The following is a 576716-nucleotide window of genomic DNA, read 5'->3' on the forward strand; positions in this document are numbered from 1 at the left end:
TTTAAAGCTGTTCTTCCTTCTTTGGAACCTGTCCTCCATCCCACACAGAGTACTTGTGTGCAATTAATGCATGACAACAAAATAATTCAGAAATATGGAGAACCATATGGTTTGTCTCCATATTCTCTTGCCATTTTAGAAGGTGTGTAACTGCTTCTTTGTACTAGAACTACATTTTGTCACAGCATCCAACACACATGAATCTGTGTTTTGACGAAGGTTTTGCCTTTCCAAAGTTGTGGTTCTTTAACTCTTTGTGCTGTGAGACCATAAATATATTCTGTGTCACAATCTGTGAGAATTACACGTCAATTTATGATCAAGCACAAGGGGTTATATAACATTTTGCTAAAAGCAAGAAGAGGCGACTGGGGATTTTCCCATTGTTTTGAATGCTTTTACAAAACCTTTTACACAGCTTAATTATTTTCTAAAAAGCAACAATTACACTGTGGTTAAGCCCATTCATTTCTAGGAAATCCAGATCTGTTGGCAGATAGAACACAAGCCTCTAATAGAAACCCACCCTAAACTAAAATCCATTAGTTTTGTTTTCCTGATTTATAATGAATCTGGATACATTAGCAAGAAGTGAGTATTAATGTCTGCTGTTTATGCTGTCATGCAACATATAATGCAAGAGCTGTCTCACCTAGGCTGTTATTTTCACTTAGTCTAGTAACAAATTTTACAGGAGTAACAAATTCTTTGGTCAATTGGTGATTTATTGTGACCTCTGGTGCAGGAAGTTTTGCAGTGACACAAAAATATTTGTGTTTGGGAGAGGAAAACATAAAAGTGTACTTATCTCATTACCTGTAATCTGATGAAAGGGACATTAAATGTCCAAACTTACAGAGCAAAAATTATTTTTACAAACTGGAAAATCTGGGATCAAAAACATAATAAAATGAGTTAGAAATAATCTTGAACTTTAGCATAACTAAGCCAAATGTCTTTTACTTTGCTGTTCATTTCAGAAGGAGAATGTCAACATTAGGTGCTTTTATAATCTCTGTCAACAAAATATAGCAGTAGGTCACCTTAGCTCACTAATAAATTTCTAATTATTCTCCTGCTTTTCTGACAGGAAGTCGCTTCACTGCAAAGTAACAAAGTTCCATATTTCACAATCTAAAGTTTCAAATTGTAAGATTTTGTGAAAATGTAAGATTTTTGTGACTTTTATGGGTAAGTTGCCTGCAGTCACTTTAGTGCAACTGCTTTCCAGGATGAGAAGGCAAATGGAGACTCTTGTTGTCAATTAGAAGTGTGCCTCTGGCTGGATGATCTCTGCATCTGGCTGAAGGATAAATCCTTGCATCCACTGGGTGAGATCTGTGCAATATTTCATCTGTAGCTGGCTAATTAGTAGAAGTTGCCCCAGGGTAGTTGTGCTCCATTTTAAATAAGAATCTTTCAAAAATCTAAAACCTAACAGAGAAAGAGGTATCAGTTGTGAAGCAGCTCATTAGCACATGTACAGATTTACTTTCTGTTTAGGTTATTTTATTTATTACCCCAGTAACTCTGGATAACAGGTGTTCTGTGTCTGAGCACTGAGCAGAGCTTCTGTTTATTCCCCAGAAGCACTTGGCATGTCCTCAGGCTGGGTACACAAGAGTGACCTGTGCTTAATTTTCATGTATTTTTTTTTCTTTCTTTTCTTTTTCTTTTTTTTTTTTTTCCCTTTCCCCTGGGGTAATAAAAGGCTCAGAAAGCAGCCTGCCTGGCAAGCTCTCGTATTCTATACAGACATCACGTTTACCAGTCCTTTTGCACAGGATAAAGGGGATTGTTACTGCTACTACCAACCTAATGGCAGTGATCCAGCCACCTTTGACGACCTTGGCAACAACAACAGTCTGTCATCATCCTAGGGTGGCTGTGAGTGACACAGGAGAATGGGATGCATCCAAGAGTGCTCAGGAGGCTGGCTGATGTGGTAGCTAAGCAGGTCTCCATCATTTTTGAACATTCATGGAGGACAGGTGAGGTGCATGAGGACCGGAGAAAGGCCATTGTCACTCAAGTCTTCAAAAAGGGCAGGAGGGATGACTCAGGAAACTACAGGCCAGTCAGCCTCACCTCCATCGCTGGAAAGGTGATGGAACAACTCATCCTGAATGTTGTCAGTAAACATACGAAGAAAAAGATGTTTATCGGGGGAGTCAACATGGTTTGTTGACCAAGGGGATGTCAAGTTTGACCAACCTGACAGCCTTCTACGAGGGCGTAACTGGCTGGATAGATGAGGAGAGAGCAGCGGATGTCATCTACCTTGACTTCTGCAAGGCTTTTGACACTTTCTCCCATAACATCCTCATCAGAAAGCTCAGGCAGTGTGGCTTTACAACCACAAAGTTCTAGAACTCCCTCTTGATTCTCCTCCCCATCCTGCTAAGGTGAGGAGGAGTGAGTAACTATGTGCTTTGGTTATTGTTCAGCCAGGGCTAAACCATCACAGTGGGGTGGATCGAGAGCTGGCTGAATGACAGAGGCCAGAGGGTGGTGATCAATGGCACAGAATCGAGTTGGAGGCCTGGGGACAGTGGAGTCCCACAGGGATCAGTTCTGGGGCCAGTCTTGTTCAACATCTTAATCAACTACCTGGATGAGGGGACAGAGTGTACTCTCAGCAAGTTGGCTGATGACACCAAACTGGGAGGACTGGCTAATTCCCCAGAAGGCCGTGCTGCCATTCAGCAGCATCTTGACCGGCTTGAGAGTTGGGCAGAGAGGAACCTCATGAGGTTCAACAAGGACAAGTGCAGAGTCCTGCACCTGGGGAGGAACAACCCCTGCACCAGTACAGGCTGGGGGTCGAACTGCTGGAGAGCAGCTCTGCAGAGAGAGACCTGGGAGTCGTGATTGGTAATAAACTAACCATGAGCCAGCAATGTGCCCTCGTGGCCAAGAAGGTCGATGGCATCCTGGGATTCATCAAGAAGAGTGTGGCCAGCAGGTGGAGGGAGGTTCTTCTCCCCCTCTTCTCAGCCTTGGTGAGGCCTCATCTGGAGTCCTATGTCCAGCTCGGGGCTCGCCAGCTCAAGAGGGACAGGGAACTTCTAGAGACACTCCAGTGCAGGACCACCAAGATGATCAGGGGGCTGGAGCATCGTATGATGCTGTGGGAACTGGGCTGTTTAGTCTGGATAAGAGGAGACTGTGGGGGTATCTCATTAATATTTACAAATATCTAAGTGGTGGATGTCAGGAGATTAGGGCATCACTTTTTTTGTCTTGTATCCAGTGACAGGACAAGGGGTAATGGACAAAAGCTGGAACACAAAAGAAAAAGCTATTTCACTGTGGGGATGAGGGAGCCTTGTCACAGGCTGCCCAGGGAAGGTGTGGAGTCTCCTCTGAAGGTCTTCAAAACCCACCTGGCTGAGTTCCTGTGTGACCTGATCTAGGTGAACCTGCTTCAGCAGGGGGTTGGATTAGAGGATCTTTAAAGGTCCCTTCCAACCCCTACCACTCTGTGATTCTATGAATGATTTTTAGCACTCTGAACAAAGGCAATGAGCTCTGCTATCCGCTACAGCTGATGACTGCTGATGTAGCCAGTCATTATGGTCTCCATGTCTGACAATAATCTACAACAGTGGATATCATCCCTGTTCACAGTCTAGTTGATAATTTCTGTAATAGCTCTTCAAATCTGGAAATATGGCATAAGTTCTTATTTAAATTGATACTCTTGATTGGCAGTTATGCCTGGTAAGCCTCTTGAGTATGCAGTGTAGAGAAACATATATCTATATCTAGACTTGTAATTCTTCTGGGTGGTTTCATCATCTGCAAGCTTTGGTCTACAGAGTTAGTACTTAGAAATCACCAGGGAAGTTATGACTGAGGAAGAGCCTTGGGTATATCCAGAGATCTAAGTATTTTCATTAAATTGTGTTCAAAGGGAAACTCTAACCACAAGCTTTTGTGTGACCTTGGAGGAGAGCTAAACAAAAGCAAGAGAGTCTGGGGAATTTTTGCAGCTGGTTGCGCCACATCCTGGCTGTAGAAGCATAGTGATACCGTGATCCAAACAGGCCAAGCTTAAGCTCATGAAAACTTTTCAGTTTTCAGCTATTAAAGTTTTATGTTTTTCTAGTAATTTTTACAAGACCTGTAAAACTAATAAAGCCCTGAAAGATCTATTACTCTCTGGCAGTTTGATATTTTATAGGTTTTCCATTAAGATGGAAGAATGACTCATCTAAGCCACTGGAGCTCCCTTCTTCCTGCCATGGCTCCAGATGTCCTGCTTGCCCCCAAAGCAAAGTTTGCCATTACTTCTAAAGGAAAAACATACTGCAAACGTGGGAACTTGTGTCCAAACATAGTTTCTCATTTTTTTGTGGATGTCTACATCACTGGTCCCCACTGTATCTTCCTATGAGTACTAAGAAACTCACAGACCCAAATCAAAAGACACAGTTCCTCCTCTACATTATATGGCTGTGCAAGCTGTCATATTTATCTACACCATAGGTCCCGAGGAGCTATAGAGGAGCTGAGGAGCCAAGATAATAGCCTTGGCTTCAAAGCATTTCTCATATGAATGAGGAGTGACCTCATTCATGTTTACAAATATGTAAAGGGCAGGAGTCAGGAAGATGGAGCCAGGCTGTTCTCAATGATGTCTAATGATAGGACAAGGGGCAAAAAAAGGAATTTCTTCACTATGAGGGTGATGGAGCACTGGAACAGGCTGCCCAGATGGTTGTAGACTCCCCTTCTCTGGAAGCATTCAAAACTCATCTGGATGAGTTCCTGGGTGACCTGATCTAGGTGGCCCTGCTCTGGCAGGGAGGTTGGACTGGATGATCTTTTTAGGTCCCTTCCAACCCTTAAGATTCTATGAGTCTGTGATGGCAATGAGATATGCTCATGTGAAACTTGAAACTAAAATAGAAAATAACTAAGCCATTGAAGCACAATTAAAACTTAGAAGTACCATGCTGTGGATTAGGAACTTAATGCCATAAACCTTAAGGACTTTGCAGTAACACTTCAGGAACTCTAGTTTTCTGTGTACATTTGAAACAACATAAGAAACTGAAATTGCCTCTATCCTCAACTGGAGAGACTGCTGCCTTCTGAAACTAATTGAAAAATTCCTCTCACAAGATGTTTTGGCAATACTTCAGAAGGCTGGTGTGCCAGTTATACATATGGACACTGACTGACCAAGGCCAGCTTCTGCACTGATTACCTTGCTGCCTTCAGTGGGACTAGCTCTGGAGGAGGCACATGAACCTCTAAGCCAGTAGGGAAAATGTAACTCTAAGGCATCATATAATGTGACATATTCTCCCTTTACAGCCATATAGTTGTAGTACCCCATAAAGTACTACTTAAAGTCAGATTTTTTTCATGAGTTAACTGCATTGTTTTCACCTGAGCAAACCTGGAGAGTGTTTTTTACTGTGCAGAATAAATAAATCTAATTAACAAAAAATTTACAGATTGATTCATATAACATTAAACAGATAAAAAAGGAAACAGCTTCGTTTCATTTCCAAGCACAAGTGAAGTAGCAGCATTCATGGAGAATTTAAAATCTTTTCATACATGTAATCCATCCATCTAAAAAACCTTTTTATGCTTATAGTTGTGTCATGGCTTAGTGAGGAGCCGCTTTTGCTTGGTAATGGGGAGCAAGTTGTAGTGAAGACCTGGTAAAGAGTTCTTGGACTTTCCCCTGGCTCTTGGGTTTAGACCCACCTCTGTCCCGGCTGAGCCAATCTGGTGCCTCTGTGATCACTAAGGACAGGAATTTGAAGTGCTATGTAGGAGGTGTAAGAGTGGTACAAGATGGAGGTGACCATGCAGACCCCACAGTCGGAGAAGGAGGAAGGAAGGAGGAGCACCAGACCAGAGACCCTCTGCAAGCCGTGGCGAGAATGCAGGCTGTGCCCCTGCAACCCATGGAGGGCAATGACAGGACTGAGAGCCACCAGCAGCTCTGTGTGAGTGCACCCGGATAGGCGAGGGACTGTGTGAGGAGGTGGCCATGGCACAGACCGTGCTGGAGAGCCTGCGGGCTGCAGAGCAGACCCACGCGAGAGGCAGAAAGGAGCTGCAGCCTTTGGAATTAACGTGTGTCAGAGTGGCCTGTGTAGTGCTGCCGTGTGTGAGGTACCCCATGGAGGTGTAGGGAGGACTGGTGCGGAGCCCATCTGCCCTGAGGAGATACAAATGGCAGAAGCTATCAGGAATAGTGTGACTTGAAACCCCCATTCCCTGCCACCCTGAGCTGTCCAGCAGGAGAGGAGATAAAGACACCGGGATTAGGGCTCTGAGCCTGGGAAGAGGGGAGGGGTGGAGAGAAGGTGGTCTTAAAGGACTGCTTGTACTCTTCATCATTGTAACACTCTGTGTTGCTTCATGTTAGTTATGTTTTGGGGTTTTATGGTTATGTTTTAGTTGGTGGATTAAATTATTTTCTGTTTTCTTCCCCAAGCCAGGTACCTGGTCTGATTTGTCTGAGACCATAAACAGCAATTAAGCTCTCCCTTACCTTTGGCAATTCTCAGGTCTGTGGTACTTGAGTCTAATCCTAGTCTTTTGTTCCCTGATGGGCCTAAACCAAGACAAGTTGTTTTGACGGCCTTACCAGTCTCAGTTTTACTTTGAGTTTTTTAACTATGAATTTTTACCCATCTGTAGCTTCTTCCCCACAGTTGCCTCCTAATTTAATTCAATTCTTCACAGTAGGTGAAACTCACTTTTTGTTTTTACACCACTGGTTTCTGCTGAAATAAGTGACACTGTAAATTCAAATTCACCTAAACAGGAAGCAGTGGAGTGAGCAAATCTATCTAGCATGTCTTTTGCTAAGACTGCAACATTTACTGTGCCACAAATGTAGCTAGCAACAGGACAAGGGAGCCGGAACACAAAAAGGTCTATTTAAATATAAGAAAAAACTGTTTTACTGGGAGGGTGAGGGAGCACTGGAATAGGCTGCCCAGAGGGGTTGTGGAGTCTCCTTCCTTGGAGGTCTTCAAGACCCACCTGAACATATTCCTATGTGACCAACCCTACCATTCTATGATTCTATGAAATAATAAAATTGTAAAACTCACAATAAAAGTCAGCAACTCCCTTTCAGTAATAAGGGGCCTACAATATTCTTCTTGCATAAAATGTAAATTTTCATATGCAAAGGTCAATTTACTTTTGGTGTGGTGTTTTTGCCTTAAAAAAGAGTGAAATTAGGTCCCTGCCATCTTATCTTTTAAGAGCAGCTTGTGCTGTGTGGTTTTGTGTTGTACTGGAAATAATGCAGATGCAGATCACACCTGCAAGGACAAAGTATTTTGTTTACAAAAAACAAGTAGCACAATCTGTGGTATTACTTTATGAGGTGAACTACTTATCTGTAGATGCTTGCTATGGCTAGGGCAACTAAACATTGCTACTTCTTAGCCCACATTGAGAGGTACCTCTGGTTTTCTCCTCATTTGACCTCTACCTAATTGCTTTTTTGTAGATGAACATTCACTGTCAAGTTATTTACTACCTGCAAAGAAAGCCATTCTGACTTGATACCAGTGGAAATGTGATTGAATATTTTCCATTTCAAAGGTACTTTCTTTAGCACTTTTGACTGCTGTAGAGTGCAGAATATGGAAAGGTGATAAAAGGACTGGTAGGTAGTACCTGAAATGCAACTAAATTATTCCTATCAGGTTCAGGTCCTTCATTTTCTCCGTAATGTCAAAAAGCCCTTTATTTCCATGTCAGGCTGATGCAAAAGATCTGTTTGTTTATTTTCACTTTGGCCAGAAGAAAAAAACACCATTAAACAAGTCTTCTGCTTCAAAAACATGTACCCAAAGTTAATTATGTGTTTAAGTGACTTCTAGATTAAGGATGTTAAGTGTATGTCTGAGAGCGTTCCTGTATAGTTTCTGAGGCAAAATACTGCTAGAAAAATCAGCTGGACAGGCCCCATTCCTCCAGTTTGCCCGTTCCTAAGAGTGGAGATTATGTTTATAGGAGGTAAATTAACACAGTGTGATCTGAGGTCTCTGAAGTAGGGAGCACTCTCACATTCACAGCCTGGAGCTGTTCAGGAAGCAGTGAACACCACCATACCACAGTGTTTTTTCTTTCCAGCTATTTTCTTTCCAGCTTTAGGCTAGACTGGAACAGGGCAATTGGGGTTAAACTAGCCTTCCTGTTCAAAATTTCATGCTGTTAACTTCCTATAGCTGTTTCAACTTGTGTTGCTCTGGTTGCACAGTTTGCTTTTTATACACTGGGGTTGTGTCACAGGACCAAAACCTTTATGTACATGCAGTAAGGAGAAAGCAGAGAAATGGTAATGGTGGACCCCTTTCCCATCTCCTTGGAGACCTGTGAGCAGCTGAGAAGTCTGTGCTCAAAGATTTTATTTTACTGTTCCCCAAGTAAATACATTCATGAAGAGAGCTGGTCAAGCACAGTGAGAACCATAAATAAACTCCCCTCCCCTGAGAAAAGGTGCAGGCATTCACATTTCCCAGCTGCAGGAGCTGTAACCAAGAAGCAGATTGCTTAGCTCTGGACACGAATCTATCCCCAGGATTCATATCTAACATGTTGAAGTCATTAATTCTTAATGAACTCAATTAGAAAAAGCACTGACTTTCAACAAATGGCAGGGTATAGTACTATATTAAAAAAAAATTGCTAATTTGTTTTCAGAATTTAAAAAAATAATGTGGGATTTACTGATTTTTTAATTTTGTTTTTCTTCCATTAGCATATTGCATGTCAGAAGCAGAGTACAATATGGCAGCATTACTGACAGCCAAACAACAGGAGAATCAGTAGAGTGTCCTGTAATTCAAAATAATATATGAACTGAAGCAACATCACTGGTGATACTGATTACTAACAGTATTTAGGGGCTTTTGCTTACCTATTTTGACAGGTTGCACAATAGTTCAATCAAAATGATTGCTCTACAATCTCTGCAGCAGCTTCTTCTCACCTCATAAAGCCTCCTGAGATAATCCTGCTCCCTTTGTGCTGCAGTATCTTCTTTGGGCTTTGGGGAAAAAGACGAAAATCAGTTTAGATTTAGATGGGGTTTCCCTACAATACAGGTTAAAAGAGGAGGGACACAGGTGGAGACTGCGGGTTCTGGACTTCAAGATTGTGTTTCTAATTCTCATGTAAGACTCAAGAGATGTGCAGTTATTTTCAGGATTTTAAAAAACTCAACCTATTAAGGAGCACCAGCATCCAGTCCTCTTGAAGTCTTTGTCTGCTGGTTCTTCAAGTGTACTTAATCTTTCCAGGTGCAACGAAAATAGCATTTCCTCTGCCTTTTATACTTTGCAGGGGAAGCAGTCTACATTTTTCCCCTAAATGCTGTTCACCTGCTAAGCCTTTCTATATTAATCCAGGAAAAAAAAAAAACCAAAAAGAGCAACCTTTAAATGTACATGAATTGTTTGAAGTTCACATAATTGTGTCTGGTTGTCTGGCCAATGACTCTAAATTGTGTTGTTTCTCCAGGCTGCGAGACAGAAACTCTCTCTCTCCTGGTATTGTGAATGTCAATTACACAGAGAATGCTCAGTAAATAAAATGCTAGTTTTGTTACTGCTGTAAGATATTTCCCTTTCCAGAGAGATCATAGTGGAGCAGAGATCAAAATCCATGTGAAACAAAAAAATAAATAAACACTGCTTTTTCTATGCAGAGGACAGGAAACCATGTGAGAGCACACTCCTGCACAAATGTGATGTTACTTCTTTGCTTCTTCTTTGCTGTTGGAGATTGGAGACTTGATCTGTTTTAACATTCTCCAGCAGGCTTGAGAGAAAACAATACTGAAGCTCCAAACAATTGTGGATTGGGGTAAGGTAGGCGTGGATATAGTGACCAGGATTAAGAAATGAACTCAGTAGGCAAGTTCCCTTCCAAATAACGGACTTGACTTGATTCAGGAAAGTCCCGAAATGTCTGCCTGACATTTAATCTTTACTTCAAGAGAAGCTAAGCGGCTGCTTAAGCTGCCCTGAATAGCAACTGTCTCTCAAATATGGGCTTTTTGTACTGTGCTCAACAGCAGCAATGGCCAGAGGGAATGCAGTGGGTGTCCAGAAGCTCAGAGGATTACATCTGTCCTGTGAGTGTTAAAAACATGGTACTTGCTTCTGTGCACACTGGTGAGGTTCCAGCCTGCTCGCTACAGGTTAGAGCTGAAATATTAACAGTGTCTCTCATCTCTCAGATACATTTAGCATACTGATCCTATGCATCTCTCCAACCTTTCTATAGAAAATTTCTACTGAAGCATTTCACCAATTATTTGTAAATTGTTTTCTGTCTGGAAGCTATCCACAGAACTTTCATAACTTCATGCAAGTACTTTTCTTTTACCGGATAGATAATAGATTCTTCATTATGAACTGCTTAGAAGGGAAGTAGACTGCTTTTTCATGTAAGCTCATGAAATTCAGGAATTCAGTAGTACTACACTGGTGTAAATTAGTGCAAAATTAGATTTGATATCTGATTTGAGCCTTGGAGAAAACAAAGGACCCTTGGATGAGGCTGTTCAGCAGAGCCCACCCTGCCTCTCTTGACACCGTTTATGACCCTCACATTGCAAAATTCCTCTGTAACTCAGGAGTCAGCCCTCATTTCAACCAAGTGAAATGTTGCTGTGCAGCATTAGTGCCCCTACCTGATCCTGGCGGGTTCTTTTTATTGCAGAAGCACATTGAAATGTAGGGGAACGATGTGAAAGAAAGAAAACGTCTTCCCTTGGCTGCATCCCGGCTGAGCAGGGGCAGCGTGGCCACTAGGAGATGCTGCTGTACGGGGAATGCACCCGGCGCTGCGGACGCCGGAACGGAAGGGAGAAAGCATTCAAAGTAGGCTAAGACACGGCTTTTTTTTTTTTTTTTGGTAGGCAATCAGAAGGGAAATTTGAGACAGAAATATGTACAAGGCTGTTGTGTTGAGTGAAACAGTAACTCACAGTTTGCAGTGGTTTGGGAGGACTACTTTAGCACTTAAAAAAACCCCAGCCAAAACGGCATTGCCTTTTAGTTTGATGTAAATTACTGACCCGTGAATTTACTTCTCTGATCTAGAATATTGCCTACTGGGATTTGAGTAACAAAAAGATCTGTGTTTCTCTATGTGGCCCACTCCATAACATGACTTAAACATGTATTGATAAAAACCTTCCAGGATAAAATGAAACTAGAAGCCAGGAATGTAATTAAACAGAGAAATTAGAAATATGCCTGGGAATTCAAGTAAGGGGATTTTCTATGTCTAGGCAGGAACCCGATAGGTTTAATGGTGATTCCAGTTCAAAACTAAGGTGTTGGAAAAGATTTTGCTGAAGCTGTGTTGAAGAACTTCCAAGAAAATGAAGATTAACTGAAAACTCCATTTATGTATTTATATTTTCTTGTCGGCTGTAGCAGAACTCCAGCTGCTCTGTAGCTTTATCACCCTCTGCAGTGACTGGGGAAACCATGACTGCTTTTGTTGTTTGTTTGCCATTAGATAGTATTGTCTTCTGCTGGCTAATGACAGTTGCTGCCATAAAATGAAGAAGGTGAAAATTAGCAAAACAATGTGAAATTTGTATTGTCCTTTGGCAACATAAATGCCTATTCATCCACAGGGAGCCCACTTATCACTAACAATCTTTTCTCTGTGCTTTTCTTGACCTGTTCACTCAACTATGGGAATTTTTGTAAAGATTTTTTTGGTTTGTTTAGTTTTGCTCAGGGCTTTTTGAGGAACAGCTGGGAGAAGGGACACTTTTTTAGAAGTATTTTGACATAGAAGTTGCTGTAGTTCTCTTACTTCCATTTTATGGAATAAGGCTAATGTCTTCATACTCATGTGTTTATTTTTAGATACCCTATTTCCATATTTAGTAAATGCAGTTCTGGGCCTTGCAGAAAAAGAGAGGTCATTTATTTGTGCATCTAAATTCATAGAATTAATATATAGTGTATAAATAAGTAGCTTGACTTCCAGTCAGACTCAACTCTCTATGTATTTATGGCCTTCCCCTTATGGAGGTACCATATTGTGCACTTAAAGGAAATGTATGTTCTTTAAGGTGCCGTTTTAGGGAAAATGTACTCCTCAGCCACCACCTCCACACACATTCCATTGCTACTGCTGCAAACAGATCCCACTTGTTGTCTCTGCTGAAGGCAGGCATGGCAGCCACTATTTGGCAACTGCAGGAATGGGAAGCGAGGCTTTGGTGCATGGCAAAACCAGCAGCACAAGAGATGGGAGTGGGAATCCGAGGTCCCAAGGAAGATGGAAATCGATGTGGCAATGAGGACACCTGTGTTGCATGATACTTTTGATATTTTTGCGTGGGTCAGGGGTAATCAGGCACAATTCCAGGTCAAATTCACCAATAAGCCAACTGTAATTCTCTGGGGCTTTGCAGGGAGAAGAGATAAATACACACTGAAAGGATAAAATAGATGTTTAATTTTAATTGGGCAAGCTGAAAAACTTGTTTTTGATCAGAAAGCCTAGGCTGATAAGCCCTAAGCTTCCAGGAAAGGTAGGTCTTTTGACATACTTTTGTTCATGCATACCTGTAAGAACAGGGACCTTAATGAGAAGTAGTTAAATTTTTGCTATTTCTATTCTATAAGGCTTGCAAATATTCCTTGTGTGAGAAGTATATTTCCAAGTATTCGTATGTGCAACAGAAATCTTTTCTTTTTTTTTCTTTCTTTGGGAAACTGGTTGGCAGATTGTGCTGTTTTCTTCAGCTGTTCCACTGACAGGAGCCAGCCACAGAGTTGGCTTGATCCTGGGTTATATCAGGCTCTGGTTGCTTTTTGCTGGGAAGGAAAAGGATAACCTTAAGATACATACATGCTTTGCAAACAGATGGAAGGCTAGGCCCTGCTACAGGCAGTACAAAGTCTACCTCAGGCGCAAGTCACTGTTATTACTTTACCATAAAGTGGGTGCAGATGTTATTGGTGAGCAGAGGAACATTGGAAACCTTTCAAAGGAAATGCATTTAAGAAGGGATTTGAAGGAGGAAGTGGCAGGAGCTTTGCACGTGAGAGGTTGTGATGAAATGTTTAGACTTGATCTGTAAATGACAGGACAACATTCAGAACAGTCTCACCAGGCAAATCATAAGATATTTGATCTGCAAGTGTCAAGCCTGAAAAGTCCCTTGGCTGCTTGTGAGCATTTCACAGTGAATTCTTATAAAAGTTAGTCTTAAATGTGTGCCCTCCTTTGGAAGGCGGATTAACAGTACTCATGGGAATATCAAAATGGAAGACATACTCAGTTGGACAAGAATCTTGATTAACCAGTCTACAGTTACAGAGGATGAGAAAGAAACTAAGACAGTGGTTGATGCCAACACTGCTCTTCTTGCAGGCCACTGTTACATTAAACTTTTTGTACGAAATTCATTTCAAAGCTAGTACTAGGAAAATGGAAACCCCTTTAATGTGCAGATGATGCTGTTTTCAGTGCTCATCAGAGCAACCAGGAGCTTCCTGGAGCAGTTTGGATACTTTTCCTTTGCCTAATAGGAGAATGCCAGCAAGACTTTGACTTTTCTAGGAAGTACATTTCCCCCTAGTGATTAATTTGCAGAAGAAAAATACACAGATTAATTGAATAAATGAAGTAAAATGTAAGAGTTAACTGGAAGCTCTGGTTAAATCCATTCTTCCCAGCTTTCTCATTTTCCACTGTTTAACCATACCCCAACACAAAGCTCAGCTCAGTGTGTATGAATTTATAGGGGTTCTCTCTTTTAAACACAGAGATGTATCTAAACACATTTTCGCAGGAAAAGAGGGAATCTGGCTTTACAAATGTTTTTAACATGAATGGAAGCTCTGCTTCTTTGTCCTTTAATTGCCTTGAGACTCTCCAGATGGGGATCAGATCCTTGTCTCCTATCAGTTTTCTACTGACCACTCACCCAAGTGAATTACTGCAGGTTTATGCAACCAGAAGTGCAGTATTGAACCTTTAGGTTTTTTGCATATATCCTGCTGTGTTGACTATTAGTCTTTTTAAATTCAAGCAAGATGAGATAAGAGCAATAAACTCTGCTAACACAGACAAGCTGTGTATGGACTTTGAGGGATCCACTCCTCTTAAATCACTGCCTGATTCCTTCACTTACTCAAAAGCCAAACCCAGAAACTCATCTATCTATGGACAAAGTGTTTCTGTTTCTTAAAAATACAGACAGTGAGCTCCATATGCAGACCGAGGTGCTTTTTGCTGTTATTATTTTAAGGTGATGTCTTCTGAGTAGCTGACATTTCTCATTGCTGTCAGAGCAGACTAGTAGTTCAGACTGTTGCTGCTGGCACTGTGCCTTGTTGCAGAAATAGTTTATTTGTATAGGATTATGATTCTTCATATACAGGAGACCTAATGCATTTTATTCATTCTTCTTCTGGCTGAAGGTGGCCAGTTCTCATTCTCCTTTTATAGCCTGCATGTAGTTAACAGCTACCAACTGCTCTTGTGGAATGAGGATGAGGGTTTGTAGTAATTCTCTCCTCTAATACTACGAACAGCTTTCTGGGTCTGTGCCAGCTCCTTCAGTGCTGCCCCATTGTGATCCCATTACTTGTGTTTAAGATCCCTTGGTCTCTCCTTCACTATCTAATTCTATGCACTTGCTTCCTGGTGAGATCCCTCAACAACATGATACCGCAGAGCAGAGCTAACATCCTCCACACTAGGGCTTTTCAGGAAGGATTGAAAGAAGCCCTTCTATCTTGGCAGGCTGGCATCTAAAAAGTGGGAATGTTGGCAGCTTTCTCTTGCATTGGCCATTTTGGGGAAACCAGCTTCATCTCACTCTTCATTTTTATGCCTTTTATGGTCTCATGTGTACAGTTTTACTTCTTTTCTTGGTGGAATGGATTAAAAACTGTTGATTAGACAGAGAGTGAATTGCAGTTCATTGAAAATTAAAGGTCAGGATTTTCAAAATGTTTTGGAAGGTGAACAAGCAGCTTGCTTCCTTCATACTGGAGCACAAAATTGATGTAATTTGGGCCATTTATCCATGTTCCCAAGTATGACCTTCTGAGCTACCTTTAGGTACTTTTGAAAAAAAAAAATCTTGGCCAACCATCAACAACAGAATCAACAAGCACAGAAGTTAGTTCTATGTAGACCACCCTGATATAATTCTGCTTTTACTGGCAATTTATAGCAACCCCCCCCCCCCATCCAAATCTCTCCCTTGAGTGGAATATCCTGTTGGATTTATTGTGTTTTCACCACAAATACAGTAGCAAAGTCTCCTATAAATTTTATCATGAGGAAAGATTCAACTGTGAATGAGGAAATAAGGTGTTACAGACAGCATACAGCTTGTTTGTAACCTTTTTCTTGAAAGTAAATATCTTCCAGCATATTCGAACCCTACTTCTTGGACTCTTTATCGTGCAGAATAGGCAAAACTCTGCTAGGCAAAGCTATTCATAATGAATCAATAACATATATTTTGGCCCTGCACAGAGAAGTGGGAAGGCAGTGTATCTCAGTTGCAGTGGAAAGAAAAATATGCTTTTAGAGGATATTTAGACTTTTATGTTACACCTTGTCATGGTCTGACATGAAGCTGTTTCTGGTAATGGGAATGGGGCTGTAAAGATGGCTTCTGTAAGAAGTTGCTCGAAACTCTCCCCAGCTCTGAGACAGACCCACTTCTGGCACTGAGCCAATTAGACAACTCCACAATCACTTTTTAAGAGGAAGCCAGAAGAGGAGGTTTCTTCCTGTCCTTTTTTTTGTTCTACTCTTCTTCTTTTCTGGCTGGTGGTGGTGCAAGGAGTTGGGAGAGAGAGAAGCAACTGTGCAGACACCAAGGTCAGTGAGGGAAGAGAGGAGGAGGTGTGCCGGAGCAGAGACTCCCCTGCATCCTGTGGAGAGGACTGGTGAAGCAGAGATTTGTTTACATTTCATTAAAGATGCCGCATCAGAGGCAGTGACCATGGCCAGAAGAGGCCATGTCCCATGTGAGGGACCCCATATTCACAGAAACTGAAACTATGGGGAAGAACCATGCCAAAGAAGTTCATTAAAATATGCCCAGAAGAGGCCATGTCCCATGGCAGGGACTTTGTATCTGCAGAAGCTGCAACTGTTGGGAAGAGCCCACGACAGAGATATTCACTAAGGACTGCATCCCGTTTGAGGGACCCTGTATTGGCAGAAGCCATAGCTGCTGAGAAGATCACAGAATCTTAAGGGTTGGAAAGGACCTCAAGGCATCATCTAGTCCAACCCCACTGCCAGAGCAGGACCACCTAGAGTACGTCAAACGGGAACTCATCCAGGTAAGTTTTAAATGTCTCCAGAAAATGAGACTCAACAGCCCACCTGGGCAGCCCATTCCAGTGTTTTGTCACCCTCACAGTGAAGAAATTCTTCCTTATATTTCTTTGGAACCTCTTATGTTCGATCTTGTACCCATTGCCTTTTGTCATATCATTTGATATCACTGAGAACAGCCTGGCTCCATCCTCCTGACACCTGCCCTTTACATATTTGTAAACATTAACGAGGTCACCCTTCAGTCTCCTCTTCTCCAATCTAAAGAGCCCCAGCTCCCTCAGCCTTTCATCAGAAGGGAGATACTCCAGTCCTTTCATCATCTTTGTGGCCCTGCGCAGAACTCTGTCCAGCAGCTCCCTGTCCTCCTTAAATAGAGGGGCCTAGAACTGGACTCAATATTCCAGATGTGGTCTCAAGAGGGCATAGTAGAGAGGGAGGAGAACCTCTCTCAGCCTACTAATCACACCCCTTCTAATATACCCCAGGATGCCCATTGGCCTTCCTGGCTACAAGGGCATGTTGCTGGGACATGGTCATCCTGCTGTCCACCATGACTCCCAGGTCTCTTTGCCCTACACTACTCCCTAAGAGTTCATTCCCCAACCTGTACTGGTACATGGGGTTATTCTTTCCCAGATGCAAGACTCTACACTTGCCCTTGTTGAATTTCATTAGAATTCTCCCTGTCCAACCCTCCAGCCTTTCCAGGTCTTGTTGAATGGCAGCACAGCCTTCTCATGTGTCAGCCACTCCCCCCAGTTTAGTATGGTCAGCAAACTTGCTGACAGTGTCCTCTGTTCCCTCAACAAGGTCATTAATGAATATATTGAACAGTACAGGTCCCAGCACTGACCCCTGGGTTACTCCACTAGAGACAGGCCTCCAACTAGACCTTGCCCCATTGATCACAACTTTCTACCTTCTTCCCTTCCCTTCCTGATCATGCAGCCCACACTTTCTCAGTTTTGCTGCCAGGATGCTGTGGGAGATGGTGTCAAATGCTTTACTGAAATCAAGATAAACTGCATCCACTGAACTACCATCATCTATCCACCTGGTTACATCTTCATAAAATGCTATCAGGTTGGTCAAACTTGACTTCCCCTTGATAAAGCCATGGTGGCTGCTCCCAGTGACCCTCTTGTCCTTTAAATACCTGGAAGACAGCACCCAAGATAAGTTGCTCCATCACCTTTCCAGGGATGGACCCGAGGCTGATAGGTCTGTAGTTACCTGGCTCCTCCTTCTTGCCCTTTTTGAAGACTGGGGGTGACATTTGCTTTCCTCCAGTCCTCAGGCACCTTCTTTTATGGAAGACAGAAGAGCACTGAATTCACCTAGCAGACACTCAGGATGGTTTTTGGTACAGATATTTCTGATGCTTCGGAGCAGGGGTACTGAAGTGGGACACTTTGGCATGGGTAAGGATTTTATGCAGTTTGCCTAGACCTCACTGGGGTCTCAGACTGACATGTGGGTAATCTTTATTTATTGCCAGACACTACAGGTCTCCCAAGAGGCATCTGCAATTCCCTGCCACAGTCCTCAGCTGTGGTGACATGTGCTATTTTTCCAGGAACCAAAACTCAGGAAAAGTAACCAGCAGGCCTTGAGCTCCTCTGTTTTGAGCCTCTTCTGGTGGGTCAGTGTTGGGAATGTACCAATATTAGTTTCCAGGGACCATGAAGAGTTAAATGTTGCTAGGTTTTGTAGATGATATCCTGAAATATAAATGTAAACCCTGACTTCCACCAGGTTTAAAATAGTGGTGGATTATTTGCTTTTTGATGAGTATCATGCAGAGGCATTGGTATTAAGTCTTGGGGTTTTTCTTTATTGCTTTTTTTTACAGCTTTTTCTTTATTGCTGGATGGGAAGTCTTTATTTAAGGGATCCTGTGATGGAAATGTTACAAGTCAGACGACTGGCATTTGGTGCTGACACTGAAGTCATAACTAATGAGAACAAGCAGATATACAAAGAAACCTGTAACAAGTCCCATGATAATCGTGTTTACCACCAGTATGGTGCATATTCACACATTGTACTCCATAAGGCTCTAGTTCTGGCATAACCAGTCATAGACAGAAAATATTCACTAGTAGGAAGTGAGGAATTAGTTTCAGTACTGACAGAAATTGCACTTTAGGTTCAAATTTCTTAAAAAGTAAATGTATGTGAGAAAGCTGTGTTATTTGCACTAAATATTTTTACAGTAATTTGCGTGAAAAAACAGTAACTTTTTGCTGTAAGGATGGAGGAGTTTAACAAGAGAATCACATAAGATACCACTTTCAAACAAATTAGTCCCCCATATCCAAGTACAACTTCCTTTGTTAGTTGCTCTGTACCTTTCTTCTAACCTCTGAGTAAGTAAGAATCCATTTTCATGTCTTTTGTATCCACAAAATATCAAATATGAACTTACTTCACTGTTTGCATCTTTGTTTTTTTACTGATTTATACCTTAGTTGTAAATAGCAAAAGTATCTTTATCACTATTTCAGTTTAGATATCATGTTGCAGGTTCCCATCACTCTTGCCACTCCACATGCAGAAAACAGACAACAATCTTTGCAGGAGTGCATATCCCAGCGTAAAGCATTTCCATTAACATGAGTTGGGTGTATGTGCTCATAAGACAGTGGTGTGAAAGGAAGAGAAAGCATTTTTTTGGATATTGGTTTTTGCTGGCTTGGTAGGTCTGTAGTAGTCTCTCACTTTGTTAAATTGTTAGCTGGTGTTTGAGTGGAACACAAGGTCATCACTACAGAGGTTATGGGAAAATAAGGGGAAACTGATTTGGCTTGTAATGCAAGTAGCAGGGTGAACTATCAAGACACAAACTCATGGCAAGATAGCAGTCATGTTGGGCTGAGGCAGCATTTTACATTTACAGTTGGTTACAGCTTGTTGGAGAACCTTGTTCCAAAGACTGAAAATACCAAAAGGCTACAAATAAAATGGATCTGGAAAAGAAGAAGTGTTCACCATACCGGTCACTGTTGAGTTCAAGGACACATTATCAGTAAGTTACTACATTTTCTGGTATAGGCAGTTTATCCATCCAATGCATTTCTATTAACTTTCCCTCTAGGAGCACAATTCTTGTTAAAGAAGGGTTACTGTCCACACAGTTTTGAATTTAAGCAGGAACAAAATACATTGAAATTGTGGACCTTTTAGAAGGAATTACCTATTTCTTATTTCTAGAAAGCTGGGCTTGTTTAGCTCTGGTCTACGTTTGTTTTGTGAAGCTAGGAAAGAGATGGGTTTAGAGATACTGCGTTTTGCTTCATTTCTTTGTAAGAGATGACTTTTACCATCCTTAGAGCTGAATTTAGATGGAATACATTTAATTCTTGTAAAAATTAATTTAGATTTTGATTTGTTAGCTCATTCTTGCATTGAGAGTAAATCAGAGAAACACATTAATCAGTATTAATTTTCTGTTTCCTAACACTGTGTGTAGCTGTAATACAATAGTGAGATAACTGGTTATTTCCCTGAAGTTTCTTGAAATCCCAGGGCTGCATTGTAGTCTCCTCAAGGTTTAACATGCATTTACTAACAGCATAAGTTCTAGCCACAAAGCATATGATTAAAAAGTGCTGAAAGAAATGTTGATATTTAATTTCCTTTACATTAACAGTGGCATTCAAAAAAGAAATAAAACATAAGAGTTCAGAAACTGAGCCTAAGAAAGAGAGACTTGAGGGAGACTTCATTTTTCTACCGTGGCTTTGATTTTACTTAAGGAAATGTGATTTACTTTTGCATGTGGAGTGGGAAGGCAGGAGTACTTCAGTGTACAGGATCCTGGAGTAATTGTTCCTGGTTCCTGGGTGTGTCATTGCCGGATGAGTTAGTGGCAAACTCGTTGCATTGCTTTTCTCTGAATTTTCTCCAGTTATGGTCTGAAGCAAGCTTGACTAAGCAATAGGCAATATAATACCACATTTGTTAGCCAAAGCAGTAAAAGCTGATAGGAATGAGTTAACACAGCTTGAGTGAATGATGCAGGTGAAATTGAGGGCCTTGGTTTGTGACCCCTGTCAGATTTGACAATGGTAGCTAAATCCCAACTGCCCCAGCTGGCTGTCCTGCCCCTTTTGTAAGGTTACTTTTCCTGTAGCAGGAGTGATGGAGTGGGAGATGTACCTGCTCCTTAGCAGCAGTGCACTGCTCAGTATTTTAACATAAACTAAAATCAGTGGTGCTTTAAGCCGATACATTAGGTTGCACAGTGTGGCATCAGTGGAGCTGACATGTTACCTGCTACACTACCTCTGCTATCATGGCAGCGACTTTTGACAAAGAGATGGAAAGGATTTGAGGAGGAGCAAATATTTTTGGATGGCATTGCTGTACATGCTGGAGAGTTGTGTGTCATATTACTAAACCAGGAAAATGTAAACTGGTGGGAAGAGGAAGAGTTTAATTGCACAAACTCACTGTTAGTGAAGTATTAGAATACTGTAGCAGCCTTACATTTCACTAGGTTCCCTGCTATCATCAGTTTAGCAGGTCACAATCCTATGGCAGAATTCCATTTGAATTTTGGTTTCCAAAAGCAACTGACAAGGCTATTAATTTATCACACTCTTTGCCACTTACCTGACTTCATCACAATTGTTCACAGCGTTTTGCAAGGAAACCAAAAGCAGGTCCTATCTCTGAAGGTCTTGTCGTCCAACAGTCAGACCTTGACAAAGAATTAACTCAATGGAGGGATGCAAGCCTCTTTCAACAGCGTGGTAGATAGCTTGTAATAAACACATTATCTGAAAGAGAAGTTCTGTGGCTGCAGAGGTGCTTAGGCAAGCTCAGGAGGGAATGAGTTGACCCTTCCACACTACAGATGTTCAGCAATTGATTAAGCATTTTGAGAAATCCATCTGAAGACACTTTGAGAGTTGCAGGAAAAAGAGAGTGACCTTGAGCCAGAGCAGAGACAAAAGATGACCAAAGTACATGGCTTGCGTTTCTTGTACGAGGGTTTCACAAAGCTTTAGGGATCCTGGAAGTTGAAGACTTTCTTCTACAAGAGAATGAGCACTGTTCTTCCTCCAGCCTCAGTAACTAGGACAGAAAGTACCTCCTGCTTGCCATCCATCCCATGAGAGTGACTTTCCACTTTTGCCCAGAGGAGACATAAGTGGAGAAGCAAGTACGGTTAGGTTACAGAGAGAAGGTGAAACTCACAACTGTAAATAATCATAATGCTCTAAACTGCTATCTAAGCATGCAATTTATTTTACGTTCCTTGGAGGTGTACAGAGCTTTTAGCAGCACCCTTTTCTGCCTTTGAAATTGAGCAAAACTAAACTAATTGCAGAATATATGAGATCAAGTCCAACATGCAGACCAAGTGAGGTTAGTGTGGGAAAGCTAAATATAGACAGTGTCTCTAATCAGAGTTGGAAGGCCAGGAATGGAGCAGCACAGCACAGAAGATACGGAAAGATATTCAATTAACCTTAATTCAAGTTCACATTTTCAGTCTGTGCTGCTTTGCTGGCTGAGAGTGTGCATCAAAGCACCCATGATATTTTGGTGAGGGCATTGCTATCTATGAGATTTTCACAGCCCACATCTAAAATCTATTTTTAAACTTCATCTCTTAAAGGGGAAAAAAAAAAAGGCAAGCTAAGTAAATTTTCTAACAAAGTCTTAGAATAATACTCATTGCTGGGCTGACAACCTTCATGGTTGGTTATGGATGAGCTACAAACCCCATAAAATGAGGCTTATAATGAAAACAGCAACTCATCCATGTAACAATAGCATTGCAAATGGGATATGGTAACACAGAGCCATTCCCAGCCTGAGTGAACTGGCTGCCCTAGAGTTCTGAGGAATTCACCCGCACCGTACCCATCTTCTCTGAGCTGGAAAGGAGTCAGCAGACATCTCAGACACTAAGCATCAGAATTGTCAGCATATTGAATAGTGTCGTGGTTAATTTCAGGCCTGGAAGTAAGAGTAAGACTTTTGGAATAGACTGTAAATATTTGGCAAACTGTAGAATAGGCCACTAGGAGAGAGGAGAGAGGAAAGAGTAAAGAATCAGCACTTCAGTGGCTTAAACCATGCCCATAAATAAGGGACAGATGTTTCTTATTGGAGCATCCACTTACAAAACAGCTTCATCCCTGCAAAGCGCACAGTGCAGCTTCTATATATAACTGCACTGTAACACAACACAGCTGAATGTTCATGGAAGCTTGTTTATTTGCAAAGCATTAAGGGTAAAATCAGGTCGAGTTAAGAGAAGGTGGGGTGTCTCTTGATAAGTACCAAATATTTCCATGTACAGCAGTACACTTTTTTGTCTGCCTTTACAGAAGATGCTGCTACATTCCTGCAGCCAGTGCTGGTTGTCAGTTCTGAATGCCATGTTTTGCTTTTATGCAAGACATAACAGTATCCAGAAGGTTGAGATTTAGGCCATCCAAGGCCAGATAATTGAGGGCTAATACACTCTTCATATCCTTAAGTCTATTTCCATGTGCAAGTGCATTATGGTGTTTCATTAGCAGATCGTGTAACAGTGTGGAGTGACAATGTGACATACTGTTCAGCAAAACAGGAAATGTTGAGAAACTTTCCTGTGTTATTCACATCAGCAGCTTTCAATAATAAAAAATGACATGCCCTCCGTGATGGAATGAACGTGGATGCGTTAGTATTCTTCATAGAGCATCACTCTTGTCATTATGGTAATGACAGACTTTGCATGCTTAACCTATCACTTATAAAAAGAGTATGTTTGTTTCTGTAGAACCAGATTGTTTTCCCCCAAGTGTACTCAAGTAAGCGAGACAATTCCAGGATTAAGGGTTTAGCAATGTCAGTAGGATTAAAGCAAACATATTTTTCAGAAGTGACTGGGATTTGTTAAAAGCCTCTTTTTTTTAAAGTGTTATTTCTGATGCATTCCAGTAAGTACAATTTTTACTAGGTTCATCATTTACTGCAGTGCTATATCATTAGCTACAAAATCTGGATCTAGGTTTATAGCTGGACCAAAGTCTCATGTATTTTTACCACACTTGGAGACAAAAAAAAAGTGGTTTATGACAGTCAGACTCCCTAAGAACAGGACTTAGTGTCAGGAGATTAGGAGTCCCTTTCCAGATGTGATATGCCTCAGATATATAATTTTGCTCATATATCAGTTTCACTGTTTCCAACAAAGGGATAAATCAACTTTTGTATCTGGTGAAAGGGGATCATATTTATAGAACACATAAAGCATATTAGCATGCAAATATTTAAAGAGTTTAATAACATAAAATAGTTCTAGGACACCTCAGAAAAAAAAAAAACAACCAAGTTTTTCCTTGAGGATCTCCTCCCAACCTTGTCAAAAAGTCTATTTGCTTCACAAGCATCCCTATTCAAACCTGGTTAATGACTTCTGTCCATGAGGTTCCACAGGCAGCGCTACCCCAATACTAATTGGAAACACTTTTCCTTACTGAGGCTGTCTTGAAGAGCTCCCTTCTGAAAAAGTGTTCCTGTGTGTTCAGCAGGGGCAGGCAGGATGGTGTTTGCCAGGGTGTGAATTTGCAGAGCATTAGCTGCTCTACATTAAATCCAGTAGTAAATGTGCCATCGTGCTCACAAAAGCATTCTTCGTACAGATTAAGGCTACCCACACAGGAAGCTAGTGCAGAGTAGCTAGGGCTGTGTAAATTCATACCTTAGCTTAGTCGCTACTAAATTTCCACTGTAAACAGCCCTACCATCTATCCACCTACTTACTTTGTGTGGCTTGGAATGCTGCTTTTCCTCAGTTGCCTAATTTCTGCATATGCTTGTGGATGCATCTTCCTTTTTGCCTTTGAGAGTAATTTGTTACACACTACCTGCTGGGCAAACCTGTAGTTCTCACAGCTGCTCTCACATGTGGTATCAACGGTCCCTGAGCATTCAGCGTTAGGTTTGGCTGCTGGAAAACATGGATGCTGTAGGCTGATACCTCAATCGACTGCCATATTTCCAGTTGCAGCTGGTATTCTGTCTCTGGCCATCCTCCTCCATCTTCCACAACCAGCTTACTCTTTCCCTGACTCTTCTGCAGCTCTTTGTAGCCTGTTTGAATTAGATATGTGTGAGAAAAGCAGAGTCTTTAACACAACCTCAGTGTGAACTCACTGACTTACACCATATTCAGAGAGCAGCATGCTTGGGGGACCATGTGGGACCATGTCTGAACAGAGCTGTTATCATTTAATTACTCATTTTACAATAAGCTCAACACTTCTAAATTATGCGGACACCTTTGGCTGAGTATAAAGCTATCCATTGTAAGCCAGAAATGCCATAAACTTCCCTTTAGCACCTCCTCTACCTCACTGCTTGCTTTTATCTTGCTCAGGCTTGTTGCCTGTTGGTGGAATGGTAAGCTGTTAGGGACAGGATTGATGTGTTTTATACTCCCTCAAGGTCTAGGAGAGTGGGGGACCCCTATCCTGTTACACAGGGGCACAGCTGCACTGCTAGTGATCATGATTACAGCTGACAACTGAAATAAATGGTGTTCTGCAAACCTCTTCCACTTCAGCTGTGTTAACATGAAGGGCAGAGAATACAACCATGATCCCAACGTTGAAAGCTAGGATCAAACTGGTAGTATTATGGTTGTATTTTCCCTCCCCTTTTCATGACAGGATTACACACCTTATTAAGAATATTTTCCTACATTCTTTATGTTATTCCTTTGCCCTCAATGGTGAAGGAATATAAGAGTAAGCCTAGCTTTTCTATGCTTTCTCTCTTTCTAGCTTGCTAAAGTATGTGATGTCTGATCCATTCGGTTTCTAGGGCAGGGCACTCAAAGAGAATATGCCATTTATTAATAGAGGACATCACTGAGAAGCTTGAACAATGCCCCATTGTGAGAATGGAAAAAGGTTGCTGGTTGATCAGCTCCAAGCCTTGAATTCCCTCTGCTAACCCCACAGCTGACCCACGAGAACCTTTTACCCTTGCCTGCTACCCCTCTCTTTCCCGAAGAGCCTTTGTTGCCTTCCTGTTAGTAAGGGTCCTCAGTGTACTAATTTGCAAGGCAATTTGCACTGCCATCTCACAGATAATCCATAGCCAGGATGTTGTTTGAGTTCTTGAAATAAACAGAAAGTGTCCAGAGACCTTAAATATTGTATTCAAAGATGTGCTTTACAGAGGAGAAGACTGTTCTCTGTCTCTACCTCTTTCAAACATAGTGTTACTAATGCAGTAAGTGGGAATTTCTGTTTGAAATCCTCTCTGAAAGCTTGATGAGGTGTACGCCCACTTCCCTGTTACTCAGGCAGGATACTAACTTTTTATCACAAGGCCATCATAAATAACGGATTCTAGTGGAAGCTGGAGCCATTGCTAGGAAGCCTTACTGCTCTGTAACCACAGATGGAAAGGTCTTTAGGGTGGACACCTTGTACTGATTTCCTCACTGAAAACCTTCAGAAATGCAGATTTTGGCTCCCTACCCAGAGTTTTGGAGAAATCGCTCTAATAAAATTTCTTCTCCCCTCCCCAAGAGGTTTCTTTTCCCCCTCAGAGCTACTGCTGTCTCAATGCAAGTGAGTTTAGCCAGGGTGTTTAGCAGAGCAGCTATTTTGAAGAAAGAGAGTGCACCCAGTTCTCACTTTTGACCCTGCAGACCTGCACTCAAGCACTAAAATTACAAGCTGCCTTAGTCAAATGTGACTTCTAAATATCCAATTGAAAAGTGTGTGTATGATGATGATTCCTAGTTTCTGGTTAAGTCAAAGTAGGTAAATTTACAATGGTCTTAACTTTTAATTTCCATGCTCCAAGTAAACACTTGTTACTAGTGTTTTGTTTTGTTTTTTTTAATAAGTATAAGCAGATTAAGTACTGCCAATGTGAATATTTGGATTTATTGATTTGACAGGTTAATATTGACCTCTTGTCTTGATCAATATTTGCCTTGGAGGATATTAAATCTTAGTGTCTGTTACAAAAGTCAGTACATATATTGTAACTAGAAGAGAATTGTAATTCTAGAAGTTTTATTTAACCATTAATGAAAGTTTGGTAGAACTAATTACTTTCAGGTTAAAGTAAAATTAATCAAACCACTGGGCTGCTTTTTTAAGAGTGCAATTTGGAGATGCTTAGTTTCAATTTATCCAAGTTTAATAAAGGAAAGTGTGGGGGACAAACAGCCAAACTGTTTGATTTACAGTTAAAGAAACCATTCTGTTTGACAACAGATTAATATCTTTTTTCCACATAGAAGAAAAGCCCACCAAAAGAACAAACAGAAAAGCACAATCCATTTCTACTTACTTCAGCCAACAAATACAAAAAGCAATGCTTCGAGCAGTGCTTTTTATTGCAATTGTTATATATGCTTTCACTGGATGTATCAGGAAATTTCTCTGCAATGTGGCAGACTAATTTAGATTTTAAGAAAACAGGGGAGAAAAAAAATGGCAGACAAACATCTATCTCTCAGGAGGAAACAACTGATTCAGCTGCAGCCAGCTGTTTCCATATATTTACCAGAGTACATTCCTCCAGGGCTTCCACACTGCTGACCTATAAAAGGTGAGCCCTAGGAGCTTCCCTATGTGTTATCTTTCCAGGCAAGATGCAAGACCGTTAACAGCACAAAAAAAGAGAAATAGTTTCCTTTGCTCTCAGTGCTGGAGGTGCCATTTTCCTCTTTCTAATGGGTTTCTCACAGCTCTGCCACTTAATAAAAAAGATGACACCGATCCCCATCACACATTCTTCCCATTTCTCTGGGCATAGGTATTAAAAAAAAAAAAGGAATGTTCCTCTAAAGTTTTGCCTAACTGTTCTCTGAATTACCACAGGATGGCTCATGCCATTCCACAGCTGTTGTCTTGTTTACATAGCATGGTTTAAATGGACATTCCCATCATGGGACATATGGAGCATGGATGTTACATATTGCATTCTAGAATAAGGCTAGTTAAATCCCACTTTTATGGCTTGAGTTTTTAAGTCCCTGTGAGACTTTGCTGCAGGAGACTGACAGGAAAGACAGGTGTATCATGGCTTCAGCCTGGTGATAAGTTTTCACATTCAGCTGCATTCTTCCAGCAGCAAAGGGCTGAGCAGCTGGCAGCCTCCAAGCCTCCCTGCCTCTGTGAGAATGCCTGTGGTAGAGAGAAGAATGTGCTGCATCCTTTGCCCTGCCAAGCAGCCATGTTGCAATGCAGACATGGCTGCCACTCCTGCTCATCAGGTGAGGCCTTCATCGGACGCAGCCTTGACCACCAGGATGCAGTCCTGAGGTGTTTATCCTGAGAGATGCTGATTGTGTTTGGACAGGGAGCAGCTCTCATAACCAAGAACACACAAAGAAGAGATCTTGCTGAATTCAGGTCTCTTATACTGGAAAAAAAAAAAAATCCAGTTTTGAAATTGGGTGCAAACTAGACATAGCTCTCCATGATCCCATTCTTGCTTAAACAGAATTTTTTACAGGAGTAAATTACACCAGTTTTTTGCAGGATACAATTTTAAAAGGGTCCTTCTGAAGCCCATTAAGCCTGTGAGTAAGGTAAATCCATTAAGTGGGCACTCCTAGATGCAGATGCGTGTTTGCTTATTTTAGGAAACTGTTTTGAAAAATACCTATGAAACAAAACTGAAAAAAATGGGTGGTGATCAATGGAGCCAAGTCAAGTTGGAGTTAGAGGCCCATGGGGTTCCACAAGGGTCAGTTCTGGGGCCAGTCTTATTCAACATCTTCATCAACTACCTGGATGAGGGGACAGAGTGTACCCTCAGCAAGTTCCCTGATGACACCAAACTGGGAGTACTGGCTGATTCCCCAGCAGGCTGTGCTGCCATTCAGAGGGATCTCGACTGGCTTGAGAGGTGGGCAGAGAGGAACCTCATGAGGTTCAACAAGGACAAGTGCAGAGTCCTGCACCTGGGGAGGAATCCCCTGCACCAGTACAGGCTGGGGATTGACCTGCTGGAAAGCAGTTCTGCAGAGACAGACCTGGGATTGATAATAAACTAACCATGAGCCAGCAATGTGCCCTCGTGGCCAAGAAGACCAGTGACATCCTGGGATGCATCAAGAAGAGTGTGGCCAGTAGGTGGAGGGAGGTTCTTCTTCCCCTCTACTCAGCCTTGGTGAGGCCTCATCTGGAGTCCTGTGTCCAGTTCTGGGCTCCCCAGCTCAAGAGGGACAGGGAAATTCTGGAGTCCAGTGCAGGGCCACCAAGATGATCAGGGGGCTGGAGCATCTTCCTTATGAGGAAGGGCTGCAGGAACTGGGGCTGTTTAGTCTAGAGAAGAGGAGACTGTGGGGGTATCTCATTAATATCTCATTAATATTTACAAATATCTAAGTAGTGGATGTCAGGAGGTTGGGGCATCACTTTTTTTGTCTTGTATCCAGTGACAGGACAAGGGGTCATGGACAAAAGCATGAATACAAAAAGTTCCATTTAAACATAATGAAAAACTATTTTCCTGTGAGGGTGATGGAGCAGTGGCACAGGCTGCCCAGAAAGGTTGTGGGGTCTCTTTCTCTGGAGGTTTTCAAACTGCCTGGATGTGTTCCTGTGTGACCCGATCCAGGTGAACCTGCTTTAGCAGGGGGATTTAACTAGATGATTTCTAAAGGTTCCTTCCAACCTTCTGTGACTCTGTGATTCTATGATTCTATGAAAAGCAAATAAAGACTGGTTCCTTTGGCTGTGTTGCAGCTAAGGGCAACTAGATATGAAACAAAGGGCTAATTTACACTTTGTCCTACTTGGATGTGTTAGAGAGCACAATCTCCTCACCGTCTCTCCCTCTCTCTTGTCACATCCTCACGGTCTGCAGAAATGTTTCTTTTCAGTTCAAGGAGAGGTGCTGGCACTGCTGGCCATGCTAGACTTTTCTGTAAAAGCATAAAGTAGGGGTCAGCAGACTGGGCATATATACTATCTTGAGAAGGTGAGTGTGTGTATTGAGAGCTCTTTGCACTGCACGTCCACCAGCTTTCACCTGGGCAGTCTTTCTTATTTCTCTTGTGCTTATTTGTTGTGCTACGGCAGTGAGCAGGATGAAGTGCTGCACCAAATTCCTATCCTAACAATTCAGGCTACAAATCCAGCCGTAGGAAAAAAAGCTAAGAAAAAGCAGAAACCAGTCACCTTTGTTGGTTGTAAAAGAGGAATGGTGTGAGAATCCAGTACAAAGTCCCAGCCCCCCACCTTCTCACAGGCGCTATAGCCGGCAGGCAAGAGCCCTTCAGAGTCTTTTCTTGCAAGATGTGTTATAGGTATTTCTGCATGCAAGCTATTTCCTCTTCTTTTTTTATTTTTTATTTTTTTCCCTCCTTGAAGGTCACTGTGAGGGTGAGCTGCATCATTATACAGTTCAGCAAAGGCAGGTGCTACAATTACCTAGTCTAAAACGTCATGCAAGAACATTTGCTCTTTCGCAAGGAGAGCAAGCGGCTGGGATCTTTCCACTTTCACAGTAATCTTATTTGCTGTGAAATAAATGAATTCAGATCTTTGAGTATTCCTCAAAGGCTGATGCTAAGTACCAGCCAGGTGATCTGCAGCAGTCTAGAGGGTGGGGAATATATAAATCTCCTTCATTTATATCCACATATCTCCCACCCTCCCCCAAAAACATGTTCTCTCCCTCCCAACAGCAGCAGCTGTGACTGATGCATCCATGCAGTAGCAGGGAGGATAATGTGGGTTTGAAGCTGCAAGGTTGCTTGGTAACCACCTGCCGAGAACACCAAAGAGCCAGGCATGGGAGCCCGCAGCGTCGCGTCTTGCAGACAAATAGGTGCCTTGCAGTTGTCTCGGGGATCAGCAGTGCTCAACATGGATGCCTCCTGTGCAGCAGCCATGGTGTTACAAAATGGGCCGTCTGGCCATAGCATTTGAGAAGCTTGGCTCTTTTTCTCACCTCTGCAATTGATTCTGTGCTCTTCATAGGTGGCTTTGGAATGCTCCAAGTCCATCAGCATGATGCAAACCTATTCCATGCAAATGGAGAAGCACCTGACCTTGCATCCTCAACACCATGGCAGAAGGACTCAATGACACAAGAATTCATTTATTTATGAAAGCATTCCTGTTTGGATATATTTATCATATCGGTTTTCATGATGTTCTGGGACTCTGTCATGTGATATGCTTAAAATACATTTTGGGATTCTGACATATTTGGAGCTGGGTCAGATGTGGAGTTTGGCTCTGTATCAGAATCTCATTTACGTTAAGTCTAGTTGTGGTATGAAACCCTAGACTAGGGTTTGTATTCAAATTAAACAATACTAGAATCCCGCAAGCTGTTCTCATAAGAGCTCAGCTATATATGGTGGCTACCTGAGCAGCTGGGGCTTTAAATAAAGTCAGTAATGCTTGCTTGACTTTTACTAGCATGAGCAGAAGTCTTGTTAAAAAGAAGGGGAAAAAAAAAAAAAGCTTTTTCAAAAACCCAACTGGAATACAGGCTTTTCCCTTAAAAAAAAAAAAAAAATTGGCCTCAGGTTTGGGTTCATATCAGGGTACTAAATGAATTTTTCTTCCCAAGACATTGCTTTCTCTGTATTTTTCTTAGCAATGAATGAGCCAATAACTTAATGAAGGGAAAAAGAAAGATGACCAAAGCAACACAACCATGAAGTATCATGTATCTGATGGTATCAAATTTGTCATTGTGCACATTAGTGGCTTAAAACTCGGAAGCGAAATGCAAACCAGAGGCAGAATGTAGCAGACCATTTATTTTGGCACATTAAATACATAGGCACATATTTAGAACAGTTTGTGGAGGAAGAGTCACACCTTTAAAAATGAAATGAAGCCCTTGTTTGCACCTCTCATGTGAAAACTGGACCTAAAAATAACATAATGGTTTCACTACATTAAGCATACTAGAGCACATGGAGAAATCAAGAACTTTCTTAGTTCCTTGGACCTTCGACCCTTTTAATACCTGTTCCTTGCTATGATCCCTGCCTTGGCATTTTCCCCTTACATAAGTACACATTGCCTCACCTTAGGCTTACCATGAGGTGTGCAGAGGCTGTGGCCTCCTGGCAAGCTGTGCAGAGAAGAGGAGCAAAGCTGCAGAGCAGAGCTACGGGTGCTCCTGGCCTAGCACTGATGCTACATACGCTTCAGGACCTTCATCCCCCACCGTATCATTCTGGTTTGCTCCAGCAGGGAGGCGTCCAGCTCACACACACAGACTGCAGACCTGAACATGGTAATGGGGGATAATAAAAAAATTAACTTGACAAGCACGCTCCTGGTCTGAGCTAGAGCACTAATGTACGCCCAGCCTGATGCGGCAGCAGCTGTTAAAAACCTCTTACTGTTGCTGTAGGCAGTGGCATTGCCTGAAGATGCTCCTCTCCTTTTCTGCCTCTCTGTTGGTGATCTGGTAACACAGAAAAACCTTAATTTATTCATGCCTTCCCTCCACATGCTGTGCTCTCAGTGCCACTGTACATACTGATGGAGTGTCAGTGGAGCTCTGCGCCCGCTTATGAAGCACAGCGGGCAGTATGGAAATGCTCTGTGCTATTTTTTTACAATTATGCCATTTTATTTAATAGTGTACTGACTAAAGTCTCTCCTGGATGCTGCAGATAATCTCCCAATACTCCAGCCTGGTAAATGAGAAGGAGGCATCTTGTTTCCTTCTGACACTGCTCCCCTGGGAGTGCTGCTGCCTGTGCAGATGCACACAAGAAATGGCCCACATGCAATCCCTTTGGTGCTGCTGTGAAGGGCCCTGAGCCTGCAGGGCCTGGGGGGGGTCTCCTCCCTACACTGAGCTCCTCACACCAGCCAACAGTTCAACTGTGACATGGCTCTGCATAACTTTCAGATAAACCCAACCCCTCCACCCGTCACCTCCTGATGTGCAAGAGGAGTCTGCCTATGTTATTAAATGTGCTTGAGGTATCAGCAGCGATGACAATGAACCAAAAGGCAAATCACCTGTTCCACTAATGGCAGGGACTCAAAAAGCATGGATCTGGCATGTCTTCATAAAAAAGTCATGAGACCAGCTGTGAATCTTAAAAATATACAAACCCATTTTCTTTTCAAGTTCACTGAGCCTTTACTATTCACAATTTCAAACTCTTCTGAGATCTGGAGAATAAGAATTTACCTTCCTTTCTTTCTTTTCTCTGTTTAAAGAGTTTCTCATGTAACCCTGACCTTCAGCAGTGGGCTGCAAAGGAACGGTCCCTCCCTGCCACCCCATCTTGGGCAGCTTCCCCTATGCAGGAGCTTCTGCCCATGGTGCCGCTTTGCAGAGGAAAACCGGGAGAATGTGTTTCATTTTGAGAAATTCCCAGATCGCTGGCTACATGGCCCTGCTCCACAGCTAAAGAAAGCACTAATAACCCAGAAAAACAGTAAAAACATAAATGAAGCCTAAAGAGGATAGACTGTGGCATGACAAGTGGTGTATCTTTGACTTCAGGAGGTACAAGAGAGGCCTGGGACGTGCCAGCATGTTGACACTCTGGTGGTAGCTCAGAAAGCTACTTGCACCATCAGTTTTCCATGGGCTGCCACGTTGTATATGTGAGTGGCTGAGGAGCACAAGCACTGCCGTGTCCTTTTTGCTCCAGAGCACCCAGCCAGGGGCAGCCCTGCAGCTAACAGCTGTGGAGGTTTCAAAGTGAACACAAGCTAAAACTGATTTTGAGGTGCTCACAAGGCTGCTGTTAACAGGTGTGTGTGTGTGTAGAGTAAAAAGAAAACAGTAATGTGGTAACTTTGCCCTTATTAACACAGGAGCTATTTCTGTAGTCCTCATGTATAGCTCATACAGCCCCTTTATCATGCACACCTTTTAAGAGCTACCTTGCATGAGAAGGTCCTTGTTCTCTCACCCTCTCCTGCTGTAAGTTTTCCAGATGGGATGACACTTTTTTTAAGCACTCCTTCATTATACTATCAGCTACCTCTCTCACATGGGAAATAAAGGTTAATTGGCCCTGTGCAATTACAGATTGATATCACAGGTGCAAGATTAACTAACAGTCATTGCAAATATAATAGTGACTAAGCTGAGACATCTTGAAATCATCACCCAGAGATAAAAGTTGTGACTAGCATACTACCCAGGTAACTGTAAACTATGAAGTCATCTGTGTAACTGTAAACTGTGAAGACATCTTTGGAAGCTATTTACAGGCAATTAAAGCAGAAGTAATATATGATAAATGGCAACATTTAAGTTTCCTGAGCTATGGCTAATATATCTTCAGATCACTTTTTAAAAACTAAATTGCATGCAAGAGAATTTCCATCCTCCTCCATCTTGATATTCTAATTCACTTTGTTAGCAATTAGTACTACAGAAAAAAACATCTTTAGCCCAGAACAGTTTTTCAACTCATTTAAGAGTTCACTGTTGGATGATGGAAAAATAATTGAATCAGAAACTGGAGCCAAATGGTTCATCTGAGAGCAGAAATGCTGTTTATTATTTTGGAGATGAGCAGAAATGGCACTTGCTATTGAGACAGCACTTGCTATTGAGGGCCATCATTTCAAGAAGGAAACAGCAGAAGAAGCTGGGTATTATCTCCTAATTCTACCCACATTAACAGGTGCCACAAGTCAGCATCGTTGCCTATGGACCAAGACTGAACTCCATGTGAAAGCACTTCCTTTCCAAAACGGACCCACATTAAGCCAACTACTCCAACAGTGCTGCCCAACTCTGCAACCCACAGTCTTTATGCTAGAGTCATAACTTATAGAGTACTTAAGGATGGAAGGATTTTTTTTTTTTACTGTAAAAAAAAAAAAGTTTTGTATTTTTAGTGCTTAAAGAAGGCTGGTAAATAAATGTCTTTCTGTTAGTCTCAGAACATCATATAGCTTCAGGACAGTACACGCTCCTTTTCAGGGCAAAATAGAGAAGTAGTTTCAGTCTCCAAGTGGAAATAGGTTTAGAGATGAAGCAAACTGTGTTTCTTAAATGGAAGTGGGAAAGAAAACAGTGCAGGGACACGTGCCTGGCTTCCTTGAGAGTCCCCAACAGGAGAAGGGAGGGAGATTTCTTAGAAGGGCAAGATGTGGTCTACACTTGTATAGACAGGGAAATAAGAAAATAGCTTCAAGAAGTGAAAATGCCAAAGAAATAAAACAGGTATGGTAAAGAGGTATTTAAGAGGCTTATTCTCTCTCAATGTATTCCCTGAAATCATATTTAATATTAATGGAACTTGAATACACAGCTCATGGTGAAAGAACAATGACCTTTGTGGGCTTAAATAGGATCCTACAAAATATATAACAGCACAAGAGGTAGTCAAAACAGGTTGGCTAAAATGCAGAATATGGACACACAGCACAAGCCATTGCAAAAACAAAATAAGACCAGTAAAACAGACGAGTAAACAGTTTAGAGCCATACTCTAAACTCAGGTAGCTTCCTTACCTCTAGTAGATCTCATTGACCTGTAGTAATGGCACTAGTTCATATGAAAGTTCATATGAAAGAGCTGTATATATATGTAGTTCATATATATGTATAGATATATAGTTCATAAGAAAGAGATACTGCCAACTCTAGACAGAATAATACTGCAAACATGTATGCATTTTTGTTATCTTATTACAGTAAAGTGTTCCTTCCTCTTTTTGCTATGCCATGTGATAAATCCCGTGTATGATTTTTCATATTGACACAAACAAAATAACTCAAGAAACAGTATTGCAAACATTTTTACTGAGCTACAATTCTGCTAGAAGTATTTAGGAAGATGCAGCAGGTCTGTCTTCAATGAGTGTTTGGCAGCAGAGCTGTGCACAAACCTACTAAGCTGGGAGGAGGTGGCAGTGTAGTGCAGCCAGAAAGGGGGATAAACTGTGGGAGAGCAGGATGCTGTCTCTGAACTAAGAAGATGATGAGATAGGCCTTTAACTGGAGGGGATCATGGTAATCATACGAAGAAACGAAGGTGGGACATAAACATAGAGAGTGATTAATTTTGATGGGTCCCGTTTCCTGACTGCAATATATCAATGCATGTTAGCCTCAAATCTGGAAGAAGCAATGTTCTGGCAGATGCCTCTGAAAAGCTGATGACTCCAGAGCACCCTGATTCACAAGGATATGAACAACAGCAGTGGGAGGGCTGCAACAGTGAACCTGCCTACAGCTTATCTGCATTTCATTGCCAACATGTCTTTTCAAATCAGCATCTAGAACATCTAGGGGAAAAAACCCAAACTCAAAACCCAAATAAATCAGCCTCCAGGTGAAATCACTAAGACAACATATAGGTCCTCAAAGAAAGAGAGCAGGAGTTTGGTTATGGTGAGTGCTGAGAAGCAACTAGCCTGCAGCACAGCTCTCTAACCAAGAGGCTTCAAAGAATCTGAGAGTCTTACATCAGTCCAGGAAGCTCCACATCATGGTTGTAGTTCATGAGGTTTTACAGCTGATTTATGATTTCAGAACTCTTTACTCTTTTGTAAGTGTATGGGACTTTCCCTATAAACATGGATTGAGGAGAAGGCTTTGGAGTATTCTTTACACATTGTAATCATATACAGGCATGCTATCACTTACAGAAAAAAAAAAGAAAAAAAATCCTTTTTCTATGTATATATGCATATCTCTATCTCTTTCATTTTATTTTAAGCATATGGGCTGGTATTCCTGTGGGTAAACCACCTAAAAATTAGTTCCAGAGCAGACACATTAATGGAGATTCAAATAGCTAAAAAGTAAAGTACAGCTGATGAAACCTTGGCAACAAAATACTTAAGTATTGCCAGAAGAAAGTAGGTTCCCATTTGACAGACAAACTTCAGTGCCCTTTGATGACCAATGCTACCAGTTTGCTTTATTCTTGGTAACTTTTAATTATTTCTTATGTTCTGGAGATTAATGTCTTGTTGCCTGCAGTCATAACACCTAGGCCTGTGACACTGTCAGATTTCTTCCGTTAAGTTTCTTCAGGGTCAGCCAAGCTCGATGCCCAGATGAGGCATTCCCTGGGCACCTGTGGGCGGCTGTGGTGATGTTGTGCTTACACACCAGCCTGGCAGCACTTTATCTGAGCCTACCACCTAGATCGTCTTTTCCCATATGGCAGAAAGCTGACAGGCACTTGCTCACAACCGTTAAAGACTCCAGGAGGCATTTTATAGATGAGTGAGTTATAGATGCCTATTTGCTGGCTTCCTGAGGGGAACTGCTCTGGTGCTTGATTTTATATTCATCACGAAGTTCATTGGAAAATATATCTTTACTTCCTTTTGGATCCGTTTGAGAAGCATCTGCTATGTTTCATGCAGGCTACGGTTGATTTCTGTGGAAGGGGGTGATTGCTACATAGGATTTACACATGACAGCAGCAGGCAGAGCATTGAGGGGCAGGCTTAATCCTCAGCTGTGCTCCAGTTGATATCATAGAGCTTTTATATTTAATAAGTCTCAAACACAATCACAAAGGACAGAAAAGTATAGAAAAATACAGTAGAGATAAACTGTCCCTCAGGGCAAAATGAAACAGATAATTAAGAGCACAAGACTTCTAAAAATCGTAGAAGTCTACATTCAACAGTAATGAAGAATGATGCACAAATCATCCTGTTGTTTCAGGAGGATAATTTATCTAAATGTGATGTCAGGTGAAAACCACTGGAGCATTGATACTGGGTAGGTATATGTCAGAAAACAGGCGTACAAGTAAGTACTCTGGGAAAGGACTTCTCCCCAAACTTTTTTTTTCTGCTCTTTGTTTCATCCAGGAGAGTGAGCCCCGAACATAATAAACCCCTCTCCTTTCTGTGCTCTGCATCTCTGCTCACCCACCTGGCCTTCCACATCAAGCAGAAAATACTTCAGCTGTAGTGATCAAAAACATTCCCTTTCCTGCCTCACCAGGGGAATGTTGCTCCCAAAGCCCACTGGGGTCTGTTTCTGTCCCTCTAACATAAGAACTGTTTTAATTTTAGACCTGAGCTGTCCTTAACCAGAAACATCAGAAAGACAAGTTTTAGAGGTTTAGCCAACCCAGAACAAATCTCCCAGCTGGGAGATACTCTTCCTTAAGTTCATTGCACGCTTTCTTGCTGCAAGACGTTGATTGTGCCATGCAGCCTCTCCACATGCAAGAGGCCAATTTCTTGATCTTGAGATCGTTCAGGCCCAGATAGGATGGCTTCATCCTGTCTCTCAGCTAGCTGGCAAAACACAGGCCTGAAAGTTCCTCCTGGTCCCTGTATATAAAAATATCAATTGTTTTGTGTCACTGTGATAGATTTTTTCTGCCCTTCTGCTTTTTCATCCATAGTGCTATTATCCCCCACTATCAAAGCCTGTTCATTCTCTTCTCTCAGTCCTACTTGTGCTTCATCAAGAAAGAGCCTTTTGGAGTATTTCTCTCAACTATAAAAGGCCATAATACATTCCCTTTCTTCCTATTTCCCTGCAAACATTATTGATTCCTGCAACGTTAAACTAGGGTCATCCTTCTTCAGCTTCCTCTTTATCAGCCCCCACCATTACTGACACTTGCTATTGATCTCATATGACTGGTTGCTGATATATTTCTGCTCACCTATAAAGGCACTGTCTCTCACAGTTCCCTAAAAGACTGAGAAAGAGGAATCATTTAACACGTGTAACTTTCAGCTGACTGTTTTTGACAGTGCAGTCTTGGGACAATAAAAGAACAGGAAAGTTTGTGTTGACGTCTAACCAGACATCTATAATACAGCACTGCAATTTTCTGGGAAGCTTACATGTGGAGGTCTCTGGGTGAAGCAGCAGCATCGCAAGGCTGTGGAAAATGGAAGCCCTGCAGAAGAGATCTGGGACTAAGAAGCATGACTGATAGCAAGGATGGTAAATTAAGAGGTTACTTAGTGGTCTCTTTCTCCCTTAAGTCAGTACTCATTGGGTTAGACCTCTATAGCCAGCATTATCATCAAAGACTTAAATATTCTTACAGGCACAGCAAGTAGGGAAGACAAAACACTCTGAATTTACCTTTGGTGTAAAACTACTACAAGTAGTCTAAAGAATATGACAGCCACAAGTACTCTATGACAGTAATTTGAAGAATCTATGCCCCTGAAAAATGCAATAAAGTCTCTGGCAGCTGGCAGCCTGATGGAGCAGAGATGATGCAGACACAAGGCTGGGACCTGTAATCCCAAGCAGCCGGGCTGTTTTATTATGCTTATTCACTTGAATACTTGTGAAATCTACAGGAGATCTATGGATTCTTTAGCTGATAATATCTCCTGACTGGCCTCCTTTATCTCTCTACTCATGGCAAGGAAAAAGTCCTAAATGTTTGTGTGGGTTTCAGACACTTTTCTGACTGCGAGCTTACACAAAGTTTTTACAATTGTACAGCCTTCAAGGACCTGGGCTTTTTTTCCTCCTTTCCCCTATGGAGAGAGAGGGGGTGAGAGAGAGAGAGAGAGAGAGAGAGAGAGAGAGAGAGAGAGAGAGAGAGAGAGAGAGAGAGACCTAGAGAGCAGGAGCTCTGCAAAACCTGATGTCCATCTTCATGTGCTCCTGCTCTGCACCACATGTGGCAGAGACAAGTCCATTGCAAGGAGAAGAAAAGTAGGTGATCTGACAGCTAGTGGTTTTGCAGGGATAAAAGTTTGAGAAAAGCAGGATGTCTTCTCAAAAAGAAAAAAAAAAAAAAGAGAAGTTAAATCTATAGTACACATTTCTTTTGCACCTGATAAAAATTCTGCTGCATAGGTTTTTTCAGGTACTTACCAGCAGCTTAAAATTCATTTACTTCTGATCCAGAGAAACTAATCAGTTATTTTGCAGATGCAGGTAAGCCCTTCAGAGTAGGGGTTTCTGTTGATTTGGTTTTTGTTTTGATTTTTGTTTTGGTATTTTGGGTTTTTTTTCCTGCCTGGAGTGTGATGCAGTTGAGCATTTTCCCAGTAAAGGAATTGATACTCACACCTGATCTGAGAATGATCATAAAGGATAGGTTTTTCTTTGGAAAATTTCTATGAGCAGGCAACAATTTTCCAGAAAACATTGTTCATGTCCTTCAAAAGTAGATTAAAATCTTCAGCTGTTAATGGCATACCCTTTTGAAACTGTACTTGAAACTGGGGAAAGGATCAATACTGACAGAAGTAGTAAAATTAGGTTTTAGTGCAGAAAAAAAAATACGAGTAGTAATAAAATCGGGATATCTGTTGAATTCAGGTTTCATCTGTTCAAATTTTGGTGTTTTATCCTGAATCTATCCTCATTAGTGGCTGAATTCTGATTGTCTTCAGAAGAGCAGGATAAATTAGCCTGAGATTAATCATCCCTTAATAAAAAAATTATACATTTAGTTTATTTTAACATCCTACTGAATCTTATAACACAGGAAATAAAATCTGAAATTAAATTAGTTCTAAGATTTTCCTTTCAAGATACAACAGCTTTGAGAGCTATGACACACCACTTGTGCTTGGACTAATGACTTTTTTACAATTGGATGAACAATGCAACACTTCTTTCCTGTGATGTGACTTACTAGGAAGGTAGTGGTGAGCATGTAGCCATCTCTGCCCAGACCTCACTGAAGTAATGAGAGATTCAACAACTGATCGGAAAAGACAAATCTTCAGAGTCCATCGCTGCCTTCTTCAGAGCTAGCAAAATAAAATAGAAACTAGGGAATCACTAATAGCATCAAGAAGAGAAGGTGAAGGTAAGGTGAGGGTACTAGACATCTTGATAAGGATTTTCACTTGATATCATAATAGGAATTTGATTAAACAGAGAGAAGAACATGGCCCTGAGCAGAGTTGTGGACGTCAGTTCAAAATGAAGCACTGATACTCAAATATGTAGTGATTGTAAGATATTTTATTCCAGATAAATTACTTGGACTACACTAATTCCAAATCAGAGAGGTAAAAAAAATCACCAGACTTCATCTGTCTGTAAGTCACTTGGAGGACATTTTCCCCTGAACCAAGGGAAGGATTCCTGCTGCAGCTAACTCCCTCTTAAAATCCATATAGAACCTTTTCTTCTGCTTGCTTCCTGGCTCCTTCTTTTTAATTTGATAATTGAACTTTCCTCCTTGTATTTGCTGCCATTTCTGGTACCTAATTGTCCCACAATAATATTTTCTGGTTTTGATCAGCTACATCTGTAGGTTTCAGAAGGTTCACCTCATTTTAAGGATGCAAATTATTTACAGTGCTTATGGAAATGGTAGTTTATCTGTATTATAATGGTTCTATAACTGCTAGTGTCCTGTGCTCTTCACCTTTACAGATCTGGTAGCCTTTGTCTTTGTGTTGAGTCATAAAAATATCATCAGGGTTACTGTTTTTTTTAGAAGTGGTTTCCTCTGTGATGTCTCAGGAGGATACTCTTTGTTGTAATAATTTGTTTGAGAAATATAATCACTTCTTGAAAGTAACAGCTTCTTCTTACAGAAATTATTTAGTAATGACTTCATGTGAAAAAGATAGGGAGAAAACATCCAGAAATTTGGAATTAACAAGATGTAGAAAGTTTCCTGGCTGTATAATTAGCTTTTTGTGCTGGATTATACAACTTGACCCTCATCGTGGCATTTTTATATCCTCCAAATACTCCAGCACACACGAAAGTATACTTCCATCACTAATCCTATTGATTTGGATCAGACTACTCATGTGAGTAAAGTTACGTGTTAATAGAGGGCTTTACAGGCTCAGAAACTCCTCATCTGAATCTTGTCCTTCCAGCTTTTCACCACAACCCATGAATTCCAGTGGTGTTCATTCATATACAAATATGAATATGGGAACCAAGGGTTATTAGCCTGGAGCCAGGGCAAGAATGTATTTTTTTCAGTCTAACTTACACTAGTCTGATCTCCTTGTCTCATTTCTGCTTATGGTTCTCTGTAGGCAGAAATGTAGCTTGGACCAGCCAGCTTGAATAAAGATGGTAGGGACAAGTTAATGCAGCTGGCAAGCTACTTCCAATTATCAGAAACAGGTGCTGCAAGTTAATCAGTTGGGCCCTGGGTGATCTCATGGGCAGAAGCAGCATATAAGGAAGTAGCTAGCAAAGGAAGGGTGGCTTTGAGTCAAGTCTGTTGGTTGTACTATGTTGCCTGTGTACGTCTCTGCACATGCATTGCCTAGATTCTCTACATCGTTGAATGAATGTTGCTTGCACCACCGTAACCTTTGGTGACCCTGATGTGATAAGCCAAATTTGTTGGATTAAGAACCCTTGTCAGAAAAGCATTTGGGTTCCTGATTGAAAAGGCAAGTGACCCGAGTAAACTGGTATAATGGGAAAAATGATGAGCAAAGAGGAAAATCCTATTGACATCCTCCAGCATATCCTTGCTGAGAAAGGATTCAATTATGAAAGAGAGGATTTGCTAAGACTTGTAAGATGGGGACACGAAGTAGGTCTCTTCATCTCCCCCAACAAGTATATGAAAAGGGACATTGGGAAAATCTAGGAGACACATTGAATAATGGTATGGGCCTGTATAAATTGGTATCATCCATTATACAACAGCTCCACATCTAGAAGAAAATACTAAGAGACTCTTCGGAGGGGATAATGTCGTAATACCCTCGGCTCCACCTCTAGAAGAGGAGAGCATGGATGTGAGCCCACCTCCCCCAGAACCCCCTAGAGCACCGTTTCAGGAGCTGGATGCGTGCATTGCTTCTCTTCCCCTTCCACCCACCCTTCACCATCCTGCTGCTATGCCTGAATGAGTACTTGGCAGAGAAAGGTATGCTTTGCCCATGACACTACGGATCTGCCATTGCCCCTGAGCTCATCAACCCCTGAGTGTATTCCTTTTCCATCATCACCTCCAACATCTAGTGAAGGGGAAGATCAACAAAGACAATTGTTAAAGGAAGAATTAATGAGACACGAAGACATGAAACGGACTTTGGCCCATTTGGAGGAACTGATGGAAAAGCCAAAAGCAACAGCTAATCAACTGTTGGAACGGATTAATGAATTAACTAAACCAGAGATTAAAGTTTCACTCCCACAGGTGCTCAGAGACCCCTGGCCAGATGACTATGATCCAGCTAAGAAATGGAGAGGCCTCATACGTGACGCAGTAATTGAAGGAGAATTTATTCCACAAGCCTTTCCAGTAATAACAGCACATAAAAAATGACAATGGGCACCTTTGGATTGGAAGTTGGTAAGGGAAGGCCAGAAAGCTGTAATGCAATATGGCTTGACCAACCCATATGTTCAAACTTTGTTGGATCATATTTTCGCCAGTGGATTAATGACTCCATTTGAGTGCCGGAAGCTAGCAGAAACCTTCCTGAAGCCCACTCAGGTATTACTATGGGCGTCTGAATGGGAAAAAAGAGTTGATGTGGCAGTAGTAGAAAATATGGACTTACAAAAAGGAGATCCACAGCAAGTTGTCACAGCGGATATGATGTTAGGAAAAGGACCATTTGCTAACCCTCGGGTACAAGCCCGACTCCAGGAAGCTATTTTTCAGCAAACACAGACACTGGCTCGTCAAGCGTTTAAGATCGTCCCTGACATGAGGGTGCCAGTTCCCTCATATACAACCATTATACAGAAACCCAATGAGCCTTTTATGACCTTTTTAGACTGTCTAAGAGCAGCTCTGGATCATATACCAAACATGTCAGTTGAAGTAAAAGCGGAAATAGGGTTACACTTAGCAGTTGCTAACGCTAACCATGACTGCAAAAAGATCCTCCAGGCTCTCCCGCGGATGGCAACTTTGGTCGACATGATAGAAGCCTGCTCTGGGGTAGGATCATCAGCACATTTAGCTGAAGCAATGGCAACAGTACTGAAACCATTAGTTCAACAACACAAAGGAAATCGGAGGCCAAAATGCTTTAACTGTGGAAAAATAGGACATGTGAAAAAATCAATGTTGGTCCATGTCGTGGTTTGGCCCAGCTAGCACAACAGCACCACGACAGTCTCTCGCTCGATGCCCCCATTCACCCCTACCCTCGTTAAGATGGCGGAGGACCCAGCGAAATGGGAGTAAAAAGATAAGCAAGATTGTTGTGGATTGAGACAAGGGCAGGGAGGGCTCACTGCCAATTACGGTTCTGGGCAAAACAGACTCCAGTACTCGACTTAGAGAGGAAAGTAGGAAAGTTTATTCTACAAGAAACAGAACAGAATAAAAGCAAAAAGGGAGTAGGATGATGAGAAAATTACAACCAGCACTTTAAGATCTCCCTCCCCCATCCCTCCTTTCTTCTCGGGCCCAGCTCACTGCTCCCGATATCTCTACCTCCTCCCCCCACAACAGCTCAGGGGGGCAGGGAGTGGGGGATGTGGTCAGTCTCTCACAGATGGGCTCTGCCGCTTCTGTCTTCTCAGATGAGGATGACTCCTGGCATTCTTCCCCTGCTCCAACACGGGGTTCCTCCCCCGGAACACAGTCCTTAACAAACTTCTCTGATGTGGGTTGTTCCCAGCAGCTGCAGCTTCTGCCGATACAGGTTCCCTTCCACGGGACACAGTCCTTCGTGAATATCTCTGACGTGGATTCTTCACCGCGGTTGCAGTTTCTGCACTTGCAAGGTCCCTCTCTCGGGACAAGGCCTGCTCCGGCCATAGTGATAAAGAGCCCCTCCTTCGGGACAAGGCCTCCTCCGGCCAAAATCACTGTCCCTGGCTCGGGGTCTTTAAAGAAATGAAAATAAATCTCAGCTTCACCAGTTCTCTCCATAGAATGCAGGGGAGTCTCTGCTACAGCACACCTCCTCCCTTTCATCACTGACCTTGGAGTCCGCATGGTTGTTTCTCTCACCGTTCCTACACCTTGCACCACCACCAGCCAGAAGAAGAGAAAAAGGGGCAGAAGAAGGAAAAGAAGATGGAGGAAGACACCTCCCCTTCCGGCTTCTTCTTAAAAAGTGATCGTGGAGGCGTCTAATTGGCTCAGCCCCAGAAGTGGGTCTGGCTCTGAGCTGGGGAGAGTTGTGAGCAACTTCTTGCAGGAGCCATCTTTGCAGCCCCTTCCCCCTTACCAGAAAAGGCTGTCATGTCAAACCATGACAGTCTAGACCATTGGTATTGGACAAGCAGCTCCACCAGACCATCAGGGTCCAATGGCAGATTTAATGGCAATTGTTACAGATGTGGCAAGTTTGGACATAGAGCCACTGAGTGCCACTCTCAAGGGGCTAGACATACAACCCCTAAGGGAAACGGGTTAATGAGCGCAAAAAGGGTGAGCGCAATGACACAAAAATGCCCTTCAACACCAACAGCTGCCTGGATGGCCTCAGAGCAGCCACTGCAGGAAGCACAGGAGTGGATGTGGAAACAGCAGTAGCTGTAACCATCCACAATAGGTAACGATTATCTCAGCCAATGCTCATGGACCCCTTGGCTACGGTTTAAGTGTTCTGCTTTTAGGATGGTCATCGGCCTCTTGACAGGGTATTTTTGTGCTCCCCAGTGTTATTGATGTGGATTATGAAGGAAACATTGAAATAATGGTTAAAGTTTGGCAGCCACCAGTTTATATACCTAAAGGAACTAGAATAACTCAATTAGTTCCTTTCAGGGCTAAAGTTCCATTTGCAGGTAGTCATAAGCGTCGAGATGGTGTTTTTGGATCCACTGGAGTACCTGAGATAAAACTGGCAATGCCACTTTCGCAGGGAAAGCCCACTCAGATGGTTGTATTCCAACATCCAAATGGTGAACACATGGTTGGGAACAATGCGTTACTGGATACAGGAGCAGACGTTACCCTTGTTCCATTATCCTATTGGCCAAAAAGCTGGCCTACAAGAATTTAGACACCCCTGTTGTTGGAGTAGGAGGAACACAGATGACAAAAATTAGCACAGACCTGATTTTGGTATGCATACAGGACAAAGAGAATACATGTGTGCAAATTAGACCCTATGTAATGAACACTTCAGTTTGGCTTTTAGGTAGAGACGCCTTAAGCCAAATGGGCTTTCCTTTGTCGAATGAAAGTTTTTAATGGCAGCCATTGATGGGCGACCAATCCTGAAGTTAACCTGGCTCACAGATAAACCAGCTTGGATTGATCAATGGCCGCTAAGCAAAGAAAAGCTCGCCCAGATTCATGAATTAGTACGTGAACAATTAGAAAAAGGTCATATTAAGCCAGCCACCAGTCCATGGAATACACCAATTTTTACTATCCCTAAAAAATCAGGGAAATGGAGGCTGTTACATGATCTAAGAGCTGTTAATGCAGTGATGCAGGACATGGGTGCTTTACAGCCAGAATTACCCTCTCCTGCAGTGCTTCCAAAATAATGGCCCCTATTGGTGATTGACCTAAAGGACTGGTTTTTTTACAATTCCCCTACATGAGGATGACAGTGAGAAGTTTGCTTTTACAGTACCATCTATTAACAAACAAGAGCCAGCAAAACTATATCAATGGACTGTTTTACCTCAGGGAATGAAGAACCAACTATTTGTCAAACTTATGTTGCCTGGGCGCTGACACCTCTGCGCAAAAAATACCCTCATGTTTTATTTTACCATTATATGGATGATATCCTGATTGCAGGAAAAGACCTGGACCAGCATCAGATTCTACAAGAAGTGAAGCGACAGTTGAGCATCTCTGGGTTGGTGATCGCGCCAGAGAAGGTACAAATGCACGCCTCTTGGAAATATTTAGGTAATATTATCACTGATGCGCGCATTTATCCTCAGAAGGTGACAATTAAAACAGATATTGCTAACTTAACAGATGTTCAAAAGCTAATAGGTGATATCCAATGGGTACAGACCATATGTGGTATCACAAATGAGGATCTTGCGCCACTAATGCCTTTGTTAAAGGGCTCAGTAGAGGCTGACAGTGCGTGGAAACTGTCCCAGCAGCAAATACAAGCAATAGAAAATATAGGAAACAAGATAGTCAATAACTACAGTCACCAATATGATCCTGACTTGTCTATTAACATTGCTGTGATAAGTCAAAACCAGCATGTAATGGCAATCTTGATGCAATGGAATTCAGTAGCAAAAGACCCATTGAGGATCTTGAAGTGGATATTTTTGCCATATAATTTGCAAAAAGCAATTGCCATGAGACTAGAGGCAGTTGCAAAAATAATAGTTAAGGCCAGGAAATGTCTTCTGGAAATAGCAGGTATTGAGGCAGAAATGTAGCTTGGACCAGCCAGCTTGAATAAAGATGGTAGGGACAAGTTAATGCAGCTGGCAAACTACTTCCAATTATCAGAAACAGGTGCTGCAAGTTAATCAATTGGGCCTTGGGTGATCTCATGGGCAGAAGCAGCATATAAGGAGGTAGCTATCAAAGGAAAGATGGCTTTGAGTCAAGTCTGTTGGTTGTACTATGTTGCCTGTGTACATCTCTGCACATGCATTACCTAGATTCTCTACGTCGTTGAATGAATGTTGCTTGCACCACTATAACAGCTCTCCATTCAGTAAAATGCTTAGCAGGGCTTCCCAAGCATCAACTACATTTTAAAGCAAGCACATGAAGCTACGACAAATGTAAGATGGTTGGTTTCTCTGTTATGAAGTGTTTTGTAATACATTCTCATGAAAGATGCTTGTGAATTTTAGTAAGGAATGACATAAAGGATCTGAATTTTGTCTTGAATCAGTCAGTTTGTAGGTCTAGGAGAGCTTGTTTCATCATGTTGAAAAAGGAAATCCTGTGAAATATATTAAAATCCAGATGGAAGGAGGTTTTTTTAAATATTTTTTTTTTCTTATCAGGTTTGTCAAAATACCAGTAAGGTTATGGAACTAATAAACTAAATCCTGTGCTCACGTGACTCAATTGCCTCTCGTATGAAGATAAGTCTGACTTAAAGATTGAAATATATGAAGTGTTTATACAGTAGATGTGAAATGAGTATATCTAAGTATTAAATCATGAGCAAGTGTTATCCATCTGCTAAGTATATTAATGTACTACATCATGTATACTTTAATGTGCTTATATTAAATTTAAAATGATGGAAGGCAATCAATTTGGATATTTGAAAATGAAAGGCTTTCCCAGCTTTCCCCCTGCCCCAGCTCTCCCCCCTAAAACAGTGAAGTAAGTTGTTATCTGGGGTTTTTGGTGACTTTGTGCTATCTTGGCAGATGTTATGAGCGGCTCAATGAGCAATATCGTATTACCAAACCTGCCAGAGAGCTGAGAAGTGAAGTGAGTCACAGAAGTGCTGTATTCTGATTCTATCTTGTATTTTAGCCATATAAGTATACCAAAGTTGAGTAAAATCTTATTTAGAGTGTAAGATGCACTCTAATTCAAAGGCTGAATTGAGTAGGAGTGAGAGGAATGGAGGAAGTAGAAGAATGCAGATACAATTCAAGTCCACAAATAATGAATAATATATAAACTCTATTTGAAAGCAGAAATATTTGGAATATAAAGTTTTAACTCTGTCTTAGAGCATGCATGACCATTATTAACCATTCAAGCATTTATCTTTGTGTGTGTCACCTCAGTTCCAAGACAGTCCCAGACTCCAGTTTCTACTGTTATTTATTTTCTGCCTTCTGCATTTCTTGACCATGTATGCAAAATATTTTGCAAACTGAATGCAGCTTGTTGTTTCAGCATATGAGTGCCTATTTTTCCCTGCTCTGTTTTTGTGTCAAGTTTGTGTTGTATCTGGTAAAGAAATCCAGTAGTGGATTGTGGATTGGTCAGCCAGAATACAGCACGCTGTAGACATAAAAATATGGAAAGAACTCCAGACACTAGCCCTGTCTGGTGGAAAATTGTTATCTGCAAACACCATCCACATCTTCAAACACAGATCCTTGAAATGCCAACAGTAGCATCTTGTGTCATTACTTTTGGCCTGGTTGTGTACAAGATCTGCTGAAACGTGGCATTTAGAAACCGAATCTTCAAAGTGAGAGCACTCCCCTCCTGGTGGGAAGCATGGCCGCCTTGGGTTTGCATGCACAAGCACTTCAGCAGATCTTATTTAAAATTCTCTTCTTTTTTTTTCTTTTTTGGCTACTGTTTGCGTTGGGAGTGCTGCAGATCTGCCATTTCTTACACTCCACCTGCACGTGTTAATAGCCAGCTCAACAGATCTGGGGTACAGTTCTTATTTCAAGCTGCTTTGTTCTAGCTACCAGATACAAAATAGACTTTTAAAGAATTTTAAGTGTTTTGTAACCTGAACTTACATGGTATACCATCTTAACTGTAGTGTTTGAGATATGGTTCCTGACTGCAGGCAGTTAAATTACTGCTTGCCTATTTGAACAGCCATCTGGTTTACTCCTTGAGTAAGACTTTGACTCCTTAGACCAAGTTACTCTAATTCAAAACCTATAAATCTTCACAAATAAAATTAAAAAGAAAAATAGAGGCTTTTTTAAGAGAGATTAAAAAAAAAATCCAGTTATTTTATTGTATGGATAGCATTCCCAAAAGTGCTACAGCAATCTGGTTTCAATCTTAGCTATGATCCCAAGTAGATGTCTTCTTGACTCTGGCATCATCATGGCTGCAAAATAAGAAGCAGGCTCACTGGCACTGAACACATGCATGTCCTGGATTCACTCTGCCTCCTGCTTGAGGAAAGCTGGCAAAAGCAGCAAGGCTGAGTCTTACATGGTTTTTGTCCAGTTTATTGTGTTTAGATGGGGTAAGCATACTGCAAAGCTGCCAGTTGTCCACTTGATGGTATCAAGTAACTGAACATGGGAGGGTACAGCAGCTTAATGCTCTCTATTTGGGCAGACATGGCCAGATAGTATTATAACAGGTAAACCATCTATGTTACATTTTTCACCTACACAAACAATTTCTGTGCTAGATTTAATCAGACTATGCCCAAACCAAGCTTTGACAAAAGGAAAAATATACGTTTAAGCTAGAGCAAGGAGGAAGGTTCCCACTGATCTCTCTCCTATCACTGTTCCTCATGATGATTCCCTTTGTCTGAGGATACGTGTGAGCAGACATGCACAAAAGGTATGGATGAGACATGTCTCTTTTCAAAGGTGGAAACCAGGCAGGGCCAAAATTTCTCCCAAGTGTGTAGAGGCATAGCTACCCATTGCAAAAAAAAAAGAAAAAAAACCAACCATTTCTTAGAGTTGTCTTTGCCTGGCTTGGGCTTTCACTCTATCTAGTATGGCAGAATTTTCTACCTGTCCCAGATGGAAAAAGAAAGGTTTCTTATCCCAACTCTTTTGAATGAGATTTGTTATCCAGTAAGAAAGTGGCTTTGCATTGTGTTCCACAGAAACATGGTGATTTAGCTCATTTGATGATCTTTATGATGGCAAGTACATGTGAATCTAATGCAACAAGGGACTTTCAGTCTCATGCTATTTCATTCTTGATGTGGAATATGCCTCATCCAAAATAAACAGACAACATGATGCTGGGACAGAAAGATGCTTGGACACAAAGCATCACAAGGCATCTTTTGGCCAAGCAAAACGCAGAGCCAGGTACACTGATATGTGGGTACATCATTGTCTATGGCCCACACAGGACACCGAAGTAGCCAGATAACATCCATATCTGCACTGAAATGAGAAGAGCTGGTCTCAGGAGGAAATTTCACTCTGGCCTAGAAAAGGTAGCACCTACTGGAAAACCGCACAGGCAGTGGCAGGGTGCGGGCAGCCGCCCTGTCCCTAGCATCGTCTCGGTAACCCCCTGCATAAAATGAGAATCATGTTCTGAGGGTTTGCAGCTTCACTTGGCTGCATGTCACCACGAGTAGGGGTGAGTAATGGCACTGGTGAGAAGCAGCAGGGGGTAATGCTAAGCACTAGAACTGGCGCCAATGGCTCCCAGCGCCTTGCAGGCCCGCCAACTGCTCCAAGGCAGCCTGGGCACTGCTCATACCATGCTCAGGGAGCCCATGCTATGCACCAAATAAGAGCAAGTGGGTATAATTTGTTTTCATCTGTCAGATTATTAGTTCCAAATACCATTTCATCTTCTTATTGCCAAGAGATAGTCTGTGAGCAAATTCTTGTTTTGAAAAGAGCAGTTGTTATTCAAGAGCCTTGATCATAAGGTATGTGCGCTTGGGGGAATTTGCAAACTGTCCATTGCTATTATTAACTGTTTACGTGAAGAAATTATCATCTAGAGCTATGTACTCATGGTTTCTTCACCCCGACTAGGGTCCCTGAAACTTCTTTAGAACAGAGAAACATGAATTACAAAGAATAAATGACTAACTATGAAGTTCTGGTATGCTTTATTCAAAGTCTAAGTAATTTTACTGAAACCCACAAAACTTTTTGGACCCATGTCTTCATGGCAATTGTGATTGCTTGAATACTTGGGAAACAATAAGTAATAAAATTGCATAAATGTGACTTCATAAGGAAACCTGATTCATAGTACAAACCAGCACTCTCAGTCTTATCTGAGAACTGCCATAGCTGGACAAGTCTCTTTTTTATCCCATAAGCCTTTACATCTTGTAAGTAGTCAGTATTCACATGAGTAAGTGCCAACTAGGGCTAGATTTGTGTTCCTCCATACTCTGATCTTGCTTTCACGAGTTTCTCTGGTTTGAGAAGTTTGCTGGGCCCAAGAAATTCAACACAAAATGCTACATAGGAGATGCACTGTGGTGATACCAAGGTGGGAACCAAACCACAACAGGTAGATGCATCATTTGGCAGATAAGTGGTGGAGGGGAAAGGAACAGACACTGACCAGCTTTCTGCCAGGCTGCAGGTGGGGTTCTTTGGATGTTGATTCTTCTTTTGCAGTTGTACAAACTAGGAGGAATGAAAATAGGTCCATATGCGTGGAGGAAGGAAGAAGCAACTTGGTAAATAAAGAAGGGAAAGAAAATCAGCTAAAACGCAACCGACTCTATGCAACGGGGAGTTAGTGCATGCTGCTCTTTTGAAAGCAAGCCCGTCGTGTGTGCGTGCCCATCGGGAGCCAACTCCTGAATTATACACGTTTATCCTCCGTGCTCTAAAAAAATAACGTGAGGACAGAGCACTCCCCGTGTTTTATGCCGACGCCGTGGGCATCACTGCCCCGTCATAAACCGCCGTAAATTACGGGCAGTTTTCCAGAACTACCGTGTCGGGGCCGGCCACCTCTTGCAGTCCCTTCCGCTGTACCTCCCAGCCGCGGACTCTCCCCATCCCCGGGACGGCGGCGCCCCCCTAATTTGTTAGTCTAATACCCCGCGAGTCGTGCATAGATTATGCAAACGAAGCTCCCGCCCCGGCCCGGCCCGCTCCTCCGCCTAGGTGAATAAATTATGTTAATGAGGACGGGGAGGTGGGCGGGGGAGCGGCGGCTCTGCGGCGTGGCGCGGCTGACAGCGGGGCGGTGCGGGGGCTGCCTGCCGCCTGCGGGCTCTCCGTACGGCGCGGCGCGGCTGCTGGGCGCCGGCGGGCAGGTGGAGGGGGAGCAACAAGTTAGGCAGCGGGGAGGAGAGTGGGAGGCGGGAGGGGAGTGGGGTGGGGGGTGCTTCCCGCCCCGCGCCTGAAAACCTCTCTGACAAGTGGCAAACCGTTAGCAGAGCACGCTGCTCCCGCCGAAGGGCGGGTGGAAGCCGCGGGAGGCTCCCAGACCTGCTGACAGGCTTTCGGATCCTCGCACCCCTCCCTCCTCGTCGTCCCCCCACCCCCACCTTGCTGCGGGGCTGAGTCGCGACCCGCTGCCGGGCAGCGTGCGGTGAGCGCCGCCGCTTCGCCTTGAAAGTGTGTGAGCCGGTTGCGGGCTTTTCTTCTACTTCTCGCATCCCCCCCTCCCCACCCCCAAATATCATTGTTTCTCCTTTTTGTTATTTATTTTCTTGTACTTTACTGCTATTATTTTTGTTGCCGCCGTTTGTAAACTAATTGCCTCCATGGGGGGCGGAGGAAAGGAAATCAAAGCTGCCGCAGCTGAAGGGTGTAAGAGCACGCCGGGGAAGAGCCGCGGAGTCGCAGGACGGGATGGCAGCGAGAAGCCCGGCTGCGGCGGGGACCGCTGCCCGCGGCGGGCCGGGCCGTGTGGCTCGGCGCTGGCGGCTTTCCTCTCGACGCTGGCAGCCGCCTCCTGCGTCTACCTGGGGGTGCGGACCAGTGACCTCCAGGCCAGGGTGGCCGCCATCGAGGGCGCCCGCGGGGGCTTCTCTGCCGCCGACCCGCTCTCGCCGCTGCCCGGCTTTTCCCTGGAGCAGCTGAACGCGATGATGCAGGAGAAAGTGGAGCGACTTCTCGCCCAGGTGTGCGGGACGGGGGTGGCTGCTTTCGGCCCGTCTGTATGCCGGGGATTGGGGACGATGTACACGGGGTGACGGGAGACCTGCTGAGGCGATGGGGGAGGGAGAAGCGGGGAAAGTGATCCTGCATCCCCGAATGACGGCGGGGCCAGGGGAGAAGCGGGCGTGAGAGCTGCTGGGGGATGGGGGTGGGACGAACACTTGCGGCGGAGATGGGAGAGAGCCGGTGGCGTCGGGCTTGTGTTTTATTGTTGTGGGGGGTGGAGAAGGCGATGAGATAGCTTGGGCCGGGTCCAAGCGGAGGGGCCGGCGGTGGCGGCGCGGCCCGCGGGATGGCAGTGCGGCCCCGCTCCCGCACCCGTCCGCGCCGGCCGGGAGCGGTGGCGGCGGCGGGGCCAGGCGCTGAGCGCCCGCGCCTTCCTTCTCTCGCCCACAGAAATCCTACGAGCACTTGGCACAAATACGAGTAGTGAGAGAAGCGCCTCCAGAGTGCAACTGCCCACCAGGTAACCGGCACGGCTTGGGAATCTCCTCTCTGAGGTTTCTGATTCTGGGGGTTTTGGTATCCCGTGGTTTTCAAGCACACTTAATAGGCATCCAAGGGATGCCTTCAGTCAACAGTTGTAACTTGGGTGAAAAAGACGTAAAGCCTAGAATCATCTGTTCCCACTGTGGTGCTGGATTGAGATTAACGTTAGTTAAAAACCCTGGTTAGGCTGAGTGATGCCAAACAATAACAAATATGAAGAAATTAACCACCTACCCTAGTGAGAAGAAATATATTCTGCCTTAAACTGGGTAGCGCTGAATCAAGGCCTCAGCTTGGGAGATAGAACAAAAGTTACTAGCAAAAACATCAAAAATTTATAACACGGACTGAAATATTGGGAGAGCCCATTGCAAGTTAGCAGTAATATATCCGAGAGCTTTTTGGTCTCATTTTTTTTTTTTTTTGTAGTCTTGGATGAAAGCAGTTTTATACTGAGAGTTCAAAACTGTTTGTGTTGTTCAAAGCCAGTGATGTCCCTCGACTTTGAAAATGGGACTTCCCAATACTGGAATCGGTTGCCGATACACACACTGTGATGTTTCCCATGGTTTTTTGTGCTGCTTTTTGACAGTCTGATAACTGTCAATATAATTTTAGTTTTATAAACCTCTGCTAATAAGATGCCATTTGAACTTTGGTATTTAAAAGTTAAGAAAATAATGCCAGTGTTTCATGGGATGATGTAGGAATTCCAGCATCCTCTGTGTGACGAAGAACAATAGACATAGTATACTTTACAAACCTTGCCACTCTGTATGAAAAGACATCTCCTCTGCAGGTGGAGTATTGACTGTCAACAAGACTTAAGCTGACGATGTTTGCCAATAGGATGTGTGATAGTACGGTGTATATAAGGAAGGAGATCTTCTAGTTTAGGGTTTATCTCCTGCCAAAACTCATTGGTCTGAAAGGGCTAACTAATCTCATTGTTAAAACTGACTACAGTGGTTGGTACAGTATTTTGCTGATCATACATACGACTGAGAGCAGAGTGTTGGCTGATATAGGAGTTACTGTGGCTAGCATGAAGAGAACAATATATATGACTAGAACTGTTTTAAAAGAGTACATGGAATTGCTCAGCTCCCAGCTATTTTTGGTAAGGAGCATTGGTTTCCTGCTGTACTATGTATGATATTTTTTTTTCTTCTAAGGCTAACACAAGCATACAGTGTTGATGTTATATTTTTCAGATGCTCAACTACAATGAATTACAAGATTCAAGTTTGTGTACAAATGACAGTTGTTGCTCATGTTGTATGCAAAGACATATTCTGTGAGCCTGAAACGTTGAATGTGATGCCGAGCTCTCTCACTTTTCCTTTTCCTTGTTTAAATTAATCTGTTAGAATACTTTCACTTACTGTTTTCATACTAAAGGTCCATATCTACTTTTTCACAGTCTGTGTTGTGTGCTGCTTTACTTCCTCACTGCCACTAGAGCTCCACATTTTACCAATTTTTATCTGACCTTTTTTCTTAAGAAGTATGTTTTATTAAATACATAATGAGCAATAGAGTATTTCTGATGTGTGTTGATAGGTGAAAGTCAAAATAAAGTGATCTGGGAAATATTTTCAAGGGAGAAAGATTCAAAAAAAATGAGGAAAACTTACAGGAGTTATTAAATGTAAAAAAAAAAAAAAAGAGTGGAGAGGACTAGCTGGTATGAGGATTAGAAATGTGATATGGAGCTATTCACCTCAGGGTAGCTATTTCACTTTGGAAGCAAGTTTTGTAGTGACTGAAAGATGCTGCCATGTGATAGCCTCATTATGGACAGCTTAAAATGAGTTGATGCTCTCATGCTTGTTGCCAGTGGACAGGTGTCTACCTCAAAATGGTATCATCTTGAGAGCCTTGTCTGAGAGAACAAGGGGTGAGTGGCACCACCTCCCAAATATTGTGCCTTCCTAACTGCAGGTGTTAGGCAGAACAGAAGGGAACAGAGTCAATAAATTAATGTTCCTTCATTTAGTTCACTTAATTGGTTAAAATTTCTTCTTGACTGGATAGTATAGCTTTTGTTTACAACCTTAATGCTGCTACTACAAATTTAGACTACTGTGTTCAGAAAGGCATTTGGTTTAATAGGAAAAATATCCTGCAAACTCAGTGTTTTTTCTGTTGCCTGCTCTTTGAGGAGCCAAAGAGTAAATTGCCTCTTTACTTCCCCACATGGTTCCCTTTTTTATTGCTTTATTCTCGCCAGCTTCTGCATTTCTTCCCCAGGTTTCTGTAATAATGAAATACGTGTCTGTTAGAGATGACTTCGGAAGGCCTTCATGGTACAGAGGTGATCTTGGAAACACCCCTGTGCTGTGAGAAAAGGTTGCTGCCAATTGGCTACCAAGACAGTTTCCATCATCCCGCTCTTCAAAGAGAAATAAAGATTATTTAAAAATAGATTACGTTGTTCTCAACCAAAAGAAGAGAGGTAAATTCAGTCTGAAGATAGGAGGGTGAGAATGTGGCCTCTGTTTTAGGACTGAAGTTATGCAACTGGTGTAGATCTCAGTAGCTTGAGATGTTCATCCTCTGGTGGCTCTCCATGGTAGGAACTAGCACATTCAAAGGAAATTTGGTTTAAAAGGCTTAGATACTAAAGGCAGCCAGGTTCAGAACTGCCCACAGCCTGCAGAGCTGTCCACATGTAGCTCCTTTTAATTCAGCAGTAGCCTTGAACTTTGTCTAGAGTGAAGAGTGGTTACATTTTTCTTTAAAAACTCTGTTTTCACTAAATGTGGTTTTTCTAATGTTTTCTGTTTTCTTATCTCCTCACATGGTGTTTCTTCTATATTAGAGTTTTGATTTTAATTCTGCAGGACTAAAACCAGATACCAAATATTTAGTAAATATTTTTAAAATGACAATAGCAGGCATTCTTTCTCCCTTAAAGCAGAGTAATAAAGTTTGAAAAGTAAATGCATGCTGACATTCCTCTTAAATTACCTCAGCTCTAACAGGAGTGCCAGCTTAAATCCCATGCTTACAACTAGTGCTGCAGCCACTGCTAGCAGTTAGTCTTCTGCACAAAGAACTGGGGGGCAAATTGAGTGGCTAAAGTAATTTCAAGTGTATTAAATAAATTTTCCTTTGCCAGATTCATTATTTATTGTACGTGAATGTTTCTGTCCTGCAAAAGATGAATGGAAAAAGTAGGTACATAGGTAATTATTTTATATGTTTGAATCTTCCTTTAAATGGCTGCAGGAGCATAATCAGCTTTTATGAGGAACAGTCAAGCACAGTGCTGGATACTTCTTAGCAAGTGCCAAGAATTATACTGTTGTGGAAAGAGCAACATGTGCAGAAAGCACAGGAATACTCCAAATTCAACAGTCTTAAGAAGTTCTTAGGTTTTCATAGATTCTTCAGACTTTCCTCTTCCAGAAAGCATTCACATCTACACCTCTGACCTGTAGACTTCCACAGAAATTAACATACACTTGCATGTTTTGGTGAATTGATCTTTTATATACTGTAAGGGTCAAGTTCTGACACTTGCAGTTGTGGGACATGATGTTTAATTCTGCAAGTGGTCCTCAGAGCCCTCTCCTGGAGTCAGATCATATCGGCAGTAGTCAAGTCCACTAGTATAGAGAGTTCAAACTTGGTCAGCAGGAAGGCTAGCAGGTGATTACATATAGTTCTGCATGTCCCTGTTGTCCAGTTTTGGGAAGGAATTACTTTTTCTCCCCTTTTGATGAAGAGCTTAATAATGAATGTATTCCTGGGAAAAAAAGCCTCTATGCTACACTATGTGTGTTTTCTGTAGCTTACGTGTAAAATAATGAGGTTTGCAGATTTTGTGGGTTTTTTGAGGTTTTTTTTTGGATTGGTTTTTTTTTTGGTGTGCATGTGGTTTGTTTGGCTGTGGGGTTTTTTTTTGGTTTTTTTTGTTTGTTTGTAATTTCTTTTTCTGCCTAGAAGATTAGCTAAACTTATTTGTGAGTACCTGATAAAATTGACCAAACTAGTTCACCTTTGTTTTTCTTTTGATCCACAAGCAACATTTCTTCCTTTGCTTTGCTCTCTAGTATTGTTCCCCTCAAGAAACCTGCATTTTTTCCCCCCGTCTTGTGTCCAAATACCTGTGGCTTCAAACTCTTTCCAGGCATGGACACTATCATAACTCTTCTTTCCTAGCCAGCTATTTTGAGCTGATTTGGTAATCATGTCATCTTGATTCTCTGTTCCAGTCTTAATGTGCTTTATAGTTTGGCACTTGAAGTACCTCCTGTTTCACCATGGAATTTGCTGTAATCAGATCACAAAGTTTGCTTTAGTGTAGTTATGTGTATATAATCTTGTTCATTCAGGAGATCAAATGCTATAATGTTTTTTGGGTTTTTTTGGTGGAGTTGGGGATAGAAAATACCAATTGATATTTTCTGTTACATTCACACTAGTAGGAAAACTGTTCTACAGCTACAGTTCTTCAGGAAAATGAGTATTTTGGTAGCAGCATGAATGGCAAAAATCAGTGTATTTTTTTAGCATCCCAGTACTGTTTTTAATCTTGTTAACCACCTAATGTTTGTTTTGACATGCAGTGGAAGTACAGTTAAGGCACTCCCTCTTATTTCCATGTGTTCCATAAGGACTGTTTCCTGGAGCGTTTTGATTAGCGAGGCTGAAAGAATGGAGAAGAAATCGATTTGAGGGATTAAAAGAATCCAGAAATAGGTATAAGCAGGATGTGACTTTATTTTTTAAAGTAAATGATCACAGGAAACAGTTCTGTAAAGAGGGAAGAGGTAAAGAGGAGCTGACTTAAGTATTTACCAGTAGAGACATGCAAAAGAAAATACAGATAGATGTAGAAAGCATCCAAAGTGTTTTCCCATGTTACTTAAAATTCCAGAGTGTGCTATCTGAACCTAGCTCCCAGCACTACTTATTTCTGCCATGTTTGTATCATCTATTTGCTGAGTGCAGTGCTCAGCTCTAATTTTGTAATTTTTCTGACAGGGCTTTGAGTTCTCCTTTCATACCTTCATTGGTTTGATATTTTTCACTTCAGTTCCTATATAAAGATGTTTATTGATGTGCAGCAGCATGCAACCTTCTGAGTAGTCTGTTGTCTTGTTTGGAAGCCTGATTGAAGATACTGTTTTCTCCTCACAGAATAGCTAAATATATTTTATTGGCTAAGATGTGACCTTTTAATTCCCTTCCCTCTGGGTAAGGAGGTAGAGTGTGCAGCATGATGAATGAAACATAATGTGGCTCAAAGGAGAACTGATTGACAGCAGGCTGCACCAGATTTCTATCTTTTGTAATACTATTGATGTCAGTGGTGGAATAACAAAGGTTGATTTGACCACAAAAGTGTTATTTGCAGAAGGTTTTTCTATGACTTGAATGAAAATTTATTGAACTTGCATTTTTTTTTCAAACAAATCATATTAAAGGGAAGGTTTAATTATCTGCATAACTGTTTTGTATTATATGAGACTAATAGTAATGTAAGACTATATATGTTCTCAGATGTCCTTCTGTGTGGCAGCTATCCATCTTGAACTGCTGAAGTATCAAAGCAGTACAAGTACAATGAGTCTTGCAGTATGAGAAGTGGCCATTAAGTCCACTTCTGGAACACCTACCCTCTGCCCCTTTCATAGAATCACAGAATGGTAGGGTTTGGAAGGGAGCTTTAGGAATCATCTAGTCCAAGCCCTTGCTAAAGCAGGTTCATCTTGATCAGGTCGCATAGGAACACATCCAAGCGGGTTTTGAAAACCTCCAGAGAAGGAGATTCTGCAACCTCCCTGGCCAGTCTGTGCCAGGGCTCCCTCACCTTTACGGTAAAATAGTTTTTCCTTATGTTTAAGGGAAGCTTTTTGTGATCCAGCTTTTGTCCAGAAGATTTCTTTCTTCTCCTTGAGTTGCTCTAATAGCTCCTTATCCATCCATGCAGGCCTCTTACCCCCTTTTCCTGATATTTTTTTTTTTTTTTTCTACTTGTGGGCATATACGGATCTTGGGCTTGGAGGAATTGATGCTTGAAGACTGACCAGCTTTCGTGGGCACTCCTACCATCTAGAATCCTAGCCCATGAGATTCCTCCAAGCAGCTCTTTGAAGAGGCTGAAGTTAGCTCTCTTGAAGTCAAGGCTCACAGTCCTGCTTGGTGTACTGCTTCTTCCACACAGGATCTTGAACTCCACCATCTCATAGTCACGGCAGCCAAGGTTGCTTCCAACCTTCACATCTCCTTCTTTATTTGTCAGCACAAGGTCCAACAATACGCCTCTGCTTGTTGGCTCCTCAACCACCTGTGACAGGAAGTTGTCATCAACATTCTGTAGGAACCTCCTGGACTGTGTGTGCTTGGCTGAGTGGTTTTGCCAGCAACTGTGATACTGGGTGGTTGAAATCCCCCATGAGGACCAGGGATTGTGGTTGTGAGGCAGCTCTCAGCTGTTTGTAGAGGGCCACATCCAGTTCCTCTTCCTGATCAGGTGGGCTGTAGCAAACTCCCACAACAGTATTGTCACCCACAGTGCCTTGCTCCTTAATTCTTACCCACAAGCACACAACTCATCCCTGCCCAGGCAGAGCTCAATGCACTCTAATTGCTCTCTCACATAGAGAGCAACTCCACCTCCTTGCCTGGTTGGCCTGTCTTTCCCAAACAACACATAGCCCTCCATGGCCACGTTCCAGTCGTGAGCTGTCCCATGATGTCTCTGTAACTGCAATGAGGTCATGGCCCTGCATCTGCACCCACATCTCCAGTTCCTCCTGCTTATTCCCCAGGCTGTGTGCGTTGGTGTACAGGTTCCTTAAAGGGTAGCAATTTCTTGACTATGTGTTTTCAGAAGAACAGCACTACTGCACTTGTGATACAGCACTTATCCTCCTTTCTCCCTTCTAAATTTGCTGGCTGCAGCTTACTACCTGTCTATTTTTTTGGTATACTTAGTACAGTAAAAATCATCCAGTTTTGAAAACAACATGGCTGACAGCAGCTGTCTTTATAGGACTGTTTTAGGTTCCCAGATAGAAACATATAATTAATATGTCCAAGATACCAACCCTATGAAACCATCCATCTTAGTTTAACACACACAGAACTTGATCCATGTTGCTAACTACAACCTCTTCAGGAAGGCTCAGCTACACAGAGTTCTATTCCCCTTCATTTTTTCAGTTGATTTCCTAAGTCAGCCACAAAAATGAAAGTATCTGCTTACTTAGAAGATGTGAGAAGGTGTAGAATGATACTGGCTGTAAGAAACACTTTTCATTCTATACCATTGAAACTGCGTGAACTTGATGCTGCAGGCTCATTTTTTGTAAGATTGTGGGCTGTCATGCTTTTACTGGTTAGATTTAGAGTAGAGCAGTGCCTGCTTAAATTCATCTGCTTGGTCTTTTAATGAGATTAAGTTAAACAGAAGAAGCTGTTTGTGAGAACTTAATAAAAATAAATGCCAGGGCATTTTCAGAGTGCTGAGTTTGGAAGTGAAAGATTTATGTGTAACTTTTTTTTTTTTTTTCCCCTCCTCTATGTAGACTTGAATAACTTTAGAAATACAGGTTGGGTTGATATCCCAGGGGATCATCTTATTCATACTTCTGGGCTTTGGATCAAATGTATGTAGGCCATCATTGTCAGATACTTCCTTCCATGTGTGCCTCATGTTAAGAGCCTCACAGAATCTCAAGGACTGGAAGGAGCATCGAAAGATCATCTAGTTCAACCCCACTGTCAAAGCAGGACCACCTAGAGGAGGTCACACAGGAACTCATCCAGGTGGGTTTTGAATGTCCCGAGAGAAGGAGACTCCACAACCCATCTGGGCAGCCTGTTCCAGTGCTCCGTCACCCTCACAGTGAAGAAATTCTTCCTTGTATTTATTAGGAACCTCTTGTGTTCCAGCTTATACTCATTGCCCCTTGTCCTACCATTGAACATCACTGAGAACAACCTGTCTCCATCCTCCTGACATTTGCTCTTTACATATTTGTAAACATTAATGAGGTCATCCCTCAGTCTCCTCCAAGCTAAAGAGCCCCAGCTCCCTCAGCCTTTCATCAGAAGGGAGATGCTCCACTCCCTTCATCATCTTTGTGGCCCTGCACTGAACTCTCTCCAGCAGCTCCCTATCCTTGTACTGAGGGGCCCAAAACTGGACACAGTATTCCAGGTGCGGTCTCACAAGGGTAGCGTAGTGGAGGAGGAGAATCTCTCTTGACCTACTGCCCACACTTCTTTTAATACACCCCAGCATTCCATTGGCCTCTTGGCCACGAGGGCACATTGCTGCTTCCTCAGTTAAGTAAGTGCTGCTCTGTAAACAGATAAATGTTTGGTGCAAGAAATTGCTAGTGCACACATGTGCCTTAGCTAAAATAATCTACCATTTCAATATTTCCATAGGTTGTGTAGCTTTTAGCAGACAAGCAACAATTTCCTTGTTTGTGAAGTAAACCACTTGTCCTATCCATTGTGTTCATGAAGAAAACCTGATCATTGTACTCTCCTTAAACATTTTTTAACAATATATAGGAAGACAGTCGTATCTGCAATGCACACTATAAAACTCATTCTTTGTACTCTGTTGTATTAAACTTGATTCTCAGTTATATATGCAGATGTGTGTTTATAGGAGTAAGCATTTACTTGCAGTAGTAAATATTGCATGCATATTTGAGGAGAACTATTTCTTCTTATGTCTGGAAAGTTTTGAAACATAAGATGATGCCTGGTGAGATTTTGACGAAATACTAAGTCATTATACACCCATGTAAATCTTTATTGCAAATATATGTTCTTATGATCATCAAAGCTATGACAACAGTCTTTGGTAGGGCAGAGAAACAGTAAATGGAATGCAGAAAGAGTGTAACAATAGAGGTGATAAAACTGGGTTGTTACTGTTTATTTTAGAACAGTCTGAGAATTAATGCAATGATTTCAGAGACTTCTGCTTAGACTTGCTCAATCAAGAACAATGTAGCTTTTAAGTAACTATAGTTTGTCCTACATTGTCTTAAAAATTGAGCAGGAAGTTGACAAATGTATTTTTCTTTAGAATGTGTACAGATGAATTACATAACAAAATAAATGGAGGTCTATTAAAATTAGTATTTTTAATTTAGTCTATATTAGTCATTAGAATGACCATCTTAGTTTTGTTTGTGTATGATACTTACCTTGTAATCATTGATGTGTTGGGCAAGTATATTTGAAAATTTCTTTAATGATTTGTATACTCTTTTAAAGTGCATAGGAATTTAAATTTGGGTCTTTATGACTATGACTTAAAGATTTTTTTTTTTTTCATAGATGTTTACCTTTTGGTTTTTTGTCTTGTTTGGGCTCACAGTGGAGAATGCATCACAAAATCCCAGATTTTTGGAGAGGTTGAAAAGGAGGCTGCACAGGGAATAATGATGTATGCAAGTCCTAAGTATCTTCCCCTATTCTTCTGTGGCCCTTGCACAGACTCAACTGAAGAAGCTTTGAGGAGAAAGGTATCAAATGATCTTTCTCTTTAGTCCTCTTTTTAAGGCAGTACACTGTACTATATGATGTTTCTGATAGTCTTTCACACTCTGCCATAACCTGGACACACAGGAAGTTGCCTGCTGAGTTAGTTATACAGAATATAGCTCTCTGTAGCAGGGAAAATCTGCATAAAGCCAGGTGGTTGATCTGCTGCTTTCCGCTGATTGAAATAGCTGGATTGTACCATTTACTGGTACTACTTCAACCTATTGGTACCTGGGAGGTGCTTCCTCTGAGCAGCAAAGATTTGTGGAAGTGTTTTACTTTCAATTTTTTTTTTTGTTAAGAAGCAGAACCAATTGGTTCATAAACTTGATCTTCCTACCCTTTTGAAGTGTTTTTGTACTCTTAGGAGTAAGATACTGTAGAGTAAGAGCTGTAAGTATCATGGAAGGAATACTGTAGAAAATAAGTAATTTTAAGGCCTCTTTTGTTTTGCTATTTGCAGTTTATGCTGTCTTAAGATACCTTCCACTTGAGTATTGTCATGGTTTGGCCCAGCTAGTACAGCAGCACCACGACAGTCTCTCGCTCAGTGCCCCCATCCACCCCCACCCTCATTAGGATGGCAGAGGCCCAAGCAAAATGGGAGTAAAAAGATAAGCAAGGTTGTTGTGTATTAAGACATGGGCAGGGAGGGCTTGCTGCCAATTACAGTTCTGGGCAAAACAGACTCCAATACTTGACTTAGGAAAGTAGGAAAGTTTATTCTACAAGACACAGAATGGAATAAAAGCAAAAAGGGAGTAGGATGATGAGAAAATTACAACCAGCACTTTAAGAACTCCTTCCCCCATCCCTCCTTTCTTCCCGGGCCCAGCTCACTGCTCCCGATATCTCTACCTCCTCCCTCCTCAGTGGCTCAGGGGGGCAGGGAATGGGGGATGTGGTCAGTCTCTCACAGATGGGCTCTGCCGCTTCTGTCTTCTCAGATGAGGATGACTCCTGGCATTCTTCCCCTGCTCCAACACGGGGTTCCTCCCCCGGGACACAGTCCTTAATGAACTTTTCTGGTGTGGGTTGCTCCCAAGAGCTGTGGCTTCTGCCTATACAGGGTCCCTCACATGGGATGCAGTCCTTGGTGAATATCTCAGGCGTGAATTCTTTACCACAGTTGCAGTTTCTGCAGTTATAGGCTCCTTCTCTTAGGAAAAGGCCTCTTCTGGGCATAAGTTTGATAAGCTGATTGCTGTGGATACTGGGTCCCTTCCTCAGGACATGGCCTTTTCCAGCCATAGTTTTAAAGAAGAAAATCACTGCCCCTGGCTTTGGGTCTGCACTGAAGTTATTGGGTCCCCCCCACAGGACACGGCCTCCTCTGGCCATAGTCACCGTCCCTGGCTCGGGGCCTTTAATGAAGTGAATCGCTGCCCCTGGTCTGGGGCCAGCTTTAGCAAAATGAGTCTCTGCCCCTGTTACGGAGTCATTATCAAAATGAGTCTCTACCGCCAATGTGGGGTCTTTAAAGAAATGAAAATAAATCTCAGCTTCACCAGTTCTCTCCATGGAATTCAGGGGAGTCTCTGCTCCAGCACACCTCCTCCTCTCTTTCATCACTGACCTTGGTGTCCGCGTGGTTGTTTCTCTCACTGTTCCTACTCCTTGCACGACCACCAGCCAGAAGAAGAAGAATGGCAGAAGAAGGAAGAAGATGGAGGAAGAAACCTCCTCTTCCGGCTTCTTCTTAAAAAGTGATCTTGGAGGCGTCTAATTGGCTCAGCCCCAGAAATGGGTCTGTCTTGGAGCTTGGGAGAGTTGTGAGCAACTTCTTACAGGAGCCATCTTTACAGCCCCTTCCCCCTTACCAGAAATGGCTGTCATGTCAAACCATGACAGTATTTTCAATCCCCCTTCTCTGAATTTAGTAGCACTCAAAAAATTCATACCATAAATCTATGTTAAAGGTTTAGCGTATGAATGAGGTTCCTTCCTTAAGTATAAACTAATTCTTAGCATATTGTACTTAAGATTATGCTGAAAAAATGCTATTTAAAAGATCTTTCCTAAAATTGGGGTGAGGAACACAGAATGAGTTTTGAATCTAGGATAATGTATTGAAAATTTGAGACCAAAATCTTTCATCAGGAGATGTGGCTGCCATTGCAGTGATAGGTTAGTGTATGCATATTTGAAAGGAGAGCAGTACCCCGTGATCTGAAGTATGTTAAAACTCTCTGAAAAAGATATTTCTGTGATTAAGGTCATGTACAATCTGTTAGAGCAGAAGCATAGCTGGCTATAAACTGGTAGTAATAGTCGTGTTGCTAGGAAATGACGTCAGGTTTCTTGCATATCAGAGCTTCAACTGGATGATAGTAGGCTTTTCACAGAGGATGGCAGTGCTGAAATTCAAAGTGTATGCATCTTAAGTCACGGAGGTATTTCCTCTAGCTGGCACCTCGAATAATCTCTTAAGAATATGAGAACCATATTCTCATATTCTTGAAGGCACCTCTCCTCTTCTTCACCCTGTGCCATACTGTCTGAGTAAGCTCCTGTTTCGATTCCCTTGATGTTCTTATGGGAAGCTTTGATACCTGAGCACAGAGGATTAAAAGGATAAACTCCGTAGTCTGTGTATTAATGTTCTCTACTCCAGTCACAGAGTCTACATCTAGATAATACTCAATGGCATCACTGTGAAAAATACTGTGAAGTGTTGGCTGGACAGTCTCTGTACTGTCAACTCTTCTACTGCTTTTTATCAAATGCTCCTTTAATGTTTGTACCTCCACTGCTGTACTACTGGTTCCTGTCAGTTGAAGGATGACAAATGTTGAGAACTGTCACTTCAACTTGACATAGATATGATGTAATACAGTATTGCTTTCACGCCCTTCACTTCTCAGACACAATAGCAGTCTCAAACTTTAGTAAAAATTCTTTGTGACTTGTAGTTTTGTCCGTGTAACAGGAGATGGGTTCTGTGCAGACATACCCAAGTGTAGACCACAGCTAAGTCATTGATAAGGTAGTGGCAGGGCTGAGCTTGAACTCTGCTTTTCTTTTTTCTCTGTCCTGGTGGATGATAGTGGTTATGTAAGTTAATAATGTGCAGCTTGGGGAATGATTTTAGATGGTACTTACAAATGTAGTGGTATCACAGAAATGGATTATGGTGTTTGCTATAGCAATCTCTGTGTGTTTATGGAGAAGTCACAGTTCAGTAAGGATCGTCTTGCCTGTGTTTCCCAAGTGATTCCTGTGAGTAGACACACAGAATACTGATGAACTGGAGAGGCTGAAGACGCAGTGGTATGGCATCAGTTTAAAATGAACCAGTGATTAGACAGCTATTGTCAATACTTACTTAGAGGTCATGTCTTTGTGACGATGACAGCCATGTTTGCAGAAGGCTGGAGATGTTTCTATGTGTGGAGATGAAGTGTTTTTTCCCAGTGCAGCAAGCATGTAAGTGCACTGTATTTCCTTAGTGTTAAGGAGACTAGTTTTAGTGAAGAGAGATTAGTGTTTTAGTCTGACAGTTATGGATTTCACTTTAGGACAACTTTGCATAATTCCTTAGTTTGAATTCCAGGCTGAGCCACATCCTAATGTGCAGCAAGAGGACTTTCTTTTAGCACATTCAATTAAGAGGCAGCACATAAGCCTTTAGAGTGGCTGGATAAAAAGCATGAGCCTTGAAAACTGAACCACCAGCAATGAGGGAGAAATACAAGCCTGAAATCCTCAGGTTTGGTTTTTGGTGGTGTGTTTCCCCCCTCCCCCCCCCCCCCCCCCCCCCCAAAACTGATTCACTACTACAAGGTGGTCTCTTGATGTATTCCAAACAATTCCGGCCCATTTTAGGATAATAACACAAAATTAAGCTGTTTTCAATGTATATTTTAACAACTGAAGGTCTGGAAACACCCTGGAAAAAGCTCTCTCATAGGAAGTTTAAAGGACTGCACCTCAGAGAAAACATTGTGCATTATGAATTACAGTAAAAATGATTAAGTAACAGTTCTGTATTGTAATTGTACTCCTTTACAGGATTGTAAAAGTAGGATAGAATGCCTTCATATTTGAGTTCTTTCATCTATAAAGTAGATTTGATACATTAACTGAATCATGCCAAAGACCCGTAAGTGCAAAATATTAATAATTTTGAATAAAGTTGCTGTCTTAAGAAGCAGGAATTTCCTTCTCTCCAATGCATTCCTCTCATCTCCTTTTTAATTTTGTTATTTACCTCTCTGTGCTTCATTTTGATCAGCAGTACAGGATGTAATCAGATGGAATCTGTTGGAGTATCATTGCTGGCAGTCACATGTTTGTTTTCTGAGGATACTGAAATGGGATCTTGTCTAGTGCTTTTTCTTCTGTCCTTAGGTTACTGAATCATCATGTGTGGCAGTAGTTGCAAAATATTAACTTGCAACTGAACTTTTGGGAACTTTTTTTAAAGGATGTGTTGTTTTTAAAAACAACCTAACCCAGAAGAATCTTCTTAATTGAACAGGTGGGCAATGACAGCTCAGGTCACGTATGCAGGGATTGGACTAGCTGCTAGTGCTACTGCAGTTTCTGATGTCTAAACATTATTTTATTTTTAACTGAAGGTAGGTAAAAGTAGCTTTTAACTGGAATTCTGACCGACAATAATCAGACTTCATACACATTACTTCAAATTCATTCGTAGTTCTATCGACTTTAAGTGATATTAGTAGTTACTCTGGAATCTGAGAGCTTGGGTCGTGATTTTTCCTTTTTTTTTTTTTTTCTTTAGATCCTTGTGCATACCTTGTGATATTATCAGTCATTATCATCTACTTCAACTTTGATATGCAATTCTTTTCCATCATACAAATACTAGTTTTTATTTATTTTCCATTTAGTTTATCATTTATTCTTTCCATTCTCTGAGCAAAAACATTACATATGTATCTACTTCTAGGACTACAGAATCAGTTTTATAATATTTTAAGAGTTCTGGCTGCACTTAAGGACAATCAGAAGAGTGGAAATTGTTAAACCTATTTATCTTTACTGTAAAGTTACATATATTCACATCTCAATTTATAGTTCACAGATCTAGCGAATATTGTTCTGAGGCTTATTGACTGTTTAGAAGCCATTAGATAAAGCTACTAAAAATCTTGCAAAAGTGTTCAAAACATCAGTACTAAGGGACAGAAAAAAATAGACTCATATATATAGCTGGATCTTCATCTTATTTTCCTTACCAATGTGGCTCAATTCTGCATATGCATGTGTTTTTTCTGCTCAAATAGATTGTGCAAGAGATGATCCCTCTATTCAACTCAGACTGTTCTCTATGAACTAGCATTCCCATTCCCCAGTTTCCTGGCACTGTGCTTGAAAAGTTACTATTTGTTTAAGCCAGAAGTTCTCATCCTTTCTTTATGGAAATATTAATTAAGATTTTCCATAACACTGCACTTAGTAAGTTTCTTTGTTTGTGTTGGTATGAAAAGTTGAAGATCCCTGTTTGAACTGTCAAAATCTGGAATAATGCAGAGCATCTCAAGTTGGAAGGGACCCACAATGATCATCAGGTCTAACTCCTTGCTTCTCCCAGGATGACTTGAAACTAATCCACATGACTGAAAACATTGTTCAGATGCTTCTTAAAGTCTGATAGGCTTGATGCTGTGACCACTTCACTGAGGAGAATGTTCCAGTGACTGACCACTCTCTCAGTGCAAAACCTTCTAATGTTCAATCTGAATTTGCTCTGGTGTGGTTTCATTCCATCTCCTCCTTCCCTGTCTCTGGTCATCAGAGAGAGCAGATCAGCATCTCCTACTTCACTGTCCCCCTTGAGGAAGTTGTAGACTGCAATGAGGTCAGCCCTTAGCCTTTTCCAAGCTAAACAAGACAAGTGACTTCAGCAGCTCCTGGTAAGTCTTGCCTTCAAGGCATTTCACTATCCTGGTTGCCCTTCTCTGATCACACTGAAACAGTCTAATACTCTTCTATTGAGGTGCCCAAAACAGCACACAGTACTTGAGGTATGGCTGCTAGTGCAATTCAGAGTGGGACTATCACCCTCCTTGACTGACTTGCTATGATGTGCTTGGTGCACCCCAAGACACGATTAGACCCTTTTTGCTTCCAGGACTCGCTTGACTCATACTCAACTTACCATCAACCCAGACCCCCAGATTTCTTTCCACAGGGTTGCTTTCCAGTCTCTTGTCTGCCAATTAGTATGTATGACCAGTTTATCATCACCCCAGTCATGGCCTTCCAACACAGGGCTGTGGGGTCTGAGGGCCCATCATCCGTGTTGAAGAAAGAAGTCAAGAAAGCATTAAACATCCTGCTTTGTATACATTCCCACTTGTGAGGTGACTGACATCATCCACTAATGGACCAGTGTTATCTATGATCCTCCTTTTGGGGTTAACATATTTTTTTAATAGCCCTTTTTGTTGTCCTTCACAGTGGTGGCCAGCTTGAATGTTAAATGGGCTTTGGTTACATAGGTTTTTCTCCCTGCAGTGGCAAACGGCATCTCTGTGGTGGTCCTGTATTGCCTATGCTTGCTTCCAATGTCCATACACTTTCCTTTCTAGAAGATGCCTGCACAGCAAAGCCAGCCCTCTGTCCTGCTTGCTTGACTTCCAACACTTTGGAATTGCCTGTTCCTGTGCTCTGAAGAGATGATTCTTAAATAATGACCAACATTTATGGATCCCAATGCCTTCAAAAGCAGATTCCCAGAGGACCTTACTGACATCAGCAGCCTGAAGTCTCCTCTCCTCATATGCAGGGTCAAAATTTTGCTGACAGTTTTTCTTATGTCACTAGTGATTTGAAATGCAACAACTTTGTGGTCACTGTGACCAAGATAGCCACCATTAACCATTTTGCTCACCAGTTCCCCTCTGTTTACAAGCAACAAATCTAGGAGGGCACCTTTCCTAGTCAAGTCCCTTAGTACCTGCACCAAAAAGTTATCTTTGACATGTTTCAGGAGTGTGCTAGCAGAGGGGAGAATACCTCAGTCTATGTTTTCAAAAGAGATGTCTATACTCTGAAGAAAATATAGTTGTCAAAGACTGAGATAAGTGAGGAGGAATACACTATAGTAGAGATAAAGAGCCTGGCTTTTGCATAAAGTGTTGACCAGGATAGTCTTGCAAGATAGTCTAATGAACAAAAAGTAAAGATTGTCACAGTCTCAAGAGGAAAAATAGTCTCTTAATATTTTTACATACAGATTTTCTCTTGCAGCATCTGAGAAAGGTTAGCTAAGGGTGATAGAGATTATCTCAGTGTTTACTGCACACTCAGGCTGAGCCGTGGATGACAGCAGGTTATGTTGAAAAGTAAGCTGGTGAAAGGGCTTAACAAATGTGATGATGTCATAAAGAAAAAGAGATATCATGTCTGGGATGTCTTCTGTGGAAGCACAATTTGTAGATCTCTAAGATGTCCAGATTTATTAGTTTGAGACAGATGGGCTGGGGACTTGAACAATGGCATAGGGTAGGATAAGTGCCCCTTATTTCTGAGCTGTCTCCTAGATTATGTATGTAGGCATATAGTCATTCCAAACCCTTAGCTTCTCCTGAAGATGGTGAGAGTGAGAAAGTATACCCTGAATGTTGCATCCTGACAAGAGGGTGTTAATGCTGCTGTATGGAGCTGGCAAGGAAGGAATTTATAGGAAGATGAAGGCTAGTGTGAACTAGTAATAGCAAGTTATTGTCTAAGCAAGGACGTAATTGTAACTCTTTCCAATGCTACATCACTCTCTTCTGTTCTGGTAGTAACACTACACAAGCAGAAGTGTGAAAATAATGCATGTGCTGTCTTTCTCTGTGCTGTAGCAGTATTCCTCAAAGCCCATAGGAGCTGTCACACTCCTCATGTTATTTATCTCTGTTGAAATGTGTTAAAGTGTGAAGACCAATGGCCTGTGGTAGAAGTTGATGTTGGAGTTCTAAAGGCACCAGGATGGACTCGATTTATTCCCAAAGTTGTTACCATTCCTCCTTGCTTGATCACGTATTCTGGGTCCATTGTCTTTTGATTTTCTGTGTAGAGCAGGAAGGACGACAGCTAGGGCCTGAATTCCGATCCCTCCCATGGACTGGTATTTTGCTAGAACTGGACTTCAGTTATGGTCCCAGATTCTTTTCTTCCTGAGGCATGTAATTTATGTTTGACTTAGTACTCTAGTGACCACATATTCCCATTACATGTGTGTTTATCTTGTGAACTGTGAGACCTTACAGAAAAAGATTGGTCGGGCACAATATTATTATGCTGCCATTAATGCCACTTTGAGATGAACTATAATTGTTTAACTTGATTACTAAAAATAGCACTTGGATAGGGACTGTGTAGTCAAAATTTTTCAGACTCTCTGGGAAAATTGCTGCTGATTCTAAAGAATCCTTGTTTTCAAATGAAGACAGATATCTCCTCCAATTGTCACGTTTCTTTCAGATGCTCAAGAATTCTTTCTCTTTGACTTCTTTCACTGTTGTTTAAACTGTGTTGCTGAAAATGGCAGAGGTTATTTGCATCTCTGGATTGCATTGTGTTTAGACACAATAATCTTTTTATTAGGCTGTGATTGGTCACCTCAGTTGAAACACTGAAGCTGCTGAGTAAAAGTGAGTTGAAGAGTATTTTTTGTGACAGCTATCAGTTTAAAATATGGGAGGAATATATAGCAACCTGTGAGGAGAGGTTGATTGGATTCTCTTGAGTGGCAAATGGACAGATAGTTTTCTGAACTTGAGATCACACAAAAGCACCAGCACTTGCATCCGCACTAGGTGAGAGAACATGGCTGTTTCATGATGAGAGCATACACTTTTCATAGACAGAGCAAGGGGGCGTTTACTTCTTGCTACTTTCCTTTCAGCTGCTTTGTTGAGAGAATAAGACCACTGTTTTGTGAGGTGAAATACATTTCTTACTAAAACAGATTGATAAAAGATTTTGTTGTATATATATGTACCTTCTAAATAACTGGCCCTCATTTTCTTTCTGGAATGCAATCAAAAGGAAGACTATAACCAGTAGTGCCAAATCTGTTTGTGTTTTGGTAAAAAAAAAATATTTTTTTGTGCTGTCAAATGATTGAACTGAATAAAATGACTTTTTTTTTTTTTTCCCCAGAGAAAGTTAATTACACACTCTGTGATTAGTAAAAAATATACATAACAAATTAGGTTTCCTAAACGTGCTGCAAAATATAACTGCTGATTTATTGACCAGCAACTGGTGTCTCACGTTCATTCACATTCATTAAAGATGTTGCATTTTACCATTAAATTTATTTTCTTTTTCAGTTATGTACAAAATATTATGTTGTGACCTTTTTAGAGTCTAAAAAACATGCCTCTTGGTTTAACTACAGTGCGAAAGAATTGATTTCTTGTTCTGCTGTTAACGAAGAATAGTTATAAAACAACTAGATGGAAGACAGGAGTGTTTTTATCCTTATGTGACATACTTAAAAGTTAGTATGTTTGGGTTTTTTTTGGTTTTCTTCTTTTTTCCTGAGTAGCACATCTCATACTGTGGACCATACTGATATCTTTTAGCAATAATATGTTAATATCACTTTCATTTGCCCATTCACTGTATACATCAGGAGTAAATACAAATCATGTAGGTTTATTTGGTTTCTGAAAGCAGAACACATTTAATGGAAAAGGTGGTTGGGAAAATCTTTCTGCAAAAGATAAACTGTAGAGTCAAAGTGTACTTAATGTTGTTAGAAAGAAGTTCTCTTTCTACTATGTTCTCACATATAGTGTATTTTTCAGTAATTACTATTCAAGGGTTGAAATTTAAGCTAGAGTATATGGTTATGTATTAAAGGCAAAAATTTTTTCTTAAAAAAATCTACTGAACAGACTATCAGTGGAAAGTTTGCTAAACGAGAACTAGCAAAAATCTTCTCTCCTTGTAAGTAAGCTAAAAACATATTCTGATAAAAATTTGGAACTTGAAAAATCTTGGAGCCTTATTTGCTAAGAAAGGTGATGGAAAACCATAGAAAGTTTGTCTGCGAACAAATATCTCTCTTGATTTTTCTGAGGCAAAACTTGAAGTCTGAAACAAACCAAAACAAAAGACTAGCTGTTCTCCAGGTACCCAGCTCTCTGAGCTGGAGGACAGGGACAGAGAAGCAGAATGAAGCCCTGTGTGACTTGCTGCTCCATCTTGACTCAAACAAGTTACAGAATCTTAGGTATTCAAAGGAACAAGGTCTATGGGACTGGATGAGATTCACCCGAGAGTGCTTGCAGAAGTGCTCATCAAGCCACTTTCCATCAGCTACCAGCAGTCCTGGCTCACCAGGGAGGTCCCAGTAGGCTGGAGATTAGCAAACGTGACCTAGATTTACAAGATGGACTGGAAGGAGGATCCTGCAAACTACAGACCTGTCAGCCTGACCTCACAAAATCTTAAGGGTTAGGAGGGACCTCGAAAGATCATCTGGTCCAACCCCACTGTCATAGCAGACACCTAGAATAGGTCACACAGGAACTCATCCAGGTGGGTTTTGAATGTCCTGAGAGAGGGAGACTCCACAACCCATCTGGGCAGCCTGTGCCAGTGCTCCATCACCCTCACAGTGAAGAAATTCTTCCTTGTATTTCTTAGGAACCTCTTGTGTTCCAGCTTATATCCATTGCCTCTTGTTCTATTCTCATCACTGAGAACAGCCTGGCTCCATCCTCCTGACACGTGCCATTTATATATTTGTAAACATTAATGAGGTCACCCCTCAGTCTCCTCTTCTCCAAGCTAAAGAGCCCCAGCTCCCTCAGCCTTTCATCAGAAGGGAGATGCTCCACTCCATCATCTTTGTAGCCCTGTGCTGGACTCTGTCCAGCAGCTCCCTGTCCTTCTTGAACTGAGGGGCCCAAAACTGGACACAATATTCCAGATGTGGTATCACAAGGGCAGAGGGGGAGGAGAATCTCTCTCAGTCTACTAATCACACCCCTTCTAATATACCCCAGGATGCCCATTGGCCTTCCTATCCACAAGGGCATGTTGCTGGGACATGGTCATCTTGCTGTCCACCAAGACCCTCAGGTCTCTTTCCCCTACACTACTCCCTAAGAGTTCATTCCCCAACCTGTACTGGCACATGGGGTTATTCTTTCCCAGATGCAAGACTCTACATGTTGAATTTCATTAGGTTTCTCCGCATCCAACTCTCCAGCCTGTCCAGGTCTCTTTGAATGGCAGCACAGCCTTCTCATGTGTCAGCCACTCCCCCAGTTTAGTTTTGTCGGCAAACTTGCTGACCGTGTCCTCAGTTCCCTCAATAAGGTCATTAATGAATATATTGAACAGTACAGGTCCCAGCACCCACCCCTGAGGGACTAGATACAGGCCTCCAACTAGACTATGCTCCATTGATCACAACTTTCTGCCTTCTTCAGCCTGTTAACAATTGAGCTCACTACCTGATCATCCAGCCCATACTTTCTCAGTTTTGCTGTGAGGATGCTGTGGGAGACGGTGTCAAATGCTTTACTGAAATCAAGATAAACCACATCCATTGCACTACCATCATCCATCCAGCTGGTTACATCTTCATAAAAGGCTATCAGGTTGGTCAAACGTGACTTTCCCTTGACCTCAGTGCTGGGGAAGGTTATGGAGCAGCTCATCCTGCACACTATTGTGAGACACATACAGGACAGTAAAGATTCAGACCCAGTCAGCATGCCTTTATGAAGGGCAGGTCCTGCTTGAGTAACCTGTTAGTGGATGAAGGAAAAGGTGTGGATGTGGTCTTCCTGGACTTTAGTAAAGCCTTTGACACATGTCCCACAGCATCCTCCTGGAGAAATTGGCTGTCCATGGTTTCAAAAACTGTCTTGATGACTGAGCCCAGAGAGTGGTGGTGAATGGGGTTAAATCCAGTTGGCCAGTTACCAGTGGTCTTCCCCAGGGCTCAGTGTTGGGCCCTATTCTATTTGATATTACTATCAGTGATCTGGGAAAAGGTATTGAGTGCACTGTCAGTAAGTTTGCAGATGACACCAAGCTGGGGGGGGTCTGTTGATGCGTGTACATGCTGGACAGGAAGGCTCTTCAGAAGGACCTGGACAGGTTGGATTGATGGGCCAAGGTAAATTGCATGAGGTTCAATAAGGCCAAGTATCAGGTCCTGCACTTGAGCCACAACAACCCCATGCAATGCTGCAGACTCGGAGAAGAGTGGTTGGAAAGCTACCTGATGGAAAAGGACTTGGGCTTGGTGGACAGCTGACTGAATGTGAGCCAGCAGTGTGCTCAGGTGGCCAAGGAGGCCAATGGCATCCTGGCTTGCCTGACAAATAGTGTGTCCAGGAGGACCAGGGAAGTGATTGTCCCTTTGTATTCAGCACTGATGAGGCTGCACCTTAAATACTGTATTCAGTGCTGGGCCCCTCACTACGAGAAGGACATATTGGTGCTGGACTGGGTCCAGAGAAGGGTAACAAAGCTGGTGAAGAGTCTGGAGAACAAGTCGGATTAGAACCAAGTCTGAGGGAACTGAGATTGTTTAGTCTGGAGGAAAGGAGGCTCAGGAAAGACCTTATTGCTCTCTATAACTACCTGAGAGGAGATTGTAGCAAGGTGGGGGTCGATCTCTTTTCCTATGTCTTTCTTCCTTTCCCCTTACTTGGCAGAAGATGAAACGAATTCAAGTTGCACCAGGGAAGATTTAGATTGGAAGAGCTTTTTCACTGAGAAGGTTTTTAAATACTGGAACAGGCTATCCAGGGAGGTGGTGGAGTCATTATTCCTGGACATAGTGTAGGTGAGGTGCTAAGGGACATGGTTTGCAGATGGGCTTGGCAGTTAGTTGTTGAACTTGATGATCTTAAAGGTCCTTTCTAACAAAAACAATTCTGTGAAAAAAAATCCCCATTTTTTGCAAGGAAGTTTTTCATTAAAAATTTGGTAAATGACTGAGCAAACCAAGAGATTGGCTATATGCAGAAAAACATCCCTCAGTGCTGTATTTCATTAATTGATGCTGGTAGCCTTACACTATATCAAGGGAGTGGAGAAATAGAATGCTCAGAGTTTTATTAGTGTTTTCTTCTAGTCTTTTTACAGAAGTCATGGCTGTTTTATCCATGTGTGTTCCCTTGCAGCTAACTTTGTGAAACAGTATGTTATTTCCATTAATATGGAATCAAAAGTGATTATTCTCTGGAGACTTCATCTTGTATTAATTGATGTGGCAGAAATATTTTCATTTGACTTAAAGGACACCTAGATAAATTTGCAGTAATTCATGTGATGAAATACTTCACTGGATTCTTGAAATATACCACAGATATTTAAAAAAAAAAGCCTTTATTTTTTTTTTTGTTGTTGTTGGATGGAGACAAGCTAGATACAAGGAAGTATCTAGCTGATCCAGCATTAAGGTTTTGCATAATTGATGTTGGTGATGGAGTGCTACTCATAGTGAAATACTTTGTTTTCAAGGGTTAGAAAGCTGTTTTGCACAATACACAAGATCTGGGTTGCTACTGAGCGGTATTTCCAGTGCATTACACTTACTCTAAACCTCTTATACTGCTACATTAAGCAGCTTAAAATAGCTCAGTGTATTCTTCCTGATGGACCTGTAGTACTCTACCACTACTACACTTGTTAGATTGGCCTTGATTTTGATTACAAACTGTATTTGTTTAAGCCAATTTTAATTAGGATATATGGAAAAAGTGACTTTTTCCAAGTAAATTCTATGTCTTCCATATACATATGTTGTTTGCAGATGGAAAATGTTTTTTTTCTCTTTGGGAGCATTGCAGCTCATGTGAATAAGTGAAAAACAAAGCTGTATTCAATGTAAAGATCCCTTCTCCTTGACTCCCTCTGGGAATCACTGTCAATAATAAAGCTTTTGAGGCAGTGCTTCTGATGAATCAGAAGGCAGAACATGCCATTTGTATTTGCATTTTGGTTGTTTATTTGGTTTCTAGGGAGGTCCTTCTTTGCACGTAGAGATCGTTTTTGAGATTTAAGAATATATGGGCCCAAAAGAAGCCTTGGTTAATAAGGTGAGACATTTCTAATTTACTTTCTTCTTGACTATTAAAATAACGATTGGACTGTGTTTTCTATAAAGAAGGTGCAAGAAGTTTCTCAAACAGTTGTTTATCACTGTTGACTGGATGTGTTAATAGGGTAGGTCTTGTATATGAGATGTTGCGTCCATCACTACTTATTTGCAAGTGCAACTGTACAGATATATTGATGCATTCCTGTCCATGCATATATACTTATATCTTCTCTTTCTTTTTCCTGAATTTTTTGCTTTAAGAATTTAGACTAGAGCTTAAATCTCCAATTGTCACATCCAAAATTACAGACTTTCCCTGCCTTCTGTTGGCCTTGAAGCATTTGGAAAAAAACAAAGTTTTTTTCTTGTAACAAACGTAACCTGGATCATATCTCATTTACTGCTGATGTTTATCAAAATTGCCCATTTCCATTTAAGTAATACAAAATTTAGCACATTGGGTTTGCATGATCCTTTTTTGTCTCACTGAATTTCTCAACATCTTCCAAATGCCTAGCCTTGTAACTTTGTACTGTATCCAAATTTCTAATGTACATTTCTGGATGTGTGAGAGGTTCTCATAAATAATGACAAGTGAATAACTTCTGGTTTCAGGTGGCAGAGTTAAATTCTTTCCTAGTAGCTGGTACAGTGCTGTGTTTTTGATTTAGGATAAGAATCATGTTGATAACACACCGATATTTTAGTTGTTGCTGAGCAGTGCTTACCGCTCAAGGACGTTTCAGCTTCTCCCTCAGCCTTGCCAGTGAGAAGGCTGGATGTACATAGGAAGCTGGGAGGGGGCATGACCAGAACAACTGACCCGAACTAGCCAAAGTGATATTCCATATCATAGGATGTCAGGATGAACAATGAAACTAGGGGGAGGTGGCAGCCTCCTGCTGGGGGACTGTCTGGGCATAGATCAGCAGGTGGTGAGAAATTGCATTGCGCATCACTTGTTTTGTGTATTCTCTTATTAATATTTTCACTTACTTTTCTGTCCTATTAAACTGTCTTTATCTCAATCCACAAGTTTGCCTTTTTTTCCAATTCTCTCTCCCATTTCACTGGGGGATGTGAATGAGTGTGTGGCGCTTTGCAGCCTGCAGGGTTAAACCACAACACTATGGTACACTACCAAAAATAAAAGAGTTCTTACTTATAGAAAACTATTTTTTTCTCCTCCCTTCATGTACCATATTCTCACTAGAATAATTTATGCTATGAAGTGCATATTTGTTGTGATTTAACTCACCTATACATTCTTTTTAACTGTCTAGCACTGCTTTGCTGTTGCTTTAAGAAGTGAGCTAGTGAGAAGCGTTTTAATTACACATTTAAGAATTGAAATTGGAAGGCATTTTGTCTTTCAGTTTTCCTTCCACTGTTGCTTTCTGTCTTAGTTTCTGGAACAACAGCCTGGGAAGATCTGCAGGTGTATTTGAGGACAGAACTAGAATTCAACTTCAATTTCATATTGAAAGGCTTACAAGAATCCTGAAGTGGAGAAATAACCTGAAAAAGGTAGAGTACAGCTGAGTAAGGCTAAGATGTAAATAAGCTTGCTGTATTGGTAAAGTAGGTAAAGAAATTTCCAATGAAATTTCTGGGGTTTATAACCAATCACAAGCTGAGCGTAAGTTTTACATTCTTATGAGAAATGACAAACTGCATGCAGGTATATCAAAACAGGTTACCTGGATGAAATAGCTCTTCCACTCCAAATTGCTAAGGTACCACTGGCAGAATTTTTTCCAGTTCTGGGATGCATTTAAATACAAGCATGGCTCAAAAGAATCCAGGTCACAGCTACAACACCTGTCAGAAGAAAGTCTGGAAATGGAGTTTGAGAACTGGAGTGGTTTATATTAGAACAGATACAGTTGAGAGTAGGAATAAGTTTTCAAAGACCTTAAAGTTAACTTCAAGAAAACTCCCACCAAACCCAGAAGGAAAAGTAAGCTGTGTGTTTAATTCTTCATCTTTTTGCAGAAGACAATGTGAACAGTGGGTCCAATTCTCGTTGCTGGTTAATAGCATCTCCATCACAAGATGTTTTTAAGAAGACATCTGTAAATATCTGTCAGGAATGATTTTAATAACTTTTCCCCTTAACCTTATGGAAATAGTCTAGATGATCTTTGGAAATTACTTTCAATGTTTCTTCTCAGTTCCTTAAGTATTAAACGCCTTGAGAGTTAAATACCAGTTCATTGCTTGTGGCAGATATCACTGCTTCATCAATTCCTTTCACAGTTACTACTTTTTAGAATCCCAAGATTTGTTTAATTCAATCTAAAAGATAGACTGCCTGTATGTAGAGGTAAAACATCAATATCAAGAATTGGTAACTTTTTGTCTCTGAAGATCAGAAAGGAGAAACTTTGCGTAAAAGCTCGGGCAAAGTACTACTTGTGTGTTACAGTCCCAAGGAGGTAAGATATTGGCAGTGATCTGTTTTCTAGTTTTCTGATGTTGCAAAGAACGGTAATACTGAAAGATTGCATATTTGGTTTTAGTAGCATAATAACTGAATTTTTTTAGACCTGTTTGTCAATGTTTTATTTCTTTCTGTTTGGCATGCATGTGGGTTTTTTTTTGTAAGAATTTTTACTTCGCTTTCCACAAGGCTGTGTGTTTGTGGTGACATTTTTACATGGAAGTCAAGCAAGTATGACTCTAGTAGGTACCTGATTGGTAGACTATCTTGGAAAAAAGCAAATATGCCACAGGAGATGTGAGACTGAGTTAAGCTTCGAAGTGGTGTGTTTTTTTTTTTTTTTTTTTGTGCTGTTGCTGAATCAATGTGTTTATAGTACTGTAGAAACTGTGTCAAGTGTTTTTTGTTTTGGTGGTTTTTTTGTTTGTTTGTTTTTTTTTTTTTCCTGACACCATGTATGCTGAGGTTGTGATCACTGACAGAGTAGATGCACTTCTGTTTCCAAAATAGAAAGTAAAATGTATTAATAAGAGTTGGGATAGAATATATCTCTCTAAATCCTCATTAATGTTGAAATTGCTAGGAAATCTCTAGGGGAATGCTTGGGGAAGTTGTCTTTTCACATATATATAGAACCTGGAATATAATGCTTGTGGCATTTATTTATTCCTATTTCCCCACAAACCTTCTTTACCAGTTCTTTGCAAGTTATTTTTTTGTAGTGGAAAGTCTCCTGCAAGATTTAAGAGCATCTGTGTCTGATGTGTTTTTCCTAATTTCTCCCCATGTCTTCCTTAAACCTTTAAGAAGTTGGCATGGCTAGCTAAATGCTGGAATGGTAGATGAATGCTCCTTAGGTTCAGAAAATCTGAGGGCCTCACAGTAAGGGAAGCCTCTGTTTGGTTTGAGTCACAGTTTGATCAAGTTTGATGCTTTCTGTGCCTTTTATGAAAAAAAGGTTGTAGTCAAGAACATAGTGCTGTTGGCATCGTTTTCGTATATATGAAGTGGCAGCAGTGATTAAACAAACATGCCTTTAAAGCATGGCTGAATTCTAAAAACTGCCGTGTAAAATTAACACTTTCACTGACTATCTGTTCTGTATGTGTATGAAGACATAAAATATAATTGACTTAAGTGACAAAAAAAATATGATTTTTCCTAGTCCTATCAACAGCATGGTAAGCTGACTACTATTTCTCTTGAGTTGTGGTCAGAATTGTTGCATGAGTTACAAAGCTAATTTCTCGTTCATGCTAATCCTCGTGAGCAGAGGTCTTTGCTAGTGAAATGTCTGATGTGTTTTGACTCGCACATTATTGCCATAAAGCTTGTATCTGAAAATAAGAAAAAAAGAGAAAGATACAGTCTATAATCTATTTTAAAAGGTTATAAAATATAAACCTATTTAAAACACCAAACAAGATTATTCTTAAGAAACATGTTTACTGGTATATCTTTTGGCCAGTAGTGGATTTACAAAAAAAAAAAAAAAAAAAAAAAGACAATATAAATGTATCTAGGTGTAAATCAGAAATATCAAACTGAAAATACAACTGTCAGCTATGAACATATAGTAATTTTACACCAAAGTGCAGTTGCAGTCTCCAGTAATTTGCTGCTTGAAGTGATGTTCAGGTAGAGATGATGTCTTTTGTGGTGGCCACTTCCAGGTTACCACTTACTGATATCCAAAATTATGCTTTACAATGATTTTAACCTGAAATAAGCTGTTAAAAGGCAATTGCTGACTGCTTAAACTTGCTATTTGTCAATCAGCCAGCACATGGGATATATTGAGAAATTGTACTTAGATTGCTGCTGCAAGCTCTAGGGATCACAGTATCCCTATAAACCAAATAAGTAGTTTTGTGCACATAAAATGAAGAACTAAGACTAGTGTCTTAACGACAGTCACGTTTCAGACCTGGAAAATATATTTAGGAATTTCAATAACAGTCTGCAATTTGAAAGCTACATGCCAGTTTGTAGGTTAGCCTTTCTATTTTGAGAGTCATTATCAGAATGACAGCAAATTCTTGATTAAGTTTGAGCTTTGCTGCTGCTAATGATTATGCCATTGTTATTTATGCCTGTAAATGAAGGTTTTAAACATGAAAAGAAATTAAGCTTCAGAGGCAGCTTCTAGGACTCCATCCTCAGAGGAATAAAACCAAGATAGTGGGTGGGTCCTTGCAGGACCCTGCTGTTTGCTTTTCAAAGGAAACAACTGTATATATTACACTAATTAATCTATTTTAATAAGAGGAACTGTATTCCCACTAGTTCCTCTGAATTACTAGTTCCTCTGAATTAAAGTCTTTCATGATAACCACGAATAAAAGAAATGCTGTAAATGTTTTTATTACAAGGGCTTTCATGCACTTACGGATTTTATGGGATTCTCTTTACCACTCGGTTTCTCTTACTCTTAAGATTAACATTTCTGCAAGAAAAGGCCTCCATTTGGCTTCATTAAGTTTAGTTTTTGGCCTTCGCACCCCTGTGGTGATAGGAAACTTGTCTGTCGTCTTTGGGGGATTTGTTAATGTGAAGGAGGAAAAGAGGAAATGTCTTTGTGATCTCGATTCATTCAAATAGAGTGGATGGCTATTTCTCTTTTATGAAAGTGCAAAGGTGCATAAAACTTGGGTGAATATGTCAGTTAGGGGGCTGTTTCTTGTACCCAGTGGATTACAATCCATCCTTAAGATTCAATATTTTTTTTTTTTAAATGAATCATATAAGGGTGTATCTTAGAATGGCAGTTGTTGTTTTATAAGGTCTTAGAAATATGAATCTAAACTAAAAATGTCTTCGTTATGTTATAACAATATTGAAAATATGATTTTCATTAAATGAATCTAAGAGGTTTTTGTCAGCAGTTTTGTTGTGTTTTGGAGGTTTGTTTGTTTCCTTTTTCTTTTTATACAGAGCAGAATATTGATGATCTTCAGTGAATTTTAAAAGAATGCAGTAGCTACTTGATCATGAAAAGTGAAGCAGTTTCTCACATTGTACCTCTGCACTGCCAAGGAATCTTTCGCATGTCATCAATAACTTTTTGAATTAGGAAATCTTGATTACTTTAAATAACATATGTAACATTTCCCAAGACCTGGAAAATTTTACATTGTTTATAAAGCTCTAGAAATGTTATGGTAATATCATGTAGCAATTGGCAGCTGTTTAACTGGAAAGTTTGCTCATTTCTGTGTGTATTCTGTCAAAGAAACACAAAATGCAAAACCAAAATCCACACGAAAAAAACCTACCCCATGCAAAAGCACCATTACAAACCTCACGATTTGCTTCATTTGTGAGTGTGTCATTATGACATTAAATAATATTCTCATAATCTTCTAAGGCTAGTAGGTATAATTGGCAATAAGCTGTTAAGAGACTTTTGAAAGAACAATCCTAACTGCTTTCAAAGGTAGGAGTATGCTCTTAGTACTGAGAAGGTGTATTTCCATGGACAGTACTGAATTGTGTTGCCATTCCAGGCTCATGGGGCAAGTACGTAAGCAGCATGGCAATGCCCGTTAGTATGGTAGGCAATCATTTGATCAAATTAGCACTGTCAGTCCTATGAAGTTGTTTTGACTAGCTTGTCTTGTAGCAAGAAATTAAAGAGTCTGTCTTTTTAAGTGGGACTTTAAGAAAGTTAATAAAGAAGTTTTGCAGATTTTTGAAAACGTCCTACAAAATGGAAAGAGCAACTGCCCAGCAACTTGTTTGCCTTTTCACAGAGGCACTAATTGTCCAGGCCTTGGTTAGCTGTGGGTCCATCTTAGAATAGACTAGCCCTGGCCCTATCAGCTACAGGGGAAGCTTCTGGCAGCTCTTTGTTTAAAGAAGCCAACGTTGTAGCCCTTCTTCTACCAAAACCTGGCACAAGCAAAACCACTACAGCTGTTTAGGCACTGAGGTTGATATTTTGGAGATGAAATTATTTGAAATATGGAAGAACTTGAAGGTAAGCATTGATCCATCGGAGATTAGGGTATCAATAGAGAGACAGAGAGAGAAGAACTTTAGGCATATACTTCCATACAGGTCGTCACTTTTGACTTGAATCCAAGATGATGTGTAAGCTATGCTCCTGAGTGATCAGGAATTTATTTACTGCTCTTGACTTGGGAGACATAGAGAGAAGCCTTGTGATGGAAGGATCAGTTATCTGCTTTTATGTTGAACCTGACATTGAATGAGTGACTTCCAAAATATTAGAATTGATGAATAGTTTGTGACGATAAACAAAAAATAGCTTCAAAAATAGAGTATGTTTAGGCCTTAAAAAAATTCTAGTTATTTAAAGTAGGTACTGGCATGTAAGAGGGCTCTGCTGAAAAGAGTAAATCTCAAGACTTCTCTGTGTTAGTGACATTGCTCAAATTGAAAATGTCAGAAATGTCACCATCTGAACATGATGCATGAACACGAAACTAATTATATTTCTTAAAAAATGATTTTGAAAATTATAAAATTTACTTGGCATTATGATGACCTATTGCTCTTCAAGACAATAATGAATCATCAGTTTTTTTGCTGAATATTCACACATTCTTCATGCCACATAGACAACATGATTTTCTCTGAAACAGTAGAGGACATTTATTATTTGAAGGTAGAACGTATTTCAGAGACTGAGACACAGTAATGCTTAGGCACGTGACTTCAAACTAGTAATTCAAGATCTGACTCTGTAGAGGAATTGCAGAAGAGTAAGAAAATTTTGGATTTAGGTATTTGCTTTTTTGGGGGAGAGAATGTGCAAATATGGCTGAGCTTTGCAGTGGGGTAGTACACGTACTCATTAAAGTTGGTCTGTAGAATTCTAAGAGTGAGTGAGGATTTTGAAGAGGCATTATTTTGAAAGGTACTTCAAAAGAGGGTTCCTTCCTTCCTTCAAAGAGGATTTGAGAAAACTATAGTTATCCACCCCCTGCAGACATTAGATTCTGTGTTTATTGCAAGCAGTATTAAAAGCCTCTGAAAAGCACTTTCTGTAGGAAGGTGAAGTTGCTAGAAGACCTTTTGTGAAGATGCATGTCAGCATGTTGTTTTTTTTCCTAGTTAGGAAACAGTCTGACAGTTTAAACTCCCCAGTCTCAAGCTCTGTTTAGCAAACACACTTTGATTTTCTGAGATAAGTTTTGTGAGAAACTGAGCAAATGCATGTTTACAGCATGATGTGGCAGTTGCAGCTGAGATTTTTATTTTATTTATTTTTTTTTGTTAAAGCTGAAATTTGAATCTGAAGTTTGGATTGGACCTTGGCAAATTGACTTTCCCTAATTTGAAACAAGTTGTCACAATTTAAAGAAAATGACATAATTATAAAAGAAAACCCAAACAAAGCCAACACAGTTTGTGGGCTTGGCAGTGTAAGATTAGTGGCTAGATTTGATCTTAAAGGTCTTTTCTAACTGAAATAATTTGATGATTCTATTAATTTCTAGGAAATGCTACTAACATTTCATTACATTGAAAGTCTGTGCTAGCTTCTGATATTATGTTTGGAGAGTTTTTCTGAAGTTACTTTAGAAGAATATTTCCATCTGCCCAAACAAAATATCTCTATGAGTTATTTTCATCCTAGGAGATAAAAAGTTGATGTTAATTAGCAGTAAGGATAGTTGGAGACACTGTATTAAAAACAGTCTAAAAAATGCAGAGAAGCTAAACGGTAAAGGCCGTGACAAAGTTGGCTTGTGATCTATGAATGTTCAACTTCATTCTGCTGCTTAGTGAAAGGCGCTTAAAATCAATTATAGTAGTAAGAAAGGTTAGAGGCTATTTTTACTTTCTTTTTTTTTTTTTTCCCCCTGAGGTGTAATGCAATTCCAGTGCTAGGGTCATCCCAGATTTCTCATACCTCTTGAAATGTCTCAACATAACCAGATGTGTTTGAGTACGTTCCTTTGCAGCTTGTGGGTTTGTTTTAAAGCAAGTAAGTGTATTGCAGGAAAATTGATTGCCTTTCTATTTCACTCTCAAGAAACAGATGAAAGATACTGTAAAAGTACCAGAAAGCGAGCAAATAAAACCTCTCAGCTAATACAGAAGAATGCAGTTGGAGTAGTGCTACAGTGAACCAGACACGTGCAGAACCATTTCATTGATCCCAGTTCTAGAACCATATAATATGTTTAATACATCCTACTTTTGAAAAATAAGTCCCCATGTTTGTTTGTTTGTTTGTCTGATATGGTTGTTAAATTTGAGATTGATTTGAGATTGTTTCTAGATAAAAGTGCTACTTGTGAAGATAAAGAAAACTTCTATTACCAACTGCAATTCCATATAAATCTCACAAGTTGTAAAACATCAACAAGCAGGTGTTCTGCACACTTAATCTGGTTGCATCGCTACCTGATGCACTACTTTACCTCTTAAAATATTACTTACAATAATTTCTCAGGTGCATGGAATTTAAAGGCATATATTGCTTTTTCAGGTCTCGGGATTGTCTTTCTGAAACTGATAAAAGCAGCTAAGCATGCCTCTGTTTACCAAAGTTTATTCATAGTAGTCTTTTGGCTGGAAAGGAAAAATTGTGAAAGTTGAACCTTGTATGTAACTGTGAGTATGGTCGAGTATAAAATGGGAACATTTAAAATTAAGAGGTGGGGGATACAATCACAGAACTCACTCAGAAGTAAAGACAAAATAAACAGGCAAACTAAATAACATACTAATACTATAGCTTTTCTACTGGTTCCAGATGTATAAAATACAATATGGAGTGGGAGGAGGGAAAATATAATGAAAAACTTCTGGATTTCCATATCATAGACAATTGCTGTAATTTTGAAGAGACAGTTCATGGAAGTACATATGATACTTAATGGAAATGCAGTTACTTGATTAGATCGCTTCAAGGAATATAGAGTAAAAAAATGCTAATTCTGGACCTGCCATATGGACCATATGAAACAATTTGCCCATAAAAGCAACTTTCTTATATAAGAAAAAGGAAGAGTGAGAATGTAGGTCAGAAATTGTTGTATTGTAGCTGAAAATGCACCTGAAAGGATTCCTCAACTATGAAACCATGGAGAAGGCTGATGATTCTTACTCTTCTTCTCTTCACCCTCAGTTCTGTTTTTGAAACTGGAGTTTTCTGGATGGGCTATCTGTTTGTGTCTAAAGGCTTTGATCTTGAGTATTTGTTGGAGGTGTCTTTTAAGTTCAACAGAGACTGGTAGAGTCAGGCGATTCTTTTGTCCTGTCACTAATGTATTGAAACTTCGAATCAATTTGAAAGATGCTGTACTGTCCTCGTGTCAGATGCTGAATGCATCCACCTAACCTCTTTAAATCTATCTGTTCTTTTTTGAGAACATGATGTTTCAAGCTCACTGCATTGTATTCAGAGACAAGGAAAGCTAGGTCCTCAGGCTAAAAGCAAAGCACTCCTTACTTCCCCCCCCAATAAAAGCACCCTACAACATCCATCAATCAATCACCACCAAGAAAAATGGTGATCATATGTGACCAGTCTCAAAATCAGAGGGGTGCTGAAGTTAGAGTCCTGTCTGATCTAGTATAGATATGATTAGCTTAATTCCTATCTGATTGTAGGTAACTGACAGTTGTCCCTGATGCACGGAAAGATGCATCCGTTTCTGTGATCATTTCTACATCTGTAATTTTGGAATATTGTCATGTGTCAACATCATTATTCTGTTAATTTACCAGAGATTGTAGTTGAGCCAAATATACACACTTCAGGAACACTGCTGGTCAGTAGCTTAAATATTTAGATTAATCTGAGCCTGGTTGTAAAACAAGACAAACCCATCAGTTTCTACACCACTCACACTCAGCATTAAGCAAATTCAAATGTACATTTTGCTGAAGAAAAGCTAAAATGAACTGTAGAAGCAGCTGTAACATCCCATTAACTATATGGAGAGTTGTGGAAAAATGACCTTCTAAATCTTATGATCCTTGAGAAACATGTACTTTCTTCTGTAGTCTTTGAAGGTAGATAGGTTTTGGGTGAAGTTTGACTATTAGGTGTAGATACATAAAGTGTCTTGTATGAACTCCTCAGCTTGTTTATTCATGTAAAACTGTAATTACATAATTGAATTAGCCACTGCATGTGTGTTTTGTATCAGATATTTTATAGTACTAATTGGGATAGGGAAAGAAAGAGTCATTTTGCTTTCTGTAACTGCACTGCATGTTAGCTTTAAAATGCTAAAACAGAACTCGAAAGTATTCTTCATGGTTAGCCATTTTACTTTTTAATTGCATTTCAGACAGAGGGCAGAAGTTTTTCTTTTGAATTCAATTGAGAGAAAGCTTTCAAGTTAAGTTTAAAAAGAAAAGGGGTCACTTTTGAAATGACAGACTACAGGACTATGTCTATCATTTAGGCAAATGAGGCTGGCTTAGGTCACACAACTCTTTATATTTGGTTTAACAGATAGAGTGCAAAAAACTCAAGTTGATGCTATGAAAAAAATGATAGTAAAGGATATAAAACTGCAAAAGTGTTTGCTTAGAAAATGATTTGCCTGTAAATGGGATTATTTTTTTTGAAATATCCGTGTCCTGAGAGACTCCAGTGATCAAACAGACTTTAAAACTACTTTGTCCTAGCAAATGAAGGAGCTGGATATAGGATGCCTTTCAGATCAGCTTGGGTGAGATGTTTCCTACCTTTACTTTGACAAAAAGATAGGCCTGTAGGAAATAATGCTTTTGTCACTTCAAACACAGATTATTATTATAAGCATCTTGGGCGGTCTGTGTGCTCTTAAAACGAAGTCTTCAGAAATAATGCATAGTTTAAATACTTTTAAAAATTATGTAGCATATAGTAAAATAAACATAGTTTGTCTTCATTAGACTTTTGTGTGTTAAATGTGAATTTCACTGTATTGACTAACGTGACTCCAGGGAATTTCCTTTATACTTGTTGGTTTTACACTTCAAAAGAGGTTGGAGTCCCATAACTATGTCAGAAAACAGATTGATTGTCAACCTTCTCCCTGGAGAGGGGAAATGGAACTCCTTGTTGTAAGAAGTGACTTGGGGTTGCAGAGGATAGGGGAGACAAAGATAAAACCGGTAAGATAATCTCTCAATATCATGGGTTGGATGTTACATTTGAATGCTTTGGATATTTCCAAATAGCCACTTCAAGACATTTTTGATGATGACATGCATTATAATAGATTTTGTGATGTATGAATTTTCTCTCTGAAAGTGAGAACAATACTTCCTGTCAGCGTAGAGGTCACATGAAATGCAATGTTTGTAATTGAGAAGGAAGCTGCAGCTAACATGTTTGCAAAGGAGCCAGTGGAGTATGTAGGACCTTCATTCTGTTGCTGCAGTACTAGACTGACGGCGATGAATTACTGTTCTGGTATTTGACCCAACTGGGAGGCAGAGTAATATTTATCAAGCTGCAAGCAGTTTGTGATCTACTAAAGGCCAGTGAAAACACTGCTATGAAAACACTGCAGCTCTGTTGTCTAAGGTTTTGTAGGAAATAGCTTTAGAGATGTGGTTAAAGGATATTGACTCTTGTTGATATGGTCAGGTCCTTCTCTGTGACTTTGTAAATGTAAAATTTCAACCCTGATAATAAAGAAAATAGTCACCTACAAAAGACACCCAATAAAATAATTACCTGTGCTTAGTTTTTAACATTTTATTCCACTTTCCTAACTGTCTCTTGTTTTCTTTTTCTATATACTATGTGGGAGTTTGGAAAGAAGGGTTACTCCTGTAGCTTGTTGCATAACCTTTTCATGGGAAAAAAATTTCCCAATAAGTTCCCTTGCCTTTAAAGAAAAATCTACTAGAGAACAACAGAGGCTTCAACTCTTGAAAGGAAATGGGCAGTCTGAACCATGAAGGAATGAAAGTGTTCAAGTCATCAAAGGGTACTTGAAGACAGTCTTTAAATCATCAGCAAAACAAAGTAATTCTTTGAATCTCTGGAGCTGTGACAGTCTGAATTTCAGGTGCTACTGTTCAGGGTTTCAAGTGGGAAAAATGTCTGCTTTTAGAAAGGAGAAAAAACCCTATAATATATAAAAGTTTATACTATAGTTGAGCATTGAGGATTGCATGGAATTTATTTACAAAAAGATCATGATGATCTTTCCATGGAAAATCTGTGGCTAATATGTGGGTTGCATATATTTGATGACTACAGTAGCTCAAATACCTTCCATAGTTTATTTTAAATAAATTAATTTTCATCAGTTAAAAATGCAAAAATCGGAGAAATGTAGACATCACAAAACCATATTTATTCTGACATCAATTAAGAGCACTGAACTGTAATTTTTTTTTTTGTGGTAAGGAAGAGGATTGAGGAGAAAATAATTAAGCAGGGCAATCATTCCTCAGGCTATCATCTGATAAATATGCTGAATTATCAGGCATGCTAATATTTGAGTTCACGTCTCCCCCTTCAATAAGTAAAAGCATCGAAAACCCAGCTTTTGGTTGTTTACTTGGAAATGTTTGCTAAGGGTAATTGCTTACCAGAGTATCGGAAAAAGCTGGAATTAAGATTTAAGAAAAGATGGATTTGATTGATTTAAGAAAAGATGGAACGAAAATCAAGTAATTTTTTCCATGCAAATGCAAATGAGGAGGTAGTTTGTTGCTGAGCACTTCAAGAGTGTTGTTGGGATGAAGAGACTGAAGAACTCCCAGGGTATTTGGTATGTTTGTAAATTGTATGTGTGTTTATTTCCATTCTCCAAAAGTGACATAAATATTATATGCATAGGGTAGTTGTTGGTAGTCTTTTCCTGATTTCTGTAGCAGGAAGAAATTTGAGGTTTTTCTTAACTATATGTACATATATGTGTTCTCACAGCAGTCTCTCACCTTGCTTTCTCTTAATTTTTATTCTCTTTCACTTTTTGCTTTCTAAACTCATGCTTGCACAGTCAGTTGTAGAAAAAATTGATACAGAAGCATATTCATGTACCTGTTTTGGTTTTTTTTTTTTTTTCAGTGATGCCAAAATAAAGTACTGGTGAAAAAGAGTTCAGTTTCTGACTAGTGGGCCTTCCTTCTCTGGCTAAGATAACACACCAGGAAAACAAGTTAGGATAAGTTTAAGTGAGAGAATGACAACACACAATTTGTGTGTAAACATGGTATTTTCCACTCAGGTTCTCTTTGATGGAGTTTTTCTTCTGTTCTTTCCAAGTATCCAGGCAAAACAACTGTTTTATTGTTCGTATTTAGGATTTTTAATATATATATTTAGGATACTTAAAGTGGTAGGGCAGTGTATTAAACCAGTCAGGCTGGTTCCTTTTGGTATACATATCCAGACATCTGCTGTGTCTCCCTTGAAGAGTGTGTTATGGAAAGCATTTTTAAAATGGGAGCTAGATCCTTGTACCTCCTAAGGCCACTTGATAATCTGAGCAAACCTGTGACCATCTTCAGCAAGTATGTAAGGATTTCCCTGGGGATATATGCAAAGCTGCACTTCATGTTAATGTCTGTCACCTTAATGTTAATTGGAGCAATCTGCTTACAGGCATTGGGGAAATCTCCATCTTTAGCTTCAAGATTTATGATTTATGCAAATCACTCAAAAACATCAGACAAATCCTGGATCGTAATGTAGTAGATGTTGTGTGAACTCCAAAGAGATATAGTACTTTTTCTAAATGACTGTGTTACAAGTAGAGGGTGTAAACAGAAAATGGAGTGTGAAACAGGACCACTGAAACATGCAAAAGAGGAGTGGTCCTTGGGGGGGCATAATGTTGCCTTGGTCTCATATAAAAATACCTCTTATAAAAAGGTATGAAGGAATACTTACTGGGAACTGAGCAAATGCAGTAAGAGTCACTTGGGAATGGGAAAATACAGGAAGTCTGGGAGTAGAAATGTGGGAAGATGGAGACTGTAGAGGGGCAAAGAGGGTGATAATTAGAAGAGATGGGCTGGGGAGGAGGAAAAATAAATGGCAGAGAAGGGGAAAACATATTAGTGTACTTAAAAGCCATATGTTAATGGTAGTTTTATACACAGTTTTCAATACATATTCCTTAATTGTGAGAAGCCATTGGGAGCAGCTCATTTTGACAAATGACGCACGTTACTTTAATGCTGAAATGAGGACTTGCACCATTGATTAAACCACATTGGATTAAATGAACCCATGTTTACAGTTTTATCATGAAACAGTGCACAGCTGAGGGAATTTACTTTTCTGAAGCATACTTTTGCTTGATGTGATTCTCTCAAAGAACATTGCTCACCTGGAAGTTAAGGTATGTCTGAGCTGTTAGTAATAGTCAATTTAACTTCAAAACTAAAATGTTCATTGCCAAGGGTTTAGAATTAATTCTACTAGGAGTAAAAAATAATTTATTGGAGAAAATATATAATGTGAGTTGGAAGTGACCTTTAAAGACCATTGAGTTCAACACCCTTGCAATGAGCATGGACATCTTCAACTAGAACAGGTTGCTCAGAGTCCTGTCCAGCCTGGCCTTGAATGTGTACAGCGGTGGGACATCTGCCACCTCTCTGTGAAATCTGTTAGTGTTTTACCATCCTCAACATAAAAAAAATTCTTATGTCCCATCTAAATCAACTCTCTTTTGGTTTAAAACCATTAGCCCTTGTCTATTGCAGCAGGCCTTACTAAAAAGTCTGTCTCCATCTTTAATTATTGAAAGGCTGTGATAAGGTCCCTTTGGAGCCTTCTCTTCTCCAGGCTGAACAACTCAACTCTCTCAGCCTGTCCTCACAGAAGAGGTGGTCCAGCCCTCTGATAGATTTTTGTGGCCCTCCTGGACCCACTCTGACAGCTCCATGTCCTTCCTATGCTGAAGACTCCAGAGCTGGATGCAGTACTACAGGTGGGTTCTTACCAGAGCAGAACATCTCCAAACTTTCTGGCATGGTAAACAACCAATTTCTCCTTACTCTCCAATATACTTTGTCTATTTGGTAATACTTGTTGTTCTGCTATGTATATTTAGGTGTAAGGAGACAATATCATGTGACATAAATCCAGTGGGACTGGAGGGTATTTCATTTCCAATTCATGCATAATCTTACAAAACATTTCCTGGATTTAGTTTTAGTTGTAAGCTATTAGTAAATTATGCCTGTCTTTGCAAAAGTAAAGCACTACTTGTTTTGAAAATATAGCTAGAAATGAGGCTGAAAATCTACATTCAATACTAGAGGGATTACTGATTGATTATACTTTGAGTTACTGAGCTGTAACAAGGCACTCTGGTTGCTTACAAGAAAAGCAGACTGATGGGATGTATGAGAACTGTGCTGCAAAGATGTATGACGTCCCACTTAGGTGCTTTGAAGCAGTGACGTTGCTTTTGCAAAATGTGATGTGCTTGAGAAGAGAAGAAAGACTGCTAGTAATACTCCAGATAGTTTACTGTCTGTATGTTTTAGTCTCTATTTAGAGAGCTAAAACAGCTCAAAGGAGGGGAATGGAAGAATGGAAAGGAATAAATACCTGTTTATATGATGACACATGTTTTATGTGAAACTTTTTATTTATTTTTGGGAGGTTAAGGTACCATGGAAGCACAGTGCAGTAGTTACAGTAAAGAAGACTTATGAGCACAACAGAAACTCAAGTAGATAAATTAAAGATATTGATATACCTGTCTAGGGGTAAGATCTAGGTTAGTGGGGTTTCACTAACACTACCTCAACAGCAGTTTCAAAATGTCTCCTGTGCTGTAAATTAGAAACTACTTTATTTTAATCAAGAACATCTGGGAGCTCAAAGAGGACTGAAGACTTGGGAAAACACCGAGGTGCAAGCAGTATTTTGTAGCTGCTTGTATTCAAGGAAAGAACCTTTCTCTACAAAGTGGCATGTTGAATGAAATAAAATCACTGAATGCCATTTTTCAGTAGCTATTTTTGAAAACTATGTATAGTATTAAAAAAGTTTGTTAGGGAATTTGACTTGACTGTATTTGGGGAGAATATTGCATATATATGCATATTCCCTTTAGATGGTGACTCATTGAAATTTAGACTTAAGAAATATTAAATAGAGTGTACAAGATGGTGCAAAAAGACTGTGGATATTTTCAACACCTGCTCTTAAAAAAGTGTAAAATTAGAAAATGAAGTTGGTTTAGATTGAACCAAAGGTAAAGTTTCATTTTTGTTTGTTTCGAGATGGCAAGGTAAAAGTGATGTTTCATTTGGCATGAAATGGTTTGTCTGACTGGAGACAGAATACTTCATTTTGCACACTGTGGCCAAATGAATAAAAAGGGAAATTGAAACTGCTAAGAAAAAGTTTGAGCTTTGTGTTAGCTGCCCTAGATGTGCTAAGTGGAGCTTATATGTGGATAATTTCCCAGTTATCCACAATGCTCTGACTGAGCTAAGGGCAACATGGGAACAATTCCAGCCTCTGAGAGAGGTTTTGTGACATTAGCTCTTAGTTGTTTGTTTTTGATGGTTTTTGTTTTGTTGTGTTTTGGTTTGTTTTTCCCCCAGATGAAATTAGTGAATTTTACCTGGATTAATTAATCCTTTCAAGTTGGCTGAGACCACATATTTACTGAGGAAAATCCTGCCCTCTTGACCCAAATGCCCTTGTCTTGGATAGCAATTGGAGAAAATGGGAGAATAGCTCTATTAAATTATCACAGCTTCATAGAGTCAGATCCAGCACTACCGCCATCCTGTTAGGAGAGGAACTTGAAGTGATCAGCCTCTTATCTAAATTTCTCACACCAGTTCTCTAATGTAGCACATAACCTATCTAATGCTGAAAGCACTGTACTGTTGAGAGCTAATTTTCTTTATTTAGTTTCAGTAGTTTGCTTATCCTGCTACAGCTGATAACTTCACACAGAAACTTGAGCCTTGATAAGTAAAACAGGAAGTACTTAAAATCTTGTGGATATGATGATAGTGTCACTCAGTTTCATGTTAGTTTAGTAACAGGGAATTTGTTTTTAAATACTAATAACACACTGAGTTTTCAGTTGTATTCTGCAGCATCGTGTCTGTGTGTGCAATGTGCATATATGTGTGCCTTGAAGATTATTCCCCCTTTTTCAGACTGTGTGCTAGGATTAAACTTTCAGCTAAGAGGATATCCATCTGTAATGGTGCTATACTGATGTAAATCAGCTGAACTTTAGCCTCTTAACTCACTGGCTATTTAGCTCATATTCCCCTAATATGTAAAGTAATCTTTTGATTAATGCTGCCACAAAATTTGCAGGTGCAACTGGGTGTTTGTATGTGTCAGTTCAATGGGTAGATACAAGGTTACAAGAGCTGATGTGCAGATGTATGATTTTCATGAATGCATACAGCACATGTGCGTGTATCCCTGTAGCCATATAGAAAATCTGAGTATTTCTGTGATAGGGAAAAAAAAAAGTAGAGGCTGACCTCCACATTACATCACATAACCAGATGTATTCATGATGTAATGTATTCCTTTTAGCACTGTGAAAATCATACATATTTCTATTCTTCTCCCTTCATCTGAAATTAATTTATGGGCTTTCAAAGCATTTTATATGTTGTCTAGTGCGTATTTTCCTCTGCTAGATCAAGGAAAATCCAAGCTGACTTCATGGAAGTCTGTGTCACAATGAGGGGCAGAGGACAAACCTTAATGAACTGTTTTTCTACAGAACTGCAGCATACCATCACTTCTGCTCAGAATGGGGACAGGTACAGATGTTGCAATTTTTGAGAGAATCCTAGAGAAAAAGAAAGGTGAAATACCAGAAGAATCCCATAACTGTCACTAGATAGAAGACAGAATTCCCACTGCTTTTCAGTAGGAGCGAAAGAGCTTTGTTTTTGTGACAGTGCCTGGCTCTATTTCTAGGTGGAAAATTCTGTACTGTTTATGCCTTGTCACCAAGCACTTCTGCCAGTAGTAATGTATGCAGGTTCCATTACAACAGTAAGGACGTAGATAAACTTTTCACCTTCAGTACCTAACACGTGCCACGCCAATCTGTATTTGGACACTTACATAAGGGGTTGATTTCAAAGTGTTCTTATTAACTTCAAAGGGAAAATGTGTCTTTTGATGTATGCTTAGATGCCTAACATTTGGCATCCCAAGTTTTTAAAGAACTACATTGTCATTCACATCTAAAGCATATTTATTTATACATATGTAGGAACAAAGGTCCTGCCTTCCAGAACCTGCCTAAACAGATGCAAGACATGAGTCAGAGTAGTTGAGTGTGGAGAGATAAAGCTCTGGATTCTTTTAACAGCAGTGCAATCTTGTATAGGGACGTGAGTTTTTCTGAAAGTTCTTTTTCAGGAGAGGAGTCAAAAGAGAAGGTATGAATTCTTGGTGTTGAAAGCCTGCTTGTGTTTTTTATGTTGACCTTTTTCAGGAGCAGTCTATCCATACATAAAGGAATGTGATGCTGATGAGTTTAATAAAGTTTGTCTAAACTGCTCTAAAAATGCCGGGGGAGGTGGTGGTGGTGGTGGGGAGGGGTCATGTGTGAGATACAGAAACTGCTTTTGCTTCTGAAATAATTAAAAAAATCTTTCTCAAATTTTGCTTTCTGTCTGCCACTGGATGTAGCTCAGGCTGATCTTTAGTTTTTCTCCTCCCTTTATTTTGTTGCAGCTGACTGTATAACACCTGTGTAATAAATTCTGTTGCAGTGTATTCCATTTGACCCAGCCCTGCAAATACTTGTATAATGCATGATCTGGAAGGTATCCCGATTAAATGTAATAAATCAGTTTCTCTGCTGTAGTTCAGATAGACAGAAACTAAGACATGTACGGAGAAAGATGGCTGAAAGGTCCTTTTGTTTTGCAATCCTTTTTGAGATGGCAGTACATTGGTACTGCAGTTTTTCTTATCTGTTTTTATCTGGTATCTCCTATCTGGTCAAGAAACTCACTTACCATTGGACGGAAAATAAGCATGTTTAAGAAGTGCAATTGTAGCACTGAAGTCTACCACAAAATTCATGTTCCATAAAACTTAGGTAAAATCATATATTTCATGGAGATACCACTGTCTTATTTTGTTTAAACCTTCTTGAACTGCTTTTACTGTTTCATTATGTGAAAGCATTCAGTACTACTAACAACTGAAGATTACTACTACTACAATTTGGAATGAACTGAAACTACTTTGGAAAAATATTCTGATATGTTAGACCTGTATGTGCTTCTGCACTTCATTCCTGATGTGAAATGGGAAAATGGAGTTCAATTCATGCATAATAAGTAACAAGATTAGATATAGCAATGTGTTCTTAAAGTATTTTGATATCGAGTAGAACAGTTCAATCGGAAGGGACGTACAATGACAGTCTAGTCCCAACTGCTTGACCACTTCAGAGCTGACCAAACATTAGAGCACATTATTAAGAGTATTGTCCAAATGCCTGTTAAACAATAACAGGTTTGGGTCATTGACTATCTCTCTAGGAAACCTCTTCCAGTGTTTGACCACCCTCTCAATAAAGAAATAGTTTTTAATGTCAACACTGCAACTTTGAGCCATACCAATGTGTCTTATCGCTGGATCCCAGGGAGAATTGCTCAGCACCTCTCTCTCTCTCTCTCTCCATTTCCCCTCCTCAGGAAGCTGTAGAGAACAGTGAGGTCACCCTTCAGGCTCCCATTCTCCAAACTAGACAGGCCCAAAGTCCTCAGCTGCTCCTCACAGGACATAAGGAAAAACATCCTCACTGTGAGGGTAATGGACAACTAGAATGGGCTGCCTAGATGGGTTGTGGAGTCTCCTTTTCCGGAGACATTCAAAACCCACCTGGATAAGTTCCTGTGTGACTTCCTCTAGGTGGTCCTGCTCTGGCAAGATGGTTGGACTGGATGATCTTTCGAGGTCCCTTCCAACCCTTAAGATTCTGTGATTCTGTGACCTGCTTTCTAGTCCTTCGACCAGCTTTGTTGCACTCCTCTGTATACATTTGAGTATGTACCTTAACATCCTTCTGACATGGTGGGGCCCAGAACAACACACAGTACTCAAGGTGAGACTGCACTGACGATGTATATAGTGAGACAGATACCTCTTTTACTGGCTGATTCAGCTATGTGTGATGCCCCCCAGGCTGAGGGGACATTTCTTGACTGCTCAGGCATGTTGCTGACCTATATTGAGCCTTCTGTGGACCAGCCTCCCCGGTACCATTCTGAAGGGCTACTCTCCAGCTTCTCCTCAGAGTCCCTGGTGTTACACCGTCCTAGGTGCAGAATCTGACATTTGGTCTTGTTAAATTTCATCCCATTAATCATTTTCCAAGGCTCCAATTTATCTAGATCTCTCTGCAAGGCCTCTCATCCCTCAAGGGAGTTAACAGCACCTCCCAGTTTGGTATCATCAGCAAACTCACTGGTTGGTGCATTCAACTGCTACAATCAGATCATTGATAATAATGTGGAACAGAAATGTCCCTTGAATTGACTCCTGAGCACTGCTGGTGACTGATCACCAGCCAGATGTAGTTCCAAATATCAGATATTGATATAACCACATGTTTAATGAGAAACTATGTCAAAATATTTTTGATTCATGCAGCTAAATACTTGTCTGTCTGGTCAAATAACTGTCTATTGTTTGCTAGGAAAGTTTTATAGTCCTTTTAGTGGACTTATTCTAATATACACCAATTTACAAGGGCTAGCACTGACCAAAAGCACAACTAAATGCAGCACTATGCAAAGGTAGTCTTGCAAATCCTTTTCCTGCTGCTCTTGCATTTTCTTTCCTATGCCTGAAATGTTTATATCCCCCTGGAGGCTAGCTGTTACAAGGAGGTGACCCTCCTGGGGTTGGTAGAAAGGGCACTTTCCTTATATTGTAGTTAACAGAGCACAGGAGAAAGGTCAGGAAAGACAAGGGGGAACAACTGGCTTGGGTCAGCTTTCAGAGAAGGGAGGGGAGGATTTTTTTTTGGGTGATTTTTAACTAAATTGGAATTTATTTAAATGTATAGCCATTGTAGCAGCAGTAACAGCGATGATAATAATAGTAGTAAATATCTGAAGTCTGAATCACAATATGTTACAGAATGCTTTATAAAAATAGATATATGTATTTCTTCAGTCAAATGAATAAGCCAATTTATTTTCTGTGCTCTTAATAACAGATATAGACAGATGTGCTCACATGTACCAGAGCTATTTCAAGGCTTCTCAGCGATAAGGATGATGATCACCTCATGGTAGTGCAAACTGAGCTGGCCGTCAGGTGTAGTGGCTGGCTAGAAGAGTTGGGCCAATCCCTGTCATTTGAGATGGCCTGGAAAAGGCAGAGGGATTTTTGAGTGGGAAGGAGTATGGGACCAGGCTTTCTGGAGTTATAGCTGTGACCCTGGGAGCCTTGCCCAGTGTATCCACTTGTCTTTGCAGTATGGATCTCCATTGTATCTTGCCAGACAGAGAACCACAGGTTCCCTGCTCTGCCTGTAGGCACTGGCCCACCTCCACCCTGTCTACCTTGCAGAAAGCACCACCCACATCACCTACCTCTTGAACTGCTTGGGAGGAAAAGGGATGGAAGGAGAAGGACCCAGAGTCAGAGATGAGTTCTTTGACAGGAAAAGGAGGGTATCATGTAGAAAGGGAGTGTCTGAATCAGGGACTTGGTAAGTGCTGTGGCCAGAGAGGCCTTTTTTCCACTCCTGTGGTTACTGGGAAGAGAGTAAAGAAGTTAACTCCTGCAGCGTTTTTTTTTTTTTTTTGCCTCCTTGCACACTGCCTTCTTTCTGGGAGTCTGTCAGTAGGTAGAATAGACAACTTTTGCCCTCTCAAGCATAGGTGGAGGAGGCAGAGCTGCCTCTTAAGGCTGTTCCTACAAGCAGCTGTCTTGCTGTGCTCCTGCTTTAAGTCAGCTCTCATATTTGCTGTGAAAAAGAAAAAAAAAAAAAAGGAAAGAAAATAACCCTGGAGTTTTGTTTTTTTTTTTTTTTTTTTCAGATTTTCAAATCTATAGCTGTTATAGCCAGGCAGAGTTTAAATTACACCTAAATTCCTACTTGACAAATGGCAACCTTACCATCTGCACAGTTTGCCTGCAGGTTATACTGCAAAATGGCTTTTGTATGAACTGTGAATCATCAGTGTTAGCACTTTTAGTTCTCTGGGTTCTCTGAAGAAGTAATAACCCAGAGGAACTGTTTGTGAGGTCTGAAGAAATCACAGCATCTCAACCTACAGTCTTAATTCTTTCATGTAAGAAAAACCTTGAAATAAAGAACCCAGGAAAATTTTTTCAACAGCTTGTTTTCATAACGTACCATTAGAGGTGAATTGATCTACTGTTCACCCTTAATTCAGAAACTACTTAGAACAATGTGTCTCTCAAGTTTTTATGCTGTAGTGATGTTCATTTGGATAGTCATCTCCAGCAAACCAGAGTTAGTATTCTTCCTAAGAAATATGTCACATTTGAAATATTTTCATGTGCAACTATCTGGTTACCAATTCAGGAAACAGATATTGTTATCATGCTCCCAGGAATGTGATAAGAGTTGTAAGTAAAACAGAACACTATGTAAGTTGTTCTCTTTTCATGACTGGTTTGGATCATACTGATTCAAATTTTTTAAGGCAGATATATTTTCCAGAATGACAAGGGTAATCTTATGGTAGCTTTTTACACAGTTTCATTTATCTGGACCTCAATTTACATGGAACTGAAACAATATAAAGTTACTTTTCTGTCTAGTGGAAATGTATAACTGTAACAGCATGCAACGGTCTTAGGATTCATTAACTTCATTGCTATCTGATAGTTGAATTGGAATGACAGAAACAAACAAGGTGTTTTTAATTCTTTCCTGGGGCTGAGGATATTAAACAGGAAGATTATTAAATGTTGTGAGTCAGGTTATCGTTTAGCACAAATTGGTGTAATATCACTGAAGCTGAAGTGCTGATTTACACCTGTTGAATGTGTTTCCATAACCTCAGTACCGTGCATAAAGGCACTGATTCCTCCCGTGCATTGCTTCTGGTTCTTAAAATAACTTTTGGTTTGTAGATATCAGCAAGGGGAATTTCTACTTGATAGTAAACTAGTCCTCATGAGCAGTAAGTTATTTTGAACAATCTTATCATTGTCAATAAAATTGTGATAGTTTAGGACTAACAGCCCACAGATGCTTTCCATATTCAAGCCTTGATGTAAACTGGTTTGTTTGGTAAAGAGTTTTGTAGGATGTGTACAACTTACTAGGATCCTCTAACTTTCTGAATTTATGAAATACACAGGTCCAATGGGCAGGGATGACTGTTGGCAGAAGCTTTTAAAAACATCTGGGAAGTTACAGCTGTACTGGGAGTTTTAAATCTCAATTGAAAGTGCCCTCCCAGCCTTAGTTTTTCAGCAGTCAAGGGACTACAGATCTCTTTTTGAAAGAAAATTGATTTTAAATGTCTCTTATGTAATTTGTTCAAACATTGCACTAAACTGTTGTGGTTTTTTTTTTGGTCAACAACAAAAACCGTAACTGGTTATATATAGGCATCAAGCAACACTCGAGATGAAAAACAGGTGTACACTAAAAGTTCCGATTCTTTGAAAAGACTAATCCCTTTTTGAGTGCACATTCAAAGCATTTACAGGCAATTTTTAATGTATTATTCTACAGTGACACCTTTTCTTTTGAAATGTAAACTGTTAAAGAACTTAAATGGAGAGTAGAGTAATAGGTTTGAGATGACTGAAAAATACCGCGTTGGTAGTTTTATTAATGTGTCAAGTGGAATACTTGGACTTTTTATTTAGACTTTAAGCTCTGACTGTGGACTAGAATGTACCTTTTGCTATGTGTCTGAGTTGATGGGACAATGCACAGAGGAAGGTACAGAGATACAATGATATCTCAGAGACATAACCTGTTTTTGCCACTAGTACTCTGAGTCACATCTTAAAAAGGTGCAGAGTACTTCATAAGTACAGCTTGATGTGGGGCTTGTGCTGCAGCTATGTAAAATACTACATCCTTTCTCCATGTAGAACACACATATCATTTTGCAGCAGCAAGATCTAGAGGGAAGCCCTGCTACAAAATTAATCACAAAATGGTAGGGGTTGGAAAGATACTTTAGAAATAATCTAGTCCAGTCCCTCTGCTGAAGCAGGTTTACCTCAATCAGGTCACATAGGAACACATCCAGCTGGGTTTTGAAAACCTCCAGAGAAGGACACTTCACAACCGTCCTGGGCAGTGAGTGCCAGGGCTCTCTGACCCTCACAGTGTTCAAGTAGAACTTTCCGTATTCCAGCTTGTGCCCATTATACCTTGTCCTGTCACTAGACACTACAGAAAAAAAGACTGTCCCCTTCCTCTCGACACCTACCCTTTAGGTATTTATAAGCACTGATAACTTCCCCTCTCAGTCTTCTCCACGCTCAGCAGCCCCAAGTCTCTCAGCTTTTCCTCCTAAGAGAGATGTTCCAGTACCCTGTTCATCTTGGCAACCTGATGGACTCTCTCCAGAAGTTCCCTATCTCTCTTGTACTGAGGAGGCCAAAACAGGGGAAAGTAGAGGTGAATGATAACCTCCCTTGACCTGCTGGCCTAGTGTCCAAGTAAGTCAGGAAGGTTGACAAAGCACAGAAAAAATTATAAAGTAATATTCTGCTTTGACAGAGTAGCAAGAAGACCAGGTTGGTTTCTTAGCAAGAATATGTCATGCTTTCTAAAAGGTTACTAAACACAAGGCTAATTCAGGTTCTGGTATATATTGTGTATGAATTCCTGTACCTCCTGAATGAACTCAGTGTTTTAGTTTGTGCTTATGTAGTACACGGGCTCAATTCTGCTCTCTCACACTGGTGTAATGAAAGATGGAGCTACATTGTACTTTGAAATAGTGATTGCAATTGTGTGAAATGCCCTGACTATCTGAGAGGTGATAGTAAGGTGAAGAACAATGCTGAGTGATTTCTGTGTACCTTGGGAAGATTTTGCTACTGATGGCCATAGTCTCATTTATTGTCAGTCTAGCTAGTTTAAAAATACATTATCTACGTGTTCCACAGCTGTGCCATGAGGGTGGAGTTACTCTTGAGTCATTACTTGTCATGCAACTACTGCAGGTAATTGAATGTCCAGGACTGTGAAACATGTAAGATTCTACTTGAGAAGCATTTATTACCCGAGGTGAGAGAGAACGTGTACTGAAGCATTTACATTAGTAACTCCTCTTTTCCTGTTCTAAGGAAAGTCATAAACTACTCTATATTTTTAATGACCATAAAAAAAAAGTCCAGAACTTGTTTTCTATATTGATGCAGAATACTCTACTGTATATACTGGATGCATGCATGTATTCTGTTCAGACTTCATGCAATTCTGTGCATAGTACATATTAGATACCTTCTTGCTCTCCTCTGAGGTAAACAGTATGTTAAGCTCTGAGAAGCCACTTCCCAAAGATTACTGCCGATTTAAAAAGAGATGAAAAAGTGTGTCTTGAGAGACAAAAAAACTGTTATTTGAAGAGACTGAAACAACTAATCCCTCTTCAACACATATTAAATAGTTACTTGAAGCTAAAAGTCAAAACCTAAAGATTTGAATGTCGACCTGTTGTGTGCTGTTTTACTCCCTTTCATCTTTGTACTGAGCTTCTTTTTTTTCCCCACATTTTCAGAAGAACACCCAAGAGAGCTGAGAGTGGAGAATTGTGTCTCAGGAAGCTACAGGACTGAACACTAGCTCTGCATTGGGTGGTTCTATTAAAGCCTGTAAAGAGCTGTGAGCCTTCATGTTCATTCTCTCACTCTGCATCTCTGTTAACTGTTAGCAAACCTGTGACATTGGCAGTGTTCAGGAAGCAGAAGACATGCCTGTCTGCATTTGGATCGATCCATATCCTCCCTCATTTCAGCAGTCTATTACTTCCTCTTTCTCACTTGAGACTGCAATTAGCACTTTTTTAATGACTTAGAGAAATTACAAGGGGAAACCATGATGGACAGTAATGTAGATGCTTGAACTTTTGGGGGCCATTCCTTTCACGTAGTGGTGGTGTCAGCTGCTTCTTTGGCTCTGATTAATACTTTTCTTGTTGATGGTTTTTAAAAACGAATGGTCCCTGAAACCAATACGTCCAGAATTTTTTGTAAAGTCTAATCACAAGTAGAATAAGTGGCTGAATTGAAGTACTTTGTTCTTCGGTAAGGGGCAGAAGTCTTAAAGCGTAACCATTACTCAACAGCATGACTACATAATGTATTACAATATATCATATTTTTGTGGCTATTAACTCTTGCATCTAAAATTGTTCTAAATGTAACCAATTAAGAGGATCTTTTGTATGGTATTTTCATGAGGGATATGATTGCCCCCAGCTCTGTCTTAGTCTACCTAGCATTTCTTGACAGTCTCTATGATTGGGTGCCTGCCACTGTGATACCACAAGGTATCACATGCCATCTATACATGTTTTAATACAAGTATCAGACTTACCAAAAATTTAATTTTGCCCAGTTAAAATTGCCATTTTTGTTTCAACATGATTTTTTAAACAATGAAAGGTAATTTCTTTTTTAATTCAAGTTTGCATTGCATCTAACAGAAGCTATCTCAAGATACTGGCAATATAATCAGCTTAGAAGTAGACTTCTAACTTGAGGTGCTAGTTACATAGTCTTTTAGAACTGAAAATTGTACTGTGGGCATTTTTACTGCAGAGAAGCTTTTGATGTTTGATGAACAAAACTTAGGTAAAGAGAAGCTGATACAGAAAAATACAAAACTTTTTTTTAATGGGAAGTAGAGTGGAGACGTTACAAAGGCTTGGGGAGAGGCTGATGATGATAAAAGTAGCTAGGAGTGTCTTTAGTGGGCTGTCCTGGATGCTGATGATATTGAAAGACAATGACAATTTGCTTTTCTCTTTAATGCAAGGTCAAGTGGTCATCACACAAAGCTGGTCAAGTGATCATCACACACAGCTGGCTTGCTCACAGAAAGCAGAGTTAAATGACTTTTGCGCAATGTATGGTTAGTCAGAGGAAAGTCTTTGCCACAGAAGATGCATGCTGGTGATGTGCATGGCTTCAGAAAGGATCTTTATGAATTTATGAAACAAATGCTTATATCTGTTAGGTATCTGCAATGCTGAAAGTTTCATAGTCAAATCCAAAAAGCTGCATTCTATGAATAAATTGCACTTTACATGATGCTTTTTTAATGTAGTGTTTAAAGAACATTACAGAAATGGGTAGAATGAAGTTCCGAAAGAGCAAAGCATCAAACTTTCAGTCTCTGCCCTCCCATGTATTGACACAAATTACATAAGATTTACACTATAAAAACTGGGTTAAAAATAATGCCCTAGCTTTAGCTTTCTAACTCTCTGCTAAGGGCTGGTGTGGCCAGAAACAATGCATTAATGATATGAGCTGCTGAAGAAACAAAACTGCATCATTCCTATTTATGCCTCTAACTTTTTATTTAGAAAAAAAATAGTTGTCACTGAAGAATAGGACATGATTCCTATTTCTTTCCCATGCAGAAAAACTATTTAGGCACCTGTCTGAGACTTTAAATGCAGTCAGTCTTGTGCATAAGAGTTGCATATCTGAACAATTTTGCATATCTGGAGCAAAGTGTCTTGACAGGAGTCATACCCATGGATCTGTGATAAATGAGATGTGTTGCATTTGCAGGCTTCACATTTGGACTTAATATCGAAAACTGTGCTAAGCAGAAGTTTTGTCTGAACACTTAAAACGCTTCCAACTCTGAGAGTGATCACTTATGGAAATATCTATTAGATGCCCTAACAGGGAAAGAATTATTTATCTAACATTTTTCTTCAGTACTGCTCTTACATTTCAATAGTATTTGTTTTTCTTTATTTGGGGGGATGGAGGGATGTAGGGTATGTAGAACCTAGCCCTGTAGGTTCTAAGCTTTTGCAAATGACACTACTAACTAGTTACTCTCGGGTTAATTTAAAGCAGCATTAGTAGTATCTTTTAATAAATCAAAGGCAAGTCTGTTCTTGGGTGTCTCTAAAATCTTTTGGAAAATATCTCTGAGGTCTTGAAACAAAATAAAATGTGAAATAGGATTTTTTAAAATTAAATAAGAATTATCTATCATCAAAAGCTAGAAAGCAGTAAAGAAGTAAAGCAACAAATGTTTCTCTTATTTCTATATGGAAACATGCACTTTGAGGAGTTGCATGACTCTTAAGTTACTAATTTTTAATTTAGATATCTTTAGGTGTTAAATTTGAAAACTATATGTTGCATAAATGTTGCTACTGGGTACTACCATCAGAATGTCATTGAGTAAAATTATATAGCTTTCTTCCCATCCTCTTCTAAAACTTCATGGATTTTAAAGTCTCGGTTATGTCTTTGCTTTAATTTCAGCTGTTCTATCACTTAGATTCTTTTCTTTTCACCAACTGATAGCGTTTTACGAAGGTGTAACCAGGTGGATAGATGATGGTAGTGAAGTGGATGTGGTTTATCTCGATTTTAGTAAAGCATTTGACACCATTTCCCACAACATCCTTGCAGCAAAACTGAGAAAGTGTAGGCTGGATGATTAGGTAGTGAGGTGGATTGTAAACTGGCTGAAGGGAAAAAGGCAGAGTTGTGAACAATGGGGCAGGGACCTGGACAGGCTGCAGAGATGGACAGGGAGAAATCTAATGAAATTCAACAAGAGCAACTGTAGAGTGTTGCATCTGAGAAAGAATAACCCCATGTACCAGTAGTGTAGGGGAAAGGGACCTGGGGATGCTGGATGACCATGAGCCAGCCATCTGCCCTTGTGGCCCAGAAGGCCAGTGGCATCCTGAGGTGTATTAGAAGAGCTGTGGTGAGTAGGTTGAGAGAGGTTCTCCTCCCCTTCTACTCCACCCTCATGAGACCACATCTGGAATATTGTGTTCAGTTTTGGGCCCCTCTATTCAAGAAGGACAGGGAGCTGATGGAGACAGTTCAGCGCAGGGCCACAAAGATGATGAAGGGAGTGGAGCATCTCCCTCATGATGAAAGGTTGAAGGAGCTGGGCCTCTTTAGCTTGGAGAAGAGGAGACTGAGGGATGGCCTCATTAATGTTTACAAATCTGTAAAGGGCAGGTGTCAGGAGGATGGAGCCAAGCTCCTTCTCAATGATGTCCAATGATATGACTAAAGGCAATGGGTACAAGCTGGAACATGAGATTCCAAAGAAATACAAGGAAGAATTTCTTCACTGTGAGGGTGACGAAGCATGGGCAGAGATTGCCCAGATGGATTGTGGAGTCTCTTTCTCTGGAGACATTTAAAACTCACCTGGATGAGTTCCTATGTGACCTCCTCTAGGTGGTCCTGCTCTGGCAGGGGGATTGGTCTAGGTGATCTTTCAAGATCCCTTCCAACCCTTCAGATTCTGTGATTCTTCCTTAGAAATGACACTATATGTTGAGAATTTTTGCTTGACTTAATTTCTAAATGTTTCTAAATCATTAAATTTTCTCCTGTTGAATGAAAGATTTAAAAGAAAATATTAGTAAATACTGGAACTCATGAATCAGTTGATTTTCCATCAGTTAAAGCACCTCAGTCAAGATCAAATGTCTTTCAAAAAGATTGCTTTGTCTCCAGTAGAAATTATGTAGCTGTTGAAGCATCAATTGATCAAATTCAAGAGGTCCAATGAGATGGGTAATCATAATGCTTTTTCGACGATTTCTGAATTTATCAAAATTACTGGGTTGTTTGTCAGCCAGTTCAGTTAGAGTTCTTGAAAAGTTCATAGAATAGACAATAAAATGTCATAGTGGCCACAGAAACACAGTCCTGGTACAGAACTCCCACTGATTTCCCGATTACAGACTCAATAAGGATTTGCTTCCTGGAATAATACCTAACAAAGTGTGAATTGTGCTGCATAAATGCATTTCCAGTGTGGGGTTAGGCAGAAGGTCAAAGGATGAGTGCCATTCACATACATATGAGTGTGAAGGAAAATAATTAATTTTGGTTAACTGTGCACAATGGAATTATTAATCCCAGTAAGCCTTTCATTGCTATTCACTCTTCTAATAGCTATTTACTTTTTTTTTTTTTTTTAAATTGCAAGAAGATATAATTGCAACTAATGAAACTCTTGAAGTGCTCTGTATCTCCTGAATAATTTTTTTTCACTACATTTGTGGATCATATTTTCAGAAGCATTGGTCTGATAGTAAATTAGACTTGAACTTGCACTGATGATTCTTTTCATAACAGCCTGGTGTAAACTAAATGTGTCTTGAAAGACAGTCATGTGACGTATCTTTTCTGTCACATTTTGGTCAATAGGCAGGTCTCATATTACAGCTGACCTACGTGCAGTTCTCTGAAGCTCAGGTCTACGATTAACCAGGCTGTTAGGGGTTTTGTCTTTAGAGTGGTGCCTGGACTTACACTTGATTTAATCCAACTATGCTAGGGCATCTGAAAGAGAGAGCATTATTAACATTATGTACTTATGGGTACATGTACATCTTGTCTAGCAGTAATGGACTGTATAAACAGCTTGGCCTACAGCTGAAAAAAATATTTTGGAAATGTGTAGCGCCTTGCTATATTAGCTGGGGAAGCTCAGTCCACAAGAAAGGAATTGTAGGTATGTAACTTTACCTGGAAGATACTATTATTTCATTACGTGTTGCTTGCTGGACTTTACTGTTTTGCAGATCATGATGATGCCTTGTTATAACTGGACATACTGAAACCTGATGCAATCAAGCCAATAAAGTGTTGAAACATTTGAGGGTTAAAGAATGCTGTGTGCTTGCCCTACAAAAGGGAAAATTTATTCCATCTGCTCAAATTAAATGTTGATTTGGGCCTCATTTTATGAAATGTGAACTGTGCTTTTATAAAAACTGCTTGGTAAATATTTTTGATTTTATTATGTGGATTTAGAAATAAATGAGAAAGAACTTCAGATCTGTCTTGTCTTCCTTCCTCGGGAAAAGGTTTCATTCAACTGAGCAATATATTTCAGCATAGTACATAATACAATACAGTCCTTTTTGCCATGCTCAGCATTTTGTATACCTGATTGAGGGCTGTTAAACTCAAATTTGATGCACTGAAAGAGTTAGCTGAGTCTTGTTTAACATAATTAAAATTCTGTGGTAAACTTTTTCCCCCCTTGCATTCCACTGCCAAAAAGGCCAATGTGTGCTTAATGAATAGCCTTTGTAGACAATCTGTTTGTCTCCACTGAACTGCTTTTGTTTTTAATAGATGTCTGCTCTATGGTCATGTCTGAATGTCTCTTCAATGTGAGTTAAACTGCTAATACAAGTACCTAGAGTGATCTGGAGGTCTGTTCAATCTCAAGGAGCCTTAAGGTTCAAACAAGGGTCTACTGAAGAGCAAATCAGTTAATGATTGAGACAAAATGTAATGAAACAAATAAAGAAACCATAGTTCACATAGCTGACATCATACTATAATATGTCCCAGAAAACACTGTGCTTTGTAATGTGTTTGATGCTTTTTTTCTTCTGTAGACACAAAGATTTCAATTGACTTGAGTATTCCAGAGGCCAAAGTCTCAAAGGTATTTGAGTACTTACAGAAATGCATAGAAATTTCTTGAGATTAAAAAATCATGCCTAGGCACATCATTCCCATTTGTGATTTTTAGAGACATCTATTTGCATTCCTAGATACTGAAATACTTAAGAAGTCCAATAGGCAGGAAGGTCTTTAATTTCCTGTGAGGTCTGTTAGGCACCCTTTTCCCTGGTAGACAAAACATCAGTGTGTAAAAAAAGGTGGGAAAAGAGTGGAAGCTGAAGAGCTGATGTTACTAAGCTTGTTTACCACAGTAAGTAATGCATTTGAACATATTTGGTACTTGTTTATAGTGGTATGATGTATGGGATGAAAAACTGTGAATGTCTGATGTTTAAAACATGACTGAAGGCTTGATCTTTGACATTCTTAGTGTATATGTTGACAGACAGAGTAGAGAAAGAGGTCTCAGACATTCCCTCCTAGCAGAGCCTTCTCTCAGATAACAGAATCAGTTACAGGGCTTTTAGTATCTCTTTCCTTGGAAGAATTAAATGATGATTGGCTGCCATTTTTGTAGAAATACACTATTCCCTCAATTGGTGGTGAGGCAATTTTCTATGAGTGTGCTCCCTGCTATTTTTTGTAGGCTAGATTGCATCCTTTGAAGAGAAATTATTCTAGAAAGGCTGTAGGAAGGAAAAAAAAAAAAGGAGGGTTTCCTTCCCAGTAGCCTTTATTTATCTATTTATTTATTTACTTACTTATTTAAAAGAGTAAAATCTATGCTAAGATATAAATACCCCACCTGTTTGCCTAGCTACTTCCTCCATATTTCCCAGACTGGGTGTTAGTATTTGCACTTGCAATGGCTGGTTTTCAAACGGCCACTGAAGAAGTTCTGCTGCACACAATTGTCAGCCTGAGAGAAACCCATGGTTTGAGAACAGTCCTGCCTGTATGCCTGATGAGTACTCACGTGGCCACAGATCTCCTTAATGTATATAACTTAAGAATCCTGTTAACTGTAGTGCTATATATGTAGTCAAAATTTTGATCAGTTTTTATATTAACTTTTTAAAAAAAATTATCACGATGTAGCTTGTCATTTAACTTCATCATCATTATAAGTAGAATGTGATTTTTATGCTGGTTACTTAAGGGTAATACTGCATCATTGTGATGGTAATGATTAATTCCATGTCTAGGGAGTGCAAAATAAAGTCTTACAGCAACAGTAGTTTGGAAAATAGTTCAGCTATCTGCCCTAAATGTTGCAACAGTATTAATATATTTAGAATGGAATTGATATTGTTGGCTATTGTTTAGAACTCAATTTTGTTATGATTTCTTTATGGCATGAGTCAGATTTTTTATCTGTAGTGCATTTTCAGAGCCCTATAAGCTTTTTTCTTAAGTAGTTAATAACCATGATAGTAATCAACATGTAAGGTTTCTGGTTATAATAGAAGCCCTGTCAGAAAGTACAGAATCTTAAGGAGACAGACAAAACCATTCAGCAGGAGCCTGTCTTGCTTCTGTAGAATTGAGGATTTTAATGGTGGTTTGGAATCATGCTTGGTGTTGAAGAGAAAGTGCATTTAGGGAAATATGGCTTTTATTATAAAGGGCTTTTCATATGGGAAATTGGGAAACAGTGTTTTCAGTGATTTCTCACAGTAAATCTAAATGCTGTGGAGAAAAAAAAAAAAAAAACCCAAAACAGATGACCTATCAGTTTGGCATTCCTATGGCAAATCTGAAGGGAAAGTTCAAGTCACCAACACAACTGTAGAGCTTACCAAATCCCAAAGGATGATTAAAGCATTTCAGCAGTATTTTACTTTTAGTCCCATCATGCTTAGATATGTCTTCCAGTTAGCTATACTGATCATACTCTAGAGGGCAGATGGTGGTGATGCAGAATCCAGTGAGAAGCAGAAGATATTTAATCCAAGATATTTAATCAACTTGGGTGACTTGTTTAGGACTGCTTTAAAAATAGTAATAAAGTTCATAAATTCAGTCTTTTCATCCTTCTAATAGTAACATAAGAAATGTCAAGGACTAGCTCCTTCTTTGGTCAATGCAGAGAATTTGTGGTTTTGCTTTTATGTGCCTCAATCAGGATTGAGATTCTGTAGTACCACAAAGTTCTGTCCAGCAAGAGAGAAGATGCTCCTTATTTAAAACTGTGACTCTCTTTCTGTGAATATATATGCTGTACATTGCTGCTTTTCTGTTGCCTTGCTGGCTGTGCTCAAATTGATAAACTTGGTCTGTTTCTTACCTTATAATCATTACAGACAGTCAAATCGTTTTTCCTCTGTGGATGAAGTACAAAGTATAGTTAGATACAGAAACCATCTTTTCAAGATTATCTTATGTCCATAGCCATTACTAGCTCAGATAAAATGCTATTGTAGAAGCACCATACCAACATTACAGATATTATGGAGCTCAGTCATTCGGATGTTCATATCTCATTCTGACAATGGAAATTCTGACAAATACAGCTTAGACTTAGCAGTAGATGGGATGGTGTGTAGACATCAGCATATGTATTGAGATATCCTGCCTAGTGAATGTGCTGAGTCTGTTGGAGAAAAGTGCTCACAAGTGTAATTTTAAATAGTTACACTAGTTACAAGTAGTGTTACGTTTACTTAAGCAGCACAACATGGGTGGTTCCAAATTTAGGATGGAGAGAGAGAGTGAGAATTTTGAGCTTTGTGAAGCTTAGCTTTTGCCTATTCCCCATGTAGCTGCAGAGTATTGCAGGGAAGACTGTACAGAAATGTCTGCTCTTTACTTCATTATCTATTTTTAAACTTTTAGCAGGTATGAAATGAGAATATTAGGTAGGATTCTGGTTGGTTGAATGGCCCTTGATTACTTTGCTTAGTAGTGCTGAAAACTATATGATTCCAGGTTCAGCTCTGACATTAGGGAAATACAGAGATAACATTTGGTGATCAGTTCCCTGTTTTCAGCGTCAGCTTCATGTGGAAAATAGTACCATCAAACCTGCAGGCCTTCTCCCAGGGAGGACATATTAAATATAGGAACTTATCCCTTGATACACTTCATAAGGCCTTCATTAGCTGGAAGACCCCAGCATGTCTGAAACATGACAGGCAGAAACATAAGTCTATTGTACAGCCAATGCATACAGAACTGAACTCAGGTGAATTCCTCAATAAAGGTTCTCTGTATACCTTCACCTAAGTTAAGCCAACATGCTGCTTTTCCAGTTGTGTTCCCCTTTAGAGCTTTTCATGATATTTTCCTTACTATTCAACAGCCAGAAGCAATAATAATAATAGTAGTAGTACTTTAATCATGATCAACAGTGGAAAAGAACACAAGAATAATGGTACTACAACTCTAATTAGAAAAGTCTGAAAGTTAAAGTTTATCTTGTAGTTTTACTGATGCCCTCATTATGCAAGTCTGCCTTTGTTTCTTATGGGATGGACATAAGGGAGCTCATTTCTATTTGAGATTATTTGTCTTTCACATTTTCCTTCCCTGTGAAGGGAGCCACAATCAGAATTTAGAAATGAATTTTTAAGATGTATTAATTGATAGCATTTCAGTGTTTGAAAGGAGACATATGGTAATTCTATGTTAAAGTGGGAAGGAGTGGGAGAATATACAGTCCAATTGGGAAACTAGGGAGGGAGATGCTGTACTTTTGGTTGGATAGAGCCTTAGAAGCTTTTTACAGATGCTGTAGTAGAGCTCAAACATGAGAATGTGTAAGAAAGGCAGTGGTGGCTGTTTACTATTAAGACCTTGAATGTCCCTTTTGCTATTTATGCAGGCATTGATATTATTTACATCTCTATAACCATACTTTAGGTCTGTGCCAAGATTTTTAAGTCTCCTCCCCCCAGCTAATTGATGATCTGATGTGGGTTGCTTTGACTTGGCAGTATCATATATACACAGAATGAGGTACAGGGGCAGCTGGCATGCTCATTTTTAATTTCAATGTTTGGCAGCTTCCGAAATCAGCACGAGGCATACTGAAACACTTGGCACTTCACCCAAAAGTAATGAAGTCTTTCACTTAACCTAGTGTGAGGGTAAACAGGATGTTAGCCAAAGTTGCTTTGGTGTCAGATATCAGATTAAGGATAAAATGCACCGTAATTTATGGACTGAACTAAAATTTCCTCTTTTACCTTTTTTGTTTATTTTATTGATAATCCATTCACATATTTTCTTTGTAATTAAGTTATAAATTATTTTCTGTATAGCACTATAAAAAATGCTTGAAGAATTTCTTTCATCTAAAGCTAATTTCTTCTTCCACTTGACAGGTCAAGGAAATGATAAACAGTTTCCCTGGTAGTACACATGTTGTGATTCCAATATTCTTGCCTAACCTTGTGTTTCTCAACGTTTGCCATGTGTAGACGCTTGCCAAACTTATTTTACATTAAATGCAAATATGAGACTAAAATCTGAGAGGAAGAATTATGAATGGATGCAAATAATGGAACGGAACAGAACATGGGTTTATTAACCAATGTAGTATCTGCTAGTACTAATAAACTGATTAACAAAGTATTGAGAGAGACGGTACTGAAAATTGCTCTGTAATCTAGTTGTCTTGTTGAAGACAGGAAGTATAATTGGTATAATATGGTCTTCTAAGCATTTGGTAAGGACATGAGATATTATTAGTTTATCTGTAGAAAATGAGGTTAGTTCTGGAAGTGTATGGAACTAAGTGCCTAGGGACACCACAAAATTTTACAAGGGTGTGTAGTGTAAACAAGATTCAACAATTCTGTCCTCAACACAATTTTATTTTATATTTTCATGAATAAACTTAGTACAAAAATGCAGAATGCTACTTATAATGGGGAAAAAAAGAAATTATCATAAATCTGAAGGCTATCAGAAAACCTCATGTAGAAGGATGACATTGAGGATTAGGATAATAAAACAGCAATAAAACAGTCTAATTCAAAGTGAGAAGTCTTATGTTTGGATGACAATCATCGTAATTTCCTCTGTAAGATGGAGGGACAGCAGGTAGAATTCCTAGTAAGAGAGAAGGACTTCAGTTTTAATTAGTCAGTTAATTAGTCAGGAAATAATAAAAAGTATCAGGATAGAATATTAATACCATTGTGCAGGGTATTGCTAAAGGTGTATGTGGAGTACTGCATCATCATGTTCAGAAAGGTGAATTCATGCTGGTGCAGAGGCATACATATCGCCATAGGGAAGAGAGCTTGTCTTATGAGACTCTAAGGAAGCTGACTGCTTTGGCCTTGCGAACTGAAGATGAAGAAAAATGCATCCTGCCTATAAATAAATCGGACAGGGTTAATCATCAGGGAAGAAAAAGCTATTTAAACTCGGGGATAATGTTAACACAGGAGCAAAGAGGTGTAAATTATCTACAAATGCAATGAAGCAGGAAACTAGGAGTCTGTCTGTTGAAAATGTGAGTTTTTGCATATTCTTACAGTAGAAATGGGAATAGGAAAAGTAGACTATCTGGACTAGGTTAGTAGATCGGCTTATGACAAGATTCTTTGGAGCCTTGAGAAATTGCATTTGTTTGTCAGAGACCTACTAAGTGAGAGGAGTTCTTTTGAATTTCATATTCTTACTGTAAAAATTCAAGTCTCCGTAATCAAGCACAGCTTAATTTCTATGGTAAATCTAAATGGATACATCCCAGTCCTGTGTCTAGGATGATATCTGATAAACAAAGCAAACAGAGACCTCTTAGGTTTCCACCTGTTTCCAATTTCAAATGCTTTTTTCATCGCTGCCCTTTGTACCGTATCTACTTTTATGTGGCCTTCAGCCAGATTTCCTTAATCTGTGATTTCATGATCTTGAAAAGTTAGTTTGGTCATTGCACAACTGTGATTTTTCCAGGAAAAAACCCTAGTTTTTGGTAAGGACATATTGGCATTTCAGTAGGTGTCACTCTTCACTTTAGATCTTGCTCTAAAACATATTTTTCCTCAGGAATGAGAAGGTTGACATTTTGCCTATGGCCTTAGCTAACTTGTATTTTGCCAAATTCTGTTTACCCTCCCTGAATTCCTCACTGTGTTGTCCCCACACCGTGAATTTTACTTCACTGAAATATCTGGACCCCTCACTACAAGAAGGACATGGATGTTCTGGAGCGTGTCCAGAGATGTGCAAGGAAGCTGGTGAAGGGTCTGGAGAACAAGTCTGATGAAGAATGGCTGAGTCAGCTGGGGATGTTTAGCCTAGAGAAGAGGAGGCTGAGAGGAGATATGATCACTCTCTACAACTACCTGAAGGGGAGCAGTGGGGAGGTGGGGGCGGGGAGGGTGGATGGGTGGTGTGTCAATCTCTTCTCTCCAGTAATGAGTGATATGTATATGAGTGAATGAAGAAATGGGTTCACATTGTGGCAGGGGAGGTTTAGATTGGAGATTAGAAAGAAGTTTTTCACTGAGAGGGTTGTTAAGCATTGGAATGGGCTGCCCAGGGAGGGTGGTGGATTCACCATCCCTGAAGGTATTTAAAAGACACATAGATGAGTTGCTGAGGGATTTAGTTTACTTTAGTGATGGGCCTGGCAGTGTGAGATTAGTGTTTGGACTTGATGATCTTAAAGGTCTTTTCCAAATGTAATGATTTTATTATTCCATGTATTGAAGTAAAATCACCTTAACATTGGAATTAGATCAGAAAAGGACCCAGTAAGTGGGACATAAACTGCTTCCTCTTCCATAAATGTTCATCTTGTAATAACTCTTTGGTTTCCATTAAATTGTTCCAGATGGATTTGTATAGAGGTGAACCATAGTCATTGTTACTCTTTAATAATATTTGATATGTTGTCCAGGCTACTGTGTTTGGTGCCACAGTTTTCAACCCATGCTGCACCTAAATCTGGTGATCTGTAAAGGGGCCAGCCTTGTTTATCTGACATTCCCCTTAGGCACAGGGTCTTGGTTTAATGGAACTTCACAGGAAGCAAAGTTTGCAGTTAATCGGACTTTATTGCTCCCTAAACACACTGGCTCAACTACACCGCTTCCTAAAGCTCTAATATTCTGGACCTTGGTTTTTCAGTTCACTTTTTCAGGAAATGTAGTAACTGAAAAATATATCTTTCAGAAAAGCCCAGAGAAATGTAACAGGCTTGCTTAGATCTGTACAAATCTTGTCCCACCAAACAAAAATGAACATATACCTCAGTTTCGTCATTGTGTATTTCTTGGGGTTATCTTAAAGTTCCCAATTCTTTTGCTTGATTCTCACCCAAAAATTATATTTATTTGTCTTAATCATTGGTGATCTTCCTCTGTAGTTGTTCTCTATTAATAAAGTGCTTTCCCTGAAAAAGGCAGATGGGGAAGGGGGAAAGAAATAAAGGGAAAAATCTTGCTTTGGCTCTCTTGTTGCCATTGACTTTAAAAAAAAAATAACGCCTTAACTGCATTACCTTCTGTTATGCTTTGATGGTATTGTAACCCCTCTGTCTGCCGAAAAGATTTTAATTTGGGGGTGCTTAGTCCCTCTTCTGCCTATTTTCAATACAGTACAGTCAACAAAGATTCTTCTGTTCATCTAATCTGTTCTTCTGGTTGCAGTCATTATTGTAGGATCTCTTCAAGCTTTGCATTGTATATTCAACCCTGAGGCAAACAGTAATAATGTAATAAGTAGCCATGTTTTCCCAAATGATGAATCTTTATTTTTTAATCTGTGATGCTTTTTGCTGGGTTTTTTTTGTGTGTTGCCAAGCAGTTTTCATAAAGGTGAAAGCATGAACTGAGTTGCATTCTGTGAAAGAGAAAACTCTATCCTGATGACAGCTGCTGTTACAGTAGTATTTCCATAACTCTGTAACCTCTTGAAAGCAGTTTAGCTTGTTTATATATTCTCACTTCTCTCCACTGTAAACAGACAGTAGAAAGAGAATATGTAACTTGAAATAGTTGTGTATGTTGACATGGTTCTAACTAAAGATTTTTGGAGATCTATGCCTTGAAAAAGGGCTGTCATTGTGTGAGACTGTTCGTAAAGCCTTTGTGCTCTTATTGGCTTTGCCTGCATCTAACCAGTTTTCATTTTCATATTGTTCGTTGTATGATGTTGAGGATTAGACTGATGACATGAGAGGTCAAGATTCTCTAATCTCTTCTCCCTCCAAGCTTTGACTTTATTTTTGGAAAAGTTTCTCTGCTATGTCAGCACCCTCACTACTGATAGAAGCATCACAAAATGTGTTACTTGTATGAGGCAAAGTGGATACAAACGTTGCTATGGCAATGGACATTACTCCTTGGTGTGACTTTTACTGTTAACACTGTGACAACAAAGTTTAGATTGTATCCTTGTAGCCTTCAACTTCTATATTGAGATTTTGTATTGCAGCTCTTCTTGTGACTGATCGTTTTTGTAGCGTACACTGAAAACATGCTTTTAGCCACTCCCCCTTTGTTAGAACAAAGAAGATATCTGTTCATTCCAGCCTGTGTAAATTCTGCATTCGTTTTTAAACTGCTCTGTACATAAGTGTAGATTAAAAACCTTTAGAACATATTCTTAAGAACTGAAAAGAAAACAATTGAGTTTCTAGGAGAAGACTTCTTTACTAATTTCAAAACATATTGACTCTAGTCACTCTGAATTTTAAGTTGAAAAGATGTGTGTGCTTCTGCAGTGTCCTTGGGAACTGTTTGGCCAGATCCCTTTGCATAAGCAGACAGCTCCCCAAAAATACATGAGCTCTGTGCACATCTAAATTTCATCTTTACAGAATAACAGAATCACAAAGTATGGTAGGGGCTGGAAGGGACCTTTAGAGATCATGTAGTTCAACCCCCATGGTAAAGCAGGTTCACCAATATAAGGGCATGCAGGAAGAATCTGGGCAGCTCTTGCAAATCTCCAGAGAAGGAGACTCCACAACCCCCCTGGGCAGCCTGTGCCAGGGCTCCCTGACCCTCACAGTGAAACAGTTTTTGCTTATATTTAAATGGAACTTTTTGTGTTCCAGTTTCATCCCATTACCCCTTGTCCTGTCACTAGTTGCAACAGAAAAAAGTGATGCCCCAACCTCTTGACATCCACCATTTAGATATTTGTAAATATTAATGAGATCCCCCTACAGTCTCCTCTTCTCCAGACTAAACAGCCTGAGTTCCCACTGCCTTTCCTTGTATGAAAGATGTTCCAGTCCCCCAATCATCTTGGTGGCCCTGTGCTGGACAGAAGTTCTCTGTCCCTCTTGGACTGAGGAGCCCAGAACTGGACACAGTACTCTAGATGAGGCCTCACCAGGGCAGAGTAGAGAGGTAGAAGAATCTCCCTTGACCTGCTGGCCACACTCTTCTTGATGCATCCCAGGATGCCATTGGCCTTCTTGGCCACGAGGGCACATTGCTGGCTCATATTTAGTTTATTATCAACTAGGACCCTCAGATCACTCTCTGCAGGGCTGCTCTTCAGCAGGTCAATCACACAGGAATCTCTGGACCGTGCTTTTCAGTAGATTGACATGTAATCAGATAGGTTTGAGGTTTTTGAAGCCTATTTTCTTGCACAAGTAAAAGTCTCTTCACAATTGCAATTCACTTGGAAGAGAAGTTGTAATTAAGTCATTTTTTCTTCTCACTTGTTTTGATAATTGAAATTTATTCGGTGACAGTCTCAGTTTTCAGATTGAATTTTTCTGTCATTTAGATACAGGTATCTGAAGTACCTTGAATTGCTTCCTAATTTAACTGGATGTGAATAAGTTCTGGTTGCAGATTAGGGAAAAAAAAAAACCCTTCCCCATCAAAGGTCCTGAACAGTCATCTAATTAGAGAATGTTTGGGTCAAAAATCCCAAAGTATTTTGAAATGGAGCTTGTTTGGTGCTGTATGATAACAGTACAGCACTGAACTTGATGACCCAGGAGGGCTCTCATGTTCTCGTGCTCCTAAATGTATTCTGTTGTAGCTGAAAGCTTAGCTGCATCTAATTATTTAAGTAAACTCTTAAGTGGAAAGAACAGAGTAATTCTATTTCCCGAGATCTAGTTGTGTTTGTGAGGTATGGGGAGCTATGCCATCTTGTTTACTTAAGACCCCTGCTGGGAGGTCTGTAAGTGACAAGGAGATTGTGCATACCTTCACAGCTGGAGTAAAATAACTGCATGCAAATTTAGAAGGGAAGTAGAACTCAACATAAGAAGATATGGAGTATTCTTTAGAGAAGCCTGAATACTTCCAAGTAGCAGATTGTTCTTGCATTTATCTCATATGGAAGCAAGATGTTGGAGATAGCAAGTAAATATTACTGGACATAGCTAAATGTATAGCAGTAATAAATACACTGTTCCCTGAAGGATTTCAAACATTCAGAGCAGAGGTAGTGCTTTACAGTTCCTTAGATCCAGAGCTGGGAAACTGTAGAAGGTTCCTTTGCCAAGGGGTATGTATCTGCATTGTAGTCACACAGGCTTGTTAGTTCTCTGGAGGTAAGGTGGCTCTTTGGGCATCTTCTGTGTCATGGGATTTCTGTAGAAACAGTGCTTTCCCAAAGTTTTGTCGAAAGATTTGGTTGGGTCTCCGTAGCTGATTTAGCTGTCTTAAAATTATGTCTTGGAGTATTGGCCAGAAACACGTTTTCAGTATATACCAAGCTCTTACCTCGATTACAGCCACCTATTCTCAAATGTGGATCCGTTCCTGCACAGCTGAAGTAATGGTATCTACAAGTAACTTACATGTGCAGGTACCTACACAGTTGTGTTGATGTTGTCATTTACTCTACTGTTAGACTTGTAATAGCTTCACAATTAGCATGCTTAATCTTTAAATTGTATGTGAATAATGAATGCAAATGTACTAGGTAATAATTGCTTGTCAGTGGTCAGCTATTAGATTTGTAGCATAAGGCATGAATGTTTGCTAAACAGGAGTGTGAATAATCAGGTGCTATTTAATGAAGGAATTAGATGAATGATTTATCACATTAACAGAAATAGTCTGGAAATGTTTACATTTTAGTAACTTGGTATTTTGAGTAGCAGTTCATACACTGCATGAAGAAATCAAGTCTAGTGTCAAAATCTGTCTTCAAACATTGTAAATAAAATGTAGGCTTTGAAAAGTGATTTAGGTTCACCAGTTTTGTGCCTAAACTGTCTTTGGTTTAGTACTAAAAATAAAAACCTCAGTTTTATTAATCTCTAGTGTTTATACTATTATTTTAGTATGCTTAGATATATGGTTTGGTGGAAGGAATGTACTATGCAAAGTGGATAATTTCACCCATAGGTTGCCGTCTTTTTGTTTTTTAAGCTGTTTCTGTGTTTTCTACAGGAAAGCTATCTAAGAATTCTGTTCTGTACAGACACTTTGCAAAACAAGGTATATGTAGTGACTTCCACTTTCGCACAAGTGGAATGCTCTAGGTTAGAGTAACAACAGTTGTGTAAAGGGATCCCCTGTAATTCACTGAAGGAAGCTTAGCTTGCTGGAGTTATCTGTTGCATTTTCCTAGATGGCACAGTTGCATATAATATGTAAATATGGGTATGTATATATCCTCCAGAAGATATGTACTTACTGTACATATGGTATCTATCCAGCACATAATTTTGGGTAAATCAAATTTCTTTCTTTGGAGTAAGCTTTTGGGTGACAGCCAAGCTGTACAGTCATCTTGATGTTGCCATGTTAACCTCAATAAGGGAAAAGAGAAAGCTGCCTGGCAATACATGCTGTCATTTTTCCTCTACTACTAAGCGTGAATACTAGGGTCTCTAAGTTCAGCTTCCTATCTTGTTGATCCAGCTCAATATTTCTACAATGAATGTACAACATGTGTTCTGTTTATAGTACTCATGAATGGATGAATGTATCTCCCTGCATACAGTGACTGCATACAGTCACTGCCAGAGTCATACCCTCATCTTTGAATAGGTGACTCTTTTGTACCATCTGCTTTGAGTGGTGTATGTATACACCAAGAAGGAAGAAGAAGCAGCCACAAAGATGCCCCCCCCCCGCTTAATAGTAAAAAAGAATATGGACAGAAGCCAAGTATATTATGAACCAAATTCGCTTCCTCTGCAGAATACAGTTAAATGAAAAACACATGGAGTAGCTTGTTGAGTTGATTTTGTTCTATGCTTTGTCCTGGTAATGGATTTGTTTTTGGAATTGAGCGTTCTGCATGTTTCTTGGTGGATGCTAGTAGGCTTGGAAACATCACAGCATGTGAGACCCAGTAAAACATGAATTTCATTTGTTTTCCTTGGCTTCTGTATATCATGATGCATTCAGGATGATAGCGTCTGGAAAACTGTAAATTTTAGTTAGATCTCAAGTATGAATCCTGAGCCTTGTCCTCGTGTTGCAGAGGAAGTCTGCTAGTAGGAGGAAATTTGTTGTTCAGCTGTGTTCCTGAGGGTGTACTGTGCAGCTTATGTTTTGTTTACATTAAAGGTATGCTGGCAAAGCTACTGACTCTAATATTGGACTCAATAGTTTTGTTTGGGTTTGCAGCTGTGTCTCACTGTCATTTCAATCTGTCTGCTTGTGCTTCTTCACAGAATTATATACTGCAGCAGCAAATCCTGCTCCAGTAACACTGTTGAGGCCAGCATTAAGGTATGTTTCTATATTGTCCTCAGAGTTCGCCAGGCAGATTGAAAGGACAGAGATAAGCGTATGGGCATCTGTGTGCTCTCCTTATTTTGGGGCCATTATAGGAGCTGTGAGCTGAAATGAGATATATGCCGATTTGTTTTTGCTTCAGCTTTGTTCTTGAAAAAGTAGGGTTAGGGAGAGTGAAGATAGTGTTCCCCTACCTTATCTAACATGGCTAAGATACATAGATCGGAAAAGAAAAAAAGAAATAAAAAATTAATTTTAAGAGCTTCGAAGATGACCTTTTCCTAAGAAATGTAAAAAAACCCCCAAACCCCAAACCCTTGAAATACTGTGACTTTACTTCCTAAAAGATACATTAAAAATTCTAACACAAATAATTAATATGCATATTTTAAGAAGTTCTGTAATTGTTAGAGACTGTGGCCCTTTTGTGCTAGCTACCTTGGAACCAAAACTACACCCTGCCCAGCTCAGAGTGCTGCTCTTAAGGACCTTGATTGTGAAAGCCATGGTACTTGTGAGGAATTCTTTGTAAGGCAACATCTTAAAAAGATAGACTAAGATCAGAGAGGTGACCAAAATTAGAGAGGAGACCTCTGGCTTTCTAGTTACTGAAAGACACAATGATTTCCTCCACATTTTATTTAGACAAAAGACAGTTCACAGGGGAATTCTATGTCAGTTTCTATTTAGCATTATTTTATTTAGCAAAATAAGTACTTACTTTTAAGTAGAATGAAAAGTTTGGTCCATCAGTCTCTCATGTGACACATTTGATCCTAACCAAATATGAATGTTTTGCAGTCTAGTCAGCTGGTCAGATTAAACTACAGACGTAGTGCAAAGCTGACTGAGGTCACAAGTGAAAGCCATTTTGCAAGTCCATGTCCTTAAATGATGGCTGCAAGTCATTACTTTTGTTGAAATACTGTTTCCTGTTCTGGAATGTATAGGATTTCCTAACATCTCAAGTAGATAAGAGCTTGATAATAAAGGAAAAGGCAGTGGTGTTGCCAGAGAAACTACACTATATCACTGTAATTCCTGGAACTTTGAGTAAGGTATCTACTCCAGCTCATCCTGATAGATTGGCTGTTTTGTGTCTGGAATAGTGTTTCTATGTTGGTTATAAAGGAAAAACAGGTTTAGAATTTGGGCACTGGAGAAACTTCAGAGTCTTGTTTGCTAGGTTGTGAGTACTTGGCCTCTTAAGAACAGCTGCTTAAGTTAGTTTAACTTGTTTCTTGTGGGTGATGAGTCAAATCTGTCTGGGGCAGAGAGGCAGAGAGAGAATGAAGAGACATTGGGGTTCATAGCCTCAGCTGTTGAAGTTCATCACCTAAATCAGATAACTGTGATTCTCTTCTGAGTTTCCCACAGGGTGTTCTTCCTGCCAGCCTACAAAGTCATACATGTGATTGGTTATTCCAGTGAAATTTGGTCTAAACCTGCTCTGATCATGTGAATTGTGATCTGAAAAGTGACTTTTGTTCAATCTGATAAATGTGTCAACCTACAGTGAGACTGAGCTCTTCAACACTTTTCCAGTTTGCATTGCCAGGAGTTATTACACCACTACAAAATACATGCAAGGTAATTGACAATTGGTTTTCCTGTATGATGGCTGCTGTGTCTGCAGATGGTTCAGTAAGCCCCACACCACAGATCAGCAGCTGTGTGTTGTAGACAGAACAGCTTAACTGGCTGATTATAACAGTAGATGATACGGCAATGACATGGGTCCTTTTCATTCCTTGGTACAAATGACAGTGGTTCTGGTCTTATGTACCACAAGGAATGTACCTGCCCTCAATGTTATCAGCTACTACACACCTATGTGGGCACAACTTGCATTCTTCACTGCCTAGCCTCACAGGTTTTAACTGAAGCATACTAAAGATGGGCTACACAAAAATGCTATAACTCACAGCGTCTGCAGTCCTGCAGATTTAATTTTCTCTCCTGATATAATGCCTTACCTGCAGTTATCATTTATAGATTATTGTGAGGCAAAGATGTCAGTAGATTGAAATGGTTTCTCAGCTGACATTACTTGGAAAAACTCCAGTGGTGAAGTGGGATGACGCTGATTTGTATCAAGTGTGGATTTGGCCACAATACTCATTCTGACTTTGAGCTGGAAACTGTATGAAGTACGTTCTTTCACTATTCAAAGTGTGGCATTTCTCCATTCAGGTTCAGGGGACAGAGATCTGTTTACAATAGCGGGAAATTTATATGGAGGGGATATGTTCAAAAGGTCTGCAAACATAGGAACAGAACCTGAGTAATGGCCCCTTGTGGTTTTCCTGTGCAATGGCACTATATTTTTACAGGCGTTCAAACTATGTGAAAATAGAAAAGTCAGGCTTGTGTTTGGATAACTTTAAAAAATTTCTTCCAAGCAATAAGTTTGAGTTTGTTCAGCAAAAATCAGTTATTTTTCTGAAGCTTAGGTCTAGAAGAAGATGTGAGTAAGATATGCTGTAGAAATTTAGAGAAAAAGTAATTTCAAAATGTAATGGCAACAAAGTGTGCTTTATTTCTCAAACTTATGTAAGCATGTATATAATTTTTCTGAAATTTGATATCAGCTTTTTATTCTACAAGAAGCCTCTCTTGAAATGACTGGGAGTTAATATAATACTGTATTATCAAACTTCAGTAGTTACCTAATTCAGTAGCTTGCCTCAGTTTGAATGGGTACTTAATCATACTTCTAACTGTAAGCCCATAGTAAATCCCACTGCTGTTACTGAGGTCTTACCGCTTGTGAGCATTATCCTGAATTGTTTTGAATTACAAATTTCTCCTACTTCTGTATGTGTTTTGCAGAGATAGGTATTGCCTCTTCAGATTGCAACATTACTGTTTTGGCATTGGGAATTTTGTGAAAGCACAAAATATCAAAGACAAGATGAATATTCTGAAGGAAGAAGATTTTTTATTCCCTTATAGTGCTGTAAGGTTTCCTGTAATTGATCTGCTTACCTGGCTGCTAAACAAATGAAACATGCTACAACTTATTTTTGGCACAGGCATAGTGTGGTTAGGAGCACTAGCCATGCCAACAGATGAGTTGGCATTCTGGTACCTTTTGGCTGTTTGTGCAGCTGCAATAAGACCCAAACGTTATGCCAGAAGGGGCAGTTATACCCACTGTATTTGCAAGGTAGTCCTGTTGTGTGTTCACGGGTAGATTGCAGTTTCCTTCATCCATGTAGCTTCAAAGCAGGAGTAGCAGAAAGGAGGGCAAGCCATTGCAGCAGTAGCTCATGTTCTGCTTGTTAAAGGTTTGTAACTGCTGTCCTGCCATTACTCTGGATTTAGTGTCATGGGGGAGCTGATGGAACACAGTGCTTCCAGAAGCTCAGAGTCCTAATTGGCTGTTTGCACTCTCTCTTTTGCTACTCACATAAGGCAATCAACCTTAAACTCTCAAAATATTTGCTCCTAAGAGTGTACAAATGTCAGTATTCTAGTAGAACAGAAATCAGTGTTTTAACTTGGGGGTTAGGGGTGCTAATATTATGGTTAAAAAAAAAAAAGAAAATAAAAAAAACCCCTATGCACTAACTTTGTACAGTTCTTTTGCTTTTCATAAGCTCTATGTCTTTAACAGATACTTGCTTACAAAAACACCAGATAGTGCAGAAATCCATCTCTCATACTTGGAGATAACACTGTATGCATGTGCCTAGTTGGAGTCTGTGGTGAAGGAGGACTCTTTATCCAGAAACCATACCTTGAAGTATCTCTGTTCTCTTTTCCCATTGTTTTTGGAAGTCATCTTTTACTGAATGTGGAATCTGCATCTGACATGATGAAGTACAGCCCTAAGGTTGCTATATCCTGGTCCTGTTGAGCTTTTCAAGTAACTTTATTTTTTTACCAAAGTTATGACATTGAAGCCTATTGAGTCTGTGCTTTAAGTAGTTATGACTGGTTCTAGTTATAAAAATACCAGAATTACTCTTGTATACTAGCCACCCAGGGCCTGTGCAGGAGAATTATTTTCTGCTCAGCCCTGTAACACCTCATTAGAATGGGGATGTGGTCCTCAGACTACATGCCAGTACACCCATTTTATTCCAGTGCCAAAAAAGAAGAGGAAAAAAGCTAGGCTGTCTTACTGAGAAACTTCTGGAAGCACCACCTGACTTGCACAGAAAAAAATATGTCAACAGGCATTCTGGATGTTAGTGCAATTTCCCAATAAAACCAGACATTCTTAAACTAATAAAATGCATTATCTGCTTAATATTTTGTTCACTATGATGCCTTGAAGTCATGTCTGGAACTGAGCCATTTGCTTGGTCACAGGACCCCAAGTGCCAAGAAAACCAGAGCCTGCCCTTTCTGGGGTGTGTTAGTAAAGGGTGGGGCAGTGAAAATGTGGTATCCTGGCTGCTGCAGGGAGAACATGCTTAATCCTCCCAGTTTTGCCATGATCTGTCTGCAAGAGGTCACTGCAAGTCAACTTTATAACAGTTTGATTATTTTGCCACTTTTAGTCTTAGAAATCTGATTACCTGTACCCATAACTACCTCAAAAAGCAGTTTCAGTAGGGTCTTTGTTTGGTAAAAAAGCATGTGGAATAACTGTCTTCTATGTAGCCAGTGCTCTGCATCATTTTAGAGGAAGGTACCATCATTGGAGCAAAGTCCAGGCAGGGTCAGGCACTTCATTTCTCCTTCTTCTTTCTTGTTTGATGACATAATGGTGAGGACACAGTAAGGCTGGCAGCTGAGAAAATAGAGGTCTTGTACAAGGCCTCCCATGTATCTGTTAGAGATGAGGTCACTAGGCAGGTAACTCTGAAGTGGGAATAGAAAGCAAGGAAGCAAATGGAGAGAAAGGAAAACCTGGCCTCACTGATAAGTTGGGAAATGAAAAGTCAGACCTCAGGGTAATGACCAACAAATTCCCTTTGCAATATTTGAAAGGAATGTAAGAATGCTGGTGATATTGGTCTTTCTTGGCATCTTATCATTGGCAGTCTTCATTGGTTGTCCCTTAGTACAATAAGAAACTGGCTTAGTATTTAGTCTAAAATGCTTAATTTATGAGCACTCACCAATTAGACAGAAAGTCTGACAGATTTTTTATTTGCTCTTAAATAGCTCATGCATTTCCTAATCTCTGCAATAGAACTGTCATGCTGAAATAGCCAGGCACACAGATTGAGTCAGAAAACTAAGTAGAGCCTACTTTTGCTTTTTTTGTTTTTGTCCGTTAAAAGGATGTCCTTTTAATATAGAACATGGCCAATTCCAGTTAAGTATAGAAAACGCAAGGAGAGGTGCAGCTTTTGAAATTAGTCCAGAACTGCTGATAGACTCCCCAAGATGGTGGATGGAGCAGAAGCCAGCACCTTACCATTCGAGATAAGCTTCTGAATTCTTGTACCAGTAACGGCAACAATCCAATATTTTTCTAAACTAATCTCTTAGCTAAAGAGATGCAAGAAGTGGAGGAAGAAGATAAATATGTATGATCTATAGCATTTATTTTTTCAAGTTTTTTTACATTTTCAGCAGATGTGACACCTAATTGCAGCTCAAGTCTTACATAATAGACTATGAGAGAGTGATATTAAAGGGGGAAAATCTTCTAGTATGAAGGTGTTATATGGGAGTTTGAATCAGTATTTAGTTTCTGAGGTCCGAAAGAGATGTAGCAAATGTTTGGGATCGTGACAACATAGCAGTGGTCTCAGATAACCATGGTATAACCAGGATGAGACCAGCATGCATAGTTTAACCGTACAGGGTTTTGAAATTAGTAGCACTGGCTGGAGCTGTCCAAACAGTTGTTGTGTCAGGTGCAGCTGGGGCCAGTCCCGGCGGCAGGTTGCATGGAAATTGGTCTTTGACGTGACAGAGAATGTGTTTTTGCCAGTTTGGAGGAATTCCAAAATCAGCTGCTCAGTCCATGAAGTTGTGAGGGTACAGATGGTGACTGTCACCTTTAGTGGTTGTAGCATAGCGGATGCTGACTTGCAGTGAACGGAAAGTGCTAACAAGGTATGAGGAAATGGCAAGAACTTTGAGGGTGTATGAGAGTGACAGAATACGTTCTTGAGTTGTGAAACAAAGTTTTTTCTTGTAAATTAAATAAATTTCTAATGGAAGCAATAAGTTAATCATGCTGCAACAGATTTAAATAAAAAGAACATCCAAAGGCTTATCAAAATTAAGAGAAAAAGATTCCTGGAACAAAGGCTAGTTCATAATTTGTGGAGCTCTGAACACACTGTCAGTTGTCAAAGCATTAACATTAGTGTGGAAGAAAAAAACCCACCACTCCAAACCCTTATGGTGCGTGTGTGGGTTTTTTTTTTTTTTCTTTTAATAGGATCTTAATTCTATGACTATTCTTGCTACTCCAACTGGACTTTTATTACACTACCTATTCTAGTACTGTGCCAATCTTCTATGGCATGTGGAAAGATTGGAGTAGTTACAAAACTCCTTACGGTTGCCTGTCCATGTCTGTTAAAGCAGCTAATAAAATTGCAAAGCTTACTATGCCTGAGTTAGGATAATTCACGGAAATATGTCAAACTGATTCTATTTCAGCAAATAGTATTGAGATACTCTGAGTGTGCCTATATCACCAAATGAATGTTGAACCAGGGATTTATGTCAACTCCAAAGCATCTAAATACAGTGGCCTGCTCTTTAGAGTTGTTGTTTATACTGTTTTAGCAATTCTTATGTGGAGGCCAACTATTCTGAAGAATCAGTCTGGTTTTTTTCAAGTCTGTCAATGTTTCTTTAATTAAAATTGCTGCCAGTTCAGTATATTAAACAATTTAAACCAAACCAAACCAAAAAACACCAAACTCACACTTAGGTTAAAAACTCATTGTAAACTGAAACAAATGTGATTTCATGACTGGGTTTTCAACAACATTTAGGATCAGCTTCAACATGTCCAGTTAAGGATGGATTTGTCAAAAATACTCCTGTGTGGGAAGGCAGTTAATCGTGGGATTTTCCAAGTTAGTCTAGATTGAAGGTCTTGCAGTAATGGTATAGTGTGGTGTGATGTGACCTGTCACAAAAGCCAGTGTCCTAGATATTTTTTTCTTTGTTTGTTTTGAAGCAAATCTTTGATTCATTTCTGCCTTCTTCCTACCTGTGTGGATGGTGTTGGTGATACACTTCCACAAGCAAGCAAAAAAGAAAATAAGAATAAATATTGCCTTTGAAAAATTTTAATCTGCATCAGCAAGACTGATGACACTAGCTATAATGTTTTAAGTATATTTCATATATTCTTTATTTTGAGGTTTCATGTATTTCTGTATATGCTTTGCATTCTTTCAAAGATAAAGGAAGCTACTGGCTAAGTTTAAGTTGACTTTGTGGAATCTTGCTTCTTTTTCCTTTTGCATTACTTATAGAGTCAGGTCTGATGACAATTTTTCAGTCAACAGTATTTGTAGTAGATGCATGTAGAGTCTGTTGGCACTATAATTAAACAACAAGTTGTATTTTCTGGCACACCAAACTCCAAAGTTTTAAATTATTCAAAAATGTTTTTGTTGTGAGCTAGCATTTTCTCATTAGCATGGATCTGGTCAGCCAGGCTGAATCAGTCATGCAGGGAAAATTTGTGAACTGCCAGGCTTGTCACTTTCTGTTAACTCAGAAGAGAAACTTGGCCTGAAATAAGTCTCAAATGGGGAGTGTATGGACAGTATTGATAGCAGATGGTACTCACTCCTTTAGCCCTGGAGGAACTTGGCTACACACACATTGATGGGTCAGGCTGAAGAGCAAAGACATGGTTAGAAGAAGGTTTTGTTATTCATTTGAATATCAAGAGATGAAAAGGAGAACTTGCTGCCTTGTATTGCTGAAGAATAACAATCCAAACTTTAATGATGCAGGCACCTATTATGGATTGTCTGATTACAGTGCTACAGTGGAGAAAACTCATAAGCACATCTGTGCTTCATGTGCCCAATTACTTAAAATAATTTTCTGGAATTGAAGAGAATATTAAGCCTGTTTTAGGAGGAGTTTTTTTAGGGTTTCCATTGCTTTAAATTTGAAAGAAATCTCTTTTATTCTCAAAACTTCTATCTAAAGCAAGCACTTTTCTTATTTGTTTCTGGCATGGAAACAAGAGCTTGGTAGCAAAGTCTGGCTTTCATTTGCATGAAAATTAGAGGCATCAAAACTAGGAAACAAACATCCAGGCTATTTTTCTTTAGTGATGTCTTTCATGATGTATAGGGATATGATACATTTGTTATATAGGATGAATTTTTTGTCATCTTGAAGTCAAGAGGGTTTTGACAATTATTTAAGGGTAAAGGGGAAAATCAGGATTTCACCCCAGAGGTTACTGTCCCCAAGACCTCCAGGATTTTCAACTAAAATCAGTCGTAAGGATGATGGTGTATGATTAAGATGTGTAATACTATAGCATAGAATTATGCATTCACATGGTATTTTGGTCTACTTTGAAGGAAACATTAAAGACCAGATTTTTTTTCTACCCCATTATTTCCCCTTTTTTTTTTTCCCTGATTCAGATTTCATTTGGTAAAGCTACATGTACAAATAGCTCTGAGACTTAATGTAAGTTTGATGGCTGACTCTGGCAGAGCTTGGTGTTTTATCAGTAAATTTAAACATGAAATTTAATCTTTATTTTCCTTCAGCAAATAATAATCTCTGTTGCAGAATTGTGGCAGCTGCCCATAAATGATTCTTTGGGTCATTGTCTAGACTTTGCTTAGCTTTCTGTCAGGTTACACAGGGAACAATTAAATGCTTTTTCCCTACAGCAGTATCAGAAGCTGTAGAAAAATTTTTCAGGACCCTGATCAGGATCACAGGAGAGAATAGAAGCTACGTCAAATAAGCCAGAAAGTTTTTTAGGAGTTCTCTAAATAGGCAGGCACCAGGTCACTGGTTCAAAGGTGACAGAAATCCCATGGAAGGCAAACTGAAATGACTAAAGTAAGGCAGAAGATTGGCTGCATATCCATGAAAGAATCTGTCTTTGCAATTTGCTTGAATTTCTCACCCACAAGAATTGCTTCTGATGCTTATTTTTCATTGGTTATAATACTAAAATGGAATGGTAGCAAAGAAACAGACAACTTAGTAGTCACTTCTCTCTGAATTTCGCATAAACCAACAATATCTAGACTAGATTTTGGCTAGTTTCGTGGGCCAATGACCCACTGTATACATATGAGTATTATAAAAATTAGTATTATTTTGCTGATCAGTAATACCTCAGATGCTTCTTTTGCTGTACCCAGATTAGAGAATAGTCATTGCTTCTCAGACGCTGCAAGCTAGAGAATAAATCATCCAGAGCTGAAAAAAGAATAAAATTCCATAATGGTGATTTGACACTCTGGGGTAACCTCAAATCCAAGCTGTCAAACCAAAGTGGGTTTTTAATAGGAAGAGAAAAATTCAAAGCAAAAATCATCAAGAGACTTGTATTAGGTGTCTACAACAGAAAATGTGATACTGAAGATCATAACTGGATTTGAGAGTAGTCAACCATTGCTATCCTCAAAGACAATACTCAAATAGCATAGCACCAATATTGGTTAAGTCAGTCCAGCTTAATGTAATGATGCACATAGTTAAAGCCATAGATTCCTGTTACATGGCACTGCTAAATATTGGACTTATGTGGTCGGTCTCATAATAATTTTTGTGCAGAATCCCTGAGCAACTGATCACCTATTAAAGTTCTGTTGGCATGAAATTAAATGAATGCTGGCAGTTTCGGAAAAAAATCTCATGTGGCCTTGACTATCTGGTCATGTCACTTTTTGTCCTACTTCTAAGGTCTAGGAGCAGAATCATTAGGTCACGGCAGCAAATAACTTCAGTTAGTGGGCAGGGTGAGTAGCGTTCTTGAAGTGTTCCAGGTGAACATTTATTGATGTTTTTCTGGAACATCTGAGTAATTTCATGTTCAGTAAATACTGACAGCTGTTCTGTAACTCTGTAAAAAAAAGCCTATAGCAGAAGAGCAAAACTCTGTTATATTAATTGTATGTTCTTTGGTTGACCAGTTATTTGGCTTTTGTAGGCTGAAAAAACATGTTCAAGATTGATTCCAAGGGGTTTTAAAATAATATCCTGTAAGATGTTACGAGTTCAATGTGTGCATTTGTCTTATGGTTCATATGGTTACTAGTAAAATCTATTGCTGCTTCTCTGAGAGAAGCATGACATTTAGAAAATAGATATGTGAGTGCTCATGTAGGATAAGAATTAGGCTAAAAATCAATACTGTGGTTGAACTAAGTACTTCAGGTATGTAACAATGGAAGTATTACCATTATGAAAACATCATGGATGCCTAAGTCGTTATTAGATGTGTAAGTACATAATTCAGAAGTCTCCTCTGACATTTGGTTGTAGACTCTTTTGTTATGCTAGAGATATGGAGAGAATAAAGAAGGCTACATAAAATCCATTAATTTTTCATTAAAGCATCAGTCATTCCCAGTGCATTGAGTACATTTTATCAGATTGTTTGACCTTTGCTGTCAAGGGAGTATATGTAATTTTACTTCTCCATAACGAAAATAACATCAGGAAATATATGCAGGAATGCTTGTTTAATTTCCTCCTCCCTGCATTCTTTCTCTGGAAAATTATGGACTCTTGTCTCAGTCCTAAGAAACATATTTTGCTTGATCTTTACTTTAAAATATGACACAATTGGTTTTGCTTCAGGATAAAACAAATTAAGTTGATATTAATTGAAGTAATCAAATTTGTACTTTCACTATGCAGTGAGTGATGTTAAACTACTGCTCAGTCTTACATGTTTACTATTTATAGATTTAGATAAATGTGTGTGTGTATATGCATTTTATCTTTAACACATTAATATGAACAAGATAAACTAGTCATTAGTAGAGGTAAGTTAGATTAAGTGATGATTCTGTGTTCCAGTGCTGTTTCTGTTCTTGCATAGGAATGTTATCTGAGAGGATCAGCGAGCAATCTGAGAGAACATGAGCTCATCCATCGTGACTTGAGCCAATTGAGAGAATCCTAAAAAAAAGATATAGTTAAAATAAAAGGGGAGAATCCTAAAACATAGGAAATGTAGGCTAATACAAAAAATGAGGTGAGAAATATTGGAAAAAGAGATGTTTTTGGAAGAGATGTGAAGAAAATGCTACAAGTATCTAGTGGTAATGAGAGGCAAACATATTAGAAAATCTTGATATTGCATGGTTCATCAAGAGTGGAAACAAAATGACCCACCTCACTCCCCTTCACAAAATACCCTCTTGGATAGTGGATCTTGCAGTACCAGACAAGTACAAGAGGATGCAAAATATGTTTTCACTAAATGTGTTACAGATGTACAGTGAGAAACTTTTGTTGCTAGCAAGAAAATAGGAAGTGCAAGAACACTTTGGCAGTGGTGGCTTACTGGTTGGAGTTGATACTTTTAAAGGTCTTTTCCAACCAAAATGTTTCTTTGATTTTATGAACTTAGGTTGTGAGAGCAAGTTTTACTCTGAAGAAAATAGAATATGTTGTAAATACAACGTTTGATATGGCGATTTAGTATTAGTTGGCAAATATATGATGCAGAGAAGATTAACAGCTGCTTAATGGACAAATGTAAGATATCAAACAGACCATATGACTAAAAATTACATAAAAAGATAAAAAATGTAGGATAAGCAATTAATATTGTCAAATGCATCAAGTTATTGAATAATCTCAAGGAAAATCATAGAAATTCTATTACTAATTGTGATGGGTCAGCCCTAGCTAGCAGCAAAATACCCACATAGCTGCTCTGTCCTTCACTCCTCGGTAGGATGGGAAAGTATGAAAAAAACAGAAATGAGAAAACTCTGTGGGTCAAGATAAAGACAGAGAGATTGCTTGTAAATTACTGCTGCTGAAACAACAGGACTTTTCTTTGGGAAAATTTACTTGCTGCCAGTTAAAATTGATTTGAGGTAGTATGAAATAAATAAATGTTAACCTTCCCCTCCTGCCCCTTGGTTCAACTTCACTTCTTTACTCCACCATCCCCAACCTGCCCCACGGGATTTACATGGGATTTGTGAGAGAATATAGTCAGTACATAGCAGGTCCTCTCTCCTGCTTCTTCCCTCACTTTTCCCCTGCTGCAGTGTGGATTCTTTCCATATCCGTAGACCAGCATTCACTGGAAATATTCACAGGCTCTATCATGGAGTCCTCCATGGTCTGCAGTGTGAATATCTGCTCTGAAGCCTGGAGCTGCTCCTCCGCCTTGTACTTTGGCCGTGGTGTCGCCTCTGCTGTTTTCCACTGTTTTTTCATCCATTCTTTTTTTCTTTTTTTTCCGTGCAATTCTGTCTGCGTTGCTTTTTTTTTTCCCTTTTCCAGAGGTGCCACCAGCTTGGCAGCAAAACTCAGCTGTGCCTTGTTGATGTTCACTGTGTCAGGCATGGCGCAGCCCCATGCCTTTTCTCACAGAAGCTACCTCTCCAGTTTCCCATTACCAATTCCCTGGGCACATGCACTTAGAATCATAAAATCACAGAATGGTAGGGGTTGGAAGGGACTTTTAGAGATCATCTGGTCCAACCCCTCTGCAGAAGCAGGGTCACCTAGATCAGTCGCATAGGAACATGTCCAGGTGGGTCTGGAAGACCTCCAAGGAAGGAGACTCCACAACCCCTCTGGGCAGCCTGTTCCACTGCTCCCTCACCCTCACAGTGAAATAGTTTTTTCTTATATTTAAGTGGAACTTTTTGTGTTCCAGCTTCATCTCCATTACCCCTTGTCCTGTTGCTAGCTACTATAGAAAAAAGGGATGTCCCAACCTCCTGACACCCACCCTTTAGATATTTATAAATGTTAATAAGATCTCCGCTCATTCTCCTCTTCTCCAGACTAAACAGCCCCAGTTCCTGCAGCTTTTCCTCATATGAAAGATGTTCCAGTCCCCTGATCATCTTGGTGGCCCTGCACTGGACTCTCATAAGTCCTTCCCTGTCCCTCTTGAGCCGAGGAACCCAGAACTGGACACAGGACTCCAGATGAGGCCTCACCAAGGCTGAGAAGAGGGGGAGAAGAACCTCCCTTGACCTGCTGGCCACACTCTTCTTAATGCATTCCAGGATGCCATTGGCCTTCTTGGCCATGGGGGCACATTGCTGGCTCATATTTAGCTTATTATCAATCAGGACTCCCAGGTCTCTCTCTGCAGAGCTGCTCTTCAGCAGTTCGAGCCCCAGCCTGTACTGGTGCATGGGGTTGTTCCTCCCAAGATGCAGGACTCTGCACTTGTCCTTGTTGAACCTCATGAGGTTCCTCTTTGCCCAATTCTCAAGCCGGTCAAGATCCCTCTGAATGGCAGCACAGCCTGCTGGGGAATCAGCCAGTCCTCCCAGTTTGGTGTCATCAGCGAACTTGCTGAGAGTACACTCTGTCCCCTCATCCAAGTCGTTGATGAAAACTTTGAACAAGATTGGCCCCAGAACCAATCCCTGTGGAACTCCACTGGCCACAGGCCTCCAACTCGATTCTGTGCCGAGCATCAATGACTCAAGACCAGATTCTACTGATGGTTAATACTATATTTGCTGTCTTAACTTAGTATTATGTCATATTCAGCCCACATTTTTAAAGCAATTAAGTTATTCAGCATTTAATTAGGAAATACTTTATAAGGTCAGCTATTTTCTTCCACATACGGTGCTTCTCTCCATTTAGCATGTAGAGATAATGGTCCATGCTTTGAAGCATGTTTCTTGAACAGCAAATAAGTGATCACTGTAAAGGATAATTACCATAAAACTAAAACTGGTTGCATGATAATGCCTTGTAATTAAAAAATAATTTTAATAATGGACTTAGGGAAAACTCGTTTGCCTCTGTTTATTTTGGTAATATCCTAGAGACAATGTTTCACTGGGATATAAGTTAAATTATTTGAGAGTCTTTGAACTTCATAGAATTCACATTAAGAGCAGTATAAACAATCCCACTAGCTTCAGTAATATGAGAATTAATAATCATAGAAAATAAAAATGAAGAGTAGATTACTATTTTGAAGTTATTGATATTCCACCAATGTTACTATTAAAATATTGAATTAGTTTTAAACTTTGTAAGTTAGTAACTCATTTAATTCTCAGCTGAAGTATTTCCATCTGCTGCTGTACTTCCCAGTATCACAATCTTAAGCAACAGTTGTTAGAATCAGAAGCATTTAATCACAATAAAGAAACTGAAGGTACCTTCCAACCTCTACCATTCTATGATTCTATGATTCTATGAACTACATGACTGCTTCAAAACTCAACGCAAATAAAACTGAGTCATATGCAACTGCTACCTCATTAGAAATATTCTTTTGAATCCCCCTAACGTGTACAAATGTCTTTATCTAGGTGTTTATCAATGGCTTCTCTCTGCAGAATCTATGCACTGAGAATGCATGGTATCTATTCCTATTTAGCCTATGAAAAATGGAAGGTCACCCAGAAAAATGCAGAGACATCAAGAATCTTTTTGAAGTAGAAATGTTTGCTTTTGAAATTCACTTAGAAATTATCTTCTAAAAACTGAAAAGAAACATGCAGTAGGGAGTAAAGTTGTTTGTCTTTGGTATTTTTTTTGGTATTGTTAGTGTACACCTGTTTTGTGGATGAGTCATAGAGGAGGAAGGAAGAGTGTTTTGTATCAGAATGGAGAGACTTTTTTGATGTTGTAGAGATATTATAAAGTAAATGGTTTTGTCATTGTACTACTCTTAGCTTTACTGTTTTACTAATGATGGAAGGATTCCTAACTCAAAAGAAATGTTTCAACTTAAGCAAGTTATGTGGTCTTACAGTCCTTCATGCATGAACCGACAAGAGTGAGAACATTGACTTGCAGACACTTATCATTTTATACTGCTTGTTTATTTTGTGATATTTCCTCAAGTCTTTCTAACATTCTGGGTGCTCTGCAGAAAAAACTTCAAGAAATACTAATGTAATCTTGAATATCACTCAGCTTCTGTTTAAGCTGCACTTTGTAGGCAACTCTTCAGTCCAAAATGGTTGCTCCGGTGGTGGCATATTTCTGAAAAGCTTTAGTTTTATGGACTTTTGCTTTTCCATAGATACAGAGCAAGAGGCAATGTGTGGCTCCTCTGGGTTTGGAGGATACAGGAAATGTTTATTTTTGTCCTGATCTCCTCTTACTCCAGTGAGGTTAACAGCCTTTACAGATCAGGAACCTGGCAGGTAGAAACATCCTTAGGTAGGGTGGTGAACTTTCCATTGCTCATTCTTGCTTCTTTATGTCAATAAACTAAAAGATTACAACATAGTATGATCTCAGCCACCTTTACTGAGCCACATCACACTATAGCCCTGCAGGTCCTGTCTACATCTCTATGGTTATAAATCTCCATGGAAAAAAGATAATGAGAATTACATGGTGGAAGAGATACAAAAAGCTTTATTAACGAGAGCTTCAGGAATTATTTAATTGTATATAATTTGGTGTGATTTAGTTCATCTTTGTAGCTATACTTGAGTGCTCTTTGCACTTTTATATGATATTACGGCATTATAAGTATGTCTCAGATCTTACAAAATCTCCCAGCATTTCATGGATGTCTTATGGATACCATAAAAGTTGTGAGGGGATTATTTCTTGTATCTGGGTGTAATTTCTAAATCAATTCAAGAAAAGTGCACAGTAGTTTATATTTCTCTAGATTGAAGAGTCCTCAGGTGTCAAGAGTCTTGGTCCTTCTATACAGATTCAAATTCTGATCAGTTTATGGTCTGTGAGCAGTGGTTCACATCTCAAAAAGCTGCAGTTTCTAATGGTTTCCCTCTTGTGCTATGGTAGCAGATATGTCAGCACAGAAAACAATTTTTAATTTTACTTTGAATCCTGCAGAAGCAGTTGCTGTCCAAGCTATGAAATATAGCTGGGGGCAGTGTTCTACCAGGACACTATCTGTGCACTGCTGGGGCTTTATACTCCCTGTTTTCAGAATTCATTTAGTCCTAAACGTTTATCCCACAGAAGTAGAACAGATCCAGTAAATAGAGGCTTTCATGTTTGTCTGTGCCTAGATGGGCTTCCTAGTACTTGGAATACAGTATGTTCTCCTTAGTCAATAAAAGCTTGGTAACTCCAAGGGTCAAGTGGTGAGCTAATAATAAATCTGTGCAGTCTGTTGTCAGATGTCGTTTGAGAAAGGATTACTGGATAGGAAAGATGACTGTACCAATTTCCACTCCCCTTTCCTCTACAATTTCTACTCTGATTAAATAACTGCTTCTGCCCCTTCTGTGGCACACACAACACAAATTCAAGAGGACAAATATATTGGTAAAACAGAGCTTGATAACTTAATTGGGAGCCAGAAAGAGAAAGGATAACAGAGGTACATTGACCATACTTGTGACACTTTGATTTTACTGATTTTTGAATTAAAACCAAAGCATGAAAACGGTACTATCATTCATTGAGAAAGGTGAAGGGATGGGGGTGAGGCGGAAGGAACTATAGAAGTGCATTACAGCTAGATTGGAAAAAAAGAAGCTAATGAGTTACAGCTGTATTTAAATGAAAATCTTTCAGGTTTTGAAAACCAGCTAGTGATGGATGGATGGAGGCTGTGGCAATTGATACAGCAGTTGTGCCAAGTGAAACACATTTGTTACCAATAGGGAATAAAATATATGCTACTGAAACCCTTTTGCACAGCTTAGAACTTAATATAAATAAAGTGCATTTTTAAATTATGCCAACAGTCATTCCCAAGAAGCAATTTAACTCTGATTATTTTCTTCCCCTTGCTTCTGCATTAATTTGTGCATATATACAGGTTTCCGTATTATGTTCTAATAAAGACTTACCTCTGTTCTAATAAGGTCAAATTAAATAACTCCTAACATTCAGTTTGAAGAGGTACCGCATTCAGGGATCTGCATTAGATATTAATTGACACACAAGCTCTTTCAAAGGGTTGAAAAGTCACCATCCAGTTTGTTGTTGATTATCAATATGAGTCCTAATAACTTTTTTTTTTTTTTTGGTACTGTAGAAGTGTCTATAAACTGCAGCCATAGGCTAGCAGCACTATCTGCTGTCAGGCATGGTGTAAACATGGCACAATAAGATATAAGTTGTCTTAGCTCAAAATATAAGCTTCAGCCCCATTGTATTCTTTTTGTTAGACCACTTTTCTAACAAAATGATGTCTTTTGCTGTATTTTTTAGAATTCTGCTCTCTGCCTCCACCTCCCCTAGTCAGAATAGGATTAAAAGAGAGTAAATGATCTAGTGCTGTCATATCATGTATTTCATCACTGTTGCACCTAGATTTGAATTTAGCTCCTGGTTAGTGCACTGTGGTTTGAAAAGATGGAAATAGCAGGCTGAAACCAATTAAGGAACACGGTCATTCTCCAGGGCTTTGCAGAAGGAGGAATAGGAGATGGGAAGGAAGAGAAAGTCTTTTTTCTTCTATACTACTTGCTTTTCTTCTCATAGACAAAATATGTACCTAATGGAAATAGTAAAATAACTTAAATCTGATCTCAGCTCTTTAATAATAGATTGAATTTTTAAAGTGCTATGAGACACGCAGTTTATGTCCAGTATTTCTAGTGAAAATGTAGAAGTAAAGATCAAAACCGTAGCAATTATTATGTCAGTTTCAAAAGTTTTAAAAATGTTTTTCCACATTTAGATTCTATGTGCCCAACAGCTATGACCTTTGTTTGTTAGTAAACATATGTTTACTAATGGATTTTATAAATGGATCAATAAAGCTCTTGATTAAGCACTGCACATCTTTGTCATCCAGCAAGTAAAGTTTCATATTGAATGCTCTCAGCAGTATCTGTCTACTGAAGTCTATTAAAATGGTACCAATGTATGTTCTCAGACAAATCCCTTAGCAATATGAAAGAGTCTTATGCCCTGCAGACATTTAAAGCAAATCACTAATAGATGGATTGAAACTTTTCAAGAAGTATGACTGAGTCTAGTCTGCAATAAAGCTTTGTATTGCTTAGGCTTTATTTTTACTTTGAAGAGGTTTATTTTCTGATTAGGGCTTTGAATTGCTCATTTACAATTGTGAGAAGAGTACATAGTTTACTGATTGCTATAATAATAAAAAATTATCTCTTTTTTTTTTTTTCTGGAATTTACTTACAAGAGCAAATGATAAGGTAATACCCTTCTTTAAACAAACACACCGAATGACCATGTGAACATAGAACTGGAGATTATGTTGACTCCAGATCATGGGAAAGCATTACTTGAGGCGTCTAATGGAAGTGAACTTCAAACAAAAGTTAAAAGTGAGATCTCGATTATTGGAGGAGATACAGAGACTGATGATGAGTGCCACTTATTGTGATTAGACAAACATCTCTTAAGGTTTGTATGAAGTACTAGAGCTATAAGAATTTGGATGGATATGATTGAGAACACTCATGAAAGGACGGAGGAATCTAAGAACGAACTTGGAGAAGTTCCATTTGAGATATTATTTTTATTACTCTAAAAGTAAAAATGTTAGGGGTGGGAGGATGCTTTCAGCCAGATGCCAGCTTAGATGGTTTCATGCTCCTAATATTGATTGCATGTCAGCAATTCTTTGAGCACTTTATACCTAAAACTTGGTGGGGTTGCGATGGAAGGATGTGATAAAAGGACGTACAGATTTATAACCATATTCTGTTGAGTGTTGATCTTTCACAGTAATCATAGAATCATAGAATGGTAGGGATTGGAAGGGACCTTTAGAGATCATGTAGTCCAACCCCCTTGCAGAAGCAGTAGTTAAATGTACCTGCTGCCATGTTGATATAACTGAGACGTTTCACAAAATGAACAATAGATGCTTCACATGGAAGTGTGAGAGGGGAAGGAGGAGTACATTATAATATAACTCAATGTTTTAAGAAAAAGGAAGACAGTTTATGGTGCTAGGGGAAGCAGAGTAAGACATGTTTTCTACTACTTCAAAGCCCTTCTACTGTGGCTTTTTTTGTGAAGGAGAGAATTGTAGAAACTTTCAGCACTTTGAAACAGGGAGCAGGAATGCTATCCACCAAAAATAAGAAACTAGGTGATTGAAATAATAGCACTGAGTAATGTCACATAGCTCACAACAGTTGAAACCAGTTCTGATATTCTTTTTCACTCTGAAGCCTGTTTTTATAGAGCAGTTTTAGTCCAATATATCAGCCAATTAATATACACAGGTCTTGAACTACAGTTGCAGAAAAGAACCAGACAATGTCAGGAGTTTAATCTTTTATGAAGGTTGACAAGACAGAAAAGAGAGACCAGTTGATAAGGGCATCAATCTTAAAGGGGAACTTTTTAAGCAAAGATTTCTTGAAGACAGTCCAAAGATAAAACGTTGACTTTTTAAAAAAAATATCTAAAAAGAAAGAAATGGCTATTTTTACCTGCATGTAAGAGCAAGTAAACATTTGCACTTTAATATTTTCATGCTGACTTTGAGCATTGATATGTAAAGACTTTACAATTGCATTAGCATTTCAAGGTTTCAGATTTCTAAATGTCATTTTTCTTTTCAAAGAAGGAAGTACATAGAAGGACTTCCTTTGTTATTTACTGCTTTTGGTTAGAAGACTGTAAGATATATCTCCTTACATTATCTATAAGTAACACTGAAGATGAAATAAACTAAAAAAGAAATTGGATAAACTAGTTTGAGTAGTATATATCGTTGTCAACCTTTTTCCCAGCTAGGTCTGAGTGGTCAGTTAACTTTTACTTTTGTAGACTTCTTATCGTGTTTCTGTGAGAAATTTGTCACAGACTTCATGAGAAATGAAATACTTAACTCTTGAACTGATGAAATGCAGTATTTCACGATTTTGTGTTTCCACTTTTGCAGTGTATGGATTGTACATTAAACTCTCCAGATAACCTTTTTAAAATTAATATTACATTATGGAATTGCAAACTTACAACTGTTGTTTCCATGGGTTTAGGCAGAAGGACATTACTTCTGGCTTCTCTGACTTCTAAAAAAGTAAAGTAAAATAAAAATATTTGTGTTTGAAAAGCGAATAGCAAGTGCCCACTTGTAGCAAATTTCTCCAGCAGTTCTTATGATTTTCTGTCCAGTACTTCTAACAAAATTTAGAATCGGTAATTGTAACAGAGATTTTGGTTTTTATTTTGGTTCTGCAAGGATATATTCCTTCTGATGACTGACTAACAAAGGAAGGATATTTTGGAGACATTTCCATATGACATTAGGCATTAGGTTGGCTTTGGAACACTTCTTATGTAAAATTCCTTCTGACAGTTAACAGAGAACCACAGAATGATTTGGGTTGGAAGAGACCTCTAGAGATCATCTAGTCCAAACTCACTTCTAAAGCAAGTTCTCTTTAGTCAAGTCACACAGAAACACGAGTTTTGAAGACCTCCAGAGAAAGAGACTCCACACCCTCTCTAGGCAGCAGTTATAGTGTCCTATAAATGGCAGAAACCCTGAACTTGTTCTAGGCCATAAAACATTTAATATGCAATCATCCTGTGGCTTAGAGTTCCCTTAAGGCTAACAGCTGCTCTGCTCACCCTCTATTCTGAAAATTATGTTTAAGAAGTGGTTGTGAACAAAACTTTATCAGGTCTGATTCTGAAGTCAGCTGAACTGAAATATAGCAGATGTGAAGTACAGGACCCCATGCAAATTTAGTGCCCAGTGATTTCAAATCTCAGAATGGAGTGTAACACACATAACATAAGTTCTAGAGTTAATTGCACAGTTATCTGTTGATTACATGTAAACTTTTGGTGGCTACGAAAAGTCAGTGCTTTACTAGGATATTCAGTTTGCCATCCATTTGCAGATTAGTGAGGTTATGAAAGGAAATAGAGGCGGTCTTGACAGCAACATTTCACTTAGGAGTAACATTAACAGCCAAGAAGTTACTGGCAGCTCTCTCGTGTTGTGATCTTGAGAGCAACAATAGATACAACTTTGCCTGTGTTGTGTTAGAATAGAGACTTAATTGTTCAATTTTTGGCATGACAATTGTTTTTGAGCTGACAAAGCAGATTACTAATGCACTCAAAACAATAAGACACAATTGCTTCACTTAAGAAGAACTTTGAAAAAGCATACTTATTTCTGTAACAATTTTACCTTGTGAATTATCTCTTCTGAAACATCATCTTTGCAAATCAAGTTTTTGCAAGTGATACTGGGAAGCTGCAGGCAAAGCTCACTGGCTGGGACCCAAAGTTCAGTGTAATATGGAGTTATGAAAGACATTTTTGTTTTGCAGGTGGAATGCATTTTGATTATATGCACTTTTATTTTGGTAAGTTATTCTAATACAATCAAATCAAAAAGGTTCCACATAATTCCCTTTTACAGCGAAAAGGATTGGAAATTGAAAATATATCTGACATTTGCAGGTAATAAAGCTAACTATTTGGAGCCTGAGGGTTTTTGTTTGAGCAATTACTCGTTTGGCCTAGCATGGGAAAACCATTAATCATAATGACCATTTGAAAGTGCTCCCATTCCTTTACCGGCTGAGCCACTGAGGTCATCACCTAGTCATTCTGGTCAATGGAAAGGTCACACGTCTCCTCTTACTTGACTACTGGCCCAGTGTGTAAGTTGACATTGGGTTAACAAACAGCCACTCTTCTCCTAATTACAGGAAACGTGGCAAGCTTGTACCAATGGACTATGTTCAGGCTTAAAAGAATGTACAGGTGGTGAATGGGCCTGCAGTTAGAAGCTGAAACAACTTGTAAGCCTCATGAGTTTCACTTTCACCTGAATGAGCCTAGAGTTTTCTAAATGATGTATTGTCAGTTACTTCATGTTTGATAGAAACATAGTACAGTGAGAAAAGTCCCGTAACAATTCAGATTGCATATTGTTTTGGTTTTAATTTGTTTTGAGACTCTGACTCCTTGAAGATTTAAGCATAATCATGTAAATAGTTTGCTGAATCATGACATGAACAGTACTTGGTTTTACATGTGCATGCCTAATATATATAGTTAAGTATGAATATCTATAAAGATATTAATTTAATGTCTTTATAGCACTGTTTGATTTCAGTAGCATACCTTAGAAAAAGATATTAGTCATCTAGTATCCATGAATATGCAAAGAATAAATAATATAAGCATGATTTTAAAGAAAAAAATCTAAATGCCAGTTGTTTATGAACTTGTATTTGAGATGTATAATTCTGTATTAGTTTTGTTTAAGCTCCTGGCTTAAACATGTGGTGGGGAGAAAAGAAGCTCAAGATTTTGAGTCATCCTCCGAAGGCTGATTAGATGATCTCTAATTTCCTGTATCATATGCATGTTTATCATTATGTTCTAGGATTCTAGCTTTCAAAAAAGTATTCACAGTTTGATGGGTCAAATCCTGACCAAAGTAATATGGGAGCTTACAAGAATAGTGTTAGAAATGTGTTGTACCGCTGTCTCTTGAGTAGTGTGCTGTGGTAGCCATGTAGAAGAAAAAGGAATTAACATATAAGTAGAAACACTGTCAATGTGTGGGTGGACAGCACAAATTCTCCCATTGATTGCTAGCCTCTCAGTCACATGGTCAGCCCAGATGTGACTTGCTTGAGATCTGTAGTTAGGGCTGCCAGTATGTGCACCATATGCTGCTGATTCCAATCCTGCTACTCTACTGTTGTGAGCAGTTTCAGTTTTTCAATTTAATTTGGCCTTTTATTCCCTTTATAGCAGTTGTCTGATAGTTAAAATTGAATTGCAATTTAACGTATAATACTCATTGGGGAGCTAATACAGTACCTTGTCACCTGTAAATTGCCTCAGCATGATGCAAGTTGTTGTTTCAAATATGATTTTTCCTATCAGAAAGGAGGTGTGTGGATTAAGCTTTCTTCTGTTATCTTGACAAACCTATAAAGCCTTTTGTTTTTTTTCTGTAGTCTCCTTTCCAACTTCTGCAAGGCAGAAATACGTTTTGCAGGAAAACAGACTGCAGACAATGTGTGATATTGGGTGCTTTGAAGTGTAAAAATGAATTTGCTGAGATATCTAGACATAGAAATATATGCTTGTGTACATACATGTTTATGTGCTTTTGAATCAGTCAGCGTATTTTCATCTTTTAATAACCTTGCAAGCTTGCTTTTGAATTAGAACCTGGCTCTTCATTTATTTATTGATGAATTTTTCTGATATAACCTTCTAAAGATACTTATATAATTCAGTGGGTTTACTAGCTGGCCTGACTGACTTTCACTTCACATCTGTTTGTAGCTCTGACAAGAACAAATTAGAACTATTTCTTAGTCCAGGGAATCCAACACAAGTCAGAGGGACCATGTAATAAGCGTGAGGAATTGATTTGTGCTTAGTCTTGTGATGCAAGTTCTATGCCAATAGGTTACACCCAGGCTCATATCCAATACCTAGACATTTTTAACCTGTGCTTTACACAGGTTAATGAGTTAATGATTTTGCACAATGAATATAGAAGTTCCTCCCATTATATCTGTCTCAAGATAGAGAGCAGGCTTTGGAATTATGTTTAAATGGGACCGAATACACATGAATACTGGATTTTTTTAAAATTCAAGTAGAAAACTTGTGATTTAGGGTGATCATTATCACTCATGGGATGCTGTAAATGTAAATGATGTTTAAAGAATCAAGTGGGATAAACCTTCAGGTTTTTCCACAGACTAATTTGTTGCTTTGTAGTTAATGTCTCATGGAAAACTTTCCCTCTAATCACTCTCATAACTTCCTTTTCCAGGTGTGCATCTCAGTTAAAAGGACATTTTTACTTTCTATCCCCCAAATCTGCAAATTCAATGACTACTACTTTTTTTTTTCTGTGCATTATGTAGTGTACAAAATAAATGTTTATAACAAGTCAGTTTGGCTTATTCCTCAAACATTGGGATTCATGAGTTGCTGTCTGCATCAGGAAGGTCTGTGGGTTTTTTTGTTTGCTTGGTTGATTTGGATTTTTTTGGCTTTATTTCATTATCTTTAGTTTTCTAACTTTCCCTGTGCTGCTTACAGCTACTCTCCTGCTGCTGGGTTTGTTTTTTTGGTAGATTTTTCTCAGGCCTACCTGGCCACATTATCTGTGCAGCCACCATGTTTCTTTTCCTGCAGAAACAGTGAGAACTGTACTGCTACTCCAGGGCTTGTTAAATGTACCATCTCTTCCAGTCTCTATTATGTCTATGAAGCTGTTTCTCTGCTCTCCAAGTCAACTTGTTCCTAGCTCTTAAGAGTAGTAGTCTTTTTTTGGTTCTGCATGTTTAATGGTACCTATCTGGTAATACTTATTATCAGATACTATGTCATCCAGCTGCTTGGAACTGTTGAATGTACCTCAACTGTGCTTAAATACTTTCTTCTGTAGTGTAACTCATATGCTGCAAAGAAATTGTAAACTCCATTCTGTTCTAGGCACAGACTTTTTAAGACTTGTACATTCTTATTACCTGTATGTTGAGAGACAGCTAGCAAGTCAAGATAATAGCTCTTTGCTAATGCCCTCTTACAATATAATGCAATCAAATGTGTGTGCAATTAAATCCACAATCTAAAAAGAACAAAGTTCCTAGATATACCTGCATTTAATTGAATTGTGGGCCATTTGTTAAAACAGATCTTTGAGATTAGAATGCAATTAAGAAGTGCAAGTTAAGTTTTTAAATGTGGATTCGTAATTGGATATACAGTCTTCCACTCCTGGGTCACCAGTTCAAATCTATCCCAGGTCAGTAGTCACCGAATCCTGGTACCATCTAACAGCTGGTGGTTTATGTGAAATGAGTAGCCTGTCTTACTTCAGTTTGTAGTGAACAGGTGTCCACCCTGCAAAAAAGCTACTACTGCAATTGTTAGCTTAGCTGGCAGTCTTTGTATGAGAGCAAACATCTGAGTTGCTATAGAATTAAACTGCCTTGCAGCACTTAAAAATCATTTCTTTAAACTCTAACTGAAGTTTTATGGGGGGGAAATGATAAGGATTTTAATTCTTACATTCTCTTAAACTGCAAATGAGGGGTGCTAGAGTGCTCCATATGGTGGCCAAGATGTCTGTGTCAGAAGCTCTAAATTACTTCTGTAACAGAAAACAGTAAAATGACAACCTAATCTCAGTACCTAAAGTTCAGAAAGCATGTATGAATTTCTTAATGCTCTACAATATTGCTATGAAAACTTTAAAAAGCCACTGAATTACAAAAACCCAAGGAATTTCTTTGAAATTGTCTCCTACTCTTTGTTGTAGTTTTCAACTGAATAGTGTCTTTCAGATCACTTTTCACAGTAACTGTCTTCAGAGAGTGGTACTACAGTGGTATTGGAGAATGCTGAAAAGCAAGTACAGAACATTAAAAACTGATATTATCAACAGATGCACACCCTCCTTCCTATAGGCAAGAGAGTCACTGCCAAATGAGAATCTGAAAAATTAAAAATGAAAATTCTTAGTTGTAGAGATGGATCATTAAATAGTTTTCTCATAGCCAATCCTGTCCCCTTCTGTCTGTCCGTATCTGTCCCCTCCCAGTCCCCTGACTCAGTAATGTGGTATATGACCTGTGAATTTTTTGAGAAGCTTCTTTTCCCTTAGGGTTCCCATTATGGTAAGGAGTCTCTTTCTCTTTCTGCTGCTATCATTTTGTCCCATTGCAACAAACGTGAGGTTGCGTATTTACAGGAGAGCACACAGCACTGAAGAGTTGGCAGAACTGGTGCATTCTTAGGCAGTGTGCCCTGACTGGGTAAGGCAGCACGCCTCTTGAGCTGGGGCCATTGCAAAGTTCCAGTCTGACTCTGCCCTGCCCCAAACAAATAGCCATGGGGATTCACACAACTGCCTAGTGTGCTGGGGAAAACGAAGAATGTCATGAGGACATGCAGTAAAAGGTGGCCTCACAAGGGCACAATGTTACACAGTTTTTCTTCAGCCTAACAGGTGGCTTGTCAACATAACTGTAATTTTATATAGAGGTATTCAGAAGCTTTAGAGACATAGACTATGGCATTTCAATTATGTCCATGCCTTTGATACTGGCGCAAAAGTGTTGGGAATGGTATGGCACTATTTAAACTTGGTGTATGTCAGTGTTGGCTACATGGTTGTATGCCTGGTGCCAGCTCAATACTTTCTTGTGTCAATGACTGCTCATGCTGTGTATGTAAAAGGCAGCTGGAGTACTAAAGCTTGGATTTCACAGATTTGTTGATAATATGGATGAACTCAATGTTAAAAACATCACAGTCAAAAAGCCTCTTGCTAATGCATGACGTTCCATCAGCTGAATATACGAGTTAAATAAGTAGAGAGATAATCACATGGTTTAAAGTGTCACCTTTGTTAATGGTTCTGGTCCATGCAAACTGTATGAGTGTGTGTTCTATTTTTATTGTCTCTCAAGAGGAGCTATATTACATTCTCTGCAACCTTTAGGAAGAAACAAGGACACTTTTCAGATTTGAAGAGTGGCTTAAGGAGTCCCTGGATTAAAATAAACCACCTAACTTGAATTCTTTAAGATTGTTTCAAATTCTTAGAGATTTTTTTTTTTTTTTTTCCCCCTGTTCTGACAGGTGGTTTCTTTCTAGATTGAGTAGCTCTATGGACTTTCTTGGTCAGTATATGTGAAAGATATACATGATCACAGATACATACTTGTACTTCTGCCACATTTTCATTCCTATAACACCAAGGGTCCTGGAGGTCTTTATGCTTAATATCTGTAAAAGGAATTGATTAGCAATGAGCATAGTGTTCTTCCATTAAGATGAACAGAGGTTTTTACTAGTGATGTCAGAGGCACTTGATGCTGGCTACACTGCTGTGCCTTTATTTACAAAGAAGAAACTATGAGATTTATATTCATTACACTCTCAACTCATGAGCCTGAAATAAAATAATGATAATTTCTAATTTCCATTCGTAGGTGAAAATGGAAGAGCAACAAGCTCTGACAGCTACTTATCAAGATTTCTGTGGCAAAAATAGTTACTTGACTGGTTTAGCCTGGTAATTTTTGTTTAAATTTGAACTATGAATTGCCTTGTTTGGGTGAAGATCCCTCAATGACATGAATTTTGCTTACATTTTTGACCACTCTCTAAGAGATCTATTATGGCTGTTGTACCCTTAAAATCACTTTGCAGAGGAGATAACTAGTAGCATCTAACTGCATTAAAATTAGATTGTTATTTTATAGTCACTGAAATAATAAATAACAAGTTCTAATGCTTAGTCTTTATTTCATTTGCTCTCAGATATTACTTAGATGGTTGCTGATCATCTACTGCATACTCAGTAGTTGCTTCTCTCCTTTTCATTTGCAGCTGATTCTTTTAATGCCTTGTCATCTGTAAGAAAAAAAAAAAAAGTTATTGCTTAGATCTTCCTTAGTGTTGCTTGCAGCCCTATGAATGAGGAAGTGGCTCAAAAAAAGCACTTTGAAATGGAATAAACCCCAAACACTGACTTGAGAGGAGGCAAATAATGGGCTTTCTTTGGAAAGTGGAACAGATGCATGAAAAAGAGCAGTGTGAGAGTAGGTGAATATAGTCAGAGAAATCAATCATTCCCACTGATTAGGACATCAGGAACAACATGATGTTTCTTTCTGTCTGTTTAAGGCACCCTATTAAGAAACAGGAATGACAAAAGGGAAAATAAATGAACACTCTAAGCCTGTTCAGTGGAGTAGTGCTTAGTGCTGTCTTCTCCCTCTTCTTGTTACACAGCTGCTCAGCAGGACAAAGAAGAGCATGCTGAAGCTGCATCTCTGACAGAGAGTATTTCCTTCCTGCTGTGTGGGGTGGCCTGAGTGCCAAAGATGTGAACCAGAACTGCTGAGCAGGGGAACTGTGAGACATACGCTAAAAGACAAATACTCATGTTGATCCTTATGATAAGATTGTGCAAAGTTCTAGGTAATCCACTTCCTTTCACATGGAGTCTTGTAGACCTTGTTAAATGTTTGCAGTACGAGTGGGATTGCTCATTGCTGTGCCAGTTGGACTTCATCAGAAGTCTAGGACTACATTTTCTTACCATAGCAACTAGATTCTATACCTTTAATTCAGCAGAAATCAATGTTAATAGAAGAGTTTAAACATAATAAAAGATAATTTAATAACTTGGTGCAAATAATACCAACCCTTTAAGTGGAATAGAAGACTGCTGTAGATGGTTACACCTGAATTACTGATGATGTTCATAAATAAAAATCTAGAGAAATGATAGCATTTCAGCTAAGAGTGGGGAATGTATGATCTAATGTAGTCTATGTATGCTGACTGATCAAACTCATACTTTCCTCCATAGAAGAGAAAATTATGTCTGGATATTAATCTTATGCTAGCCAGAGGTAATCATATTTGAAGTCTGCTTCAGCTTTATAAAGTGAAAGCAAAAATGTGCCATAGTGAAGCACTGTGAACTTTGGAATAAAGCTTCCTGAACTGTTGACATTCTGGTACAGCAGTTTCTGGAGACAGAGAGATTCAAATCAATATCTAAGAACAGATTGCAGATAATAGATTTTTCTGGGTATTGACAGAAGGTTTACTTATTTGAAAAGTACTGCAGCGTGTGCCACTCCTACAGGAAATGATTTACTCTTATTAGAGCAATCAGGAAAGGCTGAGAAAGGAGAAGTAATCAGAGTTCATCAAAATTTCAATGGTTGCCTGAAACCGTGATATAATAGGTTTGTTTTCAGGCCTAACCTTTTCACTGCACTGTTTGAGGACACAAATAATTTGTTCTCCTAACAAGGCAAAGATGCCTTAAAAGAAAGGTTTTATATATTTTATTGACCATATGTAAGCTTTTCTTGAAAGACAAGAGGTGATATGGGCAGAACTTTATTGTTTGCTTAAGATGTTCCTAAATAATTGCTAATGATGCAGAGTTACCTACCTAATCATAGACTCTCTAGAAACATCTGTAGGGCATTTTGTTTCTTATGATAGATTTCTGAAGATCCCTTCCAAAAGAATGGCTCAGTGTGCTTACAGTAGTTAGCAATGCCTTTTATTCAATCACAAATGTCTCCGTTTATGGATAAAATCTAATGTACCAAGGATTATCACAAAAGAGCTTGATTCCTATGTTACCATAGTAGAATGATAAACAGCAAGCTAAGAAGTAACTCTGTATTGCCATTGTTTCTCTGCTCAAAAGATATTGAGAGGGATCTGTGTAACACTTCCATAATGGTTTAAAAAAAAATAACATTGAATATGTATATGTGTCATTCAGTTCTCTCCACTCCCAACAGTCCTTTAATCTTACACATCTTAGTGAAGGTAGGAAAGGGAATTTATTCTTATTTGTTTGTTTTACGTGTTGGGTTTGGTATCCATGTCTGAAAAATTAACACTGAAAAAAACCCCCACATAATATTGGGCACATCCTCACCTTTTCTGTGAAAATTACATATTTGACATTTCATATACACTGTCTTTCTTAGTACCAAACCTCATTAGTGGATGACAGTCATAAATCTAAAGTGTTTAATGTATAATTACTGGAAGCAAGTACATCCTATGCATCTGTTGAAGAAAAAAATATGTAATAATCCATTCAGCAGAAAGGGATACTACTGAGATTTCTTCTATTTTAATATTTTTTAAATAGTCTTTAAAATGTAGACGTCATAATTTTTTAAGGTAAACTTTTGGGTTTTTTTTAAAGATTGTAATGTTAATTGGGTAGAAGCTATTTCATATTCTTAGAAGAACTGTATTATTTCATAATATTTCAAAAAAATGGTGCTATTTTAAAGGTCAAATAAATACAAGGGAAATTACTGCTTTATTTGTTTACCTGAGTGAAAACTGTGACTTGCAATTACTTGCACAATTGGTTAATAAACACTGCCATGTATTGAATATTATATGAATGAAAAATTACAATGTGGAGGGACAGAACAGAGGATGGTTGTCATCACAACTCTTAACATCTGAGAGATTTGGTTTTTAATGCATTCTGTACAGATCCCTGTGTTTAAGGATTCATTGTGAAAGGAGTGAATCTGGGTGAGTCACTAACTCCCACTCCACCTCAGGAGGACATTGAAATGTAATTTATTTTGTGATACTGATGGCCTAGCTACTAAAATTTTCAAACTGTGTGACTATATAATTTTCATAGGGTTCATGGTCTTGCTCATATCTGAAAAGCTAGGAAGTTTTGACATTAGAGTTATCAGCATTAGCCTTTAACAAAGAAGATTTTGTAAATAAAGCTGTGCTTAAATCCCCATGGCAAAGATAAATGAATGCTTGAAGTGGGGATTTGACTGGAAAGTCATGAAAAAATTTTTTGACTGCTGAACTGCATCAGCATCCATAAAAGTTTTTGAAAGATATCACCTGTGCAGTGTGTCATCTGGTAGTCATGTTAATAGTAGTAGTAATAATACTGGAAATGATTTTAAAAGATGAACTGAAAATATTTTGAGGAAAAAAAAATTGGGCTAGGAATGGTTATGCTAATAACTTAAGCATGCTTGTCACTCTGTCTGCAGTGTAATGTGTATTAGTTCTTGCTTCAAGAGTCATGCCCATATGGTATTCTGGTAATATATCAAACCTCTCATTGCAAGTTTTTGCTTATCTGACAGATAAAAGGGTGTATTACTGAAATTTCATACACATATTTTTTGTCTTTTACTTGTTTACAATAGAAAGTCTACGGTTATAGAGATACTGGGCAAAATTCTGTCTCTTCTCTTGTAAGCCAACTTCATGCATTTGTATGATTTGGTTATTGGTGTGGCATAGCTGGCAAAGATGCTACTCCAAAAACATGAGTTAAACAAATGTGTACTTCTAAAGCTATCTCTGAAGCTATGATGCTTCACATTAGAATATGAATATGATAAAGTACAACTTCAAGGTAATTGGAGGTGGATCACAGATACATGAAGTTGCCTTACTGTGTTGTTCCTCAGTTGATTTCTCTTCAAATAGTTACAGGGCATATTTCTATTTCCTGGAGTTTTTGGCGTTCCTTTGGAGTAAAGAGGGTGGAAGAAATGAGGTGAGAGTTGAAAAGTCAGTGGAATTGAAGATATGTTTTACTCTTGCCTGTATTTTAGTCCCACAAAGCCTACTTCAAAAGCTGGGTCTTTAAAGGTCTTTTCTTTTATCTAGGACACACAAACTCCTTTAGAAAATTTCTTTATCTTTTTGTTTCACTTGACACCTACACACTAGGTTAGCCAGTGTGGTAAACAAATGGTGCCTTTTATGCATTTCTAATTGCATTTTCTTTCAGAAGGGTCAAATTAGAGCTTGCACACACTGAGCTGTGGCAGTGACAACTGAAATGACCAGCTCAATTCAGGTAGATGGTTGGATAAGGATATTTTTAAGTGTAACTTCTATAAAATTTCTTACTCTGAAAGTGCATCTGCTAGATATGTTTGTGTTTACTTTCCCATGGATTGTTTTCTTAAGTATAAGGGGGTTTTGTCCATTTGGTGAGACATTGTTTTTAGTAAAATTTGACAGGGTGAGCATGGGCAAGTGTTTGAGATAGAATAAAACAGAGAATGGAAAGGGTGACAAGTGGATAGTTCCCTGACTTTCATAAATGCTGTCATTTGGTCTCATATGGAAGAAGAATATTTGCCTCTTTTTTTTCACGTTTTACCTGTTTCATTCTTATACTTATTCTAAGTAGAATTGCTTCAGGATATTATGAATGCATTTTTGAACAAAACTAATAGTATGCTGTAAAACATTAGACTAATGTATTTTAGTTGAATAGATCCAGAATTAGCACTCTAATGAATGTTAACAAATATGTAAAGTGCAGGTGTCAAGAAGATGGAGCCAGGCTTTCCTCAGTGATGTCCAATGATAGGATAAGGGGCAATGGGTATGAGCTGGAACATAAGAGGTTCCAAAGAAGGAAGAATTTCTTTACTGTGAGGGTGAGGGAGCACTGGAACGAGCTGCCCAGGTGGGTTGTTGGGTCTCTTCTCTGGAGACATTCAAAACCTGCCTTTTCCTGTGTGACCTCCTTTAGGTGGTCCTGCTCTGGCAGGGGGTTGGACTGTTTTTTAGAAATGCAGTCTTTCTGATCTTCAGCATATGTTTGAATATCTATTAATAAAATTAGAATAACAGCATGGAATAGCTGAGTCCAGAAGATCAGGTGAGGTCAATGAAATGCTTTGTTTAGTTATATTCTGTTTACTCTTACAATACTACTCATGTAGGATCAAACTTTGCTACCAAATGCTGCTTTGGTTTTTGTCTGCAGCAAGGGCACCTCAATTATGAATTGCAGCTGTTGAAACTAGCTCTTATAATAAGCAAATTTGGTGGGATGGTAGGATGTTTAAAATTGATACCTAAGCCTGAATAAACTTTCTAGGGTTCTAATATTTTACTGGACTATAACTTGTTGTTTTATAGCACTGAAAGTAATTTATGACGGTTAAAATAAGTGATAAATGGGAGTTTGGAATGTGCTGCTTTCTCCCAGTAGGCTAAAGGTTAGATGTGGAGGTCAGACATGCTGTACAGGCAACCTTGCCTTTTCTTTAAAATGCATTGGTGCTTCTGGTATGAAAAAAAATGAAAAAAGCAAGTGGGCGAGTTGTCTCAGAACAGCTTAAGAAATTGCTTTACAGAATAGTAAAGATGACAAAATATCACAAGGAAGACTTCTAATGCCATGTGAGTTATTTGGCTTTAAAAGATATGTGGCTCTGTCATATTCCTTCCTGAATCACAGACTCTTAAGGGTTGGAAGGGACCTCAAAAGGTCATCTAGTCCAACTCCCCTGCTTTAAAGCTCTTTCATTTTTCCTAGTGCGAATTTTGATTTGTTTTTGCACCTTTTTTTTTTGGTGTGTGTAAAATTTTTTATAATGAACTTTTCAGGAAAAGTTTTAATTTTAAAACTATTAGTGTCTTTATTATTAACTGCCTAGCTTGTTGCCTCTGACAGCATCATTAAAAGTGTAAGCTCTGGTCTTAGATTTTTATTAAATGTCATCATAACATATTAGTTTCTGTTAGCGGATTGTAGGAACGAAACACCAGAAAAAGCCTCAAAAGTTTATCCTGCATGCTGTTTCTCACTCAGATGGTTCTCTAAGTACATGTTGTCAAGTCTTGTTTAAACTATTTTAGTGCTAGACTTTTTCCATTTCCATTGGTAATGAAAATCCATTCTGTAGCTTTTTCCTTGTCCATTATTAAAATTATTTCTTAATTACAAGGCATTATCATGCAACCAGTTTTAGTTTTATGGTAATTATCCTTTACAGTGATCACTTATTTGCTGTTCAAGAAACATGCTTCAAAGCATGGACCATTATCTCTACATGCTAAATGGAGAGAAGCACCATATGTGGAAGAAAATAGCTGACCTTATAAAGTATTTCCTAATTAAATGCTGAATAACTTAATTGCTTTAAAAATGTGGGCTGAATATGACATAATACTAAGTTAAGACAGCAAATATAGTATTAACCATCAGTAGAATCTGGTCTTGAGTCATTGATGCTCGGCACAGAATCGAGTTGGAGGCCTGTGGCCAGTGGAGTTCCACAGGGATTGGTTCTGGGGCCAATCTTGTTCAAAGTTTTCATCAACGACTTGGATGAGGGGACAGAGTGTACTCTCAGCAAGTTCGCTGATGACACCAAACTGGGAGGACTGGCTGATTCCCCAGCAGGCTGTGCTGCCATTCAGAGGGATCTTGACCGGCTTGAGAATTGGGCAAAGAGGAACCTCATGAGGTTCAACAAGGACAAGTGCAGAGTCCTGCATCTGGGAAGGAACAACCCCATGCACCAGTACAGGCTGGGGCTCGAACTGCTGAAGAGCAGCTCTGCAGAGACAGATCTGGGAGTCCTGATTGATAATAAGCTAAATATGATCCAGCAATGTGCCCTCATGGCCAAGAAGGCCAATGGCATCCTGGGATGCATCAAGAAGAGTGCGGCCAGCAGGTCAAGGGAGGTTCTTCTGCCTCTCTACTCTGCCCTGGTGAGGCCTCATCTGGAGTCCTGTGTCCAGTTCTGGGTTCCTCAGCTCAAGAGGGACAGGGAAGGACTTATGAGAGTCCAGTGCAGGGCCACCAAGATGATCAGGGGACTGGAACATCTTTCATTGGAGGAAAGGCTGTGGAAACTGGGGCTGTTTAGTCTGGAGGAGATTGAGGGGTGATCTTATTAACATTTATAAATATCTAAATGGTGGATGTCGGGAGATTGGGACATCCCTTTTTTCTATAGTAGCTAGCAACAGGACAAGGGGTAATGGAGATGAAGCTGGAACACAAAAAGTTCCACTTAAATATAAGAAAAAACTATTTCACTCTGAGGGTGAGGGAGCAGTGGCACAGGCTGCCCAGAGGGGTTGTGGAGTCTCCTTCCTTGGAGGTCTTCGAGACCCACCTGGACATGTTCCTATGCGACCTGATCTAGGTGACCCTGCTTCTGCAGGGTGGTTGGACCAGATGATCTCTAAACCTTCCAACCCCTACCATTCTATGATTCTATGATTTTATGATTCTATGCTCCAGTATTTTACTTGGCAATATTTATATTAGAATACTTGCAGTAACAGCAAAACATTTTCTGCTTTCCATGGCTCCTAAAATGAACATCTTATGAACCCATCTCATCAGCTTGTCACTGTCTTTGTATTAAAGTGAACTGGTGACACGGGAGCTGCTTGCAACCTCAGGAGCCAGTGACAGTCCTAGTTTTGCTGTGCAAAATGACACAGAGAGTGGTACTTAACAGACTGTGTTTGTTCTGAGCAGGTGTGATTATAACTAAGGTAAATGTCATCTGAGAACATCTTCCTCTCTGTATGTCTTACTTTGACTTTACTGAAAGTGAAGAAAAAGAGATAAGACCTGGATACATGTGCTGAAGTTTAGTGAAGTCAACAACTGTTTGCCTTGTGCTTGTGTGATTCCTTGAGCAGAGCTGTATTTATGTATTTGCTTAATTGCTTTCAGTGAATCAGAACACTTATTGCCAGAACCAGAATGTTCGTTGCCAGAACCAGAATATTCATTGCCAGAACAGGTTTAATGCAGGCAACTCCTGCCAGTCTGCCTCAACTGTATGGCAGAATGACACTTTCTAGGATTCTGAGGGCAATTAATGTGTCATGCCAGTCTTTGGCCCACCTGCTTAGGCTGTCAGTAAACTGCCAATTATGATTGTGGTTTTTTTTGTGAGGCTAACAGGTGTTTTTGAGGAATTGGACCACCAAACAATTTGACACAGACACAGCAAAGAGTGACTATTACTGTATATGTAAATATATTGCTGTATATTTTTTGTGTTTATACACCATATTATGAGTTTTCCAGAGAGGATTTTAATTGATCCAATAAAATGTTACAGTTGGCTATATGTTCTGTATAAAAATTATAAGACTGAGCTAGTGTGACAGAGACTTCCTGTTTCTGAGCAATTTTCCCTATGCAGCAACCTGCAGAAATAGCTTTGATACCAGGAGTGCACAAGAGTCCTGAAAGGCCGTTTTGCAGCAACCTATTTCCTCCTGTTTTCTCTCATGAGTTTTCCTGGTGAGTACCATCCCCAGAAATGAAGACCGGGGCATTTGAGCCACCAGGAGAGATGTTTCTGTGAGCTTTCAGTAAAGGAAGGCAGTGCATTGGCTGAACGCATTCTTCCTCAGATTCCTCCATTTTGCCTAAGCACGGATGAGTCAAAGACTTAACTCATGGTTTAGGACAGACTTTGAGAATAGATGACCTTACCACTTGACAGTTTAAGTAAGTTCACAGCTGATAACATGGTGTTCTAATTTTTGTTTAATTTTAAAGCTTCATTGCTAGGGTATTTTGAATATGCTCTTAATTGGTTTCATAGTTCTCTTGCAGACCCAGATTATCATGATGTATTTATATCAGCCAAATGAACTGCAGGCATGAGTCAGAAAAATAGTGCCTTGAGTATTCTTGTCAAGCTTGCAGTAGGATAGAGAGAACTGGAGAAGTCCTGGTTTGGGTTTCAGATATCTGCACATTTTGTATCTAAGTCATGGTTGACCATGTAAGTATGCTGTAAGAGTGGAGCATTAAAATGTGTTTGGTCTTTTAAAAACTTCCCTGTGTTTCTGCAGTAAGAAAGATTTCATAACCTGACAGAATTCCTTTCAAAATGTGAATTAGTTGATGACTAAGTTGCTATGCACAACTTTGGGTGCCATCTCAATCAATAACTGTCTGATAGGAAAATGACAAAGTAGTTTGAATGGTGCTGTATTACGTGACAGTGTAGTTGTATCAAAGCGAGACTAGTTACACCTGTTAAGAGGCAGAACAGCCTATGACTGTAGTGGTTTAGGCCCATCAGGGAACAAAGACCACGATTAGCCTCCAGTACCGAAAAGGCTGAGAATTGCCCAAAGGCAGGGAGAGCTTAATTGCCGCTTAAGGTTCAGGACAAAACAGACCAGGCCACTCGGTTTGGGGAAGAAAACAAAATAATTTAATGCAACATTAACTAAAACATACCCCCAAAACCCAAAGCATAACCAAAATAAAACGACACAGAGTAATACAACAATGAAGAGTCCGACCAGCCTTTTTAAGAACACCTTCTTGCCACACCTCCCCTCTTCCCGGGCTCAGAGCCCTGATCCCGGTGTTTTTACCTCGTCCCCCCTTGAACGGTTCGGGGAGGCAGGCAGTGGGGGTTTCAGTTAGCCTGTTCCTGCTAAGCTTCTGCCGTTTGTCCCTCCTCACGACAGGGGACTCCACACCAGTCCTCCCTGCAAGTCCGTGGGGTAACTCACACGCATGGCAGCCCTGCACGGGCTGCTCCGACGCGCACTTATTCCAAAGGCTGCAGCTCCTCTTTGCCTCTCGTGTGGGGCTGCTCTGGAACGCGCAGGCTCTCCAACACAGCCTGGGCCATGGCCGTCTCCCCACACAGTCCCTCACCCGTCCCGGCTCACTCACATGGAGCTGCTGGTAACTCTCAGTCCTGCCATGGATCTCCATAGGTTGCAGGGGCACAGCTTGCATTCCAGCCACAGCTTGCAGAGGGGTCTCTGGTCTATTGCTTCTCCTTCCTTCCTTCTTCCTCCTTCTCTAGCTGAAGGGCCCGCGTGGTCGCCTCCATCTTGTACCACTCTTACACCTCCAGACAGCACTTCAAATTCCCGTCCCCTAAATTGTGATGGCAGAGGCGCCAGATTGGCCCAGCCGGGCCGGAGGTGGGTCTGAACCCAGGAGCCGGGGGAGAGTCCGCAAACTCTTTTCCGGGTCTTCACTGCAACCCGCTCCCACTGTTACTAAGCCAAAAGCTGCTCCTTGCTAAACCAGAACAATGCCTTAAAAATTAGCCATTACTGAGTTGTTTCTTTGGCATATCCAAATCCAGTAATCTGGTTGAAAAGACTTTAGCCACTGCTGTCCTCCATATGATGCCTGGCAAACACTTGTTTTTGGAACATGAGACTTTAGTTGATTACTTTTCTTTAGAAAGGAAATGGAAAAATCAGTGTCATCTTCATTTTACCTACCCTGAAAATTAGTGTGGTAATGCCTATATCATATGGAACTAGGATGTCACCACGACTGGAAATGTGCTTTTTGATCTCTGGGTGTAATGCATACTGTAAAATGGTCTGTTGTTTCTAGTGAGTATTAACATAAGTGTTTATATATTTGTTCATGACTTCAGCATACTGCAAAGGTAGCCCCTTGGAGACTTAGTGTAAACTAAAAGAAGTTACTTCTATTTGTAGCGTTTAATTCCATTTTCCATGCTCACTCCCTTTTTGAACTAAATAATTTCTGATGCAAGCTGTTAAAAAAAATTAGAAAGTTGCAAAGATGTTTCTTCAAGTACATATATTTATCTGTTTTTGCCAAACAAAGTACCATTTCCCAGATTCACTTCTGAGTCTTATCCCACGCTTAAAGACTGGGTCATAATTCCTTGAGTACTATGAAAATGAGATTTTTAGCTGTCTCAGAAGATCCCTTAGGAGGTATTAGTTGACTAGCTGAGTTGAGGAGAACTGCCAAAGACTTTTGCTATTTAAGAAGCCCAATAACTTTGAATTTTATTTTATTTTTAGAACTGTATTGTGCTAAGCCAATTTTCAGAGTATCCACAGCAAGATTGATCTTGAAGTATATACTGTGTTATCTTGAAGGTCTGTGAATGAACCTTTGTTTTTCACAGCTTTTCACATTAAGCTCTAGTTTGCGATGACCAGAGGCTATATTTTGTCTTTCCACCATAATTCATATGTATAAATGAGATTGCAACTTATACTCTCATATATATAGAATAACCTTACACAGATGTGATTTAATGATAGTTTATAATCTTGTAGACCAGTTAAATACTCTTGTTTATGCTTTGGTTTTGTTTTGTTTTCTTTTTCTTCCTTTTCTGGTTTTGCCTCTTGACAGTACACTGAATGTACAATTTGTCTGTTAGAGATGCAATTTTTAAAGTGTTGTAATTGTTTAAAGTGTTATTACAGATCTTTGATCTAGTGGCTCACAGTATCTCTGTTTCAGATTTTATTATATATAGCAAAGATTTACACATTAGGTACGGTTTCTAGGCAGTTTGTTATCCACATGCCTGGTACACACTGTGAAAGTTAATAAGGAAGGGCTGTTTTGACTGGACTGTACAGCAGAATGCTGAACTTTATGTTCAGTGTTAAAACCATAGAAACTGTTCTTTCAGACAAACTGCATCTACCTAGAAAACAACAGGTTCCTATACTGGACAAGGCTTTAATGATGAAATGACCAAGGCTTTAGGGACACTAAAGTCTCTTCAAGTTGATCCTAGCTTAGTGATAAGTTTGACAGTATATGAAGGTGTTAATTTTCTCTCACTTCATCCTCTTGTCTTTTGCAATTTTGGTGGACTAAGAAAGCTTCTCAAATAGCAGTTTGCTGGTTCTTCAGCCTAAGAAGGATGTACTTTGCTCAGGTGCATATCTGAAACAAATTTAAAGTCTTTGACTCCAGGACAGTCAGACTCAAACTTCCCATTGAGATTTTTTTCCCAGACTGGGCAATCAGTATCTCCATGCTGTCTGATTTAAACCTGCCTTAGATAGACACAATCACTGCGTTGTACTCACAGCTGCATGGGACCATAAGTTTGTGTTTCAGTTATTATTCCTTGTAGACCTTTTAAACCAAGAAACATACCACCTAAATTTGTGTCCTACTGTTTTTTTTCTTCATCATTTATAAGAACAAATACTATCTGTTAGTGGCAAACCCAGTTAAAATCTAACTGTATGGTAAAAGTTAGACTAGGTTTGATTTATTTTTTTCTGTTGCAGCTTCCTTTGCATCTTGACACTTATGCCACAAAATAGCTGCACAGACAACATCACAAACACCAAAAAAAGACTTGTTCTGAACACTCTATTCCATGTTATTGACACAGTATGTATGAGGTAAGCATAACCTCGTATTACTAGATTTTGAAAATTTTCCCCTTAAAAAGAGTTTAGTCAGAAACAGTTTAGCAAGAGAGAAAAATGTTTAAATACAGTTAAACAGACTTGCTTTAGGTCAGCCTGATGGTCTGAAAGGTGAAGGGATTTATAGTCAATTTGACTGCAATTTCAGTGCCTTGAAAAATATAGATTTAATTTATAGTGATTCCTTGTGATATGCTAGTATGAATTGGTGTATAAACAGGTCTGTGGAAATTCCCAAACTAGTTCTACCTTTAGGAAAGCACTCAGTTGGATTTTACATGTGATCAATGATATGCTGTCTATCATAACCATGGATAAATTGAGAAGTTAATGTCATGTCCATACATTTTCTTTATTATACCACTGAATTTTGCCCAGCTTTGAATTTCCTGCTAGTAAGTGCAAGTTGAAATGTTGATAGATGTGGATTAAAATGGAACTTTTCTAATTTCTCAATTGTGAAGCATCTCCAGCCTAATATAATTATTGACTTCAAAAGTAGTTAGGGCTGGTAAATGTTTCTCAAGGTCTAGAGTTTTTCTTCAAGGCATAATATAGTATACCACATGTGTGGCAGTGTACTAGAGAAAGGCTTGCTTACTGACTGGAAAGACAGTAATTATATAATGACAAGACTTCTGTGATACTTGAACTAGCACAATATATTATAGTTTCTAGCTTAAGTTTGTTAAAGCATTTTCCATTTCCATTGATTTTTGTCTTCTTTTGAAATTAAGGCATATGAACTAATTGGTCAGGAAAAATGAACAAATAAAACCTGAATTTCAAAGGGTTGCAGGAATGCTGAAATCCTTTGTGGTGGGACACTATTATACTTATTTTAGATCTGAACATGACTGTTACACTGTACTATTCATCTGTACACCTGTAATTGGCTTTGCATGTACACATTTCAAATGAGCTACTGAAAAGTAAACCAGTTAAATTATTTTTTGTCAGCATTTAAATTCTCAGGAAGGTTTATAGCAGAATTCATACATGATCTTGTTTTTGAAGCTGTAAGTCTCTCTAGAGTGATCTAGCCTCTGTGGTGTTCACCGTCTGAATGGAACCTTGTTTTGTCTAAGCACTCTTTTGTGTTAGTTTTATCATTATGTGCCTCTTACTTTCTGAAAACTTCTCAAATACAAAAGATGAATTTTGTCCAGGAGACATTTCCATATGTCAGAAATCATTGATGAGAAGTCTTAAAGTTTGGAAAAGGGTGTATGTATAATTTAAAGGAAGCAAGATGAAGGAAGTGAGAAAAAACCCCCCACAACCTTAGGCAGAACAACTACGTGGAGAATTCTCTGTGTATTTAAGGGCAACTGTTGTGTCGGGACATGGTATGCATCACTGCTGCCTCTTGACAGGTTCACCATGGAGAGACACAAATTAAATTCTTTCAGTTGCAGTTTTGAAGCTAAAAGTGTTTGACTGGTTCAGCCCCTGAATGGTGTTTAAGGAATAAAGGGAAAAAGAGCAGGAAGTTCTAATTGGCAAATTACTTCTTGTTATTTAGTTTGGCTTCCAAATTGGAAATTACAATAATGAGGGGCTTTGTGAGAGTTGCCCTTGAAGAGGACCAGACAGCTTTTTGTTCAATTACTATTTAATATGAAGATATTCAGGGAACATATTGTAGCATTTAAGCCATCACTTTCTATTAAACAAGTATTCTAAAGTAATGATTTTTAAATCCCTTTCTATGGATGACTTTTGTGATTTTAAGATGTCTAAATGAAGTGTAGATTGCAAACAAGGGCTAGAAGGATTTTCTTGTTATATATTATTTAGCAAAGGGACTTTAAATGTATTTCTCAAGATGTAATAAAGAGTACAATGTTGTATGTAATGATAGGAGGACATCACATTAACACTCATCTCTGTAACTATCAAGGTGAACATACACATTTTATATGTAGCTTTCATTAATTACAATACTAAAATTACTTTCACAATTTCTTCACAGCAAATATTATTGTTGACTAGAAGCAAGATCATTGAGAAGAATCAAGTCCTGGAAGTATATATGTGAAAAATGCTGTTGACTTGTAAATTTCATCTTGCAAATCAAGGCCTGAAACTTGAACTGTCCAGTGTTACATATATTCATAAATAAAAGGACAAAAAGCCTGAAAATAACATAGAGGAGATGTGAAAACTCAGTCCTCTGAGAACAATGAAGTGTGAATTCTTATTTTTAAACATGCCACTAGTAATAGGTTTGTGGCTATTTAGAATGCAAACAGAGAAAATCAGTTTATGGTTCCAGAGATAATGGATTCTGTGACCCGTTTTCCTTCTCCCTCTTGTGTGCTTTCTCAGTGCAAATGACTCATGTTTTCTCTTTGAAAGATCAGTTTTATCAATCTTATCTACCTTTTTATTGTTAAAAATCCAGAGATTTTAACCTCCCAAGACAAGGAAGCAGTGTAGACAAATCAGTTACCAAATTTCATTCAAAACAAAAATCTAAAGGCAAAAAGTATTAGGTGTTGATGCCTTGTATGGATGACTTAAAAATAACAATTTTACACTATTAAGAACCATTTCACAGATGCACATATTTTCTTGCTTATGATTCTGTAATTGGTCCTTCCCATTAAGTTGCAAGCTCAGAAAAAACAGTCTTAACTAGCTAACTTTTCACTTACCAATGTTCACATTAATTAAAATGCTTCAGTATAGTACTGGAAGAGAGTTAATTTGTTCAGCATGTTTCCTTCTGAATTGGTTCCTTTCAACCCCAAATTTGGCCTAAAGCAAGGCCACTTAACGCCATTTTTTAAAACCTCTTAAAACAGAGGCATGTAATAGGAACACAGTTCCTGAACTCTAGCAGTGATGCTGGATGTTGTTTTCAGACTGTCTATTATTGCTTTGGTATGAGTGGATGACCAGTGGATGATTCATAGTCTTGCCTTCCTGTCCAGCACAGAGAGCTGTTTGAGAGAAAATCGAAAGGCATTTTATTTCATGTGTTTCCCTTGGATTAAGTTAGTCCAGGAACAAGAAAATCCATTCATTTAGAAACAAACAGATTGTTAACAGATTTGTTTTGTGTATGCTGTTTAGTTGCATTTATATGTTAATGTGTGTGAGCGTACAATTGTATATCAATGTATATACAGATCCATATGTATGTTCATGTAAAAGTTTCATAGTAAGGCCAGGAAGGGAACTCTAGATAACCAATGCTAACATTCTCCTGTGTATCATAGGCAATTTTTCTTACAGATATTTTATTCAGAGACTATAATGAAAATATTTTATTCCTTAGAAGACTGCATGACATAAGCAGTAAGCAAGAGAGACAAATGTATTAGTAAATGTGTGAACCTTCTGTATGGTCCAGGTTGTTTAAATAGCTCCCACTGTCCCCAGGGAAAGCCTGTGGTCTGTACTGGAGAGAAAGATAAGGAAACAAACCAAAGGAGGTGGATTACTATCACAATTTTTGAACAGTGGGACACTTTATCTCATATCTGCTTTGAACCTGTGGCTGGCCTCTGATGGTCTATGGGAAGGCCTGCCTGAATACAGTGAACTGCAGAATGGCATTTGTTCCTGACCTCTGCAACATCTGTCTGAAGCCCTGAAGCATGAGATTCAGTCACGCTGAGTATGGCAAATTGTTACAAGCATTTCAAGGTCAATACAGGCAATCTTGTTCTCACCTTTTTGCCCTTTCTAGATGGAGATAAGCAGAGAGTGTCACAGATGATCAAGTATCAAAGCTAAAAAGGACAGCAGCATCTCTGCAGTAGGGCCCTTCACAAATAGGCCATTGTTTGTTTGGTTTTGTTTTTTTTCTTCCAGGAAGTAGAGGATAAAATATCATAGATATTGTAGCTTTATTAGAAGATTCATCGTAAGATCTTAAAAAGTTTAAGGTTATCCTAGTAAAAGATGAATTTAGGCAGACCTTGCTTTAACATTCGTAACAGACCTAGATAGACAGTGTTGAGTAACTGACAGTTCAGTTTATGTTGGCAGTCATCTGCCAAATCCTAGTGCAATCTTCAGTATGACTGTGTTCTGCTTGTGGTGCAGAGTCGTGATTAACCTGAATGACATTGTTTAAAGACAGACCATGAAAGTACTCTGAAATTCTTCCACTGGAGATGTTATTCGATCAGCTTTCCAGTGATATGGCATTTCTAACCTTTTTTTTTAATTGGTACATTAGTTTCTGATTCAATGAAAACCAGCCCACATAACAGGGGAGTGTGTGTGATTTTGAGTGATACTTTACTATGCTTTCTAATTAGGACTGTTTAAAATACCTTGGATGGTGTACAAAACACCATACAACCAATAAACACTTTGGAACATCTTTCCTTGTGACTTTTGCTAAACAGAAAAAAAATAGCTTATATAAAAAAAAAGATAAGTTTGTAACTTAACAATTCTGAGTACCTTTTTTGAAGAAAAAAATTATGTACTGGGCGCTTTTTATGGTAGATGTGAAAGGAAGAACAAGGGCCAATGACAGTTAAAATCACAGAAAGCTAAAAAGAAAGGATAAATAAAGATGACTTAACACTTTTAAGAGAAATGGTGTATCACCATTTCAGTTGTCATCTTTTTATGACTGGATATTTACTATCAGATCACTCTGTTATGGTGGAACATGGTGCCCGGTGCAGAGACAGGTCATGCAAAGGGGGTTCTCCAAAGATGAATAATACAAAATAATTCTAGAAAAAATGTTCACTTATATTCAATGTAACTTTGGTTCCCAATTTCTGTTCAGAACTACAGCATGAGGAAGATGGAATATTTTGTGTCTCTGCTGAGACAAAGGTGTAGCAGTTAGATCGTTTGTATCCTGATAGATTTAATGTCTGTCCTGCATAAATTTTGAGATTTTAATGCAACATTCAGTAAGGAAATCGTCATCTGTCATTGGGATGCTATCTTTAAGAAGCTCATAAAAATGTTAGTACATCTCATTCTTTTATACATTTTTCTTCCATAACTGTTGTAAATGAAGATGGTTGATCATACTGTCAGTAATCCTACTGCAACTCCAAAAGTAGCAATGACACAAACATAAAGTTTGCAATTTATTGAGGAAAGCACATCACAATTTTGGAGCCAAGAGGGTATTTTTTAATACACCTTTAATGATGCTGTGTCATCCTGCATAAAATACTACCGTCTGAACTGCAATGTGCTACATCACCTTTTGGCAGTCCTAGATGATGCAAGAGAAAGAGAGTAACACAGCCAGGCACATATTGTGGGTTCTGTTCTGTGTAATGCACATATAATCACAAGCTGGTAAATAGCTCCATGAGAATAGCAAGGGAACTGAAATCATGTAATAAAGGTAATGCAATGTAACAATTCCTTCTTTAAGGTGAATGAGATCAGAGGGGCAAATATATACTATGAACTTTGTTGCTGTAACAAAAATTGTGCTTCAGATAGCTTGAAAGTACTTACTGTCCACTTAGATCTTAATAATTTTTTTTTACATCTTGCACAACTGAAAGTAAAGTAACAGGCATTTAAGGGACTTTAGACCCAGTTTCAATTATTATTGTGGCATTAATGCTAAATCTTAATTAAAATAATGATGAAACTTCTCTCTTACATATGCTTTTGTAGGGATGATGCTCTTTTGGATGATAATTAAAATTACCATTTCAAGCTGCCTAATTTCTCTCTTCTCTGGAGGTTACTGTTCCCACCATAGGATCAGCAGGAGGGGAGTGTAGGAGTGTCCTTCTGCTAATCAGTTGTCTGCCTTAAACTGCTAATGAAGATGAGTTTGTGAGTTTGTTCACACTATTAGTTCCTGTTGAGTTTTTATTTATTATTTTTACTTTTTATTTTGTATTTTAATTTTGTTATGCATATTATATTATTATGTTATCATATCCTATAGTTATTTATTTTATTATTATCTTTTAATATTTTTTATTTATTGTGTTACTGAGAGTAAATTCTCCTTTCTTGTTGTCATCTCTCTTCATTAAGTTTATGTGTCTAATAGTAACATCCGAATACAGATATATATTTCCGTGGTTGTACTCTGAGTATATATGTTATATGGAAATGTATACTAACTACATTCAACCAAATCAATATCAAGAACAACGTTTTAAATTACCCAAGGTTTCTATCATAAGTCCTGAAAAGGTTTTGTGGCTTGGTCAGGTAGCTTGGTAGATGGAAGGAGAAAAAAGGAATATTTTATCTGGTAAAAAAAGACATTCCCATGGAGCCACCTGCTCTGTACTGTTTTGGGACATCATTGTATGTCTATGGAAAAGAGGAGAACAGCAGAAAAGATTTCTGCAAGAACCATAAATCATATTTGGACTGTCACTGGCTTATCCAGATTTCCCAGAGGTGTGTGGCAACTAAGACAGTCATAAAGCTGAAGTAGAGCTATACTTTCAGGAGATGCAGGAGTCAAGAACAAAAAAAAATCCAAACTGCCAAAACCAACATGATACAGACCATGAAAGTGTTTTATGACTGGCACATTCCACCTGTGTAGACAAAAAGATGTCCTAGATGTAGAATGTCACATGGTGAATGCATTATCACCATGTAAGTTCTCCTCAGCTTCTGGTGACCTCTGTGTCACTGATACTGCCTAGTGCTTCATGAATTCCAAATTTCTCCTGCTCATTGTATTTTTCTCATGAGCTGTATTTAGCTAAGTAGTAAATACCATATGGTATAATAATCCTTTGATTGTTCTCAGTCCTGAAGATCCCAATTCAGTCCTGTATTTTATGTACCTGTAAGCATAAAGACACAGTGAACTGTTAGTTCTTTGACATTTTCCTGCTATTTTTAAACTTTTCTTACGTTTGAAGAGATGTACATTATGTCATATTTATTCCCTGGATTGCATTATTGTATCCTTAAAGGACATAGCATTTTTATTCCATAATTTTGTTGCCTCTTAAGGTGGCCAGCTGGTTCTTTTCATCACTTTCAGGTTTCATGCTGACTTCTCAGCACAACCCAATTTTAAACTTTCTGTTGCAATCTTTTGCTCTCTTGAATTTTCATTGTTTGGCAATTGAAAAAAATATAAAGGCAATACTGAATGCCATATAGATAGAAAAATTATATTTCACCAAACATGATTAAGAACGTTAATTCTATGCAGTAAAATTTCATCATCATTTTTGTAACATCCTGTATAAATAACAAAGAATTATGTATTCTAAGGAGTCAAACAGGGCCAAGCAGGATCTTGTGTTTCAGACCATGTTTACAGTATTTCCTCAGACTCGTCAGTGTGTTTTAGCATAAGGATCAGATTAAAACCAATTATATTTGTTTTGGTTTTTTAATGAATCATAGTATTAATTGCTCTCTCATAACCTTTTGGCAGTTGTTCTGATTAGGGAATGGGATTTCAATGGAATATAGAGCTATTTTGTCAAAGCAGATGAGTAATGCAGGAGATTTCAAGAGAGAAATAGTTTTTTCTTGCTGCTGCTCTAATGAAGGCAAACAGAGAAACTGTAATGTGCAGTATCCAGAAGTGTCACATTGCTTTGTGTTGCTTTGTGATCATTGTGTTAAATCGATATTGCTGAGAGAAAGGAAAGATCTGTAAATGTTAGGGATCTTGCTGTTCACATTTTATATCTCTCTTACATTGCTCTCTAAGTCAGTGAGTTTTTATAGTGAGCAAAGTTTATTGTAAAAATGATTCAAGACTGGGAACAAAAGTCTGTTCTTTGTTTGGTTTTTTTTTTTTTTGTATGTGTGTACATGTACAGGCAGGTTTGCATAACCACATCTGTTTGCCAGTGCGCCGAAGTGGAATCGATTTTAGATAGCATATAGATGAGAGAATGTAGTTGCCTTCTTTCTTTGACAACTCCTTATTGGCATGTAATTGTCCAGTAGTTTGAGTTGATTGATTTGCAGCCTGAAGTGAAAATGCCACCATAATGTGAAGGCTGTGTTATGTCCTCAGTTGATAGGGAAAGTTCTTCTGTTAACAGACCATATAATTTCATCTGGTAGATACCTATTGAAACAATGTTTTATGACTAAATGTGCAACCAGAAGAATTCCATATGTCTTAGCCTTTCATAGGTCATCATAATGGTTAATTCATCTTAAAAATTTATACCTTCACCCTGTTCCTGGCTCTTGGATCCAGCCATACATTTCTCTGCTATGGTAAATGGCTGTCTAATCTGAGCAGTCTGTTCGCGCGTAGCTACTTACAAACCATAATCAGGTCACATCTTAACCTTCTCTTTGATAAAATAAATAGATTATGTGCTTAAGCATTTGACTCTAAGGCAGATTTCCAAGCCCTGAATAATACTATTTAGCTGCTATCTGAACCACTTCAAAATTATCAGATTCACATTTTAAAATTGATACCACTACTGACCACTTAATTTCAGTAATGATCTAACTAATATTATATGAAGTACAAAAATTATCTCACTGTACATGTAAGCTAAATTTGCTTCAATTGCAGCATCTGTTACTCCTCTTTGCTTGGTTAGTAACCACTGCCATGGAGGCTTCTCTGAACTCATAGCTGTCTATGAAAAGTTCCCTTGTCATAACAGTTGCCCTCATGATTGGTTCTTGAAGATCTTACTTTGCATTTGGCAGTGGTCCAAATTTTTCTCAGGAAAAAATTGGAAGTGGTTTTTTTTTTATTCGATCAATTTTTCACTCAGTAACTGAGAGCTAAAACTGTGTCATAACAATTGAGGTACTGTCTCTGGTACAGTGATGGAGTTAACTACAGAGTGCTGGAAATCAGGTGAGTTCTTTACATGATCTAAGCAAGTAGGGTCCAGGAGGAGCCTTGGTAATAATCAGGCTTGAGGATATCTGAAGCTTTTGTTACATTTAAAGCAAACTGAAAAATAAGCCTAATCCCCACAATGGTAAGTTCTCATTCCTAATGGAAAGGGCTTTGTAGTTAGTAGCAGTTCTGCATTAAGTTCAGCAACAGCAAAAGAAGTTTCCAGATGCCTGATACTGGATATTGAGAAGCTTTAGTATACATCTGGTTTGTTGGCACTGAGTTTTGTTGCTCAGCTATAGAGAAGTGTGTTGCAGTTAGTGACAAAGGCAGCTTCTCAGCTTCAATGTAGAGTTCCATGCATTACAACTTACTCTGCTAAGAAGTGCAGAGCTCCATGCCAACAGGGCTATATTGAGTCTTACACCTGCTATGGGTTTGCTTAGAGGTGGATCCTGTATCTCTACCATGTACTTTAGACACTTAGGCCTTTTTGACCCAACCTGTGCTGTAATTTGAGAATAAGAAGTTTCTCCTGGCATTTATGCAATGTTAAGTCCCTTAAAATCTGGTTTTAAATGTTAAATGATTATTAAAATTAATATCTTCAAAGACAAAATGGATACAGAGTGGGCAAATACACATCTATACACATGTACACATGCAAACATTTACATGTGCCAATACACACATGCATCCAGATCATACTTCTGCAAAACCCACTACTTTTTATAGCCTATAGCATACTAGGTTTCATGGAGCCCATTATAATACTAGAAGGTATCACAAGCAGCCTTCTGTGGAAGGCTGTTATTGTCATAGCACTGTGATTATACTGCATTTAATATTCTCAATGTGGGCAGAGGTGGTAATGACATTGAAGCAAACACTTATGGTGTTTAGTCAGCTGTGTATTGAATGTTATGTATCAACATACCTTATTGTTTGAAGATTTACATTCTTGCGGGTACTAACATGCAGTGGTCTAGCTTTAAAAGGAGATACATGTAAGCAAACATATATATAGACCAAAAATGGAACATTAAATATTTGTGTGCTTTTAATTTGTTGGAGAAGGAGAAAATTTAGCAAGTACAGTAGATTCACATTATTAGGCCACAACAGTGTCCAACATGAAGGTGTTAGAATGGGAAACTGAAAAAGATAAAGCTAAATTTATTGGTTTGTTAAAATTTGGTCATTATGCAGGACTGAGGTGCAGGACTCTGTCTCTCTGTTTATAGAGTGAAAATCAGAGCCAATAGAGTGTATTATTATCTTTGTTGAAGGATTGTTTGTGTTGTAATGTAATTTCTTTCATTTTCCCTGAACAACTAGAATGAAGGATATATTTTTAGTTACATGACTAAGGGCAGGGAGATTAAGAGTACCGACAAATTTTGGATATAGATGATATATGTGTCACCTGGATTTAGATGGAAGCCATAATATTATTTTTTTAATTATTATTTCCAAGTGTAGTATCTCTTTTGTGTAAAACCAAGTCTCTGAACTGTAAACATGACTGCTTCTTCTAATGTCTACTGAAAACTTAAATCCTCTCTCAGGGAATTGAGATGTGGCTAAGCAAAACATTGACATTTTGATAAAGCAGAACTGCTTTCTTTGTTGATTAACTGAAAGCATAAATTGTTACTTATTTACACCATGTAACACTAGAAAGAGTTGAAGCAATTGTGCATTGGGTTCTGCACTTTCCTTCATTTGGAGTGAGCTGGGGAAACAGAGGTCCTGTGAATGAAGATGTTGAGGTGCCCAGGTGCTGCTGTGGGTGCAAGATGATCAGCTGTAAGTAGTATGCTGGGGAGCTGGGGTGCATCCTTGCACCTAGGGCCAGACTGTGACCTTCCTTCTCTCTGCTTTTAGAAGCATGTTTTCCACTAGACCAAATTACATGTGGATAACCATGGGTTACATGAATCTAAGAGTTATATTTCCTACAGACTTTTGGAAGAGCATGTGTATGTGTTTTGTATATATATTTGAAGCCATTATAACTTCAGGTTTAATATTGCTAGATCAGTAAGGATATGAATTTTAAAATACACTGGAGAATGACAGAACAGTGTGACTGTTCCCCTTGGCTTTATTTGTACTTTAATTTGAATTGTAGGTGATGAATTGAATCTTTCCTCAAGTAAATTTGGCATCTTGCACTTCAGAGGTATGCTGGCTTAGTGTTTTTGGAGTAAAAGACTAAGATGGCTGAAGACTGTCAGTCTCCATCCATTATCACCTACAAAGTAGGTTGTGAGAGAACCGATACTACCTTTCAAACATGGCTAAATTGAAGAAACAGGAAAATTAAAAAATAAAATGCTTCTACTTGGCAAACTAAGCTAATTGTTGTAAGGAAACTGCACTTAGCCAGTGAACAGCTTTTGCATATGTCTGAGTGAAAAAACCAAAAAAGTCCTGCAAACCACCTTTTCCCTAAAAAGATTGAGTGTACTAGGTATGAACACTTTTTTTCTGATACTCAGCTATGTACTACATTTCTTCTGACTGGGGTTTCCATTATAGTGTTAACATCCTGAAGGACTATGCTCCCTTCCACTGAGGGTAAGGTACATGTTAAATAGATTATAAAGTTTTCATACATAGATTTTTTTCTATCAATATGTTCATTAGTCATTCAGACACATCAAAGTCTTTTCCCTAATGGATAGCTGTCTGATTTCTCTTCTTTCTTACCACCTAGGGGTAAGTAAGGAGAATTTAAAGTACATCCCTTGGATGTACTTTACGGAAAAGAAAAACAATTTCTATCAACTATTGTACTTAAGCACTTCTCAAAAAATATGACCTTTTTTTTTTTTTTAAATTCTTACCTGTTTTCAATAGGTTGCATTTTACTTTATCTTAAATATATTCTGAACTGTAATCATTGAACTGTTTGTTCTAAGCAGTAGTAGTGGAGAGTTGATATTTCTGATTTGCATAATGATTTCTTACTATTTTTCTATAGTTCTGACAATTTGCTACATGACCTGCATTTGAAATGTAAACTTTTACAGGGATCTTTATGAACCACCTGAACCTCTGGATTTGCACCAAATCTTGCAAAAATAACTGCTGTTCCATGGAAAAAATATTTTCTTCCTATTGCAAAAATTCCCTATTTTGCAAATGATAAACAATTAATATAAATAATATAAACAATTCCTAATTAATATAATACACAATGTATCACTCAAAAGAGAGAGCACATAATGTATTATCTTATAAGTCTTACTCCAGAACTTTATACTTTGTAGAATTACTTAGGGCTTTTCCACACACCCTTTCTAAGAAATCAGAGAGTTAGATAGTATACTGCCATGGGATTAACCCCTTGTCCAAACTCCAAATGCCATATGCTCCTACTGCCAAAGGGACACAAGGCACTGGACCTGTTGTAGAGAGCTGCAGTTGAGGCTTCCTGTCATGTCTTCTTAATGGTGTTGGATGTTCATGTAGAGAAATGGAACCTCAGTGCTCTACCTATTGGCATGCAGGGCAGGTAGGACCACATTATGCTCATGTATTTCATGCTGCAAATAGCCAAGTCAGAACCATTATGTGGCACCTTGAGTTACAGCTGTGGCCTCATCGCTTTCCCCTTCTTTTGTTCTCTATCTTTTCTTCTGAGGTAATTTTTATTATTCTTAGGTAAGTCTAACACTTACCTAAGTGAAGATAACACTTACCTGAAACTGAAGACTGAAATATGGCTAATTTTATTTGGTGGTGTGCTGGCATATCTTCATTAGAATTCAGAGTTAGGTTTTCATACTCTCTGCTACCTGTAGATTTACGGTGGGAAGGATACTGAACAACATCTTCCCAGGTGAGTAGGAAGTGCCTTTATGAAGTGATGAAAATTGAAAAATGCTGAGAAATCATTACTTCCTGTAAAATAGCTAAAGTATCACTTCATAAATTCACAGCAATGTCATCCATTTGCTTATTAATCGTAAGGTTAGCAGTTAGATAAACCCTCTAAGAGAAGGCATTAAAGAGAGTAGATTTGAATTTGTCAATAACCAGGCCTCCAGATACTAAATTATGTTTTCATAAACATGTGCTAGAGCCAAATACTACTGAAGTATGAAAACCACTATCAAAATCTGGTTTATTGCAGTGCTTCAATGAAACATGGAAATCCATGCAACCTCTGAGTATACTTCCAAGGCTAGAATATTGTGCTAAGACTATGTATGCATCTTGTGTTTAGATAGCACAAATTATTTCAGTTTCTAATTTCACTGGGTGTAATCAGATTCTCTTGTGTGTGCATGTGGGCATATAGTTTACATTTACTGGTGAAGAGGTTATACTCTCCTTGCTGCAGGCATTTGGTTGTTGGTATGTTAATGGAGGCCTTTGTATAAATTGAGTGGAAAATGTGAGTCATAGTTTCCTTTCTTTCCGTCTATATAACCTGTACAATACTAATGGAGTCATATTCATATTTAATATAGAGTACTCTTTAGTATGGAAATTCATTAGCATATAGCTTCTTTCAGTCCTTGCTTCTGCCTACATTATTTTATCAGATTATCAGAGGGAGGATGGAAGAAGAAAATTAGTAATTAAGTGGTTAAGTGATGATTTCTGAAGCATGTTAGTCACTCACTGTGCTTGTAAAATGCAGGAAGTTTTATTCCCCATTCCCTAATGCCATGTCCAATGACACTTGGAGCTCTAATTTTGCATCTTAGAGAGAGTGAAGAAAAGCTATCTGCCCCTTAGGCTTGTAAATTGCTTTATTTATTCTCAGATGACTTTTATTCCAGAGATGATGATCTTGTAGGTGTCAAGGTATGTTTCAGGCACGTATAGAAGTTTACACCTGTATTGATGACCTAGAGACTCTTCCTTTTTTATCAATGATGACTATTTTCTATCCCATTCCCCCTGCATCATGTGGATTCTTATCTTACTTGACCATTTCCTCAGAAGTCATCTTGGTTAGTCTTATGGTCTGTTAGGTGAAAGACAAGATTCAGACATTGCAATTTTTATTCTTTCTTGTCTATCATAAGTTTCTGTCAAATCTGTAAGAGACCTTTACCATTCACATTTCAGAATCAACCAAGATATATTTCTACATCATGTACAAATAATCATAATTACAACATCATGATGCCCGATGAATATATGCAAGAGCAAAGAAGAAGTATTCCTGTAAAAATAATGACTCTAATTACTCCAGTTAGGATTAAAGTAGGTTCTTCTTCCAGCTCTGTGCATCAGGATGAATTGCTGTCTATGTGGAAACCATATGCAGGAGTTGAGAAGAACCTAAAGACATCTGTGTCTCACATTTGTTGTCTTTGATTCACAGCTTCTGGCAAGACAACTCAGTAAAAAATACTGCGTTGTATGCTAATGAAAAATATTTTACACTGCCTCTGAAGGTAGATCCATTTAAGGCTTTTATGATATCCTCAGATTGTTACTTAAAGATGACATAATTGTAGAAACATATTTTACTTTCCCTCGGGTACCACGGATATTGATACTTGTTCATATTTATCCATGTGGGTTTTCACATGCAAGCAAGTTAAAAATAGGGACAAAGCCAAAGTAGTAATTTCCGTTCCAAACTTTCCATGAAGGAAGAATTTTCCTGTGTTCCCATGTTTTCATTCAATATTTTAATTTAGAAAACTAGCAGGTATCAAATCACAAAAGAATATGACTGATACATTGCTACTTTTTTTCTGTATGAACCAATCATAGAAACATAGCATCATAGAATGGTAGGGGTTGGAAGGGACCATTAGAGATCATCTAATCCAACTACCCTGCAGAAGCAGGTCCCACCTAGATCAGCTGGTTTAAGGCCAGTATCTACTGGACAAATATCTCTGTGATGTAGTTAGCTGTCATAAACAGAATATATCAAGAGAAAGGCCTTTGTAAAGCCAGAGCAAAAACCAAGAAGGATTTGTTTTCTTTCCACTTTCTGGGCTTTGCTGGTTGTTCAGCTGTAATTGACATTCTCATGAATGTTGAAGTTGTTCTAATTGACCTTCTCACTTCCATCTTGAAACGTGCTTACTGAAGGGGAAATAAGAGTCTAAACCACAAAAAGCCTATACAGATGCATACAGAAGACAGATGTAATAAATACTGAATGTAAGTCAATGTGAGATGTGATCTGGATTTCTTTTTGGTGATAAAACTTATGTATGTGTAATAGTAAAAACCTAATTGTAGCTGTTACTGCTACAACTGGAAATGCTTTTTAGACTTCAGTAATTTAAAACCAGATTATAGGCTCCTTATTCCTAGCACTGAGTAGGAAATCACTCGATTGAGTGACTTTATTGAACGTCCTCTTGAGAAATGGGGATTTGGAAACAGACTTGAGAAAATGGTAACAGACATAAAAGAAATATTCATCTTCATTGTGTAATAGTGACATTTTCCAAACAAGTTTGTTTATTATCAGAAAGCTTTTTTTTTAAAAAGTGGTGGTTTGGGGTTTTTTGATGGCTTTTTTTTTTTCCATATGGCTAAAGAATTAAACTGAGAAACAGATAGACAATGTTTGAGGTTGGATAGGGCTTTTGCAAACAGAAAAGCACGAATCAATATTTAGATACTTTTGTAAACCACCAATGAGCATACCAAGGCATATAAAAAATGTGATTACTGAAACCGCAGTGCTGTAGCTCTGTGTAATATCAAGGGAGAGAAATCTGTTTTGCACATGCATGGCAAATCTCTCCCTGTAGCTACAGAACAACTTGCTTCTGTCATCAGGGGGTTAAAGAAGCAGTTTTCTTCCTATTCTATTAAGAGGACTTTTATTCACTCTTAGTTGTTCAGGCAAATACATCATATGAAAAAGATTATTCACAGTTGTCCAATAGTGCTATTACATTTCTTTTTAGTTTTTTTTTTCTTTACTCTGTTCTGCTAGGGTTAAGAAAATATGGAACTTTGGATGTCATTTTGCCAACTCATTTATTTCTAACTCAGCAATTTTTTGTTCATAGGTAAACTTATGAAATCATTTGACTGAAAGAAATGAGGCATTTTGTGTATTAATGTAATCATCAACCTAGAGAAAAAAATATTGACTAAATGCTTTAGCCTCCAGAGTTTTGGCTCATCTTAGATGTATAGTTATTTTCATGCAGAGCCTGACTAGAGGATATTTGTGGAGAGTGTTGCCTGCCATTTCAAATATGTCTTCAGACAATAATTAAGGTAAAATGATTCATCATATTCTCCGCAACAGTGTTTGACAGTTGATATCATTGCAGAACTTTAGGAGAAGAAATTTTTAGTAAGTTCTAGATGTCTATTACATTTGACATTCCATTAAAAAAAAACCAAAAAACAACCCAAAGGGAAAAAGATATGGGGATTTTTTTGTTTGTTTGTTTGGTTTTTTTTTAAAGTTACAAGGTTCCAGACTTTCAGGAGTAATTTCTTACATGAAGATAAGATTCAAAGTTGATTATACCTACTTAATAAGCTATGGAGACTGATTCCAGTGTTGAAATGAGCTGCTAAATGAGGTAAAGTTTTTTTTTTTTTTTTTTAAGTACTCTTATTAGTTTGATAGTAGAACCAGCTGAGGCATGTGGGAAAAGTGAGAGAATGGATACTGATAGCTGCATGGGACCATCAGCTGTTGGACTGGCTCACATAGAGTTATAAGGAAATTTTTTTTCCACCAATATTATATTTTAGAAAAAGATTTCTGGGCTAGCTGTTACTGTGAGGGCTGTACAGCTTCGTGTACGTGTAGTCTTTGATGGAACAGAGAAGAAGAACACTGGTACCTTAGGAGAGATTTTATAATGATCATAAGTAACTCTTATTTAAAAGATTCTCTATGATAAGAGTTTTTATTACTTTGTTTTTCTTCTCATAAGAACTGAGGTGAACATAAGTATCTTTTGTTCTAATATTATACTTAGAAATATTAAACATGCAGCTATATACCAACCAGAACTATAACTGAATTAACAGCTTGAAGTGAATACCAATTTGAGAGCTTATGTAATTTTCCATTCTTCTTTGTTTCTTGCACCAATTGAACTGGCCTGATATGTGGGTTCAAATTTTATTGTTTCGATAGCTTGAATATGGGTTTACTGATGCAAGGCAGTAGTGATACTGTTCACCTTAGAAAAAAAGACCAAACCCAAACCAATAACTACCAGAAAAAACCTCACTTCAGTAACTCTATAACAATTAGTTTTTCCTGGTGAAGGAGATGAAATAGCAATGAACAGAGTGGCTCGAGTGCTAAAATAATGACATGGAAAGCATTCCAGGCTGTTAGACAGGTCTGCTAGGAGTGGGCAGGATGTCTGCCTTTCTGCTGGCTGCCAGCCTGGTATGGCAGTGATAGTGACAGCAGAGCCCTTCTACCATCTCTGAGGGTAGTCCCAAGACAGGAGGTTTGTCTTTGAAGCACCTGTCCTGTACTGGTAGTTTTTGCTGTCCACAAGAAGAAGAGGAGCAAAACAATCAATCTGTGCTTTGCTGAAGATGAGTCTCATTTTTTCTTCCTTCTCTCTTTTTGCCCACTGCTTGCCAAGTTGTCTAAACCCAGTCCGTAGTTTAATAGGCTGTAATGGAAATTAGTTTCTTAGACTGGCTTTTGCCTTTCTCCAGCCATTTGAAGTGTTTACCTGGGAAATGATCTCCCCTGACAAAGTCCTTAGATCAACAAGTGCAAGCAGACAACTGTTAAGGCCAGCCAGTATTGGAGCTTTGTGGGGATCCCCTCTGTAGCTGACTTGCTCCTCTTTATCCTGATCATGGAAAACGTCTTAGAAATTAACACCTTGTTTAAAGAAAAGCATTGTCAGCACATCACTAACCAATTTCAATTTTATCTGAAGATCTATACTTCGCTGCAGCTACTCAGGCTTGCACAGTGTCAAATAATTTGTATAATATAACTTTGAGGCAACTCGATGATTATTTCCAGAACCCAAATGACAGATGGTCTGAGCTGTAGACTCTTTTTCACTGCATTCACTTTGCAGTGTATAAACAGTGCAAAAAGAAATTACAATAATCTATACACAACCCTTTCTCTCTGAAGAGAAGGGATAGAGGAATTATATTTGGGAAGAGTATAGGGAAGTAAAAAGCAAAGGAATATTAAGACCAAGAAATGTGGAACAAAGTTCTGTTAATGTATGCCTTTCAGGGCTTTTTAGTGTGGGTGGAATAAAATGAGTGTAGAGGGAATTCCTGCAATTTAACTTTGAGAAAGCTGGTGGAAAATAATTTCAAACCTGCAATTTGTTCTTTATGTAAGTTTTGGAAGCATAGTCAACAGTCATACCCACTGCTGTGACAACTTGATTATGAAGTAGCATATCTGACAAAAGATTGATGTCATCAGTGATCAGGTATGAATGACAGTGAGGACTGGAATAAAAGATAGCTATGGATTGAAAGATAGGTTCTTGCCAGAGAAACAGCCTATGCATCTTTTAAAATTTAATTCATAGCATATTCAATGCATTTGCTTAATCTGTGTCCATTTGGGCTCCTTAAAGTCTTATTTTAGAAATTAATCTCTTTTGTCCTATAAATTGCTGTTCCAGTTAGTCTTTAATTGGATACAGGAACCTTTCAGAGCCTAATTACTGTAATATACAGGAAAATGTAAAAACAAATGGAAATCTTAAAGATATCATCAACCTGGAAAACAGCAGAAAACTGTCTCGTACTGCGTCTGGTACAACCTGTTCCCTCAAGTTTGTATATGGAATGGAGTATAAATCAATGCTGTACAGAACTTTCCACCACAATCAAACCAAACAACCCACAACAAAAAAGCTATTTATGTTCATTGTGAGGTATTAAAATGAAAGGACGTATTTATGGAACAATACTGTGGGAAAACAAATCAAGTGTTAATGATCAAAAAGTTGCTAAAACATGAATGTTTGCTTCAACCTACTTTTACTTGCAAGTTTCAGTGGCTGAGCTATCATTTCTTGGTTAATAGGATGACATGAAGGAAGAGGATTATGAATACAATTTGAAAATCTCTTCATTAAAGATACCACTTTGTGAAGTGGTAACTTTCTCTTTAGAAATATTATATGAGTGCTGAAAGGTACTGGCTTAAATTTTGCAGAAACAGACTTGACTAACATTCCAATTAGGCTGAATTGTGGCCATTTTTGTGAACCAGGAAAATTGCTAAAACTACATTTCCAACAATTTGTTTTTGAAACAGATTGGTGTTTCTTTGATGGTTTTCTTTTTTTTGTAGAGATGCAACTTGTTGAAATAATCAACATTTACTGTTTCTTTTTGTTGATGTAAGGTGTCAACAATGGTAGCATGAGAGTTTAGTATATGTTCTTTTAAAGATAAACAAGAAAACATATGCAGATCAATTTTACTTTTTTTGCTCTGTGTCATGAGAGCAAATGTTTATTGGCTAATGGAAATATTTTGAGCATTTTCTTTTTTAAAATGGTAATTTAGTAAACATTTAGTGTTCTCATCTCATTAGAAACTGAAAGACAGTAATGAAATGCATTGTGACAGCTTAATGAGGCAGGATCTACTTAACTTAGTCTGCTAATCATTCATTTCCTCATAAAACATCAGTAAGTTTCAATCTCCATTTGTTTTTTAAAAGCAAGCTTTATCTAAGTCTTCATTCAGTTGTTAACAATTGCCACAAAATATCAGAGAATGCTATGTTCTAAGAATATTGTTTAGGAAAACTGCTTTGCAGAAGGTTTTTCTTATTTTTCCTTTTATAAACTCTTTACTAACAGATTCTGAGCATCAGAAATAAAAGGTTTTTTGTCTGCTTCATGTAAAGATTGCAACAGGAATTATTTCTTGACTTTTTGTACCTTTGAGATAGACTTCTGTTGATATTGATCTTAGATTCAGGTATTTTTTCTTTAAATGGGTAATGTAGTCAAAAGTCTGTAAAATAGGATTTGTGGTTTCCAAATTACATAATTAATTCCTTTGTGAAAGAAAAACAATTCTCAAGTATGTTCAGTAATGTTATCAATCTTGGGACTCTCTAGCTATTGATAAACCATGAGATTTTTGTTTGGATCCAAACAGATACTTAATTCTTACTTGGAATGTAACACACTGTAGGCAGCAAACAAACCATATGGTACTATACCTTTCATGCACAATATGACTTCTACAATGTCTGGAGGTGATTAAGAATATGGAAAATGAGCTTTCATGACTATGACCACATCTGTCTTTCTAACCAAATTCTCCTATGGGGTTTGACATTCCAGTGCTCTGAGCTTCTTAGAAACCCTTTCAGTAACTGAAGGATTTTTCAGAACAGTATTTAATGAGTTGTGTTTAAAGAAAATGTCATGTATTGTGGCAAAAGTGAAGGGAAATTGTTTTTCAGTTGTCAACTACAGGAACATTTCATGCCTTCTCCCTCAATAAAATCACTGGTGATGCAATTTTCTTTTAAGTACATATACCCGAATGATCTCTTTTTTTCCCTTTCTTTTTCTTTTCCTTTTGTTTTGAAAAAGGCCTAAGATAAAATATTTTTTTTAAGTCCAAGTTGTCTTCATTTTGTCCAGTATAATTTAAACTGTGAAATTTAGGTCAAATGGAAGATTAACTTCTACCATGAAGTTAATAACACTTAAAATCAGTGTAACAATGATAAAATAATACTGTGACTTCCTTTTTCTTTCTGCTCTGAAACCTGTGTAATGTAAAGAAGTCAAGTTCTGATTTAATTTAGGATTTCTATTTGCTCTTAGTCATAAGAGCTTTTGTGTGGATGCAAGTGCAGCAAATATATTAAAATTACATTACATAATTCTGAGTGGCCAGATACTCCTTTGGTGCAACAGTTGTTCATAGAGAGTAGTCCTTGTTTTTCACGGGTCTATGTGCATAGCTCTGAGCCATAAGCATTGATGACTCTGCTGTGGAAGGCCAGTGATCTGCAGTGTCACAAGTTCCAACATGGAATTCAACTATTCTCCATCAGTTTTATGTTATTAATGATAACTAGATTTCCTTTGAGGTTTAAGTGAAAATAAGGCAGACAAATTAGCTTATATCGGAATATGCAATAAAAGAATGGCCCTTTGAGATACTGTGAATTTGCTCTGTGGATCCAGCTCCAGTAGTTCTCTGAGTGAAAAAGCACATTGTCCTTCATAGAACACCTTACAGGTGGAGTGGACAAGAGATTACCGTACAACTCAGATTTGTCTGAATGCTAAGGAACTGGGATAAATTCAAGAGTGAATTGATTTTTATTGGGATAGAATTTAATGCTATTAACATTAAATGGATTATTTTGAATTAATTTCCTTCTATTGGTGTACAAAGAAGAGTCATGTGAAACCACATCTGGCAAATTTTGTTACAAGGGTCAGGACATGCTCTGTTTACGCTCTTCTTCAACGTAAGTGAGACTTGAGCTTCTAAGATCATATTATTAGTCTTTTTATAGTTTGGATAATAGTGCTTCTAAAGCATTTGTTGAAGGAAAAATACATATTTTAATAATAGGTAGAGTTATTTATTTTAAAATAAATCTTGCAACTTCAGCATAGTTTTTTTTAATAAGATGAGACACAGGGAGCTGCTGGTTATGAATTTCTCACTGGGGAGAGACAGGAAAGCTCCATTGGTAGCTCAATCAGTGTGTATGTAGGGAAGGCCCAGGAGGAGCAGAAGGAGCCAGATGTTAGCTTGATGGGGAAACTTTTGTCTATGTCTGTTCTTACTATGGGGTGTTTCATGAGAGTCTGATAAACATATGGAATAGGTTATGTGGAAGCTATTTTGAAGAAGAAAGCATAAAGGAATTCAAGACATCTAGATTTCTTTCTAGAGAAAGGCAGTATTGAGGGATATTGTGAGAAAGCAGTACGACTGCGTTAATGCCATCCTAAAGTGAGGACATATTCAGGGGCAAATGGCCTTTTATTCCTAATGTGTCTGTGTTTTTTTTTTTTTTTCTTTAATATTTGTATTCTGAAATATCCATCTCGAGCCTGACGCCAAGGAAAATAAGTTAATATACGGGTATTTTAGTATCGTTGATTTGATAACAACTGTATTGCTGTGGACAATAGGATAGAGAACATTTGACTATTAGTTGACAATATGTTCAAGGGCTATTGGGATGTCCTGAGCTGTGATGTTAGGCTGGTTACCAGTTGAAATATGAGTTCCAAAACTGACAAGTTATTGAGACTAAGGTTATTGTCCTTAGGCACTGAAACAAATTGCCCTTCACAAATAGAATGCCTTTCCACATTAGTCTGAGTGGTGTAGGGAAGATTGTGCTGTATCGATGGATAACAAGAATGCTAAATATGATGATTAATTTATTACTAAAGGAGACGCGGTAGGGGAACATTTCAAAAAGCTGTACTTCTGGTCTCTGTGTTTATTTGTTTCATTTCTAAGGTTACACATTTATACAGTTCATATCTTTCTTTGATATCTTTAAGAATTAAGCTATTTTGACCTATCCATACTCTGTTGAATATAATTAAAAAGAAATTATTCCATAAAAGTAATTTACTCCTGTCTGAGATCGTTCAAGACTTATGTCCTAATTGTACATTCTTACAAATGTGATTTGCTCCAAGTGGGACACAAAGAAATATTCTTTCCTGCTTAGGGACCATCTTTCCATGGTGCTATATATTTCCTGCCTTAACTTTCAACAAAATTGCAGGGAATTTAGTTTAGAATCAGGCCCTCACAGTCCTGTGCTCACTGCAGAAACAAAGAATTGATTTTGTAGTAGCTTAGAGGAGAAGCTTCTTGCTCACTTATAATTCAAAAAGAACAAGCCCATCCAAGTACATACTGAACCATCATATTCCACAACTTGGATTGATACAACTATACTGCAGATGAAATGTAAACATTTTATACTGTGGTTCCTAAATAAAAATGTTAGGAAAACAACTATAATAAGGATAATTGAAATCTAAACAACTTCTTGTTGTTCATATATCTTCAGTTATGTTTTGTTTTCTACCAGAAGCTCCTATTGAATTACAATATTTGCAGTCAAAGCCTTTGTTCACAAATGAGGTCACCCCATAGTAGCTGATTATGTACTTGTCTGACTGTGCTTTTTTACAGTGCAAAGTGTGAAATAAAAGCTCTAATACAAATAAATACACTTAGTATGCACTGTAAAACCAAGAAATTTGTCTCTAGGCATACATTGAAAGATCTCACTGTATAATTGTTTTAGAAACAGAGTGAAGAAAACCAAGTTCATGTGGACTACTGTATCTGGCCTCTTCACCTGTCTGTTTCTTCCTTCTGTCTCATGCCCTCCAAAGGCTTCTCACGGTCTCTTTCCTTACATGTAATCTGGCCCTTGAGCTTTATTATTTTAAATTATTCTCCACTTAGTCAAGTCAAAATCTGGAATTCCACTTCCATCTGTTTTAGATCAGGAATGGGAGATAGAAATAACTTCCTACAATTCAAGGGTGATTGTGCAAGATCTGAAAATAGAGCTTGATGGTAGTGGAAAACAGCCAGCATCTTGCTGCTTTGTGAGCTGAAGCATCTAATTGTAACTAGAGGGAGAAAGTAAGTTAGGTATCAGAATGTGTTTAGTATTTCTTTTGTTGATGCTGAGGCAGCAATAAAAGCTGTAGTGTCACATGATGATATTGCAATTAGGAATAGTCTTTGGCATTTCCTGACAAAAATAAAGAGGTTTTGGGCCAAAAAATATCCCTAAGAGGAAACGCTAATTATGTGGCTGCAGGGAAAAGGAGTTCAGAAAAGCTTTGTTAATTTGTTTAGATACTGTTCATGCCAAAACTGAATGTATCAGCATTTGAAGCTATTATTACCTTTTCATCACTGATAAAGCACTCAGAACCTTCTGTTGAAACAACCCATGTAGCACAGTTGCTTATAGACTTCCTGTAGTCTGCTGGATTATTTGGGAGTAGACTAGCAAATTTAATAAAGAGGTCTTTAAACCTCTTAAAGGAGGAGAAGCAAAAGAGAACAAGCTGTCCCCTCTAGCTGGGAAACAGGGCAGGACAGGGAATGCAATGATAAATGCCCTTCATCTGCACACTATGCTGAGATGCAGAAGGCTGACCACCCTGAGAAAGAGGCAAACCAGGGAGGAACCTCCTGCACCTGCCCAGGGAAACGTGTGTGTTTGAGTAAGCCCCTGCGCTGCCTCTACACCAATGCACACAGCCTGGGGAATAAGCAGGAGGAACTGGAGATGTGGGTGTGGATGTGGGGCTACGACCTCATTGCAGTCACAGAGACGTGGTGGGACAGCTGCCATGACTGGAGCACAGACATGGAGGGTTATGTATTGTTCAGGACTGACAAGGCATGGAGATGGAGTTACTCTCTATGTGAGAGAGCAATTAATGTGTACCAATCTGTGCCTGAGTGGGGATGAGGAGTAGGTAGAGTGCTTATGGGTAAAAATTCATGGTCAGGGCAAGGCAGGTGATATTGTTGTAGGAGTCTGCTACAGGCCACCTGATCAGGAGGAGGATGTGGATGATGCCTTCTACGAACAGCTGAGAGCTGCCTCACGATCACAGTCTCTGGTCCTCATGGGGGACTTCAACCACCCTGATATTTGCTGGGATAGCCACACAGCCAAGCACACGCAGTCCAGGAGGTTCCTACAGATTGTTGACGACAACTTCCTGTCACAGGTGATCGAGGAACCAACAAGGATGGATGTACTGATGGACCTGGTACTGACAAATAGAGAGGGTCTGGTTGGGGTTGTGAAGGTTGGAGGCAACCTCGGCTGCAGTGACCATGATATGGTAGAGTTCAAGATCCTGGGTGGAAAGGATAGAACACAAAGCAGGACCATGACCCTGGATTTCAGATGAGCTGACTTTGACCTCTTCAAAGATCTACTTGGACGGATCTCATGGGATATCATTCTAGAAGACAGAAGTGCCCATGAGAGCTGGTCAATCTTCAAGCACCACTTCCTCCAAGCCCAGGATCAGTGTGTCCCAATGCGCAAGAAAGGAGGAAAAGGAGGTAGGCCGCCTCCATGGATGAGCAAGGATCTGCTGGGACAACTCAGGCAGAAAGCAGCCATCTATGAGAGGTGGAAACAGGGGCTGGCTTCTTGGGAAGAGTATAGGAACATTGCCAGGGCATGCAGGGGTGCAACTAGGAAGGCTAGAGCCCTTCTAGAATTAAATTTAGACAGGGATGTTAAGGACAGTAATAAGGCATTTTTCAAGTACATCAGCAGCAGAAGGAAGACGAGGTGGAATGTGGGCCCACTGCTGAACACTGAGGGTGCTCTGGTGTCTGAGGATGCAGAGAAGGTTGAAGTAATGAATGCCTTTTTTGCTTCAGTCTCTATGGCCAAGGCTGACCCTCAGGAAGCCCAGTATGGCAGGGATAACAGGATGGCCAGGACAGCAGAGGACTTGCCCTGAGTGGAAGAGGAAGAGGTTAAAGACTTGTTGGCCAAGCCTAAGGCTCATAAGTCAATGGGTCCTGATGGGATGCATCTTAGAGTGCTGAGAAAGCTGGCTGATGTGATTGCTAAGCCTCTCTCTATCATTTTTGAACAATCATGGAGGACAGGTGAAATGCCTGAGGACTGGAGAAAGGCCAATGTCACACCAGTCTTCAAAAAGGGCAAGAAGAATGACCCAGGAAACTACAGGCCAGTCAGCCTCACCTCTATCCCTGGAAAGGTGATGGAACAACTCATCCTGAATGTTATCACTGAACATATGAAGGATAAGATGGTTATCAGGGGGAGTCAACATGGCTTCACCAAGGGGAAATCCTGTTTGACCACCCTGATAGCCTTCTGTGAGTGCATAACCAGCTGGCTAGATGAGGGAAGAGCAGCAGATGTCATCTACCTTGACTTCAGCAAGGCTTTTGACACTGTCTCCCATAACATCCTCATCAGAAAGCTTAGGCAGTGTGGCTTGGATGAGTGGACAGTGAGGTGGATCGAGAGCTGACTGAATGACAGAGCCCAGAGGGTGATGATCAATGTTGGAGGCCTGTGGCCAGTGGAGTTCCACAGGGATCGGTTCTGGGGCCAGTCTTGTTCAATATCTTCATCGATGACCTGGATGAGGGGACAGAGCAAGTTTGCTGACACCAAACTGGGAGGACTGGCTGATTCCCCAGAAGGCTGTGCTGCCATTCAGCAGGATCTCGACCAGCTTGAGAGTTGGGCAGAGAAGAACCTCATGAGGTTCAACAAGGATAAGTGCAGAGTCCTGCATCTTGGGAGGAACAACCCCATGCACCAGTACAGGCTGGGGGTCGAACTGCTGAAGAGCAGCTCTGCAGAGAGAGACCTGGGAGTCCTGATTGATAATAAACTAAATATGAGCCAGCAATGTGCCCTTGTGGCCAAGAAGGCCAATGGCATCCTGGGATGCATCAAGAAGAGTGTGGCCAGCAGGTTGAGAGAGGTTCTTCTCCTTCTCTACTCTGCCCTGGTGAGGCCTCATCTGGAGTCCTGTGTCCAGTTCTGGGTTCCTCAGCTCAAGAGGGGCAGGAAAGTGCTGGAGAGAGTCCAGTGCAGGGCCACCAAGATGATCAGGGGACTGGAACATCTTTCATATGAGAAAAGGTTGCAGGAACTGGGACTGTTTAGTCTGGAGAAGAGGAGATTGAGGGGTGATCTCGTTAACGTTTACAAATATCTAAAGGATGGGTGTCAGGAGATTGGGACATCCCTTTTTTCTATAGTAGCTAGCAACAGGACAAAGGGTAATGGGATGAAGCTGGAACACAAAAAGTTCCACTTAAATATAAGAAAAAACTATTTCACTGTGAGGGCGAGAGAGCAGTGGCACAGGCTGCCCAGGTGGGTTGTGGAGTCTCCTTCCTTGGAGGTCTTCAAGACCCTCCTGGACATGTTCCTATGCGACCTGGTCTAGGTGACCCTGCTTCTGCAGGGGGTTTGGACTAGATGATCTCTAAAGGTCCCTTCCAGCCCCTACCATTCTATGATTCTGTGAGATCATTTATGCAGCCCATGGCAGTGTCTTTGGGGATGTGGAAAGGCACATGATCTAATAGTAGGCACTAGGAGGGTCAGGTTCCCTGTCTTTCCCCTGGAAGAGGTGACAACCGGATTGCTTCTCAGTCCTCTCTAACGTGAGCCTGAGATACCTGTGGGAGGGTAACTCTATAGGAGCAAATGGGTGGAGAGCAAGAACAGATCATTGCTGTTGTGGCTGCTCAGCAAGTGGGGCTCAGTTCTGCCACTCCAATACCGTGCAGTTTTGATGTGCATGCCTGAGGCAACTGCTGAGGCAAACACAGACATGGCAGCCCCTGGGAGCACCGCCAGTGGAAAGATTGGACACTGGTCAACTGTAGTGTCTCCAAAATGTGAAGACCTTGTGAATCTCAATTGCAATGCTGTATATATTCACAAATTTTCATGGATGAACAAACACTAGATTATCATTGCAGACTGTTACATGGCAAATGAGATCAAAGTTGATGAATTCTATAAATTTTCCTCTGTTCTAATGAGACTTCTAGAAACAAGTGTGATTTTTTTGGTGGTTTTTTTTTCAGTATCTGGTTTATTCATGGATGATTTGAGTCAAACAGTTTAGGTTGTTTTGTTTCCTATGTTGATGGATCAGAATCCATTGAATGGGTCAGATTTTACCGCAGCAGGCACCTAAGAAGTATCTGACTCTTGTCTCTACTGTAGAAACCATACACCTGACTAGTCATGTGTTTTTTTGGAGGGTCTGCACTTGTATATTCATCTAAAACTACACTATGTGCTTATTAGTCCTAGTCACAAGAGTAATGAGCACATGCAAGGGGCTTAGAACATTTTTTCTGAAGGCTGAAAATGTAAATACAGGCCTTCAGAAGACAGAGTTCTAGATGTGTGCTGTAGTTCTGTGCACATAGCAGAACATCACACCTAACATTAAGCATGCAAGTTCTACTGCACAGAAAGGTGTAAGCCTTGGTTAGTATTTCTGCCTCTCTCAGAGCTAAGGACGTCAGCCATCCTGCAGGGCAACTTCTTTCCTCATCCTCCCTCTTACCTTTGTAGTGATGTGAGTACAAAATATTACCCATGTACAGGCTTTTCCTTTGAGGTTGAGATCGTGCCTAGTTAGTAGTATTGCTGCTGAAGTGTGGAGGCCTTCTGAGCTCCTAATTTGGTAAGTACCTGTGCAAGTAATATTCTCAACCTATCCTTAACATTTTTTTTTTCTTTTTGTAAATATAAGCCAGGTGGCTTGATTCCAGATACCTAGGCTTTGATCATTAAACTATATACCTTTTCAAATATATGAGTCTGAGTAGCCTTTGACAGGCAAGCCAAGTGAATAAAAGGAGCTGTGTGTTTTCTTAAAGCCTCTGTTAAGTTGTGGAATAAAACACAGTATATTTTGAATTGAAAGAAAAACTACATTTCTCCTTCACAGAGATAAATGGAATTAGTTGAGCACTGTGTTTACTTCCAAAACCACTCTTACTGTACTTTATACTTTTGCCAATTTCATATATAATTTCCTTAATTTCTCCCTCATTATACATATAATGCAATACATAATCATGGTATTGAAATGTGACTGGTATATTATTTTTATTGAAGACTAGCATGACTGCTAGTCATGAAATGATTGTAATATACTAGCTTTGCATGAAAAGCTTACTCTTATTCCATTATTTAATGGGTATATACAACACTAAAATATTGGATCCCTTTATCTAGCCATCAAAACATCAGATTTGGACTCTTCACATTAACACTGTAGTTCTGGAATGAGCTCAGCGTTGTCTATCCAATAAGTTGGTAATCTCTATTCCTATTAGGTTTACCTTTCCCAACCAGGGAATAAGATTCTTTGAGATAAAGGTGAACCTGTTTTCTACTTTCTACCCACCTTCCTTAGGATGGGGAAAGTATTGTCAGGAGAGCAGCTGTTACATAATACCCCATAGACAAAATACTGGCAGTGGCACGTTTGGTAATCTGACTTGTTCATTTGCCAAGTAGTGATTTCTATGAAAAACCTTGTTGGCAGAAGGAGCTTGATGCATCATGTCACTTTATCTCTGTCTCTGGCCCACTGTAGGTATTAAATTTCTTACAAACAAGTGAAGTGATCTGAGTGAGATTAGTCTGTGATCCAAGTTTGTTAAACAAAGAAGTGGAAACGACAGAAGTGCTTTCATGTGATGGTGATGACGGCTAGTGTAAATTTGGGATCACAGCTAGTCTCATACTAAAAATGCTTAATTATTTTTCTGAAAGAGAAATGGAAGAGGATACCTCTCCTGGCATGCTCAAGATAATTAAATTAGATTCAAGCACACTTTCTTGCACATTAGAAAACATTTCACTAGTATACAGAACAGCAGGTGGTTACCTTTGCCTTCTAAGTTACTACCTATGTGGGCTTTGACATTATTTTGAGAGAGCAGAACTGGCAAAAGCTAATACATTTCAGCAGTTAGGTCTTTTAGAATGTGGATACTCAAATACCCATTTTATTACCTTTGGTATTCCCCTTTCCAGTTCAGCTACCAAGTATCCCTTTCTCTGTGAACAGACAGACATACTCAATTGTTTGTGTCATGCCACTAAAGTGTCAGCTTTAAGCAATGTAGCAATAGTGCATCTTAAATACATGCAGCACCCTTTAAGTCAAGGAAGTTTTTCAGGAAGCACATAATTTTAAAGGGTTATAAATTACTGTCTGAAGCAATGAAGGCCTTTGCATACACTGCTGTAGAGTGATGAAGTGGGACTGCAGAGAGGAGATCTTTGGAATATCAATAGAGAATCTGTCCCTTTGCGGTTGTTGCTTCCTCTTTGTTTCAAATGAACTTCATTTACTGCTTTAAGAATGATATTTCTTATTTACTTAGGATAATATCTATTGAGGAAGTTCACGTGCCAGCAGCAGCCCTGTGATCAGATATATCTCCATTCTGTGAAATATTGCTGCTGTTGTGAATTTGTGTGCACAACACATGAATATGAATAGTAATGAAGAATTACTATTATTACTTCAATAATAAGATTAGTAATGAATATCTTGTATTGAGCCTAAAAAACACCTAGAAAGGAAGTGACACCATGACTCATCAAGTTATTCTTCTGATATTTTTTAAAGTAAAATGAGAGCATTTCTGATTGATGTCATCAGATCTGGAAAACAAGTGCATGTCCTCAGGAAACGAAACAGACGACTTCTGAACAGAAATGTAAACCTTTTTTGTACCTTGACCTCTTCCTTTACCGCTCAAGAATCCCTCTGTCCATCATATCTGTGCATTAGCCATTCTAACCTTTTAGCCATCAAAATCTGACACAATTTTTTATACTTTTCTTCTAGGTGTTGGACTCTTTTGGTAATCAATTTATTTTGTCAGGCAGTATTCTGGCTTCCTTCAGCAAAGAATCATCCACCATTAGGGTGCTGGATACTGTTTCTCAAGCTTTAACCATATGTGAACAGTGATGAGTCTCACATTTCTACTTTCTGTTCAGTGCTTTGTCATGCTCAAGACCTTGTTTCATGTTGCATTTACCTTAAACCTAGACTCCGTTCTTAACCAAGTCAAAGGATTTTAGTATTACTAATCTTAAAGAAAGAATTTTCTTTTTAGAGATTATTTTGTGGGATTAACTTTGTTATTTTTGAATATATGATGAAACAGTTTTTTTTAAAAGAGCCTTTACCTAAAATAAAATTGCTTCAGAAGTTGTCTCCAAGTTATGAATAGACAAAATCTGCAGATCCTAGAATTAAAATATTATCAGATATTTTACCATGTTACCTGGTTCTCTACATATAGTCAATATAGAAGAGTGTAGCCAGCAGGTCAAGGGAGGTTCTTCTCTCCCTCTACTATGCCCTGGTGAGGCCTCATCTAGAGTCCTGTGTCCAGTCCTGGGCTCTCCAGCTCAAGAAGGGTAGAGAACTTCTGGTGAAAGTCCAGCACAAGGCCACGAAGGTGACCAGAGAATTGGCACTTCTTTCATATGAGGAAAGGCTGCTTTTTAGTCTAGAAAAGAGGAGACTGAGGGGGAATCTCGTTAACATTTACAAATATCTAAATGATGCGTGTCAGGAGGTTGGGACTTTTTTTTTTTTTTTTGTATCTAGAAACAAGGGGTAATGAGGTGAAGCTGGAACACAAAAAGTTCCAATTAAGTATAAAAAAAACCCTATTTCACCGTGAGGGTGAGGGAGCAGTGGCACAGGCTGCCCAGAGGGGTTTTGTAGTCTCCTTCTTTGGAGGTCTTCAAGACTCGCCTGGACATGTTCCTATGTGACCTGATCTAGGTGAACCTGCTTCTGCAGGGGGATTTGACTAGATGATGTCTAAAGGTCCCTTCCAACCCCTACCAGTCTATGATTCTATGATAAACCAAGATGAGTAACATTGATTTTGTTTTATTCCTACCCTCAAAGGGCTTGATTTTTAAAGGATCTCTTGACAGTTTTAAGTTAGTTCTTGGCTTTGTCTGGTTTGTTCACCTGACCCTATATATGATCCACCAAATTTTTTTTCTTTATTTTCTGTAGAATTAATGCTTCAAAGGTTACTTTCTCTTCTGGCTTACTGACAATTGAAGTATTGTAATATGCATTCTGACTAAGAATTAATATTTCTGACTAATCTCTGAGTTCTCAAAACTTTCCAAACAGAAAAATATTGCTAAAGCCATGTGTTAGTGCTGTTGATGTAAATTATTTAACTGAACTCTGTCAACCTGCTAACTAAATTGAGAACCTTATATCATCTGCTAAGTATATATGGATTAAAATAAACTCTCCTGTAAGTAGTAAAAAATGAAAAAAGATTCCCATATGCGTATAAGGAAAAGTGTAAAAATTACTCAAATAGTTCAGAAATGAGACAGTCAATTGCTAATGGTATACAGTGTAAAGATCATGGAAATGCTGCGTACTGAACATAAGTCATCCAGCAGCCTTATGCAACCTGCTTAGTGGATGAGGGAAAGGCTGTGGATGTTGTTTACCTGGACTTTAGTAAAGCCTTTAACACCGTTTCCCACCACATTCTTCTGCCTATGGCTTGGACAGATGCACTCTTCACTGGTTTAAAAAATGGTTGGTTGGCTGGGCCCAGTTGGTGTCCAGTCACTAGTAGTGTTCCCCAGTGTTGGGGCCTGTTCTTTTTAATATCTTTGATCTGGATGAGGGGATTCCCATGAGACATCCAAAACCCACCTGTGTAACCTACTATAGGTGTTCATGTTCTGGTAGGGGGTTTGGACTAGACGATCCTTCAAGGTCCTTTCCAACCCTTAAGTTTCTGTGATTCTGCGATTGAGTGCACCCATAGTGCATTTGCAGATGACACCAAGTTGGGTGGGAGTGTTCATCAGCTTGAGGACAGGAATGCTCTTCAGAGAGACCTGGACAGGCTGGATTGATGGGCTGAGGCCAATTGTATGAGATTCAAGAAGTTCAAGGTCTCACACTCATGTCACAACAACTCCATGCAATGCTACAGGCAGGCTTCGGATGAGTGACTGGAGAGCTGCGCATTGGAAAAGGGGATGGTCAGCAGCTGGCTGAATATGAGCCAGTGGTACTCTCAGGTGGCTAAAAAGGCCAATAGCATCCTGGATTGATTTGGAAATAGTATGGCCAGCAGGAAGTGATTGTTCCTCTGTACTTGGCACTGGTGAGGCTGCACCTTGAGTACTGTGTTCAGTTTTTGGCCGTTCACCATAAGAGGGACATTGAAGTGCTGGAGTGCGTCCAGAGACAGGCAACAAAGGTGAAGAGTTTGGAGAACAAGTCTGATGAGGAGCAGCTGAGGGAACTGGGATTGATTAGCCTGGAGAAGAGAAGACTGAGAGGAGACCTTATTGCTCTCTTACAACTACCTGAAAGGAAACTGTCAGGTGGGAGGGAGGATATTAGTAAAAACTTTTTAATTGAGAGGGTTGTTAAACAATGGCACAGGCTGTGTAGATGTGTTGCTTAGGGACATGGTTTAGTGGTGGATGTAGCAGTGTTAGGTTAATGGTTAGATACAACAATCTAAAGATCTTTTCCAAACGAAATGTTTCTAGGGTTCTAAGTTGTTGTGATCTTAATACAGACATTTAAATGGGATATGGTATTATTGATCTTTTATGTAATCTATTATTGGTTTATATTTATGTATTAATCAGTAATGTGTACAATAAGAATATATTCCTGTATATTGTGAAGGAAAACTATTAGCTTGTTACATAAGCGAACCTGCAACAACTACAATTAACTATTCAGAAAAAGTTGTGAATATAACTTATGGGGTGCCTCTGTGTATGGCAAGCTACAGTTTTCATATACTGAGTGAGCAGTTGGTGAACATACAGACTCAAGCTTGTTAACTGAACAGTTTGTTTGAAATATCTGTCTCTTCTTGAGAGATAAGGTAATAAAATCTGAGAACATGATACATAAATCCTGCTATGAAGTATAAATAAAAGCGGAATTGTAACTGGACTTTTTATAACCTTTGGATAATTGCTTCCAAAACCAGAAAAGCTTTTAATTCGTATTACTCAGTGAAGACTAATGGTGCAAGCATCCATCCTTTATTGGAGTATGGTATTGGATGCTGCAGACTGCCTTTACACAGAGCTGTAATTTCTTCTGATTTTTTTTCCCTTTCTATAGCTACAGTGCTTTGACTGTAGGCATGCCTTCTTTTCTTCCAGCAGTGCAACCTAATAATGTTTTTAGCTCAATACCCTACTTCAGCTATGCTAGCAGATAACTGGAAGCCTGCAGTTGATAAAGGAGGAGGAAAGAAATAGCAATCACAGTGTCAACACAAAATAAATGAAGGGCACAGTCTTCTAGAAAATGGAGTGAAGTAATAGCAAGAGGATTAGAAAACAGTGGGGCATCCAGCCTGCAGAGCTACCCTGAGAATTTTTCTCCTAAAACTATTTGAAGAGATGAGTACTTGCTTCCAGCCATGTTCATGAGGTTCTTTATGAATGCCTAAAATTCCATGATAGAGGAAATTAGGCTGCAAACATAAATAGTCTATGACATAAAATAATAAAATGCAGGTTCAAAAAGGAATTTGACAAAATAACTGATACAAGTCAAGCTAAATCATGATTTTTTCTTCAAGGTGAGAAGTAACGTGTTGTTGTTGTCCTTGATTGAAGGACATTTATAGCTCACAAAGTATTTAAAAGAGAAACAGATGATGATCCAATGCAAGAAAATATTTTTTAAAAATGATTCTATAGTATACTCTTATGCTGTAGAATGGAGATGAAATTCAGATTCTGCCAGACTTTTTGACTGTACAGCTTTGTTCTATCAAAAAGTGTTAGATACAGATATTTCAGTGTATAAATACATATATGCTACTTAGCCTTTTTTAAACTAGTGAGTCAACAGGCCTGTAACAGAGATTCTAAGAACTGAGTATTAAAATGTAAAAACTCATTTAAAAAAAGAAATATTCTTGAATACTCGGTGTTTCTCTGCAATGTTGCTTCCAAGAAATGGTAGATCCATAAATGGTACCTTGGAGATTTTGAAATACACAGCATTGAAGATTGAACTGGATTTTGTAGAGAGGTGAGTTAGATGCCTTGCTATGTCTTCAAATTAAGAACATATATATAGCTACAATTGGATGCTATCACCAAGCAGCTAACTAGAGAGATCTGTTGTCTTTCGATCAGAAAGTGACCTGAAATGCAGAGTGCATTTTGTTACTTAGTATGTATTGCCTTCGTGACAAGGATTTTTGTTATTTGTTTGGTTGTTTTTTTCACTTTAATTTAGCTCTGGCTGCTTTATTGCTATAAGGAAATAATTCCTTATGTAGAAAGAAGAGAGAAAAAGGATGTTGACAGGCCAGAGTCAGTCCCACTTAAATGCAATACGAAATAGTATCTCTGGAGAAATTTCTTATGCTTTTGTGAAGCTCTAGTACTCATTGTGGTTCCCAAAACAGCTCTACTGTAGACTGCAAAGTATCTGGTGTTTTTGTGGGCTAGGTGCCAGGTTGTTTCCACATACGAATACATTCAAAGAATAACTTCGAAGGTGTTCCTAGCCCTCACAGGACATTCTGTGTAAGAATGTAATCTGATCTTACTCCATATTCATTAAAAATACTTTTGATTGATAGTAATTTTTGTTTGCAGAATTTAGTGAAGATCATTTTCTTTTCATGAAAAGAGGTGATCATATATTATTCAGAAAGAACAAGCCCATCCAAGTACGTACTGAGCCATCATTTTCCACAACTTGGATTGACACCTTCTTCCCAATAACAGTGCTTTGGGAGTTCAGCCCACTCTGCTGGGGAGACTTGTTAATATGCTGATGTATGGATGATTAGCTGCACCTCACTGAAGCTTTGGTTTGGCTGTCTAGCTGGAAGGTTGTAGGTAGACTGTTTGCTGAGTCATCTTCAAGTTGTATAAAAACATGATCATGTTTACTAGTTCAGTTGATTGACAGTGATCTGTGGGACTGTCGGAGCTTCAGAAAGGGTGAATGTCACTCACAAAGGATGGATGTCACTCATCAGCAAAGAGCCAGGTAGCAGTTGAGTTTTACTTGGTGATGGGGGGGAAGGATAATCCGACTATGGTCTCAGTTTAGAGGAAATATTTCAGAGTAACAAATGGAAAATTGTGTATTAAACAGTTTTTGAATTACAGTAAAATATAGTGCTGATATCAATTATTTTGTGTTTTTCAGTACTGGTCTTCTGACATGACTTTAGAAATTGACCCTTTTTAATATAAATTATCTCTGTAGTGACTACAGTGCACTCAGGAAAGGGTAAAATTTTCTATTCTAAGCACCCTTTGTCTGAATTAATGGTTCCCTGTTCTGATAGCAGTGCACCTTGTCAGCCTTTTTTTTTTTTTTTTATATCAGATGGGGAAAGCTTCTTAGTATTAAAGAAATGTTTGTAGGTGATTCCATTCTGAAGGGAACTGAAGGCCCCATATGTTGACCAGACCCATTCCCACAGAGAGATCTGCTGCTTCCCTGGGTCTCAGGTTAGACATGTTGCCAGGATCCTCCCTGTTCTAGTATGGACAACTGAATATTATCCACTGTTGGTAATGCAGGTTGGTACTGAAGAGGTTACAGAGAGACGTTCAAAAGCTATTGAAAAGGACTTCAGGGCACTGGGGAGAATGCTAGATGGCTCGGGAGCATAAGTAGTGTTCTCCTCCCTACCTCTCATGGCAGAGGGAAATACTGAACCAATAAGGAAAACCCACCCGATTAACGAGTGACTCAGAGGCTGGTGCCACCAACACAACTTTGGGTTTTTTGACCATAGTGAAATTTTCATGATGCCTGGGCTAGAGTTCATCTGTCTCAAAAAGGGAGAAGGATCCTTGAGAGTGAATTAGTAAGGCTTATAGAAAGGGCTTTAAACTAGTTTTGAAGAGGGAAGGGGTTAAAACCAGGCCCACTAGATTTGAGCCTAAGGGTGACAAGCCAGTGCCACTGTAAATCCTACACAACTGGCTTCCTTCTTGAGATGCCTGTACACCAATGCATGCAGTATGGGGAATAAACAGGAGGAGCTGGAATTCTGTGTTCTGGCAAGGGGCTATGATCTGGTCGCTATTGCAGAGACATGATGGGACAGCTCACATGACTGGAATATGATCACGGATGGCTATGTCCCTTTTAGGAAAGACAGGCCAACAACGTGAGGTGGAGGAGTTGCTCTTTGTATGAAACAAATAGTGAGTCTTGATGATAATGCAAAAGATATGCAGTGACGGTAAATTGGGAAAATCCAATCCTGGTTTAAAAAATTTAGCTAGTACTCCTAGATAACCAAGTTCACCTCTCAATAGGTGTTTGTGTTGAACTATAATGAAGTATAATTCACTTTATTCCATGCAATCACATCATTCTTTCATTCCCGCAGATTCTGCAAACCCCTCAGGAAAAATTAGAGGGTATAGGTTCCCATTATTGCTAGGAGCTTTTAATCACTATGTTTGCTTTTTGACTGGAATGAGAAAAGAATTGAAATCCAGATTATGAGACTGTGCGCAGAGAATTTCCTAATGGAGTCTTTTACATAACTTGAACCTATGCAAAAGTAATTTGGATAGATTAACTGTTTTATCACTAAAAAAATGTTAGAACGCAGGATATAGTAATATGTAAGAGGAGATTTGCATCGTAAAATGAAAAAACACCCCTATTTTCATAAAATGTAGTATTTTGTTCTCTTTTTTGAAAACATCCTCTAGATATGCATTTTTGGGTTTTGTGGTTTTTATCTTGGAATAAGCCACCTTCCTATCAAGTAGTTTGCCAAAATCACTTATATCTTTATAATATTCTGGATGCATGCCTATTCTCTTCTTCACATTTAACTCTTGATTTTCCAGAGACTGACTAACAAGAGGTGTTTTTGAAGCACAGGAATGTAAGTGATATCCAAAGTTCCTCTTGGTGCACTGTTGACATCCAGGTGAAGGCTTTCAATGACGTTAACAAGTGTTCAGATTTGGGGCTCATTTCTTGTCTAAGATATTGAACAGCAGAGCAATGTCCTTGGAAAATCTTTTACTCCACTTGTACATGCAAGGTTAGTGTCAGACTATTCAAGATAAGTGTTGAAAAGCATCAGCCTGTTTCAGATTGTTACTAATTCAACTGCATCGATTTCTAAAGAAAGAAATTGGTTAAATGACTGTTTTAGCCAAAGAATTGCCATTTGTTACAAAAGGTGGATTGAGTTCTCTGCTCCACATTATACTTCAGCTGTGAAAAGTTGACATAGTTGACCCTAAAATAATTTATTGCTCTCAGAAGTGACATTATCTGTTTTTGAAAGCTCTTCATCTCTTCCTAAGCCTTTTATAATTGTATACTGCAATTGAATTTTTTCCCCCTTTTTTTCACAGTCTATAATTCTATGAGTCTAGGATAATATTAAAAAGTGAGGAAATGAGTCTGCATGCTGGTCCATGCAGTTACAGAAATTATTTGTACTCAATTTTTTGTCTAAGATGTTAAAAACAATTATTTGAGAAACACTGCCACATGCATTGATTTTCAGGAGCTCAGGAATCCTGTTCTCTGTCTGTCTGCATCATTCAACCTTAATCACTCAGTACCTCAAACTCAATTGAAAATAATCACTCATTATAGTGCAGTTATTTTTATAAGCTCAAAAGATGTTGATTGAGAAAATAAACTTTCAAGTGTAATTTTAGTCCAGCACATTCATTTGGACATTCAAACTGAAGTGTTAGTATTTGAAATGAAAATGACAAGTAAAGTATTTTTTGTAACACTTAGAAATAAATTGCCATTGCACTAACACTTGCAACAAACTAGAGATGAAGGAAAGTGTTCATTTGCATTTCAGTAGTTGAAAGGCCTATATTTTAGTGGTTGCCTTTTCGACCAGACGTGTACCTTTATATTTAAACTAAGTAAACAACATGAGTGGTTGGAGTCTTTTTTCACTACTAGTTTTTGCTAATTTCTGATAAGCATAGTTAAGTTTGAATGATGGACATGTTCCATGCTGGACTAATCAATACAGAGAATCACTTGCAAAACTAGAAATTAATTATGTGAGAACAGAATATGGAAGAGAAATAAAGCAAATCTGTTAGCTAAGAAGCTGTTTGAAGATTAAAGCCCCAGATTAAACATTTATGAATAAATTATCAAAGGCTTTATCAACCTTGGAAAAAGCTTAACAACACTCTTATGTGTTCTTCCTTGTCTGTCTAGAAAGCTTGCTTTATATAAATGCAAAAAGACTTCCTTGTTCAAGAGAAATAATTTAGTTAAAAAATATTCTAACTTTCTCCACAAGTCATTTCTGTCATTTAATGGTAATTTTTGTTTGCAAGACCAAATGCCTGGCATGTTTTCAGACGTAAGGCACAGGGCTTTAGATTTTAAGATTTTTTTTTTGTCATGAATCTTTCTAAAAGAGAATGTGATATTTGTGTGTTGAATTGCAAACTTTATTTGCTTGGTTTTTTTTTTAAAATAAAGTCATTGAAATACATTTTTTTCCCATTCATTTTTATTCTTGGTATCGTAATGCTTTTAAGAACTTTTCTGAAATTGTTACAAATCTTCATACGACTGTATTTAGCAATACACTGAGCTGATACTAACACACAGAAATAGTGGTGGGAGATCAAGTGAGATTGCCACTGGAACAGATCCACACTCCATGTTGACACATTATCTAAAATTTATTTGGCAAGACAGATACAGTGGGTCAAAAGTGATTCTTACTCCTCAAACACAAGTCACAGCTTCTGTCCTGTGGTTCAGACCTATCCCGTGGTGGGGGAATGTGATGCTTACTCAACCAGCTGTCATGCAAGATGTGTGGATGACAGCTTGGCTACTACATGTAGCAGTTGAGCTCATCAGGCTGCAGCTTCCACAAGGTTTATGACATCTATGTATTTTATTTCTTCCCTGGTCCTCCTGCCTGCCCTGAGACCATTGTCTTATCTAACGTAGACAGTAATAAATAGTTAATTGTCGTAGTTATGTAGCCCCAGGCCAATCTCTCTCACTTCTTCCTTCCTTGAGGCTATTTAGTGATTGCTATTGTGGTTTCTATCACTCTCTGCCCTCCCACCTGTAGGTTATAAGAAATGTTACTTCTGCTGTCCAGCACATGCTAGATTAATCTAGTCAGTTTGAGCTGGACAGATTTATTCAAGTCTTGTTTATCTACGCGATGCCTTGGGTACGACACACCCGATGTTGTGTATTGTAAAAGCGAGAGTTCTAGGCAGAGTATTAACCAGACAGGCTAATGGCATCCCTTGCAGTGAGATGCTGTGTGTGTCCACATATTTGGTGATACAGGAGTCCTGTAGTTATGGATATGGTAATAAAAAGAGTACTCTGCAATGCCCATCTCTGGTTCTGATCTTCCCACTATCTCCATGCCAAGCACTTTGTCCTCACATAGAAGGGAGCCACAGCTGAGCTCAAGTAATTGAGTGATCAGAGATTGGATTTTCAGAGGCATTTTGTAGAAGCTTTTTCCTTCCCAAATGTCTTGGCCTGAAATATAGTACTACCCCAGTGACTGAGTTCTAGCAAAGGGAAATGGTGCCTAAAAAAGCCATGTTCTTTTGCTTAGAGGGTAACATTGAAAGGCAGTTTTGTGTTTTCCAGTCACTTAGATAAATTTTGAGGGTTTTTTAATATTTTTAAAGTTTTTGTTCTTTTTAGGTAGGGCAGAAACTCTAAATTGGCTCAAGAACCTACAGAACATCAGAGAACAGTAGCTATTGATTTAGTTTCACTTGTCTGAAATCCTTTATAGAGAACAAAATATCATATATCAGAGTTGACTAGCACTGTGCTGCCAGCCTATAAAGTCAGTTTCTCAGGGAACTTCTTGCTCATAGACAGAGATTCCATTAGTTTTAAGTGTGTAATAATGATATGAACACCACAGTATGCACATACATTTCCTAACCCAATATAAACATATAATTCCAGTATAATTATGAAACTATATGTCTCTCTGATAAACAAACATTTGCACATACCTCTTCTGATTCTCAGCTTTTTGATACATATGATGATTTAGGAAACATATGTAGAGTTGTTTGACCTTTTTGGAGCATGTACTAGAAATTCTGCAGATCATATGCTTAAAAAAAAAATAGATGGAAGTTATCCTGGAATAAAGATGAATTTAGAAGGAGCCAGAATTGCTGATACAGATTCAGATGGAAACTTGAAGAGTCGTGACTAGAAATTTTTTTCTTCTGGACTATGGTATGTTAAGGGAAGAGAGAAAATTCAACACTATTGATTTTAGTGGGACTGAGAATATAACTCCTGCAATCCTTGTCTGCAGGTATGTATAAATATTTCTCTTTACTTCTTTTGAGATGCTGAGGAGGCAAAGTACAGAAGAGAGCCTCTAGGTCTTCACCACACTTGTGAATGACAAATGAATGACCCTTATTTAGTCTGAAGTCATGTCCTGCACCTGTGCAAATTATAGCTTGGTGGGTGGATCCAGAGTAGTACAGCAGGTCTGCACATGGCAGTGGACCGGGTCAGCATTAGTGAGACAGAACGTCTGCCTGCTTTGCAGCACTTCTGTCTGTCCTCATGCTTTAATTTAGAGATACCAGTTCAAATTCTTTTCAGTGCTGAAAAGCGTTAAAAGTGAAGAAGATTTTGAGTAGTCCTGAGGGGCCATATTGACTCCATGTATGACTCTCATACAATAAAAGGTTTAATAGAATTTAAGAATAATACCCACAGCATGAATCACTAATGCCATTGCTGTGTGGCTGGGATCCAGCCATGATTCCTGCATTTCTTGAATGTTGTTGCTACATCAGCTTCTGAGGACATTTTGTCCAAACACCAGGAGGTTGATGGACAGGTCCATATTTGGCCTGCAGCATTACTCACACTCTGATGCTGTCAGTGATGAAACTGTATAGCAGTGTATAGGTGACAGCAGGTGTTCTATTACTCACTGTCTGGTAACCCTTTTCTTGCCTCCACCCCTGCTGACCAACACAATGCAACATACTGTGTCACTGGACCTATTATTCAATCTGTTTGTGGCGCTCAAATAATGCTCTGTCAGTGCCTGAGAAATTCTAGTGGGACATTTAACTAGCTCCTTAAAAGATCCATGAAGGTATCATGATTTTATCTACAATCCGTTTTGCTAAAATGGGATTGCCGGACACACAATAATGGGGAACTAGTAATAGTTTGCTGTTTTACAGTGTGTTGATCAGTGATATAAAGTTCCTATGCACACATCACTTTTATCAGTGTTATCCAGAGTTTGAAGTGGTTCTACCTCTTTCATTCAGAAAGACACTGATGCCTGAAGAGGTTTTTACAACCTTCCCAGAATCACATAGCACAAATGAATTATCTGGAAATGTCTCCTTCCAGGATATGCTGGACGGAGTGTGCGCTAATAGCGTATTTCATGGATATTCCACAATGAAGACTTTGTGAATGAAGGTAGCTCACTTTACAGCTTGTTGACCCTACACTCTTCAGGCCTTTGCAAAGGCAGAAGCAGCATTGTGAACCTCTTTCAGGAGATTTTCATGCCTGACAGTGTATCCCTGCGAGCAGGGTCGGTAGTGGGAAGTTTATTCCTTCATGTTTTTTTGAAATACTGATGGTTTTTCCTGAGCTCACCTTTGGAATATTGTAGTTAGTTATATTTCTGGAAATCTGTATTTTTTTTTCTAAAAAGTTATTTATATAAAGCAATTTTGGTTTTTGTATATAGATACAATTTAATTTGGCCACATCTATTTTTTTCTGCAAGAATTGGTGTTTCTGTGTTCATCACTATTGCTGAGAAGGAATTTTGTCTGTCATTTCAAAGATTAAAGCCCTTTTGCCCTTGTCAATGTAACATGTGATCTTTGATATAATAAATAAGGTGGGATTCTGTTCAGGGGCCCATTAAACTTAATGTACCAGCCTACTTGTGTGCTACTGTTGCTGTTTTGTCAAGAGAGTTGGCTATTCATATCTTGATTTTCCCAAATGCGTTGCACTGTAATAGTCTGAAAGTTTGCTAAGCACCTGTTCAGGATAAAGTGCTGGCAGGGTACACAGCAGAAATTGCTATATAATGTTACCTATGAAAAAGGCTGTAGAAACACATCACAGTGATTTGAAATTGGCATAGTCATGTCCTGTTCCAGCTTGCTTCCAAGAAAAAAATACCATTGACTCCAGCAAGATAACGTGCCTAGATATGAAATGCATTACCTAAACAATGAGAAGTAGACATAGCATTGTAATTATACCAGCATGGGCATTATGCCCAGCTGCAGATGGCTTTAGAGTTCATTGCTTTAGACAGGAATAAAATCCCAGTCTGCAAGTTTGTGTGACTATTGCAGAATGGTGTGCACTCCTGAAGAAGATATCTTACTATTGAGAAAAGGTTTTGAGCCTCCTGTAGTGATACTGTTAAGTCATTGATGTAAAAAAATGCCAAAACTATCCGGGCTGATAGAAACTATTGCTCTGGAGTACATGATGTTTATACATGACCTTTTAAAGATCTTGCCGTGCTTGTTACATGAGTCCTTTTATTAGCAGTAGTGGGTTTTGAGAAGCCTTGACCTCAAAACTGTCATTTGGAAAAAAAAAGAGTGATGCCTGACAGATTGTTTTTTTGTTTTGTTAACTTTCAGATTTTTTGTTTAGATCTATTTAGATCCATACTCATACCAGTATATGAGTTTATTTCTTAATTCTGTCATTGTGAAGCTGGACTTAAATCCCTTACTCGAGACTGCTGTGTTGGCTTCTGAGATACAGTAGGAATCGTACATTGAGGAGACGAGTGTATGCAGGTTTGAAAGCTGGAGCAGTACATCAATAGTATGTGTTACAAATACATATGTGTTGACCTTGTATGCCAGAAACAGTAATAGACATAGTAATGTAATATTCTTCTCACACATAGTAATCCTAATAAATAAATGTTTCAGAGTCAGCTTATGATTTGTGAACACGGAACTTTTCTAGTGTATTAATTTGGATATTAGAGGAAGTAGAGTCAATCCACACTGGAAAATAGAAAGTGGATTAGATCCTTTTGTTATTTGACCAAGATCTTACGGTAGCTGGCTACTCTAAGAACTTAGCTAATATTAACTGCTTTCATGTGCAAAGTGTAACAACTGTAAATACTTAGTGATTCAAGTTTTAGTTTTTAGTTTCTGTGGTTTTATAGTTAATTTTTCATATTTTTATAGTTCATAGTTTTTATAGTGATTATGTGATCCTGAGAGCTTAAGTTCTCAAGAGAAAATAGATTGAGTGGCTTCTCAAGGAGGGAAATAGCAAATTCATGCAAAGATAATAGAGATACTGAAAAGTTTCAGAATATTCACATGTACAGCAGGATTATGAATTAATTACCGTTTTATTCACATTCTCTTCAGGCTTTGAAAGAGTTTTTGTGTTTTTTGAGAAAGTTTAAACTCATTTCAGAGTTTTGGTATAGTCTCACTATGTTGTTCAAAGACTGCAAAATAATAGTTCCCACTCTCAGGCATGTATTAACTGGAGGAAGTTTTCAATATATAGTATGGCAGTTAGGATGGGAAATTGACAGCTACTTATGATATTCTATAAAATGCAGAACATAGGTTAAGAAGACTGCAAGTCTCAATCTGTTTGTTTTTGATATTTTTAAATGTAACAGCATCCTGATACTGGAAAGTTATTTATGAAAAAAAATAAGTAATGCCTATGAACTTCACTGCTATGGAAGGTGTTGAGCATGTCATGACAAGGAAAAGGTATTGACATACTTTGGAAGACAGGCTAGCATTTTCATTCTTTGTGAAAATGCACTCTGAAAACTACTAGTATTTTATGTCTAGGAATATACAAATGCCCTCACATCTTCAAGGAAAGCAAGGAAACATCTAGAAGCAAAGATTAGTTAGTTCAGAAAATAGAATGATTCTGAGTATCAACAGTTGGTGCTGGATTCAGGAGGCTGTGAGGACTGTTTAGATTGCAGGGAGAAGAACAGGAAAATACTTCTGTCTTTACTGTAATGAGCAAGCCCCTTGGACTCTAGTGTAGAACAGGGTAGAAAATACTGTTCTTACAGTGCAAAATTTCTTACTGGGACAAAGATGCTTTTGTAGTCATGACTGAAGTTTTCAGCTCTCCAAGATGTATGAAAAACTCAGTGATCGGGATTTTACATTGCATGCTGGGCAAATGACTTTGGTACTGTGATAATTCAGTACATCATGATTTTTTCGTATAGTAGATTTACTGTCTGGGAGAACTCCAAGATAGCATTGAGTACAATCTTAGAAATTTTTATGCACTTTAGAAGACTTTGGAAGGTAATTTCATTAATCCCCTGCTGGTCCTGCTGTGAAAAAGCTGTATTAACCAGAGACTGTAAATATATGAAGATTTCCTAAACCTCCATGGTAGCAAACATATGCAATTTTATTAGTGCTAGCAAACTCTTTTCCATATTCAATCAGAAGTAATAGTCTGATTTCAAATATCTTCACCACTTTAAGTTGTTCTTCCTCAAGTATTTACATATATTGCATATATTTGCATACTTTAACATAAAAAAAATTGGATGCACATGTCCTGGTTAAGATTATGAAGAAATAAATGACTTAATGACTTAATGTGAAATATTACAAATTTACAATGACAATCTTTCTTGTTTATATCCAAGGTCTATATTTTTACCTTACTTTTTTTTTTTGATGCATTGAATGGTGAAAGGTATATTATTGTACCCTGGAATGTTAACTCAGTATTATTTAAGACAGACAGTGTACCAATGACGCTAATAGTTATGTTGCTACTAACAGTAACTGGTTCTTATTTAAGCATTTTCTTCTGTAGATCTCAACTGTTTTACAAAGGAAATTATAATAGCTGTGTATTAAAATTGTAATATTTATAAGATGGCATTAGAAAGTTTGTGGCTTCAGAAGAGGAAGGAAGAGGGGCTTATATTTCGTGAATATCCCTGAAAGAAAAGCTTTTATTATATAGGCTGGAAGGGAGTAGATTCTATGTTAAAGGTCCTAATCAACCCCATGTATTCATTACCTTATCTGTATTTCAAAATTGGAGGAGATGATGCTCAATAGAGAACATGACTTGGCTGTAGGTCATTTTAGACAGGCTTTAGGCAAGGCCAAGGTGAGTATCTGGCTTATGAATCTGAAAGAAATTTGGTTCAGGGAATTTATGAAACCACCAGAAGCACCTTTATTTCCTGGCTTTTGTCTTTGTGGGATGTCATTTTTAGAGGAGAGATTACTTCTTTTTAAACCTCAGAAGAGAGAAAGCGGTAGCATCTTTGTGAAAGCTTGAATAACCAAAATCGGGGCATGATCACAGGGTACTAGTTGCATTTATTGATTGTTCTGTAAGTGAAGAAAAAAATTATTTTCTTTGACTATTGTGATAATGAGATGAGGTAAATCTGCCAAACGCATTAACAGTAATGATGTGATAGACCCTGCAGAAGAAGCAGCTAAAATTGGACATTTTCTGGCAGTGATGACATTTTTGCAGGCAATCAAGACCCAAATGGCAGAAAGCTTCACTCCTTCCTCCCATTCCTGACCAAATGGTTATTTTTAATAGGTAATAGCTACATGATTCAGTATCTGGCTGTCAAAGTACTCTTCCCATTCTATTATGAATATAGCTTTTCCCTGCCTCTAGTAAAATGTAACACTTAGTCATAGCAAACTGCTAATATTTAACTTCCTGTAAATTCTGCTTTCAGGATATTTAAGTAGAACACCATATAAATTTATTAACTCTGGATAGTATTTTAGGTGTAAGCCTAGTGCTTTTCAGCATCCTATTCTTTTAGGTAGTGCTGAGTCATATTGTTGAGTTTCACTAAGAAAGATATTTGTAAAAAGTGGTTTATTCTGTTTGAGACACCTTGAGTATGTCATATCTGGACAGTTTAAGAGTGGAACTTATGCTCAAACATCTGTACAAGGAACAGCCTTCTGTTATGGTCAACTCCCTGAAGGTTATGTTGTGAGACTTAGAGCCAGATTTTCAACGGCTCTTCACATAGAAAGTGCCAGGCTCCTTGCAGCTGACTATTAGGATAAAAAGCCAAGAGCTTGCTGTTTCCAAGCTTGTTCTGCATTATTTTCATTTCACTCCAAATGTTTTTGCTACTCATTGATTATGGAAAGCTGAGTTGTGTTTTGCAGAAGGAAGGCCAAAGCAGATTGCTCTGTTGACAGTGAGGAGTGTTTCTTTTGTAACTGTCTTGCACAAGGACCCACTGATGAATGAACATATTTAGAAAAGTATGCTGCTGTCACTGAGTTGATTGACTTAAACATCAGTCTAATTAGCTTTGATTCTGCACTGGTAGTAGATATATGAAAGACATTGTTAACGTCTTTATTTCACTCTCTGAAAATACTGTAAGTTTGAAGATAATCTTCAAGCATAAACTTTAACAGGTTAGAAGTAATTAAACAATACCAGATGTGTAATTTTGGTGTATAAAGATCTTTAGCTATTATGTACACAGTAATATGCATAAACTATACTATGTTAGAAGACAGCTAGCTTTGTAATATGTTATGAAGAACATAAAAAATCTTTGGTTTTACTTTGAGAGTGAGACAAATCTCAAGATGCTGGTTTGGGGTTTTTTTATGGTTTTTTTTGGGGGTTGGTTTTTTTTTTCTTTTTAATTTAACACTTGTCCAAATAAAAGCCTCGTAGCTTCAGGGGATGATTTGCCTCAGTCAAAGCTGTTAAGACCCTCTGGAGTTGCCTTAAAGTAGAAAGCTCTTTTATGTGTGTACTTGACTCTGAATGTATATTTGTGTGTCTGGCAGTCTACAATGATGGATCAACTCCATGTGGTTTGCTCAAGATGGAATTTTTTTACTTGTTTGTACTGCTAGTCCATTTTCTTTGTATGGGTAAAGGATGATCTATATAAATGAATATGAACAGTCATTAGATTTTTTTGACTGTCTGTTATGTCACAAGAAAGACCTTGATAAAAGAAAAGGGCACAGTTTCCACCTGTGAAAAGGCAATAATAGGGTGGATTAAGTTCTTTAAGTTCAACATGGGGTTACAGTTGGCTGACAAAGTTACAGCATTGGATGGTTTCCAAGCTACCAAAGATACAGCTGGTCACAGAGAAGCAGCTGAGAGCATCCATTGTCTTGTTCTCTTTAGTACATGTGGGACATGTATTTAGCTTTACATTTATATTAGATGATTTTTGATGCTTCAGAAGTAATTGGAAATATATAGTGAAAAAAGTCACTATAGTAGTATGATAAACTCTCATCCATTACTTCTTTAATCTTACTTCAAGCCTGAACTAGTACAACTTTCCTTGGTTGTCCTCTTAAATTATGAAAGCAACTTGTATAGCAAGAACAGTCTAAGTCTTGGTTGGTTTTGCATCTGCTGAAGCCTTTTTCACTTGTCATTATCTAGTGCTCTCACATCTTCACCTGAAGTTATGTCTGGTGGATCAAAGACACACTGCCATATTTCGTGAGTGTAGCCCCACGAGTCTTTCTTTGAGGACCTTTTTTCAAGCAAGTATACCGTTTGAAATAACCGAGACTAAGGAGCAGGATGTAGTCACCAGTATTTTACTGGTGTCTGTCAGATTGAATATGTGTCTCCTTAGGAACCAGAGCCATTATCACTACAAAAGTTCACAGGCAGCTGTAAGATATTAACCAAAGTGAACACACTACTTATTTTATTATTTTGAGTCTTTTGTGTACCTCCTGTGTTAGTTCAGACAAAATAATCTGAAGCATTTGTGTTCAGTGTTGTTTTCCCTTGCTGCTGTAGGTGAATGGTGCATCAATAAAAGAGATGCTTTTATAGATTATCAAGAAGAAACTGACATTTGGAGTTTGGGAGTAAGATAGTCCTGGCATTCTTTTTATTCAGTTAATTTTGCTTGTAAGCAACGATTGTGCTGCTTTGGTGCTGTTATGCAATAGAGACTCATTGAACCTTTTAAAGCCACTTATTATTTTTGTAATTAGAACTGACTTGTGCAGCTGTCACTAAGCTCCTCGTCAGATGATATATTTATTATGTTAGAAATGAGAGGAGGCACGTGAGTAAGACTTTGAAAGGAATATGCTTTGCTCTGGGTAGGGTTTTATGTTTAAATGGCTGATCAGCATGTGTGGGTTAGACCAAGATGATTGCAGTACCAGTGCCTGACTAGTTATGTGCTGCGTTTAATCCTGTGGTATTGTATTTCATTGTCTCTCAGTACACTACTGTCACAACTGAAATAAAAACCCTCTAAAGCCAATGAACACTTTAATCTGTCATCATAATCACAAAAGTCTTGTCAATCATGGCTTAAAAGTTAAGTGTGTGGATCAGATCTGTAGTAAGAGGAGACACCTGGACTACACAATGTAAGTGGAGATAGTTGAGGATATTAAATATTTGTTTCATTTGTGTTGTACAGTTTTAACTGAATATGGTGTTGATGATGTTGTTCCACATCTTTAAAAATCTAGAAAACCTATTCAGTGACTTTGCAGGAGAAAATTTTTAAAATAAAATGAAACTGATACGACAAATTATATGATCAAAATTTTACTTGTTTATGTCACTGCTTTTGATTTTAGGATTGATTTTGATCTGAGTAGAAAAACAATAAAATGTGGAAAATTTGAGTAGCTTATGAATAGGTTAAGGTAGAACACTGCAGGTTTGAAGAAGGCACAGATACTGAAAAAGTCTGTAGTCACTTAAACATGTATTTGGTTTACCCACAGCTTGTAAACAGGTGTGTTTGGTAAGCCATTTACTTTTACAGATTCATTTCAAATGCAGATTAAAAAATATCTTGCTCTTTGGTCATACAGCATCTGCCTCAGTATCCATAGTACATAAAATGATAAATTTTATTCTCTCTCAATAAAGTCTAAGGCCATATTACTAGTATTAGTAATTAGTACTGGTCAGATTTTAAAAGTTAGGTCTTACCTATTTTAAAAGGTCGTCCCCTTTCCAAGAACTGAGTAGTTCTGTAGGTGCTGAAGCAGAGCAGCGTAAAAATTGGAATCTGTCATACTTTATCTTCAGATTGTTTTGTCGTGTTTCAAGTGAAAAATCTGTTTGAAAGCACTTTAAGTGACATTTTCAAAACCTCTTGTATTAATCTAAATCAATACTTGTTGAAAATAGAAGAAAAAGTCCCAACCCATAATGAGCATTCAAAATAATCTGAATCATTGATCCTTGGGTGATTTTACTTTCACAACTGCTGTTGCGAAAATAACATGATTGACTATGATAAGGGATGTGAGTATCTGACATATTGTTATTAGTATTGCCTCTTTTTTGCCGTTATGAGACTCAGTTTTCAGTGGCTTATGTTTTTGTCTAAAATTAACTGCAGTTTGTTGCAGTTTCTTTTTAAATGGAACCAGATGTTTAAGAATGAAAGTTAGAGGAAATATATTCTGGCTTTACCTGTTCTTTGTTAATAAAGCCTCACATAGCCATAATTTGGCGTGAAAGACTGAGGTTTAACCTTGGCTGATGTTTTTACCAGGTTTATATGATCTTCTGCTATTGTCATATGGGGGTGAAAAGATGACACTCTAATTTCACAAAGTCTTGAAAAATCATCATTTTCGTTTGCCTAACACAGCCCATGTTTGCATTGAGGTGAGCTATCCCAACTACTCCAAAGTAAAGCCCAACAACCTGTGTTACATCTCCCAGGAATACTGAGGGTATGCCTAATCAGCATGTGGGTGCTTGAGCAGGACTTATGAAAGAGGATTTATGAAATAGAAAAGGAAAAGAATGTGGGGAACTTAGTGGGAAGTTATAGTAGATGGAAAGAATTGATGTAGGACTTGGGAAGAAATAGAAAAAGCCATTTTGATTCAAACATACTGTGGAGGTTTCAGCCTTGATGTGGTCCATATGTCTAAGTCTATGTTCATCCTACTGTGACACAGGAGAGATGTACTCTTTTCCCTGGGAAAGAAGAGTTGCACACCTTTAATTACTTGAGGAAGGTTTGAGTTTGGGGATTACATCAGATCAGAGTGAACCCGTTGACAATGGTAACGACCAAACACTCTGCCATGACCAAACCCTAGTCAGCAACTGAGCACCACACAGCTACTTGCTCACTCCTCCTCCAGTGGGATGGGGGAGAGAATTTGAATAGTATAAAAGAGAAAACTCCTATTGTGAGACAAAGTTTAATAGGTAAAGCAAAAGCCATGCACAGAAACAAAGCGAAACAAGGAATTCATTAACTGCTTCCCATTGTCAGGCAGATGTTCAGCCATCTCCAGGAAGCAGGCCTCCGTCATGTGTAACGGTTACTTGGGAAGACAAATGCCATCACTCTGAACATCCTCTACTTCCTCCTTCTTCCCCCATCCTTTTCTTGCTGACTATGAGACACTGAGATACAGCATGACTTCTTAAAGGTGGATAGAGGATTAGGCTTTAAGCACTTTGAATCACAGAGTTTTAAGGACTTTTAATTCGGAATCTTTTGCTTTTATACAACCACAATTGTACTGTGTTAGTTACTGTACCATCTGAAATGGCTACATGTCCTCAAAAAGTGTCTAAATCGATTCCTAAAGTTAATTTAAATTCTGTTGACCTTGAAGAATAATTTAATTCTGATACCTATTTCATATTTCATCTACATTAGTATCTGAAAAAATTAAATGAGCTTAACCTTTTTTTTTTACGTTATGGCATATGCTTTTTGCATCATAGGGCCAAGTATTGATATGACACAATAATAATGCAGTGGAATGGCAAGTTGAAATGGTCGAAGACTTTCATGCCTTGCTAGTATAGAATAGCTGTCCCTACATACTTCAGCTGTCCCTTGGCAATATTTATCAGACGTGTGGTAGCAGCTATTTCAGTGTTTGCAAAGGTGACCACGTGCACTTGGAATGTTTTATGTTTATTAAAATAGTTTAGTGGCCTTAGTCTGTAAGAACCAAACTTAACTATTAGGTAAACTGGTGGTGTCATGCTTTGCTAGAATACTGATCAGTCTCATGGAACATGACAACAAGAATAGCAAAACAGAAAAAAAAAAATGGAAACTACTGGGAGGAGGATTTGTAGACAGAACAACTTGTTCTCATACATATTGCCTGTGTCCATAAGGTCATGTGTGGTATATCAGTATAGATAACCCCCCTTATATTAGGACATTAAGAGAAGGTATGTATACCTGATGTTTTATGAGGTATTTAATAAGCCTAGTCTTCAGATTAACCTGGGAGCTGGTAGCCAGCACAGAAAATAAAGGGAGATTATCCCTTACGCACTCAAGCATTTAGCCCCAGGGATCAGTGTCAGCAGCATTCAAGAAGCTCTCTGGTAGCTTCAACCCAATGAACTACCCATGGGCTGGGCATGGAAAACCCAACTTCAAACACTCCCAGTGCCTGGATCTAAACAGGACTAAACAGTACAATTTGTGTGAGAAAACTATACCTGTGAGGAGTGTAAGTGGAGGGAGAGAAGTGGAAATTATGCACTGTTTAGGGAATGCTCAAATGTCATGAACCCTCTAGTACAGCTGTTACAGAAGGAAAGTATCCTTGGACTTCTGGATTAGATGCAAAACAAAAAAGAGTGTTCAATGGTTATCTGTAGCCAAGAATTTAGTTTTATGTACATTTTGCTTATCAAGGCTTTTCTACTTTATAGTTGAAGACATTGAATCTTGCTTAAGAAATTTTTGCATTGATTTAATTTTGAGCCAGTGTAATGGTAGGGGGAAAGATCTCCCTCAGAGTGAAATTTTCAGATTTAAAGTGAACTTTGTTTTGCTTTGCTTGTGTGCATGGCTTTTGCTTTTCCTATTAAAATGAACTGCCTTTAGAGAAATTTTGAATGACAACAGTGCTCGAAAGCAGGACCCGCTCTTGGGAAAGTGCTTGAGAACCCAGGGGTTGAGATGTGCTTCTTGCCACACTCTGCAAGGAAAGACTGTGTCAGCCTATTCATTGCCAGTTACCGATTCCTGGTATAGAGCAGCTTTGCTGGATGTATATTAGTGCTTCATTCGTAGGAAACATGTTGGAGCGACAGCTCAGGACTGTAGACAAAGCATGAGATGTTTCAGCCCTATCATGCTAAAAGACTCACTGCAGAATCAGAGAAAGCTTAGAAAAATCGTAGTAATGATGATATATGATATGGAGGAAATTCAAATGGAGAGACTGAAAAAATAGGGTATGTTCACCCTACAGATGAGACAAGCAAAAGAACATCTTAAAAATGTGTGTGCTGGTTAGCATTATGGTATCTAGAATCCATGTACAGAATGTAAGATTCTCAGCTTCATAACAATGTAGAAGGAGACACCTGTGATTTTACAAGACTGTAAATTTACCATTGACAAAAAGAAACAAATACTTCTGCAAGTATGTTTTACATAGTGAGGCTTGTTATGCGTGGTTTCTTATGGCAATAATTTTGCAAGGTTAAGGGGAAAAAAGGCGTACACTGATGTAGAATTATTTCAGAATTACAATACTAAATGATATTAGAATTTTTGGAAAGGATATTACCTTTCATGCTTCAAGCTTATGCTAACTACTGCAGAAGAAAAGAGTATATATGTATAACTGCAGTTCTACCTGTCTTAGAAGTGATGACCATGAGATTCTTTAAACTCCCTCAGTAGTGTCTGCTACTAATGAAATGATGCTAAGATAGATGCCTCCAATCAGATGCATATTTCACAAGACGAAATGTTAGGGTCAGTGGCTTCTGTTCTGCTCTGCTGCCTACCTGTCACTTGTGCTCCTGTGGCTGTAAAATTGAGGTGATGGAACTTGAAATGCAACCAACAGCAGTTATTTTGCAAATGTAACAGTTGAATCAGAAAGGATAGTTTGGGTGACTTGATTGGTTTCGTTTGTCTGGCTTCTAGATATTTCAATCAGATTATTTCAGAAGGGGTGGCAATTTTATGCCTGATGATACTGAGGTAATTCTACTAACTGCAGCAAAGTTTCTCAGGATTTACTCTGAGAATATAGATGGGCTAATTCATTTTTCTGACTTGACAGGCAAAATCTTTTGTTGCTGTAAACTACATGTGAAATAGACGTCCTTCCAAATGACCAGGGAAGTATTGTTCTTTTAAAATACACATGGAGTACATATTGCCATTAACTGTAACTACATGTGCGTGTCAAGCAACATGTGTGCAAAGCCTTTGGTGTCAGTAAAACAAGGAACAGGATTTTGAATTCTCCTGTTATCTTCAGGTCAGTGCAGCAGTTTATTGCAGGAGCTCTTACTTTCAGGGACAGCAAGTACCTACTGGAGTTTGGTATAACCCAAGATGAGTAAATCCTTTTTCCTTTGATTTCATAATGCTACTGTACATCTTTCCAAAATTAGGACAAGTGACTTTCTGCATCAACTGGTTGCCAAATAACAAAGCATTTTGATGTGCCTGGTGGATACTGATAGAGGGACTCGAGGTCTTATTCATCCAGCAAATACGTTTTTTGTGGGATTTTTTTGTTTGTTTGTTTTGGTGGGTTTTTTTCAGTCTGCTGCTTTGAAAAGTAGAATTTGTTTACTGTAACTATATCAATAAATGAAAGAATACAGGTGATGCCAGTGTACATTGTGCTATTAACACCCTTAATGCTAAAGAAGGACCTGACTGTTAAGGCATAGCTTCCTCTACCAGTTTGGGCCACTAGATTATTGAATCTAACCCCTTAACAGAATAGAATTAGTCTTCAGAAGATTAAGGGAAGGTTACAGAGCCAAAACTTGATGCAGGCAAAGTGTGCATTGTCTATCCCTAATTTTTGTAGGAATTTGGAGGAGTGGAGAAGAATTCTTTGTTATGACCCTTTGTTATTGACTTGTTACTTTTTATTGCTTATATTCCAGTTAAAATATCAAGTGTCAAAGTCAAAAGCTGTTACCTGTCTGAAGTTGATTGTGTGGGAGTGTGAGGATTTTTTGTGTTTATGGGGTGTTTGTTTGCTAGTTTCTTATGGTACATAAGAAAGGGCAAACTTTTGAACAATTGATATTTAGTGCTTGAGAAGATGAAATCAGATAAGTAATAGAATCTTTAGTATTTGGAAATACCATCCCCCCCCCCCCACCCCGCCCCCAGTCCAGTTCAAATAATTTTCAAAATTCCCTTCATGGAGATGGAATAACCGTGGTATTAATTTTTTTATGTTTATCATAGAATCATGGAATGGTAGGGGTTGGAAGGGACCTCTAGAGATCATCTAGTCCAACCCCCCTGCAGAAGCAGGGTCACCTAGATCAGGTCATGTAGGAACATGTCTAGGCAGGTCTTGAAGATCTCCAAGGAAGGAGACTACTCAACTGCTCTGGGCAGCCTGTGCCACTGCTCCCTCACCCTCACAGTAAAATAGATAATTTGTAAACTTTCTATTCATAAAAATTATATTAATAAATGTTTTTAGAAGAATAAAACAGTGTCAAATATTTTGAAACTAACCTAAGTTAAAAATGAAAAAAATTATATTGTGACATTTTACTGTTACTCCCTAGCTGTAGTGAGCTTAGGAGAAGAATGTATTGACAAACTTGGATGCTATAAACTAGGTTTTGCTTATTACTCAGTGTCATTAATCGTTATTAATCTGCCTCACTTCACTGAGATTAAAACTTTTGGTTTTTTTCTCAGTTTTATATTTTTAATATAAAAATATGTTCAAAACAATCTACTTTTAAATATTCTATATAAAATTCAGCATTGACATTTTTGATGCTATTCTCGAGGGATTTTTATGCCAGGAAAGAAAGGTTGAAGTAGTTGTATGTTGTGTATCTTGTGCAAGCTCTAAAAATTTGTGGATTTGTTGTAAGCTGACCTTGTGCTCACTACGACTTTATTCACTGCACCTTCTGCTGCAATGAGTCTTCACCAAATCTTCCAATTAGTGTGAAGTTACAGAACTGTAGACAGATGGAAAATTAATTATAGCAAAATGCTCAGGGTTTAGATAAATGGAAACTCTTGGCGCAGCAAATGATGTTAGCAGTTAAGATTTAGAGAAAGCAGCCTGTTCAGGAAAATATGAGAGCTTATGTACTTCTGGAAGTAGCAGGTCATCTAATGATGACCTTAAATGTCAGCATTAGACTTTCTGTGAACTGGAACCATCAGATATTAATTGTTTAAAATGAATTATTTGGTATTAGTAAATAAATAAATAGAGAAATATATAGAAATTATTTTCTCAAATGGTCCTCAAAAGCCAGTAGAAATTTCAATATCCACCTCTCATCTCTTGGTTTCTAGGAAGTTTGCAAATGCCACCACCTTGACAGAGGTTAAGGGCAGTGGGATGATTTCACTAATACTGATGTAAGTTCAGAGTAGCTTTCTGAACTTCAAAGGTGGAGTTAATATGGACATGTAATAAAAATAGTAATAAATTTTTTGATGATTGACACATATCTAAATCTAGTAACTGTAGAATAATGGCTTAAGGGATCAGTGCTTGATGTTAGAGGAAATAAATGAACTGGATCCCCTTTGCTGTCACTGTACATAGCTACTAAACTCTATATTTAATGCTCTATGGAAATATGTTTTGCTGGACAAATTTCATCCCTTCCTAAAATTCATAGTTGCGTTTACCTTGAAGTTACAGGTGTTCAGGCCTTTTGCTGGTCTGTAGTTGAAGATTTTTAGTTGCCAAGTTTGGTTCTTTTCTCAAAAGAAACTGTTTGTGTGTGCATGTACACAACTATAATGGAGACAAAGTTGAATAAATAATATTCTGCAAAACAAGATGGGAGTATTTTGCTGCTATATGCTGAAAGGTGAGTCATTACCTGGTGAAGAACCTTTTAAGTTTTGCCTACACATCAGTGTTTATGGTCAGCTCAAATTGCTTCAAGTGACCAAGAAGAAAGGAGGAATGTTGTACTGATGTCTGCAGATTAAACTGCAGTGATAATTAGCAGCAGACACTGACTATAGTATGTAATTAGTTGTGGAGAAAGGACAAGGAGTAGTAAATAATTCCTTAGCAAAATGCATATGGAGAGTAAGCTGTTTTGCCATGGCTAGCAGATATAAACTGGAAGCAAGGGACAGTGTATTGTTAGACAGTGCCTAACAATACACTGTTGTGTTCGGAGTTTTTCTTCTCTGGGGTTTGTGGGGAAAAGCACAAGAATTAATGGACTTCAGTGCAGCAAATTGGACGTAAAGAAATATTTTTCACTTGTCAGAACAGTGAAGTACTGGTGGGAAAATATGCCTGTAGAAAATGCAGTAATTTAGATGTGGTTAACTTTTTCTTTAAGAAAGACAGATGATCTGGATGACCTCTAAAGTTTTTCTCAGCCTTTTTTTTTCCTGAGAGCATATAATGAGTAATTTAGCTGTCAATTTTATCTTCAACTTCCTAAATCTTATTCTCGTTATCTTTTACACCTACTTAACCAAAGTCCCTGGTCTTCATGTAATGCATCAGTTTAATGCCCTTACATCCAAACACAAGCAATATTCTTCTTCATATAATTTCAAGAAAAAAAGTTACAACCCACCATCTTATTTTTAGGTCCTCCAGGGAAAAGAGGTAAGCGAGGCAGAAGAGGAGAGACTGGTAAGTTTTCAAATTCATAAGATCCATTGTTATTTGATGTCTGTGTTCTTGTAAGGATACGTTCCTAGCATGCTGTAACGTCTAGTTTTGCTGCTTATGTGCTCTGAAAGAGAGTCCTGAAACATTTCTGGTAAAAAATTGTGACCCTTGGCATATACCTGGTGGCCTTCCAGGTAATGTTCTTGTCCTGAGCATCATTGATTCGAAGGCAAACTTCTCAATGCTTGACATGGTACCATCAGTAACACATTGGTAATTGTCAAATTGTTTTAGTGTCTTCCCACACTTGTGCATATTAGAATAGGTCTATGTAAGTCGGTAGTTAGAGTACTGTAAGTCAGTGTTGCATCAGGCCCTATTGGTTTGAGGTGAACAGTTTTACAAGGAAATAAGGGAATAAAATTCCTTAGCGTTGAGAGTGTCACAGAATCACAGAATCTCAAAGGTTGGAAGGGACCTCGAAATATCATCTAGTGGAATCCCTGTGCCAGAGTAGGTCACACAGGAACTCGTCAGGACTCGAGGAAATGATGTGGTATGTAGACTACTGTGTATGAGAAAAATTTTTGTTTACTAGAAATGAGTAGCAATTAAGTTCTCACAGAATAGAAAAAACATTTGTTGGTTCATTAACCTGTACCATGGAGGTTGCTGTTAAGAGAATCCCACTATTGGTGTGGAGCTTGAAATGTCATTTGAGACAATGCCATGAGATGCTAAGCACTTCTTCCTGGTGACATTCATGGGAATTGGAACTGTTGAGTACTTTGTTGGATTGAGTCTTTCATAATGGTGAACTTTCTGGAGGCAATGCAGGAGTAAATGATTATTTCTAATGTCCTTGGCTATCTTGCTTAATCTGTCAGTTAGGAAAATCTTCCAATCAACTTGATCTTCATAAATCATCTTTAGACTTTCTTATCTCTGTAAATGATCATTTATCTGGCTCTTTAAAACTATTTCCTAATTTCCCTGCATCATAGAACTGAAGCCAAGTGCTGACAAAGGTTAATACAAACACCTCGGTGTTTCCATTTAGTGTTGGCTTAGTATTTACTTCAGAGAAAAATGCTGTGATACAGAAGGAAGTTCTAGGTTGAAGACTGTCTTACAAATGATCCAGGCAATTACTTTGCAGAGTGCTTGTTGATTCATTTTACATCTCAAATAAACACATACTAAGCTATTAATAAAGGAAATTGATCTCATTTAAAAACAGACCTGCACCTTAAAATGCTGTTTAAGAATGTTTACCAGGATAAAGAAATTACCTTAGTTACTGGACAATAAAATTGCATTGTTAAAACCAAAAGGCTGTCAATATTAAAAGCAATCTCAAAGTACAGCTGCTGCTGTTTTATACTCCTTTTGCATTTCACTTTATTCAGAAGTTAGAGAGAGGCATAAAAGCTTAATGAAATACCATTGGTTTGGGAACTGCAGCTGCTGAACTTAATAAGACTGAAATAGTAGATTTGATTTGTGGCCCTTTGATAATCTTTCCAAGAACTACTATACAAAAGTCTTTGAGTCTAAATAATTGAAAAAATGTGTAAATATCACTTCACAAAGTGTGACATTTTAATGGGCAGTGTTTTATATGTGTGCTTTGAGGAAGGAAGGCAATGAAAAGAAAGTTCAGCACTGTCAGATGGCCACTGAAACCTCCTCTCATAGGCAAAGTTGGAAGGCACTGGTACTTGTATGTCTTAATGAGATGCCAAGGTTAAATGCCAAGGGTACTTTGTGTAATTTTACAGCCAAGCTGTGATCAAATGCCAACTGTGTGGCTAACTGAAACTGGTGATGTGGTTACATATGCTTTATGTGAAGTCTGACAAAATGGCTGGTATTTTTGAACCTGCATGAAATTGCATGGAGATGGATGGAGAAGCAACTTGCATAAGATTGCATGACTAATTGAAGAATTGGTAAGGTAAGAGCATGCATTTAGGCACTAGTCATATTTACAAGGTGCAAAGCACAAGCAAAGTTAAAACATCCTTGAATGGGAAAGTGTTTACAGTATATTGGCAGTGTTGCTCGCTTACCATCCTGAGCCTTCTGCTTGGTTTCATACATATGTGTCTGTCTTTAATGATGTCATAAGCTTACATATTCTTTTTTTCTCTCTCTCTTTTTTTCTTTTTTTTTTTTTACCTCTCCCCCACACCACAGGACCTCCTGTAAGTACAGTGATACATTGTTTGTTTTTTTCAGAATCAGGGAGAAATCTGTTAGATCCTGTTAAGTAATCATCAAGAAAAAATGTATCATCAAGAGTGAATTTTGATATTTAGACTGAGACAGTGTAGACACACTAAATATCTTGAATCCGAATAATTTAATCAGATAATTCCCTAAGAAAAAAGTCTCTAAATCAATAAAGCTTTATATTCAGTGTTCCAGATAGCAGTTTGGATCACAACTTCATGTAAGTACGATATGTTCCTTTTGCTTGTGATTCAAGAACAGATGTTTTACTATGGTATGTGTGAGCATGCTATCTTAAGTCCAGATTTGATCACTCTGCCTTTTACTGGGTAGTAACTTCCTCTGCAGTTATCACAATGTCATCTTGGAGTACAAGTTTGGCGTGTACAGTTTGTCCAGCCCATTGCAGTGTAATTGCAACTGAAGCGAGTAAGTGCTTCCATAAAATAAATATTAAATAATAATATTCATTTTAGTAAGCTAGTTGAATCTTGTGCTAATCCTGTTGGTAAGAAAATTGTTTCTGTCTTCTGGGGTTTTATAGTTGATTTGGTTTTTGGTTGAGTGTTTTGTTTGGTGGTTTAGGTTTTTTGGTTACTTTGTTGTATATCCCCAGGGTAGGTCAAAAGTCTGACTTGAAGAACAGGACTATTTGTCACGCTACACCATATGCACCGTATGGTGTAGAAGTGTGACCAGTGAGACAGTATTTCTTTTACTGTGTTTTGTACACCTTTTTTTTTTTGATAGCTATAGTATTTCCACAATATTTTCAGGACCAGATTTTCTGTCTATTCCATGCTACATTCATGTTAGAGAATAGTGAATTAATATGTTGAATTTCTGCACTGAACTAATGATTTTACTATGAACTATATGCACTGAGCAGTGATACTACTTACTCTTGGAAGATTTGGACCATGTGCTCAGCAGTTTTTAGTGGCAAATTTGTTTAACAAGCCAATGATGAAAAGCTTTACTTTAATGCATAAAGGTGCTGTTTCTTTGAAAGAAACACTGGCCCCCCCAATTTCTTTTGCAGTCTTCTCATGAAACACACAGAGCAACCATAAATCATAGTACAGAGGATTTTCCTGTAACAAGACAATGTGACAAGAGTTCACTATGTGCCTTGTTATGAATGTATTTAACTTCAACTCCCCACTGTTTTAGTATAGGTCCATTTATAAAAAAAAGACTCAGTCATGACAATATTAATACAAACCAGAAATAACTCCTAAAACTGAGTAATTTAAAGAAGTATCTGATATAAAATTCCAAGTTTCTTACTCAAAACTTACAAGACTTCGTCTTGTTGACAGGCAATAAAGGTTTACGTTGCTATAAGGCATTTAAAAATGTAACTTCTGTTCCTAATTCCCTGTTTTTGAATTTTCATAGACACAATCTAGTTAGGGGCAGCTATTGTGTACTTAGTTGTTCTTTTCACCTGGGACACTGTTAATCATTGTCAATTAAAATAGCAAATATTTGTGTATCTTGCACAGCACTACAAGGAATTAGGTATATGTTGCCTTTTTGAAGGCTACTGCATTGCTCTGTTTTCTTTGTATATGACTACTGAGTGTAATGTAATAATCATCAAAAGCTGGGGCTTTCACCCTTTTTTGTGCTCTCTTATACCATTCTCAGATTTCTTCTTTGACATCTAGTTCAAATGATAGCCTACCTATGTAATACTTACATATTAAACCCTTTTTTTTCCCTTTTCTTTTCTTTTAACCACATATGGCCCTTCAGTGTCTAAGGAAAATTCTATTCATAACAAAGGCAATTTCAGTGAGCATCAGAAGTAGCCAGTAGCTTTTTAATTAGAGGATTTATTTAACTTAAAACATGTCATTTCCATTGCAAAAAGCCCTATTTCTTCACTGTGTAGTACCTATTTAATTTTTATTGATTTGTAATATCATCACATATAAAAAAATAATGTATATGCAAATTGTAATTTCCCAGTAATTTGCTCTGTGTGTTTGTCGTGTCAGATGTCATAACTGTGTTGTTAATGTGTGTTATACCATTTCATCTCATTCAACCAGGGTCTACCAGGGCGAAATGGCTATCCGGTAACTCATATTTATGATAGCGTATATTACTCTAAAATAATGCCGTTGTATTTTGATTTTCCATTGTTACTGTTAACAAAGACCTTCTTTTTCCCTCTTTTCTCAGATGCCTAGAAAATGTAGGACTTCCCCCTAAAAACAAAACAAAAAACCTTTAGAAAAAAATTTTTGAAAACAACCTGAGTGTTTACAGTGCATAAATGCAATGTGTTGATTGTCACTCTATATATTTTGTTCTGAGTTTCTACAATCTTGCATACAAAATTCCTTTTTTCACTCTAAAAAAAATCTTTATCAAGAAACTGCATCTAAATTTTCCATATTGAAATCTGTACAGTTGTCATATAGAACCTTCAAGTCCTTTCTTCTAGTTCTGTCCTGTATCTCTTTACTACTTAATTTAATCCATTTTGAGCAAAGTAAAATGCTATTACAGAGGTCCTAGCAGTTGGCCACGTTGTCTATCACTGAGTAATTTTCTGATAATGGATTTAATTCATTTTTCTGTCAGTTTCATTCATGTCTTTAACATTTATTGCCTGAAAAAATATATGAAATAATGCATCTTTATTAAATCTGTTAAAGAAATATTTCTGTCAAGGAGTCTTAGGCTTCTGTAGAAATGAAGTAAGTATCTTTGGTGCTCCAGTTAATGAGTTTAATGCATAAGGTAAATTTTATATTTTGCAAAGCACAAAAGCCTTGTAGATTTAACTTCTTGGCCTAAAGTGTAAGTTGAGAAAATAAGTGAGTGTATTAGTGATGGATGCATACATGTTTAGAAGGCCTCATGGGGTCAGTTTGAAAATATAATTTTATTTAAAGCCTGAGGGCCTTGTCCTTTGTCCTGGTCCAGCTACTTTCTTGAAGAGATTTGTTGTGGGATAGGAAGACAATAAAGGTTCTGGGAAGCCCTGTTACTGAAACTGCTCAGTCTAATAGTGGTATTGTTATAGGCAAACTTTAATCTGAATGCAGTTCTGTGCATGCAAGCACAGACCCCTAAAAAGTTGCCAGTGCTTTAGATTGAGCAGAAAACAAATAACTACTCAAGATGAGTATAAACACACAATGAATTAGAATAATCTTGCTATATTCCACTAAAACTCTGCATTCAAGCCATTTGTTAGCAGCGAGTCATCTAAGAACATACTTTGGCTCACATGGAGTCTGTCATAGTTAGTCCCTTGACTGTTTTGTGTGCTGTACACAAGTGCCACAGAAGCTTATAATGAGAGCTGGATTCTCTAATGTAGCCAGGCCAGTAACTGGCCTGTCAGAGTTGGGACATTCAGGTCCACTCTCACACCAGAAGTCAAGCCAGCTTTTCTACAGCTGTAGGCAAAGGATGCTTTTAATCTTTTCTATCAATATATTTGCCAAGTCCAGCTCTCAATGGTAGCTGTAGCTACTGGAATTTGGTCAGTTAAAGTGATGGATACCAACATAAGCTTTTTCAAGCTGTACCTGTGTTATGTGATGTAAGGCCTGAACAGAGGCCAACCAGAGGTGGGTCACTTGATTACATACAAATTTAGTCTTGATATCAAACCATGAGTATGATCCCAATTGAAACATCTGACTGCAGTATCAAAAATTACATTTTGACAGTTAGTATTCAGATAGGTAAGAGAGAAAAGTCCCCTCTGTAAAATACCGAGTTACACCTTTCCTGCTTGCTGTTGTTACTATCCTGTAGTGTTGGTTAATAGGCCTATAGTGGCACGTTTTGCCAGATTGTTCCTTTGTAGAAAACATTAATGACACTGCAAAAATCTTCACATAGTCGCAGTACAATGTATGGGAATTTATCAATAATACAATACTAGGATCCACAATGGTTAATGTGGTTCTCAAATAAATGCTTCAATTTAAACAGACTCAACACATACTTGCTGCTAAGCAGGTTAATTGTGAGTCTCAAAATTCACATAACTGTGAAGTAATAGCTGTCGCCTTTGTAATGATGTCAGTCAGATTACTACAGTAATGATTTTTATGACCTTTGGATCTATTAGTGATATGTAATACAATTAATCAGTTTAATTTCCTGAACGCTGATTTTTTCAAACTTATTGAAAATAATCATAAAAGTTGACTTGAACAGAAAAATTTGAGACAACTTAAGCTTACAGTTGCTATTAGCTTTTTCACAGATGATAATTGAAACTACTCATTAGAGTATTTCTTAGCTCCTTGTAAGCCAGTTGCCATTTTGAATGAACCAAGACCTGAATCCTTTCATCTGCTACATGCATTTAATGCTGAGTTCATAAATAAGAGAAGGCAATGTTTATTCCTGCAACTCCCTGGAGGATGATCCAAGTGCCCCAAGCTATTCCATATCTGTGACTGTGACAGTGAAGTAACAACTGCCTCATCTGCAAAAGCCAGCAATATAAAAAGACGTTTCTACTGTTTCCTTCACTTGCAGTTATAAAACCGAGTTGCTATAGATAATCTGAAATGGAAACTTCACATGATGACTTAAGAAAATTACCTGTGCTGAAATAAATGCCTGCCTACATAGTATATTCTGGTTTAAACTCATTAAACTTTCTCAATTATTTTAGTCCATTTTCTACATAGCATTGCAACAAAGGATGTAAAAATTAGTAGACTGGTAAAACAAAATTCTAATAGATAACTTCACTGTAACATTAGTAATACAGGCAATTGCTACCATATGCTGGATCCTCCAAGGCCCTTCTTTAAACTAGTAATTCCTGTCTCAGGTGAATGGACAGAGAACTCCTCTATTGTAAAAATCCACATCTCTGCATGGCACTTGGTAGATGTCAGCGTGTGATGAGAACAGAACACAAAATGCTAGGATATTGTGGGGCAGTGTGAATCACAGTGGTTTAGATTCACGGGTAACATCAGTTCACAATTATACAACCCTGTATACCTATTAGATAAACACAAAATTATGAGTGATAGCAGATAGATATGATAGATGTCATTTAACAATTAAACGTTTTCTGTTCAGAATTTTCTTCTGCAGCTTTAAAAATTACTCTCTCTTTCATAAAAAAAGCATGTGTAGGTAGAGAAAGAAATTAAGCTGGTTTATCATTTATTTGACAGTATACATAAATTTCTGTTCTGTGTAGGCTATTCCACTGAGTTCATCTCGTAGCAAAGCCAGTGGCTGTAGTTATGATTTTCACATTTATGCTTTGGCAGAGATAATTAATGTTTGAACTGCACCCAGAATCATTCATGCTTGCTTTTCGTTGGACGTGCTACTTAAAATTTCCCAGTCATTTCCTTAGAATGTAACTCTTCAGTATAAAAAAAAAATTATTTATGAAGCAAAGTATCTTGGCAGGAAAATTTCTGTTCCAAACATTTTACTAATGTACACATAGATAGAAATTGTGATTCTAGACCTCATTGCTTGATCTGTGTTTGACTATTGCATGTGTATGTAAAATGAGTAACCAGTGATAGTTAAAAATGCCTTACACTGTGTCTGAACTGTCAGTTTCTTGCAAGGTGTTTCAGATTCAAGGAAAATGATATCTCACCGTAGAAATCCTATATTTAATTACTATTTATATCTATCTGTCAAAAATTAGGACATTCCAAACTGTCCTACAAGAATTCTGTAGTCCTTGGTACCTTCATCTTGAAGGAGGATTGCAAACATGATGCATCATTTTCTTTCACCTTGGATTTTTTATTCAGAATTATCATATAGCTGAAAGATACATAAAACTTTACTACCCATGTAGCTCCTAGATGAATATTCCTATGTGGGAGTTTGTGTGTTGTTAATCCTGTCTGAGGGGTGTAGAATTTCATTGAAGAAACTTACTCCTAAATCACCAGCCTAAGTGGTTGGGTCCTGTGATTTCCAGAAAGTGCAGGGTGGAAAGTGTTTTCTTGAAGGTTGCTTGGATGTCTGCTTCCCCTGCAGTCAGTGTTCAGTTCCCAATTAGGGGAGAGGTGATATGAGGAGGGAAACATCTGGAGCAGGAAGGTACCTGAACTGATTCTTAAAAAGCTAAATAAGGAATTTTTTCCCTACTGGGAATCAAAAAGTTCTTTCATGCTTCTGTAGTGGGCCCCACACTGCTTACCATCATCCAGTAATTACACCAGAAGTTATTTTGCTAGCATTTGTCAAGCTAATAAGATTCTCAGCTGTATGATTCTGGGATTCTTTTTTTAATGCTAGAAGTGGCATTACCTGGTAGGGTAAGGCGTTAAAGTACTTTTTTATCCATTCCTGGAGATCCTTGGGATGGGCACATTTAGTGTGAATCACAAGGAAAATGCTGGAGTGTTGTATGGACTGTCCTTGTTTTAATTTTCTCAGCCACCTGTGTGCATATCAAAATCAAGATTAGTGGAAGTTGTTTATGAAAGCAAACATACTTGTCTGTTAAGAAAGATTTATACAGGCAGTGTGGGAATGTCAATTGGAAGTTTTTTTCCATGACTCTGTAGGATACAGATCATAAATCATCATCACAAAACAATTTTTTTTTTTTTCTTTCTTCCCCCCCCCCCCCCCCCCCCCCCCCACTTTGGTTTAAGGTAAAGCAATTAACGTTTATTATTTTTGTTAATATTGAGATCTGCACAGAACTGATAATCTAATAGAAGACCACTGAATTAAGAGTTCTTTTTGGATTATTTTGCACTATTCCCAGTGTAAACCCCTGCCATTCTGTGATTCTGTGTATCTAATCCTTTGGTGGTTTGCCTCACAAAAAGAACGTGATGCACATAACAGTCGTGCACATAAACATTCATCAATTGAAAAGATTTTTTTTTTTTAATGTAGAAATAAGTTTTTTTGCTGCTATATGATCTTCTCACCTAAATAAACTGCTGTTTGCTCCTACTTGGAAGGCTGGAATCCTTAGCAAGTGAAATAAAGGCAGGAAAATTTTGAATATTTTTAGAAATCACATTATTTTTCCTGTAACAGTTCCTCATTTTACCAGATCAATTGCACCTAAGATAAGTGAAGGTAAGGATAGATTCCTTTCAACTTTTGTTTATGCTGAACAGCACTTAGTCAGAGAAGCAATGCCCAAAATAAATACTATTTATCATGAGAGAACAATATGGACTGAGAGCTATCGTGAGAGAAAAACTAGGAGACAAATTGAGTGCTAAGGAAATTCTTTATTTCTCAGTAGATAGATTTCTGTGAAACAAATCATATTACTATACTAAAGTTTAAGACTTTCATTCCAATTCATGTTTTAGTTCATAATATTAGACATGTATAGTGAGTTCTTAGCCTCCAGCAGTTAGAATGATCTTAGTTCTTCATTTGCAGTTAGTTTCAGAGGGAGTTGTTAACAATGGTACATTTTTACGCGAGTTAAAGTTGACAGCAGTTCAGTAACTTTTGTTATGCAGAACATAATATTAGCATTCCTAGTTATTATGACAGTGCAAGTGTAAATTGCCTTTTTTTTTTAAATAGGAATGCTCCTTCTGAGTGAGACCTGTGGTTTTTGTTCAGGTAGTCTCACTGATTAGTCAGTCTCTGAAGAGAAAATGACCTCAACATTTTCATTTCCAGTTGTGTGGATCAATTATCCTGGCTTTGTTTAATCTTCTCTGCATATGATATAATTTTAGATCTCTGCCTGTGTTCTAATTTTAGGTATCTGACTTTAAGATATGAAAAGTGGAATATGGTATTGCAAGCACATACAAACTGTTTCTCCCTGGATGAGAATGAAAAGAAACAATTTTTTGTTCTTCATACTGTCACCAGCTTCTGCAAAAATCCTTTTATAATCTTAAAAATCAGTTATGTCAGAAGAAAGTAATGAATTTTATTTGAATGTATTCATATGTAGATCCACAAAACTGAAAAGAATATTTTAGACATTTTTAGATGAAATCGAACTAAGAAGATTGGTAAATGCTTTCAGATTTTCAAAGCTGTTTCACATAACTTGCATAATTTAACTGAATGAGACAACAGGTCAGAGGAGGTGAGTATGGCTCAGAAAGGCATGAGTACAAAATACTTGGATTTACAAATTTTCTTGGCTGTGGAGATAGCCCATATCTATGCTGTAGGTTGATTTCATTACACTAACTTCTGTTTCCTTAGTTAAATGTTTTGTTGGTTAAATTTGCTTGTTTGTGTTTGTACAGCAGCTGTCAAGGAAGAAGGAAACACTTCTTTCTGACTATGCAATGAGACATTGACTCTACTTGGAGTTAAAAGGGAATTTTAGAATCAAAGTAGAAAATCTCTGAATTTCTTTCCAGATAGGGAAGCTTAAAAAGCTGATCTATGAGTATGGAGAAACTTAGTAGCTTTTCCTAAATAACTTGAGGAGGGAAAACAAACACCAACTCAATAGGAAGATTTTGTAGAGGTGAGATTTTATTCTTCAATATAAAAAAAAAACCAACCCAAAACCTAAAAACCAAAAATGCATAAAGGGAATTTGCCATAAAAGAAACATAACTGTCAGAAGTTGTTTAGGATTTAGGCCTGTATATATCCTTTCACCTACAATAAAAGTAGAAACTGCAGTAGTTTGAAGCAGTATTGCTGGTGAGGGTCTTATTTAAAATTACAAGATTCTTTCAGCATCCTCTCAGTAGACTCTGTTGAGCCAGTTGTGAACAAGCCAAAATTACCTTTAGACACTCCATCTAACCGCTGAACGTATCACTCCAGGCATTCCCCTTCATGGCTGCTTTATTGTACTGATTCATTCTTCACTGAGTTACTTTTCTTCTGTCTTTTGCTGCATTTCCTTACCCAGCAATATGGTTTCTAGGTTCCTCAAATATTTTGACAGACAATATGGTGTTGAATCTACACTCTTTCAAGCATCTGCTTGTTTCTAATTTTTTTTTTTTCTAAAAATCTAAGGCTCAGTATTTTCACCCTCTAACTCCTTTGATGTTTGCTTTTGAGTGGAAAGCAGAAAGTTTGTAACTTTTCCTAATGAACTCATAAAAATACTACTGCCAATAGAAAGATTATCCTATCTCAGACATTAGCTGCTATCCAGACACTATTCATTGTCATCTTCCAGGCAGGAGTTATACCTCCTACTTTCCTTCCTCATCCTCCACTCTTGTGAATGGGTCAATCTGCTACTTCCAATCTTCTAATGAAATTCCAAATGTTAAACGTTGGATTTGAGTTGCAGTGTCCAATGTTTCACTTGAAAGGCCATTAAGACTAAGGTCTGAAGTTGGTGAGACAAGACATTAAGGCAGAAAATAAGGCAATAAAGAAAATAAGCTGTCGAGTTAAGATACTATAACTAGTAAAAGCACAGACTTACAAATAAAGATTCTATATGCCTGTCTGAGAACTCTGATTTATAATCTTTGTTACTACATGCCTATTGATTTTGTTTTCATAGTCACAGTAAGAGATGTTCCTTCTGAAAACCAAGTTTTGGCACTGACCATGGCAAGATTTATGTGAATTTTTTTCTTTGAGGACTAAAAATAGTGTTTTCTTTATGTACAAATTCTTTCATTTCTACAACCCTCTGTTAAATTGGGGAAACAGAACAGGTGGTGCATAATTAAAAACTGTGTGAGGAAACATTTCAGGAAAGGAAAAAAGATTCTAGTGCATCGCTGAATTCTACTTGATTTCCTAGAATAAAATAACATTTTTTGATGTGCTACATATAGTTTTCCCATGACAATTTATGCTTTTAGAGAATTTACTGGTTCCAAGTAATTTTGGAAGGGACAGAATTATAGGCAACACTGTCAACTGTTAACAAATTTTTTAGGATATTTCATGTTTAGGACAACTGCAGTGTCTTTAAACTAGGTTTATGTGTATTTGTGCCTTTTAAATCTAGTACATACATGATGGAAGTATCTGAATGAGCTTACATGTACAGAATTTTGCATTCCAATGTTTGAGAACATATGGCAGAACATATCTAAAAACACTTGCTTTGGAGTTTGACGCATGAACAAGATATTTTTTCTTATGTCATATCTTTGATGGAAATAACTGCATTTATGGACTAGGACTAGATATGAACGTTAACATTTTGGTTATCCTCGAATTCTTCAAACAAAAGTTTCTTCAACCACATGATAGTCAATAGATACTGGGGTTTTATTCTATGTGTTTATTTATAAACACTTCAGTACCTTGGCTTTTAGTTTTGTTCTCTTTTAAATCCTTTGTAACTGTTCTCTTTTTATGGAGATGTCTCCACTCTGATTGATGTCCTTTGTGTCTGGCAATGATATTTTTTTTCTTAATTCCCTTGAGCCCCATTCAAAATATGTGCCTCAACAGATGGATAAAAGGAACATGATGATTAGATTCTTCTATTCTAAAAGAGCAAAAGACGACTTACATACCTGCTCTTGAGTTTTGCTAATCTTCCAAAGCCAATGATCCACTGAAGGAGGGTAAAAAATTGACCTCTGAAGGTTAATTCTCTATGATATTGTGTTACTTCCCAAATAACATGGTCCTTAATGGATTTATTCCCTCTGAAATGAGAAGATTTGTAGAAATCAAAAAAGATAATGACCAAAAGAAGTGAAATGGATTTTTTTTTTTTTTTTAATGTTCTGTAAAACCATCAAAGCATGGGTCACATAAAGATTGTTCTTCAATAGGGCTTCAATGAGCAAACAGATTCACTTCCATGTTGGTGGATTCTTCAGAATTATTCCAGGAGAACAAGAAACTAATTCATCAAAGTCATCATGCCACAGCTGTTACAACAATCTATCTTCTGCTGAATGCTAGCCAGCTAATTTTTGAGAAGAGACATTTTTCACAGTTTATTGTTTTCTCATTAACATGGCACCAACCACATCAAATATATTCACACAGTGATGTTGGCATAGATGAATTAGCCATGTGCTTTCTATTTGAGAATACAGGAGTTTCAATTTCTTCAGGAGAAACAAGAACTTTTTAGAATGTGGGAGAATTCTCTCTGGTCTTTGTGCATGTTCCCCACGTTCAAGTACTTGCTAACCTATGCTGGAATTCAGTAGCATAATGAAGTATTTTAATGGAAACACATAATTCTGCATCCCTTCACAAGACTATTTTTATGCATGGATGAAGCATATGAGGGTAAACACTGTAAGATCGCAATTTCAATACAATTCGGTTTCTAAGAGCAGGCAATTACAATGTGCTGTTTCTCAACTCACTGTACTATATACGATTTGCCAAGATTAGACAGATTCCTTTTACAATTTTCTCTGAGTTTTGTTTTTCAGGTTTTTTTTTTTTTTTTATCCTGAAGAAGAGTCTGAGTATCAGTTAGTTATTTCACACTTGGAGTTCTACAGTAAACAGTGTTTAAAATGAAGCAAAACGAAACAGAATTCTCATGACTCCGTTCTTTACTGTAACTTGAACTATATTGCTCTTACTCTTTCTGGGGTCAGCAGTAGTTTCACTTTGCAGTAATTTGTCGTACAGATATGACTGTACAAATGTTGCAGGTGCTGGTGAGAAGTATAGGCTACAAGGAGAAAAACAGTGTCTATTCTTGCTAGCCTAATGGATGAAGATCAGAAAAGTACTTCGCAGTTTGGAGTTCACAGTCATATTTGGCCTTTTTTTCCTGTACATTTGTGATGAGTGAAATGTTGGCCATGATAAATAGTAGGATGTTTGCCTACAGTCTTTTGGAAAAGTTTGTTCCAACTTAGATCAACCCAGTCTTTCTGATGTTTGTTTACATATATTTTTCAGTAGGGAGAGTAGTAATAGTGCCCAGATACTAAAAAATGCATCTGAACCACAAGAAACTAGTTGTCAGATTTCCTATATGAACTATAAAAATAAAAAGTATCTCAGCACTTATTTTTCAACTCTGAAATGTTCTTTTGAAAAGCTATGACTACAATTTTTCTTGCACAGAACTCTTTGTACTCCCTTATTGTTGCCATATGCATCACTTTTTTTTTGTAATACAGCCACTCCCTGAACAGCCAAACTCTGTTTTTTTTTCCTCTAAATTACTTGTTTCTAGACATAAGAAGTCCACCTTATAATTATTAAGGCTTGTGTGTAGGGCTCTTGGCTAGAATTCTCGTCACCTAGAGTGATGTTGCTCCAAAGAAAAGTTTTGGAGACTGTACATGGCATTTCTAGTTTATCATCTAATTTAGGCAAATGTGGACACTAGAACCACTTCATGAAATTCATAGCTTCAAGTTTCACGTCCTTTCATGTATTCAAAGAGTATAAAAAGTATGAAAAAATGAAAACATTTTCTTTTCTCTAGGAAGAACAGCAAAATATGTATAAGATACCTAAATGATGGGTGTCAGGAGGTTGGGGCATCCTTTTTTTTTCAATGGTATCTAGCAACAGGATAAGGGGCAATGGGATGAAGCTGGAACACAAGAAGTTCCATTTAAACATAAGAAAAAACTGGTTTAATGTGAGAGTGACAGAGCAGTGGCACAGGCTGCCGAGGGAGGTTGTGGTGTCTCCTTTCTTTGGAGATCTTCAAGACCCGCCTGGACGTGTTCCTATACGACTGATCTAGGTGAACCTGCTTCTGCAGGGGGGTTGGACTAGATGATCTCTAAAGGTCCCTTCCAACCCCACCATTCTATGATTCTATGACTTCTGCTTGGTGGCTTACTATTAGCCTTGGCTTATCACTTTACATTTCCATGCTGCATATTTCTCTATTGAAGGTACTCCACTTGACAGGTGGTTTAAAATATAAGCTGGAGTAACTTCTGGTTACCTTTATGCTCATGAACTGAAGTCTTAATACTGAGAGCCTAGACTAGGCATGGTGCAACTTTTCTGACTGATAGAATCTGGAGCCTTAATCGTGGTGCTATTATTCTTCATTCTCAATGTTTTGCCAGAACTTCGCTTCTGATTCTCTTCTGTGCTTCCAAGATGTGCTTTGAGATCCTTGTTGGCTTGATAAAGGCAATTGAAACCAAATGAGAGATTCCTGGAATTACAGAATGAGGCTATTAAGGACATAGGAATGCTCTTTTTTGCTCATTTTTTCCCTCTCCTCTCCTCTCCTCTCCTCTCCTCTCCTCTCCTCTCCTCTCCTCTCCTCTCCTCTCCTCTCCTCTCCTCTCCTCTCCTCTCCTCTCCTCTCCTCTCCTCTCCTCTCCTCTCCTCTCCTCTCCTCTCCCCCTTCCCCTTCCTTCCCCTTCCCCTTCCCCTTCCCCTTCCCCTTCCCCTTCCCCTTCCCCTTCCCCTTCCCCTTCCCCTTCCCCTTCCCCTTCCCCTTCCCCTTCCCCTTCCCCGTCTGATCCATATAGCTAAATTTTAAGTCTCAGATAGTAGCTAATATCAACTGCTTGGGGGAAGAATTCAAGAAAGTCTGAAATGGACTTCTTTGAAAGAGCATTTTAGTGCTTCATTGTCTTTCTTTGCCAGTAATTTTGCTTTTTGTAGTAAGAGGGTTTTAAAGAGCAGGCTTGGCTCATCTTTCTTGTACTCTTGTAGTTAATTCTTTTCACAGTAAAGTTTTCTCCAGCTGAGACTTAGGTTATTTAGTTTTTTAATTCAGTAATGTCCTGATTTCTGGCCAGAGAGACTTCTTGCAGTGTGATTTAGTGCATTTTTTTTCTCTGAGGCTTGGAGCAATGACTACTGTACCCAGGGTGTTCAGTCAGATTGCTCTTAACAGCAGTCACCTCCAGTCACTGAAAAAGAACCAACGTTTCAACAGTAGGAGAAACAGTAGCTAGCTGATGAGATACTTGTTGCCCACATGAACTCTAAACCAAAACTTAACTAGAAAAAAAGAATTCTCATCAGAGGTCTTAGGAATTATATATCCTTGCTAGCAACACAATACCACATCTAATTAAAGTCAGCCTTGATAAACCTCTAATTAACCAGAGGAGAGAAAATGAAAGGTACGGAAATCCATCATTATAATGATATTATTATGAGAAAACCTGATAATTGTAGGTTTTCTAACTTCTATGGATGAACTAAAATAGGTGATTTGAAAAGACACTGTGTCGTCTTTCACCTTACCTGAACTTAGTGAGGATGACTTGCAGTCCTGCTTTTTGAGAGACATTTTCTTGTGTTTTCTCCACATAGGTATTTTTAAATTCAGTCTGTCATTGTAACTGGCATGCAGCTTATACACTTGCTGGAAGGCTGTATCCCTGCTTTCTTCTGAGTCTCATTGTAGATGTATTGACGTAAGAGATTTTCAGGCAGCTGCAAGTAAGAATTTATCAATTGAGCTTACTGTAGATTACGTAGAAATGTGGAATAGCTTAGTTAAATAATTTTATCAGGATAAGAGTTTCTGAATTCCAAAATGCTGCTGTGGTAGTCTAAATTAGTATATCTTAAAACTGCCAAATTTGTGATCTAAAATAGTTTTTAATAATTACTGTGGGATAACTTAAAATTTGATTTTTTTTTTTTTTTTTTTTACAATTTAGTGTCAAATCATATTCTTATTAAAGTCATTATGAAAACTCAGCTATGGCATTTGCCGTGTTGGACCAACATCAGCCATCAGAACTGTTGAAATAACCTCGGCCACGTATTTGTGCCATGAAGTTCCAGTAAATTGAAATAGAATTTAGCATAGTGCTCCTGGGACTCAGTACAGTTTTATGTATTCATATATTCACCTCAGAAATGGTGTTTCTGTATAAATGTTGTGTATGTAGAGCATTTGTTTGCAATTGTTACATTTCTTTGTATGCTTCAGATGAATATAAAGCTACCAAAATGATGCATGGTTAAAATATACCGATTCATTTTATTTAAAAACACAACACTCAAATCTTCCTTTTGGTAGACGGTTGACTGCAGTGTATAAAGAAGAAATTATGTCTGTTTTCTGTTTATTGTGTATGTCTTGGTTCACATCTCAGTCTTCTGATGAGTATTTCTTAAACAAAAAGGATGACTGGAGGAGAGTGGAAAAGTTAAGAGTAAGAAGATAATCCCTACCTTCTTATTTTCTTTCCCTTGCAAGATTCTTTTATCGCATAGTAGATTTGAACATATGGTATCTTTTCTTACTTCATTTTTCACTCAGGATTTTACAAAGACATTAATATTGCACTAAAGCTGCCTAAAATAATAATACATTTTTGATAGGAACATTCTAAAGATTTCAGAAGTATTTGCTTACATATTAAATTGCTAACAATAACCCCTAAAATCCTTAAAATATTCACCTCCAGAGTAACCCATATATGAAAAGCTACTGCTTAATTGGAAAGAGATTTTTTTTTTTATATAGCATTCAAAATTTGACTAAAAATATCTGTCTTTGAGAAACATTATTTTTACAGTATTCTTGAGATGTGGAAGCTACTTTTCACAAAACCAGAATGAAATGGCACTCATATTCATTTTCCTTCTATGTATTGTCTCTGTCTGTGTTAGGATTATTAGACAGGTAGGTAGTGCTAAGTAAGTACTTGGATATTATTTAGAAAAAATAATCTACTATACAGGTGTCTTTGCTTTGAATATATTGAAAAAAAATTGTATGTAATACCTTAAGTAAATATCCAGTAATACCATACATTTAAAAATGGTAGTGGAAACACATAGTGCAGAAAAAACTTTCAATATCAACTCTAGTATCTACAGTAAGCAAACAGTATACATGTCTGTTGCATAAACCTACTCATCCCTTTCTCTTTCATGATGAATTGCCTTGTCTAGTTTTCTGAAATGTTTCACAGGGATTATGCTGTAGAAGACCATGTATTTGGTACACATTGTCAAAATTTACTTGCTAATCTGTAGTAGTAATTGTTCAAAGAACAAAGCAGAAAGTAGTTGGTACTATATATCTCGCAGCTCTGGAGACAATCAAGTTCATGTCAAAGACAGACAATAGTTCTAAGCCTTTCTTTCAAAAGAAATGAAAATGCCTTTGTGTATTGTGTGTGAATCCTAGTGCAATCATGTAATGAGTTGCAATATATATTGTCATATACAGGATTTTTCTTTCCAAAACTGGAAAGAATAGATTGATGAAAAAAAGAAATTACCGTGTTTTACTGTTAAAGATTTAGTATTTTTATAATAAAAAAAAAATTATTCTTGTTTGTGACACTGACCTCTTCAGACAAAAGTTTTTTCTCCTGTAGGGCAGTAAGCCTGGCGCAAATTTCTTTTTTCTCTTATTATATAAAGCAAATCCCAGAAGACTTTCCCAGTCTTCATACCAAATAGTCCTGATGTAAATGGAATCATGGGGTGAAATTCCTATATTCCATTGTAAGCAGGTGCTTCACTTCAGCCTACTGGGAATTTCTGATTTTTCTTTGCAGAGACTCTTCAATATACTACATATATTCCTTTAATTCAAGTGCTGGAGCTATGTAGTATGGACAAAAAGCAGGTTGAAATTTAACAGTAGTAAGGGAGCACAGATAGTATTTTCTTTTCTATGATAAAGAAACATTTTCTGAAAACAATGCTTATTTGCAAAATAAGCACTGCTAAAGCTGAAAGAGCTGTTGGTTGGTCCCTCTAAGCCAATGGTTTGGCCTCATAATGAAGTTTCCTTCTACAAGTACTTGTATAGCTCTTTTTGGTATTCATTCATCATAAGAGTAATTAAAGCTTTTGAGTTAAGATTGCAGCATACCAAATTTAGCTGCTGGCCCACACAGCCTCCTGAGGAACTTTATATACTTACCCTGACCTTACTGTTGAGTGTTTTAACTGGTAATATCTAGTTTGCTAGTAAGTGTTGCATGTATGCTGCACACGTGGTTTTAAGGGGCACCAAGAAAGCATAATAATAAAAAGTGTCTTGTTAAAGCACTGGAAAATGTTTCTTTCTTTATTGTATACCAGGAAAGAACTATTCAGAGATAACATTGGAATAGTGCTGTAAGTCATCCCAAAACTTTCCTAGGACTTCAGCATATGAAAACAGGTAGTGGTAATGCAGATAACCAAGATGCTGGTAACCAACTTCACACTCCCAACACGTCATCTGTTCATAAGAAACCACAGTAACAGCTGAAGGGAAAGTGAGCTAAGGGGTTTTATTGCTGTAGGTCTTCCCAGATGAAGTAGCTTGTTACTGGATCCAACAAATAGGTTAGTGTACAGTCTTCTAAGAAAGCCAATAATGTACCAAAAATCGTGAGTTTCACCATATGCACATCCAGCTGGTATCCTCTTTCATATTAAGTATATCTTGTATTTTTAGTAGTCTATGATCTGGGCTGGGAGAGGATGGATAGATAACTAGGGACCTTACTAGACTGATATGACATCACTTTTTCATAGTATTTATTACTTTCTTGATAGTTGGTTGGAACTGACTACTTATTCATATGGTTATAGTACCTATCAGTGCAGGAGGTAGGAATACTCACTCCTGGGTGAAGGGTCAGAATCCCTGCAGACCTGATTTAGATGAATTATTGCATTTTGTGTTTTGTTTGTGAGCTGAATTAAGGCTCAGAAATGGGGCAAAAAAAAGCAAAATGGATCAAGGTGAATCCAGCAAATAAGTTATGTGCCGTCTTCTCAGCAACTGTGATCCAAATCAAACTGCTTGAGCATTCAGGGGCTGTATACTTAAGTCTTGAGGAAGTGCCTGTGAAGCTGCAGGGGAAAGTAGGTACCAGCATTTAAGAGAAAACCTCTCCAATACATCTAAAAAGGTGTCCCTTTCACGTGGGACAAAGATATGAGAGCTCACAGTTTCAGCCTAAAAGAGGAATTTAATGTCAGAAAAACAGCCTGCTTTTATTCCATTGTCAGTGAATGGTAAGTTGACTGTTCCTTTGTCAGAAGAAATAGAAATTAAATATCAAATTTCAAATGAATCCAGCTTTCTTTATGCATCTTCTCTCTCCTCTGATCATCTAAACATGTGGTTGAGACGGAATCAGTTACTGAGTTACAACAGTGTACATCCACATTAAATCCTTTCTAGAACTTGTGTCCACATCATAACTGCAATCAACCTCTGAACTTGAATGAAACAAGTGACTTGTAAAATATAGGCAAGGATAATTCCATGTTTCCCAAGGGAAAAAAAAGAAAGCAGAATAAAGCATAGGACATCTTGGCCAACATATAGGTGGGAATCTTTAGAACCTTAGTAAATTGCTTGAACTAAAGTTTCTTATTAACCATAATTATTATAATGTTAATTTAAATATCGATTACGTACGAGATTTTAAGTGTTTGCTCTTTTCATCTTGCAATGATGTGATAAGAGCATTGGTTAAATAGACTGTTTTGTTGTTTCAGTTATTTAAAGAAAAAATACACAAGCCAGATGCATTATTTCATATATTTGGTTATGTCGTGCCACTGTGATTTGCCAAACTAACAATTCCTTCATTGCATGTTGAACCTGTCATTTGTTAAACACCAGATATTTCCTGGCTACTTCCCACCATACTGTTTTTATTAATTCTGTCTTAAGTCTGCTTTTTTTGTTGTTTCTTTTTGTGTGTCTTCATTCTCAGAATATCTTTAAGGTATTGCATTTACCTGCTAACATAGAGTTATTCATCTTATGAAGCCCACAGTATTCCCCATGTCTGTATCTTTTCCCTCATTATCAGTGTTCCTCTGATTTAACTGTTCCGTTCTGTTTTTACTTTTGATTATCCCAGGGTCCGATTGGTATGGATGGAAAGATGGTAGGTGATTTGTTCAAAACCAGTGTAATTTAGGTCTTGCAAATATTCACTCTTTACTTTTCCAATTACCCATGCTGAAATGTCTATTAATCACAAATTATCTTCCTTCGGCATATTTTCAACCTCAGTAACATAGATTTTTACAGAGTGCCAAAAGGCCACTTCAGTCTTTCTTGTCTATCCAATGAAAAAGAGATCAGCTGTGCTACTCCTCTTTCCTTGAAATTTTCCATCTGAATTAGATTGGAAGAGAGATGTTCCTGCTTGAGTGATCTGAACAGTGAATGCTTCACAAAGGTAGTTTGGTGGTGCCTTTAAAACAGCAGGATATTGTTTCTGACCACACATCTGTGACTTGCTGTTTTCTTTTTTCTGTGGTTTCTTAATTTTTATATTTTTGCCTGAATTTTGTTGTCTAGTTAGATCTGAACAGCCTCATGTCTCATTTTAAATGCATCTTTATGGGCTCTCAGATATTCTTTAGAGAGATGCTACTTGAATTAAGTAAGAAATAACTTTTGATTTTATACAGTGCATTTTTCAAAATATTTGTGTTTATGTATATATTTTATATCCATATATTTGGATGTATGAGCCAGAAGGTTTACATTCTTGGTTCTTTAAAGATTAAAATAATTAAAAGGTGTGAAAATTTCTGCATTTTCTCATGCTATTTGGCTTTGCTTCTTGTCTGTTTCTCCTTTTCCAGGGCATCCCTTTTCTCTGATACTCTGAATGCATCTTTTATTTTCTGTCCTTTCCATTGCAACAAGCCCTTTCCTTTGCAAGCTCAACTTGGTAACTTCTAGTGTCAGCTTCCATTTTCTTATTTCAAGGCTTTTTACTGTGCTCCTTGAGTTCTCCTTCTACTATTAAGTAACTTTTCTGCAGTTTGCAGCCTCCAATCAATAGGCTTTTTCTTTAATCTCTTTCAGCAGATTGGTAGCTTACCTGTTGACTTCAGCTGGACATGGCTACACCATATATGGAGTTATTTTTAGTTGTTTTTTATTATTTGTTTGTTTATTTTACTTTTAGTACTGTTTACATAGCAGCAAATATTAGGTTAAATTGCTAGTATGCAGTATCTGCATTTACAGTTAAAATGCAGGACAATTGCAATATTGACAGAGCATACAAACTAAAAGTAATGCAAATATTACATTTCCCATTATCTGATAGAGTTCTGTGCTGCCATGAAAAACAATTGTCCTATAAAAATGCACTTTTCAGCTTTCATCTCTCTATATTGAAAACATGATAAAAGAGTATTTATAAATGCACAGTAACAAAAAGACAAACTGATAATGCTGTTGTGAGTGAGAGTAAAAAGCACATTCCTGGGAGCATGACTCCATGCCTGACATTCAGTTCAGGGTATGTTTATGTTGCAGGTGTATATCCCTTATATCACACCTATAGTATGAACCACAATAGACACTTAGTAGCCTGTATGTCTTAGAGCGGAGAAAAAAGTATCCATTTTCAAATAATTTTTTTTAATACTATTCTAATTATTTGTTTCCTATTGCTTTAAAACAACATTTAGTTGAAACATTTTGGTATTTTCAGACTTTCATTGAAATTGTTTTGTTTTTTTAAATATATTTTGTGAGCAATCTGATGATTAAGTCAGAATGTTTTGAAACTTTAGATATTTGTATTTAAAAGCTTGCATACATATGCCTAGGTTTAGTTAATTTGTACAAATCTATCGTACAGGCTGCATGGCACTACATCAGTAAACAATTCCTGATGATTTTAGGATCAGGTAGAGCATATAATAGCTTAAAACCTATTGTGATGGGAAGACTGAAGTAAAGGAGGAGTCTCAATCATATTCATTAAGGCAGTATGATGTGTAACTTTGTAGAATTGACTAATTCAGAAATCTTTACTTCATGTTAAAATTGGTAAACCTCATACAGTATGTTGGTTTTGGTTTGTTTTTTTTTTTTTTTTTTTTGGTCTGAGAACCTCTGTAGTGCAGTGTTATTGTAAGGAAATAACACAAGACTGCAGCATCTACAACATGGAATGCTTTAGACTGCCTTTAGTGTAAGAATTAGATAGCCACAATGGTTTTGTATTTTACCATGATTCCTCTGTAACATTATTTTCTCATTTTTCTTGTTTTTTAAAAAAACTATTTAAAAGATTGCATGTGAATTAAAATATGGGGTTTTTTTCCTTTATTTTAGTGTAGTACAAATAAATCTTACCAGTTACTAAAAATAGCATTTTTCTTCTGCTACTTTCCTTATAGGTAATAATTCTCAGTTAAGATGCTTCCCCTCCTATCCCCCAATGCCCCGCCCTCTTAAAATCACACAGAATCACAGAATTATTAAAGTTGGAAAGGGCATCTGGAAGTGATCTGGTCTGACCTCTGCTCAAACAAAGCCATCTAGAGCATGTTGCTCAGGATCATGTTCAGATGGTGTTTGAACATTTCCAAGGATGAGGACTCCACTGTCTCACTGGGAAACCTATCCCAGTGCTATGTTAACTCTCACAGTAAAGAACTGCTTCCTGATGTTCAGACAGAAGAGTTTCAGCTCTGAGACACAGTACCTTCTGTCTTAAGAGGTTTTATAAGACTTTTAAGAAGTCTCCTTGCTCAGTTTCTTTCAACAAAAGAAAATTTCGAAAGTTTCAGAAAAACTGAAATATTACTGAAGTATCGTAAAACACTAGAAGCTAAGCTAGTCCCAGGAGTTTATGGAATTCTCTCTTTAAAGGGAGAAATATGTAAGTATTTGCCTCTATCTTCGAGTGTGAGTTGGTTGTCTGAGTGGTTGTAGTTCATAGTCACAGCTACTATACTGTTTTGTGATGTAATTCTGCTTCATGAAAATAGTTTGTAAAGAGTGGGCTAGAATAACTGATGACTTTCACTGCCTTTCCTAGGCTAGTAGTCTTAGTGATAGCAAGTGTACTCTGAATGGTCTTGCAGCAACAAGAGATACGTGCAGCTCCCCATTCTGCAATAAGCACCTTTCAATTTCTTCAGGGGTGATCCAAAGGTTGCTAAATCAGGGAGAGGAAATCTACTGTTGACTTGCTGGTTTGAATATTGCTTTATACATGCTCTAAAACTGTGATGGCTTGCAGTAATGCCAAAAGGATTACTGTTAGCCCAGAAACACATTTCTCCAGTTTTTCGGCTTTTTTCATTCAATAAGCAGTAATAGTAGCTAATAGTAATAATAGCATCTCCTTCAAATGTGGGGTTGAGCTATAATAGAAAAAGCCCCCAATATCCACCTACAAGTCAGCTCAACATTTATGGGTTCTCTCTCACTTGAGAATGATTAAATTAGGTCTTTCTACCATTTCTAAATTGTTCTAACTAAGTATTAAGTTTCTCAAATGCAAGTTAGATGATGTGCTCTTGTAATTTATGTCTGGAATAAGTAAATGCCCAAATTCAATGTGGAATTAAGAGTCCAAAATATGACTTCAGCAGTTACTGGATTTTTTGTTATCTCCTTGTTAGACTGTAACTATTTGCTACTCTTTAAGTAAAGAGTTAATCCTTATGATAACTTTCCATAACCTTATCTTTTTCTTGTTTTTCAGGGTCAACCTGGTCCTCAAGTAAGTGACATCTTATTTTCCTACATGAGTTAAAGATAAATGCAAGGCCCACCAAACTCAGGTTAACTACAATGTATTTTGATGTGATTTCTTTTAATCTTGCTGTAATAAGCTAGAAACTAGTAACCATTGCATAATTCAGTAAGGCAAATATTTTCCAAGAGAGAAACATGGGCCCCCACATATGGTTCTCTGAGTTCCCTCAGCTGTTTGACCAGATGGTGGGTTTAACAACATAATACTGAATAAAGCAAAACTGCTAACTATGGCTTGAAACTTTGCCGCCTAACTTTAAAGCAAGATAAAATAACTTAGCAAATGTGTAGCAAATGTAATACTTCAACTGCTTATTAATCACATGCTAATAATGTTGCTATAATCCAGGCAGCCCTCGGTTATTTTAAATATTGCACTGCTAGCTGTTTTGATAAATTATATACACTGCTTTTAATTCATTTGGCTTTATTTAAGAATAGTAGAAGTTTGTCTTGTGAACTGTAATTGAAGATGTGGATAGCTAGGGATGTAGCTTCAGTTCTAAAGAAGAAATAGAACAGCAGAAAGGAAACATTATGTATAGCCAAAAAATAAATGAAAGTTATTTGAGTTAGAGTGGTATAGAAACATGGAAGAGCAAGGAAAAAAAAGCAGCTAATACCAAAGGCAAAGTTAGTGAAATCAATTGAAAAACTCTAGCTCGTTGCATACTCAAGATTGAATACAGGAAGTAAACCCTGGTCTGTAGGACCATCTTAGCACAACTCAGTTGCCTGAACCAGGATTTCTGTGAGGTCCTTTTATCTTTCAGAATCATAGTTCAAAGCTTCACAGACTGATTTTAAGTTAAGATTATCTTTACAGGAAACAGACACTTGGATATTTTTTGTTTCTAGACATAATTTTCTGTTGAAAGACTGTTTGTGTTACAAGCCATGATCGCACTCAGTTTGAATGCCTAGTAACCTTGCAGTGTTAGGCTCCATTTCAATAGTATTATACAAGTAGTCTTTATGATATTGAAAATAACTACCCCCAATAGCACTCACATTTCATTGTAAACTCTTGATATGTGTCCTAAAGACAGAGGCAACTTCAGTCACTGTGCTACTTGGAGTCAACGAAGAGAGAGACTGTAATTCTGTATGGCACTCTTTCTCTCAACAAGCTCTGTTAAGGACCTGAGGCTGTCACTTGAGCCTACAGGCTGCCCTCTAGTTGATGTTGACCTGTGCTGCAACCCGTATCTTTTCTAATTGGGTTTGGACCCCCACCTCCAACGTTTCAGTTATTTTTTGAATGTCTCTTGCTTAATGCTTGTAAACAGCTTCTCAGTCTTTAGAGCTCATCTATCTCTACATGAAATGCCTGGAGATAGCTGTAGGCAAAGAACCACAACAGAGATGCCAGCATGCAGTATTGTTTCAAGGGCAGAAAGGGAAAGAAATCTTGTAATGATTGTAAAAGAACTGGGGTGTAAACCATAAGAAAAACTCTTTAAATATCCACTGCCAAATTGTATTAATACAGAAGATGTGTACAAGATACCAGGACCCACTAGATTTGGTGTGAGAATTCCTACATTCAGTACTTTCAGTACTTTCTTCCAGTGGAAATGCTGACCTCTGTGCCATTGCCGTTGTTCTGAGCAACATTTACCATTATTCTTAATACTACTGTTTCCTCCTTTCCATCTCAGGATGCTCTAAACATGAATGTACTCAGTCATTTTGACTGGATGATTGAGTGCAAGAATAATTCTTTCAAGGACGCTGGTGAGGAAATCATAGCCACATGAGAAAGAGTAGGATTCAGCTTTAGATCAAGTACAATTCTAAGTTTAGATCAAACTATAAGCTTCTGTGTAGGTATTGACACGTAATATATCTAAGTACTCCTTGTAGTCAGTGGAGGTTGAGTCAATACTCAGTGCACCTAGAGTCCTGTTCAGCTGATTGTAAACTCCTAGGGTTTAATAATATTGCCTATATACGTGCATTTGTTGCTACATGTAATGATAATCCAGGGTCTCCAGCCTAGCCTCTGACTGTTTTGTGTACAAGGACTGGAGTCTATGTCAGGTCATTGTTATATCTGTGAGTCATGGGCAGCTTGGATACCTAGGGAAACTCTCACATGACAGTTGCACACATTCTTGCCTCTGCTTATAGGCAGCTACTGAATCAAATAACCATTCTGCTGAATTTCTTTCTAGCCTATGTTGATGTCTACATGCTTAGGCAACTACACATGGTCTGTACAATTAAATATCTCTCCTCTTAAACTGAAACACAGATTCAGATAACTTAAGGATACAGCATTTTAAAAATGTTGAAAGCTGTGTTTGAAATCTTAAGACTTTTGAAAATTATTTTTAAAGTACCAATAGAAAACAGAATCTGTTCACATACAGATAGAATAAGTCAAAACCCCTCAATTTCTCATTAAAAAACTGAAGAAATTTCAGCCACCCATGATTGTCACTAATTTCCCTAGTCTGTGTCCATGAGTATTCTGAAATGAAAAGTATTGGTTGGTTTGGTTAATAAGTAAAGGCTTCCCAACTTCAAAGATCACAATTGAAGTGAATCGTTCTAACTAAAGAAAGGTTTTGGTGTCATAGACATGTAAGTCTACACTAAGAAAGATAAATTCTAATCCTTTTTACACTCAGTGTTTCATTAACACCAATTCTTTTTTTGCAATGATTTTCAAAAAGTACACACTGAATTATCCCAAAGCATATATAACTACTGAGTACAAATATAAATTCATAACAACTCAGTGATGTCTTCTCATCTTTGAATTTTCACTGCTTTTCTTAAAACATACATTGCAAAAGATGATTTTGCTTCATATCTGCTTCATATCATCTTAAGTAAAACGAAGCTTTATTACAACCCACAAGCTTTTTTTTTTTTTTGGAAAAAGCTCATGGTTCTATTGCATCTCTGAAAGGTAAAGACCAGAATCAATAGCTAAAGCATTTCTAGCACACATTTAAAAAAAAAAAAAGTACCTTCTTATATTTTTGGTTTTCTGGTAAGAAGAAAGCTGTTTCAAATGCCATGTAAAAGTGAGTTTCTTTGTAGAAGAGCGAGTAGTAAAGTTTAATTTTTTTTTCTGAAACCTAAATTCTGACTTTTCAGTGACCCCAAAGAATACCTGTTTTTTCTGATTTAGAATGTAAATATATATTTAGACTAGCTTGTACCAGGGAGGTTTATTTTCCCAATAAATCTATACAATCAAATCATACCCATATATCTCTCGTTTAAAATAATGGAAGCGTTCACATTTGTCAAAAAACAATCTTTAGATTCTAAAGTTAATTATATAAGGAATGTTCTTTCTCAGTAAAGAGAGAAGACTTGTTATTTTTAGCTTTTTGTTGTTTAGATGTAAAACTCATATAAATATTAGAAAACAGTGCATTTAGTATTATGGTAAAGGAAGACAAAATGATCCTTTACGGAATCCTGCTGAACTAAAACTAATAACAACTATAAATGTGGGGTAGGGTGGTGTTTCAATGTGACTTTGCCAACTGTTTTCTTCTTTGGGACAGTATTCTCTCCCTGGCCTATTACTATTGCAACATACTTTCTCATGTCAACATACATGATCACTCTTTGTGTGGGACTTTGAGATATAACAGTCTCACAGATGCTTCTCCCTTCTCTTTGGCAGCCATTCAAAGCTGCATTAGAAGTGGACAAAGTACTGATGATTGATACTTGTTTTCATGAGAATCATGTTTTCTTGTATGTGAAATGTCTGTGGAAGTGATGTATTTTAGTCTGAAGTTTTCCAGTGTTTTGGGGCATGATAAAGGGTTACCATAGCATTTCTGGTGAGAAATGTATGTGTATGTCTTGTTCACCATCAGGGTATTTGACTGGAGTTTTTTTAATTTCTGATAGCAGAGATTCTGATTCATGCTTAGACAGGCTATTACTAGCTTGTACTGTCAACAGAGCTGGTGGGAACCATTTTAACTTTTAGTTTTCTGTTTTTTGTCAAGGACTGAGAAAAATAGCCAGAGGACATAGGCCAGAGCTTTGAGGTGGTTGGCAAAGCAGCAGTGTGTATAAGACATTTGTTTATCACTTCTTAGAAAACATGATGGTAGGGAGAATTGTAGACCTTATAAAATGGTTCAGTATCTGACAGCAGGAAGCATGGGAAGCAAGTTGTGTAAAGAAAAATGTAGTCCTGCTGACTTTTCCTTTCAGTTTTGGTAGTTTGGATAACTATCTACGTTCCAAGACCTATTAAATATTCTTCTCAGTTAGCACATGCCATTCAGTACTGAGGTAGTTGATAAGGCCATGTGACCTTATACTTATATGGATAGTGGGGGAAGAAGGCATGAAATACACTTATTGGCATAAGGGTGGAGAAATAGTTAATCTTGAAGCACCCGGTGTAGTAAAGTTCCTGCTTCAGAGAGAAGCCCAGAAGTTGTATCAAGGCCATCAACTGGTCACAGTCTAGTGGATGATTTTGTGAGCTGTTTCTACCTGTAGCAGCTGATACCTTTAGTTCTTTTTAGGCTTCTGATCCTCATAAAGGATTGTATCTCTCAGTTTGGATATACAAATGCTAATCTGCTTTTAAGATTTTTCTGTAAAAATTTAACAATTAGTTTTTTAACAAAGATCAGCTACATTGTCTCTGGTTTTTGTTTTCTAGGAAAATATGGAGTGATGTTATCTTCGTTTTGTACATTTGTGTGTGTGTGCGTCTGCACTTATCCAGGATGCTGTCAGACAATTATTTCAGTGTAGGTTATGAAATTCCTTCAATAAATTTTGTGCATCTTATGTTCTTGTTAATTCCTTACGTAAAACAGATTATTTCTATAGAAATTAGAATATGAGTTAGAAGTTTGTGTAAATTTGTGTGGGATTGCATTGTGTTACTGTGATCTTTCATTTAAAGGGAGCCAAATATCATCCTGCATCTAAAAATTTGGATTCAAATGTTTGCCTTCACTAACATGTAAAGACTGGAAAGATCTATTGCATTGCCCATGTTCTGCCCTAGGTATTATTGATGTCAGTGAGTGCTAACCTTTACATTGGATTAAGGCAAGTACTAGAAGTTTCTTAACTTCTAGTTAATGTATTTTCAAGTGTATTTTCATATATATAGAACACAGAAATGTATTTTCAAAGGTGAGTGAACAGTTTTTTAGGATTTGGGAAAGAAGGACAAGTATTGAAATAGAATAAATAACAGGTTTATTTGTCTTTCAAAAAAATCTTCTAAGTGAGCTTGTAGTTTTTAAGTTCTCATATGCACATAACGTTTCCATCCAACTGTTGTCAGGTCTAAACTAGTGGGTTATACCAGTGTAAATTGAAATAAGGTTAAGATTAGCCTGAGAGCTTGGGCATGATCATGTACAGCAGTAGAAATACGTTAATGTAGTATCTTTAAAAACATCATTAGTCTCATGTAGTAGCCAGGTAGACATAGGACGACAGCCAAACACTATGTAAAATTGGTTTCTTACTTCCACCTGTACCAATAACAAGGCCAAATACTTGATCTCATCACTGCTAATATCAATGTACTATCAATTTTGAGATAAGAAAATAATCTTAACTGAGGGCATCATATAAACAAACAAGCTTGGACTAAGTTTCATATGTATTTAGCAGACAGAGATTTACCATTTGTTTACCATTTTACTTCCTTTCTAAAGCTGTAGTAGAATTCCTATTGAAATGATGTGATCTTTTTAAGAAACAGTCAGCTCATAAACACTTGTGAACATGAAAAACAAATGCCATCATCATGACTTTTCATTTGATGTTAGTTGCCAAATCAAACCACATCAGAGAGTGTAGAAGGAGAAACCATTCTCAAAACTTCTTGTTACATACATAAATATTTATGACACAGAAGATGCAAGAAAGATGCAAGATGTCTTCCCGGGAATTATTTTATTTAATTGTTTTTAAGTATGTTGCTTTCTCAGCTTTGTGTGTACTAAAGGAGAAGTTAATTTTGTTAAAAGGAATTAACAACAACAATAAGCACTTTTAAAGTATAAAACACTTTCCCCCAGTTTCCTCTGGTAGACTTATGTACACCTGTAAACCAGGATAGATGTGAATATTAAATGCTTTTTTGACTAAGCCAGTGGCATTAGTGCAAATAAGAGGATTTTTTGCTTTGTGAAGAACACAGAATTGAGAGATTTAGGGACAAATTGTGATGGACTATCAGATGTACCAAGAATAAGGAAGCACAACAAATAATTAAGAAAGGCTAAGGAGAGTAAGTTCAGACATTGACAAACAAAGTTCTTGTAGCTTTGGATATTGTACTCTGCTTTCAACATGTTTTTTCACTTGTCTCTTCCCACCCTTTTGTCAGGATTTGTGTAGGAGCCTCTAATGGCAGATTATTGACTTCCCTACAGTACCCTGCTAAGTGAACTTAGTTGGAGATAAGCAGACTTGTTAAAGTTCTGTTCATCTAATGTCAGACTCCCAAACTGAAGACCAAACTCCTACCCTAACTCTGTTGTTGTGCTCTTTTACCTGCTTGAGATAGGTAGATACCTCTGATTTGCAATACAATTTCAGTAACTATCCCTGGAATTGTGCTGAAATAGCAAGATGTTAAAATGTTCCACAGCATTTCCTGAAACTGGCAATTTATTTCTGATTTTCTTACTGTTGTGTTTTGGCCCAGCTAGCACAGCAGCACCACGACAGTCTCTCGCTCGGTGTCCCCATTCACCCCCACCCTCGTTAGGATGGCGGAGGTCCCAGTGAAATGGGATTAAAAAGATAAGCAAGGTTGTTGTGGATTGAGACAAGGACAGGGAGGGCTCACTGACAATTACGGTCTGGGCAAAACAGACTCCAGTACTCGACTTAGAGAGGAAAGTAGGAAAGCTTATTCTACAAGAAACAGAATGGAATAAAAGCAAAAAGGGAGCAGGATAATGAGAAAATTACAACCAGCACTTTAAGATCTCCCTCCCCCATCCCTCCTTTCTTCCCGGGCCCAGCTCACTGCTCCAGATATCTCTACCTCCTCCCCCCTCAACGGCTCAAGGAGGCAGGGAGTGGGGATATGGTCAGTATCTCACAGATGGGCTCTGCCACTTCTGTCTTCTCAGATGAGGACGACTCCTGGCATTCTTCCCCTGCTCCAACACGGGGTTCTTCCCCCGGAACACAGTCCTTAACAAACTTCTCTGGTGTGGGTTGTTCCCAGCAGCTGCGGCTTCTGCCGGTACAGGGTCCCTCACATGGGACACAGTCCTTCGTGAATATCTCTGGCGTGGATTCTTCACCGCAGTTGCAGTTTCTGCAGTTATAGGGTCCCTCTCTCGGGACAAGGCCTCTTCTGGGCATAAGTTTAATGAGCTGCTTTGTCGTGGGTTCCTCCCCACAGTTGCAGCTGTGGATATTGGGTCCCTTCCTTGGGACACGGCCTGCTCTGGCCATAGTGATAAAGGGTCCCTCCTTCGGGACACGGCCTCCTCCATCCAAAATCACTGTCCCTGGCTCAGGGCCTTTAATGAAGTGAATCGCTGCCCCTGGTCTGGGCTCAGCTTTAGCAAAATAAGTCTCTGCCCCTGATATGGGCTCATTATCAAAATGAGTCTCTACCACCGACGTGGGGTCTTTAAAGAAATGAAAATAAATCTCAGCTTCACCAGTTCTCTCCACAGAATTCAGGGGAGTCTCTGCTCCAGCACACCTCCTCCTCTCTTTCATCACTGACCTTGGAGTCCGCATGGTTGTTTCTCTCACTGTTCCTACTCCTTGCACAACCACCAGTCAGAAGAAAAAGAAGGGGCAGAAGAAAGAAAGAAGATGGAGGAAAAAAACCTCCCCTTCCGACTTCTTCTTAAAAAGTGATCATGGAGGCGTCTAATTGGCTCAGCCCCAGAAGTGGGTCTGGCTCTGAGCTGGGGAGAGTTGTGAGCAACTTCTTACAGGAGCATGTCAAACCATGACACTTACCTGATTCAGAAAAACCTGAATCTGAAAAATTTAAATCTGTTAATTTAACAATTACCAATTAAATCTAGGGTCTGATTTTCTACAACACAAAAATAAGAATATTCATTGTAGACAATTCTGTGGAAAGAGCTCCTCATGCAAACTGATGTCATCTCTGGATGCCCTCATGAAATAAGCTCTGTTCTTATGAATTGACTATGTTGTTATATTGTGACCATTTATACCACTGTTACTCTGAAAAAAACAAGTCCTAGAATTAAAAAAAAAAAAAAAAATATATACAAAACTCTAAAAGAAAATATGTAGAGCTTTGTAGGGTGATACTAACTTTTCTTCATGGTGGCGCCATTAATTTCTTAAAAGAAATGGTATTCTTTTCATAAAATAAACATTACGATGTGATTCATTCATTGCATGTTCTAGTATAAATGTTATAGGGAATCACACATTAGCATTCTACCTATTCATCTAGAAATTGCAGCTGTCACAGGGGCATACTAGATCTTCTAACAGCAAGTGAAGAACTGTGAAATAAAAATTACTTGTAAGCCTTAATTTGGTATGGCATTGCTTAGCTTAGAGTACATATGAGTACAAAAAAGCAATTGCAAGCCTAGTACTGTACTTCTATTACAAAAAGTACAAAGAGTTGTCAAAATATAATTAAGAACTCTGAAATATTTCATGTATTCCTAAATCATTTCTTTATCAAATGACCTTTGTATTTTCTTCATCTTATTCTACAGATGGCTGAAATACACTAGTGTGATCTGTGTTTTATTAGGATATATGTCAAAGCAAATTTTTGTACTGTGTTCAGGAATATTACATAGTATTTTACTATTCTGCTGCATATGTTTTTAATTCAATATTAAACTCCTACAGGCTTATTGTTTTTACTGATGCTCATGCTGTATTTCAGCTTTCAATTGCAATTTGATTTGTTGCAGAATCCAGTAGTTTCATCAGCTTAAAAAAAAGAGTTATAAAAATGTATGACTTATGGTGACTTAAAGATAATGCTGTAATATCTAAGACCTAAGTCTTTCACAAGGTGATCAAAGTATCAGAGTTTCAATGATCACCCATTATCAGTCTAGAGCTGTGGTGACTTTCTGTGCTGGAAGCTTGGAAGTCTTGATACCTAGAACAAACTTGGGAGATCTAGATCTCATAATGATAGATGGAAGCTTCAAAATTTTTATTTTCCGGTATAAAATGACACTTTTGTCTATTGTCTATTGACTTTAACCAACTTGTGTATATGCAGAAATGCTTCAGGTTCTTGATGTTGAATTGGTGATGGTATAAAGACCTGTGATGATATTCTATTCTTTCCTGTAAATATTAATCAAGTTTAGAGGAGAGAAAGAAGAAAAAAAAAGGAAATGCAGCAATTTCTTTCATTGGAATATTTTGCGTACTGACAGTAATGTTATTAATGAACATGGCATGAAAGAATCCATTCTGTTGTGAGCTTTAATCCAGAATTCTACATTTGAAAAATACTCTGACAATACCTGCAACAGCATAGGAGTTCCTATTTTTTTTTTTTTTCCTGAAATCCATCAGTAACATTCAGGAGTTGTGAGCTGCTGAGAAACATGTTGGAGAATCATGTATTTTCAGAAATACAATCCAGTTGTATTGCACAGTATGTGTGTTAGTGATCCTTTGCCAAAAGAGTGGATATCAATTTAAGTATACATATACATATGTGTGTCATTTTCCCTGAAGACCTTCTGAATTTTCTAAACCAAACTGTTAATCTTGAGGAGAAAACTGATTTGTTTTTAATAAACTTAGTGTTGTCTGAAATTGCTTCCTCGATAAAGAATGATGTTGCCAGCCTTAAAGGTTGCAAAAACATCTTCAGTTATCTCACTTTTATGTATCATAGAACTATAGAGTGGTAGGGTTGGAAGGGACCTTTAGAGGTTGTCTGGTCCAACCCCCCTGCAGAAGCAAGTCCACCTAGATGAGGTCACATAGGAATGTGTCCAGGTGGGTCTTGAAGACCTCCAAGGAAAGAGACTCCACACCTTCCCCTCTGGGCAGCCTGTGCCACTGCTCCCTCACCCTCACAGTAAAATATTTTTTTTCTAACATCTAAATGGGACTTTTTGTGTTCCACCTTCATCCCATTACCCCTTGTCCTGCTGCTAGACACCACTGAAAAAAGGGATGCCCCAATCTCCTGACATCCACTGTTTAGATATTTGTAAATATTAATAAGATCTCCCTGCAGTCTCCTCTTCTCTAGACTAAACAGCCCCAGTTCCTGCAGCCTTTCCTCATATGAAAGATGCTCAGTCCCCTCATCAATCTTGGTGGCCCTGCACTGGACTCTCTCCAGAAATTCTCTGTCCCTCTTGAGCTGAGGAGCCCAGAACTGGACACAAGACTCCAGATGAGGCCTCACCAGGGGGAGAATAATAAGGAGTAGAGGGGGAGAATAGTAAGGTTTGGAAATGAAAATCCATTGTATGTGCAGGATGCTATCTCTTCGAAATACTGAAAGAAATTCAAGGCATTGCTACTGAAACATGTGTTGATTGACCAGAATAACTGGAAGAATGGAATTGACCTCCAATATTTAAAACTCTGTGATAAAATCCATTTGCTGAAATTAAGTTCAAGGTTGACATACAGCAAATGTATGTTATCTGTAAAACCTTGTTCATATGGGAGCTCTCCAGTTTTGCTTATTTACACAAGTTCAGCCTTTATTATTTTAATGTAAATATGTCTTGATATGATAGCAGGGCTAAAATTCTTCAAAAAGGGTAACAGGCTTTTAGTAGCAGATCTTTTGAAATTAATCTTAGTGATTTCAATAACTAGTTTTGGGTTATTTTTAATTTCTCCTAAAGAGAGAGATGGGGAAGGGGAAGAATCTATGAGAACAGAATAAAATGGACGTGGGTCAGAACAATGAGAGTGGGCATTTTTTTTACTTTGAATTGGCTTACATTTATTTTACTAGTTGCCTTGGTTTGAAACTAGTCCTTATTTCAAGTAGATGAATAGAGAGTTTTTTAGGTATTTCAATTATTTGTTTCTGTGTGGTTATGATTTTTTTGTAAAGCTGTACCCCATGTGGCATCTTCTAGTGAAGTAAAAGATCTTCCTTATGACCCAGTTGCCAATCAATGGAGCATCTGCATGGTAGATATTTGTATGCTGTTTCTCTACACAGTATCAATGGAGACATTAATGCTGAAAGATGTAAAATTCCGGGTAGCTTGGAAGGCATATTTCAATGACCACAGATACTTCTCTTGTAGGTAGTGACTGGCTGTGGTGAATCATCATTGCTCTGAAATTTTCCCTTTCCCTTACTTCCTTTGTCTGGTTTCTTTTAAGTGCTTGAAGTTCATCCTGTCATCCTCATCAAAAAAGTTCTTTTAAGTCAAACAAAACAGAATCAATGAGCAAAAGACACTGTTATTTCAGCTAAATTATCTACCATGTCTTTGAACTACAGAAGCCACTGTTTTAGGTAAAAACTGACCTGTGATTCTGAAAATAACAGGAAGTTGTTAACTCCCAATAAGAAACTGTTTTCTTACTAAGATTCTAGGAATAACTGAGAGAGCTGGCCTATGGATAAAAATCTAACAAAGTAAATATAAAACATATTTAATGGTGCCTTTTTTATCTCAAAAATCTGGAAAAATAATTTCATGAGCTTGATTGGCAGGAAGAGCTGTAATTTTTTCTTTTCAATTTATATTGTGTTGGGAAAGAAAGCCAGAATGTACTTCCATGATCCCTGCAGTTTTAGAAGCCCTAAACTCTACTAGACTGTATTGGTCTTCCTTTTAAGTCTGTTTCTTTTTTTTATTATTATCATTGTTTTCCCAAGTTCTCATTTGATTTTGGAGCATATTAATTTCTTCTATAAAGTAGAATGTTTCAAGGCATCAATATCTAATGCATCTGCTTAGACTGGAGAGCCAGAAGGATGCCAGGTATTTTAAGCAAAGTAGTTCTATACTTGTACAGTCTACTTATTGGCTGCTTGCTGGTACAGTCCTTGCTAGTGAGTTCAGAAAACTCCACTGGAATGGTACTTTGCCATTGTTATTTTAATAAATGGGAATAACTGGGAGGTTAAACAGTTAGGTGTGTTCTTTTTTTCTCAATTTCATGCCTTTTTTAATGTTCAATATAAAATAAAAGGCACAAAGTCTGTGGCAATAAAAACTGTTTAGAACTGTAACTTTTTTCCTTTGTCAGTAGTTTGACACAACAATAAGTGCAGTTCTGAGAACAAGATAAAGCAATCTATCTTGAAAATTCTTTGCACTCTATTTCTTTTTATTGCAAAATTTGAAAGCAGCCTTTCATTCTTTGTCTGTTTCCCAAACATGCGTCTTTGTAGTTGTTTAAATCACTGCGCCATGAATTTCTGTGGCATCATTTCTGTTAAATGTAGTGAATATTTATCAACAAAAGTACAAGACTCTAGTCAGTTACACTTTCTCTTGTTGAGTCTTATAAACTGTTAAACCTTATCAAGAAGTCCCAAACTGATAATAAACAGTTTCACCTACTGCTAGCAGACTCATTTTTGCTTATTTCATAGCTACCACACTATACATTAGTTTTTCAGTCACTCGACATAACCACTGAACTACTTGGTGAATGCTGCTTTAGAAATGCCACCAACAGCATGTTCACACATACGGACACATATATGAAGATACAAACACAGATATAACTATTTCCTATAGCAGAGGATATAACTGATACAAATGTATTCTGCTGCTTAATAGCTTGGTATAGGATGGAGTGGGACTCTTAAGTGTCTAGTCTCAATGCAGCAAAAGGAAGAGGAGGAAAAAGTAGCAGGACTCTGTGAAGGTAAAGGAGTGCAGAACAGCCTACCTGAGATACTAGAGAATTAGGAGTTAATCTCAGTCATATTATACTTTCTTTAACAGAACCTGTTGCCACAGAAAAAGGAGTAATGGTTTTAAACTAAAAGAGAGTAGAATTGGATCAGATATAAGGAAGTAATTGCATGGTGAAACACTGGAACAGGTTTCCCAGAGAGATGGTAGATGGCTCATCCCTAAAAACATTCATGATGAGGTTGAACGGGGCTCTGAGCAACCTGATGAAGTGGAAGATGTGCCTGCTCATTGCAGGAGGGAGGTGGACTAGATGACACTTAAAGGTACCTTCTAATCTAAACTATTCTGTGATTCTAAGATGGCATGTGATGATTTGAAGTCTCACTTGGACATATAATGAGACAGGAGTCTGCTGGAGAACTAGTAGGGAGCCTGAACCAGTCTGTATCAAAAACATGTCTCACTTTTGGAATGTTCTATAAACCAAGTATTGAACACTGAAACTGATGTTTTGTTGTACTGTCATTTAAAAAAAAATGGTTACAATCATGAATTGAACTCAAAAAAGCTCCTGAGACTGTATTTGTATTTTCCTTGCACCTATCGTGATGTTAAAAATAGAAATTCTGAATGTTTTCTTCTAAGAGAACTAGATTTCATTATTTGTGGTTTTATGTGCTATTTTACATGTTTAGTAGAGTGAGTTTTCCTTTGTGATGTTTCTTTACAAGGAACTTTTGCAATTATTGTATCAAAATTCTAATAAGTAAACTTATCTGCAAGTAGAAGAATAGGAAGTGCATTGAGCAGTAAATGGTAGTTAGGAGGCTTTTGACTTTACCAGAAGCCATCTTCTTATCTTTCTTCACAAGAATCTTAACAGTTGATTCAGATTATAATGTTTGCTTAAATTAATTTATAGCAATAGTGAGGCTGACCCTTGTTTTTCATGCTCAGGCAATGGATACAGTCATTTGCTTTCCATATCATGGAATCTTTATAGGACTGAATTTTGTAGGTTTTGCAAAGAAAAACATCATGTTTGCCTGTAGAAGGGAAGAAAAAAGGCATGGGATGGAGAAGGACAACTTTACTGATTAATTAAAGAAAGCAAGTATGTCAGAGAAATGGAGACCTCCTCTGTCAAGTTCTTTCTTGGAACACCAAGCCTTATGCTTCTTCCTCGATACTGAACTAGTCAGCTAGCAGTAACCCCTTTGCACCTTGTGATGTAATCTGATGATATTTGTCGTTAACATTATAAAGCTCAACAAAGCACTCCATGCCAATCTCAGCAAGAACATTGCAGTAGAAATACATGTCTAAATTACAGCCTAAATGCTTTCTTGATGCGTTTTGGATACATCACGATCTCCTGCCTGCAGTTTATCAATTTGTTCGTTTTATATATTAGCATAAATTGCTGACTTCTGAATATAACTGTATGAATTTATGGCATGATTCACTTATGATTTGCTTGTTGATGTGAATGTTAACTGAGCTGTTTATCTAGATCATTATATGCATCGCTGTTTTATTTCTCAGGTTTCATCCATTTACATAATGTTTATTAATTAGATATGGTTATTGTGTCAAATATTCAGGTTTCCTTTTCTCTCTCTTGAAATACTGTAACAAAAAATTGAGACTATAAGTGAGGCAAAAGAAAGTTTGGTTAGAGTCTTTTGGATGGTGAGTTGATAGTTGTTTTTTTCTTTAAAGTTTTCACTGTCAGTCATTCGTATCCAGGGGAAGAATAAAATACATAAAAGAGAAGGGAATGTAATTTCAGTGGTAGAATGTGTTCAGATTCACTGGAAATTCTTGTGAAGCACTTGTAAAAATTGATGCAAGGTGAGATGTTGGCACTGTAAACTAGCGTATGTAACACTGAGTGTAAGCATGTCCAAGTTCAGCAAATGCCAAAACCATTTCAGGGCTTATGTAGTGGCCACAAGACTAAAATGATTGTAGAAGCTGTGAAAAGATATTGTGTTTCATAATACTCTGTGTAATCTCTTATGATTCAGCATATCTCATCCTAATATTTTGCAGCAACTACAGGCTAGACTGGGGATTGCTGTTCCAATCAGGAACTTGTAATTTGTGGAAGACATGAGGCAAATTTCAAAAAAAGAGAAAATTTTACTTTTGTAACTTAATATTTTGTTATAGCTGAAAACCACCTTTTCATCTCAAAATAAACTGGACTAATTGAGTTAACTTAGGTAATATATGGCATGTCATTTAGTTGTGAAAATGTGATTAAACTAAGTTGGCAAATTGGTTTCATTTTTGAATCTGTTTATATGACATTGAACTGTCTGTTTTTGCTTTTCTGCTCATCTCCACAATGTTGCTATTCCCTTATACTGCCAGTTAGACTTATTGTGGATGCTGTAGCTGCTAGTAGGAATGAATGTGTTGTATATTAGTTTATTCCAAATGAAAATGAAGGCTGAATCCTGGAAGTGACATTCAGTCCTCAGGCTGCCCGATTGCATTAGCCTATTGCTGTTGAGATTGAAATGTAGGAAAGGAATGGCTGTATCTAAAAAGTTATTACCTGTGTCTTCAGTGTTAGCTCTTTCTACTGGGAACTGCTGACTCAGGTTCCTTAGAAGCCTTGAAGGTAGATGATCCCACTGGACCTGGGACTGTCACAGTTCAGCTGATACTGATTGGTTGCTTGTTGCCATCTTCTGCTGGGTACTGTCAGGTCCTTTTTGCAGTGACATCATATAGGTGAGGTAACAGTTACTAAAAATCTAAATTCCTCTGCTCTACCTTTGGAGCTTTCTGCAGAACCTGGAAGCATTGCTATTTCTTTGAACCTCTTCCTGAGAATCCCTTACTGTTTTCAGTTCTACTTTCACCTCAATGCTTGCAGCCTTTCTGGTGAGGTTATGGTAAAACTACCTGCATTATGATTAAAGACAGATCTCTAGCAAGAGGAATATGGAGAGAAATTTCTGTAAGATCGTTCAGATAGCTTTTAATGTTTAGAAAAAAACAATTTAAATAAAATACTGACTTTTTAAGAGGTCCTCTGAATGTAACTGTTGCAAAACTATAAAAGTGGTATGGGCTGCAATGGTGGAATACAAGATTATCATCTTTCAGGCAATGGATTGTAAAATGCCAGCTGTGTAAAATTTTGCTGTGATCACACTGAGTTAACCTTAATGGAAATGTTGTCTGAATGAAGACCACAAGGGTTGTTCTCATGTTTTCTAGTACTACATTCTCTTGTCCTTCTATTTCTTGTAAACATACTGTTTAATAATGCAAAGATTTCATCACAGAGTAGAAATGGGATTTTAACAGCCAAAAAGAAGAGATCATCTGACAATAATCCTAAACATGACTGTTGAATGGATTTGATCCTGATTTCAGCTTTGTTGTTGTTTTAAAAACAGTAGTATTTTTCACCAAATTATGAATGTAGATTTTGCATGTGTTTGTGATTTGCAAGGCCTTGCCTGTGTGATACAGGCTATAAACTCTACTTGGAAATGTATAGTAGTCTGGAGTAGATAATTGCACTTTGAGAAAAGAGCCTCTGTTTCCAGTGAAAACACTGTAAAGTTATTTCAAAAATGCTCTGACCTCAGACGTTTCATATAACTTGCACAAAATGCTTTCACATTTGTGCAGCAGCTAGTGGCTTGATCTCTGCCATTTCATAAACGAAAGCACAGAATTCTCCCTGGGAAAAAAGCAGGATGTCTATGCTTTGGCCTACAAAGCTAGTGTTATTTTACTCACTCTGTTCTTTGTGTCTATACCCTTAAACAGAAGAAATCTTGCCCTCCTTTAAACAAATCTGTCTTCTAATCATACTCCACCCCCACAAACCCAACTTTCCCTCAGTTTTTTCTATCTCGCTGCCTCCACTCAGTGTACACACACTAATAAATTCTGCAGTAAAACCCTTGGGAGAATTTCTCAGCACAAATAGAAAGAAGATGTCAAAGGCTGAGAATAGGAATTTTCTTTTTAAAGTTGCAAAAACAATAGAGAACAATTGAACCAACGGGGGAAGAGCCAAAGATGAGTGAACAAGCCATGACAGAATTGCCTTAATTTTCTTTTGATGAAACCCCACTGATTCTCTTCACTAGCATCAAAAAGAGCTATTTTTGTTTGCAGTTGTTTAATTTTCAAGATTCTTGGTAGAAAGCAAAAGCATTGCAAATGCAAGTGCAGAGGCTTGTGAGAATGTTCACACCAGAAATGATCCTGTGGCCTTTTGAAAAGCCATTTTTAACTTCTGATACAATAAAGTTGTCAGATATTGATAAAGACTTCATATGAAAAATTTGTATGCTGGAAGGATGACTTAATAGAATCAATGGTGTGTGGCACTCTATGAGAAAAAAAACGAGCAGTCATACTTGTTTGCTTTGCCAAATAGAGAGCAATGGGAAAACTACTGGGTTTCTGAATGTGATATGGACTGGTACTTTTCAGAAAACTCTGCAGAGGGAAAGGAGAACAAAATTTGAGACATATGATTCAATCTCATTTAGAAAAACATTTTTGGGAATGGGTTGTGCTTTCAGAGGACTCTTAACTGAGGAAAATATGCAGGGGAGAAGCAGGTGGAGACACATGACTGTATTGTCAACAGTTGTACCAGGGAGAGAGTCTAGTAGCCCTGCAGATCTGCTGGCTGAACCTCTTGTGTGAGCATGCTCTAACTTGTTTCTGTTCCAGTCAGTTAGCTGAGCTCAGGTCTTTACTGTCTTATTTTGTACCAACTGGGAGAACTGTGGCAGGCACACCTCAGAAAACCCATCAGAAGCAGGGCTACCCTTGGGTGTAAGAATGTTGTTGACCATCTGGATGAAGGCAGTAACAACTGCCCTAGTCAAAGCATGATCCAAAAGCTAGCATCTATCTCCAGTCTCAGTCATGTCATGTCATGTTATCAATAATGTCATGCCTAAGACTCAAGAAATAGTATCCTGGCTCTAGCAGATAGGGGTCATGTTATTTGCAGTTTGCAGACAGTAAGATGTTAAGAGCCAGAAATTGTCTGATAATTCAAAGAGACAGAACACATGAACACAGCCCTTCTCTTGTACTGAGTGTTCACTGTGAAAAAGGCAATAACAGACAGTATTGACCAATTTTAGTTCTTATTCTGTGATTACTGATGGCATGTGTGAATTTGCAAGCTCAATGGCGTATATATGTCTATGTTTCAAGTGGGCCTGCTGAAAAGGTGCTCCTCTGTACTATCATGTCTGAGTAAGTATATGTAGAGTCTGTTGCTAACAGTAGACAATGCTGGATGTAGTTTCCAATGTATATGTATGAATGCATGCATTGGAAAGGGTCAGTGATGGTTAAAATATAAAAAAAGACAAGGAGAGACCTTAAAGGTGCAGCGAGGTTGTATGTATTCATTAAATTATTTTGTTTAATTGATTTTTAAAGAGGATAAGTTCTTGCAGGGCAATACAAAGTAGATAGGGATCATAGTTAATTCCACTCAACTAGCAGTGAGCCCTGTCTTTCCTGAAGGAGACATGGAGATGTCAGATAGCAGACTTGTTTCTATGTCCTCTGCATCAGACAGAAGAGATGGCAGGCTATGGAAGGAGACGTATATGCTTTAACTTCTTGAAAGATTTAGCAGCAGATGCTCTTCTCTGGCATGCATCAGAAGCCCTTAAAAAAAAAAAAGGCAGAAAATTGGCTACAATAGAGATTCTCAAAGACTTACATGTAGTTAATCACATCTTTAATACACAGCAGACTGACCTTCCTTCCATTTGCATTTATGTGATCCACATCAACTTTTGCTAGTGTAACTTCTGAAACAGTTCAAGCATGCTCGACTTGACTTGGTTGCACTTGGTTATTTTTAATTTTGTTGCTGGTGGCAACCTCTTCTTGTGCTGCATGGGCACACAGACACACACACACTCTCTGTTACAACAGTAGACCTGCTAGCTTGGATGACTCCTTCTCTATCTCCAGCTGTTTTCATATATACCTCAGGACCTTCTTTGTAATGAAACACCTGTGTATCATTCGGAAAACTGGATATAGGGAGTGTACTGTATAAGCAGCCAGTTCTCTGCAGTCTAGTAGCATTTTTATTCACAAGATACTAACCTGAAAACTAGCGTTTTAGAAACCCACTGGTAGCTTTCTGGAAGATGCCAGATAAAAATGGAATAGAAAAGGACTTTGAAGTTTTGTGATTCTGTCACTTTACTGTTTGTCTGGTGGTACTGCTACAAAATCACAAAATCATGTTATACAAAGAGCCATTTTTCCTAAAACAGTGTTCTTGAGACTAAACATCAGCTTTAGCACTGTGAAAGATAGGAATGAAAACACTACTATTAGATTCTCTGATCCATTTTTCTTTGGCAATCTAAGCCAAGGAGGGTGCCAAAATACATTTGAGATTTATATGCCTCTGAATTTATTAGCTGCCCTTGCAAAGAAGTTTTACAGTCTTGGAAAACATTTATTATCCGATAGAAAATAAACCATTGTCCCTAACTGAAATCAACAGAAATTTTGCCATTTCAGGCATAGTTTTTCTTGTCTAAGTAGTCTAATTCAACACTTGGGATGAGCAAGCTACTCAAGAAATGACTGCACAGTGTCTATTATTAATACAGTGAAGAAGCTGTCTCTGGAATAGCCCTGGCATTTCTTAGTGAAAAATTATAAGGAAATATATTGTTAGGAATAAATTACAAATTGGTATAGGCATTTTTCTTGCCATGTCCCAGGACTTCATCAGTATCAGTAATTCATCTTTGCTTCTGTTTCTTTCAGGGCCCTCCTGGTCCAAAAGGCGAGAAGGTGAGTTGATGTATGGGTGACACTTACAAGGTTAACAGAAAGCCCTCCCAGCATGAACTAAAGAGACCATTTGTATTGACACAGTGTAATGTCAGATTATGTAAGAGAACTGGGTAGCACACAGATGCTGTGTTAAACCTATCATCTCATCTTTCCACTTTGCAGGGAGATCAAGGTGATCAGGGCCCTCGGGTAAGCATCTTAAAAAAAATGTTACACTTCCCCTTCGCTGAGTAGGCAATTAGTATTTAGTGCAAAACTAAATTAAAAACACTGTCTGGGCTAATTACGCTTATTAGCTGCATTTACCCTGCATGTTGAAGTAAGTGTCTGCAGGACAGTAATACTGAACGTGACCAAATACTGAACATGACCAGATAGTGGCTGGGAAGATTCAAGTAACAATAGTAATTAATGCATTAAAATACACAGTTTCAATTATGGGTGGAGGTAGGTTTCATAGTGATTTTGCTCTGCTGTATAAAAGCTGGCTTTCCTAACCAAACCTTTCAGTTCCCCCAGCAATGTTTTCATGCCTTGCATGGGCTTCTACAATGCAGAGCGCCGTGGGTTTCTAATAAATGTACTTGTAGATTTTATGTAAAATGAATCCAGTATTTACTGAAATATAAACAAATATATTGTATGCATGTATTAGCTCTTTTTCCTGACATGTTTGTATTCAAACTTTTTAATAATAACAATATTATCACCTTGTAAATTCATCCAGGCAGTTAGACAGAAAGTGCTTTATTTCTGGAAATTTAAAGGTTCTTTTAATTTTTAAATATGTTTATTGTAACATAGAAATAGAGAAATACAAGGGTGAAAGTTAAGATAGATTGGCTGTGCCAATTCATTTTTCTTTACATCTGTGCTTCATTAGAAAATGTTTAGTTACATTCTTCTGATGATATAGTGACTCTCTTCTGTTGCACATGTATAACTTTTTCCATAACAGCGTGTTCCCTGGAGCTATTTTTTTTTTGTCAACTGCATTTACTATTTTGAATTTGTAATTTTATTTTATTATTTTATTTCATATTATTTAATTTAATTTTGTTTTTTCTAGTCAATAAGATTATCTAAAGTCACAACATGCTTTTGTAGCTGAATTTGGTGTTGGTGTTACTAGTGTTAAGTACCTATAGGGTGTCCTATTATGCTTAGCAATATGACTGCTCATTGTAAAGACAGAGGCCTATTAGTGAATAGACATATTAGTCTCTCAGACACTGTGCTGGGCTGTATGCAGCCATGCTGTTCTGTGCTACAGAACCTTATGGGGAATGTGAGAAGCCGGGCCTGTGGCTCAGGAGAGGATGCTTCATTCAGAAAGCATGTCAGATGTTTATGTGTAGGTGCTTTCAGAAGTTTCCAGGGAAGGACCCAGAGGTCTAAACATAGAAAATCAAATGAAGTAGTATCAACATAAAGGAATGATGATGCTGTTTCTTACTCATGGTAGCATAGAATGGAGGAGCAGAGGACAATTCTGGAGGGAAAGCAAAGGTGTCAGAGCCTCCACTGGTCCAGAAATCTTGGCAAAATGAGGAAAACATGTAAGAACTAGAAGGTGGTTAAGCATGTGAGGTTTTAAGTCCCCAGACTGGAAGTGTTGGCTCTACCTAATAAGAAGATGCATATTTGTTCAGTGTTACCATATAGGTGGAACACTGCAAGACTGCAGTGGAATATGCACTGCAGAGACTGATGTGTGTCAAGACATACTCCCTGTGCCGGAGGGCAGCAGAGCCCTCACTGAACTCTACAAATTGTGGTTGCAGCTAGTTTCTCATTTTGGTAAATTAAGTGGATCTAAAAGGCAAAAAACTATCCAGCCTAAGGAATTAATGCTTAAGGATATCACAAAGCTGTATCTGCAGGAGCAGCTGGCAATTGGGACTGAATTCTACGTCTGGATATAGAAAGAGTTGAATAAGGTCAGCAATAGAGAGAAAGAGGTGGTGAATAACACCTTGTGAGCTAAGTGAACCTGCAGTAACTAAACAGTTAATGCATATTGCCATAATGTATAAGTTAGGTAATTTGCCCAGTCTTGGTGGTTTTCCATTTATCTTTTATTTTAAGCACATTTGAATGCATTCTATAGCAGCTTCTCTTTTTTGGCCTTGTGTAGTTTACAAGTAAGAAGTACTATGAAGCCTCTAACTGTTTTATGTTTTATGGTACAGCAGTTATCTCTTCTGATGACTGTCTTCAAGGTGAATCCGCTCAATTTGCTGTGCCAGGGGATTTACAGTATAATTAAAGGAAATTAGGTGTAAAAGCCAGTCATGCACCAAATGAAACTAAATCCATTTAAACCGTTTAAAGGTTGGTTACCTTTGCACATAGTTTTCCATCACTACCTGTGTAAAATAAATGGTTTTGAAGATAATATCATACCATGTTTTTTTAGAGAAATATTGTACCTGAAAGTGACTATTGGATGACATCAACAATTAGATTTTATAAGTTTTCAGACATCCTGGATATAATACCTAAAAGTGATGGATATTTTAAAGCTAATTTGTCCTTTACAGATAAGGAGTGTGAAGTTTTTCTTGGTTTATATTTTTACGTATTGATTTCAAAATAGCATTTAGCTTAGCAAAGATTTTTGTCTTTCCACGTCATTTCTATGACTGAAATTTCAAAATTACTCATATTATTTATAAAAGCTGCTTTCTTTCCTCCAGGCATTTTTATTAGTAAAAGAAACCAAAGTAAAAGTATCAAGATTGTCCAGGACAAGATGAAACCTTAAGCTTTTAAAATCCTGTTGAAGAGAAAAATATTTGTGAGCTGAGAGTTGTTGCTTTCTGTCCCCATCCAAGTTTTCACCTTGAGATTTTTGAGAGATCTTTCTTTCTGAAATAGTTTTAAAACTATAAATCTAGTAATCAGTTATCTCAAAACTTTTTACCCACAGTCATTGGACATGATGAGATTCCATGGAACTGACTTGAAGTTCAGTTTTTCTTGAAAATAGCTTCAGCAAATTAATACACTAGTAGGAACCTGACCCTGCATTACCACCCAGCAGTCAGACACTTGTATTTATAGACTAATGGGTGTAATCTCTTTATTCTTTTTTTAAGGGATCTGAAGGGTTTTGTTAAGTATTTGGAAGTAATCTTCTAATCAGTCTCAATCATACAGAGATTGTATAAGGGCTACAAGTTCATCATGCCATGTGACTTAATCTACAGTGAGGGCTCAATCACCACTTATGGTCCCAGGCAAAATAGACAGGACTACTCAACTTGGAGAAGAAGAGGAAACTTAATTTAATCCGCTGCCAACCAAAAACATAGCAAACAGAAATACCCCACCAAAAGAAACAGAGAGCACGGCGAATGATTAAAAGGACAACCAGCTACTCTGGTCTGGCATTCCTCCTCCCTTCCTCCTTCTCTAACTGCAGAGTTTGACTGCAGAGTTTGTGTGACCACCTCCACCCTGCCCTAATCTTCCATCTCCTACTCACCGTAGGTTTGTCTTCTTAAGTAGTGATGGCAGAGGCACCAGATTGGCCTGAAGTGGATCCAAAATCAGAGCCAGGATAAGTTTTGGGAACAGTTTATGGGGGCAGTAGTGCAGACCCCTCCCCCTGTTACCAAGCACATGTGGCTCCGTAACAAAACTCATTACAACCACAGATAAGGTAATGGTGGATGTATTCAAAAGGCTCAATCTTATTTGAAAAAAAAAGCTTTTTTGATCTCTTTTTATATTTTTATATGAGCTCTCTACTCATTACTCTAATGTTTTGGTACACTAAATATTTAGGTCAAATGCTAATGTAAGAAACAGTACTATTAGTAAATCTTTTGAATACTTTTCTTTTGCAGAGGACATGGCTTCATGACATGTCCATAGAGATTTGCATTACTGTCCTGAGCCATGATAAAATTAAAAATTATGTGTTTGAGCCTGTGGACTACTAGAATAAATGCTGATGTCAGTCCACTGCTGAGTTCCAGTTGCTCAGCTCCAGTTTAAAAAAAAAAACTTTGAAGATTTCACAATGGTAGGATTGCAAAGGATATGTTTTCCAAGTAGAGATTGTACCCTGATTAATGGAAATAGATCTTCAGAGATGGCTGTTTGGGAATGGAACAACCAGTACTGAATGTATCTGATCTGTCTGGTTTTCATCCTTCTGTGAAAGACGTAATAAATATCTTCTTTTCTTTAGTTTAGGTACATGAACAATTCCTTGTTTATCATGTCTAGAAATCATGAGCTGGCAGGTGCCTTTAAATTGGTTTTGGTCTAGGTACAATGAGAAACCACCCAGAAGCCATACTTAAGTATTTCCATAAAATTATTTTTTCATTTGGAATGTTTAACTAAATTTTCCTAGCAGCTGGGTCTGCACAGAACTGATAACATCTCTAAAATACCTTCAGCAGGAGATATTAAGTTCTAGAAAAGAAAGGTACTCAGTAGTTAACTTTTATTGACCTGAAGATGGAAAAGATTCTTTGTGTACTTTTAAAAGAGTTAGGTTCAAGTAGTGGCATAATGTTCTCTTCTTTTTACCCCTTTCCCCTTCCTTGTTTACTTTTAATAATATTTCACAGAATCACAGAATGGTACGGGTTGGAAGGAACCTCTAGAGATCTAGTCCAATTTCCCACCTAGCTCATGTTGCACAGGAACACATCCAGGAAGGTTTTGAAAACTTCCAGAGAAGCAGACTCCACAACCTCCCTGGGCTCTCTCACTTGACCAGGAAAGAAGTTTTTCCTCATGTTCAAGTGGAGTTTCTTGTGTTCCAGCTATTTTCTACTTTTTTGCTACCCACTAAAAGGAAATTGTTGTTTTACAAGAGAAATTTTCAGGTTCTAGTCTTCTGTGCTTCTGGCAAGCTATTTAAAAATTATCTAATATTGACAGAAATAGTCCTGGAAGCAGTCTATTTACTGAAATAACTAAATCCAAATACATGTGTACATATAGATAGACACTACTGTTTTAAACAGAAGTATTGCTTCATTTATTACATTACAGATGCAACTTTTATAAAGTATCCCATATTAAAAGGAAGTTAAAGATATACAAGTAATACATTTTGACCTAAGTTTTTTTTAAGATTTTTTTTTAAAAGTCTGATTTTAATGTTTGTGTATTATTAGTAGTTAATATATTTCCAAGGAATGTTTTTTAAATATTTTGAGCCTTTCCCTGCTCCTACTGATGATAAATGAAAAACTGTTATTCATGTCATCAGAATCAGTAAAATCAGAAAATACCAGTTACTGAGTCTTAAGGCTTGATCATTAACTTTTCACAGTCTCTTGAAGCCATCTTATTTTACATTATGTTTCATTTGAAAGTTGACAGCCTTGGGGTTTTTTTTAGAAAGGAACAAGTTTGCTTCACAAAATAGATAGTAGTATATAAATTAATCTGACTTCTTGCCTTCACCAATAGCTGGAATCCATTTTCTGGAGGCATTAGTAACGACACCAAATGTAGGGAAATCAGTAATGTAATAGGAAGCTTTGTTCCCAATCAGTGTATGATGCTAACTTTTATCCTCATTTATCATCTTATCAAAGGAAAAATATATAGTATTATAGTCAAGAGTATTAATTTTACATAATTTAAACATAGTTTGTGAATTTTTTCCAGAACTGTTCTTGATCATGTTTGATTATATCCGATTAAAATTTCTCTTAATATCATCTATAAATACTGCTCATTAATTTTATCTGCCATAATAGAAGGACTGTGCAGCTTTCATTAGCATAAATTAGCATTATCCCCAGCTTTTTATTTTTTTATTAAATACACTTTAGTTTCATTTATATGAATATGCCGTCAAAAGCTGTGGCAGAGGTGGTGATACAGTAATGGTATCCAATTAAGTGATATTCTTGTGTGTGTATAAAAGCACATTTTCTCGCTTACTATATGCTGCTTCAAACATAAACATAATACTGCTTTAAATTCATACTTTACTAGTGTTACTATCCACATAGCTGTTTGTTTTATTATTAATTGTCCTATCTAAGTTATAGTTCAAATTATAAACTGTACCTTGCCACTGTCTCAAACTACACTCTTAGTGTGACCCAATAAGAAGGCTAAAAAAAGTTCATGATTGCTTCTGTTAACATAATTTTCACCAAAGCAGTACCAAGAAGACGACTGGACATCTGGTTTAAAGCCAATTTGTCTGTGAGCAGCTAATTTAACTTCTGATACTTTGATTCCTTGTCTGCCAGAAGGCAACAGAGGTATTTACCTACTCCGTTCCTAGGACTAATTATCTGTTCCACTTCACTAGTATTAGGCTTTTTTGTCTCCCTTGTTAAGCTGAAACTAGGGTAACAAATTAGAGCAGGGTAACTTGGAGCTCTAACTAGAAGAGGTTAGGAAAGAACTAAAATTGTACTCGCCAACGGTGTCTGAGGCATTGGAACACAGACTGGAGATGTTCAGAGTTCATAGGAGTGTCCTTTTGGCTGTGGATGACTCTCCAGGGCTAAGCTATGCCTTTGATGTTTGGCTCCTGAGGTTCTCCCAGGGAATGCAGAACAGCTGTGACACTCCAGAGAGAGTGCCACATACCTGCTCCCAAGACAAGGATGTTGTCATTCCTGTCTCAAGAGCTAGGCAGTGCATGTCTTCACTCACCACCAGTTGGTTTGCATCTTGTCCCTTTTTAGTAATGCCAGAGGAATGGTGAGGAAGGAAGTCTCTGTACATCCTGTTCCTTTTTCTATAGCCCTGTCCTGTGACTGAGAAAACATCATGTAGTCATTTTATCTCACACTGCAGCTGTCATGCAAAAGTCAGACTGATCTGATCCTGTCCTAATAAATACCATAGAAGTGGCTTGAAACACTTACCTGTGTTGCATAGCTGCAGTGGGTATAAAATTTTAAGAGAAGCATCAACCAGGACTTTTGTTGTGAGTAACAACTTGATTTTGGGAAGGACCAAACCATCTTAACTGGATGACTGCCACCACTTTCTGTGAAAGTAGTAGGTTTGCCTTAAGGAAGGATATTTTGTGTAAGTCAAATACTGATCACTCATCAGAACTCCAGAGTTGTGTGGGAAAGATATTTGCCTGACTGAAAAATCATCTAGTACTAGGAACAAAATAGAGGAGAGCTGGTTTTTTCCCCCAGTTATATTCATTTGGATTGTACTGTCAGGTAGAGTTCACTGTGAAAACACAGAGGTTGTTATAGAAAATAACACTTTTATGGCGATCTGTCTGTGCTAGTTCTTAAACATTATATTTTCATTATTTTAATACAAAGTCTGAACCATTACATAATGTATTCAAATTAAAACTCTTTATTGAATGATGGCCTAAGTGAAATTCCTGGATCTTTGTGTTATTGTGGTATACTGTTTTAGTTAGCAGATTTGCTGATGGTAAGCAGTAGTTACGATAAAAAGGATTACATAAAAGAGCTCCCACTGAGAGTCCATGGCACTGTACAGGGTGATACCAAACACTATATTCCCCAGGGCAGGTACAGTAATTAGCTGCAGGACTGGCACTCGAGCTGCGGGATTAATTAGAACTGGAGATGGTGTTAGGGGGAGGTAAAATGGCCATAAAGAGTGTCAGGATCACTCTGGCCTGAAGCCTGTGCGATTTGATGTGAAATAGCAGCAGCTGGCTGTAACCTTAGGAAGTGCAAGTGGACAGCAGGTGGTAATTCCCGTCTCATTTGCCACGTCTTCACAGGAACATGTAAGCTTGTGCAGCTAGGGTTTATTGGCAGGTCAGAAGGAAAATCCTAAGGAGGACTGTGACATTTACTCTCCTAAGCAAATACAATAGTCAAAATGGAGTGTACATAGCATAGTGTAAGACTAGTAATGCTGTTGCTTCATGTTATTTTACTTGCCATATGACAAGGTTGTGAAGACCATATAATATTGACCTCATGTAGACCAATGCACAAAGCTGAATGTGTTGTGAAAAATCTGCTAGTGGGAATTGTATCTTTGGAGGCTATGATAGATGTAATGGGAGAATTACTCCGTCTAAGTAAAAAGATCAGACAGAGGGAATGATACAATGTTCTGGCATCCTTCAGTTTCTTCAGTAATCATTGTTTGGGGATGAGTAGACTTTACCTACACCTCCAGGTAGGTAATGGAGACACTGAATTATGTGGTCAAATGCCTGTTGGTCTCCACCAAGTTATGTTTTGCTTGGCATTTGGGCAAAAATTGCAATGAGACATGCAACAAATGTGCTAATTTAGAAATTATAACCAGCTAGCATTTCAGGGTGAGCTTGAGTTGCTGTCATCAGAGGAATTTAGTGGGCCAATGGGCGCTGTTGATCACTGTATGTTTTATATTCTGTGAGGGCCTCCCAGGGTGCAGAACAAGAGCCCTTCCTATGTGGAGTCCAAAAATCAAACCAAATAAAGAGAAAATTGAGTAACTCTGAATCCATCATTGAGAACAGCTTTAGATAGATAAAAAAATAAAACAAATCTAGGGGATATTTGCAGCTATATTTATAGCAGAGTGACAGGAAAGGGAGAGAACTCATTTTGTGGGAAGGATAGCTCTTTTTATGCCTTTTTAGAAGCTCAGTGTGTGCCAACATTATCTTTCATGGATGCCAGAAGATGCAATGCTTTCTAAAGCCTCCCACACTTGCGAAAACTATAGTTTCTTTGCTGAGTTCCATTTAATATTCCCATGTTTCTGGCTCTCTCCAGATACTTGTGTTGCATGTGGGGAGATAATGATCCAGGTCCATGCTGGCATTGCATGTCTCTGACCATTAGGTCTGAGATTATGCCTGCTTTGGGCAAAGGAAAGCAATCTATGTCCTACTTGGGAACAAGCTGAAACAAGCTATTAGAATGCTGATGGAAGAATGAGGTCATCCTCTTTTCTCATACATTGTTTATATAGGCAGAAAATGCAGTACTGATAGCTACTCTTAAACTTTTCTGTGTGGTATTGGGAAGCATTGAGAATTCTGGGACTGGAGTATTGAAGTGCTCTACGTAAATTTTTTGTGTGGAGCTGCACAGAACTTTGAAAATTCTTTCATTACTTGTCAAGAAAGGAAACCTTTCATGGCAAACCAGTATATTATCCAGTCAAGCTCCTTTATTCTCAGCTCTCCACATTCAAGAGTAAATAGATCAAACCTGAGTTTTGAGTTTCTACTTTTTCAAATGTCAAATTGCAAATATGCTACTTTTGGAGTTAACTGAAAATTATTGTACTGCAGTCCTGAAGCCGATAAAAGATTTTCTGTTTGTCCATTTTTTAATAAAAAAGTTTTAAAGTTTGTCACTTGCTACTCAGATTTTTGTTCTTTTGTAGTTTTCTTGTTTGTACTCATTTCTATCACGTGGATACTGTAGCTTTATCTAGAAGAGGAATGGACCATGTTCACAGCAGGACTAATGAGGCACAGATGTAAAGATTCTGGCACTTTCCCATCTAATAACTTCTTTAATTTATATTCCATAATAAGATAAGTACAAATTTGATACATCATTTTTTCCAGTCTTAGCAGTGTCTCAGGAGTGAGTTTCTTTAAATGTTTGGAGTTTTAGCCTTTTTTGGTTTTGTTTTCTTTCTATTTGTTTCTGAAGAGGAGATTTCGGGCCACTGAGCAATGCAGTTAGCCACACCACAGTTCATCAGAATGAAATGGGAAGGCTGGTAAAACTGCCAGCGGCTTTATGGGATCCAGTTACAGGGTCTCATCTTCCTTGTCTCATGGGTGTATGTCAGGAATAAAGCTGCTGAGTGTAATTCAAAAGTGCTAGTGAAGGGCATGTATCATAAAGTTACTCTGTTGAGGTTTTTTTTTCTGAAGACCTGTGCGGTCTTTATGATCCAGAGGATCTCTGATATGTTCATGTGGAGACAGACAGAGGAAATACGTACCATGTTAAAAGAATCGGCTGCAGCTGAGAGACCTGTCAGGCTGTTGTTGCCTGTTTATGCTTTCCACCAGGCCAGCTGGGCTGCAAGTGACTCGTGCACTGTGGCACTGTGGATTGCCCCAGCAGAGCCTTCATGTAGGACTTCTTCGAAGCCATCTTGTTTGGCAGCCAGAGTCAGCCTTCCCTTGTGCAGGTCCGAAATTGCAACCCTGAAGCCATGTATTCCAGATCTCACAGAGGGGCTGTGCCACCAGCTCCATATTATGGAGGTGGTGTGTTTGCGTGTATGCAGGTAGAGAGCTTAGAGCTACCAGACTATTATTTTATTCTATGTTCCTCAGCCTTTGTATCTCAACCATTGAGCAAGCCTCTGCGTCAGTCAGTATGCTATGCTAAAAGTCAAGGAGAAGACTTCTTTCTTTCTTTCTTTAGGAGCTCACTGTTCAACTGTTTAAGGTTTCAGGTTTATCAGAAGGTCTGATTTACACCCTGTAAAGCAGCACAAAAAAGATGTTGAGCTGAGAGCAAAATTTGTCCCTTTTATTGTCACAGCAAGCCACAATCACCACAATCTTCTTTTTTTTTTTTGTACCACTACAGTACAAGTTCTGCACATTTTAGTAGAGTAGGATATGAGGAACTATATGCAGTATACAGTGCTTAAGGGGAAAAAACATTGCCCTGGATATGAAAATGAGGCTATATCTGTCTCAAAAATGTTGACCTTGGCTATTCTGGACTACCCAAGATCTAGCAGTAGATTGTTGTTCAGTGTTTATACTTGTGTATGTACTACCAGTTTATGTGCTGAATGTCATATGTTAAACAGAACATGAGAAATAGGATGTTAATTATACAAAGCACTTCAGAATCCAACATTACTGCTGTCATGTTCTGCAGCAGAGTCAAAACTTTCTATGTAGCACTCTAGTTTTGTAGCACATTAGTCATCTCTGGCCGATGGTCAAACAACTGTCAAATGACCATAACAATTTATTGTAATTTTAAGGAAAGTTACCTCTGTGGGACTGCTCCTTCTAAAATCTCTCAATATTCTTGTTGTATAACAACCTGCATCTGCAGGGTAGTGCATACCTGTTTCCCATATGACAGAGAGGCTGTTTCATGTCAGTAGGCATTGTGGGGTATACTAAACATTGTGTTTGTTCTGTTTGTCTGTTAGTAAATTGTCTCTGTGATGTTTGTGTTGTACTGTTTTGGTACCATGTTATGCTGTGTCTCTAGGGTCTGCCAGGCTTCCCCACAGTCGCTGCTCTGCACAGTAATCAGATCCTCACCGTCAAGGTTTGTGGTTGACATGTACCTGTTCAGTCAGGTCTCTGTATCAGCATAAAAGTGCACATGAAAAATTGTTTTTGCCATGGAATACCAATAAATCCTTATGGTGGACTTTCACTGGTGAACCATCACTACCTTTGCATTGGTGTAAGTACTCCTGATGCAGAGCATGAGATCAAATCTGTAACTGTGTGTAGGGGTTAGCCCTTGAGACAATCACATTCCCCATGATCTTGGTCAGTACTTTATTTTCAGATGAGATTTTTCTGTACTTCTGCATCCCTAAGGCATCCAAAATGTGGAAAATGTCAGTGAACTCTATACTGGTTACATGTAGAGCCTGCTATTTGTGTTAGATATCAGATAGTACAGATTTTTTCAAAGTACATTTGCAAATTAATCAGGAAGGATTGCAGCAATCTGGTCAATCTGGAACTCCAGTCCTTATTAAAATTACACCATTCTTCATGGCACAATATGCTGGTTAGTAAATCTGACTGAAAGTTGAACTGGTGCTTTGTCTCTAGAAGCTTTGCTGAAAGAACAGCATATAAAAAATACTTTTTAGATCTCAGGCAATGAAAAAATTAGTACAAGTGGAGAATTCTCACAGCAAATCCGGGGAGAAAAAAGTGATGCAGTTAACTTGTATATGACTAATTCATAAAGTTGTATGTCCTGTACATTAGAGGTAAATTTCTTCAAAATAAAATGCACAGTTTCTGTCAGACAGAAGCACCGGTTTATATTATTTTAGTTATTACAAATCTAATGAGTATGTCTTTATTTCTTTCTCGGGCCTTCTGATGTCTATTCTTCAATTCTCTCATCTCTGATCTTCAACCTTTGACCTCACCTGCCTGATCAGATGGTGTTTCCTAAAATCAATCATGGGTTTCTCTCTGCTGATCAGCAGCTCATTAAACGCCGCCTCATTAAGGTAGTGCTACATCTCACTGGAGTCTATTTCTTCTTTGCATTCAGTTTACTCTTTGCTATACCTTTTTGTCAGTTGCTTTCTTATAGCAGGTTGTTTGTTTGAGAATGTTTTGGAATCAAGCAACCATTAGTGATGGTAACAATAAAAGGCTATGGATAGCTTTGCTAAATGATCCACGTATAAGATGTGGTCAGTGTCTTACAGTGGTTTGCAGTGTTGTGTTGGAAATTAAAAAACTCCAGCACCATTCTTTGGTGTCTTTTTCTTAAGTGGAAGGTAATATGTTTTGGCAACTCTCTTGAAAATTGTATTTTACAAATTAATAAGTAAAATCATTAAGAGAATGAGCAGATTGACACTATAAACAGCTCCCCAAAGCAGATGAAAAATTATGTACAATTTCATGAAAAAGCAGTTATTATCTCTACTCATTTTTTAAATCTATCCGTGCGTCATTGATGAAGTTGGAAAATTGCCATGCAGATGCTATATTCTCATATGCTGCTTTTCTTTTTTACCTCAACTTTCTTATGATTATGCCAATTGTGAAGCAAACAGCTTGTTGAGAACAATTACTTGCTATGGAGAACTAGATGAGTAAAACATTGTGAAAGTTATCTCAAATTTTGACACGTCCTACAGTAGGACAAGTACCATAGAATTGAAACCTTGTTCTGTGGCTGATTGCACTGAACAGATATAATCCCTTGGTCTTCAAGGCAAAGTGCAGTCTCTGCCATAAGCTGTGAAGCCACTGTCCAGCGTTTGGCAACTTCTGTCTTGTGCTCTTTCTGGGTAAATAAATGTCTTTTTGTATAGTTGATGTTTTCAAAGCAAATTTATTATGAGTTTTTTCCCAATTCAGGGGGACCAAGGACAAGCTGGACCCCCTGGGCCTCCAGGGCCACCAGGACCTAGAGGTCCCCCAGGAGATACCGGCAAAGATGGTCCTCGAGGGATGCCTGGCATACCAGTAAGTTTATCTGTTGCTGTCATGGTGTCCAAATTCCTCTCAAGTGTATGCCAGCTCAGTTTCAAAGGTGTTTTCTGAGGTAAGATTGGCAAGTAAATCATGTGGAAGCTGAATTGCAGACAGATTTCATGGTGTACCTAAAGACCCACACACAGAGCAAGTTCATAACAGAGCCAAGAGCAACACCTTGGTTCCCTGCCTCCTGCTGCTGACAGTTCCTTGCACATTCTAAGGTTTCTCAGTTGCTCATTGATGTTTAATAGCTGTGTGAGAAGGGTCTGTCCGTCTCCACAAACAGTAAATGTTTCTTCTCAGACAAGATAAAGCTGAATTTGGGACATCATAGTGTGTATGGACATGACTTCTCTATACCTAATGGTTTAGCTTCATAAACCATGGAATAAAAGTAATAAACTGCTAAATGCTGCCCAAAGGATGATGAAGCTTGGAGTCAAATTCTGCCATTGTTACACAAGTAGAATAGTACCATTTTCTTTGACTTATACCCCATATTTCATTAGAAGAATCAGTAGAATCCAATATATCGCTTACTGTTTGGTTTAGGCACAGAGTCAGGCCCACTGACTTTGGCACTTTGTGATCGGATGATTAAACACTTTTTAAGAAGATGCATACAGATGTGACTTTCAGGTTATTTCACCCCCAAACTATGACTGATAACTAACATGCCATATGTACAGATGCACTACACTCATGACAAGTAAGGATTGCAGCTTAGAGGATGCCTAGGGAACTTGCAAAGTGAGGACCAGGCATGCAAACAAAAGCAGGTTTTTTGAAGAAAAAGCTTAGCTTGTTATATGGGCCAGGATAGGAAAGCATAAAATTTCCCTGCAAGGCTTTTTTAGGTAAACCAAGAAAGAAAATATCTACACTCCTATTCTGGCTCTATTCAGGTTGCCTCATCTGAAATTGTGTTCATTGTAAAAATATAATATAATATGATGATAATAGTAAGACTCTGCTAACATTTCTCGTGAAAATCCAGAAGGCTTCCCAATTAAGACCTACAGTATTCTAGAGTTACTACTGTTATTGTTTTGGTTTTTGCCACTATTGCTTTTCTAAATCCTAGCTCAAGGTTATGAAATTACATTAAAAGTCTGTTGATTATGTGATGCTTTTCTGTGACCACCTACTCATTTCTTGTTATTCTTGCAGCACAACAGTCTCTGGGCCTCATCTGGGCCTCTGTTGTGTTCTTATAATGTGGTAAAATTGACTGCGGTCAGCAGAGTTGCTTCTGGTTTGATGTAGTGAGGGTAAGACTGAAACCAGAAGCCATTTCTGACTGCAGGGATACCACTTTTATAATTCACATACAAGAAGTTAGCAGAATCAGCTAGTGTTGCTGATTACAATGTGACTGTGTTGCTTGGAGTTATGTGCTTTTTAGCAAAGAGAACATTAGTGTTTCTCATAACAGGAAAGTAATATATTTTATGCAATGAGATCATTCCATTTCATAATAGTTCTGTGGTGATTTTGATTTTAGATGGCAAGAGAAAGTTTCTTTTTATAGTTTTTCCAGCTGTGGGTATCTTAAGCCCTATAGCATTATGGAAATTCAATTCTTAATAGTGCTTTAGAATCAGATACAAACAAGCTCTCAGTCAGAATCACAAACTGTAAGGGTTGGAAGGGACATCTAAGGATCATCTAGTCCAACACCTCTGCTCAAGCAGGTTCATCTAGATCAGGTCACACAGGAACGCATGCAGGTGGGTTTTGAAAACCTCCAGAGAAGGAGACTCCACACCCTACCTGGGCAGCCTGTACCAGGGCTCACCCTCACAGGAAAGAAACTTTTCCTTAAGTGGAACTTTTCGTATTCCAGTTTATATTCATTACCCCTTGTCTTACCACTGGACACTACAAGCCAGGTTTCTGTTGTTACTATCTTTCTCCTTGCTACTGTGTTGAACTCTCATGTTAATGTTCCTGATCCTCAAAAGACTTACACCTCCGTGATTATGTGATACCCAGTTGAACCAAGAGGTAGTGACAGCTTTTTATTTCTAAAAGGCTTGAATGGACCTTTGAGCTGAACAGCTGAAATACAGAACAAAAGCCATAGTGTTTATGAGTAGGGATGTTGCAGCATGACTCAGCTGTAGTAGGATGTCCTTACAGTGGCCAATCACTGTTAGAAGGTAGTCATTTCTTCTTTTACAGTGCTAGGCAAAGCAGAGGCTTCTATTCCAGCCTGCCCTCCTCAAGCATGGAACTTTACAATCACCAAGGCTATTAAAATGATGTCTTGGCCCTTGCTTTCCCCTATGCCCATACACTCACTGTTTAGCCTGAGAAAGTCAGTCAGCCAAGGTAGCAAGGCACCAGGAGCAATGCCAGCAGCCACCGTTACTTCTCTTTCACTATATGGCAAGGTTGAGGAGCAGCCTCTGTGCCCACTTATCCATCTGTGCCCACATATCTCCGTCTGTGCCTACATATCTTCATCTGTGCCCACACGTCTCCATCTGTGTCAACACCACCTTGTATACCAGGAGTGTAGCATCCTGTTACTGATACTTAATGCTTCTAGAGATGAGAATGTGTTGATTTCTCAGGCAGGAAATCTGTAGAGCTGAGGAGGTGGAAATGTTAGGGAAATGCTATTGGGCCTATTGCCAGAGGAGACAGCACCAAGGAAGAGTAAGGGTGTAAGAAAGGGCTGTGAAACTTTCTGCTACATCTTTCTTTGGATGTCAACAGAAGAATCTGTTGAAAGGAAAACATGATTGTCTTCCTACAAAGTGATGTCTAGAATAAGTGCCTTCCTTCCCATCACACACCAGCACAAATACTTAAACTTTAACACCTCCAAAAAGAAGTGAAAGAAGATGAGGAATTTTTTTTTTCTGATAAGAAGACAATAAAATATGATAGAAACTCTTTAAATTATTTCACCAATATTTCTCAACTTTAGACTGTGTGATTGCTGTATACATAAGTTTGCAAGGCTTCAGAGTGAACAAGTCTAACAAGCTTGGGTAATTAGCTGTCAGAAGTCTGTACCTGGTTACTGTCTCCTGGATATCTCGATGTGTTTGCAGATACTGTGTGTTTGCTTCTGAATGCAATGAATTTTCAGTTGTCAAGAACAACGATGTCAGAATAGTTCTCATCAGTTTTTTGACAGGTTTTCTTTTATGTAACAAAGCTGCTTAAAGAGGAACCTGCAGCTGTGCTGATACAACAGTACATGGACTGCCATGTGCTCTATTGGGTTTGCAAGGGAGTTATCTATAAACCAGATCATTGAAATTATAGAAACTCTGGGTTTTTTTAATGGGTGTTTTTAGCCTGTATTGTACAATTGGTATGTTCTACTGTCTCTATGGACAGTTGTATGTGTTCGTATGGGAAGAAAGGGGAGAAGAAAAATTCTGGCTTTATGTTAAGAAGCACTCAGAGAAGGAGAATATATTGGAAGAATGCTGGGTTACCATTTTGAAAGCTGATCCAGGAATTAACAGAAGAGCAATTATTGCTTGGCTTCAAAATACTGGTATTCATGGGTTTATGGAACATGATAATTTGCAATGGTAAATTATGTCTGCTGACTGGGGTGATGACACAGACCAGTAATTTTGGAATATGTGAACACTTGTATTCAGCATATATGTGAAAGTAACCTTTCTTTGTGTCCTTTAACACCACTGACTAGAAGGGAAAACTATATTTGGAACCAAGAGACAGAGTCAGGACACCAATACTTAACTGTTGCCTTGAGAACCATTATATGATTGTGAAATAGTACATTGCCTCTTAAAATGTCTGAAATTTGGCCACTTAGTTTAAAAGGAAAAAAAGTAATATATTTAATATACAGCAGCTGCCATTCCAATTTAAGAATGGCGTTTTGAAGATACTTTATTATTGGGTAGAAAATTGAATTCAAGACAAGTTGGTGAAATTATTCACTCTTATTTTTCTTTTAGGGTGAGCCAGGAAAACCAGGAGAACAAGGATTGACAGTAAGTACTCCTCCAGTTTAGTAAGGAACGGTAACAAATATGTGATGTATACACTTTTCAAAATGTAAACTTCCAAAAATCTTTATAGCTCTATATGTTCTAACCTTCCTTTGTCATAGACTATATGAAACTTTATTTGTGAGGAAAACGTGAGAAAGACAAGATCCTTTTTTTTTTTTTTAAATACAGTTGCTGGTCACATAAGGTTTACTTCTTTAAGGATACAGAAATAGAGATAAATAAAACAGCTAAGGGCACAGCAAAGCAAAAAAGAGCCAAGCCAGGTCTTTCAGGTTCTTGGACCCCACTTATCAGTGTCTCTGAAGTTGAGCTGTTCTCACCTAAAGACTGCTGAGCATAAAAACTTTCTGCTTGTTCTAAGGACCAAAATCCCAGCAGTTTCTCTGGCAATAACTCTAGCCCTTTGCCTGATGGAACAGAGAAGACATAGTAGAGCGCACTGAAACTCTCAGAATGTTTTCCTCTCCTGAGGTTTTTTTTTTTCCTTTTGTGTTGTGTGAGAATGTAACAGCCAAGTTAATGCATTTTTCAAAGAATATTCAGATATGAGAGTAGATGTTTTCTGTTGCATCAGGAACTAATTAATCCTATTCATTTGGAAGCAAATTGAAGCTCCACTGGTTGTAAATCAACTTCAGCCACAGGGTAAGGCATCAGAAGTTTCTGCCTGTCACATATTCCCAGAGCTGTGAAACATGCACTGTTTTTTCTCTTAAGATCTCCCTAAACTATCCTAGTCATTCTTATTTTTATGAGAGATGACAAAATTGTAGTCCATGGCATGTGGTTTTAACTCCTGACTACTGCTGAAGAGAAAGATTATCCGCTCAGCAATCAGTGCAGATATGATTTCTGTCTGTTTGAATGTATGAAACTTTAAATAAATGTAATGATATTTTAACTTGAAACATTGCAAAACATTTTTAATTGACAAAATCCAATATCATAAGGAAAATAAAATATTCTGAAACTCAGAAATACCTGCTGTGATCAGGCAGTTAAAGTCTTGTACTTGTTTCATTTTGAGATAATTGTTTAACAAAAATGAAATCAAAGCCTCCCAAAGGTATCACCTAATTTTAGCATGCTTCCAGGCTCTTTTTTCTTCTGTCCTTTTGGGTTCTGAGAGTCTGTTTATAATAAGTACAATAGGTGAGAAGAGAGGTTTTTTGTTTGTTTTGTTTTGTTTTGTTTGTGATATTCTCCCATTTGACCTCTGGACAAAACTCAGATTCTACAACAATGTCTTCTTTTGATTCAAGACCAAATCTTCAGTGTCATGGAATTCCTGAGGACTTTCAAAGCAAAACATAGTCCATCTTTTATTCTTCACATTCAGAAGATTCCCTGCTGCTCTAAACTAACAATCTATGTGTAAGAGCTAAAGAACTGCTAATGATCCGTTTCTCTAAATGCAGATGTGTTGAAAAGGAGAAAAGGTATTTAAAAAAAACCCATCCAGATTGAGTTAGAGACAGATCCCAGATTACAAGAGTTTCCAGCTACAAATGCCTGCTCTCCAAGTCAGTTTTACAGCTTAAATGTTGGATTGTTTATAGATCAAGCAAAGAGCATCAGAATATCAGGGAGGTAATTAATTTATTTTTATTCTTCTTGGTTCTTCTGACATACTCTATATGCCAGTACAGATTTCCAGGTTCTCCTTCCTGTGGAAAGTGCTACAATTATCCAGGTGACATATCTGTGTCTAACGTCTTCCATCATGCAGTGCTACACTCAGATATCTCTATATTTCCACTCAGATATTTCCACTCTCTTGTTGTCCTCTACGTCCCTTGCTAGATTTAATTCCAAAAGGGCTTTAGCCTTTCTAATTTCATCCCTGTATTCCTGTTTCATTCTCAGCAAATATACTGTAAAGTTGTGTTGCCAGAGAAAGTATAGTTTACTATGAAGAATGCAAGCATTTGTTTACTTCAGATTCTTTTTCTACATTTTCCATGTATTATCTCTTCAGAGCAAATGAAACTAGTGTTCTCTACCCAGGATTGTTTCTAAGTTAATTCTGCAGGAATTCTTTTGTAATGACTTGCCTTTGTTTCACACCAAGAGTCTGAAGTCCAAGTTAGCTCCCTGGCTTTCTTTCTGATGAAATTGAAACTGTGAAGTTTATGGGTCCCATAAAATACTACCAGTCCAGGTCCATTTGTTGGGGTATACTGTGTTTTCCTACTTGACAACGTCCAAAGTCCTTTTCAGTAAGAAGTAAGTGCTCTTGTATGTACTCTGTTTCTCCATCCAGAATTGAGACAGGATACAGCCAAGGAGAGTAGCAGATGCTGTAAAACAGTCCCTACAGTTTGTATGTGCTTGCTGAAGGTTGTGGAAGCTGAAGACTATTTGTAACCTACAGGATCACGCTGTCAGCAGCTTTAAGTCCTATGGTGCTGTGCAAGAAGACCTGCAAGCTGATTCCTACATCATAATAGTGAATACAGAAACTTTTATCTTTTAAAAATTATTTTAACACCTGTATTTAGTAGCATATCTTGGTATTTCTAGATGAACATACAGATTGTTAATAGACCTGGTAAACACATTTTTAACCAGTGAATCAACAATGGAACAGCTTGAAATTACGTGATTTTCTATTTTATCTGCTTATGAGAAATGGAAGATTTTTTTTAAGAGAACAAGATAGCAGATAAGATAACAGTGTTTTCCAGCTTGTATGTCAGAATGACTCTTACACACATTTGATTAACTTGTGACCTAATCAAACAGTGTGTCCCTTGGTTCCTAAAAAGTTGAAATAATTTTAATGCATTTGGAGTTCTGTGAATGTTCAGATTCACCTTTTAGTGAAACAGGAAATTCAGTGGCTCCAGTAAAGACATGGCAATTTACTCCAACTGAAAATCTGCAGCCATGTTCTCCTTCATTTTTAATGAAGTTCTGCATCAATAAAGAAAATCACGTTTCAGATATTATGAGAGAGGGCCTTTTGCCCTCTCAGCCACGGGAGATTTGCAAGGACCATATAGAGAGATGGACATTTTGAAATCTCTGGTGTTCTTTGGCACAAAAGCTCAACCTGTCTTGGGTGCACAAGGGAATATGCCTTTTTTAGCCAAGAGAGTTCAGTTTCCTTTTAGGTGAGATGGAACCTTAGATTTAAGTTAGAAAGTTAGAAAGGTGTGACCATGTGCATCTTTAATGTTAGAAGGGAATGTAAAAATGATTATTTGTAATTTGTGTCTGAATTCCATAGCAATTGAAAGCCCTGCAGATCTACTTCCTACAAGAGATTGAAGGTATCATTCCTCTGTGTAGAAAGGATTAAGAGAATTCAGAGGGAGGCCAAGTAATGGGGTGACCAAAAGGATTAAGTTTTGAAATGTTATGTAGAACTAGCAAAATATATGCTATACAAGAGGGAAGGCCAGTAGTTTCCTTAGATTTCAAATTTTCAGTTACAGTTGTGTTCTGCTGCTCATAATTCATCCTTTCCATGCCATTTTCCTGCTCCTCCTGGTGATAATTCTTACATACCATGCAAGAGTTTTTCTGTTTTATCTTCTTATTTTCAGAGTTAATCATAAATGTATTTGTGCTTCTTTTCTGCTGAAGAGCTAGGATTTCTGGTTCCAGACTATTCATAAGAACTTAAATTGGGCCAGTGATGGGAAATCTCAAAGGCTGACACTGATAGACTGGCATTTTCAGATTCATAAACTGCAATAGAATGGAAGGTGTGCATGGGATGATTTTGCTTCTAATTTCTATATGAGAGAGTTTTTGGTGCTTTTATGTTTAAAGGGTTTTAAACTAGTGCATAGTAATAAAAATGTGGAAGATCAGAATTTGACATGTTTCCAGCTCCTTGAAAAAGAAATAAATTTGAACATGTCAGTGTACAAGTCAACCATTTCTTGTCACTGAAAAAAGCCTTGTATATTATTTTATCCCTCAAAGTTGACTTTAAAAACAGATAAGTAATTTTACAGATGTTTCACAGCACTCCAGAATAACAAGGAATTCAGATAAAGGTATCTCTTTGCAAAAGAAATCTATACTATAATGATTAATCCAAATGCAAAATCCCTTTACTTTAAGATATATTGTTGTTCAAACTAGTGGTTTTGTGCTTGTGCAGTCTTGCTGGGCATCTGTTCAAAAAAATAAGACCTAATGTCAATGCTTTTACTAGTCATTCAAAATAAGGAGGATGTTCTTCCAAAGGATAATGCCATTTCTGTGGAAGACAGTGGAAAAGTGTAACCTTGCAGTTAAGTATGCAAAATGTCACATCTTTAAAATGAATTATTAATTTTTCGTCTTAGGTTAAAACAAACGAACTCACAAGGGACCAGGCAGGACCAAGAAGTGCTGCTGGCTTCAGTTCAGTCTTTTAAGTCAGTTGTCAAGGCTGGATCCTCAGCTTATGTGAATCTTCATATCTCCACTGGGAAACTACTAATTGTGATTTTGTTTTCAATGGCCTGAGTTCTGCAGCAGCCTTCTTTGTTTCGTTCTGGTAGCATGTTCATAGTAAATTTTATAAGGTGTTGTTCTTAAGCTGTTTAGCTGCAATAGTTTACTAAGAATTAACGGATGAAATGGAGATTCTCAGGCTGTTCCTTTCACAGCAACTATTCTTTTTTTTTCTTTTTTTTTCCCAGTACAATTGCATTGGCCTTAATTTGCATGAAATTTCAGGAAAAATAGTCTCTGTAACCTCTGTACTTCTGTGATGACTGCCACAACAATGACTAAGAGGACGATGATAAGAAGCTCTTACTGAACACTAATTAATAGATATTACTACTCTTTTCATCAATATAGATAGCATGGGAGAGGGGTACTGCTTAAACGGGAGTTATATGAGATTTCCCATCACATTTAATCTGTTTTCTTAGCAAATTGTTCTTTCATCTTAGTGCATTGAACATTTTAATACTAGTACTCTAAAAATTGCAGTCTTTATTGAAACACAACCACCCAGGAACATATTTTCAGAATTATAATTGTGTGCCCGTTACACACAGACAATGAGATCTGTGGGTAGAACACAGGCTCCACTGAAATCACACAGAATCACAGAAAGGTAGATGTTGGAAGGGACCCCTAAAGATCATCTAGTCCAACCCTCCAGCTATCTTGATCAGGTCACACAGGAACGTGTCCAGGTGGGTTTTGAAAACCTCCAGAGATGACTACTTGGTTTGAAACCTGTGCTTTCCTCTTCTTGTACATCTGGTAGTTCAGGTTTCCTTCTTAAGGTCTTTATGCCATTAGACTGGTAAGAAATTGATTTGTGGATGTAATTAGGAAGTGATTGTCCCCCTGTACTTGGTGCTGGTGAGTCCACAGCTTTAATACTGTGTTCAGTTCTGAGTCCCTCACTACAAGAAGGACATTGAGGTGCTGGAGCATATCCAGAGATGGGCAAAGAAGCTGGTGAAGGGTTTAGAGCACAAGTCTGATAAGGAGCAGCTGAGGGAACTGGGATTCTTTAATCTGGAGAAGGGGAGACTCAGGGTAGACCTTATCGCTCTCTGCAACTACCTGAAAGGAGATTGTAGTAGGGTGGGGGTCAGTCTCTTCTCCCAAGTAACAAGTGATAGGACAAGAAGACACTGCTTCAAGTTGCACCAGGGAAGGTTTAGATTGCATGTTAGGATTTTTTTTTTTCTCTGAAAACATTACCAAGCATTGGAACAGACTGCCTGCCCAGGGAAATGGTAGAGTCACTGCCCCTGGAGGTATTTAAAAGATATGCAGACATGAATATTAGGGACATGGTTTAGTGATGGAATGGGCAGTGATAGTTTAATGGTTTGATTTGATCATCATAAAGGTCTTGTCCAAGCTAAATGATTCTATGATTTTATTCTCAATGTTTAATGATTCTTAAAGGCACCAAAGAGTAAACATCTGTTCTGAGGGTCAGTCTTCAACTTCTTATGTCCCACAGAAATATAGACATAATTCCTCCCAGAGGTCTTCTTCTTGCAAAGAACCTTTGTTTTAAATAGGAAGAAGGAAGGTTTAAAAGATGTGGACTTTTGTGATTTTTTCAAAACTTTGGAATAAGAGAGTTCTTGTATGACAGTGTGTTGCACTATATTATGATGTATTTTGCAGTATAACTTTTTCAGTATACAAAAACATTCACTTTTACAATATATCTTTGTTAGATGTTTTCATTTGGTGTTTGTGCTTGCTGTCCATGCACTATGACACCTTGTAAAACAAATCATTACTGCTGCTGGAGACCTGCAGATTGAAAATGCCCAAACTTTCTATTTCATACATTTCTTTAAGTGTTGAGCAACTGAGTCACTAGAAGTTGAGTACAAAAGCACCTTGAGAGGCTGTTAGTGTATTACACCCTGAATTACTGTGCTTCAAAACTGCAGCTTTAGCAGGCAAATTATTTCTTGTTTTGTGGCTTGCTGAAGCACAAGAAAAAGAATAAACTTTAAAAGGAAAAATATTTTTGGCATTGGAATGGAAGTATAATAAAAATTCTGGACTCAGAATATTTGGTTTAAGTACATTTAGGTTAGTCTTTTCAGTTTTGTCCTTTTCGTAAATTTTTTTCTACGTGGTTGTTTGTCAAGGCCCAAGTGAAGTGTTCAAGTTCATTCAGTCATTTGTATGCCACTCTGGGAGGTCTTTTAATTTCAGAAAACAGTGATTGAAGAGTGGTATTCATAGTGAAACTATTTTACATTTTAAAAACAGTTGCATAGAAGACATTTGTAAACATTTGTTTATCCTCGATTATCCAGTTTTCCAAGTGCTTAAATAACTATCAACTAATTCTCTATCTCCAGAGAAACACAGATAGCAGTTGAATTTCTCCGGAGCAATGCACCTTCTTTTTGCATCCTTCTGTTGAGGAGCTATTTGAATAAAAACCTAATTCTGTGAAGCGCTGCAGCAACTTCTCATAGCTGCCTACCTAGTTTACTCAATTGAACATTACATATACTTCTTCTGAAGGGTTCATGATATCTGAAGCAATGAGAACTATTTTTAGTTTTTGTTATATTTCGTTACCTTCCTACTCTGGGCGATTCTCACAACATTTTCAGCCCTCTCAGTTGAAATTTCTCAGTGAATGTGTGTAAATATAAAGAAAAGTAGCTTAATTTAAAAAAATGCTTAGCAGTCACTTAATCAAAACAGTTTTCACAAACTTTCATGGGAATTTTTGAAGCCTAGATGCACTTTATAATATGAGCTTTTTAACATTAATCACCAATGGTTTAGGAGTTGATTCTGAGCATCCCTACAAAGAAACTATGGCAGCTTCCAAAGATACAGGCAGAAGAGAAATAGTTACTATCAGCATTATCTGCATAGACCATTATAGAGTGATTTGTTGATTACTTATAAATATCATACATACATATATATATATATATAGGCAGCAGATGAAACAATTCTATAGCTCTTCTCTTAGAAGACTTTTGACTTCATATAGGATGATAGGGATAATAATGACAGAGATTGAGTTGAGAATATTATCTGTGGTAGTAAGTGGAGCCTCAAACTAGTGATGACTAATACATGTTTTGTATGTGCCTGGTCACTGCAGAGCAGAAGCTTTGGACTTGATGGAATGAGGTGAGGAGCAGTGATAGCAACTCTGCACTGGGCTGTCTGGACCCAGTGGCAGAAGAGCTCTCCATAGTGAAATTTAGCTGAGTCTGCATTTGCAAAGCATCCCTGTGATTGTACTGGAGCAACTAACAGTGCCAGCATACCACTGGAGCTGTTATGGAACACAAAACAGTTGAGGAAACAGAAGGAAAAAACAAACCAAAAGAAGCAGTTGGTTGGAACCTTCCTGTGTTTCTTGCCTTCTGATCCTGTTTCAAGACCTACATAGAGATTTTGATTACTGGTCTTACTGTCTGTTGATCAGGAGAGAAACATGGCGTTTTACCTGTTCAGTAGAATAATCAGGGGAAAAAAATCCACATGGTCAGGTTGAATTTCTTGTGTACATTCCTCTAGAAACTACCAGCTACACCTCTGGAACTTAATTTAAGTCTTGTGGGGATGCTTTTTTTTTGTTTTATCCCTTTGTGTTCCTCTCTTTCTCCCAGATTTTATTTACTTGCTTATTTATCTCTCTCCAGTGTGAATTCTGTGCCTTGAAGAAAGCATAGGTAACTCACAGAGAACAGGCACTGTACAGCAATTCCAGAATGTCTTACATCTTGTAAAAGCTGTTTTCTCTTAGTAATTTAATTTCTGATTTTCTTTTTAAGTGGCTGCTGGCAGACTTAGGCGGGGGAGGAATGGAAGCTGTCAACAGATGGGCTGCTAAGTTTCCAATGGCTTTGAGCTTCTTTCCCAACATTAGGAAGCAGTGTTTTGGAGAAAGAATGTTCCTATTCAGCTGTATTTTACAGTCTGAATGTTCAAAGGATAAGAAATGTGTTGTGTAAATTATGAAATGTATGAATTTAGGTAGGCTTTTAATTATAATTGGTTTTCTGAGCATCCCTTTTCCACTGGTAACCATGTTGTTGAGGACTGTTCTTGGTTAACATGCAAAAGATAACTGATGCAAATGACATAGACATTCCTAGTCTATTTTGATAACAGTGATGTAGGGAGGCTATAGTTTAAGCATTAATTTCTTGGAGTTTTTAATGTGTTAGCCAAATTTTCATCTTTCTCAGAGAAGAGGATTCCTGGTTCATCACCTGCCATAAGGGAAGAAAGGAAAAAACAACCCTACTTGTGGAATATATCCGTGTTTCCTTAGCCAGCATACCTCTTCCACCTTCCAACTTCTTGATTTACTTTATCTACTTTTCCCCCATCTTCAGTCTTCTTGGAGACTTTTTGCAATCAATGCTTAATAGACTCTTCTTCATTTACTACATTCAGTATACTTATGTCCTCAGATTCTAGCAAACTTAGAGCTAGAATTCAAGCACTTACTGAAAAGATCTGATTTAAACAGCAGGTTTTTTGAAATGCAGTGGGCTTGGGGAATTTTTCTCCAGTCTGAAAAAAGCAGATGATCACTCTATTCACTCTGATCATCACCAGTGCTGAGTGCTTGCATACTTTTGCTTCTTTTTGAAGACAAAGGAGTAAATGTGTCACCCTGCCCCTTGCAAGTGACTTTTCCTTAGTAAAATCTGCCCCTACTGTCAAAAGGAGATGCTTACAGGACCCTAGTTCTGCTGAGACAACCAGGTAATAGTTTCAAGAAATAACACTAATCTATGCTTTTCAAAGTTTGATGCCCAACCTTAGACACGAATCCACATTTAAAACTGCATGTCTTTCATCCACATCAGTGGATCCAGGACCCAGAATTGCCACCAGTGGAGCTTTTTCATGTTAGCAATTTAAAGTTGCATCAGAGCAATATTCCAGCAAGACCTGTATCTACCAACAGTGGAGGATTCTGCCTAACTTCACACTACCTTAAGAATAAAATTGATCATGAATTTTGGAGGAGAATTTTTTTTAGTTTTGTGAATAATTGCAGTTCTGGTACCAATCTGTTCTTTTGTTCTGTCACACATCAGAAGAATTTGAATTTTCCAGTTTTGTCTTTTGGTTTTGCACACTCGTGGACTCAGAATTCACCTTGCTTGATATAGCATCAGCATCCACAGAATGTACTGGCACCCATAGAAGGAACATGGGGAAACAGTGCACAAGTACTGTGGTGACTCTTAGCAAAGCAGACTGACAAAATATCAAAAACATATTTGTCTGATCTATTTCCGTTTCCTCTCCTCTCTAGTGTGGCCAAAAACCACCTGTGTCCTTCAGAGACGCCAAATGAAAAACAGATCCTATTAATATCAATGAGACTTTGACTCCTGTATGACATTAAGCAGTTAAGCTTTCCTGAACTGAGATACTTCCTTCTCAGGTCATAGGCACAGAATGACAATTCTTTACTTCCCAAGAGCACTCTTAATGATTTCTGAAGTTACTTCTTAATGATTTTTCTCTAAACTTTCAAATAATGGTACAGATCATGTCATGTAAAAAATAGTCACATATACTGATACCTAGAAGGTAAGGAGATTTTGAGGTTTATGCTTTTTATCTTAAAAATACTTGTCTGCATAAACCTTGTTTTTATGCTACAAAGCAGAAATATTACTGTGGATGCACAACTGTTAACTGGTATCAGACAGAGGAAAACCACAGTCATCTTAGTGCTGACAGATTTGTCAGTATTAAAAGAAGAAAATTTGAATCTTCCAGTTAGCAGTTAGATCAGTTCCAGAAGAAAAGATAAAAGATCCATTGTGCATTTGAGCATAAAGTTTTAGTTTTCCTTGATGTATAAAACATCAGCTGGTTTGAGTCCAGTATCAGAATTCTTATACAATAAGACAATTTTAATCAGTCAGTTTAAAATGACCAGAGATATGATGTTAATTGGATTGTTTTCCCTTTGCAGGGACCTCAGGGGCCTCCAGGACAAAAGGTATAGTATAAACAATAGTGTGAAAGTGATGATTCCTCCTGGTGCCAAAATGTGAGCAAAAAAAGGTGAATGAAATTAGCTACTGTAAACCACATTGAATCAGTTAGTTTAGACTCTAAATCTTACAAAGTGAGACATCAGATTTCTTGTTTCCTTCATTGTAAGAAATTCAAGCAATGCAGAGCCGATTGTTTTCAGTCTTACTGCCTAACTTTCAGGTGAAATGGCCGCTGTAATTTTCTTATTCATGCACTACTATGATTAGGAAACCAAAGTTAAAACATTTTGAAAGGTAGGGAGATAGAGTTTCTGATTAAATGCATGGCCTTACTCAAATAGATCACTGCCATATGGGTAAAAAAATGACCAGCAGAAACAAAGGACATAGGTGTTGCTGATAAATGGTGCTTGGTTGGTGGTGTTCAGGTGGTCTGCTGGTGTCTTCCTGTTCCTTCAGTAACCTGAAACCTGATTTCCTAGAAATGCTTCCAGTATTATTTACACTCATTAAAGCTGACTGCCTCAATTGGATGGAGTGAGCTTAGGATTTATGGAATTACACCATTAAAACAGTCCTAGATATATCAGCAATAACAGCTAGTAAGGAGCACTTTTATAGCATCTCACCCACGCACCACCAAGGCAACTAATTTTCTAGTTGATTAAAAAAGTTTTATAAGTTGTATGGAAGATGTTTTCTTTCAATAAAGAAAAAAAGAAGATAGGAATAAGTAGTATTAACATATGTGAGAAGGATGCTGCCTCTATTTTTCTTCTTCTGAGAAGCGTGCATCTGTTTAAATTGAACTTTTTGAATAAAAGAAAGAAAAACTTGCTGGCATGTAAAAATGGAATCCCAAAGCATATAAATTGGTGGGATTTTGTCAACTGTGAGCTGAACAGAATTTGCAAGCTGAAGCAGAGGACTAGCTCTTATGTGTAGCAGTGCAGGAATGAGGCATTGTAAAGCTATACTGATGTAATTACAAAGTAATACCCTAAGACTTGGGGAGAAGGGTATTATATATACAAAACAGCAAAGCCCATGTGCTGATGAGCTTTTAAGTATCTGATAAGCTTTTACTGATCATGGTAGAATCAGCTTTATTTACACTTTTTAGCACCCTATGTCCCATAAGAAAAATCAGTAGCTATAGAAGACTGTCAGTAGGAGGAGGAAATGTTATAAATAGGACAGTTTATTGAAGCTGAAGGTTTAATGCCCTTCTGAGCTTTGTCTTCTAGTTTTCTGGAAAATTATGCAAAATGAGAAAATGTTCATCAAGGTCTCTTGATGAACAAGAGACTAGCAGTCATGACCATGCATCTAGCAAAAAGAAATAGAAATGCCAAAGTGGAAACTTGGGGGTGAGAGGAGAGCATTCTGGGTTATGGAGACATGCTGGGATGCCAGTGTATTATTTCTTACTTATTTGTAGCTCAGTTATGAGCTGGAGCCTCCTGGGCATTCAAATGCGGGATGTTTTTTGAGACCCTCATGAGTTGCTTCCTTGTCTTGTTTCACAGGATTTCTCAACTCTATTCATTGTCAAACATGTGCTTCCATTTTGGATGCATTCCCTTTGAGTGTTGCCGCCCTTTGACTAAACTGTTTCTAGTAAAACTTCTAACCAGGATGAATAGAGGGAGACATGTCATGCGCTGATTCTTCGGACAGAGAGAAAGCAGGACTTGAAGGGATTCACAGGGTGCTTATTTGGTTTAGGAGTCCTGGGAAATGGCACATTTTGCTGTTGACAAAGTCTCTGCCTTTCCCATGGCCTCTTTTTTAGAGCACCAGCTTTTAAAATAGCTATAATATTTTTTAATCCTGTTAAGGTATTTCTAAGTAAAAAATAAAAATGATGCTTCCAGTGTCCTTGCTGATTTAACACCATTATTGTATAAAAAGAGGAGAATGCTGTGTAACCACATGCACTTTTCCTTCTTTCCTTATGTATGCATCAGGTTTTGACTGAATATCCATACCAACAGTCGCACAAGTTCCTTCTGAAGAACTGTCCTTCACAAAAAAACTTTAAGGATGAGAGCTTTGTAAAAAGATGCTTTTGATGTTACAAGTCAATGTTAATATTTTACTTTCCTTCTTTATGTGCTCCGTGTGTTTGGTCTGTGTTGGCTTTTAAATTTTGATTGCAGTAATACTGATGAAGTTTATAAAGGTATTTGCAATTTCCACTGTCAGAATTATCTCTGCACTGTTGCAGATTATATCTTTAAAAACTTAAGGTAGATTGTCACTGACATTTACTGAGCTTGATGCACCCTTCTTGAAACATTAATAGTTTTGTTCAGGTGCTATGTTCAATTATGTAGGATCAGTCTCAAAATCTGAGAGCATTAAGTGGAATTGCATTTAAATTCTTATGTTTCTTGTGAAGCATCCAAAGTATTGCAAAGCAATTATCACCTTGAAGCTTTTTTTTTCTGGTGAAGGCCCTAGAGTGGTACAGTTGATAAAATGTACAACATGAAAACATGTCTAAATAGTATAAGATCTCAATTTAAAAGAAAGCTCTGCTTGGATAAAAATTAGGTTTTGCCAATTTTTTCGCAGTTACAATAAACAAGTATTGACCATCATTTCTAAGGTCTGCATTATGAGATGAAAGGTTTCATGACCTGTTTAATTTGCTAAAAGCTGGCATCTGTTTCCCACCAGGGATCTGTTGGAGTGCCTGGTGTTCCAGGGAGAGATGGACAAGTGGTGAGTTCACTTTCAAATTGTCTTTTTGGAAAAGACTGTACAGGCCGGTTTGTGCTCCAGTGTAATTTTTTCTGGTTTTATTTGAACTTTACTGTCTGATGTTCTTCTTTTTTTTTTTTTTTTTTACTTTTTTTGGACCCAATCCCATAATGCAAACACATTGATACTGAGTATTTATACACTGCCAATACATTGTTAATGCAACCTAGAGACAGAGACAGGAAACACAGGTAGAGAACAGTGTGAAATTCAAACTGAGGAAGAAAATGAAGAGAAATAAATCAAACAGAACACAACCAGGAAGAAACGTTAACACAGACAAATCAGTGTCATCTCTCAGTGCCATCACCAAGTTAACTCATAGTTCAGAACAGCTCTCCATAAGGAGGGATTGCAGTAAAGCAGCAGAGCCGTTTCACAGCATTGCTGAGGCTTGTTGGCAGATTTGGGTGTTGAAGTTTAATTAATATCCCTCCTTCCTTGACTGTAAACAGTATTATCCATCTGTTGTTCTCACAACCACTAGCATTCCAGTGAACTTCAAAAGCACTTACAGGGAATGCCAAAAGGAAAATGTATCATATAGATTGTCTACCATGTTTAAGCAACAATACACGGTATTGTGTCAGGATCATGTTATACAGTCCCTTCTTCTGCCTCCTTTCTCAAGAGCCCTAGCTATGAAAGTGCTAAGATGTTTCCAATAATTAAATTCCTCTTTCCTACCAAGTAGGATGTACTGCTTCTAGTAGCAAAATAGATAGTATTAGACCCGTGTTTTGGCAGTGGTTATAAGAAACAATGTAATAATCAGTTAGTTCACTTTAATGACAGAGATAATGCTAGGAACCTATTTTTGTAATGTTCAGATAATTATGACTATTGTGGAACAATGACAAAAAAATATTAAGAATTAGCTATGTATATCACACAAGAAGAAATTATTATCACTGGATGGGGTGAAGTTGCAAACCACATTGAATATAACATAACTGATGATTCACATTGAAGAGCTTTACTTTTAATGGCATCATCACACCAACTCTAGCCAGAAATCTTCACTCAGATGAACATAAAATTGGGTATTTATGAAATAGATTAAATGTGCAAAACTGATCTGATTATTAAACTGTCTTTTTTGGGAGATGTGGAATTTTTTGAAACCTGTATTTTCAAGGTTGTTGTATGTTTATTTTTGGGAGACAACATAGACTTAGCTACAGTCATGTTTCATGGAGGTGAAAAGAAGTATGCCTTTGATGAATGGAAAATGCAAGTATACATCTAAATGCTGTTTATCAGCTTTACATTGTGCTTTAAAAACAACTCATAACTTTTCGATTTAAGATTTTATGTTTGATTTACGTCAGTATTTATGGCATCTTAAAACTTTGAACACATTCTTACATTATTACCATTTTAATAAAGATGTCAGAACATTTTTTTGTGTAAATGGACTATTTTACATTTGACTTTTATGAAAAATATTAATTACTAAAGTAAAATCTGGATACCAGGTCAAAAACTATATAGATAAAAATGAAATATCAACACATTCTTTTATGTGTTTTCAAAATTGTTTTATGATATTGAATAGCAAACACTTCCTTATCTGCAGAAAAATGTATTATTTTCATATAATAATAGCAGATGAAAGTTGAATGTTGATATTTCTTTTAGTAAAAAATGCTTCTTGCTCAGAAAAAGTGATAGAAAAAAAGTTAAATGGAAACAATACTTAAGTTAGAAAGTATAGTGTAGTCTAGGACTCCTGTGCTAATATTTTGCTACCAAAAGGGCCATTCTTCCAATTTCTATGAATAAACAGATTCTCAGTGCAGTGTGACACGGAAGATATTGTTGAATGAAGACCAGAGCAGTGATTTTAAAGGTTGGATCATACTATGAGCTGGCTGCTGGCACTCCTGGCTTTACTCATACAGATTCATGTTGATTTGCAGAATAGTTGAACTCAATGTGAATGTGTTGCAAGTCATCTCTTTTTTTAGAAGTTACATAGTTAAAAGGCTTTACAAAAGCCTTACTGTCTTGGTAACTTTTAGTCAGTGAGCTCACTCTGTTAAACAGCAGCATGTGTGGTGTACTAAGTTCCAAGTTAATATATTTTCCTAATTTACACAGTGAGTGTTAAGCATGTGCTTAAAATTGTGTCTGTGAATGCTTTCCTCATCTGGATAGTGAAATATTTTTCAGCTGATGCATGTCAGCAGTGAATTGGCTTTGCTCTCTCCTTAAGGAGTTGAATAATACTGTTAGGTAATCTCCATCTTCTATGTGTGTCTCTGATTTTCCTCTTCCTTTCCCTTCTGCTTTCTTTAATTGGAATAGTGGATTATGAGAGATGATTGACAAGTCTGACCAATAGATCTGGGAATAAGATCATAAATTCTGAATGAATTTAGAAGAATTTTCTAATACCTTAACATATGAACCGCTTCTCTTAGACAATCTCTACATATTATAGTAAGTGTAATTTTACACAACCCACATGTTTTTACAGGACTGCTAACTAGTAGAATTTTCTTGTATCAAGAGAAGTATCAAAATCTTTGCCATGAAAACTTTACACTTCTTTTTTTTTCTTTTAGGCAAAATTCAATGAAATGTTATAGATAGTCTTGCAAGGGCTTATATGTTCTTTGTTCCTACATTTGGGAAGCCATGGCCACACTTTGCTTCTCTTGTTGAGAACAGTAACTGGAAAGGAGCTACCTAATCATACCTGCAGCTAGAGAGAGTGTTGTCCCTGGGATGGACAGAAACTTTCTGAGATAGCAAGGAGAGTCTTCCTGATTGCAGACTGTTGTGAAATCCATGTGTAGCAGGTTTCTTCCTAGCAAGATGCTTCAAGAGATGACTTTCCCTTTCTCAATCCCTGGCAAGAGGTCCTCAGGCACTTGAACAGTACAAAAAAAGATTATGCCTGCATGGAAATAAAAGGTTGCAGTGATCTAGGGATATCAGATCCCTATATTAATCATATTCAAATAGCCACAAGGGGCTTCTTGGAAAGTCCAACTGTGCAAGTGGAGAATACATATTCTGACGCTTGTTGAGTGATTGATTTGGTAAGGACTCCCAGCGGCCTGAGGGAACCTAGTTTCTGGTGTCTGTGCAGCTAACTCTGTTTTAAATAGGAGTTTTTCTGAAACCCCTCACGCTTACATAGTACTTGGTATTTTTCTGGGCTTTTAAGGATGTATTGAGAACAGAATGGTCAGGATACATCCCTTCATTTCAAGTTTTTTCAGTACTTTGACCACAATTTGAAAAACCTCAGAAGAATTTCTCTTCCTATCAATAGACAGAGTCTGGGTGTGCACACTTCTTGTTACTTTCTTCATGATTCTTATTACTCTAATTTACATGTATTTCCCTATCAATGTGTACTGTATTATGTATAGTACACATTTTGAAAGTAGTATTATCACATTCTGTAGAGAAATAAGGAAGGATACTAACATTTTTTTCAAATAAAAACTTATAAAGGAAGGAAACATCATTAAATGTAGTTCACAAATTCTCAGACAGCTTTGCAGGCCAACTGAGTCTTGTTGAAGAGTCTTTCCACTTAATTTCAGTTGGTGAGTGGGCCAGCAGAGATTTCCAGTCCTTAAGCAAACAATTTTAGGTTACTTTTTAGGGGGGTGAAAAGCAAGTTGAAAGGAGGTAATTCAACCCTGATTTGAAATGGAAATTATAGTAACATGTCTGAGAAACCACTTTTTTCCTTTCTGTCCTCGTTTATGTATTTTAGAGTAAAATTAGACTGGATTAGGTTTGGGGGCCTCTTGTATTTCCTTATCCTTAAAATTGATTACATTCTAGTGACTGAAAAATATAGCAATACTGACAGGCTTTCTTCTCAGGGCGAGGTGGATATCAACCAGCTGGTGTAGACAGAGTCATGCATTTCACCAAAAGCGAGCCTATTTCATAACAGCAGCCTCCAGACTGTTTTTCTCTTACAAACAAGAAAAGCTGGAGCCTCCAGTCACGTTATTTTTAGCTGATTAATTCTGGATGTGAAGGTATATGCCTTCAGGGAACAAAGTACTCCAGTAAGGAGAAGCATGCTTTCAATTGCCTTGACTGTTTTGATGTGGACTCTAGTGGGTGATACATTTTCTGAGGTAGGTTTTATGTATTTATATTGATAGATTTTTTTAATACTAGCAGCAGAGCCCAAGCAGTGTTCTACACGTTTGAGTGCTCATTCAATTCAGAATCACTTCAGTTGAAGCATTAAGACTGCCCCTACCACAAGGGTATCTGAGGAAATTGGTACAGGGTGCTGACGGATGTCCTTTGCCCAAATACAGGAAAGACAGAGATGGTCCATCAGTGTTAATACAGTTACACAGTTAATAGAGGCTTGGGAGTGCCAGGACTTGAACCAAGATGTTCTGGTGTGCTGTCCAAAGGGACATCCTTCATGTTATTATTTGAATTAACTGAAACTCCTGAACTAAATTGCTGGGTTGGATGTATTCTTGGCATGTTAGCATTTTGTTTGCCCTGGTAGTTAATACTAAATGGAGGAAAATCCAAACATTTTGAACTGTCGGAGCATTTTGTTGAAGCCAGTAGTGTAAATTTTCAGAAGATTTTGATTAGCTAATGATATTCTGCATTGCTCATTCATTCCTGCCTGGACATTACAGTTTACTGACACAACAGTCATCTTTCTAGTTCATTGCAGTAATGAAAGTAACTTAGTTTGATAGACTACTGAAGTGCCTGTCCTAATGAGGACATTTGGGGTTAGCATGTGGAACTTAACTGGTGTTAATGGCAGCTCCCCACCCACAGGTTAGCTCCTGTAGCATGACTTTCATGTTATTGACAGCAAACACAACATTGCAACATATCTGTTTGAAAAGACACTATCGGTCTTCCACTGATGGGATCTTGCAATTTCTCCAAAGTGTCTAAACAACAGAAAAAAAAAATCCCACTGTGTATGCAGCATTCTTCTGTGTAAGTGGTCATCAGATAAATTACATCAGATCAGTTACACTCCTGCCGAGTTAAGCCATTTGATTTTGTGTAAGTGAAAGAACAATAGCACATTCGCTGGACAGTTTTATGTCCACTATTCAGAGATCATTTATGAATTCAGCACACTGGATCTAAATACATTTGAATGTTGGTGCTGAATAACTTACAAAGCTTCTAGTGGCAGTGTCCTTTTCTGCAGTAGACAATAAGCTAGAGACTTACAGCATTACATGAAATGTACACTTTAAAAAAATTACAATTTGAATTTTTTAGATTTTTAAATTTTTTTTTACAGTTAGAAATTAATTTTTTTACATGAAATTTGGGGAAAGGCAGCTTTTCTAGCATTTTCTAATATTTTTTAGCTTATTTTTTTTAGTGGGTTGTGTCATGAAAACAGAATCCTTCTTTTGGAATTGGTCCAGTTACTCAAAAGAGAAAACAACTTCCTGTTAAACTGAAGTTAAAGGCTACCTAAAGTGTATTTCTGATGCTATATTTGCAGGTTTACCAGTTTGTGCATTCTGTAGTTTTGGTACAGCTTTTATAAGTACTGCTAAACCCTGTTAGACAGTATATTCAGTTAAGATGGTACTGGTACCACAGCATCCCACTAAACTATTTCTCTGCCAATCATGATGTCAGTTAAGTCCCATGTTGCTAAGGCAATATGTGGAAATCAGAGCCCATCTCAATGCCAGTGGGGATAATTACTTTTGTTATCATCTGTCATGTTGTCCCAGGTAATGTTCATTGTGTATCACGGGTTCTGCGGTATGCTCTAGCTAAGAAAAATAATGCAGGAGAAGGGCAGAATGGATTAGTGACAATTCCTTTGAAATGAGCTTGAGACATTTCACACCTCCCCGTGGACCATCTTCCCCACAGTCCATCCCTTTCAGAGAAAGGTTCAAAGAGGGTGCTCTGAGGGTGACTTCACACAGTTCTCTTACATCTTTTGCTTATGCAATGTGGTCTTCATTATGATTTTAATTGGGATCATGGGTTGTGTTTTACATAGGCACTAGAAGGTTTTAGAACATGTTACATTTTAGTGATTCCAGTCTCTCTGTTTCCGAGCAATGATTTTTCAAGAATTCATGACTGCAGAAAGGCAAGCTATGAGCTAAAATTAAATATACTACACACAAAGTTAGTCTTTAAATGGGAAAAACACTGGTGAGGCCACTCTTGTAATACCATGTCTGATTGTGATGGACATACTGGAGAGAGTCCAACATAGGGCTTTGAAGATGAGTAAGGGACTGGAACATCTTTCCTATGAGGAAAGGGTGAGAGAGCTGTGACTGTTCAGCCTAGAGAAGAGAAGGTTGGGATACATCTCAACAACACGGTCAAACACCTGAAAGGAAAGTGAAAAGAGAATGGGCCAAGTGCTTTTCAATGATAGAACCACAGGCACTGTCACAGGTTGCCCAGGGAGACTGTAGAATCACAGAATCACAGTCCGCATCCTTGGAGCTACTTGAAATGTGACTGGACATGGTCCTGGGCATGCAGCTCTAGGTGATCCTGCTTGAACAGAGAGAGTTGTACCAGATGATCTCCAGAGTTGCCTTCCAACCTCAACCATTCTGTGATTCTGTGAAAGAAAAAAGAAAAAAAAAAATCTATCTCAATTTGAAAGCTAGATGATACATAGAAAACTTTTTCTGCAACTGAACAGCTTTGCTTTCAGTGCTATTAGACTGCAATATGAATTCAGAAAGATATTATCCATAGTCTGGTGAATGTAAAATAATATATGAGATTAAGGATATAGTTTTATAGCTTCTTTCATCTTATCAAGATGAAAAGCAGTCTGATTGAAAATGTTGCATCAGATGACATGGTTGATGGTCTAGTTTTCTGTTGCATGTATCACTCCTTAAAAAGCGGTGTAACTATCTTCAACCTTCTGACAGGCAGCTATACTTTCTTTTCATCTCCAAATTCCTAACCTGCATGGCTAAAGCATACTCATTCAACATTTTGAACTCTTGTTTTAGTATATGCTTTAATAAATAAATATGAAAAACTAAATTGAAGGAAACTAAGTGACTGTACTTCCCAACAGAAGTGTTTTGATTTATTTTCATGCCAAGAATCAAAAACATCTTTTGGGATCAATGTGGATCAATATTCTAAAACAGCACTCTGTATTAGTGTATAGCAAGGGAAGAGCTATCAATTTACTCGCCTTAAAAGCATTAGCTGCTGTTAGCTGCTTACAACTATTTTTGGGATTTCCTTACTGATGTGAGATCTGTCAAGACTTTGCTCTTTTCTTTTTTGATTTGGTGAGGGGAAGTTGGTTTTTTGTTTGGGTAGTTAGGCTGAAACAGACTTGTTAAAATGTTGACACATAAAGCCAGACTGCCATACCTAAAAGACATGCACTGTGAAAAAGGGAGGGTCCCTGGCACAAAGCTTATTTTGTCCTGCACTGGTCATGTTCTCCAGTGGTAGGATATAGAGTAGAGCTAATTTCCGCTCTGCTAATACATCTGACTAATACTTTCAGTGCCAGAAGTATAGTGTTGGCCATAGGACAGTTATGTATGGGCCAGAAATGAGACTGCTGGTATGAACAAGGATTTACCATCACTAGGTGGAAGCCTGGAGTTTTCTTTTTCTTTTTTTTTTTTTAAAAAAAAAAAAAAGTTAATTATGTCTCATTTTTGCAGTTTGTGGTACTGATATGTAATGCTGGTAGGAAAGTACAAGCTTGGGGCTTCAACTTTGATCAGAGATTTAAGCCTCTGAAAGTATCAGTCATTAGCAGCTGTTTTAAAATGAAGGGCACAGAAACAACTTGTTTGGGATGTGGGGATGAGGAAAAACAAGTGCATATTCATTGGTCTCTTGCTTCATTTTGTCAACTGGCTATTTTCTTCAGATGCCTTCTAGGTCAATCCTTAGGCCTAAATGCCAACAGCTTCAAATCCTGACCTCTCGTATATCAAAATACCTGTGCTACTATATCAGCCCCAGAGCTTATGTAGTACAATGGGGCCCTGAGAAAGGACTGACTCAAATGGCTGTTTAATTCCCTGTAAGTTGAACAATACCTAACATTTTTTCTCTATCTTGGAAAAGCCAAAAAAACCTCACTAGAGTTTCACTAGAAACTCTGTGGTTTTGGTTTATAACTTGAAGTAGTCCAACTCTTAATGAAATCAAGAACGTAACTGATAATCCTGGTTCCTAATTTATCGATAGGTTGAAACTTGTTTTCATGAGGAATCAGATTTTATTTATCCATGACTAGAATATGACTGTGGAAATAATGGAAGGCTTCTTAATGGAAGGCTGGAAGATACATGTTAATGCACTTGAAAGAAGCCTTTATTTTAACTCTTACATACCTCTTGAGGAGAGGGCTGGTTCATCATGTCTACCAAGTCTGAATACTGTATGAAAATTATTCACTGAGTTTCTGATATGAATTACTGTTTCCAATTTGATTACTATGTTAGCTATTGTATTAAACTTCTACATATTTTTGTACACTTACATAGTGAAGGCCTTCTAGAGAAACTTAGTTGTGAGCTTTTTCAGATCTTTTTTTGGATGCTATTTTTGTGTGCTTTGCCAGCCCAGAAGTGCAATGCAGTTGTGTACATTAGGGTTACCAAAGAAGGTAGGTATTTCCTGGGAAACAGAAAAACTTCTGCAGATGGTTTTAGATAATAAACTGTCATGTCTACTTGTTTTACAATAAAGTCTAACCATTGCCTCATCATTTTTTTCTGTAAATCTGGGACGTAAGCACTAGTAAACATCTTTAAGGATTTGTTTTGGATTTTTTCTTGTTGGTTTGTTTCATTTTTTGTCTTCAAATTTGTTTGGGTGGGGGAAGTTTGTAAATAATAATAATTTGTTAATATCCTTATGAAAATTATTTGTGACTTCTTGAATTGTGGAAGTATATACTATCCATTAAACATACCCCAAATTTGGAACATTAATGTAATGCTCAAAATTTTAAAATCATTTAAATCTACTTTTCAGATAGTGGTATAAGAGTATGAAAAGGGACGAGTATGGTATATTTAAAAAATTAAGCAGCTGTCTGTTCTTCCAAACCCTTACATTTCTGGAATGGGCCCTTCTGCTTTTCCTTCATTATCTGCCTTCCATATGAGACCAGAAGCACAAATGTCAAAATAATTTAAGATAAGCTTTCCTTGCAGTATTTCTTGGTTGTAGGGAAGAGGAAATCATTGACAGTCTTGCTGGGAAGACTCTTAAGGTTAATTGGGTAACTTTTCAGAATTAGAAGTCACAGTTCTGTTTTCTCTTAGTTTGACGTTTGTGTGTTTCCATCAACCTCCAATAGAATCATTTCTTAGCAATATTGGAGTTAATTAGAGTTAATCCACCCTAACTGATGAAATAAGGCATTTTAGGGCTCAGCTGTCAGAGGGCACTGTCAGCAAGTTTGCTGATGGTACTAAACTGGGGGGAGTGGCTGACACACCAGAAGGCTGTGCTGCCACCCAATAAGACCTAGATAGGCTGGAGGGTTGAGCAGGGAGAAATCTAATGAAATTCAACAAAGGCAAGGGTAGAGTGTTGTATTTGGGAAAGAATAACCACATGAACCAGTACAGGTTGTGTAATGAACTCTTCAAGAGTAATGTAGAGGAAAGGGGCCTGGAAGTCCTGGTGAACAGCAGGATGAGCATGAGCCAGCAATGTGTCCTCGTGGCCAAGAAGGCCACTGGCATCCTGGGGTATATTAGAAGGGCTGTGGGCAGTAGGTGAAGAGAGATTCTCCTTTCCCTCCACTCTGCCCCCATGAAACCACATCTGGAGTATTGTGTCCAGTTCTGGACCCTTCAGTTCAGGAAGGACTGGGAGCTGCTGGAGATAGTTCAGTGCAGGGCATAAAGATGATGAAGGTTGTGGAGCATCTCCCTTGTGATGAAAGGCTGAGGGAGCTGGGGCTCTTTAGCTTGGAGAAGAGGAGGGCTGGCCTCATTAATGTTTACAAATATGTAAAGGGCAGGTGTCAGGAGGATGGAGCCAGGCTGTTCTTAATGATGTCCAATGACAGGACAAGGGGCAATGGATATAAGTTGGAACATAAAAGGTTCCAAAGAAATACAAGGAAGAATTTCTTCACTGTGAGGATGACAGAGCACTGGAACAGGCTGCCCAGATGGGTTGTTGAGTCTCCTTCTCTGGGGACATTCAAAACCCACCTGGACAAGTTCCTGTGTGACTTACTCTAGGTGGTTCTACTCTGGCAGGGGGGCTGGACTGGATGGTCTTTTGAGGTCCCTTGCAGCCCTTGAGATGCTGTGATTCTGTGGACTGGAGTACATGTTCACAGAGTCTTTTTGAATTTTGTTTATCACTACTTACCCATTAGAAGATAGTAGGGGAAATGTCTTTAATATACTTCATCATGTGTTTCTTAATCCCACTTTTTTTTTTCTTTGCCTTTAGGGTGAACCTGGTTTGCCTGGCATAGCAGGAGAGAAGGGAGCAGCAGGGCTTAAGGTTGGTATTGAAAATGGATTAAAACTAGAAGCACACAGTACGTGAGTGCATGTATAGATGACAATCATGCTTTCCAGCCTGGGTTTATATTCTCACAGGCTTTTAATGATCTGCTTCCTCCAGTGCTCAGTGCTGTAAGAGGATTTACACATTTCACCATAAAGAAGCATATTCTTCTGCTACGCATGTATAATTCCTGTCAGTGGCACTGACGCATATGCAGCCACTGCCAAGTGAATGCAGTATGCCTGCAAGTGTTTGGGAATTTGGGGACCCTTTTAGAAAGGCTTTGTTTACACTCCTTACAATATATTTCAGACCTCTTTTCAAGAACTACTGTGGTCAATTCTTTGAGGAATGTCAGAGTTAAGTCTTGAGGGCTGATGTGCTATTATGGAAGTTAGCAACAAACCTCTTTAGGAGCATGTTTCTTCCTGTATTTTTAAATCACAGTGTCTCTTTGCACTTATTTTATTGTTAAATAATTTGTTCTGCTATTTCAATGTTGAGCAAATGAAATAGAACATAAAACTTATGATAACTTCAGTTACAATAAAGTTCAACATGTCCAAGATGATGTGATCTGTGGGCCTCTTGGAATGAGTAATGCTGAATTCTAATCCCATCAGCTGCAAGCCTGCATCTTTGGTGTACATGTGCACCTCAGCTGATTCTGTGCATCATGCTGCTGCTGACAGACAGGCTGGGCAGGCTCTTTACATTTACTGACTGGGTGCTTGTCCATCAGGAATGAAAACAAACCATTTGGGAGCATGACCTTTTCTTACTTTGTATACTGAAGAAGCCAAATTATGGCAGTTGATGCTTAATTTGTATTCACAGCTGCATTCTTTGAGTTGCCTAGCGACCAGCAGCCATCAGAAGGGGCAAAGATGAGCCAGAGTGCAGTTCCGAGCCAGAAATGTAGAAATGAGTTGTCAGGGTCATGCTGATGTGCAAAAGTGCTCTTGCTATTGAGCCAATTTCTCAAGCAATTTACAATTTTGAAAAATAATGGCTATAAGCCATCTTTTTGTTACAGAGAATGTTAGGGGCACCAAAAGCTCTCTATTCTGGATCAATTATGAATTAGTTCAAGACACTTAAGGCATTTTGTCTCTTCCAAAGAGCCTTCTAAGCCATTAACAGAATCACAAGACTTCCCTCACATTTAGCCTTTGGATTTTTTCTTTGTTCATGCCCAAAATAAGGAGAACCAAATGTAGGAGTCACATAGGTCCTGGTAGGCCACTTCATAAGGATGTATGCCTGCTTATCAGGGTTTAATCTAGGACAAAATGAGGGAAAAAATGTATTTACATGCAAATCATTGAACTTTCAAAATTATGTTAGATTGTCTGTTGAGTTCCATAAAATTTAAATATTTTACTTTTTACTGAAGATTTTGCTGTGGGTTTTGTCATCAAAGACAATGTCATCAGTAATGACATAGCTGTTAGTAATAGACATGCTAATTACAGTAATACTGACAGTTTGATTTTTGCTTGTGTTAGTAATCTACAACTTCTTTGCTCCAATTATTTTCATTAGGGTGACCCTGGAGAAAGAGGAGAAAAGGTGAGACATGTTTCACTTCCTTTGTGGCTATTCTATTTTGAAGAACTGCTTGAAGAGTTGCCAGTGTGCTGATTCTGAGTTTAAAATAACATAATTACAGCTGCTACCTAGAACTTAATCAGCATTGTGCAGCCTTTACGAGTATCAAATAATACCTACTAATGGAAGTTACTGGTCTGGGATTACTGCAGTGGGATTAGTCAAAGAGAACAGTGGTCATGTGTTAAAGGCTTCACAGTTGCACGATTGTGCCAATAATTCTAACTATGATTAATCTTAGAAAAAGATGAGCTTGTCTGAATAAATGAGAGGTCCACACAATTCTCATAACCTGGTTTTGATCATCTGTTACTTGTGTGGAGCAAAATGATTAGGTGACGAAGTGATAACTACATAGACTCCTAATAATACACAGGTAAACCAGTTCTCTGTGTACTAAAAGTATAGTGCCCCATTCTTGCTTGGATCAGTTTAAGTAAGAGCACTGGAATCTGCCCCAGTGATCTTAGTCTATAAGCTGTCTGAAGAGGTACCAGTAACATAAATGGTACACTAACGATGTTCTGTCTGGCAGTGAGATAGCAATGAGTTACTTCTCTGACTTCCAGAGTCACACTAAGACAAGGGGGCATAACAAGCTCCACATGGCAAAATGTTGAGTGTAATTCTGCTCTTCCAGGAACAGTGGCTCGTAGGAGCACTCCTGTGAGAGTACACACTGAGTGACAGTCAAGCTTCTACATCTCTGCAAAGGCAGTTTGAGAAATGATGTAAGCCTTATTTTGAGTAGGAATCTGTACACAGCTTCATCTTCTGCTAGCACACTGAGTCATGTTTTTAAAAGTCAGTTGCTTGTATTGAGATGCAATTTACTCTTGAGAAATGTTTACTCATATCTTTGCAGCTACAATTGAATTTTTCTTCCAAACCTGTATAAATCCACGTGATAGCAACTGGAGGTGTGCTTTGAATAGGCAATTCATTCCACATTTTGAAAAGCACACAGTAAAAATAATCCAGGGGACTCCTGAAATTTTATACCCCACATATAGAACTATGTAACTTGGAATCTCTTTTCATGAAATCATTACTTTGATTAAAATTTTGCTCTTGAATAACTCAGTAATCTTTTATTTGTTTTCACACACAAAAGTAATAACTACAAATTTTAACATATACTGAATTTCTGATACTTAAAGTAATGACGTTTTTCTATAGTCATCCTTTGTCTTTTCCTAAAAAATGTAATTATAAATACTCTCAATGTGCTCTACCACATCAAATGGACTTGGAATGCTATTCCTAGCAGTTACTCATTCCATGTTTCCATGTTTCATCAAGACCTTAATTAAGATGCTACTAGATTATTAACTAGCTCCCGTTGTTTCAGTTGCTGTGATATGCAATGTGGTCTCTGAAGTCCTCTGAATAGAATTTTGCATTAAGTTCTGCATTTCATATCAGTATGATAGATGCTGAACAAATATTGTTATTTGAATACTGCTAATGGTTATCTGACCAAGACCTACTAGAATGTTTTTTAACTTATTTAGATTCAACATTTATCAATATTCTTGTAATTTTATATATTTCTTGCACTTTACCTGAACCTGCAGTCCCACTGAAATTCTTGGCCTATAATATCATATATAATTAAGATTTTTTGGTGTAGTCTGAACTTAATGACTGCACGACTATGAATGGAAATTGGAATTTTTATAGATAAATATTTTGAAATGTTTCTTTACAAAGTTGTTTTTAAATTAGGAAAGGTCTGCCTAGATGTGAAAGTGTGAATGAGTATCACTCTTCTAACAATAAATAGTGCATAGAATTTATGTTGATAACAATGTCTTGGTGGCTTCTTGGATGAGTGACATTCAGTGAAGGTTTTCTAGTTTGTGTATCATGAAGGACTTTAGAGTTGGACATTATATGCCACAAATACTTGAGAATCCTAATAAAAAGTATTTAAATTGTATAACTGCCACCTGAGTTTGCTCTAGATGTGTTTAGGTGAATGTCACTGTGTTGGAGAAAAAGTATATGTACTGAAAATTCAAAATGCTGATTCATCATGCAGTAATTCCTTCATTGCTAAGTCACAGAGAACTGTGGAAGTCTGCAGACAATACCGACAGGTAGTTATCTGATAGTTTGTTGAGTTTTTAAAGAGGTTACTGTTATAGAGAAGATTGTATGAGACACGGCAGCTACACAAACTGTGCTTCCTGACCATGTCATAGAGAGATTGAATGTCTGATTAACAAAATTAGCCTGATAATTATGTTGGAACATTGACTCTTCTCTGTATGCTGTGTGCTTGCATAAAATCATTAAAATATATGTTTTAATCATAGGGTGATACTGGAGAAAATGGACTCAAGGGTGACACGGGAGAAAAGGTACACTACTTCCTAGAGAGAAAATGGGTGCATTAGTCATGTTTAATCAGATAATGAAAAAATAATTTGCTAACACATTTTAAACTGGTTTGGGGTTTTTTTTCTGTAAAGGCACAAAGTAATTTCACTGAGTTCATTTTTATAAACAGAAAAAAATTGTCACTGTTCTGTCCAATTACGCATAAAATTCCTGACTTGATACAGCAGCAGCTTTAATACAGGCTACATCAGTGTGTCTCTAATTAGCACTCCTCTGCTGAAATTTGCGTCATACACAAACTTTGGTCACAGCCTGCCAGATTGTTGTAACTAGACCTGCTGAGTTATAGCCATTTCTGATATATGTTTTTATGTTTCCCCTTCTGTATTCCCCTCAAAGTGAGGAGGCAAACCAATAAAGGATGAAAAATATGGTATGCTGATAGGTGGCTTCCCTTCAAATTGCCATCTGGAAAACTGAGAGTTGAAGATGATAACTATGTTTTAAATCTCTTTGCCAGCTGACATCAGCAATAACCTTACTTAATACCTTCTTAGTTCATTGTCACAACATATCAACATGTTGTAGAAGTCACTAAAGAGCAGATAATGTAAAAATTTTAATTTACTTAGTTTTAATTTACTGAATTTGTGTCTCATGTTGTATCACTGCAAAAAAAAATAATTGAGTTTTAAAACTTGCTTTACTTACTGAAGCCATAGTTTATAGCAGTCAAAGCAAAGTCTGTGTTGCATAGGAAGAAAGGTCAGTCATCATAATCTCATATGACCATCACTTTGGAAATCATATGCTTCTGTAAACATTCATCTTAGTGACTACACCTAACAGAAGCATAAAACTAGCATCTTATACCTGTATACAAGTGTGTAACCAGCTCACATCTGTTTAGTTTAGGAGAAATTTATAATGGATTTATCAAGATGGTAAGGAATGCATGCAAATCTTTTGAGTCCAAATCATTTGGATACAATAAAGCTATGCTTTCAAGAACACAAGGATTTTATGGGACATATTCTAAAATCAGCATTTAAAAACAGACTTGAGATTTTATAATAAAGTTATTTGATTCCCAGAGTTCATTTAAAAAGTACTTTATCTGCCGTTATGCTTGTTAACCAAGATTAAAGTCTTAACCTTATTTAGTTATTTGCACAAGATATGCTGGTGTCGTGGTTTGGCCCAGCTAGCACAGCAGCACCACAACAGTCTCTCGCTCGGTGCCCCCATTCACCCCCACTCTCGTTAAGATGGCAGAGGACCCAGCAAAATGGGAGTAAAAAGATAAGCAAGATTATTGTGGGTTGAGACAAGAGCAGGGAGGGCTCACTGCCAATTATGGTTCTGGGCAAAACAGACTCTAGTACTCAACTAGAGAGGAAAGTAGGAAAGCTTATTCTACAAGAAACAGAACAGAATAAAAGCAAAAAAAAGGGAGTAGGATGATGAGAAAATTACAGCCAGAACTTTAAGATCTCCCTCCCCCATCCCTCCTTTCTTCCTGGGCCCAGCTCACTGCTCCAGATATCTCTACCTCCTCCCCCATCAATGGCTCAGCGGGGCAGGGAATGGGGGATGTGGTCAGTCTCTCACAGATGAGCTCTGCCGCTTCTGTCTTCTCAGATGAGGACGACTCCTGGCATTCTTCCCCTGCTCCAACACGGGGTTCCTCCCCTGGAACACAGTCCTTAACAAACTTCTCTGGTGTGGGTTGTTCCCAGCAACTGCGGCTTCTGCCGGTACAGGGTCCCTCACACGGGACACAGTCCTTGGTGAATATCTCTGGCGTGGATTCTTCACCGCGGTTGCAGTTTCTGCAGTTGCAGGGTCCCTCTCTCGGGACAAGGCCTCTTCTGGGCATAAGTTTAATGAGCTGCTTTGTCGTGGGTTCCTCCCCACAGTTGCAGCTGTGGATATTGGGTCCCTTCCTCGGGATAGGGCCTGCTCCAGCCATAGTTTTAAAGAAGAAAATCACTGCCCCTGATATGGGCTCATTATCAAAATGAGTCTCTACTGCTGATGCAGGGTCTTTAAAGAAATGGAAATAAATCTCAGCTTCACCAGTTCTCTCCATAGAATGCAGGGGAGTCTCTGCTCCAGCACACCTCCTCCTCTCTTTCATCACTGACCTTGGAGTCCACATGGTTGTTTCTCTCACCGTTCCTACTCCTTGCACCATCACCAGCCAGAAGAAAGAAGAAGGGGGAGAAGAAGAAAAGAAAATGGAGGAAAAAACCTCCCCTTCCGGCTTCTTCTCAAAAAAGTGATTGTGGAGGCGTTTAATTGGCTCAGCCCCAGAAGTGGGTCTGGCTCTGAGCTCCTACAGGAGCCATCTTTACAGCCCCTTCCCCCTTACCAGAAAAGGCTGTCATGTCAAACCATGACAGCTGGTAACACCATATTGATCCACTTTTATGTGATTCCGGAATATAATCTCTTAGCAAGTACAGGATTGACGTTCAGATACATAGTCCTTCAAAAAAGTAAATGGGAAGCTTATAATCTCTCTGGGAAGCCTAGTTCAGCTTCACTTGTTGATTTTCTACTTAATCAACTGTGAGCTTGCATCCCCTTGAATGCCCATACTGCACTGTGGTCTGCAGTGAACACATCTCCCTGCTTAGAATCTTGTTTAAGAAAAAATTCCCTTCTTTCATTTGGAAATCTTTTCTCCTCAAGTATAATGTTTAAAGTATTTCTATATGAGCTTTCAACAGTCTGGTAGCCTAGGTGGGATCAGCTTCTTGAAAGTGTAGAACATTGGGAGACTTCTTATATTTCTGTACCTGAAGAGTTTTCAGTAAACTTGTTGAACTTCATAATACAGAAATCTCACCTCTCTTCCAGGTTTTATGTACTTTTTAGTGGTGGGACAGTGATGTTAGAATATATGCTGTTTATGTAGAGTGTTTTAACCATAAGATGCTAGGATCTACTGCATGAGTTTTACAACAGAGTCAGCAGAGCTCTGACTCAGTTGATTTTCATTGTTTTTCCTCCTTTTTCCCTGCCTGCAGGACAGTCTGCCACTCAGAGAAAAAAAAATCCAGATCTTACAGAACAGCTGCAGCTTAAAGTTTCCAATAGATAGCTCTGCAAACAGCACTTTGCAGGAAGTTTTCAATGGTGTTTTTGACAGATAATTTAGGAGTGAGCATTACATTGCAATTGTACTACTTCACAAGGATTATATTCTTTCCTGTTCTTCAGCACAGAGGGAAGTTTTTGCTGTATGATCATTATATATAATTCCAGCATGAGTTTTTCCAGCAATCACTAATCATATAAATGTTAGAGGAAATCAGAATGAATATTACAGCCACATTTAAGTACCATGTTCAGAAAATAGCCTTTGTGGGTTTTCCTATATTTTTTTTTTAATTTGTATTGTTTCTTTATTGTGTCTGCACTTCTCTACTGGTGTCATGATCATCTTGAGGATGCAGTAAAACTTACCTTGACTATAAACCCCGCTACAATGCAGATTTTCAAGTGGTGTTCCTTCTGTTTTCCATTGAGTGTTTTCTATTGAGCATGAGATTAACATAAAAGCTACGTCAGTTTTCTTAAAGAAGCAGATGCAGTCAAGTTCCAGCAATTTTCACAGCCAGCCTTATTGATGCACTGTACTAATACATACTTTCTGTTATAGTTTTCCCCTGCTACAAAACCTGTGCCTTGCAGTTGGGTAGCTCTAAACAGTCTGGGACATGTGTTACATTATGGAACTTCACTACCAGATGAGTAGTGAAAGTTTTTGCCAGCTGAACACTTCTGGAATTACTAGACTTACTAAGACTCAGTTTTTAAAAACTGTTTTTAAGAGAGCTGCTGGACATATTCATAGATGAGAGAAGGCTAGTATCCATTCAGTTCTCCAGTGTTTAACCACATACTTGCACAAACCCTTCCTGCTCAGTAAATAAGCCATTAATTTTGTGTAAGTAAATGCAGAGACCGTTGCACTAGATCCTAATGCTACACTTATGCTTAAGAGATTTACTTAATAGTTCATAGAACTTAAGAACTTTTCCTAAAAAGCTTAAATAATGTTTCTGTGAGATAAATAGGTAATTTTAATTACTATAGTGAGAGAGATCTATCAGATGACAAAAGTTCCAGACTTGGTTTAGGAGTGGGTTCATGTTTGTGCAATTAATGTAGATTTCTTTTCATGACTTGTGACTTAAAAAAGAAACTGTCTTTGTTGAACTGTCTGATCTTCAAGACAGTGTCAATTGCAGTCTTGAGTTCTTGCTTCTGCTTTTCTGCTGTAGTCTTGGACCCTAGAAACTACTGAGTATACCTCCTCTGTGTGCATGTTCTCCTGCTGAAGTTTCTTCATTGCCAAAATGAGTCATCAGAGAACTGAGAACATGATGAAGCATATTTTTTTCTTTAATGACATATTAATTTTCATTCTTCAATGAAGATAGATCATAAATACTTTGAGTCTTGTCTTCCCCATATCCGTTGTTATCCTTTAAAATTTTAATTAACGAATGTTTCATGCTAGTTGCTTTGCCACTTTACAGCCATAGAAAGTCCTTGAGGCTTTGCAGTTGTACCTACTTGTAGGGGATATCAGCATTATCACTCAAACATACCTATCAAAATGAGTCAGCTCAGATTTCCAGAAATGAGTCAACCCTTCATAATAGCAGTTCTTGTGTTTCCTTCACACAAGAGCAATCTGCAGTAACTGTGTGGAGGAAATCTATTCCTTTGTTTTCCAGCAGCACTGGGCATGTTATATGGTACCATTTAATTTTATGACACCAAAAAGACCCCATACCCAAACCAACTGTAAAACTATGACATTCAGAGAAGTCTTCCTGCAGCTTCACTGAACTATCAGGAATGGTTATTCCCTATTGGTATTTTAATACGAAGAATATTAAGCTTTTGTTCTCTGCTTATACATCTTCAAAGTGGATCACAGTACTGACTCCTATGGTACCTATGTAAATTAGTAGTAGGATGTTGTGGAGCTTGAAGTTGCTGCTGTGTAGCAACCTGTTACTTTCAATTAAAAAATCCAAATTTCTTTTGAATAATGAATAATGAGATAGTTCTCCAAATACAAGCACTATAGTCATCTTCAACAGCATGTAGTTTGACTAGCAAACTTTTAATTTATTTAGGAGTTTTTTATTATTGTTTGGTGCATCATTTACAAAAATATGTGGAAAAGTGAGTATACAAGAGTTTTTACGATTCTGTGACAATTATACAAATCTGGGAGCTAAAAGCTTCCTTGGCCAAGTCACTCATTGATCCTCTACCCTTGTGCATATCAGTGCATATCAAATCTAGTCAACCCAGCAAAACACAGGCAAATCTTTTTGAATGTTAGATGCCTTCTCAGAATAGAGACTTTTCCTGAATAAATTACTATAGCTCTCTCATCCTGTAAAGTATAACACTTAACTGCATTAAATTTTGAGTTTAAATATGCTGAAGAGCTGGGGAAATATAGCTATGAAAAAGATTGCTCATATTCTCTGTAAATGACAGTATTTTTAAAATATTTATCAGCAATTTAGAGATGTCAGAGTATGCTCCATCTTCTGATTTTATAAAGAACATTTATACAAAATCTGTAGTCATTACATATGCATTATTAGATGTGAAATTTGAGGTTAACTATTATGCAGTTTGCTAAATCTCTCTGTGTCTTCTTGAAAACAACACCATTCCTTTTCTGAATCACACTGATTTAATTCATCGGGTAAATTCCTATGTTAGCAGCCCAGAGAACAGGTAATCTTGCTACAGAGTTATTTTTCTATATAATCTTGCTATAACCTTGCATATTTTGTTATGTCAGTTTCCTGAAAAACTGTATGTATAATAAATGTGATTATTTCTTGTGGATTTTGTATCAGGGTGACCCTGGTTCTTCTGCTGCAGGAATTAAGGTAAGCATACAGGGAGACAAGGGTTGGTTGGTCTGTGTTACTGGGTAGTGTCATAGACATTTTGGGTACTGTTGGTGTTATGATTTTCCTCAGCTCTTTTTAGAATTCATTTTGTCAGATCTTGTGTCTTTCATCTCTCTTCTTTTAGGGTGAACCTGGTGAATCTGGACGGCCTGGACAAAAGGTATTAGTTGGAGATGTTTGGATGTTTTCCTTTTCTTCTCTATTGAATTTGTCATGAATGATGTTACCAGTGGCATTTAAACATACTAGGATGAGCCCAAGGCAATACAATTTAACAGCCCAAGGCCTATACACATTTGATGTACGATCATTTTGTATTTTAAAAAGGCACAGGAATGATGATACTAATGAACATGAAAAGCACTATTAGACTAACCCACCTCCCTTTCTAGCCACAGCATGCTTCTTGCATTGAAAGCTTACCCAGTTGCAGCTGATGAGACAGACTAACAAAGAGTGGCTCTACTTTTTCAAGTCAGCACAACCCTGCATGTTTGACTGAGTATTAACCTTCAGATTATTGTATATTATTACATCTGATTAGGAAGAAAATAAATATTGACTAGAATCCCTTTCACATACACATGTAAGGGGATCAAACTGTCAGAAGCACACAGTATGTTTGGAAAGATGTAGGAGGTAATGCTTCTCTGTTCTTTCCAGGGGAAAAAATTCCCCTGCATTCTCTGTAACTGAGGCTGCTTTTGCATTTGAAGATCAGGCAGGATCTGTAATGACGGTGCTGCAAGAGGCCTTCTGAAGCTGGGGGAATTCATCTTTGGATCCATAGTACATGAAACACAGTGAATGCTGAGCCTTCAACTGCCATTCATGAGAGTAGGAGGCAGGTCCTCCTGGGACAACTGGTGAAAAGGCAAAGAGGAGACAACGAGGGTAGCAGATTTTTGCTTTGCAGTATTTGGTTTCCCTTGAGAGTCTTCAGCATCATTCTTGTCTAGTGTAACATTGAAAATTACGCACTGTTGCCAGAGTGGAGCAGACTCCAGCTGCCAGTTGAGCTAACAGGTATTGCAAACGGATAAACAAAAACTAAACTTCTGTATGGTGAATGGCAGTAGAACTATTTTCTAATATTCAGTCTTTTGGTGACTAAGCAAAATCCCAAAACACATATAACTATTAAATGAAGTAAGAAGTTAAGTCTTTTTGTTATAACTGTAATCAGTTATAACTGTCTAAACAAATATTACTGTGATTGCAAATGCAGTTCTTCAGTAAAATGCAGTTTTAATTAGGAAAGATAATCAAAGGAGTTTAAAGTTATCTAATCCACAAAATCATTCAGTATGTGATTCTGCAGTGTATACTTTGCTTGGGTAATAAACTAGAAAATGCACTCAAGAGCCTGTTGAGATTCATACTGTCATTAGCTGGCTGCCACAGAAGCAAAACTAGCAGCAGGCTCCTGGATCTCAGTTTCCAGGAACTCAAGTTTGGTCTAATTTAGGTATCATAGATAAGTGATAAGTACACAGTGTGGACTTCCTATAGTATCAGCTTTTTGTTCACAGCAAAGGGGTCTTAATTTGTTCTTTGCACTTCACCTCACAAGCTTCCAGTATGCTAAATTCATATTCCCAGCCTGAACGAGCAGCACTCATTCAGAGTACTTCCTTGTCTCCTCAGCCAGGTACTCCATGTCTGCTGTTCTGCTCCCTGCTTGACAGGGACTCATTCACTCCACCAGAGATTGGAGGGGACCTTGTTTTCAACTGGAGACACATCTCTGCCCTCTACATCATTTCAATACTTTCCCCCTTAATGTATACCATTCCTATTCCTTTCCTCTGTCTTCCTTCCCTCCTTATATTTTGCTTCTTCCACTTCTTATTCCATATCCATCTTCTAAGGACAGATAAATATTGAGCTACTCATCTGAATATTATTTATATGAAATGAAATGGGATTGTATTTCAATGGCCTGACAAGGCTGTTCTGTGCCATATATATTGCAGAGATGATAGAACAACCTGCCCTGCCAGCCATTATGAGATGAAGTTAGTATACCGCTTTGGTTTCTTTAAAGTCATTCTTCTCATCATACTCAGATCTTTTCTATCAGGGAAGGTCCAGAAAGAAAACACTATGTGTTTATTGACAACATTAATTCTAATGCAGCATTAGTGATTTCATTATGTTTCACATTGTTTAATGTATCATTGAGGGCCATTTTAATTGTTTTAGATTACTGTGATTCTAAACTGACTTTACTGGACCCTGTCTGCTTGTTGTATGTGGATCTATGGAAGTTAGTTCTGTCCCAAGACTAAACATTTGCTGTGCTTAGAAGTGAAATTTAGGGCTTCCACAGTTGTCTAACTGTGGATACTCAAGAAAGGTGCCAAAAAAAAAAAAAAAAGAGTAGGGTTTTGGAGCTAGCATTTTGTCAGGAATGAGTGGACTGGAGGCCTTTTAAATCATGATTCATTTGCAAGAGTGATAACTGTTTTTCTGCTTCAGAAAGTGTTAGGCACCATACCAAGAATTAATAGTCTCTGTTGTAAATGGTATCCTAGCCTCTACTCTTTCTTTTGATTTTATAGTTAATATTTTGAGACTGAAATCTTTCCTGTGCTTTTAGGCAATGTGAACAGTTAATGTTCTGAAATAACTGAAATGGACAAAGAAACTGTTATCAGATCCTTCTGTAACATTTAAAAAACACTCCATTTGGTAAAGCAATTTGCAGACCTTCTATTATGCTTTTTGGTTTGTGGCAGAATGTAATTTCATTATTGGTGCTTCAAGTCTTTTCAATATTGCTGCCTCAAGGAAGTGTCTTATCTGCTGTAGGCTGATATTATGCATACATGTATTTATGTTTGTGCATGTATGTATGTGTACATGTGAGTGTATGAATGTGTGTTGTAAGAGTGTGCATATACCTGCATAATTAACAGCACAATCTATGTGAATCAGCCCAAACCACAGAGTTGAAATCTGGATTTCTATAAAGCTCAGGAGTGTACAAAATCTGGAATATAGTTCAACTCATTATAAAGGTATAAATTGGCTTCAGAGTTCAGACCTGAGCTTCCAGAAAGTTCAGGGATATTCAGATCCAAGGTGCTGGTTAAAATCCATCTCTGTATTAAAATAAAATCTACAGCCTTTAAAATAATGTTTTATTCACGTTATTGTTCTTTTATTTAAAATTTCTTTTAATCTTCATTTCCTTAGACAACACCATTCCATTTAGCTAATATCTCAAAATGACCGTTGTATGAATGTTGTCATTCTTGTCTTAGACTAATTTCAACCTCATTACAAAATTAATACGTTCAGCTTTTGTTCCTGTTACAAAGTTAGCATTGCAAATGCAGTACTATTGATCTTTTCATTGCAATTTTAAATAAGCAAGGCCTTTCTGGGCAAAACAATAGAAGATTGCATTCCCACTATCCTTCATGACACCAAGTATATTCACAGATAAACAGCAAGCACTGAAATGATGCTACAGATAAGGCTATAAAAATTATGGCCCAGTTATAATTAGGCAGTCCTGCATGAATTGCACAATTTAAACCAAGCTCTCTGGATTGCTTTGTAGTTAACCAGACAGTTACATAGACAGTTACATCAGAGTTGAAAATGGAACAAAATTAAACATTTGTCATAAGTATGAGACTGAAAAAACAGCATGAAAAATGAACTGGTGTTACTTGTTTTCTTCTCTTTTGGTGAAGGCTAATGTGAATTCATTTTGACTTTCCTGATATGGATTTTCAGCCTGGATGTCATCTTCACATATAAGGTTCCCAGAATATATTTAAGTTCTTAAACTGACTCTTATTAATTGTACATTTAAATCACTTGTTTTGAAAATATCAGTCCTTGAACTGACTAGCAGTCATCAGTGGTCTTTTATCTTGCTGCACAATATAGAAGGGTCTTCACTGGTTAGTAACTGTAACTCAATAATGTCTGTAATATTATGTAATTTTCCTGTATAGGGTGAACCAGGTCTTCCTGGGCTTCCTGGACTCCCTGGGATAAAGGTAAATAAACTGTAGTCTTTGTTGTACTGGTTGCATACCACAAAGGCGAGGTGGGGGGCACTGCAAGTCCACTAAAGTAGACTTACTGTACTTGTGCTGCATCTTCTTCTGAGTTTCTGGTATTGAACTGGGGACCGTTGCAGAAAAGTTTCACATGGATAATTGGCTGTCTATGAGTAAGCAAACAGTATATCTTACATTATAATGTGAAGTACAACATTGCATTCTAGTGCTTTAAAAAAATAATCTAACATAGTAGAGGTTTTTCTTTTTCTTTAATGGAAGAGGCTTGTCATCAAAGTTTTTCTTGGTTTCCACTTTGATGGGTGCTTTGCAGTAGTCTACGGAATTTACCGAGCCTCCTGCCAGAGAACTGGATGAATTATACAGAGACTGTGGAGAACTGGCACTGTCAACAAGAATACTCTGTGCTCCATTACACAGCAGTGATTCCCACTGATAAGTCAAAATGTTTTAATAAGATTCTACTCAGTATTAGCTACAGTCACTGACCTAATACCTAATTCAGTCCTTGGCTTCCGGTTTGTCTGGGATCTTTAGGTGAGCTGACAGAAAAGACATGTGGTTGATTTAGTTCTAACATAAGTGGTTGCACTGGGAGTTGCAGACACTTGCAGAGTTTGAGCTGTAACTGTATAATGCTGTGCAGCCAGTGAATTCACATCTGCTAAGTAAGTGCAGATTAGAGTGGTTGCTTTTCTTCTGTGGCAAAGACTGTTCTTTCAGAAAACAAAATCTCTTTGGAACTTTTTTTTCTTTGCATTCCAGCATAGGCCTGTGTATACCTTAGGGGATAGTTTATATGATTTCTCCAATAACAAGGGGGACAAGCCAGAGCCCAATCTCTTGTCCAGTTTAGTAGGATTCACGATTTATCTTATGGAATGTAACATTTGCAGTGTTTTTCTCAAGAGACCTGTGAATTGCCCCAGCATTGAAACGTGGTCCCTTCTGTGTTACTAGTGAATTATGGGAAGAACTGAACATGCATGTCAAAGTTAGTATGTTATAATACTTGAAAATATAACTCCCAGGGAAGTTTCTCATTTTCTGTGAGAATGAACCCAAAATATGCTAGTGAAGATCATGCAGGAGCAGAGTCCTTTGCGTGTTTAAACTACAATTTTATAAGGATCTTTGACAGCAATCGTAGTAGCTCACTTGGAGGTCAGTACCAGCGTCCTGAAGGCATATGCCAAAGATGAGCTGGTCTTTAGGGATTCTATGTTCATGCAGACCATGCATGTCCACGTATATGACCTGCTAAAAAGTAAAAAAGTCTAAATCCAAGTCTCTGCTCTGAGAGAGTTACTGCTGTTAAGCTTACCACCAACAATGGTAGTAAGAATAGCTCAGAAGGGCAGCTTTCAGATTTACTTGAAAGGCAAGATGTGAAGTGAAAAGTGGATTAAGTGTGGGAGTTTTGCCCAGTGAAAATTTATTTCAGAGTTCAGCAGATACAATGGAAAAACAGCACAGTTACAGGTAGAATAAAATGGAATAATTTGGTCAATTATTATGCCTTTAGGAGAATGTTGGTTTCTACTGAAAATATAGATCAGAGGGAGTCTAGTGGTGATTCAGTGAAGAAATTCTCTTTAGTGCAATTCTGCATTGAGGTGGCTAGACACACCCTAGATGATGACAAGCCAGCTAGCAAAATGTACATAGGAGAAAGCAAAGCAGATCTGGTCACACAAGACTTGCAGGATGGGTACTGTTTGATTTAAGGTATTTGTAGAGTCTCTTTAATTAAAGAATCTGTAGAAAAAAAGCCTAGACTTTTCTGTCATAGAGACTATGTCTGTGGCATAAGACCAGAGAATGGCTGAAGTATAGGCATTCATCAGCAAAGAAAAATAAGTAATTTAGATCTTTTTTTCATCCTCTATTTTAGCAAAGATTTATCACCTTGGTAAAATAATTTCATCAATTTCCAAGAACACCCTCAGTGATATCTTATTGAGAAACAAATTTCTAGTGAACTAATGTTGATTGAAAACTATTTTGAAATAACAGTGATTGGATGAAAAACTTGACAATTGAGGAAATGCAATAGTCTGGGCTTGCAGTCTGTTGGTGCTATCATAGTGTACTGCACAAAACTTAAAGGAATCTTATTTGAAGCAGTGGCCTGGTTTTTATTTTGTTTTTCTTATTTTTTGTCCCCTGATTGTTTCTTGTTATGGGATCTGTTCTCATCAGGATTTCATAAAACTCCCCAAGACATGTCTTTGCTATTCTATCTTAAGAGTGATATGCAGTGGTGGCATAACAGATGTAGTACTAACCTTGCACAGTGCAATTAAAACATCTAGGAACTTGTTACAATATGTGAGAACTATCCAGAGTTCTTGTGCATTTGTGTGCCAGCACAGTAGCTGTGAGCAGGGATTTTGTAGGCTATTCCCAAACTTTGTGAGATGGACATCTGGAAACTCAAGCAAAGCACTAGCAGAGACTTGTAGGAGAAAGCGGTAAGGTTCAATTCAAGGCAGTGGCTATTTAATCTCTTTCCGAGTAGGAAAAAGTAAATATTCTTGTATTGCTGGTATTATTTTGATGCTATTGTTTTCTGCAGTATTGTACTCTTCAGTTTCTGTTACATATCACAGGCATGCATATACACACTCAGAAGTCTCCTACAAAATCTTCTGTTGAGGTTCCTTGCAGTTGAAACCCTTTAGGATTCTCATTGCACTTTTTGATCTTTCTTCAGTCTTCAGTTGAATTACAGAATGCTCTTAAAATCTGTGTCTTCCTGTGATGTTGTATTTGGTTTTTGGCCCTGAGTTATTGGTAAAACACATTTTCCAAGCAGGTTTGAAAGGTTAGCCCTAGATGGTAAGTGCATCTGAAATGCATTAATTATTGTAGATGGATGGATGTAGCTTAAACCTGTGTTCAGCTGGACAAGTAGTCAAGGAAATAGGTCAACATATCTTCTGAAAAAAATAGATAAATAAATAGCAAAAGTTCATATCTGTTTGACACACAGTAACTCAAATCACACAGGTGATTTCAAATGGACAAACTAATTGTCTGAGAATCATGTTTACAGAGCTTTTATGTTCCAAACAGCTTTGGAATTATCCCTGTTGCCTAATTTTGAAATAAGTATCTCTAGTATCTTCTAGTACTACAATGTCAGGAATAGAGGATCAAGATACAGGGATATTCTACACATACAAAATCCTTGGATGTTACTCTTCTTGTCTTAAATATTTACCCTGTGACTATAGTGTAACAAATTGAAATCTCTTTTTCTTTAAATCTGTTTGTTAAATTACAAATTTGCTTTGTTATGAATGAATCTCTCCACAGTGGCAGGCTGTATTATGAAATCTTTTAGGTAGCTGTGCACATACATAGCACTCTATAAATGCTAAACCAGACTTTCAAAACCTAAATGCCATGCCAGGCAGTGCAGCATCTTTCCAGCTAAATCTCATCTTTCTTCTCATGCATGAAGGAGATTTCCAAGGCATCCGATCCAATATGCCTGAACATGTAGCCAAACTAGTTAAAGGATTAATAAATACTAATCACTGGGGAAGTTTTACCATCTTATGATGCCATTTCAGTTAATTAATCAGTGGTTATTGATTGTTAAAGTTTGGTTGAATGTACAGAATGTACATGTACAGCATCATTGGATGGACATGGAAGTATCATATCTCAATTCAGAGTATGCAGAAAGGTCTTTTATTATTTACTTTTCTAGACCTATTCACCGTGCACATGCAGATGTTTTGTGACTTCTTCCTTTGCCTTTTTTTCTCTCCTCATTATCAGATGGTGACATGGAGGAAACACAAGCGCAGTCAGTTATTTCCAAGACAGTGATGAAGCTGTCTGTGATGTGCTGGAGAAACACTTTTCAAGCACCTGTTGTTGTTTAGGAATGGCTGGAAATTTAATGAGCCCCTGCGTATGTTTCACCATGTCACTCAGGAAGCGAGTAAGGCACCTAAACACAGATTATTAACTCATCACTCTGATATCCCCCAACTGATGCCAAGCAGACACGGAATACTTTCTATGAAACATAAACTTATGTATTTGTTTTATCTCATAACTTCCATGGAATGCTACGTACAAAACAGCACTCACTCTAATGGAAATCATATATACCTTTATTCATTGTAATGTCAGGCATATCTCAAATCCATTGTGTTGAATTTTCTGGCATTTGGGCAGTACAGCCCTCAACTTCATCTCTGCAGTGGGATGTCTTCACAGAACCAGAAGCCCCTTCTCAGTAACAACACTTCATGCAGGACCTATTTTTTCCTTTAGCATTTCTTACATTTCTCCCACCATTTCCAAACAAATGCTGAAATAAAGCTTGTGAGTGCAACTAAGTTTTTATTCTATCATGTTTAAGAAAACTGCTGTTGAATGATTTGGCATGAGAAAATAAAGACTGCTTAGCCCTTCCACTTTTGGGAGATAGGGAAAGAATTATCTGTTTTCAAATCTATCAGAACTGACTAATTCAATAGACTTGCCAATATGGAGCATCTTGTATCTTTTTGTACAAGTACTTTGGATTGACTTTCCTGGGACTGTGCCTGAGCAAAGTTTCAGAAGAACCTGGATAAAGATATGGGAATTTGAATGATGTGGATTTTCTTTTTATGAAAGTGAAAGCAATTATCATTTTAATCTATACTTATTTTTTTTTCTTGTTCATACTCAAAGATCTTATTCTGTGACCTTCCCAGTTCCATTTAAAGACCAAAAACCTCACTGTTACATAGAATTTTGTTTTTTCCCTCTAGAAGAGTTGATACACGTTTCATCCAGTGAACTCCGTTTCAAAAGAAAACTTTCAGAGATGCATACATAGAAGTTAGTGTCAAGACTGTTGTTGAATCTCGTGTGTTTAGATGTTGCTCTTGTCATCTGGTAGCAAAATGAAAGGAAATCAGAAGTAAATGGTAGTGCCAAGCCTGTCTCCTTGGAGTCAGTGCCATTCACCACCTGCAGGAAAGTTCTTCAAACTCCATTTTTCCCCTTGGAGTTCTTAGGAAGTCTGAGTACATTTTCCTAATGCATTTTTCCTTTCTGTATTTCTGCTTTTCTTCCTTGTTAGTGACCATTACAGGGAAATTTGCAGGGTCTAGATCTCTCTCTATTTTTCCCAGGACTCAGATATTCTTTCCCAGGCTTCGTGTCATCTTTATCCTGTAGGTCACCGAACTCTGAACTCTTTCTAGCTTGCACTCAGGACAAGTATTTTCAAATTATGGACACAGACATGTGTTGTACATGTTAATTGCAGCAATAGAAAATTGTGGGAATTAAGCTTTAAAGCCTGCTTCATAGAAGTTTAGGTTTCCTCCTGACATGCACTTGCCATAGCTGATACATCTTTGGAAATACTCAGGTGTGAACTAATCTCCAGCCTTTGATCATTCACATATAGTGTTCTTAAGAGTGAATCATCTCCCTGAGCAGAGAGGAAAATATGCAGTGTAGTATAGGTCAAGTACTGAGAAGTAGACTGCAAGGTTGTGTGTTCTAGGTGAAAATGGGAACTGATCTAATACAATAGGACTTAGTATCTCCATTTGGAGGGCTAGTTTTCGGAAGTAGCTCTATGCACAGGTAGGTAAAATACAATTTTTTAAAATCATACAACCATGCAATGAATTTTCATTATTCAGTTTCCAGAGTGGAAGCATATGTACATATATATGCATCTGTGCATGTAGTTGCATACCTAGCTTTGATCGTTCATTCCTAGCTGTCTGATTTCTATATGTTATGGCAGTAATCACTTGCATGGAGTAGACATATAATTTCCCAGAACTAATTTTGGGAATCAAGGCCAAAAAATGAAATCGTCATTAACAATGGATGGTATGCATGTGTTAGGAGTGTTTACTGGGATGTTCTTTAAGATACATGCAATTTTTACTAATCCACCAGAGGCTATACCCTCCAAATCATGAAAGCTCTATTTTCTTTCCTGGAAAACACTAGAATGTAAGTAGTTGAAACACAGGAAATTTCCTCTAGAGCTATTACTAGTTCAAAGATTGAGCTTATAAGGATCTATTTCACAGCATCTGCTTTATAAGCATAGTTTCATTTTCCTGTTTAAAAAAAAATACAAAACAATCCAAATCCAAAATTTTGAAAACAGCTGAATATCAGAGACTTTAATATTTTTCTGTATTTAGAAATCAAGTATGAACAGAAATAAACAAAGAAGATGACATCAGTAATCTGAAAGAATTTCTGTGCCTCAAATACACAATTGTAGATAATAAGAAATGAGTGCATGCAATACATTTCTTGATAAGTTCTTTTTATTTCAGAGTAGCAAGACAAAATCCTTAGATCTGACATTTTAACTGTTTTTGAAAGGAAACTATTTTGGACCTGACCTCATAATGTAGCAGTTCAGTCATTGCAAAGAATTAAAAACGAGGTGCTCATTGCAACAAGTGTTTTTCTTCTAATCCCCAGAGGAGCTACCATGCTGACTTGAATTATAATTAGCCTTTAAGAAGTCCTTGATGTGACTAATGCATGCAAAGTTAATTAGAGTTGTTACAGGTTCTATTAACACCCTTCCAAATCAGCATAACTTTTTAGCAGGCAGAACTTAAATGCAATAAGAATATTAAGGTCACTGAAAAGCAATAAATATCATACAAAGCAGAGCTCATTGTGAAGCTTCCAGGTTTTAGCCAGGTTGCAAGTTTTTACTTCTCTAACTCTAAATGAATCATAAAGACTAATCATGCATTTGGAAATTCTAAATCAGAATAGTTTTTCTAAGTTTAGAGACTGATCAGAGAGTAAAGATATTGTTTCAAATGTAATGACTGAGCCAGACAACTTAACTGGCCATTTCTGGAGCCAAATCTGAATTGGTATGAAAAGCCTTAACAAAGACCTTATAAAATGAAGTTAAGGGTTTTTTTAATCAGATTTCCTTTTACCTTGCTCATTTCCTTCTTACTAGCTGAATACTGTAGTCCTCTCAAAAGCAAAATTCCCATGAACCTCAGGCTATATATAAAGTCTTTTTAATGCTGTTCACAGTGAGAAAGTATAAGGTGCCGTTCTTTCTGACTCGTATAGTCTAAGGCCAGTATCTACAGAAATTTTTTAGGGTGCCTTGACGTGTGCACACTGGAGTCCTGGCCTTGGCATGTTTGAACTTTCAAGTGGAAACTAGGGAAAGATATGTGTGTTTTGGCTTCATAACAGATCTGCCAGTCAACCCTGGAAACACAGAACTGCCATGGTCCCAGCACTAGGGCAGATACCAAATGAAACATTTCAGGACAACAGACCTGTGTAATGAAGATGAGAATTTAATTTAAACTTCTCTGACTGCTCTAGTGTATAGCCCTAGGTAAGGACAGGGATTGAAATGACATTGTTCCTTGCAAACTCACGGTCCAAAAGTTGCACTTAATCTTATTATTGTAGCGTAGAGAAAATAAAGCAGTAATCTGATGTGGAAGGAAAATAGTAAGGTGTCCATGAAACTTTGAAGAAAAAAGAAAAAAATTAAGAGCTCTTCCACAGTTTATATCCATAAAGGGAATAACTGGCTCATGTGTTTTATGTCTTTAGCAACAGTAATATTTTTTATCAGTGACTTCAAATATTTTTATTTACCATAGTAGGATAGTAATTTCAGAAATGGAAGCAAATTTACCTCATTGTTATAGAAAAGTTGATGGTTTCAGTGCTTTTCTGCAGCACAGGTTTTCTTTTGGGGCAAACATTGATCTGTGTGGGAAAGTGTGTCTTGTATTCATTAAAAGAATAATTATAGAAAGAAAAAACAGCATATCCAACAACTGCTGTTACTGTTTACATGTATCAGTATGGAACTGTGTATTTCAGGTGCTGGAAGTGGACTATGCCTGTATGAGAGATCAAAGTTTCAAATAATTGTGTTGTGCTGCTCATCTGTGCAATGAACACTAATTCTAACTTAATTATGTATTAGAATACATTGTTAATAAATAGTTGCCAAATTAGTGGTGTTTAAAACAACAATTAGCATTTTAAATGACATTTCAACTGTTACACCTTTTTCTAAGTGAAAGTCCAAGTTTTGGCCAAGTACAGGTTCTATAAAAGTTAAAAGAAGACAATGACAGTGAACAATGTGTCTTAGGGTTAACCTCTAATATCAAAACTAGTCTCTGCCTCAACTCATAAAAGCTTTGATCATCGTGAAAATCAGTTATGAATATCTCTACATAATAATCCTCATAAAAATTTGACTATTTCTGAAGTAAATTGTGAAGTGGCTTTTTTACTGTTAAATCTGATAGAGATCACATTATGCTCAATGTAAGTCATGCCATTATAGGTTCCTTTCTGTTTCAAACATTTTTCAATAAGAGGTGAAAATGAACATTTACAAGATTTTTTTAATAGTATTATATAGTTTACTGTCTGACCCACTCATATTTCTACAGTTGACAAGTGTTTGAGGGTGAAAATGAGCACACAGAGGTAGTCTCTTCAAATACTAATGTTACAAACCATTAAAATATGCTTTAAAAAGGTAACAAATTACTCTTATAAACAGGAAGTATTTCACAAGCCTGTTGATTTTTTTTTAAAAAAGTATCAATTTACCTGTACTGTATGATTGATATAAATTACCTCAAGCCCAAACAGGAGATGAAGATGAAGTGCTGAAATTCATCTATTGACTTCCTGTGTAATGTGGTGGTTTCTGAACAGTGATTTCATAACTATGCCAAAGGTTTAAACTAAAATACACAGAGAGTCATCACTTGCTGATGTCTTTCTATACAGCTGCCAAGCGGTACTTGAAATGCTTCTTCCATGTTTAACTCCTCTTTCCAGATTTTTATGTTCTCTGCCCCTGCTTTAGCAGGCAAAGAAGCTTATGGTATTTTCTTACTGAATAAGAATCAAGGAATCACTCTGATTCCTTGCATTCTTCTCAACATTTCACAGAATTATGGAACAAATTCTGAACTAATTCGAGCAAGAGACTTACAATTAGGAAATACTTCAGTGAATTCCAGAACTATAGTGTTGTTAAATCAAAGTACAATCCCAAGCAAGCCTTTACTGTTGCTTTCCTGCAATCATGTGCCAGCTAAGCCATAGATGTTATATATTTAAAGCAAAACCTTAAACTCTTATTCTTTGATTTCCTAACTATGTTCCTGTATGGCTCTGGCATTACATTTGTGTGATGAACTAATCAGAACAGTCTCTCCTTTGCCTTTGCATATCCGGGACATCAGCATGCCTTACTGAGGAGAAACTGTTTTCTTCACATTTCATGCATCATTGCTAATTTTTATAGATTCTCATTTCTTATTTTGCTATCTAAGTAGCATAAAGGATAACATAAGGCAGGAAGCCAGAAATATTTGTAGTGTATAACTAAAGGATACAGTAGGTGCAAGGACTGGGCATTATTTCTTAAGTAAAGGTTTCTCTTTTGAGTAACTGAGACACAAATGCCAGAAACAAGCTTGATACAGTTGCTACCTTAACTAACCTTAACTAACTTTGAATGATGCAGAACATCAAATGAGCTTTTTAGTTAGTGATTTATGCTTTAACTACACTCAAGAGATACCAGACATACTAGAGAGGACACAGCATAGTTTCAAATCATCCAAACATGTTGTGTGTTGTGTGTTTACTTAGAAGATTAGTGTCCTTGTTTAGGCCCATTCAGGGACAAAAGACCATGATTAGACTTAAGTACCACAGACTTAAGAAACAAAACAGACCAGACTACTCAGCTTAGGGAAGAAAACAGAAAATAATTTAATTCACCACCAACCAAAACATAACCGTAAAACCCCAAAACAGGACAAGCAGAAAACAACAGAGTGGTACAATGATGAAGAACACAACCAGTCCTCCTCTCCTCCCAGACTCAGAGCCCTGATCCCAGTGTCTTTATTTCCTCCCCCCATGAACAACTCAGAGGGGCAGAGAATGAGGGTTTCAGTCAGTGTTTTTCTCATGGCTTCTGCCATATGTCTCTCCTCAGGGTAGGTAGGCTCCTCGCTGGTCCTCCCTGCTCCTCTGTGGGGTACCTCACACACCCGGCAGCCCTGAACAGGCTGCTCCAATGTGTGTTCATCCCAAAAGCTGCAGCTCCTTTCTACTCCTTTCAGCCTCTCGTGTGGGTCTGCTCTGCAGCGTGCAGGCTCTCCAGCATGGCCTGTGCCATGGCCACCTCCTCACACAATCTCCTACCTGTCTGGGTGCACTTGCCCAGAGCTGCTGGTGGCGCTCAGTCCTGCCATTGCCCTGCATGGGTTGCAGGGGTACAGCCTGCATTCTCATCACAGGTTTCAGAGGGGTCTCTGGTGCAGGGCTCCTCCTTCCTTCCTCCTTCTCTGACTGTGGGGTCTGCATGGTCGCCTCCATCTTATCCCCCTCCTGCACCTCCTCCCACGGACTTCAAATTTCTGTCCTTAAATAGTGATGGCCCAGCCCTATCAGAGGTCGTTCTGAATCTCAGAGCCTGGGTAAAGTTTAACTGTTTACTGAGCCTGCACTGCAGCCCCCTCCCCCTGTTACCAAGCAAAAGTGGTTCATTGCAAAACCATGACACTTAGCTCAAATGGCAAATCAGATCTGCCTTTTAATCTACTTGACCACACTAGCACTAGGTAGAGGGAAAGTTGCATGTTTTTCTTAGTGTAATCAGGTCTTAACTACTGCAGTTTGTTTCATGCATGAGAAGAACACACTGCTGAGTCATGTTCAACTTAGCGTCCCGAATAAATCTTTCTCAGCAGAACTGCTCCCAAGCCAATCATTTTGTTGTCTCTACTGATACAGCACTTCTTTCACTTCACATTTGATGAAGTTTTAAAGTTCCGTGTCATATAAGATCTGTGTTCTGCTAATGCTAAATGAGGCACCAGCTTTGCCCATTATCAATTCCACTAGCTATTACAAAGGATCTTTTTTTAAATCTCTTTGGAGATACTAGGGAAGATGAGACTTCTTTTTGGACTTGGGCCAGAATATTTCTTGTAGTATGCAACTTGTATAGTTCTAAGCAAAGGGCAAGAATTTTGCTCAGAAGCTGTGCATCTGAATGATACTTCTAAGCCTTAACACTGAAAAGATTGAGTCATCTAGTTGCTGCATGTTTCTTGTGCCTGAAGTCATAATTAGCTGGCCAAGAAATTAACCATGGTAAAATTAATATTAAAAAAAATTGGAGCTAATGAGTACTTTCTCAGTCTAGAATAAATAATTGAAGCTGCATTGTTCTTCACTTACTGACATTAAAGTGCTTTCATTTGCAATGACAACCTTATATTACTGTTGCTGGTGTGCACTAATTCAAAGACTTATATAAACTGTAAGATTATTTTCCTGTAACAGCAAATAAGCATGCTTCTCTGTGACATATTTGTCATAGTTTATTCCTTTGTTTATTATATTTTGAACCATGTCCAGATAGAACTTCATGGGAGAAAACTCATTGAGCTGTACTTTTTGATCATCTAAATGGTAGTCATGGAAAGCTCCCTCTGGCCTTTGATACAGTCACAGGAAAGTTTTGTCTCGTTATAGGTTTACTAGAGACTTTCTTTGCATTGCACTGTTATTGATGGATTGCTGTTGAGAGCACAGATGAATATGCAAGATACTTACCTTGTGCAGCATACTTGTATTTCTATGGAATTGAAGAGGTGAAAAGAAATACTATCCAGCTGCTTATATTCACTGTCTTCATATGTTGTCAGTAATTATATCAATAGAAGATTATGACACATCTGTCTCTTGGCTATGTGAAGAGGCATGTGATGGGTAATTTTTAGTCATTAAGGTCAGGGATATTGTTAAAGGCTAATAAATATATCTTTGTTAATTGGGTTACACTACTGATTTTTAAATTTACAATAGTTTGTGGATAGATCTTCTTGATACAAATTTATGTGGAAAAAAAATTCAAAATTAAATACAAGGAAACCTTGTTCAGGAGTTTTTTTCAGGAAAGCATATGGTTTATTAATCTTCCATATTCTCCTTCAGACATGGAGATAGGTAATAAAATATGTGCTTACTCCTCTGTTTAATGCTGCTTATGCTCCAACTCAGCTTGTTTCCTGGCATTTGTTAAGTTTGTACAAATGAATGGGCACAAAGAAGAGAGAGGGAACAAGGAGAGCTGTGGCTCCTTCTCAGCTGTTCACAGCCAAGTTATTTGACTGCGGAGAACTGAAGTATTTTACTGTCAATATGAGGAGGAAGAGTACGATGGTGCTGGGAGTTTCTGACTTGAAAGGATATTGCTTTTGATCTCTTTTTTGGGAATGATGCAGCTAAGTACCTCCCTTGAAAACCCATTGCAACAGTACCATCTGACCTCTCTTATTTGTCATTGATTTTTCATACACTTACCCTATCTGCCATCTAATCACATGCTATGGTAGAAAACTACCTCAATAACACATGGCTGAAATGAGCTACTCCTTTTTAAATTTCTTTATCACTCAGAACTTCCCTTCTTCCTTCAGATTTGGTGTATTATTTGTTGTAGTCCAGTTTGCATATTAACAGTCCTTAACCTCATACAAAACATGTTTGACGCCTCTGCTTTATTTGCATTTCATGTGCTGTGTAATGGTATGCTACAAGAATTTATGCTGGTGAAAGTTAGCCATGATGAATAGTATGCCTATGTAACTGTTGCTTCACAACAGGACAGCTGTAAGCAATACAGGGAAAATACTATGCAAAAGAAACGTGTTGTTACATGCTGCTAAATAAATAATCTAACATTCCTCTCATATTTTATTTTGAAAGGGTGAGCCAGGTTTCATTGGTCCTCAGGGAGAACCTGGACTGCCAGGGCTACCAGGAACAAAGGTAATTGTAATTGACCAACACTCCATTTCAAAGCCCTTAGAGCCAATGTCATATTTAACTTCCTCAGCATATAGCAGAGACTGAGATTGTACTAATGGCGGAAAATATGGAAGGTCACCGTTCATGGACCACTACTATGATAGACGTGTCTTTGTACTGATGCCCTCTATGTGACGGCAGACGATAGATCCATTAATAATTTAAGTTTATCCATTGCCTTTGTTCATGTTAGCATCCCAAAATTTACTTGTTCAAGAGGCAGAATATGTATGAATGAAAAATCTATATTTTCATAAATGTTTTTTAGAAAAAAAGCTTTAAAGTGTGTGCAGGAATTGAAATTTGATACACAGTGGACTCTGAATATACGGAACTACTAATCCTATGATTTTTTCTCTCTTCCTATGGGTTTGGATTTTTTTTAGCCACTTTGTGGCAAAGTTAATCTATTATGTATCCTACAAACACAGTCTTACAGTTTGGGAATCTTTATTCCAATCCTTTCAGAATAGAGAAAAAAACCCCTTATAGGTCCCATTTGCATTTTGAAGCCCTCTTCTTCTGCCTTCAAGAAGACTGTATTTACTCAGGGAGAGTTTCTAAATATATTACAAATCACAGATGAATCTGAAAATGTGTTCTTCTCATGATTTGGTTTCTTTGGTCATGCTGAGTTATTGGTGTTCTGAAGACTGCCCAGTATTTTGTGAAATATCTGTATTTGTTGCAACAGGGTGACAGAGGAGAGGTAGGCCCTGTTGGGAAAGGTGAGCGAGGTGAACCTGGAGTTCCTGGACCAAAGGTCAGTCTCATTTTATGTTGGAAATATTTTGTTAGTTTTACACATACTAACACATCTTTTCCTGCTGAAAAACAGAACAAAAACTTCATGAATGAGCTTTTAAATTAGAACACTGTCAAATACCTGTTCAGCCAGAAGACAGCAGCAGTTGTGAGTTCACAGCTGTGGAACTCAGTCTGAATGGACTCTTATTTGGTCTACAAAGTAAAAACACTACCTACATACACCGTCATGGAGTTGGCCTAATTCATTCCAGCTCAGGTCCTGACCTCTAGATCCCTAGCTTTCAGCATTGAAGTTTGAACTCTTTGACCAGTATAGCTATTGAATTCAGAGAAAATCCATTTTGCATGCTGTTCTCTAACTCAGTAAAAAAGAGATAATTCTAACTGCATTTTAGCATTTTCTTAATATTTTCCACTGTATTGATGCTATAAAGTTTTCCTTTCCTAATACATCTTGATTCTGTGCTCCTTGGCCAGTTAGTTTATATTCACCTGGCAACACTTTAGTTTAATCTCTTTATTTTAGGGTATTTAACTATATCTCTTACCTGTCAATTTTCAGGACCTATGGAATGACCTAGATCATTCCTGCAAGCCAGTGTTAATATGTCTGCTCTTTACTAATACCAGTAATACTTTTCCTTTGGTAGGATAGAATCTGTGGCCTTTGTATGCTGATGTGAAAGAATATATTACTCTGGGTGCTGTTAAATTCAGTGCCTTTACAGATTCATTTTCTTGGTCATATAAAATGAAGTATTTCTACTGTTCCATCCTTTAGCTGGTCATTACTAATTTGTCTTTCCATGCACTCTCATTTCTCTACCATTTTTTTTCTCTTGTCTGTCTTCCTTGAAACAGGGGAAAACAGGTGAACCTGGATCTAGAGGCCCAAAAGGGTCAAAGGTTAGTAGTAAAGAAATCATCTTTAGTGGAGTAATTAACACAATTATATTTAAGGTAAATGATTTGTAATATTTTACAGGAACTTCACTTATCTCTTTTAAAGAAACCTCTAAGCGTCTCCAGTGTTCTTTATAAGTGAATCCTTCTGACCTTAAGCTTTAGGTATTTGAGTCAAATTTTGTGTGTTTTAAACACAGTGATTCTAGTTCTTCTGTTATAACATCTATTCCTCTCTGCTCTGGTTTTCCCCATGCAACTTGGTTTCTCTCTGTGTAACTGATGTAAGTTAGTCCTCCTAAATGCCAGGAACCATAATCTGACTACACCTGTGTAGATTTAATTGCTTTTTGTAGTAATTTTGTGAATCCACACTTTGATAAGTGAGGAATTAACAGTATTCCGCATACTGTAGACTGAAACATGATGGCCAGAAGTCCTGCAAAGGCAAGACTTGTAGGTTGCATTAGTGTTTTACCTCCTTTAAAAAACTATTTTGGTTATATCTATCTATCTATACATCCCAACATCTCTATATAGATATAGTTGATTCACATATATGTAGAGAGAGATAAAACACATGCTTTTCTAGAACTGTGCAAATCACAGAATCATAGAATCACAGAACGATAGGGCTTGGAAGGGAACGCTAGAGATCATCTAGTCCAGCCCTCCTGCTCAAGCAAGTTCACCTAGATCAGGTCACACGGGAACATGTCCGGACAGGCTTTGAAAACCTCCGGAGAAAGAGACTCTACACGCTCCCTGGACAGCCTGTGCCAGAGCTCCCTCACTCTTATGGTAAAATAGCTTTTCCTCAAGTTTAAGTGGAAGTTTTGGTGTTCTGGCATTTGTCCGTTATCACTAATCCTATCACTGGATACTACAGAAAATAAAGTGCCACCCCATCCTCTTGACATGCACCTTTTAAATACTTGTAAGTATTAATGAGATTCCCCCTCAGTCTGAACAACCCCAGTTCCCACAGCCTTTTCTCATAAGAAAGATGTTCCAGTCCCCTGATCGTCTTGGTAGCCCTGTGCTGGACTGTCTCCAGAAGTTCCCTGTCCCTCTTGATCTGGGGACAGAGTGCTATTGGCCTTCTTGGCCATAAGGGCACATTGCTGCTCATGTTTAATTTATCAACCAGGACTCCCAAGTCTCTCTCTGCAGAGCTGCTCTCCAGCAGGTCAAACCCCAGACTGTACTGGTGCATGGGGTTGTTCCTCCCCAGATGCAGAACTCTGTATTTGTCCTTGTTGAACTTCACGAGTTTCCTCTCTGCCCCAGCTCTCAAGCTGGTTGAGATCCTGCTGAATGGCAGCACAGCCTTCTGGGGAATCAGCCAGTCCTCCCAGTTTGGTGTCATCAGCGAACTTGCTGAGGGTATACTCTGTTCCCTCATCCAGGCTGATGATTAAGATGTTGTATAAGACTTTATAAGATAAAGATATCCCCTTTTTAATTCCCACTTTATCAAAACAGGACATATAGTTTTCATTAAACCTAAATACCTGTCTTTCTGTTACTACTGGTGACTTAATAATTCTTCCCTGAACTGTATCAAAGTTTTAGAGATTTCAACAGCAGGAAAAGTTGCAATTCTTACCCAAATTCATTCTAAGTAATGTAAAACCATAACATCTTTCTATAAAAGTGACTGTGAAATGAAGTTAATCATAGTCTCTGAGTGTTGGATTGGGAATTCATACATGTTTGAAATTCCCTCCATCCTTTGAATCATATATCTAATAACCAGTAAGAAAAAACTGTGTGTGAGATGGTAAAGATCTTAAGCCTGTCAGAGTAAAGGAACTCTAATGCTGACAGTAATGTTGTGTTTGTAGGGGAGGCAATGACTCAAGGCAGGAAGTTCTGAAAGTTAGTGGAGTCTTGGTCACAGAAAGAAAATTTTATACTCTTTGAAACATACCTCTGAAGAAGTTGTTGAGTGACTAAGGAATTTAGACTAAGTGATTTAATTTCTCTAGCTTTCTCTTAAGACTTTTGAGAATAGTGCCATTAAGAATAGGGAAGTTATACAAATTACTTACTTGGTAATCTTTTATTGTTTCTTTGGGATTTCTTATTCCAAACCAATACAACACTCTGTAACAATTCATAAGGAACCAAATGTCTCATTGTCAACTCTGCCACTACATGGATTTTGAAGGATTTTTTTCCTTTATTTAATTAATTAAGATCCATATTCTGTTTATGAGAGGCCTTTTAAAACAGATTAAGATAAATATATTAAAAAAAGGAATATCTGTATGATATATTTTTAAAACGGCATAATCTCTTTTTAAATATTTTCACATAGGGTGATACAGGTGACAGAGGTGACACAGGATCTGCAGGTCCACGGGTAAGTCTACTTCTCATTTCAGCTGTTTGTTTTGTACTCTTAGAATCAGTCCATGCTATGAATTGAAATCGTAGCAGCAACCTCACTTTAACCAGTGAAATTGAGTACTTGGCTCTGCTGGAATGTGTGTTGCTAACTGGCCTTTAATATGAATAACAGCCCTTGCTACTATTTGAAGCAATCTCTGTAGTTCATGGACAGAATGTTACATACCAGATGTTCTGACATTGGTCACAGCCAATACAGAACTAGGACGTAGGAACTGCTTAGATATTTGACCTCAGGGGTTTCATATACATGCTTTCCCACTGCAGCACAAATCAGTGAGACTGACTTGCTTGTTTATATTTATCATTTTTAGAAAAGGTTTTCTTTTAGAAACAATCCTTAGTTCAAAGCTAACTATTTTCATTTGTAGTAATGTATTGTAAGTACGACAAGATTCCAACACCACACAATCAAGTCAAAGCATGTGTCAGTAATTAAGTCTAGAATAGTCTTCACCAAATGTCTCAAAATTGTTATGGTAAATATATTGCAGGGACCACCTGGACAGAAGGGTGATCAAGGTGCAACAGAAATAATTGATTATAATGGCAATATCCATGAAGCTCTTAAGGTATGCAACTATAATAAGGCTGACATGGCTTTGTCTGGTCTGGGAAAAAATAGTTTGACAGCATTGTATTTGTCTTTTGTGTAAACTTGGAAAACATTTTGTGTGCAAAGATTTGCTGAACTTATCAAGGAGAAATTTCTTTCTATATTTGGAAACTAAGTTTTCTGTTTGGAGCTAGAAAAACTGTTTCCTTGATACAATTTAGCTGAGTGAATTAATTTCATTTCCCATGGAGAGTATTGACATCGTTTGATGAGGATAAAGCTCATTTATTGCTGGCTCTGGTGCTTAGGGCTGAATTCATGTAATAAACCACTTACATAGGTTCAACAAAAGTGCCTGCTTTTCAGTTCATGTAGTATAATACTGACATTTCTTTTTTTCCCTCTTTTTCCTCCTTCTCTTTCTATAAAATGCAAATAGCAGAATGTTTGATATTTGGAAACCATGTAAGGTGGTTCCACCAGCAAGCTGTGGATTCAATCAGCAGCTTCAGTGTGTTAAATAGACCAAGTACCAGTCTTCTTACTTATTGATTTCCAGAAAACTTATTTTGACTGGTGTGCAGAAAAGTGTGGAGGATTAAAGTGGAGTTACAAAAAGAACGAAAGAGTGTTTGCATAAAAGCAAAGTACTAAGGTGACATATGTCATTGCAGTCAAGCTGATTTACATTGCAGTATACTCAGATGCAAATTCTGTGCAGTATAAGTCCACTAAAGTGAATGACTTGCTTATGTGCAACTGAAGACTGAATTTGGCTCATTGTGCATTTGTTCATTTTCTCACTGAAGCTGTTGAACTTTCTTTTCTTGCGTTTAGTCAGTGGGAGTGGATAGATGTCTGGCTAGTCATCTGGTTTTCAAGACTCTTTTGAAAAAGAAAAAAATAAAAAAATCTCACTACCTTTACTAAAATCTAAAAGCCTGTATGTCGTTAAAGGCAAGTCTACACTTTCATTGTGAGTGTGTCTATGGGGAAGTCTACCTAGACGTGAGACTCTGCGTTGTATCTGTCTCATTTAATTTACTTTTAAGGGAATTCAAACACACAACTTTCAGTCTTTTAAATCACTCTCTGAGTTAGATGCCTAAAGTAGCTTGAAATTAATATTGCATATTACCAGACACTGATTTACCAGGGACTTTAGCCTCTGTACCCTCTGTATTCTGTCTTTGTACCTTAACTCTGGCATCAACGTTACTTTCAAGCTTCCTCAGAAAAACTGCAGCACATAAAGAAGTCTTAAAAGGCGACTAAGCCTATTGCCTTGGTGGAAACATGTTAGGAGACCCTTATCCCATAGTAAATAATTTCAAATGTCATCACCTTCTGATCCAGGGCAACAAATAATTGATACTAATGGGAATGACTGTGCCAGGATGATGTAAGTAAGATTATATAGGATCAGTTGAAAATATCCTTGCCAAATCCATATCAGTCCTTTCAGATGGCAAGCGCTCATTCCTGTGTCTCCTGGTGCCAAATTCTTAGGGGCTCTGAGATTTGTGATTCTGCTGTATAAGCGAATGAGAACTTTCAGTGCTCAGCACCGAGCTGTAAACTTGCACAGAATTTACCTTGCTGATATAAGAAATTGACAAGAATTTGCAAGATCTGGACTCCCTATCTGGGTTATTTTAGAATTTAGTAAGAAATCATCAGGTAGCCTAGAAATTTCAGAACAGTTCAGTTACTTTGACTTATGCCTCCCACTCAATATCTTGTGTCTGTGGAGAATAAGATGTCCATCTACGCTGAAAATTGTGATCTTAAAATTATCATCATAGTTTGAGCAAGTCCTCCACTAAGCCCTTCACTTGGAGAACCAGATACAAAATTCATGTCTGTATTGAAAAGACTCTCCAGATCTATTTTGCAGAATTTCCTAAGGCAAAAGGCCCTACTTTTGTAGAGGCTACAGGCTCAGATATTAAAATCTGAGTATGCTGCTGAAAAGCAACCTGTGAGTTGAATGAAGAAACGTTAATTTGCAGTGGTTATTTTAGTTTTTTTTCTCTAGACAAACTGCATTTTTCAGTCTTTCTAAAGCTATATATTTGAGGATTTTTTTTAAGTACTTTGTATTGAGCAGGTTCCAGGCTCTTGCCAACAGTATGTATTCCTCCACTAGCAAATGGAGATTCTTTTAAAGCTTAAACTAGAAGATTTGCAAACATTTGTTTGCACATAAGAAAACAATTAGAGAAGGTAAGTATTTCTTGTTTTATGTATGCCAGTAGGTTCTTCACAGATGATAGGAAAGCATGAGCAAGCAGGAGTATTTGTGTGATTTTATTCTATTTAAAAATCTAGACAAGCATTTTTATGATTTGATTTTTTAAACACTTTTCGCTTAATTTTAGATTGTTTTTTGTCAAAAAATACAGTGGCAGGTCAAGATATTTGCCCTCTTTCCATGATAAAAATGGCTTTTGTCTTTCCAAACATTTAAAGCAGAATGTTGGTGTATATAGCTGGGTTTGTAAACCAGAAGTTTTGGATTTAGAACTGAACTTTTTTGTACTTCTTTATTTCCGTATGAAAATTAATGTTAGCTCTCCACTCTAGAAATTGTATTTATTAAGTATTGGTACAAAACCTGCAGAGATTGCAAAAAATAGGGCAAGTGCTTCACTTGATTTAGGATGCCAACTCATATTTTGCTGAAACACCACTTTTGGGGATACTTTTGCCATGATTCTGTTATTTAGCCATTATTTATGTGGTCTCTTAAATTGTACAAGAACCTGCAGTCTTCACCTGTGTAAAATCCTGATTACCATATAAGCCAAACAGCTAGTACAATACTAGCTGTTTAAAAATAACATGGTTTTTACTCCCATTATTTGGAGGCAAGATATCTTCCAGATGCAGCATAAGTTTTATGGAGATGATAAATATAGGAACAGAGTAATTTATATCCTTGTTATATTCTGGTAATTATGTCTCTTGTAAATACATTTTGCCAACAGAGGATTGCCACCCTGACTGTCACGGTAATTCCTATTGCATGACTTACTGTGTGCTGTAGAACTTGTCCTTTATGTTGTAGCATGTTCATAATTCTACTAGTTCAAGACATGCCTTCATTGGATGTCAGCCTAGTTCATCGTCACATGTATTTGTTTATTTGTTTGGCGTACTCATAACAGAGAACCCATTGTTGAAATCCATTTAAAAATGGAACCAGCTCTGCTTCTGCTGAATTAATGGTAAAACTTCGATTTGGTTCAGAACTCGATATTTCTTTAGGTACAAATTTAGGCAAATAGCTGCTTTGGAATTTTTAGTCTATGTTCCCATCCCTTTGTGTCTCCATGGGAGTCAAGCAAAAACACGAAGCAGGATTGAGTACCAAAATTTTTTCTATTTTCAAAGTTTTTTCAAGGCAGAAATTCAGTTCTTTCAAATTGACTTGTGAAGAAACTTCATTTGAGAGTTTACAGTCCAGATGCAAATTAAATATTTTCTGAGAAAATGGCCTGTTACCTTTACTAGGTAAGTAAAACTGCATAGAAAGGCCAAGTATGATTCTATGATTAGGAATTCTCTTGTCTTATCAGATCTCAGAAATGATGATAAATTTTCCAGCCCCTGTTCCCAAAATATGCAGATGACTGAACACTCCCATGCTCTTACTCAACCAACTTCAGCACGAAGTTTAGCCACATCAGGCCATATACAATTTCTGAGAATATCAATACCAACTAGGGGAAGCTTCTAGTATCACAAGTTCAGCCTTCCCTTAAAGCTGCAGACTTGGTGTAAAAAAAATTATTACATTCTTTTTGTTTCAAGTTCTTCTCTGCAAGATTTTCACATCTGTACAAACGCTCTCTTCATATTAATGGAGAAGATTTAAAATTTTATTATTTTTTTAAAAGCATTCCTACTGTTCACCATCCAGACTAATATTCAGTATATGACACCGTGTCCATAGCCTGAGGTAGAAATGAAAGAAATAATTACAACTTATTCCATGTCAATTTCACAAAGCACTGGGTATCCCCAAATGCACTTAGAGTCTTTTAGCAGAATCCTCTTTGCAAGCAGTTGGAGATTTCTCCTGACCTTGGATCAGGATATGAGGGCTGGCAAGTGCAGCTGAAGTGAGTTTTGCTGCCAGTAGAGGAGCTTTGCCATTTCAGCAATGGGAGCAGCAAGACTATTATAAAACATGAGCTGTGTGGTTATTTTAACATTATTTTTTTGTGGTACTCTTGCAATTGTTGAGAGTTGTCATATTTTAACAACTTGTCTGTAACTGGTCTTGGTTCCTCTTGTGTTAAAAATCTAACCCATTTTGTTAGCAGTAGCTATATTAACATTCAGCCTATATTTACACAACAAGTGTAAATTTATTTAATTTACAAGTGTAATATATTTAAAAGCTGAGAGGTTTGTATGCTTCTGTTTAGGGACCACCAGGACCACCAGGACCCCAAGGGCTGCAAGGGCAAAAGGTGATCTTCCTTATTTTACCCATTGTATCTTAAAGGATGGAGGTATTTTCTGGGGACCTTTTTGACTGATATATGCCCACAGGTACATGGAGCTCTACTGTACAGCATATTTAACTGTAATTTTACTGAACATGACATGTTTCAGACTTTATGTCCTAGGCTTTTGAAAGCAGCTTTCCAGAACAGTTGCTTTGTTTAGTTGCCGCATCCACATGCTCATATGAGAACCAGCAAAATTAATTAGTACCGAAAGAGAGCAGAAGCATCTCCCCATGGATCTGCACTAAGGCTCTTTCCTAGGACTTTGTGAAGTAGTCATACATCTGCACCTCACTTCTGACTTGGTGGGAATGAGGTAGGCAAGGCTGTGTGCAAGGCATCACTGGCCACAACACGAGAATGCAGCTTTTGTATTACAGTAGAGCCCACCCAAATAAGCACAGTATGAATGTCAGTAAAAATTAAAACATGCACATGTGGGCAGGAGCCTGGCTGCAAACCCAAGCCTGCTAATCCACCTGACTGGTGTTGCACATAGTACCAGAACTATTAGAGCAGCCCACATAGGGGCAATGAATACCATATGCTGTACTGTTCTATAAAATTTAAGTAATAATTTACCTATATTTTAAAAAATAAGCCTTGCAATAGTTGATCCTCCTTAAATTGTTTTTTTTAAAAATTGTGATAATTCTTCTGGGATTTAAGTACTAGTTTTATCAATGGCTTCAATAGCAATACTAGAGATTTCTGGTTTAGGCTTTATCAAGCTATCATGTGGAAATACACTGCATTATACATGTTAGTTGTTTTGAGAAATTGTGAGAAACCAGATTCCTCCCTCTGTGGGGAAAAAAAAAATACACGGTTAAGTGTGCAGAAGTGACTTTCTGCATTAGGATCTATCCAGCATTTCTGCAGCCTGGAGTATATTGTAAAACACAGGGGAGCTGTAGTAGAGAAGAGGTTGTGTTCCTTCATATAGGTGAGTGTTCTCATTCAGAATTAATGGTGGAATTCAGAATTCAGTCTTCCAGGAGTTTGGTTCCAATATCATCAATTCTACCCATCTATGTAACTTACTGCCTTGGAGAATATGATTCAGGAACCAGTCATAAGGCAATGCTGTGAATGGGAACTCCTACACTGGGTGATTTTTACTAGCATACTAGTCTCTGTCCACTGTACATACATTGAGAGACATTTATTCCAGTAACTTCCCATTGGATTGGCATTACTTTCACCAGGCTTCTAGGGTTTCTTCTTTTTCCTGACTTTTATACATTTTTTTAGCCATTATACATCCCAAAGTTTGTGAAATGACCTAATCTGCAGAGCTATTTATTAAGTATCTTCCATAGAGGTATTTTATATATACTTTTGACAGAATATTCTATAATTTTATTATTGTAAATTATGGCAATTTCTCTACCTCTTTCCTCTAATATCTTGGGACTATTGAGATAATCCAACTCCATTTTATCTTTTGCAGGGTGAACCAGGATCCCCAGGAACTCCAGGAGTTGATGGGGAGCAGGTACATAATGGATAAATAATGTAGAGAAGGTCATGTGAGTGACCACAGGTTATTTCAGGAGATTTTTTTTTTTTTTTTGTATTTAAGTTCCATCATCTAAATAATAATGTAATGATAATATTTAATAAATATCATCATTGTATTGCTGCATACTCTGTGGGCTAATAATGGCTGCATTTCTACGTATTAATAGTCAATCCATAGAATGACTTGTTCTCTTATTAGCATCAAAGCAAGAAATGTGTTGGTGTGTCTGTTTTTTTTCATGACTTGCTGAGTAAGTACATATTTTAGGGTCCTAAAGGCTCAAAAGGAGATACAGGTGATCCTGGAATGCCCGGCGAAAAGGGAGGAATTGGGCTGCCTGGCCTGCCAGTGAGTATGAAATATTTATTCATTTTAGCTAGAATACTTGTACTTTTTCTCTCTTCCACTATCAGGAATTTCCAGCAGTTCTGATAAATTGCAAATGGGACAGGAAGCACTAGGGAGGGAAATTCTGAGCTTATTCTGCAACTAATGTAGGACCATGTGTAAGAATGTCAGAACTTTTCATTCCGCTTACACTCAAACAAAATATCGCATTCGGAAGAGAGAAATTAGTTGGCATACTGATCAGATATGTATGTTTCTTGTAATGTGTAGCTCAACTTGGGAAAGTGTAGTTTGTAGGAGAAGGAAAAAACGTTTTTTATTTTTGTCAGGGCTTTCAGTTGATTTAGATTTAGGTGAGAGAAAAAAAGCATCAATATTATAGGATGCATACTTGCTATTCCTACATTCATATATGTGTACATCTGACATTTCTCAGTAAAAAGTAGAAACAATTCCAGAAATGTATCCACAGTATAATATATCATGAATGGAGTACCAACTTAAGGACTTGTCATAAATATCATGCCACAATTTTATGCCGCAATCTCTGTCTTATATTTCAAAGGTCATTCTGTTTCCACATGACAATATAAAAGTATACTATTATATTTGTTAACTATTATTAATAAAGTAACACAAAAATAAAAGAATACCATTATATATATGCTCTAATATTATTTATAAGCTATTAATATTTGCAAATAAATATTATAATTTCTACATTGGTTGATAGTAAGATTAAAGCTATTTATAAATACTGTTTTGATACTATTTTGTAGGGAGCCAATGGTATGAGAGGTGAAAAAGGTGATGTTGGTTTGCCTGGCGCCCAAGGTTCTTCAGTAAGTCTCAGTGTGGTGTTGCACACTGTAGTCCACCAATGGCTCTTTGCGTTTTGATTCTGAACAATACTTCATGACTGATCTTTCCCAACATCCTTGATCGTTCCTACACTTGTAAACTTTCAGAATGTTTTTCTTCTTGGAATAAATATTTACCCTTTTGGGAATGAAGAGACTTCTAGTCATAGAGCTAAATACTGTTTAAGAAACTGACTATGAACAACAGTCTTGATCACTTCAGTGAAAGACTTCTGACTCTGTAATGAATCCAAAGATAAAGGATTTGCAAGATAAAACAGAGATATAAATCTGATGAGAAAAAAACACACAACCCCCTAATCTCTCTCAACACCTTATATTCTGGGGATCTCAGAAAAACAAGTGAGAACCAGCCTAGATTATTCCTGACTTCAGCAATGTCAGGAATAGGGACATGTGACCCAAGATGGAGACTAGGTTTATGAGACCAAGCATTTTCATTTTTTCAAAGCATTGTAAAGGCATTTTAAAAACCCAAAGTAATAAAACATCCTTACACAGTACCTTTATGATATGGGTGATTAAAATTATAAGAGCACAGCAAGTCAGGAGACCTCGAAGCAGAACTACCACTATGTTGTCAGTGCTGAGATGCCCTGAATATCTGAAGCCATAACCTTTAGCAGTCAAACAAGTTACCCTCTGCCATTGCATAGCATGCTAGAGACTCCTTTATATCCAAGTCTCTTTCTCTGAAATGAAAATTAATTTGTTATAAATTAATTCACTAACTTATTTGTCTTGTTCTGCTTGCTTTCACTTGAAACAAGGCTTTCTATTTCCAGAAGATTTTACTGATGATGGAATCTCTGACTTATATTTCAAACGTCATTCTGTTTCCACTACTGCCATCATCAACAGCTAACGTAGCAGAGGGGTTACATATAAGTCTGGAGACCTGATTTAGCATCCTTTTTGCCACCTTGTAGGTTACAATAACAGCTCTTTGGGATTAAACTGAGGAAGAGAAGTTATATTAAACTGTAAATATCATAATGAAATTCTTTTCCATGGATTTCTTAGGAACACAGAAAAGCAACAGAGTAGACGTGCACTAAATGCTGAGCAACCTTGTTACCTGGTTTAACAAATTCAGGGAATTCTTGGTACAAGTGGGCTAAATGAAATAAAAGGAAAGACAAAAGGCATTTTTGAAAATATGACAAACCCTAGCTTAAATTTATTATCTTTTCCATTCATTTCATTTTCCATTACTTTTCCATTGAGGAAAAATAAAATCACACTTCTGTTTCTGTAGAACATTACAGAGACTACTAAGGACAACATACCATAAAATATTAAAAGTACGGCTCCGTACTGTTTGATTTAGAGATGTACATTTTTTCCCCATCATGTCTTAAACCCTAGGAGATCTTAGACCCTAGGAGTAAAAATCATGAGACAGGCACACTGCTATATGGCACAGGAAAATCTATACTTCAGGTACTCTGTCTTTTGAATCAATATAATTCCCATTCCTAAAACCCTTTCTAGATATGCTGTCAATGTGGTTGCATTGATAAGTTTCTTAGTGTTTGCCAGAAGAAGGATCAGTCTGACTTTTGGTATTTTGAGAGAGTTCTTTGCTCTTCACGATTTAATACCATTGTTTTTTTATCTATAGATGATAGGACCACCTGGACCACCAGGACCACATGGTCCTCCAGGCCCTATGGTAAGCTTGGGAGGAAAAGTGGGGCTGGAAAGAACTTAAGCCCTCCTGCCACTTCACTGCCTGCTTAATGGAAGTACTATCAGAGTATGTGACCATTAGAGAGGAACCTACATGTCTTAAAATTCATAGGGAGTAGCGAAACAAAATGTATTGGCCAATGTTAACACACCAGTGGTCCAGTTCATTCTCTGAATTGGGTGTTTAGGGTTGCTTTATTGACAGCTGCACTTCATTTGTGAGGAGAAAAGTACAGGTGAAACTTGCAGCCCTATAAAGCAACAAATTCTGTTAAAATATTAGCATATTTTCCTATTGAAGAATGATATCTTTATTTTCAGGGACCTCACGGACTGCCTGGCCCAAAGGTACATTAACAGCCATCTTGAACAGTCATGTTCTTGATGCCTGCAAACTGTCATGCTTTGTTCTTTAATGCATGCGGCTATGTTATGTCGTGTGTCAAATTCATTTAAGAAATGTTTCTGATATTCTTAAACCTTAAAGCAGATTTTAATATTAACAGATAGGTTAAAAAATTTTTAAATTTTGTCTAACAGTTTCTGAGTAGTATTTCTCTTAAGAATTGGCTGAATCATATTTTATATTAATATTTGTGATGTGGCACTAAATTATTTAGTTTCCTATCTATTGGAAGAGTCAGATAAACTCTTCTCCATTTATGCCCTCCCACCACTCCTTTTTCTTCCAATATGAATGGCCTTTAATGTTCTTAGCTGCCATGTACTTTGCTGATCAGTTCCTTCACAAGTTACACAAGTTGCCCATCACAAGCTCATGTATATTTTCATGTTTTCAAACTTGGTATCTGTGATCAGGCAGGTCTGCAATACTATTTGAACATTTTCCACAACACAGTACATAAAGATATGCTGTAGGAATTCTAAGCCCATGAAAACAGCTCGGGAAGGGAGGAGGGGGTTTTGGCAGAGTTGACATATTGTAATTTGTACTTTAATTCACTAATCGCTAGTAAACTAAAATTTAGTGTGACACTATAGCATAACATTCATTATGGCCATATTGTCAGGCATGATCATTTTAGTTACTATGGTCCTCTAATCACATGCACCTTTCTGAAAAAGTAAGTAAGAGGAGGAGGGTATTTTTCTTTAGTTTTGTGTTTTGGTTTGATTTTTTTTACATTGTGAGACAGAAAATCACAGATTTGACTCCATAAGAGACTATTTATGTTACCTTGGCGCAAGAAGCCAGAGTCATAAATCATTTTTGCACTCAAGTCTGTTCGATCTTAGCACCAGCCCTGCCTTACCTCAGGTTTTTGGCCTGAGACTCACACTTTTGTGGGGTTTCTCAGGTCTGTTTCCAAAACTTTGGAGTCTTCAGTGCTACTGCTCTGAAAGTCACATTGAGTCAAATAGAAGAAGAATGAAGAAATGGCTGCTTAGGCAGGTCGCAAAACAGGCAGATGGTGTCTGGAGTTACTTAAAGCAGCACACTAGATTGTATTGAGGGCTTTTTTTAGAAATATTAATATGATATAAGGTAATATAATACATCAAAGAGAAACCTAGGAGAAACCTAGGAACAAGGCCATGGAGAGCAGCCTGGGTGAAATATCCACATATTTCTGTTTTCCGAAAGAGGCAAACTTGGTCAGTACTGTTTTTGACTGGGCAGTCCTCAAGCCGAGGCCATTTTTCATAATGGGAGAGTGATTTATTGGCAGCTCCAAGACCACCATTGTCCTTCTAGTGATGTTTAATGTGCGAGCCTATGCATAATATGACAATCACAACAAAACAAGTGCCATTTCTTACGTTATCTACACTTTCTCTGTGTGAACACAGAGGCAATGGACCTCCCAAACAGCATGGCATTACATAATCTGTACTGCTTCTTTAGTTTGGGACTATTGATTATGTATGCTTAAAGGTTTAAAATATCTTTATGTAAGATTTAGCTGCAAATTCCAGTTTGCCTAAGAAAAAATATTGCATCCTTACAAGACGTACATTTCAGGAGATTGCACTGTAGAAACCTGCAGTTTTGAGGCTTACTTTTCTGGAAGTGTTCTTTCAGTTTGCATTATCTGCATAGGGTGGTTTATGGGATTTGAAGAAATTCCAAGAACCTCTGAAACTCACACTTAATTCAAACCATCTAACTATACTGATAACTACTAGGGAAAGATCCCAAAGAATCTGTTACTTACAAGTTTCCTGTAGTTTTTTTCACACAGATTTTAAATTTCCAGCAGACACTTCCCAAGTGCTTTTCCCTAGTATTGGTATGCAAATTGGCTATAACCTGAGAAGGTTGAATTTGTACCCTCATTTCAAACTGGAATTTGGAGGCATTTCTGACACTGGCTTCTTCTATCCCAGTTTAAACACTCGTTATAGCACCAAAAATTTAGCATTTATGCTTTTACGTTTAGGGTGAACCAGGGTTAAATGGTCTTAAAGGATTGAAGGGTGAACCAGGTCAAAAGGGTGACAGAGGGCCCCTTGGTCTTCCAGTAAGTAAAAAAAACCCCAACTATTCAATCTCAGTACAAATCACAAACTTTTCTTTCTACCCCTAATGAACACCTCTGGTTTACTCAACAGCATACATTGAATACACTATGTTAGAGCAGAGCATCAGTCTCATCTTGTTTTACCCCAAATCTGTGCTATCATCCAAAGTAACATCCTGTAACACCCAGTGCTGCCAGTTTTTTTTTGTTATGTGTCAGTTGAAAGTGTTCAGTGTCACAAGGATGCCATCACCCCATTACATTAGTCATATCGTTATTTAAGTGTTGTATGGTGTTTGCATTAATAAAGGAACCATCCCTTTTCTCCCATGTTTTCAGTTACTCTTCCTCTCTTTGTACTTCTGCAGTTGAAATTGAGAGATCTGAGGAAAGTTAAAACTGGGTTTAGGGAATTTTACCTTTTTTTCTCATTCGTTGGTGGATTGTTACTTTTACCTTTTTCTTCAAAAATTTCCATTCTGAATGTTTGGCATAAATTTTGTCTTAGAAATAAATGAAGTACCTTAAAAATTAATGTTCATCTGAGAACATTATGGTTCTTAAAATTTAGTTTGACAAATGAGAATATACTTCTCCTCTTTTTTTTTTTTTTTGGTTGTTGTTGTTAGGGGGATTCTTTTATGATGTGAGGATTATTGCATGTTATTACATTGTTAGTAGTAAAATGGAGGAAAAATACTTAGTTGACCCAAAGGAACCCAAACTCCTCTGATTCATATTTTCCAGAATTATGTTCAGGACAACCTCTGGACAAGGTCAACTTCACTGAGAATTTTGATTTATTTTTTTTTAAAAAAGCTGATTTTCAAGTTGACAGTTACAGCTGTGTAGCAAGGGAGCTTTGAAGGTCTGAGCTAAGCTCCTGAAAATGGCTAAAAGTAGGAAGACATTTTTGGTTCTGCCAGAAATGTTTGTTACAACATGGAGCAAAAGGTGCCATTAGATTTTCAAATTTAAATAGATGTTGTCTTGCTTCTGCTTACTGCTTTTTCTAAATGTCTCTTTAAAAAACAAAATCCAAATGATTTTCTAAAAATGGCTCGTTTTTGCTGTTAATGAAGTGGTGATGTTGTTGGGTTGGGTTTTTTTGATGATATTTGTTTGGGGTTGTTTTGACCCAGGTTATTCCCGATGTCCCAAATAGCTTTGGTCCCCCTAGTCCCAGCATTATAGCCAGCAGCGCTGGGAGAGTCGAGCAAATCTTTCTCTGACGCTCTGTTATTCGTTTAAAAATCCACCAGAGGTCATCCCGTCCCCAAGGATGCTGAAGCAAACAGCCCGCAGTGCTGGCTGTTACCCGCTTCCAGATCTTGCCTGTGCTCTGAACTGGGAGTACATTGGGAAAACAGGAAATATGTTTGTCTCGAGGGCTCTGGGAAATGAATGAAGCCATTGTAGTCAGGATCCAGATTTTGCTGGCTGCGTAATGCAATATTCTTGCACTTCCAACCATGATTAACACACATTTTTCTTTATAGTACTCAGTATTATCATTATTTTCCAATCAGAAAGAAAGGAAGTAAATTGCAAAGTAAATATTTGTACATTAAGGCTCAAAAACACCCTAACATCTGGTGTTTGTAACACTCCTATATCTTGACATTATTCTGGTCTAATATACTGTGACATGAAGGCAGGGCCAGGTCAGTGATGTTACACTAATGTGAGAACAGAATCAGGCTCTTGATGTTTTATGTGAATTTTTAACTAACATACTGTAGTAATGTGATACCCACCCCAGAACCCTGTCACAACTTTGTACTGTACGTTTGAATTACGTTTCTTCATCAGCACTTACTAATCTCACGTTCTTGTCATTCGTGTTGTATCCCATCATCCATGCTTCCACCTAACCATGCAGGGAGCATCTGGCTTAGATGGAAAGCCAGGACCCCGGGTGAGTCTCTCGTCTTTCTGTGTCACTTTTTGTTACCAAGTCTATGTGCTTTCCAGTGGCTCTGATGGCCATGTTTACAGACTGCACAGAGGGAAGAAGGCCAAACACAGACAGCGTTTTCCATGCTGTATAACAGGGGGCTTCCAGCAGACTCTTAGGGCAATGTGTTTGTGGGAAGAAGAATGTAATTCTCTGATAGGAATTCTGAGTCTTAAAAAGGCAGTTTCGTTTTGAGATTGAACAGCTGCCTTGTTTGGGGTACTTGTTTACCTGAGTAAGGTTAAGGATTTAGTTTACACAGGATAAGATGTTTGTTCAATGCTAATATGGAATCAGTGAAGTGGATGTAGATGTACTAGGGTTCTGCCACAGGCATTCACATAAGTAACATAAATGTTAAATCATTTGGTTTTTATAATGGTAAAGCAATAGATAAAGTGAAAGAGGAGTGGAGTTATGTATTTGAAGGCTTCTGTAAGATTCCCATGGATCACTACAACAGGTAAATCCACCTTATTGGAGGACATTTCCATGTTAAAAAAAAAAATCAACAAAATAGCTTTGTTTGATCCTTCCATTTTTCCTGGCAAAATTTCTTTCAAGAAATTAAAAATCCTTTAAAGTCTGATGACTTTCATGAATAATGTAAAATTAAACTAGAAGAAAGATTATTACCTCTAACACAAGAGGTTTTAAGTAGAGCTTTGAAAGCCAAATAGATTTCCTTGGCCAAGTCCCATCACAATGAAGTCTGAATTTTCAACCAATGAAGACTGATTCCATGTTAGTTCTTGGCTAGATGACAGCTGTTAAAAATAAGACTTACCAGAACAAGACCTCTCTCTTACCCTCTTTGTTTCCTTTCATAGGGTGTAGATGGCCCAGTCGGTCCCCATGGCCCTGCAGGTCCTAAAGGAGACAGAGTAAGTATGTTTCCATGTGCTTCTCTTTATGAAGTGACTGCCGCAATGGCTACTTGTAGGGTGCCTAGATGTTACCAAATGTAGCAAATGTTTCATCTGTTTAAGGATCAGCTCTGAACTGGATCTGCATTCTAGTACACACGCATATTTTTCTGTTTAAGGGTTGATTTTATAATTTGTTATCCTCAGACGAGGTGATAATTTATCGTGACTAATCAGCGAGAAACTTCAAGGACTTTCAAATTCCTGATACTACATAGAATGGAATTTTAGTTATTTTCATGTTTTGTGTAAGTGGACAGAAAAAACTGGGACAAAAGAAGAGACTGATCTGATTATATACATATGCAAAGGCAAAAGAAAAAATATTTCTCCTTTCTTTCTACTTCAGTGTTTTTAGCTTGAAAAAAAACTTTAACCTCTGTAAAATTTTAAGTTTTCTTGTGTTTTCTTTAAGCTTAGAACATAGAAGCCCTCTTATTTTGCTTGAAAGGTTCACAATAACTTTTTCTGCAGCAGAAATAGGATAGGGACCTTAATCTTTAACAATGAGCTTGTTATCTTTAACAATGCAACCATATAACCATACATTTTTAACAATACAACTTGTACAACAAAAGAAAAGATAATGCCTTGTACTACCTAAAACCTCGAAGGAGTTGCCAGCCCAGAATTTTGTCTTTTTTCATTTCTTACTTTAACAAAACAGCTGTGCTAAAACAACTTCAGACTTTCTGTATTAAGGGTGCAGCATTATGGCACAGGTCCAGTTAGTAACAGCAGTACATCTGAGAAAGGTATACATGACTTCATGATTCATTTTTACAGAGCTGTGTGTTGAGAAATAAATACAAGACATGCAGCATAGTCTAAAATAGGAACAGTAGTTATCACTCAGGCTAGTTAACTGTCTGAAGAACTTGGATATTTTTCTTCCTAGAGATTTACAGATTGAAGTCTTTTTTCCGACTAGAACTTAATGTTTTTCTGCCACCCCTGTGAAAAGATAGTTGAAAACCATCTTCTGAACTTAAGGAAATAATTCAGATCAGATATACATGTAGAAGCATATAGTCATACTGTACATTTTATTCTTGCATTATGAGATTTTTATCTTGAAAGATGTGCAGATGTACTACTAGATGAAATTTCTTTTAAAAACAATTACTATAATACAAGCTCTTCTTTTAATGTATGGAAAATAGCTATAATTGTTACTGTGGGGTTTTTTTATGAAAGCATCCACAGCTGGATCTAGAATCAACCCTACCTGGGCTGTTGCCAACTACTACAAAGGGGATAGGATCCGCTGTGATATAAATTGGGTCGATAACTGCATGAGCACAGAGATAGATTTGCAAAAATATGTAACCTAAGGTGTGCGAGATACTCCTGTACACCTACTGTTTTCTGTGGAGCTAAGTGAATGGGAGAAAGTTCACAAGAATGATGGCAGCTTTTTTTCCCAAGCAATCAACTAGCAAGATTATTGCTGTAATTGTTTATTGGGAGAAGTTGTTTCTAGCATAGTTATCTAACAGGTGGTGGAGTTGATATATGTCTTATCTAAATAGAAAATAATGTATTTTTAATGTAGTTTTACAACTTGCATTTGCATCTGTTAACTTGTTTATGTGAAAGCAGAAGGAAAACACTTTTGCCTTCAGATTTCAGACTTTGCCTTTTAATTAACGATGGTGCATAGTACCACTGCTCACTGTCACTGGATAGGATCACATTTTGTCCATACTGATAAGAAAAACCTTGGGCCAATATTAACCTAGAAGGGCACTGGGGATTCCTAATGTGAAACACAAACACTCTTAAATCCACATTATTTAAACTTTGGAAAGACAATCTCACTTTTAAAGAAAACCTGTGAAATGCTGATCACTGTATACTTATCATAGAATCATATTTATATTTTCTTAAAAGTTAAGCGAAGCAAAGATAATCAAACTGAAGCCTAGTGATTTCTTCTATAGAAACCATGGATTCATTGTTCCACAGGCTGCCTTTGAAGAAATGCTGAATTACTCTTCTTAGGTAGAATGGGCTGTTGTGCAAATTATGATTGGCTGGTATGTTTCCGTTTGAGCTATTTAATTAAAATAGAAAACATTAGACAGTCTTTATTCAAAATTTATTTAGATGGTGGGAAAATAAACTAGGAAAATAGTGCATAGTCACTAGAAAATAGGAAAATATAGTTTTGGAGCAAGTATGAACTCACAGTATCAGCTCTACTATGTAAATTTGTCTCTTAAATTTAAACTGTTCATTGATTATTAAAAGCAACACGAGATTTAACACTTCCTCAAGTATAATACTGGTAAACATTCCAGTACTGTGATTTTGTGTGTTTCTTTTGTTAGAAACAGAAATGATAATTATTAGTGCGAAATAATATCATTTATCAGACTGGTGTTCATAGAATCATAGAGTGGTAGGGGTTGGAAGGGACCTTTAGAGATCATCTAGTCCAACCCCCTCTGCCAAAGCATGTCCATCTAGAGCAGGTCGCACAGGAACGGGTCCAGGTGGGTCTTGAGGACCACCAAGGAAGGAGACTCCACACCCTCCCTGGGCAGCCTGTGCCACTGCTCCGTCACCCCCACAGTAAAATAGTTTTTCCTTATGTTTAAATGGAACTTTTTGTGTTCCAGCTTCATCCCATTACCCCTTGTCCTGTTGCCAAATACAATAGAAAAAAAAGAGATGCCCCAACCTTCTGACATCCACCATTTGTATACTTTTAAATATTAATGAGATCCCCCCTTACTCTCCTCTAGACTAAATAGCCCCAGTTTCTTCAGCCTTTCCTCATAAGAAAGATGCTCCAGTCCCCTGATCATTTTGGTAGCCCTGTGCTGGACTGTTTCCAGAAGTTCCTTGTCCCTCTTGAGCTGAGGAGCCCAGAACTGGACACAGTACTCCAGATGAAGCCTCACCATTGCAGAGTAGAAGGGGAGCAGAACCTCCCTCCACCTGCTGATCATGCTCTTCTTGATGCATCCCAGGATGCCATCGGCCTTCTTGGCCACAAGGGCACAGAGCACATTGCTGGCTCATGTTTAGTTTCTTGTCAACCAGGACTACCAGATCTCTCTGCAGAGCTGCTCTCCAGCAGGTCAAATCCCAGCCTGTACTGGTCCATGAAGTTGTTCCTCCCTAGGTGCAGAACTCTGCACTTGTCCTTGTTAAACCTCATGAGGTTCCTCTGCCCACCTCTCAAGCCGGTCGAGATGCTGCTGAATGGCAGCACAGCCTTCTGGTGAATCAATCAGTCCTCCCAGTTTGGTGTCATCAGTGAACTTGCTGAAAGTACACTGTCGCCTCACCCACGTTGTTAATGAACATGTTGAGCAAGACGGGCCTCCAGTTTGACTCAGTGCAATGATCACTACCCTCTGGGTTCTGTCTTTCAGCCAGCTCTCAATCCACCTCACCATCCCCTCATCCAAACCCCTCTGCCTGAGCTTTCTGATGAGGATGTTACAGGAGACAGTTTCAAAAGCCTTGCTGAAGTCAAGGTAGATGACATCCACTGCTCTCCCTTTATCTAGCCAGCCAATTATGCCCTCATAGAAGGCTATCAGATTGGTCAAGCAGGATTTCCCCTTGGTGAATCTGTCGGGACTCCCCCTGATAACCATCTTTTCCTTCATCTGTTTAGTGACAACACTGAGGATGAGTTTTTCCATCACCTTTCCAGGGATGGAGGTGAGGCTGACCAGCCTGTAGTTTTCCGAGTCTTCCTTTCTGCCCTTTTTGAAGACTGGCATGACATTGGCCTTTCTCCAGTCCTCAGGCACCTCACCTGTCCTCCATGATTGTTCAAAAATGATGGAGAGTGGCTTAACAACCACATCAGCCACTTCCCTCAACATTGTTGGATACATCCCATCAGGACCCATTGACTTATGAGTGTTAAGCTTGCTCAACAAGTCTTTAACCTCTTCCTCATTGACCCAGGGCAAGTCCTCTGTTGTCCAGGCCATCCTGTTATCCTTGCTGGACTGGACTTCCTGAGGGTCGGCCTTGGCTATAAAGACTGAAGCAAAGGAGGCATTCAGTACTTCAGCCTTCTCTGCATCCTCCATCACCAGGGCCTCCTCTGTGTTAAGCAGCCGGCCCACATTCTCCCTAATCTTCCTTTTGCTGCAGATGTATCTGAAAAAACCTTTTTTGTTTTCCTTTACTTTCTTGGCCAGGTTTAATTCTAGAAGGACTTTAGCCTTCCTGATTGCACTCCTGCATGCTCTGGCAATGTTCCTGTACTCTTCCCAAGAAATCAGGCCCTGTTTCCACCTCTCATAGATGGCTGCTTTTTCCTTGAGTTGTCCCAGCAGCTCTTTGTTCATCTATGGAGGCCTCCTGTCTCCTTTTCCCACTTTTTTTTCTTAATAAATTATTTGTTTCTTGAAAATGACATTTTCTTAGGTGCTTACAACGATGTTACTGAGGACATCTTCATTAAGTGGAGGAATTGATCAAAATAAGTCTCTGAATCTGTCTGTGTATCTATTAATCTCACTCTTGAGATAAAATAGACAACATTGGTAAACAGATAAACATCTCAATTACTAGTAAAGGGACATGTGAAGCTGAAGGCTATTGACAGGCTTAATGTGTATCCAATTTCTTGTCCACCTGCAAGAAACTGAAAGATAAAATTAAGGAAATGCTGAAAGTTTCCTGAAACTCATCTTGATGGTAAAGACCTGGTTTTGATCTTGGTTTTATTTCTCAGATGCGTAGCCTGTGCAACACTATCATCACTGTACACACTCTGTACAGGAAGAGAAAGTACATTCTCTTTGATTTGGTTAAAATGTTTGTCACCATGGCAATGCTATGAAATCTCCCTATCAGTCTTAATGGAGGCACCACTTATGCATCTTTATTTGTGCAAATGGTAGTTCATATTCACCCATGATTAAGGAAACTGAAGTGAAATAAGAGGTAAAAGCAAAGACCTGTTCTTTGGGCATGGGTGAGTTGTCTTACAAAAAATATCTTAAAAACCTTCTTGACATTTGTGAATGTCTCTGACAGAAGCATTTTATCATGATTGCTGAGGGCAGTATGCCCATGACAGTCCATCAATCTTGTATAATCTGTAAACACCTGTGTCCTCCTCTGATATCCTAAACACGTTTCACCATGTGCTTTGTATTGGAAGCAAAAAATTGAGAGATACATGCCTCTAAATGTATTCTTACATAACAGATGAGATTATTTCCTAGACTGATACATTTGATATCTTTATGTCTACCATACATTTAGCAACATTATAGGCCTATCTTGAGAAGACTTTGTGCAGTCATCTTTGCTGTTGAAGACTTTTAAAAAAGATACTTAACTAGTCTTGACATATTACACGGTTAATCAAACAGTTTTGTAGCTGTTATATATATACATCAACATGTTAGTTTCTTCTCAGCAGAAAGTTTTAAAGCTGCAAGGGATTTACTGTTTTGAAAATCAGTTATTACTTCCCAATACCTCCTATTGTTCAGCAAGGGAATCCAGCCTACGTGCTGCTCAGAAATGTCTAGAAATCAACAGAACCCAGAAAGACCAGACATTATACATCTAATCACCAGTAGACCAAAGTGAGCATAGACAGTGTTCACCTGTTTAAAAATACGAAGTAGGTCAAATGTCAGTTATTTTGACAAACTCTTCTGTGATTATTCAACAGCACGATCAGACTCACTGTACTCTGGTGTCTGCTTTCTTATATTATCTAATCAATAAAGATGAAATTTAGCAGTTAATTTTCAGAGCTGTGCTAAGGGACACAGCTGTGCTGATGATCATTGTTATTAATTGGGCCCATATCTGCATTGTCTTGTGTTTTTAGTAATGGAGCAATGAATTAATAATGAATAGTAAACAAACCAGATTTTTAGAGGATCTTGTGCTATGTGCAGCAATTGCTAGGGTGAAACATAGCACACCTGCGTGCCAGGAGCTTTGCATTAGTTCATATTAAGGAAAGGAGGTGAGGAAGGAATCCAAATAACCCTATGTAACAAATCCAGTGTAGTACCTTTGAAAACTAGAGATGGTCAGGCCTTTTAATCTCAACACTTTGAGCAGTTTAGTTCTCTCAAGAGAGTATGGCATTTCTGCTGGATTTTATTCAGAAGAGCACTGCAGTCTGAAAGATGACTGCTGCCTGCATCTACTTATCAGCCTTGCCTCTCTAAAAGTCTCATGGACTGCTGTGCTTACATTTACATACTGTCTGACTCAAAAAATTTAACTCCTTATCAGTCTTGATAAAGGACAATTGGAGAGCAAAAAATGATTACTCCTGTCATCTGGAAATTAATCACCTAGAAATTTCATTTCATTTGTAAAAATTTGCTCTATATTGAGCTTGAAAAATTATTTTGGTAGCACCCCTCTGAAAACTGGTAATTTTTCTGTGGGTTTTAGCACAGAATGAGATCCAACTTTTGGAGTAATCTCTGTACTTGTTTGTTTTGCACAGTAGTACAGTTTTGATTTAATAAACCAGGATATTTATGTCTCTGATATAGAATCCAATTGAGCGGTTAGCATCACAATACAGTGCATAGGATAATCTTCACAACTTCACTGTTAAATAGTATTGCCTGCTTAAATACAAACTTTGATTGACACACTATTTTTGCTTGTCAAAATGTCACATCTCAGCTGCTGTGCTGGACCTTGATACGGTACATCCTCCATTTTCATTACAATATTGGATTTTTATTGAGCTAAAAATTGAAATTGGAGCAAGTTGTTTGAAAAATATTTTAAGTTACTAACAGATTTAAATTCAAATTTAATATTATATGCTTATATACACCTTCTCTTCACCCCTTTAATCATTTAATAAAAATAAATGTCCTTGGATATTTTTCACTCAACAGATTTAGGAATGCATAAACTTTAACCTAAAGCACTTGGCAGAGATCATTTCTATCTAAGATAGACAATGTTTTTGTTTGCTTGTTCTTTAATCTTTTCTTAGGGTGAAAAGGGAACTGTAGGTGACCCTGGACCAAGAGGACCATACGGCTTGCCTGTAAGTTGCACATAGTTTGTACACATTGTGCTTTTCAACACTCCTTGATTAAACTTTGTGTACTTTATGACTGCTTTTCACTGAGCAATACAATTAGTTGGAAAAGGCAAAGATAGATAATAATCCCTGACAGTGCAAGGTCACTGGTCTTCATCACAGGCTTAGATTCATAACCATGCACGTGCTCATGCAAATGTAATGAAATAGGCCTGACACAAGCCAGCAAAACAAAGGAAATTCAGAATGCATGTGCTCCTGTTTCTGCAGCCTGTGGCTATCAGCTCTCTGGGGACTAGGTGGCAGGAGTTTAGAGTGGAAAGCTGTGATTTTCTCAATGTCAATAAGCTGCTTGAATTTACATGATGCAAGGCTACTTGTCTGTTATGTTTTTATTTTTGTTGAGACTTCAGGGATCAGTTTTGTTTCCATTTCTGTGCCATGTGCTAAGAAGCAATATGAGAAGGTTGTTGTTGATCAGTCATAAGTGGACATGGTATGCTTTAAATCAAACATTTAAACAATGTTATCCATTCCTAAAATATGAGTGAGAACTTCCTTTGGCCTAACAGGGATAGCCCCAATAAAATCAGTTGACTTACTCTGTTTACTTTGCTGATGACTGGGTCAGGTGTGTACATATACACATGTCTATTCTGTACTTTGACACAAGAAAAGCTGTGTAACTGTGCTTGGACAGGCACAACCAGCCTTTGCAAGAGACTTGCAATATTTTCATACCCTCTCTAGTTTATTCAGTCTGATTCATTAATTTAAGCTGGAATAGAAACTCGTGGTTTAATTGGATCCATTTAATTGGAACAGGAGTCAATGAGTAGAAAGAGTTTTCAGGATCTATGGAGTGTTAAATTAACTTGCAGTGCATGTTTATCTAGGGGTCACTTTTGTGAGTTAAATTAATTAAAAAAAACAAACAAAACCAAACTATGATTTCTATTTCACCTTCCTGTGAACTAAAAATTAAAAACTATAGGCTTTTCTCTACTTTTAGCCTGCTCCTAGAATCCATGTACAAACAAAACTTTAACAGCAAGCAAAATTTTACAGTCAAGTTATCAGTTCTTGGAAATGTTAAACACTGACAGAAATGTCCTTCACTAGTGGCAATGCTATGTGTACAGACTTAGCAACATGAGGTACTGCTGTATAGAGGGAGCGCAGCAGTTGAACATTAAGGTGGTCATTGGTATCACAGCTTAGGGACACTAATGTAGCTCATATGGTTCTTTGGCAGGGCAAAGATGGCGAGCCTGGCCTTGACGTAAGTAATACATATGACCAATACCCTCTTAACGGTAGGCGAGTGTCTTTCAAGAGGCAGCTGAGTGTCACATCTTTGTTTCCATCTAATGTGCATGCAGTACATACAGAGAGCATGCCAAGTGCTGTATTTTCTCTTTCTCTGTAATACAGAGGACAAAGATGATACAATATACAGCCCTAATCAACAGACCTCACAACATACAATGTTTAGTAATACAAGTAGTTGGTCCTTTGGAAGTCAATAGGCTGAAAAGCTATGCTTGGTAAGGAAATAAGCAGACTTGTGAGTCAGTTGTAGAAGAGCAAGGAGTTACTAAGATTTGGTTAAGTAAATTTATCCTAATTAAAGAAAATAATTCCACAACCTGTAAGGGACACATTTCAAAATATAGGCCCTTTCTTTGGCATGCTTACTGAAAGCCCTTTCCTCTGGTCCTACATTGAAATCCCTAATTTGGAGAAGTCTTTTCCAGTATGTTTATATGCTATGTAGCATGGACTATTGCCAGTTTGAGTGATAGCATTTCTTTCCATTGCTGGCAAAATGACACTACCAAACACTATAACTAACTTGTTTCTCATGCTCTTGTGTGCTTGCATGTTTGCACACATAACACACATATACATGCAAAGCATGTAGAGAAATCATCTTTTTTATGTTTTCCAAGAGTATTTGAAAATTTAACCTGCATGTGAATGAAAGTCGACCTATCTTTGTCCATTTTGTTCTTATAGGGTTTCCCTGGTCCTCGAGGAGAAAAGGGTGATATAGGCGAAAAGGGAGAAAAGGTGACCACAGAGTTATTAACTGTTGTTTGATTCCTCAGCCTAGTCAATTCTGCTGTCTTTATGCTATAAATCGTCCCATTAAAACTTACCTTTGTTTTTACTGTGTGCCAAAAGTCAGGTAACAGATACATGCTCAGCAAAATTATGAAAAAACTCAAAAAATTATGCTAAGAACTAGTGATATCAACATATTTTTTGGTTCATTTTCTCCAATCCATGCTATGCTTGTTGAAAATCTTTGTCAGCCTGAAATTTTTCATGCAGGCATCACTGAAATGGGTCATTGTGGTAGTAATTTTATACTGAAGACCCCAGCTCTGTTCCTTGGCAGTATTTGCTATATAACTGTTGATCCTAGTGTAGCATGGCTGTACACATTGCCTGTCCCACCAAATGGATGAGGACAGGAACTGTTTAAAGTGCTTTGTTATGACACTACAATCTTGTGGATTGACATTTATACACTATACCATTGTGGTAAACCAACTAGACAGTGAAATTAAAAGAAGCTCCTTGCCTTTATTTTCACTGTCCAGATGTGGTGACTTGGAAATATGTTTAGTAAAAAGTAATTTAGGACTAAATGCGTGCTGAGTAAGCTCATGAGCAAATCTCTCCTATTTCTAACCAATGCAGAACCCAGTTGTCAAAACTGCTGAATCAGCACACAGCAGGTAATGTTTCTAGTTCAGACAACTTTTTTTGCTTAGTTGTCATGTACAAGGTTATACCAGGTCCACTTCCCATCACAGTACCTTAAACAAGAGGCAGGGTTAAAAGGTCACTGTGGCTGACTGTCTTAATACTGTCAGGCAAAACACTTCCCAACAATGCACTGATAAGGGTACTATGAAATGTATCCTTCTGTCCCCTGTTAAATATATTGTTTGTTTTGAGCTCTGAAATCATTGGTAAGGTCTTGATTTTGCAGAACAATTGTTGCTTAAGCAGGTGCTGTATGAATATTATAGAAACAGTTTCTGATGTGGCAGCATAATCATAATGAATGATGAGCTGTTGCTAAATGTCAAAGACTTCAAGTCTGTCTGTCCAAGCAAACAGCTTTTCTCTTGAGAAGGGTCGTCAGTAGAAAGGTGTGACAGCAAATCAAATGAGCTTAACAGTGTGTTCTCATACTAGGATACGTTGGAAGGATTGTTTCTAGAGGATTGAAATAAGTTATTACCCTTTTTCAGTCAGTCCTGGTAAGGTTGCTTGAAAACTGTAGATGGTATTTGAGCCTCCCAGTTCAAGGAAAACCTGAGAAATTAGAGAGGAAGAAAGCTGCCAAGCTGGCAGGAGCCCAAGGCACATGAAACAGAAGAGGTTGAAGGATGTGAACTGGCTTAGTCTGTCAAAGAGGAGACCAATGTGCTTCAAGGGGAGATACAAAACTGATGGAACAAAACTCTTTTGGGTAATGACAAATGGGAAAATACAAGACCACAAGGTGCTGCTGAGATGTTCACAGTGACTATTAAGAAAACCTTGTTCAGTAGGAGGTGGCTTGGCACTGGGACAGTTTACCCAGAGAGGTGGCCGAACCACTGCCCATGGAGGACTGCAGGACCTGATCTGGTCTGACCTGATGTAGGGTCAGGAATTGTCCTGCTTATGGTAAGAGGTTAGACTAGGAAATCTTCAGAAGTCCTTTCCAACCAGACCTTCTGAGTCTGTTTCCATGTAGAGCTAGAGACAGTCAGAGAAAATACAGCCCTCAGAGCCCCAGAAGATCTCTTGAAGAAAAGATGGAAAGCTGGTAAAACATTTGGCTTGTATAAATATGATATTATGAAAATGTAACAGCTAGGATTCTTGCTTTCAGGGTTTAAAAATATTTTATTGTCCTAGAGTCCAGCATACTTCTCTTTGGTGTCAGTTCATTATTCATAGAGACTGACTAAATAGCTCAAACATAGGGCTTCCAGTTGAAGGAGAGTAAGGGAATTGTATATGTGACCAAAAGGCATGGTTAAGCCTTTTTTGGAGCCTTGCTCTCTTGGGCTGCAGGACGCATCCCCTACAAAGTCTAGTGCTCTATCCCCTTAAAAATTCAGGAAAAGGCAAAACCTGTTTCTTAAGGAAATGATGAAGTACTTAGAAAGTCTGACAGGTATTTCAAAACTCATATTGTCATATGGGTTTTCAGATTAAGAGAATTGCCAGGATGTCTATAGAGTGAAAAATGGAGATGGAATCTCTTTCTTAAAGATTCTCAGAATAGTCAAAGAAAACTATAAGCCAAAGGAAGGTCTTTTTCAGTGAAAAATCAGGGAAGATGTAGCTGAAACCTCTGTGAAAGAGATTTCTGTTGCACAGTTTTGACATAATTTTTTCAAGAAATGAGAGATTATCTTTTTTCACCAAAAAACTTTTTGGTTTCACCAAAACCATCTTAACTGCATCAATAGCTGTTTTTCCAAATGGAGGTCTGACTCTCAAAAGACACAAAGTAATGCAAGTCTAGATGATCTCTAGAGGTCGCTTCCAACCCCTACCATTCTTTGATTCTATGATTCTATAACAGAAGCTTTCATTACAACAAATTTTCTCAGTTCTGATGTTTTAACTTATGTAAGTTATTAATGATCTATGACCAAATTGGTGTAACCACACCCATTTCAATAGAAATAAGTCAGTGTACATGTTGAGGGTCTAGCTCATGATTTCTTGTGTTGAGGTTAGTGAATTTCTAATTAAGAAACTTGTTTTGAAATGCATTGCAAAAATATATATCATTATCAACATTCCAGTGAGAACTGGTGACACTTGTTTTTTTCACAGACATGCTGTGCTGTTCAGAGAGTAAATCTTTACATCTTTACATCAGTATCAGATGAGTAGTAGACTGACAATTTTTATTTTAGCCTGCCAGTAGTTCTGCTACAGTGAAAGCAAGTCAGTGTTTGCATTATAATGTCTGCTTAACTTGGCTGTAAAAATAATTTTTGAAGTGTTATAGCTGTAATTACCCGTATAAAATTATAGTCCAGGAGCATTCAGCATGAAAAAGGTTAGTACAATTGATTTGGTATTTTCAAGTTGTGTGAATAGGCAAAAAAAAATCACTTTGAAAAGGAATAACCCCTAACAAAAGGAAGAGATTGTGCTGTGGGGTGATGGATTGAAAGGGGACCTGATCCCAAATGTGCAGTTGTGTCTCTTGTTATAAATATTTACAGAGAAGTATGATGTGTCACAACAATGGCTGGAAAGACATCATCCTTATCCCTCTACACACTGCATTGATGAAAATCCATGCATGTGAGGACTGGAGATTGTTCCAACCATAGCGGTGTTACAGAAATGCTACAAATTTATATTTCTCTAGGTACTGACGAAGGGCAGGAAGGAATTGTCCTTTTAATCTTTATCAGATGTAGATTCTCCATATTTCCTCTGGATCTCTATAGTGCAAGGTGAGGAGGTGAAATTAAGAGACAAGAACTCACTCTGTGGAAAAAGTAATAAAGTAATCAGAAAGTCTAGATTATTCTCTACAGAGGTAACTGCTGCTTTGGTTTGAACAAGATCACAGGTTTAAACTGGAAGTTTAAGTGGTTATCTGCTGACTTGTAACACAAGTAACTAACAAAATACAAGTCCTCAAGGTATATAAAAAAAGTCAGAAACTAAATGGTACAGTCCATTTTCAGAATAACTTTTGGAGTATATCCATGCTCTGTCCTTACAGGCAGTCACAGCAAATACATTGGTGTAACATCAAGCACAAATAACGTAAGGTTTGATCCCAAAACTGTTGCACTTCTGTTCTGCACTGTCACATTTGTATGTTTAAGATCAAAACTTAGGCCAGCTTACAGTTCTTGGCTCATGGGATTTTAATTTTTTTTTAAATATCACAATCTCATAATTTGGTAAAGAAAGGCAAAGACTGGGTTGCTGTTTCCCTAAATATTGTCCTGTGGCTTTTTGGCACACAGAAAAGATAGACGAGCTTTTATCGTGTCGTGAATGCAGTATGTTTTGTTCATGGAAAGACATTTTCATTTGAATGTGTCTAGTATTCTATGATATTAAATGAATAATGTGTTTTCATTTCCTTTTTAAATATTATATAGCTAATTATTTTTTTAATTGTGTAAAAATATTTTTTCTCTGTTGTTAATGGATTGTCTTTCTGTACTGGTGTGGAACTAGTTAAATGTCTATTTATAATGCTTCACCAAAACCCATTTGTCTTTCCAAAGGGGCATTCCTTCCTTCTCCTTTACCTTCATTCCTTACAATTCCTCTGTCTTTTTTACCCTTTTCCTCACAAATTAAATCCTTCCAATAGCCACAACCTGACTTGCTGGTTCTCCAATGTCATACTAATTTTCCTATGACTATTTTTCCCATTTCTTTGTGATATTCCTGATTTACTCATCCTTCCTATCCCATTTTTACAATCCCAGTCCAATTTGTTACTTTTTTTCATTTTTGTGAAATTGAGAGCAAACCTGAAACTCATTTACCATTGTGATCAACTGGTGTAAAATCAATTGTAAAATGAACTCTCAAAACATCTTATACTGCTTGAAGGTGAGGTCATCTTTGCAGGTAGCTTTGAGGAGAGTCAATGCATTCCCATAAGTAATTAAAACATTGAAAGTTTTACATTCAAAAAGAAAACTCAGTGTGAAATCAAAGGACTGAATTTCAGTAAAATAAGTAGATGAAACATTGCCTGCGGCAGAGAGAACATTTAAATGCTGCAATATTTAAATAATGAATGTAATTATCACTTCTGATTACTTTTTGATACCAAGACATTATGAAATTATTTAAAATGTTACAGCACTTCTCCATCAAGCAGTTTGAATGTTTTGATTCCTGTAACAGAGTTTGAAATGGTCGTATTGTGTTTAGGATGACAGTACACTTTCAATGATGTCTCTGGGTTTCGGTGGACATCACGAAGTATAGAATTTATCCCAAACCCTTCCCCAGAGTTCAAAGAGTCAGTTCAGCAGAGGTTGCTCTGGGCCAAGTTGACCCTTGATGTGACATCATGGAAGCTGATAGAATGTAGCCAGGAACCAGCTAGTCCCACAAAGCATCCATGTCACAGATCTTTTTTTACAGTGACTACGTGATGTACTCTGTTCTCGCAAAGTTACTGCTAACTAGTGACAAATCTTCCAGGGAAGCTGTCAAATTCAGTTTTTCAGTACTATCACTTAGAACAATAGGAGACCTCTTATTTTGTACTGTGGACTGAGGGGATTTGCAGATTTGCCTCTGTCTCAAGAAATCAATTCTTTCAAGCTCTGTTCTAGGATTAAAAACATTCATAATACTGAAGTGAAATACAAACACAAACTAATACCAACTGATTGCAGTTCTTGTTTGTGATCGTATAATTTATTTTTCCACATAATGCACCATCCAAACCAGAACACAGTGGTAAGTGTCCTTTCAGCTCTCCATTGGCTTAAAAACAAACCCCCAAACTTTTAAACCAATTTTTTTTTTTTCTCCAAAAGAATGAAACTTGTTTTATCGAAACCATTGTATCCACAGGGGGAAAAGGGAAAGAAAGGCAAAAAGGGGCCTAAAGGGGAGAAAGGAGAACAAGGTGCGCCTGGATTAGATGCACCTTGCCCATTGGTATGTCTCACTTGTGTATTGGACAATTGATTGTCCTATTATAGACTGATGGAATAAGAAATGAGGGGAGAGGAACAAGCACCAGCTACTGGGTCACCTGTTGCCCTTTGTTAACACAGCCTTATCCCAAGAAGCAGCAGCAAATACTAGTTTAGACTTTGTTTGTCAACCTCCTAATTTGATTTAAATCACCAGACTTAAGAAATTCAGGCTAAATTTGTGGTGTTTATTGGTGGGTTTTTTCCTTTGTTTTTTTGCCAGATGTTAAAAAAGAACCAAATTTGGGATTTGCCAGAGTCAGTGCCCCACAGGTTGAAATCATACCATGGCAGTCAGCTTGCTCCTCTTGCCTCTCCATTGTTATTTGTTTGCTCCAGCTAAATCAATACCGAAGGCATTTCCTTGACAGTAACATTGCAAGTTAATCTTTACAAACAGGGATTCCGTGGAATTAAGGGGGAAAAAGGGGAGCCAGGCCAGCCTGGCCTGGATGGGCTGGATGCCCCTTGCCAATTGGTACAGTATTTCTCTTTCCTACCAACCCTGCATGCAGTTCCTTTGTTTGTAGTCAGCCATTCTCAATGTAAAGTAATGTTTTCTTTGAGCTGACTTTACATTATTCACGTTAACACATGCATGTGCATGAACAAACAGGCTGCTTCAGTGATCATAACCACAATGAGAGAAGATACATTTTTGTTGACATCTCAGACCTAACTCTGCAGCAGTTTGCTCCCACATCACATGGCAATTTAAAAGTTTGTGTCCTTCCTACCTTTTCCCTGAGAATCATTGGTTTGCTATTTTTCTCACAAAACACCTATTGCCTTACTCACCCTGAACGCAAGTTTTTGTAGAAATCCAGCCCGATGTCCATTTCTAATCAAGTCTGATGACTTCTGTCTGCACTGGCTCAAATCTTTACCCTAGCCTTTCCCAGGGTTATTCTGCACCCTGGGCTTCCTTTCAAATCCATGCAGTCTTAGGTGCATGTTTTCTAGGATCTAGTAAAAATGAGAGTCATGTACAGAATGATGTAAATATTATTTCTAAAAATCAAGTCATAGGTTTCCAGCAAGCCAAGCTGGAGCCTGATTTCCCAGATCTTACACAAGTATTCAAATAGATCTGGAAATTAAAAGCTCACCTAAGGTTTGTAAGAAGATAATGGTCTGCAGCCCAAACCCTCACTGTCTTTGTTATTTAACGTTTTCAATTTAATGGTCTTACCCTTGGAACTTACCTTCCTGGAATACACACAACACTCCCCACCCTATGTTAGCATGAATTCAAGTTCCCACCTATACTAAAATATGCTATTTGTTGACCCTCTCCCTTGTACCAAACTGGCAACAGTGATTTTTTTTTTAAAGACAACATAAATTCAAATTATTTTCCATTAAAAAAAAAGAACAGTACATACACATTTCCTAAAGAAGCAAGTAAGATTTTCTTTTTAATTGTTCGCAGTAAAATTTGATCTGCATGTTCTGATATTGTTTGGTGGTTAAGCACGGTTCTTTAAGATGAATGTTAAATTAAGTAGATTTTATTTCAACTATAGTACTTCTAATTTGATTTTAATCTTAAATATGTGGTCCATTAAGATTGTTTCATAGTCCACTTTGTTTGCTTCCAATTAATGGTAACCATATCTCATATTTTGTTGGGGATAATCAAGCATGCTTTTGTAATTCAAAAATGTTTTTCTGTCTCTGTATTATCATTTATATCTGGAGATTCACTAACAAATGTTGACAGAAGAAAAATATTCTTTCCGTAGGTAATTACTAGAATAAGCTGCTAAGCAAACGGCACTGTTTCTTGCTTTAGGTGGCAAACCATTCCCATCAGATTGCATGCAAGCACATTCAAAAATTCACATTATCAACTATCTTCAGATATAAACTCAGATAATATGTATTTCGGTATTTAGAATATTCTAAAAATTGTCAAGACCTGATAGGGTTTTTTCTGTTGATGTACGGTCTAGTTACCTGATACGTGCTCCTAATTCTGAGCATAAATCTCTCTGGATAAGCCCTTTATTTCCCTGTAGATTGAAATTAGTTCCATGAACATCAGTATGACTGTTGGCAAAAGTTGGCTCTGAGCTTACTGGACATATGGAAGCACGTGAAAAGTAGAGTGGTAACAGAAACAAAATGGAGTGACTGTCACTAACATAAGAACAAATTAGATGGCCACATTGTCCAAGGCCTGGAATAATCGGTGCTGCCGTATTACTTTGCTCTCACCACTGACATTTTCTTCCCCGCCGTGTCACTTGAGGCATGTTCGGGCCTTAAGGTTTTGCTGCTTCACTCAAAAGCTAAGAATGAAAGTGAACAGAAAAGATGATACTCAAAGTTGAATCTTGCTATCTTACCATTGGGTTAACTTTGTACTACAGGCACATAAAACACAATACCCTCCAGATAAAAGTGATTTTTTTTTTTTTTTTTTGCTCATTGATCTTATACATTCAGCTGCAGATCGTTGTGAAAATAGATTATATTTACAATAATATGCAGCCTGAGCTCTAACAGCAAGAAACTGATGATGATGTTCTAATGATCAAGGGAAAAACAAATCTTTATGTCAGAGGCACATGTATATATTTATGGTGTAACCCTTCTCTCCTTTGGCTTTTCTTTCACATTGAGAACAGGAGAGTAAAGAAGTTAGGAACTGGTCTTACTTGTTAGTTAATGTTAGAGCTGCTTCAGTTATTTTAACAGATAGTGATGGTGTATTTGTCCTTTCAAACCTAACAATGATTTTTTTTATTTTTTTAATCTTTCTCTCCCCTTGAAACAGGGTCCTGATGGATTACCAATGCCTGGTTGTTGGCAAAAGGTAGGATGGACAGAGCCTTTTCTTTTCAGGGGCAGTACATCCCTGGCACACAGCAAAACCTGAAGTATATCAGGATATACTTCAGAACCTCTTAGACAAATGCATGCAACAAAACAAAATAAGACCTCTCCATGACAGTAGTTGTTGTGATGAGATTATAATATATGTAGAAGTAACAACTCATTGAAGCAGTATTGTATAAACAGTTGGCATTAGATTTCTGGAAAGCCCAAGACTTTTCTCTTTCATATGAAAGAAAATAAACATCCTTTGGTTTCTGCATAGAATCACTGCTTCCCATTCTTTATAAAAGCTCACAGATAAGGCATTTTTGTCAAATGTTTATACTCAAATATGATTTTTCTCGGATACCTAGAACAGTGCATCCTGCCCTTCTCTTACATACATTCTCTTGGTTGTTATGTTGTATGCTAATGTTAACTGGCAACATTATTTTAGTAAAGATTTAATCTAGACAATGCTAGATTTAGAAATACAGCATGGAGAATAATGTAGGTGGAGGATACTGGCATATAATACATTACAAAATATAAAGTGTAAGGGAAATACTGACTGCATTTATCTCTGAAGAGAAGCTGATGCTGAGGAAATAAATATCCCTATTTGCAACTCTGTCCATGTCTATATATTTGGAATAAAAATTTGAAATATAGATTTACTAATTTGATTAACCTGTATCTCTTTTTGTCTCTGCAGTGATGCATCTAACCTTACAAGCATGAAGTTGTGTATATAGTGCTCCACTTTTTGTATTTATAGTTGAAAACTGAAAATTTGATTTCACAAGTCTGAGATATGTTTACATATAGCTGCTTCTACTTGTTTGCAATAGTCCATGTGTACATCTTTTTTTTTCACTTACATCTGCAGTTAGATATTATTATATAACTGTGGAGTAAACCTGCAAAGATTCTTTCTCTAATGAGAGAGACTTCTCAATACAACAACCAATAATAGAAACCCAATTGTTTCTGCAAATTCATATTTTTGTCTTGTGGACCTGCATGGACAATGAGTGCCATGAACTAGTTTACAAGAAATGGTGACCAAATAAGAGCAAAATGCTATGAAATGTACTGTACCTGCTGCCATTGGAGTTTACTGACTTGGTTTCCATGTCCATCTTAAACATTTCACTGATTCATGCCACCATATCTGCTTGTATGGACTAAAAGCATGAGTTTGTGTGCCAAACCTGCTTGCTGTGTGATTGCGTCACATGCTAAATGGCTGCTCGCAGTGACCTTCGATTCCAGCTTCTGAATCGTTTCCTTTTGTTATCTCAAGGGAGTCACACCATGGCTTATTGCTAAAAAGAGATAAACCAGAGGAGGATAGAAAGAGGCCTTGAATTTTGGGGGAATAAAGTTCCAGCTGCAGGTGGATGGCTTCCAGTCTTGCAGGTCACCTGGCCCCTTTGATCAAATAGGGGCCCACCTGTTAATCAGCATTGGTTTGCCTTGCACTACTCTCGGTCGTGAAGACATTCACGATGGGCCCTGTTGAGTCCTTAATCAAGAAGGAAAGAAGTTTGAAGAAGAAACCAGACTTCTGTGTGGGTTATTTGAAAAGGTTACAGAGGTGCTGCAGAGATCATTTGACGGCAGACACCACGTGAGACCAGAAGCTTCTCGTTCTTACTCAAGGATGGACAGAGTATGTGCTCTGCGTATATTGAGAGTGCTGGAGGAAAAAGCATTATTGAGGTGAGGATGAATCGGAACATCCTCCAGAGGAGGAGGATAATGGAAGTGACCAGAGACTTATGTACCATGTTGTGGATTTCAGTTGATTCAGTTTAAACTACACAAAACTAGATTAACTTCTCTGCAGAATTTTGGAAGCTATGGTTATTTTTTTTTTCTTTTCCTATAACTGTTGCCATAAAGGATTAATATCAATAATCTAGTCAACATTTGTGATGATGGCATTGAAGAAAGTACTTCAAGTTGTATGTTCATCTTGTTTCAGTATTAACAGGTTTTAGTTCAGGGTCTTTGAAGCCTTTAAGTCTAAAAAAAGAGTAGAGTTTATTTTTGTGTTTCACAGACTGATATATTCATCTTGTTATTTTTGTGCTGTTACAGTGACCTTAGAGGATGTTATTACTCAAAATACATTGGAAAGAAACAGGTCTGTGTGATTACCACTGCACGCTTGCCATCACACTACACTGCTAAAGGTGTCAATATTTCTCTGTTTATATTCAGATGACTAACTTTCTAGAGAAACATTGGCAAAGTTTTGCTTTTACACTTTTTTTTTTAATTTAATTTCTAGAAATATTTAATTTGTGCACATTTGTAGTTTTTGCCACAAGGTATTTTTTCCAGTTTTGAGTCTTCATATGGTGCACTGCAGTTAGCTTGAGAGACTAGTTTATGAGAAATGGTGCCATATTTGGCAGATGGAAGTTCTTTTTATATCACTTGTCTTCTTAGTGTATAGCAGGATGATCACAAACTTTTTTAGTTACTTTTCTGGGAGTTGCCTTTCATACATAGACGAAAACTAAAGTTGAGGAAGACAGCCTGTCTCCATCTTTGTGCAGGCACCTTGCCTTTCTTGGAATGCATATTTTTTTCTTGTTCCATCATTTCTAAATCATATGAAGATGGAGGACTGCTGTGGTTCCAAGTTTTACATTGTGTAACTATTTCAGAACAATGTAAATGCCACTATAATGGGATCTTTCACTTTGCTATGTCTTTTTTCGTCATTTTGGTATATCTGAATTAAAACCAACTTTTCATGGGAGAAAATCTTCCATAGATGTTTAATGTTTTTTTAAAAAAAATAATTTTAATTTAATTTTTTTAAAACCTAAAAATTATTTGGATGGCCTTTATCTAGTAAGGCCTTTCTAATAAAAACAAAATTCCAAAATTATATACATATATATATATCATGAATATATATATATTACTGCTCAAGTCCATCTTTCCAATAGCAAGAAATAAACTATTGTTCAAAATATGAGAAAAACTGAGATTTTTAAATTAAATTTTCAGAGATGTAAATATCGACCTGTTAGAATAATCATGATTACAATAGTAAAAGCCTTCACATGGCATAGACTGAATATAAAGTGATAATAATCAGAGTGCTACAGCAGTAACATGAATGAGGGTCTTACCAGAAAGGGGACAAGAGGAGCTGCATGTAAGCCCTTCAACTTGCCATTTTTTTTCTGCTTGTCTAAGAATGACCATCTCAAAAAACAACAGACTGAGGAGCAAGCTGCCTGCCTAACAGAAAAGAGATTCTTACCCCTATGTCCTGATTTGGCATACATGGCTAGGTATGTTGTACATGTGAAGAGTAGATGTTGAATTTATTTATAAAGTATCACACATTGGCAATCACACAGTAAGATTCAATATTTTTTAAATGTCCCTCAGAGTATTCAAACGCAAAATTAAATAGGATGTTTATTATATGGCTAGATGTTTTAGCAATTCCATATCACAAATGTCTACAAACATCTACAAACGTAGCTCACTTAAGACACAGCAAGATAAAGAGATATTAAATACATGCTGTCATTAGCACTTTCATATTTTAAAAATTTCTGTATCTGTTTTCTTTAACTGTCCTCATAGGATCCATTTCTATATTCATCACCAAACCTAGCAGAACCTTGGTTCAGAATTTCTTCATTCAGGAAATAATTATAGACACCTACTGTATTTAAGTGTTAGTCAAAACTCGGTTCTCCCTTAACCCCTTGACACTGACACTCTGCTGAAGGAACACTTATACACCTTTATTCACTTTCTTTTCTGTCTTATAAAGTACTTTATTTAACTCCCGCACGGCTGGAATACTTTTTTTTTCCAAGTGATATGACTTAACTTTTTTAAGCTCCTGTATTATTCTATACCAAAAAATGTTCATTCCATTTAAATGAACATGAGTGAACGGCAGATAAACACTTTCATTTTACAGATTGAGCAGCATACATTGATTTGGCATTAATATTTGCATTTCAAAGATTGGCTTGAATGGAGTCTAACAGTATCTAGAAAAGTTGCATGTTCAATACAAGGGAAAAAAAAAAGGACTGGTTTAATATTTCACCAAGAAAAGCACCCTGTGAAGACTTGGAACATATTTATTTTGTTTAAAAGCAACTACTTTTGGTGCTAGTAAATCTTTTCTTTTGATGGCAAAGCTACAGTTTAAACCACCTGTGTGTTGTTGTATCTTTTAGTAGCATTCCACCCAATAGGTATGATTTGTTTTGTTTAGTTTGTGACAGGAACAGTAGTTTCTCTACCAGTCCTTTCAGTTGTAGAAATGTGTAGTAGTGTTAGTCTACACAGTTTCTATACCCCTGACTTTTTCAAGTAAGATTACTTCTTGTTTCTTTGAGAGTTTTCAGTATTTGTTTCATACCAAGTTTTGTAATCATCGTGCAGAAGTCCTGCTACAGAAGCAGCAAGTCTTTTAAGTACTGTATAGAATACATATGACATACACAGTCCTTGTCTTCATAGTCATAGATTAGCTGTGGGAAATATTTCTTTAAGGATGCTTTAAACACCTTTTAATTTTTCCATAGGTAAAGCATGAAACAATAATCCACAGAACAATGATACAATGTGTTTTTTTGATCTATATTTTTATTTATTGCTGATTTTTATGTCACAGTCTGATAGTGTAGCATGGCAGAATGACACTCTTCATTCAGCTACTTATATATTCTTTTAGTCTACCATGTAAGTGGTATGAATGAGTTTCAGAGTGATCAAATCCATATACCTGCACATTTGTAAAGCATAGAGTTTAAAAAGAGATAATTCTTAAGGTTGGTGTACAGTGTGGAAAGTTAGTATTGGCTCCATGGAGCATTAAATTCATGGAAGAGTGCCCATGACAGCATCAGTTACTCAGTTGTGCCAGCAGAAGAGACAATGCAACCCAAAATGAGACAAGTAGACCTTTGGTTCTTGTGGGAAGGTGGTGCTGCTTAAGGTTGGGGGCCATGTCAGGAGATGTGGATCAGATCCCAGATCCCATCAGGGTTTAGAGACCGTTTAGAGTCCTGCTGACTGCTGCAGAACCGGGATTATAAACCTGGACTCAGCCATGCAAGGCTTCACTTGGCTGTGCCTACCTTTCCCCAGTAATTAAATGGGAAGAGGGATGCATCCTTTCCTTGCAAGGCACTTTGAGGTATGCAGAAGGGAGGACCATGCTATAGTGCATAGTAACAGAGAAAATACTATCAACTTCAACAATGGTATTTTCCCTAAATCAGGATCCCTTCAGTGAGTAAAAACTACAGAGACACTCCCAGTCTATTGAATGTGATGAAGATGTTCAAGACATGCAGAAGTCAAGCTTTCCTTTCACATTTCCTGATCCCTGCTGCTTGACCATCTTAAATTACATTTTTAAGTCTCTGCCTTTTACCTAATGACAGATCTGAGTTTTCATACTAGCGAGTCACAATAAAAAACCAATAACCACAAAGATAATGGTCAGAAAAATGGTCTAATTTTTAGACATTGCAGAAAAACAATTCAGTCACCAGAATTAAGAGACACCTGATTTTTATTTTTTTTTTTAATTCTGAAATGTGCTTTTATGGATCCAAATGTTTCTGTAATGTGCAAATGAAGGTTTTCTTGCACCCTCTGTTACTGAAGTGTTTTACATGGTGGTTGGATTCATTAAATGCTTTTAGGTACAAGTGCCTGCCACCATCATTTCTGACAGAATTTGAAAAAGATATTCCACAAAACAAGTGGATTTTGTATTTTAAAAAGGATTTGGAGTGTTGTTTTTGTTTCATTTTGTTTTTAAATGCATCCAATTATCAATGCTGCTTGGAAATTTAATTTTCTTTGAAAAACAGGGGGCCTTAACTTAACCTGGGACCGTTAGTGTTTTACTTGTTTCTATTTAAAAAAAAAGAAATTATATGAATTTCCCAGATATCGTTCATACTTGCACACTTCTCTGACATATTATGGAAGAGTTGGGTTGGTGGAAGAATGTTTTACATATTAACATATATGTGGAAATTCTTATATTATTGTACATGTTTGGGAAAAATATCAGGCAACTTTTAAAAATGTTACTAAGATGTATGTATCTGACTTTTTCCTTTGGAAAATATTATATATTTTTATTTGTATTTTTTACTTTTTTAAGTTCATCTATATGTGCTGTTATTTTTATATTGCAAATGATCTCATCAATGAAGTAGAAGAGTTAAAATACAAAGAAAAGTAATTGGCAAGGATTACAAAGCTTGGGGGTAAAACATATGGGTCAGTATCATATTATCAATACTAGAAGTATTTTGAGTGTCTTAGCACTGTAAATATGTCACGAGACCTCTTTGGACAACTAGTGTAAAGGATTGCAAAGTTTCAATCACCCATCTTAATTTGTTAATAATTATCACTTTCTTGTGGCCTCTGGTCCTGACTTAATTGAACCTGATCAAACAGCATGCTTTTGTTTTTATAATTAAAATTTGTCCTTGTTTTTCAGTTGAATACTGTTTTGTTTTCTTTAAGTTTTGTACTTTGGGTTTTCTTTCTTGCTTGTGAGAAGTTGATCTTCAGAATTATTTTTACACTATTTATGATTTATTTTCATAATGTAAAAAGTGTGTAATTATTAAAATATTAATCCAACTATTGGTGCTGATTTTGCATAGTTATAAAGTTCCTAGTGTTGGTGCAAAGAATTATTCTAGTCTGTCTGCTTTGGAAAAACTGTGTCCTGCATTGTGCCTATCTGTAGTTTGAAATCTAATGCAGGTCATGTCAGCGCTCACATTCACACAAAAATCAGGGCCTTTGCAATATGTTCTATTTTCATACAGCATGCAATAAAAAAACCTCATCTCACTCTTCCTATTCTTATGTGCCTTTTCCCTTCAAGGTCAAGTCTGTTTAGTCATCTTTTCTAAACAGGTTGCTGTGGTGGTTTAGCCCTGTCTGGGTGCCAGATGCCCACCAAGTCATTCTATCACTCACCCTCCTCAGCTGGACAGGGGAGAAAGAAATACCACAGAATCATAGAATCACAGAGTGGTAGGGATTGAAATGGACCTCTAAAGATCATCCAGTTCACCTCCCCTGCTAAAGCAGGTCCAGCTTGATCAGGTTGCACAGGAATGTGTCCAGGCGTGTTTTGAAAACCTCCAATGAAGGAGACTCCACACTCTCCCTGGGCAGCTTGTGCCAGGGCTCCCTCACCCTCACAGTGAAATAGTTTTTTCTTATGTTTAAGTGGAACTTTTTGTGTTCCAGCTTTTATCTATTACCACTACTCCTATCACTGGACACTACAGAAAAAAAGTGTTGCCCCATTCTCTTGACATACACCTTTTAAATACTTTAAAATATTATGGGGATCCCTCTAAGTCTCCTTTTCTCCAGGCTAAACAGTCCCAGTTCCCGCAGCCTTTCCTCATAAGGAAGATGCTCCAGTCCCCTGATCATCTTGGTATCCCTGCTCTGGACTCTCTCCAGAAGTTCCCTGTCCCTCTTGAGCTGAGAAGCCCAGAACTGGACACAGGACTCCAGATGAGGCCTCACCATTGCAGAGTAGAGGGGGAGCAAAACCTCCTTCCACCTGCTGATCACACTCTTCTTGATGCATCCCAGGATGTCATTGGCCTTCTTGGCCACAAGGGGACATTGCTGGCTTGTATTGAGTTTATTACCAACCAGAACTCCCAGATCTGTCCGCAGAGCTGCTCTCTGGTAGGTCAATCACAGCCTGTACTGGTGCATGGGGTTGTTCGTCCCAAGATGCAGTACTCTGCACTTGCCCTTGTTGAACCTCATGAGGTTCCTCTCTGCCCAACTCTCAAGCCAGTCAAGATCCTGCTGAATGGCAGCACAGCCTTCTGGGGAATCAGCCAGTCCTCCCAGTTTGGTGTTATCAGCCAACTTGCTGAGGGTACACTCTGTCCCCTCATCCAGGTCGTTGATGAAGATGTTGAACAAGACAAGAGGGTGGCCCCAGAACTGATCCCTGTAGAACTCCACTGGCTACAGACCTCCAACTTGATTCTGTGCCATTGATCGCCACCCTCTGGGATCTGCCATTCAGCCATTTCTTGATCCACCTCACTGTCTACTCATCCAAGCAACAATGCCTGAGCTTTTCTAGGATGATGTTATGGGAGGCGGTGTCAAAAGCCTTGCTGAAGTCAAGGTAGATGACATCCGCTACTCTCCCCTCCTTGAGACAGCAAGTTATGCCCTCGCAGGAGACCATCAGGTTGGTCAAACAGGATTTCCCCTTAGTGAATCCATGTTGACTCCCTCTGATAACCGTCTTTTCATATGTTTAGTGACAACATTGAGGATGAGTTGTTCCATCGTCTTTTCAGAGATGGAGGTGAGGCTGAGCAGCCTGTAGTTTCTCGGGTCATCCTTCTTGCCCTTTTTGAAGACTGGAGTTACATTGTCTTTCTCCGGTCCTCAGGCACGTCACCCGTCCTCCAGGATCGTTTGAAAATGATGAAGGCTCGTAAGTCAAGATAGAGAAATCACTCAGCAATTAGTGTCACGGGCAAACCAGACTCAACTTGGGGAGAAATGGTTTTGATTTATTAGCAAACAATCTAAACAGAGTAGGGAAGTGAGAAATAAACTGCAAATCATAATGCATCTCTTCCCACTCCCCCCTTCTTCCCATGTTTCTACCTCCTCCCCACTAACAGCAGAAGGACAGGGAGTGGGGTTATGGTCAGTTCATTACAGATGGACTCTGCTGATGTTTCTTCTCAGAGTGAGGATGCCTCACACTTCCTACTGTTAGAGCATGGGGTCCCTCCCACAGGACACAGTCCTCCATAAACTTCTCCAACATCGGTCCTTTCCATGGGTTACAGTTCTTCATGAACTGCCTCAATGTGGGTCTCATCCGCAGGGAAAACAGTCCTTCAGAAATAGACTGATCCAGAGTGGGTTCCTCATGGGGTCACAACTCCTGCCAGCAAATCTGGTCCAACATGGGCTCTTCCCTCCATGAGTCCACGGGTCCTGCCAGGAACTTGTTCCAGCATGGGCTTCCCATGGAGTCAGAGGCTCCTTCAGGCATCCACCTGCTCCAGCATGGAGTCCTCCATCAGCTTCAGGATCTCTGCTCCACGGTGGCCTCCATGGGCTGTAGTGGCAGGGCCTGTCTCACCATGGAATGCACCACAGGTTATAGGAAATCTCTTCCAGTGCCTGGACACCTTCTCCCCCTCCTTCTCCACTGACCTTGGTGTCTGTGGAGATGTTCTCACATTCTCTGTCCTGCTACTGCTGCATCTGTGCAGCAACTTCTTCCCCTTCTCCAATATGCTAATCACAGAGGCATTGCCTCCATCGCTAATTGGCTCAGCCTTGGTCTGCAGTGGATCCATCTCAGAGCTGACTGGGATTGGCCCTTTCAGACACAGAAGAAGTTTCTAACAGCTTTGTTTTTTGAAAGAAGTCACCCCTGTAGCTCCCTAATATCAAAATCTAGCCACACAAACCCACTACAGCAGCACAAGCTATGGCCATTCACAAAAGTAAGGAAGAAACTTTGTTGCCAACCTTATAGCATTTCCTTACTCTGGAAAAGCTGCAAGGGTCTATGTATTAACCAGAAGTCAAATCTATTGCTTAGGCAACTCCACGAGCATCCTATGATCCAAAGAAATAAAGTTGAAAATTACCATTCTCCCCTTTCTACTACACTGAAGGTGTAAAATAAACCTGAACTGCTGAGAAGTAAAGATGTCCACAGGCAGTGTCATGAGTAGCAGTGAAAGCCAGAAAACATGAAGGTCTGCTTTACCACAAATCCAGGTTTTTTTCAGAAAAGATGGAGCATAATAATTATTGCAAAATGGTATATTTTCAAGTACTCTGGTCTAAGACAACATATTTTTGCATGATTCTCCTTGCACAAAGATTTTTTTATTAAAGGTAAAACATTGGGAAGTAGCTGTAATCTCTTCAAAATGTTATTTAAATGTTTGAGCTTTCAAAATCCCACAAAATTCTAGACAAACAAAATATTTCACATTGTTTCCCCTTTGCCTTAAAAATGTAGTCACTCTCAGCTGAGAGATGAAGCATCATGAGGGTTTGACTTGTACTCTTAATCTCCATAAATGTCATTAATCTCATCTAGGTCTGTTTTAGACTCTTAGGGAGACTTAAAATAGCTTTGCTCACTTTCCAAGATGAGGTACTTACTGCTTAATATGGAAGCATCTGGAGATGCTTAGAGTAGATGCTCCTGCACTGTGTTTGCATGTGTGTCCCTGAGGGCTGCACGCACTGCTCCTGCCCCAGCCAGGCCATCCTGACCCATGTGAAGTCTTTGCTTTTGCTAATGTTACTCTTGGTCTTCTTTCCAGCTTTCTCCTTTCTTCTCCTTTCCTAGAGGAATGAAAGTAGTTCTAGATGGTGCTTCAGTCATTCTTCCAAGAAACAAACACAAAGCATGTTCTGGACAATGCTTGATTGGTTTTTTTTCCCTCTCAGCACTGTAGCTACTCTGATGTCAGCCAAGTCACTGTAAACACTCTGCCTGTAGTCTATGTATTTTTAGTAGTGTCATTACCGGTGTGGTAAGCACCAATGCATGCTGGCTGCTGCTAGAGCTAGGTGTCCATGGGTTTCCCATTCAGTCCTTCTACTGCCTCCCTGTACTTTTTCAGTATCATGCTGCCTCTAAAATTGAACCTCAGAGTACCAATTTTCTTTAACCTTCACATCCTACTGCACACATGGGATACAACTTTGTTCTGGTATTCTCTCCTATCCAGATACCTCCTGCATAATTTTGTGACATGCTAAAACACACACACAGAGCTGCATCTGAAATGCTTGCTGCTTCTCCTCATTTTTCTTTTCTTTAATGGAGCTTTTGATTAAAGGACGTTATTCACATCTAACTCTGCTTTGTGGGCCTACTAAACCTGTTAATCCCCACCAATTTGTAACAAGAACTGTACAGAAGTAAAAAAATGCAACAGAAGTGACTTTTTATATCTAGATCTCAAACAGTTTTACACAGAGATTCAATTATAATTACTACACACAAACAAATGTTTAAAACCAGAAAGGACAAAACAAGGAGATGCAAAAGAATTCATGTTCCAGCAAGTAGTAACAATAGCATCCAAATAAATTTTAAAAGTAAACAAACAAGGGAATGACAAAACATTTAAGTCAAGTTCCTTCAAGCAATCTTTCTGTCTTCCCAGTGTTACTAATTTGTCTTCTGTTGGTTTCTGCTAATTTCCAAACGGAGTACCCACAGGGCATTTTCCTCTTACTACTCCTGGCTGCAGTAGAAAAGTACAGCAGCTTGGGACTCTTGCTCAAAATTTGGATCTTCCATACTCCATATATATGTCTGTAGATATGCGTATGTATATACACACATATATACAAATAGATGCATAAATATATGCATATGGATGCACACAAATATATATATACAATCACTTGTAGTGTTCAGGAAAATACTGTAACACAAAGAGAGATCACAGTTAGTACTTGAGTTAGTACTCAAGCTGCTTTGTCTCTGAGATCAAAGATGAACACAGCTTTGGAGTAAGATGCAGGCTTTTCATGTGCTTATAGCAAGACAGAGTGTTCAAAAACTAATAAATATCCTGATCATTTTTGTATGTGCAAATTACAGCTTGACCAATTTTTCCAAGTGCCCACACCCAAACTGAGCAGTCATAAGCTCCCACTGCTATATCACCTATGTCTGGCTGCTCCCTCCTAGAGCTAACAAGTACCTGGCAACTTTTTGCAAGCTTTTATCAGCTCTCTTTGGCGTATTAAGACTGTTGTGAAGCAACTGTTTCTGCTTGAGATAAAACTGAGAAATACCAATATGGCCCAAAAAAAAAAACCCACCCCAAATCTAAAATCTCAGCTGTCACTTGTTTTAAATACTTTGTGTCAGAAAGATGTACATAGAATAAATTTTCCATTTAAAAATCTGGAACTGCAAACACTACTGGTACATTCAGCACAGAAATTATTCTTGACAAGAAATATTCAGGACCCAGAAGCATGCAAATGGCCCCAGAGAGTGATGCTCCATGAATCTCTGTAAGTAACACAGTCTTGCTCTCTTCTGCCTTCCCCAGGCTTATTTGTAGCAAGTTAGCGCACCCTGCATTCAGTGGGCTCAGGGAGCCTGCTGTGCCAATCACCCCATCAGTCCCCAGGGAAGGCCATTCACCTTTCAGAGTAAACACCAAGCAGCAGTTATCCCTGAGGAGGTGCAGACAGGTATGGTTTATCTGACTTTATCATTTTGTACTGAAACACATCTTCAGTGCAGATCATTTTCCACTGACAGTCTGTAACATGATTGCTGCTCTGGATGCCCTAGCAATATGTTGTGTTTCAGAGGTGTAGTAACTCCTTAAACAGTTATACAGGGAGATGAAGACATCTTTTACTTGGATACTTTAAATAGCTCTTAGAAATGTTCACTCCTTTTCATCATTCATACAGGGAGCTAGGTTGCTAGAAACTTGCCAGGACAAAGACCTTAAAGAAATGTGGAAACGGAGTAAATCAAAGTGTTCAGAAAGCAAACAGAGTAGGAGGAATAAAATAGTATGGGATGGCTTGTTGTTGTTTTGGATTTTTTTTAAGTACAAATATTTTTAAACTCTTGAACAGACTATAAACTATTTTAATAATTCTCTATATCATGGAGAAACAGTTGTTAGTATTTACTCCACAGCATTATAAGGACAAGAGGAAGGAGCATGAAATGTCTAAAAAAGACAAGTGACGAGGCTGGAAGGGCCTGTGTCTCAGGCAGGGTCTCTCTTTGCTAATTGGGGTGAGAAGAGACCTCTGCTCTACATGAGACTTAGCAGGCTTGTTTCTGCTGACAATATCAAAGGAGTGTGCAAGAACTGTAAGCCAAGAGGGATGGATATTTTCTTGATTATTAAGCCTCTTTCCATGGCTGTGAGGGAGCAGAGAAGCAACCCCCTCCTTCTAACAAGCTACTCATCTATTACCCTGAGCTTTCTTGATTGCTTCAGTCCATCAGTAATCTACCTAGAAACAAACTTTCTTTTACTAAATGTGGATTGGAAAGCTCTAATATAAGCAAGGCTGTCTGCCGATGAATGTCTATGAAGAAGCAGAAGCACAGTAGCTTGCATATCCCTTAAATCTGTTTGTGGTCCAGGGATTCTGTGTGATCTAAGTGGATGTTTTCTTACTGAGATCCGTCAGTGAATCTCACCACTGCCTGTAAAATACTGCTCTAGCTGACAGCCTTGAAAAATCTCTCATATCTTTTAAGTTCATTGCCTCTGCCTGGAAAAGGTACTGAAGACAGACAGCTCTTGTATCATGGTGTAGCAAGGAGCAGGTTTTGCTTGGTAACAGGGGGAGTGGGTTGCAGTGAAGACCCCATAAAGAGTTTCTGGACTTTCCCCCAGCTCCTGGGGTCAGACCCACCACCAGCCTGGCTGGGCCAATCTGCCGCCTCTGTGATCACTATTTAGGGACGGGAATTTGAAGTGCTGGCAGGAGGTGTAAGAGTGGTACAAGATGGGGGCGACTCTGCAGACCCCACAGTCAGAGAAGGAGGAAGGAAGGAGGAGCACCAGACCAGAGACCCCTCTGCAAGCCATGGTGAGTATGCAGTTTGTACGCCTACAACCCATGCAGGGCCAGGGCAGGACTGAGAGCCAGCAGCAGCTCCGTGTGAGTGCACCCGGATGGGTGAGAGACTGTGTGAGGAGGTGGCCATGGCGCAGGCCGTGCTGGAGAGCCTGCAGGCTGCAGAGCAGCCCCATGCGAGAGGCAGAGAGGAGCTGCAGCTTTTGGGATAAATGCTTTTGGAGCGGCCTGTGCAGGGCTGCTGTGTGTGTGAGGTACCCCACAGACATGCAGGGGGGACTGGTGCAGAGCCCACCTGCCCTGAGGAGAGACAAACAGCAGAAGCTATCAGGAATAGACTGACTGAAACCCCCACTCCCTGCCTCCCTGGACCGTTCAAGGAGGGGAGGAGGTAAAAAACACCGGGATCTGGGCTCTGAGCCCCAGAAGAGGGGAGGAGTGGTCTTAAAGGGCTGGTCAGACTCTTCATCATTGTACCACTCTGTGTTGTTTTATTTTGGTTATGTTTTGGAGTTTTATGGTTATTTCAGTTGGTATTGCATTAAATTATTTTCTGTTTTCTTTCCCAAGCCGAGTAGCCTGGTCTGTTTTGTCCTGGACCATAAATGCAATTAAGCTCTCCCTGCCCTTTGGCAATCCTCAGATCTTTGGTACCTGAGGCTAATCGTGGTCTTTTGTCCCCTGATGGACCTAAACCATGACATGTTGTTTCTACTGGGATATAGAGGATATAGCTGCTGGTGCCTCCTGCCACTTCTGCTACATGGCTGTTTTGTTGGTTGGTGAGGCAAGGTTTCCAATGAAGCAGGAATGTGAAAAGTGTGGAGCTTCAAAATTATTACTGTCAGAAAAAGCTCAAGAAAGTTCCTGTAGGAAAAGAAATGCTTGACTAGCATAAGCAGCAACATGGCATACTGGCAGAGATACCCAAAAAAAAAGTAAAAATCAAGAGACGTGTTTCGTACATCTGCAAAATTTTGGATTACTTACTGGATACTGCTCTAGAAGAGGCAAGTATCATCAGAACAAGAAATTGTGCAGCTTTGCATACGCACTCTGAAAACTCTTCCAAATAGTGCTGCAAGTGGCACAGAGGAGCTACAGATGGGAAAGCAGGGACGCAAGCACAGGTTTTGCTGCTGTCTGCCTATGTGGGGATCTCAGCTGAGAGTGATACAAAGTGTGTGGAACAGTTATGGAACCAGGAAAGTGCAGAATCCAAGAGTTCCTGACTATCTCAGATGGTCCTAAGGCAAGCTTTCAGCCAGCAAAGGCATTCCTTCCTGTCATGAATTTGTGTGGAGCTGTTTCTGGTAACAGGGAAGGGGTTGTAAAGATGGCTTCTGTAAAAAGTTGCTCAAAACATTCCCCAGCTCTAAGTCAGATTCACTTCTGGGGGTCTCTGCCAATTGAGTACCTCCATGATCGCTTTTTAAGAAGAAGAAACTGTGAGAGGTTATTCTTTTTGGGAGATGGTGGAAGGAGTTGGATGAGAGAAGGAAGTGACCACGTGGATCCCAAGGTCAGGGAGGGAAGAGAGAAAGAGCTGTGCCAGAGCAGAGACTCCCCCTTCATCCTGTGGTGTGATAGCAGCCCCTGGAGGGATCTACAGCAGCTTGTGGAGGACCCCATGCCAGGGTTGACTATGCCTAGATGCAATGACTCTGTGGGAGGGCAGCACTGGACCAGAATGTACCTGGAGCTGTGGACATCTCCCATTCCCTGCCTCCTGCACTGCTGAGAGATATTAGAAACAGGGAGGTGAGCCCAGGGAACAGGGGAGAGGAAAGGAGATTTTAAAAGAGCTGGCAGTATTTTTCTCATCATTCAGCTTTGCTCTTTGCTTTCTATCTGTTCTCTTTCTAGTTAGTAGTAGATGAAACTGTTCTTATTTTTTTCCTGAAGTCAAGCAGTCAAGTCTATTTTGCCCAGAACCATAATTAGTGAGCGAGCTCAACTGGTGAGGTGATGTGAGCAAATGCCTCTGTGGTCTGACATTGACAGGGTGGCTTAAACTATGACAGTTTCTAGAACCTCCTTTCCAGGAGCAATCCTCAGATGTTTGGTGGGCTCAAACAAGACTAAAAAAGACAGGTATCAGACAAGATTGATATGGAGTGTGTTGGAGAGCTACAAAATATGGAAAGCACAGATCCCCAGAATTCCTGGGTGATAAGGCAAGCCTTCAGCCTGCAAAAGCATTCTTTCCTAGCACCTTTTCTTTCAGAGTAATCTCCAGACCTTTCCAATTGGCCAGCTCAGCAGAGAGAGAAAAGTAAGAGGTCTCAGCTGAGAGTGGTATGGGGTGTGTTGGACAGTTATAGAATCACAAAAGTCCAGAATCTCAGAATTCCTGATGAGTTTATACAATGCTAAGGAGAGCTTTTATCCAGCAAAGGCATTCCTTCCTGGCACATTCTGTTTTGGAACAATCTTAGATGTTTCCATCAAGGAGCTGCCTCCAGAGGAGAGTGTGTATGTGAGGCAGGGAGAAGGTAAAGCTGATGTGCTTCACCAGCAGCTTTGCTGTTTTGAAATGAGATGCCTCTTGATGTGAATTTTGCCCTTCTTCTCCATGAAATCATCCCCTTTTTCTTATAGGCTTTGATGTCCAGTGAGATTCTTATCAGGGGTAACTATGAAGAAATGGCATATGCAAGGAAGAGCACTTTGATACTGCTGCTGTGGTTAGAAAGAGATCATAGGGCCAGTTATACTTAGGTCTTGCCTAGACTGATAAGGGTGTACTGATGCATCAGAGCACCAGCACTAGAGTTCTTTTCTACTTAACATGCATAAAACCATAGCAAACCACAGCTCTTGCTAATTTGCCCCACTTTACAAGAAATGCAGATGATGGCTTTGACGGACATATAAAAGTATATATGTCAGCCTACTCTTTGGAACAGGTTCTGAGAGATAATGAGCTGTGAAGGACCTGAATGATGATTCTAATTTTTTATTCAATCAACCCCTCAGTGCCCTCCAAGAGGATGCCTTCAGCAGAAGCGCTTTGTCCAGACAGCATGAGGGAGACGAGGCTAACAGCCGCAGGCAGGGCACGCTGGCACAGCCTACCTTCCCTCCGCACAAGTCGCTTGCTTAGCAAGTTCGTGTCGTTTTACGTCGCTCAGAAAACTCGAAGGTGCGGGGGCAACCCGCAGCTCAGCCGCAGTGAAACGGTACACATGGCTGGCTCTCTCACAAGGACAACCCTGGGCGGGGGCGGGAGCCTGGAGGGCGTCCGTCCCGTCCCGTCCCGTCCCGCCGGGAAAGGCGGGAGGGAGGCGGACAGGCGGAGAGGAGGGGTTTGGAGGGGGCCTGCGTCGGCATAAGAGGCGGGGAGGCCGTGAGTGTGCCGTGCCGTGCGGAGCCGTGCCGTGCCGTGCCGAGCCGTCGAGCGGGATGGAGGAGCGTTACAGCAAAACGGAGACCCTCGCCCTGCGGAGGAAGCACATAGGGTAGGGGCAGCGGCGGTGCCGGGAGCATAGCAAGGGAGGAGGAAAAAGGTCTCCGGCGGCTGCACCGGCCCCGCCGCGCCCTGCCCCGGGGACTTGCAGCGCTTGGCAGCCCCTCCGGCCCCGGGGCGAGCCCCCCGGGGGTGGTGGGGGAACACGACCCGTCGGCCCTTTAGTTTGCCAGATCATTGAGCCCTTCTAAATTCCCTAGGCGGACGAAAGAGTGAAATCATTAATATACTTTAAGACAATACGTTGCTTTTTTAACAGATCGAAGCTGGCAACCAGAATGTGGTACCTGAGTGTCTGTCTAAAATGCGACTGTGCACAGTTTGGTTTTTTTGGGTTTTTTGTGAATGAACTGCATGCTCCCAAAAATTAGACATGTCTGTTAAATGAATCTGAGGACATGTCTTAAACTGATTCTGACTCGGGGAAACGCAGAAGGACTGCTGGTTATTGTGACTTGAGCAGTAGTCCTGGCCATCGAGGTACCTGATCCCACTGTATTGTAGTATTGGTTCCTCTAGAACTTCCAACTTGCTTTCTTCAAAGGTGTCAAAAAGTTAAAAAATTAATCCAGATTGTTAAAACCAGCATCAACTATTTGTTGATTGAATCTTAAATGTGTGATATATATAGAAAAGCTCCCTAAAGATTCACAGAAGTCATGGCCTCATAAAGCATGCATGTCAGCCTCTCTTTAGGGGTCAACTCCTTGTACGCAGGCTCTTGATTGTTTATAGGACTGGGCTGTGCCGGGTGATCAAAAAGAAACTTTCACAGAACAGACTGATGCAGTACAGAATTAAAAACTGTAGTCAAGAATTGACCAGTGATGATGATGTGCACTGCATTTAAATTGTACCAGAGCAATTGCCAAAGATGTCAGAAAATATCTGTGTTACAGGACTAGAACCTGTAAGAAAGAAAGTAAATGACTTTACTTTCTAAGAATCACATTTAGGCTTTACAAGGTCATAATCTCAATATATCTGGAAATAATTCTCTGAGTTACCTGGAAACAACTGTGGTTATCCAAGACCATACAAACATTACTAGATGTTCAGGAGACTTCTGCTCAGTAATGTAATTCAACATAATTACATAGCTGGCATGCTCTCCAAGATGGGGGAAAAAAGTGTTTAAAGAGTACTTTGAATAATTTTACAAGTAGCTTGAGTTTTGCTAGGAATCAATGTGATTTAGACCCTTGAAAAAGGCTGCTTTTAAAGATTTTATCCAGAGCAGATAGGATGAGATAGTGAGATTTTTAGGACCTGCTCTGCACTTCTGAAAATAAAGCCTGCAATGCATTAGTGTTTTGTTCTTGAATGTGACCTCTATATGGTACAGTCATTCATTGCATCATGTATTTTTGGCTGTAGTATACAACAATGCTTAGTTTTATTCCCAGGGAGTTTATTGGCCATACATGTTTGTAAGGCATGTAAACAAACAGAGCTAGAGCCTAGAAACACAGGGGGACATATAAGGACGTGGAACAACTTGTAGTCACTATGCTTCTGTGAAAATTTGCAGACAGAGTCATGCTTTGAAAACACACTGTTAAAGACTTACTTCTTTTCCCATTGTGCCTGAGAAGTTGCACGGGAGCTGTTTTTAATTTCAGCAAATTGATAGTGATATTTCAGCAATACTTGATTACTGTTTAAACCACTCACAAGCAATTTACAGAGAGATGTAGCTGTCTCCAGAGCTGCATAATAGCAGCCCTCTCAACACTGAAAGAAACGGGCACAACTGAGAAAACTAAAATGATATTACTTGATCTTTTTTTTCAGACCTTCCTGCAAAGTTTTCTTTGCCAAGGACCCTCTGAAGATAGTGCGTGCTCGGGGCCAATATATGTTTGATGAGAAAGGAGAAAAATACTTAGACTGTATCAACAATGTTGCACATGGTAAGCAGTTTAACTCATAAGACTGCTGCTATTCTTTCATTTTTAGTAGGGATCAGAACACACTTCTTCCAAATGATGATGGTCACAGTGCTTTTCCGAATCGCTTCATGTGGTTCAATAATGGACTGCTTGCTAGTAATACCTATTTTCTTCTTTAGTTGGCCACAGTCATCCATACGTGATAAAGGCTGCAACAAAACAGATGGAACTGCTCAACACAAATTCCCGGTTCCTGCATGACAACCTTGTTCAATACGCGCAGCGTCTTACAGCCACCCTGCCTGAGAAACTCTCTGTTTGCTATTTTGTTAACTCTGGGTATGTCTGAATATTTTTTTTTCCATTTATGACTATTTTCCTCCTGTTTGTGATTGATGCTCAGAGCAACTTGATAAAAATCTTACAAAGTAGAACAAAAGTATTTCCAGTACTGATTGAAGAGTCCTTCCTATTTGCAGTTGTTATGTTTAAAGGGAGGGCTCAGTGCAGGAGAGGCAAAACATGAAACTGGTCTGCCAAATACCAGAAAAAAGAGAGTAAAAGGCAAAATAAACAAATTAGATTACAAATTCATGAATGTAATGTGCAAACTGGTGAATGCTATCTGTAAATTGCCTTGGAAACAAATAGTCTTCTTTAGCCAGCCTATGTAGTCTGTGACCACTTAGGTAGCCAGAACATACAACCTTCAGGGACCTGTGAGCAAAGGGGCTGCTATAGGCCAGGCTGGAAGTTTGAGTCTTTGTCTGGGGAGCAGATTTGCCTTCTCTGCTGCCTAGTGATGCAAGAGCTGGGGCGGTTTGAGCCACGATGGGAGTGGGAGACAGGGCTGATGTGCTGTTGCCTTTTGAAAGTTCGTGACTGCATTGCACTCTTAGCTGCAAAACGATCTCTTTTGTACCAAGTAGAGGTAAATGTCTACCAGCAAACTGGGGGAAGGAAGGACAGCACCTCTTTGTTTGTTGTTTGTACAAAGAGCTGTTTTTTCTTTGCCCTCTTACATGATATTTGTAGTCTTAACCTTAGCATTGTAATCTGTATAGTAACAGAGCCTGCTGTGTTGAATTCTTATATCTGTTGGCCCCATGCCTCCTCTTCTATGTCAGAACACCATTTTGACTGGAAGCACTTCCTCACTATTTTGCGACTATGTCTGTTATTCTGCAGATCTGAAGCAAATGATCTTGCTTTGCGACTGGCTCGGCAGTACCGTGGGCACCAAGATGTAATCACACTTGAAAAGTAAGTACATAGAGTAACTTCTATGAATGCAGCCAGCAACTCCTGCCATTACTTCAGAAGCAGCTTTACAGCAATCCTCTGCTGTTTGTACTCCACTGCCTGCTGAAAGAAAAGCTTTGTTGCTTTCATACTAGAACAGGTCAGGAAATCCCTCTGCCACATTTTGGATAAACATAGGTTTGGAAGGTCTCTGAAAAAAAAGAGCTTGTCAGTCACCTCAGGAGTCAAGCACCTATTAGAGAGTACTTCCCGGAGAGACTCTCAAAGCAATTCAGACCAGAGAATATTGTTTTTCAGCATCAGTGAGTGGTCTGGCTACTGGGCTGATCTAGATACGGGCTTTCTGTTTGTCATGCTCTGCTGGAGATGCTTCTTTTTTTTACAAATAAATATTTAGTGGTCCAGAAGAAAGATCCTGTAGCTCTGCAACAGTGCTACAGTAGTGATACAGTGATGCTAAGCTCTCCTTCAGTGAACACAAGTATGCACACAAAACCGAGCAGGTCCAAAGTCAGGTGGCACAAGGGGGGCTGTCAGCACCAAGGAAGGTGGCCAAGCACATCCCCGGATTTCCCTATCCTAGATGCAGACGTAAGGTTGATTACACTGCTGTAGAGCTGGATCTTCTTCTTGGGTTGTGATTAGAAAGTCCATTCAGAACAACTGCAAGAGCACACGTCTCTCTCTGAACAGCACAAAACTTTTTTGACTCAGGTGTGTTCAGACCCCACTTAGCCCTCTTTTACTCATATGGTCAAGATGTGGAGCCACTGAGAGTACCTTCCAACAGGAGAGGCTGAGGATGAAGCTGGCTCTGGCACTGTTTCACTGCAATATCTTGTCTTCCTAAACACACAGAGTATTTCTTTGCTTAGGTCTCAAGTGTCTGGAGGCATTTGCCACAGCTACCACCCCAGTCATGGCGGGCTTTCTGTCTTTTGTGTCTATTGTCAAATTATGTTGACTGGCTAATAGAAAAGTGTAAAGAAGACAAATGACTTCAGAAACATTCTCTATATCCTACATGTGTGCTGCTATGAGATTGGGACATGTCTTTGATCTGGTTCATGACTGAATGACGTATTTACTCCCTGAATGAAGCAGTGACATGCTTTGGGTTCAAAAGGCTTTGTTTCCTCATTTCTAAATCAAGTTTGCCTCAGTTGCGATTCTACAATATAAAGCTTTTATATTCAAATGATATTCATCCTTATCCTGAAAGCGATTTCTGCCAAACAGTCTAGCCCGTAGAGCCTTCAGGGCAGGTATCTGTGTTCTACCCACCTTCCAATGCAATGCACACTCTTGAGAGTCTTTTCAAGGGTGCCGGAGTCTAGTTGGCCAAGAGTGGCAAGAGTGGGGCCCACTGGTTGGAAATGAGAGAGATGGACCCACCTTTCTACTTCTAGGTAGGACTGCTAGGGCAGCAGCTTTAGAAACGGTGCAGGCCAAGGAACATCGTCTTGGATTGTCTCCATGCTGATTTTATGCAAGAGTAAAACCCTCCTGGTTCCAGTCTTCCAAGTGAATTAAAGTCTGTTGCAATTTCATATTGTTTTTTGAGAGAAAGACAGTAAATGAAATCAAGATTCCTTCACAAAAGTGCTACTGCTTTGTAGATACAGTTGCTTATTATTTATGGACACAGTTGTAAATTTAGCTCTTCTATACATTGGTAAAAAGTGACTTTGATATTTAACATTCATGCAGTGCTTACCATGGCCATGTTACATCTCTGATTGACATCAGTCCCTATAAATTTAATCAGCTGGGAAAGGACAGCAAGAAGGAGTTTGTGCATGTGGTAAGTGTGATTTTATGCTTTTTGTCATTTTTTTTGTGCCTGTTATGTAGCATATTGAATTACCCACTTGTGCTGTAAATATACTTTCGTTCTGTTTTGCTGATACTGGAGTACATATACTTATCTATTTGTCAGTGGTTTTAATACAACAGAATTATTTGCTTTTGGATTTTGGGTTTATACAAGGTCATTCAGCTATGAAGCTGATTTCCTTCACAGTGCTACAAGTTTTGTGAGTCACTGCACTGTATGGTTACACAGTTTGAAGAAATTAGCCAATATCTGTTGTGTTGGTTTGGCTAAAGATGTGCAGGACTGTCAAGTCTAATTCCAATATCTGGAAAGGTAGACCCCACAAGCTCACACAGAACTGTGTGTAGAGCTCATGGGTACCAAACTGAGCTGGATACTGTTTCAATTTCAGTCTGAACTTGTATATCTTATAAAGATAAAAATTTTCAACCCGCAGGTGTACACCAAGAAGGTCTTTCCTACCTAAACCTCCTTGTGTTAAGCACACTGCCAAAGTAGTATTCACCTTCTTACAGCAATTCCTTTCTCTTATTTACTGAACATCTCCCAGTGCCGTCTGTAGAGGCTTGAAGGTAATATTGAATCATACCATGACTAGGACGCTGGAAGAGAAGTGACAGACAGGAAAACCCCCTTCTCCAGTTGCAGAAATGTGTTTTTCTGCAAGAATCTGAAATAAGATGAATGATGAGGATTCAATATTGTGTCTTAGGGGAGAGAAGGGACAATCTTGAAAGGAGGATGAGGTAGATGATAGCTCTTTCAACAATTGGGTCCAATAATATTGAACACATCACAGGGCTGGATTGAGTTTAAGATTATGTAAGCATTTTTGCAACTCCACATAGAAATCCAGGCTGTTTCGGGTTGTAACTTTTATTATCTATCTATGTGGAAAGACAAAAACACAGAGCAATGTTTCATAGAAGAATGAGCTTTAAAAGAAAATAAAAATTGATCTTTTCAGGCTCCTTCTCCAGATATCTACAGAGGGAAGTATAGGGAAGACCACCCAGATCCAGCAAGTGCTTATGCTGAAGAGGTGAAAAAGATTATTGAAGACACACAGCAGAATGGACGCAAGGTGAGTACATGTGGTGCTCAAGAAGTGCTGAGGCTTCACCTATTAAGTGTGGCATGGGAACAGACTACTAAGGACATGTTTCTTTATTCAGTTTCCCTCGCTTTCCCCTGCCTTTTCTTTTTCTATGGTGTATTCTGTGTTCAAAATGAGCCACTTTTCTACCTGGAGATCTTATAATTTTTCTAGGCATCAATGAAACAATTGGTAGCACAGTTGTAAATAAGCAGATACAACCAAAGCAATTTTCCTATTTAATGCTTTGAATCAGTAAATTGTGAATATCTTAGGGCAAACTTTGAGGCCAACAAAGAAAATGCATCACAAATTCTAACAAGGATATGTAAAACTCTCCAGGATGTGGAGAAAATACGGTAGATAAAATCTTGATACTACGTTCCTGAGTCTTGTAGCTTAAGATAACTTTGGAGTCATCTAATGACCTTGATAAAACCAGACAATTTCTGAACAGGTTTACCTAACATGCGTGTTTATGTTTTGTATGATGGCATTAGTGTTTTGAGACGTGTAAGCCTTGATCCAAAGCCTACTGAGGTCACAGAAGACTTCAGTGGAGTTTGGAACAACATATTCCCTTCCAGTCCAATGGACTTTACATCACTCTTCTTTTAGTTTCTTCATCAACTGTTTTTTTATTCTCTACTAACGGATAGTTTCATGTTTTTCTTCCCTTGTTTCCTTTCTTTTACATATTTCTTAGGTTTGGTGACATAGACCTGTGGCAGGACAAGTTATGCTAAAGGCTAAGCCTCAGATGCTATGGGAAGCTTCGTACTCTTTGGCTATAGCATACCTCTTCAAATATAGTGTATGGTTCTTTACACGTTACTGCTCGGCCTTGTTTCCAGGAAGACTGCACCAGCCCAGAGAGACCTCTTGATCCTCAGGGAGGGGTTCACAAATGGTGTGGGGATGGAATCCCTTAAATAGCAGACTTATGCTGAGACTTTGGGGTAATACCGTATCTCTCCTGTGTAGACTTCTGCTATTGACAAGAAACAAATTTCGATGTTCAAGTGTATCTGGTCCGCTGCTCTTACCCTTCCTGACTTGAAATAACTTTCTTTTTCATTCCTAGCAACTGGAATTATTTCACTTATAGAATTTTTCTCTCTTTTGTCAAGTGCCTCATGCTGACATCTTACTTGTGGTAGTTATTTGCTTTAGGCGGGGGTGCCCAAAGTGTAGCCTCAGGTGATCTTACAGCTCAGCTTCTACCTGCCTCTACCTGGTGTTCAAGACTGAATAAAAAATGTTGCTCATAACATGTAGCCACTACTGGAGAGCCTTGGTATTAAGCAAGTTTTCTTAACCTTGCTTGGGGAAAGTGGCATTGTTGTGTGTCTCCTGTAAACTGAAATTTGTAAATACATTTACAGAGCTCCTAGGAGCCTGATCCAGTGTACACTGTAGGATTGGGCTTAACGAAGCTCCTTGTATTCCCATCAGGTTGCAAAGGTGGCCCTGGCTACTGTAAATTTGGGCACCCCAGATTACAAAATGAATAAATAGTCATAACTGTTCTCAAGAGCCTTCAGTTGTCAGTTGTGTGATTAAATTAAGGCACACATTTAAACATTTCTTTCTAGACTGTTAGATGTTTGTGCAAAGACCAAGTGGGTGAACACTGCTCTCACCTGAGTTTGTTTCTTGTAGATTGCTGCCTTCATAGCCGAATCCATGCAGAGCTGTGGAGGCCAAGTTATTCCACCTGTGGGCTATTTCCAGAAAGTGGCAGAGTATGTACATCATTTCAAAAGGGTATAGCTGGGAAACTAACCAAAGAAACAGATTTTTCACTGTGGGCTTATCCAATCAGTTCAGCTATTACCCTTTCTTGTTCTTGACTCTCTGAGATTCCTTTCTCTTTCTCTTTTTGAAGAGTGTGATTCCACTTTTATTTTTTTATGGAACAACACTTGACTAGTTATTTTTAGTTGGATAATTGTCTTTCCTTTTCTATCTTAATCCTCAGGTCATAAGTTTGATGAAAGATGAAGGTGAACCATCACAGATACAACCCTGCAGTACCGTTACAGTACCCCTACTTAGAATGAAAATACCAGATTTATTTTTCTTACCATTTAGCAAACTAAAAATTGTATTAATTGAAATAGCTATAGCTGTATTTCAGCAGCCATGTTAGTTCATTTTTCCTGACTTAGTCTCACACTGAAGAACTTCTGTAATACAAACTCCCTTGTCCTAGCATGTCTACCTAAGATGAGTACTGCGGCACTAGTTATTCAAGCTATTCTATTTGTTTCCAGGTACGTGCATGAAGCAGGTGGAGTGTTCATAGCTGACGAGGTCCAGGTTGGCTTTGGGAGAGTTGGAACGCATTTTTGGGCATTCCAGTTGCAAGGCAAAGACTTCGTGCCTGATATTGTCACCATGGGAAAGCCCATTGGCAATGGCCACCCTATGTCTTGTGTGGTCACAACAAGGGAAATCGCTGAAAGTTTTGGTGCCTCTGGACTGGAGTATTTCAATACAGTAAGTTCGTAGGTGAAGGTTTGCCTTTTTTTCTTTTGATCTGCATTTAGCAGTTAGAAGTTGCTCAGTTGATCCAGCCAACACCTGTATCTATCACTCCATCACATTACTAAGACCTTGAGTCAACCACAGTCTAATACCTAAAAGCAAGTAGAGAGGCTTTAAAAAATGCTACCTGGTAGCACTATGGACCAGCAGTAGCTCTCAGTCAAGTTGTGCATCTCACCTCACATCCATGCAGATAAATTCTTCCTCACTTCTCTCTCTTCACTCGCTGAAGTATTGACAGTGTAACATTTCATTTTTTAAGATAGGTTCTGTGCTGGTGGGGCTCATGCCCTGACAGACCTTGCTGTTCAGTTGTTGCCTAACAAAACAAGGATCCTTCACCAGGAAACATCTGGTCTGCCTGCATGCCACAGAGGAGCAGCTTTCTTCTTGTTTACTGAGTCTTTTTTCTGCTCCTATGATCGAGCCTTCTTCCCAACTCTTCCATGAATCCCCCTGCTTTCACTGGAGTTTATACTCTCCAATTCAAGAAATATCCAACCTATCACCCGCTGCTCTTCACAGACGCATTTTACCTGCACATGCAGTCAGCGAACCATGACAGCAGCTTGAACACTTCAGCTGTGAAATCTTCAAATTACTGAAACCTGAAGCAGAGGAAGTGAGAACCCCTACCTTGGGCCTCTTACACTGCCCAAAATGCAGGAGACAGTGCTGCACAGCCCAAAATCCACACCTCTTCAAGCTTTCTTCATGATATGACAAGCAGGAGAGGACAAGTGAAAACTACATGGATTGACACAGATGAATGTTTCTGATGAGTTTTGTTTTCCCATTTATCTTTACTGTCAGTTTGGAGGAAACCCAGTGTCTTGTGCCATTGGTTTGGCTGTTCTGGACATAATAGAAAATGAAGATCTTCAAGGAAATGCTACACGTGTAGGAAATTATCTCCTGGAGTTGCTGGCCGAGCAAAAAGAGAAACATCCCTTAGTGGGAGATATCAGGTGAGTGCCTTACAGTAATGTTAGAGAAGAAAAATAGCTGCTTAAAAACCCAAGAAGTTTGGGATGGGGGGAACACAGAAACTTGTCATGATTATGTAAATAACTCTTTTTTTTAAATGAACTACTTGAAACAGATATTGTAAGGCTTTTTTTTTTTTTTATATTTTTGATCCATCTGGTTAGTTAGATATATATTCTCTGGTAGAGAGTGGGAGAAAGTGCCATCTGCATGCAATAGCCTAGTTGTCAGCACACTGTTGGCATGGTGGAGACCTTGTTCAAATCTCTGGTCCATTTCATTTAGAAATTATAGTTTGGATTTCCAATATCTCTTACTGCTACCATGATAGCAGCCTTCAGGAGTTTTTTGGTGGGTCAGTAGGTTGTGGGGTTTTTTTAGTTCTTGGTTTTGGCTATTTGTCTTCCACAGCTTCCTTGAGATTTCCAGGATAAGAGAGACAGAAAATTATTCTAACATTTTTAACTGGCCATGTCACCTTAATGAGCCAGCTAAATTTAGAGCATTCCAGAAATATCTGTTATTCCACTTGATCATCTGAAGTAGGCAGTGTCAAAAGACGAGCAAAAAGTCTCTTCTTTACAGCTTCTTCCCAGCCTGTAACCCAGGGAAGGGAACTGCACTTGTTAGAAACAGGTTTTGCATTTTCAGCAAATGGACACTGGATTTCATTTGTCTGTATTATTTTTCTCTACTCCAGGGGTGTTGGATTGTTTATTGGAGTGGACCTGGTGAAAGATCAACAAAAGCGAACACCAGCCACAGCTGAAGCCCTTCACCTTATTTATAAGTAAATGGTTCTTAAAGACTATATGCAGTTATCAACTCTTCTAATATTCTCTAGGAATTAGTCATTCATTTCAGTTTAAATTTGTGTACCTTTTGACAATATAGTATTAGAAAAAGAAAAGTTTAAAAATCTATCTCAGCCTGAAGGAACTGACAGAACACTAGATAGTTTTATACCTATGTCTAACACAGATGTTTCTTCTTTTTTGCAGGCTGAAAGAGCATCAAATCCTTCTTAGTGCAGATGGACCTTACAGAAATATACTAAAATTTAAACCACCAATGTGTTTCACAATGGAAAATGCAAAACATGTAGTGGAGACAATTGATGCACTTCTCACAGGTATATATGTTTTAATGCTCAGAGGAATACTCTTCTTTGTTCATTTCCAGATGCTCCCTTAGAAACACCAGTCACCATAATCTAGCCCATTATTTGCAAGAGAAAGTAGTCAATTACATTTCTCACTACTTGTCCAAACTGCTGTTCTAAATGCCAATTATTGAAAATAAATAAAAAGCCCCAAATGTACATCTAAATTTTTAGGCAAAATTCTAGAATCATTGAATGATAGTGATTGGAAGGGACCTTTAGAGATCACCTAGTCCAACCCCCCCACCAAAGCAGGTCCACCTAGATCAGGTCACACAGGAACATACCCAGGTGGGTCTTGAAGACCTCCAGAGAAGGAGACTCCACAACCTCTGGTCTTGATCTTTTCTCTCCTACATTAAGTGTTACTACTAGTTTCTTGTCACATGTGCTATATGTTAACAAGAACAAATATTCATTCAGCACAGGCCTGACAGGCATTGCTGAAACACTGGTGAAACTTTCCATCTTAGCTTTTTTGTTTTCTCTTTTTTTTTTTTATGTAACTGGCATACTGGAACATGATTGTCTCATTCAAATTTCATCTGAAGGTTTTCAGGCTCTATTTATGTTCTATCTGGGGACCAATCCAGGACAAAATAATGTTAGGTATCCTGTTAGCATAAGGACTCTCCAGACCCATTCTAGATTGAACATTCTCATCTCTTGAAATTATAATGACTGGATTTAGACTAGCACTCATCTGCTGGACAAAGGCAGAATGCAGCTATGAAAAGTCTATCTGAACTGCCATGCTGCATTTCCTTCTTTTCTCTAAATACTCTAAAGCTATAGAGCCCTGATACATTTGTCACCTTGCCTCAGAAAAACGTTTTTAGAAAGTTTTCATCATTTTTCACTTTTTCTGTGTGATAAATGCCCAGAGGAATAGCTGTTTCAGTATTTTTTACCTCAGCCAACTGTTAAATTGACTGGATGCTTACTTACTCCTGGTTCTTTTAAATTTAATTATTTTATTACTGTTTTTTAGAAATAGAAGAGGCGACTGGAATGAAGACAGAAAATAATGCATCTACAAATGCACAGTGTAAAAGAAAAGTATGTTTTGATTTTTTTTTTTTTTAACTTTTATTCAGATAGATGTTTGGCAAAGCAAGTATAAATTACTTTGGTAGAGCATGCCTTCATTTTAGGTGATGTGAGTGGTTTTGCAGCTTGAAACTGAGCTCAGAACATAACCTGCTCCTAGAAACCAGAGAGGATTGCGTTACTGGGCTGAATCTAAAAAGAAATAAGTAATATAGACCTACCACGAGAAAAATACTATAGACGAGCCTCTTGCCTTGTCTGTCTTGTGTGCAAACAAGACCAACAAGACTTTGGGCTGTACAAAGTTATGAGCTCAGCAGTCAACAATTTTAGTAGTTCTGAGTATTGTGTGCTACTGATGGTTATTTGGCTTTCTAAACTTGCCTTCAGCCTGGAATCTGTCCAAGTTTTCAGAGAGTTCCAAGGATTTCATTTCCACTGTACCCCTTTGAGTATGAATGGCTGACATGCATCCAAATTAGAACTTCTTAGGTTGCAGCCTCAAACTTTGGATAAATCATATACAGTTTCTCACACCATTAAAAACACGTTACCCACTGTCTTATGGGAAAACTCATTGGTGAGTTTTCCTGTGGTTCTGTAGATGCTGGGAAGAAAAAAGCTTGGCTGTCTAGGGATGTAGTAGTTGAGGTAGAGACTCTATGGGTTATTGGCTGCCTAGATTATACTAGATTTAGGGTCCAAGCCTTCTCTTATAGACATTTGCACACATAGAGTTCAATTTCTTTCAAAGCCAAGATGTTGTGTCACTAAAAGGAGAGTCAGACAGTTACCAAATAGGAGCCATGTCCAATGAGTACCTGTTGGAACACATGCTTGTGCCTTCACTGACATTTGATTTCTGTTTCAGCAGCTGAAGGGAGTTCTTAACCAGAAGGTGCAAATGAAAGCATTGGCCATATGAATGGAGCTGCCTGCTGACGAGAAAATGGGTGTTACTCTAAAAAATGCTCACTGATAAGTAAAAAAATAAGAGCATGAAGGAGGAAAGTTTCCTCATTCAGTTTGAATTTGTGTCCAGCTTGGTTTTGAGATGAAGAGTGTGATAGTTAAAGACCTAGGATCTATTTGAAGCCTAGTCCTACCTTCAATAAACTGGCTGAATTTCTATTCACTTCAGTAGGAGCTTAAAATATCTTTTCAGATACAAGAGAACTGTACCACATGGCTTGAAATCTGGATGTGACAGAATGGACGTGTGATACACAAATACCTGAGTGCTGATGGCAGGCTTGACATAGTACAGAAATTCAGTGAAATCTATGGATTTACCTGAATTACACAGAATCTGAATTTCTTAGCCACCATACAAGCAGATGCCAATCGTATGAAGCTGAAAATTATATGCTTAAGATGCTATTTTTACAATATTTTCAATTTCAATATTTAATATTGAGATATTAATTACTTCCCATGTTTTAATGGCTGAATTCACAAAACAATGCTTGAGAGAGAAATCGTTATTATCTTCTAGTGTAACTTAGGTCCTGTGGACCATATTCCCAGCTGATGTAAATTGGTGTAGCTTTGTTAATGACAATGCTGGGCTACCAAGAGTCTACCACTGTGTGTGTAGAGACACAATGTTCTCACTTTATGTTCAAAGAAAATGAAGACTCTGGATCCTTATTTTCTATGGGTAAAGCAACTTTTATAGATTACTATTTATATAGAGTAAGATTTTATGGTTTTTACCCTCAAAGTTTATATATTGAACCCTCTGAGTCAAAAAAAACCAGGCAAGTAGGGTATATATCATTTCAGACACACTGGTTGATTGAGTTTAACCTGAGGGTCTCTCAAAATGAGTTTCCTAGGGATAGCCCAGCTTGCATTCCAATGGATTTTTGTTGTTTTGTCAGTTGTGGGAATTACTACCTGATCCTGTTATAGCAGTGCCGTACTATTTGTCAGTGAGGGTGAAGAGTCACATACCAGTTGCCTCAGATCCTGACACACAAATGGCTGTGCTAAGATTTAATAGATTACTAAAATGAGAGGACCACTGCATGAAACATGCGTGCAACCACTTTGCAGCTACTGCCTCCCTATGCTGCAGGTACTTCAGACTGACATGCCTCCTTGTCAGTGTTAAATTTCATTGCGAGCACACAAGCCCTGCCTCTTTTTGTTTTGATACACGCACAACTCAATGCTATGGAAGACACTGAGGGCTTCACAAATGGTTTGTACCTCAGAAAGAAAAAAAAAAACCAATGTATTTCCTCCTCAATTTTAATACCTTAAGTTCTGCTGTTTTGTAACTGCTGCTAGTGATCCTACTAGTATGACCGAAAATTGGGCATCTTGACTAATTCCATGTTTTCCACAATTTGCTGTATTAATATTGATGTTTCTGATGTCTTCCAACATCCTCAAGCTGGCTTGTTTTCTGTTTCACGGCCCTTGAATAATTCTTCCATAATAATAAATCTTTTATTTGTAATTATGATGTTCTCCACAAAGAATTTTTTAAAAATTTTATTCTTCAGTAACACCTGTGTGATGAGGGAAATAAGTTTTGGCTTGGCATTGCCTGTATGTCAAAGCAGAATTGTCTAGACTGTGTTTCCCCAAGGCCCTACATGGCCCTCAGCTGCTAACGGCTCTTACCATCCAAACCAGAGGTTGCCTCAGCTGCCACAACTCAGCCCCTCCTAACCCTGTGCCAGGAAGATCACCACAGGTCTTTTTCAACATGAAACTACACAAAAACATAAGTCAACCTAATCTGGTATGTGTCCAAAGACATGGTTTATGTCACTTCCTGCATGGAGAGGGAGTGCTACTTACATTACACCTCATCCACTGTCTGGAGCAGGAGCAGCAGCAGCAGCAGGAGCATGCACTTTCTCAGTAAGAAAATGGAACAATTAAGCTTAAAATTGGAAACAATTGGAACAATTAAGCTTAAGGCATACAGACCACTACTCTCTCTTATGCCACTGACTGTTGTGGCGGGTCATAAATATTTAAGTTTTGAAAGCATATCAAAGAACTAGGAAAAAAAATCCATTAGCCTAAATCCAGGGAGAGGTGGAGATTGTAACTTCATAAACACAAAGGGCCTGTACCTCTACCTCTACCCTACCTGTGTCTTGCTTCTGCACATCCTTGAAATACATGGAACAACCATTTCTCCAATTTACTGGTGGTTTCCACCTAGTTTCTGCTTCACAAGTCTACCTGTTGGTTCTGCTCATTATAAAAGGTGCACATTACCTAGAACAACTAAATCTTCTATTTTCTTTAAACAAGAGGGTCTCACTTCTATGATACAGCTCACTGTCATTTAAATGGAGAAACCAATACAATGCTTACCACCAGCTGAGCTAGACCTACTGGAATTATTGTATGATTGTTAATGTTCTCACAATATCTCAGAGCCCACCCAGAAGATTATACATAGTCCCTACTGTGAAGGGCTTACTAATTAGAAGGACTAAAGGATGGGAAAATGGAAGCAGATATAATTAAAGCTAAACACAGAGAGAGCAGGCCCAGTCACCTGAACTGATCAATTATATTCCTTTCCCACTGAACAAGCAAGGCTTTTTTCCTCTTTCCAACTCTCTGTTTCCCATTTTCTTCTTTCTACCTCTCCTGTCGTGGCTGTGCAATTCTTATTTTTAGCTTATGGTTCAAGCTCCACCTTACTCTCATTGCATGCTTCTGTAAATCAGTTCCACTAAACTTGCTGGGAAAAACCCAAGACCTTGCTTTTTCTCCCATGATTTCTGGAAAGATAATGAACAGGCTCATAGAAGGGACCTGAGTCTGCATAGGCTATGCAGTAGGAGGAAGAGACAGTGAGGTGAGAGAAGAAAGGCAGGACTCCATCTCGGACAGGCATCACACACGAGGTAGTTACTTTGATCTTGCCTAGCTCATCATCCTACTGGAAGCTGTATCAAGGTAATTTTATTGCATTCTCATGTTTTACTACTGCTTCAAACACTTTTATATTGTCCATTTAAGACTTTTAAGCAAACAGACTGATTAGAACAAGGGAAAAAGAAAGGACGATGCTGCTGCAAATGCTAATGAAATAGTGACACTAAGTCTGAAACCACCTACATAAATTCTGCATAAAGCAAGCAGGACTGAGCTTGTGTGGACTCCAAAAGCTATGCTTTAGATAGCACTGTTCTGGAGAGAAGAATCAGGATCAAAAGCTGTTGTGTCAACACACCACTGAACTGCCAGGGAAACTGCCATGCTTCATGTCCACCTCTGTGGAAAAAGAACAAAAAGCCTTAGCTCCATTAAACAGTGCAATGGGAACACACACAGTAGAAGAGTCATGCACAAGTATTATATTTGGTCTGCTGCTTTTTAGAGATATGGACAGACAACACAGCATTATCAGATAATGCATTTGTAATCTTCATAGCTATTAAGCTTGGTGACCACAAACTATCAGACAGCCTCAATACACCAAAGTCTAGAGGGGAAAAGTCTCCCCACACATGTACAGAAGCAGCAAGCTCTGATGATACCTGGTAAAAAAAACAGGAAGTGAATGAAAGGGACAAAGAGACAAGCCTGAAAAGCTGCTTTCACCTATGTCATTGCAATGTGCTGTTCAATATTGCAAACTGCTTTTCAAAAAACCAAAGCCCCATCATATAGCAGATACAAAATTTCATTTTTAATGTGGGTTAAATGTCTGACTGGGCCTTGAACACTTTCGTCTAAAACCACAGCTTTCAGCAGCAGCTGAAACAGATCCTAGAAAAAGAAGTTAAAAATATCCATCAGAAAAAGATTTCTAAGTGGAGAAGGCCGTTTAAATGTCCCTTGCAGAATGAGGCACAAAAATTGGTACATTCATCTCTTGGATAGTAAGTTCCTAGTGCTGCAGATGCTCCAAGAAGCTGAGGTGAAAAACAGTATTAAATACACTGCATTCAGTAATATACTAGAGAAGACACAGTAAGGAACTGGGATGCTAATGATAGAGTATTCATGATACTATATGGTTAAATACTGTGTATACACCTATAAGAATCTGGTATATAAGCATGTGTGATCTACCTTGTTGTTTTTTTTCTCTGTTTAATATAATTATTTCGGAAAAAACCCAAGTGACTAATGCTCACAAACAGGGCAAAGAAGATCATAGCAGCAGAAAGGTTACTTTAATTTTCCAGGTTTCCCAGTGATGACTTGAGTGGGTGTTCTAGGAGTGTCGTTTTTCAACTGGGACCTGGCCTGTGCTGGTGCCAGACAAGCTATGGCAGAAGGATTATGCAAGAGAAGACAAGGCCAAATGACTGTGACAGGATTTCCCTATCTCTGCTACCCATATGCTTTTGTATTTTCCCACCTGGAATATTTGATTTTGTTGATTCCTGTGGATCAGCAGAAAGGCTGAATTAGAAAAGACAGGTTATGTTTTTGCATTTCCCACTGACTCCATGGTGTGACTGGATTTTTGTCATGTCATCTCTTTAGGCTTCAATTTCCAGAGCTGTAGGGTATCTTACAAAGGCAATGGGAGAGGATTCAACACAGAAGACTCCTTGTGTTGGTATTTCAGAAGGAAACACATTTTGGCCTAAATGAAGATGCTAGACATAAAGCAACAAAATTTTAAAGCCTTCACTGAGCTTTAAAGCTCAAGACCAAGCTGCACTAAGCAAAACAACCTCCAGTCTCTCCCACCTCCACTCACGGCCATTCATGTGTGTTAGGGTAAACACTGCACCAATATCACAATAATGTACATTTACAACAATATGGAAAAAAAATAATTAAAGGAAGCAGAAGGGGAAGAACATGAAGAAATCTGCATTGACATGGAACTGAAGGTTGCTAAAAGTCTTCAATAACCAACAAGGCAGGAAGTCTTTGGTCCCATGAAAGCCTGGAAAAGGATTCCTGGCTTCAGCTTAGCTGTTGAATCATTACATGTCTCAGTGAGTGCCTTAACATCTTTATGTCTCTATTTACTTCCACACATAAAAGCAGCTGTAATAAACTTTCTTACGGTTTGTAAAGGTTAATCAACTTATCAGGAACAATGCCGATTACATAGGACCACAAGTCACAAAGTACAGTTAGCTCAATTTGCTTATTTGCAGTCACCTCATTTTATTCCCTACTTGCATGTGGTTTTGTCTGGAAGTAAAGCTCTACAATATGCAGTAAAAAGTCAGAGACTGATTATGCAAAATGTCATGAAGCAGTGAAGAGACACAACCAGAGAACGGGGAAGTGAGCAGTCTGGCTAACATCTCCCAGGAAGCTTAAAGATCTGTAAATACATTTTCAGCTGGCACAAGGGCACTTCTTTTAAGCAAAAAGAAAGCTTTAGTCCCCTTTCCTTAGTTTCCTCGTTCTAGTCACAAAACAAGACACAAAAGGAGGTCATCTGGAAAATGCACTGCTAGCACGCTCCAGTGGCTTGCTCTTGAGAACAAAGATCTCTGTTCACAGTACTTATAATCAACTCTCAACTAAGTTAGCTTTTTCTACTGTCTATTAGGCAAGACATAGATCATATAAATAATAAATTAATTAAACTGTAAGAATAGACTATATTATACATATTCACCTTTGAAAAGAACCCTTATTTTACAGATGAGACTGGCGAGTTTCAGTGACAAAGGACTGGATTCATTTCCAACTTATACATCTATTCAAAAATAATTATGACATTTAATGCTGCTTTCTTAACTCACAACTAAATTAGCACACTGTTACAGGTGGTGAAACTCCAGTGAAAAAAATGATGAGTTCCAGTGTAAGCTAAATTTTATATAAGAAAGATATTTTTCTGACACAGACGTGTAAATGTAACAAGTATCTACAAGGACTGCATCTTTGTTCTTTTGTCTAAAGTGTGTTAAGCTACTTCCCAATTCACAAGAGAGGGTGGGGAGCTACCTATGAGTATTGTGTGAAAATATTTGTCCACAAATGTGCATGATTTCATATGAAGTTCAGAAGACTTTTCCTTTATGTCCCTCTTTGCTTATTCCCTGCATCCTCATGAGAGTCTTATTCTCTTTTTCCTACACCTAACCTGCACTATAAATCTTTCCATAGTTTGAATTTGAGAGCAGGGCGATGAGGCATACTGAAAAGCATACTAAGAGAGCATTTCATATTGCAAGTATTCCTTCCTCCCATAGCATAGCCAAAGCAGCATAAACTTTCAGGTGCTGCTGGGTATCCACCTCCAGATATATTTTTCTGTTCATTTTATTTTGTCTTCCAGCATTCATAAAGTTACCAAATTCTTTGTCCAATTGTGGAAAGTTGCCCTTGGTTGGATGACAGATGCTAACCCTAGTGGTTCAAGATAAAAGCATTCAATCAGTGGGACATTCAGCAGTGGCAAGGCTCAGTTTTTGTGGCTGAGTGGCCAGTTGAGGTAATCTGGGTGGTCTAGGGGTTCCTGGAGTACGGGAAGTGAATGAGGAGCGAAGAGAACCACCAGGAGCTGGCAGCTCTCTAGAGCAAATGATTCTGCCAGGAGGCAGAGCCATAGCAACCACCGGGGATTTAAACATTCCCCAGGGAACGCAAGCAACCAGGAGCACGATGCGTCAGTTTGAGCAGGGAGGATGGGCAGGGAACAATCCCACAGTCCACACAGAGATCCACAAGTTGGAGAAGTGCTCCTGCCTCAAGCCCACAAGATGGTGAACACTCTCCTGAGACCTAAAGCCAAGGCTCAGATGGAGAATACCCTGGTGAAGATTGATGCATCCACCCAGACAGAATTGGTCAGTAAGGATGCTTCAGTCTAGATGGATTGTAGGGGTGTTTAGGATGTTTAGGCACATCTGCTGTTAAGGTAAGTATGTGTCATAGATGCCTTCAAGTTCAAGAGCTGCAGTGTCAGGTGAAAGAGCTGCAGGAAACCATTAGTAGACTCTGTAGTATTAGAGTAGCGGAGGTGGAGATTGACAGATGGTTCCACAACCAGGTACAGGCCTCCAGTGCATCTGATATGGCCTGCCGGGAGCCAAGGCCCATGACATGGCTGAGAGAGTGCCATGGCTCATCAGGGACGCAGACTACTATCCCCTGCTCCTCTTCAACCTGGGTATGAACACTACTGTAATGAGTCATGATGTTACCACAATCAAGGAGGATTACAAAACCTTAGGGAAGCAAGTGAAGGGTAGGGGAGTACAAGTTATTTTCTCTTCTGTCCTGTCCACTGGAGGAAAAGGGGCAGTCACTAATGCAAAAAATACACAAGTTAACTTCTGGCTAAGAGGTTGGTGCCAACGAGAAGTTTCGGGTTTTTATGACAATGGATCCTTCTTTGGGGACTGTAATTTGATAGGGCAGGATAAAATACATCTTTCTCATAAGGGCACTGGTATCTTTGGGAACTGGGTGACCAACTTGATCAGGAGGGCTTTAAACTGAAAGACTTGGGGGTGGGGGGGAGAAATGGCAAAGAACAAGCCATCGTGTCTAACAGGGAAACAGGACAGAGCAGGAAATGCAATCATGAGTGCCACTCAGCCCCCCACAAAGATGAGATGCAGAAGGCCCTGAGGGAGTATCAAATCAGAAAGGATCCTCTTCCATTCATCCGGGGAAACCTGTGTGTTGGAGTAAGCCCCTGCATTGTCTTTACACAAACAAATGCAGCCTGGGGAATAAGTGGGAGGAACTGGTGATGTAGGTGTGGATGTAGGACTACAACCTCATTGCAGTTACTGAGACATCATGAGACAGCTCCCATGTCTGGAGCACAGCTATGAAGGGCTACGTATTGTTTAGGAAAGACAGACTGACGAGACGAGGAGGTGGAGGTGCTCTTTATGTGAGGGAGCAATCAGAGTGCATTGAGCTCTGCATGGGTGGGGATGAGGGATGGGTTGAATGTTTGTGGGTGAAAATTAAGGTGCACGGTAAGGTAGGTGATGCTGTTGTGAGAGTTTGCTACAGGCCACCTGATCAGGAAGAGGAAGTAAATGTGGCCTTCTACAGACAGCTGAGAGCTGCCTCACAGTCACAATCCTTAGTCCTCATGGGGTACTTCAACCACCCTGATACTTGCTGACAAAGCCACTCAGGCAGGCACACACATTCCAGGAGGTTCCTACAGAATGCTGATGACAACTTGAGGAATCAACGAGGAGAAGTGTGCTGCTGACCTTGTGCTAGCAAATAAGGAGGGTCTGGTTGGGGATGTGAAGGTTAGAAGCAACTTTGGTTGCAGCGACCATGAGATGGTGGAGTTCAAGATCCTGTGTGGAAGAAGCAGGACACCAAGCAGAATTGCAGCCCTGGATTTCAGGCAAGCTGACTTTGGACTCCTCAAACACCTGCTTAGAAGGATCTCATGGGATAGGGTTCTGGGTGGTAGAAGTGCCTGTGAAAATTGATCAATCTTCAAGCACCATTTCCTCCAAGCCCAGGATCAGTTTGTCTCCACAAGTAGAAAAGGAGACAGGAGGCCTCCATAGATGAACAAAGAGCTGCTGGGACAACTCAAGGAGAAAGCAGCCATCTATGAGAGGTGCCTGATTTCTTGGGAAGAGTACAGGAACATTTCCAGAGCATGCAGGAGTGCAATCAGGAAGGCTAAAGTCCTTCTAGAATTAAACCTGGCCAAGAAAGTAAAGGAAAACAAGAAGGAGTTTTTCAGGTACATCATCAGCAAAAGGAAGATTAGGGAGAATGTGGGCCTACTGTTGAACAAAGATTTTGCCCTGGTGACAGAGGATGCAGACAAGGCTGAAGTACTGAATGTCTTCTTTGCTTCAGTCTTTATTGCCAAGGCCAGTCCTCAGGAAGCCCAGTCCAGCAAGGATAACAGGATGGCCTGGACAGCAGAGGACTTGCTCTGGGTTGATGATGAAGAGGTTAAAGACTTGTTGGGCAGGCTTAACACTAATAAGTCAATGGGTCCTGATGGGATGCATCCAACAATGTTGAGGGATATGGCTGATGTGGTTGCTAAGCCACTCTCCATCATTTTCAAACATTTACTAGTACAGTCTGGGGATTGACCTGCTGGAGAGCAGGTCTGTGGAAAGAGACCTGGAAGTCCTCATTGATAATAAACTCAACGTGAGCCAGCAATGTGCCCTTGTGGCCAAGAAGGCCAATGGCATCCTGGGATACATCAAGAAGAGTGTGGTCAACAGGTTGATGGAGGTTCTTCTTCCCCTCTACTCTGCCCTGGTGAGGCCTCATCTGGAGTCCTGTGTCCAGTTCTGGGCTCCCCAGCTCAAGAGCGACGGGAAACTTCTGGATAGTGTCCAGTGCAGGGCCACCAACATGATCAGGGGACTGGAGAACCTTACAAGGAAAGGCTGCAGGAACTGGGGCTGTTTAGTCTACAGAAGAGGAGACTGAAGGGAGATCTCTTTAATATTTACAAATATCTAAATGGTGGATGTCAGGAGTTTGGGGCATTGTTTTTTTCTATTGTATCCAGTGACAGGACAAGGGGTAATGGGATGAAACTGGAACACAAAAAGTTCCATTTAAACATAAGGAAAAACTCTTTTACTGTTCAGATGAGGGAGCCCTGGCACAGGCTGCCCAGGGATGTCGTGGAGTCTTCTTCTCTGGAGGTCTTCAAACCCACCTGGACGAGTTCCTGTGTGACCTGATCTAGATGTACCTGCTTTGGCAAGGAGGCTGCACTAGACGATCTCTAAAGGTCTCTTCCAACCACTACCATTCTTTGATGCTGTGATTTTGTGTTTCTATGAAAAGCACAGGTCATGTGTGAAAGCAAAGGAAAACAGAAGATTTATTTTCTACTTCCCATTAGCAGGCAATGTCCACCCACTTTCTGGGAAGCAAGACTTGAGTATGCATAGAGGTTGCTCTGAAAGAGCAGTGTCACAAATAACAAATGTCTCCACTTCAACCTTCTTTCTCTTAGCTTTTATTGGTAGTATGGAATATCCCTTTGGTCAGCTGTCCTGGCTATGTCCCGTCCCAAGATCTTGCCCATCCCCAGCCTGCTGGTGCAGAAGAATGTTGAAGAGCCAGCCTCCCTTGCTGTGGGAGCACTGCTCAGCAGTGGCCAAAACACTGCTGTGGTATTAACCCCTCTCTAGCTACCAATAGAAAACACAGCAGAATGAGGAGGAAAATGAGCTCCATCACAGCCAGACCCAATATACCTTTGAATGTCTGCCAGCTACTGACAATACTGTGTTCTGTATAAGTTTGCTATTTCACATTCCAGAAGAACAGTTTAGAAGAACAAATTGCAGCTGTTTAATATGTGCTCATGTATATTATGTATACAGGGATATATGTATGTCTGTATATCTCTTTTATACATGTATAAACATATCTAGAAATATGCATACAGATCCATTCCAAAGCAGTTTATCTGTGAGATAATCTATTCGTGTTCAATAAGTGTAATGTGAAACAGAGGGAATCACAGTTTGACATGTTTTTGAGGTGAACAAAATAAAATTTATGAAGGGAGAGATCTTAATTAGATTAGTAATTGCAGGTAACTCATTTAAGAATATTTCCGCATACTCCTGTCATGGCCAAATATATTTCCTCAGGCAGTAAAGAAAAGCAAAAGGCATTAAGATATCTGTAGGCCATTACTGGAAGATAGAAATATCATGTAAATACAATCCTGAAAAACACAGAGCTTTAAAAATGTGGCTGACAAATTGGATGATAAAAAATGTATCTTATTGGACCAGGTCTTTGTAGCATGCTATTCTTCTTATTGAGTAAATCTTTGTACCAAAATATGCTGTGTGGATTAATCTGGTTTACCTATAGGTTTAATATTGTCAGAAATGAGCTCTTGTGGAAAACTGCTCAACCAAAAATGCCTTAGACACCCTTGAAATATTAAATGCCTAGAAAATGACTTCAGGTCAGACTTCTTGAAGTGTACACACAGAAAAACTGTCAAAAGCTACATGTTGTTTGCAGACTTCATGGTCTTCAGCTTTCCTGAGAAACATCTGCTCTGCTCTGGGGCTGAGTATAGGGCCATAAGTCTCTCCACCTGCACTGGTGCTTCAAGTTGCACAGAGTTCAGGCAACTGCAATCCTACTGCTCAGATGTCTGAGATCAGTAATACATAAGGATTACCAAGCTTTCTGAAAACAAAGCATCTCTTTTTGAACATTTAGACTACAGCAGGTACAGGAGTATTGACCAACAGCCCAAGTATCTTCAAAATGGTCTAGATGAAAATTGTTTCTCTGCTTACTTTTTCTCTCACAACCACCCAAAAAGGATCTAGAGAGAAAAGGGCACAACAAGCTTCCCTCGTTCCCTCAGTCCGTTCACAGTCTGCCCACCTGTCTTGTTTCAAGGCAGGCTCCTGGGGGGGTGAAAGTCAAAGGTGGCAGCTCTAGCATGTCTGGTGACAATTCCCCTGTGCTTGTTGAATGGTGAATTACCTTAAGGCAGTCTGTTCTTTCTTCCTGTTTTTCCAGACTGGTCTCTAGTCAATTAAGTGCTTTATACTTACACAATAAACAATACAAAGGCTTTCCCAAATATAGCATTCATTTTTTTAGAGTGGTCCACCAGTCGTATCTGCATTTTCTATCCTGTACTGTTTTACCTTCTCTAAATGAACACCGCTTCACTTGCAATGTCTTCTTGCAAAGCAAACATTGCTTTTGGCTCTGTCTGGACAGAGTTTGCAGCAGACTGCTCAAGGGGGAATGTTTGTGACAACTGGGCACAAAAAGCAGATCTCGTGGGGAGAAAGTGGTGACACATTCCAGCCCTTGGGAACAACATTGTCTTAGGCAGCAGGCAAATATGGAATAAAAACAAGGAAGGGGATGACTTTAAGTGCCTTCTAAGTGCACAACACAAGGGTAAATTGGAGATACCTCTGGCAGCCAACAGAGCACATAGTTGTACCAGTGTATTTCCATATGTCTTTCCTGCTAATGCCTATTTAGAGAGTAATGCAATCCAGCCCCTAGTATGTACTTGCTGAGGGTCTTAGAGCAGCAGCATAGCCTCATCTTAGACCTGTATGTCTCTCCTGGTGGGTAGGGAATGACAGCTTTCTTGAACTGATTGAAGTTTGTTGGCAGTATACAAGTGTTTCCTCTTGGTAAGGCTTCATAAAAGCCTGTGTGGCTTCTAATGGTGCATCACATCTGCCTCACTCTGTTACTGAACCAAATAACATGGCTCAATCCTTCAGTACTTGGGTTTTGCAGAAGATGATTTGCTTCACGTGGGAAGAGACACACTAGTGACTTAAGGAGATCTAATTCCACTGATTTGAAAAAAGTACTTGTTTCTCACAGCAACAGCTAATTTAATTTTGCACTACCTAGCTTTCAAAAATTTTTCAAGCCTCATGATTTGTATAATACTAGTGGAAAAAAAGAGGCTCATGACTCTGTTATCAATTCATTTTGTGTAACAAACATGTTTGCAGTCAATGATTAAACAAAAGGGTTACTACTTAGTAAGTTTTGAGTAGTTGCCCAGAAATCACGCATGCAGAGCCAAACACTGCTATTGATGTTTAAGCATTTTTAAAAGGATTAACTAAAACTGATTGTGCCAAAAGGCATCCTTTGAATAGTGAGATGTGTTTGCCATTGAAATGTCAATGACAAACTCAACATTGATTTGAAACAATGTAAAATGCACAGGTAACTTCATTCTCCTGTTGCTTTAGATAGTGCTGATGTACACTGAAGGATAAATCCACGGTAATGAAGATATTGATGGCCATGATCCAGGCTAATAGAATGTGTAGGCTTGTATCTTTGACAGTTCTCTTTGTACTCCTTTCATGAAGAGTTTGTGTGACCCAGTAGGCTGTTACATCTGCAGTGCTATGAGAGCTGTTCACAAGGATTTCATTATTTAAGTTTCAAATGCTCCCTGAGTTGCTGATCCCTTAACAATTTTCAGATCAGGCACATCAAAAATTCTGACATAAATACTTGGGCTGTTACAGAAGAATTGACAAGGTTCCCTATTGCTTGAAAACGTAGGGGGTTTAGTGCCAGCTCACATCGATCAGGGGGTTTACTGCCGACTCATGTTTGTGAAAAGCAAAACCAAAATTAACTGCCATTGTATGTTTTATAACTAATTACCTTTATTAAATGTTTTTGCAATTCCTTCAAGTCTAATGGAAGGACTTGTTTGTACTTGAAAGTTACTTCTGACCAAGACATTGCAATATCTACTGCAGAATAACTTGTGTGTGTGAATCTGTTCTGGAATCAGCCTGCCTTGCTCCACTTTAGATTCTACTCTGAAAGAAAGAATTTGGGATTTGACATATATCAGAACTGAGAGCTCTTTTTTTAGAAGGACTTGAATTTGAAATGTCTTTCACTGTTTTCTCCTTTCATTTTCAGTAGGCTTTTTGGCATACATGTAATTCAGCTGTGCAGTAAGGATAAGAGGAATAATAAAAATACAGGAGTCTTTCTGGAGATCCCATTTATTGATTAATTCCTGCTGTCATCCTTAAATTCTACAGCAAATGTTCTAATGGCCTTCAAGTATCTGAGGCCTTCACTTATACCTTTAGGTTCAGAACTTCAGGGCCACAGCACTGAAGACCCCTGAGTAGCTTGCATGGCAGGCTCTGTCTTAATAACTCTTCATGGCGTAGGGAGAGGATCACTTTGGATACTACAGCTGCACAATGAGTCACCACAGCAGATGATAACATTACTTTTAGAGAGACCCATAGTTTTGCATAAGATTTTGGTTGCTATACTCTTTTAGAGCTTCCAAACACAGCAATGATGACAGTCATCTTAGCAAACAGTCTCTTTAGACAGCTTTCTACTCTTTTTGCCTGCAAGAGAGACAATGAGCACGCTCATTTCCAGTACCACATATCAGGCCAGAATTACTTACGTGATGGCTTTGACCCTTTGTAGAATAGGATGACCAATCTCCTCCAAGGAGGCTCATAAAATCAAAAAGGAAATACTACTCTGTGTATTCAACCATTATTTCTATTGAGAGTGATTGATACAACTGTTCAACAACAAATTATAAAAAATAAAAATAATGAATAATCAAAGCAGTGGCAATAGACAACTCCAGATAATTCAAGGCACTCTATGTTTCTTTTCCTTGGCTGTGCTTCTAATCATCCTAAAAGCTGATGCTCTGAACAAAACCGGTGTTTGTATCCTAGCCTTCAGCTAGCTAGGCAGGAAGCCCAGTTTTTGGTTCTGTGCTCTTGACCATAAAGCATACACCTGGGGCCAGGATTTGATGTGACAGTTTTAGGCTGGCTACTACCAGATCGAAACCAGTGTAGCCACAAGCTACAAAGGGCTGACTCAGTACAGATTCAGATTATTAAATTTTGGGGGAAGAGAGAGAGGGAATTTATTTGAACAGATGTTATAGCCTGCTGCAGATGTCTATAAACTATATGATCTGCTTTGGCAAATTTGATAGAATTCAATCGTTGAGTGTTTTCTTCAGAGCCAGTATATGGTACTGGATGGTGTGCCGTGAGGCTAGGGAGTTGGATACCAGTCTCTTTCAGATGTCCACCAGAAGCACTCATTACTCTGGCAAAACCCCAACAATGAATCACCACACCAGGGCTTTGATGATCCTCAGATTCTGCTGATGAGGAATGCTGCTGGAGATGATAACCAAAGTGTCACCGAACATGCCAGTGATGGTGATTTTCAGTTTGAGAATTCAAAATGAGAAAAAGAAGAGACACAGTGTCTCTAGCAGGACTGTCTCTAGGCTTCAGCAACAGTATGAACTGAACATAAAATGTCTGTCAGCAAACAGTGAATTTTAAGGTGGGTAAATATCTCAGTGTGTGGCAACAGTTACAATACTTAACTAGGCACATTAACATTTGAAACCCCGTGTGGCATGAGTAGGGAGCCACTAGAATAAACTGCAAGTAATCTGTATGTGCTATCTTTTGTTTCACATGAAGGTATTCAGCCAGACCATGACACAGACTGAGCTCAAGGAAATGGAATAAAAGCAGGAGATCTTCCACTGATCTTCCACTATCTTTTAACATACTGCATGATCAATCCAAAAGAGACAAGGTGTCTCAGATTAGGAGATTAGCAGTCATTGCTATGACTCCTGTAGGAACATGTCTTGATACCTATCCTGCATTAATTCCTTGCCTCCATGGACTGTTCTTTTTTAAAATGCCTAGGAAACATTGCATGAAGTCTCATGCATTCAAACTACTGTTTGAAAGACAGTCTGAATTTACAGACTGCTTTTACCCTCAAAGTGCATAGATAGTTGGAAGTGTGAACCTACACTGCCTTGATTTTCACCAGCTCACTCAGGTTATGCTATCTTGCACTAATATAACATAAAAAGGAAGCAGCAACACAAATTGAACTGGTTGAAAGAGTTAGCAGGTTGGCTTGTAAACAAGCATCATGCTGACTCCACTCCATTCCTAGAATTAATTTCTAGTTAAATAAGAAACTGTAAATGTCTGAGAAATTATATTTACTGTTCATCTGGAAAAAAGAATTCCCTTTTGTGCCCCATATCCTATCAGATGTATTCATATTGCCCTGCTCATCCATTACCACTCCTCTCTTGGCAGCAGTGACTGAGGAATATATTTTAGTTTGTTCACTGCATAATTCAATAACTTTCTTAAACAGAGACAGAATGGGAGGGAAAAGCCTCACTATATCTCCCCCTCCTTGCTGTTCCCTCTCATACCTTCTGAGCTCCACCACCTATACTTCACCTCTGCTTGCCATGCCTCTCCTCCTCCCTATCCTGTTTCCCACCACTACTCCTAGCACTAGAAGATTATGCTTTGCTATACACCATGCTTAATCTTTGTTGTTTCAAAATTATGAATTAAGACCTCCAATCTAAAAAACTCTGTAATTCATTGAAATATTAATTTGTTTTTTCTTTCAGGGTACATTCAATGGCTTTCAATGAAGCCACTTCAGAAACCATCTTTCGGGAAAAAATCATTCTGCTTCATGGATGTGGTCAAAGTAACAATTTCTGGTGAAACACACTTTCAAGGAACACATCTAAAACCATGAAGCTTTAAATAAACGTCTGGTGAAGGACTCCAATACATATTGCTTCATCTGTTAAACTTATTGCACAGACCCGCTATTGCTGGGAGAGGAAAAATACCCTTGATAGGCCGTAACATTAGACTAAGCCTCACTTCCTAACCACACACCTCTTGCCAAGTCTATGCAGAGGCTGCTGTAGGGTTAGATGGCTTCAGCATCACATGGCATTACCATCTCCTAGCGCTCTTCAATGTGATCAAATATTATCCTCCTCCTGCAGGCATCATCCCACTGACAAATTATCTCACCTCACATGCTCTGGAGCACATGGTTTGTCAGGCAAACCCATACCTGATGTGTCACTGAAACATCTTCACAGACGTGCTCAAGGAGACAAGAAAGCCAACAGGAGAGAGCATTATCTCCCTGTGAAGCCATCTGGCCAGAGAGGCTGTCAGAAGGGCAGGGTTACCTGTAAAAACACAATTGGTCTTGCTCTACAAATCCCAGAAATTGTTCCACTGAGACAACAGTTCACTCGTAAAACACCACAGCCTTACAGGTAGCTATGAGGTCACCAGGCAGTGCCCAAGGCATGCATCTTTCCCCACCACTGGCCCAAGGAAAACTGTTTTAGAAACTTCTGCTCTTTGCCCCAGTGTTTTCCAACCACATCCTTTGTGGATGGCTGTTTTGTTTTTAGGAAGCTGGTAGGGAGGAGAGGCTTCTTTAATGTGAACAGCCATACTTGCTTTCAACTGTGCAGAAATAACCTGTCTCTTTTTCAACTGAAAATTAAGATCAGATAACTTTAGGCTCCATCTATGGCTAGCAGTGCCTGGGTATAGCAGCTTAGCTGTCTATGCTAGTAAGTTCTCACAGTTATGTGTCACATCTGCATGATGTTGGCCTACAGCTTTTTTTTAAAACTTTTCTGGACATAGTTCAGGAGCTGGTGCAAGTAGGAGACCATTCCCAATAGGCAAATTGGGTTCAGGCATCCTACTCTGGAGGCTAATACCAATGGGAGCCAACCTGGGTCACAGGAGGAGGTGATAAGCGAGTAGGACTTTTTATAATTTAGTACAAAATGCTTAGGTTCTTTGCCCCTTTACATCTTCTACTACTTTTATTTTACTTCTAATGCTTGAAAATACAGGTCTTAAGTCTTTTTGAAGTTCTCAGTCTAACTTTACACTGCAATTTACAAGTTAGTCCAGGAATTAAAAATTTAAAATTACTTAAGTGAATCCAAGTCTCAGAAAAATGTGAATCTCTATGCTTGAGTCCATGTCTAATTTTTCTATAGAGCAAGTTATACAGTAGGATCACCTGCTTACTCTGATAGTTGTATCATCTTCGTTAAAAGCTTTCATAGGAAGCGATATAACAGCCTAGTAGGCTTATAGAGTAAGTGACTGGGCATCAACCACGTGACAGGAATGATATTGGACTGGAAGATAAAGAGGATATTTTGTAAGCTCTGGGTAAGTATGTGAGATCCATGTTTTTGCACTGCAAAGGCCCTAGACATAGGTAAAGCAAACATAAAAGATTGTGCAAGACACACTACACATCTTTTGAATCCCTCAAAATAATGCAGGAATCCTTTTTTTTTGAGCACATATTACACAGGTAATAGCATCTGAAACAAATGGTCTAAAAGAATGGACACTGATCTAAGTTGACCTGCTTCTGCAGGGGGGTTGGAATAGATGATCTCTAAAGGTCCCTTCCAACCCTAACATTCTGTGATTGATCTTTTTACCCTCTTCCATACAGATTTTCTTGAACCACCTTGGGACTGCAAGGGTTCAGTGACTTGCCTGTGCCCCTTAAGAGCAACAAGCTTTTGACCCTGCTCATCCTTTTGCAAGAACTGAACGGAATGTGTAATCACAAAAGCTGGCTCTTTTCCCAGATTATGTATGATTCAGGCTAACCAGAGAGCAGAAGGAGCAGTGGTCAGCAGATAAAACCTTTAAAGGGTTTTAAAGGTGCTGAGAGTATGACTTAAACAGGATTCTCATAAACCATCATTTTGCTACATTTAACTATTTCAGGGGTTTAGTTTGATGTTTAATTTCCTACTGAACCTTGAGTGACCTGGTAGGACATATGACACCAACCATAACTAATCATTTGTTTGTAGTTAGTTACTATTAACACCACCAGGAAGCTTAGTCCATAATAATAAAAAAGGTGAAAGCACTGAATAAATTCTCTCTCTGTTTAAATGATCTCCCTTTTTGTGTCTCTGATGCCTGAGGAAATTAATAAGTAGTATGGAAAAACTTGACATTATTGTAAAGCAGAGCTTCATACATAAATAAATGACTATATATGGGTTTCTATCGGGACATGTTTTATATTGAATACTCATCTTGCTTATAAATTGCCCCTGTTTTTTCAGACTTATTCCAGAACTATCCTGATGCAGTTTTAGACTCTATTCTGCCCTTCTTTCTCCTTCCTTTTTAAAAAGAAATATTGAAATGCAGTCTCTATTTTGGTGGATTCTGGGGTACAGAATTACCTTATGTTGACATCCAGCTCATCTTTCCAGTCCCACTTTCCAACAACACCTACATCATCTATCTGTCTACTCAGAGCTGTATTTGCTGTTAACTCCAATACTTTTCTCAGTTGTGTCTCCACCCTAACTCCCTTTATTTTCCATCTCTTCTAATAGATGCTCCAGTTTAACTCGAGGTTACAGGCATGATGTAGACCTGAATGTATCAAAAAGTCAGAACACGTAAACCTGTCTTTTCTGGCTCTTTGCTCTTGTGAATTTCCTTAGAGTTTGCTGGTATACTATTAAGCGGCTGCATGTTATTATGGAATTGCTTTATTTATTTTCATTGAAAGTTTTTGGGAACCTGTAATTTTGCTGTTTAGTATATCACTTGGAACATCAAAAGCCTGGCTCGGGCTTATGAATCCAACAACAATTGACTGTTACTAAAATACAAAGTGTAATCACCGGTAAATGTCAATCTGCATTACAGTGGTAAAGTACGATCAGTGCTTTGGTCATGCACACCAAAATAAAGAGATAATTGTGTTTTTAGAGGGCGGCATAGCACACACAAACGAACATAATAGTTTATTAGATTATATCACTTGTATAGCCTGTCTGTACATGTCCTGGAAGACCAATTCAGTAGTGTTTGCACTGTGTTAGGTCAGATGTACATTACAAAGGGATAATCCAACTTTTTAATGGAGGAGTACTGTGTTTTGGTTCAGGTTATTTAAAACAGTTAGACAGACTAGTTTTAAGATGGAAAAGCTCTTTATTCGGGAAAATAGCAGATCTCCAACTAAAATATAGAGGAATATTCCCAGATACATGGAAACATAGTGGTAGCAGCGGGACACTACACTATTTCCAGGCAGTAGGAACATCTATATCAGGAGAGTTAAAGTCCACGGCTTGCCTGAAAAGAATCAAATAAACTGTTACGCAGGGAACAGGGAAGACGTATGTCAACAGTCCTTATGCAGGAACAAACTGCCAATGAATTTTTTGATCAATACAGTTCCAAAACCATGTAACTAGTTCCCAGGCCATGGAGGAACACGAAACAGAGTCATGGTGAACAGTGACTACAAAAGTCCTCTTCTGTGTGTGGGAGTGTGAGAAACCTTTCCCTCTAGCTGCCTTTTGCTGAATTACTAGGCTGGAGCTATGCTGGGTCTGTTTAATGAATACGTTTTGCTTCTGAAATTGTTTTGTCAAATCAAACACATTTGTTTGAACTATCAGTTTCAACGGGTTTTTTTACCAGATTTTGCAAGTCCAGTGTACATAGGAGTGTACATAGGAGAGACAAATGTAAATACAGAGACTGACCTTTTCACTCTGCAAGCAGAGGTTTCAACAAAGTCCTATCTGATTAGAGTTTTCAGGAGATTTCAAAAGTTTGAAAGCCTTGGAGGTCTTTGTGAAACAAAAACTGGTTTTTTATGGCTTGTTCCAATGTTGACATGCACTGAGAGGCAGAGCAGGATCTGGCACTTCACTAATCCAGCACGCTGTGCTAACTCAGCAGCGTAGCTGGAAACTAGCAGGACTCTGGCTTAAATATCAGTTGACAGTCTTTTGTCCAGTCTCCTTATTTTGGGGGCTACTTGTCAAAAGTAAAGCAAGACTTTCTAGCTAACCTTATTATTGTTGTGTTGGTATCTATGCCTGCATTTATTTCTAGTACGCTTTACAATAGCACTATAAATCTCACAGCTAGAATCTTTCCCTTATACTTACATTAGACAACAGTACATAAGCTGTTGTCTTATATAGAATGCAGTAGATACCCATGAATCGTAGATGATATCAATGGGTTTTCACTTGCAATGTACTATGTTCCACTTTGAGGTTTCCTAAGAAGCAAAAACTATAGAATGATGATAGTCCCTCAAAGACTTACTTTCTGGCATATAGCAAATGAAAAACAAATGTGCAGTATTTTGACCAAAAGTATGTTCAGATGGAGTAAGACTGTATCAGAAAGAGAGCTTTATCATTTCTATACTCAGTTTTACCTGAGTGTAAACTGTCAGAATAACATTGATTCAACTCAAGAGACCACAAAAAACTGTTAACCAAAAAGAAGCATTTCTAAAATGTGCATGCAGGTTCCAGAGTTTCTGCTGCTGCCAAGTAATGTAAATTTAATGCATTAACTTTATTTTAAAATACCTCACTTCTTTGTAGAGGAGTTTGGAGCCAGCTGCCCTCCCTCTCAGCACATGTAAGTGATAATGGCAGGTGACTATGTACTGTACAGTAGTTTCATATTTCTCCCATTAGGATCCATGTCATTTTCTATTTTTGAGAGCTGACTGGGTGTTTACTAGGCTACGCTTCATCCCTCTCCTTCCCTTGTACCGTAACCTTGTAACCCAAGATGCTGGTGGCAGTATTGGGTTTGCAGTGCTCTGACCTTTTGTCCCCTCTACTTGAAAGTGCTTGGATCTATCCCACGATGGCTGCTGGTTGGGTTACACTGATAACCTTTCATGATGTGCCTGGTGAACTTCCCAGCAGAAGCAGGAAAGGACCATGGCTTACCTCAATTCAAGTAGCAGGAATTCAAAGCTGGGTTCTTATTAGACTTCCAAGATCACTTTGGATATACGAGGGCCATGAAGGGTCTTACCATTTAAGCCTTTGCATGAATGATTCACAGGTAACCCAGGGACTGAATTCACATTCTAGGCCTCTTTCTCTAGATCTTATTCAAGCAAAATTATTAGATATTTTGTAATGATGGAAGAATCAATCCACTTGTGGAATACATCACACATTTAACACAACAAAGCAATTCCTTACCCACTATGTCACTTTACATCAACTGACACAAACGCATGACCTCAAAAACATATCCATAGAAGGAATGGCATGACAAATAGGAAGGTGTTTGAATTACTTTGTCATTCCCATCTGGAGGATCTCCACTGAAACCCCTGGGAGTTTTACTTTTATGCCTACTGCCAGATCAAACAAACCAAAGCACTGACTGCCAGTGTCTGGTGGGTTGAAGCTAGACAATTGTTGCCATTTGTTAGTAAGACTCTGATTTTTTTTATTTATTTGAAATCTTTCAGCCTATCTAAAAGTAAAACAATGTATTTGCATCCTTTCTCATGATTTCTGATGTGCAACTGAATTATATCCCCCTCATTTCACTTTCAAACGTTTTTTTTTCTATTTCTATTTTCTCTGACTATCTCAATCTGGAATGTTAAATTTGTGTTCCTTTTTATATGCAACAACTCACAGAGGTGAGCACAGTTCTCAAAAAAAAAAATTAATAAAGTTCTTATCCTCTAGCTAAAAAAATCTCATTATTTTGAATCTCCTCTTTCCCTAGCATTTCATTCACATTGGATTAGGAATACTGTAAAACTGTGCCTTACTGAATAGATAGTTACTGCTCAATAGCATGATTCCACCTCCTCTGATCCCTGGCTGCATCTTCCAACTATTCTCCTTGGCCAACGTGGGTACTCATCTGATATTATGGAGAACCAGGTCAGGAAGCTTAGCTGGCAGAAAATTAATCACTCTTTTTTCACAGCTTAGTTTTTTTGCAGTTTTGGTTTGAAAAAACTTACTGAGGGTTCAGAAAGATGCAGAATTAGACAAAAAAAAAAAAAAAAAAAAGCAGCAGCATAGTATTAGATTGGCTGAAACATTTTCTGAAACTTTGATTTGCCAAAAGTAGAGTTTCATCTGGTGGGACTAGAAACCCTTCTATCTTACCACTTTTTCAGACTATGGTTTCTTATGTTACCCCCAGATTTTAACAGTTCTGGAAAGCTCAGTGGACAAGACTTGGATTCCATCTGGGCCATACCTCCACACTTTCCCTCCACCTCCAAAACACATTCAGTTATATACAAGGCAATATAAATTTAAAAAAACTCTTACACAAATTTTCTGAGGATCAAAACAGATATATTTTGCCTTTCAGATATTTTCATTAATTGCTAAACTTTTTCTCAAGCAACTTTCTTTACTTGTAATCATTATCCTTCTTTTTTTATTCAATCCTTTATTCTTTGAGGAGTTAAAGTCCTATTTTGCAAAGCCATAGCTTATCAGTGGACACTTGAAATACAACCAAATGCTATTTTTCCTACATGTAGCAGTCAAATTTTGTAACAGGTTGGGGTTTTTTTATGTGATTGCACAGGCATAGTTTATACTAATTCCTAGAGAAGACTCATTTACTCATAACAGTAACCACTGAGCATTCTATTATCTCCAGAGACAAAAATATGCTTTTTCCCAAATCACTTGAATATAGACGGCAGCAGAGGAAGCACACTGACAGGACCTTGCTGATTTATGCTAGAGTCCCAGCTGAGCTGTCATATCTTGGGCTGCTGTAAGAGGTAATAAACCTTTACATTGAATCCTTGATTTGTCTGCCTGATCTGCCAGTTCACTGGTGGTTAACAGTTAATGCATTTCCCAACAGTGTTATGTGATAAAGGAGTATGCTCTTGGTTTCAGAACGCATATTTCATTGCAGATGCTGTCTCCATCAGTTAAAATTCTGTTTTTTCCTATTTACAACGGGGTTATAACGCTCCACTGATTTTCATGCTTTGGAAAACAGTAGCTAACATATTGTTCAAATTGCAAGACTTTTACCCACGTATGTGACTTCTTTAGAGCTCAAAGTATCATCCTCGATAACGATAAGAAATGCTGGCCTGGCTCTTACGTGTCTGATAACTCTGTAGAGAACAGCCAAATGAATTAACAAAACAAGGGCAAAAGGCAAAGATCATGCACAGGATTAAGGTAGACAGACATCCTCCTTGAAATATGCTACTTGATCATTTCATTTTGAAAAGGCAATATGACTTTGAAGCCCTAACAGTATTTTCCATGGAGCTGAAAAGTAAGGATGACAGATGTCCCACTAGCTCACTATCTACTGTCACAGCAAATATAGCTTACTTGTCACCACCCACAAATCCCAGGATACTCCTGCCTTTCCTTCCTCCCTCCCGTTTATCCCTCCATCTCTTAATTTCACATTTCCTCACCCCACCTGCTCTGCAAGAGTTCCTGTCAGCTTTCCTCACAATCACTGCTGCTGAATGCCTTACAAGCAGCAAGTTTCCTGAGCTCATATGCAACGTCCTATCCTCCTTTTAATGACTTATTATTGTCATGCTACTAACTATTGTCAAGCAACTGAAAATACCTCATATTTTTATAAAATAAAAGAAGAATAATTTTCTCTGACAAATTCCAAGATGAATGATGTTGCAGTGAAAACTCACATTTGGTCAGGATTTTGCTGGCATGCACTGCTGATTTTTATTGATGTCAGTGTGAATCTGCATAAGGATGTAACTTCTCTTGCAAATCTTAAAACAGGGCAAGGAGATAACAACAACAAAATGAAGCTCTTAAAAGAGTGTAAGAAAATGACCACAATACTGACAGAGGTCATTCTGTGAAAAGTCAGCGTATTTTGATACTGCACATCAATTTTGCTTCCTACTACTCTGGCCACGAAGATTTTTCATACAGGAGCACTACATCTGACCTGAAAACATTCTCCATACTCCAGCAATTACTTTCTTTTTTTCTCCCTGTCAGGGTCCTCAAGACCTAAAGTCCAACTTTCTAAGCCTCCCCTGCAGCCCATACATGTTCTTCTAGAACTCCACCTTCCCACTTCCTTACATTTGTCAAAAGGAAATTCTCAGCCTCAAATGCTTTACTCAAAAATGAAATGAAAGATACAAGCTGTGTCTACACAGCACAACTAAGATGTATCACCAAGTGACTTATTTTCAGGCCCTGAAGCAGCACAGTATGGTGAATATTAGCACCTAAAGTGACAGCTAACAAGTTTATATCTCTATATCACCACGCTAATGCATCTGTGCTGGCTCCAGCCAGCATCCAACTAGCATCTCTTGCATGGCCCTGTCTTGTGGTGTGTGGATATCCTTCTTCATGTCAGCATCTACCTGATAGCCCTGCACTGTGTGAGGCATATCTATCATTGCTGCCCCATGCATCTGAAACATGAGCATAGGACTCCATCTCAGTTTCCTAACCCTTCCTGAGAGTCTTTTTCATCTTCCACAGCAGTACTAGGAGCACTTCTCCTAGTTCTTGACTGTCCTTGCTGAAAAAAACCTTTCTTTTTAAGGAACAGAAAGTGAATATCTTTGTCTCCTCCTGCCCTTCCCCACAGTTGTATCATTATCCTGCCTTCTCTGTTAGTTACAGCAGATAAGACTGATTCAGCTAATCAGCAGACCTTTTTTTTGCTCATGAAGCCATACTTCTGCTTCTGTTCAATACAGAATGTCCTCTTTTGAACTCAGGAGAAAAATATGTTTCAGTGCCTGAACTGGATGACTAAATATATCAGCAATTAGGTTAAGTATCATTTGCCTTCCTGCAGATGTGTAATCCTTTTAGAACTAAAATAACCCTTTGCACTTACAATATTAACAGTCACGTAGACAAATGACATACATAGAAGCTATTCAAAACTACTCACATCCTCTACTAGTGGTCACTCCAGGGTTTTACTAACGGTGAATTGTAATCATGTGAAAGATCTTGGACCAAGATTGTACATTTCCCATGTCTTTCCTTTCATCAGAAATAAAAGGTACTGCATTAGTAAGAAAACTCAAAATCATGTATCCTTGTTGTCATCAAATATGTGTAGTTAAACTATATTTCTCAGACTGCCTAGCTTTAAAAGAAGTCTGTGTTTATGGGGTACAGAACATTCAGCTTTCACAGCAGTCCATCCAGAAGTGATTTCCACTATAGAATTTTTCCACAGGTCCCTAGAGAGCAATGTATCTAAGTGAGACGCAGAGCAATAAGTCTCCAGGAGAAAATGGGCAAAGGAGATATCCCCCAAAGCTGCAAAACCAGGTAAGAATTAAACTTGGCAGGTATTTCTCAAGGTGAATATGTCAAACATGGTGCAAGCAACTCCCTGAAATGTGTCAGAAAGAACCTTCTGTCAGCAACCAAAAAGTTTCAATTCCACTGTGTGTGCAAGTCTGCCTGAGACTTCAGGTTGGAGGGGTGGAGCAGGCCATGCCTCTGGAAGAAGAGCTCTCTAACCACCAGACTTCTTTTCCTTCCCTACCCAACCTACCTTGAGCTCATCCGTGGGTTTGCATAGCCAACACAATAAAACCCAAGGTGAGTTTGTTCCTCTAAGCACTACCACAGAACAAACAAGAACTGTGTATCTTTAACAAAGTAACTTCAAAAAGTAGACTCTGTGATCAACAGGAAAATAAAAACTGAAATGAGGATCATCAAAAGACATTAGTGTTAGAGGTCATGTGGAGAGCAATGAGCATGGAGCTGCCTTAAAGCTCACATGTGAGCCTACAATGTGCTCCTTTGGACTAAAGGATGTTTCCTTCACTGCAGACATAGCACAAAGCTGTCTAAAATAAATCTCTTCCAAGCCCCCACTATAAGACAGATAAACATGTCCAGGGCAAGGGAGTTTCAGTTCCAAAAAACCTTTAATAAAAAGTTTTATAACCATGCTACATTATGGCTAAGCAGGCATGAGTTACAGCAATCTCCTTTCATCCATTAATACTTAATCTACTTGCAATTCCATTTCATAAATGAACACAAGAGAATATAGGAGACTTTTCAGGCAGGCGTAATTTGTTCTGAATTTATCAGGGAAACACAGCAACTCATAGATCACCGCCTGAATTTTACAGCACAAATATGGTTCCACTGTGTGCACTGGGGAAGTCTATAAACACTCCCCATACAACTGGAAAAACTTAAACGATATCTCCAAACCATGGGCAAATGGCAAAACCTTCTGGCTGCCAGCTATGGCTGGGCTATAGTTGTCTCTACAGTCATGTGCATTCATATCGTAAAGAAACTTGTATCTCAGTTAAGAACAAGGCTTTGGACTATGTTACAAATGTCAAGCATTAACATCCAAATTAATCCTTAATGAATGTCTAGTCTTTCTAATCCCGTGGGACATTTTTTCTTTAAGGATATTTTTGTCAGGCTAGGAGGTGAAAAAGTCATCAACAATAACTGAACATCCTGCCTCTCCTTCAGTTAAACACTAAATCATTCAATTCCTGATTTTTTTTCTTGTCCTCACCACTGCTGATGGGACTCGAACTCAGAAAGGATAAGCATACGTGTCCAACTGCACTGGAGCTGCTGTAACTTCATTGCCAAGTGACTGGCTTGTTTTATGCAGAACTTTGCCTGTGGTGTCAGCACAAAGTAGAATAAAAAGTAACATGCTTTGTCTCCCAGTTTTATCTACCCATGTTGTGTGTGTTACTATAGCAGTCTGTCCCACCAAGACTGTCCAGCTGAGGAGAAAACTCTTCTCTGAAGTGAGAGGATGTGACCATGCAGGAACAGTGAGTGAGGTTACCTCAGGACAGGCAGCAGACCAAAAAACAGATTGCGTCAGCGTGGGAAAGGATTGGGCAGGAGCGGAGGGTGTGTCAGGACACACTCCCAGGCAGAGAAAAGCTCAGAATAAACAGGGAGAAAGTCACTGGCCCAGGATTTGAATAAAGGCCTTGGAAATGCAAAGAACTGGGCCACGCTAATGAGGGCACTGGCACTTCCCTTCGAGCAGAAAGCTGGGGAGGAGGGTGAAGGGAAAGGAAAGCAAGACATGGGAAACTGTGGAAGAGTTGCAAAGAGGGCTTTGGAAAGAAAGTAATCTGAAACCTCAAACTGACAGGAGATAAACAGTAGAGTTGGTCAGGAATTAGGTGGTAGGGTTTCTTATGATAAAATTTAATTAGTGTGAAATCTACTGTGGGTGTAACTGAAGCACTCAGGAGTCCTTTACATGGATGAGGTGTGGGAGACAGAGAAGTTGCGCTTGCCCCAAAGAGCTTACAAATTACACTTGGGTGAGACTCGGTAGAAGGCTGCAAACAGATGGGAACAGGAGACAGTAAAGCACCTCTGGGCTGGTCTCAGTGCTAAAGTTGAACTTTCATCTAATTTTGGAGGCACTATGGGATCAGAGGGAGTTTTAAAGGAGGAAAAGAATAATGTGATCTTTCAGCAGAAGTTTAAGGGACACAAGCAAAAGGGCTCACAGAAAGGAAAAGATGACAGGGCTCCTTTGAAAATGTATCAAGGCAGAGAGTTCAGCACAATGGACTAATTGGAGAGAGATGGGAGTAACTGTTTCAATAATATATGAGATGTAAAGGAAGGAGCAGGAGACACTAGGAATGACCTTGCAGAGAAACAGTCTACATCACAGGAAATGGAAGAGACATAGCTTGACAACAAACTAGTAAGAAAGAGGAGAAAGGCTGTGCTTTACATTTTCAATAAAAGGCAATAAATTACATATTATTTTTTCTATAGTAAGTGTCTTTTGATTGAAGCAGTTAAAAAGTAATTGTTACCCTGAAAATAGCAAGAATTTTTTAAATGGTTGTAAAAACTCGAGTGAATGCTTGCTGTTTGCAGGATGCAGAACTGACAATTAGACATAAATTTTATTCCTAGCTCTGCTATCAGGCTGCTACACAATTTTAAGCTGGTCGCTTAGTGTCTTAACACTGAATCTGTAAAAGCGGCATGGAATTTCAATACTACACAGTTCTTCTCCCTACATTTACTGTATTGTAACCATTTAAATAGACAGTTCCATTTAGCCAACTAATTCCTTCCCCAGCATCAGACAATCAGTGGATGTTCAATCAAAAGACTGAGGCTTTATTTTTATTTACTTCACTACAGGAACACTGTGATTTTGAGTAATTCACATAAGTTTGTAATATTTCAGATTTTTCCCTTTTATGAGCTGTGTACTGTCAGTATATATATTTTTACATATATACGTGTATGTATATATACACTGACTTCTTAATTGGCCTAGTCTGTATAAAGCACCTTGAAAGTTTTAGCTGGATGGTGCCATAGAAGTACAAGTTTTTCTCATCTTGTATGCTTAAAAGCATACAAGCTTTTAAAAGCTCTTCTGTTTAAATTGGAAAAATGAATTTAAGTAAAAGAAATCTACAGAAAAGTTTTTCATAGATTTATACTTTAGAAACAAGAAAAATGAATAAAAATGTACTCACTGCTGTAATATTTCTTGCACATATTTGTCTACAGGGAGCCGTGTGATTTCAGCACACTACTTTTAAAACCAGACTTTCCTTCCCAGCGTGAAATGCAGGGACTGCCATCCAGTGGTGAACCAAGGGCTTAATAGATGATTGAAAGTGCAGATGTGTAAAATTATAAGACGTCGAGGCTGAAAAAGATTGAGTAGGAGAAAATAATGATGCTGGAACTACTAATAGTATAAATTAATTTCTTTGGTCAGCTTCAGATATTATTTACAATGTTTAAGACATTCATATTCCAAATGTAGCTTCATAAAGGCAATTACTTTGTACTGACCATACAAAATAGGTAACATGAAGAAGAGAAGCCTGATGTCCCTCTTTGTACCAGCCTGTCTCCATTTGTTTCAGTGAAGTATACCCTGGGTTTATCCAGGTGTAACATGAGACAAGAAAATAGTTAAAGTCAATATGTGTTACTACTGTATTTTAAAATATTAGAGGGAAAAATCTTTCTCATACATCTAAAATTATTCTTGCTTGAAACCAAATGAGGGTTTAAAATTAGGTTTTTAAGTAGCAGTGGCTTTAAGCATTGTGTGCCTTGTGTACCCTTAGAAAAAGTTCTGATGGAACATTCCATTTCCCTGTTTTTATGAGCTTTCATATTTATTGCCCTGTCTACTGTGTATATGAATCTTGGTATTTGTGAAAGATTTTTCTTAGTCTGTTCCATTGTGTACAGACCACATGTTGTCTGCTCTCATAAAACACTCGGTAATTGTATGTGCAGAGAAAAAAAATAGTTGCTCTCTAAGAAACTTAAGAACTTTCAGGTTATCCCTGCAGAGGTGTTTTTAAGTCCAGCCCCGGTAAACAATTGCCTCTTTTTCTTAGAGTTGTGATGAAACTTTGGCAAGATTCTCAGATGTGTTTGGCAGTTTAACATCTATTGATTTAAACAAAAATTATGTACCTGAATTCCATAAGGATCTTGGCTTGACTGCCGTTGATGTAGATTTTGGATACAGGAGTGCCTTTGTTGGCTCCCTAGTGTAATGCTTGGGGATGCAGTAGGATTTTTATTGTTTTCAGAATGAGTCATGCAGACAGCAGCACAACAGATGGTGCAGAGTGTAGAACAATAAGGACAAAGCCATGAGACAGTTAAGAGAAAACTGCAACACTCAAAGAAACAACCAGAGGATGAAAGGCTGAAAGGATGAGAGAATTCAGGAGGTTGAGCTTTGCCACAGATAGCAGGAGCTAATGAAGTGTAAAGACAGTGTAGGGTGAAGTAGATCAGACAGTGGTCAGCAGGGAAAATTAAAGGGCCTGTAATAGAGTGGGAAGAAGAGAGGTAGAAAAGCCAAGTGAAAGGCTGATGGTTCTCCAAGTGGCTGATGGGCCTAAGTGATGGACTGAGAATGTACCAGAGGAGGAGAAAAAAGGGAATGGAAGAGCTGAGGAGACTGATCAATAACATCTTTTGAAGGCAATACCACAGCAGTTAGAAAGAGAGCAATCAAACCCAGCAGTGGTGTCTTGAAAATCAGAAGTCTAGAAGGACAGCAAAGAAACAAGAGATGGCAACTGCTGAAAGACAAGAGCGTAAATCCCTCAAAAAGAGCTCTAGCCAACAGCAGGTCAGCAAAAGAAGATGAAATGTAGTAGTCCAGAGCTAGTTTAACAACTACTCAATTTTTTCAGACTGAACAGCCAACAGGATTCTGTCCTACAACTGCACTATGGGGATATTTTTAAAGGACAGATTTTGCTATTTACAAAGCCCTTTCCATAACTGTTTTTAAAGACAGAGAGCAATTGTCTTTGGAAAGTCCAAAGTTTTCTTCTCATTCATGGAATAATAAAGATGCATAGTTGCTGGAAGACAGCGAAGAAACCAATCATTCATCCCAAAACAAAGCCAGATGTGTCTGCAGATTTTAACAGGCATTTGCCTAGCCTGCTCTTACAGCTGCACACAGCAGAAATTCTATCACTGCCATAGACCATCTAGTCCAGTAGTCAAATATTTTACCCTCAAAAATATTCTTCTAGTATTACCTCAATTCTTCCTTGCTGCTTATTAATTTCTGTCTACTACTGTCACAGAAACAAAATTACTCCTTTCCTTTTCACACTTACTCTTATGCCTCACATACTTTGTAATTAAGTTTTGCAAGCATCTCAGTGTGACATTGTATTTGTGCAGTGTTTGCTGCACAAAAGGCACACTCCTCTTCAACTTGTGGCAAAGCAAAACCTAAGGACTTACTCTGAGGAATCCCACATTTCATCAGTTAGGTCAGGTATTTTACACTTGTTCTTAAAAAGAATAAACCAAACTACTTTTTTTAGGATACTCTTTTTTATTTGTTAAGATCACTATGCATCCTAATTCTGCCCTTCTAGCAGTCTCAGAGTTTTATGATCTCTAGTGAATTAGTAAGTATTCTCTGCTCAATCCAGTTCACTGGGTGTTAACAAAACTAGCCATAGGACAAACTTCAAAAATAAAACGTTCTTTCCACTTTGATAAAATGTCTTCAACTAATCAGTAAAGACTCTCTGAAAATGTTTTTCAAAGTACTTCAGCATCCAGCTTACAGTTGTTTTGGATAAGCCAAGTTTCCATAACATGAAAGACAGGATCAAAAGCTACAGTCTATACATCTGCTTTTCTTCTATCCACAGGGCCCATAACTCTCATGTATGGCTTCTTCATATGACTTATTCTTTAAAAAGTCAAGTTGGCTACTTATCTTTTTGCCATTTTCTTCCAGGCACTTAAAATGCTTCTCCCACCCTCTGAAACTTTTTCCTCAGACTGAAGTTAAGATTATTTTTTTTATTACTCCCCATTCTTCACACTCCCTATCCACATTTAAAAACAGGTGAGACAGGTGAGACGCTAGAAGGTTCAATATGGTGTACACATTACCTGCCAAGCTGTCAAGAACAGCTAAAAGTTCTGAAATTATTTCAGCCTGTCTACTAAGTTACACACAAGAAGTGTAACTTTCACAGTTTCCTCTAGAATAACACAATCAGCCTGGGTCCTTTTGAAATTTTTCCTTTCCTGTTTCCAGCTAAGAGAGTACAACTACCATTGACAACAAAGGGATACTAGTCCCCACCTCAACATTAAACTTTCTAGTTTTTCTAGTCTTTCTAGTTCTAGTTTTTCTAGTGAAAACTGATACAAAAGAAAAGAAGGAAATTAGAAAAGTCAGTCACATGCATAAGGCAGAGGATGATACCGCTTTGATCTGATGCACTCACAGCTAAATACCATTTCTCACAGCCTGCAGGTACAACATCGTAAGACATTTATAGAACCCATATGGCATAGTTATGTGACGAAGTCAAATTCCATCTTATACCTGAAGAACATATCTAAACTAATATCATTAAGTAGTTGCCATCAGCAAATTGCCTTGTAGATTTAAGATACTAAATATCAGAATGCAGTGCCTTGCATCTCTATCACCAATTAAAATGAGGTGCAAGTCAGACATACTTGACTCCTGTTATAGTGCTACAGCCGTCACTCTAAAACAAGCTTATGGTCTCAGTATAGTTCTTAGCTCACAGGTTTCCATGTCAAACAAAAAGGACACCAGCATAGTTAGTTTTTACAAAAAAAAAACCCCAAGTCACCTAGAAACTCTCATATTCCTAGTAGCTGCTTCCCATGAAACATTACCCTTTAAGAAGAGTTTGATGCATTAGCTGTATTTGTTGCTGTTACGAAAATCCAGATTTCTCCAATCATCAGGACAGCTGACACAGTTAAATGCAACTGCAGGGAGTTACAAAATGTTCTCCTTCTGAGATTCTTACAATTGTCCCAATTCCTTTCTGGTAATGCTTTCCACTCTCTTTACTCATGTTCTGCAAGGAAAATATTCTCAAGTAACTGCAAAGTTGAGAAGAGATAATTAGAAATTCTAAAAACGGGCCGGAGCTACTGCTGCAATCGTTTTTGTGAGGGAAAATGTAATAACAAATGAAAAATACAATCATCACTTTCACAAATGTGAAATATCAATCACATTGTTACAGACGTTGCTATGATATAGGAAAACAGTTTCCATTGTATACAGCATTTCCATGCGTGTCGGGAAAATAAATGAGAATTGCTGTCTTCACAACGTTGGCTTCTACGTTGGCTTCCTGTGTTGAGAATAGCAGAAGAAACTTAGGTTTGTCTCAGTTTCCAAGACTGTAACTCTTAAGAAGTCTCATATCTAGCACTTCCTAATTCATATATTAAGAGTATATACTTAGGCATATAAAATACACTACTAGAACTGGAAATCTGTAGATTCTAGCAACCATACCAGGCAGTATTCTGAGACCAAGTATCCAGTCTCGCAAGTAGTTAACAGAAGCAGCTTCAGCCTCATAAGCAAAATTACATTAAGAATAATACATATAGAATTAGAATGCTGTGAATTTGTAAGAAAGTCTAATGGTGGTGCTTTAAAATATTCTGTATCAGTCTAAGAAAGTTGTCAGTTTGAACTACTTCATACCAGTAAATACTTCCCTGTAAAAAGTATAGGTTTTTGTTACACATCTTTAAAAAGTTGGTATTTGGACTTATAAAAAATGGCATGCCAGGGTTTTTTTACAAGAAAAAAGAGTATTTATCAGTATCTCCCCAAAATGCCTGAAATGTCCTCCTCCCACTACAAGTTATTTCATTGACACAGATCTTCTAAATGTGTCTTGAGGGAGAGGAGACAGCAGAACTCTGCTATCTTGGACTTCCAGAGGGCAGACTTTGGTCTGTTCAGGAACCTAGTTGACAGTCTCTTGAGAGGCAGTCCTGAAGGACAAAGGAGTCCAGGAAGGCTGGACATTCTTCAAGGAACAAATATTCAATGTGCCAGATAAGGCCATCCCCATGGACAAGCTAGTGCATGAGAAGACCGGTGTGGCTGAACTGAGAGCTTTGGCTGGAACTCAGGAAAAGAGTTTATTACCTTTGGAAGAAGGAGCAGGCAACTCAGGAGGACTACAGGGAGGCTGTGAGACCTCATCGCTCTCTATAATTATCTGTAGGGAAGTTGTAGTGAGGTGTGAGTTGGTCTCTCATCTCAAGAGACAGGACAAGAAGAAACAGCTTCAAGTTGCACCAGAGGAGGTTTAGATTGGACATTAAGAAGAACTTTTTCACTGAGGGGGTTATAAAGCATTGGAATGAGCTGCCCAGAGAAATGGTAGTCACTATCCTTGGAGGTATTTAAAAGATGTGTAGATTCGGTGCTTAGGAACATGGTTTAGTCGTGGATGTGGCAATGTTAGGTTAACAGTTGGACTCAATGATCTTAAAGCTGATTCGAAATTATGGTTCCATAATTTGTAGAAGTCTGGAAAAAGTATCGAGGCAGGGTGGGGGGTCGGGATCAGAAACTAGAATGCCTGGTCTTTTTTTATCTAGCGGTATTTTTCATCTTATCTAAGTGTAAGTTCACTTGGATTGTTAAGGGTTCATATACGTATAAACTAACTTTCAAAAACTACACAGGTTATATATCTGTAACTATAATTGACTAAGCATCAGCACTCACCAACTATACTGAAGCCTATGGAGTAGCCATAGTTCCACTTTTTTCTCCAGGAAGACAGTCAGAAAGTCAAGACCTCTACACTCCATCCTGACTCTTTTTGTTGCATTTGGAAGTAGGCAAAACTCTGTTTTCAGTCATGGAAAGATGTATTCCTATCAGGTCTGCTTTACCTTTAGCATGGTGTTTCTGTTTTATTTTCCATCTCACAACCTAGTTCAGTTCACCCTAGAAGATCTGAGCACCACAGACAGGTATTGTCACTAGTTACAGGAATTTTTCTTTCAGTCACTGAAATATTCCTATTACTGTCCCAAATCCCTACAGCAGAGGCCACCTGGTGTTACATATAAAGAACAGCAGATGTTTACAGAAAATATCAGCCATTCTCTAACTGAAAATGAGATTCCTGTAACACAGCAGTATCTCCTCCGTGAGTTTATTTGATAGCGCTCCGTAGAAATTTTTCCTTGGTTAACCCACAAGCCATCAATTCAAAACAAACCAATCTCCAGTTGTGCATTCTGACATCTTCCTTCCTAGAACTAAACTCTGGGTAGTCTGTCTTCTGCTCTGCATTTGTTTTGCTGGTTCTCTTTGTGCCTTATGCTTTGGCAGAGGATCATACCAGATCTAGTTTTTAGCCTGTGACCAAAGAAACAAAAGGCATAATTCAACTTTGTTCCAGTCATCATCTTGGCTTCAGTCTCCCCAAATCATCTTCTACTTTGCAAAAAAAGTCCGCTTTATTTGCTCCAAGCTACATCACCCAGCACACAATTATAATCAAATGCATTCAACTATGCCATTAAACCCATTGTTTAAGAACACACTCATTTAGAAATAGCCACAAACTTGGAGGCTGAAACTCAACTGCAGTGGGATAAGTACTGAGCCAGTGACTTGATTATACTGAGACTTTCTGGTTTAACTTCCCTCTCGGATGTATTAAAAAGCTGACTTGTAGATGCAGCTATTCACTTACATTATATCAATATTCCCCCTTGAAGGTAAGCACACTTTTGGTTTTGGTCTCACCAAAACCAAAGTGACCAAAAAGACGACCGCTTTGAAAAGACTGGAAACTTGGCAGAGCCTGACAAAACAGCTTAAGTCAAGCTTAAAAGTAAAAATGACAAACATGTTAGATGAGTAAATGCAGAAGTTACATTGTATGTAAGAATGAGAGTGGACACCACATCTCCTGAGAGCAGCTGATTTAACAGCTACCTTAGAAATTTGAGCAGTGATATTCACCTCACAATTATGAGAATAAACAGCATCTGTCACTGGCAATTATTATACAGATTAAAACAGTGCTTCAAACATGTATGACTTGGAAGAAAAGACATTTATGGAGATCTAGAGGGATCTTCCCTTCCCCCAGAATTCAATATATTATTTCAATGAAACATGATAGTAACATTCAATCTTTTAAAATGAAGACAAAGTAAGTTGGAGCCTTGTCTCTCACACAAGAAAGCAGTCGTTTCACAAGTAAGTTTTCTTGGCTACTGACAACAGTATGTCATTTGGATACAGTACAAGTTCATGAAAAATACAAGGTTTCTTGTCCCTGATGCTAAGAAAAAAACCCCATTATCCAGCAGTTAAAAATAAAGTTGAAACAATGTGGTTGTGGTATGGTACAGCACCTCAAGCTTGGATGCAGAACAGGCCATGCACACAAGAAAAAGTTACAGAAACTGCATAGAATTCAAGTAATTTTGTAGAAAATAAGTTTTATTTGGCTCCTTTCATACACTTATTCAAAGAGAAATACACATTCATACAGTTTGCCTTTCCCAGTGCATGTCTGGATTTGCTCACACAGAGACATGAATATCAAGGCAAAAGATGCCTTTGAAATCATATTAGACACATGGTATTTTGAATGTAAAGCATCCAAAGTTACTAATTTTTTAATTACAGCTTGGAAAAGCATATTTCAGGTGTTTTTTCTCCGATTCACACGTGTAATTGTCCCACACAGGGAAGAAGAGACAGACCTGCAACAAAGAACTATCAAGTCAATGGCTAATACTCACTCCAGGTAGTGCTAAAGACAGGTTCTCTGTTTTATACAGCTTTGGGATACAAAAGAAAAACCCAATGAGGTAACTTGCTTTTTTCAAAATCTCTAAAACAGAACTGACAAAACACTGCTTCAAAACTAAAAATCAGACACTGGCGGTGAGAGTTTGTTTGCAGAGAAAGTTCTCTTTCCCTAGTTGTTTCTCATGGCCAAGGCTCTTTCCTGTTGATGGTGACTATGGAATTTGTTTCTTGCTGCTGCTTCTTAAACCTTTGATGAAGAGGAGTAAATTCAGATCGGGCTTTCATACATCACAAGAGGTACTAACCCATCAAGTAGCCCCTACAGAAAAAAACCATAAATTAGAAAAAACATTAGCAAACACAGGCAGTGCTCCTCAAAAACCAAGAGACATGTGGTCTAACACAAAGGCTTTGCTGCCAAAAACTCTGCTGACTAAGGCTATTTAAAACAATAAACCCAGTACAAACTGGCCAGCTTAATTATACACTATGTCCTCCGTTGGTTTACTTCACTGAACACTAAAAATTGATTACCCTGTTCTCAGTCCAGCTTTGGTAATTGTTTGGAATTTTTTAAGCCAGGTTACACCCCATGAAAAGTTCTTCTGCACCCTTCACACAAACTACCAGTATAAAAATATTTTAGTATAACCTGACATTTTCTGGCACTCACAGTTATAGTTTCTTTCTCTTTCATGTCTCTGAAGCTCTGGTCCTTTAATGAGTTTAAGAAAGAAAACTGTTAAGACACATATTTACTCAATGAAACAAGAAAATATGTAGTATCAGTGTGAAGCAAGAGAATATTGGGTAGGTCTCCATCCAGCTACCTGATATCAAGGAGCCCATCACTTCTATGTTATGAAACAAAATTTTGAACTCCACTGCAGAGGTTAACAAAAAAAAAAAAAGTAAGAAAGGAAGAATTGACTGTCATTGTTAAGTCAACACCAGATATTAACTACCCGTGCCCCTAGACATCAGGTTTCTGCTATTCTAAATTGACGGACAGAGAAATAAAGAGAGGGAGAAAAATTGAAGAGTTTGCATTTTGCATAACCTGATATTTCCAGCTCTTTCCTACATTTTGTTCTGTGAATACAAATGTATTAAACCATCACGTAACACTGTATCCTTTCATGTTACGTTCAGTTTCCCAGCAACACAAAAAAAGCCGGGAGACATTGGTGACCTAAGGACTGCTTTAGATGTTTCTGAGCACTTGTTACTGCTGCCATCAGTTCTTCTAGTTACAATCTCTCACCTACAGTCACTGTGAAGAACTCATTTGCCTTTCAAGTTCTTTTTCCTTAAAGTCCTACCTTGTAATTATTTTTATCTGACCAGTACATGCTCAGTCTACCTTAAAGCTCATTTTAAGTCAGACTCACTAATCATCTCTTCTGACACACCAGAAACTGTGTCCTTTTCTTAACCATAGTACAATATTAGAGCAGCGGGCCCGCAAAACATCCCACCTCATTCAAGGCAAGTTGTTCCAAAAAAAGACTTGAAAAAAGCAACTTCCAGATAAGTCACAGACCTTTAGCATACCTCATTGTATTTTCTCTTACTCTTAAATCTAACACAGGTACACATGAACCATGGAAAAGAAAAAAAGCTGAAAAAAAGTATTAAATCACTTACGGTAACTTCATCCTCATAAAAACTCTGGCCATGAAGAAGCTCAAAAGCACACTGACAAATCCAATAAAGAGCAAAAGAAACCTATTCAGCTTGGGGATGTTGGGTGCATTGGACCGATCGAGAATAATGAATCCTAGGCCACCCATTGTGAAGAGGAAGCTAGATGCAAGACCTTCCATAATATACTGCCCATTTACCCTAGAGAAGAAAAAAAAGGGGGGAAGGAAGAAGAATCAGAAAGAGATCAGTTTTAAACAAACCATTTATATTTCAAACCCAGTCTACTCAACCTGCTTTGGCTGTACAAATACACAGGATGATTAACTTCGATTGCTAACTATCTAACCAAAAGGGGACATGAAACTGATATTATTCAATTATGTCAAAGTATTAACGTGCAATTTATCTCCAGGACTCATAGTCTGCAAGTGGACCAGTTGACAGCATATACCATTGGCTACTATGCCAATAGTGGCCAACTAAAGGCTACCATGCAGCTCATTAGTCTTCAGAAATATCTCATCCAAAGTAGCAACTGATTGCAACACAGATGACATGAAGCATGGCATCATGAGCCCTGGGTCAAGTCTTATTTCCACCCCATCCCACTGTTTCAGCAGCAGCGCCTGAATCCTCATCCCAGTGCAGATCTCACAAGCATTATGTCTGTTTGTGAAACTGATCTACTGCTTTCAGCACAGGGCAAAACCAGTTCTTGCCTGCAGTACATTTGGGTATGGGCTTGCTGAGTCTGCACACATCAATTGTGGGGCTTCAGCCTCACAGTGCCCTGGCTCTGTTAGTCCACATGCCAGGACTTCTGTCTTACAACACTTAGATGGAGAGTAGGGAAGCTGAGTTGCAGAATGAACATTGCACCTGAATCACAATTTTCCTGCTTCTTACAGTCACTGAACCTTTTTCCTGTCCTTGTAATCTACAATACTAGGAACATCATAAAAACAATATGGATGAAACTCTGGCTACTAATTAAAGAAATTAACATTATCATTAATGTCTCATATCCTGAAAACACACAATTTAATTTTCTTTCATGTTGTTTTGCTGACTTGTACTACAACGCTATCAACTCCCTGTAGTAGTCTGATCCACTTACATTGCAACAACACAAGCCAGCCTGACACACAGACCACATCCAGTTCATGTCAAAACCTGTCACACCTCACAAATTTGCCAAAATTATTTTGTGTTTAACAAAAAATGTTCTCTTTCTCAGCACATAAAAACCAGAAAAGTACACTTAAACTGGTCTTCAAACCAATTTGTTACTAAGCAGTCTTTAGCTTATTTTCGGTAACAGGAGCAAAAAGCTACTCCTACCTGTATGCCAAGAAGGCCACCGGCCTCTGATGCCCGTGTTCGTCTGTCATTGACCCCACGCTGGGAGGTTCCACGATCACATCATAGATAATCCCTGTGCGGAGAAAAACGAGCAGCACTGTAAGCTTACAGCAGCAATGTGCGAGAGCTGTCCTAACACTGTAGGAAGGCTCGGTGCTGGCCGAGGTCGGTGTTTTACGACCTACATGGAAACTGACAAAGGGTCAGCAGCAGCGGTGGCTCTGCTACCCAGGGCAGGGACCAGCGGCCCGCCTCGCAGAGGAAGAGCTCCTCAGTAAGCGAGGTCTCCTGCTCCCGCTGCCGAACCCACCGGCCCCGGCCTCACCTCCGGTGATGAGGAAGTATGACACCACCACCAGCGCGTAAACCGTCATGGCCGAGGGCATGTGCACCCAGCTCGGCCGCTTCAGCTTGATGTTGGGGCACTCAAGCACGGCGAAGGGCAGGCGGTACAGCGTCTCCATGGCGGCGGCGCGGCCCGGCCTGGCCCAACGGAGAGCCGCGACACCGTCGCTCCAGCCCGACTCGCCGCGACGCGACCGCCCTTCGACACCGGACACGAAGGCGGAAACGGAAACTGCCCGCCGCGTCCTGACAGGGGTAAATTAATGATTTTGTTTAAAAGCCAAGCTAAACGAAGTAATCAAAAGTTACGCCAAGATAAGAATGGCAGACAAAGAAGAGACCTTTTTTTTTCGCAAAAACTTCAAGCAGAGGCCACCCGCTGCCGGACGACCCAGTCATTTTACTTACCTGTCAGGACCCCGCAGCCCTGACGTGTCGGTGCCGGGTACCGCGAGGCTCCGGGGCGGGGCCAGGGCGGAGCGCCCCGCCCCCGAGGCTGCAGCCACGTGGCCACGCTGCGGAGGGTCCGGCCCGCCGACGGGCCGCTGCGCGGAGGGATACACAACTCGCGGTACAGCGCCTGCGCGGCGCCAGCCGCACCCTCGGCCCCGCGGCCGCCGGCAGTTGCACCGCAGCCGGCTGGGGAGATCGGCAGATGCAGAGCAGGTCTCCCGCCGGGTCTTGTGCTCACAAGGCAGCAGGGCCGACACGGCCCCTGCCTGCACCAGTGGATGTGGTGTCCATCCCATCCAGCAGCTGAAGGAGACCCCAAGCCCCCCGGGGTGGGGGAAATGGATCTCGAGACATGAGCTGCGGGAGCAAGCAGAATAGCCGTGTGTATGCAGTCTTACGCACTCTTCAAGTGTGCCTCACGGGCACAGGCCAGCCATCACCTCCTGCTGTCCCCAGCTCATCTTAGGCTCCCCTCGGGGAGAAGCACCCAGGAAACATACACAGGAGAAAAACTCCCCGCTGCATGGAAGTTCATCTAGTTCTTGCTTCATGAGTAGGCTGAATAAAACAGCTGCTTTAGGCCTATACTACCTCTACTCTTCTTCATCGAACAATCTCTTCCAGCCCTTCTTTGCTTTGCTTTTTCAGATTCCTTACTTCCTTCTCAGACAAGTCCTATGGTAACTTCATACACAGCTGTCATCATGATAAAAAGCCGAGTTACTCAAAGTTACTACAATCCTTCCACAGGACCGTGACATAGATCTAGGAGTCCTGTTTAACCCTATCTCCTTCCACCTGCTTGACTTCCCGGCCTGCAAGCAGTACTGACTACAGCACTCTGACTGAAGGAGTTTGTTGTTGCACTAAAGCTCAATTCAATGCACAAGCTGTGAGAAGCAGCTCCTACCAGCTTTCACTAGCGTGTGGAATGACAGGACACGAGAAAAGTGGAGCTTTCATTTATTGGGCTGAACGTACAAGGGGATTCACTTTGACTTCTGGCTCTGTGCTTGTGCCTTCAACACTTTCACAACGATCTTCTGCTCCTCAATAAGGAAAGCTCGTTTGATTCTGGAAAGGAAACCCAACAATTTTAGGACACACATCCACTTAAGTGATGACACAAAATACGCCAAAGTTACAATTAGTTTTGCTGTCTTCAACATTCACCGAACATGTAATTCCACTACTGCATCAAAAGGGAAACAGTCAGTGTTCTTGTCAGCATCAAAAGACAGAACAGTGGTGCTGCACAGATGTAGCAGTTTGGGGAAGGCTTAATGTGCCTGCAAGTTTAGGGTGAGTGGCTTGTAGGCATGGCTGAACACTAGAAAAATTACCACCTTCACCAAGTTCAAAGACAAAAAGCAAAACTCCTCACTGGCAAACCAATTTAGCTGTTTTTTAAAGTCAGAATTGATGTGACTACTTGTGGTCAGCTCACTTCCTTTGAACTATAGAAAACTTTATGACAAGAGTCCAAGTACTAAAACGAGAACAGTTCCCCTCTCAGGATTAAAGCACCTTTACACATCAAGAGGGAAAACCCTGGCAGGTCAAGTCATGTCTGTATACGATTACCTCTGGAAGACAAGTAGGGCCACTGTGCAGAGATACCTATGCGACAGTACTCACATGTCAACACCCTATTGGATTGTTTGGGGTTAAAAGCACAACTACACCTTACACACTCTCTCCATACATAGAGGTGCAGGAGAAAACCTGCCAATTACAGGGGAGATTACTGCTTTTTGGTTTAGGCAGAATAAGGCACACTCACATATTAAAAACAACCTGCCAAGCTCACACATTGTTTGAGAAAACACTCAAGTGTTTTCTCAAGTGTTTTTGAAGAAAGAAAAGCGATGATACAGATCTGCAGCTGTTAACAACCCTCTTCAGTGGCACCAAATGTGATTCAACTTAGAACTCACACAAACAAACAAACAAAAAAATGCTGGCAAGATTAGCACCACAGATGAAAAAACTGCTGACTCTGGAGATTTCCTCTAATTACCATTCACATGGATGTCATTTTTTGCATTACATGTTCTTCCTCAGACTTGCCAGGGAAGTACAGGATGCAGTTGTTACACCATAAAACTGAACTCAGCAATGCCCACCTTAAAGCTTAACCATGTAAAAGATGTTTAATATCCAACAATTAGTACATTTGAATCCCAAAACACCATAAACAAAAGCTCAACTGACCTTACGCTAGTATTTTTGCATAAGACAAAAGAATAGTACAACAGAAGAGAAAAACCTTTACCATAGGGGCTCAATACAAAAATCCAGAGTGACCTGTTTAGCACCCAAGCAACAGCACAGTATGAAATCATACAGAATGTTAACTCTCTACATAGGAGTTCTATGTGGCAAGACCTACCTCAAATCGAAGGCACTGAGTTGCATCCATCACTGCTAATGCGCCCCATGCCTATCCTCCCCATTTCACCCCATCAACGTCAGACAAGAGCCTTTAAAGTTTAAGGCTATATTATAAAAACACTGGGAGATGTATAAAAATCTCTTACAAAGAAACCTCACAACCAAGCCAGCTTTCTGTAAGCTTACCTGTCACGGACACACTTAGCACACATGGAACCACCATAGGCTCTGCTAACGTGCTTCTTTGTTTTTGACAGCCTCATAAGAACTTTAGGACGCACAGCACGGACCTACAGAAAGCAAAAATGAGAAGGCAGTGAGTTTGGGTAATTGCTCTATCAAGAAAATTCACTTTGAGAGTTTCAAAAAACAGCCACATGTGCATTTGACTACTCAAGATGAAAAAACGTGAAGTCCCAGCGTGGTGTATGTGCCCTCCTAAGCTGATCTTTTTTGTTCTACCACCAGCTATTCACCAATAGATTCATTAAAAAATTGTTTACATGAAAGATTATTTTCCCAAGGGCCAGGAACTGCTCAAAGTTAGACATCACTTGAGCGTTCCCATCACTGTAAAGAGCAATGGCATTACACTAAATATTCTGGAGAAAAATATCATGTTAAAAACAGTCACTCATTCCTTTTTATTACAATCCCAAAGTCAAGTTTGGCTTATATCTTTTTTTTTTTTTTTCCCCCCCAAACCTACCTAACAGGTCCAATTTAGACTTTTAAACCTACTACAGAATTACCTCGGTCTAGCTCTAAAAACTTCCAGCCAGTTGCATCTTATAAAACACGAGGGTTTAGATGTAACAGCAATGAGACCCACAAGCATTAAACAAGCACTTACTCCTTAAGCTTCCAAAGCTTATTTTACCAGTTAAATGTTAAAATATTCCTCTAATGTTGTAAAGAAAAAATTGTCCCCACAAGAATTCAACAATAAACAAGCATATTACATCACTTGAAAAGGCTCTTTTTACTGAAAATACACTGCTCATGAGTTGAAGAAAAAAAGTGATGCTAGTAAGGCTCCTACTTACACCACGAAGTCTTCCTGGGCAGATACCACATGCTGATTTTGGTGCTTTCCCTACTTTCTTGGTGTAAAGGTAAACAATCCTGTTCCCAGGTGTTCGGGACCTATGCACGGCATAAAAACATTCAATTAATGAAGCAAACAAAACATAAACTTGTCTTTCCCTAAATATAAGTGTTCTTCAAAACCATGTCTTACTTACAGCCTGGTCTTGTTGGAAGCTGTGTTGTAGGACAACCTACGGCGGTAGGTCAGGCGCTGAACCATCTTTTACACCTAAACGAGGAAGAAATCAAAAGCAGCAGTAGTTTAAGAGCTCTGTGCATGTGAAAGTTCACAGATCACAGCATCACCTGCACCGAAGGTAGGGCCAGATCTGAATTGGCAACTGTCAATTCTGCATTAACAAATTAACACATTTCTCCATCAATGACAGCACACACAATCACATTAAAAACACAAAAAAACCCATGTGACAGCGGGCAGAATGTGGTTTGCAATGAAGACTCATCTGAACTAAGTTGAACACAACCGGACATCCTGGTCTTGCCTGTCTGATGTCACGCTCCCCTACAAAATCGTTTAAAGCTTTAGCAGCTGTCCTTTTTCTAATGAAGTTTTGCTGGAAAAGCCGAAACCTGATCCCAAGCAAACGCTACCTTTTCCCACCTCGGCGAACAACAAACTGTATTAGTCACACTGTAGGCCTGGGCCGCAGCGTTCCGGGCCCATCACCATGGGACGAAGGCAGCGAAATACGCTCTGCTTCTCCTGCTGGAGGAGCTCCAGGCAGTACCGCCCCAACGAAGCGCCGGTGACCCTCACAGCCTCTCCAGCCCGGCTAGCCTGGCGCGGTTCAGGCACGGGGCCGGGGCAGGCCGCTCTCAGGAGCCCCGCCGTCGAGGCCTAGGGAGGCCCGGCCTCTCCTCGGAGCAGCTCTGCCCCCGCCGCCGGCCCCAGCGCTGCAGCAGCACCGCAGATGCCTCACGGCAGCCTCCCGGGGCCCTGGCCACCCTAACCGCTTCCCAGGCCGCGGATGGGGATGGATAAGCACCCACAGCCCTCGGCTACCCGCCGCCATACCTGGCGCCGCTGGACCCGGAAGAGGAAGCGGAAACGCGCGGGTCAACATTGAAATAGTAGCGCTCTTGAACCCGGAAGAAGTAGCGGCGCCTGCGCGCTGTAGCTCATCTCCCACTCACAGCAGAGGCACGGGCTCCGCCATGTCGTACGGCAGCGGAGCTGCTGGACGGCGCCATGCTGAGGCGGGGCGGGGCGGGGCGTGGCGCCGCGCAGCGGCAGGACCTGGGATAGAACCGGAGGGGATGTGGCCAAGAGGGACGCGGTCAGCGCCTCTATTGGAGATGCTGCACTTTTCCCAGGAATCCCCTGCACACGCTCTTTCCCCCGTCACCACCACTACTTGTTTTTCTTTATGTTTTGCTGAAAAAAATGTTTTGTTTCTGAAACATTATCTTCCTTCCTTAGAAAGAATATTTTGTTCTTCATTATGTTACTTAATGTAGTTGCATATGCATAAGTTGTTTCTTGGTCTGCTGATCTATACATGGTTTTCCAAACCAAGCCAGCAGATAACAAATCTCAAAACTCTGTGCTCTTACGCAAGACTTACGGGGGAAAAGGCAGGTCCTTCTTGAAGCATGTGCCTCATTTCCTGCCAGCCTCAGCATGGAGGGTGTTGCACTTTCCTTCTTCCTGCCATGCTCAAACTGTTCACCAGAGTGAAGCACTAAAGTGCTATCCCTGCTTGGTGCCACCTGACACTCTTGAGACCTTCTCAGGTGCTGCACTAATCTGACAGATTGACCCCAAAACTGGGCTCTGTGGAGAGCAACATAATATATTTCCCTAACACCTCCTTGCTGTGTTGGCAGCTGCACTGGGAGTTATGGACAGAAAATCTTTTTGCCTATTTACCAAGGCATGTGCTTGCTGTCACAGGTGCTCAAGGGCAGGCACTCTGTCAGGAATATGAAGTCTCAAAACTTTCTGTGCTGATTGAGTCAAAGGTCCACCTGACCCAAAATCCCATTTCCAAGCCATAGCTACCTAGGAAAAGCAAAGGGGAAACAAGAAATGTCCAGGTGATCTTTTCCTTAATATAGCCTCCCCATGTCCAGTAGTTAGTATCTTATCAGCTTTCCAAGCTAGGTTGTGTTTTCTGACTTTCATATTTACTAGCTTCTGGCAGATCATTGAGAAAGGAAAACAAGGGAAACAGCAAGAGCTAAAGTAGCATAAGATAGTTTGTCAGCGGCTGGAAAGAGTGTTCCAGTGGTGCCAGATCTGCCAAATCTGCAGTTATTAAAAAAAAAAAATCACAACAAAACCCACACAAAAGCTAATGTTTGTTTCAACTCCCCTCCCACACATGTGGGTCCCCAACAAGCTGAGAAGCAAGTTGATATGCAGAGTTGGCCTCTGTGCTCTGGAATCAGCTGCTGGCTGGTCATAGAAAGGCTGCCACTATCCATTTGTGACCTCTCTAATGGATCCTGCCCTCACCTTCTCATGTGGCACTGATGCATCAAAGACCAAGCATTTTTAAAGCATGTGTTTCCATCCTGTCTGCTCCCCAGCCTCTGCTGAATGTGGTGGTTCTGCTCTGCTACACAAAGTCCATCCTCAAAGCCCATCCTCCCCTTCTTGCAGCGCTGCTGCAGTTGATGCTGTGCTATGGCCACTGCTGCAGTTGATGCTGACTTGTATGGGCACAGTATAGCATCAATGAGAAATTGCTATTTTTGCAAGGAGCACAGGACTGGGACCACTGCTTCTAAGCCCCAAAATGCTCTTTTGCTCTGCTGGCCTGAACAACATTCTACAATGATAACTGGGGGCCTGCACATTAAATATAGAGGATGCTGCTGCCATCGTTAGTGGCTTCAGCTTTGCTTTTGGAGAGTAGTGGGTACTCAGAAAGCTTTGATGTGCTCCTGGCCTTATTTATGGATTTGTAATTCACAGTTCATTGTACTGGATCCTCCCTGTTTTCGATCTATAATTATTATTTTGGTTAATTATTGACTCTTTTTAAGTGCAAATTATGGACACCAGAATTTTTCCAATTCGAAAGAAGAGAAAATATGTATGAACTAGTTTTTAGGGTATATTTAAAATAGGAGCATATTTCAGATGACAAGTAAATTTCAGAGCAATTAGAGTATTTAAGACGAACTTTCTAAGCCCAGAACCCTGAGGGGAATAAGAAAGCCAATTAAATTAGATTAAATAATCATGGCTAAATATAAAAGTGTAACAGAATCCAATTGTTAAAGAACAACACTATTAAATTATGATGGACTAGTTTAGTTTAGACCTTGTCAGTGCAACAGGTAACTGCCTTATTATTGAAGAACAGTATCGATATTTTTTTTAACACCCTACTTGGGCTCTAAACTCAACTGGTGTAAATTTTAGGAACTGTCAAGTCAATTCCAGTGGTTCACTTCTGCTGATGTGCTGGCCTAGTTTTTCAAACAGTTTCAGTTTATGTTGTAAGAGGAACAGGGCTATCAAGCAAATGACTCGCAAGAGAGTCTAGAAATATTAGCTTTATGACAACTGGTTTAATGCTCTCTAACGTGAGGATAAGATTTGAAACAGATGCTCACTAGACCCATCTTCTACAGAGTAATGCCGGGCAAGTGATTATCTCACATTCACTACTACTCCTATCTCTTCACAAGACAAAACTATATCTTTTAGGAGCAGTTTTTTTTATTTTCTATGTCTGACATGTCTGATTAACTCTTTCTGAACCTTCTTCTTTCTTTGAATACAGCAAAGGGGATAGATCAGCAAATACACAACTCATCGACTTGGAAAAATAAGTGACATCCTATAAAACCCCTTTTTTTCCTTCTAGGATGTCAGTGGTAATGTAGGCCCTGAGGATATGAGCTTTTTTCCTTAAGAAGGCTGGAGGTTGGTGTTTTTGCATATTGGCAGTATAAGACTGGAAGTGTCTTTTTTGACCAGAAATTATTAGTAAGATAATAATCTTTGATGGCATATTAGTAATGTTGTGCATTTCATATCAGGCAGCAAATTGTCGCTGTATTCTATTTACTGCACCAGAAGAATGCTTTATTCACAGTTTAAGAGCAGTTCATGGTGTGTTGACCATCTTTGCTTTCTTCTCCACATAGGGCTCATTACTTCTCTTTTTTTAAAGTCTATATCTGTGTGCACAACCATTCATTTGGTCACAATGGGAAGTTCCACTAGAGTAAAAGCAATAGTGACTGAATGAGTTAGGCTGAGCAAGCCCAGGTGGATCCTCAGAAAGTATCCATCTTCACTTTCCTCACCCTCCTGTCCCGCTTCCAGGGATCTACCAGGCCCCACTAGGACTCTGTTGCTTCACCACTTCACATATCCTTCCAGGGCTCTCCTGCACTACAAGCTTCAGCTTAAAAATGAGAGGGTGTTTTCACTTGTATTCACTTGCCAACCTGGACTGGCAAATTCTAAGAAGCATGGGAAGGAAAGCAAGCCTGTGTGCAAGCATATACTGGGTACTAGAGAGGGGAAAAAATGTGATAGCTGAGGAATATATTGCTTCCATAACATTTCTATGAACAGCAGATGGATACGTGTTTTACTGGTATCTCATTCAAATCAGAATTTGCCCTCAGATGCTGCTAGGATGCAACCAGCAGGGTAAGTTCTATAGATGAAGAAAGGAAGTGAGAAAAACTTGTAAAAGTACTAGCAACTGCTAGAAAGGACAGAAAAGAGAGGAGGTCCTATGGCCTATTGTCTCTCCAGAGGTATTTTGGGTTTTTTTTTCTTTAAAATCCCATTCCCTTTCCTTGTTAACTGTGGCATGTGTCACAATCTGATTTATATCAACATAACCTTCCGCAACATGGACCTGTGCAAAATAACGTTATGAGAAACTGTAGTTCATTTCCATTTCAGTGGAGCTTGTTAAACAAGCAAAATTATTTTGTAGCAAAGAGAAAAACAATTTAGTGGAATGCACTCCTAGCATAGGAAGTACATAACATCGTATTTGGGTTGAAACTTTTTCTGTCAAAAATGTCATAACCCCATAAGAAAGAGAATTAAAATCCCGTTATTTTAATTTACATCTAGCCATGAGATAAGTAAAGTTATCATTGAAATTCTAATTAAATAGGATGATTGACTAAGGTAGGACATCAAAGAAGAGAAGTGAATATGATAAGTCAAAGTCTTATTAATTAGTCTGCGTGGAAGAAATTCCAGGACGTCAAGCTGAGGCTGCTGCAAGGAGAAAAAAAGCAGACAAGAAAATGTGTGTTTCTTTGAAGTTAGGAACTGAGATAGTGATGGAGGTAATTGTGTCTGACTGGATCGAGTAATGAAGAGCCGTAAATCAGACCTAGGAATCGGAGGAAAGATTCTAGTAACGAATGTGGCTGCCCCCCTGCTGCGAAGAAACAGAATGCAGAGCTGACTAATTGACCCAGTCTATCTCCCAGTAGCTCTCTGTTATTATTTATTAATTTTTAATTTCTGAATTATTTACGTTCTGGGAAATTATTTTTGACAGCCTGTTAGGCGTGCCAAAGTTAATGGAGGATGAAAGGACTGGTACTAGAATTAGCAGGGATGTAGTCACAGGCTACTGAATTTAATGATTTTGGAAGGGAAAATTGATTTCACACAGCGTGTCACTTTATACTACTTTAGGGATACACCAGCTATTTGATTAATTGAGGAATAACCAACTCAAAGTATATTTGAAGTGTAAATGAATCACAGTGCTCAGCTGTTTATTTTTCCTCTTTTCTGATGAGAACACTGAGTTTGCTTAAAGTTGCTGATTAAAACCAATACAGGTAGGCCCCATACTCACACCTGCTTACTTTCTCCTGCCTTGAAAAAAAATAATTAAAAATTCACCATCTGGAGGAGACATGCAATTCTTCATCTCACTTGGGACAGAGTTTGTCCTTCCTACACAAAGCCTCATTAAATAGGCTCTGTGCACATTTCCCCTCCCCCTATGGGAAGAGTTATAGATGGATCAGGGTACAGAGCCTGCGGGCAGCTGAGATGTGAGGTCTGCATATCGGCAGCTCATGGCTGCTTCTCATCCAGTCCTCGAGATACAACAGGGGTGCCTGGCCCACAACATCTTCTCTGTTGGTATGGTGGCAGCTCACGGCTGCTTCTCATCCAATCCCTGAGACTGGATGTAGGAGTGCCTGGCCCACAACAGGGGGTGCTGGGCCTCCTGCTGCAGTGGCATTACGTCAGTTCACCATCCATCTACGGTGGGGAGCAATGAGAAAATAAAGGGGCTCTGCACAGCTCTTCAAGACTGATAAAACTGTATTTCACGCTTGGTGTCAATTGCAAGCTAAGCCTTCTGGCCATCCAGGCATCAGAGGCAATCTTTACCCAGCAATGTGTATAATGTTGAAGGCAGCCTACATCTTCAAAAAGACTTGCACTGGAAGTATCTTCGGAGTTGCTCTGGATCATTCACCTCACTGTTCCTTCCTCCAAGAGCAGCTTCCTGAGATGAGGGGTATAGCAGCATTTCTCCTGCTGCAAGAGGATGTGCCTCCCAGCATCCCGCATCCAGGATCAAAGGCGCAAAGCACCCTCACTGATATGGCTTTCTGTGTCAGACTTGGGTAAACCACTTAATCAAGGGCAGTGTTATCAGCCTTGTGGGTACTGATGGTGGTTACTGTGATTTTGAATATCCATAAATGTGTCTTCGGATGATTCAGTGTGACCTCTCAAACACCTTGGCAATCTAGTTAACTAAATGTTAGTCCTAATTGGTCTAAGTCCAGCCTTCTTAGTTTTAAAATCAGAGTAATTAATGTTACTATTTAGTAAAATGACAGGAATTCTGAGAAGAGAATTAGTGTGCATTTCTTTATTTGCAGAAGTTTTGGGAGAGTAGTAAACACCAAATAGTAGGTGTAGCTAGTTCTTTCCACAGAGCTGCTTGTCACAAGATATGACTCAAAAACCTCCACCATAAATTGACATGGATCCCATGAACAGATGAGAAAAATATAGGATAGACTCTATTTTGAGTCCAATTAAAAAAAATACTGCTTTGTATTATCTATGACCAAACTATGGAGTGAGAGTTTAAGGGGATCTAGTGTTTCAGACATTTTGCTGTTGCTTTGTTCTTTAAAATAAGAAAGGCTACCTACTATAGCAAATATTAACCATACCAGGATGAGGGGAGAGGTAAAGAATAATGAAAGGTAAATCATGCATCCGTGTACCTTAAAAAAAATATATTTGTGTTCATTATTTAAAGATACACAAAGAGGCACGAGAAGATTTTGCTCCTAGGTTATTTCTCTGAGCACTTCAGGAGCACTAGGAACATTTTTTTGTGATGTTTGGCTAATGGTAACAATCAAGGCCAGCCTGTTTTTGGGTTTTTTTTCTGTTACCTTTTGGATTAGACCAGTGGCAATTAGCTATACAAGGAGGATCAGCTACAACAGGATGTTAAAGGAGATGTGTGACCTGTAGCCTCTGCTCCAGAGATTGCTACTTTGTCACTTTTTTCAACATGTGAATTCTAGGCTGGCTCCCATAACAAAAGCCTGAAGCAAAACTTAAGTTTTCTGTTTCTCTTAAATCTGTGAGAGACTTTTGGTTTTAGTTTGTAATTGTCATTAAAACTTTCTAAAGAAGAGATGTGTGCATCATGTTCATAAAACAACACAAAATACCATTTTCAATATTGCACTTTTTGTTTGTAATAGAATTGTATCACTGAAACTACACTCACTGCTATGCAATTCTGAAGAGATCCTTTCACTGTTGTCAGAATCAAGCTTCCCAAATTTCATCCAAAATGTTGTATATATTTAGTTGATAGCTTAAGAAATATCAAACTGTATCTTCAGATATTATGGTGGCTGCTCACGGCATATATTATTAGGCAATGTATGATTCTTGAAGATATGCCTTACAGCTTTTAAATGTCCAATGGAAAACCAAATACCTTTTATAGTACATGTGGAAATTAACAGTAAAATATTTGCAAAATGCAACTAAGTATTCGGATGAAGATGATTTAGCATACTCTGCCGTTCTATACTGAATGAATCCATCACGGGGCTGGCTTCTCCCTATTTCAATATTAAAACAAAAGGGATATGCTTGCAGTGCGGCACCCTGGGAATTCAGCTCAGAAGTCCAATTAACAACAACTAATTCCCCATACTGCCTATTTACCCCTAAGAATTGGCTAGATATAATAAGTCATGCATTTTGCATTTAAGCTTTTAATGCCCAGAGGATGACAAAAATCTATCCTAATCATTTTTTATTTTCATCATATGAAGACAGAAGAAAACATCTCCCCTTCCCCCTTCAGTTAAGTGTATCCATATCTCAGTGTTAAATCTATGACAGGAGCTGTCACCTGCCTTCTCAGCTTGCCTCTCTACCCTACTTCTCCATAAATGCTTTCTTTCATCAAGAAGACCAGAAGGTAACAATCCTGTAGAATTATTCACCTTCGAACCATGATCTACTGCTCATTCACTGGACCTAGTTTACTGACCTTTATACTGTCACACTCTGTTGTATGCAGCTTATACTCCTATCATACTGGTTTTCACTACAGGTGCTATCAAAGTAGTGCCCTGCTGTAAATATATTTTAAAAGCTGGAACTGTAGCATACTGTAAATGGTACTGACAATGCTATAACATGCATATAACATGCATGTAAGATTAAGAAAATACTTTTAATAATTAGAATGATCTGCAACCCAATTTCAGTTACAATGTAAGTTAGATTTGAACCAAACTCTCTGAAGATCCAGCGTGTTACTGCAGACTTTAAATGCAGAATGGAGAGGAACAGAGAGAGAATATATGTGCACATCAAGCTTTGGATGTTCCTGGCTAGATACAACCTAAACTGTATGTTGAAAATTAGTGATGTGTTAAAATATGTCCAGAGATATCTGTCCAGAGATACTTTTACTGGTGTAAAAAAAAAAAAAAAAAAAAAAAGAAAGAAAAAGAGGCCTAGAGGTACCCATATACATCTGTATTTATGAAGTTTTATCTGTATTTACGAAGAAAGAAATAATGCCATATAACACAAGATTGCTGTGGTTGAACAGAATTTGGAAGAAAAAGGAAGTGATTTGAGAAGAAGGTGATGGAGTCCATTAAAATGCAGAGCATATCACACTGCTTGATAGCAACACAAAATGTGATGCTGTTCTCCAAAAAGTGCCTGGATTGATGTTAGGTAGTTGTGCTGGCAGAGCAACAGGTTATTGTACAGAAAGCTACCCGCACAATATTTCTGCAACACTATACTTTGCCGCACATATACTTTGCTGAAAAAAACTCAGATGTTATTTTTTTCATGAAGCTATGATGAACTTAGCTTATGCTTGAAATCTGACTGGATACTCCTTAGGAAGATTTCTGAGTTGCATGTTTGAAGATTCAAGGCCAAATTTCCAGAGGGGCTTACAGTCAGTTTTCCAAGGACTCAGCTGCCACTCTGCAAGCCAGGCTTCTTACAGGTTCAAGAATTGGAAGAACTAAATGGGAAGTGAGCTCTTCTGAACATCCCAGACTAATTGGCTGATTCTTCCCTTAGCAGGTATGCTTGTGACATGAATTGAAACAGCTGAGTGCAGTATTTCTGACATACTCAGATGTGAATTTTAGTACCTGTCTGTACAGAGCTGGCAAGTGCAAGAAGGAGCCTCCTCTGAACTTCTAAAGAAAAGTGTTGTCTGCATCTCATTCTCAAGCAGATTTTTAGATCGTTCTGCACTCTCCTTCCTATGGGCAGCAAAAAGTCTGACAGGCTGATCCTAAAACAGGGCTCTGTAGCAACACAACATCCATATTTGTGTAACACCCCACGCTTAAACTTCTGGCTCACTGAGAAGCAAAGGAGGACAGTGACTAATGATTCTCTCCCTTCTAAAGCCTCTAGATTTTAAGTGCTTTGAGGAGATTGAAGACAAGCTTTACATTTTGATTAAAGGGACACTGCCAACTTACATTAAGATTAGAATTTGGAGTTCTGTAACAGGCGGGCATAGGTGGATGGAAGCTTGCGTTATGGGTGCAAATATTTCTTTGCAACAGGGCAAAGGTCTTTGAACCGAGAACAGAAGGCATAAAAAATCAACATGATTAGAATCAAAAGTAGCATGGTCCACTGTAGTTTTGCTGCTCAGGGAGAAACAAATGCAGATGGGAGATACCACGTAGCTTCCCAAATGTATTATAGCTCACCAGTTAAGTTTGGCTTGTGAGAAACTTGTTTGTTTGCTGTTTAATGTGGTTTTAACTGTGATGAAAAGTCCTGCTAAAGTCATGTTTTAAAGAATTGACTAGGGTGAAAAGAAAGAAAGATTACTGCAGGTAAACTTGCACAGGGACTAAGCTGAACCTGGTAAATTCTTTTGCATCTGCTTTTACTTTATAGCAAATATAGAAAGTGAAGCTATCTTGTGTTTAATGTATGGTCCTCTGCAGCTGACAAGGGTATAGCTAATTGCTTTCAACAATCAGAGAGATCTCCTGCAACTCATTTTGCCTATCATGGGAGCCAGATCTGAACCAAATTTTCCAAGGAGAGAGTCTAAAAATCATCACTTCACTGCAGCTTTAATGTACACTAACCTACAGAAAGAGTGTTACTCAGAAATTCGCATTCTCAGAGAAACAATGAGAATATGAATCCATATCTTCATCTGACAAAAAACAGCTCCTTAAACAGAGCTGTGATGGTTTATAAAAGCCAAAGGTTAAACCCATATCCCAAAAAGAATTAGTTGCAGCCACAGAAATCTTCTGTCGTAAAGATGTAGCCCAGTTTGGTCTTGGCTTGAGCAAAAGCTACGTTTCTGCGGCAGATTTGTCTGCTGTCTTTGCAATATTCATTTGAACAAGACTTTCAAGAGAACAGGCCAAAGAAATCAAAGTGAAAGGCATCAATGGCTGTGATTTTCTTTCTGTTCTTCAGAGACCATGAAAGAGCGAAGCAGATTTGAGACAATTAGCCCTGTGGCTTCAGATATATTTTGAGTGCAACAATAGTGCCTCCTCCCCAGGTCCATGCAACACACGAAAGATGCTTCCCAAAGCTGTAGCATTAAGTATATATGGTATGTAACAGGAAGGATGAAATAAGGTTGTGGTACTGTAGTGGAGATGGTAGAATGTGGAAGAACACTGGAACATAAATTGAAAACTACTTGTAAAACAAGGTTAATTTGTTCTCCTTCCACAGTGTAAAATGGCTTCAAACACTTCTAAACTAGGTCATTTGATAGCTCAAGAAATACATGGTGCTAGGCAGCTGTCTTTAGCAACAAGTTTGTTGGAGAGTTTGATTGCATCCCAAAAGCATGCTAGATATTTCTGACCATATCAAAGAAAACTCAACTATGTTATCAAGGCACACTAATGAGGTGGTTTGTTTAATTGAAATACTTTAAGTTTCCATGTAGTACAGCATGAAAAAATCATTATTTTCATTAGATGAGCTACTCGTTAGCTGAAAATCTAAGTTACAAAATATCACAGTGTGAGATAATAAATACATTGTAAAATACATTAAATCCAGGTTATTAAAAGGAATTTCTATTTAAAATATATAGCCATGCATTTTGAACATACTTCCTAGTATTAGGGATCAAGTTTGATTCTTTGAAAAATATAGCCCACCCCAAGGGCCTCATTGTGCTCTCTTTACAATCACTGTCCAAACTCTGACCATTACACCCTGAATAAATTACTTGATTATTCTGTGTCACAATTCTATAGTAATGGGTTGGTGTGTAGCAGGTAAAAGTTCTGAAACTCACCTAAAGGGCCCAGTTTTGGCTTTGAATTCATCCCTGCTCTATTTGATACAATCATTAACTGCAAGTCAGGCAAAACTTTATAGTAAAGGCAAAAGTTTACCTGAAAGTGAAAGACTTGGAGAATTTGTAAATTTTATATAAGAGCACACATTTTCACGCAACATCTCTCATATCTTTGTTGAGAAGTAGCTTAAGAACTACGCTGGTCTCCTCAAGAGGTTGCAATTTGAGTTCATGATGGATTTGGGTGAAAAGGGAAACAGCTGAAAGGGACTTCTGGAGCCCATCCAGTCCCACTCATCTGCTCAAAGCAGAGTCAGCTGGAGCAGTTTGACCAATGTACTGTTGATTTGGGTTTTAAGTATCTCCAGCGATGGTGATTTCACAGCCTCTCTGAGCAACCTGTTCAGTGTTTGACCACCTTCGTAGTAAATAAGTTTTATCTCATGTTTAAATTTAATTTCCCATATTTCAGTATTTGCTGTATTTCTTGCTCTGTGTTCTTTACTCCCCCCCACTCAATATCTATAGAGAATTATAAGATTCCCTTTGAGCCTTTTCTTCTTGAGGCTAAATAAGTTGAGGGTCCCAATCTCCATACCAAGGGCACTTCCTGATCACTAGCATTTAAACATTGATCTGAGGTGAGGAGGAGATTGTATTTTGGGTACCAATTCACAGGTGAACTTGATCCATGTGAAAAACATCAGACTGTGGTGCAACCTTTGTTTTGTGTAGTTTTTACAACAGGGCCAAGTTTTAGCCTTCTTCCCTGCACACATCCCTTGTCCATCTTTTCTGTATCTTAGACTAATGATAATATTTTGTCCTCAATTCTCATATCAGTAGTTTCTTCCTAAATTGTTGTTAAACGTATGCCAAGGGATCTTCTGCCTCTTCTCACTTGTGATTTTTCTCTGTCTTCTCCCTTGCTAAGGGATTAATCCACCAGCACTGTGAAGGTGTCCTTACAGCATTACTCTGCCACTAAGAGTAGCTGGCACAGGTCACCATGATTGCACAGAAACAGCCTCAAGGTTTAGCAGATACATCTCAATTCCCGGGGAGTTGGCATCCAGTGATGTTAACACATCTTCACAACTATTGCTCTCCCTGCCAGTTGAAGTCAACTCAGCAACACTCAATGTTACCACCAAGAGCACATGGACATGAGAGAAGATACAGCAGGACTACTGGAATATATCCTTAGCCAGAAAGTCAGCCAGCAATTCAGGAGAGTGTACAGACTACAGATGGAGAAATAATCTCACAACTGGCCAAATTTGGAACCTAAGCATACTTATATGGAGATGAGCATACATTAACGGAGATGATCATGCCAATGTGACAGTAGACAGAGCCAATATTGAGGCTTGCCCAGAAATGTGCATGCTGCCCTAACATAGCCACCTGCTGAGACCATTTGTGCCAGAAATGAAAGTATTCTTATCAAGACAGGTGCCTGGGGTGATCAAGTGCTTAGTCAAAAACAAAAAAGAAATGCAAAACCCCATGTCCAGTCCACTGTCATATACCTGTCAAGAGCCCTTCTGCAGTTAGTCTGCAGACTGCAAACTTTGGAGGCTAACTGGGATGCGCAAGGGATGAGAGCCACACTCCATGCTCATAACTCTGTTGTGAAAACTTTCTTCTTACCTCACAAGGTTCAACATCCTTGAGTTATTTCTTCCATCTCTCATTTTGTGTGGGTTTTGTTAAGTATTTTTAGAAATCTTTCCTTTTCTTTTTCCTTCCTACTGGGGCTAACAGGGATGCAGCTTGCAGATTAGTACTACTGTTAGCTCTCTTTAATAGGGCTTTTCTTATCCCATTTAAGTAGAATAAAGAAGCTTCATTTGTTAGCTCAAAAAAAAAACCCAAGACACTAATTCTTGATCATTGCTCCCAAGAGAACCCAGTTGGAGTTCTCTCATCATCACTGATCAAGTCTGAACTTTTTTGTTTGTTATTCAATTTAATTTGCTTTCATCATTTCAGAGAACTAACGGGCTTTTGGCCCCGCTGAAAAAGAGGATGGGGCTTTAACTGTGATTCTTGAAGTCCCTGTAGCAATGGAAAACTGCTACATAGCATTTACTATGTACTCTCCCTTCCATAAAATCTGCATTTACATTGAATTAAAAGTAACCCACTGACTATTCTAATCATAGAATCATAGAATGGTAGGGGTTGGAAGGAACCTCCAGAGATCATCTAGTCCAACCCCCCTGCAGAAGCAGGGTCACCTAGATCAGGTCGCATAGGAACATATCTGGGCAGGCCTTGAAGACCTCCAAGGAAGGAGACTCCACAACCCCTCTGGGCAGCCTGTGCCACTGCTCCCTCACCCTCACAGTGAAATAGTTTTTTCTTATGTTTAAGTGGAACTTTTTGTGTTCCATCTTCTTCCTTGTCCTGTTGCTAGCTACTATAGAAAAAAGGGATGTCACAACCTCTTGACACCCACTCTTTAGATATTTGTAAATGTTAACAAGATCTCCCCTCAGTCTCCTCTTCTCCAGACTAAACAGCTCCAGTTCCTGCAGCCTTTCCTCACAGGAAAGATGTTCCAGTCCCCTGATCATCTTGGTGGCCCTGCGCTCGACTCTCTCCAGCACTTCCCTGTCCCTCTTGAGCTGAGGAGCCCAGAACTGGACACAGGACTCCAGATGAGGCCTCACCAGGGCAGAGTAGAGGGGGAGAAGAACCTCCCTTGACCTACTGGCCACACTCTTCTTGATGCATCCCAGGATGCCATTGGCCTTCTTGGCCATGAGGGCACATTGCTGGCTCATATTTAGTTTATTATCAATCAGGACTCCCATACGGCTCTTTCTCCTTTGACATTATTTATTTAATGTAGAGAGACTATCAGTTAATTTCTCTGATTTCAGATCAGAGAGAGATTTTGTGTCAGACCTGTATAAAACTTTCCAATTACTAAGCTGCTGTAGATCACCATCTGGATCCACTGCTAAAATTATATCCATGGAATGAAGCTTGCTTATGCTATGATAAACTTTCTGTAATGTTTTTATAAATTGGCTTTTTTTATCTTAAGAGACTCCAAGAATGAATTTGCAAGGTAGATCAGCATAGAGGTCAAGTCTGCAAAGCAGTTTTGCAGTTAGTGTACAGTTTGTCCAGGCCTCTCTCTGGTTGCTTCTGCCTACCATCTCCTCAGTAACGAGATGCCAGATCAGGCTTTTTTTTCTACATTCACTCTGTGAATGCTCCTTGAGGATGAACATTTCACGGTGAATATTATCTGAGGTGTTAGCCCATGCACAGGGAAGAAGCTGTTGTAACAAACTGATTGAGTGTAAGCCATTGTTGGACCATTCCCAGTAAAAGCAATGCAAAGCTTATTTAGCAGACTCCATTTTTGTTCTTCAGGGTCCTTGTAATTTTTTGTATGGGCAAATTCACAGTTTCCAAAGAGGATCTGAAAAAGACAGTGAGGCCCTGAAGTAGTCTATCTGCTCAGCCTCAGCTGCTTTTCAGCTTAGTTTCTGTGCTCAGGGTGCTCATCTGTTTTTCTAGGTTTCTCCTAAGTGTTTCATGGCTCACATACCTGAACGAAGTCATCACCATCAGTTTTGAGGGCATTAAAGGTGTTTACCTGACAGGAACAATATAAAATGCACGTTCCTTCAACCACAGCTGACAGAAAAGGTGACTCTCTGCTGAAGGCTTGAAGGCACCCAGCAGGTAGTCCTTCGCTTAAAAGAAAACAGCCACATTGCTTCTGAGGTTCCACCTCATTTCGTCTGATACCACCCAAATGCCCCAGATTTTCAATGCTTGAAGTCTGCAGCCAGCTTGTGGTTTCTCCTTGGAGGGCTGGACTGTGGGAAGAGAGCTCTCTGCACCTTGCCAGTGTATGGGAACAGCTGCAATTTGAAACAGAAATACTTTTGTTACCCCAAGCAGTTTCCAATTAATGTGCAGATGGAAACCACATTGATGGTCTGTGGGAGAGAATTCTTGGTTGGCAAAGGATGGGTTATTGCTTTTATAAAATACTGTAAGAGCTCTAGTGCCTTGTGTTTTTAAGAACCCAGCTCCTTGTTCAGGAAGCTCAGATTTTTACTGAAGGACTAACATTGCTGAAATGTAAACCTGTCATTTCATGGAACTGGGATGTAGAAGACAGCCAAGAAAATCCAACTTCTGTAAAAAATTACAGCATTTTTTATACAAGGAAAGGAAAAGTAAATTTTGCAGCAGGGAACTTGTCACTATTTAGCTCCCAGGGTCAGGAGACAACTTAGAAATATCAGTGGGCACTTAGCAAAATTGTGAGCACACCAGAAAAGCCCAGAAAAGCGCACCTTCTTTCACTCTTATTTGGAATCAGCTTCCAGAATAGTTGGCAATTTCTTGTAAATTCATTTTCAAATCCTTACAGCTTTATCCAGAACAAGTTGTTTTTCAGACTTAAACTCCACAATGCAGAAGATATTGCCGTGGGACAGTCGTACTTAAAAAATTTAGGTCATGCAGTTTAGAAGTGTGAATCCCCTGCTGTCCCTTAGGCAGCTGAAAGTGTTACACACCTCTTGAATATCTTTTTTTTTAGTTATGAAAGGAAAGGAGGAGATTGGAGAATCCTAGGTTTCAGGCACTTTGAATTTAACCATTTAGACTTTTTTTCCTCAAATTTCCCCATCTGTAAGATAAAACCAAATTCAATCTTTCCTGGTCCATTTCAATTTTTGAGACAACTACTTGCACGTAATTACATTTGCACGTAATATTTGCAAATACTTACTTTGTAAACAATTACTTGTAAAGCCTTTAGAAATCTTCAAACAATAAGTGATAGAAAAATGCAGAACATTATAATATTTCTACTTGTTTTCTCTTGGCATCACTATAACTCCATTTCTTCTTCTACATTTTTCCACAAATATTGCCTAAGAAGGAATAATATTGCCAAGATATCAAGATTCCAGAGAATGGTTTTAAAGTCAAGAGTCAAGTTTTCTTCTGAGCTCCTTTTTTATTAGACAAATGCATTGTCATTTTAGTTCCCAGGCATGACTAGTGCAGCTAATTGCTCTCTCATCCATTGAAATTTGAGCTGATTAAATCAGGGTGAAAGTAAAGGGCCTTTGACATCCTGTATGTAGAACACATTGTATGTAGAACCTAAAGGGCAGCTTCCACCTGGCATTATCATGTCCAAGATGAGTTATTTTGAGTTATCCTAACGGGCCAGTTATTAATTGAGTTATTAATATAATAGGTTCTCCCTAAGCTTATCCAGGGGATTGGAAGGTTAATCTGTGACTATTTTGTCTTCACGTATGGAATCTGCAAATAATGCACAGAGCAAATATGTCAAAAAGCACACGGATAAGCTTTGCAAATGAAAATGCATTCTGAACTGAAGATGTGGGCTAAAAAAAGTTCCAATTTTCACGGAGATAAAACTCTAAGCTGAGTTGTATTGTGAGAAACTGCTTTAGATTTTCCTCTGCAGGTGGATCCATCCTCAACAGAGGGCAGTAGAGGATGAAAATGAACTGTTGATCTATTCATTTTGTTGTGTTCAGATCAAGTCTCTAATATTCTTCTAACTGGCTTTAAAATGGCCCCTTTTCTCTTGAAAAGGGATGAAGAAAGAGTGTTTGCCATTAGGGACACACACTGCCAATAATCAGATGCTAGCATCCTCCTGTACCATTTACTCAGTCAACGCAGCATCAGGTTGTATTGGGTGAGTGGCAGAGTGAATGCATGGGAGGAAGGGATGTTATGTTTTTCCTGGAAGGGGAAAGTCACTAGTTCTGTGCTTTCACAAGGGAAGAACTCTGGCATTGGTTCATGACTGCAGGGCATTAGCTCATTGCAGCCCTGGCAAATGGCACCGAATTATTTCAGTGAAAAGAAACAAAAAGGTAGAAAGTTTTCTATGTGCATGTCTATACTAATTCTGCCAGAAATTGTATCCCACTTCCAACTTCTAAGAGTTTTTGCTTAAAGCTAGTAAACTTTGTTGGGCTCTGGCCTAGCTGTGAAAGCCAAGTACCTTAGCTGGGTACTGGGAGGAGATGGCTCTACCCCTTGCAAGCAGGTGAGACATTTGGCAACAGTAGCCTTTGGTCTTGGCAGGGTAACTGCTGTGATCAGGGTAGGGAGAGCAAGGCACTGAGTGCGGGTTGGGAGATGAAGCCAAAGCCTGACTGAGGGAACAATTGGGATGTGAAACAGCTGGGGCACATCCAGGGTGGGAAAGGATGAGGTGGAGCAAAAGCAGAGCAGACCTTTGAGCAGCCATCCAATAGACCTGAAGTCTAGATCTAAATATCATGCTGGAGATGCTGCCTTTTTCTTGAATCCACAAGCACCTCTGTGGGGTGGCCTTGGCATAAGTTAGGCTCTCTTGGATACAAGGCTAGAACTATATATGTGCTTGATTGTTTTATGATGCATAATTTTAAAAAGCATAATTCTGTTACAAATGTTACAAACAGCATGGTCCTTTCCACAATGTTCCCTGAACAAAGCAGCGATGGGATGTAAACACTCTTGTAACATAATAACACAAGTCTAGGTTTTTCTACTTGCCAAGCATGGATATGTTTGTCATCTCAGTGACCTCTTAATCTCCCAGCTTACTCCCCCTACTTTATTCCCTGTCTTGCCAGGGCTCCTCACATCACCACTGTCTCAGATTTGCTGCTTCTTTTAGTTCTGCTATATATGACTCCAGCACTGATGGCCACATTACTCTCTTTATACTGTCACTATGTCTTGCCTAATGAGCATAGCCATCATGAAAGACTCAAGTCCTTTTAATGAGCACTACTAATATTGTAGCTTTCTGTGTCTTCTGCATGGTTGCACACAGAACAGCGGACAGCACCTGAGGTAGCCCACAGTGCTACCTCAATACAGGCTATATATTCAAGTTCAGCTTCTTCAGTATTGACTGAGAAATACAGCAAGTCTACTTCAGTTGACAACAAAAAGCAAGAGTCTGCTCAAAGAGGAGGACAGGAAGGAGGAGTCTGTTGTGAATTTGGACAGGGGAGTTAAAAGAATTTGAGGTTTCAAGGGGAAGGTCTTTCTGGTCCAAAACATTGTTATGTAGCAGCAAGAAATGTTGAATGTAAACTCAGTTTAGAGGCAGATGATGAAAGGCCCTTGAAAGACAAATAAGAAGAAAAGGAAAAGAGTTGCTTCAAAATTATAAGGGACAGGATGTCCATATAGAATAGTTTCCAGTGAGATCTGACAGCAACATAAAGTTAGATAGAGTGAGAGTAAGTCCTAATCCTCCAAATCTCTCATAACAGTCACCTCAGCTGGAAACCTTTCCGTAAAAAGCAAACAAGCAAATAAAGACACAGCCACCACTCAAGGAAAAATTTTTGGACAAGTATGTGCCTACATCAGCCAGAATTCCTCTGGTCCTTCTTTTCTATAATATCTTCAAAAATTACATTCGTTCCCTAAATAGCTCACTCTTCTGTAAATGCCAATATCAAGATGGCCAGAAGGCTCACTAGGGAGAGAACGAAGACGTTGCTGTCTTCCCAGTCCCCGGTGGCTAAGCTGCTCTGCCTTATAGCTAACCTGCTGCAGCAGCTTTGTTCAAAGCTGAAAAACTCCCACTGGTGATGCTCGTACACTTGGGTCTCAGAGTTGAGAACAGCCTTGTGCAGATGTATCAGCACAGCCAGCTCGATAGCATGTTTTCCCGGGAGGTGAGAAGACTGGTTGGGACAGTAAATGATTAGCTTTTCTGCCTTTGGCTATAGAAATGATTATGAATTTTTAAGCAATGAGAGTGATTGAAGCCATTTCTGTTTGCTTTCTTTTAGTTATGTTGCAAAGTTTATGTTCAAGATGGAAAATATCCTCAGAGGAGGTTGACAGACAGATGGGAAAATACAAAGATGCCAAGAGATCAGAGGTAAGTCAGTGAGTATTAAAAGCTGGGGGAGAAGATCTTGATAAAGGGGGTGGATTTCATAAAAAAGGAATTCTCTTTCTTGTTCAGTCCTCCTTCATCTGATAACAGGCTATTCCCTGGGAAAGTTGACTCTTGGGAAGTTGGTTTCAAGTAGAAGTTGAACATGAAAGTTCATTTTTTGGCATAAGTTATGTTCTCTTTTATATATTTTTTTGGAAAATGTACGTTGTTTGTTTTTGTGTTTTGTTTTTTTTTTTTTAATTAACAGGTTGCTGAAAGATACTGTGGAGAGGAGTTGTCTCTATTAAGACATAGATAGGATTTAATCTCAGAAGCACACCACCTCCCCCATAACCTGCTCAAGGCTACCTGATTATGTTTCTTCTGCTGAGAGCAGTTCTGCCTCCAGGGCTGTTGTCCCGTCTGGCAGACTGGCAGTAAGTGGTCTCTTGATGCCCCATGTTACAAAGTTGGATCTTGATCAATGTACTTGGCACAGCAATGAACCTGGAGGTACTTAAGGTTTTGTACACAATGCCTCATACTTATGTCTTGCCTTGTCAACTGAAATCAATATTGATATTAATAAATACATTAGAAATTAATTATAAATTAATTCTCATTCCCTGGAAAAATGCTTCTAAGGTAAAATCACAGAAAGATATTTTCTGTAGATTCTCTGTTTACCTCCTCTATTCTCTAAATGTGTTAGCCTTGAAATTTTCTAGTGGTTTTAAAATCCTTACTAAAACATTCTGTTTTTTCAACCGCTCCTCCACTTGGTCTGTGAATTACCATCTGGTTGGCCCAGAGACACTTTCCGCAGCTCAAATACAATACACAGGCACAGTAAATATCACACTCCTGCTGCTGTTGCAAATGGGACTGTAAATCAGACCATGCAGCGGTTCTGAGGAGCCCAAAACCGTTGCGTCAATTGAATGTGCATTGAAAACTTCCTCAAGGTGGCAGTGAGGGCCCAGAACAATTGGCCTACGGTGTGATGGCTCCTAGAATATGCAACTGTGTTATCCCACTGTGGCATCATGAGCTGTTTTCCCTGATGGAAGGACAAATTGGTTGTGATTGTGGATTGATTGGGGATTTCTTTTAGACCACTGTGAGAAGCTGAGCAAGGCTAGTCCAAGTCCTGCAAAAGAGAGACCAAAACTTGTTTTCCAAAAGAAGGGTTTTCTGGCTGGACAAAGCAGAAGGTACTGGAATTTCTGCCAAACAGAGTAGCTGTATGACTTTAAAATGCTGTCCTCCAAATTATCTCATTAGTGTACAGCTGTCATGAAGAAGACTTAATTTCTCACTGTTAAAGTGCAATGAGTGACTTGAATTGACCGGTTAGAAAATGCAACTACTCATTTACCCAGCCAAAACATTTTCCCTTCAAAAGCCCTCCCTCATAAATTTATAAAGATGTAAGGCTTGGAAAGAGTCTCCTGCAATCACCCGCACCTTCCCATGAGCCAGGATCAGGTCTAGCCACCTCCTCCCTATAAGTTGTTGGTCTAACCTGTTCTCAAATCTGCCAGTGAAAGGGCTCAGCATCCAGAAAAAAAACTGATTCCCAAAGTGTAGCTTAAAATTTCTTTGATGCAAATTACATAGATTTGTTTGAGTCCTTCTCACAGTGGCCATGGAGAACAAATGATGGCTGTCTTCTTTAAAGCAATTGTTTATATACTGGAAAACTCATACATTTTCCCCCATAGTCTTTTTCCTCTAGACTAAACAAACTCAGTTTCTTCAACATTTCCTCATCACTCATGTTTTATAAGCCTTTCATCATTCCTGTTGCTTTCTTCTGGACAGTCTCCAATTCATCTACATCCTCAGTTCTGCTGGGCCCTGTTTTGCCATGGCTGACAATCTGTTCCTAAGAAAAATGCCACAATTCTGACTGAGACATTAGAGTTCTGTTCCCAGATTCAGCATTTTTCCATGGTAGGCATAAGCATTTTAAATTCTGTTAATGCCAACAAATATACATAAAACAAACCAAAAGTCTTGCATTCTTGAAGGTAATATGTCAAATTTGCACCTCCTCAGTGGCTGCTGTCTTTGTAAAACATTTACATGTGTTCCTTCACAGTTTCTCCACCTAGCAGCATGGCTATTGAGGCAGTCATGGGCTTTACAGTTAGCAACACTTGTAGAAGAGCCTCTTATATGGAAGTGTAATTAAAGTCAGCATCCAAAGCATTTCAAATAATCAAAAGATTAGCCAGCCTCCAAATAGAGGCAAAGTCAAAGAGCCTGGTGTGGAAAGAAACCCAGTGACCCTGAAGGCATGAGCAATCAACCCAAAGAGATTAAATGCCAACAGAGGGAAAAGGGAGAAGAACTAATGGCATCAACAATGGAACAACAAACAAATTCAGGAGACTTCAAAAAGTGAATAACTAGGCTGCCAAATTATGTATGTTTTCTAAGTACGTGGGATAAGGAGAGGTCTGTGGTTAGAGTGCACAGGCTTGGTTTAATTCTCGCCATGTAAGTCATTGGGTGTTTCCTCCTTGATATCAGTCATGGCTACCAGCAAGCACTTGCGTAGTTCTGAATGGTACCATAATCACAGTCAAATCAGAAACACTCTCTCATCTTCTCACTAAGTTTGGAAAAGGGCTTGTACACTCAAAAGCTCATCTGTTTTATTCATCTATATCAGCTACAAACTTCACTGGATCAATACCCTTAAGCCATGGTAACTGTTATGAAGCTCACAAATTGCTTGTAGGCTTTTTACTCGAGGCACACTCAAGTCAAGAGCAGTCTCCAAATATTTTTTTCCTTCTGTGGGATGATTGAAGTTACACAAAATATTCAGTAAAACAAAGAGTCAGCAGCACATCTCTGGTTAGAGCTCTTTATTGAGGAAATTTCCTTGGCTTCAACTTCCAGTCAAATCCATGGATCTCTCCTGACTGTTCACTAAGCTAAACAACAGCTTTATTACCCATATGTTGACTCCTGTGTTTCTAATTAACTTTAGGAGAGCAGCAAAATTCCACGTTGTCTGAATCGTGGAGTTTTTTTAAATAGTAGGGTTGCAACCAACTCATCCTAAGGTAAGACGAGCAAAAAAGCATTTGGTGCAATTGATTTAGCAGGCTTTAAGCCTGGTGTTTGTTTAACCAGTGTGGATGAGAGCAAAATTCCCCCACAGTCCCTTTTAAACACCTCAACTAAGAAAATAAGCGTGAATGTGGTAAAGAGCATGTTGATATCCCAAAGGACCAGAGAAAGTGCAACAACAGAGTGCTTTATACAGAAGGGGGAGTGTTAAGCATATTTAAACCAAACATTTCTTTCCCTTTCCTTTGGGATAAAATTGTTTCCCATAGAAACTAAGGCTGTGCCCCTACATGTGTAGCCTGGGGAGAGAAGCTTTGATGTGAAAGAGAATCCTGGTAAAGTACCGGATGCAGAAGCCAATGTGGAAATAGGAGGGACTTCCAGAAGCAGGAAAACGCATTGTCCCAGAGGGGCTTCCATCACACCCCACCCAGGTCGTCACTCAGACTGTCTGGATAGTTTCCTCCTGCCTGTCACTTTGCCGTAAGGAAAGTCTTGTCTTAGACATGGAGCAAAAGTTTGTAACTTTTCCCTTACTTTAGACAGCTGACAAAGTGAAAATGTGAGACTTTATGGCATAATCTATATTTTTAAAATGCAGCAAAAATTTCACAAATTATAAACCAAACTTTGCTTTCAAGCACACCGCAGAAAACTTTGAGAAACCATAAGTATCTCAAAAAAGCAGGACTGCCACTAAATTGGATTTAATCTAGGGAAAACTGGAGAGTGATTTATCTCTGTAAGTTTTCAGGAAGAATACAAAGAAATGAATATATTAAAAATGAAATAATTCTTTCAAGTGTGTGCACTTGTATGCTGTTGGAGCTACACAGTAAGATGACAGGAACCTGCACACAAAGTGCAGATGATTTGTTTCAGTTTATTGGTAAGATAGTCTCCACGGCACATGGTGTGGGGGGTCTGTGTGTAAATGCTTGCCTGGTACTGCAGGACTGACAGCCCATGGGGAGCCTGTTCTAGCCAAAAAAAAAAAAAAAACCAAAACAAAACAAACCCTATGATTCCTTTTCCATCTTGTTCTTTAAAAGAGCCCAACATCTTTCTCTCCTTTCTTCACCCTTCAGTGAGATTAGAGCTGGTTGTGACCCTAAAGTCAACAGTGAGCTTGCATAAAGAGCAATGCTAATGCCATCACATGACATATAAAGAGCAGAAGTCCTCATGCATGCTCATGAGCAAACTCTGGTCATGTGCAGAGCATGTTCAACGGCAGCAAAAGAGAATGTGAACCATGATAAATTGTTATCATACAACAAATCCCTTCCTACTCTCCATCTTTTCACAAGAATGTGGGTGCTGATTCTGAAATAGCTGATAGACAACTGAAGTAATATCTGATCAGAAGACCTTATTTAGGCAAATGGGTCATGATAGTAATGGGTAAGTTTTGTTTCCTTTGTTTCTAAGTATTTCAGCACAAGACTACATCGTCATTTCTTTGCATGCTCTGGTTTCTGGTGACACAGCAAGTGGTGCATTCTATAGTGGAGTTTGTTTGCACTCCCACTAGAAAGCTGTGAAGGTTTAACACTGCATCCCAGAGCAAAATCTGACACCTTGTTTTGCTCCTAGAACTATTTATTTGTTTTATTACTTACTGAATTTGTTGAATTATTTCTTTGGTGACTAGAGAGGACTTCCTACTGGTGACCTCCAAAGTTAATGATTCAGGTACATTTATTATTAAGTTAGCACTTAGTCCCTACTTCACATAGATGAAGTACACTCCTTATCTTTGACTGTCCATTAAATAGTACTAAATACTCTGCCTGATGTTCTTAAAGCTAAACAGAGTACTGTCATATATATCTCTAGACGTCGATGCCTCTGTCTGAAGGTATGGAGAACTGAAGGAGGTCAGCACTCCTGAAAACTGAGCCACAGTATCGATGTCACAGTTCAATGCCACAGATAAATCTGATCAACATTTCCCTACATGTCCATTTGACAGTGCAAATCCCTTTGAAAAGGGACCCAGAGACAGAGGTAGCTTCAAGTCCTCCTGTACAAGGACTGCTTTCTTTTCTCTCTGTAATAGGAGTAAGAATATTTTGCTCTTGCATAGGGAGCCCTTAGGTGTATTTAATTAATGCTCATTATGAAGGCTGAGAGGAGTCTGAGACATAAACATTATTATAACTTCAAAGCCTAGGGGATCATTCAGGTTTTACTCATCTCTCTTATGCTGTCAAAGTTCTTTCTGACCTCCAGAAAATCCAAGTAGATGGAATAATGTCTTCAGAATTTGGCCCATACTGTCCCTCAGTCCTGGGCTTTCGTCTGATCTGCCCTGCATTCAGCAACCATTCAGACATGTTGCTCCACCATTAATGGTTCTCATACAAACACTTTTTCACTATCAAAAAGTCTGGCCCTATTAATAATAATTTTGAAGAGAACAGAGAAAGAGGAGACAAGTAGTAGATTCAGTTTAATAAGAATTTTCTTTCACCCAAGTTTTATGTTCGTTTCTTTTATCTTTTTATCAAGGCAACTGTATTCTGAAAAGCCTCAGGGTACAATAAACAACAGAAGGTGATGCAATGGCTGCTCGTTATTGCTTGATGGGTGAATCATCCTACTAGTTGTTATCTGCATTCTTGGAACAGATCATTTGAGGGCTGCATTGAACATGGGCCACAAAATGTAACACTCTACTAATGTCATGATGTGACACGTCAGTTTCTTTGTTTCTGGATGAGTTTCCTTTCAATTGCATATAGATAAAATCACGAGAAAGGGCACCCATGGGATATATTAAAAATTGTACCTGTGCCTTATTTTTATCAAAGCTCAGTTGGTACCAACTGGCCAAATTCTACAGCCTGTACTCACACCAGTGCACAGCTGTATATGCAAAAAATTCCCCTGATTCAGCAGGGCATCTCAAGCAAGCAAGTGCTCCCTTTTAAGAATTAGTACTGAGGCTTTTCCTACTCCACTCTGCTGTTTTACACAAAATGCCACATCCTGTGTCTTTTATGGCATGCCAGGGCACTCTCTCTTTCTGGGTTTTTTGAGTATTGTATAACTGGGAACAAACTGAGAATACAATGTTTCCACAAGCAATATCTAAAAAATATCAATGGAAAAATACTCTACTAAAAGCAAAATGATCTCTTTTATCTTTCTCACAAGTGATGCCTAATCTTGATGTCTCAAGAATTAAAATCCTAAAACCTGACCTGCCTGGCCAAGGAGCTGTTTTGTGGGTTTTTATCCAAGGTCCTGTAACCAAATGACACTTTCAGCATATGAAGCCTTACTCTATACAATTTGGCATCTGTGATTTACTTTTGCATTGGATATTTTATTATACTGACCTATTGTCTTACATCTGGACTTCATGAAAACACTTCAGTCCTTCAGGAAGCAGGCACAGAGGCAGCAAAGAAAATTTGTGACTTTAGGAAGTGCCTCTGCTGAGCTGCTCCTAGTTAGCCTCTGAAAAGCAGATCTTGTTTACTCCACAGTATTTTGCAGCATTTTCTCCCCCATTCCTTGCAGCATTTTCTCCCCCTGTTCCTTCTTGTCCTATGTCCTATGTCCATTTCCAAAAATAAAGATTTCAGGTTCTGAACTATCAAGTGTAGTACTGCCAGCTGTCTCCTGGAAGTGTAACGTGGCATTGCATGGCTGTAATCAGACCACATAGTGCCTAGAGCAGAAACAGAGACTTAAGGTTTATGTTGAGCTGTCTATGCAAGAGAAGAAATCAGGACAGTGTGGGCTGTAATAAAGTTATTCTATTGCTTATAAAGAAAAAACCCTGTATTGTCCAATATTCATATACAGATATCTTTCCCTTTTGCACCAAGGAAGAGATATAGAACAGCAAAGAGATCTAAAAGACTTTGTCGCCAAAAAAAGGATCTTAAGATGAGAAACTTACCGTTTCCTGGCCAGAACCAGCCTTGCAGTGATAGAGCAAGGCAGGACCACAGCCTTAAGGCTGTACAGAAGCCCACAGGTAAAAGAGATGTCTGTCCCAGCACAGACAGATTTCCCCATGCAGCCATACAAACTGGACTAACAGCTGCAGAAAACTCCAGGATAGAGTTAGAAGTGGTAGCTTGAAGTTCTGTTGGCTACCATTTCCCTCCCTGTGAATCCCACATCCCTATAAGAGCAGCACAAAGTTCTAGCAGTAGCCTAAGTATCTACTTAAATATCATCCTTTATGACTCTCACAGACTAACTAAGTTTGTCTAACTTCCCATCTGAGGCAGAAACACAAGGGAGTAATAAATAGAAAGGGATATAGTGATCATCTTCATCCGTATGGTACATCATAAATTATATTTGGAGGCCAGAATCTGACTGTGAGTGTATGCCTATTACTAAAATCCTTTCAGCTGCAGGGATGTCTTTAAAACTGATTTGTTTCTTACATTTTGATTTGATGTGCAGTGGAGGAACTTTACAGAAATCAGCCCTTTCTTGCTTTTGCCATGAATATTTCTCATTCCCTTTTGATTTAAAAGATTTACAATTATGGAAATGAGTGCTCATGCATTAGAGACAAGTGATGCTACTAATTTTTTGCAAAAGAGACCAGAAAGAGATATTATTGTGCTTTATATTTAACTATGCTTTCTTTATTGCAGGCATGTTTCCGAGATGAAAGAAGCAACTGTTATTGTAAAGTACTCTCCATTTTGAATCCAGAAAATACAGGAAGCAGAGCAGTCTCTTTATTCATTCAGCTACAACTGCTACTGGAGACAAAGCAAGTCATGCATCTACATAGTCTTATGTTGATTTTGCTTTTCTTAGAGAAAAGCTTTTCTAAGAGATGGGGTCGGTCAGCAAGAACGGAGGAAAAGGGATTTGCAGTTACAACTGCACTGCCTTCTGCGTGCCCTTGGTCAGCTTTCATCTATTTCACTGCTGTATTACATTAGGCTGTGGCAAAATCAGTCCAAGGAGAGAGGGAAGGAAATCTCAGAATAATGCTGGCATCTTAGGAGAAACCTTGCCCATGGAGATACTGAGCAGCAAAGACCTGCTGACATGATGCATCATCCAGCCTCTTCAACTGCAGGGTGTTTCTTGTCAGCTAAACACAAAAGAGATATTAGTGGTTGTTCCCTCCACCTCCACTTTTTATGAAATTTCATATGGAAGACTGGAAAGCTGATGATCAACTCTATGTCTGGGGAAAATATTTATGAAAATGCAGCCAAAGGTCTTTTCCTTGTTAATTTTAAGGGTTCAAAGGTTAATTGAGGCTTTAGTCAATTATAAATTTCTGTCAATTCTAAGGAAGCACAAGTCTAAAATCTTCTGGAAGAAAATCTGAGAAAAGTGAGCAGATTTGGTGACAATTTGAGAAAGGGAGTGGATCTCACTTTGAACAGTCATATGCTAAAGAGTTATTTATTTTTCCTGAATGTCAGCATTTTTTACATCTACTTAAAAAATAAAGCAGAATGAATTGTACATTGTATTTATATTAAACATAGTTTTAGAGTCTTCTAAGAGAAAAGGATTTTTCCTTTCTGGATTTTGTCTTGTTACACTTCAATTCAGAGCAATAATATTAAGCTAAGTAGACTAATCATTATGGGCTAAATCTTCAACAGCTGGAAATCAGCTGGTTTAGCAGAATTTAGTACTGTAGATGAGGCTTTGACATTGTGTAGTATTTCTCAATTTGGTGCCTACTTGAGCTAAAAGGTGGGCTGGCTATATATGTTGTATGCTAGGAAAATGAGGGAAAAAAAGCTGAAAGAGGAATAACTCAAGTTAATTGCATGACAAGAAAAGACAGGAAAGTCCCATGAAAGCAGAAGCAATGCAATGCTGTCCCTGCGCTCACTGACCTGAGTCTGGAGACATGTGTTAACAGCACACACCGCAGCCTGAGGCAGAAAAATGTGATGTGGTTGACAAAACTGTGGCATGACTAAAGAGAGAGCATGTGAATTGTATTTATGTACTAGTCTCTGAAGTGGAGAGCATATTGTCAAGCAGCCCGAGGGAGCTGTATCATATGCAACTCTGTGTGCAGCATAGTATAGCTGTATCCCATTAAGATGCTAGTAATGGAATATATTAAATATCCTCTTGAAGGCTAAGGGTCCAATCCTCCTGCACTGAAATCAATACAATTTTTGCTATTTATTTTTAACAGGAAGAGAACCAAACCCTTTCAGCTGTTACTCATCTGAAAGATTCACAAGCATACACAGCAACTAGTAAGACTAGCAGGGAGCTCTGCAGCTTGTACTCCTGAAAATGTCCTTCCTAGTTATAAGAGAATGACTAAGGATAGGCTTGTATATGGGGAAAGAAACACAACTGCTCTGCCTGCATCCTGCCCAAAAGCTAAGTGATCCATTCACTGAGCCAAACCTATTGAATGTTGTCTTTTAGAGCAGCTAAACTAGCCTAGAGCAGATAAATCTTGTTTCCTGATTGTAATACAGACCTAGATGTATCCTTAAAATAGTAGCATTTTATAGTCTGCTGTTACAAAAGGCATCACTTGCTACCTTCTTTCCTTCCTTACACAATTTTTTCTTTCCTTTTTTTTTTTTTTTTTAGGTTCATAGCTCATCTCCAGATAAATAATTTGTGTGTATGATTTTGTTTCCAGCTCTGTCAGGAAACACAGAGAGACAGCAAAATAATCAGAGCTTTAGTATAGCAGCTCTCTGCTCTGTTTCTTGAGAACAGGTTGGGTCCTATTCTGCCTTACTCTGGGCAAACAAATAGGGTCCTCTGGGACTCTGCTGATGCTGGTGGAGCAAATTGAAAAAAGGGTCATCCACAAAGGGCTAAAAATATGGGTCAGATTCTTAAAAAGACATCTTTTGGATTACATAGGAGTTTCCTTTAAACACAACAAACATTTAAGTTTTCCATTTGAAGTGAACTTGAAAATGTAACTCAATATGTCCTGAAGGCTTATAAGGCCTGTTGATACATTAAAAAAGGGCCATTTTTGAAAAATAAAAAACCACAATGTGTGCATGTGTGGTAGATCCTGACCACGGGATAGAGATGGGCAGTAATGGTCTCCTTCACAGGTGGTGGTGTCCTGCACCGTAGCTCTGCTCCAAAAGAGAGGCTGGGAAAGGAGCCAGCTCCAGATCCTGCAGGACTTAAACCTCAGCATGCCCCTGTCGTGGTTTAACTCCAGCCAGCAGCTAAGCACCATGCAGCAGCAGCTTGTTCACTCCTCCCCTCTCCCCTTGGGGATGGGGAGGAGAATCAGAAAAAAAAAGCTAAACTCATGGGCTGAGCTAAGAACAATGTAATAACTAAAATAAAATATAATAACAATAACAATTAAAAATATTATTATAATAATAGTAGTAAGTTGTAATGAAAAGGAATGTAACAAGAAGAGAGAGAAATAAAACCCAAGAAGAGACAAGTGATGCACAATGCAGTTACTCACCACTCACCCTAGCAGCAATCTGCCCCTCCCCGCCAACTGCCCCCCATTTCATGTATTGGGCGTGACGTTCTATGCTATGCACTACTTCTATTGGGCTACTTCAGGTCAGCTGTCCTGGCCATGCTCCTTCCCAGCTTCTCATGCATCTCCTTGCTGGTAGAGCAGGGGAAACTGAAAAATCCTTCACTTAGGATAAGCACTACCATCAGTGTCTTATCAACATCATTCGGGCACTAAATCCAAACCATAGCACTGTACCAGCTACTTGGAAGAAAATTAACTCTATCCCAGCTGAAATCAGGATAGCATCTAGGGTGTCTACTGCAGCAGAGCACACTCCTTCTGGCCCCAGCACAGCAGACAGGGACTGTGCTGTTTAATAAAATATCTTACTGCATTGCTGCATTAACATCTCCAGTTCTATATAGGTAAACTGGGATAAATTTCATGTGTAGGCCACAGGAGCGGATTTTAGTAGACTGCTTGTTAATTTCATTCCCTTATTCATGCATCATTACATCCACCACAATAATTGCCCTAAAGGTGAAGCTGCTTGGAGATTTTCACTGCATGGGCATGCATCATCACATGCTTGGAAAGAGGCAATGTGAGTTTTACATGAAGTGCTGCACAGTAGTAGTGGGTTCGGCTTCTTATCAAGAAATCAGTTACTTCACAGTGGCTCTGGTATCTCTGGCTGCAGACAGTTGTCTAATGCAGAGAACTAAAGCAAAATACCAGACCTCAGATTGTTTTTTCTCTTGTCTGTGTTGTAAAGCCCTTATGGCAGTTTTCTTAATATGCTTTGCTCTCAGGAGCTTTATGAAAAGGGGCAGAAAAATATGGACAGTTTGTACAGTTTCTTCAAATGGAGGCAGGTTATTCTTGTCACCATTGAGTCAAAGGACAATTTGTACAACCCACTGATGAACTTCTCCTTTTTAATTTGCTGACAGCACAAACTAGCCTGTCTCAGCTTTGTCTCAGCCAGGCTTGGGGAAACGTAGCAGACTGCACACAAGGCTTTCCCTCTGTTGGCATGGTGAAAGATGCATCTATGCAATAGGGAGCAGAAATCACATCTCTCTGCAACTACCTGCCATAACAGCCTTCGTGTGTGGTTATATAGGACTGGGATGTATAAACAGTTCATTGGAAGTATAGATGCAGTTGTACTCTCACCATTCACATCTCTGCTGCTGGGAAGAGCAGTGAGGACTGGTAGAGCTTAGCACCTGGCTCAGGAGAGATGACTCAGGGCAGATAGTGACTGGACACAGTGTGAGTGGACTGAAGTTCCTCACAGCCCACCACCAAATCTGCTCCAAGCCGTTGCTGTTGCTGGTTAGAAGCATTTCCTGAGAATTTGTGGTCTGACTCAGTCTTTGCAAAGAACAGGCTACTCTGTTTCTACTACACAGTGATAGTGAGCACACCTTGTTCTTCCTCACCCAGTTCCACAGCGTTTGAGCTCCACTGCAAGGTCTCAGACAGGATAATATCCCTGTGACCTGGATTTCTTGGTCTTATTGACATCCATACTTTCTGAGAGGTGGATATATATTCCCTGTAATTCAAGCAGATACAAAACCTGTAGCATGAGATAGAGATCACAGATAGAAATGCAGCATAGAAGGGTTTTGAGCTTTCATCTCTGAAGAGCAAAAGGCAAAATCCAGAACTTGAAATCAGAAATGGCAAAAATTTAACAACTAAAAAACAAGAAATCACTGAGGTAAGGAGAAATCTTGTTTTCTGATTGTAATATACACTTAGATGTATACTAAAAATAAGCAGTGGTGCCCAGTCCACCAGGGACAGATGAGCCTCTAGCCAGCTGGGGTTTCAAAGTGTGTTTGAATGGTGATGGAGAGGCCACCATCTGAAGAATGTTTCTGGTGTATTCCTATATATCTTACCTTTCCGTAGTGTAGTGAGAGAGCAGACAAGTGTATCAGGCCATGAATATTTAATAAACAACAATTTTCCACTTGAATTGAGGCCTTTAAAAAAAACAAGCACACATTGCTCATATTTTTTTTCCCAAGAGAGTGATTGTGATCTTGATGCTTGACTTTGTAGGAGGCTGTTTCAACTAGGACTGAGTACAGAGGGCAGGTTTCAATTTGCTAGGCTTACACATAAGAAAACTGCTCCTACCACATCAGATCTCTGGCAGTACAGACTGTATCATACATCTAAGTGAGGAAACAGAGGATGAGTTGGACTTTGCTTCTACAAATGGAACTGTGCAGATGGCATAGTGCTTACAAAGAGGCAGGAATATTGTCTTTTGATCTCAGTAGGACGGTGGGGACACAGGAGGGGGAAATGTGATATTACCCACAAGCTGGGGAAAGTTTCAAATCTCTGGCTCGAATAGGCAGAGTATTTACTGCTGCATTTCTGCTTTTTTCCTTCTCATCACTGATATTAGCTCCTGATATCCCTTTTTAAATTCTCAGGTGTTTGTAGTAGTTTATAAAGCAAAGCTTAAGATAAATTAGAAGATGTGTAAACTTAACTCTTAAAGGATAAATTCTATTTAAAAAACCTTTCAAAAATAACTAGTTGGTAAAATGCATTTTTCTAATGTTACGTGTTCCTTTTCATGAATTAAAATCACCTTAAAATCTTAGAGCAGAGCAAAATTTCCTATAGGAGAAATGTGAGATTTGTTTGGATCTGGCCTAAAATCTATGTATCAGCAATTCTCATTGAACTTAGTATAAAGCAAGAGATGTAAGACATGAATTTGATAAAACATCTGTTGGCAGAAGGGTATGCCATCTCCACTCAGATAGGGCTCACTCTCTGCAGTTTTGTAACTTGTTGAATATCTTGACACAAAGTTAGAATGATAAGAAAGTTAAAAAACAAACAAACAAACAAACAAACATCTGGATGGGTAGAGATTTTTTTTTTATGAGAAACAGTTTTATGTTACTTTAAATTTTTTATTGAAAAACCTGAAAACCATTTAAAGCGAAAAAAAAACTTTAAAAACTGGTTTTAAAGCCTTGAAATTGTTTAGAGATTTTGAGTACTTTTGTTTCCATTTCTTGCCAAATACTGTAGCGAAAATATCTTCTACTCTCAAAATAAACACTAGTAGTTTAAAGGACCAGTTTGTTTATGTGTATGTGTGTGTGTGTGTATCTCCGAGAAAGAAGGGAGAACCTTCTGAAAGCAATGCTGATTACTCAGTGAATGAGTGGTTCCCGTGCCTCACTAACATCAGAGCACACTGAGAAGACTGTGCTTGGCCCCAGAGCAAGGTAGACAGGTGTTACACTTTTTCGTTACATGTTCCCAGTCCTACCAGCTGTATCTACATTGTCATGGAAGATAATATGATAATTTTTTGCCTAACTCACACTGCAAAAGGTAGATGACAACTTAAAAGCAAGCTTGCTTGATTTATACGGTTCAGGGTCTAAAACCTTTTGGTCACATTCATCACTTCAGAAAAAAGTCACTTAACTTCTGACGAAAGTAACGTTAGAAAGAGAGAGGGAAAGCAAGCTTTCATGTGGCACAAAGCCCTTTACATTTAAAGCAGCAGTTAACCTCATCAATATTCACAATTTCTTCTGTGTATATTGTAAACAGGCTGATATTTATATGCCAAATCAGCAGAAGAGGTGGAAAAAGCTAAAGAATGGTGTATGAAACAGTTACCAGAAATCCCATTCATATAGATAAAATAGCACGGATGAGCTGACTTTGTGGGATTTTTCCATTAATTGGCCATGTCACTAGATATAAAGCTGTTTCAGAGACCAGTGTTGACTCTTCTAAAAATTTGAATAATTAATTCAAATGCTCAAAAGAAGAAGCTTTATACATGACCTGAACTTAGAACATGTGAAAAATTCTGCATGTAAGTTTCTCTGCTTCTTGAATATTTTTGTAAATAATTTTTCAATGAGTGAGAAACTGACTAAGTGAAAGACGCATGAAAGCATTAGCAAATTGCAAAAGCCTGTGATGTGTATTTATAGTGCAGGATGTCTAATTCTTTACAGAAAATAATAAGACAATTTTGATCTCTTGGGCTAGAACTCCTACATGGAGTTTCTCTTCACTGACTACAGAGGGAGCCAAGTTTCCTCAGTTAGACAGCTCAGAAAGGTGTATGAAAGCTTGTAGCTTAAATACCTCTGAAGTTTCTAATGTGAAGAGCATGAGCACACTAAAAAGCTGATTCCTTTCAATTTTCCAATAATTTTGATTACATGATCTTTCTGGGTGGAAGCAAGTGCTTCAGTTAGTCTGTTTCTCCTCTAAATGTCTTTCAATGCTTTCAGCTCAGAAGTTTGTGTACTTTACCTATGCCAAATAAAGAACAACAGCAGCAAGCATAATTCATTACACAGTATGAATACAGTCAGTTAAATATAATATAAATATCTCATAAAGTTACTCCTTGCCCACAAAGCTATGAAAGTGGTAAATCTGTGTTTATCTGAGGAGGTAGCTATTAAATTTTCTGCGCCTGCTTTTCTCCAACCTTACAGCTTCCAGAAGAATATGGAAGATACGCTGCATGCAGGAAGCCATTTCTGAAAGACATCCACAGAAGGACCATTGTGGTGGCAAATACCTCAGTCTGTGATCATAGAATCATAGAATGGTAGGGGTTGGAAGGGACCTTTAGAGATCATCTAGTCCAATCCCCCTGCAGAAGCAGGTTCACCTAGATCAGGTCACAAAGGAACATGTCCAGGAGGGTCTTGAAGACCTCTGAGGAAGGAGACTCCACAACCCCTCTGGGCAGCCTGTGCCACTGCTCCCTCACCCTCACAGTGAAATAGATTTTTCTTATATTTAATTGGAACTTTTTCTGTTCCAGCTTCATCTCATTACCCCTTGTCCTGTTGCTAGATACCATGGAAAACTCTGTTAGAGACCCGCACTGTGTAATAATTTCCAAGACTTGCATGAGCTGCCAGTCAGTCACATCCTGGTGAGGAAGGACAAATGGGTCAGCTTTATTCCCAAACGACCAGAGCATCCCAACCCCCAAGATCACATAGGCTACAAGTGTTACAAGACCAAATGTTCCAGAACTAATGGGATATGGTGAAAGCTGAATACCTCACCTGCCTCCTTCCTTATCAGCACTTTGAACTCATACACTGGGGTGAGATCACTTCAGAAGAAACTGCAAAAGGTGGCACAATGAGTGCCCTGCTCTCAAGGGAGGAAGACATTTGGTGGACTACTAACTGTTTGCTGGACAGACAATTAATGATTTAGTTGACTTTTCTGCAAATGGGAATAATCACAGACTGATCATGTTGACGTGAGTTCCTCATGAATTTCTTGAGAGTGACAACTTTGTCTCTCAGTTCCTTTAAATTTTAAGATGTTTTCTAGTGACACAAAACTTTTTGGTAGAAGAGAGGCTTTATGAGAGCAAAGAATCTTCTTAGATGTGACACACCTTTTCAACAAAAAGTATAAGAAAAAAATAGCACACACCAACAGATATTTCATTCCTTCTGTCTCTGCATTTTAACAACATAACAGTTTGTAATTTCTGAGCTGCTCTCTGTTAGCGTGGCGGACTCTGCATTAATCGAGTTCACCCCCGAGTGCAGACCAATGTGGATGCAATATAAAAAAAGACATAGGAACCTGGTTTTTAGTAATTTTAACATCATGATTATGTCAGAATGGAAATGTGTCACTGACAACACAAACTGTAGGAGATAGACAAGATGGACGTCATTAGGACAGTTTCTGAAGAAAGCCTGGTAGACACAATTCCTCTCAAACCTTGCCCCACCAGTTTGCTGTGAATGAAAGATTAAAACTGCATTTAGGCTTCTGTTGTGTGGAAGTTAACCAGAAGAAATATTGTGTCCAAATCTATGCTTATAAAGCAGAGTTGAACATCTACCTGGTCTAACCAGGTACCACTCCTGCTGGTCATACTTGCCTGCAATTTGAAACATCGCGTATTTGGGAAAAGAGGTTAATTTAACAAAGTCTTAATCATAGAATCACAGAACGGTAGAGGTTGGAAGGGACCTCTAAAGATCACCCAGTCCGATCCCCCTGCAAAAGTAGTTTAACCTCAATCAGGTTTCATGGGAACACATCCAGACAGGGTTTGAAAAACCTCCAGAGAAAGAGACTTCACAACCTCCATGGGCAGCCTGTTTCTTTGAAATAGTGACATCAGTGGAGCATCTGCCCTTCTCTCAGTACCACAGAGTTCATCTTTTTGCAGCTGCAAGCTCTTAATGATTTTGCTTTCTTCTAGACTTTCTCATAAAGGTAAAGCAAGGTTGCCCACAGCCAAAAGCAAACAATTCCAGGTCATGCTGTTCCATATGACTGCATCAGACCCATTTCCGTTTGACTAACATTTCTGTTGTTGTAAAAAGTAACATGGAAAATCCCTGTTTTGCAGTAATGTGAAATTATAGATGTCTGCAAAAACCCAGGTTGATGAAGTGAATTTGGATTAAGACCACAAACAAAATATTTTTGAAGCTTTTTTTTTCTGCACAAATGAAAATATGCACATATATATACCATAATTCTGCTTGACATTTGTTCACCACTTTGGTCTTCATACCTGTATGTACATCTCTGCAGACATTAGCAATTATACTACCTGCTATGGACATGAATAAATGTGAGTGTATGTAGAGGGGTAAGTAATAGTATCTTTTCTGATAGAATAAGAGTTCAGAGGATGTGGAAAAAATTAAAAGAAACTAGGTACCAACTATTCACTAAACACCAGGGAGATGTAATGTTCCTATAGAGAGGGGAAAATCCACTCAAGACAAAAGAGAGCTGCTGCAATTGAAAGTCCACCACAGCATGGGGCTCTGTTGATGGTGGGTCTGAGCACTTATTTCTGCTGTCAACAAGCTATGGAAGAATTTCAAATGTGTTCCAGCTCACAGCCCTTGGGAAGAAGAAAGAGGCTTCTCAGCACATAAAATCACTCTTCTATTAATATTTCTTTTGTCCACTCAGGCCCGTGATTTATTTGGCATATTTTTAAGTTAACGATGGATTCAAAGCCCAGTGAAGGGAATCTTTCCTTAAATCAATCTTTCAATCTGCTGTTTACATTTCCTTGGATAAGGAGACTCCAGATCTGAAGAATGAGGTCACACAGAAATTGTACAGGCCAAAAGCACAGGAAGAGAAAGGAGGTCCCAGTCATTCCACATTTAATGAGGACTGAGAAGGGAGAAACCCTGAAACTACTTCTAATTCCCTTGAAGGGTGGCAGATGGGATGTGAGTGTTGAAACACTTAGTGAAGCCAATGGAAGATACGATTTCCACTAATTTCAAAAGTATGCACCAGGTCCACGTTGGAAAGGGCCATTGCTTCCCATTGGAGTTGAAGGACACAGAGAAGACACCTCTGCAAATGCCCTGGAGCAGGAAAAGCCCTGAGAGAGGAAAGTGCTTTGAGAACAAAGTGGCAGTATGCTGACAGGAAAGAAGCTGCAGGGACAGAGGCTGTTCAAAGATGAAGACTCACACACCTTTCATAGTTTGGAATAGAGCCTTCTGATCCAGAGAGACATATTTAAATAATTCTCAGTCATCTGGTAGCAAATACACCTCCATGGCAACTCCTTAAACCTAGCTAATCTAGGAAGAAAGGAGTATGTTTGGAAATGTTGGTAACTTAGCAGCATCCAGGTCAGCTCTTAATACACTGGAGCCCACTTAAAGAAGGAAAGAGCTCTTGAAAGAAACAACATATTCAAAGAATTGATTTCTTTTTGCTCCAGAAGATACATAGAAAATACAGTGGAACCATGGTAAAACTAAATCTCTTTTGAAGAAATAAACCAATTAATAGAAAGTGAAGGCTGAAGCATTTCCGCCAGTGGTCTGATCAAGCAGAGTTTTTTATAAAAATAAGAGGGCCAGTTGTTCTCTGCTTTATGTGAATCTACTACATATATCTACCACAAACAACAACTGGAGAAAAATGTAATAATATAACAGCAAAACAGCATGCTTCACAGCCCTCATCCAGAGAATACCAGCAAAGTTCCCACAATTCGGGACATCTTGCAAGGAGCAGCAGCATCTGCTGCCTCCTCAGAGCTCAACAGGCTAAGATAATCTGAAAGTGGGAGATAAAGAGGCTGCTGTAAATATCTTCCTTACCATCAACCTCTTATAAAAACTTTGAAAATGAAACAGATCCTTCCCAAATCTACTGCTGATCAGCCCAGTGGCCATGAAGCATGCCATCAATGCCATCACTCTTAGCATTCCTGCTGGGGTGAGATCTCCCCACTTCACTCACATTTGGTGAGATGTGGACACAGCTCCTGTGCAGCAAACTGGTGATGTGCTTTCATCTCTCCTCCCCTGCTTTTTCTGTTATGCCTTTGTCCTCATTGGTGCCTTTGTCTATTCAGACTTCTCAGGTGGAGGGTCTCTCTATGCTCCCAACCAGGGCCTTGCCTCACCCAAGCCTGCCCTCCCCACCGACTGCAGGATACGAGTACAGGGTGCATGGTTAAGGCACTGTAACCTCTGCTTGCTGGGTGAGCTGCTGCTGCAGTTACCACAAAAAAACCACTCAAACAAATGGGCACAACAGGTTGGAGAGGTGCCTCCACATCACTGCACTGCACTGACCAAAACCAGCTAAGTTGCAGAAATATGACATATGCTAGGACGTGACACAACTTGATTGGTTTTCTCCTGACCCTCTGGTCTGTATTCTAACATCTCAGAAAAAAACTAGTCTGGTAAAATCAAAGCAGCTCCACTGAGGGTCAGTGGGCTTGGTTTGGATTTATAGCACTATAATTCAAAGCAAGTCAAGTTTGTCTAGGTATTCACTATATCTTCACTCCCTAAACACTTATGGTCTGTATCTCATTGCATATATCTCATATATAAATAGTGTCTTTCACAAAAAGACATTAAAAAGCAAAGATGCTCCTATCTCTTATACTTCTTTCCTGCAAAGCTAAATTGATAACGAGAATGAATTATGAATGCTTTTCAGTTCAGCTTTGAAAATATGAGGACTAAATTTCCTTCAATGACTGTCAATTACTACAGACATGCATGTGTTCATTGGAAAACATAGTTCATCAAGATAGAGAGATAATATTGTGATTTATGCATTTAAGTAATAAAGTATCTTTTCCTTTGAAAACAGAATGAGTCTCTACCACGATAGCTAACATGGAAGAGAATGTGAAATATTGTGCAAAAGAAGGGAGGCACAGGTGTTGCACAACTCTTACTTGTTTTGGGGCATGGCAATGTGTTGATGGGGGTGCTTTTGTGGATTACACAGCTCATTGAATTTTTACATTGTCTAAAGCATACTAGACATAGTTTAGGGTGCTAAACCATTTTTAATGCCAGTACCTTTGTTCATAAAGATAATAAAACATGGCCAGGGACTTTTTATAATCTAACCACACGGTGTAGCGCTTGCCAGAGTCTTTTGTAGGCTCCATAGGTATCCTGGAGTCTAATACATGGTTACTAATTTTCATGTGTTCATTTCAGCTCAAAGTGCATGAAATAACGTGTATTGCATCATACCAGATGCAAGATACTGAGGTTATGCCTTGCATGACCTGGATTAAGTCAGCATGAGGGAGCCTCTCAAGGGTGCAAAGTTGTGGATGGACGTAAGCAAACCACAGAAGTTGGAAGGAGATAAGCGGTGCACTGTTCTCTGTACTTACAGTTGGGAATAGTTCTGGTGTACACTTTTCCTTGTCTCATATCAGGATTGTGCTAATAATTAGCAGCAAAGGCAATCTGTGGTCCAGCTTGCTCCCTGGCCCTGTTTTGTTTCGTTGCCTAGATGCACATATGATTTCATTGATACAGCACTCACAGAGACAGGAATCAGACCCTGCCTGGGAAGATCCTGCTGATAAAGCTGGAGATGCATTCTCTCCTGGATCAAGATTAAAGAGAGCCTTAGGGAGCTGGTTATAAATTCCTAACTCTCAGGTTGCTGCTATTTCCTGAACTAAGCTGGAGGAGCACTAGCCTAGCTGACTGTGGGTTATGGGATATTTAGCATCACATATGGATTGGTGAAATGGGTGATAAGCCTACTTTCTCATTGCTCCCATGCATCCCTTGATCCTCTTATTTCGATGCTGGGTGAAATGGAGCTGGAATAGTTGTACTGGTCAAAGAATTTCAACTTCCTCCAGAGTGCAAATATAAACTAAGCAGGTGTTGTTCCAATTTCCATCTGTTGTATTAGGAAGGAGCACAGAGCTGAGGCAAGAAAATGCAATGCTTCTCTAGATAGAATGTATTTGATTCTTAATATGTTTTTTGAAATAGTCATAATCATGTGGTGTTCTGTGATTTTACTTCTTTTGGGTATTAACATTTCTGAGGTCTCAGTGTGAGTCTCAATTATTGAAATGGTCAAGATTCTGGCAAGAAACCACAGGGAGGAAATCAGTTCTGTGTGGAAGATGCCAGGAGGCAAATATTATTTACATAGAGGGCAGAACTACAGAAATATAACAGTATGCAAATTTCTTGACAGATGCCCTGTTTGGCACCTGCTCAGATGCAAATTTCACCCTCAGCCAGATCTGCAAAAACACAGATCAGTAATCCAGAGTAGACGTGATTTGGTAGAGATTCTGAATGACAACTTACAATTCCTCAAACTACTACTGAATTTACAAAGAAATAATAGATCAGGGAACTGATAATGTCTGTGGGCCTAAACCAGACAAGGTCCCTAAAGATAGGAGAAGCCCTCAGCAAAGTCGAGAGAGACTGCTGCCTCCATAACTTATCAAAAGATTATTTGCCTCCCACTCTCGCAACTGACATGAGACTATGCTGAATTGCCTGCTGGGATGTCCAGTTAAACCAGGGCACAAATCTGAGAGTTACGTGAGACCTAAGCCAGTAGTGAAACCAAGATCAAACATTAATCTCTGACATCTGCTTGATGCCTTCTAAAACATGAATTTGGATAAGTGTGTATCCCATGTGGCAGCTGATGGTACCAGCCCTGGTCGTTGCCAACGCATCAGACACCTAGCGTGGAGCCTACCTCAGACAGCAGGTGAGAGCTAAGGCACATCAGTAGAGAAATTTGAGTTGTTGATGTCTGTTTCTGTTCAATGTTTAAACTTAAGCAGTTCTGTCTAATAATAAACACTGAAAACTGAATTTTTATTAGATTTGTAAGAAAAATCTGAATAGCTGTTCTTTCCTTTAAGAGATGCAGGATGGAAAAGCAGCAAAATTGCAGCTTAGGAGGTTAAGTTTTTACAAGTTTTTAATATTATCCTGTGGGCCTTTGAGTATATTTATTCCAGGACCTAGTTATGATCAATCTATTAGAAGACATCTTCATGTTATTAACAGGCTGACATGGTTCACTGGGAAGGTCTCTTTGAGCTACAGTAAAAATTCAATACACTAGTTGATTAGCAAATGCTGCTTGCATTTAAGGGAAAGACATTTCTGCTTTTGCTTGCCAGAAGGTCTGTGTGTTCTGTCTTATGCAAAATACACAATGATTGTGATTTTTCTTTGAAACCAGCAGCTTCCTGCACTGGAACATCAGCATGACAATTTTGTGCTCTCCTATCGCAGGACGGTGGGCACACTGCCCATGTCAAACATCTCCATGGAGGATACAGGGCACTCTTGTCTCTTGCCTAGAACAAGAAAAGTTGAAGCAACTCCAGTATAAATCCGTCAGCTAGGTTTTATGGTACAGATAATTTCAGGCATTATTGCCCTTTGGTTAATGTAGGGGGAAATCCTGCTGCAGCTTTGAGATAGTTTCTGCCTTGAAGTGCCTCTACTTCCAGAGTCATAGCCCTAAGCATATTCCTACCACCTCTGCCAGATCCCGTCACAAGCCAGGTGACCTGCTCCCTCACATCTTTAAGCAACCTATCAACTCTACTGCAAAAACATCCTACCCCAGTCCGTTTCCTTCATCTCTCCTTCCCACACACCAAATGTTACTTTTCAGCTCTAAATAAACACTCTCACATGCAGCACTGCTCCCCTGGGATGCAGGCATGGCCTTTGGCTTGGTGTGTGGTGAGCATGCCAGTAAAGCTGTACCAAAAGCTGAGAGCAGTTCAGATGTTAAGTAGCAAAACTTTATAACAAGATCTGAGTTCAGGATTCCTTAGTCATTTGCCTTTTACTTTGGGATTATTTATGTCTCCTATTAACCTTACTCAACCATGGCACGTGTTACACAGATGGGAAAGCCAAAGCAAAAATAAGCTCATCGGTTTTCCCAGCTCATGCAGAACAGTAGTGAAAGCTAAGAGGAAGCTCTAGTGAGCCCTGGTACCTAGTGATCCCAGGGTCAAGTAGGAGTGCTGGAAGAATCATGGTTGACGAGAAGGAACATACCCATGCTTTTTTGGTAAGTCACACCAGTGCATCCCTCTGAATCTCAAGCCTCCCATGGCTTGTGCGTGAGGTCTGACTAGGTAGTGCTGGGAGGACGGAGCCAGCACCCCTGCCCCTCCTCCATTCCCCTCCCTGTGCTGCAGCTCTGGAAGTACTTCCTCCGGAATGCCTGCCTGACGATAACAGAATCCCTTTCATATATAATAGGCAAACATAGGTCCAAGTTGGGTAAACATCAAGAGCAGACCCATCTCTCTGCTCAATGCCAAGACAGTAATAACCCAGTTGCATGGAATACGAGCTGCTGAGGCTTTTTTCTGGACATCTCTTCAACAACAAAGCAGCTTTTGAAACACATGGATTACACATTCAAAAAAAGAAAAATGAACCAGGAGCCTGACTTGCCCTTCTGCAACATATGTGCAACTTGGTATCACCCATAAAATCAATGTCCTGCATGTGCTAACCTGAATATTTATAGATGTAAAAAAAGCGTGTCACTTACGTAAGGTTAAGAAACCATGCACTCACATGAATAGTCCCTTGTAAAGATAAATAATAAAAAGCTGTATCAAGGTATTAAGTCAATTTTCTTTCTCAGTTAAGATCCTTGTGTTTAGTTCTGTAAAAGTCCTCTTGGCAGTCTGAAATGTAAACTGATTAAACAAGACCTTGTACTCAATCACAACTTTTTTTTCTTGGGTTTTTTTTAATGTGGTTTTTTTTTAACACTATTCCTACTTAAGGGCTGGACAACAAATACTGAGAAAGCAGGGAAAAAAAAGGGAATAAAGTCATCTTTGTTTCAGCTTTTCCCATCCATTTTTCCTAGAAGGAACAAAAAAGGTTATCTGATGAATGAGTAAATTTTATGTGTCACAGGAGAAGAGCTGAGCGACTTATGGATTCAGGGACTGTTGCCTGCTTTAGCACTCTTCTAAAGGCAAGGTGATGAAAATATACAGAGTTGCTGAAGTAAATTTGTGGAAAAGGAAAATATTTTATATGCTTTCAGTAAAGATCATTGTTTTGTTAAACCACTAATTTATGCAGAGGTTCACAATGCTAAGCTCAAGTCCACTGGAAAAATGTTTCTATCTGAAGTTCCAAAATACTCCAGCATTCAAGGAACACTCTTCTTACTGCTCCAAACAGAAACAAAACCCAGATCCTGAGAAATAAGTGCTGTACTCTTTTTCCTGCAGAGGTAGTCAAAATGTCAGGACCTCAGTGTCAGGACACTAGTGGGAGGCATTAGGGATAGAAGAGACCAGAAGAGAGAGTACAGGGAGTATTTGTGAAGAAAAAGGAGCAGGCTGGAGATGAAGGTAGCAGGACGCTCAGTGGTGATTGTACAGTGTCTCTCTGTGTGGAAGTCATGCAACTGAATTTATGTACAGGGTACAAGAAAAGTGGACATGTATGTGTAGCACATAGGAGAGTGGTGGGGTGAGAGGAGTGCAGAAGGGAGCATGCTGAGCTGTGTCTGGACTGTGAGCACTTTATCCAAACTGCTATATTGTTGAGACTCTTGAGCAATAAAGCAAATTTTCATTCTAATTAAAGATTCAAGGGTCTCAGAACAATCACCAGAAGAAAGAGAGAAAAAAAAGGCAAATCCTCAGAGGACTTACTAATGAATAACAAAAACCAGTCCTGCACATTGTCCAAAATGAATTGCATTCAGTGGAACTGCAGAGAGAGTATTTAATGCTACAATCCACTGTGGTGTTCTCTGTGAGTAGATGTGGGATGGTCCATAACTGACAGCAGTACTTTGCCCAGGACAATGTCTTCTGGCCAATGTCTACCATAAATCACACTTGGTATGCCTTTTTGTAGTTGCTGGGGTGGCAAACACTGGAAGGGGTAGAGCCTGAGGGCAATTACCAATTGCTTAAAGCTGTTAGGAGTGGGTTCACTTGCGCAATGTGAACCTTGTCAGCCACATACAGGATGCTTCTCTGCTCACATTTGTAGCAGTGTATCAGCGAAACCTGCAAACATTGCAAGGGAACTAAACCCTGGGCAGCCAAAGAGGATCAGGTTAGAAGCTCAAGGATCAAACACACATTGGAGGAAGAGAAGATATATGGACTTTGTAACTTCACTGTAGTCATAGATGGGGTAAATCTGCCCAGCATTCCTATGTAAGGTAAGCATAGGATGGAAAAAAATAGTTCATAGCAGGGTGGCAAAACTTACTGTGTTTACTAACTGCATATTAACTATTTTAAGGGCAGAGCTACACTACACAAAGACTGTACCTAAACTCAACCCCAGCTCATTTCTGGCCCAATGCCCTGTCTGTCCTTTCTGTGGGTATCATGCTTACATTTCTCTGCTACATGAAGTGATAACATGGTTAGAGTATTAACCATGTCCCAGGTCCCTGGTTGAGATTATGCCTTTCAAGAGGACAGGGGATAGGAAATCCCAGGCAAACGCTAAAGGCTGAATATAACAGCTCTGGACTTTCCACGACTTTACTACCAGGAGGCAAAGAGAGTTGCCCTAGTGCTAGCTCACCCCACCCCTCCAGCTTGGAGCTGGCTGCCTTCTCATGCCAGCCCTTCCGAAAGCACTCTCATACAGTTCAAGAGCTCAGATTAGTTATCTTTGCTCTAGTAGAAAAGGCTCTGGATTAGGACTCAGAAGGCTTAAATTCAGTTCTCAGGTTAAGTACAGACTCCGTATGCAACCTTGAGCAAGGTCTTTAATCTGCCTGAGCGTCGGTATCGCTTGGAGAGAGGCAGCAATTTTTCCCTAATCCCTGAGGATTTGGAGAATAAAATTGGTAAATAACAGAGCAGCACTTTGCCACTGACAGGATGGTTGGCATGGCTCTCCTGGCTGTATTGAGCTCCTTTTCTAATGACCCAGCATATGTGTTGCAGATTGGGGGCACTCACAGTATTTTCATGAAACAAAATCAGAATCAGAAGGAAGGAGCAGCTACAGGTTTTTATGTCCCCCAACTAACACACCTTTAAGCATCCCTTCACTGTTTTGAAGTGTTCACTAGGGAAGAATGTTCCCAAATTATATTTAATGTCTAAACTCAGATCGATAATTTAGTCAATGCCAGTACTTGGGTGCTATCATTCACTCCACAGGCACACAAGGAAACTCTGATAACGGTGTAGAAAATATCAACACCAGAGCAAGGCTGCTTTAGTGGCACTTTCCAGAAACAAAGTAAAAGCTGAAGACAGCAGGTCGCTCTTCCACCTATCTGTGCTTAGATTGTCTGTTCCTTCTCTTTAACCTTTGCCTGCTCCCTTTTTAATATTTCCCTTTCACACATTTTCTGCACGCAGGTCTGCAGTTTTCCTTCCTGCTGAGCTACAAAGCTGCTGCTCCTTTATTCCTCCGCTCAGCACTTGCCTGAGCTGGCTCAGAGCACGTAGACTTCATCCCCTTGATGATCAGCTGAGGAGCAGATGGAGGATCAGAGGAGTGGGATGTCTGCTTTACGAGGCACGCCTGCAGCAGCATTTGACAGAGACAACCAAAGAGTGACCACAAGCTGAGATTTCAAATGCTGCAATATTCAAATCTGGGATACAGGGGAAGGTCAAAGCCATAGGTCCCAGGGATCATGTAATTTTGAATTATTCTCAGCTTTCATTTAAAGCAAAATTTCTAGTGTTTGTATTTGCAGACAAAATCTTGGAAACGGGAGCCACCAAGAGCTTGAACATCAAAGGACAAATAAAAGAATCTAAAACTGATTTATTTTTTCTTTTAAATCTCATGATCTTGCCATCAACCTCACATCATGTTGGAGAGTAGCTCAGGATTTTTGAGCATAAAAGGCTGGCAGGACAACAGATGCCTCAAAATTATAACAAATTGAGGCCACAGTTGGCTTTTGAGAAGACTGCTCCCTCACAGCTAAGACAATGCCAGGGTTTTGCAGAACAGTTTGGTCCTCCCCATGTGACCTCTCACTGGTGAGTATCTCTATAGCCAGCAACCACAGACATAGCTATTCTCTTTTTTTAAAATCCAAATTAAAGAGGAAAGGTGTATTTAAAGTCCAAAGTGGCTGCTACATCACCACTAAAGTTGGTGGAGACTGTAGGCTCATGAGAATTCCCAGAGATCTCCCAGGTTTGCCTGCAGGGCCAGCACAGCTTCTTAAAGGGACAGGAGTTCTGCACAGTTGCAACCATATGTTGAATGTAGTGAAGGCATATGGAGCTAATTATGTAAATAAACAACTCAGCCCATGATGATTCTAAATAATGCAAAACATAAAGAGGCAGAACACCAGTGCTCTAACTAATGAAAATAGATTCTTAGGGTGATTAATTCACAATAAAGAGAAGCTGCATATGTCAAAAATGGTACGTCATCATATGATTTACTATAATCAGGTGCAGCTGCATTGCTCTTGATGTTCGTGAATGGCAATCTCGTTTACCTCCTCGTGCATCTGTACTACAATATTAAAAGAGAAGAAAACCACACAGCAGAGCCAGCAAACACTTATGAGAAAAATATTTTTAAAGCATCTTGATAAATATTTACCAGTCTTTTGGATTTTTGAATGCTTGAGGTTGTGTCAGGAAAGAAGCATGTGCTGATATCCTCAAAAACAACACAAGTGGTCAACAGCCTCCATACAAAAGGGAATAGCTAAATACAATAGGCCACTGTTGCTGTGACTCTCGGCATTGTTTACCTCTCACAGAGCTTCCAAGTACAAACCACTTCAAACAAACTACAGTGAGACTTTAAACTGAATCCACCCAACAGGTTAATAAAACAAATATTGATTGGGTTTGAGAGCCATTACAGTAAACAAACCCTTTGGATTGAAAGGGTTCCTTTGTTCAAGCAATATTGTCCAGAGCCTTCAAGTAACATATTACAATCTCAGCTGAAATCCTCAGGCAACATTTTACAGTGTTTGCCCTCAAATCTGCTTTTATTTCCAGCATATGTTTAAATACAGATACATGAAGAGATACGGAAAAGTATTTCATGCATGTAAAGGAAAGAAATCACACCAAATTCGAAAACATGCTGGAAATTCTAACAGTTAAGAGCAAAAATATTTTGTTTTCAAGCAAATACAATGATTTATACATCTAAATCTTATTCCAAAAAAAGTAACTTGTAGACACTTTTAGCTTCACTTCTCTAGAATCCCAACCTTTGTAATGCAGACAAAAATCACACAAGCGTACCAATGTCCTTTCACAAGGTTTTCCACAAGAGATCTGATGGCTAGGAAAGCATCTTGACAGCACAGAGATGCAACCCAGATGCTTGAGAGCAAGGTCAGAAACTGTAAGGACAGAAACAGTAAGGACACAGTAACACAGGAAAGGTTTGCAGATAATTATTGCCCCAGGTGCAGACTGATCTGGATCCCTCGGATCTGGTTGCCTGGTTGCTTGTCAGGGGGTAATGACATCTAAATGGCTTTAGATCCTCATTCCATTTTCAAAAGCAGCTTGGTTGCCTAGAAACCTTTGTCATGAGATGTCCTAGAATGAAAGAAGTGACCAGAAGCTTCAGCTTTACCACCTTTTGCAAATACTTCAAGATGCAGATTGAGAACATAAAGCTGGCTGCACAGATTTAGGTATGTATCTTCCAAAAGTAATAGATCCACCATATGGTTTTAAATCTTTCATCCACAATCATATCAGATTTATTACCTCATGTAACAGAGCAGGCTACAAATTCAAACATAACCAGTCTTATGCATTTTCTTTTTCTCCTGCAAACTTTGCTTTTCTCTCTCAACACAAAACATACTTTAGAAAATTAAACACACAAAGAATGACCAGTCAGTGAAGAGTGAACAAGTCCCAGTTATGTTATACTAGCCTAGTAATGTCAAATCAGGGAATGGTTCATACTTGACACAGAAGTGTAAAAATTCAGGGAACAGTAAAGAATTAAAATACTATCAGAAATTAATAAAGATATTTGATATTCCCATGCAAATGGATAAGTCAGAAGTGCTGACAATTCTTGTAAACTCAATTCAACGAGTGAACCAGGCTCATGATAAGTTTGGCTTAATAAGATATTGTAGAGAGAAATGGCAAAAAAATCCCAGGTAAATATCAGGAGAGGGTGATTCTCCAGACGTTTGAGTAAACCATGGTGCAAGAGCTTGAAGTAGCATTCACTGCTTCTCATTATCTCCATACACAAATCACTTAAATAATAATTTGTCCTCTGTTCCTGGGCAGGTAAACAAAATTGTGCATCGACTCAGAGCAGGCAGCTGACCACTGCATGACTGCAAGGTGAGTACAAATCTTTTTGCACCCTGGATTTCTTCTTGGGCATCCAAGCAGACCCTATCTGTCTTTTTCTCACTAACTGTCAATAAAGAACTCTTGACAGAGCCGAATCACCAATGCAGACTGATGTGGCAATACAGTGAAACCTTCTAATAGGAGGTATGGTTTCTAAATGACAGTGTAAAGTATTAAGAAATTACACCACCACTGAATGAAAGTGCAGTGCAAACCCAGTGCTCAGCACCTCTCTTAGCTTAAGGGTACAGCATTCTGCAAATCTTGTAAAATCAGGTGGTTGATCTGATAAGGTACTCTGCATCGCTGGGGCTCTTCCTATCTGAGGAGAGAATCAAGCCCTGTGTGCTTTGCTCAGGGTATCTCACCCACAGCTAGACTTCTGTGCTAGAAGAGTTATGCAATCTTAGCTTACATCTTATCACTAGCAGTGAAACAGTCAGACAGGGCTTGTTGTCTCACAGGCACCCACTTTATTCTCATTGCTGGGTAGCAGCATTAGACATATAGCCTCAGAGTGAAAGAACAACAGGGAGGGAATGAGTGATAAGGAGCAGAAAGAGCTTGCAGAGTTAGCACCTGCATGGCAGACTTATGCTGAAGCTCGCCTCATTGATGTGGGGCATTTCTTGCATCTGGAGCATAATGATTAAGAGAATAAAATACATATTCTACTGCACTGAATGTCAGAAGAAACTGTCGTGTTCACTCACACTGCACTACCGAGAAGATAATATAGGCTATTAATTAAGTTTGGGTAGAACAAAACGTATTTGAAGACATCACTCAAAGGACCAACAAAAGGTAGAGGGCTAATTTTTAAAATGGGGAATGATGTTAAATATCCTTAATGACGATATATATAACCTTAGTGAATGAGAGGATCAATTAAGAGCTCCATCTTTTTACAATCAGACAGGAGTTTCTTTAACAAGTCTCTGTGTCCAAATGCTAACATATATACTGAGGCTTTTGTAGACTTCACTCCCTTAAGTTGTGTTTTTTCTGTTTTTAACCTCTTTGTCCTTCATCACAGTGCTGAATAAACTACTCTGAGATCCCAAACCATTCAGTGCATTCCTCAATAACCAACAATAGCTGAAATGCCCTTAGGTGAGGATGTCATTTGCCTTGCCTTGCCTTGCACTGGTCCCATGTACCGTTTCCAGATACATAATCTGTCAAAGGTGGATCCTCAGCAGTGTAACATTCTCCCCTGCTCTTATTCTAAATACTGCAAGTCCTTCATGCTGTCTCTAATTGCCTATAGCTGAAACTGTAGGTACAGTTATACTATGATTCATTTGCAGATTTTTTGAAAACACTTTGATATTTTGACAATAGCAAAGCATTTGCATAATCAGAAAATACTAAGGGATTGATTCTGTCTACTGCTGCACATATGCTTGTTCTTCAACTTTCCAGGCATTGGTTTCAGTGGGGATTGCCAAGGAGCAATCTAAGGCAGGGGCTATCTAACAGAATTGAGCTTTATGGTCCCACTTTTTCCAAACCATACCTAACCATCAAAAAACAATGCTGAACATACATGAATCCAGACAAACACATAGCGATGAGAAACTGATAGTCAGAGGAATCAAAAAAGCTTCAGAAAAAAATATGAGATGCTGGGTCAATAACAGAAAACAGGGCATTGCACATAAAGTTAGGGATTTTTTTTTCTTTCCTGAGATGTAGGGGTTTGATCAGATATGGAAATAAAGGGATTAAAGGAATCAGACGAGTGATTTGTAATTGGTCTCCAGACTGTACCTCTTCCTTTAGTAAAGTGCATGCAAGTGAATAAACTGCATGGATGGACTTTATTAGCTTCAGCTTTCCTTCCTGACTCCAGGATTAGAGGAATACTTTAACCTTGACACATTCATCTTATACTCACAAAGCTCCACTTTTAACAGTCCCTTCTCCTTTCCTCCTCACTTGTCTGGTTCTGGCACGTAATTTTCTAAATTAGAAGAAGCTACTGTTCTGTCTTAAAAAGCAAAGGAATTCTCACTTATCTTTGTTGGCAAGAGCATGGAGAATTTGAAGATGGTTTACTATTAATACCTCCTAAAACTCATTTGCAGATGGCATAAATATGGCAAAAGCAGAGGCTTATATAAACAAGGCTCTTGAAAGGATGCATTAGGTTGTCCTTTAAATATATAAGGGAAAGACAGAAGGAACATAATTTTAATTATTAGATAGTAATGTAAAGCCAAGCACATGAATCCATGTTACTTATATGCTAGAGACGTTTCCCACGAGATTTTCAAAAGCACTCAGCACTGCTCCAGTTCTGTGCTGAGCAGCATGTATGAATGCTGCTTCTCTGCTGTCATTCCTGAAGGCAGAACTGGGCCATTATGGAGTATATGTAAGTCCATAGCTAGGGGAAAAAATGCCCTGCGCAGTTACTGGCATATCTATCATCCATGGACAGGAGGAAAACTGTGTGTCTGTGGAAATAAATACTTATTCAGAGGACTGGGGAAAATGAGAATGCAAGGAAGTTTTTGTATGTGCGTAAGGAAAGGGGTGGTATTTAGTATAACATTTGAAAGTTACTTGCAGAATAAAAGAACAAACCTCAAAGGTACATATTTCCTCAGTATACCAGTTTATTATAATTACAGAGTTTACCCTTACCTTTTTTCTTTATCCAGACGCATATTTGAGTTGCTTTAGATTAAAGTCTACTTCTTGTTAATTACGGCATTAAGTTCTCAAATGTAATTGGTGTCTGGTGCTAAGCTCCTATAACTCTTCTTGTCACTGTTTCAAGGGGGCCTGTTTGATTTGCCTGAAGTAAAATAAAATGGAAAGTACCATCTTATTTGAGTGAGACATTTCTTGTAGTTTTAATGACCAAATATTGTACTGCTTATGGGGCGCACAACTGGAAGGAGAGACAGTGAGCAGTCCTACCTGACAAGAGCTAATCAAGGTAGATGCTCCTAAGAATTTTAAGGGGTTTTATTACATCCTTTAACAAGATGAAAGCAATACTGCTTAAAACAAACACACACCACTAGATATTGGATAAAAATCATCACAGTGAGCTACTGGGAAATATCTTGCAGGAGTGTGGGAGACAGAAGCTTTTACCCCACCTAATCACAGTTTCTTCTACCACTTGGGACAGGCTGAAGAAACTTGACAAAAGTTAAAGAAATGACTTTGTGGGTATTTGGGAGGAGAGCACCTGGTGGCTGTCAGATGCAGACCAGAACTGGCTGTCACATCCTGCTGCAAGATAATGCTACCTAAGACTAATGCACGCAAGCTTCCCTAAGTCTTTTCTCCAGGCATTTTTGGTATTGTTTGATAACTCCTCCTTCAGGTCAAGATAAATGAGTATCTTGAAACTAGATTCTAAAGCTGTATTTCAGCATTAGTCAGATTTGCAAGACACTTAAGAAACTTACAAATTTTTTCTCCCAGTGGCAGTTTACCTCAGTAAGCATTTTCTCCCACAATTTCCCATTAAATTAAACAATTAGCCTGTTTTGTAGCTTTGAGGCCCTACTCTTCCTACATAAATAAAATGTATGCTTTTTCTGCTCCTGTTTCCTCTGATGGCATCATCCCCCACACTTTTCCTGTGAACCAGCTTATCCATATGGAGAGATGGTTAGACAGTCTAGATAGTAAGTAAAGTAATTCCTGTGCTTTTCCCTAGGTAACATGCACCCAGAAGCAGCTGTTACAGACCACTTGTGTTTTCATATTAGTTTCTTATAGAATCATAGAATGATAGAATTGTTTCAGTTGATAGAGACCTTTAAGATCATGGAGTCCAGCCTTTGTCCCAGCCCTATCAACCACTAGAACATTTCCTTAAGTGCAACGTCCAACTATCTCTTAACCACCTCTAGGGACAGTGACTCTACCAACTCCCTGGGCAGGCCATTCCAATGCCTGACAATTCTTTCAGTAAAGAAATTCCTCCTCATATCCAGCCTGAACCTTCCCTGACACCACTTGAGGCCGTTTCCTTGTTCTATTGCTTGTTACTAGGGAGAATAGACCAACCTCCACCTCACTACAACTTCCTTTCAGGTAGTTGTAGAGAGCGATAAGGTCTCCTCTGAGCCTTCTTTTCTCCATGCTAAACAGACCCAGATGCCTCATCCATTCCTCATAGGAGACATGCTCCAAATCCTTTACTAGCTTGGTAGCCCCCCTCTGGATCCTCTCCAGCACCTCAATGTCCTTCTCATAGAGACGGGCCCAAAACCGGACACAGTATTCACAGTGCAGCCTCACCAAAGCTGAGCACAGGGGAATTATTGTCTCCCTACTCCTGCTGACAACACTAGTCCTGATACAGGCCAGGATACCATTGGCCTTCTTGGCCAACTGGGCACACTGCTGGATCATGTTCAGTTGGCTGTCAACCAACACTCCTAGGTCTTTTTCTGCCTGGCAACTTTCCAGCCACTCCTCCTCAGGCCTGTAGCACTGCTGGGGGTTATTGTGGCCCAAGTGCAGGACCCAGTACTAGGCCTTATTGAAACTCACAGCATTGGCTTTGGCCCAGCCATCCAGCCTGTCTAGATCTCTCTGTAGAGCCTCCCTAACCTCAAGCAGATCAACACTTCCACCCAGCTTGGTGTCATCTGCAAACTTACTAAGGGTGCACTTTATCTCCTCATCCAGATGATTAATAAAGATGTTAAACATGAGTGGCCCCAGCACTGAGCCCTGAGGGACACCACTCGTGACTGGCTGACAACTGGATTTAACTCCATTGACCACAACTCATTGGACCTGACCATCTAACCACTTTTTCACCCAGGAAAGTGTATGCCTATCCATACGAAGAACATCCAATTTCTCTAAGAGAATGCTGTGGAAAACTGTCAAATGCTAAGTCAAGGTATACATTATTCACAGCCTTTCCTTCATCCAACAATTGTGTCACGTTGTCATAGAAGGAGATCAAGTTTGTTAAACAGGACCTACCTTCATTAACCCGTGCTGACTGGGCCTGATCACCTGGTTGTCCTGCACGTGCTGCACAAGAGAACTTACGATGATCTTCTTCATCAGCTTCCCAGGCACTGAAGTCAAACCAACAGGCCTGTAATTTCCGAAGTCATCATTCCATCCCTTCTTATATATATGTGTTAAATTGGCTGAATTCCAATCAGATGGGACCTCCCCAGTCAGCCAGAACTGTTGATAAATGGACAGTGACTTCTTCTTGTGTTAAATGGGTTTTCTCTTATTGTTTGTAGATAGCTAGATTGGTGGCCATAGGTTTGTTGGATTATTGTCCTGTGCTGGTCAGGAACCAAACCACTTCACCTCACATTTATGTGGCAAGATTTTTCTGGTTTTGCTCCATTCCAGTTTGCAGTTGAAAGAAGGTGACAGAAGGCCATGGTAGTTCCCTCTTTCCTTCATGGAAACGCCAAACCTGGCAGTTCTCTCCCCTCCTTTGGGCTTTCCTTTGGAAGGTGAGAGGATAAAGTCTCTCTGTCATTTGTCTCTCAATGGCAAAGGTCAATGGCAAAGGTCAATGTGCCAAATTATTTCTAAATGTTTCTAATCAGAAAGACTTTTCCAACAGGAATTTCAAGCAGGGGTACACTTGAATGAGTCTAGTTTCAAAGACACAATAATCAATTCTTTAGTGCACAGTCTTTCCACGTTCCCCTCAGATGAAGACATATGCTTTGTATGCATTACAAGAACACCTCAGGTTTATATGGCATTAATGCATATAATATCTGAGGTGCTCTGTTTCTTGTTTATACTGAAGTTAAAAAAAAAAAAATGCATTCTATTCCTTCCTCTCTCTTTTCATCCTGCAACTGCCAGGGGAATGCAGGACAGCTGTTCATTCACTGCTGTAGCTCATGATACTGACAATGGAAAAGTTACATTTGCTTGCTGCTTCAAGTCTGTGCAATCTTTTCCATAAATACACCATCAAATTTCTGATCATCAGGACTGGATCCTGCTGAGGAGTAGGGGACAAGCAGCAAGACGTCTGAAGCCACTGAGGGGAGAACGGATTCTTCAACCAGCAAGTACCTGCAATAAAAGCTCTGCTACTGAGGGATACTAATTAACAGATCTTCCTGCAATTTGAGATGACAACTCTGAGACAGACTGAGGAATTTGATCTGTATCATGAGATTCTTATGCATGACACTTGTACACCTTGATAGACAGTCCCAATCAGAAACAGACTATTCCTTTTATATTTCTGTAGAACTAAGATATTTGTCATCATAACATTGCTCATAGTTTTTGCTTTGCTTCACACAGGAACAAAATAGTGAAATTCTAGCCTTTCTGAAGGCATATTTCTTGCCTACTATATCATTAAACACTGTTCACAGATTCTAATTTCCCAAGCAAAATCAGCAAGCTATCAACAAGGCTATTGTCAACCATGTTGCTTATTGGACTTTGCATTGCATATCTGAACAACAAAACTTCATCAGCATGTTGAGAAGTTGTCTCCTCTGGAGATGACACGATGAGAGGGAGATGGGGGGAGATTTTTATATCTCCCTCCTTAGTGCAATTTATTTTACAGTCATTGAGGAAAAGGACTTTTGTGCTGAAAGTATGCAAATACGTATAAAGGAAATTAATATTTTAGAAACCCCTACAAACATATTTTATCATCACAGTTGACACTGAGAAACTCACTGGAACTCTGGGAATTCAGCCACATCAGTATCATCAGCCAAGACTGGCCAAGTCTCTGCTGAGGCTGGTGAGGACATCTGTGATAGTCTTTATTTAGGAAGAGATACTCATTCGAAGAAAGTGGGAATAATTTCTTGAAAGAAAAAAAAATACACAGGAAACACAGAACTCTGCTGATCCAAGGACAGTAATTTTCCTCAGCAAGAAAATGAGGAGACTGACTGCATGTCCATAGCAGTGACAAGTAACGGCTAACAAAAAAAGCTGCAAAATGGAAGTCAGACAAAGTGAGGGGTGCCAGTTCTTAATGGAGACATCTTAAATCCTTCCTTTTTGTATTATCCTGTAGAGTAGGTCAAAGCCACTCTATCTCTGAGACTACAGACGTCATGACACTGCTACCTTAGGAAGTTGCAAGGTGAAGTTTTCACTGTGGCTGTGTTCAAAGAGGAGTTCTTTCAGCAATAACCTTCTTACAGCCAAAAGCCTCAAAAAAAGAATTTTAATTCCTTCAAATACTTTCCAAAATTGGGACTTTCTCAAGGAGGACTAGCATCATTCCATTATACTTGTGCTGGTCTGAAGAAAACATCTCTTCCCCTTCATCCAGTGACTAACAAAGAGCTCTGCATCTTGCTGTCAAAGAAGCCCAGGATCAAGCCTCACAAAGAAACATTCTACATGAGTTGTAAAGAGTTATAATGGTGTCATGCAATGTGTCATAATCATAAGTGCACTAACACTAACCTTTTAAGCATATCTCATACCAGCACTCGCTGTAAATTGGTCATATGGTGTTATGACTGGGGGAAATTAAATTGTCATGAAATTAGACCTAACCCAAGTATACAAATAGCTACTCATTGGCAAGGATTCTACAGGACATCAAGTGATGCAATTTAGGGAGAACAGGTAATGCTAACCACTTTCTCAGGTTCCTTTCCCTCTTACTGCAGTGGTGTTAGCGCTAGAGGGTACATCCTTGTCTGTTTCTTTTAGTGTCTATAGACTTCTTGTCTGTGAATCTGTCAAATCACTTTTTGAACCTTTTGACACTGTGCTTCTAAAACATCCTGGGTAAGAATGCCCTAAAGTTCATTACTTCTTTTATCAAGGATAACTTTATGTCTTCTAAATGATCTCCTACTAGCTTCACAAAGTACTTCCTAGTTCTAGTATTAAAGGATTTGCTGAGTTCATCATTTAGTTTATACACCACCTTCACCTTTTTTGGTCCTGGTTTTGGCTGGAGTAATTTTCTTTGTAGTAGCCAGAACAGGGATATGTTTTAGGTTTACACTGAAAAGAATGTTGATCACACAAGGATGTTTTGGTAACTTCTGAGCAGTGCTTACGGAGTCAAGGCCTTTTTCTGCTTTTCCCTGCCCTTCTAGTGAGTGGGCTGGGGGTGCACAAGAAGGTGAGAGGGAGCATGGCCAGGACAGCTGACCTGAATACCGTAGAATGTCATACCTAGTGCATGAAGTGGAGGGAGGTGGCAGGGAGGGTCCAATTGCTGCCCAGACATTAGTCAGTGGATGGTGAGCAATTGCATTGCACATCACTTGGGTTTTCTTGGGTTTTTTTCTCTGTTTTTGTTATACTCCTTTTCATCACTATTATTATTCGTAACAATACTAATACTACTACTAATAATATTATTATTGTTATTATATTTTATTTTAGTTATTACATTGTTCTTAGCTCAATCTACGAGGTTTGTTTTCTGTTTCTGATTTTCATTCTCATCCTATGAGGAGATGGTGGGGGCGGAATGACCAAGTGGCTATGTGGTGATTAGTTGCTGTCTGGGGGTAAGCCATGAAGTGTTTCCAAACTGAGGAGTCTCAGCATTTTTAATCTCCCCTTGTAAGATCATCGCTCTCTTGCCTCTGTCATTTTAATTATCCTTTTCTGGGCATTCTCTAACTCCCCGATATGCTTATTCAGATGCAGAACCAGAACTGTGCCCAGCACTCAAGATGTGGACACACCAGTTTTACACAGGAGCAAAATACACATTCAGTCTTGTTCACAATATTTCCTGTTCACAATATATGTCCCTGTTGATGCCCATGATTTTGTTGGCTTTTTACCTATTTCAGCACATTAAGCCAAGAATTTCAGAGAATCCCTGAAAAATGCCTTCAAGATTCCTTTTATGAAAGTGATAACTTACAGTTCAGAGTCTAGCACACTGTAGGCCTGGCTAAGATCACTTTTTCCTAGACAAATCACCTCACTTTTACCTAAAGTGAAGTGTATCCGCCACTTTTTTGTTCATTCATTTTTATGAGGTTCTTTAGGTACTTTTCACCATTGCTACGGCATTTGATTTCCAAAAAAATGCTTATTCAAAATTTAGACATTTCACTCTTCACTCCCTGTTCCATCACTGATATTCAGAATCAAACTGGTCCCAGTAGTGATCCCAAAAGGATTCTATTGCTGTCTTTTCTCCATCACAAAAAGTGTTAGCTTCCTAACCATTAATCAGTTCTCAGTTTGAAAACTCCATAGAAATTTTATGTCTTTAAAATGTTCTGGTGTGGAACATCATTCAAGACTTTCAAAAAATCCTAGCATGACAAGTCCACTGGATCCCCTTTATCCACAGGCTTATTGACACTCTCACAGAATACCATCAGACTTCTCTTTACAGAGGCCACGCTGGTTCTTTTTCTGTAGCTTATATTTATCCATGTATTCTTATCAGTGTTATCTTATTCTTTAAGACTGACTGCACTATGGCAGTGGAGTCAGGCATCTCAAATTTGGAATTTCTGCTGCATCAATAATTTTTGCAATTAATTCTGCTTTCCAGATACCTTTCACCAATGTTTCTCTGTGTGTGTGTCTGTCAGTCACATATCTTCTGAACAACTTAAAGAAATCTGAGATTATTAAGGTACCAAGTAAGTTATAAAGAAAAAACATAAAATTGGTCAGACTATTGCCAGACTTCTTGGACTGCCGTATCATTGCAGATGGCATCAGTCTCACAGATACTGATAAGACCAATCCATTAAGCCCCTGTGCCAAAACCCAATCTCAGCCTCTACCTCAGCCTTCTACTACAGAAAAAGGAAGCAAGTGATGAACTTTACCACTTTTTCATTATGGGAAGTTTCATGGCAATAGACTTGCCAGGATGTGGAGGCCTCCTAAACTATTTGACATTCAACTCTGTGGTAGTTCAAGGCAACAAACACCACTTCTAGTTGTTTTTGAAAAACTGTCTTACTGCCTTGATGAAATTCATGTGTAGGAATGAAGGCCTTAATGCCTCGTGCAAGGGATTTAATGGGAACAGGTAAAATTACACATGAATTTCAGAGAAGTGTTTCCTACTGTTGCAGGAATCACCATTTTCCATAATTAATATATGCATTTGTTCATTTGAGGTTTGTGTGGGCCACAGGTCACTCCTGTAATTCTCTTTAAATTCTTGTTAAATCCATATGAATGCAGAAGTTAATATTTTGCTAAATCTTATAAATTTTGCAACCCATTAAGTGCTTCTAACACAAGTGTTCTGAGCAAACTGCTGCTGCAGATGTGGTCCCAGACTGTACTACTTCACCAACATTGCAAACTTTGCTGCTGGAATATTTCTTTATTTCATGCTGACCAGGTATCAAGACTGACTGCCAAGGAGTCAACATTGCCTTGTGCTTCCAACTGAATTTAGAGGACAACCAGTCAAGAAATTGACCAAGAATTTCAATCCATTTTTAACATGACAAAATGAGCTATCTGCTTATAATGCACAGGGACACAAACCCTTTATTCTTAAGCAAACTTGCTGACATTTTTGCTTTCTTGATATAGTACATCCAAGCAAACCTGGACATAAAAGTACTGGCCTGGTGTTATATCTGATGGCCCAGGACTTATCCCAGTTGAGAAAGTCCTAAAGGAGTTAACCATTTGACAAGATCCTTGACATAACCATATTATTCCTTTTAATGTCCAAGAAATCCTGATCAAAATCCCATACTGACTACACTGATTGATTTCTTGGAAATCACTTTTAAACTTTATCTAAACAAGGCTTGAGGTGATTTTGATCTCGCAAACAGCTAGTGCAACTGTCTCTGGCTCTTTCTCAGTGATGAAACTTAACAGACTCTTGGATATTGCCACATCTGACCCTAGGATCTTCTTTTAACTCTGTTGATTTTAAGGCTGTCACCAAAAGCACACTAATTTGAACCGTCACTATTATGCTATGCGGTCTCCAAGCAAATGGTCTCATTGAATGTAAGGTGCAACCAGCCAAAGATTTAATCCTTTCAAGCTGTTATTAAGGGCGACTGGTTGATGAGGCTTGTGGGGTTCCTCATTGTTCTGCATGTCACTCTTCATCTGACTATTGCACACAGCCCCCTGAAGCTGTCCCATTGGACAAGTTATCAAACCATGCCTCACTCATCACAACCCCCATCTATCAGAAGGATTGCAATACAAGCAGCAACAGGTCTGACATCACCTACCTAGCATTCCATTGCACTACAAGAGTGTATTTGCTCAAAGCTACAGAGTGGTGCCAAAGACAGCCCCTTCTGTTATCAAGGCCACTGCACTTGACTTATTGGAAGTGCAGTTTGCCAAAGGATAAGTTGGAACTGTTGTGTCGACCAGTTGACAAAGCGTCTGTCTTTCAGTTCCTTTGAGGCCTCTCTCCAGAGTCGGGGACCGTTACTGCATTCACAATCTGATAGTCCAAGCTCAGCAAATTCTTTACTTAAGTGTGTAATACACCTCTTGCTCGGGGTTCATGAGTCACAGACATCTCCATTCCTAAGAGGAAAATGTGCAAACCACAGAGAAGTTAAATTAATTTCCTTCAGATGTATAATTATATTACCCAAGACATGGACAGAGGGTTTTATCGTTTCATGCAGTCTGAACACCTACTAGATGTTGTTGTGTTCTATGTGGGGGGTGCAGAAACAGGATGTTCCCTGTTTGCACAAACGGAATTCATACCATGACCTCTGTCTCCATTCAAGCAGAACCCAGAAAGGGGGGCAAACAGCACAAACAGAGGAGAGGGGAGGATGTGTTTGTGATGGTGTTTTGCTAATATCACTGAGAAGTGACATTCACACACCCCAGGCCTAGGGTATTCAACTTCTCAGCTTGTGCATTCAGCTTCACAAACACAACAGTGTACATGCAGGAAAACACTGCAGAAAGCTGTTTTAGGGACAGCTTCTCTTTGTTTTACCCATGAATGACTTAGTGGGATTATTCCACATGAATAAGGAAGGGTTATCTGGTCTGTAAGACCTGCTTTCTTTTGAGTCTTGCAAGGGAAACAGTGGAAACTCTGTTGTTGAGTCACATAAAACTAGAACAGATGAGTTGCTATGGACAAGGCCGTGGCTCTTAGATCCAACCCTCTAGTGGGAGTCATGTAGAAGTCTCTCTTGCTAGGGGCATTTTCCCTTCCAAGGCCTCACAGTTACTAATCCTGGTAAAGGATTGTCTTTGTCTCCCTGTGCAGCTGGACAACTTGGGAGAAGACAGCCGGCTAGCTGCTTCTCATCTCCCTTAGAGTGCTGAGCTGACTGAGGAGCAGGCAGAGAATAGCCCCTCCATATAAATAGCAAGAAGCACTCCAAAGGGAAGAAGTTTTTGTTCATCCTTATCCTTTCCAGAGAACCATGCGTAGGAGGGAGAAGTGAACCCTAAGAAGAGTATGGATAAAAGCTCTAGGCTTCTGCAGAAGGGATGGAGAGTAGGTGACGTACAAGGCAATTGTTTTCCCAACCCTAATTCAGAAAACATCTGCTTCAGTTGGCTGTCTAGCACCCTAACCTTCTCAGCCTTAGTTCTGCCTCCTTGCACCTACCACAGGCCTTTGTGGTTTCAAAGAACAGCTTATCAAGCAGTATCTATTTTCTTACTGAATGTATCACAATTGCTTTCAATTAACCACCTCATTTTCAAGGATCATTCATACATGTAGCACATACATGATCCTTGCTCTTTGGTGATTAATCACAGGCAGTGTGCTGCCCAAAATATTGACACCAGGATAATCTGTGCAATAATCATATGCAGAATTGTGGGCTATATTTGCCCATACACCAGTGCAAACATTTTTCCCTGGGCTTACAGTAATTTGTACTATGGTGATTTCAATACCAAGAAGCAAGCCAGTTGTTGTCTTCAGCAGCCCAGTGGACCTGACAGGCAGCCTTCTGGGAACACTTTAAAGCAGCAGCTACAGCAAGGAGTTAAAAATCATTAAGCTTATTCCAAAATCCTAGCTGAAGGACTTGTGCACTGTTTGGGTTTGAATTAGTCAATTGACCTCTGTTTGTTTTATTCCTCCCAGCTGGAGAACTGGGCATAAAAACAAACTCTTGCTGCAAATCTGTAGCAGATTAAAGGAGGGAAAAAAGAGCAGACTCAGAAGAAGAACAAAATCCAGCCACAATATTTTCATCGTTATAACACTTATGGGCTTCAGGTAGAGTTTTAAAAGCATCTTTTTTACTTAGGATGCAGTTTCTCAAGCAACAGGGACTACTGTATACACAGGAGTTACCTGACCAGCATACACAAGGCAATGACATGCAGAGGTAGTAAATAGCCTCCTACCTTATGCTGTTTTCAAACCTGAATCACAGCCATGTTAATGCAGGTCCAGGTGCACCACAGCCCAAGTTAGGAGCTCTGCTGGATTCATCTACTTTTTTGATCCCAGAAATCTTGTCAAAGTAGAATTCAACAATTTTTTCACCTGGCATTTCCAGATTGACAGTCCCTCAGAGCAACACACCTCCTCCAGCACCTTTTGGATCCAGATATTGTCACCATAGACACATTGTTGGAGCATACCAACTGTTTCCAGACTGAAACATGCTTACTGTGAATAAGCTGCACCCATGGCTTGCTTAGTAAATTCAGCTAAATCTGATTTACTGTGTGCATGCTTCTCCACATACTTCAGCTGTGATATACATGAGCCATGGCTCACGATCATGATCATGAACACAAGATCTCAAGGATCATTAGCTCATGCTCAGTAGACATAACTGGTAAAATGCAACCTGCAGAGACAGATGTGGTCTCACTCTACTGCGCACTGTCCTGATTCCAGTTAGCTCTTAACAAGTCAGAGTATTTCGGCACCTAAGATGCACATGTATCCCTAGGGACAAAAGGGCATTTGCAAAAGTTGTTTCAGAGCTGTAGAAATTTCTCTCCTCTACTTGATGACTTTTGAAAAAATAAAATAAGATCCTGAATACTTTCTAGACTGTCAGCTTCCCCTGCCATAAGGTTTTAAGATCTCTGTTTTGAAGTCTATAAAGCTCCATCAGTTGATGAACGTGATGAACAGTGTAAGATCACAAATGTACCAAAGGTCATCTGCAAAAACTCTGTTAAGAAGGAAGAACCAATGATACAATGGTGGATTAGAGTAATTTGTGGAGCATATAGTCACTTTTCACCTTTTCAAGGAGGCAAATTTATCCTTGGGGATTTTTTGTTTTACTGTCATCTCCCTGTTTGCCAGTGCATGCACTCACCAGGCAGAGTTCGAAAGCTCCAAAAGCCCTAGAGCCTTTTCAAGGTTTGCAAGCCTAGTCCTTCCAGAGTAAGGACATGCATGGCCCAACAGCCTGTTCTAGGGGTTTACTTTCGTTTATGAATTCAAATTAATACATTTTTAAATTTATTGAATATTCTGTGCAACTGTTATTGGGACATGTCATTATGCTTAACTCCAAATAAAGTTAGTTCTGATTGACCTCAAGATTTCTTTGAAGTCGATGACCCATGGGCATTGCTTGAAACTGAACACTTGCTTACTCTCAAGAAGTAAAATCTGTCTCCATGCAATGGATCAGTGCATGAACCAAGTGTTCCCCTGAAGCCTCCCCAGAAGGTTGACTTGGAATTCAGCTCAGATTGACCCCTGAAGAAGGGACAATGTATCAACACCACCAGTAACAAAGACAGACAAAAATAAACTGCCAGGCAGTCATCAAGTAAGGCTAAGAATGTTTTTTTCTAAATATTTCTTTTGCACCAGCCTACAATGCCCTGGTCCTGTCAAGTATCATGTGGTGCTACAGCACAATAGTGCATATTACTAACAACTTCAAAATCTTTTATCTGAGAAAAAACAAGTACAGAATTCTTACACACATGCAATAAAATTTTAAAGTTATAGTGTAATAAAGTTATAGCAAGTTGTAACTCTTGAAAACCCCCTTTTATATTTAATACAAAATAATTTTCTCATTACATATGATGAAATTTGTGTAATCTGAGAAACCCAGAAATAGATTCTTAAATTTCTTTCCCTCAGGCTACTCATAAATTAAATGATGTACAACTTTGGAAACTTTATTTCAGAATTATTATAGACTTTCATTCTTAAGAGCTGTTTGGAGGCAAATTACAGATGAAAACTTAGAAGCCTTCTTCTTGGTAAACTTTGTTTCTGAAGTTCTTTTCCTTCTACCACAGCTTTACCTATCCAGATATATAACAAACTGCGAAGAATTGCCTTTACCTGGTTTCTTCATCCCTTTTGATAATTTAAGCTATGAGAGGACAGAAATAGAGCAAGAATATTTGAAGTAGCAAAAGAAGGACATATCTTTCAAGGATTTTGCAGTTCTTGCAGACAGGTGGAGATGACCACAGAGCAGCACACCAGTGCATGCAATTTGGGTGATTCTGCATGCAAGTGTTTGTACTCTTACTGGGTTTACACATGAAGAAGGAAGACATTTTCAGAGATACATCAACTGAGTCCATATCAGAAAACTTAGTCTTAAAATGGCTAGGGATGAAAACAAAAAAATCAACATTTTTCCAACTTTTGTAGAAACTCTAACATAGTAGACACCTATTGTGCAATGCTTAATTGCACATGACTTCTGTCAAGTTACAATGATATCATTAACCAGAGGTAGAACATGGCTTCTTATTCAAAGCCACTGTTGCTTTGGTTTTGGATACTCCATATGCAGCAAAAAACAATTGCATGTATGTGAGTCTAGTCTTCAATCTCTCTGCTGAATCAACCATGAAGGACCAAAAACTGCTAATCAGGAGGCAGACTCTAGACCACCATGGCTGAGTTACATCTGAAAACACTAGTTCTTTCTTCTCTTTCCTCCTTTATTACAGGTCTCTGACAAGTTGGCCTGGCGTGCTTGTCCAGGCTACCAACCCCCATCTGCTGGCTCCATCCTGTCCACACAGGTAACTCAGCAGCTCAGGAACCAACTTCCAGAATCCTACAGTTTTCATCATAAGGGAACCAATATGTTCTCAATGTGATGATCACAGGGACCCACATCAGTTCTGTCAATTTTAACAGTTCTTAGGTTGATTCAGGAGCAGCCAAGTAGCAACACCTGCTCCCCAGTCTGAGTTGTCCCCATCAGCCTGTCACTCCTCTGAGATTCGTAGGCCATCCATCTTTCCCTCAAGCCTACACATGTCTAATGTGATCCTGTACTCAATTAGCTAAACTTTGAGTAAGATCCATTGAGGCCATATAAGAATAAGACTTTATGACTAAGGGAACAAAACACATTGAGTCTGTATTGGTGTAAATGACAGGAACCTCTTCTACCTCTTCTTCAATGGCAGCTTTACTAAAGTGCAACCCCTTAAAGCCAAGGCACAGATTCTAACACATCTATTTCCAAAGCCATGGCACTTTAAACATAATGATCTCTCTAAACTTCAATTAATCATGAAAAATTACAAGCAAATATAAACAAGATAAATATGGCCCTGGATTGCCTCCAGAGGCCTGTGGTACACTGCAGGCAGAGGATAATGTAATTAAATATGGGCAGCCTGCCGACTACTCGTTGTCAGTTTTGTCTGGTTATGAGCTGAGCTGAAGAAGTTTGCTCTATTGTAAACATTTGTTTTACAGTGGTACAACTTAATTGAGCTTGGAAAGCTTCTGCAGGCATTAACAATGACTTACCTCACTAACGAGTAGGGATAATACGACCATTTTGACTTGGTGGACAAAATCCACACTTGTATCCATTTTGTACCCTTACAAGTGAAGTAGGTGCTTACAGATATGTGTGCCTGGGGAAAAAAGAGAGCATTAAAAAAGGCTGAAAATGGCTCCTTGTCTTGCAAATGTACTACTGTGAAGAAGAACTCGACTCCATGTGAATTGCAATACAACACATGGAATATATTGATGTAATTTGCTCAAAAATCCATGGGGAACTTCCTCTAAACTTGTGATGCCCACCTCCTTTCTGAAGTTGCTTAATCACCTATGTAAGAGGAGATTTAGCCCTGGGAATTGCAAAAGGGCTACTGAAGCATCCTTTTGCAACAGGTCAGTTTGCACTCAGTCAAAGAAGCTGCTTCTCATTTCGTGATGTCTCTCTGGTTGCCATATTGACTTAGACAAACCAAACACTTTGGCACTAACATACTCAATTGACTCCCAACGGCAGATCAGGAATGTTTTCAGCAAAAGGTATTTGCTGGGTGGTGCTTTTTTGTCCTTTGCTTGGCTTACAAGGCAGCAACATTTTGATTTGAATGGGAAAACTAATTAGTACAATTGCCCAAACTCCTCTTTCTCCTTGGGAATACAAGTGCTCTGCCCACAAGGTTTATCCCAGACTAAGTTTGGAAGGTTCTTTCTGAGAGAATCTCTTGTTAAAAGTATTGACAGTTACTGCAAAAATGGAATGACAGTACATTGTCTTCCTGCATTTCATATTGCAAAAGGTAGTTTAAAATATGCTGCCTAGAATGGACACAAAACACAGGGCAGATACAGTGGTCTGTGTAACACTGTAAGCTAAATGAGATGGAATAGTTGCTTATCTGGTCTACAAAATGGGATCAAAAGGCCTTTCTTAAAAAAATCCCATGAATGACAGCCATTCCGGATAGTGGCTGAAGCTCCCTGAAGTATGACTTTTTGCAAGGCTATGGCTGGGTTTTGGGAAGAAAAAAAAAAGAAGTTTGTCTCTCAGAAGGTCTTTTAAAAATGCTCAGTCTTCTACTTGAACACACACAATGAAGACAGGCGTAGGAAGAAGACTTGGCTTGAGCTCAAGACTTCCTGGTGGCTGCAATTTTGGGGTTATTTTCATCCTGTCTGACTTGTACGCTGTAATTGTACAGTTGCAGATGACAAATTAACTTTTTTTTTTTTCTGCTGCTGCTCCTGTTGTTTACAGGTATATGTTTGGATTCAGTGGGTGATTTTTTTGCACCCAAGGATGTGTCAAGCATATGTGAACACTGCATTTCATAAGATTACATTAAGCAATGCACCTGGGAGATGACAGCCTGCAGCCCATTGCCTGTAAAAAGAGGCTTCTGGAGAGCCATGTCTGCATTATGTATAGAATACATCATAAGGTTAACATATAAAATACATACTTAACGGTAATACCCAGATATACTTGGAATGAACAGTCACGTTTTCTCCCAAATGTGCAGACAGTTCAAAGCCAATTTTCTTGCCAGCATCAGTCAAGGATAGCTTCCTTCTGTTTATATTTGTACATAAGAGATATCAAGAACAGATATCGTAAGCACCTGTTTTGCTCCTGACTCTCTCAAGTCACTTCTCACATGACTCGTTTGAGTGGAGGATGGCAAGCAAACCATCAGTAAGATTCCTATAGTTTGCTGCAAAAACAAACAGCAGTCTTTTCATTCTCATGCATAAAAGGTGACCCATGTACAACTTTTGCCTTGAATAACTGAAACAGGAAGACATCTGACTTTGTTTAGCCTCTCACAGGCAGGGAAAATTTACCCCCAGCTAAGGTGGAGGCTTGGGTGCCAGAGTGAAAACCAGAGGGCCTTGGAGCATTTGGAACAGGCAGCTCCAGATTGGAAGCTAGTCACCAATACTGATTCTGTATGGAGTTTTTAAAAATGCCTGTAGCAAGTTACGTTACCTACATCTGGTACTTGTGCATATATATGCATATGAGAGCAGCCACATCACATCTGACTAGTGGCCTGACTTTGAGAGTAGCCAAGATTGACAGATGTTTTAAAAAAGACCATAGCTGCACAGCATGGGTAACCACTTTTCTGGAACATTACCTAACCTCTGATATTTAAGATATACCCACACTACTGGCTAATCATTGACTTCAGAAGTCTATTATACGTTTGATTTGAAATGTTTCTCAGTCACTATTCCAGCCAATAACACACAAAGCACAAGACCAAAAAGTTGCAGCAACTAGGAATACATGATGTAAAAGCAAAAGGCATCCTTGGAGTTGGTGCAGCTGGGCACAAAGTAGCTTTGAGATCAGAAATTAAAAAAAAAATGTGGCATAAAGCTTGCTGTTTTCCATTGCCTTCCCAAACACATGCACATACTGCATTAAGTGTAATTGACTGACATGAGCATTTATCTGTTTTAAGTATTTCTTTCCCTGTACTTTGAATAGGAATTTAATTCAGTAGCTTAAGTACTCTTAGTAAATTAATGTTGCTGAGCTCTGGAATATCTATCTCTATCTAAGAAAACAAGAGTAGAGACAGGAAAGAGAGAACTAAGGGGAAAAAATTTGTTTTCCCAATTGTCAAGAAACACTCTGTTCAAGTTTTGACAAAGACTCAGTACAGCTTTTTTGTTTGAACAATTTGTTGATAATGGACACTTTCTGCAACAGTGGGAACATTTCTTGTGAATTTATACGTGTATTTTTCCTTGCAAAGATGATTTCTTTTAAGCCCAGAAAACCTGGAACTGTGATGATTACTGCCTTGACAGGTGATTACAGTGTTTTATTACATATTTATGCTACAACAGTAAATTCTGGCCTCAGCTGGACCCTTTGAGCTCAATACCATTGAGAAAAGAGTAAATTATAGTTCCTGTTTGCCACAAACACCTCAGTAAGATACAGCCTCCCCAGTCATGTCTATTCCAGAGACAAGGAATGGACAAATATCATGAGATCTCCTCTGTACACACTTCTCACAAGTGCAAGTACAACGTACATGCAGTTTTCACAGATAAATTACAGTTACCCTTCCTGCAGGAAAGAAGAGCAGAGTAGAATTCCAGAACAAGAATTACAACTGCTCCTGCAGTTTGTCCCTTGTGCTCCATTTTGCAAGAGTCCCAGTAAATAGCTGTAAGTGAACTTCATAGTCTGTTTCTCATGGCCCAAAGACTACAATTTGAGCACTCTAGTCTAAAGCATCAGGGCTGACCAAAAAAAAAGTCACTAGCAGTTCTTTGTGATCTGTCCTACGGCAGAGGGGTGGAAGAACTGATAACTCATTTCAGTATAAACTGTCAGTGTGTTTAGTCTATGTGGATGAATATAAATCCAGATAACAGCAGCAGGAATCTTAACCCATCACCAAACTATTATGAAAGGGCATCTCATTTCTTCTCACCATATTCTCTGATATTTCATTATTTGCTTACTTCAGGACTACTCACACTTTCCAGGTTAGTAGACTAGGAGGAAAAAAAAAAAACAAGCTTCCCACATAGTATTGTTGTTGTTGATAAATGAAGAAGGAAAAAAAACCTGCACACAAATTTATGAGTCACCTGAATACAATTAAGCCAGATGTAGAATTAAGGAACAGGCACTGACGTGCACTCATGAGAAAATACAAAGCAAAGTTGCTTTAGCCTCTCTCAAAAAGGAATGCTGCAGGGCAGTAGGACTAGAGGGAGTTTAAAAAATAAAAAGAAAATGGGGGAGGGGGGAGGCTTCTTAACATATAAATCACGGTGTCAAAATCCTTTTATCTTTTGGCACCCAAATCTCTCATCTGCCTTAGCGAATGCTAAACAAGTCACTAGCAATTCTTTGTGAATTTTTAATTGGTGTTTTCACAACCTTGTTCTTGATATTTGTAAGAGAAATTAGCAGATGTTCACAAGAAGAGTTTTACAGAGACAAAGAGTTGGATGACTTCTACCTTAGTGCTGGCTGCAACAAAAGCTCATGGCTTTTCTCTGCTTCAGGATATACTCTCCAGAACTAGAAAAGGTAGGCTGAAATTGCCTACATTTGTGTAACATTACATTTTACCTGCAAAGTCTACAAAGACAAGATTAGCAGCATCTGGTCTCTACTTTGTGAACATCAGGGTCACATCAAGACAGTTTTCTGTTTTTTCAACAGTTTTCTCCAGTGACAACAGAAAACTCTCTTTCATATTGCTGAGACATGAAGGAAGAAGTGAAAACTTTAAGATGTGCAGTAAATAGTCTGCAACACAGTTTCAAAACTATGTTTTCTGATCTTGTCTATTGGTCTTACAGGAAGCTCCTTGAAATTGGAAGTGCTTAAGCATGGTGTTGGAAATGATTTATCAGATCATATAGAATCACAGAATGGTAGCGGTTAGAAGGGACCTTTAGAGATCATCTAGTCCACCCCTCCTGCAGAAGCAAGGTCACCTAGATCAGGTCGCATAGGAACATGTCCAGGCGGGTCTTGAAGATCTCCAAGGAAGAAGACTCCACAACCCCTCTGGGCAGCCTGTGCCACAGCTCTCTCACTCTCACAGTGAACTTTTTGTGTTCCAGCTTCATCCCATTACCCCTTGTCCTGTTGCTAGCTACTATAGGAAAAAGGGATGTCCCAACCTCTTGGCACCCACCATTTAGATATTTGTAAATGTTAATAAGATCTCCCCTCAATCTCCTCTTCTCCAGGCTAAACAGTCCCAGTTCCCACGGCCTTTCCTTATATGAAAGATGTTCCAGTCCCCTGATCATCTTGGTGGCCCTGCGCTGGACTCTCTCCAGCACTTCCCATCCCTCTTGAGCTGAGGAGCCCAGAACTGGACACAGGACTCCAGATGAGGCCTCACCAGAGCAGAGGGGGAGAAGAACCTCCCTTGACCTGCTGGCCACACTCTTCTTGATGCATCCCAGGATGCCATTGCCTTCTTGGTCATGAGGGCACATCTCTTTCCAGCAGTTCAACCCCCAGCCTGTACTGGTGCATGGGGTTGTTCCTTCCCAGATGCAGGACTCTGCACTTGTCCTTGTTGAACCTCATGAGGTTTCTCTCTGCCCAACTCTCAAGCTGGTTGAGATCCCACTGAATCAGCACAGCCTGCTGGGGAATCAGCCAGTCCTCCCAGTTTGGTGTCATCAGCAAACTTGCTGAGGGTACACTCTATCCCCTCATCCAGGTCGTTGATGAAAACATTGAACAAGACTGGCCCCAGAACCAATCCTGTGGAACTCCACTGGCCACAGGCCTCAAACTTGATTCTGTGCCATTGATCACCACCCTCTGGGCTCTGTCATTCAGTCACCTCTCGATCTACCTCACTGTCCATTCATCCAAGCCACACTGCTTGAGCTTTCTGATGAGGATGTTATGGGAGACAGTGTCAAAAGCCTTGCTGAAGTCAAGGTAGATGACATCCGCTGCTCTCCCCTCATCTAGCCAGACGGTTATGCACTCATAGAAGGATATCAGGTTAGTCAAACAGGATTTCCCCTTGGTGAAGCCATGTTGACTCCCCCTGATAACCATCTTATCCTTCATATGTTCAATGATAACATTCATGATGAGTTGTTCGATCACCTTTCCAGGGATGGAGGTGAGGCTGACTGGCCTGTAGTTTCTTGGGTCATCCTTCTTGCCCTTTTTGAAGACTGGTGTGACATTGGCCTTTCTCCAGTCCTCAGGCACTTCACCCGTCCTCCATGATTGTTCAAAAATGATGGAGAGAGGCTTAGCAATCACATCAGCCAGCTCCCTCAGCACTCTAGGATGCATCCCATCAGGTACCATTGACTTATGAGCCTTAGGCTTGGCCAACAAGTCTTTAACCTCTTCCTCTTACACCCAGGGCAAGTTCTCCTCTGTCCTGGCCATCCTGTTATCCTTGCTGGACTGGGCTTCCCAAGCGTCGGCCTTGACTGTAAAGACTGAAGAAGGCATTCAGTACTTCAGCCTTCTCTGCATCCTCAGACACCAGAGCACCCTCAGCGTTCAGCAGCGAGCCCACATTACCCCTTGCCATCCTTCTGCTGCTCATGTACTTGAAAAATGTCTTATTACTGTCCTTAACATCCCTGGCTAAATTTAATTCTAGAAGGGCTCTAGCCTTCCTAGTTGCACCCCTGCATGCCCTGGCAATGTTCCTATACTCTTCCCAAGAAGCCAGCCCCTGTTTCCACCTCTCATAGATGGCTGCTTTCTGCCTGAGTTGTCCCAGCAGATCCTTGCTCATCCATGGAGGCCTCCTACCTCTTTTTCCTCCTTTCTTGCGCATTGGGACACACTGATCCTGGGTTTGGAGGAAGTGGTGCTTGAAGATTGACCAGCTCTCATGGGCACTTCTGTCTTCTAGAATCATATCCCATGAGATTCGTCCAAGTAAATCTTTGAAGAGGCCAATGTAGGCTCACCTGAAATCCAGGGTCACGGTCCTGCTTTGTGTCCTGCCTCTTCCACCCAGGATCTTGAACTCTACCATCTCGTGGTCACTGCAGCCGAGGTTGCCTCCAACCTTCACATCCCCAACCAGACCCTCTCTATTCATCAGTACCAGGTCCAGCAGCACACCCCTCCTTGTTGGTTCCTCGATCACCTGAGACAGGAAGTTGTCGTCAACAATCTGTAGGAACCTCCTGGACTGCGTGTGCCTGGCTGTGTGGCTATCCCTGCAAATATCAGGGTGGTTGAAGTCCCCCATGAGGACCAGGGACTGTGATCGTGAGGCAGCTCTCAGCTGTTTGTAGAAGCCTCATCCACATCCTCCTCCTGATCAGGTGGCCTGTAGCAGACTCCTACAACAATATCACCTGCCTTGCCCTGGCCATTAATTTTTACCCATAAGCACTCTACTCTCTCCTCATCCCCACCCAGGCACAGTTCAGTACACATTAATTGCTCCCTCATATAGAGAGCAACTCCACCTCCATGCCTTGTCAGTCTTTCTTCCCTGAACAATACATAGCCCTCCATGGCTGTGCTCCAGTCATGGCAGCTGTCCCACCACGTCTCTGTGACTGCAATGAGGTCGTAGGCCCGCATCCGCACCCACATCTCCAGTTCCTCCTGCTTATTCCCAGGCTGAGTGCATTGGTGTAGAGGCAGCGCAGGGGCTCACTCAAACACACACGTTTCCCTGGACGGGTGCAGGAGGTTCCTCCCCTGTTTGGCTCTTTCTCAGGGTGGTCAGCCTTCCATATCTCAGCCCAATGTGCAGATGAAGGGCATTTATCATTGCATTCCCTGTCCTGCCCTGTTTCCCAGCTAGAGGGGAAAAGCTTGTTCTGTTTTGCTTCTCCCCCCACTCCCCATGTCCCTTAGTTTAAAGACCTCTTTATTAAATTTGCTAATCTACTCCCAAATAATCCAGTGCTTTTACAGGAGAGATGAATCCCATCCTATTCAATCCAGCTGTAGTCCCCAAGGAAGAATCCATTGTCAAAGTACCCAAAGCCTTCCCATCGGCACCAGCCTCTCAGCCAGGAGTTCACATGGCTGATTTTTCCATTGCAAACTCCTCCTTTATCTCCAGTGAACAGGATAGAGGAGAAAATAACCTGAGCCCCTCTACCTTTTACCTGCTCCCCCAAGGATTTAAAATCCATCTGGATCCTGGAGATGTCATGTCTCATGACATGGAACACAAGTAAGGGGTAGTAGCCTGCATCCCTGACAAGCCGTGGCACTCTCTCAGCCACATCCCTGATCTTGGCTCCAGGCAGGCAGTACATCTCTCTTGACTCCCTACCTGCTCCTCAGATGGGTCTCTCAGTGACCCTTAGCAGCGAGTCACCCACAACAAGCACCACTTCCCTCTTCCTACAGTGTCCATTATCTACTGCAGGTGGAGCAGCTGATGGGTTTTTTAGTGGGTTTTCCCCTTTTGGAACTTGCTTGTCGAAGTCCCTTGTAGCCAGTGCCTCATACTTATTTGTAGTGGGCACTCTGGAAGGAGGGCTTTGAAAATGAGCCTTTGTCTTTCTTTTTTTTGTAACCAGGGTCCATGACTTATTGGATTCACTGAAGGCTTGCACCTGATTGTGGAAGTCTCCATCTTTCTCCACTTCTTTCTCTCTAATACTACAGAGCCTACTCACAGTTTCCTGCAGCTCTTTCACCAGGTGCTGCAGTTCCTGAACTTGAGGGCACCTATGACACATTTTTGTCTCAGAAGCACAGGTCCCTAAGCAGTCTAAACACTCCCTGCACTCCACCTGGACCGAAGCTTCTCTACTAACCAGCTCTGTCTGGGTGGATGCATTGACCTTCACCTGAGTTTTGTCCATCTGAGCCTTGGCTTTAGTCTCTAGGCAAGTGCTCCCCATTTTGCTAGGTTGAAGCTGAAGCTGGGGCACTGCTCTGACTTCTGCTTCTCTAAACGGGCCGTGGGGTTGTTCCCTGCCCGTCCTCCCTGCTCTAACTGCCACGTCACACCTGGGTGCCACATCACTCCCTGTTCGCCACACTCCTGGTCGCTCGTGCTCCCTGGGGGACGATTAAATCCCCCGCTGTTGCTGTGGCTTTGCCTCCTGGCAAGACCGTCCCCCTCTCAAGAGCTGCCTGGTCCTGGCGGTTCTCCTTGTTTTTCCTCCACTCCCCGTGCTCCAAGAACCCCCGGATTACCTCAATCAGACGCACAGCCACGAATAAATGAGCCTTGCCTCTGCTTTGTTTACCGTCAATAAAATGGCGGCAACAGCTGCACCTTGTTTAAACTCCCCGCGGTTGCTGCGGCTCCGCCTCCCAGCAAGACTGTCCCACTCACGAGAGCTACCTGGTCCTGGCAGGTCTCCTCACTTTTCCTCCACTCCCTGTGCTCCAGAAACCCCAGGATTACCTCAATCAGCCGCACAACTGTGAATAAACGAGCCTTGTCTCCACTTTGTTTACCGTCGATGATGGTTTACCGCCAGATGGCTCACTTTTGTTAACAAATCCTTTAAAATTTGGGTTTTGCTCAAAAACCAGAGATCAAAACTTCAAACTTTCACACTGCCATTTCAAAGATGACAAAAGTGAGGGGAGTTCAACATTTTCAAAACAAGATTTTCAACTGTCATTGTGCAATGTCATTTTCTTTTAAAGGTTGCTCTATGTAAGACTAGGAGAGAAAGCTAAACGGTCCAAAACTGAAATGAATCCTAACAGGAGGCTTTTTATTTTGTTATTTCACCAAAAGCAGGAAAATATATTGTTTTGTTTGACCTAACTCAATTTTAAATCAACAGTAATGAATATTTTGTTGCTGAAACAAAATATTCATTACTGACCCAACTCATCTAATAACTAAACCTCCTGTTACTCAACTGTGTTGTGTGCAAGAGAAAGTTTTAAGAAAAAGAGAGGGCATGCTGTCAGTACATTTTTGAGGTTGATGTTTTTTCCAAATAGCGTATGGCTGAGTAGAAGTGTGAAAGGAACCATTAAGCCACTCACCAATGTTTGAGCCAAGGCTGGATTACAGAAGCTAGAAACTGGTCTCATCATCTTACTGTTTCTTCTTCCATTTCCCACTTCTACATCATAGACTCAAACAGTACATTACTCAGGATGGCAAGCTCTTCAGTACAAATCTGTACTACCATAGAAGAAATGATCATTCTCAAACGCAATAGTTGCTTTCTTGTTTTCCTAGAATAAATATCACAAGCTGGTTGAAACAGTTTTATCCCTTTTCCCTCATTGAAAAGACAACTTTAAACAAAATCAAAATCTTCATTTTCTACAAGTTGCAGCTTCTATCTCTCTAAAATGGAAAAGGAATCCCAAGTCTGCTCTACTGAAGAAGGACGCTATTGACTAGAGCCTGGGCTTTTGCTGGACACACCTACTAGGTCTTAATATGAATTCTGGCGTTAGGAGAGGTAGAACTGTAGGTTGTCAGAAAAAATAAGATGTGGGGTTGAATAGGTACCTATCAACTATACAATTGGACCTATCTCGTTTGGACTTCTTAGTCCCATCTGGAATTTCTGAAACCATCATTATTTGCTGAGACACTTTGAGCATGGTAAATGAAAATCTAACCAGATAGGCTATGATTTTCAACAGGCACCTATCATGGCTGCACCATCAAACCCAACTGAGAAAAAAATTATTCTAAATGGCTCTTAAACCTTAAGTCCATCAGCTTTCTCTCTCCTCATGCTTTACTCTTACCCAAGCTGTGCCTTAAATGGCTTCAAGAGAACCAAAAAATAAATGCATTAGTAAAGTTTCCCTTCATGCCAGATTGAGAGAATGGTAACATGTACCCTGAAATATGAAAGAGCCTTTCTGTTTCTCACATATCTGTAGATTATTAAGGAGACTACCATCACTAAAGACACTCTATTCAAGCAACTCTGGTAGGCATGAGCAGCTTGTGGTATCAGCAGCTGACAAGATGCCAAGAATCACTAGCAAACTGGCAGCAAGGGCAGCCGCCATCATGGTGTGAAGTATGTTCCTTGGTGCAAATGCTCCTGGAGGACTGAGAAAATGCCTAAGAAGTCCAAGTCATTTGAAGAGATTGTGGCGTGTTAGAACCCACAGAAAAATATTTCTCCAATGCATTATTTATTGCTTTTCTGTATTTATATAATATCCAGCTTCCTGAGAGTAATTTGTTTTGGATTGTGTAACACTGGGCAGAACATCAAACGTATGTTAATCAGTGGTAATAAAACACTAAGTTTTATGGTCACTGAGGTATTAAATATTGCTAATAAATTATAGGGCTAGAGTTTTAAATGAGCTATAGTTTGGAGAAGAGCAGAAACACCATGTCTGAAAGCATTAATTGCCATTGCCTGACTTCCTAATTATGAAGAGTTTCAAATATGCTTTTAAACCAATATATCACTCTCTGTTTTGCACACAATGAAATACAGCTGCATTTGAAAAGCTTCAATAGCACTAAGCCTGTTACCCCTTCAAAGCACTCTACGGACATGAAAACACAGTACCTCTGTGGAACAGTTAATTATTAATATCCCCATTTTATACATAGGGGAAGCATAAGTGCAGAGAGGTTAAAAGTCTCCACTGAGACCACCCAGCTTGTCAAAGTCAGGGTTTGCATCAACGGGGGACACACACTCTCCAGTCTTACAGTGGAAGGAATAGGCAGTGCTCCTTTCCACAGACAAAGTCCAACTGTGCAGCAGCAATCCAGTCATAGCAATGGCATCCTGTTCCCACATTGTGTTTATTCTTCTTGTGGACTGGCAGGGACTGGACGAAGCAAGAGGCATTAATCTTCTCCTGGCACAACTCAGAGAGAGGAAAGCTGTGCTGTATATGACAGGCTCTTATGCTTCCCATGTGCTAGAAACACATCTTAAAAGTAACATATTTGTGAACTGCTATCCTATCTGCCACAGGATTGCGTTGTTCCAACCTTCAGGACAAGTTGCTAGAAACGCTGCCACTGGTATAAGCATAAAGCCCAGGTGGGTCTGACAACTGTTCTGCTGCAGACTTTGCTTAAGTGAGGAGTGAGCATACACCATGAGTCGTGCTGGCAGGTGTGCTGCTAGTGAAGTGACCCAGGTGCCCCAGAATGGGACTTTTACAGGGGTTGTAAGGCATTACCCTTAAAGCAAGTAACAGCCGAACTAGTGGGATGGTCCTTACTGAGAATTGCATGAGGGTCAGATTTCAAAGCAAGTGGCTTTAGGAAAGCAAGAGCTGGGGAAGTCTGCCACATCCTTTCAAAAAAATGGGGCTTACCCTCATCTGCAAAGGACTGCTAGCCAAAAGGGATACAGACAGGCCACACACAGTAGGTTTGAGGAGCCTGGCAGCACTCAAGCATAAGCATTGCTTGGCCTCTGCCTTCCATTCACCTTGTTTTAGTCCAGCTCCCACAGAGTATGAAAAATACGAACCATCTTTCCTCTGTTACTGTGCATTAAATTCTTCCCAAGCACAATTCCAACAAACAAGCCTTATGCCCTCATCTGCACCCATGTCTCCAGCCTGCAGGGCACTTTCAGAGCACTCCGCAAGCCATGTTGCCATTTACCAGACTATATTTTGGGGCAAGATAGAACAAGAATGGCTAGCTTTGACTCACCTGTAAGTCACAGGGGCTACAATCAGACACATAACATGATGGCAAGCCTGCAGGTAAGGAATGACTCACGTAGCTCAGCAGGGACTGTGGCTCAACCAGTATGGCCTCACCTGGGTGAGGGTGGGAGGGCAGCTCCTGCTTGCCAGCACAGCACCCCTGGAAGCTGCAGCATGGGGTTGCTCTGCCATGCTGCCTGCTGAACCTTTTCTTGCTGCTCTGCCAGCCATGCTGCTCCTGCAGCTCTGCTACCTCCCTCCAAAACATGGAGGGGTATGCAGCATGGCTGTACATCCAGATAACTCCCTGCTCATTGCAGAAGAGAGTGAGCCCTCATCGAGGCTTGGTGTACATCCTGGTGTAGTGTGGCAGACTACCAGCCCTGGCAGAAAGCCTCTTGCTGATGTGGCAGAGCAATGAAAAAGCTGAATGCTGAGCCTGTGCTGCAGGGTTTCCGATGAGGCATGCAGAGTATAAGGACATGATATTTGTCAGCAGGAGACTGCTCCTCTGCCTTGTGGGCTCTTTGCTGGCTGCCTTGTGCCTCCTGACGCAGGCACTCTGCGTGTGGTGTGGCCCAGACTGCCTCAGGGGCACTGAGGGGGACCACTGGCCCCAGTGTCCCCTGCCTGGCACCGCCGTTAATGACAAGGCTTCCACTGCTCCCAAGTGTGCTTCAGTACCATCACAGGATGACCTGTTGGGGAGTCTGGCCTGGGGGATGCAACAAGAGGACACATCTGAAAAAGACATCTTTACTCCAACAAGACAGTTGCTTTGCTGCCAAAAAAGAAAATTATTTAATTTCTCAGGACAAAAGGGAGCTGAAAATTGGATGAGAAGAAAGGCACAAAAGAAATAATGCAAATCAAAGCACATTCAGACATTTCACAATCTTATAGTAAGCGTAAAGAGCATTCACAAACATGCAGGGACAGCCATCAGACGTGTCCCAGCCTCAAAAATTGAGATGACACAAAAATTGCATTTAAGAAGAAACATTTATCAAATGAGGAGTTAGTGGAAACTTCTGTGAGGGAAATTCCCTAAGCTTCCTTCAGAAAATATATGCAAGCATCTAAAATGTTTCCAATTTTTTTCCTAGTCCTCTTATCTCCTGTTCCTTGCACAATCTTATTAAAGAAAATGCAGCCTCCTACATTGGCTTGTAGTACTCTGAGCACTCCTGACACTATCAATCAATGGGTCCATGTACTTAAGAATTATATTTTTTCTTTTAAAACCCAAACAAAGTAATGAAGAAGTTGCAATCCATCCTGTACCATATCTTCCTGATCTTTTAACTGCTTATGATTGTTGTGAACTGTGTTAAAACACTGGCACTCACTAGGAAAAAACACACATGTATTTCTTGCAAAGTCCTGCTTGGATTTCTTGTGCAGTCAGGCAGTAAACAGAATAAGGTCTCAGGTCACAGTAACTGGTCTTGGATTTACAAAAACACCCATTTGAAGCCCAGAAGGCTGCAGCCTCAGCTGCACTATGCAGCCAAACAGTGCTAGAGCACCTCTGGTTGCCCATGAACACTCCACCAGTATTTCTACTCACTGCCATATCAACAGTGAGCCTAGTCCACAGCACAGAAACTGCCCTAGCAACCCGTTGCATTTTAAGAGTCCTCACAGGCATGTATCTTCTTGAATATTAAAATTCTGCAGATATATTTCTCCAAAGGCCAACCCAAAACATATATTTATTACAGCTGACTTTGGAACCTACAAAACATGTCAGTCCTACTACAGACCAGAACCACTTCCACATCAAAGCAACCCAATTCTTTCACCAGATTTATAAAGTCTCAATTCTTATTCCTCCTTAAAAGCAAAACACCACAAATATTTACTTTTTTGTCCAACACACACCTCATTTCCTGCTCCAGTATTGCAAGCAACTCCACTTCAGTCATACAGCAGACACAGCTTTTTGCTTCTTCTCTCTTCCTTTCCCTTTGGTCCCTCTGGCTCTGGATTCAAGCGCATCCAGCCATTTCACTTGCTCTCTTGCTACCAAAAACTGCATATAAAGTTCCTCTTTCTTTCAGTCCAACCTATTTCTCCTGAAAGGAATAGAAAGCAACAAATGCCCACTGAAGCCAGGACTTTAGTAGCAGTATCATTAGTCACCCTTGGTCACGTTGGTTATGACGTTAACTGTCATGAACACAAAGACAAGACACGTAAGTAGTAAAGTAATTTTATCATGCTTACCCGAAACTCACACTGCTCTTTCATACCAAGCTCCTTCACGATCCTACATGTCTGCCCAGTAGTCAGGGAATTGACATTTGGATCAAAATTTGAACTGTCTCATAATTCAAAATGTACTTCAAAATGTTCAAGTCAAGCTCAATACTCTTCTGATATTAAAAAAAACCCAAAAAACTGTTTTAATCTTTCATTGTATAATCCAAGAAGATGTATACACTTGTATACTACTGTAATACATCTGTATTTCTTGCAGCCTAAGATAAGATTTGCAACTAAAAAGGATTTAACTAACATTGTTTGAAAGTACATGTGTGTACTCTCAAATGGTGGCTATTAATCCCACACTTGGATTATTTATCACAAGTTGGGAGTTGGACTCAATGATCCTTATGTGCCTCTTCCAACTTGAGAAATTCTATGAAGTCATAAAAAAGAAGAATGTCAAATCTGAGAAGATAAAGTTCTGGGATTTTTCCAATTATTATGGGATGAAACCTTCTTGGTATTCAACACATTTGATTTTTCTGTCCCATTTTATCCACAATTTTCAGACACTACTACTCTGTGTTATGCCCTAGAGGAGAAAAGCACCCAAAACAGCACTGGAAAGCATATAAGTTCCTGAATAAAAATACTATAAGGATGAAAAAACTATATTGGATTAATTTTAGTCTAATTTGAAATGTAGAGAGATGCAAGGAGAAAAGATAAATGGCTTTATCTAAAGTATTTATATGATTCGTATTACTGGATCATCTTAATTCTTTACAATCTCTAGCGTGTTTGTACTAACAATGAACTTGTGGGGAAGTTTTATCTTGTGCATTTTGCAGATGAGGAACAGGAGTTCAGATTCTGAAAAAGTATTTAGGAGTCAGACTCTCTGACCGCATCTGAAGTTGCATCTCTAAGTACTCCTGACAATACAGCCCAAAGCAAGTACAATATGCACAGTTAATCACATGGTTAGAGAACTAACACACTCTGAACTCAGCTGCTCATGGAATCCCTCAGCATACTGCTTCTTACCCAGTTCTGTACTTCCTGTTGCTGCAGCCAAGTACTCCTGGCACTGTGATCTTCTTCCCTGTTTTTGCTGAGAGCTTCCTTCAGACCACGTCCTCAATTCATCAAGATCACTTGGACTTCAAAGCTTGACTCTGAAGTGCCTGCTCTCACTCTTTGACTTTCCATCAGTGCCATAAGGAGTTTATTCCTAATGCCTAACTGCCCACCATTAGTAATGAAAGCTGTCAAGCAGAGCAAGACTCAAATCTCAGCTATGCTTTACATACTCCTGCATTTGATAGGGAACTGATCGTCATTCTCAACAGTTTTGCCCTCGTATGTTCATAATGTCATCTTAAGACAGTTAAATTTATGCCCTCAAAAATGTCAAATAGCTTACTAAAGTCCAAGTAAGGTCAAATGGTTGTTCCTCATACAAGATGTTATCCAGACATAGGAGGAAATCAGATCAGTTTGACAGGATTTTGAGGGACATCATTAGTAAATCTATGCCATGCAGCCACTTGTGGCCCAGAAGAAGATAATACATAGTACAGTTTACAGTAATAAAAATGGAAGTCAATATCTGGGGACCATAGATAGTCTCTGTCCTCTCCTAGAAATGAAGAAAGTTTTTGAAGAACATTTGTGTTGCTGCTTCCTCCCATAATTTGTTGAACAATGAGCAAATAGCTATAGCTTCTCTTGTAATTCAGCCATAGACAAATAATTTATTTTTTCCCAATCCAGCTAATATCTGCCTTTCAGGATTGCTAAGTAAGGCTTTGCTACTCACATTCAGTGTTTACAATAACATCATGAAAGAGATCCTGGGAAGCTATTGTTATTTGATATCTGAAAGTAAAGTCTCTGAAGTATAGATGCACCAATATCACTAAAATTGCTCTTAAGAGAGTAATCTGCCTACTGAGTCACACTATCTTCCTTCAGTATGTGCCATTCCCTTCAGTCTTTGGCATGCTCAATGCACATAGTGCAGATGTGCTTGTGGACGTGAATTTTTTTTCGATTTTGTTAGACCTAGGCAAACTCTTTTCTGCTTTGGTCTTAGATTTTTGCTTTCCTCCACTGTTCCTGATTGCTCTCACACAGACTGCAGTGGCAAAACTGTCAGCAGTTCATAAGGGGGCCAAATCCTTTCAGATGTTTTGTACAAGTTTCAGAGCTGTTTTCAAATTGACTTCCTTTCTTGTTTCCTTGCAGATGTCTCTTTGATGCCACCATGTAGATTTGGACGTCAGATATATGATCAGCATGGGGGACAATTTCCCTGCAAACTGGCCACGTTCACAGTCATGATTAGTCTGTTGGGTCTCCAGAGATCAAAATGAAATGCATCCAAAGTCTGTATTGTTTTCCTATGCCCTCGACTGTTACAGCAAAGTAGTCTTGGAGCCAAACTTGCTTAAAGTGACAGGACACCAGACTTAAGTCATCTGGGCACCAGACTGGATCCAGTAGCTGGAGATGAAGAAGATAAATCTTTTTAGTTTATCATAGGAGAGATTAAAAGGTGCTGATCTAAGTTTAAGCACTATTGTTGTTACCTGGACTACTATGAATATCTCAGTTAAGCTGCCACTCACTGGAACCTGAAAATAACTCCTTTTTTCCCCTCTCTCTGAATATGCCTGCTTTATGCAACACACAAAAAGCAGAACTTGTACCAGGCTACATGGCTTTCTTGTTTAATTTGTATGTGGTTTTGTTGTTTTTTTTTTTTTAAAGAATACTAATTCAGAGAGTGGAGAGTTACAGACTATGTTTCTTACAGTCAACTTTTTGGTCCATGCTCTTGCTTGGCAGGCAGGAAGGACTGGGAAGCTGTCTGCTTTCAGAGCAGCGAGGAGACTTGGCTTCTTCAAAGAGAAATCACTACAGTCTGGGCAGGGACACATCCTACATGAGACCCTCACTGCCTTCCTGGCTGGAGGCCTCCTTGGCAGAGAGAAAGTTTACAGGAAGGAAAGAGAGGGGAAGTCCTTTAATCGTCCAAGTAAGAAGCAGCAAGGGCTACCAGGAATGGGATACCTCATTGTTACTGACTGTAGCTATTTTTCTTTACTGATGTGAACATACATATGGCAAACACCAGAAAGTATAGAGCAGAGAGTGGAAGAGCAGAGTGCTGTTTGAGGTACAAATAGGTGCAGTTCATGTAGGAGACAGGAGGCTCAAGCCTACAGTCCCTGCTAGTCCCTGTAGTTCAACAGGACCACACAGTCAGTTGCAAGGAATGCCAGACTGTTCCAGAACCTTTCTTTATACCAAGCATAAAATGGAGAAGCAGATAAAGCCAAAATCTGAGTGTGAAGGCCTGACCTTTCTGTGATCTTCTATACTCTCATAGTTGTTTGCAGCTCTTCAAGTTATTGTGCAACATTAGGAAAAGCAGGTACAATGATGTAACAGTCTGAGCCACAAATAGAATGAAGCCTCAAAGAGGGAAGAGTTGGACCAGCATCTTCATGAGCAGTGGCTTTGGAAAGGGAAATATTTATCTGAAACTAGTTTCTCTTGTTTTGTTTGAAATATTTTACTAGTCTGAGGGATTCCTCAGTTCCTGGGTTGAGGCTAGAAAGATTTCCTCTGGTTTTCTTTTTTTTTTTTTTTTTTTAGTAATGCAGAAGTGTTATATGAGAAACTGAGCACAAATCTTCCATGATTAACACAGAAAACCTCCTGAAACTAGTCAGGTTTCAAAAGCAAATATATGTTTAAGGACAATCACAGTATTTCAGGAAATTTAAAAAGTTTTCATCACAAGGAAAGGGCAAAGGCACTTTTATTTCATGCATAGTCCAAGCATCATCCATCTTTCTTCCCTTCCATAAAGGCAAACGTTCCCGAGTTACAAGTCCTGGAAGATTTTCAAAGTCTCCATTTTCCTTGGAGCTTAATGCTATCTTTAATGAAGGCTTCTTCCTGGAGCTCTACAGCTTATTCAACAGTCCTTGTAATCATCATTATTTCTAGTTTTTCACTTTTCCAGGCTCAGCAGTAGAAAGCAAGAATTATTTTCCAATTTATGATTACATCAAAAATTCAATTTATCATCAATCATTTTTGCATGCAAATTCAGCTAAATATTCCCAACAAAAACTGTAATCAAAGTTTAGCTAAGACTCTTTCTAGGAGGCATGCTCTTCCAGTCCCTTTGCTATAAGGATTTCTGGACAGGTTTTTTTTTGAGAAGCAAAAAAAGAATTAACTCCTGAATCAGCTTCAAGTTGAAACTTAATGACGGCACTCTGGGAAATAGCAGCTAAAAGCCTCAAGGTTCTGAATAAATCTAAAAAAACATATAAATCCTACACATATTTTTCCTAGGTAGATAAAATGGAACTGGAATAAATTCCAGAAAAGGGAGCAAGAAATAGATGCTTTGAGTGCCTGGTAGAAGTATTTGAGATACTATGAAACTCATAATAAGTTAGTAAATCAGAAGAGTTTCTACAGTAAAGAGACAGGGAACTTTAATCATAACAAATACAGCAGAACAAAAACAAACTATTGGCAATGCTGAGTAGAAAAAAAATGAAGAGCAAGATGTTTGGTAAGACAAGAGGTGGCCTCCCACACCACAGCCCCTGAACTTGCCCTGAGCAGGTTGTCCTGCTGCAGATCTGCACCTTAGAAAGACTGAAGTGAAACACCCTCGTGCCTTACCTGTTTCTCTATCTGTTTCTCTATCCTGCCAGGGCTGCATACACAGTTTTTGGATGTAGACAAGCCCTCGTTAACCCTTTTCAGACTGCTGCTGCGTTTCTGAATAAACTTATGGAGAGCAGAGAAAATTGCATTTGTTTCCTGGATTCACTGTTAAATACTGCTAGCAAATTTGGTAATGTCTTGGGGATATTAAAACAATAACCAATTGGAGACATGATAGGCAGCAATTTCCTACTGTGCCTTCTCTCTTAAGGAATAATCAGCTGCTGGCAATATTAATTCATTTACTAAGGTAGAAAATACTTTGTAGAGCCTTTTAAACAGATTTTTGAGCAAAACTGTGCAGAGCATAGAAGGTATTTATAGAAATTACAGTTTGAGGTGGATTTAGAGGAAAATCTGTACAGCAGCTGTACATAGTCAGGCTGATAGACGAATTAGCAAACTGGGGAAGCCATACTTCCTAGAAGAAGAGCATAGCATCATCCTCCTGTTCAGACAGCAAGAAAAGCTGAAAAGAGTCCAGCTCTCTCATCTGGGTGTATCCATGTGCTGTTATTTTTTTTGTGTTACAATAAGGATATGTTACTCAAATATGAAAGATTACACCAAAATAATTGACAGAAAACAAAGGGAAAGGAAGAATAAAATATACAAAGACGTTTAGAAGAATGATGTGTGTTTATTATACCAAAGATAGTGTGTATCAAAAAACAAAGAAATTTCAGAAAAGGATCTGAAGAAACAATGGGTGACAGGATAATTCAAGGAAGGTGTTTCCTAAATTGAAAAGGTGGCCATGGTACATATAGGCAGGAAAAAAGCAAAAACAAATAGGGAAGAAGACAAGCACAATGTGGTGATAGCTGTTGCCATGAAGCTCAGCTGAGTGGGTTCATGGGGCAGATTTTCTGAGGAGACAGTGACGAAAGAGCTGAGGATCAAGGAAAGACTGAAGTGGAGGGAAGCAATAGCAGAGGTCACTTAAGGGAGCAGACAGCAGGGAGAGGATGCCAAGAGTGACAAAAAAAGTGATAGACATTAATGGATTGGAGGTCTCAAGAGGGCAGGGTGAGGCAAGGGGCAGAGGGTAAATATGGTTTGTTGAAAGAAACAGAGAGGTGAGAGAGAAAGTGGTGCTCAAATGGATCAGAGGAGGAGCAGTTTTGTAAAAAGAGGAGCAATGCTCTTTCAGTGAGTGGGAGTGCTGCTCTGGGTTTGTAAGTCAAGTGAGGGGGCGAGGGAAAGGAGACAAAGGTATAAGAGGTTGGGCAGGATGTTATTGAAGAGGGCAAATTCAGCTTCAGATACAGTGGAAGAGCAGTACCTCCCTGCCATGGAAAAGACTGGTCAGGACTGTAAGACACACGCTACAGGAGTAGTGCAGGGCCTTTACAAAATCTGGCAAGTCTTTTACATCCCAGCCTCTCCTCATCCACACCTCAAAGAAATGAATAGCTCCATTCATTTGGGTTCAGGTATTGATTTCAGTCTTCTCTAACATGGAAATTCATTGAGGCCTCTTTGTCGTCGCTAAGCCATTTCCTGAGTATTGCTCCAAGATCAGAACATGCCTCCTCCTGACCTCAGGAAGAGGGAAAGCCCAGAGTGCTTCAGAGGCTGGCAAAAAAACTCACAAATCAGCAAATTAGCTCCCCATCATTCAGGCCAGCACCACAGATCCCTCCTCTTTCTTGTCAGCACACCTGATGCATGAAGAAGCCACTCTGATGAGTTTGCAGTTTGTTTAGATCAAAGATCTTCAAGCAGAGCTTGTATTTTTAGGGTACAATCATTCACATGTAAAACTCCTAGATAAAACTGCAGCATTTTGACTTCAATATTTGATTTAATGCTGCATGTCTTTGCAGAAGGAGTTGATACAACTGCTTGGAGATTAAGCAAAGCAGTAATGGTTTGACAGCTACTATGCTAAGACTGTCAGTTTTATTGTTTGTTTGCTGTTGCAAAGTTGCCGGCTCTCAGCCTAGGATCCGACTCTCAGCTGGGTGGGAAGAAATCCAGTCCTACTCAGTGTGAGTGATAGCAGAAATCTTCACTTTATTGAAAGCAGGCTCTAACTTATATACACTGCAGGCTTCAAGCTAGCTCAGCAACAGCAACTGATAGGTTACATTTTCATGTTCATTCTACTTGTGGTTTCTGCGATAAGCAAGCTCCATCATTTTTTTACATCTTGTTTTACCTCTAAGTTGTTTACCACCTTTAGCCAAGAACAGTCCAACCTTGAGGGAATAGAAAGCGGCCTGCTGTCTACGTGACAGCAACTACTTTAACCATGTCTCTGACTCTGGTCTTGATTGTGCACCAAATCCATATAACTAGAGCTCAGGCTGCCTTGCCCGAATGGGCCTAACATTATACCCCGGGATCCATGTCCATGCTCTCTTAACCATTCCTCCACAGTTTGATCTCCCAACTATTCCTTTTTTTTTTTTTGCTTTTCACTTTTACTTTAAACACTGTGTTTTTGCTTTCATTTGGGACATATGTACAAGACTTGTACAATAGTCTGTCTGGCATGGAGGAGGGCTGCAATAACATAAAGGACAGGTATTCTGCTGAAATGTTATCTATTCTTTGTAGCCTGCATCCAAACATACATGAATGTGTAATGTTTTTAACTTAAGATACCACAGGATTAAATGCACTAAAATAGACACTCATACTTCTGACAGCTGTTGCCAGCTGTGCCCTTTGAATAGAATTTCTAACAAAACTGGCCTCATGAAAATAAAGGAGGGTTATTAGTATTATCCGAGAGAGCAAATAGAACATTTTCTATTCTGTACTCTTTTTACCTCCTCTTAGTTGTTACAGTAATTGCCTACAGTTTCCAGTGGTTCTAACAACCCCCTAAACAATCTATGTCTTCCTCCAACAGGTTGATGGCTCACTGGATGTTGTTTCTATGCAGTGTTTAGAGTCTGAGTATTTGGCAGTTAAATAACAGCATCAGCTCCAGAACCGAAAGCAAAGGGTCAACTGACCCTGGCAAAGCAATCAGCTTAATGAATTAATGTTTTTACAAAGCTTCTGAAGAAACAATATGTTACAGAAGCACCAAGAATACTATATCTAGATTTTCTTCTTCCTAAGCTTTCACTTGCAGGGAAGTAGAGATGATATATGACTTATTTTAAACTTCTGAATTTAACTGGCATGACTCCTTTCTGGAAGAGGCAGGTAGCAGCTTTGTCCTCCAAAACCCAGCAAACAAGTTCACATACAGAACTGACTCTCACCATTCCTCGAGTTCTATCCTTTTTTTTCATGTACTTAAAACTACTTTTCAATTTTAAGCAAAGTAAAATGACAAATGACAGACAGGCACAAGAATAAAGAACAGAGCAGCTGCCTAGGCATGAATGCAGACTGACTTAATAAAAATTCCTGCTGTTTTTGGAGGGAGTATGTTGATCAGACTTTCAACTAATCTCAAAGAAGTTTTAAGTCTTGTCTTAATGAGGCTCACAAGAAGTCTCTTGGTAATTTTCAGTGGATGCATTATCAGCTTTAAATAGTTACAAGCAATGAAAAAAGAAGAAGAAAAAGGCACTGCAGGAAGGTAGATAGTAAGAGCTCAAGGATCCTCCATTCAAGCAGTCAATATGAAGGTTCCTGTAGACAGCAGTCATATTTGTACTAGGCACTAATCCTATCCAGGCTTTAATGTGTCCAAAGAGACTAACTAGAAGAATTAGACCCCAATCCATCTTAAACTGAGCTACAGTAAGAACACAAATGCATGAGTCACAGTATCTTTGGGGGATTGCACAGAGCTGACCTGATTATCACTGAGAATAAAAAAGCAATCCACAATAACACACTCCGTGTTAAAGACGCTGCAGAAAACCACTGGCAGAGTATGCATGCATTCTTTTAACAAAGCTGGCATGTTTCTCCTTGTAAAAGACAAACTTGCTCTGGTACCAAACATACTGAATGAGGGCCACCTAACTGGGCTACAAGAAAGATCCCAGTGCATTGTCACCCAGACTTGTTACATTTCATTACTCATTATCCAGCACAGGAGATCCATGTGACCTTGCAGGGCCCTCGTGCCCTTCTCTTCATATCATGGAAACCAGATATGCAACCTAGTCCATTTCTGTATTGTTCTTAGCAGCAGTAAGTAGGTTCACACTTTATGTGGTTAACTCCTGAAACTCTTATCTCTGTCATACAACATAAACACAATGTGTGCTCCTTAGAGTTCTAGATAGATCACATTTCTGATATTTATTACCTGGTACAAACATATAAAAAAGCACAAACTAAATAGTTGACACCTCCCCAATCCTGCTCTGTCCCCACCACCCCGAAAAAAAATCCAAAAAACCAACCAAACAAAAATAAAATAAAAACCTCAGCAACTGAAAAACTCACATATCTCTTTTTCCCACATAAAAGGTGGTAATAGAAAGAAAGTTGGGCAGAATGCCAGTTTCCTGCCACTTTGCAGTCACAGTACGTCACACCTTTAGTTTGGATGTTCATAGGTTGAGACTGTTGATACTTCAGAGGCCAGTGAGCAGGGACAAGGAAATTTCTTTTTAAACTCTAATGACTGTATTACACAGCAAGACAACCATGTTGTCAGTAGGCAAATAGAGTAGATTTTGGGAGACCACTTCTATTCTCCTACTCGATATTAGTGTGTGCTGTAAGCAGCATATACTGAAAGAGCCATCTCTTATATCTGCATGGATATTCAGGCAAGTTATTAATTTAGCTCTTTCTTAAACTAGCTAAGCCCTTATGTCACATTTTCCATGGAAATATACATTATGGCCTAAGCATGAGAGATTCTGGTATTCAAATTTGTGGATAAGGAGGGCTAGTGAAAAATATTTGACACAGTGTTCTCCAGTGACTCTGTCCTGAACAAAAACAATCACAGCCTTTACCTAGTTCAGAAGATTAGAAAAAACCACATTTATTGAAAGGTGCTTCCCAGACATTATTTGATTCATATTCATGTTTCTTCCTCTTCCGTTTGTATTCTCTATGATCAGGGGGAATGAGAGATGGGAAACAAAAGTGAACATTGACATTTTTCAAGTGATCCCCAAAAGATGGTATATGAGAATGGAATGTTTTATTAAATCGTCCTCACAATTCCTCACAAGTTAGTTTGAGTATTCCTCTTTCTTGTCACCTCCAGTGTTGTTAAGCATATCATTTTGCACAGACACATCCAGCTGGCTTTTCTCACAAGTGGTCTGCATCACTGCACACTGGCATGCTGATCTTACACAGCCCAAGCTCTGCATAAGTCAGAACAGCTGCTGCCTAAAGGAGAAAGTAGGGCCTAGTACTTGAGACACAGGTTCATCTCCCTCTCCCTACATGTTACTTAATTATTCTGTCCTGGCATTCTCCATCTGAGAACTCTCTTCTACTACACAGAAGTGTTGTAAGTAGAAATAGAGACTGATAGGCACTCAGATATTAGAAGAGTTCAAGGCATGTAAATCTCTAAGATGCAGTTGAAGGAGCAGAAGCAAATTTATAATGACTCTGAGAAGCTCTCTTGGGTCTTACAGCTTAGGCTTAACTGCAGGAGTTGTCCTTTGTGTATCTTCCCGAACACGGTTTTCTGAATTTGCTGAAGACTTCAGGGAAGAATTTGGGTTTAATTCAAAGAACATGCCTGCTTAAACCTTGCTTCTGGGTGGAGTAATCAGAGGGGGGTTCAGTTATTTTATTTCTCCCATAACATAAATTACGTGAGGCTAATGTGTCAGTCTTAGAAGTTCCTCCATCTGGAGATGGGACTTCTGCCAATTATGCCATAATTTTTCTTGCCTGAAGTGCCTCGTATTCACTGTATAGAAATCAAAATGCAGTTCAGGTTGTGAGTAGATTTCCCTGTGACAATGAGGTATTTTTTTATTTTAGATTTTAGGCTGGCTTCCTGCCACTTCATAACAAAAGTATGAGTAATGATACGTAAAATCCATATTTTAGAATAGGAATAAATTGGGCCATTGCAGTATTTCTGTCTATCTGGGGAAATTTTACTCTGTCATTGCTTAACAACATAGTTTTACAGAATAAAACAACACTTCGTTCTTAGGCACTTCTACTTTTGTGATAAAATATATTTTACCATAAAATGGCAAAGGAAAGGCTTGAATTTAGGAAAAGATTAATAGATTAGATAAGCTCTTTCTAAAGGCATATACCAAGACATTTTTGATAGATGGAATTGTAGTAGGCATAATCTTATTTTAAATAAAAGTAAATAAGCGGATGAATAGGGTTTATTTTTACACACAACTATGAAGAGCAGATTTTTTTTTGGTGAATAGGAAAAGGCAGTTTTAGCAATTACAATGAATTCATAGGAATCTATAGTAAAGGAAATCATTAAAACATTACACCAGCCAAATACATTTAGTGAGTGTGCATATACAGAATAAAAACCACTGAAGACTTGTAGGGATTTTTACCCAGGCATCTCAAAGAGCTTTCTGAGTACGGGAAATATCATTTTTCAGGGGAGGAAGAAAGACAGAAACTAGTAAAGTGACCTTTTAAAGAATCTACTTGGCTCAAAGAGCAGAGGATTTAAAACAGTTGTCCTCAAAGTCTGGTCTTATACTGAATTTACAATACAGCTTACACTGTATACATAGTGTGTGGAATTATTTTGACCACAAAACACTGGTGTATCACAATATAGTGACACCCTGGTTTGCAACTAATAGTGGCTTTTTTGGTATTTGAAACTGCTTCGTTTTGCTGGAGGATGGCTTCACGAACAGGAGGAAAACGGAGTGGCTAATGACTGGCAAGAAAAGGACAACGAATGAGCTTGCTTTGGGGAGCTTACTTTTGCCTTGGCTATTTCAGATTGAGATGATCTTTCAATGTTTTACTGTATCAAGAACTTATCAGAATATTGTTAGAGACACCTACAGTCCTGCCATCTCTTGATTCTGCTTGTATGCTGCTACACAGGGTCCTGGCCACCTTGCAGCATTTCCACAGTGAGGAGTGAACTTTGTAAACCTTATTGAAGTATTTTCATTCTCATACTATACTCTAAGAAAAAAATTACTTGAGTTCAAGGGTTTTCTAATACTGGCAATGCAAGCTGATCTGTTATAAAGTTATGATAAGCCTTGTGGTGAACTGGGCTGGGCAAAATAGCAGGAGGAAAACATTGTCTTGGGTATCATTACATATGTCAGAGTCAACACTAACAAAAAAGACCACTGATCCTATTTCTTATCCAAATTCAACTTTCTGGTGGGAAACAGTGAAACTCTGTAGCCTGAGTTGTGTTTTAATCATTTTGGGGGGAATTTGGCAATGCCATGCAAGCTGAAATCAAGTTTAACTCTAGTATGCTCTACTGCCAGTGCAGGCTTCTCACATAGCTCCAAATGATCTGGTATCACAAGTGTAAATCACAGTATTAATTGTGAGAGAAAACCAAAATGTAATAGGACAGTCTATTTGAATGAGTGTGCATGGATAACAGCACTGTAAAAATGCAAGGCAGCATACTAAGACTTCTATTTAAAAATATGCAACCAGTTTTCACTGAGTCCAGTTGGCCAACAAGGCTGTGGAGTGGAATGTCTGACAAGTTCCTGGTCTCTCGCATTGCTGGGTTACCAAACAAAACCAAGAAAAAGCAACTAGAAGAGAACAAAAGTTATTCAGTAACATTTCTCCAGGGATTTCCACCTGGCAATAGAACAGGGGAGCCTAGGCTTACGTGGAGGGTTCAAGTTTGGAAATATCCCCAAAACCACAAAATTTGTCTGGGGAAAAAAAAAAAAAGCCAGATGAAATCTGATGGCTTAGCTATATTTGCAAAATTATTTTCTAGGCACCAAAGCAGTTTTGCAGGCAGTTGATGTTGGAAGTCTTGTACCCTTCATATTAGCAGACCATCTTCTGTCATCTTTTGTCTCCAAGGATCCTGCTCTAGCCAATAGAAACAAGAACAATTAGACATTTCTCCTGTATTGTACCTAAACTCAGGTCCTAACTTGGCCTTGAATCTTGGCCTGTTGTAGATCATAACCTCATAATCATCACCTGCCATCACTTAATCATCACTTTTTTTTTTTTTCTTAGTAGTGGAGGGAGACATAAAGTCAGGAGAAAGGTTATTTATAAAGAAACGGGGGGGGAGGGAAGGATTTTTATAACCTAGGATGTGTATAGAACCCAGCACCTTGAACAAATTATACTACTTACACACTAGGCTTAATGAGTAAATGAGAAGCCAGAATAGCATTTTGTATTTATCTATTTCCTCTTACTTTTGGATTGTACAATAAAGTGGTATGTCAGGCCAAACCTATTGCACCCATCACAACTTGTCAGCAACTGAGACTCAGTCAGAACACATTACACGCAGGAAGAGAAAGATGCAAAGATAAGATATTAGGACTGAAATCAATACAAGATTCTCTTTTACATATCCCAACAGTCTCATTAACTTCAAAGTAGCTGATATGAATGTAATTAAAGAGCAGAACAAACAGCAAAAGAAAAAAAAAACCACCAGGCGCTGTTTCAAGATCTTCACTAAAATCAAATAGCAGAGGGCTGTACCATAAATCACAGGATACACTCTGTCAAATTTATCTGAAATTTTTAAAAACAAATGATAATGATACTTTAAACAATGTAAATTGTATAAACATGGGCATCTGCAGATTAAATACAAATAAGTTCTGCTACTAGGGAATAACTTTAAACAACAACAAACAAATTCTTGAAGCTCTGAAGTGCTAAACCCAAATCACAGCCAGCTGGTAAAACTAAACCTATATGTTACTCACACACAATAATCCTGTAACAGAAAGCATACCCCAGTGCAGTGCAGAAACACACAGAGTTGTTAACAGTTAACACTATCAACATGTTGGGCTGTTGTCAGTTCCACTGGCTACCGTGTAAAATGAAATGAGAATGCTTTGGTGTCTTAGAGGTTGTTTCAGTCATGCTTAGGGAAGGTAGGTGTCCATGGGACAAAATCTGCTGTAAATGGCAGCAATTACAAAGAGGATATTAGACTGGCTGTAGAGCCTTTCCACCTGCAGTGGATAATGGGCTTGGTTGGGCAGTGTGAGGGAGCCTGTACTGCTGCTGTCCTCGATGCCCCAGCCTATGCGGAAACAGGACAGCTCAGTCCCTAGACATTTCAAAGCTGACAGTGACACCTTGATAACAGGCAAAGCAGAGAAAAGAGTACAGAAGACTCAGCGGGAGAAAAAGTCTTCTGGCATTTTTTGTGAGCTCTAAATTTCTAAATCCTTCCCCTCCTGTTCACCCCACAAAGATGAATTAAGGGATCGATGGATGGGATAATCATACGGAATGTCTTTAATGTAACATCAGCCCCTATTTCTTACATACATTACTGAACGCTCCTACCAAGTGCTAAATTAAAATTTACGGTAGTGCTAATTGAAGTCACATTTGTGTGCATGCTGCATGCTGTTAGGCAGAAGGAGATCTCTTTTACTAGAGATTAAAACTTCAGTAATGCCTTTTTGTGCTTATACCAGTTTAATGCAAAAGCAAAACATAATTATAGGAGGCTGTTAATGGATTAGATGGCCAGTGTTACTGTCTAGCTGTGTTTCAGTTTTTCCTCTCTTGGCTTTGTGCTGTTTGTTGTCATCTCTTAATTATCTGTTCCTTTTTCGGTTGGCAGCTTTACCAGTTTGGGGGTATTATTCAAACCCAAATTAACTTGTGTTTTTCAGGAACTGCTTAAAGAGTAGGAGTTTTATTTGGAGCTTGATATGTCAACAAAATTTTTATCAGATGCAAAAGAGACTTTTTTTTTTGGCAGACTTTCATTGCCATGAAACTATTCACATTGATCAGTGAGAGCAGAGAAAGCTGTGGTATTGCAAAATAAAACAAGAACTTCTGAAAGTGCTTGGCAGATGGTTTGTTTCCATGTAGGCTATCATCACTAGCTACTGTCTACTGTAATTTCTGAGGGTAAAAAGCTATGGTACTTTCTAAAAAAATTAGAGAGGGTATCTGCTCATGTCTTAACTGACATTTAAACTGTTGGTAAGCAAGTTCAAGAATATGAGGAAAGAAACCTGGCATTAAAATTTAGGATCTTCATTCATGTAGTCAATGAATTATTAAATAGAATCATGGTATCATTACAGTTGGAAATAAGAATACAGTAAAGCATTTATATAGCAACAAATTCCATTGGGTGCTGCAAACCTGAAAGTCTCTTGGAGCTATAGAGCCTTAAATGCCTTGCAGACATTCTTCCTGATTTGTGAACTGCATTGTCACCATCCACAAAATTATACAATGAAAAATAATTAGTTACAGAAATCTATAGCAAACATTCTAAGGAGAAAATAATCAATAAATGTTTTTCCTAGTAGACAATGAGAAAATATGGTGTTTCCATTATCTAGCACCAGCTTCCAGTGTGCTCTGTGTTTACAGGGAGGCAGGCTGCACTGAAGAGTTTCTTACAACAGTAGAGTATCACCTTTTGAACATGAAAAAAACCCCTGTACTCTCTGTTGTGTACTCATCTCTTGCAGAAAAGTATGTGAGAAAGGGGGAAAGAGAGAGAGATGAAGACAAAACAAACACAAAAAGAGTTAATTTGAAACTAATCAAACCCATTTTCTCCCCTTGCATCAGAAGTCTCTTTTATTTCGTGCTGAATTTGTTTTCAAAGACATGCCGATCCTTTCGAGGGGAATTCCACATCTTACAGCTGTGCAATCTGCCCTGCAGTGTATGCCTTGCTCGCCCACCTGCTCACTGCAAAACACCCTGAACTTCCCAGCAGTGAGGCTGTACTGGTAGAGCTGTGCTGATCTCCAGCAAAGACCATGCCTAGCCTGTTTTCCTTTAAACTATATGTGGTAAAGTTCAAAATGATGCCAGGAATGAGCTAGCAGAACTATTGTTACCTTGTATTATGTATGGTCATCTGTTAGTAATGTGTGGTTTTATACAGCAGTTAAAAAGCAGTTTCATTAAACAGTTTCCTTTTTAGAATAATTTGTTAAGAATGCATCTCCTGAAAAAGGAAAAATTCTTGTTCCATATTCAAAGTATAACCCACATGCTGAGAATAAAGGAACAATCATATTTTAAACATGTATTACAATTTATGCTTTGAAACATCACATAAATCTGGCCTTAAGTACCTCCCATTTGATGGTTATTTTATTTTTGCCTGCTTTTGTTTTCTTCTTCATTTCTGTTGATTCAACAGTATATATTAAAATTTTAACTTCATCTCTTTCTGTGCATTTAGGTTCCAAAAATGACTTAAACTCTACCTGTTTAAAATCTTTTCTAGGGCAAAATTATGTCCCTTTGTTCTCATCAGGGCAAATATAGTTTTATTATCACAGAAGATTAAAAGACCAGACCTTTGGCATCAAAAAATATTGTGGTAACTCCTGCAATTCCTGACTTGAATACTCTAAAGCATGGTCTCTTGGTAGCTGGCAGAGCACTAAAATGTACACTATGTCTAGCAGAGATATTTCTTTTCAGCTTTCATCTTACACATGCATTCTCTACTGAATCTACTATATTGTTGGTAGAACAATGGGTCAAGTCCAGACCTGGTGGATCCTATCTGGTGGGCAGGTATATCAATGAGAAAGCATGCATTCATTTCTAAAACACCAAGCTGAAGTCAGAAGCATACGATCTCCTTTCCCTTGTTGGTGGAATTAGCCCATGTCCCCCTTCATGACGACTATTAGCCACAACCAGCTCCAGGAGCATGAGTATTGTTGCAGAGGAACAAAACACATCCACCAACATGCTGAAATGGAGGGAGCAAGGATGTGTCCATATAGAGCACAATTGCCACTTCATGCTACATTAGGTCTCGGCTGACTCTGACCAAGATAATTCCTAACTCTTGTGGTAGGATGTGATTGATTTTCTCAGTATGTTCAACCCAATATAAATGAGTGGGCTCAAAGATTCACAAGACAAAGTTTGAATGTATCCAAAAGTACACGGATTGCTATAGTGTCAAGGCAGCAGCTGAAATTGAAATATACAAAAAAATTAAAAACATCACAGAACATATCATGTAAATACAAGTATACACACTTGCTCAGTTTTTATTAATGCATGTTGGTAGAATAATATATAAGAAATACTAAAATGGAGGATGTATAAGGAACTGAAGTTCTATTTTTGTTGCCTTTGTTAATAATTTGTACTTTTCTTTCCTTATCCTTTTTGCTCAGGAGGATATTTTACATGCACTCTACATTAATTAGACATGTAAAAGACATTTCAAGCCTGCCAACTCAACTGCTTTGTGCAGTATTCCACCAAATTTCCAGACAATTAGCAGCTGAAACATCTGGAAATCTTAGACAAATGGCCACCAACCATGCAAAAATTGACACCATATCACTCCAGCCTCTGATACAACCCAGGATTTCAGAGGCACAGACATCACAGGAGGCACTCAAGACTCCTGGAATGCATGCACAGTGAATCTGGACACACTGGAGAAACTGTGCAGGCATGGATCATGTTCTTGTGCACATGCTCACATAGAGATGTCAAATTTGCAGTTCTGGGGCTTGAGGAGGCTGGAAGTTATGATATGGTGACCATTTCATTGCTGAGTTGTACTATGTCATAACTTCCTATCATCTACGACCTTCAGCAACACTCACTACAGTAAGCAGAGAAAAGCTAAACTTCTGTTGTAATGTCAAAACAAAACAAAAAAAAAATCTGTTTCTTTCTTCCCTTAACCTAGAGGTCTTGTATCTTCTAAGAGACAAGAAGTCAAGTAAAAACAATTTCTACCCAGCCAAAGTAACCAATGAAAGGGTAAGTTTCAGTCATGATATAAAATCCTAGTATTTTTCTTCGGTGTTTTCAGTATCCTGACTGGGATTTTTATGTTCTGATGCCCACAGTTAGGCCCCTAAGTGCCAAACATCCAAATGTTGTTGCATGATGATGCCTTTCCCAGCTGAACAGCCTGCTGTGTAAATAATAAGTTTCCACGGTACAGAGCTTAGAGAGCTGGTTACTGGCTCTCATGCTACAGCATTGCCTGACCCCTGTGCTTTTGTCTTCAGCTTGCTCCTGATATTGTATTATGGCACAAGCTCTGAGCAACTTGCTGTCTAAAAAGGAAAGGTCTTCATACAACCAAGTTATCTGCCAAAAAACAGCTAAAATAGCCATCTCAGACTAAAAAGGCATTCCAAATCTCATTCCACGATTCAGTTCAGATGATAAATTCATAATTCAAAATTCATAATTCAATAATTTCTCAGCTGTGCATTTTCCAATGAAGGATGACCTGTCCCTGTTTTTAGAAGAATTGGGGAAAGAGAAGCAATCACCTGAAAAGGATACGGCTCAGAGGGCACCATTGGGACATAGCACTGTGAAAAAGCTACCACTTGCCTACAAGAAGAGAGACAGTATCACACAGGACCAGTTGCCCATATTCCCAGAGTCTATGTGAAGAGACTGAGCATGAACATGAAATTCTGGTCACATAGAGGAAATGTATAGCCCCTCTGCCCTTACAGCTCCACATTCCTCATACCATAACTGAAATGGTAGCTAGTGAACTGGGAAGAAAGGAGAGTCTGTGGCTCATTCACATCACAGGACATGATACAGTTGAGTAGCGTCAGAGAGAACACAAAGGCTGCATGAGATGCTATAAATATGAAGCAAAAAACAGGCAAGTCCTGAGCTCTGTCCATATCTAAACCCAAATATTTACCTCCCTGTTTATGTAATTATCATCCCATTTAGCTGAGCAGTACTTAACTGAGTTTCTTCAAGGTTAGAGCCCCAGGAAGAATTGTTTACCTGATCAATTCTTTGATAGCCTTATCCCCATCTCTTGAAATGCCCTGGATGCCCCCAAATAATTTGATATAAGCAAACTTGTACTGAATTTTCTGTATGTCTAGTTCATTCACTACTTAAGCAGGGAAAAAAATCCCACAACCTTTACTTTTTCAGCAAAGCTATTGAGGGTAGGCAGTGATATCCTTCTTTCATGAATATGCTAAAATTAATCCAATTTGCATGGGAATATATAAGTAGCAAATATTAATTCATGATTGGAAAGGAACTGATCCAAGTGTGTAAACTAAAGGTAGACATCCAAAAAAACACCAGCGTAAACACTGATCACTGCAACTTCCTACAATCAGCTGCTAGGTATAATTAATTTGTGCTTCTGGTCATATTAAATTACTAACAAGCATAACATGTTTGAAAAAAAGAAATAATTCAAATAAAATGCAATTAGGGAGATCCAGTTATTTCAGTCTGGGCAAAGTGACCCTCACTCTAATAGCCCTGTAGTTAATGAAGCTGACTTTAAGAGAACTCCTTTTTCTCCCTACAAATGTTATCCTTATTTTTTCCTAAACTTCATACTGAAACTTTAAAATTTAATTAAATGTGCTACACAGTCTGGAGTGAAAATCAAGAGATATGTCAGCAATAGAAATGGCTTCTCACAAGAAATTTGCCAACTAGGGGGGTCATATGCTGGGTTATTGTTAAATTGAAGCAGAAAGAGATAAAAAACACATAGGAATGTATTTTTTTGCACTCTTTCAGTTGAGTACTGTGAAAGGTTGTGTTCCTGAGTTGAAATAATTCCTACTCCAACTAGGGTAAGATTTCAAGGGAGAGGTAAAATTGCCAGAATATATTTTTTTTACTAGAAGATATACCTAGTTTAGTACAGAAGATCTTTACTTCTAAAGAGAGATCTCTGGGGTTTTTTAGAAGATTCCTGACCGTGGGCTTAAGAATGTATTTGATCAAAAACAGCTCAGAAGGATCAGTCAAAGTCAGCATCTCACTGTCTTAATGCTTTTCTGCACAAGGCTCCTAAGAAGAGGATTGTCATGAATAGGGAGCACAGGAACATTACTATGAAGGCCCATGTTACCACAGCAACTCCGAGCATTTGTGCATAGATGAACCATAAACATTTTAGCAGTGACTGAGGACATGAACAAACACGTGGATCATCAATTAGCCCTTCTTTAGTTTGTTAATGTTCCTCTCCTGAAGGCTTATATCCTCTCTATCAGAGCCATGAAAATGGTCTGTATTAAAGTTGAGAGTGGACTATATGAATGTTCCTCATCTTTGTCTCAAGCAAAGATGGCTCTTTGATGGACAGTAAAGTTGGTTTCTGACCTAAGCTCAGAAACTTGTTATCAAAGTAAGTGAGAAACGTTCATCTGATCTGATAGGGCCTCATTTCCATTGATCACTGCATTTGGTTTAGGCAGCCTATTGGCACACAGATCTTGGTGCATCAGGAGGAGCAAAGATAAAAAAATGAGAGATTAATTGAACAGGGACAAAAATAATCTCACCAGTTTTTTTGTTCATCTAGTGCCCTGTTACCAAAATATTTAAACACCTAGTAATTTATGCATCTCTTGTTGAGAAAATTATTTATTCTATTCTTCATTCTGTTGGTGCAGAAGTGAAAAAGAGGACAGGATTTCAGAACAGCTGAGCTCCTGAATCAGTAACTGACCAAGTTATTGGTAGTTCGGTTCTGAGAAAGAAGAAAGAAAAAAATTAAAGAAAAATAACTCTTGGAACCAGTGCAGTTAAAGAACACAGCAACTTTTTTCTCATGTGTTCCACCCTATTTTGGCAGAAGAGCACTTTGCATATTTTTTGTAAATAAGCAAGACTTATGCAACAGAGATGAGATACCTTTAGCAATCTCAGAAAAAAAAAAACCCAAAAAAACCAAAAAAACCCCCCCAAACAACTCCAGAACAAATCCAGACAGAGACAGCTGTATAGATATATATGGAAAGGAAGCAAAACTAGACTCTACTCGAGCACCTCTGCTCCCCAGTATTCCACAGTCCTGAAATGAACAATTGAGCTCCATCTTTCAAACCCCTCCAACTGTTTCTGAACATAAGCTAGGGAAACAAGAACAAAAAGAAACTCCTTCAGCCCATAAGGGCAATGGCATGAGTGGCCAAGGTATGGGGTATTCAGAAGGTTTTCTCAAGTAGAGGCAAGGCTTTCTCTATTAGCTGCTGACCAGGGACTTACTGTAATGAGCTTCACTCTTTCCATCAGTCTACATCAGCCCCATTTCTATCTGCTTCACCATTACACTTTTGCTCCTTACACACATAACCTCTTCCTAGCCATGTCCACCTACAAAAAAAACCCTTTTATTGAATTACATGAATTAATTAGGGTGCTAATTACAATTATTTGCCAAAAAAACCCCACCCTCTTATGAAAGAATAGGCATTCATTTGCTCCATTAGGTTGCAATGGGTTATACTCCATCCTATTTCCCATGCTGGGTACAGGTTTTTTCTTCTTAGAGTGCAAATATTGTGGACTGCCTTTCCTAAATATCAGTTCAGCAATCAGAAACAGTAAAAAAAAGGGAAAACGTACAAACAAATGGAATATTAGGAATTGCCACCTTTCCTAACAAAGAACACTATTATGTCAACATGTATGCCACCTATAAATCTGTAGTTTACTTTCACTGCTTGTGTCTTGTGCTGTGCTATCCCTTCATTGCAAAAACAGTAAGTTCAACAGCTCACATAAGCGTAACAAGGGTAAGCCCAAGTGAAGATTTGAGGTAGCTTCTATCTTGCTGTCAGTGGGAAAGAAATCAGATCTTCAGAATTTTTGTAACTTTTTTCTGAGTCTTGCTTGCCTTTGACACAGAGCACAAATATGCAGGTGCTAGCACCAGGTCCAGGATCATAAGTTAACAGAAGCCTTCAGTGGGCATTTCCCCAGCTATCATCAAAGTTACAGAGATGGACATGATGGTCTCAGTCTGAGCACGAGGAGGATGTGTTCCCATTGGATGTGCAACCCCATTGGGGTTTGGACTAGATGATCTCTAAAAGTCCCTTCCAATCCTACCGTTATATGATTCTATGATGTAAGAGAAAGTTAGAACATCCTGATGCCCCATCTGACCCATGATTTCACTTGTGAGATGAGTGGTGCACAGCAGTGAGATTCAGCCTTTTTTTCCTTAACAAGACGGAACAAAACAGACTGCCTGCGTTGAAAGAAAAGTTAAATAAAAACATTCATATTTCTTGGGCATTTGTTTGGCTGTGCAGTTGCCTTCAGTGGGCATTTTGCTAGAGCTGAAACTTCCACAGATATGGGACTTTAGCCATTCAGGTAAAAAAAGGGGCCCACAGGAGAAAGTTGTGAGTTCCTTTACAAGGTAATGGTTACTTTTTTTCTGCTTTTCAATGAATAATAATTAAATAGTCTCATATTGTTAATATTAGATTCAGAATAAATATCTGATACTATTATTTTTTTGTACAGTGCTGCTGTCTTAAACTGTCATTGTATTTTTAATATAAAATATATTAAAATATGTATTTTACATACAAACATACATATCTGCACATGCATACAGAAAAACACAAGTTTGCTGCAGTTTTCCGTCAAGGTCCCCACTAGTGAAAAAGCATTAAAGCCACTACCTTGTGCAATTGAAAGGACAGCTGAGCAGGCTGAAACTTGTCAGTTTGGAAAACAGACAACCTGCACAGGTGATATATGACATAGATCTGCAAATAAAAGAGTGCCTTTGACAAGACAGCTAAAATCTGACTGTACACCGCATCTTCCACTATAACAGCTAAGGGACGCCAAATGAAACTTGCAAGAGTAAGTAACTTTGAAGAGACATTTAAGGTTATTAAATAGAAAAAAATCCACACATTGGGTTTATGAAATGTTAGGAACTGGGACAGTACTTGGAAGAAGTATATTTCTGTCATTTTTAGTCTTCCCTGTGCATCTGTTTATAACTACTTGGTTAGAGGGCTCAATGACCACTTAAACCAAGCCAGGACAGATATTCCTAAACTCTGGAGTTTTGTGTCTATCACAAGATCTATTTTCGGCTGGTGTTTATGTAGTGCCCTAAGAACTAGTCACACAACAGTCAGGAGATAAGCATAAATTTTATCTCAGACCTCTTGAGCCTAGAACTAACCTTTTATCATATCAGAGTTTTCCTTTCCACTACAGAACATACTGCTGTATCAAGTCTTTTTCTGGAGGCCAAAGTATCCCAAGATGTGGCTCACAGATCCAGCAGTTCACAGATTTACAGTACATTAACTATGGTCATGGGAAAATGTTGGTTTTTCTTTTATAAAGAAGGTCTTGTGTAATATGTAAATGCCATGAGGGATTAGCACAAGAAATTATTTTTGCAGCGTGTGAAAGTGTGCTGTGCCAATTCTCAGAATGCCCAACTCCAGCCAAGCCTCATGACAGACCCAGAGGCAAGTGCACAGCTCTCAGTGCCATTGTCCATTAGAGATGGGCAGGACCAGCTGAGAAGTCAAAAAGAAACATATGGAAAAATAGTAATTTACAATAGATAGCTTAATTGCCCAGTCTATTTCAAGTAGCTCTGGCAGAAAAAAGCTCAAGTAGAAAATCTCCTTTTTTGGTAATATAATATTATACCAACATTCTATCCTTATAGAAAAGTTCTACAAAATTAAAATGAGGTGAAAGCTCCTACACTTCTCTAAAAATTGCTTCCATCATCTATAAAGCAGGGCACTTTTTGTGTTTATTTTTATTATTCTGTTGCAGAAGTCTATGAAAAGAAAATAATATTTTAAGTCACGTGGTTCAAAAAAAACAGAACTCCAAATATATTTCCTGATCGTGTTATATGAGATTCTATATGAAGACAGCAGCATTTTTAAGACTGCAAAATAATTAAAGTACGAGGATGTAAACTGCTTATGAACAGCTTTTAAAAGTATATGCAACACTATCGTGAGGTACATGGAATTGTGAAGGATCTCTGAGATTGGGTATAATGGGATAATAATTTTACCATGTTTGTCAAAATATATGAGCTAATACTTTTTCTCTAAAAGTAAAAGATTACCTGATGCACCAATTATGCAAATAACTTTCTTTTGATATCTTTTGATGAGCTCATTCTTATTGTTAGCTGGTGGAAGAACTATCTAATATGTGTTTACACAAAAACAATGAGGCCTTTACGAATATATTTTTGAGCCTGATATGTGTCCTGTGATTCATATAGCAAAGAAATTTAAAGGGACTAGAAGATGCAGCTGGGTTAGGAATGACCTTTTTATTATCTATGCACAAATCTGCGAGGGTAAGCTGAATATTCTTGCAAAGCTTGGGCCTCTTTTTGGTCAAAATATGGAAAGGAATGGCTAAGAGTAAACTGAGAAGTTATTTGAAGTAGGATCAGTCTCTTTTATTTGCTAGAACAAAGGTTTTCAAGGACTGGCTTAAATAAGTCCCAAGCTGCCTATTAATTCCCAAAACAATCATGTAGCAGTCCTCCAAATTTAATCACCTGCTGTCTTTTCATATTTATAAGTTGGGGTTTGGGGCTATAAAATGGTGTGCTATGGATCAGACATCTCCCAAATGAAAAAATTCTAACCAGAAGAGTGAACTCTTTTTCACATTTGAAGTTGCCGATGCATGCTAAAGGCTCCAAATAACTATAAAAGAGAAGGGAAAGTCCAGTAGACCACAAATGGCACAAAAGAAACTTGCAGGATTAGATATGGTTTAAATAATATTGTTAAAAACATGCGGTAGAGTTTAAATAAAAAGCAAAACATAGTGTGCATAAGAACTTGAACAGGAAGTGGAGAGAAAAACAACTACAAGCAAAGAGGGAAATGAACAAGTCTATTTGATCTTTCTAACTAACTCAAATGTGAACACTAAAAAAAAAATAACAACGACAACTAATTTGTGATGTAAAATTATTCCTCTTTTAATTAATTTAAAAGAGACTAATGTAATTAATTATCTAGGTTGGGAGATATTTCTATACAGACAGAATTCCTTGCTCAGACCCATTAAGGGAAAGCAGGTGGATCAGTCTGACTTAAATTTGATTCAGTGTTGGAAACTAAGAGTAAGACTTTCAAGGCTGTCAGAGAATTTTCAACTACATCTCACAATCCTGGCTTCTTGGTTACAACCTCTGGAGCAAAGCACTTACTTTTCTTCTACCAGTACTACTTTTTCCTGCTCCAATACAGCAGGTAAAGTACATATGATGTGATTTTATATGGATTGCTTACTTTTCTTGTAAACATTAATGACTTTTTACAGACTACGGTACAAGTCAGAAGTTACTCTTATGCTACTGCCCATCATATATTTTTTTTATTCTATCCTCAATGTCCCTTTGAAAGTTCGTGAAATAGGAACAGGACAGCTTTCATTTCTGTTGGGTATATCCCTTACCCTGTATTAAAAATTCTAATACAGAGCTGCTGCTCTGATTATAGAAAAGTAGAATTTCTGATATATTAAACAAAGCCAGTAAGCTTTCCAAGATTTTTTTTTTATATAATCTCCTGTCCTGCCAAGTGGCCCAGCACATGGTGTATACAGATGCACTAGAAGACAGACAACTTTCATACCATAAATTCCTTTGGTGCCCTTCTGCTGTAAATTATAATGACATTTTCCACTCATTTCAGTGGCAACAATTCCAGCCTTATCAAAGATTGCCAGTCTAGTTAGCCAAGATTAGCAGCAGTTTGCATTTTTTAATAACTTTTTCTGATCTTCTTTTCTTTTTTTCTTCTCAGTCTCTCCTTCGCCCCCTTTTTTTAAAAAAAGCAATTTGCTTTCTACCATTTGCTTTCTCAGCAGGGCTGTTATCAGCAGTAGTTACTAAGGGAAGACAGCTGGTAAGGGAGAGAAAAAGTCAGATCCTTAAGAACATAACCATGGATTTAAACATGTGAGGCTGCACCATAAATTGGTTTTTTTATGCAATTTGTATCAAACTTGTTCCCTAAGTCAGAGGCATTCCCTGCAGCATGTAAAGTTCATAGAAACAATCAAAAAAGACCAAGAAGCACACACTTGCACAGATAAAGCAAATGAAGAGACCATTTGTTGCAGAGCAGCATTTGTAATTCTGAGAACCTGCCCCACATTCTGCAGCTGATAAAGTGGTTTGCAGAAAAAAAAATATGACACTCACAGCTGGAAGAAACACAGGTGTCAAAGTCTGTTTTTACTGGTTTTGTTGTGGCTCAAAACAGGCAGGCATTCTTGATATGCAAGAAAGACAAAAAAGAGATACTTGAGGAAATTCAGACCAGGACTAAATGGGTGCAGCAGCCAGGTGGATCATATTTTCCTCTTGCTTGTTTTGCACAATGAAGTCTTTCCAGGTGAAGGCAACACAAATAGTCCAATGCAAGGTGAAGACCTGGACCACTGGTTTCAATCTGTCTTCAACAGCAGTTTCTGAACTGGTTTTTAGGAACTGCAGTTACATTGGATTGAATTTGGCTCACTGAAAGGAAATGTTTTAAAACCCTTCTGCTGGCTTAGCTGCCTGGGTATTATCTTGTTGGCTTCCTCTAACATATTCAGCAGCAAAGTTTCAAACTGAAGACAGGAGTCTGAAGGGCAGTTGGAGCTTACTGAAATCACTGCCTAAAAACCAGCTTGTCCCACTTTGATTTTCATCCTCTGGTTCAAACCCATACTAACCAGCAGACCTTGACAGCTGACTACGTTCTTTCCTATTAAAAAGATCAGATGTAACAGTGGTTTCAGAAGACAAAGTGGCAGGGAATCAGACTCTGCACTGACATTCCAATGGTTTAAATGAAGATGAACACTTTGTTCAACTCTTGCCCCTTTCCCTGGGGTGCTCAGCATTACATGAAATGCCTGCTGACTTAAATGGTGACAGCTGCAGGACACACTCATGTATCGCAAGCTGTGTGCAACAGGCGATAGCTGAAGGGCAGAACTTCAAAGCCGCTGGTTGTAACCACCCAGTCAGCACAGGGCTGCTGCCACTGCCAGCTGGTAGATCCAAGCTCAAATGTGGGGACGCGGACTTGCAAGCAACTGAACATTTGCCATATCTTGGAGGTGCTTGATATCTATTCCAGAGAGAGGCCAGAAGACAGAGGTGAGGAGAGTACTGACTGCTCTAACATTTCTGTTGGTCTTGATTGGCTCCTCCAAAAACTGATGGCAGTGCATCAATGTATGGATCTTCTCCTCATTCAAGATAAGGACTGCGATTACAGTGAGGAAGAATTAAGCTGGTTTTAGCTTGTTTCCTTTAGCACATCACCTTCAAACAACATTTTCAAACTTATATGGAATAAAAACAACCACAGTTTAAATACTGTTTCTTGGTACTTGAAGAGTATTTTGCAATTCTTCTACCTTCACAGGAAATTATCCACCTCCTCAGGCAATATTGGCTGGGAAAGACACAGTGACCTCTAATGTTAATTTGATGCTTAATTTATTTTCAGACTCATGCAGAAGGATCTAGTGTAGAAGACAATTCAACAAACTTACATGAGAATGGTTTTTTAACCAACAGGTGTTTGAATATAAAGGCTTTATGCCCAATTTCTGCTGTCAATATCATGGCTTGCCTGAGCAACTCAGTGAACCTGCAATCTGGCCTAAATGGGTCAATTTTAGACATGTCAAAACTTTGACCCGTTCAGCTAAGTACTTCAGAAAACAATAGTCTGTGGCACCAATTCACCATTTTGAACAAGCTCTGCTAAACTCTGCCAAATATAGGAATAGCGGAAAAGAGCAAAAGATTAAGTAAGCTTCTTGCCCTTTTCTCACCCCTTTCACATTAGAACAGCCTCACTAACATCATTTAGGTGCAAAGAGGGGCTCTGGCAACCAGAAAGAACTAGTGCAAGGTACAGAGATTGCTGGATGTATGGTGGGAGTGCTGAAAGTGCACATCGGACTGGCTGACAATGCTCAGAAAATGCTTTCATGGGGCTTGCCAGATCACTTTCCATGTTTCAGCTGTCACACAGAAGATTTAGATCTCCTAACTAACATGCATTATGTTTCTGCAAGTTGGCACCAAGCCTCTCTTGCTCCATGACCTCTTGTGCTAGCTTCACCTGGCAAAAAGGGCCTCAAGAAAGCAGGCAATGATGCTCTGCAGCTAGAAAATAGTTGGGTGCTACTTCAAAGGTCCTGGGTTGGAAGGCACACATTTCCCAACTGCAGCCTCATGCTCCAGTCCTTCCACCCCAAAACAAAATCCATGGAGATAAATGTTAAGCCGCCTTCACTCTCACTGCTGGAGCACAAAGGGACTACAGTAGGGTGGAGAAATGACATCACAAATGCATTTTAACTGGAGAGTTACAATTCTATGTCCTTATTTCCTTCCCAACTTCTGTTTCTGGGTTAACATCATTAACAATTGTCCAGTGTTCCAAATCAAGAGCAAATGGAAGATAACGTTTCACCAGAACTGATGGCCTAGTATTGTTCGATGTTCTACTTAATTTACTAACCACTCCTTTTTTCCCTTAGCCTACTGAAAACCACAGGCTAATTCACTCAGCCACACTGGGCCTGTAATGTTGTGGTTCAGATTGAACAGGTTCTCAGAAGTCTTCCACAGGTCTTACAACTTCCAAACTATTAAGGCCAAATTTATTTTTGAAAGAAACTGCACAGTTTTATATCAGAGATACTATATAACAATGGACCTAAACTGATGCATTATTTTTCTGTGATCTAAAAAAGGGGTTCTGTATATACACCTCTATATTGTCATTTCTATCACACTATACTTCAACCACTTCTCATTCATGTGACTGGACAACTCTGTCTACTTATGGTGTTTAAACTCAGTAAAACACTGTCCAGCAGGTATAGGCATTATAACTCATAAATCAGTAGTTTATAGCAGATCTGTCAATAGAAAACTTGGGAAAATTTATTTATTTGAGTAGTAAAGAACTATGATTGGAGCACAGGAATCAATAGTCCTCACTACAAAATCAGCATAAGCGATTTGGGTGAATGACATGTTACTAATAGAGCTTGAAGAACATGGATCTGCTGCTCAGTACAAGGCACATTGGACTAAGTTTGTTTATCTCTTGCAGGGGAATTTTTTCCTCCAATTACATCCATATAATTCAGACAGCAGCTGGCCCACTAGACACGTTTTAACTCTTCAGGAGCCCTGGTATGGAAAACCTCATAAAGCATTGAGAACACCACACACCTGGAGTATCAGAAAGATGCTGCATGGCAATAGGATAGACAGAGAAAGCCATGCAAAGATTTTTGATGACAAGGTAAGACATTGGCAAAGAAAACATCCCTATTCTGCTTCTTTTGTCTTTCCAAAGAAATTTCCAACTGTCAAATATCTGCCAAATTCCACAAGGCTGGAAGCAAGCTGGTAATTATACCAATATCACAACACTTCAGGTAAGACCTTACTTAAAACCTTATTATGATGAAGAAAATCCACATACCACTATTCATTGCCAATACACTAGCAGATTCTGATTCTCAGCATAAGCAGCAGAAATTTGAAGGCATACCAAAAATTTTAGAGTGCTTACTCACTTCTAGAACACTTACAATGAAATGAGGAACAGTAAAAGAACAATTGCTGTATTTGAAAATGTTTTCCTGTCTTTTAAATATCTCTTCCATTAAACTGATGAGGTATGTACAGAACCCTTTTGTCCCCATAATGCAGTACTATGACACTGGAAAGATTAGTTGTTTTTTTTTAAAAAAGACCATTAGAGATCCAAATTTCAGAGATCAAATTAGGATAAAGATCTATTGTCCAACCATGATTTTCAGATAACTTATGATAGGGAGCAACTGGAGCTGGTGATACTGCAAACTGCTGTATGTTCCATTCTGCATTCTGTCCTCAGGCAGTCATATCAGCAGGGAGACATGGTCCATAGTTTTATTTATACTAACTTGCTTTGTTGTTTTCTGTAGCACAGAAATCATTAAAAACAAAGTTTTTCAGATGCAGAAAAACAGAACCCAAATTTTTAATGACATCTCCATCTCAGTTCCTCACTGCATATGAAGCCAATTATTTTTCACTTACACATTTCCTGGGCCTTTTTCATTCTGGTCAGTCAAGAAAACCTAACCTACTAATAAAAGGTGACCATTCCTCTAAATATTCCAGCACCTGCAGTGAAGATGTACTATGCATCTATCCTTCTTCTGCTCTTAAACTTTGAAAGTTTTGAAGATGATGGAACAGAGCTGGCATTTCCTCTAAAATCACTTTCCTGTTTGAATTTGGATTCCAAACCAAGGCCAGAATAACGGAAGGCACCTACTCCTGGGATTTCCAAGTTGCACCTGGCTATGCCTCCTTCGGCATTCATTCCATAGATGCAAATGAAGAGGACAGCATATGACACAGAGGAGGCTTTTTCAGAGCAGAGGGGAATTTTGCAAGCGTTTAGGGGAATAAAAGTAAGTCAGAAGCATTATAATTCTGTCAATAATCCATTATACTTGAAAGGTCCTAAGTATATCTGTCACTTAGAAAGTTTCAATCTCCCTTTTAGGGGAGTTTCTGAATATACAACCCTTACCTGATTGGATGGACCAGTGCTTTCAAGCTAGTCAGCACCTGCTCTCAAACTTAATATACTCTCAAACTGTTTTAACTGAAGCCAAAGGATCAAAACTTAATTAGCAGTGAAATACTTCTTATGCTGATCAGCTTGCTCCAGATCTCCTGAGGGACATAGATTTGTCTCTATCTGGAATCTCCACCCTATCCTCAGCTTCTTGTTAAGAGGTTTGTATTTTGTCATTTGGCAGATGCTTACCTGCTGCGCGTGCTGCAATGGAAGAGCACTTTTGGCAGCTGAGGCTATATGGCTCTGAGAGCAGGGGAGGCAAGTTGTAGCAACTTCATCTCTTATGAGCACTCCAGCTCTGCCAAAGCAAACAAGACAAGGTGACATGCTTTCCTTGCTGCTCCTCAGTAGACAGACTCCTTAGTTATTTGTTGGTCCTATGAGAGTTTTCCTTTCCTTTCCTTTCCTTTCCTTTCCTTTCCTTTCCTTTCCTTTCCTTTCCTTTCCTTTCCTTTCCTTTCCTTTCCTTTCCTTTCCTTTCCTTTCCTTTCCTTTCCTTTCCTTTCCTTTCCTTTCCTAGCAGAAGCTCAGAGTTGTGGGTGTAGCCGTTACAAGTATCATTTTCACAGGTGGTATCAGATCTCCAGTTCAAGTTTCTCACAACGCCTGAATAAATGCTTCAGTATTTCAGGCAATACAAAGGTACAAAGTACTGTTATAAAGGAATGACACTGGAAAGAACTCGGGCCATAAGGATCTTTACACCTCTGCTGAACAGAGTCTGTTACTAAAAGAAGGAACAAAACAGACTCCATCACAACCTAGAACATCTGGGCCCCGATGTATTGCTCACTTGCTGTGGCAATGATTTTTTCTTTTTTCACTTAGATAAGTCAAAGCTAACCTTTCCATTCTCTTAATTTTTGCAAATCTCTAAACACATCTGTCTAAATATCCATGACCTAGAGGGGAAAAATAATATATTTAAAATATAAAATGGGTGCCAAATCTAACTCATCAGTCTCTGCTGGGATTCCTGAGAGTCTTGGGAGGTGGGACCTCAAGCAGTTTATTTTGGCATCATTCTCAGATAGCAAGTCTTTTGATGGTGGTGACTGGAAGGGACATATGCTTTGATAAGAAATCAGGGTAAGTATTAACATGAGAACAGAAGAAATATTTTTCATTCAAGGAGAGTAAGAAGAAAAAGAATAAAACACAGTTGTGAAAAAGTCCTTCAACTTTTGACTACACAAGATTGTCCTTATCACAATTTAGGTGTTTGTCCCTCCTTCCTTTCAGTCTCCAGATGCAAGGAAACTGTCTCAATCTATTGGTATTATCTTTGAGATATTTTTCCTTGGTTAAAAATGTTTACATTGCTAATATCATGCTACTTGCTCTGTCTCTTGTAGCTTTGCCCCAGGATTCAGCCCCAGAAACAAGAAACAAGCAAAGAAAAAAAAAAAAAAAAGTGCTCCTGTAATTAGAAAGCTCATTTACCTTTTGTGTGCTATATTCGTTTTACAGTATCAATGTTTTTTAGTATATTCTCTGATCTGACAAGAGGGCCTAAGGTCTTACAAAGGTTTTCCTTTTTCAAGCATACAACCAACTGGGTAATTGAGGTAGCTATCAGTTATTATCTTTTTAAAGTTGTAGTTGTGACTAGATTGTGAAGAAAAAAATGGGTGAAAGGTTGAGATTTTTTTGCTAACATTGGTTTCTTATCTTCCCACAGGTATTTTTAACATTAAGTCAGTGTTTTTAGCTTTGGTGGTGGTAGGAGTGGGGCAGAGTAGAGAAAAAAAAGAAAGTTGTTGCTAGATTTATAAGTCTTTCAGAGTATCTGGAAAGCTGTCACTCAGGCTCTAGGCTGGACTGTGACAGAGCTGAGTCTCATCTCTGCCTTTGCCTGGACAGCATGACAGGTATTAACCCACCTACCAGGTTGGCTGCCTGGGATCAGGCTGTCTCGTTCTCTCCTGCTCAATCTATTATATTTTACATAGAATAAATCACTCATTAGGGCTCAGTGCTCAAAATAACTTCATCACTAAACAATTAGACAAGTCATGGGGGAAGCAGAAAAGGATTGAAGTCCCTGCTGCAGGAGACATTTGCACTCAAATTAAGTAGTCAGTGTAACATAGCCTGAAGCGCAGATCTCATTTCTCCTAGGTGAGTGCACTAAGCCACAAAATTATTCTCTCTATGGCCTTCAAAATATTTCAAGTATTTTCTCAATAAAAAAAGAACAAGAGGACTTAGGAACGTCTCTCTCGTCTGCCTAAAATAAAGCCCTAATGCCTGAGTGATATCAATTCAAATATTCTCAAGGTGAGGAAGGAACATAATCCTGGCCTCCCACATACAGAATAAGTGCCCTAATCACTGAGTACTTGAATGGAAGGGATTGCATCTACTTTGTCATTTCCTTTGCTTAAAAGTGCGATAAACGAAAACGTTACATTTGACACTGACTATTTTGTCCTGAATGAGAAAAATCTATTCACATAAAAAAAGGTGGGTTTTACTCAGATTAAGTAAAAATTTTATTAAAACTTTCAGTTAAACTGAGCTAAATTTCCTGTCTAGTTTTTCCCATTTAGTTGCCAATCCAGCCTGTAAAATCAGTGATTCACACCGGCATAGCCTAAATCTTTGTTAATCAATGAGATGATTTAACTAAAAACTTCTGTAAACAATCTGTTGAAAAAGCCAACACTTTTCTGTGTGGAATATCCAGCCCTCCTTTCTTAGGGACTTCTATTTGAACATGGGAATTGAAAAAAAAAAAAGCAGTTCTTGATTGAATCTTGTCTGTGCAGTCTCAGCTTGTAAGGAATTTTGTTTAATTAAATTGGCTATAAATATATATAAATATGTATATACATGTGTGTGTGCAGTTTGCTTTAAAAGAGAGAGACCGGCTAGAAGCTCACCCATTTTCCCTGCTTCCTTCTGCTAGAACCAGATTGTCACTATTGGTCAGTCCTCATATGGATTGCTTGCATGTGGTTCCCAGTAGCTGAGTGTCAAAGCCCTGTCGCACCAGCCAGCTGGACTTGACTCATTAGCATACTGTGTCCAGCATTCCAGTTGTCATGTTGGAAAAAAGAAAGTTTCTTTTTTTTCAAGAGATATGGGTTACCCCTTCACATTCTGTCTCTTTTTTAGTGTCTTCATCATGGCCTCTCATCTGGTCCTGTGGTTCAGACACAATACCTAGGATCTGTCTCAGATATTATCTGTTTCTGACCAATCCAACAAGACACCAAAAACCTCAGCACTCACTTTGAGATTCACCCACTAAAATGACATCTTCAAAAAGATCATTATTTATTCATAACCAGGCCAAAAACCTTTGGCATATGTATTGACAAGGTCAATCTCCTTAGAAGTTTTGGATTTGGATACTGAAAGTTGTTGAAAACATTCTGTTATTAATCCAGGCAGGAATAGGGAGTGGGACAATCAATACCAGGACAAACACATGACAAAATTTGCCTTTTAATGGCCTTTTATATAGTTCTCCAGCTTTACTAGTAGAGAGAATCTGGAAAGTCTGGAAAAATCTGTGTTCTTTGCCAAAAAAAAAAGGATGGTTTTGGAAAGAAGACCTGCATTTTTCTTGCTGTCCTTAGGTAGGCAAAACTAAAAGGGGTTACTCAGCACTTAAACAATTAGACATAGTTTACAACCACTAAAAAGAGAGAAATTGAGCTTGCGAAAGAGGAGCTCTGATTCAAGATTCCTGTGTATTTTTAATTATGAAAAGAGTAGAAAAATGAACAAGTTTCCTGTCCTTTCAGGAACGCTGGAACTCTAGGCAGTGATCTGACAGCCCCAGGGGCAGGCTAGTGGGAATCTAGGATGCTAGGCTGGCAGAAGCACAAGTAAGCCTTTCTCCCCATCTGTCAGTGAGCAAAATATGGCCCTGAAAAACTGTTTGATTTGACCCAGCCAACCCCTCCTCACAGCAAAGTGCTAAGTTTGAACACTTGGGCCAGTTTTTTGAACCACTCTTGCTTCCGCACTCCTTTAGTAAGCTTCTCATGGGCCATATGGGATATTATATAGGGCTGATACATGCAGTACTGCATATTATCAGAACCTTTCAATAGCACAGGACAGTACAGTTGTTGTTCAAAGAGGCTGTGAGGTATTTTATGCACAGCTTATTTTGGTGGCAGAAAAAAAATTAGAAATGTTATTGAATACTTAGTCAATTAAATACATCTTTCCTGGAAGGAATGATCTTGTATTTATCTAGAGATCTCAGTCAATATCTGGTCCAGGTTATGCTTAGCACTACAGGTACATTTGTGCATGCTTGCAGATACAGACTTGTTTGTGTGTAAGTAGAGCTGCAGTCTCTGCCTTGAAGAACCTACATTCTTTTAAAGCTTTTAACATCCATCATCACACCTCTCACGTAACTCCCCTTCTTAGCATCCTGCTGACCTTCACAGAGCTAACCTGCTTCTTTACACCTACTTGCGATGATTTGTCTCTTTAGGACTATTTTATTGGGCACAGATGAAACGTGCATGGACCTCAGCAAGTGCAAAGACACTGGTGAGCTTGTGGTGTTACCAGAGAGACCTTTGAAACCTGTAGACAGGTCTGCCAAGCCACTTTTTTCCATCCATAGCTCCCTATGGCCTATAGTTATTCACCATTTAGGCCCATTCAACAACAGCACTAAAACACAGAGGCACTAAATCCCACTACAATCCTCTCTATATACAACACATTTTATTATAACAGAATAAGGGGTTCTGCTCTGCTGGACCAGATCAAGTTGGCCAGTGTTAAGTATCACATTTGAGATTCAAATCCCTGCTAAACCCTCTGCTTACACTCGTGGTTAACATTATTTTTATATCTGTCTTCAGAAATGAAAGACAGCAGCAGCTCACACATAGCAGCAACAGCATCAGCAGCTTTTAAAGGCCAGCTCCATAGATTAAAGGGTGATACACTGAGCACTGAAATCCCACCACCCCAGTGTCTACTGATTAGGTTTGGAGAAAAGCTGAGTGACAAACATGTTTCCAATCTGCCTAGCCCATGCAGCGAAATGGAGCAATCTGGCCTGAAAAGGGATTTAGACTTTTGTTGTGCACAAGGGGAGAAAAAGCTGATTTAAATCCATCAACAATGCTCTCCCTCTTGGTGATCTCAAAGATAAGGAACAGAGTCTGGACACAGTTCATATCCTACCTCTCACCAGGCCCCACACTTCCACTCAAAGACAAAAGCTGGCAGATGAGGGCAAACGATGCTGCCTGCTCACATAAAAAACATGTTGTACAATGTGTGGAGCCTGCCTGGGGCATTTGATCTAGGAATTTTTAAAGGGAGAGTGAATCTCCAGTCCATAGGAAGAGAAATATGTGGCCTTTTAGTTCATCAAGACCATTGCTATTAATTAACATGTATAGCACAGCATGAGTAAAAAGGATCTTTACAGACAGAAAGGTCTTGCTCCAACCTGTTCACAGCTTAAACCGGACAGGCATTTACACCAGAGAGTAATAACAGCCTACATCTGCTGCAAAGCAGAGACTCAAGGGGGAAAAAAAATGACAAACCCCAAAGGAAAAGGAAGTAAGGTTTCTAAGAGAAAGGTATTAGATCGCCTTACAAGGAAAGCAGATCACATGGTTTCCTTTATCCTGGTTATTTAATATATGCCATCCCTGTGCATTTCATTGTGACTGCTATAAGGAGTGAGACACTACATTCTCTCTTTATCTCTTGTCATAGGGCTGAGAATAAGGTGATAACCCATTTTTTTGAAACCTCTCTCAGACCCTTGTAAAAAAAAAAAAATAAAAAAAAGCCAACATTTCCTTGTTCTATCCAAAAGAGATTAAAAGGTTAAAAGAACCCCAATTCTGGTTGCCTATAAGGAAATTTGCTCCTTGCTCATCTTTAATTGTACTTTTTAAAAATAAAAGTAAAAATAAACAGCCATGCAGAGATATATGTGTGGAAAGTCAATCCATTCAGAAAAAACACAGGCTTGTTTTCTTGTATCAGAAATACAGATGGTACCCTACAACAGTTGTGAAGAACACCAAGAAAATGGTTGCTGGAAAATAGTAGCAGCCATCACCTCCCTACTCTGCAGATGCCCCTTATGATAGGCTTTATCATAGAGCTTTCTCCTTCACGATGATTAAAACAAGCTCCAACAAGCAGTTATTGCTACTATCTTTGGAGAGCAGTATTCAGATGCAGATTGCCTTAAATCCCATCAACCCATTCAGGCGTTTGTACGTGTGTCTGCCTCTGCGTGTGTTTAGGTACATTTATACACATACACAATTCTCACTATGCAAAGACCTTCTCTCTCCACTCTCTCGTTCAGAGAGAAAGAGCTAAAATTTTCAAAGGCGAGAACACATATTTTCCAGGCCACTTTGTCAGATGTTCGTATGTGCATCTTATAAATATTTCATACCAAATATTTAACATTATTCCTTCCCCAATCGGATCAGCTTTGAAATGCTCCTCAAAGTGAATTCTCCCCTAACAATGGCTTGACGCAAAAGCCTTTTTTCTCTCTTAAGAAGAGGAGGCTGCACATGGTCTGCTACCATAGCAGCATGAATAGTTCTTATTTAAAGGAAAATAAAAGATACTTTACATTAATTCAGTGGGGGATGGAAAGCTGGGCACATGCGTACCTTATGCTTCAAACATGGAGAAGCATCATACCTTGACCTCCCCTCTCCTGGTCCCATGAATATCATCCAGCTTGCATTAGAACCGTAATGGGAAGTGACAAGTTTATGTAAATGATCCACACAAGGATTTTGCTCTTGTAAAACAGAGCAGTTACTCTGGGCTTTCTAATTATTTCATGCCTTGTGGTTCTGTGATGGGGCAGAGATGACTCTTACTTGAAAAGTATATTGTGATTGACAAGCCACTGTCCCCCTGGAACTCATTAAGGCCTGTGCTTTGCAAGAGGGGGTAGAAAACCCTACCAGGCACCACGCATACACACACACAACCGCACACACACACCCAGTGGTGGTTATTTCTACAGATCGTTTGTTGGGATTTTTGCACTGCTAGAGAAAATCATAATCTGCATGTATTTCAAACAAGTACCACCCCTCAGCTACAAATCGACCAATTATCCTTTGCTTTCCCTTTTTTATCTTAAAATCTGTAAGATTAACAGCAACACACCCATCAAACATGCAACATTGTTTGGATTTTAGCGCACTGCATGGAAGTCACTTGTTTCACTGTACACCATTCAACAGAAGAGGGAGCAGAGAGGGGCTGGGACAGGGGACAGCGGCTACCATAAAAGCTGCCACCTTCAGCAGAAGCTGCCCTTCTGCTGCTATGCAATTTGCACTAAGTGCCTTCCAGTACGTATGAAGGGTCGTTCTGCTGCCACTGCATGACCTGTGTGCCTTTCTTTCTTAATTGATTTTTCTGGCCTTCAGACTTGCAAACAAAATGACAATTTGTTTGGAAAAAGCAGAGACCCCGTCTTTTGAAATGTGCACCGCACTCCAACCATGGAGAGGGGAAAAATCCTGTTCAGGCAGCTGCATTAATGTTTCCCATTGTAGAAGTTGTTTTGAATTCTTCTGCTGGTTTGGGATGTAACACAGTTTAGCATAAAATCAATTCATTGTTAACTCCATTGTGGTTGGATCTTATGGGCATGCAGCATTTCTTACTTTTAGTTACGTTTGATTTGTGATTGAAGTAAGTCCTCTGGAGATACTTACAAAGGGCATACGGCCCATTTCAGTTCTTCCACTGACACTTTGGTCGCTTCAGGCTGCCTCAATCTTTCCAAACAATTTTTAAAAATCCCAATAAAAAAATCAACTTTTTGTTTTTTCAGTTTCAGTTTGAGCATGACTTGGATACTTAATTCATAACCTTTCTAGCATTTCACTTGACTATTTCTGAAAGAATTCAGACGGGGAAAATTATGATTTTGTTATTATGTTCCATAATAGCATAGCATTGAAATCACAGCAACTCATTTTTTCTAGTATTTTTTATGTCTGATTTATCAGTAGATTTCCCTCCCCCAGCAATATCTGGGTCATGAATATTCAATAAACAAACTAAATCATCAACAATCAACTTATCAAGCTCAGGCCAAAAGCTTTTACATCATCGATAATCAATCAGCATAAAGACAGAAATCCAGGAATACAGAAGAATAATAAAAACTATGGGGGGGGGGGGGGAAATGAGGAAGATATAGAAGCACTCCTATGTCAGCTACATACTGGAGCATTGGAAAATGAATACTCCAGGGACTAAGGAAGATTTTCAAGCACACTGAGCATTGTTTAGTTTGTGTCTGTTGAGGTTGGCTTCTACATCACAAGAGTCTCATAAACACAGTTAGTGCAAGGATTGTCAAGCTCTGCCATCTGAGTACGTACTCTTTGCAAGCAGCTCAAGTGCACACTCAGTCTGAGGATGAAGCATATGGCCAGTGATATAGCTCAGCAATCATGTAACTCCCATGTCAGTCTAAAATTGTGCCTGTAGCAGGAAGTAAGTTAGCAGGGAGGGTAGAGGCCGGAATTGCCAAGTTTCTCTGGCATGCAGTTTTATCCCTTTGCTCCTGCCTTTGCACTGAGAAGCTACAAGCATCAGCTGGTGAACTGCACCCACTGCTTTCCCTTCCTTGACTCTTCAAGATCCAAGACTGATGGCTCTCAGACACTTAAGAAATTTAGCATGTGGCTCATTGGGAGAGAAAAGTTGCTTACCCTTGCTCAGTGTGCTCACCTGGTGCATATCTCCATTGAGACAAACTTCTCAGGAGTGACAGGAGGAACCTCATTTGACAACTCATCTGGAGGCCAGCGGCCATAAAATACATAGTTCAACATGTAAGCTGAGTAAATACAAGCCAAGAGGTTCTGTGTAAAGCAGAACTGTCCCCTAGCCATTTAACATCAGCACAGTACTTTTCTACTAATGAAATTTTATCTTATCCCTGCTCAACCCATTCAAGTTAACACTCCAGCAATAGCTCACTTTCTCCTTGAATGTCCTTCAGACGCAGCATTGGAGAGCTACTGTTCTTTTATTGGAATATTTGTATAGTAGCTCATTTGTATAGAGAATCTATTGCTTATGCATCTTCAATAGCAGAAAATACAAGGGCTGCAGGTAAGCCTTCTTCTATGATTCCCTTCCACAAAATTGGATTACGGGACAGTTCTTAAATATCTATTCTGAGACCTAAACAGAAAGCAGAGGACTCCTTGCAGCTGAATAATTTGGGAGTTTGGACTTTCCTGGCTCCAGGGTATAGGCAGCCACTTTTTCAGTTTTATTGAGAACCTTTTGCCACTGCTATAACCATAGCCTCTGACCACAAAGATGTAGAAAAAGTTATAAGTACTTATAATAGAAAATATTTTAATAGACAAGAGCACCATAGTCACTTCTGCAGACAAAAACTTAAAAAAAGAGCTTAGCAACAATTTGAAGAAAGCAAGCTCAACTAAATTCACCAAGTGACTTAAAACAGGTAATCTACACTGGAAGGACATAGGAAAGGACTGGCCAAAATCTATCAATTGTGGTCATATTAAGTATGCCTTTAATTTAACAGCCCATTTGCTTTAATGAGGCTTTGTTATAATTTTGAAGAGTAGAAGTTGTGATAACATACATAAAGATTGAGCTCTGGGAACTCTTGATCACGAACATGTAGCATCAGCCAGAGCCACTAACTCTATGGAAAATGAAACAGAGAAAAAACTAACAGTTTATTCAGAAAACATCTTGGAGAGTTTGTTCATAAAGAGATATTCAAAAAGGCTGAGTCATTTGCTTTAGTGATGATGGTAATCAGGCCCATTGTGTTACACAGGAGAGCTGTTGTCAGTGAAAGATATAGTATATGTCCCTACAGCCTATACTTCACCAAATCTATGTGATTATCTATAGAAAAAGTTAAGATGGCTCAGTTCCTGTATGTACACTAATACAAATATTTATGTAAACTGAGCCTTTAAAATCATCTCAGTTAACATTCAAGCCTGAATACTTCTGGCATGTTTATCTAGCCTCAGTTGAAGTGTCTGACCTTCATCTCCCTGAATGTGAGTAATGTAAACTGCTACTAATGACATATTTTAATTTAAATTCTGCTTATTTTGGAATGGAGCAAGTCATATTGTTGAAATCACATATTATATCTTCTCATATTTTTGTCAAGCCTAAACCACTCTTTTTTTACTAGAAAAAAGTATATTATTTTACTAAGTGCATGTGTATGAATGCATGTATAGATGTCTATTATATAACTCTTTAGTTTATATATACTAAAGTATATGTGTATAACTATAGAGTATACAGGTGTATACTATATAGAAAGATATAAATCTCATTCTCTCCATTGCACAAAAATGGGTTGAAAGCCTCTCCAGGCCATTTCTATTTATATTTTTTTTCATGTACTTTTTTCTTGTTTCTGAATTCCAGAAACAAGAATTACAGTACATGGAAAAAAAAATGGAAAAAAAAATTATTTTAGCTTGGGAGTGTTCCTCCCTCCAAAAATGACAGAGAACATGGCAGGTCTGCAAGGCTGAGATGGTCAAAGCCTCTGCCTCTTGGAGGGAAAAGCTAAACTGCTTCAGAGAGTTCAGACCATACATACAACACTAACAAACAGGTGACATAGCCAGAGGAAGAGATTTAAATTTGAACTATCCATTTAGTTTAAATACATTGTTAACAGCAGAGACCACAGCTAAATGCATCAATAATCTAAACCATACCTAGACAGAAGGAGACAAATTCTGCTAGCTTCATTTGCTGAAAGTTAGATGAGATCAGTGTGAAACACAACTGAATCCTCAAGGTCTCAGTAAAGAATATTCACAAAATATAAGTCTTAAACACTTGGGAGCACAACCATGCAAAGTTTCAAATGTAATTGCAACTAAATAATTTGGATCTAAAGATCTATGATTGGCCTTTCCATATACATCTCTGTTCTTTACCTTGCCCCCATCCTGCTGGGAAATACGCAATAATTGCACAGTAGATTACTTTTGTTTTCTAAGATTATGACATGGCCATTTTTAATGTGGCCTTGTATTAGTCTGTTTTCCTTTTCATCTTTATCAGACATCTATATCTCTCTCAGAGGTCTTGTTTACATAAAACAGTGCACTTGGATTCATGGTGCTTAATGAGTTTCTGTATAACCAGAAAAGAGTAAGTAAAGTACACTACTCTTTCTAATTATGAATGATTTGGCAATGTTAAGAGAAAGAGAACTTCAGCAAATGGTGTCAGAAAGCATCTTTCCAGATTTTTTTTATTGCTATAAAGAACGGCCATAAATTATGTGTTGGACAATGTTGCTTTGGCTCCAAGCAGAAGCAGTAGGAAGAGAAAAACCCCCAGCTGTGCTCATATTTCATGCTCCCTGATCAGTGAGTGGTTCCTTCCTACATTAACAAGGCTCTGCCAAGGATGGTACAATGAAGATGGTCAAACTCAGGTCTCAGTGTGTCTGAATCCTGAGAGCATTTCCTAGCTTCAGATTCATGTTTTCCCTCGGATGCTCATGAGTTTTGGGTGCACATAGTCCATCAGACACCTCCTACTTTCTATCAGGAGAAAAGCCATGTGAGGGGGCAGCGATGGAGTCACAGTGTGCCAGTGCTACAGCCTGCAGCCCACTGCAGAGCTCACCAGCCTCACAGAGGCACCCAGGCAAACTATGACATTTTTATGGCATTCTTCTGTACACTTCAAAAACTGAGAGTTTGTTATGACAGTGAGACATCCCTCTCCATCATCTGCGTGCCTACCAGTGTATGGAGAGATGTAGCACAGTTTCCACAAAAACCTGTATCAGAGGACGTGATTTAGCCCCTTTCTCTAAATTTTGCCAACTAGTTATAAATGATCAAGTTCTTCCCATCAGACAAATAACTGCAGTGTTTGTTACTGCTGGTTCTCTTGGGCAAGCACTGCATAGTACAACCACAGCTGTCTTGTACAAGTTCCCACAAAGCCCCAGCACAAAAGCACAGCAAAGGTTGGAGTAGTAGAAATGAGGTCCCATAGCACACGTTCTTCAAGGCTGCTCTGGATACAAAGCATCACATCCCATAAGAGTTGCAGGAGCAGCAACAAAACAGAGGGCATGAAATTGTTTTGAGACCACCTTTGTCTCCCTCCACCTTCCTTTCCCTTCCCCTCCACCAGGCTGCATTTCCAAGGAGAGACAGCTTAGCTCTGCAGGATCTCTGAAGGAGGTCAGTGGTATTACAGTGGCCAGGGGCATATTTTTTTTTCTTTTGCAGTACAGTAAAATGAATGTGTCAGATTAGCCAAAGTTTGCACCCTCAGCCCAGAAGCCCAAATTGGATTTAACAGTGAATAAGAATAACGATATCATCCAGTAAATAATGGAAAGCCAACTTGCCTGAACCAGAAAATTATTTCAGAGTATTATGCTGATACTTACTTTGGGATAATGGAAAACTCCCATTAAAAGACAGCAATAAACTTTGATTTTGTCATTAAAATAGAGACATTCTCACATTTTGAATTTCTGACTGTTAGGTAGATATTCCTTCCTCCTGCAGAATTTCCTGTTAAAATTGAAGCCTTGGCTAGATGTGAGAAGAAGATAAATAAACTATCCTGACTTTCCATTTAGCTTGTGGAGCATTATACCATGGTTAAGAGGTCAGAGTGTTAGGAATATCATAGGTCATGCTGTGCATAGACATTCTGAAGTAAGAGCATATTATAAGGCATCAGAACAAATAATGGTCTATAGTAGAGAGTTAGCCCAGCCATCTGTTAGAAAAATAAAATGCTCAATATTTTAGGAAATCTCTTTTAATTTACTTATAGGTGCAATTTGACCAGGACATTATTGATACAGGAGGCAGGGTCCTTTTTCTAGTTCATGACTGAATGCAAAAACAATTAGAAAGAGAAAACTCAAGTATGTTGGATACTTCATATGTTGATCTTAGATTCAAATGCCAAATACTCCTGAGCAGTGCACTGCTCTTCTCATCACAGAACAAAAAATCCCAGGCTTTCTAGTCAAATAGGATATTTATTTCTGCAGCACACAGTCTGATGATTATAGATCTGCTCCCATAGGCTTCATGCAACCCTTTCCTTAAGACTATTTCCTATAGCTCCATAATCCACAATGCTGTTCCACATAATAACAGGCTAATCACTGCCCTACTTTTAAAAATGCAAAAAGTTTTTGACGTGCTTCATAATGGTACTTCCCAAAGAGCCCATAAACCTGTACAGAGGATTTCTTCTCCATTTCCTTGCTTGGCATTATCTCCCTCAGCATTTTGTCTTGTAGAGTTCAATTTAGATTGCAATCTCTTTGGGCCAGAGGCCACGTAAATTAACTATGGCTCCACACAAATGCTAAGAGCAGAATATGACTTTAAAGTCATAAATGCTTTCCAGACTTTAAGTCCTAGAAGAAGTCTTACTTGTAGACATTCCTAGATGTGTAACTGAAAGGTCATGGACTATAAAATAAATCAGAAAAAAAGGTGAGGGAATAGAGAAGCTTTTCAGAGCCTTCCTGAGAGTTAACTGAACTATTAAACTGAACTTCATCCTACAAATTTAGGTTCCTGATCACATGGGTATATACCTGTTACTCAATTTCCCACTTATTTTTGAAACTAAAACTTTAAATCCTGGCTCTAGTGAAAGCTAATTTTGTACTGTGAGACCAAAAAGATTTTGTGTCTAAGTGATGTAGGACTCCCACAAACTGCTGCCTCCATCATCTCTACCATCAAAAATATTAATGTTCATGCACTGAACTTGGCACCTCTTCCACAGTTACGTTCCTTTACATCATAAAGCTCTTTAGGAGTTCCACATTAATCTGATAAAATTATACATTACAAATGCTAGAAGTCCAAATTTTAAAAGTGTCTTCAAAAAGCTGTGGCAGGGAAAAAAAGGATACTGAAGAAAGGAATGTGGAATCAAAGGATACAATAAAATTGTTGAGATCCTAAGAAGGAGGAAGGAAATTACTGTCCTGCAACACCACGTGATATTCCAGTGCCTAATCACATGAAACAAGGTACAGGTAAAAAGGAAGAGAAAAAGGAGACAATTCCATCTTGAATGAAACATTTGACTGGGAAAAAAAAAAACATTCTGGGCCACTCAGGTACCTCTTTTATCTGCAAGGCAACAAAAACTTCAGAAGGCATAAGAACAATAAAGTTAACTAACAAAAGTTAGTCTTCAAACAGACTCAGGGAGTGTGTGCGATAACTTTTCCCTTTGAGTGGCTTGATCCAAAAAATATCCCTGTCATGAAACAAAGGTGGTGTTCACTGATGTGCCTCACTGGTCCAGGTCTGTGTACAATGGTTGCCTGCAGCTGTGGCATGAACCACTGATTTTGTTGTAGCACCTTCATTTTCTGATCAGGATTTTACTGTCTGTGAATGAAATATCAGGATAAAGTCAGTTGTTCTGACCCAAAATTTGGAGGTTTTATGCTCTTCAGTCACAGTAAGAGAATCAGCAACCCCAAGTATGAGTCATGGTACATGTGAAACCATTGTTTTGAGCTGTCCTACGGCCTTGAATTACCAAGTCCAGATATGGCTCTGAATTTTTTCCCTCAAAATCAGAGCTGTTTAGATGTGGAACTTAATTTGATTTAAAGCCTATGGAAGAGAGATCAGCCCTGGTATACCACAAAGGCCTTAGTCCCCCTAGAGAGAACCCCACCCTTCAGACAGTGATATATTGGAAATGAGAGGAAAAGAATGGAGCAAGCAAAACCGATTGTCCCTTAATTTGCCTTGGTGAGGTTGTAAATGTATACAAACTGTTCAGTCCTCACTCTATGCTGCACCACATCAAGATGTAAGCTTAGTTTCCTATGATTTCACATGTATGCTGGACACAAGCACTGAAGGCTGACGAAATGAAAAGAGAACATGGACTGGGTAATTTACATCCTGCAAGAGCAGAATCAACTTTATTAATAATGTGTCTTCTGGGCCCAGCCCTTTGGTTAGGGCAGTTCTGCTTTACATACTCTGATTCCTCATAAAATATTTATCAAAATGCAGTTAGGTTTATCAGCACATATTGTATAGATACAAATCAGTTTTCATCTAATAGGACACTCAACTCCTAAATTTCGTGCTGGGAGATGGAAGTTACCTATTCACTCCAAAGACATTCAAGTATTCAAATATAAAAAGTGCTCATATTACAAATGAAATATGCAATAGTACCTCAGCAACATGTTATAGGCTTGGGCTTTTCAGTTTGAGATAACTAACAAATATAGATGCACGTGTCATTTTTCTTCTTAGCATTTTGAAGTTACCATGGATATCTGGTTCATAGAATAATACCTCCTGAAGCCAAAGAGTGGCCACAGAATATGTCTCTTATACCAGGGACCTAAAAATGTGTGCATATGAATGATGCTCAAACAGGTGAGCTCTGACATTCAGCTCCACAACTGCTGCAAGTGACTGCAATTTTGAGCTGCTCTGAAGAGCTGATATGGTGCCTGGCTATCTTTGTTGTAAGAGTCTGGGAATTTCCTGTAAGGTATGTAATATGCTTGAGGCATCAAGTTTTTCACATTTGCCAAAAAAAAAAAAAAAAGGTGTATTATTTGGCATTTTTCCATGGTGACTTAATTCAAGGGTTATGAACAAAATAGAAATGGAAAACACCTTTCAGTTGCAAAATGCCACTCATATGCATTCTGAATATTGATAGTCTAAACCACAATAAGCACCATAAGAACCAAGATAAACTCTGAAGTGATTTACAACAGTTACTATGCATCATTAAGTAAGTATCATTAAGCAAAGTACAGCAGAATTCTTTAGTTCAGTGGCAAATGCAATGGTATCAGAGTGAGGAATAGTGGGATTTGTCTTGATATTGTGATCTTGGGATGAATAGCATCACTGCAACTTGTCTCAGCTTCTCCATCATAGGTAGATGAAACATACATATCCTGTGGTCAAAGGTAAGGCAGAATATAGTACATAGTACTGCAAACATTTTATTTCAAGTCCTGTGTTTAAAGTTACTTAGTGCCTTTTCTGGAGTTACAAGATTCTGTAAAAGTTCTCCTTTCCTTATAAAAGGTTTCAATCTGCCTTCATTATGAAGTGTGATTCCATGAACCTTAAGTTTTCAGGAAGCCAACAGAGAGGTGGCCACATTATCTATAACTAATCTGATTTAAGAGCTTGCCTTGCTTTGAACACAGAGATTTCAATACTACATACAGGAAAAGTAGCTTTGAGATCCTTAAATGAAACACTCTAGAACCAGGTCTTTTAGTTATTTTTTATTTTGTCTGTTTGTGATTTCTTCATGCTGAACTTAACATACCCAAAATATTAAGAGGGACAAAAACTGAGTGCTTAGCTTTTTTTTTTTCCTTTCATCATATATCTTTAAATAAACTGCACAGATACTGAGGCATTGTTATTACCAGCAATTTCAAGAAAAGCCTTGGTCCCAACCTCAATTCATGTTATAAGAGGGCTAAACATCATTAATCCAAACCTTACATTACCAGCATAACTTCAAGAATGTCTCCAGTTTGATACAGAATCACCTGTTCACAGTCAGGCCAAATAGAAAAGACTGTCCTTGAAGGCTTTCAAAGCCTCATTTTCTTTACAGTTTTATTTTATAAGCAGGGGAAGTTCATTATTCCCCTTTAAAAGATGTACTTTTCCTAGACCTCCAGAACAAATTGCTTTTGATATTTGTAGCATCCTTGAGGCTGAAGTTGGGATACTTCGCAGAAGGGTCTATGAATACAAACAAGATAAAGATGAATTGATGGTGTCCATCTGCAGTGATAAGACTGCATAGCTATCGATGAAGTAAGCCCAAAAGACAGAGGATTGCTAGACATTATGTATCTGCACACTCCTTGGACCTACCTGTCTTTTTTTTCAAATTTGGCCTCGATCTTATGTTGCTGGTGACTTCATGGTCAAAACTGCTAATTGGATTTACATAAATTAATGTTAACTTGCCACTTCTATATCATTTGTTTAGGTTTTTCTTAAAAAAAACCAAACCCTCATCAGTGTAGGGAATAAAGTGGTCCCATAACAATTCCTTCCCTGGGAAGACCCTGAACCAGCTTGTCTCGTTCCACTTTGTTTCTCAGATTGAGATTTCCTGTATGGGATGGCAAAACCCTCTAGTTGCTCAAATCAGCTATATGGTCTGGTGAAAATTTCACCAACAGTTTTTCATGCCTGAAACATTAAGCCATGGTCAACAGCTGTAAATGTCATAAGACAAATACAATATCAGTAGAGCAGTCAAAAGCAGACAATGATAAACTTTTTGGAAAGCCAGAGTTTAGCACACCAGAGTTTACCACATGGTTATTGCCCAAATTTGTTTAAAAGCAATCCTTTGCTGCAAATGTTGAGTGCAAATTTCCTTAAGGTAACATATTTGCCATCATATTTTTAAGAGTTAACACGTGGCAATAGCTAGACTGATCGTTAGATAACAAATGAACAAAGAGCATCCTCAGACTTTCTACAACGTAATGCTCTTCCAGTTGCCATTTATGTTTAATTCCAAGTCTTCATATAAGACAAGCTACAGTACCCTGTCATACATATAAACATTTCAAAGCCTAGATCACTATGCAGTTTTGTGGTAAACTGCTACAGATTTTTAAATAAGCTATTGAATTGCTGTTGTCATTGTCTTGACTTTCATTGTCTTGTATTTCATACAGCCAGCTGATGTTCAAATGTGTTCTGTGATTTTAATCTTCTCCCTTAGGCTTACCCACAAAACTCTACCACATACTTATTCAGCAAATTAACTAAATTATTTCCTTCCTGAAGAAAAGCTTAGATCTTCATGAAGAAGGCTAATGGGTTTTGGCAGAAAAATCTGGAATTATGGAGTCACTACCTGTAAATCAGGTACAACCATGGATCAAGGAAGTGTGGATTCAAAGGAAGCCATAGTGAGACAAATTCTGATTTGGTTTATAATCTGTAACTTCACTGACATCAGTTGAACTATGATCAGAGTTCTTCAAATTCTCATGCCCACAGTACACCGTTACACATGTGCAACACTACGACCAACCTACTAGATCAAGTTCTTCCCTCTTAAAGGTACAGATTATAAGCAATATATACTTTAAAGATATATAACAACTTGTAATTTTTTTAGAGGAGCATCATGCGGTTCATTATGTTTAAAAAACAAAACAGATCAAATTCTCATTGAACATGTCAGTGTTGAGCTGCTGTATTTAAAAAAAAATAATCCTTCCTACAGCAAAGAGGTGCAGTGCACAAGTCACAGACAGCCTTGGAAGAGACACACTTTGATAGTTAGACATGTACATGCCAGCTGGCTGTCTGCCTTCTGGACAGGAAAGCTTTACATCCCTTATTGCCCAGGTGCAACTCCACTGCCAATTCCACTTACACAACCTCAGCAGGATAACTTGTTCTTGGTCCTCTAGAAATAACATTGACCCATACTACCACAAGTCAAAGGTGAAGAGATTATCAAGATAAGAAACTGCCCTCCTTTCCCTCAGGCTGCCAGCAGCTCTGGGTAGGCTCCACAGAACTTCATAGAATTAGTCCAACTAATTTAGTCCAACTCCTCTGCCAAAGCAGGTCCACCTCAACCAGGTCACACAGGAACACATCTAGGCGGGTTTTGAAAACCTCCAGAGAAGGACACTCCACATCCTCCCTGCGCAGCCTGTTCCACTGCTCCATCACTCTCACAGTGAAATAGTTATTTCTTATGTTTAAATGGAACTTTTTGTGTTCCAGCTTCATCCTGTTACCCCTTGTCCTGTTCCTACAGTTTAGTTTATTGTCAACCAGGACTTACCAGGTCTGTCTCCACAGACCTGCTCTCCAGCAGGTCAATCTCCAGCCTCTACTGGTGCATGGGGTTGTTCCTTCCCAGATGCAGGACTCTGCACTTGTCCTTGTTGAACCTCATGAGGTTTCTCTCTGTCCATCTCTCAAGCTGGTCGAGATCCTACTGAATGGCAGCACAGCCTTCTGGGGAATCAGCCAGTCCTCCCAGTTTGGTGTCATCAGCAAACTTGCTGAGGGTACACTCTGTCCCCTCATCCAGGTCATTGATGAAAACATTGAACAAGACTGGCCCCAGAACCGATCCCTGTGGAACTCCACTGGCCACAGGCCTCCAACTCGATTCTGTACCATTGATCACCACCCTCTGGGCTCTGTCATTCAGCCAGCTCTCGATCTACCTCACCGTCCATTCATCCAAGCCACACTGCTTGAGCTTTCTGATGAGGATGTTATGGGAGACAGTGTCAAAAGCCTTGCTGAAGTCAAGGTAGATGACATCCGCTGCTCTCCCCTCATCTAGCCAGATGGTTATGCACTCATAGAAGGCTACCAGGTTGGTCAAACAGGATTTCCCCTTGGTGAAGCCATGTTGACTCCCCCTGATAACCATTTTTTCCTTTATGTGTTTACTAACAACATTGAGGATGAGTTGTTCCATCACCTTTCCAGGGATGGAGGTGAGTCTGACCAGCCTGCAGTTTCCTGGGTTGTCCTTCTTGCCCCTTTTTGAAGATTGGAGTGACATTGGCCTTTCTCCAGTCCTCAGGCACTTCGCCTGTCCTCCATGATTGTTCAAAAATGATGGAGGGTAGCTTAGCAACCACATCAGCCAGCTCCCTCAGCACTCTTGGACGCATCCCATAAGGTACCATTGACTTATGAGCATTAAGCTTGGCCAACAAGTCTTTAACCTTGTCTTCATCAACCTAGGGCAATTCCTCTGTTGTCCAGGCCATCCTACTATCCTTGCTGGACTGGGCTTCCCAAGGGTCAGCCTTGGCTGTAAAGACTGAAGCAAAGAAGGCATTCAGTACTTCAGCCTTCTCTGCATCCTCAGACACCAGGGCACCCTCCGTGTTCAACAGCAGGCCCACATTCCTCCTAATCTTCCTTGTCCTGCTGATGTACCTGAAAAACCCCTTCTTGTTTTCCTTTACCTTCTTGGCCAGGTTTAATTCCAAAAGGGCTCTAGCCTTCCTGGTTGCACCCCTGCAAGCTCTGGCAATGTTCCTGTACTCTTCCCAAGAAACCAGCCCCTGTTTCCACCTCTCATAGATGGCTGCTTTCTCCTTGAGTTGTCCTAGCAGATCTTTGTTCATCCATGAAGGCCTCCTGCCTCCTTTTCCTGCTTTTCTACTTGTGGGGACACACTGATTTTGGGCTTGGAGGAAGTGGTGCTTGAAGATCAACCAGCTCCCTTGGGCACTTCTACCGTCTAGGATCCTATCCCATGAGATCCCTCCAAGCAGGTCCTTGAAGAGGCCAAATCAGCTCACCTGGAGTCCAGGGTCACAGTCTCTCTTGGTGCCCTGCTTCTTCCACACAGGATCTTGAACTCCACCATCTGTCCACTGCAGACAAGGTTGCCTCCAACCTTCACATCCACAACCAGACCTGCAACCAGATCTGCTGCTGGACCTACCACAAGGTCCAGAAGCACACTGCTTCTCATTGATTCCTCAACCACCTGTGACTGGAAGTTGTCATCAACATTCTGTAGGAATCTCCTGGACTGTGCATGCTTGGCTGAGTGGCTTTGCCAGCAAATATCAGGTGGTTGAAGTCTCCCATGAGGACCAGGGATTGTGATTGTGAGGCATCTCTCAGTTGTTTGTAGAAGGCCTCATCCACTTAAAGGTGCTGACCAAGTGATGATCTCACTTCTTCTAGCAGTGTCAGAAGAGCTACCTTGCTGGCTTCCAGCCATCACGCAAGCAATGAAAGAAGGATGGGGATACTGGGGATCACAAAGTGATCTACATGAAGTGCTTGTCTCAGTGCTGCTTTTGACTGCAGGCTTGTGGCTTGACTATAACTTTCAGCCTCTATTGCTTTCCAAATCTGTGCAAGTCCCGGGTGGCATTTTAGCTGGATGTCAGAGACAATCCCCCACCACATACTCCAACAGAGAGATTTCCTCCCAGACCAGGCTGTCTGCACTCATGCTGAGGATGATGGAGGGTCTCTGTTTCCTTCATTTGTAATGGAGGGATTTGAGTGGGAGCTGAATCCTGCCTAGCACTTCCTGTCCTGCACACACCCTTGTCACAGAGCTCTTTGGAGAATACAGAAAGAGGATTAATGCTAATAGCTGTCTGCCTGTCATTTGAAAATCTCAAGCAGCACTTACTGGATTTTCCTCTTGAATCTCTAATGCACAACACTGCAAGGGCATCTGAAAGTAAACTTTGCAGGGAGTAGGCACAGCAAGCAACAAGGTGGACGAATGATCCTGAAGGGTATGAGTACAGATCATAGCTTACACATCAGATGTCTTTTGGAGTAGGAAAAAGGCATGCATTTGAAGCCATTTTGCCATCAAAGTAGGTTTACTCAATTCATTCCTTTCAATCAAGTGCTGTAATTCATTTTGTTATGCATTTTAGAAACAGTCACCCTGGGACTGCATTCACTATGGTTAGTACCATAACATTATCCAGTCTGTCCTTCTTATCCAATACTTCAACTTGCAACTGTGTAACAGACGTTAAATTTCTTGGACTAGGGTTCATTGGTCAGGGCCTAACGAAGGGTCTCATCTTAATCCCTTAGGAACCTTTCAATAGGAGTGATTTCTGACCCTCAGGAGTTCTGATTGTGTTTTACTTAAACAAATAAAATAACCAGAGCATTGGCATAGCCTTTGGAGATGCTGCATGTAATTCTTGGAACAAGGCAGCAGAAGAAAACACAAGGTGTAAAGAATTGATAAGATGACCAAGGACTCACCAGTTGATCATGCACATTAGCACTCAGCTCTCAAAGTATGAGGCCACAATCTAAAAGCCCAGTGGATTACTGACATTACAGAAGGACACCCATTTGCAGTGCCTTGGATTTGTTTCCTTTGCTTCAGCAGAGAGAGGACTATAAGCACATTCACATTGAACTCTGAAGAATGCCCTGAAAACTCAGAAAGATGCTCCTTTGGCTCTGGAGACAATTTCTCTACAAGCTGCACTCAGCTGTACTCTGTTATCCACAGCTTAATTTTTCCATGTTCCTACTTCACCTTCTGCACATTCTCCATCTGTCTTAAAGAAGCTGCCTCACAATTTGGGAACTGAGTTGTGAAATTTGGCTTTGTAGACTCAGACCATGTGCCCTCTACTGACAATTCACATTAGTCAGGCTGCCAAGTCTACTCTCCCCTTGACATGCATCTGCCCTGCTGTAGGTTAGCCCTGGTAGGCAGCTGAGCCCCCCACAGCCACTCATACCCATACCTTCCAAGTGGGATGGGGGAGAGAATCAGACGGATAGATGTGAAAACCATAGGTCGAGACAAAGACAGTTTAACAGATAAAGCAAAAGCTGCACACCCAAGTAAAGCAAAAGAAATAATTCACTCCCTGCTTCCCATCAGCAGGCAGGTGTTCATCTCCAGGAAAGCAGGGCTCCATCATGCATAACTGCTTTTTGGGACGATAAACACCATAACTCCAAATGACCCACATCCTCCTTTCCCCCAGCTTTGATTGCTGATCATGTAATCACACGATGTGGGAATATCTATTCAGTCAGCCGTCTCCCCAACTTTTTATGCACATGCACCTTTCTCTCTAGTGGGTGCAGGAAGCATAAAATGCCTTGACACTGGGTAAGCACTACTCATCAGTGACTAAAACACAGCTGTCTTATCAGCACTGTTCAGGTCACAGATCCAAAACACAACACCATACAAGCTCCAACAAAGAAAATTAACTCTCTACCAGCCAGGCCACATACACATCCTTTTCACAACCACAAAAGTAACACTAGGATTTGTATGATACCAATAGCAAATAGTTTCCTGTCATTTCACTAAGGAGTATTTGTAGTTGGGGGGGGTTGTGTGTTTTAGTTTTCAAGGGTTGTTTGCTTTGTTTTTAACCTAGAGAAATGCAAAAACATGGCTTTTCCTTTTTTTTTTTTCTTTCTCCCTTTTGTCAAGCTCTTCAAAGGCAACAAAAGGCCTGCAAGATTCATGCTAAAGAGTGTTAAGAAGAATATGTTTTAAAATGGAGAAGTCAGCAGCCACTGAAGTTTAGTGTTATTCCTATGAAATTAAAAACTTCTATGGCTCTTGCAGATTATGCTTTATTTACTTGTATAAATTTTAACGAAGAAATGCAAGGATTTTCACAAAATGAGCACTTCTACAAAGCTCAATGCCAGGTGTCAGAAAGAAGAACATGGATCTATTTCTAAGGCATTGCTGAAAGTAGACATATGAAGTATTTCAATTTGGTATTGGAGGAAAAAAAAGAAAAGAGTGTCTGAGTCTTAACTGTGAAAACATGGGCTATTCCAACTGTGTCTTTGTGAAAACAAATAAAACTGCAGAGAGCGAAGAAACTGGCTGGGCTTGTAGCTACGAAGGCCAGGGTTCCCTGCCAGCCCTGGGCCAGCAGGATTTTACTCTTTAATGGCTTCATGCCCTCTAATTAAGGTTTCTAAGCACAATCCCTTTGAAGAACTGTTTACATTTGTCTTGTTAATTCCCATTACTTACTAATCAGAGATCCCTGCAGTTACCTCAATAAGGGGCAGATGAACTAAAGAATGATCGTATCAGGGATTTGGACATTTAAATATCCGATTTTCACAGACATTACTGAAGTGCAGACATAAAAAACAACTGAGCAAGACTGGTAATGTACATTTAAATTCCAAGTATAAAAATACAACTTGTGGATTATAAACTAAATTATGACATGATAGTCTCATACGACATCTTATTTAGTGCTTTTTAAAAACATCCTGCCAATTTTTTTCTTTTAAAATAGTGAGTTACACAGAAAAGAAGTTGCCTTTTCCTTATGACCAATCAGACTCAGTCATTTCCTGTCTATGCTGCTGTCCTTTGGGCAAGTCATTAAATCTCATTTGGGCTATATTTAGTCAAATAAATGAAGGCAACAGCCCTTCTCTGTGTTACCAGGGTGTTTTAAAGGAACAGGCCTTTTAATGGACATGAGCCTGTCAAAACTAGGTTGAAGGAATTACAGAAGTACTTAGTAAACTGAGATAGAGGCAGGAAAGCCAAGCAGATTAGAAAATCTAACCAGGCAAAGACCACCTTGTTGTGAATTATTTTTCTCTTTTGATAGGGCATTGAAAGCTGTGCCTCTAAGAAAGAGAGCACAGAGCTACAGAAAAATGTGTATAGGTGTGTGCATATCAGTAACACTGGTTTGCTGAATTTTTCTTTCTGGGTTCTTGTAATGATGGGAGACATTTTAAAAGTCATTGTTTTGTCCACTTTGAAAATAGAAAACCACACCCAAAAACAAAAGATAAAAGCAGAGGAGGAAGACAAAAGAAGCTGAAGGGGATGGAAAATGTGTCATGTCATTTTATGCAAGAGTTGAGGGTATAGAAGTTTAGTGGAGACATGAAATTACTTGGTCAGAGGGCTGTATCACAGCAGATGTGGTAACCATCAGTTCAGCTGAGGGCTAGCAGACCAAAATTTGCAGTGCTACAGACAGCTGTCACCCTTATCCAGGACAGCTAATGTGAGCATCACACAACCCCATCAAGCAGTCATCGGTAAGGTGACAGACTTTCAGCTTTCCATTCAATCAGAACAAGGGTCCCAGGTCTTCTCCATGGCAGATATATCTTTACTATAAGTCTACTAGATTGGGCCAACCTACAACATTTTCTTCAAAATCATGATTCCCACTTATTATTTAACTTGCAATACATATTTACATTTTTCCTTCACGTACCTGCCTAGAGCAACATGTTATGGACAGATATAAAATTTAGATAATGAAGGTTTATTGTAAAAATGTTGACACAGCTGTTACAAACATAGGACAAACTGGCACCACTATGATTAAGTAGGCATTTAAATGGGCAGTTGCTTAGTCAGTAGGATGACCTTTCAGGTGCACAGCATCTAAGCCATTTCTCAGCACCTCATGCTAGCACCTTATCCAGCCAGCCAGCTTTCACAAGAAAGTACAGTAATTACTTTTTACAGTAGCAAAAAAGAAATACTGTAAATTCTTGTGTTTTCTTCACACATTTCATGCCAGGAGCCACAAGTTCATCTTTACTACAGGGAGCCTAACAAAATGGCTGCATATCCTTGGCACTTGGATCACAAAATTTAATGAGTCCTTCCTCTAATGGCAACCTGTGTGACAACTGTGGGCACTTACATCCCCATATATTTTCTGCTCTTTCTTCAAGTAGCCTGTTGATATCTTCTCAGGGCAGTATTTCTTGATTCTGCTGCTTTCAGTAATGCCCACACGAGCTCAGCTGTGCCCACTTTGCCAGCTGTTAACATGCTAGCAGTAATACCAAACCACTCCAGATGCAAACACATGAAGATCAGAGTGGGTTGTACAAGTCTGCCAAGAAATCCAGCTCTTATGTGCACAGCAGGAGCCACACTGCCACAGCTCCTGGGATATCGGGGAGCCAAGAACGTTGCAGCCCAGTGCTGACAGCATGGGGAACATCCAACTCTGATGCTGTACAGGGTAGAAGTACTCAATAAAGCCTTGCTTTTGTTTACCAGGTCCAGTTCCCAGTTCTTCTGTCAAATTCAGACTGCAGCTAGGTAGCGATCAGTTAGCCTTTTTGAAACAAAAATTTTGAGACTTTTTATTAGTAACTTTGAGGAGGAAGGCTTTACTGATCCAACTATAAACAGCTATATAGGCTGATTTTCTTACGGTTGGCTGGAAGACCCAGAAGAGACCTTGATCTGCATGAATCTCTTTATTTTTCTTACTGAAGTGAAAAGCTGAGGTAGGAAAAAACAAATTACTAGCCTGAAACAATGTCTTGTTTGACTTGTAGTTTCTTAAGCCTTTTAATGCAAAAACTGAAGGACAACATTTTACAATTATCTTAGGAAAAAACATAAATCCTTTTACAATGATTTATTTTTAAACAACCAAAAGAGACAAAAATGAACTCCTACAATATTAATTGGCAATACTGAATTCCCATTTTAACATACACTACACGCTTCATCCATCTCTGCAGATGACAGTCAATAGGTTTGCTGAATGCTTACGTGCTTGCTTCCTCCAGACACTAATATGGGTAAGCTCAGTTTTCTTAGACATTCATATTCAGCCTCTTACTAGATAGATGCCAATCATTCCCCTGTCTTAAGACACTTTTTTTCAAATACCACTTCTGCATTTTCTTGCTTGCTTGCTTATTTGTTCTTGATGAGCTATGCCTCTTTCTTGCTTTGGCATTGCCTCTCATTACTTAAATTTTATACAAGTAGCTTACTTTGCATCTTCTTCTCTCACCTATTTCTCTCCCTGTATCACATTAAATATCATTATGCAGTAAACAGCTCAATAACCCAAGTCAGCATATGGTATTCATAAGTTCTTACTGTGCAGCTCTAAATCTGTCTCAATCTCCATTGCAAAGTTGAGGTCATTTAAAAGGTCTGAACCATGTGGTAAAGACAAAACTTCAAGAACACTAAAAAAAATCCATAGTTGAACAGCCATCTAACCATCGTCAAAATCAGAGACTTCATGTATGGACAAACTGTGAAGGGCACACAGGCAAAGGGATGTCCAGCTTTACTGGAAAGCACTGAGGGTACTCTACATGTGTAAATCAAATCTCACTGTGTGCATACATTAAGTCTACTCACACCATGAAGAAAGTG

General features: G+C 39.0%; 4 protein-coding genes across 5 annotated transcripts; 2 read left to right on the plus strand and 2 right to left on the minus strand.

Moving 5' to 3' along the window:
* The first annotated feature begins 52217 nt into the window (after window positions 1-52217).
* On the plus strand, window positions 52218-366364 carry COL25A1 (collagen type XXV alpha 1 chain). Its single transcript, XM_061993189.1, has 41 exons — window positions 52218-52577; window positions 53011-53080; window positions 217772-217816; window positions 219995-220002; window positions 222091-222117; window positions 238705-238731; window positions 242314-242331; window positions 261995-262021; window positions 262187-262213; window positions 274100-274171; window positions 275037-275144; window positions 279110-279145; window positions 289590-289616; window positions 292300-292344; window positions 302824-302877; window positions 304429-304455; window positions 306816-306860; window positions 312747-312779; window positions 312928-312963; window positions 316778-316822; window positions 329660-329722; window positions 330456-330524; window positions 331391-331435; window positions 333756-333800; window positions 334342-334419; window positions 337394-337417; window positions 338840-338884; window positions 340377-340421; window positions 340716-340796; window positions 341576-341638; window positions 343302-343352; window positions 343691-343717; window positions 345772-345852; window positions 347735-347770; window positions 348640-348693; window positions 355706-355759; window positions 357012-357038; window positions 357776-357829; window positions 363230-363238; window positions 363356-363442; window positions 366263-366364. The coding sequence occupies exons 1-41, from the start codon at window positions 52218-52220 to the stop codon at window positions 366362-366364; spliced, it is 2277 nt and encodes a 758-aa protein (XP_061849173.1).
* A 17000-nt stretch (window positions 366365-383364) lies between these two features.
* Window positions 383365-396610, plus strand: ETNPPL (ethanolamine-phosphate phospho-lyase). Of its 2 annotated transcripts, none has more exons than XM_061993052.1 (13): window positions 383365-383420; window positions 385223-385341; window positions 385500-385659; window positions 386509-386583; window positions 388294-388387; window positions 389388-389504; window positions 391179-391261; window positions 391793-392018; window positions 392880-393034; window positions 393754-393843; window positions 394055-394185; window positions 395207-395274; window positions 396137-396610. In XM_061993052.1, exons 1-13 carry the CDS (start codon window positions 383365-383367, stop codon window positions 396188-396190), a joined length of 1428 nt encoding a protein of 475 aa, XP_061849036.1. In that variant the 3' UTR covers window positions 396191-396610. The 2 variants fall into 2 exon arrangements, with proteins under 2 accessions (XP_061849036.1, XP_061849037.1); XM_061993053.1 differs by having other exon boundaries at window positions 396140-396610.
* Window positions 396611-432197: 35587 nt separating this feature from the next.
* Window positions 432198-436379, minus strand: OSTC (oligosaccharyltransferase complex non-catalytic subunit). The gene is made up of 5 exons (XM_061993453.1): window positions 436293-436379; window positions 435865-436130; window positions 435519-435612; window positions 434178-434375; window positions 432198-432849 (listed from the first exon to the last, which is right to left on the minus strand). Exons 2-5 carry the CDS (start codon window positions 436001-436003, stop codon window positions 432831-432833), a joined length of 450 nt encoding a protein of 149 aa, XP_061849437.1. The 5' UTR covers window positions 436004-436130; window positions 436293-436379; the 3' UTR covers window positions 432198-432830.
* A 904-nt stretch (window positions 436380-437283) lies between these two features.
* RPL34 (ribosomal protein L34) lies at window positions 437284-440931 on the minus strand. The gene is made up of 5 exons (XM_061993455.1): window positions 440857-440931; window positions 439976-440049; window positions 439778-439877; window positions 438918-439021; window positions 437284-437411 (listed from the first exon to the last, which is right to left on the minus strand). The coding sequence occupies exons 2-5, from the start codon at window positions 440038-440040 to the stop codon at window positions 437327-437329; spliced, it is 354 nt and encodes a 117-aa protein (XP_061849439.1). The 5' UTR covers window positions 440041-440049; window positions 440857-440931; the 3' UTR covers window positions 437284-437326.
* Window positions 440932-576716: the final 135785 nt, after the last annotated feature.

Source organism: Colius striatus, chromosome 3, assembly GCF_028858725.1.
Source record: "Colius striatus isolate bColStr4 chromosome 3, bColStr4.1.hap1, whole genome shotgun sequence".
In the NCBI taxonomy this organism is placed as follows: Eukaryota; Metazoa; Chordata; class Aves; order Coliiformes; family Coliidae; genus Colius; species Colius striatus.

Coding starts and splice junctions, on each gene's coding strand:
- COL25A1 (XM_061993189.1), top strand. CDS start 52,218: ATGGGGGGCGGAGGAAAGGAAATCAAAGCTGCCGCAGCTGAAGGGTGT. Junction 53,081..217,771: donor AGAGTGCAACTGCCCACCAG/GTAACCGGCACG, acceptor TCTTATTTTTAG/GTCCTCCAGGGAAAAGAGGT. Junction 316,823..329,659: donor CTGGACTCCCTGGGATAAAG/GTAAATAAACTG, acceptor TTATTTTGAAAG/GGTGAGCCAGGTTTCATTGG.
- ETNPPL (XM_061993052.1), top strand. CDS start 383,365: ATGGAGGAGCGTTACAGCAAAACGGAGACCCTCGCCCTGCGGAGGAAG. Junction 393,844..394,054: donor GCCCTTCACCTTATTTATAA/GTAAATGGTTCT, acceptor TCTTTTTTGCAG/GCTGAAAGAGCATCAAATCC. Junction 394,186..395,206: donor AATTGATGCACTTCTCACAG/GTATATATGTTT, acceptor ACTGTTTTTTAG/AAATAGAAGAGGCGACTGGA.
- RPL34 (XM_061993455.1), bottom strand. CDS start 440,040: ATGGTTCAGCGCCTGACCTACCGCCGTAGGTTGTCCTACAACACAGCT. Junction 439,878..439,975: donor GCTTCCAACAAGACCAGGCT/GTAAGTAAGACA, acceptor TGCCGTGCATAG/GTCCCGAACACCTGGGAACA. Junction 437,412..438,917: donor GCTAAGTGTGTCCGTGACAG/GTAAGCTTACAG, acceptor TTTCCTTTCCAG/AATCAAACGAGCTTTCCTTA.
- OSTC (XM_061993453.1), bottom strand. CDS start 436,003: ATGGAGACGCTGTACCGCCTGCCCTTCGCCGTGCTTGAGTGCCCCAAC. Junction 435,613..435,864: donor ATACTTCCTCATCACCGGAG/GTGAGGCCGGGG, acceptor TTCTCCGCACAG/GGATTATCTATGATGTGATC. Junction 434,376..435,518: donor GTGGCCTTCTTGGCATACAG/GTAGGAGTAGCT, acceptor TTTCTTCTCTAG/GGTAAATGGGCAGTATATTA.